At 38.3% G+C, this 531,317-nt stretch overlaps 19 protein-coding genes and 3 long non-coding RNA genes across 31 annotated transcripts in view; 11 read left to right on the forward strand and 11 right to left on the reverse strand.

Moving 5' to 3' along the window:
* The window catches only part of grap2a (GRB2 related adaptor protein 2a), a 13,137-nt gene extending 1,294 nt beyond the window's left edge, over window positions 1–11,843 (reverse strand). The window contains exons 1-6 of the mRNA XM_059349058.1: window positions 11,608–11,843; window positions 4,180–4,339; window positions 4,006–4,097; window positions 3,422–3,541; window positions 1,475–1,661; window positions 517–609 (exon numbers count right to left, since the gene is read on the reverse strand). Coding sequence (XP_059205041.1) covers window positions 517–609; window positions 1,475–1,661; window positions 3,422–3,541; window positions 4,006–4,097; window positions 4,180–4,257 — 570 coding nt within the window. The 5' untranslated portion in view covers window positions 4,258–4,339; window positions 11,608–11,843. The remainder of the gene's footprint in view (window positions 1–516; window positions 610–1,474; window positions 1,662–3,421; window positions 3,542–4,005; window positions 4,098–4,179; window positions 4,340–11,607) is intronic.
* A 6,651-nt stretch (window positions 11,844–18,494) lies between these two features.
* Window positions 18,495–45,025, forward strand: radil2a (Ras association and DIL domains 2a). The gene is made up of 16 exons (XM_059348840.1): window positions 18,495–19,104; window positions 20,364–20,693; window positions 21,142–21,377; window positions 23,272–23,603; window positions 26,466–27,155; window positions 27,363–27,400; window positions 28,346–28,515; window positions 28,603–28,715; window positions 31,708–31,927; window positions 32,317–32,489; window positions 35,941–36,085; window positions 36,619–36,800; window positions 36,885–37,254; window positions 41,706–41,830; window positions 42,978–43,117; window positions 43,227–45,025. The coding sequence occupies exons 1-16, from the start codon at window positions 18,977–18,979 to the stop codon at window positions 43,321–43,323; spliced, it is 3,489 nt and encodes a 1,162-aa protein (XP_059204823.1). The 5' UTR covers window positions 18,495–18,976; the 3' UTR covers window positions 43,324–45,025.
* A 1,041-nt stretch (window positions 45,026–46,066) lies between these two features.
* Window positions 46,067–49,920, reverse strand: LOC131983651 (uncharacterized). Its single transcript, XM_059348414.1, has 4 exons — window positions 49,793–49,920; window positions 48,571–48,691; window positions 48,417–48,494; window positions 46,067–46,863 (listed from the first exon to the last, which is right to left on the reverse strand). The coding sequence occupies exons 1-4, from the start codon at window positions 49,893–49,895 to the stop codon at window positions 46,500–46,502; spliced, it is 666 nt and encodes a 221-aa protein (XP_059204397.1). The 5' UTR covers window positions 49,896–49,920; the 3' UTR covers window positions 46,067–46,499.
* Window positions 49,921–75,827: 25,907 nt separating this feature from the next.
* unm_sa1261 (un-named sa1261) lies at window positions 75,828–98,535 on the forward strand. Its single transcript, XM_059348732.1, has 4 exons — window positions 75,828–75,992; window positions 89,765–89,995; window positions 95,522–95,724; window positions 96,673–98,535. Exons 1-4 carry the CDS (start codon window positions 75,974–75,976, stop codon window positions 97,480–97,482), a joined length of 1,263 nt encoding a protein of 420 aa, XP_059204715.1. The 5' UTR covers window positions 75,828–75,973; the 3' UTR covers window positions 97,483–98,535.
* An 8,121-nt stretch (window positions 98,536–106,656) lies between these two features.
* Window positions 106,657–116,540, reverse strand: si:ch211-165g14.1 (transcription factor 20). Its single transcript, XM_059348599.1, has 6 exons — window positions 116,123–116,540; window positions 113,121–115,048; window positions 111,679–111,772; window positions 111,013–111,062; window positions 110,360–110,428; window positions 106,657–109,166 (listed from the first exon to the last, which is right to left on the reverse strand). The coding sequence occupies exons 2-5, from the start codon at window positions 115,044–115,046 to the stop codon at window positions 110,387–110,389; spliced, it is 2,112 nt and encodes a 703-aa protein (XP_059204582.1). The 5' UTR covers window positions 115,047–115,048; window positions 116,123–116,540; the 3' UTR covers window positions 106,657–109,166; window positions 110,360–110,386.
* Window positions 116,541–121,015: 4,475 nt separating this feature from the next.
* On the reverse strand, window positions 121,016–145,168 carry LOC131983380 (myosin phosphatase Rho-interacting protein-like). Its single transcript, XM_059348102.1, has 22 exons — window positions 144,981–145,168; window positions 141,260–141,337; window positions 141,063–141,128; window positions 140,591–140,742; window positions 140,414–140,498; window positions 138,781–138,937; window positions 136,517–136,688; window positions 134,579–134,705; window positions 129,642–129,740; window positions 128,716–128,772; window positions 128,537–128,605; window positions 128,352–128,441; window positions 128,162–128,271; window positions 127,081–127,588; window positions 126,406–126,498; window positions 124,142–126,301; window positions 123,758–123,905; window positions 123,371–123,488; window positions 123,028–123,187; window positions 122,102–122,203; window positions 121,682–121,768; window positions 121,016–121,601 (listed from the first exon to the last, which is right to left on the reverse strand). Exons 1-22 carry the CDS (start codon window positions 145,104–145,106, stop codon window positions 121,461–121,463), a joined length of 4,905 nt encoding a protein of 1,634 aa, XP_059204085.1. The 5' UTR covers window positions 145,107–145,168; the 3' UTR covers window positions 121,016–121,460.
* An 862-nt stretch (window positions 145,169–146,030) lies between these two features.
* Window positions 146,031–160,122, reverse strand: LOC131983942 (splicing factor U2AF 65 kDa subunit-like). Its single transcript, XM_059348786.1, has 11 exons — window positions 159,970–160,122; window positions 157,262–157,436; window positions 155,407–155,510; window positions 153,954–154,105; window positions 153,724–153,840; window positions 152,377–152,515; window positions 152,218–152,297; window positions 150,106–150,228; window positions 149,932–150,018; window positions 148,473–148,715; window positions 146,031–147,521 (listed from the first exon to the last, which is right to left on the reverse strand). The coding sequence occupies exons 1-11, from the start codon at window positions 160,016–160,018 to the stop codon at window positions 147,390–147,392; spliced, it is 1,401 nt and encodes a 466-aa protein (XP_059204769.1). The 5' UTR covers window positions 160,019–160,122; the 3' UTR covers window positions 146,031–147,389.
* A 3,835-nt stretch (window positions 160,123–163,957) lies between these two features.
* On the forward strand, window positions 163,958–168,616 carry dhrs7ca (dehydrogenase/reductase (SDR family) member 7Ca). Its single transcript, XM_059348500.1, has 6 exons — window positions 163,958–164,300; window positions 164,403–164,515; window positions 165,823–166,033; window positions 166,115–166,207; window positions 167,037–167,189; window positions 168,010–168,616. Exons 1-6 carry the CDS (start codon window positions 164,138–164,140, stop codon window positions 168,213–168,215), a joined length of 939 nt encoding a protein of 312 aa, XP_059204483.1. The 5' UTR covers window positions 163,958–164,137; the 3' UTR covers window positions 168,216–168,616.
* An 868-nt stretch (window positions 168,617–169,484) lies between these two features.
* Window positions 169,485–171,280, forward strand: LOC131983647 (protein NATD1-like). The gene is made up of 3 exons (XM_059348411.1): window positions 169,485–169,700; window positions 170,458–170,576; window positions 170,659–171,280. The coding sequence occupies exons 1-3, from the start codon at window positions 169,547–169,549 to the stop codon at window positions 170,776–170,778; spliced, it is 393 nt and encodes a 130-aa protein (XP_059204394.1). The 5' UTR covers window positions 169,485–169,546; the 3' UTR covers window positions 170,779–171,280.
* Window positions 171,281–174,614: 3,334 nt separating this feature from the next.
* Window positions 174,615–182,094, reverse strand: LOC131983829 (germ cell-specific gene 1-like protein). The gene is made up of 5 exons (XM_059348639.1): window positions 181,791–182,094; window positions 180,434–180,481; window positions 179,995–180,147; window positions 175,343–175,454; window positions 174,615–175,117 (listed from the first exon to the last, which is right to left on the reverse strand). The coding sequence occupies exons 1-5, from the start codon at window positions 182,092–182,094 to the stop codon at window positions 174,814–174,816; spliced, it is 921 nt and encodes a 306-aa protein (XP_059204622.1). The 3' UTR covers window positions 174,615–174,813.
* A 5,595-nt stretch (window positions 182,095–187,689) lies between these two features.
* Window positions 187,690–189,293, forward strand: rcvrna (recoverin a). 2 transcript variants are annotated; one of them, XM_059347699.1, is made up of 3 exons: window positions 187,690–188,070; window positions 188,761–188,872; window positions 188,975–189,293. In XM_059347699.1, the coding sequence occupies exons 1-3, from the start codon at window positions 187,690–187,692 to the stop codon at window positions 189,091–189,093; spliced, it is 612 nt and encodes a 203-aa protein (XP_059203682.1). In that variant the 3' UTR covers window positions 189,094–189,293. The 2 variants fall into 2 exon arrangements, with proteins under 2 accessions (XP_059203682.1, XP_059203681.1); XM_059347698.1 differs by having other exon boundaries at window positions 188,761–189,293.
* A 78-nt stretch (window positions 189,294–189,371) lies between these two features.
* Window positions 189,372–235,226, reverse strand: gas7a (growth arrest-specific 7a). 2 transcript variants are annotated; one of them, XM_059347696.1, is made up of 15 exons: window positions 234,877–235,226; window positions 233,514–233,561; window positions 226,866–226,989; window positions 223,101–223,178; window positions 219,359–219,444; window positions 216,427–216,489; window positions 209,887–209,976; window positions 208,021–208,136; window positions 205,834–205,908; window positions 204,618–204,696; window positions 201,401–201,532; window positions 199,138–199,261; window positions 196,358–196,437; window positions 195,121–195,219; window positions 189,372–193,275 (listed from the first exon to the last, which is right to left on the reverse strand). In XM_059347696.1, exons 2-15 carry the CDS (start codon window positions 233,514–233,516, stop codon window positions 193,162–193,164), a joined length of 1,263 nt encoding a protein of 420 aa, XP_059203679.1. In that variant the 5' UTR covers window positions 233,517–233,561; window positions 234,877–235,226; the 3' UTR covers window positions 189,372–193,161. The 2 variants fall into 2 exon arrangements, with proteins under 2 accessions (XP_059203679.1, XP_059203680.1); XM_059347697.1 differs by lacking the exon at window positions 216,427–216,489.
* Window positions 235,227–240,226: 5,000 nt separating this feature from the next.
* Window positions 240,227–260,363, forward strand: LOC131983476 (myosin-4-like). Its single transcript, XM_059348195.1, has 39 exons — window positions 240,227–240,430; window positions 240,784–240,927; window positions 242,544–242,700; window positions 242,781–242,808; window positions 242,890–242,995; window positions 243,100–243,192; window positions 243,275–243,338; window positions 243,423–243,521; window positions 243,599–243,702; window positions 243,793–243,931; window positions 244,035–244,153; window positions 245,075–245,224; window positions 245,315–245,485; window positions 246,350–246,656; window positions 246,908–246,984; window positions 247,873–247,960; window positions 248,036–248,153; window positions 248,229–248,352; window positions 249,142–249,278; window positions 250,005–250,260; window positions 250,359–250,601; window positions 250,684–250,860; window positions 251,271–251,416; window positions 251,578–251,668; window positions 252,376–252,765; window positions 252,851–252,977; window positions 253,064–253,182; window positions 253,256–253,452; window positions 253,523–253,706; window positions 254,302–254,467; window positions 254,550–254,674; window positions 254,746–255,054; window positions 255,921–256,124; window positions 256,467–256,592; window positions 256,673–256,843; window positions 257,016–257,120; window positions 258,795–258,890; window positions 258,972–259,103; window positions 259,185–260,363. Exons 1-39 carry the CDS (start codon window positions 240,227–240,229, stop codon window positions 259,203–259,205), a joined length of 5,814 nt encoding a protein of 1,937 aa, XP_059204178.1. The 3' UTR covers window positions 259,206–260,363.
* A 120-nt stretch (window positions 260,364–260,483) lies between these two features.
* LOC131982765 (myosin heavy chain, fast skeletal muscle-like) lies at window positions 260,484–281,584 on the reverse strand. Its single transcript, XM_059347358.1, has 39 exons — window positions 281,381–281,584; window positions 280,317–280,460; window positions 280,077–280,233; window positions 279,156–279,183; window positions 278,959–279,070; window positions 278,788–278,880; window positions 278,575–278,638; window positions 278,391–278,489; window positions 278,206–278,309; window positions 277,991–278,129; window positions 277,795–277,913; window positions 276,738–276,887; window positions 276,485–276,655; window positions 276,098–276,407; window positions 275,889–275,977; window positions 275,724–275,811; window positions 274,707–274,824; window positions 274,494–274,617; window positions 273,589–273,725; window positions 273,252–273,507; window positions 272,937–273,179; window positions 271,409–271,585; window positions 271,181–271,326; window positions 271,015–271,105; window positions 270,543–270,932; window positions 269,793–269,919; window positions 269,271–269,389; window positions 269,003–269,199; window positions 267,886–268,069; window positions 267,638–267,803; window positions 266,090–266,214; window positions 265,710–266,018; window positions 264,379–264,582; window positions 264,176–264,301; window positions 263,923–264,093; window positions 262,983–263,087; window positions 262,794–262,889; window positions 262,401–262,535; window positions 260,484–261,361 (listed from the first exon to the last, which is right to left on the reverse strand). Exons 1-39 carry the CDS (start codon window positions 281,582–281,584, stop codon window positions 261,338–261,340), a joined length of 5,841 nt encoding a protein of 1,946 aa, XP_059203341.1. The 3' UTR covers window positions 260,484–261,337.
* A 5,955-nt stretch (window positions 281,585–287,539) lies between these two features.
* Window positions 287,540–312,639, reverse strand: LOC131982766 (myosin heavy chain, skeletal muscle, adult-like). 4 transcript variants are annotated; one of them, XM_059347362.1, is made up of 38 exons: window positions 312,436–312,639; window positions 311,365–311,508; window positions 311,110–311,266; window positions 310,204–310,231; window positions 310,004–310,118; window positions 309,833–309,925; window positions 309,310–309,373; window positions 309,121–309,219; window positions 308,933–309,036; window positions 308,178–308,316; window positions 305,543–305,661; window positions 304,977–305,126; window positions 303,846–304,016; window positions 303,455–303,761; window positions 303,289–303,356; window positions 302,551–302,638; window positions 301,689–301,806; window positions 301,241–301,364; window positions 299,969–300,105; window positions 299,047–299,302; window positions 296,896–297,138; window positions 296,626–296,802; window positions 295,185–295,330; window positions 294,056–294,146; window positions 293,129–293,518; window positions 292,740–292,866; window positions 292,530–292,648; window positions 291,733–291,929; window positions 291,467–291,650; window positions 291,209–291,374; window positions 290,554–290,678; window positions 290,172–290,480; window positions 289,718–289,921; window positions 288,682–288,807; window positions 288,429–288,599; window positions 288,248–288,352; window positions 288,062–288,157; window positions 287,540–287,981 (listed from the first exon to the last, which is right to left on the reverse strand). In XM_059347362.1, the coding sequence occupies exons 1-38, from the start codon at window positions 312,634–312,636 to the stop codon at window positions 287,838–287,840; spliced, it is 5,802 nt and encodes a 1,933-aa protein (XP_059203345.1). In that variant the 5' UTR covers window positions 312,637–312,639; the 3' UTR covers window positions 287,540–287,837. The 4 variants fall into 4 exon arrangements, with proteins under 4 accessions (XP_059203345.1, XP_059203346.1, XP_059203344.1 ...); XM_059347363.1 differs by having other exon boundaries at window positions 303,449–303,761; XM_059347361.1 differs by having other exon boundaries at window positions 303,289–303,340; window positions 303,427–303,761; window positions 312,436–312,636.
* A 7,067-nt stretch (window positions 312,640–319,706) lies between these two features.
* Window positions 319,707–324,900, reverse strand: LOC131983553 (protein SCO1 homolog, mitochondrial). Its single transcript, XM_059348282.1, has 7 exons — window positions 324,570–324,900; window positions 323,297–323,413; window positions 321,732–321,822; window positions 321,431–321,628; window positions 321,248–321,340; window positions 320,243–320,358; window positions 319,707–320,155 (listed from the first exon to the last, which is right to left on the reverse strand). The coding sequence occupies exons 1-7, from the start codon at window positions 324,708–324,710 to the stop codon at window positions 320,021–320,023; spliced, it is 891 nt and encodes a 296-aa protein (XP_059204265.1). The 5' UTR covers window positions 324,711–324,900; the 3' UTR covers window positions 319,707–320,020.
* Window positions 324,901–325,585: 685 nt separating this feature from the next.
* Window positions 325,586–328,536, reverse strand: tmem220 (transmembrane protein 220). The gene is made up of 6 exons (XM_059348473.1): window positions 328,051–328,536; window positions 327,920–327,949; window positions 327,772–327,832; window positions 326,869–326,992; window positions 326,257–326,316; window positions 325,586–326,146 (listed from the first exon to the last, which is right to left on the reverse strand). The coding sequence occupies exons 1-6, from the start codon at window positions 328,294–328,296 to the stop codon at window positions 326,014–326,016; spliced, it is 654 nt and encodes a 217-aa protein (XP_059204456.1). The 5' UTR covers window positions 328,297–328,536; the 3' UTR covers window positions 325,586–326,013.
* Window positions 328,537–330,234: 1,698 nt separating this feature from the next.
* map2k4a (mitogen-activated protein kinase kinase 4a) lies at window positions 330,235–349,558 on the forward strand. 4 transcript variants are annotated; one of them, XM_059347770.1, is made up of 13 exons: window positions 330,235–330,687; window positions 331,563–331,598; window positions 333,036–333,068; window positions 336,429–336,531; window positions 337,336–337,510; window positions 341,361–341,480; window positions 341,558–341,677; window positions 341,772–341,823; window positions 341,910–342,037; window positions 346,945–347,022; window positions 347,672–347,820; window positions 347,976–348,021; window positions 349,007–349,558. In XM_059347770.1, the coding sequence occupies exons 1-13, from the start codon at window positions 330,537–330,539 to the stop codon at window positions 349,118–349,120; spliced, it is 1,305 nt and encodes a 434-aa protein (XP_059203753.1). In that variant the 5' UTR covers window positions 330,235–330,536; the 3' UTR covers window positions 349,121–349,558. The 4 variants fall into 4 exon arrangements, with proteins under 4 accessions (XP_059203753.1, XP_059203754.1, XP_059203755.1 ...); XM_059347771.1 differs by lacking the exon at window positions 333,036–333,068; XM_059347772.1 differs by lacking the exon at window positions 333,036–333,068 and having other exon boundaries at window positions 336,441–336,531.
* Window positions 349,559–352,514: 2,956 nt separating this feature from the next.
* elac2 (elaC ribonuclease Z 2) lies at window positions 352,515–371,145 on the forward strand. 2 transcript variants are annotated; one of them, XM_059348812.1, is made up of 25 exons: window positions 352,515–352,617; window positions 352,763–353,063; window positions 354,059–354,109; window positions 354,215–354,285; window positions 355,164–355,228; window positions 355,315–355,372; window positions 355,458–355,526; window positions 355,607–355,720; window positions 357,243–357,274; window positions 357,354–357,412; window positions 358,469–358,541; window positions 358,628–358,740; window positions 358,832–358,930; window positions 359,019–359,157; window positions 360,723–360,808; window positions 361,121–361,242; window positions 361,401–361,497; window positions 362,774–362,912; window positions 363,477–363,515; window positions 363,599–363,708; window positions 364,882–364,987; window positions 365,069–365,189; window positions 365,640–365,718; window positions 368,373–368,517; window positions 369,757–371,145. In XM_059348812.1, exons 2-25 carry the CDS (start codon window positions 352,843–352,845, stop codon window positions 369,997–369,999), a joined length of 2,451 nt encoding a protein of 816 aa, XP_059204795.1. In that variant the 5' UTR covers window positions 352,515–352,617; window positions 352,763–352,842; the 3' UTR covers window positions 370,000–371,145. The 2 variants fall into 2 exon arrangements, with proteins under 2 accessions (XP_059204795.1, XP_059204794.1); XM_059348811.1 differs by lacking the exon at window positions 352,515–352,617 and having other exon boundaries at window positions 352,624–353,063.
* A 3,276-nt stretch (window positions 371,146–374,421) lies between these two features.
* Window positions 374,422–378,045, forward strand: LOC131984108 (uncharacterized). The gene is made up of 4 exons (XR_009395521.1): window positions 374,422–374,718; window positions 376,869–376,959; window positions 377,063–377,141; window positions 377,962–378,045. It is a non-coding gene; the product is annotated as an uncharacterized LOC131984108 (long non-coding RNA).
* Window positions 378,046–483,234: 105,189 nt separating this feature from the next.
* Window positions 483,235–485,151, forward strand: LOC131983803 (uncharacterized). Its single transcript, XR_009395494.1, has 4 exons — window positions 483,235–483,266; window positions 484,151–484,239; window positions 484,576–484,620; window positions 484,706–485,151. It is a non-coding gene; the product is annotated as an uncharacterized LOC131983803 (long non-coding RNA).
* Window positions 485,152–502,391: 17,240 nt separating this feature from the next.
* On the forward strand, window positions 502,392–505,727 carry LOC131984175 (uncharacterized). Its single transcript, XR_009395529.1, has 2 exons — window positions 502,392–505,374; window positions 505,537–505,727. It is a non-coding gene; the product is annotated as an uncharacterized LOC131984175 (long non-coding RNA).
* The last annotated feature ends 25,590 nt before the right edge of the window (window positions 505,728–531,317 follow it).

A 531,317-nucleotide genomic window follows, 5' to 3' on the forward strand; every position in this document is an offset into this window, starting at 1 on the left:
TAGCACCTTTTAAAACCGCGTTAACAAAGTGCTTTGACAGACAAAGCCGAGCAAGAGCAGAAGGCAACAGACAAAGACGCAAAATCATAGCAGACAGTAGGCAAATGAAATAATATATATCACAAATAAATAAGTAAAAAATGATAAATAAATACATTTGGATACGCAAACACAAATGCAGATAAATGTGTAGAACCAATATAGCCAAAACAATAAAAAGAGGATAAAAAGAAGATTAAAAAAAGGTGTTCACAAAAGTTTGATGTAGTTGAAGTAAACAAATACTTTTTTACTTTGGATCAATATGTTCGCCGCTGATGAATCAGAATTGTTACGTTGCTATTACGTTTGTTGCCAGAACATCTCACAGTTACGAGTTTACATTGGAGCTAATAGAAAACCCGGATGCCAAAAGGCGGCTTTATGTCGGTGTCGCTATGACACGCTGGGGGTCGTGATAAAGCGTCTGTATCTGGCGAGTTGGGCGTCAGCGGGCTAGAAGCAGAGCGTGTTTACCAGCTGGTTGGGAGGCTGGTCTGATGCTCGGCGCGGTGCAGCGGCGACGGCTGCAGCTGTGCTACGCTGTTCAGGCAAACTTCCCCTCTTCACCTACAGGAAGGAAACACACAGGAAGTAGATAACATCAGGGCTGCAGTTCACATCTGTCATTTCTATTTATATGTTTATAAATCAAATGTTTTTCATGTGATATGTAGATTACAGGGAACAAAGCAAAAATACATTAACATGTTCAGGTAAAAATGTGGGCTATAACTTCCCCTATGGCCATAAGCAAGTATTTCTTTAAGCCCTTTTTAATTACTTTTTTGTCTTTCAGAGGTCGTAGTGGGCTCAGTTTTACCACATTAACCTTCTGCCCCATCGTCCACAGATCTTTGTGGGGTTGGTGGATATTTAGGGGGAGATAGCAGGTCAACAGATGCCACATTTAAGTGGTTACATCATTTGAAAGCTGGAATCATAAAAAAATATTTGAGATGCAGCTCAGCACTGTGTGTCTAGTTATTGTAGTCATAAATCTGTAATGAAAATGAATGAATTAGTCAATCAAACAATTTATTAAAATCGTTAAAGTGTATACGTTTTTCAGAATATCATTATATGAGTACATTAAGTCTGGTTTCTATCCTCAATTACGCCTCATAAGTTGTTGCAGCAATTTTTGGGTTGAGTTTTTACATTTTGGAGATTTCTGTATGTTCTGTGATTGGATGCTGAGCACTTCTGTTCTGTAAACTGCTGATGAGAAACCCTCTTATTGCCAATGTACCTAGGTTAACAATACATCCTCTGAATGCACTAGGTCTGTAGTTTGTGGTTGTAAAGTTTCATAAGGCTGTGATTATCCGATACAAGTCACAGCAGATGTTTTTATACAGTGAGGTCAAGTTTAGGGCACAATAACACATTGGTACTGCATGAGAACACTGCGTTGGACATGTACGTCTCTTACCTGAGCTGCGGAGGGGCTCCTGCTGTCCGAGCTGCCGTCGTTAAGGTAGATCTCCCTGGTTTTAGAGATGGACGTGCACTTGTAAAACTCCACCAGCTTGTTTAGGGAGGTGAACTTCTCCGACCACAGGAAGTACTGGCCTGTGTTGTCCTTCATCACTTTGAAGTGCTGGACATCGTTCTCGTGTCTGAGGGGAAGAAAAGGCATGTTACAAGTGTTGTTATTATCTAAAGCCTAAGAAAATGGGGACTCCTGGTGCTCCATCATTCCAGATGCTCAGCTGTTTCCTCGACTGGATTGGCCTCTGCTGGTCAAAGAACAAAACTACAACATCAGCCAGAAGGGAATAAGTCAGACCCTGATAATGAAGTTTTTCAGCGGAAAAGCAACTAAAGAGCAGAGAAAAGAGTTAAATAATAGAGTTAAAGAAGGCTGTACAGCATGTAGAGCATTTTCACTGGTGGTCTGGATGGAAACTATGTGAACTGTTTACTCTGTCTCTACTCTTGCCGCTGGCTCTTGGTTGTAAATATGTGAAGTTTTGCAGAGTTTGCAGCACCGTAGAGGGCGAGATGATGAGTCAGAGTTTACCTCTTTTATATATATTGATGGGAAGCCTTGAGGGGGAACTTTGGTTCACAGTTTCTGACGGTTAATCAGCCCACTGAGTGTGACTGATCCTTTTAACACATTTAAATCACATGTTTGTGTCAATAGCCAACAAACCAACAGCTAGAAAATTACTAATACACAAAATAACATATACTGTAATTTCAATATGTTTAAGATGTTTAAGGCATCTCATCACAAATAAATCTGACTGATTTTGTGTTCAGACATCAGCTTTATATCAAACATGTTATAGTGGCAAAACCTGATAAAGCTCTTACATATACATACAGTGTGCAGATTCTGATGTTTTGGCCTCACTTGTGGGGAGCTTTCATGTCGTCTGTATTAATATACAGAAGGATTGGACAGTATCCATTTTTTCGTAGCTTTCCGACATTTAACTAAGTATACGGTAAACGCTGAAGTTTATCAAGAAAAGATTCTTATGCCTATTTCACCTTCTAATCTTCTAATCTCTAATATCTATTTAACACGAAATACAACTTCTGACTAACTTAAGTGCATTTGTTAACTTATCTAGCAACAAACAAACAAAACCCCTCTTAGTTAAGTCTCCCCACCATCTCTGGTTTAGACGAATTAAATCCTTAATTCACCAAGTATGATGCAAAAAAAAACTGTCTTTCCCCGGCTGCCAGCTGATCAGCTCCTCAACAGCTTTGTGTTCCTTGGAGTAAGTCCATTAAACTTGCAAAATATAACAACAAAAATCTCCCAAATACAGCTTTTTTTGATCCAGCACCTTTAAAATGTTTTGGATGTACGTACCCGACATCACCAAAACACTGTTAGACTTTCAATGTCGTCAAATTGCTGCATAATCACATTACACAACTTATAGTGGGGTATCTTGAAGTCGTTCTGCTCATTACACATTCTGCACATTACAAGACATTTTACTGAGCTAACCCTGACAACTCTGTCTGATCGCCAAACTATATTTAGTCAAAAACACACATGAGAAGTGATACAGGTAAGACGCAAGACTACTGAATATGCGAGACAGGAGTTCTTTCATCCAAAAATGATGTTCACAAGAAACAAGCGATCCAGGCTGTTTGTTCTGCAGAGAGATTCTGCAATCATCGATCTGGCTGATAAGGCACCAAGTTAAATTCAAGGATGTTTCGTCACAGAAACCTACAGTTGGAGAGGAAGCTCACATATCAAATAAACCCACTTTTATCTGGAACTGAACTGATGAATGCAAAGACCAGAATCCACTCTGGTACAGATACATTTTGGTGCATCTAATTTACTGTAAAACACTTCGGACTTTCTGGTGAAGTTTCTGAGGTTTTGATCTTCACTCACTTGACGGAGATGGAGAAGTCTCCCGGGGAGCTCTGGCATCCTCGGATCACAAAGGCTCCCACATCTTTGTGCCGGAGGAGATCCTCTGCAGCGCTGCGACTGGCGTTCTCCTGAAACCACCTAAACACACACACACACACACACACACACACACACACACACACACACAGGATGTCTATCTGATTGAAACCACAAAAACGCCTACATACAGAGTCACACTTCTTCTATTGTTAAAAAATGACAAAACTAGAATACAAATCTTTTTTTATTACAGTCCTGTTCCCAGTTTTGTTTTGTTTTTTAAATTGGGAGTTGATTAACAAAAAGTAGGTGATACTGAAGTCTTGGTGTCTTAATGAGGGTTTTGAGGGATTTTTGACCATTTAAATCAATACTCAATCAATAAAATGGCGAGATTTTGCACCAAATCTGTGTAACAAGTGTGTAAAAAATTGCTGCAACAACTTTTGAGACATAATTGAGCATGGGAATGGATTTTATACACTTGTGCTGAGCTTCATCTCATATTAATCTTCAGGTTTCCAGCTTACAGATGATGTACAAAAAAAAGAAAAAAGACTCACCTCGGAGTCTGCATCTCAATGTAGTTTTGTGGTACGAATCCTTCCAGTCCGTTCATCTCTGCTTTGTACCACTCGTCTTGTGGGCTTAGAATCTGATCAGAAGGGGGAAAGATGTCACACAAAAGATAATAAAACAGTTTGAAGAAAAATTGAGAAAAACCTTGACTGGCTGACCTTCAGAGTGTCGCCTCGTCTGAAGCTGAGCTCGTCGTCTGCGGTTGCAGCGAAGTCGTACTTTCCTCTGGCTTCCATCGGGACGATGGCGCGTCCGAAACGTTTCAGAGAACGAAGAAAAGCAGCAAAGAGACGGTCAGGGAGTCCACGTCAAGAGTTTCTATACATGGAGAAAGATTTTTTTTTTTACGTTAACAAAATCTGCAGGTTTCTCAAGGAAAATTTGTTTTTTAAAGTTATGATTTAATCTACAGTGATATCTGTACAATATACATATGACACAAAAAGAATACACATTTATAGATGCGTCTATCCTACCAATAAAAGGTTTCATTGCTTTACAGTGGAAGATTACTGATAGACCAAGAAAAGGCAGATACAACAACAAAATGCTATAATTTCATGTTTTAAGTTACATACATAACGTCCTTGTGTCACCTTAATGCCCTGCATTTATGTGCATTTATTTTACTTTTTTAAATATCTTTATAATGCAGAACCAAGTTTAGAGAAGTATTTTTGTACTGTAATCTTATTCAAATAGTTTATGAGAAATGTATGTAAGTATAGCAAATAGACTTTATCTAATTCATGCAAATAAAGTAATTAATGTCTCTCCACCAAGCAAAATGAAGTATAGATAGAATTTATGTAGTGCAATTACATTAACTATATTAGCATACATTAGGTAAATTCTCTCAGCTAAAGTTGCATTCATTTCTTAGAATCTATTTATCTCAAGCTTATTTGATTAAATTACATTTTATTTGGTTTCCGTTTGGGTTCATTTACTGCTAAACTTCTGTGTATTAGTGTCTGTGTTAAGAAATTCGTATTTCCGTTCTGAACGTGTTGCTTCAGACAGCAGAGACTCTTCTATCTCTCTCTCTCTCTGTCTCTCTCTCTGTCTCTCTCTCTATCTCTCTCTCTCTCTCTATCTCTGAGGTCAAATGCTGATTAGATTCTTAACAGCTGTGGTGTTAAAAAGAAAGAGGCACAAGATTAGTTTTTGGAAGTCACGAGATGATTTTAAAACTGTTTAAACTCTTTAAGACAGAAATGATTACATTTTTAGTTTTAAAAACTGTAATCTATTACTAATAATCTATAAAATGGCTGGTTTCAGTAATATTTTGCCTTTAAATGTGTTGAAATATATCTCCCAAACTCTCACGCTTGATCAGTTATTCAAATCAAAACTATATTTATGTAGCATGTTTCATACAGTTTAAAATGTTTTTGTGCCACTGATTAACTATTAAAAGACACGTTTTACATTTGGGAGAAAGACACTAATTTGTTTCTTGATAAAAGTAAAAAATAAATGCCACTAATATCTGTACAGTTCATGTGAAACTACAGTCAGCTGGTAAACTTTGCATAAAGACTGGACATGAGGAACATCAGAGCACGGACCACAGAAGGCAAACCTACCAGATCTTGCAATTTTTTCATTAATTCTGGTGCATTAATTGCATTCAAACTAATGCAATATTTACATTTATTCTAGGGCAATAATTGGATTATATTTCTTCTTTTTATTTATTACCTTAGGACCTGTGTTTTCAGCTGTAGATGTTTGTTTGCTGAAGTTGTTTTGTTTTTGTGGTGCACTGATCAGGAGGAGTGCTCCATATTTATTCTAAATATATATTACATATTCTGTACAATGACAATAAAGGCTTTGTATTTTATTCTATTCTTTGTCCAGAATCGACCTACTGGCACCTCTAAAATTGATTAATGCATTGTTTAATCTGCACAAAAAGGTGTAAAAAGTGTAAAAATGGCACATTTATCTCTCAAGAAGTGCATTTCTCAACATTTCAAACTATCGTTACATTAGAGAAACAAACAGTAAAACTGTGGCAATATTAATTAACTTAACTTAACTTATGCCCACTTCTGACTTTATTAACAAGCTGTAATTAGAATATTAATAAGTGGCGCCTGCTGGACTTGCACACTGGTTGAAGGTAAGAAATCACAAAAAATAATTAAGATAGACTGAGTCTGTTATCTTATATAAGTTATGCATGACAAATGTATATTATTTTTTCTTCACCAGCAAGTCTTTCACAGACAAAGAAATTAACAGTTTGGTATTCTACATAATAACATCGTTCCATGTTTTATACATAAACTGTTACAAAATTTCAATTACAAACACTTTATTAATCTTATTTGGCATTTTTCAGGGTCGTGCAGCAAGTAAAGGATCAAAAACAAAACATTAGGGTTAATTAAAATGGTAGAAGTTCAATAAAATGCATTTATATCATAAAATACATCTAAAGGAGCTCAGTTTATGATTTCAACCATAAACAAAGTTTTTATGCATAGGACTTAATATTAAGACAGGAAGAATTTCTTCCATAAAAGTGTTAATTTATCAGATTTTGTTGTTCCGGGGATATGATGTAGGGAAACAGGGTCTTGACTTATTATAAACACAAACAGGCGTGTGCGTTTTTTTCACCTGACCTTTTATTACTTCAGTTCCTGGTAATTTTAAATGATGTGGTCATACGTGACGCAGTGCTCAGCTCTAAACATGAATGAAGGGCGAGGAAATGACATGCCGAGGGTAAAGGAACTGGAAAAATTAAATTGTAAACTATTTTTAAATTAGGAAGAGACACAAAAAGCAACTTCCCCATTATCAAACTGTTTACCTACAAACAGGACGGGAACAAAGAGGTCAACACGTCGTTAGTGAGAAGAGTTCAGATCAGATTGACAGTCAGGATCTGGATCCCATGACAGCAGTTACTGTCTTCATCTGGGTGTTGCCTTTGGTTATTTTCACACAGACGTGAAGAAAATATTCACTCTGTTTGTGGTTACGGAGTGAAGGATGTGGTTAGGTAAAATCCACCTTCACTTCACTCATGCAGCGAGAGAGCGCTTTGCAAACTTACACCTTTCTTATTTGAACTCAAGTACCTAAAGAGTACATATACTGCTGTAATTCCTGTCCCCGCCGGGCAAACACACACCCCTTATTAAAAAAAGATTCACAGTCTTTCAACACACAGAGCTCTTAAAATATATTTTGAATGCACTTTTTTCAATTTTACAGATAGAACAGGTCCTCTTAAACATAGTGCTTTTCTGTCTATCTGCAGCTGTACTAATGAAAAGTCATTAAAAGGGCAAAAAAATAGACAAAAGTTATCTCTGAAAAGAGGAAGAACTTGAGCTAACTGTTGAAATTGTTGGCTAAAAGCAATGGATCGTTGGCTGAACTAGTAAGCAAATTAGAAACATGACGCGTCATGCTTCATCAGTCAATAAACTTTAGAAATGACTGAATTAAACCATAAACTCAGAGCAGATCGAAGACTGTATAAAGAATGGACGATGCGTCTCCACTTCCTCCCAATGTACAACACTGAGGTCAATCATGACATCACGGCCCCATTTAATAAAAATTAAAATTCAATTTTAAACCAAACTGATCAGAAAAATTAACACTTTAACATGATAAGAACTCCCGAAAATGACAGAAAACATCTCTCTGAAACATTTATTTGAACTCTGCTTTGACTTTTTATTTCGGCTCCTGTCCCATTAACTAGCATGGAGGGGGTGGGGCTTATAACATATCCTGCAACCTGCCAACAGGGGGCGCCCCTGATGTTTTGGCCTCACTTGTGGGGAGCTTTCATGTCATCTGTATTAATATACGGAAGGATTGCTCAGTATCCATTTTTTTGTAGCTTTCCGACATTTAACTGAGGTATACGGTAAACGCTGCAGTTTATCAAGAAAAGATTCTTATGGCTATTTTACCTTCTAATCTTCTAATCTCTAATATCTATCTAAACACGAAATACAACTTCTGACTAACTTAAATGCATTTGTTAACTTATCTAGCAACAAACAAACAAAACCCCTCTTAGTTAAGTCTCCCCACCATCTCTGGTTTGGACGAATTAAATCCTTAATTCACCGAGTATGATGCAAAAAAAAAACTGTCTTTCCCCGGCTGCCAGCTGATCAGCTCCTCAACAGCTTTGTGTTCCTTGGAGTAAGTCCATTAAACTTGCAAAATATAACAACAAAAATCTCCCAAATACAGCTTGGTCCGTGTTGGCTGACCAGAAACTCCAAATCTGTCAAGTTTTTGATTACTTAGCAGTCTTTTAAGCAATAAATATAAATACATATTGTTGTTATTTGACACATATTTCACCTAAATCTTCATGTCAAAATAAATCATGCCCTTTTTTTCCCTGCACACTTCCAGTTCTCGGTCCAGTCTGAACTGCTGACTGTGTGTTTAAATGCAGAAATAAATAAAGAGGAAATCAGGTCCAATTTTAGTTCAACAAGCTGAGTAAGTTCAGGGACTTTTCTAAAAATGTTATCTCATCTTTAATATCTAACTCAAGCCTCTCCTGCTTCAGTCAACATTTAATGAATCAACGTCCACATGATAACAGCAACAGAGAACTCTTTGACAAGTCGGGAAAGCTGGACGAAGACACATTAATGCTCTTTATAAAGCTTGTATTTGGCTGTGTAGTGCTAGAAGACGGGAGTGACAACCTTCCTACTTTGTATTTGGGAATATAGATTAATGAAACTGTTCTGTGTCAAACTCCAGGGAGGTTTGGCTCAGTTTATCGCTTTGACTCCTGCTTTAATGTTTATTTAAGGGGCAGATCCCAAATAACAAATATATCAAAATGTGCATTTTCAGCTTCTTATGGTGGGCTCCAGAATTATTTTGAGGCATTAATGAAGAAAATAATCACAGTAGTACTGGTTGGATTTTAGAGTAGATTAAAACATAGTTCGGACCTTTTTTAGACCGAGTTTAAAAGCAAAACCTTCGTTTCATCTCATCATGGACCGAGCCTCTGACTTCTATATTTACTTTTATTCATTTAAATCATTTTCCCCACACTTTTTCTTATAATATAGTGTGTACCAAATCTAATAAACTAAAATGTCAGAAAGACAAAAGGAGTTGAGCTTTGTTTAGCTTGGCATATTTGCAATTTTAGTGGCATGTGTGACAGTCAGATATAACCACCAAAGCACATGACAGGTGGTTTTCCTGCGCCTGCAGTCTACTCAAAAGAAGTATTATTATGCTTGACTTTATTTGAAATATTGTGTTTTTATAGACAAACAGAACATGCCACATACTGATAATACAAATATGTTACACCTTTTTCTTATTAAACAGAACATTTTAATTGATACTGTCTGGATTTTTAAGTATCTGATACACCTATAATAAACCGGCCATCACTCAGTTAAACTACTGGACCAGCTGGTGGTACTGCTGTGATTTTCTGTTTGTGAACAGCCTCTCACCCTCAATCATCACCACATCAACTATCCTCTGCATCCTCTGTAGCCTGTCCACATGTTAATGCTAAAGGTTAAGTTAGAATACAATAAAAAGGATGCAACTGCAGAGCACACTCTGTTTTATCATGGCCTGAGGATGTAAGTAACCTGTTTTTTTTTATTCTGAGTGTAAAAATGTAACTTCAGCCTGCAGCATTTTTTTTTTAACGGTGATAAAGAACCTTCTGAAATTAATAGTCTCAGTTTTCAGAAGTGCTGCTTTCAGTGTTGCACTTTGCATTTTAAGTTTCACTGTCTAAACTACAGGTTGGTTTCTTTCTCATCATGAACTGCACGGTCTGTGAGCAGACTGCAGAAACAAACGTTACTCTGGATCACAGAAGAAGAGAAGCAGCTAAAACTGTTTATTTAAACAATCACACTGTTGTTCTCCATCTTTGAAACAAGTTTCACCACAGAGGAGGAAGTTTTCAGATCATTCAACATAAACAATACTGCAATATAAAAACACTCACACGAACCAAGGTCCAGCACTGAAAATTATTGTCATTTAAATTCATACCTATGGATGTCTGTGAAAGGCCAATATCAGCTTTAGAAGCAGCTCTGCTTGTTTAATGTGTGAGCAGTATTTTCCTGTAGTAGCTGGTCAACATCCAGATAGTATTAATAACTTATATACAGTTGTTGCAACATAGTTTCTCAGATCCTCATGTGTTTTTAATCAGAATCTAAGGGAGAACTAGACACAGCTTTTTATAAACATAAAAAAACAATTATTTTATGTTGTCGACTAATTTGCTGATTAATTTTTTCACAATATTCAAATCAAAGTTTATCAATGTTGTGTTAAAAAATGGCTGAAAAAAGATGAGACATGAGAAATTTCTCAGGGCCCGAGGTGACATCTTAATATTGCTTATTTTGTTTGAAACTAAAGATATTCACTTGACAATGTTTTTAAAACTATTTCCTGACATGTTAAGGATGAAAAATTTAGAAAATAATTTGCAGATTGATCCCAAATCATGAACGCAATTGTAAGTTGGAGCTAAGTTTGTCAAAATTTAAATTCTGAGTCGAAATGAATCAAAATGAGTTTTTAATTTCAATGCATTGATTGAAAAGCATGACCCGGAAAACCAAAACATTGACCATATAGCCTTGGTATATTCCAGAAAACTGGAAGTTAAATCCCACTTGATACCATGTTGCTTATCTTGTTAAAGAAAAAAACTAAAAATGTAAATAACAGAGCATTAAAACAATTATCTGTTGCTCTTTACGAATCAAAACTCAGTAGTCTAACAACGGCATAGCCTCCAGTGCTGTAAAAAAGTGTTTAAATGACCTTAAAATCAAAAGTCTAATGAATCTTGACACCCTATTTGCAGCTGTATGTTTTCATGCAGGGTGCAGATGGGTGTGTACCATGTTTGCAGAGGAAGATGTCTTGACATGAAGTCAGCCACAGAGACCAAACAGGTTACTGACCTCTGACCCTGACCCCTCTGTGTCAGGCATGCATGCATCTCCACTAATTTACACTAAAATTAAACATATTATTTTTTTTTTTAATAATTTCTATCAGATATGACCTCCTCTAACGCTCCGTTGCACACCAGTTTTAAAAACTACTTCCCCAAAGTGAGCAAAAACATGCAGCTGAGGAACGAACATGCCAAATCAAACAGCAGGATCCAGTAAATCTACACATAAATAAAGAGAAATTAGAACAGAAATTAAAATGTAACCTCTGTTTACATGTGCACTTTACATGCAACTAGTTTATTATCACTATAACTAGTTTAACAAGCCAGATTTTTTATGTTTAATGCTCTGTTATAGATGCAGCATAGATTCCCCTATGAGCCCATTCAGTTTAAAAATGCCATTTATTTTAAAGATTACAGTTAATATTTTTGTTATATTTAAAGTGGGGATGAACGATAGAGAAGTGAGAATTAGAGAGAAATAGAAAGAGGAAGAGAACTGAACTGCTAAAATTCATACTTTTTTCAAGGAAGTCTGGTGTATGATTTAAAAAAATAATAATATAAAATAAAATAAAAAGATCTGACATCAACTCCGCATTCTTACCTTTCCTCCTGTCCGTAGTTGAACTTGTGTGTAGTTTATTCTAAGGCTGACCTCTTCTCCCTCCGCAGTGTGAACACAGCAGCATATTTGTGGGCTCCACGAAATGTTTGCATAAACAAATAAATGTCTAACAAAGTTTGAGTGAGGGACGTGTTCTCGCTCTCTTCACTGCGTGCTGTCGAGTAAAGTCAGTGGATTTATGAGCTCCGTGTGCACGGCTCCGTGCGGTCCGCTCTCTGATGCGTGAAGCGAAAGAAACGCCTCTGATAGAAGAAGGAAAGTAAAAGAAAATGTCACTTCCGCCCTGACCTTCAAAATAAAACTCCCACTTGAATATTTAAATTACTTGGACATTTTTGGGGAAATTATTCATTTCCTTTCCAAGAGTTAGATAAGATTCATACCACTCTGATGTCTGTCTGAAGATACAGCTAACAGCCAGTAAATCTTACCATATCTCAACCCAAACATGAAGTAGAACTTTATCAAATTCAATGAGCCATTATTCCTTAATGCTTCTGTTTGTATACAATATATATATATATATATATATATATATATATACACAATACAATATATATATATATATATATATATATATATATACATTGCATATATACTTTTTTATTCTTCTATTTCCATTACCTGAACAACACCTGAATTTTCCCCATGAAGGATCAATAAAGGAACATCATATTATATCATATACACTAACCTGCTACTACATAAGGTACACCTGTTCAAGTGCTTGTTAACGCAAATTGCTAATCAGCCAGTCACATGGCAGCAACTCAATGCATTTAGGCATGTAGACAAGGTGAAGACAAGCTGCTGGTGTTAAAAGCAAGCTTCAGAATGGGAAAGAAAGGTGATTTAAGTGACTTTGAAGGTGGCATGGTTGTTGGTCTGATTATTTCACAAACTGCTGATCTAAAAGCCGTCTCTAGGGTTTACTGTGAATGGTCTGAAAAAGAGAAAATATCCAGAGAGCCTTGATGCCTTGTTGATGCCAGAGGTCAGAGGAGAATGAACAGACTGGTTCCAGATGATAGAATGTTTCCACCAACTTGTTGAATATATGGCACAATGAATTAAGGCAGTTCTGAATCAAAATGTAGTGGCTGGTGAGTGTATATATAATAATAATATCACAAACCTCCCCCCAATACAAATTCAAAACTACAATTACCATCTAAAAGAACAGAACAGGAAGCCCTCCCCTCCCCTTTTAGACACTTAGGTACAATAATTATATGTGATACAGGACGCCCTTTTGGAATGTTATCAGACGATAAAATGGGCGTTATCAGTGGTTAACCTTCCTGTACCTCTTTCCTTTTATTTAGCAGAAAATCTAGACAGTTTCCGGTCTCTTTCTGGTTTAACTTGACGCAGCTTCCCCTTCCTTTCCTTGTCTTTTCACCACTAAACCTTCCTCGTGTCAACTCTTTATCAGTGGAAGGTCACAAATACTACTCGGCACTTCTGCAACTGTGGTTCAGTCGCACATGTGCACAAGAACACATACACACACAAAAACCTGAACAATTTTTTATCATTGAAAAACAACCTCTTGTTTTAGTTTTTAAGTTTTAATATTTTTTAGCTTAAATATATTCTTTTGATTTCTGGTGGATCATCTTTTTTACTCATTTATCTATTATATTGACTTTTAATTATCTCTGTCTAAAATTGTATTATTTTTGTTGTAGTAATTTTTAGTCTTACGAATCTTCATTTGTTTTTTTTTTAACTAAAATGAAAAGTTTACATTTTCTTTATGTACAATATAAATGAAGTTGAGCTGTGTTGGAGTTGCCTTAGTTTTTAAGTTTTTAATCAATGGCTATTACATTATTTTGATTTCACCTGTTTATTTTATATATTTATTTATTTTATTGACTTTTATTTATTTATTTATTTCTAATATTTCATTATATTATTGTTGTGATTCTTAGTCTTGCAAAACTTGATTTATACGTTGTTTATTTTGAAGGCTGCATGTTTATATGATGCTATATAAATTATATATAAGTGATATAGAAATAAATTGAGTTGGAGTTGTCTGCCCGGATGGTTGCAAAACCATAATTTGACATCAGCATTCTTGAGAAAATATAAAACTTAATACAATAAAATATAATGCAATATCGAAAATAATAAAAGCTAAATATAATACCACTTTTTTTTATATATGAACTCGTTTAAAACATTCAAAACACTGGTACTCTACTGTTAGACCTAATGTTTATACATTAATAACAATAAACTGATGCTGGCCTAATAAAACACAAGGTTCTCTATGTAACAGGTCTTGTGTGTGTTAATTTGATTAATTGGAAAATGTATTTGTTACCAGATTACCATGTGACATACGGAGTGAAGTTCAATTTGATTAATTGCTGAGGAAGTCCTGTTTGTAGAGAAGTTTTTAATCACGCTGCAGATAAAAAAAAAAGAGAACACTTTATTCCATGTGTAAACAAATGTCTGCATCATGATTATATATTAATTTCTTCTAGATACGATATGATTTATAGGCTTTTGTATATTTCGCCCTGTTGGATTACAACAGTGTTATCATAAAACATGGCAGACTTGGCATTTTGTCACTAGTCAATGAACATTATTATGATGGATCGTTATAGTATGAGACAGGAACTCTGATTGACTTGGCTGTTTGATTGCATAATGGAAAGGTTATTCACTTCTCGTCACTCTGCTGTAATAAAATTTGAATGTGACCAGAGAAATGGAAAGTTGGTAACAAAATATCTTTTGTTCATACTGTAAACAAGCACATTAAAGTAGCAAATAAAACTATTATTCAGTCTTAGCTGGATCAAATTACTTTATTGCATCTAGAAATTATATATTTTTTTCTGAATAAATGTCAGTACATTTGAGGAATATGGTGCAGACACACGCAATAATAGACTTAAAACTGTATTTATATCAAATATTCCTGCCTTAATGTAATTGTCATCCCATGAACACACCTAATGACTTTATGTCCTTAAATATATTGTAGTAATACGATCAAAATCACACCATGTTATTTCCCCCATCACAAACTGACACTGCTTTTGAAATATGGCACAGACATGGATTGGTGTTCTTCAATGATCTCTTTGTAGACGGCTCATACGCTTCATTTGACTTACTGCAGAAAGACAATAATATTCCCAGGAATCACTTTTACCTGCAGGTGCGCAGTTTTGCTAAAAAGAACTTTCCATTTCCTCACTTGCCACCTAAGAATGTATTGAATGCCATATTGGATCTGGATCCCAGTGGGAAGAGAAGGGTGTCAAGGATCTATCAAGCGTTACAGGACATTGACCCACCATCGTGGGAAAGCACCAGATTGGCATGGGAAGATGATTTAGGTATTGCACTCTCTGATAAGATATGGCAGAATAGTTTGAGGCGTATACACACCACATCTCTCTGCATCAGACATGGCCTTATTCAATTTAAAGTTGTGCATCGATTACATTATTCGAATGAGAAACTGTCCAGAATATACCCTGACGTTAATCCTGAATGCCCGAGATGCAGCCATAATCCAGCTACGCTGGGTCACATGTTCTGGTCATGCAGGTCTCTGACCAGTTTTTGGACCAAAATTTTTGAAGCTATAGCTCACATAAGGGGTGTCAATGTAGATCTTGATCCTATAATTGCTGTCTTTGGAACAGCACCCTCAGAAGAACAACTCACTATCTTACAGTTAAATGCCATAGCTTTTTTGACTCTGATGGCATGGAGGCTGATTCTTATGCAGTGGAAGTCAGTAAAACCACCCACATTTAAACACTGGGTTAAGGAGGTGCTTTCTATGATTCCATTAGAGAAGCTGAAATATAGTTGTGGTGGCAGAAAGGAAAGATTTGTTCAAACCTGGACTCCCTTCATAGAATTCATTGAGAACGCATCTCTTACTTAACTACTTACTTACTAAACACCATCTTTTTACCCTTTATTGATTTATTTTTGATTTATTAATTACATTTTATTATTTCATATTCATTTTATTTTACTTATTTTGTTAATTATTTATTTCGGCCTTCTGAGGGGTGGGTGGGTGGGATTGATTTGTTGTTTAATGTTACTGTTCTGTGACTTGAAAAATCTTTAAATAAAGTGCTTTAAAAAAATCACACCATGCAATGTTTTTTTTTTTCTTAATAAACAAGACCCAATTATCCCTGAAAAGGCTGTAACAGGAGTGACCATCGTCACAGAGAGAAAACAGACACTAACATGTCTGATAGACGGTCGGTACAGTGAAATCAGCAGACCGACTGGATGGATACTGAGCTGCAGTCAGCGTGGCATCAGACTCAGACAGCAGAAACAGGCCGTTTGCAGAAAACTTGTAAAATGCGTGCCTGACCTGAATCTTTGTCTTTGTGTCTTCAAACCGCTCGCTGTGCAGAGCAGCTGCAGGTGGAGCTCGGTCACATCCGCCTGTTACTCAATACCACAAAAAAAACTACACAGGCTGTGTGTGTGTGTGTGTGTGTGTGTGTGTGCGTGTGTGAGTGTGAGAGAGAGAGAAAGAGATAAAGACAGAGTGAGAGAGTATATTTGTGAAGGAGTACTGCAGGTGTTAGTGGTGGCATAGAAAGTGATATATGTGGTGGTGAAATGTATATTAAGTACATTTACTCAACTACTGTACTTAAGAACAAATTCAAGACTTGTACTTTACTTGAGTATTTCCATTTTATGCTAATTTCTACCTAATCCACTGCTTTTGGTTAGGGTTTGGCAAATATGGCAAATATCAAAATTATTAATAGCCTACAAAATATGAATGAAGTAATAAATGTGGCGACGCTTCACCCTGCAGTATATGAAATGAGTCAAAAAAATTTGCTCCACCTCCAGCAGCTGCACCAACACCCTGAGGCCCAAAACTGCAACACCTTTTTTTAAACTGTGTTGCAGTAACTATCCCTGACTGCATGTAGATGAAAACTACAAATCCCAACACCCCCAGACTCTTTCTCACAATGTTTTTGTAGGAAAACACATACAGTGATTCCCAGGTCTCTCTTTTTGAAGTAACTATTTCACTATTTTTCCTTCATTCTATTTCTATTTTTTTCCATGTTAAGTGATAGAAAACTAACTTATTTATTTTCAAGTATAATACACACAATTTGGAGGATTATTATTATTGTTTACCTTAATTTATTTGATAAATCCCTAAACTCTTCTTGTCTGTAGATTGTCTGCATTTAGTAGAAACTTTAGCTATTTTGTGAGAAATTATGAAATTAAATCAAATCTCCAATATAATAATATATTAGCACCAACAGCCATTAAATAGATGTTCGGGAGCATATTTCTTTTTGAAATATTATAATTAATAAAAAAGTCTTCTGTCTCCTTGAGCAATTTGTTGCTATTAACATAAACATCAGTACAGTTTTGTATTTCAGTGCATTATAAACATTATAGCTGTCAGTAAAACTGTTAGCAACAGGTGTTGCATTGTATCATACATTCAAGTCAAACAATCTTCCAGTTAATATAACGAGGTGCTGTGTTGCAGTTCAGCTTTACTGCCACTAGATGGAGCTCTTGATGCACGAATAAGTGTCAGCTGGGGACTGAAGCTTCAGGATTTATTGGCTATTACAGGAATGTACACAGCTTTATAAGGTTGTTTATACAGGAACATCTCAAGCAATACTGTGTGTCAACATAAAACCTATATTGCAAGAAAAAGCCTTTTGTTACTGTTTCCTTTTATTTATTTAACTTCTTGATAAAAGGCAGCTAAAAAAAAACCCCACTACTACCTAAAATAAACTACAAATAAATGAAAAAAAAAGCTATAAATACATTTTTAAAATTCTACCAAGGGTTTACAATTCGTTATTTTTCAATAATAATAGAAAATACTTTTATTTTATTTTATTAAATGTTTATTCTGCATGTTGATGAAGAAATGAAAATTAATGTATCCCCAATCATACATGCAATATGTATTTTTTCTTTGAAGTTAAAGTTAAACATTTGTTGCTTGAGACATGACATGGGTCCTCCGTGTGTGTGGGTATGTATTGTGAATGTCAAGAATAATTTAAATATATGCATATTTTGCTAATATTACATATTTACACAGCTAACAGTCCCATTTAGCATTACAAAATGTATTAGCTAGGACATTAGATGGCTATTTGTTCTCGCAAGACTTTGAGTAACGCTGTCTGTGTTGCACCAAAATCTCAAAATATAAAGAAATGCAATTAATAAATATTATTAATGAATATTAATTGTTGAAATGAACCCTTCACACTAAATTTCATTAAATCTGTAAAGCTTTTGATTGGCAGGTCAAATCTCAAATGTCAAACATATTTTTATTTCACTTTATTTATTTATTTTTGCACCATCCACTTTATGCCACTACCCTCAACCACTACAACACTGTGTAGCCCGTGTCAATAGTAATACTGTCATATCAGGCTGAAGGTTGAAAAATTATATTTTACAGGACATATTTGTTTATAATTAATGTATATGTGAATGTTTATATTATATTTCTTTATATATATTCAAAAGCTATGATTGAATAAGGAAGCCTATGCCAACTTAAATAAGTTTACACTTAACTTCTTCCACCATTGCTTTAAGAATAACTTGTTATAACTATAAATATTTTAATGTGGAAACTAAGCAGGTCTCCACAAAGACAGGTTCAGTCGTGGGTCCTCCGTGTGTGTGTGTGTGTGTGTGTGTGTGTGTGTGTGTGTGTGTGTGTGTGTGTGTGTGTGTGTGTGTGTGTTTGAGAGAGAGAGAGATTCGTCCCGCCTCACCATGCTGGTGACGTCAGCTGTAGTAGCTCGTGCCCCCTCATCTCCTCATTCAGTCCAGTCCAGACTAACTGATTAACGGATCTCACGGTTATTATCATGGACCGGAGCCGTTTGTTGACTTGTTTTCACGCTGTTGCTACTCATAAACGGAGAAACTGTGCGTGGAAATGTCTCTTCTTCATCTGCTGAAAAATCACTCCAGTTTGGATTTTATCTCAATTTCAAGAGTTTTTTGTTTTAGGGAAGTTTGAACCAACGGGCGCTCTCCTGAGTTCCTTCTGACGTGTGTGGGAATGTAACGGTTGCGGGCTAACATCTCAAATAACTTTCACAACTCTCATCTAATGGAGACACTTTTGGAGTATTTACACACCTTTTTGTGATTTTTACGGGCTCTTTCTTGGAGGTGGAAGTGGACTATGTATGTGGAAAAAACGGCAAGTTTTCATCACCTATAGCTTGAGGCGAAGAATGCTATTTTCTGCTCATTTCAACGGTAATTTTGTTGTGTTTACGCTAGTTTAATAACAACAATGATTTCTGAGGAGAGAAGCAGCCACGTAAATAAACAAGCCCTAAACTTCCCAGTGGGTTTACTGATCCGCTCTCCAAAGAAGCGACTGGCCAAACTGGGGAGGAAACCCAGCAATGGATCTGTCCAGTAAGTCACTTTATTTAGCATGTTTATGCACTTTGTAAACATTAACAAATGGCCTAAAGTGGTAATTAAGGTGCAGTGTATATCAGTAATTATCCATTCTCTTATAAAGACATGTTTTACATTAAAACCAATGTGTTTTTTCTACTGTAATTCAGTATAGTACTTAAGTCCAAGTTTGAGGTTTTTTGCTTGAATAATTCATGCTACTTTCTACATTTTTGGTAGTATCACACCTTTTACTTCGCTATGTTTATTTTACAGCTTTACGAAAAACTTAACAAAAAAATTATGGATAAAACCATCCAGGAGTTTATAGTTTCAAGTGATTAAAATTGGCTCCACCTTTATCTGCTGCTACTTTCAAGCAATGGACACATTAATGCATAAGTATATACAGTAAATAAGATATACTCTACTTTGAATGATAATACCTTGTACTTTCACTTAAATAAGTGTTTAATGCAGGACTTTTAATTGTTACAGAGTATTTTTAGCACTGTAGTTTATCTATATTTACCTACCTCTTCCATATCTAACCATAGGTGGATAATGGTGTATAAACTGTGTTTTACTATGTTGTCATTCATTATCTGTTTATACACCATTATCCACTTATGGTGTACAGGAGGAGTTACAGTTGTTGGTATATGCAATAATTTACACATATCTGCTGTCTGCATAATAGTGTCTTAAAACAATGTATTAAAGCTGAATAGGGGACATTTCAAACAAGTTTTTTCTACCTGATTTAACATCTGAGACGTATGTGATCACAAACTCTAAAACCAGTGTATCTCATTTTTTGACCACCTTTAATGCAACTTAACATTAAAATTAGCTGTCATGATATGCACCATAAATGCATGTAAAAGACACATAATAAGAAAAGTATTTCCGCCTATGTTTTGTTCTTCTTCACTGGTTTATGTCACTATGTAATTACAGTACTGCCGGCTTTAATATAGTTCATTTACCACTTCCCTTTACCCTATATGAGTATATAAGTGAGATACTATATTACAATGTTATATATGAAGATAATAACATACACATTCAAATGTATTGAAAAAAGGAAACTATCTTTAGATGTTTATGATACTTTATGGTGATCAGATTGGAAGTCACCTTTCTATTCACCCATAAATCACTGTGTACAGTCATACGCTATGAAAGAGTTTGACCGGTTCAGACTGACTACTCAATTGTGTATCTCTAACGCTTGCAGCTTAACAGTGTTTATCTTCTCTGTTCCCTCTCAGGTCCAACCACTCGGACACCACTGTCCACTCCACAGAGAGCGTCGGTGTCCGGCAGCCTGCCAAGAGCAAAATCCGCCGCCACAACAACAGGCTTTCAACTGTTTTTAACCACAGCCCCAACAGTGGACGCCGTGGCAAGGCGCAGGGAAGCGGGAATCTGGCTGGTGACCCCCAGGCTGCAGACGACCCAGCAGAGCTCTCCAGTCAGATGTCTGTCCCCGGCATCCTGAAGATCTTTGGCAGCGACATCTGTCAGGGGACGAATTATAAAAGCGTGCTGGCCACCACACAGTCCTGTGCAAAGGAACTGGTGAAGGAGGCCTTGGAGAGGTGAGAGGTTTTATTAAACTGGTGTTTGTGAGTCATATTTTACATCTGAGACGTTCTCAGACTAACTTAGAGCTTCATCATGTCACGGTCAATATATCTGCTCCTTTCAATATTAGCACCATAGTTAAACCTCTGAACTCAAAGCAGTTTCAAGGTGTTGTCTTTTGCTTTTGCCCAGTATAACACAGTTATAATGCCATATATTATAAAAAAAATGACAAAACACATAAGTTGAATTTCTTTGATGACTTATTTTACAAAAATTGGAATAAGAAGTTTTTTGTCACGTAACTGTTGTCAGAGCGCTGAGTCATTAATGGCTTCCCTGTTATTTATCTGCTCTTCAGTAACTTCTTTAAATTTTTGTACACAGTTGTGTGAATAACAATGGTGTGAAATTATTGCATATTTTCTATTGTAAGGTTAAAATTCTACCTGTGTTGTTCAGGTACTGTCTGGAGAAAGAAGACCCCAACGACTATGTGCTCTGCGACGTGATCGGCCAGACGGGTGCAGACAACCAGTGGAAGAGGGAATGTTTCCGTGTGGTGGGAGACAACGAGAAGCCCCTCATGCTGCAGTCACTTTGGAAACCCAAGGAGGGCTACTCAAGGCGTTTTGAAATCCAGCTGAGAGCGAGCGTTGAAGAGCAAAGTTTAAAGGACAGAGACACAGTCACAGCAGGTACACACATGTATAAATTTATATTTATGTGCATTCCCCACTTATACAAGAGAGAACAGTAGAAACAATATAATAGACACATCAGACAGGCCCAAGACACCTCAGCTCATATCTAACCATTTCCAGTACAACTCAGTGATCCTAACATCCTTACACATCAATCACTTGGTGTCTGTCGTGGCGGCATGGGGAGCCTTTATCCTTGTGTCTTATTGCAGGCTAACAGCCTTCATTGTCTGGCTTATCACCAGTTAGAACAGGGGAGATGGCAGGCATGTGAGAGAGGTCAGGAGGAAACAAAAGCTGCAGTGAGGGATAGTGGAGGTCATTGCGGCCCCACTCTTATCTTTGTTTTATTGCAAGGGCCTATAAGGGCCCCGTGAAACATCGAGGCACTGGGCAGCTCTTCCAACCGGGCCACCGCTCGCTGCTGTGTTATTCTTTCTATCAGAGCTCACTTCCTGCTCGCTGGGGACTCTGCAGCCCTGTTGACTTTGGCGCACGTTTGTTTTGGTTCTCTCCGCATTAAACCAATATACTGGCTTTTAATCAGTATTATTCTTGGTAACTACTGATGTGTTGGATGTTCCTCCTGATCACAGCTCTCTAAAAACAAAACTTAACCTTAGAATATATTTTCTGTTTTATATTTTGCTTGTAAATTATATATTTTGTGAGTTAATTCAACATTTTAAGAAACATTTATTCAAGAATTTGTTTTTTTTGCTATTTGATGCTAGGGCTTGATGATATGGACATAATGATAAATGATTAATCATCAGTAATGAGGATATAATGACTAACAGGGTAAAGGTTAATAATAGAACAACAACAACAGTCTGGTAAGTTTAGAAAATTAAACATCTTTACTGTAAATAAAATTAAAATAAACAAAGCTTCTATCAGTCAAACTCTGGTTCTCATGGTCCTCTCACTCACCGGGGGGGAACTGCACTTTACCTCTGCAATCTGAGTGTTTTAGGCACTGAGCCCGGCCTGTCACAATGTGGAAAACACCCACTTCCACAGCTGATAAGAGCTGCAGAGCTGCCGGGTGTGAAACCGGGGGCTCGATGGACATTCCTCGGTGCTTAATGGCTCCAAATGAGCTGAATAGTGTTTGTGTTACGTCAGGCCGACAGAGCGGCTGCTGCTGGTATCAGATAGAGGTGGTCACACTTTCCCCGCACATTTCCTCGCTTTCCTTCTGGTTATGTTTCATTTGATTTGGTGCCAGTGCAGTGACCTGTGTGTTGGAGGCTGTTTGATTGACCGCAGTGATTTCAGGGGGGATTTTGGTCATTGTTTTTTGGTTATTATGCATTCAGCATTTAGGTTTCACTTTGCTCCTCCTCTGTTTGTCTACTTGCTAAAAACTCTGGGAAAACAACGAGACATGACGTTAGATGATGCTACATGGTCCTCTACATTTTTTAAAATTTACTAGCAACAAAATAAATAAATATACATTTTTCTACATTTTGTTGGAGCTGACTGCGCCCCTTTAAAAATAAAAAATGAACTGATTGGTCTAATCCGTATGTTTGATTTGGTCTAATGTCAGGCTAATTTGTTTTGTTATCTTGGAAGGAAAGCTTCCTAGCTTTTAAGGTATTCCTCATTATCAAATGCGTGCCTAATGTCTTCCATATTTGGTAAAGTTTCAGTTATAGGGACTAGAGGGAAGATGTTAAATTGTTGGTTTCTGTTCTACAAAACAGTTAATAACATAATCTGGCCAGAAAGTATTGTATATCTGGTCTAAATCTTGTTTTTCTGCACTTTCCAGGCATTAGTTGTACCCTGTATTATAATGAACATGAAGAAGTTTATACATTTTAAATAGTGACATGCACAGGTTAGGTTTTAACACTCTGTCTTCTTGTCAATTTAGGCATCAATGCTCAGGCTCGTAAGCTGCAGAAGAGCCGCTCCAGAGTGACCTCGCTGTTTGTGGACGGCAGCAGTGAGGATGCGGATGGACTCGGGATCTGGAGGAGTCTGAGTGAGATGGATCTGACTGCGATGGGGAAGGAGGCCAGCCGACATGCCCAGAAGAGCGCGCTCAGAGAGGATCCAGAGGCTGAGGCCGACAAGGAGGTGCTGAGACTCGGCATGGAGAAGGAAGAGACTGAGAGCAGCGACGACAACACCACCCAGTACTCCATTCACCCACCCTTTGACTTCCCATACTTCCTCCTGCTGCAGGGCTACAGCCACAGACAGGTGAGGGAGGGAGGGAAGTGTTGCTGATCTGATAATTCAACATTAACTTGTTCTCGTGTTGATTTTGTCAGATGATGTTGTCTGACGAAGAAATGTTTAGTCAAAAAGTCTTCTTTGCTCTCTTACATGGAAAGTTTTTAGTAAGAAGTTATCCCTGGAAAATTACTGTGATATCACCTTAATCACAATAATATTAACCCTTTGAAGTCTGATTTATCTATATATTGAATTGTAGTTGTGTGGCAGCAAGTCTTAAGGAGTGCTCCTCATTCAAACAGCCGGTGTTAAGGTAATTGAAGGTCTCACAAGGTCCTTGCGAGTCTCATGGCAGTGTGTGGTGGCAGGTGGAGGCCAACAAAAGCTTATAGGAGACAACAGAGTCTGAACAGGAACAGGAGAGTGTTGGATTGAACATCTTATGTTAAGAAGGAGAAAATCAGTCAGAGAGTCAGGTGGTTATGAAGCCGGTAGAGGAAGGAAACACTGTGGATTTGGCTTGTGAATCGGGCTACAGAGGTGTGTGGTGGAAACAGAAGTGACCTCCACACAGGACAAGCTGTCTGTCATTAATGAAAGGACAGAATACAGTGTGAAAGAAACCTGCTCAGGATGTTTAAAACCAGGAGATAACCTGATTAAAGACGCTCTGTAGAGGAGGATAAACTGCACGGAAGCTATTCTTAGAGTGTATAAACAAACTTAGAGGGAGGCGTAAACTGTGTGCAGTAATCTACATACCAGTTCATTTAAACTCTCCACCTCCTACACACGTCCCTGTTGATGCAGTTTGAATCAATGAGTTTCCTCATTTTTCACAGTGAAACAGAGTGTCAGGCTGTGGTTGTTGAGCCCAACCCTGTTCCCAGGAACATGAAGCTCTTTCACGTAATGATGTTTATCCCTACTGGTGCAGATCTGCTGACTGTGCAGGATGCTGGGAGCACAACAGAACTGAGACTAAGAGCTGCAGCAACTAATCTTACTCTGCAACAATAGGTCAACCCAAAGTAAAGTAATCTATCAGCAGTTTGATAACACAAACTGAGAGCTTTTAAAAAGCCATTTAGACCTTTAGAGTGTGTTACTGAAACTGTGTTTTTTTCACATCAGCATACTTTGAAAAGTACAAAGATTATTTTTATTTTTTATTATTAATAAATAGGGCAGTTACTTTCTCCATTTTGTGTAAAATGCCAGAATATACTATAAAAATGTAATGCATTGGAAAAACTGTGGTTTTTACCTCAAACAGTTTTTCCCTTGCCTAAAATAGCTTAACTTTGAAGTTACCGTAGTTATTTCACTCTCTTCCCGACACGATCATGACATCTTCTAGTGTCATATGTTACAGATTTCTTCCCTGTAGCTTGAGTTGAATTGAGTCCACTACAACCTCTGAAAAAAACTAATCACCCAAAAAAAATCAAACTTAAAAATGGCATTGTATTGGAGAAATGATTTCAATTATTTTGCCCTCCTTATTTCCATACATGAGGGGGAAGCATATTAGAAACTGAATATAATGGACTCTACTTTGACCACAAAACATAATTACAACAAAATTAACATTTTCAGCATCATACATGCATACTTTATGGCAAAACAGTTGTATTGGATTGCATAAGAGTTTGCAGGTGTACCTAATAAATGGGACTTTTGCTTAAGTAGCAATTAATGTCTGTTTATTCAAACTATAAAACTTCTACAACCTTCTCTTGTATGTATGAGATAACACCAGCTGTAGCACCTCCACCTCCGCACTTCTTGCCTCAGGTCTCTCAGACTGTTAGGAGCTGGATGATACTGTATCATCTCATGACTAAGAGACTTAATGTGGTGACCCTGAGGTCATGGACATCACCGACGTCTCACTCATAAGCCCTTCTTTTCCTGTCTGGCCTCTCACTGACAGTGCAGGCTGATCATGCTGCTGTTTACACGCACACTGCTGGCTCTTCTCCAAAATGTTACACAACAAAATCAATCCCGTCCTACACGTTGACTGTCAAATGGGAAGCAGGTGTCACATTAAGAGTGTGGGAATAAATAAAGAGCTGATACATGGACATAAAATATAGCAGCAGCTATTTAGATAATCGATTAATTAGTAATTGTTGCCTTTTCTCATCTTATATTGAGTGAAATATATATTACTGCATTTCGACTGTAAGTCGGAAAAAAAGAGACCAAGTGACTAATTTGAAATAAAGTTGTTTTTTGAGCAAGTGCAGAGAATTACCTGTAGTTCCAGCTTCTCAGTTTTGAGGATTTGCTGTGTTTCCTTGTCTTAAGTGACTCTAAATGGAATACCTTTGGCTTGCGATGCACTAAATGTGGAATTCTGGGCTGTGTTTTTGTTGTGATTATGTATTCCCTCTAATATTTACTCTTATATTTCTATTGTTATTTATTCCCCCTTTTGTTCCAGAGACATAGGATAGGCTCAATAATACTTTGACTGAAATTGACAAAAATACTATAATAATATAAATATTATAATTTCACAATGATACTTATAAACTTTAAACATACTTTACCTTTAAAATGTATTCTGCCTTCTTCAGTATTTGCTTTATGATAGTATATGATAGGTCGATGGTAGTAAACAATGAAGTAAGTACATAACGACCCATGCTGGAGTTTTTTTAACCATTCCTTAACCACCTTTCACTTTTGACTGTTACTCTGATTAATCAAATCATTGAAACACAGAAAATAAGAACCTGTGAGAGTCATCTTTCTCTGTGTCTGACATTGTATAAACCAGACAATAATGGATAAATCAAGGAAGTAAATGGCAGATTTATTGATACAAAACATTTAGTTGCAGCCCTAAATTAAACACAACACTTTTCTTTGCAGGATTTTGTCATTTACCTAATGAGTGGGACTACCACCATCTTCGGCTGCTGCAGGGAACACAGTAACGGAGAAGATGAGGAGAGGTTAAAGGTCGACATCCTCCTCTTTGCTCCTGATGTGTTGCCTCAACACTGCTGCGTCAGACGCCTGGAATCTAACAACTCAACCTCCACAGGGGAGCAGAGAAAAACACAGACAATGCTGAAGCCCCTTCATGGTGCTCCTGTGACCAGAAATGGTTTCCTCCTTAAAGAGGAGGTGGAACTGAACCCGGGGGACTTGGTGGGCCTGGGGAAACACTACCTGTTCATGTTTAAGGATCCTACCAGCACGTCAGGATCCCTCCAGACCCCTCCATGGATGACCACCCTCTGCCCGGACTCTGATGCAAAGACATCTTGTTTATCATGTGGCTCCTCCGTCGCTATCAAAAGGCTCCAGAAGAAGCCGTTACCTCCTCGTTGGAGGGACCTGGAGGGCACAGAGGCTCTGGTTATCTATGAGCTGGAGCAGGAGGAGCAAGTCCTGCAGGAGATTTTGGATATGATGGACCCAAGTGGAAATGAACCAAAGCTGACACCTGCCTTCCTTTTGAGCCTCTGCATCCAGCACTCAGCCTCCACGTTCGAGCTGACGCACTTCAGACAGCTGCTGCTCCGGATAGCTGGACAGATCCAGCTCGTTATGTGGGTAAGAATGAAACGCTAACTTCAGATAAGTTATCTTCCAAAGGGTGTGTATTCAGCACTATATTCCCAGGAGCCTGGCAAAGAATATAACGTAATCATATGTGCCATCAGGGTTGAATTTAATGTACATAAGATGGTTGATGTTTACTGCTGACACATGCATGAAATGGATATTATATTCTAGATTATATTGTGTTCTCCCTCTTAGGAGAAGACAAAGGAACTTGCAGCAATCCAGCCTGAAACGTGAGTAGACAAAGTGTTAAAAATGCCCTGGAAATACATGACAATGAGCTGCCACAGAGAAGAAGAGCAGCAGCTGCTGCCTGCGATGATATACGACACCTCAAGTTTTACTGTCTGAATAAAAGAGGAGTTAAAGTCTGATTTTACAACTATTTGCTCCTCCAGAAAACAATGAGGGTTTTTTAAATGCAGGTTGTGCAAAGAAAGAATTTCCCACAGGCTCTTCTCTAAGAAAGAAGAAGACGTTTTCTCATGAGCTCAGTGACTACTTGTTTCATCATCAAGTGTCAGCAGATTACACTTAGTATTTTACAGGAGGCAAGCACATTTTTTTTAAAAGTTTAACAAACTCAATAGACCTTCAGTAGAAGTGATCAACCAATCAACTAATCATTTCAGCTAAGCAGTCCTGTTTCACAGCTGGCATTTTAACTTGTTATTGTAGGAAAAGCAGTAACATGAACAAAGGTTCAGGAGGAGGACTGGAAAGTTGCTGTAACTCTGTATGACTGCACATTAAATTCTGCTGATTTGCAGAAATATTAGAGGAAGTTCAAACTTGGTTAACTGAGCGATCAACATATCCACATTTCTGGGTGTATTTTATCAATCTGTCTCCACCCACTCTAATAGCAGGTTTAGATTGTGTCACTTACTATGTCACACAAATGTTATGTACAAATGTTACCAATTTAGTTGTCACAACAAACATTTTGGAAGTAAAATGTGGAGAGGGTTATAATGATGTGACGACAGCAAAGCAACTAAGTGACACGCCAGGAAGCTACATCTCAGTTACAAATCATTTTTATGCATTCTTTACATCGAATAGAGAGAGTGGAAAGTGAGGAGATAGAGTGGTTGCAGGTTGAAATGGAAGCTGGTTGCACAAGCTATGACTTTTTAAGACGTTGTTCAGCACTAATCTCTGTGTTTCTTCGTCAGGAGCTCCAGTGACGGGCAGCCTGAGCATCTTCAGCTGCTCAGCATGGAGGAGCTGATCCCAGGCCTGCAGCCTCTGGTGCTGTGGATGGCAAACTCCATTGAATTGCTACACTTCATCCAACATGAAGTCCCTCAGCTGCTGCCCTGGAGGCAGGACCAGGAGGACGAAGGTGTGCAACAATGGATTTTTATTGTCGTTATTATTATCTGTATTATCTGAGCGTGTGTTATAAAAATGTGTTTGTACGTGTTGTCAGGTCTGTTGGATTCTGAGATGTCCTCCACTCGGACAGCCTGTGAGGAAGCCATGACAGTCCTGGAAGAAGTCATCATGTTCACTTTCCAGCAGTCGGTCTACTATCTAACAAAGGTTGGTTACTGTGTCCTTTCACACACAGCACATAAACACACTCTCATAGAGTCTCAGCATGTTTCACATCCTTTTGACCTGTAAAATCTGAGTGTCAGTCACATGTGAAGCAGGAAATTGGACTGTGTAAACACTTTATTCTGTTTTCATTGAGTTTATTCCAGATAAAAAAACACAATAACAGAATGGAAACACCAACTTTGTCTCAGTCAGGAAAGGCCTGCGAGATAGTGAGCCGGGTGTCTTTTCCACTGGCTGGTATATAAACAAAAAGGCAATCTTTCTTCACTGGTTTGTTGAATAACAAAACTAGAATGTCTGATTTGGTGAGAACCACTGTTAACCTCTGAAGGCCTCTATTAGTTCTGCTGTTTAATGAATTGTAAAAAGTAGGTCAAATCAAATTAGAGTAAAAACAGAATTTGTTCACTTGCTTCATTTAAATGCAAATAGTAAAAATAACATGATGAAAGTTTTGGAATCGATAGTAAGGACATTTATCTTCACTCTCATACATTTGGAAAAAAATGTTGGCAATCCAGTGTCTGACATCCTCAAAGCAACTTGATTATGTGTGTCAAGGGGAAGAACAGCTCTGGGGCATCACTGTTACAATGATAAGGGATGTTGAATTTTTTCAACAGCAAGAAACAAAATTTAAGCTCCTATAAGGGCAATGAAATGAGACCTAAGATGGAGCCCTGGGGGTACACCACAGGGGACAGGGGTAATTTATACCACTCTTATTCCTTGAAACCACTCTTAAATCTTGATGCACACTTGAATACTTACAGACTTCTTAAAGTCTGGAATTGGATCTCAGTGTGTCTGCATTTGCTTTGTGACAGTCAGCAGTCAGCTCTCCTGTTTTACAGCCCGACGGGACACGCCCTGTCTAGATTTATGTGACTTTCCCGTGTTAAAGATGCTTATTAACGGCTGTCTGGTTCATGCAGAATCCAGTCGACATCACAGCAGCAGAGCCTGTAGAAACACCACCACCCTGCACAGTGAGGAAGGGAGGGAAGGAAGCAGGAACAGTCTGTGCTGTTGTTTTGAATACTCAGACATATTTCAACAGCCTGTACTGAAAAAGAGGCTTTTTACTGTACAGTTTAAACTAAAAAAAAAAGAACTTTCTTTTATGTGGCTTTTTCAAAGGCAGTTTGTCAGTTGATTCTATTTTGAGGCTTGTTAATTGAGCAGTTCCAGCTTTGTTTACATACATACAGGCTCTCTCTTCAAAAGAAAGTGTATTCTTTATGTTAACTATTTTAATGCAACTATTTTTATGGTGGAGAGAAAAGTGGAATCTGTTTCCTGCAGAGGAAGAAAACTGTCATCAGAGAAACACCCAACAGTGTTGGAAGGGAGGCGGAGAAAACTGTTTTTCTTTTGATTTCCTGTGGAATATGACTTAACATTTAAAATGTACATACATCATTTCATCAGTTCTTGTTTTTCTTCTGGCTTTTTAAAAATAGAATATGAAATCATCTTGGCCAAAGGGCATCAATGCAGAGCAAAAAGAAGTCCATCTATATTCTAAATCTATGTTTATGTGCTTCTTGTATTAAATGTAATATTGCACAGGCATGCAGGGCCTTTATGTGCTCTTTCAGTTTGTCTGAGGTCACTGTCTTAGTCATGGTGTGTGTGTGTGTGTGTGTGTGTGTGTGTGTGTGTGTGTGTGTGTGTGTGTGTGTGTGTGTGTGTGTGTGTGTGTGTGTGTGCCTAACAGGTGATGTCATGCTGTGTAAAACAATGGCAGAACTGTGTCAGAAGGAGTAGTGATAAGAGCCGGATCTGTGTGAGGACTGACAAGGAGTTTGTGTTCAGTAAAACAGCTTGCAAGACAATTCTGCAGCATTTGCTGTTTGCTGTCTTGTTCCTCTTTGAATTTATTTAGATTTAAGTGAAACTCCAAGTTTTACCCTTTTATCTTTTTTGCGGGTGGCAGCAGTTTATATAACATATATCAAGACAAAAGAAGTTTTTTCCTCTGCTGTCCACAGATTTTTTTATGCCATTTAAGAACTTTGTACATTTTGGGAGGGGTAAAACTGTGGACTCCAAAGCAAAAGAAAACATGTCAGAGGGAGGCTTGAGAGAAAATACAATAAAACTCAATGAGGCTTGCTAGAATAAAATAACATGGTCATTCATTCTGTATCTCCACAAAATCTGCCATTAAATAAGGAAAAACAAGGCTTCCAGAAACCCACAGTCTCCAATATTTGGCATCCTGTCAGCAGTCTTTCTGCTTCATAGTCAGGATATTTAATTGGGCTTGCTCCATTATCTATAAGTCTTCCTAAGTTGTTTGTGGGCAATACTGCATGAATTGGAGAATCGTTTAAAATTGGAGAGTTCAATGTCTTTTCACCTGGTTAACTTTTACCTTTTTTAACATGCAAATGTAATTTAAAAATTTAAAGAAGAGACCAGTTGTCTTGGCAATAATTTCATTTGTTTATTCTTGAATATACTTATTTCTTAAAATTGACATAGCAATGGTTTGTTTATGTTAGAGAACATATTTTAAAATGTACCAGGATGTTTTAATCATAACTATGTGGGAGTCCTTTATAATATCTGTTTTGCAGCAGTTTTGGTAACTGTTATGACTCAAATTACAGTGTAACTGCAGAATAGTGTTTTTAATTTTCTTCAGCTGGCCTTCTGTGCTTTCCTGCAAAGTTTCCTGAACGCTCTGTGAATGCCTTCCTCTCTTTGAATCATTATGTTCTGTACAAGAAATGAAAGAGAAAGTACAATATTTTCATGTCAATTGTATTGCACTGTACATTTTATAATCGGTAATCGGGTGAAGGAAAGTTGTGTCTACATGTTGTAGTTGTTGTGTTTCATTGATACTCGGTATCAGGCTTATCACTGCTTGACTCTCATGATGCATCAGCAGTGGTTATCCAGTACTGTGTACAGTACAGTGAAGCACTCAGATGTAAACTGTCATCATCTCCCTCCACAGAGTATGTATTCAGCGCTGCCTGGTCTGCTGGATGGGAACCCGTTCTCAGAGAGCGGTCAGCTGCGAGTGCCTGATGGACTCAGCGGCATCCTGGAGGTGCTGAAGGAGGCGCTGAAGCTTCTCACAGCCTTCCAGGTCCATCCAGACATCTCGTTACAACTCTGTGCCTACCTGTTCTTCTTCATCAACGCATCGCTGTTTAACGCCCTCATGGAGAGAGGTCAGACTTCAGCTAGCTCTCCTGCATTAAAAAACATGTTAGACCTGTTTAAACTTTTATTTAAGGCTCCACTTTGGTTCAGACTGAATCAGAACTGCCAGGTCAGACTTGGAAATGGGAATCGCCTAAGAAAATTGTAACTGGTGTGTCTTTACAAAATAGGCTCAGAGGTTTTATAACCCCCTTTGAATATATATTTGATTGAAAGCATTTAGATTAAAAGCGACTTAAGCATTTCAGTGCAACAAGGATCATAGCTTATTACTACTACTATAAATTCTATTATAACTTATTTTATTACTTGCCTTATTATTGCTACTGAAGGTAAAAATGTCAGTGGAGCATTAGTTAGGTTGCACATCAAAATCATCTCCTAATTTGCTCTCCAGGATCTGTCACTGGGTTCTATCAGTGGTCCCGAGGAGTTCAGATCCGGGCCAACCTGGACCTGCTGATGGACTGGATCCAGAGCATCGGTCTGGGCGATCTGGGTAACGAGTTCTTCCAGAAGCTATCTGCTGCTGTCAATCTGCTGGCCACACCCAAAGAAACCCTCCTGCAGGTCAGAGGACATCCGTTTCTCCCTTCCTGTTTGTCTCTCAGCAGGCGGGTGTAGTCTCCACAGTCGAGCCATGTTTGCGTCAGCATGAATGTTTTCATTGTCTTAAAAGTGTCAATACATCATTAGTTATGCATGTTTATGTAATAGGAGCAAAAAGTCTCACTTAACCCCTTCTCACCTCAGATTAGAAACTCTTCTCTGCAGCTTCTTAGTGTTGTCAAACACTGTGACTAATAATGCCATAAAGTCTGTGGAAGCATGTTATTGGTTTATGGTTATAGCGTCAATGCACTTAAAGTCCCATGGTGCCATTCACATTGCTTAGATATAAGGAAATGACATGCAAGACCAAAGTAAATCCACTAAACTGATGATCACCAAATGAGATCATAGTGCCAGTGACTGTAAAATAACAGTAAAGTAATTTGAACATGAATATATCCTTTCAGTAGAGTATCTATGTTATATAATACCTGCTTAAATCTTATATATTCTTACATAAGACAAGTGGAAACATGTGGCCATAGCACACATTACATTTTAATGTTCAAAGACAGCCAACACTAACCTACTTTATCACTAAAACAATACTGTACATGACTGGAACAATAACTTTATATCTGCTTTCACCTATGTTTAGTCTTTGCTGCGAAGTGGTAGCCTGCCAATTTAGCATTTAATCCCTCCTTAAGCACACTGTTCTCTTAGTTACCCATTCAAGTCTTGTTTACACTTTGTGCCGCAGAAGGAAACTGATCTCACTTGGCTGGTTATTAAACACGTAAAGAAAATGGCACATAATGACACCCAGGTGTGATGGATGAGGAACAAAAGGTCATACAAAAGGTCATGAAAACCTTGCAAAAAGTGCAGCCTTTACCTCATTTAGTTTGGATGATGACGTAAAAACCGACTGAAGGTTTTTTTGGTAGGCAGCTACTGTTGATTGTGTGCTTAAATAGAAAAAGCAGCTTATGTGAACTGTACATAACCCCAGTGTGTCTATTAATCTTATATACTGGATAATCAAAAAATATGCCTTTAAAATCAAAGCTTGTTTTCAAGTCTTTGTCCACTTAACAAGACAAATGCAGTGAAAGCATTACTTCTTGGATTTCACTAATGTGGGACTTGGTGAGGGAGAATTATAAACTGTAAACCAAAGGGATGTTAGTTAAAGTAGATGTTGTTATGTTGAAAGCTGTAAACTAAATTTTAGGGCCGGGATTTTAACGCGTTAATTAAGATTAATTAATTACACAAAAATTAACGCGTTAAAAAAATTGACGCATTTTAATCACACTTATTTTTGCACCGCGGAACGTTTCTCACTGGATGAGTTTCAGGCGGACCGATTATACTGGAGCACCAGCGTTCATGAGTTCAGACAACAACAAACCACAGTAAACATGAAGGAAGAAGCTGATGAGAGCGCTTTGGTTGGCCCCGTGGATGATGGGACATTTTGTTACAAAAAACGAATGGATGGAAGCGTCGATAAGAGCATGGTTGTGTTGCTATGCAACAAGGAATTCAGCGCAGCACATCCAGCCTCAAGTATCACCTCAATGCAAAACATATAGCAGCCAGCGGCTAGTGTGGTAGCTAGCATGGATTGTGTTTTACTTAAAAACAGTATTATATTATTATAGTTTACAGAAGGTCTACCTACCTATAGGCTACCTGAATTTATGAAATGTACTATATTTCTAAATGTGCTATTGCTACACTTAATGGCAAAAATTGCACTGGTCTGTTGGACTTGAACAAAAATAAACAATATTTTTGTTGCTTAAGCTTATGAATTCGGTCATTATTCAATGGTATACTAAAAATCCATGTGAAAAAAATTACTTCTCACTGTTCTCAGGTCAAATATTTATATGTGATTAAAATGCGATTAATTTCATTTCTTACCAAACCAATCACAGCACACTGTAAGCTTCTGCCAGACGGAAGTGGATGTGGTTTTATCTGAACTGGGTTGGAAAAATGTATCGACGCCTCAGACATGCAGCACATTGATTCGCCCCTCCTTGCCCCGCTCTCTCTCTGTATTTATCAGACCACAGATGAGACAAGAATTAGTTAGCTAGCTCACCCTTTGGCCATCTATCACCACGGAAATAATCTAGTTCTGTTGGAAGCAGTGAATTGATCTGATCCTGCTCTGTGTCATTGGAATCTGCCCGCTATAGGAACTGGGTTAAGTATGAGGCCTAGTTTTACACACCTGTTTTCACCATATGACTCGCAGCGGTGATATCAGCCTGAAACACCTCCAGACCCCCTCTCATGACACAGCTGTTGCAGGCTGTGTCTCATCTGTTCGTGGGATTGGACGGTTGCTAAGAAGCTGGTGGTTTTATGTATCCCTGCCCTGGCATGAGGTCACTTTGTGGCTGCTGCAGCAGAGCACACACCCTCGACAGATTTTTCCATCTGGAGTTCTGGGCTTTTAAGAAACTGAAGTGGCTCACTGGCACAGTTGTAAATTACACCAGAGGGATGTGGTGGCGCTTGTTTTGCCAGCAGTTCTGGAGAGCACAACATGTAAGGAGTTATTTTAGGAGTAAATAGCTGCTGAACATTAAATCTCAGACATAACAAACAGACATTTTTACATTTCTGCAGTTTATAAGCAGCATTTAAACTTTCTGTTGAGCTCAGCGTGGTGTCTGTGTTATAAGTGAAGGGCAGGGACACAACAACATTTAACTTATGGTTTCTATTGTGGCCCCGGCTTGTCTGGGCAAAGACCTACTTCCACCAATTCAACTGGAAACAGATTGAATGAACTACGTCATGTTCCTAATAATCACATGAACGTAGCTGACAAGTGACTCACCTGTTTCCTTATCCTCAAGCTACTTTCTGTCATCAAACGATCGAATATTATCTTTGTCGAGTGTGTCATATTTCTTGATAAGACACCTGAGACACTGAGCGGAGGGATCATCAAATGTTTAAATTTCTCACGCTGCACAGAACAAGAATGACGTGTTAATTATCACACAATCACCTTTTATTGGAGTGCCAGGTAAACACAGGTATCAAGCTTAGAAGAAAAGATAAGAAACAACTTGAAGTGCCTCTGTTTTCACTAGAGAAATATTTCCCAAGAGGCTTTGTTACCACAGGGACAAAAACTATTTACTAGATCATATAATTGGTCTAAAATACTCTGCATGCAAATGAGAGAGTAGCAATGACTTTGTTTCTTTATATGGAAACAAGCATGATGGGAAAATACTTGTTTCTCCCTCCCTGTCATTCTCACAATGACTACAAAGAACCTTTGGCTCTTTGTAGTCATTGTCATATTGTGGCTCGTTCTTTTAGATTAAAACTATCACTTTTACAATCCTGCATTTTAAGTTATTGTGAAGGGTTTTAGAATAAGTTTGTTTCAAGTCTCTTAATGTTTTTCTTATGTTTTATGTCCGTCCAGGCATCCTGGGCTTCTCTCAGGACTGAGTTTGCTGCCCTGAACGCTGCTCAGCTTCACCACATGTTGAGGGAGTACAACTCTGGTAAAGCCTGTCCTACTGGATGGAGACCGTCACCGGATGATACAGAGGGCGCTGTCAGGACGGGTGAGTATCATAGACGTAGACCCATGTACTGTGTCAAAGAAGTGGATGTCGCCCATGTGATGTCACCCAATTGGTTTTCTTAGAGTGTCTTTTTTTTGTAAATCAAATGAACTCTAATCTTTGCTGACCCTTTCCACAATTATAATAAAAGTACACTGCCATACATTTATAAGCAACAGCCCTCGTCTCACTCTGTGTGAGTAATCCTGTCCCATCAGTCTGTCACCACCAATCAGCTTCAGTCCACAGTTTCCTCTAAAATACACTTCTCCCAGCAGGACAGCAGCTGCCGCCTCGCTCTCACCTGCTTTCACCCCCAAACTCAGGCGGACTGCACCCTGCTGCGTAAAACACTCCGCTGACTGATCCAGCAGCAGTTGCATCAGTCCTGTACTTTATTTACGGCTTTTAATTAGGCATTAGCCCAAATAGAGCAGCTCTACTTGAAAGTTACAGGATGGAATTTCATTAGCAAACTGTAATGAAGCTCGGCTCATTTTTGTGATGGATGACCTTTCTCTCTCGTCCTGTAGCCGACATCCTGGAGAGCTTTGACAGCCACCCGCCGCTCATCCTGCCCAGCACCACCTTTCACCTGGAGCTGGGTAAACCCGTTGTGGAGCCCTCTCTGTTCGAACAGCTCGGTCATCTGCAGGAGTTCATACGCCGACTCCCCTGCAGTGAAACCCAAGCCGAGCCTGAAGTAGAGGAACAGGTAACAAGCTCTCTGACCCCAGAGCAGGAAATGAGGCACTATAATGTTTCTGCAGCTGTTATTGATTGACTTTATGTTCCTTAGACTCTCAACGGGACGGCCACAGACAGCCCGTCTGGAACCTCACCCTACGTCAGAGTTTTCCAGGATCCTGCCCATCAGGTGGTCTCTGACCCGGTTACCTGCCCCTCTCCTGAGACACACCTGGACCGAACAGAGCCGGCTCAGGCCCGAGGATCTCACAGTGACCTGAGCAGCTGTGAGGCAGTTTTGACCCAGAAGCTGAAGAGCCTGGAGCTGCAGAACACCCTCCCAGGACAGGCCGACATGGGCTACCACAAGAGCCTGGCGCTGGACCCGTCCTGCTTGCTGACGCCACCCAACACCCCGCAGGGTATGGAGCTCGCAGAGTTAGAGGCGGATCTGCAGGAGGGCGCCCGCCAGCAAAAGAAAGGTAACTGAACAAGGAGAAGACAAAACATCTGCTTGCTATACTGATAGCTCCCTGTCATGTGATTTAATAAAGAAACATTTCATTTGATCAGAGATCTTAGTCAAGCATCGTCAAGTAAACACCACAGAACAAGAACAAAACAATATGAAAACAAAGTCAACACTTTGGTGGTTGTGACCTGCATGAATACGTTATGATAACGTTTTCTGTAGCTTCTCTGTCTGGATAATTTTTGTTGTGTAGAGTGGAAAATGAAACTGCAATATTGATAATTCACACCAGACATGGTGCGCATAGTTGTCATGCGGAAAATTCAAGCAGATTTTCTGTATTCCTGCACAGCAGTTTCGTATCGCACTGGTGTGAAAGTTAAAAGGCTAAATACAACTCCTTTGCTCCTTGAGTATTAGTTTTCGCCCAGATTGTTCCCTGTGTAACTAGCAGAAGTGAGTTGTACGTGCCCTAAATGCCCATGAACTTATCCCTTCGCTTTTCTTGACATTCTTCGTATCGACTTCAGACTTGGCATGTGTATTGCTCAGGACGCAAAGAAGTACAGTGTCTCTGCGAGCTCTTGAGATCTACAGAACATATTTATGGGGACTGTTAAGTACACAGTGTGTAGTGTTTCAAGAGGGTGAAGAAAGAGGAACTACAGTGACCGGAGATGTTAATTAGTACCAAAACCAAACATTTCAAGCATCAGCAACAACGCTTTTGTTCCTGGAAATAGCCTGGTCCCAAATAGCTAGCTGTAAGCAAATGATGCTTATACTTATAAGTATTGTGAGGGGACACAGCTACTGTATGTCATGGCAGGTGTATTGCTCAGGACCAGAAGAAGCGCAGGGTTGATTGTGCACTAGTATTGAATAAAGAATATGGTACTTTTTAAACAAACAAAGCTGCTTTAAAGTTTTCTATTAAAGCTACAAACAGCTGAAAAACATTAACCGAAACCTGACCACAGAAGACGAATATTGAGAGGTGAGAGTATGCGTTCAAAGAAACCATGAAACAAAGAGTAAACCACATTTCCACCACATGTGATGAGAAACCGACAGCTTCTCAAAAGGCCCATTCATGGCTTTACTTCCACACAGCAGGTTTTGATTCAGATGACACACAGCTCTGTCACCAAGGAATACGACTACTTCACTTCAAACCCTGTCCCCTGTTACTAACGTCTGGAATGAGGTCACCTCCTTAAACCTCGTCCGCCTCCTCTGACTGAATCTATTAAGGAAAGTATTTAGTGACTTGACCTCGAGGACCCGCTGCATATTTGTTCCAGGTCCATATAAAGGTAACCTGGACATAAAAGAGGTGGAGCGCCTTCATCTTTTTACTGACTCTGGGGGTCAGGAATTTCAAGTGGAAGGCGGCGCAGGGTGGGCGCGCTCTGCAGAGGAAAGAGTGTTTCCTCTCCCACCCCTATTGTCTTTGGACGCCTCCGTCATGAGGTCATCTGTAGGAGTGAAAGGGAGTCCGAGTGAGAGATGACTACTTCTGTGTGAAGAAATAAGAATAATAGTGCAGCATTTTGGACATATCTATGAAAATAGTGCCAGAATAAGAAATTTTACTGACAGTGAATAAAAGCACTGTAATAATAGATGTTGTTACTGTTTTAATGTTATTCAGTCTTTAAGACAGGTGAATGGCAAAGTACCTCATGATAAATTAGGTATAACTGGGTTTGACTCATATTTTGTCACATCCCTCAGTAGATTGGTTTATTATCCCAGTCTCTCAGAGCTCTTGGTGATTTAAAACACACACCTTCAGACTGTGACACCCCTCATATACTTCAGTTACCACCTACCAACTCTGTGCAGACTCTGATAATTTGACTGTAACTGTGTCTGGCTATTACACTATCGTTGTGAATCAGATAATTTGCATCGAAAGGACCAATTTTATGCAAATTTTCATTATATTATTATTTATTATTACATATTATTATATGTGATTTAAATATGTACCAATAGCACTGGAGCACTGTTTGATTGGCAGCACGGCTTTTTCAGGTTAAGTGGACACAAAAAGGGAGGTGCTTTTTTAATTTGCCTGTCAATAACATTAATAGCAACAACCACCTCTGAAGTGGAATATCCATACAAATGTGTGGCCACATGTCCCATTTTGGACACACTCTACTGCTATGTTTGTCTTTCACTCAGAAAGTGGACTCTAATTAGCCTAGCTTGCTATTGTTAGCACTGATTCCCACAAGGTGAACTTCATTTAGTGAGGATGGTTGATCCAGAATCTCTCCTCAGATCTGAACCAGACCTTCAGAAACACTTTTCATCACATGTAAATGTGTTTTTATGTTTAAGAGGTTGAGCCTGTGTTAATGCGCTCCCTCCCTCAGAGACCCCCCACTGTGGTCACAGAAAGCCTTTAAAGCTGAAGGATTTTGTTGAGCCTAATCAGATGTCTTTACTCTCATTGGCTCCTTGTTTTATTGTGTTTTCTCTGTTAGTGCCTTTGATAAAAGTAATTTGTTTAAAGGGTTTGAGGATTACATTAAAACAAAGCCATCTGGCACAATCTCTGTTTGTATACTGGCTTAATTAGGACTATATTCAACAGTTTAACACAATCTACATAATTTATTCATCGTTAGAGGTGCAACAATTCTCAGTGACAATTTTGATATTCTATTACTCATTTAAGTCATTTTCAAGCGTTAATTTAATATTTGTTTTAATAAATTATAGTTTTTAATATTTTAATACGTGTTATTTTTAAATAATATTTCATATTTTAATATATTTTAAAGATATCAATGTTATATGTTTTTAATATACTATATTTTGATATATTGTAGTTTTTAATATGATTCATCATAAAAGCTGTTTTTTGAATGTGTTATATTTAAATATGTTTATACATTTTCAGATTTTAATAAATTTTAAAATATATCAATATATCTTAACATATATTTGGCGTATAAAAAAGATTTCCCACTAGTCATTGATTTTCTGCAGTAAAAGGACTTTTTTACTTATATTTGATGAATATTCATGAAAAGTAATGGAATGTCTGAAATCCATTAAACTGATGTTTTTAAAGTTTTCAGCTACTGGAAACCAAATGAAGTAGCTATTTAATTATCGTAATTAATCTGTGGTTATAAATCATGTTTCTATCATTGTGTCACTTGAGTTTTTTTACACCTTGAGGGGAACCCTCTGTATCATCCCACCATGCGGAGCCGTACCTCGGCCTCCAGTGTATCTACCTCTGTGGTTTTGGCTAACAGCTAATGTTATTTTGAAAGTTTGATAATCCTTTAATCTGGCCCCAAGAATTACAGAGAGGTGGTGATGTCAGGAGAGAAAAGAGCATTGGCCGATCCGTCATGGGAATTTACAGTTGGGTTGTTGCGTGGAATCTTAATCGGTGGCGGCATTGTTCGGGGCAGGTCCTGCGTGGGGGGCAGACAGGCTACATGTTGGGAAGAGGCGGAGGGAGGTGGGGGGGTGGTAGACCAGGAGCTGCAGGGGTGGGAACAGGTTTTTTTTTTAATGCTACTGTTGCTGCGTTGTTGTTGTGACAGGACAAAACACACGAGGAAGACAGGAAGTCCCTGTTACAGCACCGCAGCATGCTAACCTGTCTGCATTCAATAACCACTGCATGCACCAAATCTGTGTTTTCTGTCTGGAGATTATGAAAGTTTATGTTTAGTGTGCTGTTCTCCCACCCCTGTTACAAATATGTTGTAGGGAATCATCCCTTTGTCCATAGCATGCATGTCTCTTGATATAAAATAACATTGTAAGTGATTTGTAAGGTTTATCTTCATAGTTCAAATTGTAAAAGAACAAAGGAAAATGGACGTTTCAAATTCAGTTTGAAAAACATATTCAGCCACTGTGGAAATAGCATTGTCTAAAATCAAATACACTGTATTGAGAAGTATAATATCAGTACGCCATAAGCTGTGGGTTATTTCAACATTATGACCTATAAAACCATTTTAATAGTCTCCTTAATGAGTCAAACCAAATGCTATTGAACTGGAGAACACCCAGGACCCTAAAAAACATAGAAGGACATAGACATATACTTTACCAAACAGAGAAAAAATATAATAATAATATGTGATGTCCTCCTAAAAAAGAAAAAGTTGGTTGAATTTTTATGAAAAAAAAGAAATGTGGGAAGATATTTAAAGAGGTTAGCAACACAGAAAGACTGATGGTGGAGTAAACCTGCATGTCATTGATGTCCAGCGAATTAAAACTTGCATTAAAAAAAGTGAGAATCATGATCTTCCATATTGAACTTTTGCTTCAGCTTCATTTACAGAATAACTCTTGATATGTATGTATCAATGCATTTCTATTCACTGTGTTCCAAATAACACTTGGGGTATTTGAGTATTTCCAACCACTTTGTTTTGATGTGAGCATGTATTTCTCTGTTTGTCTGTACAGCCGGTGGATGTGCTGAGAGGAAGATGGAGAATGTAGAAAAAGAAGAAGAAGACAGAGAAGAAGTGTTCACGGTGGAGCTTCACAGAGGACCTCATGGTCTCGGCCTGGCGCTCGTGGACGGGATGGTACGACAACTTCTTTATGCAACATACATCCTCTTTTTCTCTCCTTCATTACATTGATTTATTTGCAAACATTTACCTTAGTGTCAAAATAAACTAGAAAATGTCTCAAGAAATGTTGACATTGACATATTAATTTAAAATTAACATTAATGACACTTGGTTCTCATCCCAATGCAAATATTGCCAGTACTGGTTGATGATTTCTTTAGAAATGTCTGGCCCCAGTTAACGTTATGGAGCAGTTGCTTGGAGTACTTTCAGGCCCACAGAGCTAAAGTCTGTAAATATGTTGGATTCCAGAGTATTATGTCTGTCAATAAGCACACAGTTTTGACCTAAAATTAGGTATGAAGTGTGAAAATTGTGGGATCAAGCTTCAACATTTGGGAAAATTTTACAGCAGGAAACTGTGCTAGCGATCTAAATGCCGGTATAAACTTTTGTTCATTTTTCTGTGTTAAAGTAAAGCACATTTGTACGACCCCTAAAAGGAGTTGCTTTGAACTGTTTTCACTTTTTTTCCTAATATTGTTAATTGAAAAAATAATTCCTGATCAGTGTGCACATGTTGATGCATTATCCTTGCTGAGCTTGCAGAAGATGAAGAATGTGCTGTGCATCAGGCGCACCAAATTAAAAGGCCAACTGTTATCAGGATTGTTGGGTTTTATGTTTTTACACAGTAAAATCCAGACACAGAAAAACCTTCTTCAGATCTGATGAAGACTAACGAGATCAGACTGTAAACTGAAGGGATTTTCACTCAACAGACTGAAACTACAAATCTAATCTCACTAAATGTTCTTACCGACTGAAGGGGAGCTCTGCAGTCCAAACTCATGAACAAGAGCTGATATGGTGCAGTGGTATGTTGTGTTTCAACAGAACGGCTCATTAGTTATTAAAAAAAGATTAATAATGTTGCCATTCAAAACAACTTTATCATAGGTATAAGGACTTATCCTCTGGGGAACATGAATGTTTGTAGTGAATTTTAGTCCATCCTATAGTTGTTAAAATATATCAGTCTGGACCAAACCAACAGACAGACAGACCAACACTGACTGCATGACTAAAAATAATTTTTCAGCACACACTCACCAACTAACCATCAATAATCTTACTTTTATGTTTTATGTTTTTATAGAAAACTCCTCTGAGAATGAACGGTATTTATGTGAAGTCTGTGGTTCCGGACTCTCCTGCTGCTCAGTGTCAGAAACTGAGAACGGGCGATCGCATCCTGGCTGTTAACGGCATCAGCGTGGTCGGTATGGAGTATAATGTGTAAGTATTAACATAGTATTAAAGTACACACAGGCTGCAGATATTAGTTTGATCTCTTCATCTTGTCACTGCGTGTTTAGAGATTATTGTGACTCTGTTTTACTTTCAGTGGTCGAGAACTGATCCGATCATCCGGGGACTCTCTCCGACTGCTGGTGGCCAAAATTGACCCGAAGGGAAGCAACAAGAGCTCAGCTGCGACTTAATGCTGAAAGAAGAGCTGTGTGTGGACGTTCAAGTGCAATTGGGAATACTTGGAGGACGTTTAGTTCATCCTTCCTGCTGCATCCAAAGTCAGTATTTCTCACAGGATGAAGGAAAAACACACTTCCTGCTTCTCATTTCAGACTTGTTGTGAAGTAGAGCTGTTTTCTGTGCGTTGAGACAATCAACCCAAAGCAGCAGGACTCGAGACTGAGGGCATGGTCGAATTTTCAGAAGCTCATTTTGCTGTCACAGCTTCTCTGTGTCCTATAAACAAACTCGGCTCCACATTCATAAACCATGCGGGTTTGGCGGTGAGGAAAGTAGCTGCCTGTGGCAAATTGTGAAACATCTATTTAGATGTCTGAGAACACAGCATTCTGTCTGCACAGAATCGAGATTCATGTCTTGAAACAACTGGAAATATTCATTTTTAAATTATGACTGTTTATTTACACAACAAGAACTGCATTTTACCCATTTGTCATTTTTTAAAGAGTCATGCAATCCCATTTCTTTGCAAAAGTAAACGATCTGTAGTTGGGTATCATATTTGCACAAATATATTTGCAGTTTTTGTTGCATTTACACAAACTGGAGGATCACATGCTCCTCTTTAAAGCAGACATGATACTTTTTTTATCATATGGTTTAAATTACTTGTAGAGATTATTCTGCATAGAGTCATCACCTGAATCTGCAGCTCTTCTCGGCTTCACTGAGCTTATAGTGAGTTTCAGCTCAATATGCATCTGTTCTGCCAACAACTTTACTGTTCTGGTTCGATCTCACTGCTCGCATAGTGAGAAAAGCTGTAAAAACCCACAGTACACTACCTGCTCAGCAGCAAACAGCAGACAGTCACAGTTAGATACCAGTTGGTGAGCATAGTGGAGCATTTAGCAGCTAAAGACTATTTCCCTCAGGAGGTGGTGAAGACCAAAAACAGAACTAAAAGAGACTGAATATTGCAACAAAAAAAAAAACTGCCAATGAATAAAAATGCTCTCCTGGAACTGCAGGATCTGTAAATAAGCAAGTACATGTTTTAACTCCTCAGCTCCAAAAACCATGAAAGAATCCTCTGGGGAAGAAAAATCTCTCATAGCAGTACACAGTTTATCTGAGTTTTTGTGAAAATGCTAAAGGAAATGCACACTTCAAGAATGGACAGTCTGTCATAATGTTCATGTTCCTCTGCTTCAGTTGTTGGTATGTTTTGGGATCTTTTATTGGAGTGACATTCACACCTACACACAAATATGTAAATAAGTTTATATTGAAAGAAATTAATAGTTCAACATTTTGAGAAATAAGGTTAGTCACTTTTTTTGGCCACAGATGAGAAATTTCTTATCTAACTGTCGGCAAGAAAGTGAATCATCTTGAACTTTTCCTATAAAGCCTTACTGTGGGAGGTTAGGACCCAGGTCATCATACATCTCAGAGTTACTGTTGATATGAAAAACATCAGCAGACGTGTTTAAATATGTTTTTAACACTGTAGAACGACAAACTGCTGCAGCCCTCATCTGAAGTCTGTCCGTGTTTCATCCCAAATGTTTTAAGTAAAGTTCAACTATATTGACACACAGTATTATTCACAGTATTTTGTAATATTTATATTGTGCCGTATTTTTGAAACTATGGAATAAATATTATTTTGACTTTGAAGATCTTGAACTCCTGGATTTTTTTTTGGTTATTCCGTCTTTATTTTAAAACCTATTTAATTTATGTCCCCTTAAATGTCTGACCTTAACTTGACACACAAATTTGATGAATGCTGATCCTGATTTTGATTAAGATTATTACAATTGAAAGCTCATTTTCAGAAGCAAAAATCAATCTAAATGTATCTCAAATAAAGACTCCATTAGAAACTAAGTCATTATTTTGAGAAAGTTTCTCATTATACTGACTTACAGGATCTTGTTTTGTTTCATGACATTGACAGAAATGGGCTTCCATATGAAACGTGCGTTTGTTGGTGTTTTGGAGTGAACTCCATCTGCAGTAGGAATCTGAACGGCTGTCTGGGTGGAGCAGCAGGGAAGCTGCTGGGTGTGTCGGCACGCTTTAGTGGTCGCCACCAGCCGCTGTTTATAGCTGCTCTGTGGTTTCCACAAGCCAAGCACTTTCCACTGGCTCCAGCACAGTACAGTCCAGCCTCTGTGGCCCCCCGAGGCCTCGATTAAAACACTGCTTTATATCAGTATAAAAACATGTTGCACATTGTTGTTTAAACGTGAACACAGCTGAGAGTGTAGTTAAAATGTAAACAAGGTGCTGAAGTGTGAAGCTTTCTGACCTAAATCCTCTTTTAAGAGTTCAGCTTTATGTTCACACTGCAGGTTTGAACTGCTGCTCACATTACATACATTTACTCACATTTATGTATCAATACAGACATCACGTGGCTATACATGTAGTGGGCCAGGTTAACCTAAATAACCAGCCTCCCTTTCCCACAAAAATGTGCCAATAAACCAATCAATCACATCTGCTGTTAAATAACCAGAGGCAGGAGAACCTGGACAGAGGAAAGAGGTTCCAGAGGCCATACTGCATGTTTGTACGTAAGTATATTTTACTCTTCAGTTAATTCATCCATCTCTTAATCTTCCTGGTAAGACAAAATTGTATTTTTCAAGTTTTCTTTAAAGGCATAAAAAGAGCCCAGTCAGTTGAGTAATTTGTTTAAAACATCTTGATTTATCAATTTTACACAGTGGATTTAGTCCTGCTTAAATCATCAAAACTAAATCAAGTCTGAAAATACACACACGTGCCCAGTGACTGCCAATGTGCTTATTTAAACAATATATTTTATAGTGTGACAACACTGTGGTTAAGGAATGGTAGGTTTAGTAAGATTCATCCTCTGGGGACAGGCAATAGTTGTGGAGACATCAGGTTCAAAACCAAGAGTGTTAACCCCATGGAGCCGCGAGAGGAACGGTCAGAGCATCACCAACGTTGGTAGGATTTCCCCTCTGGGGACAATGAATGTCTGTACAAAATTTTGAGGTAGTTCTTCAAACAATTGTTGAGATATTTCAATCTGTACGGAAGTGGTGGAGTGACCAACGTTAGCCTCTCCAGAGCCGTTGTTCTTACATGCAAGGCTAAAAACACTGTCAGACTGTTACATAATATTTATTTTATGTATAGTAATTCAGTGTCCTCTTCTCATGGCGGCAGCGTCTGGCGTTGAGCTGAAGTAGTGGTCACAGTTGAGGATGGGACAGTCTGTAAACAGCAGTCTGTAGTCGTAGTACACCATGTCCTCTGGAGGACTTCCCTCTGGCCCTCCTCTGAAGCCGCAGTCCTCCAGGAGGCTCTCTGGGGACAGGCGGGTCTCCTCTGTGGGCACTCCGCTCCGGAAAACCTCCAGCCTGGAGGTCTGGATCCCGACCTGGTTCTGAATGACCCTGATCAGACTGAAGACTCTGTTGCTGCTCAACAGAACCACCTCAAAGTTTCCTGGATGAATCGCAGCAGAGTCGAAGGGGATCAGTCTGACGCTCAGACGGATGAACCTGTTGAGAGTTCAAATAGAGCCACTGATTTTAGATCCATTTTATGAGGGTTTTTCTTTTTTCTTTTTTTTTTTAGGTACATTTTTGCTTTGAAATAAGAGTCACAAGAAGCTCTTTGTGAGTGTAGCTGTAATTATGGGTTACACAAATCAACATGACCTGACAGGTTTTTTTCAAAACCTGAAATATGTTTCACGTTTGTACTGCAATTCACTCCACATTGTGCATGTTCAAAGTAATTAGGTGAAGTAAGAGTAAAAGATTTCCCTCTTAAATGTAGTAAAGTACAAAAGGTAAAATAAATAAATCCAATGTAATATTGCATGAGAATTTTAATGTACTTATTGCACAAGATAAATTCCTTAATTATATAGATGCTTATTACTATAAAGTAGTGAAGTAGGAAATAGAAATACTCCAAAAAGTACCTAAAAATTGTCCAATTATGTTTTTTTGTTTTATTTTTACCTAACATGAATAATAATAATAAACTCATCAATATTTGATAGTTGTTGAGTGATTAAGTAAAATGCAAAATATTTGAGGTAGAGAAATAGTAGTTGTAGTAGCCTCCAAAAATTAACGATTTCAAATAAAGTACCTATATTTACTTGGCTACTTTTAATTTCTGAAGAAAAGTAGTGTTGGTTCTTGGGAAAATAATGAGTGTGTTTGTTATTCACCACACACAGAGACGCATTAAAAACAATTATGGCAACAGGTCAAAAAAGGCAACAACACTTGTGTAAAAGGTCGTGTCGAGGTCTTTGTTTACGTAGCTGTTGAGGCGACTTGTTCTCTGGTTACAGGAGGTGATCACAGTTTGATTTACTGCTCAGGGTCAGAAATAACTCGCATGGAGGGTTGGTCTCAATTTAAACTGAAGTCTGTCATTACAAAGAAGAGAAGTACAGTACTTGAGTTAATGGAATTATTTATTTTTATTTGTGGTGATGTACATGAGGTCATGGGCTTTCACTTCTTATGGTCATAATGCATCTTTACGTGGTTTTGTGTCTCTTTGGGGTAATTTTGTGTCTTTTTTTTGGTCTATTGTGTCTCGTTTTAGTCATTGTGTGTCTTTTTTTGTTCAGTTAGTGTCTTTTCTGGTAGATGATCATTTTGCAACTCTGTAGTCTTTTTGTGTCCTTTTTGGTCCATTATTATTATTATTATTATCCATGTCAATTTTAACATTTCATGTCTCTTTGTTGTCATGCTGTGTCTTTTGTGTCTCTTTGTAGTCATTTTATGTATTTTTGTTTGTTCATTTTTTAGTCATTATGTGATCATTTTGCATCCTTTCTTTGTTCTTTTTGGTCTCTTTTTGATCATTTAGTTCCTTTTTAAACTAATTTGATGTTGTTTTGTAGTAATTTGTGTCTTTTGAGATTGTGTAGCCCCTCTTTGTGGTACTTTTGTGTCTTTTTGGATTTCCTCCCGGTTGGTGTATGTCTCTTGTGACATTTTGGTGAAGGCCAGGTGAAGGCCAGGGGGCCCAGACACCTTGGGCCCAGTAGGCCCATTCAGTAATCCATCCATGCATGAGTTACCTCTTGTCCTTTTCAGGGTTTACCCGCAGATGAAGATCTCTTGATATTTGAGTTTCGAGCCCTGTGCTGTCACTCAGTCTGTGAAGACAAAGAACACAGTTATAAAAACTAAGAAGATTCTCAAACAAAAAAGGAAGTTTCAAATTTTATTTACCTCAGTCTCTGAACTTGTCCGCTCAAGTCTCGATAACTGATCGTGTTGTTGGCGGTCTTCAGCTGCTGAGTCAGCATGTGGAGCTGAAACTGCTGGCAAGGGACGTCCAAATTAATCAGACCTGCAGCCATATGGATCAATATTAGATGGAGTTTATATCAATCATTTAATAAACTGATCATAAAAATCATAAATTATATATGCTTGTGAGAGTCAGAAAAAAAACAAATCCAGATCAACCAAGCAGCTGCTGAAATCTTGTCCAGAAAGTGTATTACCCTAATTATGCAAATCGCCCAACATATGCAAGTAAGCATCCGGCAGATTCTAAATGCTGTGAACCGAAACAGATTTTTTTCCCTTCATGCTGTTGCTTGTTACTGTTATCTGCTCCAAGGATGTTGTGTTTTTGTTAAAATTACTCTCACCAATTTTAATGAAACTTGGTGGAAAGGATGTAGCATCGGCCAAGCAATAACCCATACAATTTTGTAGTGTATCCTAATCACGGAAAGAATATTCAAATTATACTGAGCATTTGTTAACACAGCACGGCGGAGGTCTATGCTCTCCGAGTGCCCTTCTAGTTGTTCCTAGTTTCTTTTCCAGTGTTGCTTGACCGATCAAGGGTTTTGTTGTGGTGGACCTTGTCTATGCATGTTGGTCTTTTTGTGTCCGGAAGTTAAAAGCTGTCGTTGCCTTGTGTGTCGGGGTATTTCTTGATCAGAGAGATTGAAGAGTTGATTTCCACTGAGTCACAGTCTGCAACTTAAACTATCGTCCTGCAGGTCTTGGAGCTCCCCAAACACCCTTCAGTTCAAAAGTATAGTTTACCCAGACTGCCTGAAGTTTGATCGACAAAAGGAACACTGTCCCGGTTTTGTTTCCCAGAGCCAGCTGCTCTTATCTGCGAGGCGGATAAAAGGAAATGATTCATAGTACCCTCCATGAATACTTCAGTACAACCACACTGTGGCATTTAGTTAATACTGACCCACATATCTGTTTCTAATCTCTTTTTCCTTCAAGATTATCTTTATCTGACATTCAAAGGAGCTGGAACAGACACTGAAGTCTTGTTGAGACAAATGATGAGAGAGTTCTCAGTTCGAGCCCCCCACGAATGTTGGCGTGTAAAATCATAGAGAATACTGTAATTGTTTCCAGACGAGAAAGCTGATTCAGATTTTAGGGATGAAGCTGCAGAGAGAAGATGGATTACCCAGGTAGAAATCCTGCAGGTTGACTGATCCACTTCTGTCTGCGTCACTGTGGCTGAACAGCTCTTCCACCTGCAGCTGATGGTCCGAAAACCACTGAGTCATCTCTGACAGGAAGCTCTCAAACTCTGCCTTTGGTCTTTTTTTGGACCTGACAGACTGAGAGGTTTCATCCATGGAAACTTTTAAATCGTGTTTAAGACAAGTCACAAGTTGTATTTTTCAGCAGAGGTGCATTTATATATGTTTGATGTAGGGTGAACATATTTTCTAACCCCTAAAACAGGTCCTTTAAACCATGAACAATGACTCTTTTTTTTTTTTTTAAATTATACTTTACATTTGTATGCTGTTTTTTGTTGAGTTTTCGGGTCTGTTGCTTTTTCTTCTTCATGTTGTCCTTCATGTGGAATGTCTCATCCAGGACAAGGAAGGAAGCAGCATCAGCTTTGTGTTGACAGTAGCTATGAGGTCAGTCTGTAATCACTGTAGAGGAACAGATTAAATACTTGTTCATACGGAAAGGTAGAATCACAAAGTTGTGTCATTCCATTAACCTGCAGTTCAAACTATCAACTCTACACAATCAATAAAATTAGCTGTTAAGAATTTTACAAGCCAAATTTAAATGTATTTACTAGGCTACTTGAATGTGACATTAATTTAATCTTTAAACAAAAAACAAACAAACCAAGAATATTTCTAGCTGAACATGACAAAGGTTTCCAAAGTTTTAGAGTAAACCACACAACTGCTTATTCACACATTTCAAGCGTTTATCCATTAACTTCAACTAACTAGTTCAACTGTAATCTATATAACCGTACTGTTAGCTATTGGTTTATCCATAACTTTAGCTTACTATGTAAACTGTTTATCAGTGACGTTTCAGCTAATTATTTCAACAATTTATCCCTACTCTCCTCTAGCTCCTGTTAGCTAACTTCAACTGCTTATCCAATACTTACGCTAACTATTTAAAGGATTTGTCCATTATTTAAGCTAATTATTTCAACAACTGGTGTAGTAGCAACTGTTGGTTAACTATTTAAACGTTTTATCCATTAGCTACTTTTAGCTATTTATTTATCAATTACTTTTTAGATAACTATTTAAACCATGTTTATTATTTTAGCTATTTAGTTCAGTGATTTATTTGTTATTCCCTGTTATCAAACTATTTTAACCATGTTTATCCATCACTTTTAGCTAGTTATTTCAACAATTTGTCCATTAGCTACTGTTAGTTTACTGTTTAAACTGTCCATTAGACATAGCTAACTATTCCAGTTGTCTGTTAGCTACTGTTAGCTAACTATTTAAACTGTCTTTTAGCTACTGTTAGCTAACTATTCCAGTTGTACGTTAGCTACTGTTAGCTAGCTATTTTTAACTGTTTATCCATGAGCCACTATTCGCGGACTATTTCAACTTTTTGTCCAACTACTGTTAGTTCACTATTTTAACTGTTTGTCTGTTAGCTACTGTTAACTAACTTTCAATTTTTTGTTTGTTAGCTAACTATTTTAATTGTTTGTCCGTCACTTTTATCCTAGTGTTTCAACAGTTTTTACTTTACTTTAGATAATTAAACCTATTTCAACAATTTGTCTATTCTCTACTTTTAGCTAAATATTTCAACAACAACTAATCTATTTATCCATTGCTTGTATCCAACCTAATTCGCTGTTTCATTATCTGTATAATTTAAATGTTAATTTGCTTTATTTTCAGATAAGTTGAGCTACTTCACAGTCTTTGTACCGAGCAGCTGCAGAAGTGGCTCTGGGTGGAATTACTCGAGGAAGGTATGAGAGGTCTGTTTATTAGCTGACAGGATGTGTCTTCTGTTACTAAACCTGCTCTGGTGACCTATGACTGGACATACACCACAAAAACTGTAGAATCTGCAGACACCCTGTTTTATAGCCGTTAAGTGATTAATACTGCACAACCCCAGCAGATAAAACATTACAGCAACAGAGTGACAGAATAAGGCAAGAATAGATGTGATGGTATTGCAATTGCTCATCCTTCCTGTTAATCGTAGACAATGAAGGCAGGAAACAAAGCCTTGGTGACTAGTTAAACATATGAGTGTGCTCGCTGCTGTCCCTGGCTTCCTCAGTCCCAGTCCCATTCCCATTCCCAGTACATATCCCAGTACCAGTGCTGGGAGCTGGGGTAGCTGCTGAGACCCTGCCCCTCCCTCAGACACAGACAGGAAATCCCGTCTGGAGAAGGTGTACGAGGAAAGACTGATTTGGAGGAGAGCCAGTCAGGATGCTTCGGAGTCTGAGAAAATTTGATTTACTGACAGCAGTGACAGATGAACTCGTATCTTTAATTGAAATCTGTGGTAACACAATGAAAATATACTGTTCTCTTTTAAAATCCAATTTACTGTCATTGTTTACAGTTTCTTAGAGCTTTAATTTAAACTCAATACAACATCTTACTTGGAAATACAAACATTTTAAAGACATTTTAACATTTTAAGTTTTTCTCACAGCGGAACAGGAGGAACAACGGAGGAACTAACACTGTTTTAGATAACAGCGTTACCGTAACAATCTTAATTTAAGTGTAAATTAAATTGGTAGACATAGTGCAGTAAATGTACATTGCCACATTGCTTAACCACCCAGTTTAAAACATTTGTTAGAAATGTAATCAAATCTTAATCATATGTATCAAGTTACAGTACTTTGATGAAGTAATTGAAATGGTTACATTACTTTTAAATGGGTATCTAGTAATCTGTAACTTTTTCATTTCAAAAAGTTATCTTGCCAACACTGCAAGTTTTTTCTTTGTAAATCTGATACTTTATGACTTAATCTATAATAATTACATGGGTGAATTAGTAAAATTAACAATATTTCCCTCAGAAATGTGGTGGAGAAAAGCAGCAGTGTTAGTAATTGTCTCCCAAATTTAACTTTTCGAAAATAAAGTACCTTATAATTTACTTCGCCACTTCTCACTTTCGAGAAATTAAAGTAAATAAAAAGCAATAAAACTGAAATGGTGGTACTGTTTTTATTCATAATATTACCTGTCCTGAATTGTTCCCATTCTGTAAAATGCTTTACTAAGGATCAAAATGTAAACTTCTGAAACAGCAGAATGAACTCAGTAAACTAAATAATTTTTTAAAAAGCCTTTTTTCAACGTTTCGGACACTTAACACAACACACTTCCTTTGAGAAGAAAATATCTCTTTTCATCTTTGCTCTCATAAAATTCCTCTCATGCATATTTATGCCGCTACAACAAGCAGATCACTTCAAAGTGTATTTCAGGTTTCACCACCCAAACGGAGAACCACAGGTGTGCTGCTGGTATGTGGAGAGCAGAGTGGGGGGTCAGGGACTCTGTTTTTTCTTTACTCTGAGTGCCAAAGTGTGCAGTCAGGCGACATGAAACTTAAGAACAGTTTTCTACAGTGACTCATGCAGGACTTGATGTATATTTGCGCTTAATTTAACCAAAAAGAACTCCAGTGAGCTCCCCAGTGAACTGTAATCCCTGTATAATGCTTAATGCAGAAGTGATAATAATCTAATATATATTAGTATAGCAGTCACAGGGGACATATTTCTGCTTTGAATACTTTGAATACTTTAAGGGACATTTTCCTGATTATAACTAGAAATTTTTAGTACTATTTTCAGTGCAGTACTTTGGAGTGTTTAACAGTATGGTATCAGTAGTTTTACTTCAGTTAACCAATGTACTATTTACTCCACCTCTACATGAGTTCATTAAACATAAAAGACATCAGTGTTTTCTCAGGTTAGTGTTGCAGTGGAGAACATAATGTTTGGTTACAGCGCTCTCTGCTGGGTGAAAACAAGAACTAAATGTGATGTGATGACGATATGAAATACTGGAAAGTTCTTGCTGTAATTTATGAATGCCCCACTTGTAAAATTAAAAAATGAATAGGTAAAATTTCAGTATGTAAGGACAAACAGACAGTATGAATCATTAAATTAACAATAACTCCCATATTTATGTTACAACCTTGATTTCAAATAAGTTGTGATGCTGTGAACATTTTAATAAAACAGAATACAATGATTTGCAAATCTTCTGCAATCAAGATAACCAATGCTCAAACTGGGAAACTGTTGTTTTCTGTAAATATATATACCTGTGATAAGGGATTAAGGATAATGAAGGAATGCTGAGTTCCAACTTTTGTTGACTCATGGTTGTTATTCCTCCGAAATTTGAGAAATTGTGTTTGTCATTTAAACAATCAGCATCATTCCAAATCATTCAGCCCCGGAAATGAAGAAGTTAAAATTGCCTCCATTTTTATCAGCTTTACCAACATTAAAGTGATGAACACATTATTGCATCAATAATTATACACACTATTCTGAAATAAGCCACTGTGCATAATGAGTACTTTACTTCTGGTTCTTTAAATATATCTTGATGTGAGTAGTATTTCTACACTGTGGTACTGCTACTTTTTCTTAAAAAATGTGAATACTTCAGTCATGTTTGATATCAGTGAGCAGAGACATGAATAAATAATGTGACTCACATTGAATCAGTATTCAGACAGGGCTGTCCTCTCATCTTCTTCTTCTTCTATTTTAAAAGTTTCTTTTCTTCTTTTGCTGTTGACTCACTGTGTTGACCTGTTGCCATAGAAACGGGACCTTGTCTCACACACACACACACACACACACACACACACACACACACACACACACACACACACACACTTATGGGAAGGTCAACTGAATGAAATGAAAAGACAGTATTTCAGTAAGAGATTAAATGCAGATGAATGCTTGTTCTTTGGTTTGTTTGTTTGTTTGTTGATTTGCTTGTTTTATAATCTACAGCAAAAACAAACCAAGTTTTCTCAGTTGAGGATCTGAAGTGAAAATAAATAAACCTTTTACCTCTTCTGTCCACTTGGTGTCAGTATTAACAGGCTGGACAATACAAAATCCTACTTAAATGAAGATGTGTTTTTCATCTTAATGTACTTAAAGTATCCAAAGTAAAATTATTTATTCTGAAGGAAAATTGCTCCCAGTCACTGATATTATATATGATATGATTAAATTATTAATACTGGTGCATCAGTATTAGAGGGGTGTCTAACTGTTGTAGCTGCTCCAGGTGATTTAACTACTTTATATTATGTAGATTAGTCCAGTGGATCCCAACTCAGGGGTCAAGATCCTCCAAAGGGTCACCAGATAAACCTGAGGGGTCATGATTTTATACAGACATGTAGTGGAGAATAGGTATGAAGTAGCATAAATAAATAAATACTAGTACCTCAAAGCTTCACTTAACTACAGAACCTGAGTAAATATAGTTGCTCCAAAAATGTTTTTTTTTAAAATCTCTTTTCAAAGTTGTCTTGTAGAATTTTGTTGACAATTATTTTTTTAATGATATATAAAAAATGTATTCATTGAATCAAAACTATATAATACCAAAATATACCCAGTTATTATCTCCAAAATGAATCAATTATACTTTCTTTCTCCATTTTATTCTCAGTGAGCACTTAAGATAACATCTATGAACAAGCGTTATTAATGATGCTAAATTACATACTTAAAATCCTGTATAGATTCTACTAAGTGTCTATTGATTAGAGTAGGAACTTCTCAATGTTGTGCTTTTAGGAAATATTTTATTTTTCGAGTTTAGAACAAGCTTTAAATGTAATCTTTTTGTGGCTGTACACACTAGAGATGGTATTACACAACACATACTATTAACATATTAGAATATTAACACTTACACTGTAATCATATTTCTTTCTGCACATATTTTTGCACATATCAGTGTGTTGTGTGACCCACATAAAATCACCCTACATATATTATACATACATACACATTATTTTATATATGTGCATATATACATTATTTTATATATATTTTATATATATATATTATTTATTATATATATATGTCATGTTTTTCCATATTCTGGTGTAATTAAAGATCATTATTTTTATGCAATAATTTATTCTCTGCAAAGCCTAATGACACTGTAATCCATTAACCTACTTTTTCTTTACATAACTGCCAGGAATACAGAACATTTTAACATATGCTGAAATTGTTTACAGCTTTGGCATTTTCTCTGGATTTAATTTAATTTCATGCTGTGATGACACACTTTCCTCTTCTCTTTGATGCATAACTAAAATATGCAAGTTGTTGCTGGTAAAATGGAAAGTAGTGCAGTCTTTAGAAGTGGTAAAACACTCAAAAATCTAAAATAGAAGTATAACAGAACATAATCTTTGGACAAAAACACGCTAAAAACAATTTTAAGATGGACATTCTTTGTATCCCCATCCTGAGGTCAGATTCTCTTGTTTCCCCCTGCAAGCCGGTCATGACTGTTATCATTCCCCTGGCCTCCCAGTCCAAACTGGAGTCTGACTCCATTTTTTTTGTTATTATTGAGCTTGATAAAAAACACCATATATTCTAATAAAAAATCATTAACTATTCATAGCAACGCATGAGTTATTGACTAAAAGTTCTTTAGACAATTTAAAAGACTGTCGGCTATTATCATGTCATATTGTTCACACACGTAACAGCCTCCTGGCCAAAAAGTGAAGCCAATGCATTATTTCTAATGGCCAGCAGGAGGCGACTCCACTGGTTGCAAAAAGAAGTCTGTTTGTATGATTCTTATTTGAACCTTTACTAATGCACAAATATTTACGTCATGGTTTCGCTAGAGGTAAAGTCTGGGGATCTCCAAAATCATTAAGATTAATTTTTCAGGGCATCATAGATATCTGTACCAGATTACACAATCCTTCAGATGAAAATGGAAATAAGTTCTGTCAAAACTGTAATAATATGGTATGAATTTTTCAGTTCTCATCTTTTGGTTAACACAGTAATATAGTATTGATAGTTAGAAAGAGGGACATATCACATTTTATATAATTGAATGCATCAGTTTCAGGAAGATGAAATGGACTGAATTTCTCAATTTATTTGAGGGGACTTTCAGTTCCTGATGATGCATGCTTAATCAATCAGTTCTTTGTTTTCAATCCAAAATAATCTAGTTTAAAAACATTGAAACTAAAACCGCCTGTCAGAATATCTTTGGTCTTTTTGCCAGTGATGTAAATTGATGTAAATTTGCTCCCTGTGTTGTTTAGGTGCTCCGGGAGCATCCGGTGCATTTCATGAGGCCATTATGTTTCTGCATAAATTACAGCCTGCAGCTGTAGAGCAGCAGGGCCGGGACAAAGGCCTGAATTATTCCTGACACTGAGACTAATGACAGTATTTTTTCTTCCCTTATAAATCCAATATAACTAAATTCGCTTACTGTGATGGATTAGCCGTTTGTTTACTGAGGCTTGAACTGTAGCATCCCGCGGAGTGGTGATGAAGTAGATAAATAAATAAATAGACTCCTAAATTTCTGAACTTTACTGGAGGGAAATGTCAAAGCATTGGCTTCAACTGTGCACACTGGCAGCCTCAAATATCAGGGAGAGGTCACTGTGTGGAAAGTTTCACGTTCATAATCAGATATTGTCTAGTTTGATGCCAGGAAACTTGGCACGCTTGTTTCCTCCACGGCCAACACAAAAATTTAATTTGTGCTAATAGTGAGAATGATGTGGAAAACATTTAATGCCTGCTCAAAATAAAAGCCAGAGGTGATATCTTTCCCCTTAAAACGTAGAACATACAGGCTATGTAATGAGAATACGTGTGAATACACTGTTAGCACATTTAGTGGCACTCTAGTCAGTCACTCAGTTTTCTCTAACCAAAACCAAAAACACAAGAATAAAAATGTAAGGATTAAATTAAACATTATGTGTTAACGTTAGCATGTTCAGCTACCTAGGTTACAGTGACTCAGCATTATACTTCTGAGACTAAAGAGAATTTTAGACTACATTACATTATAAAGCCCCATTTATGACTACATCCATTGTGTGGTATCACACGGAAGCTGCACCTGCTAAATCAGAGTTTAGGCTTAACGTTAGCAATGCTACTCGAGATTACGTTATGTTAGTGAAACATTGTTAAATAAATCTGTCTTGTTTGTCCAAGTAGTTAGCTAAGCAGCTAAACAGGGTTGTGTCAGAATATTTTATTCTGATCATTCTTACTAGGACTACTGCAGTACACAATTTTGCTTGATAAAGTTAGCTTTAGCCACAGTTGTTCAGCAGTATATTGTTGTGCATATGGAGATTTAATTTTGGCGGGAAACCAGAATTAAACCAGAGACATATTTTCCAACTAGCTCAAGCAGCTAACGTAGCTAGCGAGCCAGCTATCGGGTAAAACCTGTAAGCCGAGTTTTCAGCTGATAAAATCTACAGTTCTTGGCTTGATATAAAAAAACAATTACACCGTTATATGCAACCTGTTTTCACTGCCACCTTGCCAGATTTACATAAATACAGACACACTAACTGAACATTTTGGTCACTTTTTAGTGTTCAGTTGGACTACAAGACACAAGAAGTCGGCTGTTCATTTAGATCAGAGATGGGCAACTGGAGGCCCGGGGACCGCATACGGCCCGCACGCTCACTTGAAGGGGCCCTCAGTACAACTACATGCATTTGAAATTAAAAGTGCTGTGTAAAAATGCACAAAATTACTTAATGTTGGTCTGCTGTTCTTGCACTGAAAAAAAAATCACAGTAAGTGGTTATTTTTTTATTTTGCTTCAAACCTTTTGTATTCCTATGTATACTGTTATACATGCATTTGAGCATGAAATATGTTAAGTTACTGCACTGTAAACATATTTCTTTTTTGAACCAAGCATTTATTGGTGTTCATATGTATTTACACATCTTTAAGTTTACATCCTATTTTTTTTTCTGTTACATACAAACAAATAAACAAGTTATTCATGAAATGTATGAACTGAACAGTCAAACAAATAACAGTTTGGCAAACAACTTAGTCTCAATGGTCTGTTTCTGACTTACTTCTATATCACACATACACTTGGACAGTTCTGAGGTAGCATAGTTTGACAACGTTTCACATTGGTAGATTTAAGTATCAGCTCAAAGGGCCCCATCTTGTTGTGAAAATGTCCATCTTAAGATGAAGGTGAGCCGTTATCTTCTCCATCACATATACCTTCTTCACTCTCTCCTGCCACTGGGGTATAGTAGGAGGGAGTGGTTTTAACCACAAGACAGTTATCATATTCCTAGCTATTAATAATAGGACATGTAATAGATACAGCTTCCTTTTTTCCCATCTTCCCTTAGGGAGTGCTCCTATGTTATAAAATTGTGGGGTCAGAGGTAAATCGATCGTTTAATATAGAAAATAATTCTTTCTGAATCCCTTCCCAATATTTTTTTTAACTTTGGACAGTCCCAAAATATGTGTGTATGGTCTCCTATCAGGTGACAATCCCTCCAGCACAGATTTGTTTTATTGCTATCAAATTTGGAGGTTATGGAGGGAGTTCTAAAAAATCTTACTTTTAATTTCCAGTTGAATTATTTCCACATTGGGCTACTGATTATTTTATGTCCCTCTTCACATACATCTTCCCAGCAAGAGAGCTCCCCGACATCAACAAATTTAAACATTTATAAGTTTGTGAAACCATCTTAGTACCTTTCTTTTCTTTAATTAGCCTGGGTATACCCATACTGCCTTGCACGCTCAAATTTCATTTCGAACCTGCAGGCAGTCTGGCAACGATGGCCGTTTCTTAGCCCTGTTTTAGGGATCCAATCACAGAACGGGTAGGGACGGCAAGACGATGACGCGTACTACTCGGCAGACGGAAGCTTGTAGTTTTGTAGTTTTCTTACGGATCCAACATGGCTGCAGCAGACGCAAAACTCTCTTTAGCTGTAGGCGGCGTTTTAAATAGTTTGGAGCGAAAGTTGATTTTAAAAGAAGAACTTTAAACTCCTGTTTCACCAAAAAGGATGTTTTAGCCTTGCTTCCAGGATTTGGCAAAAGCCTAATCTACCAACTAGCCCCACTACCGATCACTGCCGTAACGCCGGTGAATGCGCTACGAGCGGGATCTATTAGCTAGCTCGTCTATTGCCCATAAAATCAGTGGATGTGTGTGGCTGAATGACATGAGGGGGAATAAGGCGTAAAAATAAATAATCTTGCAGAAAGCGAGAACTGGAGAAGCAAAGCAGCAAGCAACACTCTCTCACAGACACACACACACACACACACACACACACACCAACGCTGCCGGTAGACTGTGAGCTGAAATTACAGAGCAGCCAGAGCCGGAACATGCTGCAGAAAAACGTTGCAGAAGCAGAATTGAGCATTTTAGTCTCAAAGTAGAGATGGTCTAGTCAGGCTATGTAAACATTAATTTCTGTCGCTCTACATACGTCATCTGGTATAACTGATACGATTGGCTAAGAGCTACGTACAGACGCTTTTGATAGACATTCATAGCGGCCAATAAACGGCTCTGGAGGATCGTAAACCACGCCTCCTCTACGGAGAAATGAATGGCTGGTTTCCAGACTAATCTCATTTGTGATTAGACTGCCGTTAGCCAGGCTATTCTTTAATAATATTTATGAAGAAATCTTCTATAGGAGTGGGTTGCTTTTTAACTAAACTCCATTCTTTATGTGACATCAAGTAACTTCTCAGTTGCAAGTACCTATAAAAGTCTTTACTTGTCAGATCAAATCTATCTTGCAGTTGTTTAAAAGACCGCAGGATTTCCCCTTCGAACATCTGGTGTATCATTGTAAGCCCGTCCAGTTTGTTTGGTTCAAAGTTCACTAGACCCGAAATTTTTCATTGCTCTTGAAATCTCCAGGGGGGCACTTGAGTGCACTTAATCCAATCATTTTTAATCTCAAATTTGCTTTGAGTTTTCTTATCCAAAAACGGTAGTGCTTCAAGAGGTATAGTTGCACATTGATTTTTTTCTAGCTCAAGCCCATTTGTTTCTTCATTTTGCAATATCCACTCCACCATTGCTTTAAGTTGTGCCGCCCAAAAGTATAGTTTCAGGTTCGGCAAATCAAGACCTCCCAGCCTCTTGGGCCAAGTTAGTTGTTTCAGTCTAATTCTGGGCTTTCTCCTTTGCCAGATAAAAGTAGATATTAACCTGTCTAGCATTTTGAATACAGAAGATGAATTCCAAACCGGAAGCAACTGGGTAGAGCAGCCTTGGAAGGATATTCATCTCGATTGTTTCAATCCTGCCGAACAAGGATAGCGGGAGTATCTTCCATCTTTCTAAATCCGCCCTTATTTAAGTAATTGATTTCCCATAGTTTGCATTGTATAATTGTGACATATTTGGGGTAATCATAACACCTAAATATCTGAATCCCAAAGCTGACCCCTTGAAGGAGACTGTCTTATCCAGTTCAGATGGCCATTTCCCCACCAGCATCATCGCCTCTGACTTTGCCTCATTAACCTTATAGCCTGATGCAAATCCAAAATCCCTTAAGCAATTAAGCAGTGTTGGAATAGAACTCAAAGGATCACTTATATACAATATTAGACAGTATGTAATGAACCAGGTTATTATTTGTTATTGTACAGTGTGATGGCATGTGGCAGGAAAGATTTTTTATATCTGTCCCTATGACAGCGGAGCTGGAGCAGCCTGTGAGAGAAGGAGCTCCGCTGTCTTTCTACTGTGTGATGGAGAGGGTGCTGATCATTGTCCATGATGGCCAGCAGTTTGTTCAGTTTTCTCCTCTCCACCACAGTCTCAAAAGTCTCCAGCCTGAGACCGAGTACAGAGCCAGCCTTCTTGATAATCTTATCAAGTCTGTTGGTGTCGCTGGCTCTGATGCTGCTGCCCCAACACACAGCAGCAGAGAAAATGGTGCTGGCAACAACAGACTGGTAAAAGATCTCCAACATCTTGCTGCACACATTGAAGGATCTCAGCTTCCTCAGGAAATAGAGTCTGCTCATCCCCTTCTTGTACACATCCTCTGTGTTAGATTTCCAGTCCAGTCTGTTGCCGATCACCACTCCGAGGTATTTATAGTCCTCCACCTCCTCCACCACCTCCCCCCTGATCAGAAGTGGCTGTGGAAGCATCTTCTTCCTCCTGAAGTCAACAACCATCTCTCTGGTCTTGGTGACGTTCAGCTTCAGGTGATTCAGTTCGGACCACTCCGCGTACATCGATATTTTGTGTATCCCTCTTCTACTAGATATCCCATGGATCAAAGGATTTTCCCTTTTTTGCCTAAGGGCTCTATGTTAATTGCAAATAATAGGGGGGACAATGGGCATCCTTGCCTTGTCCCTCTTTTAAGTTCAAATTGTTCTGAGGTGTGTCCGTTGACCCTCAATCTAAAACTTGGACTCATGTATAATACTTTAATCCAGTTAATAAAGTCCAAAGGAAAGCCCATTTTTATCAGAGTATGTTCCAGACATCTCCAGTCCACCCGATCGAATTCTTTCTCTGCATCAATGCTGAGAAGCATGGAAGATTGATCACTAGTCTTAGCTGTTCAGGGTACGTCTAATATTATTCGATGCCTGCCTTCCTGGTATGAAACCTGTTTGATCTGATTTAATTATTTTGTTAATGTGTATCTGAATTCTTTTGGCCATTATTGAACCTTTATTCAGGGCATAATTGAAAACCCTTTGTAACAGTGGTGTGATTTCTGCCTGGAAACATTTATAAAACTCCCCAGGGTACCCATCTGTCCCTGGTGATTTGTTATTTTTTAGGTTCTTTATTACTTCTTTTATTTCCTTTTCTGTTATCGGCTTGGCCATCACTTTGGCTTCGTTTTCATCTAGTTTTGTCAATTTGAGTGGGCCTAAGAGGTTTCTAATAATTTCTTCTTTATTTTCTTCTTCTGGTGAATCGTATAGTTTCTTATAGTAAGCTGCAAAGGCTTCTGCTATATCTTTGGGGTGGGACATTTGTTTTTTAGAGAAGGGACACACAATCTTATGAACCACACGGCTTGTTTGTGCCTTTCGTAGTTGAAAGGCCAGTAATTTGCTGGCTCGGTTTCCTTGCTCATAGTACTTTTGGTTGGAAAATCACACATATGTGTTAGCAAATCGTTCAACCTCTGTTTGTTTTGGCTTAGAGATTTTAGAATGGAATCATCTTTTGTTCGTTTGTGTTGTTGCTCCAGGTTTTTTATATTTTCTTCCAATTCAGATTGTGCTCTCTCGCGTTCTCTTTTCAATTTGGAGGAGAGAGCAATTATTTTCCCTCTTAGCACTGCTTTAGCAGCATCCCACAATGTCGATACAGACACCTCATCATTGTCTTGTTTTGATATGCAGAAGAAGTCTATTCTGGAGTAGCTCCTATGCACTCCTGAAAAATGTGTGTAATCCTTCTCTTTAGGGTGTTTCAAGCGCCATATATCTACTAGCCCCAATTCTACCATCACGTTGAAATCCCCTCCCACTATAATTACCCCTTTAGAATGTTCAGCTAATGACGCAATTTATCTGAAAAATGTTGTGTCATCTTCATTTGGTGCATAGAGATTCATAATAGTTATGTTTATACCACCAATTACACCCACAACCATCACGTAGCGTCCCTCTTTATCTACATATATTTTATCTGGTATGAGGTCTATCGATCTGTGGCGCAGGATGGCCACTCCTCTTTTCTTTCTGTTTTCGTACGATGCACTAAAAATCTGGCCCACCCATTCTATTTTCAATTTTTGGTGTTCCCTGTCCTCCAAATGGGTCTCCTGAAGCAGTGCTATTTGGCAATTTAATCTTTTTAGTTGAGAAAATATTTTTTTCCTCTTTATTGGGTGATTAACCCTCTTTACATTGTAAGTAGTTACATTTAACATATTCTTTTAATTCCGTCCTTAATTTTTCCTATGCTACAGTCACTTAATCGCTGTACCTCGTAAATCCAGAATTAAATTCAGATTACAGTCCAAGAGCTTTCCAAATTTCAAACCTATGTTTGCCAATAACAGTAGAACACAAAGAATCAATGAACAGTAAATTGTGAACATTTTAGAACTTCCAACTGACCAGTGGCCTGTCTCCATATACCAAAAAACATCCCGCAACTTTTTGCAAATGAGATTTCTATAGGCAGACCACTCTCGATCTAAAATGAGCAGAGAAAGTGCAATTGCAACAATCTCCCAAATTACCCTAATTTGGGGATTATGTTGCCTTGAATGCCCTGTTGTCAGCATACTTGACTTTCCCTCTTTATCCCCCCTCCCGCCCCGACCCATCAATGTTCAATGTCCTTTTATAGTGTATAGCCCGAAATTAAAAATTACAATGTCACTTCACAGAAGATTATTTTATAGTGAAAATGTCTGTATTTAGCATATGGGATGAGATTTATCCAGCAGGACTGACTTTACTTACGTCCCTCACATAGGTGTGTCCACTCTTTCTATAATGTCTCTGATTTCTGTGGGACACAGAAGCAGTCTCCTCCTCCTCCGGTTATCCTGCGTTGTCCAAGTGTCCTGGATCAGCTCTCTCTCCAGGACGTCTCTCTCCTCTACCTCAACTGTAACTCCGAACTCCCTCAAAAAACGGCTGTGCCTCCACTAGGGAGGGAAATACCTTCACACCAGTGTCCAGGAAAACTTTGAGCTGGGCCGGATATGGAGATTGAGCTGATGCTTTTCTCCCTCAGCTTTTTAATCACCTCCCTCACTTGTTTCCTTTTTCTTTGCACATCTGGCGAATTATCTTGATCAAAATAGACCTTTTGGCCCTGGAATGTGACGTCTTGTTCCTTCCAAGCTTGCTGCAGCACCGCTTCCTTCACGATAAAATCCAAAAATCTTACTATTATGGATCTTGGTGGAGCCCGCGTCTTCGATTTCGGAGCAATAGCTCTGTGTGCTCGTTCCAATTTAATTTAATTTTCGTCTTTAAGTGCCAGTGTTGTCCTGAAGAAGTCCACTAAGAACGGCACCATTTCTTTCCCCTCTGCTTCTTCAAGAATCCCATACAGCCTGATGTTATTGCGCCATTATCTGTTCTCCATGTCCTCCTGTCTAGCTGTGAGCTTGGCCTCCCTCTTTAGCAGGTAGCCGAGCACCCTCTCCTGGTGTATACCTCTGTCTTCGGCGGTACTCACTCTGTTCTCCACCGTGGTTAATCTTTCGCCAAGCTTCTCCATTTGTTGTTTTATTTCCCCCACGGATGTTTCGAGTCTGTTTAAGGACTGTTTGTTCTCTCTGAAGGCGTCGCCATCAGAGAGACAGCCCTGATTCCCCATCATCACCACCGCTAGCCATGCTAGCTTCTAGCGTTAGCTGTTTCTGGTTAGACTTGGTTTCGTCATGTTTTCCGCTTCTAGTGTCTTTCTTGTTCTATTTTTGGCTGGCACTCATTTTAGAACACTAACGCATTATCTTCTGTAAAGTTTATCTTTGTTTCGGGAGCTTTTATTCTAGGCTCGGACGGAGCACTGAAATCAAGCGGCTGCTTCGGGCATACCGGAAACGGAAGTCCACGAAATGTCTAAACATATTTCAAATTGCAGTTTCATCATATCTAGTTAAGTGCATGGTCCTATGGCCTTGTGATAGTGTCGATGAAAAATTGTGGCCCCCTCCAGCATTTAAGTTAATCCGGCTAGTTATTGCTAACGGCAGCTGGTGATGTAGCATCATTCTGGCTCCTGATCCGTTCTGTGCATGTACCTGTTGCAAAAAAAAAACGGCGACGGCCAAAATGCCAAACAAATGCCAAGTCAACAAACCAGAGGGTGACATCATTGGGACGAATATTATTCAATCTGCGGTCTATGAACGTCAGTAACTCTGGTGTCTCTTTGGTGGAGACTAAAGCGAATCTGGCTGTGCTTACTTTGTGAGTTTTTAAGGTGAACAATCATGTTTTCATTAATGCAGTGAGAACAGAACACTGTGTCCTCTCATTTCTAACTGAATAATTTAAAATTCCATGTCAGCTGTATTTGTCAGTGTTAACATTTCAAAAGATGTGACTCATGTCTCCGTGACACCACAGATTAGTTTTGGAGCTGTTGTACTTTTCTTATTGGTGAAATAATGCGAGTGGCCTTTCCCTCCACATTTATATAAACAGCCCTGTGACTCACTGGCTGCAGCACAAAGAGGCTCCTCTTGACTAATCACATTGTGTTTAATAAAACCAGAGCGTCATCTGTACCTGAACTCAACTTTGTGTGTCGGCTACCTAAAACTTCAAAGTCATCCTTGAGGATCGGAGGTTTTTGTAAGAGCATGTAAAGTGTTTCTCTGCAGAGGAAAATTGATGTTCCCATTAAATAAGTTTGTGCCACCCAAACAAATGATTTATTTGACATTTAAAAAGAAAAAGAAATATCTCTTGAATGTCCAAGTTCTTTTAACAATGAGAGTTAGTAATCACCTTCAGAAGTAGATTTAGATAAATGAAGAGCTTTATTTATTTAACTTTACATAGGGAAAACGCTTAAATTTAATCAGTAATGAAATAACAATTATGTTTGGAGTTGTTTGACAGCCTAACTAAAAAACTAAACACCAATACAGAACTATTCATATTTCACAATGAGCCTATTCAGGTGTTTTGTTTAAATTTACATACACACCAAGCTTTATACATCATAAAAACTAAATATAACCAAATACGATCCCCAGTCTTTCTGGTGAAAAAAGGAATAACGTAAAGATAATTTTTATGTATTTAAAGGCCAATGAGTAATACTAGTGTATGGACGTTAATCAAATTGCCTTTTTCTTAGCATTAATTAATATTTCCTAGTCACCAACTAGGTGTCCACCTCATAACCATGGAACAGTTTTTGTCTGACCAATGTTAGCTGAGATGCTGCTGGTCAAACCAAACCAAGTGAGGGTTGGTGGCTGACCAAGATGTGTTTTATTAGTCATGAATTTAACTTGTAATTTATGATAAAGAATAATTATTCAAACTTTCATAAAAGTACAATTCTTTAAAGGAACCTTCTGCAGTGGTGAGTGTTTAGCATTCAAAACATGAGCTTTATATGACGGCTTAAGTTGAAGTGGGAAACTTTAATTACATCATGTGTTTTTCTCTCCGTCTCTTAGTGTCTCGGCATGGAGGTCTGTGCATCTGCAGCCTGCTGATAATCAGACGGAGTTAATATTCAGAGCGGTGAGCTGTCGGGTCAGGAGGAGCCGACATCGTTTCTGTGAACATCTTGAGTATCCGGCTCTGCACACGTGACCAAAGCTCACACGGATTCTGTGTGTTTTTAAGAGGAAAAATCACACGAGAGCGCTCATGCACACACTTTCATTAATTACACACTCAGCAACACAAAGACAGCATATTGGACACGGTGAATTATACTCATCTGGGACAGAAGGAGAACAGTAGCTATCAGCCATGTACATCACTGTCTCTAAATGAACAACTTCTGCTGCTATTAGACAGATTCATGTGAGATGTTTTAGCTTAAAGTACGTCCAGTTTTGACATTTTAAAGATAATTTCTTATCTCATAAGATATCTTATCTCATAACAACATATAGCATCGTCAAATGTACCAAAAAGATGATCATTACCCATACAAAATCTGACAAATCTACAAAGCCCTAGATGACAAAAAAAGGTAAAATCAGAGTTTATGATGGGAAAGGAATTGTATGTACCTTTTTGAGTGGAGACCAGTCTCATATGATTTAATGGCAATCCACCAAATAGTTGTTGAGATATTTCGGTCTGAATCTAAGTGGTGGCTGATAGCATGGCTAAAAAAATCCCAATAAAGTGTGGCCATGGATTAAAAGAATGTTTGGGAGCCACTGGTTTAGAAACTCATATAGTAAATTCTCTTCAAAGCTCATAATTTCTTGGATACAAACCATTTGATGCAGATTTACTTCAGTCAATCGATCACTTCCTTCCACAGCTACAAGCTCTAATTTACCGTTTACAGCTGGAGGATAACCAGCCGTCTGTTGTCCTTGTGATTTAAACTGCAGCCAAGAGAGGACGTTAATCATTTTAACCGCCCTCATCTTGAAACTGTAACACAGAAACAAGCTGGAATATTTATGCTATTGTACTTTGAGAATTTAATGATTATTATAAACCACTCGCTTCAATTAAGTAGATGGTTTTGGTCGGAGAGGAACAGAGAGAGAGCCTTGGACGGTGAAGAATAAATATTCTCTCTATAGCACTGTTGTCAAGGAAGAGCCCTGGAGAAAAACAAATGTGAACCAAGCAAGCGAGAGCGGTGTCAGGGTGCAATCTATTTTCCTTGCGTGCACGTGTCCAAGCAGGGTTGTGTCTGCTACACGTGGAGCTTTCATTTGTTGGCGTGCCGTGGTGTTGTGTGGGGGTGGAAGCTTTTTCTCTGCTGTCAAAAAAGCACACATGCCACACGGCAGATGTTCACTGTGGCACATTCAAACACCCTTCACCTGATTTAGTTTCTGTCCTCTGTACATGTGCAATAACAGCAGCAGCAGGGGGGTCGGCCGGCGGTAGGATTTGTGGAGTGGAGGATTTGACCCAGGAGGCTGAGAGCCTGAGGAAAGACCAGTTCGGAGAGTTCTCATCAGCTTTGTTTTATAATCCCTCTAAATTTACTGACTTACTGCAGGAGAGGACAGGTTTTAGAGAAGACAGAAGTTAATTGTTTGAGAGAGATGAGGAAAACGGTTGGGCATGTTACAGCGGAACAAAGCTTTGGTAATAGTTTGACATTTTGGGGGATAAATGTATTCACTTTCTTTCTTTCTGATAATATCTGGTATTTCCCTGGGATTGTTGACAACAGATGACAATGACTCTTTTTTTTTTTACACGGTATCATGGATGTATGAAGAAGGCAGGGTCTTGTTCTTTCCTTATGAAAGTTGATCAGTAGCACACAAAGCCAACTTCAGTTTCAGACTGACCAAAAAACATCAATATAGGTTGTTTATACAGGCAGCAAAATATGACTCACATTTATGTTTTAGACTGCCCTCCGCTGCCAACTTGCTGCATAGCAGTAGTGATTGACAGTGATGCAGAGTCGTTGTCACAGTCGTTGTCACAGTCGTTGTCACAGTCGTTGCGGTGGATAGGTCGAACAAATGGTGGACTTTCACCCAGGAGAACGGGGTAAATGTCCAGTGTGAAAACAAAAGTAAGTTTACGTTACAGCTCAACTTAAAGAGATAACTTACTTGCCTCGCGGTTTTTGAATCACACATTTTTTTATGCAACTGCTGTGACTCAAGTAACACTCATAACTACTTCACTTCTGGCATCTACGTACATTTATTTACTTTAAAATGTCTTTTTTATCGCCTAACCAAGAATTTTTTGTCGTAAACCTAGGTCAGTGGTTTTTAGACTAAATTCACCAAAACTGCACCTTTTGCACAACTGCGATACATGTATATATAATGACGTGTATGCTATTTCTAGAACTTTTTTGACAGATGCGCCATACAAGCAATTCTGATTTGACTGAATTGGTGCAATATTTGTGTCCTTTATTCTTATAATATATGCATGGTTGCACTGGTCACAAACAGGCTGGCTGATGAACTGGTCCCTATATGGATGCATCTGTTACATTTTATAAAAGCAGACCAATCACCAGGACAATATCAGAATTTTTAATTTGTGACAGTCACGAAGGATTTTAAAAGATGTACTTTATTTAACAGCAGACGCATTTTCAGGATGAATCACTGCTGCAGCTTGGGGCCGCCGAGTTCTCTGTCTTGCTGTGCAAACGCAACATTTAACGTCATGACAGCAATCTTTCACCTGATCTTTCGCTGTGCTTCAGTCTCCACAGAGATAGTCATCAGGCTGGGAAATTGAGTGCGGTTATCTGAAGAGAAGCTCCAGCAGACGGGGCAGTAACTGGCTCCCCAGCGTCTGACTCCTGGCGAGATTAAAAACACTGGATGTCAGCCCCCGGGGGGGAGGGATGGGGGGGGGGGATTCATGGCACTGCGTGGCATTCTGGGAGATTGCCGCCATAACCTTGATTGAAGGAGTCCCAGCTGTTCATTTTTTTTTTTTTGTCTGCTGGTAAACAAAGTGCAAGTTAGGACAAAGTGAAGCCCAAATCCCTCTTAATGCCCCACTTTTTCATGACAAACATAATCCAGACCTCTCAGTTTGGTTTCACCTGCTGTGTGTGTGTGTGTGTGTGTGTGTGTGTGTACAGGTACAGTAACTTCCTGTGTTTTCTCTCAACCCTGGGATCTCATTATTCCTGCCTGCAGAGAATTGATCAAACAATGCAGTCAAACACGCCGCTATGATAATGTGCCAACAGCCGACTAATTATCTGCTCTTAGACCTCCTAAAGGAAAACGATTTTCTCCGGCCTCCAGCACAGTTTGTCTTTCGCTGTCAGCCGAAGACGTCGTCCAAAAAGAGAAGGACGGACTCTGATCACCAACCTTTACACTGAAGAGGACACAACAAAAACATGCAACAGATCAGCAGTGGAAGGAGTATTGAGATCAAAACTAGCACAGTATAAAAATACTCTTTTATACGTAAAAGTCCTGCAAGTATTCTACCCTGTGTCCTAAAGATTAAATACAACAGGACTGCAATCTAAATAACAGTTCAAGGCAAACATATTCTCTCCTGGATTAGGGTCACAGTTTTAAACATGCAGTTAACATTGTGAATTGACACAAAACTAGTAAGGTTCATTGAGGGCGCTTTCACAACCCAAAGTTTAGTCTGTTTCAATGGAACTCTGGTTGGTTAAATCCTTGTTAAGCTTTGTTTGGTCGCTTGTGAATGCTCCAGTGGACCAAAACATCTGGTCCAAGTCCACTTGCAAGAGGGAGTCTCAGTCCGTTACCAAACAAGCTCTAGAGCGGTTCGCACTGCACTGTGAAAATTATTCGACCAAATTACAGGAAATTAACCAAAATGAAGCAGGTTGAGGGCTTCATTAGCAATATTCATGGTGCGTTCGGCTCCACGTTGCTTTGTATATTTCCGTGTTTACATTTTCCACTGCCAACTTATAAGCAATAATACTGCAAGGATATTTCCAGCCCTCCACCTTCGTACACGACCCTCCGTAATTATTACATTTATGCACTGTGAAACTAAATACAAAACAAACCGAAAGTATCAATTTCACTCTGATTCGGACTGACCAAATGGACTAAAAGCTTTTTTTTTCTTTTTAGCTTTTAGGACTAAAAGCGCCCTAAAAGGTTATGGTTTTGTTCTGAATATGTATGTTTTTCCCGGTTTAGACCAATATATTGGCCAGACGATCTTATAGACCAATGTTGGTTTATCATGGATATATCGGTGTCATCTTTTAAGTTCTCGATATGCACCAATGTGAAAACTTTTAATATAATGCAGAAAAAACAATGCTTGAAGTGGGAAACATTTTTTTCACTGAATATAAACAGTAAGACAATTTATTGGTCCGGTGCATATCAGAAAACATACTTACTTTAACCAAAACCATTATCTTTTAGTAAACCTGACCAAGTATGTTTTTCCTAAAATCAATCCGATGTCAAAACAAAAACAGATTCAGGCTGGCAGTCTGAACATGGCCCTCGTCCTCTCTTTCTGTCCTCACACATACACTGTCCCATAATTTCAAAGTGAAGACACACCTGTCCCTGGAGAAATACACAAATGCCAGAGTCTCCTCTTCCTCTCCTCCTCCTCCTCCTCCTCTTCTGGGATTTGCCTCCTTCAGTCTGATTTAAAGTGTTGTCAGCTCGTCAATTTTTAAAGGAGCTCTCATCCTGGGCAGCGAGGGGGACGCCAGTTTGTCTGCCTTGAACATTTAAAATGTGAGCTGTAATTTAAGATGCTCTCAGACACATACAGAGGATTTTCTGGGTGAAAACTGAATAATGAATTCTGCTGTGATCCCATAGTGTGAAAAAAGATAATAAATCACTGTCTTTTCCCTGCTCACCGCTGCTTGTTTCCTTTCGTCTCCCCTGAGACTTAATTCCTTCGCCTGCAGAATAACAATCAGCTCCGGTGATGCAGCCGATGACTCAGGGCAAACATGAATTAAAATGATCCTCTGACATCATGTTTCTGCTGTCGTAACGTGAGGACACTCGCTGAATAATCAAATCGCTGCAGATCGATGTCGCTGCTTTTTATTCTGCTCACATAAAGAGGTCTGTGTCTCGCTGACACTTGCTCATTATCAAGTAATTATTTCTTAATTATCAGGCTATGCAGGAAGCTAAAGCTCTGACATTTAACCCAATCACACTTCAGTGTTGCTCATGTACTTTTTTATGGGGGAATAATCTTTTTTTAAATTAGAGGAAGAAACTTAAAACATGGCCCAATCAGCAGAACATTATGGCATTTTTCCAATCCAAAGGTACACAGATAAGAAAATAATTTTGCAGCTCCAATGTAAAAACCATCCACATTAATACGACGCCACACATTAGTGCACTTTTCAGAAGGAGGCCAGGTGACTGGAGGCAGCTGCCAATAGGGCCTGTATGCCTGATGATGCATTGCATATATTGGGTAGACGGTGAAGTAATGCTCTAAAGTTAGACAAAATTTTGCCTAAAACTAACATTTTCAAAGGGGTCCCTTCACCTCTGACCTCAAGATATCTGGTTGTTAATGGGTTCTATGGGTACCACAAGTCTCCTCTTTACAAACATGCCCACTTAATGCTACCATGTAATTTTTCTCATGCATATTTTTGCGTATTGTATTTGAATATTTCTGCATACTGAGCCCTAAACAGTCTGTGAACTGCATAAATCGGGTATGACTGGAAAGCTGAGACTCTTGTGGATTTTATTCATGCTGATGTTAGTCCCCATAGTAGTAGTAGAAGTATGTAATTGTAGTGAGACTTTTTCTAAACTAAACCACCCCTACAATCACGTGTCCCATTAATCTGGTAACTGTGTTGCTAGTTTTGCCCTGAAACATGACTATATTTTACCTCATTATTATTGCCTCCACCAAATAGGTTATGTTTTCAGTTTGTTTGTTTTTCAGCAGTTTAACAAAAAAAAAGCCCAGTTTTTATGAAACTTGGTCGAACAGTGTAGTTTTTGCAAAGGTAGATCCAAATCACAGGGCGAGTACTCAAACTATTTTTCACTTTCATTAAGATTGCAAGAGTGCCCCCATGTTTTCTATTATTTTTCCATGTTTTAAATCTTTTTATAAATTGTTATAATCTTTAAATAATTTTTTTCATCTTTCATGCTATTTCTTCCAGCTGTCCTTTTTCTTGTATTAAAGTTTTGCATCCCCTTGCATTCTGCATTCACTCTGATTCACAGGACAAGGCCGAGCTTTGACAACAGCACACAGTGTGGATGAATAATATAATATTTTTACAGCAGCTGGCCTGAGTGGGTGCACCCTCAGCAGCTGATGTTGAGATATTTAGTGGAGGCGACAGCAGTTAACCCAGTTCTCTGCTGTGTGTTATCCGCTGCTGATATTGTGTCTGTGTTCTGTTGTTTGGGTGTTTTAGCACCCACAGCTTCAGTTAAAGCTTCGATCACAGCTGTGAAGGAAAACTGTAACCCCTTTTCCACCAACACGGAACCGGTTCGATTCCAGCTCAAATACCTTATTTCGCAGCAAAAACTGAAAAGTTTCATTACAGATATTTGATCGTCAAATCACAATGCCACGTTAAGGTTTTTGACAACGTTACCTGGCTGTCAGCTGGACGTCCTTTCTGGACATTATAGCAACATAGAAATATGTTACGATTCAGATATTTTGCTAAAATGAATATACACAGTGTGCATTTAGTGGCTTTATACATAAATATTGAAACTAATAAGCCAAAAGCTCTGTATAAAAGTTTGTTTCAAGTGCAAGCTTTTTATTTAACCCACTGAGACATTGTCATTTACATTTAAGAATGAAAAAAATACATTCATGGCTCTACTGACTTTTTGGCCGAAAGCCCTAACACCGCTTGGACTCGATAAGACAAGAAAATATTTCACCTGTCAGTATGCATAAAATGACATAACGCTAAACAAGTGATATTTTTAGGAAAGGAGAGAGTGACCGAGTAAGAGGCCGCCGGACAAGAGTAAATCTTGGCAAAGATTGGCTTTTAGAGAGCTTTGCAAAATAAAAAGCTGCAGACAGACAGCAAGCTTTACTCTTCTGAGTTGAGAAAATAGAAAATATGTTAATATTAGCTGGCTTGTTATGTCTTGTGTTTTTGCACTTAGTTGATGTTCGGCAGTTAAAAGATCAAAGTTCTTGACTAGTTTTTGAGGAAGTATATCTTTATAATGTTTTTGTGGTGGTACGTTTGATCACTACAATGAAAGGTATCATAAGATGATGAATATTAACGTAAATAACGGTTTAGAACAACTGTTAGAATCTATAACAGCACTCATGGAATGCCTCAAATTTACTGGTCCAAACTAACTGTTCATTCATGACAGAAATTATACAAAAGTCAGAAAACAAACAATATTTTTTAAATCATCCTTTAGATTTGTCTCGTTTCAAATTGATAGAAATAAACACAACAGAGTCGTAATTTTCCCTCCTCATCATGCCACGGCTCACACTCAACACTGTAAACTGCTATCACAGCCTGAAGGCGTCCTCAATATATAATCCTCGTGATGATCATTAAATCGATATACCAAACCGCAGCATCATGCAGGCACATCACTCTGTAAAAAAAATCCCACTTCAGCCTTGTTAAATTAGCTTTCACCAATTTTTTTCACCACAGGAGACAATAAAAAAAATCCCACTTTCAGACTCTGATGTCACTCACATCTTTTCATTCACTGCAGCTGCAAATAGACGTTCACTGTAAACCATTGATTTAAATGTGACTCCACAGCTTTACATCTCATCCAGAACATGTTGTGCTTTGCTTTCTTGTCGGTCCTAATGCATCGTTCAAGGACGTGGGAATTATGGGAAAATTGCCCTCTTGTTTGAAATTAGGCCACAAGTCAAAAACAGACATTTTTTTAAAGGGACAGTTAACCCCAATAACTAAAAATACACAATTTTTCTTATCTTTAGTGCTTTTTATTTTTTTTAATCAACCTAGATTGTTGTGAGTTGCTGCGTGTTGGAGATGTCAAATGTACAGATGTCTGTCTTCTCTCCAATATAAGAAAAGTAGATGGTACTTGGCTTTTAGAGGTATAAAGAGACATATTATCTGTCTCTGTATCAGTGTTCATTTTTACTGGAAGTCACGTTTAATCAGGTAAATTAATTATTTAACCTTATATTCATTGGCATTGCAATCTTTGTGCCCTAATGTAATATTGCTGGATAATTAATTATAAAGTATATTTCCATGTCCTCAAACTGCCTTTATTATTGGGTTTTTTAAAATATATTTTTTCATCTGGATTTTTTCCCTGAATAATAACAAGCAACTAAAAAATATCTGTCACATTATTTGTGCTGTCCCAAATACTGGATTTAGGTTCAGCCCTACTGGCCTTGTGGTGCTCAAAGTGCCACAATGGATGGATTGATTGATTGATTGATTGATTGATTGATTGATTGATTGATTGATTGATTGATTGATTGATTGATTGATTGATTGATTGATTGATTGGCCAAAATAGGTCTTTTGACAATATGGGTTGCTGACACTTGGACTGATTTTTAACATAACTAGTCTGATTTCAACTCTGTTATTTATACAGCACTTGTCATACAAACATACTGCTCAAAGTGCTGTAAAATAATAAGTACAATTTTGCTAGATTAAAAATTACAACAAAGTAAATAACAAACAGGGATGTAAATAATGTAAAACAAATTATTAAACGAATGCCTAAAACAAGTCATGGGTCAATCACAACACCTAAGTAGTCAGCAGTTGTAATGGAAACGTTACTTTCCTACATCTGAACGCAGCATCATCATAGAAGCGCACCGCCGCTCTGCGCTCTGATTGGTTGTCAGCGGCGGTGGGCGGGGCCTGTCTGCAGGAGTGCAGAGACAATAGAGAGAGAGAGAGAGAGAGAGAGAGGCTCCAGGAGAACCAGCAGCGGGGAGACAGTGAACCAGCAGCGGGGAGACGGTAACGGACAGCGGCGGTGCGGACCACCGGAGCTTCCTGCTTCGTTCAAACACCACGAAGAAGAACAAAACAAACATTTCACGGATCTGTTTCCTCTATAATCAAACGCTCAGGTGTCTGGATGGACTGACACCAACTGCATGCGGCACATTCTGAAAGGTAACATCACATCTGATCATTTCCTCACCGCTTTAAAGCAATTAACCGCTAATTAAATGCATCTTTGAGTCTTTAAATGTGATTTTTGATTAATTCCCAGCTCAAATTCTGCTTTGTTTCATTGTGTCTTTGTGCTGCTCTGTGTCAAACCAGTACACTTGACTGATGCTGTGTTCACAAGCCGGCTTTGTTAATTATTCTCATTTAAACTGCTCTTTTTAAATAAATTATATTTTAATTTATTTATGATACAAAAGTTGGACCCCATGTGACCAAACACTGACTGAGCAGAACAATGGAGCTGCTGTCAATCTATTGTGCCCCAGCTACACATCTGCACATCACCATATTTCTCTATTTGTTCACCACAAATTATACATTTCTGCACACGATTTCTCCCTATACAAACACGCTCACGTGCACACACTGCCGTGCACTACCTGACTTCACGTGTGCTACACGTTGTATTGATTATAATGCATGCTTTGTGTCTGCAGAGCTTCTTCACTCTGCATGTCTTTGTGCTGCAGTTTGTGGAAGGTTTTTATGAGTCCCAGACTGTAAACAGTGACACTGACACCGAGTCTGAAGCATGAAGCACTGTGCAGACTGAAAACCTTCATATGCTATTGTTTCTTTCCTTTATGCATCAATAATAAGTCTTTATTTTGGAGGAAATGGCAACAAAAAGCCATTTAGACTGTTTAATAAATTGGTTAGTTTATTATTGAAACTATTCTGAATATCCAGTATGGAGTCTGCAGAAATGGCCTCATATTCTCTGGTTTCAGCCTCTCAGATGAGATGATTTACTGTTTTTTCTTCATAGAAATTCACTGAATATTTGCTTGAAGATGTTTGGGATCTGTGATGTTGTGATTTATTGTATCATTGATTTTGGTTATATGATTCATCACTCATGTTGGCAGTCTTTGAGTACGATATCGCCATGAGTCAGCTGGAGACTGCGTTTTTAAACAACCCAATTTATGCTCCAACATGTATTTATCCTAAAAATATAAAACATTTTGAGTATTGTACGTCTTTTTTTAAGAAAATTGACACATTTAGAAGTGGGTTTTGTCTACTTTGGTCTGAAATCAGGCATCGATTGCTTTAAAAATTTAGTATTTTGGTATTTTTATCATAATTATCTTCAGGTTGTGGTCTTTTTTGCCATTCAGAAAACAAGCATTTTAAACGTTTCTTGCTTGTCATCTTGCAGTGAGACCTGATAAATCATTAATTCAGACTTTTTACACTTTGGATTAGTTATTTAATTAATTTGGCATTCTTTTGATCTGTCTATTGCAAATACATCACAGTAAAAACTGTTTATTCTGTGTACATTCAGCTGTAGTGGCGGTATTCATCCAGGCGGTGAAATTCATCAAGCTGTGTGCACCTCCAGATGATGTTATTAATCCAGACAGGACGGTGTTAAGTTTTCTGACGTATTAAAGACTTCCACATCGGGCATATCAACAATAGTAGTAAGTTTGACCTAGTTGATTGCGAAAAACCATTGCAAAAAGAAACATTGCACATCCTGTCCAAGTATCGCAAATAAATACACATGATCCTGATACATGTATAATATAAGTGATTATATGTGTAATATAATCCATCGATCAATATTGTGCAAGGTGAAAATTTGGGTTGTGTTATGTTAAACCAAATAATCAAGAGAAAAAGATAATAAATAATAATTCAACAAAATCACCAGTTCTTCTTACTTACATTTCAGGCATTTTCAAGCAAAAACACAATTAAATAGCCTCAAATTCTCTTTATTATTGTCCTTAATTACTGAAAACTGAATATCTTTGCAGTTTTTTTATTGATATTTGAAGATGTCACACTGTGTACACTTCATTAACTAATCAGAACACTAATCTGACTCTGATAAAGATAATTGTGAGCTGCAGCCCTACAGCTGAGATGTGTGTCTGGTTTTCTTTGCACTCTGATGCATGTGTACACAGCCACTCAGCAGACAGGGGATCACATGTTGTCAGTGCAGAGAAAGAAAGTCAGAGAAGAAGAAAGACAGGCCGAGATTACTGTGGACAAAGGGGGCAACGTTACCTACTGTAGCGTGGGGTTCACAGCTGCATTACAGCAGAGCGCCCGGTGATGTGCCGCCGAGCGTGCAGGCACAAAGCCCCAGTGTTCACAGAGCTGGAGGCAGAGCCGGGTGAAGCTCAGCCGCTTTGATGTGCTCCACAGCTCTGTGAGCGTAGGGGGATCCAACCGCCAAGCCACACTGGAGGGCCGGGCCGCGGGCCGGCCGCCACACAGGGAGAAGGGGACCGAGGGCCAGAGCTGTGGCTGTGACGCTTTTAGCTCTCCAAACATTTCTGGAGGAAAGAGCTGCTCGTGGTGCAGAAATAATCCCCCTGGTTCTGTTATCTCAGCGGGCATATTCACAGAATAACATTTTACACATGTTAGTTCACTGGCTCCGACTCTGACGGCAGCCGTGAGAGCTCAAAGCACTGAGTTAAAACATGCAGCGATACAAAACACAAGAAAATGAAGAAACTGTGTCACTAGTGGTGGGGGAAAATAGATTTACATAAGAGTATTAATTCTTATCTTTCACTATTCTGAATCGATTCACAATTTCCCAAAACTGATCTCTTAAAAAGTTTTATTTTGTCCAACAGCATTGACTTTCCACGAGGACTGTCTGGTTTCGGTAGTAGATTTTATAGATTCTACGGCGGCCCTGGGAGCTCAAACACAGAGTTAAAACATGCAAATTGACAAAACGCAAGAAAACGAAGAAACGGCTTCCTGCGGGGAAAAAAATATGAGAATCTCGATTCTTATCTTTTGCTATTCTGAATTGCTTTACAATTTCCAAAAATGTATCTTTTAAAAACATTTTTCCTTCCATCTGACAAGGTTTACTTCTGTAGAAGATCTCATAGATTCTATGGAAGCCAAAGTTCAGACCAGCAGTACAGCTAGCGGCTTGTCAGTGGCTGCTGATGTTAGCTCACTTTGATTACGATCTCCTGGGAAGAAGAAGCTTGACGTGACTCAATCAGTCCATCAGTTTCAGGCCAAATTAGTGTAACGTTTTGCAAATCAGAGTTGGAGGTCACGTCTGTATAAATTAGCTTGGCGCAAAGATTGAAACATGGGTAAAAGCTCGCCTAGCTCTGTCAAAAGGTAAAGCTCAATAATGACATTAACACTGTATATCTTGTTCAGTCTGTCACAGAAACATCTCATAATATAAGCAGAGAGAGTGTTTCCACCCCAGAAAATCTTTGTTAAAATAACCTGTTATAATTTATCATCCAGTTCTAATGTTTTGCTGAACTGCTCACCAAACGGGGAATAACTAGTGCAGGTACTTTGATGTCCTATGTGAGATTATTGAGGCATCTGTTTGTTGTGTTTTGACCTAATTTAAGTTTCTAAAAGTGAATCTGTGATTAACTTACTGCTCTGTTAGGCTTCTTCCTTCATTTGTGTTTCATGTCTTTCACAAAGTTTCGTCACAAACGCAGAAATTGTGATTATTCGATTAACTCTGAGGTTTGAACTCGTCCACTGAGAGGATTTCTGCTTCTCAGATGATCTGCTGAACTGTTAGTCAACAATAAATGGGTTTGTTATTTTCATTATTGAATATTTTGATTAGAAATTCAATGAATCATACATAAATAAATACAGTGTAAATCAAATGGCCATTGCAACCCTCCCAAAACCTTAAAATATAACCTTGTAAAAGTCCTATTTTGTTCAACCAACAGTCTGAAACCGAAAGATTCCAGTTTATTTTAAAATATGACAAAGAAAAGCAGCAACCCTTTACCTTCTAAAAAAGGATTTTTTTTCTTTGCTTGAAAAGCCATAGATCCACTAGTGAAGCCTTCAAGGTCGAGTTAAGAATAATCCACACAAGGTTGTTTCTTTTTGTTGGTGCACAATAAAAAAACTCCATGGGTTCAGCAGTTCAACAGGTAATGAAACACTCTGCAAGACTGGAAAAAACTAAAAAAAATATAAGTCACATTGAGTCAGTGACCCAGTGATGTTATACTGGAACATTATCTAACAGTTCATCAATTAGTCAATAAAAATGAAGGCTTTTCTGTCTCCTCTTTACATACATGTCTGTTTTATACTGATAACATACAGTTTCAGGCAAACACCACATAGTTTTTCTCATGTGTTATTTTCACCTGTTGTATTTGAATATTTCTGCACACTGGGGTCTGTGAGCTGCATAAATCGGGTCTGACTGGGAAGCTGAGACACTTTTGGATTCAATGAGCCCAATGTTCTTCATGTGTGATGATGTTAGTCAGTGAAACTTGACCTCAGTCTATAAAATGAGCCTAGGATAATCACAGCCTTATGAAACTTTACAGCCACAAACTAGAGACCTAGGGCATTCAGAGTATATATGGTTTTCCTACATATGTTGACAATAAGGGGTTTTCTCAGCAATTTACACAACAGAAATGCTTGTGATCCAATCACAGAAAGTGTTTATTTTGTTCCAAAGGTCTTGGTGTATTGATGTAATATTCTGGATGGTTTTTGACCATTTGTATCCATTCTCGAATATGCCTAATTTAGCACCAAATATGTGTGTAACAAATGTATCAACGCAAAAAATTGCTGCGACAACTTATAGGACATAGTTGAGCAGGAAATGAGCTTCAGGTAGAAAAATATGAATGTTCTCAACCCATATACACTTCAATAGGTTTAATTTATTAGTTAATTGATTAATTAAGTTCTATTAGAGTTTTATTAGAGTATTTTTTTTATGTATTTTTTGGGGCTTTTCATGCCTTTAATGGACAGGATAGCTGAAGATAGACAGGAAGCAGGGGGCAGAGAGAGGGGAATGACATGCAGTAAACGGCCGTCCGATGCGGGACGCGAACCGGGGCCAGCTGCGGTGAGGACTGTAGCCTCCCCCTAAAAATCCACTGCCCCCAATACTCAATAAACAGGGATGATGGCTAAGAATGAAAAAGCTCACTAATTGGCTCTCTTAAATATCTTAAAAATATACATCCAAACTTTCATGGCAATCCATCCAATAGTTATTAAGATATTCCAGTCTGAAACCAGCACCAGATTACTCCTGAAATACAGTAAAACTCACCAGTTGTTGTTTTTCTCGTCTTTCTGGAGCCCTTCAGGCGTCTAACAGACTTTTTTGCAGGGAGCCAGATATAACTTGAGACAGTAGCATTTGTTCTTTAAGTATTTTTAGTTGGCTGACATATTGATTTAGCTTTACAAATGATTAATTAGGTGCTGATGTTTTACAAGTCGATGTTGGACACAAATGAGGTGGCTGAGGCAGTTTTCTTTTTCTGCAGAGCTTGATGTGTGTGTAGAACAGAGGGACCATTACTCAGCAGTTTTGTCACGTTTATGCACAATTATGTTAAGTAATAATATGTATTCGTAATTTATCAGGCATCCATTGAAGTTTGGATGCTGTGAACATGCAGAAGACAGATTCTTTGTTGGGTTTTTGGTCCAGTGAGCAGCAGAGAGCCTGAGGGTCATGAATAGATTTATAAACCGTACTATGATGTTAAAATCCATCTAGAAAATAACTGAAACTTCAGAACAGGTGCGGTGTGATCTTTCTTTCTCTGTTCCAGTCAAAAACTCCTGCAGTATCATTCTGTACAAGCTGCAATTGATTTACTGACTTTTTCTGGGAGGCCAGAGAGCTTTTGCATTGCAGCAGTTGAAGTCAGCTTGAAATAGGAGCTTGCACAAGCATCTGTGTCGAGGGAGAAACGTGCTGACCTTTTTTGTTATGTTCATTTTCTGTGACTAGAAAATTAGTACAGAGTCGTTCACGCATACTTGCCTATGAAGTAATGTCGAGGCTTTTTCTCTTATTTACACTTGGTCTGCTCACAAATTCCATTGCTTTGGATGTGAGTTATGATTCATATGCATTGTTTTAGCTTTTTGAAGGAGAAAAATACAGTAATGCAAGAGCCATGTTGATGGGACATTCGGAGCTAAATTAATGTCAAAACGCATCTGTAGAGCCACATGAATAAGCATAATTTAGGGTTTTGACTCTATTTATTCTTTTTTTTTTTTTTTACTTTTGCAAGTGTAGTTCCCTTAATGTTATGGTGATGTAAACTCAAAGTATAATTAAAATATTCTGACAATTTAGCAATATTAAAAGTATGTAGAATTATCCCTTAGCAGTTCCTGTTTGTAGTGTACAAACAACAGAACACTATATTAATTTAATGCTGAAAAATTGTTAAAAACATGCTAATTTTCAGGCAATTTCTGGAGCTACAAGGAGCATTTTTCTTCTAGATGTTTATTTGCAATGTACATCAGATATAATGATCCATTATGTTACTATTTAATTAGCTACCATTGAATAATGTGCCATTCCGTCACCCTTGTCAAGGGGTTGTTTATGTTTTTTTTTTTTCTTTCCTCTTACCAATAATTTAGCCTGGCTAACACCAGACCTAATCTCAAATGAGATTAGGTCTGGACACCAACCGTTCATTTCTCCGTAGAGGAGGTTTGGTTTATGATCCTCCGGAGCCGTTTATTGGGCGCTTAGAATGTCTATCAAAAGCGTCTGTAGGTAGCTCTTAGCCAATCAGATCAGTTATACCAGATGACGTAGTAGAGCAACAGAAATGGATGTTTGTTGTGTGTGTGTCTGTGAGAGTGTTGTTTGCTGCGTTGCTTCTCCAGTTCTCGCTTTCTGCAAGATTATTTATTTTCACGCTTTATTCCCCCTCATGTCATTCAGCCACACACATCCACTGATTTTATGGGCAATAAACAAGCTGCTGCGGGTCTCTTGGCGGCTCCGCTGTCCCCCGGCTCGTAGCGAGGTCACCGCCGTTACACTAGCGCCGGTGATTAGCGCCACTACCGGTGATCTCGCTACGAGCCGGGCGACAGCGGAGCCGGCGAGAGACCTTTCGCCTTTCAACTTTCGCTCTAAACTATTTAAAACACCATCTACAGCTAAAGAGAGTTTCGCGTCTGCAGCAGCCATGTTGGATCGTAAGAAAACTACAAGCTTCCAAGTGCCGAGTAGTACGCGTCAATGTCTTTCCGTCCCTCCCCGCTCTGTGATTGGATCCCTAAAACAGGGCTAAGAAACGGCTCCGGTTGCCAGACTGGATGGAGGTTCGAAATTAAATTCAAGCGTGCAAGGCAGTATGGGTATACCCAGGCTACCAATAACTAGAACCTTAACTGAGAACCTTTTTAAAGGGAGCTTAAATTTTCAGGATCAACATATATAGAAAGCTGTGAATCATCAGCACAGCTGTGACCTCTGTGGTGCTTACAAAGGATGATCCGAAGTCTTTAAAATAAAGAAAAGTAGTGGCCCGACAATTGAACCTTGTGGCACTTTTTAGTTTAGACAAGAAGCTTTAATCTGATACTAATTATTGCTAGATTTAACAATTTTTCCAAGCATAAGCTTATGCTCATGACTAAATGATTGAAAGACAGAAATATTGTGTGTAATTATTCATATTGCATGTGAACATTTCAAAGTTCAATGGAGTGAAGCGAAAACATAGTAATAAGTAGTGGACCTAGAATAGAGCCTTGTTGTACTCCTCAAGATTATATTAAAATGAAGCTGCAGTCTTGCAGAACGAACAGCTTGATGTAAAGCTTACAAGTTTTTCTAACCAAACATAGCCAGACAAACACCACAATATTTTTTTAAGGCAGATATTGAAAATCGGTGAAATATCTTTTAGATAGTAACATTTTACAGTAGTATAATATGCATTTTGTTTTTTATGTAAAGGCATTTATGCACTTTGGTCAAAATTAAATACATAAAAATCTAAGTGCAAGGTTTTACAGTCATATAATGTTTGTGTTTTATATTTTTAAGATATTAAATGTTTAAAGTGAATTTACAGTAGTAAAATTCCACACAAAAAAACATTTATTTTGCATATAGTTTTGTTTTTCTATTTGTTTAATTTTAACTGAGATACTAAGCGGGATATTTTACAGTAGAAGAATCATTAAAGGGGAACAACAGGTGTTACGAGAATCCACAGGAAACATCATGGAGACACAAAGCAGGCGTGACAGATTGCTGATGTTTGTGCATGAAGATGAATTGGAGCTTTTTAACACTGCAAGCTTTTCACCTCCGTGCCGTCCCTGCAGCCTGTTCACCCGTCAGGTGTTGCAGCGAGCCGTTTGCCTCCCTCCTGTTTGGTGTAACAGCCAGGTAACATTCGCCGCCGTGAGCTGCAGACGGAGAGAAACGACGCAAAGCAGATTGGCTGAGTTTCAGCTTTGATTACAAACGAGCATTTCACTGAAAAGAAACACAGCAAGGCAGCCTTGCTCGCCTTCCCCCTGTGTCCGGGAGGCAAGCAGGGCTTGGCGCTCCTTGAGGCCCTCTGGGGAGCCGCCGTGGCACCATTACCCTGAGAAGGAGCGCCGGGGCTGCTGGGAGATGCCGTGAACAGAAGATGCTCCTAATTAGTGCTGGTTGTGACTTCTTTCATCTGCACGCTCTTTGATATGACGGCAGCGTGAGAGCACATATGAGCGTATGCTTAATGCTCAGGAGGTTACACGGTGCAGAGGAAGAAGTTGAGCATGAAACCGTGCAGACTGCATGCACACACGTCAAGGTTGTTACGGTTTGAAGAAGCTCAGAGTGAAACAGGACGGCAAGAGAACATTTTGTGCCACTCAGATTATGCAGTCCAGAGTAAACAGGGTTTTGTTTAATTATTTAAAAATGATTGTGTGCAATGACAAAGTTTAATTTAATCTAATGTTGCTCAGAGTGTAAATGCTGAGACAGTAAAATGCAGTTTAGCATCAAACCAGAGGTGCAAAAAGCTGTAAAAGTTCAAAGAAATCTGCAGAACTAGAATGGCACCACCAGATTTCTCTCTAGTCAAGTTTCCATTCAAATATAGCACAAAATGCAGCAGAATCTGCATAAATCTGCAAAAGAAAATCTGAAATCTCTTGAAAAGAGAGCAAGTCTAAAAATGTTTAATCTTCTCTGCAAGAAAGCAAATAAGTACATTACCCCATTACAAAAAACTAAAACTAACACAAACTAATAAAAAATAAACTTAAACTAAGCATTTTCCCAAAAATAAAAACTAATTAAAACTAGCAAACTCACTCTAAAAATGAATTAAAACTAACTGAATTTGAAAACAAAAAATCACAACGAAATTAAAACTCAAACTAATGAAAAAACTATTAGAACCTTGGTCTTTGAGATACTTTTTTGTTTAATTTCCAGCATTTGTTGAGAAGAAACAGCCTTAGTAGCAGATGATGATCTGAGCTGCAGCACACGTCTCTGTTTACACTTTGTCCTGTTTGTCCAACAAGAAAGCGTGGGGACATTTAATCTGTGAAGATCAGTTTAAACCAATCTGCTGCTTTATTTTCTCTGAGTGTTGGTAAACGATGTTTGATGCATGAACAAAGAAAGGAGCTCTAAAGTGCCTCCTCTTGGACCTGTTTATTATGTGAAATGCCGACTGCAGTGGCCGGGCTTTGTCCAAGCTTCTCTCCTTGCAAACAGACACACGACTCATTTATTGTGTTGATAATTTGACCATTTTGATGCAGATGAATCAAGCTTCTACTTTAATTAAAAATGAATCACAGAACCAGAAAACAAAAACAGTCTGTGTGTGTGTTTAGGTAGTTCTTTTTTCAGTTTGCAGCTCCAAACACTCCGGCTGCCTCGTCCACTGTGTGTTTGTTTTATTGACCTTGTCGGACGGATGCTGAGTGGAGCCGTGATGGACAGCCTGTTGGCTCCTCCGGCTTCAGCTGACTCCTCATTTTCACCTGCTCACCGGACTTTTATGCTCGACACAGACTGTTTGTGTCTGGAAAACATTTTCATCGTCCAGTATTGCTGCCAGACGATCCAGTTCAAGCTTTTGTAAATGTTTTGTTTGTCAGATTCAGTTTTGGTTGATTTGAAATTTGGTTACAATGATAACATTAAGTGGAGTTAACAAATCAAACATTAAAAATTGTTTAACTTTGATCGCCTCTGTCCCTCGTTGGTTTTCCGGTGTCTCATACTACAGCAACACTCTACACTACTCTACTCACATTGCCTTAAAAAAAATTATATCTGCAAACTGGAAAAACCATATAGATAGATACTGTATTCATCCCGAGGTAAATTCAAGTATCAAGTAGCTTATACAGAACATACTGTACAGCAAATAAGTCAATGATGGCAAAAAAAGTACAGGCAAATTAAGTAAAATCTGAACTGGATTAAAAAATAAACTAAAAAAAAAATACCTATATAAACATAAGCTGGTGAATAATAATTATCTATAATAAGAAGAACTGTAAAGCCTGTGCTCAATAACTAAAAAAGTGTGTTTAGCAGGTGTATTATGAGCTAATATAGCCTAGCCTGGCTAACACCAGATTATTCTCAAATGAGGGCTAGTCTGGCAACGAGCAATGTATTTTTCCGTAGAGGAGGTGTGGTTTACGATCCTCCAGAGCCGTTTATTGGACACTTAGAATGTCTATCAAAAGCGTCTGTAGGTAGCTCTTAGCCAATCAGATCAGTTATACCAGATGACGTAGTAGAGCAACAGAAATGGATGTTTGTTGTGTGTGTGTCTGTGAGAGAGTGTTGTTTGCTGCTTTGCTCCTCCAGTTCTCGCTTTCTGCAAGATTATTTATTTTCACGCTTTATTCCCCCTCATGTCATTCTGCCACACACATCCACTGATTTTATGGGCAATAAACAAGCTGCTGCGGGCCTCTCGGCGGCTCCGCTGTCCGCGGTAGCGGGGCTATTAGCCGCTAGCAGCTATTAGCTATTAGCCGCTAGCGGCGCTAATAGCCCCGCTACCGTAACGCCGATGATCTCAGCGGAGCCGCCGAGAGGCCTTTCGCTCTAAACTATTTAAAACACCATCGACAGCTAAAGAGAGTTTCGCGTCTGCAGCAGCCATGTTGGATCCGGAAAGCTACAAGCTTCCAAGTGCCGAGTAGTACGCGTCATTGTCTTGCCGTCCCTCCCCGCTCTGTGATTGGATCCCTAAAACAGGGCTAAGAATCCTTCCTGGTTTCCAGACTCCGCCGCAGTTCGAAATTAAATTCGAGCGCGCAAGGCAGTCTGGGTATACCCAGGCTAAATATAGCCAGTAACGGCCAGTAACGGTAGTAAGCAGAAATCCTTTCTCTAGATCCTAAGCCCTGAAAACTTTTTCTCATGGGACCTTGGTTAGGGATTAGTGTGTAATCCTGAAAGCGTTCGGTACGTGCCTGTTTTGGAGAAGCAGAGTATCTGTAACGTCCCGCTGTGGAGGCCACGACCAACAACTCCTGTGTGCTGTGAGGTAAAATTACTGTTTTTGTCAAAGGAGTCTGGTGGCTTTGGGGAGAAGATATTTATAAATGTGGACGGAGACGGCAGCAAAACATATTTTAGCCACATAAGAAAAGGAGCACCTTGAAAAATCGAGTAAACTATATTAAGAAACTTTACCTTGCTGTCAGACAGCTCCTTCTGTTGGGAACTGAAGCTGTTATTTATGCTTTCTTCACAGCCACCAGACTCCATTGACAAAAAGAACATTTTTACCTCACAGACCGCAGGAGTGGCTGGTCCAACGTTATCGCCACCTTGTTTGACTATTTTGTTTGTGTTGTTGTGTCTCTCTGGATCTGAACCACAGCAGTACATCCTGTGCTGTGATTTTCAAACGCATCAGTTAGAAAGAACAGAAGTAGGGAACAGGGAGGGAACACAGCTGGAGTTGGCCTTTAAATAAATTACTGTTGTACTTTTTCCACCACAGAACTCAGTTTTACTGTCTCTGCTATTCTTTGTAGATTAACATACTGTATTTTTGTGTTTGGTTTTATTGTTTTGACACATTTTTCCTTGAGTTTTGTGCACACATTTCCCCGTCGTGCACATTCACACTGTCAGCTCGAGCACAGATGGACCTGATGCACAGGACGTGGCTAGCATCCTGTCTCCTTCAACACTCTCTCATCCCCGTTAATGAGAGATGGTACGATTGTGCTGCGCCATCAGGGCTGCGAAGTCTCTGCAGTCATTCAGAGATCTTGGCCCCGCTGCGGGTGATGAGCGGTGGAGGAAACGGCAGACGGGTGTCGCTTGGCTTCTCGTGGAAGCAGAAGGAGGAAGGTGAGACAGATTTGCTGAGATTGGAAGGCAGCAGGCGCGACAGAGTGGAAACACACATCGGATCAGAATTAGACGTTCATTAATGCAGGAGGATCATTAATCAGCTGCACAGAGAGCAGAACTTTTCTTCAACTTGTTCACACTCAGAATAATTTACCTGCTTCGGAGTTCAGAGCGTGACAGTTTGAATTGCTTGAAATGCAAAGAAACACTCCAGATAGTTGCTAAATCAGTGACGTACTCTGATGTCTATCTGCTGTGAGGGTACTTCAGTGTCTCTGGGTGAAAAGAACGTGAAAACTTCACACATAAAAGAGTCGCTGTGAGGTGAAAGTGTTAATTAAACCGTTCATGTTACAATTACGACTCATCACACCTGAGAATTCACGTCATGTTGCTATTCTGGGCAGCAAGTGAACCTTATTTTATAAAATACTTATTCTCAATTCAAGCATTTCAGTCATACTAGCTGCGTGACTCCAGGGAAACAACAACACTAACATACTTCAACAACTAATGGATGGATTTCCATTAAATTGGATGCAGAATGGCGCCATCTGTTGGTCAAAATTATACTTCGTATATGATGGAATTACTGCTAAACTAACGACATTACCATCAATATCAGCTGTACTTTGTGTTTAGTGCAAATTCAGTTGTAGTATGCCACTAAGATTGATGGTTTAGTTTTACGTTTTTATTGCTATATAGTTTGTGGAGTTTTTATAGAATATTGGGCTGTGGGCATTTTTAGGGGGAGATAGGTCAACAGTAGATGTCACATAGAAGTGGTGGACATCATCTAAATATTAATTTGTGTGTCAAGTTCTGCTTGTAAATAAAAATTTGTAAAAATCAATTATGTTTGTAATTAATAAATTAGTTCTCATAAGTTGTCATAAGCAATTTTTGATTGATACTATTTGTTACACAGCTTTGGTGCTTTTGTTCACTCAAAAGTATATTTTTAAAAAATGGTCAAAAGACCTCAAGGAACACCAGAGAAAAAATCATGCTGTGATTTGATTTCAAAAGCTTTTGGCATTTTGGAGATTTCTGTGTTTTCTGCAATTGTAAGGTGAGCACTTGTGTTGTGTACACTGCTGAGAAACCCCCTTATCGTCAAAGTCTGGACAGATTTACATCTTCTGAATGTTCTGGGTCTCTAGTTTGTGGTTGTAAAGTCTCATGAGGCTGTGATTATCCTAGAGGTCACAGGATACATTGGTGCTAATACTTTTGTTCAAGTTTTTAATTTTACTTCTAACAGAATGTTTACACTTTGGTATTGTGGCTTTTACTCAAGTAAAAAATCTGAGTAGTTCTTCCACCTCTGGGAGGAATAAACATCTTTTTTTTTCACCTTGAGATCTTTGGAAAAAGTTTTTCTCATGAGCACAAAGTGACGATTCAAAGGTCGTGTAACAGTTAATTTGGCCTGGACACAAAGCCTTCAGTTCATATATGTGTACATACCTTACAGTGGGTGTTCCCTGTTTACAGTTGGGTGGATACTGGTCACATAGTGAACTTTCTTTTCCTTCCTGCTCCTCCTGTCCTGCAGGAACATCCGTCTCCAGACCAGACCCTCGGCTCCGGCCCGGCCCTCCGCAAACAATGAACTCCTCGCCGCACGGCTCCTCCTCTCGCGCCTCCATCGACATCCTGGAGGAACTCCAGCTGATCGCTGCACAGAATCTGGAAAAACTGGACATCAACAAATACTATGAGGTCGTCTGTGAGCTGGGGAAGGGCACGTACGGGAAAGTGGACCTGGTCGTCCACAAAATCAGAGGTAAATGCTGTTTGTCTGAGCTGGATGTTCCCTTATTTAGAGACTGAAACACAGAACTAAGTGTTTATGGATTTTCAAGTCCTGCAGCTCTATGGAATCAGCACAACCATGGCTCGAAGTGGAACAACTCAAACATGTCTTTATGCAGAATAACAGTTATAATGACAGAAATCATAAAAAAAGGCAAGTTAAATTTCTCTGATAAATTATTTTTAAAATGTGGAATAAAATGGAATTTATATATGCAACCCTTTTTCAAGTGCCCACAAGTGTCATGAATATTAGGGAAAAAACTGTGTTTCCAGATGCTATACGTACTGAACAATTTGCATTTTTACAGCCTCTCCTGTCTTCTTCCCTCTGCTCTGTGTAAACAGCCTCTCCTGTCCGCTCCTCTCACCTCTGTGTAAACAGCCTCTCCTGTCCTCTCCTCTCTGCTCTGTGTAAACAGCCTCTCCTGTCCTCTCCTCTCAGCTCTGTGTTAACAGATTTTCAGTGATTATTTGTCACATGACCGTTGGTCTCAGCAGATTCAATCATGGCTTCACAGTGTCTCAGAGGAGCAGAATTTAATGTTTTTAACAGGATCTGGTTAGTGCAAATGCTTAAATACAGTGATTCAGTTGCCACAAAAATCATTCGTTTTGGTCACTTTTTTCTTTTACCACCAAAAAACACCAAATGTTTGTTGTTTTTAACTGGTTTTTAAAGTGCAGCTTTAAAACACTCCACTTTTCTATCATACCAGCAGCAACAAACACTGAGAAATGAAAAGATAATACCCCTTTCTCTTATTCATCTCTGAAGTGTTTAAAAACCAAATACAATGTAGGCCACCTTTTTCTGCAGTAATACAGCACAGATCTGGACTCAGACTGCCTAAATTCACCACTTAACTCATAGGAAATCTGTTCAACCTTTTCACATTAAAAGCCCAGAATGTCACCCATCTGCTCCGAGCTCCTTAATCGTCTCTTTTATGGAGCACAAAGCTTGTTTCAGAGCGTCTGCAGTCTGCTGCCGAGATGAATTCTGACCTTTTCCAGCCTGTAAAGTGAACAGTTGAAGGATGTTTAAAATCCTCTCATGTACCTGTCGTTTCATTATATGCTGCTTTATCGCCAACATCTCTCTCATATCCGTCAGAGAAGCAAAGTAGATTTAATCGTCTGATGGCGCTCAGTGTAAATGTCGTGTTAACTACGAGTACAAATGGACTGAAGGTGAAGCAGTTTCTGACCTTTTCAGTCATTACTGTTTCCAAATGCTTTTTGTGGGTCGAAGTCCTGGAGAATGTCTTTTAATATTTAATATCTGGCAACAAAATCCAGTTCAGTGTTTGATTTTGTAGATATTTTTCTTCATATTATAGTTGAGTATTCTGAAGCTACATTAACAATGCATTAAAATATAGTCACATTAGTAAAAACAAAACTGAAAAAGGATGTCCAGTTAAATAAAAAGCAAAAAAAAAAAAAAAAACCAGCAGAACAGCTCGATTTTAATAGTGTATAACCTGCAATCTTTTTTTTTTTTTTTTTTTGATTATTTCATGGAATTTGTGTAATTAATTTTCGCTCAAATAATCAATTGGCTCGATTTGATATAACAATTTAGATTTCTAAAATGAAATAATGGTTTGTTAAAGTAGCTACAGCTGTATTCAATAAATGTAGGTGAGTAAAAAGTACAGTATTTTCTTCTGAAATGAAAAGGAGTAGAAGAATGAAAGCTAAGTATATGAGTATATTTTTGGAGTCGCCCCCTGCTGGTGATTAGGAAGAATGCAGGTTTAAGGTAGTTTCACATTGACTTCACTTTTTCGACCCGGAGGTTAAATGAATAAATTAGTCGAAGAACGAATATTGAAAATCCTTGAAAAGAAGGAACTTCAGACTTCAGACTTCTTAGAATGATTAATAGAGGTTTATTGAGTTAATATGATTAAAATATAATCCCTTAGTGGGTGATGAAAGTTTCCACAGTGACATCAGAGCTAATAGATGTTCATTTTGTTGCTCAAAGGCATTTCAACAGGGCAGATATTTGTAAACAGCTGTCTGCTGGAATCTCTGAATATTTTGGCTCTTATTTAATGAAATATAAACAATGTTTATTTTTAAAATCCATTTTGTGTTCAAAATATTGTGATTAAATCTAATTAAATTCCAAATGCAACCCATTTTCTGATTCCAAAAAAGTTGGGAAGCTTTGTAGAATATTATTACAAACAGAATGCATCAAATTCAGACTTTATATTAAAGTAAACCCAAAAGTCTATCAGTTTTAATATTTAATATCTTGTCTTTGAACAATTGAATATACTATATGTACTAAATCATTGAATTCTCATGGCCGTAAGTCGTAGTTTCACAGCAAAGCACTAACAGACATTTTAAATAAATAACAAAAGTACAATAAAATCTGAAATCTTTTATTTTGAAAGGCTGCTACAGTAGCACTGTGGGTCAGTGGGGTAGATTAGAAATGTAGGTTGTAATCTTTCTCTTTAGTTTCTGCCCTGAAACTCTCTGAACAGATGGTGTTTATCTTTGCGTAGTATAGCCAGCATGCTGGTTTAACCCATCATTTTCCTTTCAAACATCAAACTGTTTCTACTAGTAACACAAGCTACCGCCAGACGATACAAGCAGGTGCTGGAAGAAACATTTACATCTTTATTATCTTACTGGATTTATAGATTATTGATCAGAACTTTAATGCTGCAGCTGATGAAGGTGGAGCTCATTTTTAATCAATTTATATGATGCTGGGTAGTTTTAGTCAGCAATGATACATCCTCATTTATTAGTTGATTTATATTTTTTATTAATATTTTATCTGAAAGTAACTAGAAACTAATGTCACTAAATACACAGTGGGGGAAAGTACAATATTAGCTTCCAAAATCAAGATCAAAATTAACTTCATCTTCCAACATTTACATACAATAAAAAAAAAACACATACAGAGTTTTAATAAATAAATAAATAAATATATAACCTAAAAAAACACAACAAACTATTTAAAAAAATACTACTTTATTTGTATGTATACATACCATACTGTGACATTTTTATTGAATTTTATGAAATATTTTGGGGACTGGGGAAATTACATTCATTACTTATGACATAGTTTTAAATAAATCAAATTTTTGACATTTTTATGATTTTGAAATAATATATTACATACTATGGCACTTTCTGAAATATTTTAGAAAATTTTATTACATAAAATGTTATGACTTTTTAAAAATATTTGACATACTATACTATGACCTTTTTATAAAACATTTTGGAAATTGTAATGTATACAATATTTTGTTTATTAAATATTTCTGACATACTATGACTTTATTATGATTTTAAAAATATTTGTATTACGTACTTTACTATGACTTTTTTCTGAAGTATATTAGTTTTACTTGCATATTACATATTACATATTACATACAATAATATTGATTTGTTAAAAATATTACATCCTATACTTTAAAATTCTTTCTAAAATGTTTATTTAAAAAAAGCCATTCTATGCCATGAGTTTTTATAAAAAAAAATATTTAATATAATAATTTAATATTTAAAATATTGGTATTGATTACTATACAATTACTTTTATTTATTTATTTGGACATTTTTATTACATACAATAATGTGACGAAAACAGAAACTTCTTATTAATAATTCTGAATTCTTTTAATGATCCTAACGGTGAAAAAATTCAGGTAAAAACAAAGCAGGCTATAGTTGTTGCAGCATCAGTTGGGTGATGCAGAATCTAAAATACAACATTCTACATTCCTCCAAAGCTTTATGGAAACTGCAAGTGAGATAAAGAATAACAAGGTGTTTTAATTGCACTATTTATTTTGTCCTGTCAACACAGAGGAAGCTCTTCTTGCATCCTGGCATTAAAAACAAACAGAGCCTCTCTTGACCTTTTTCCTAAAGTGTCTGCTCGCTGTAAAACTGCACAGAGCACTTTGGCGAGCTGATCCGGTGCTATTGGAGAAGTGTCCCCTCTCATCTTCGCTGACACGCTGACTGTTGGTGCAGAGAGAGACAGACTCCGTGGCAGCGCTCCAGCTTTTATTGTCTGGGGTATTTCAGATTAGCTCGGGTGAATCTCTCTCCCCGCCGCTCCTCTTGTTGCAGTGAAGTGTCTACTGAGGTGAGCCGAGCCTCCGAACCTCACAAATTACTTTTCTGTGTTCCTTTGTGCATCATTTTACATTAATATAGCAGGTGAGACAGGCTCTTGTCTCTGGTTTTATCATTTTAATTCCAGCTGTCATGTTTGACACTTTTCAAGCTGTAAAAATGTACAAAGTCCCAGTGGCAAAAGCCGCGTTAGAGGGTAACTAATGTGTTGATTTAGAATTTTGTAAGGATGAAATGTTCCTTTATGTGCTGAGAAATTTTGATCTACTTTTAAACCCTCTGAACCCCAAGACCCCGCCAGGGTTTGGAAAGTATGTTTTCTTTTAATTATTGCCAAAAAATACATCATTTATCATAGAAAGAAACTGTAATTACAGGGATTCTCGTTACAGAAGTTTCTATTAGATAAAGTAACCGAAACAAAGCTTAAAATTGTGATATTTCTGTCAAAATCAATGTCTAATAGAAAACGTGCCAAAAAATAAAGGTCCTGTTAAGAACATCAAATTCTGCTCCTCAGAGACACTGTGAAGACATTATTGATTCTGCTGAGACCAATGGTCATGTGACAAATATTCACTGAAAATCTTTACACAGAGCAGAGAGGAGAGGACATGAGAGGCTGTTTACACAGAACTGAGAGGAGAGGACAGGAGAGGCTGGAAACATGACAGTACTTCAATATGTGGAGACCCATTTTTTTCTTGTGGGAACTTGGGAAATTGTTTATATATAAATTCCATTTTATTCCAACTTTTAAATAATATTTATCAGAGAAATTTAACTTCTGTTTTTCTTTTTTAATGATTTCTGTCATTCTAACTGTGTTATTCTGCAGAAAGACATGTTTGAGTTGTTCCCACTTCTAGCCATGATTGTGCTGATTCCACAGAGCTGCAGGACTTATATTATATTACTAGATTTATATAGATTTTGAATATTGCAGTGAAATACAAGGACACAGTGAGTAAAATGTAAAAAGATGTTGTTGGGTTTCAGAGGGTTTAGTAAGGTTCTGAATGCAGGACTTTTACTATTAGTGTTTTATTACTACTTTTACTAAAGTAAAGGATCTGAACTTATTCCACGACTGCATGAAAGCAGATATACTTCCTCATCACTCTGTTGGAACATAATTAATCTGGCAGAGGATTTAAAAAAAAAAAACAGCAGGATTTTATTTTAATTATTCATCAGTTTTATTTCAATAATTTTAATTAAGTTTCATTCACGCAATTAGGCTGCTGTGGAATAAATCCCCCAACCACTTTATATAAGTGCAAAAAGAACAAGAAGTAGCGAGGAATTAGATTTGTGGAGTTATGTAACCGTTCTCTGTCCTCCTTTTCTTTTTTCTAAGGCACAAAAATGGCCCTGAAGTTTCTTAGGAAGAAGACGACCAAACTGAAGAGCTTTCTGAGAGAGTACAGCATCTCTCTGTACCTGTCGCCCTGCCCGTTCATCATCAACATGTACGGCATCGCCTTCGAGACAGACGAGTACTACATCTTCGCTCAGGAGTACGCGCTGGCAGGAGACCTGTTTGACATCATCCCTCCACAGGTGAGGATTCATAACATACTATCACTTTTTTTGTGATTTTAAACAATGTGCAATACTATGACTTTTTTTTTGTGATTTTGGATGACATACTATCCTATGACTTTTTTTTCCAGATTTTGGACCACAACCTATGCTATGACTTTTTTTTTTTTTTGCATTATTTTGAACATGCTCTACTATGACTTTTTTAGGTGATTCTGACTGACAAACTTTACTATGACTTTTTCATGTTATTTTGAAATATAAATATAATTTACATTTACATTTACATTTAGTCATTTAGCAGACGCTTTTATCCAAAGCGACTTACAGGAAGAGTAAAAGCAAACAATCAAGGTATAGTGCAATAAGAGCTATTAGTGCTAGTGACAATTCTTTGAGGAGTAGACTTATCATGTGGTCTAGGAGAGAAATTTAATTTTTTTACATGATTTTTGACGTCATACTATATTCTATACTGGGGTTTTTTCACACTTTTAATGAGGGAAATTGTTATACATTACATACCCAAAGTATTATGGGAACTGCTGTAAAACATGAAGAATGACAGAAGAATGCATGATAAGATCCATTATCTTTATGATCACTTTTTTGTTATTTGAGAGGTAGCTTCCTTGGTGCTGAAACAAGTTCTTTTCATTTTTCTGTACACAACATTTAAAGAGAAGCAGTCATTGACAACGAAATTTTTAGATCTCATGACATGTCCACCAACATTCATACAAATATATAAACAGGAATAAATTATACTGTGTACGTTTTCCAATAATGTCACATGTCTATCAAATTGAAATTAAAATTGCACGTGCATTGAATAGTAAATATTATGAGTGCAGGTTGTAGACTGGTATGTACAGGCTTCATCTGTTCAAGAATGCCTCCAACACTGCTGAATGATTGAGTGATAAGGTTGGTTCCTCTGTGACCTCATTCTTCTTCTCTGGACAGGTGGGACTCCCTGAGACGATTGCAAAGCGCTGCGTCCACCAGGTGGCTATCGCCCTGGACTACCTGCACTGCAAGAAGCTGGTCCACAGAGACATCAAACCTGAGAACATCCTTATTTTTGACAAGGAGTGCCGTAAGGTCAAGCTGTCAGACTTTGGCATGACGCGGCGCGCCGGCTCTCCTGTGAAGCGCGTGAGCGGCACGATCCCCTACACGGCGCCTGAGCTGTGTGACACCTCACGGCATGATGGCTTCTGCGTGGACTACAGCACGGATGTGTGGGCCTTTGGCGTGCTGCTCTTCTGCATGCTTACAGGAAACTTCCCCTGGGAGAAGGCCATGCCGAATGACGCCTTCTACGAGGAGTTTGTGCGCTGGCAGCGCCGCCGGACGGGCACGGTGCCGTCACAGTGGCGCCGTTTCACAGATGAAGCTCTGCGAATGTTTCGTCGGCTCCTGTCCATCGAGCAGGAGCGCCGCTGCTCTGTAAAAGAAGTCTTCAGCTACTTCAACCAGTGCTGGATGTTGGACACGGAGAACGGGAACAGCGGCAGCTTGGCGAGTAGTGCGCCCCCTCTAGACATCAGCTCGTCCTCCTCTGAAGAGGACATATTAGTGGACAGACTGAAGCAGCAGAGCTTGTCGCCTGCTTGTGTGATGGCAAAGGGAAGCATCATGATGGACACCCACTACTCCTCCATGTCCACTAACAGCTCGCCATCCTCCACCGGCAGCTATGATCGTGTCAACAGAGAAAACAACGAAAGAGGGCGAATGCTGGTGGCGACGCCCATCGAGATCTGCGTGTAGAGGCGGCTGGCGCTGCGTTTCAGGCTACCTAATCACACAAGTGAGGCTGGTGTAAGCTGAGGAAGAAGATTTCTCCGAGTGACGAAGAGGAGAAAAGTGTGGCGACTGGTGTTTAGGCTCAGGATCAACAGTCTGACATGCGTTGCAGCTTCACTGCAGATTTACTCATTTCTGATGAAGACGAGCTCTGAGGAAATGAGCAGAGACGATGACAAGCCTCCTGAATGTGGTTGATACCTCAGAATGAACTCACTGGACGACCTCTAAAGAAAAGAAAAAGAAAAACATTAATAATCCACAAGCAATATGTTCAAATATCTGAAATAATCCAGTAACTGCAAAAATGATCAGAAGAACGAGGCTTTCCGTAAGATGATCTGTTGACGGTACTATTGTGTGTTTATTGTATGTAGTGTACCATGTTCATGTTTTGGTAGATATGTTCCTGTAAAGTGTTTTGTATATTTGTTTTTAATTTGGAGTTAAATGATTTATTTATGTCAAATACATATATTTATAATTTGATTTTATTTGTCTGAGAAAAAGAAATTTGAATTACTGTAGAAGCAGGTGGCATTCATGTAACTACATTTTTCTTTTAGCATTCGTCATCACGTTGTTGTGATCTCCCATGAAAGTAGAAATACGCAGACTGTTTTTCCCCCCTCACCCAAAATGTCCTTTTTCATGTTTGCCTGTGATGCCTAAAACCCACTTGTACAGTAGCAAACAACTGGAGCTAACTGAGCAGGTAAAATAATTGGATTTCTTCTGAAAGAATGGGCAAGTTCCAGTAAATATTTAATATGCTGATTGAAGAATGAAAATTAGTATTTGGGGCATACTACCTGCCATGTTATCTTTTTATTCTTGTTTAATTAGAAAAATTAGACCCTGAAAATGTCAGTGAAGAAAGAAGAATGTAAAAATAATTTTGGGAACATTTGGGGATTGAAGATGTATCAGAAATCTCTTGTGTTTTTCAGAAGTATTGCATGAACTGATTATTACTGTGGTGAACATTTGTTGAAATAAATACCCCAAGAATTAAAAGTGGTCCTTGTTATTTGTTCTTTTTTTTAAATGGATGGTTGATAGGACATTATAACTCTATCATGGGAAAATTATCAAAAAAGTCACACTATAGTATGTTGATTTTTGTCAAAAATGGTCAAATTTCAAAAAGCCTAAAAATGCTTAAAATGAGTCAATTATAGTCTGTTGATACATGTGGTTGTATAGTTTGTCAAAAAATAGTGAAAAAACATCATATTATGGGATGTCCAAAAATTACCCTTTAAAAAAAAAGTCATACTATAGCATGTCGATTTGTGTCAAAAATGGTCAAAATTTAAAATGTCTAAAAATAACTTAAATGGATCAATTATTGTCTGTTGATACACATTAGAGCATAATATGGAAAGAAATGACAGAAAAACACCATATTATGGGATGTCCAAAAATGACCCAGTCAAAAATGGTTAAATTTTGTTGATACATGTGGTAGTATAGTTTGTTGAAAAAAAGTGAAAATTTGGGATGTCCAAGAATGACCCCCATCAAAAAAAAAGTCTATAGTATGTCGAATTTGGTCAAAAATGGTCAAATTTTAAAAGGCCTAAAATGTTTAAAATGGAAAGACCACAGTCTGTTGCTACATGTGATAGTATAGTTTGTCTGAAAATGACAGAAAAACACCATATTATTGGATGTCCAAAAAATGACCCCCTCAAAAAAAGTCATATGTCGATTCTGGTCAAAAATGGATCAATTATATTCTGTTGATACATGTTGTGGTATAGTTTTTTCAAAAATTAGTGAAAAAACATATTATGGGATGTAAAAAAAAAAAAAAGACCCCCTCCAGAAAAAGTCTATAGTATGTCAATTTTTTTTCAAAGATGGTCAAATTTTAAAATGCCTAAAAATGCTTAAAATTGGTCAATTTTTTTCTGTTGATATGTATTAGAGCATAGAGCAAATGCCCTAAATGCTTAAAATGGGAAAAATATAGTCTGTTGCTACATGTGGTAGAATAGTTTGTCCAAAAATGACAGAAAAAAATGACCCCCCTCAAAAAAAGTAATTCTATAGAATGTTGATTTTAGTAAAAAAAATGTCAAATTTTAAAACGCCTAAAAATGCTTAAAATGTGTCAATTATAGTCTGTTGATACACATTAGAGCATAATATGGGCATAAATGACAGAAAACCATCATATTATGGGATGTCCAAAAATGACCCTCTCAAAAAAAGTCATATGTCGATTTTTGTCTAAAATGGTCAAATATTAAAATGCCTAAAAATGTTCAAAATTGGTCAATTGTAGTCTGTTCATACATATTATAATATCATGATATCATAATATGGCCAACATTCTATACTATAGATTGTTGTTCAAAATCACGTAAAAAAAAAAAGTTGTGTCGTAATAAGGATGTTGACCAAAACCACGTAAAAAAAAGTCATCGTATAGTATGTTGTTCCAAATCATGTAAAAAAAAAAAAGTCATACTAATAAAATGCCAACTTCTCACTATAATTTATCAAACTGCAGAGTTCATTGCTACATTTCTACTGTAGCATTTTCTTATAAAACACAGAAAAAAACAGACAGAAACTCAGAAATGATTTTTCGCATTAGACCAAGCTTCACAGTATGTCGGTCACATAATTATGCCCCAATAAACTAACAAGGCCCAGCGAAGCTGTAAAACCACTGAGGCGTGTTTCTGGCTCGGCTGTAATGAGCAGCGTCTGCCTCCAAAACCTGGAAGCTGAATTACATAACACAGCCACCGAGGTGCTGATTCTGATTTAATGTTACAGTTAAAAAATATACATTCATCTACAGCAGATCTAAGGCTCGCAACTCTTGCAGAGCAGCGCGTGTGCACGTCACACTGTTTTTAATTGATACAACACAGAGAAAGATGAAATTCCAATGTCCAATTCCAAAAATTCTCTCCAATGCAAGCACAAAAAATAAACTCCAGTCTGCTCGTATAAAAAAGAACCAAAGGGAGAAAAAAAACAGCTAAGTGCAGCTGAGCATCACTGCATGTTCAGCATAGCAATTACATCTGCACTCACTGATCTCAGTGTTTCTCCCACCAACATGTTTACACATTCAACACCAGCAAGAAGGAACACAGAGTAAATACAGCCAAACTCCATCTGCTTTGCTTCTCCCACTGATGTTCAAAAAGTGGAAGAAGAACTCACATCTTTTGCTCAAGTAAAAGGACAGGGTAAAAATACTCTCTTACTAGGAACATTGCTGCATTTAATTTAATTTAACTTGCTGTATTTCTATGCAGAATATATGTTGCAATGTCATTGAATAGAATACAAATGCAAGATACCTCATTTGTAAACTGGAAATCTTTTCGTTTTTTTGTAAATATATATACCCTCATTCTGAATTTGATGCATCCTGTTTTTATTTATGTTTCATTTCAGAATCAGGGTTGTAATTAGTACTTTTACTTGTAGTTATTAAGTATATTTAGATGATTATAGTTATGTTCTTTTACATAAGTATTTCTACACTGTAGTTTTACTCCGTTGACTTCAGTAAAATGTCTGAATATTTCTCCCACCAGTGGATAAAATATGTCAAAATCTACATAAAATTAGCAGGAAACTGATTTTAGAAGACGACTTTCACCAAATGATTAAATCAACTTTTGTTTGAGTCACTGCAGGTCAGGAGAGCAGGGAGGGAGACAGGTGACCGGGGGAAGTCTGAGGACATCTAGTGGACAGGTGGAGAAACAGCAACGAATAAAAACACAACTGAGACAGACTGGCAAGATGCTTTTACTTTTTTTTATTTAATAAGCAACTGTCTTGAAATTTAAGCAACACTGAATTTGTAAAATTGGCAATATTTTATTTTGAAAAGCATATATTGACATTTCAAGTGTATCAGGGTATGGTCATGTGATTAAAATAAATAAATAATAACAAATAATTATACTTTTTTGAAAAAAGATGGGCAACTGCAAACACTTCAAACATTTTCTAAATTTGTGATTTTTTTTATTTGAAATATTAAAACTACATAAATTTATATTTAAAATGTTTCAGGTAAATTATTTCAATGCTTGCTGGTATTTAAAATGAGAAATATAGAAAATAAATTGCTTGTAAAAAAATTATTAAAAAAGTAATATTATTTTATCCTTATGTTGCCTCCATATCTAAGCAGCCGATTGAAAAATGTGAAGATGAAAAAAACAAAAAACATACATGTTCTTTGAGACATAAAAAGATAATTTAGGACTTCTTTAACTTCTACTCCAATACATCCCAGGGAAATAATGTACTTTTTACTCCACTACATTTATTATCTTTATTAGTTACAATTAATGTTGCAGATTAAAAATACAAAATATAATCACCAAATAAGATGTATTACTTATATATTTTAACACTAATACTTTTATTTACTTAAGTAAGATTCAGATTGCTTGAGTTTTACTTGTAAAAGAGTATTTTTTCTCCCTGGTTTTACTACCTTAACTGAAGTGAAACATCACTGGTAACAACATGGTGGTAAACTCTCTCTGGTTTTGTGCTGTTTGGACGATATTTTCCCTGCTGACTCAGCACGAGGCCATAAATCATGATGATCTCTGTGAGCTCACAAACATCATACGGAATTTGATCAACAGCATGAACTGAATTGTTCTCTAAACACTGCATGTTTTCTCGGTTCTGCTGATTCAACCAAACACACCTCATGGCTGAAACCTGCACATTATTTACATGGTTTGAGTGTCTGTTTTATCCAGTGGATGAAGAATATTCAGATCTTTTATCAAACTGTGAAAAAACTCCACTAAAAATAAAAATCCTGCATTCAAACCTTACTTAAGTTAAACTTTGTTATTAGCAAAATGTGCTTAAAGTGTGAAAAGAAAAAAAGTACTTATTGTTTAGTTAAATGTTCCCCGTCAGTGTTTTTCTATTATATCTGATGTTTTTGGATTAATATTACATTGTTATTGCATTCATGTGTATGTTGAATTTTACTGCTCTAAATGCCTAAGAAAAAACAAATATCTTCTCAACCATAAGGTTTATGCATATTTCTGGTATCCTTAAGAAGTTATGAAATGTGAATCCATCTTAAACATATTTCTATTACCACTCCAGAATAAATGCATGAAGGAAAAATAGGATTTCTATCTTCACCTCGTATAAAATCTAAATATCAAAGGCCACATCACCATTATAACCTCGGGACAATGATGCAACTGAGTGTCTTCTCTTACTCTTTGACTACAAACGCAACTCTTTTGATTAAAATACACCAACATGAAATATTTATGCTTATACTGAAAAGCTTAAATGTACTTATTTACATTCCAGCGCAGTATGGTTTAGTGCTGAAGCACCTGCCACAGCAGCAGATCTGAGCTGCAGAGATCCTGATCCTGTCAGTCCTCAGAACAGAGATAAGCCTGCAGCCTGAGCGCGGGATGCTGGAGATAAAGAGACAGACGCTGAGCACTGAACAGAGACAGATAAGGGAAATGGTGAGGAGGAGGAGAACAATGGGAAAAAGGGAGAAAGGCAATAAAAGGGGAGAAATAAAAACAATGGGAACCTTCATCTGCAGCCGTTATTTATGATGTTACAGAAACGTGGCTCCAGATTATCACCAAGTCTTTGGTCTCAGAGTCACCAAAGTAAATTTTGGGCACATGACTTCTGAGTATTCTGTATGATATAACAATAAGTTATTATGTTGTAACAGCAAACGTCTCATGTTATAACAATAGAATAGAATAGAATAGAATAGAATAGAATAGAATAATAACATGATCATTTTGTATCAAAACTTTGTATTATTTGTGAAACGTTTCATGTTAAAACATGATAAAGCTTTGTTATGACAATACATTTTTCACGTCATAACATGAAACTGATTTATTTTTTATATAATTGGATTAATGTTCTATAACAGGCTCTGATGAATTTTAATAAAAATGCATTTTATTACTGAATTTTGGGGTGATGTGAAGATTTTATCCCTGTACGTGATCCACCTTATAAACCTTTCAATGTAATTATTCACATCTTATATTTTCATTTTCAAATAGCCCTGATTATCCTAGAAAAGAAAACACGCAATACATAAATATTCAAAACCAATGAGATTTTTGGTAACGCTTTATATTAAGGTCCTTGTAATAACCATTAATTAACAAGTAATAAGGCCCTTGTAAGTCCTTACAAGGTGCTTATTAACATTATTGTGTGTTTATAAGCCTATATAAGTATAGCAGGCTATAAGAGATTTATAAGCACTTATAAGCAACTTGTTAACAGTTTGCAAATGCTTAAGAACATTAATAAAAGCCTCATGAGTATCTTATAATTGTTCATAATAGCATTACAAACACCCATAACCCACCCATTATGTCTTTGCCATGCCTTTATTAATCTTATTTTGTTTGCTTATTGATATTAAAATACACTTTATTGCTCATCTATTATAAGTTAACTATAAGTTAACTATGCTTTTTGCATAGCACCGGATCTAAAGGGAGAACAATGCCTTATTACTTGTTAATTGATGGTTACTACAAGGACCTTATTATAAAGCGTTACCAGATTTTTTTTTACATTTAACCTTATCTTATTCCCCTATCACCAAATTATTTTAATTAGAATTGCATCTAAAAAAAATCACAAAATAAACACAAAAAACTGCATAAATTGTGGAGCATTGTTTGAATTAATACAGGTTTGTAGCATTTCTTTCAGAAAAGTTATTCTGCTTGTTATCGCACAAACCTGAAAAAAGACAAATAAAAACAACTGTCATCTTTTGTCCAAGAGCTCCAAAAGTAAATATTAGACCCATTTTTCACAGGATGCATGACTTCTGAACATTTTGACACATTTTTTCCCCCTGATAAATTCAGAACTGTCTCTGAGACAGTTGGTGATAATCAGTTTCTCCAAAAGCTAATTTAAATATTCAATTTAACAACCTAACATATCTTAAACTGGAGTGTCCACACACACACACACACACACACACACACAGCTGCTGAAGCCCTGCATTAAGCTAAAGGTGCCATGGTAACAGTGTCCACGTGCTCACACGCTCTGGTTATTTCAGCAGGTGAGAGCAGCGAGTTTATTCTGAGAGCATCAAGGTGAGAAACATCTTCCTCCCGCCGCTGCAGGTCAGTGATAACGAAGTGACGCAGACGAGCTGTGAAACGTTTCCAGTGATAGAATTTATAATACGCAGGTCACGAGGACTGTTTCTGAGGTTGTAACTAGAAGAGAGCAGAGCGAAAGTCTGACTGTAAATACTCTGATATTAAGTGTTCTGCAGCAGCTCACTGCCCACATGTTCAGCTGCTAACAGCTTCAAGTCCAACTGGAGCTAAATTGATTTTTATTTCTGTCTGCTACTGCACAAATATCTGCTGGAGGAATTAATATTTTGTGCTCACTAACAGTAGAATCTCACCATGTCACAGACCAAATATGAAGATAATCAAACAAATGAGCTATATTCAACAGTTTATCCGTTCTCTGCAAGCATAACAGTATACTAAGTTAAAATGTCATGTTATAACAATAAGTACTATACACTGCAGTATATTGTTATAATGATCCTTTTGTATGACCTAATATAAAAATAGCTTATGATCACATAACAAGTTTCATGTTAAAACAAAAACTATATACTTTACTTACTATATGCTATATACTATAATGTTATACTATAGTAGATTACTATGGTATATATCACTATAGTATATTATAACGATAATTTTGTATGTCGTAATAACCTGAAAGTATCTTGTTATAAAATGAACAGTTTCATGTTAAAACATTCTAACAATATCCCATTGTATATTACTGTAATAAATTGTTATCATATATTATAGTATATTGTTATAGTATATTACTACAGTATATTGTTATAGCATATAAATAAATTACTGTATGTTGTTATAACAATCATTATATGTCCTAATGTGAAAATATCTTGCGATAACATGAAATGTTTCATTTTAAGATGTTATAACACATATACTATAACAATATACTGTAGTATACTACTATATAAGGTTGTTATAATACTTTACTGTTATAACAATCATTTTGTACGTCTTAATGTGAAAATACCTTGTTAAAACATGAAATGTTTCATTTTAATACCATACCATAACAAAATACTAAAGTATACTACTTTAGAATATTAGTATAGTATATTACTATATTGGTATAACAATCATTTTGTATCTCCTAATAACGAGAAAAATTGTTAAAACGTTTCAACATTTCATGTTAAAAAGTTATATACTATAATATACTACAGTATATTGTTATAGTGTATTACTAAAGAGTATTGTTATAACAATTATTTTGTATGTCCTAGTAATGTGAAAATACCTTGTTGTAATGTGAAATGTTCCATGTTAAAACGCAACATCTTATGACAATAAATTTTTCACGTTATAAAATTATACTGTTTTTTTATTTCCTGGCCTGACAGCACTTCTGTAGTTCAGAGTTTCCGTCAGTTACAGCAACAAGCTCATATTTCACAGATTAATGTATTGTTCTATAACAAGCTATTATATTTAACATTTCTATCATTTTAACAAAATACATTTTTTATCAGTAGATTCTATACCTGTATATCATCCATCTTATAAACCTTAAATGTAAAATTTATGGTTTTCCTGAAAAAGAAAACATGCATAACATCCATATTTTAAGCCAATATGAGATTTTTTTGTTTTTTCCTCAAACACCAAAGACTCAGAATCAGAACTGCTTCTTAAAAATCACAAAATAAACAATATAAACTGCATAAATATTTATTTCAGACAAGTAATTCTGTTTGTTATAACAAAAACCTGACGGATATTTTCACTTGTTTAAAAAAAAGAAGAAGAAACAAAGCATGTAAAGTTTGACAATAAACCCCCCTCGGTTATTTGGTTGCTTGCCAAAACGCAGACAAACTTCACTCCTTGCAGGAAGAACATTTTGTTCCTGTGTAGGAGCAGAAATAACAACTGTGGATCCCAATTTTCTGCACAAACAACATTTACAAAACAGACGCTGCATAAATCTGTTTTTCTAAGTCTAATTTGTCCATTTCAACAGAGAGAGAAAGACCAAGGGTTCAGTTTTACTGACTTTTATTAAATAACATTATGTGTTTTATTCCTCAAATAATAAAAAGTGCAGACATGAAAGCAAACTGTAAATTTACATAAAAGCCTCTGTTCTTAAACATTTAATCCTTTAACTGTCATCCATCACATCATGTGAACCGAAACACAAAAGCTCATACAAATGAGGCAACTTCAGCTCTACGGCAGCTCAAACATATTAAAGGGTCAATTCAACGAAATCACAAAATGTTTTCAAATATTTTCCGACTGTTGCCTGTGGTACTTTATCAGGTTACGTACAAACATTTGTTTGTTAAGGAGATTTTTTTCTTTTATTTTTACGTTTTAAATCCACTTGGAAAAGGACGATCCTCATAACTGTTGCCAAGTTGGCAAGAGCTCCGGACGGCTCATATTCAAATTAGGGGTGTTTCGGCGAGTGAGACCCGCCTCATTCTGGGTATTGGGCGGTAGTGGAAACAGCCCTCATATGACAGTAATGCAGTGATAGTTGTCTGTACATCAAAGAGCTATGCCGAAATCTAAGACTCGTAATTGCAAATTCTGCAAATCTTTCATTGAGCTAATTTGCCTAACATGTTAAAAAAAAAGTAGGCTAAAAAATGGGGTCCAAGGCAAACCACTTAGAATAGAAGAGCACTCTATATAACTGCAGAACTTACTTGAGAATCTGCACGTTTTTTAAGTTTTTTTCAGTATCAAAGTAATGCAGTGATAGTTGTCTGTAAATCCATGAGATCACTGAAAACAGGAACTGCTTTTTCTTATTCTGCATAACTTTTTTTTAGATAATTTGCCAATTATGTTAAAAAGTGTAGGCTAAAAAAAAATTGGGCCGCAAGTAAACGGCTCTCCTTTTAACTGCAGAATTTGCTTGAGAATTTACACATTTTAAATTTTCCTCACTATCAAAGTAATTCACTAATAGTTGTCTGTATACCAATGGGTACATTGCAGTATCACAAGCAAGTTCAGTATCCTTTAAAAGGAAATCATTTTCAAATTTTGTTTAAACAAAAGGCTTTAAAAACAGGCTTCAAGAAAGTCTGCTTAGAAAGAGAAGGACACTTGTTATTACAGAACCTGCCAGAGAACTGACATGTCTTCTTCAGTAACAAAGAAATTCAGTTATATTTGTATGTAAATCCATGGGTGTCAATCCTGTTTTCATGGGACAATGAAAACAGGAGGCGATAGCTAATTCTGCAAACCTTTCTTTGAGCCAATGTGCCAAATATGTTTAAAATATTTAGACGTTTTAACGTATTTTTACAGTATCAAATGAATCCAGCAAAACTTGTCCATTCATCCAGAGGTACATTGTAAGAACAGGAACTGCTAACAGTTATTCTGCATTTTTTAAGGGGTTAATTTGCCAAATATGTTAACAAATATAGTCTAAATAAATGGGCCTCATGTCTGATGTCTCTTTATTTGTGAGTCCATTTTTCCTAGCTAAAACAATTATTATTTTTTTGGTCAATTAATTGTTTGTCCAGTAACCTTATCAATCTGAATCGTCATTTTTTTGTGATTTGGTTGAATTGACCCTTTAAATTTACACTTTACACAGAAGTCCTGTAACAAAATAGAATCAGAAAATAGAAATAGGATTTTCTAGCTCAGCCACGAAACACTGAATGCTTCTTTCTCTGAACTGAACTCTCGCTGCTGTATATGTGACATTTTGTTCCGATTTCTGCGAGCAGAGAAGCATCCAAACCCGACACCAGAAATAAAAGTGCTTAAAATACGGTGAATGTACAGTTTGTGGTCTCAGTTGAAGGGGGACAAGATGTTCTGTTTTCTTCAGATTTAAACAGGAATTCCATATTTTCTTGCTTTAATGCAGCTTTACATTAAATTAAAACAATATTAGTAAAAAGAGAAAGTCTACAAATGGACATAAATAACAGATAGAATAAAAATTATACTATAAAGTGCTTTATAGCAAACATCAACTGTGCATGCGGCTTGATTTAAATAAATAATGTTTTGTTATGTGATGACTGAAATAACGGGAATACAAAAAGGAATAAAAAAACTGTAAGAAAGAAAAGAAGTGACTTATATAAAGATATCATATTCTATACAACAAATCAATAAAGCTAATTTAAACTCTAATGTCATAAGTATGTTAAAATAATAAACTGGATTTGTGTTGTGGCCCTTTAAGAAAAGGAATAAATATCCATACACACACACACACACACACACACACACACACACACACACACACACACACACACACACACACACACACACACACACACACACACACACACACACACACACACCTTGTGTTAAAGAAACAGAACAACTTAACATCTTGTGGTAAAATCCTAAAGTGGCCCCTGGTTGATCGGTTTTTGATGTCGAGTGAAATCTTACCAGATGCTCGATCAAACACACACACTCACATTAATTAGTGTTAAAAAACAGCCGAAGTGAAATCAGACAGATCACGTTGCACCCTGAGGAGATCTGTGGATCATTCTGGAGAAAAAAAAAAAAAGACATTAACAAGACATTAAAGATGAAAAAACGTATGTCTGGACAGAGGAAATCATTAAATATTCTTAGTTATATCTATAAGTTTTCTATTAACAATCATGTAAAAGTGCAACGAACAACAATATTTAGTGACAATACATTTGTAGATTATTTCCTTAGTCAATAGTTTGTTTGGTTCATAAAATGTCAGAAGTAGTTATTATTATATTTTTTATTTAAAATAAGCTTTTTAATCCATTGCTATAAAAAACAACAACTAAATGTTAACTCTTACCAAGTTTAATTTTATACAAAAAAGTCACAAATATAATAACTTTTGTATTCTAAATGCAAGGCGGATATGTAATTTAATTTTTTTCACAGTCAATAATAAAATAAAATATAATAATAGTATGTCAATAATTAGCCACAACATTGATTTAGCATGTTATCAAACTATGCAGCGCTCCATCATATACAGCAGTAATAACTTTAGTGAAATCCAGAAAAAAATAGTGGTTCAATCTCATGGAAATACACTTTTTAGGTGAAAAAGCCTGATATAATAAAATGCATTGTTTACTGCTGTAAGTGTAATGGGATCAAAAATTGTGGTTTAAATGGAAACGTTTTTGTCCTTTACTGCACAATTAACCATGTTTTTTTGAAAACTTAATTAATTCAACTGTACTGTGATGAGACATTTATTGCTAAAGATTAACAATTTTCAAGGACAGAATTTCACAGATATGGCGACAGATATAGTATAGGTGAACAGGTTTCTACTTAAAGTTAGTTTCTTCACTTTTCACAAAACATTGATTTTGCATGTTATCAAACTGTGCAGCGCCTGATATAATAAAACGCATGATTTAATGCTGTAATGGGATCAAATATTGTGGTTTAAATAGGTTTTAATGGGGACGTTTTTGTCCTTTTCTGCACAATAAACCAGTTTTTTTTCTCTTTGTGTTAGTAGCCAGCTAACAGACTGGCTAACCTCAGAACTTTAAGACACAGGAGACTATAAAAATGATCTGAAAAGTGGAGTAACTATTTTAGGCAGGTTCGGTTAGGCTCAGACCTGAGACTACACTTTGGCTTCCACAGTTTAAAGATCATCACTAAAACAGATTTTTTTTTTGATTGTTTCAGCTCTACAGAAAAGCCGCTCCACCTGTTTGAATGCGACGTACCTCCAGTGCTCCCAGACGTCTTTCACGTCATCTCCTGTGTCGTCGGATTACACTTGTGAACGCTTTGTTCTGTTGGAAACAAGCACACAAAACAAATAAATAAACTCAGCGCTGCTTGTTTTATGTGTAGTGCTGTCCGTGGTGCTGATCAGGATTCACATGACTCTGTTTTAATGACTTTGTTTTGCATTAAAAACTGACTTTGGCTGTTTGTGTATGAAGTTTAGTGAAGTAAGACGACACAAATTAAGCATAAATCTATAGAAGACAAGCTGTTTATTATGAGTTTATCAGGTCACAGCTAATTTATATTGACTGAACCAATTTTCTAAAAAAATAAAAGTAAAAAATTCAAAATTCTGCTTTTTACGCAGTTTTGTCTATAGAGTCCATAGACAATGAAGTGATTTTTTCTCAATTTCTCATATTTCATTTTACAAATATTAATCACTTTGTGCTCTATTTATATCCATAGGAACACGATGATTCACACACACAGTCTTACACTTACATACCAACTCATTCACTTACTGTGCAGGATGAAGTATTTGGAGACAGAATGACAGCAGCGCCCCCCGGAGGCCGTGCAGCTCCTCACACCTCATAAAATCAAACTAATGAACCAACACACAGGTTTAAAGGTAAAAACTCACCTTGTGCTCTGGACACCTTATAGAGAAGTTCTCCTCGTTTAAGACACAACCTGGAACACACACACACACACACACAAAATAAGCTTTTTTTAAACCATTGCTTTAAAAAATAACAACTATATAATAATATTATTTTTTACTAAATTATTTCTTTTACACACACACACACACACACACACACACACACATACATATATATAAATATATATATATAAACAGCATACATTATTTTATGCTGTAATGGGATCAAATATCATTGTTTTAAAACATTTTAATTTCTTATTGTGATCAATCTTATTGATTGTGAATACAGAATTTATTATAGACTTCTTAAAAGGTGTTTATGCTGTCTCATATGTACCGTTCAGAAAACTTTTTTACACAATATATAATGCAGAAAATGTTGCTTGGCGTGATTTAGAAATTGTGTTTTTTCGACTGACACTAAACAGCTATAATGTCTATTTATTTTATTCCTCCTGAGTGAAAGCGACAGTCTGCCCACACGAGCCAGAAAAGCACAAGTGACTCAAGCTCTCATCATTTTCACAGTTCACACAGGCAGAGATTAAGCAGTTAAACACGTGACACGGATACATTTTGAATACATTAACAAACAAGTACAAATAATGAGTGTTCTGATCTCTGATGATCTCTTTACGGTACCTGACTGAATGGCACATCTGTAGTGATAATTTCTGGAGCAGCCCTTCTGGAAACATCCCATTATTGCACCTGTTTGTTTGCACACTGAACATATCTGAAAAGAAAAAAAATCACTTTTATCACTAAATGTGATGCAGAATCACATAAAAATATTCATATTTAATGCAACATTAAATGTGACAAAACTTTTGTTTGTATATAACTCAAAAAATTGAATATGTCATTTTTCATTCATTTAAATTAATTTACATTTTTCTTTTGAGTCTATTTAAAAAAATTGCTGACATGATCAAATGTTAAAATAATTCTTCTTTTTCACACTGGCTGGGAAAAGATCCTCCACACCCTTTCAGTAAAAATGCATTTGAAAATGCATTTGACAGCAAATAAATCTGTCAAATCACGATGGTTACAGTGCTTTTAGTTTGCATTCCAGAGAGTAAATGTAGAGGGAATTTCAGTGTGATGACTGTTACACAAAAGAGGGAATTTATCGCTTTAAGAAAAACAATTTTTTAAATACATCCATTTATAGCAGAAAAGATTAGTGCAACAATTTTGTTAAGCAGTTAAAAAATATCTGGTTTCAGCTTCTGAAATCTGAAGATTTGCTGCTTTTCTTTCTCATAGATTATAATACATTAACCATTTGGTTAAGTTTTGGTCCTTTGGTCGGACAAAACATTAGATTTTAATCATCTAAATTTGATCAAAGTCACAATAAGGCCTATCACGATAACTATTTTTGTTAGACGTTATAATGTCCCAGAAGTTATTGCACTATTATTGTAATTTTAAGACCAATTTATGTCTCTGATAATGATAATATAACAGGATTATAATGAGAGTACAGTATTTCAAAGAGCAATTAACTTTTAACTCTTAAAAATATTCAAACTTGAATGTAAAAAAAATATGACAATATCTTCAATTAATAAAAGAAGAGAGCATAATGATGTTTTATTTCTGTTCACTGTGAAAATATGCTTATGCTCTGCTGCCAGGTCTTATTATAGTCAGTAAAACCTGCTGATTGTCAAACACCATGTTTAATAAAGTGTTGTTGACATAATAATGTAAGCAAACCTGCAGGAAACACAACAGGAGACATCGGGTCAAACAAGTGTCCAGATATCATAGAACAAGTCAACAATCTGATTATCGGAACAGGCCAAGTCGCAAAAGGTCGCAATATTTGTTAAAGAGGAAATATGAGTCAAAATATCTTTCTAAAGTAAGTACTTTGGTTCTGTGGAGATGTCCCGGGCAAATTACATTCTTCAGACTTAAAAAAAATCTTAGTAAAAAGCATCACAAAAAAAAATCCTAACATAATAATTTAAATATATTTTCAATTAAATACATAGCGATCATAACGCTGCTGCAATATAAGTCAAAATAATCACAATTAATTATTTGTTTCAACGTCATGTGTGACTCACTGTTTCCTGTGCGAGCCGGGTCGCCTCCTCCAGTCCGTACAGCTTCCCTCGGACCAGGAAGACGCCGGCGGACCAGATGCCGCAGTCCTCGTGGATCCAGCACTCGTCCAGATGAAGAGGCACCTTTGGGAGACAGTGGTTGTCGTTCTTGAAAGCCGAGCAGTCCGAACCGTCGCCTGAAGAGCGCCTGCTGTCCGCTAAACGTTCCTCCTCTTTCTGCTCAGTCTTGCAGTCCAGAGGCGAGTTGACGGGGTTATACGGGCCGTGAAGGTCCCCGAGGCCCGTGGTGTTCGCCGTCTGGCCGCACAGGCAGCAGAGCAGCGTCTCCTGACTCCTGTTCTCCGAGCTGAACCGGCCCAGCTGGAAACAGGATGTTTTGGGAACGAAGCCGGACAGCGAGCCGGCGTGCTGCTGTCCTCTGCTGCTCCGGACAGTCGCCTCGTCCTCCTGATAGTTCACCACAGTGCACATCCTCTTCTTCATGTGCACAAAAGGGCAAAAACTCCCCACCTTCTTGGTCTTTTTCTCATCTTTTAGGTTTGCATATTTAAGCTTGATTTCTGGCTCTCGGGGACAAAACAGAGCACACGGTCCGGTCTGCGGGCGTGCTTTTTTCTTCCGCCTCGCAACAGGTTTTTTGTTTGTTTTTTTCCGCTCACTTTCCTGCTCCGGCTCGATCGTGCAGTTCTGTTTCTGTTTAGTTCGTAACCTTTTGGTTTTACTACAGCTGAGTGGCTTCTTTCGTTTATGATTGATGGTTTGCGTCACTTTGCATGGAGGAGGCGGCGACGGCGACAGCTCTCTCTGCGGTGACGCCGACTTCCTGTCTGCCTGAGCGTCGGCATCAGACTCCTCCGAGTTGCTGCTCACTCTTTGTGACTCGATCGGCTGCGACTCGTCTGCGTCCGACCTGGACAGCCTGACCGCGTACTCCATCATGTCATCAGAGTCGCAGCTTTCGTTGTAAATCCCTACGGCATCGTTTTTAGCTCGCCTCCTCAAACTGTGGCGAGAAGCGCTGCAGGTAAACTGCGGCATTTCAGACACAGGTTTCCTGATCCTGGTGCTGCGTCGGACTTCTCTGCATGGAGCTTTTTCATCCTCACTACGAGGAGGACTTTCCCTCGCTACACTCTTTTTACAAGAAACGCTTTTCTTGCAAGAAAAGGCATTGCTTTTCTTCTTGTCGTTAGTGACGGAAACTTCGATAACGTCGCTGTCATCGCTTGAAATGTCCAACGGAGACTCGGCTGGGTTGCTGTAAACGGCACTCAGGTCCGACAGGAGCACGACAGGCCTGGTGTGATGAACCGGGATGTCCACTGAGCTGTCCGAGGAGTCCTCCGAGTACGAGCTGTCAGGACTCGGCGAGCTCAGAGGCTGAGGTAGGTGGTAGCAACCTCTCCCTTCGTCCAGCGAGGACACAGCCGGGGACAGAGGCTCCACAATGTGTCTCACGCTGTCCTGGATGAAAGAGCTGCACATGAGCGGCTCTTTAGCCGAGGAAACGAGGAAAATAACATCAGAGCCACTGTCGCTCTCCTCCCCGCCGCTGCTTTCAGGAACTGGACCACCAGTTTGGTCTGGCCCATAGAAACCTGAATGCCACAGGTTCCCGTGAACGCCGTCACGGTACAGATCCAACCCCGGAGCAAGCGTCGAATTCATGTAGTTCCCCTGCTCCATGTCTCTGCAGTGGACCGGAGCGCCCGGCTCGGTATGCAGCTGCGAGTTGTAGGAGGACGAGGCTCTGGATCGGTACGGCGAGCTGATCTCCGTGCTGCAGCTCAGCGGGCATCTGTGGTACCACTCTGGCTTCTTGGCCAGGTCCATGGCTTCAGTGTGTCCGCGGGTCAGGGGGTTCACCGAGTAGCCCTTCGACAGGTCCATAGCCATGAGAGATGGATCCTGAGGGGACACTTCCATCACTGCAACAAACACACACAACATGATCAAAATGTAGAATTCATACCTGGTACATACCAGTTTAAAATAACTTTTATACATCAGAGTCTGTTTGCAGGTGTTGGGGGGATCGACAGCATATTAAAATCGATTTATTTAAGTATCTTGATTTTATTTAAGTATCTTGATCTTGAGTATTTTGATCTTTCTTTTATAATCCACATTGTGCAAAGACTTTATTTAAAATTGAGGATATACAATGGTTGGGCATTTCACAGCATTTCAAAGTGTTATTTCTAAATAAAAAAACTGAGGACAGGCTTGTTTATTGTGTTTTTTGGGTACTTGAAGTCTAAAAAAATGCCTTTGCAAGATTCTATGGTTAATTTTAAATTTTGTTGCTTAATGTTCGGTTACAATCAATCAAAAAATACAATGTGTAATAACTATTTTACCAGTTTGACTTGGTACTATTGGCACTATCTGCACACATCCGCAATGACACACTTTCCAGGATTTCCCTGGCATTTCGAAAAAAGATCGCCACCAAGATAAGGAGTTAGACTCAAATAATTTTTGTTAGTAGTCAATGAGAAATTTTGACAGAATGTCCGACTGGTGATACAGTGACGTTAGTAATGTAATGTAATACACTGCATGTAACATGTATAAATATGTTAAATCTTAATGTAAATGAAGAAACCAAAAATCAGTGCACAGTTCAAAGGGCTACTTTACATTCCAGTTCAAACATTTCCAAATCAACTATATCGGCCGCTATATTGGTTATCGGTCAATTTTTTTCCTTCTAAAATTAAAATCCCTCATCGGTCGGGCCCTAATTAAAATTGCATTTAACATTTGTCTCAGTAAAAGCTTTAACTTAATCTGCAGATATTTAATAATAATATTATTTATTAGTATATTATTGTTGACGTGAGGACATTTACCTGTGTAACATGTTAACAGGTAGGCCCGTCCAGGAGTAATGTAAAGGTAATGTAACCTGCCTGTAAATTATGATGATGCTCTGTGGATTTAACTTAAAATAAGTGTAAATAATCTGTTTTATAGTATCAACCCGCTGCTGCTCTTACCCCCGGGCTGGCAGCAGGTCTGACGCACGCTCCCGGTCCTGACACAGCGGGCTTCAGGAGCACTCTCTCCCCAGAAACAGGTCTGGTAGCGGGGTTAGCTAACACGCCTCTCCGGGCCCGTCATCTCCGGGACTGGATGTAAACAAAAGCTGCCACTTCATGCTAGCTGTTCGGCTAACGTTAGCCGCGGAGCTAATTCACAAACGGAGCCGACACTCGACGTGATAACGAGATTTAAACATTTTTAGTTAAATAATCGCTGTCAGGCAGTAAAGACCCTCCGGCTACTGTTGGTATTTTAAAGTTGTCATCATGGAGACCATCTTCCTTCAGAGTAAAGTCACAGCGAAACAACAGGGACGACACCGGAAGAGAACAGCGGGATTTCAAAGTAAAAGCCCCAAGAACTCCAATTTATGGAAAGGGTATTTTATTTATATTGAGGGGGAAAATAACACTGCCTTTACTGGTGTTTGAGGGAATTAAACTTAACTCGCTGGGCCCACTCAAATTTACTACCCTTTCAGGCCATTCGGGCTTAAAATGTCCACCTGCTATAAAAACTTTACAGATTAAAATTTATTTCTACCTGTTTCTGCATAAACCTCTGAAACAACTTCTGCCCTGCTCAAAACTATTAAACATTCAAATATTTTGAGGATTTTAACCGTTTAAATGCCAGTTTGATTGCATGATGTCACTGATGTATTATATGAAAAAAACACAAAAATGTAGTTATTTTTCATATAATAAATATTTTTTGGCTGGGGCATTGGGGTTTATCACAGCCTTGGATATGTCAAAGATTAAGAAGAAAATAGATTTTGATGCATTTGTAGTTGTTGTGTAGTGTCAGATTTAAAATTTACTACCCTTTCAGACCCTTCGGGCTGAAAATGTCCACCTCCAAGAAATATATATAAAAACCTATAAAACCTTTACAGATTAATATTTTTTCATTTTTTTCTGCATAAACCTCTTAAACAACTTCCGCCCTGCTCAAAACCACCAAACATTCATTATTTTCAGGATTTTAACCCTTTAAATGCCAGTTTGATTCCATGATGTCACTGTTCAAAGAAAAAACACACAAAAATTGAGTTATTTTCCATATAATAAATAATTTTTGGCTGGGGCATTTATTTTTTATTCGTCTTGGACATGTGAAAGATTAGCAACAAAATTGATTTTGATGCATTTATTGCGTAGTGTCAGAAGACGAAAGTCCTCTGGTTGCGCTGCACTGAGAGAAGTGAAAGTATATCCTGGCAAAATATACAGAAATTCACTAAAAAACCTATACTGACTGGGGCAGTAAGAGTTTTTCAGCTGGGGCGTTTTTCTGCTGGGGCGGTCTGAATCTCTCTGAATATTTGCTGTGATCAGCCTAAAATCTGCATTCCTTTCTGAATTCTGAGAATTCATCTCTGTGAGGGCAAGTGAGCAATTAAGTGGCCATCTAGGGTTGGTAACAACCCCCAGGTGTGAGCAATTTTGCACTTCAATTGGAAATTCCAACCATTCACAGCTCTGGCAGAGGGCAGGATCCAAAGACAGGGCTGCTCCCTTTAAATATCAAAGTTTTCTCCATCCAATTCGGACGAAAGTCCTCTGGTTGCGTTGCACTGAGAGAAGTGAAAGTATATCCTGGCAAAATATACAGAAATTCACTAAAAAACCTATACTTACTGGGGCAGTAAGAGTTTTTCAGCTGGGGCGGTCTGAATCTCTCTGAATATTTGCTGTGATCAGCCTAAAATCTGAATTCCTTTCTGAATTCTGAGAATTCATCTCTGTGAGGGCAAGTGAGCAATTAAGTGGCCATCTAAGGTTGGTAACAACCCCCAGGTGTGAGCAATTTTGCACTTCAATTGGAAATTCCAACCATTCACAACTCTGGCAGAGGGCGGTCTACGCTTGTCACAATCAGCCTTAATGCGGGAACAGCCGCGTTCAATTCCAATCACAGTATAATAACAGGGGCGTTTGCTAAAGCGGCAGCCGTCCTCGGGTAAGACGGACGAGGCCAAGACAAGCAAGTTCACCGAGCAAAGGGAACCAGTCCTATTCCCTCCCAGTCTTACAATATGTGCCACTCCATTCCTGTTGTTGTCTCCGGATCCAAAACTATTGAACGGGTGGTCTCTAAGCAACTTTCAGAATTCCTCCTACAGAACAATCTTCTTGATCCAAATCAATCTGGTTTCAAAAGCGGTCACTCAACTGAAACTGCTCTGCTGCTGTTCTTGCTTCTTTTAAGGCTTCTGTCACAGACAACAAAGTCCTCAGTTCTCATTCTGCTTGACTTGTCAGCTGCATTTGACACAGTTAACCATCGCATCCTCCTCTCTACTCTCTCTAAAATGGGCATCTCTGGCTTGGCTCTGTCCTGGTTTGATTCCTACCTCAAAGGACGCTCATTCAGTGTATCCTGGCATGGACAGTTGTCTACTTTGTCTTGCCTCACCACAGGGGTTCCCCAGGGCTCAGTGCTGGGACCCCTGCTATTCGCTATCTACACCACCTCTCTGGGCGAGGTTATCCGCTCACATGGCTTTTCCTATCACTGCTATGCAGATGACACTCAGCTCTATCTGTCATTTCCTCCTGATGACCCATCGGTCTCTGCACGGGTCTCTGACTGCCTCTCTGACATAGCCACTTGGATGAAGGCACATCACCTCCAGCTGAACCTCTCAAAAACTGAACTGCTGGTCCTCCCTGTGTTAAAATAATTGATTATTTTCTATATTGGTAAATGATTTTATGCTTTATTTCTGCTTCTCTGTCTCTGTTCTCTGTGAGTGACGCAGGTCACTATCAAAGGTCAAACCTTGACTGTAATACATATCTCTATGCATTTATATTAAGTCAGACAATATGATTTGATACATTGATTGTGTTTGTGTGTTAATATTGATGTAGAAAACTATGATTACTTTAATTACATATATTCCATTTGCTTAAACTGATTAAGATTCTATAAATCATAAAGAATGACATCCAGATATATTGATGCACAGTTTTTGCTGTGTGTGTATGTGCATTTGTGAGTGTGTGTCTGGAGAGGGGAAACCACAGAAGGCCGAATGAAAATCCTGTGTGAGAATCTCTGTAAGTCATAACAAGGAAAAATGTTTGTGCTAACAAATTTGTTAGCAGGCCACAAGGCCTTGTCCTGGGTAGCAGTGATTGTTTTGCCCAGGTGGCCTGATGTGTGACGGTATGAAAGAAGACTGGCGAATCAGCGGAGGGGGAAGGCGGGACTTCCTGGAGGAAATCGACCAGCATGTTTTGTAAACAATTGTAAGGTTATTTTAATGGGTTCCAGGGAGGGAGTCGTGGTTCAGACTTCACGAACTGAAACATGTCTGTTTGTATTCAGGGACATGAGTTAATTTTGAACCCGGAGATCTCTGTAAAGTGCACATTTTTTGACGTATTGTAATAAAACTTTGTTAAACTGAGAAACTTGGACGTCTCCAGCTCTTCATTTCCCCATCAACGAACTGCGCAGAAAAATGGTGAGGTTTTTTCTGTTGGTGACAGATTATCAATTTTCAAGGTTTCCTCATGCAATTTTTCTAACACCTGCTAAACCCACAACATCAACATCAAGATTGACTCCCTGTGTCTTTCACCCACCAAGGTGGTGCAAAACTTAGGGGTGATGATTGATGACCAACTCACCTTTTCCAGTCATGTCGCCTCAGTTACCCGGTCATGCCGCTTTGCACTTTACAACATCAGAAAAATCAGACCTTACCTAACTCAACATGCCACTCAACTCCTGACACAGGCTGTTGTCATCTCAAAACTTGACTACTGTAATGCCCTCCTGCCAGCCTGCTCAGTAAAACCGCTTCAGATGATCCAGAACGCGGCGGCGCGCCTCGTCTACAACCAGCCAAAAAGGTCACGTCACTCCGCTGCTTATTGAGCTCCACTGGCTACCTGTTGCAGCCCACATCAAATTCAAATCTCTAATGCTGGCCTACAAAGTTGTCTCTGGTACTGCTCCTACCTACCTGAACGCCCTGATTCAGTCATATGCTACCTCACGACCGTTGCGCTCTTCCAATGAACGGCGCCTGGCTCTGCCCCCCGTTGGTCCAAGACAATCCAGACTCTTTGCACTTCTTGTTCCCCGCTGGTGGAACACACTACCAGTTCCTACCAGAGCAGGGGCGTCCCTCTCTACCTTTAATTAAAAAAAAAAAAAACTCCTGAAGACCCAGCTCTTCAGAGAGCATCTTCTCTCCTAGACCACATGATAAGTCTACTCCTCAAAGAATTGTCACTAGCACTAATAGCTCTTATTGCACTATACCTTGATTGTTTGCTTTTACTCTTCCTGTAAGTCGCTTTGGATAAAAGCGTCTGCTAAATGACTAAATGTACTACCCTTTCATGGCAGACACGTCCACACCAAAACACTATAAAACTATTACTGATATATTTTTTTTTTCAACTTTTTTGGGTTAAATCTTTTGATCAACCAATGCTAATATTTCTTATGAAAACAAGATTTGCTGTGTTTTGTTAAATGTGTGTGTGTTTGCTGTTTCGTGTGTCTTGACCTCACTGTAAAACTTGAAAAGTTACTACTGTCAAACACAGCCATATATGCACTCTTCCAAGTCAATAAAAACATGGGCACTTAAAAAAAAGCTACAAACAGTTTGTGACAGGGCTCCAGCCAGGTGCAGAAACTTACAAACCGTTGTTTTTGTTTTCTCCGCAGTGACCTCTTTGAAGTGCAGTAATAGAAGGGGGACTATGTTTTTATTGACTTGATATAGTGCATATATGGCGCATATATATATATGATGGACAAATATCAATTACAGTTTATGTGTGATACAGTAAACCACCAGTAAAGTTACCTGCAAGAAATGTTTAAAAATGACTTTAATTTAAATAATTGATAAAAAAAACAAAAAACTTGACCAGTTTAATGACACATACAGCATAGGATAAGAGAGTGAGAGCAACAAACTTGTATCAGATTTAAGTGTCACAATAATAAAATGGCTGTACAGATAAAATATATACACACACAACACTTTTTATGATATTATCTGGGAAATATAAAAATAACTTTCACAGGACGATTGCCGCAGAAATGGCAGAGTCAAAAAGGTTAATAAATGATCCACAACAGAGACGGACAATAAAAACATCTTTAAACAAAAAGGAATGTGAAGTGAGGTTGTGGATGAACGTTTGTAGATTTAGTAAATAGAACATAAAATAAGATTTTGTTTTAAATACATTTCTCATGGGAAAAGCTTCAGGAAGAAAACAACAGTGAAGACACAAGTAGAAATAGACGTTTTCAGGGTGAAGCCTGGTGCAGAGCGTGATGAGCCAGCCTCAGGTTTTCTCTCAGCTCATCCATGTCTCGCTCTGTTTTAGCTCTCGTGATGCTCAGCTCCGTGTACATGTCTTTGTACTTCTTTGTGGCATTCCTCTTGTCCTGTAACACAACATACACCAGGTTCACTTCCTGTCTTTGATTATTTATTCTTCGAGCTGCTGTATTTGTGTGGTTCTCACCCTCTGTGCTGACTGCAGGTCGTCCCGCAGAGACGTGATCTCCTGCTTCAAACACTGAACCTCAGAATCCTTCACTCGCAGGGTGATCTGAGATTAAAACATCTCATAATCAGCTTCATATGTTTAGAAAAGGTTCAGGTAATAAAATCAGATAACTATGTCTGCCTGAGACCACACATGAGTGTTTTCAGAGGGTTTTTAGATTTCAGTACTTAATGTAAACTGGTCATGAAGCCCATAAAACAAAGTAAAATTGCCAAAAAGGACAGCATCCCACCTTCTAATTCAGATGCAGATTCACTTTATTTAATTTGAATTGCAGTTGCAATTTGTAACAAAAACCACAAGAGGGAGGGAGGTTTTTCACTTTATATATAAAGTTCTTTACTTTAAAACAAGACTGAAAAAATAAAGACTTACTTCCATTTCGTACACGTCCATCCCCTGACTGAGTGGCAGGTCGTCCTGCTTCGCCAAAGAACAAAGTCTGGTGATCTCTGCTGCGAGGTGACCGCTCAACTCCTGCAGGATAAAATCAGAAACTTTAAAACAACGAGGCTTCTTGTGTTTTCAACACATATTTTAAGTGTGACATACACTTCATGAGGATATCATTATGTCTGAAGTCCAGCACATATAAACCTCCATAAATCAGCTCAGAAATCCCCCCCAAAAAAAACGTTCCTCATAACTGCAGAATTACTATAACTGCCTGAGAATTCTCACGTTTTTAAGTTTTCTTCAGGATTAAAGTTATACAGTTTAGTGCACGGCAACAGAAGCTGCTAATAGCTAATTCTGCATACATTTATTGTAGTAATTTGCCATAAATGCTATAGGCAACAAGGTTAAAGCCCCCAAAATAACTCGCTGGATTTACGGGAACTGTTGTTGCAAAACTTTGACCATGATTATCCCCAAAATAGAAGTAGAATAAAGAAAACCAACAGGAGTTACACAAACATTAATAATAACTTTTTTCATACTGCACTATAAGTATTTTTTCTACATTTCTGATGCTCAGAATGTCCCATCAACATTTAAACAGTGGCCCCGTGTCAGACTTCAAAACCTCTGAGTTTAGAGCCTTGTAGATTATTAAAGCACCTACTTGACATGTAGAAACTGAAAATATTCGGCTGTTTATTCCTAGAGGTAGAATGAAGGTTGGAAAGTTGTAGAAAGTATCAGAAAAATGAAACTAATTAATTGAGCTGAATTCCACCTGGATTGTCTCGTTTTCCTACAACATATGCAAATACTTCTTTTTAAATTAATCTGTGGGTATTAACAGCATAGAAGAACATGTAAATATTATATTAAAGAGTGTTTGTCAGAGCTCTCACCTGGTTTCTGGTCCTTAGGTCCTGGTTCTCCTGCTGGCACTGACACAAAGCTTTCCTCTCAGCGTCCAGAGCCTGAACCAGATGAACGTTCTCCAGACACTTCAGAGAGAACTGCTGCGACAAAACCTCGAGCTCCCGCTGGTGCGAGGCCAGCTCCTCGCTGCACAAAAACACAGACACTCAACATGAACATCTAGTTTTTATTAAAATTTATTCTCACCAGTAAATCAGAACAAAAGTTGCATTGTTCTTGCAAACAGCAGCTCAGTTATCAGTTATAATTTGCACCACAAGATGCCCAAAGATAAAGTTTGTTTGGATAATGAGTCCTGCAGACAAGTACCTGTGTTGTCTGTAAACCTCCTCCAGGTGTGTGTTTCCTGTGCTGCTCTCTGACTGACTCCTTTTCTGCACCTCCCGTTCCAGCTCCAGCTGGTGGGCATTCTTGATCGCTTCAATTGCTAGAAGAGGAAGAATAAAAAGGGGAAACATGAAGATTTTAAGGTGATAATGTGACTCAGAGATGTTTTTAACGTCTGAGGATGATAAAAATGTTTAAGTTTTTCCATCTAAACCTCTTCACAAATGTTATTCTAAACAAGTAGATAAAATAAAATCAGATATAATATAATTATATATTATATATATAATTATAATTACAGGAAACCCAAATTGTCATAAAATTTCAAAATAAAAACATGTTGCAGGCAGCAGTGATGAGTCTCCTCACCGGTTGCAGTAGCGGCGCTCTCCTCCTCCAGCAGTCTGTCTCTCTCCAGCAGGAGGCGCTCCACTTCCTGTTGGTGTCGGCGCTGCAGCTCCTCCACGACCTTCAGGTGAGACTCCTCCATGGAGGCGAAGCCGCGCTCACACGTGACCTGATGGAGACAGTCACGAGTCAATTACTTAAAAAAAATAATAATAATAATCATCCAAATGATGCCAATTATTGACATATCCCAAAATGTGAAATGAAATCCTGAGAAATAATGAGGACTGAAGCTGGTGAAAAGATTTAACTAAATAATAAAAATGTATAATTTTATGGCAGTTACACGACATCAGAACAACTTAAAACACGGTCTCTCCCTTTAACTCCTCCAGCTCTACTCACCTTCAGCTTCTCCATCTCCTTCTCATGTTGCGTCTGAAGAGTACTCATTTTCCCATCAAGTTCTTCTTTCATCTCCTCCGCCATCACGGCCAGTCGCTCCTCCAGCTCCTCCACTCTTCTTCTCAGCTCTAAAACTTGCTCCGAGTCCAAAGGCTCTGCATCACTTTCCTCTCTGTTTTCATCTTCTACCTCCAGCATCCCTGACTGAGCTTCAGCACATGGAGGTGGGATCTCCAGGAACTCAATCTCCTCTTCTTCCCCTAATTCACCTGCTACCTCTTCTTCAACATCTGCGTCCTGTGGGTGAGTTTCTTCTGTCTGACAGCTCGTGTTTATCTTATTACTCAACAACAACAATGACGACTGCTCCTCTAAGTTTGACAGTTTCACTCTTAGCTCGCTGTTTTCTTCCATGAAGTCGACACATTTGCTGCAGATGAGAGTCTGTTTTGTTTGCTCAAGCTCTCTCTCGTATTTTGACTGAAGCCAGCCTAAATGATAGCAGTAAAACGCTTCAGTTGCTGCAGAGTGAATGAAGCCAGAGCAGGGATGCTGGTTGGAGAGCCTGTCGAGCATCAGCTGGAGTTTTTCAGCAGCTGGGGTGTTGACGGAGGAGGCGAGCTGGTTTAGGAAAGATATTTTCACCTGTGTGATTCCTCTAAAATGTCTCATCTCATACAGCTGGTTGCTGAAATCAAACATCCTGCTTTCATCCATCTTTGTTTCTGTCTCACTTGCAATATCCCAAATAATATCCAGATCTTTCACACTTTCCCTCCCTTCATCTGTGCATGTCTCAGAGAGTGATCGTTGCCCTAAAAGCAGAATTTGTTTCTCCACTAACAAAAGTTCTGTCGTCTCTCTGAGAAGCTTTTCTTCAGGTTTCTCCTCCACCTTCAGATTGTCGAGCAGCAAACTCCAAAACTCCTCCTCCTGCTTCAACTGACTCTCCACTCTCTCTTCCTCCTTTCTCAAACTAAAATCCAAGTTCTCAATCACCTCCAGTAGTTTCTCCAAAGCTTTCAGCCTCATGACCATCCCGTCTATCACTTGCCGGATCCTTTCTTCACCAGAATCACATTTGTCACTAACTTCATCTTCCACCCTCTCCTTCTCCTCCAGCTCTTGACTCAGCCTCCTGATTTCAGCCTCCACATCTGCCGCTGTTTGACGGTAGATTTTCTCAGCTTCTTTCAGCTCTGCGTTCTGCATCTGGAGCTCCCTGCAGGTAATTTCTGATTGGCTGAGCTGCCTCTCCAGCTGCGTCAACTTGGCCTCGGTGGCCTCAAAGCATCGCAGCAGGTACCCCTTATTCTCCTGTCCTGTCTCTCCTGTTTCTGTCGGGGCGTTCAGCTGCAGCAGCGCCTCCGTCTCCCTCAGGTTCTCCTCCAGGGAGGTGATTAAAGTCTGGGCCTCCTGGAGCTGCTGGTCTCTGGAGCTCAGCTCCTGCTCCAGATCTTCTACTCGTGTTTGTCCGAGCTGCTCCACTTCAGGAAGGTGGTGCGGCTCGGTGTACCTGCTGCTGAGCTCCACTTTCAGCCGCTCTATCTCACGGTCGGCCTCTGTCAGCTGGTTTAGCATCTCCTGGTTGCGCTGGTTGAGAGCCTCGTTCTGGCTGGTGAGCAGCTCCACCTCCTGGGACAGCTTCCTCACCAGCGCCGGGTCTGGAGGTATGTGTTGCTCCACGCAGCAGCTCAGAGAGTCGTCATCTCCTTCATCAGGCGTCTCCAGATTTAATGAACCATATTCACTGTTGTTTATTTGTGTTTCTGAGCCGGGAAGCTGCTCATGGTCGTCTTTGTCCAGCTCATTCTGCTGGTTTATTGTTGCAATGTTTAAGTCTACAGTTTCTTCGTCACTCGGGGCAAACAACTGTTCGCTGTCTGACGCAGGTGATAATAATAAAGGCGTGTCAGGGAGCAGATCTTCCAGTTCTTGGAAGTTGCCCTCCGTGTCGTGCAGCCAGATTCTGGGCGTCTGATGCATTGACCGAGGCATTTCAAAATTGAGCTGCTCCTGCACGCTGATAATGTCCTGCTGTTGTAAGAGCTCTCTGGTTTCTGTGCACACATCGCTCGGGGTCTGTGTGCTGCTGTTTACTGGCTTTTCATGTGTGTCCGATGGGCAAAGATCTGCTTCAGGACTGAGAAGAGGGTCCATCTTAGGAAAGACAACAAAGAAAAGAGGAAAAAAGAAGCATAAGCGACCATACAGCTGGCAAAATGTGGGAAAAGCAAGTAACTAAAGTGCAAAATGTGGCGGACCTGCTGCTGATAAAATTCTGCCGTACTCAGCTGAGCCTCCAGCTCCAGTCTGCGACGCTCTGACTCTTCCAACTGGAACTTCAGATCCTCCACCTGCAATAAAAAAAACAGTTGATATATAAAAGCTTCTTACATCCTAAACCTGTAGCTACAGCACAATAATCAATAATCAATTAAAATTCAGACACAAAATCCTCGGCTACACTATGTTATGTTTGGCGTCAGTAGCTGCACACACAGCATCCTGGTATATGTCATCACAGGGTTCAATGTAGCATGCACTAAAAAGGGTACTGCTTTAGTGGACTACATTTACTTTAGGTAAAAACTTGAAGATGTGTCAGAGGACCACTAAAGTCAGATTTTGATGGATATTCACGATCCCCAGAGGATGAATCTGAACATATATATCTTATTACTTATTGTATTTTACTTCTTTAATTGTGGCTTTTAATTGAGATTTATTATTACTATTATTTTTGTATTTTTAGTAATTTATCAGTTCATTATTTATTATATTCTATCATTTTGGTTTGTTTATGTATTTTAATCTATTTTTACCTCTTGGTACAGGTTGCAGGTGTTACTGACTGCTGTTGTTATTACTATTAATTATAAAGTAATTTATTGTTTGACTGTCTGATTGATGACTGAAGCCGTATTCAAATGGCTCACCCCGGTCCTGTAGGTGTCCAGCAGCTTCTCCACCTCCACAGAGTCTCTGGTTTCAGGGAATATCGGGACTTTTCTCTCCAGTCTGAAAATTGTCTTCTCCACCTGCCTCCAGCACTCTTCGATGTCATCCTCCACTTTCTGCTGTGATTTCGGACTGATCGCTCGGAAGTCTCCCGTCTTATCTCCAGCCACCTCCCAGCCCAGAGGGAAGCCCAGCATGCTCTCATACCTCCTCCTCCTCTCCTCCCTCCTCTTCCTCCTCTCCAGGTCGCCTAACTCCAGAGAGCACAGAGCTTTACTCCTCTGAGGGTCCGGAGGCAGTTTGTTAGCCTGAGGCCTGAACTCGGCCCAGTCAAAGGTTTTGTAGCGTCCCTCTCGCCGTCTCTCCATCACGCTCCTGTGTTTGGGGTCTCGCTCTGTGGAGACGTCGGCGGGGGGAGAGTCCTGAGTCACGTCTGGTTTTGGGAGAACTTCAGGTGGGCTGCAGGGACTGTGGAGTCCAGGTAAACTGTAAACAACACAGAAAATATCACAATGTAGAGAAATAATACCATAACAATTAGTCAATAACTTTAATTAATTCAGTAATTTTCAACAATTTTGATAACCAATTAATGATTTTAACTGTGAGGATTTTTTTTTTTAACTTTTCCCTGTTTTTTTATCACAATAAATTAAATATTTCTGGATTTTAGACTGTTGGTTGTATAAAACAAGATATTTAACATGTCAGCTTGTGATTGCCATAAAAAAAAAAGTTATATATTTTATAGACTAAACCAGATGAACTGCTAATGAATTGCAGCCCTTATGTAGGGACATAATGTTTACAAATCCTAAGGCAAAGTGATTGGATCAAATACAATTTGCCACCAAAACCTTAACTCATTTATCTGTAAAGCAGTAAAAAAAGTTGCTTTTGATAAAGTAGATCATGAAGTAAAGTAAATTTATACAATGTACTTGTTGTAGTCACTAGTTACATTGCTTATTGAGGTTTAAAAATTATATAATAATTGAGATTAAACCAGTTGGACCAAACCTTTTTGTCATGTGACACCATATTTAATTGTAACTTTACCTGGCGACATCCGGGGCGTTCGCTGGACGGACGTTTTTCATCAGAGCCTGGATCCAGTTCTTACGTATCCCTGAAGTCATCGCCGACAATGTGAAGACCCCCTTTGGAGTCTAAAAGAAAAAAAAGCAAACAACTTAACTTTTTGCTGATGCAGCAGAGTTTACCTTTATTTTAGGAACCGTTTCCTTACGTGGATCTGAAAGCCGTAGTTCCTCTGCACCTGATACTCCGACACATTATAACACTTCGTTAGGTCGATTTCTCCTTTGAGATCTGAAGCCTGAAAGAGGGAAGAAAAAAACATTTTCACTTCTTAAGTTTAAGTTTAACTTCTTATCTGTATGTAAATAAAAAAGAATAAATGCATCAAAATACCTCCTCAGCTATCGAGTCCTTGTAGTACCTCAGACTGTCAGTTGACAGTACAAACCAATATTTCTTCCACTAGAGGGAAGCAAAAGACAAATAAAACAATGAGCAAGAAGCTGTAAACAAACACAAGTCAGTCAGATCAATAGTTATCTCCCATTAAAAAATATTTAAAAATGCTTTACCTGCTCATTTTCATCCAATTTCACCATCCAGCCTTTTTTGAAGTTCAATAAGTCTGGCTGTAAAGAAGAAACAAACAGTAATCAGACTTGTGTATGAATTAGGTATTTAAAGGTTTTGTTTATTTGTGTTACTTTGTATATAATTGGTTTATTGTGGCAAATACAACTGAACGGTTAATGAGTAAATTGCCTTGTATTTGGATGATTAAAAATGTGCTTTCTCTGTATTGCTAAGCGTCTTTTTGGGGGGTATTTTTTTTTACTGTATCTCTTGTTTTGAATTATTATTGTTATTATGCATTGTTTTTATATATTTATTTTTTAATGTAAAGCACTCATACATTAGATTAGATTTGATTTATTGTCCCCAAGGAGCAATTCATTTCATCATGCATGTTTCGTATGAAAGGTGCTATAAAAAAAGGTTATTATTATTATTATTATTATTATTAATAATAATAATAATAATAATAATAACAATAATTGTGATCTAAGTTTTAATGAAGGCTTTCTAGCTTTGTTGTTGTTCAAGTCTTCTTCAATACAAAATGATGTTTATTTTGTAAATTATTGTCCCATTTAGTATAAATTGGATTATTTTAGCTTGTTTTTATTTTCAATTTTCTTGGCTCTTTAATGACTGTTTTTAAATTTAATTTGTATATACATATATATTAGATTTCTTCTGCACTTTTTGATGCTTTTCATGTTGTATGTGAACCACTTTGAGCTGCTTCTGCTGTGTGTTGTTGTAATGAGCTGTTTGGCCTCTAGGGGTCGCAATTAGGTTGGCCATCCTTTTTTTTTAATCCACACTCTAGTTCAGAGGGTGACCTCTCACTGCTGCCTCTCCTGATTCAGCTTGAATTTACATCCACAGATAATTAAGTTTTTGAGTAAAAACCTGACTCTGTTTGTCGACTCACCGTCATGATGGTGTCAGACGTCCTGCGGTCCAGAGACTTGGCTCGTCTCTGGGGTGGGGGTGCAGTGAGCTGGACTATGTCTCCACATGACTGCAGCTTCTGTGGAAGACAAAAAATAACATCATAAAAGCAACTCTTTTCATGACTAACGAAGACGTGAGGTGTTTTCTGAATCGGGACGGTGGCAGTTTGTGTGTGCGGCCTTGCATTCCATCAAGCAGAGTAACCGATAGTCTGGATCCTTGGCAGAGCCGTCAGCTGTAAGGATTAGGCCCGCTGCAGAGCACCGCAGGGAGCCCAACAGGCTTTTCTACACTGCCTGTTAAACTCTTACTCACATCACCACTGAACTGCACACGGATGACTGCGTTTGGCTATGTGGAATGCATGAAAAGGTTTTTAGACACCACATAATCCCTGATACTTTGCAGCTTTTCGTTTAAAAAAAATATGATGCTACAAGTCCAGAAACACAGATTTCTTAAGATCAGGTTTCATGCTGGCTGATAGAGCAGCATGTACCTCTTTCAAGTCTAAAACTTTGAACGAAACACGTTTTTGTTTACTTGAAAAGATTCATTCTTCCCTCTTATGTAACCACTTTAACGGGGGAAAAATGACCACTTTGAACGTGACAGAACAGCCTTTGTGTTTTTCTTTTCCTGGCATTTTACATTGAAAACTGTCCAAGGACACAACACATGGAGGAACACTGCGCTCCGGGCTGCACTGATCTTTTTTTTCTTTCTTTCTTCCCAAACAATCGCTGACCGCTGCAGACAGAGCCTGTCCTCTGTTCAGTGAAGAAGCCTCCTAAAGCTGACGGGGGGAGGAAGAGGAGGCCGTCTTGGGAATCTCAGCTCTGAGGCTTGAATGAACTCCGGACGAGCTCTTTTGACCTTCTCCTGGCTACCAAAACAAACGCTCCCAAAGACACATAAATCCTCACATGGGATAAAATGTGCTGCTGAGTGTATTTAACAGGCAAATCCTTTGGAATGAGCCTGTGTGTTTAATCAAAGATTAACAGCTGCCACAGTGATGGCCATCTGTGTCAAAATAAAAGTGCTGTTATCATATTTTTACAGTTGTTTTCTATGTCTAATAAAGTGGTTGTTTGATAAAGGTGGCTCAGGAAAGCAGTGTTTATTGTGAAAGAGCCGAACAAACTAAAACAGGATCAAACTCAGAGCTGAAGTTTGTTTCGTTTCATGTTGTTCGAGGCCACGGAGCAGCAGATATTAAACATTTAAAGTGGAGTAAGTTCGAAGAAAGTTCACATTAATTGCACAGGATTTGAACCCACGGTGTCATGATAACAACAATCGATCTCACAACAAAAAGAGTGTGAGATCGCTGCTGATCCACAATTTGCTGCCAAAAGTTCTCTTTTGCAGAGTTCATGGCTGTGATTTGTTTCCTGAATTATTCCCGAAATAAGCCCAAAGATAGCATTAACCCACTTATCAAGGTTCAAGGTTCAGCTGTATTGTAATTATATAATACAAGATTTCCCAAATATGTCCAGCTCCACACTACACACAGAAAATGTTTAAACAGATATTCAAATATCTAAAAAGGAAAAGAATTAAACATGAAGTAATAAATTAGAATAAAGTATATACAGAAACAAGAAAATATGGTCAAGGTTGAAAAATAGTTAATATAAGTGTAAAAGTTAAATCATAGAAATAAACTGTAAAAACAGCCATTATCGTTGGAGTTTGAACTTTCTGAGGGTCCTTGATTATCGGTTATGAATGTTTCTGTTGTGACATTTCTTCTAAATTATGTCGGAGTGTTTATATGTTGGAATAACCAGATCCTGTTAAAAACATTTAATTCTGCTCCTCAGAGACACTGAAGACATGATTGATTCTGCTGAGACGAATGGTCACGTGACAAATATTCACTGTAAATCTGTTTGCACAGAGCAGAGAGGAGAGGACAGGAGAGGCTGTTTACACAGAGCAGAGAGGAGAGGACAGGAGAGGCTGTTTACATAGAACTGAGAGGAGAGGAGAAGAGAGGCTGGAATTGTTAAATATGTACAATATGTGTAAACCTATTATTTTTTTCTCCAATATTCATTGAACTTGTGGGCAATTGGAAAAGTGTTGTATAAAAAAAATGTATTCCAATTTTTTTTTTAAATGAATCAGAGCAATTCAACATGTGCTTTTTTTTGTTGTGATTTATGTCAACTGTGTAATTCTGCACAACAGAAACTTTAGAGTTGCTCCCACTTCTAGTCATGATTGTGCTGATTCCATAGAGCTGCATGACTTATATATTTTATATATTGCAGTGAAATATAAGGCCACAGTGAGTAAAATGTAAAAATAAGAAAAAAAAAATGTCCTGAAACTGCTCGGTGCAAGAAGCCTGGTGTATGGATAATGTATGGATGTATGGATGTATGTGGACTGTTTATGGTTCATTTTTTTTTTTTTGATCCTGTCACTTACAGACAAGACACCCTGTTAACTCACCTCCTTAATCACTAAGGTCTAGCCCAACAACACACAGTGACTATCATTCACAAACAGGTGTGCACTCGCAGAGGAGGCACGAACTTTATCAGAGTTTATCAGGTTCAGTAAACACGAACTGTCACGGGATTCTGCATGTGAATTTTTTCTGTTTGTCTGCAGAGATTCTCATAAAGAGCCCTTGAGAGTTTGCACTGTATCTTGTTTTAGGTCTGAGGAATCCCTGGAAAAAGTCTGTAAGAGGAATGCCGTCTCCCAGATTACAACACACAGAAAAAAAAGGGAGGCGGGCTGAGCGCCTTCAGGGCATCAAAACCAGTTCTGTTCACAAACAAAATGCAGCTCTGGATGAATCACTGCCGTTCTCCCACCTGCTGACACATGCTCCCACTCACACACATGCTTGGGGGAAACACAAGCCTTAACACGGCAGATCCACGCGTTTAATGCCAAACTCTCATCACCTGCTTTTCAGTGCTTCAACAGGAACTGAGTGTGGGTTGTTACAATGCAGAAGACTTGAATGATCCGTTTGCATGTTCACACAAACAGATTTACTTGGTCCAGAGCTTTGCCGTCGTTAAAGTGACGTTTTCCTCTGAGTAACACCTGGTTGTGTGAATCATTTTGAAACCAGTACAGCCCACTGCCCAGCCCAGTACAGGCTGAGTGCAGCTGGAAACAGTGACTGGTCTTAATCGTCACGAACCCACCTTCAGATTAATCAGCAAATCCTATTTATGGTTATTACAACCAAATGGTAGCAAACCACCACAGTCTGGAAATGGCTTTTTAATTGTTTGATGTTCATATTAAAGGCCCTAAAAATCCTTTTTTTTTAAATGTAATCCTGCAAACATGTTTTAAACATACTCTGCTATGATTCAAATATTGTTTCACGTGGTTTTATCACATAAAAAGTAAAGAAAGAACTTTAAGAAAAGGTTCAAAGTGCTCATCCTAGTTCAGTTAAAGAATGTGAAAACACCTCACTAGTAACAAACTTTGCACAAATACAAACCAGTATAGTCAAGGTCAGACATTTAAGGGGACATAAAAACAGGACAAACACATATTTTTGAGAAGGGGGGGAGTTTAATCATGTTCCCTCTATCTCATTGGTGGAGCACATACCATAAAGGCTTAGTATCGGTATCGGCCAGTCTCAAGAAAATCTATATATGGAAATTAGTTTTACTCACAGGGAGTATAACCTACCTAAGTCCCTTGTAAATAAATAATTCCCAGGCCATTGCGAGGGAAATTACTTCATTCTTTAATTTTGGGTTGCTGGAAAAAGAAATCCTGACAATGAAGGTTATTGTTTGACCCTGCAGTCCTGACGAAGAGGCCCTCTGAGATGACTGAGTCATCCTAAAAATGAGGAATTCGATACTAACAGCTAAATTTATAGCAGAACAATATAAAGCTCAAATGTGAAGCACTTAAAACTGATTTCTTAGGGAACACACTATTTACTCCAAAAGTAAACAATGATGGACATTCACAGCGGATATTTATGGTTTTCTCAGCTGTTTAAAATAACACTGTGACATAAGATACTCCCTTATCTCAGGCGCCCCCCGACCCAAACATATCCACTTCAGGCCTGCCAGCTACTAAAGTTATTTCTGTCCTATTTTATTTAATTAGCCTTTTATTTTCCTTCCAATTGTCTTGTTTTGCTAAAACAAAATGTTGGCTCTAGCTTTACATGTGCCATAAAGATGTGAGTGATATCGATAGTCTCATTTCCTCAGAGTGTTGAACTGTTCCTTTAACTCGATGACATTAATATTTGTTTCCCACAAGAATTATGAAACACGCAGAAACTTGCAGAGCTTATACAACCTCTTGCTTTGGTGATTTGAACAGTTTTACTGTATGCTCTTAAGCAAAACACACCTCCAGGGTGACTCAACTTGAAGGTATTTTAGATACGTCAAACTTTGAAGAGACCCCAAACAGACCCAGAACATGTCGGAGGGATTTTATACATTTTGAATCAAAAGGAAGAGTTCTTTTATTGGTCTTAAAGTGGAACCTCACAATAAATAATAATGTTCTATGTGCTGTATACGTAAGGAGATCTAAGGAATCCACATTGGTAACAATCACGTCATTCTATCTCGTATGGACGGGTCATCAAAAGAGTAAGTGATAAGCCAGATTAAACGGCGGAAAACACTGGCAAAAAGTCTGTCACCGGCAAAAAACTGCAACACTACACTGTAAAGCAACACAAGAAACAGGTAGGACTTCTCAAAAAGAGTCTGACAATAAAAGCAACAAAATACATGTGAATTTTAAAAAATTGTTTCAGTGATGTAGAGAAAATGTTGCTAGAGCACAGTATCACACTATGTCGTCTTAAACGGCTGCCCAACGTCCTCACAAACACTCTAAAACAGTTGATCTTGGAGAGACACTGAAATGTGTGTTTACCTCTCGCTTGTTGGTGCGAGCTTCACTCCTGCCCGTCCTGGAAACCGCCGTCCCCCCTTCTTCTTCTTCCTGCTCTTTCTGTTTGGCCTCCAATCCTCCCAGCAGCCTCTCTGTTGGGCTGCCATTTCTGGAAAACATGAACAACTAATTAGTGAAAAACTGCATGTGTGGACTCCCCTGACCTCGCTAACACACAGGTGGGTTCTGACTTAATTTCCACCAGCATGAACACAGAGGATGACAGCTTGATAACAGACTCCATACAGCACCTGTGCAGCAGGAAAGAGCCCAGAGGACACCAGATCTTGTTATTGTTGCTGTGAGAACACTGAATAAGGGCTGACATCCTTCCCGCTGGTGTCAGAGGTGTTTTGTGGAGCAGTAGAGGAGCTATTACACAGGCCGAATACTCAGAAGTAACCTGATATAATGTATACACAACTGTCAAGTGATGAAAAGCAGCGCTGTCAGTTAAGTGTTTGTGTGAGTTCGATGTGAGCTGATAAGAAGCTGGATGAGAGCAACATTTACATTATTCTGATTCAGTTGAATATTTTGATTGGTTTAGTTGTGTTTGTTTTGATTGCAGTATTTGCATTAAGTTCCAGTTTTGTGAGCTTTTTTAATTCCATAAGAATGACAAAAATAAGAAGCGTTAAAAAAAAATTTGACGTTGCCGATAAAATTATTTGGTCGGTTAATCTATCTAAATTGTTTGGTTAATAGTTAATCAAGTGGTTTATTTTTTAAGCTACTGGTCTGACAAAAAAATAATGTTATATGTTTAAGGTTTGTGCACTGATAACTTGAAAGAAGTGGATGTTGCCTCCATGAATGCAGAAGTGCCATAAACCTGTATTGAATGCAGGGGGCGACTCCACTGGTTGCAAAAAGGAGCCTGATCTATAGAAGTCTACAAGAAAATTAGCCTACCAGATCCATCTCACTAACCAAGCTGACCATAAGTCCAATCAATAAGTTCTATCCGTTCTCGTCCATTTATGGTCACGTCTGTCTCCAAAAACCAAGATGTCAACGGACAAATCGCCAACCTCAGAGTTTCAAAACCTTAGTCCTCAGTGTTTGGTTAAACTGCGTCCTTGCTAGCAAATTTGTTAGTTTCTTTGCTAAAAACAGGCATTAAGAATCATTATTATCAAATAACAATGATGGGAGTTTTTAGTTTTAGTTTTCATAATGAAATTTTGACATGACCTTTAAAATCCTATTTTCTGAATATTTAACAGTCTGTAAGAACATGAAACATCACATGCTGTAAGAACATGAAACATCACATGCTGTAAAACATTATACCTAGAGTAACTTCTGTTCTTCTTCTTTTAGTTCCTGCTCTTCTGGTGAATTCAGACAGCTTCATGAAACTGAGCTTTCAGCTGAATCGACTTCCTCTGACAGGCAGGCAGACAGTCAGTGTTGAGGTCCTGAGAAACAATGCCTCAGATATCTAATTACACCAGCGTTTTGGAATTTCTGGCCTTATTTGGGGGGGCATTAAGTATTTTGTGTTTTTCGTTTCCCAAAAAGGCAATGAGTGAAGAAATGAGACGTATTCTCCTCACGTGACCAGTTTACATGCTGCTGGGGCACAAACTGGGAGGGTTTCTTTAAGCTAAATTTAAAAATGCGGCAGTCAGATCTCTAATGGAGGGGTAGAGCGTGAGCCTTTGATCTGGTGTTTAGCGGTGTGTGATGGCTTTATACTGGGGGGAAGCAGAGAGGCATTGGATGTCCTTTGTGCTAATTGCTTGCACATTTACCCCCTCTTTCCTCTGCCAAGGCACTTTAAAAGGCTGTTACAAACAAAATGCATGTACATCAGAAAGTAAACACCACACTGCTGCCAAACACAACGTAAAGAAGAGTTATTTACACATCATCAAAACTGTCTGGAGATTGTTCCCCTGAATCATTACGAACCTTTTGTCTTGGTTCTGTTTTTTGTTGTTTGCTGATGTTTGGATGTTGTTTGACTCAGCCAGCTGGTTGTTACTGCCGGGGTCAGAGTTTCCACCGGTCACCAGGTCCAAGGAGCCAACTGGGCTACTGAAAGTGCCAGCAGAGGCCAGGCACAGGTAGCTAGATGTGTTGCCTGGATATAGAGAACAACACAACAGGGTTTCAGACTGTTAAATCAATGAAAGTAGGAACACAGTTTGTTCCACACTGACTCTCTTTTTAAAACAGCCAGCAGCCAACAAGCTGGATGAAATCATTTTTATTAATCACACAACACTATGTCACGGTTCACACTGAGGCCAGTGGCTCAAAACGTCCCAAGTGTTCCTTCTTAGCATTTTATTTAATAAAATACAGTCAGGGAATTACCATAAAGTGAAAGGAAGCAGCTCAATCTGTTTTTCTGGATAATATTCAAGTCTGCTATAGTAACACTGTCCCATATCTCAAGCAATTAATAATTTTTGTTTGGGATACACTCAGACACAAACTCAACATAAAGACAATGACTTAAGGCTGCAAATATTTAGCTAAAAAACGAATCATATCAGCAACAAAGTGAATTTGTCACATTTGTTCATTGTTTATGCACAGACAGAGAACAAACTACTGGGATGCTTTTGACCCAAAGCAGCATCTGGCAGGATTAATCCATGTTTTTTTCCCCTAGTCACGCAGGGGCAGTGGAACAGGATGTAATCATGACACTGTCATATTATTACCATATAAAATTAATATAAAAAACATGGTGCATTATAAACATTTGGAGTTGTGTTTGTGCCCACCTGTTGAATGTAAGTCATATATCCACTCTCTTTTAGCTCCGTCTTTGGTCTCCACCAACTACTTGGTTAAAAGTCTGTCTTTTTAGCTGCTAAATGCTCCACTATGTTCTCCAGCTAGTCTCTAATTGTGTCTGTCTGCTGTTTGCAGCTGAGCAGATAATATACAGTGGGGTTATGTAGAGCTGTTTTACTTCAAGGCAGAAAATGAACTGAAAGACACTACAATGATCCGTACACCTGCAGAGTTCTGTGATATTTCTGTCAACAAGTGTCATGATTATTGGAAAAAAAAGTTCGGTCTCCACATGCTATACATATTGAACTAATTGTATTTTTGCAGTCTCCTCTTGCAACCTCTCCTGTCCTCTCCTCTCAGCTCTGTGTAAACAGATTTTCATTGGATATTTGTCACGTGACTGTCTCAGCAGAATCAAAGGATTAGTTTTAAATGAGACATGTAGAATAAACTTAAGCTTCGCTTGGTTGCTTTTTCCAACGGAAACTTTCGTAACCTATGATTCATTCAAGGACTGTCAAGTTAATTTTCGATAGTGAGTGTCTGTTTTCACAGTTTCTACAATTAATGTTGTATGCTTGGCAGTCTTTAGAAAAATGCAATCCTGCCAGTGGTTCAGAGGTCATAAAATGTGTAAGTTACAATGCTTTATGAGATCAGACACTAAATCCATCACTTTTTCACAAGTATCCATATGTAAATCATAGTGAATCCATAACATTAATATTTTACTTTATGTGTCAGTTAATATTGTTTGTCTAAAAAGGGTGAACAGTTTGATTTCCACTGCAATGCTTAAAGAATTCAATGATTGTCCAGGAATTCAGTGACAAGAGGGAGCCCTGACAGAGCATCTTTCATTATTCAGCCTCCCTGTTTGTCTCTCAGAGGGCTCCTTGTGTTCAACCTCCATCGCTCTAATGAAGCAGCCTATAGCCGCAGTCAGCAGGAGTTAATCCAGGCCTTCATTGTATTACAGGACCTTTCCAGACCCTGCAATAAGTCTGACGCCAGATGGGTGCTGCTGTCCACTCTGTCACAGCAGAAAGCTGCAGTCAGGAGGAATACCTGCCCTGTGCTAACCATCAAGCCTATTAGGACGTGTTTAAGAGCTCTTTTATGGATCATGTGAGGCTTTTATGATGCCTGAAGGTTAGAGACACACTTTTCCATCTAACAGTGTGTTTCTGTCTGTGTTTATCTAACTTCCTGCTAAAACTCCTCCAGCAAGTTCCCATGATCACATGTCACAAGTGGGTCAACATGCCTGGTTAAACAAGAGTTAAATTTAGTGTATAAATAAAAAGCTGGATGTGTGAGAACATCTGCAGGACGTTAGGACAGTGAGAGAGAGAGGACAGGAAGTGGCTGTGATTGGTTGACAGACATGAAAGTCAGAATGTATGTTAGTGTGTATGTTGCACCTGCAGGGGTCTTCTCCGGGCCCGGGGGATCTGAGTCTGGGACAGACCATATGGGGGTTTCACCCGGTCCCCTGTCTTCCTGCCAGCCGGACTCTGCAGCTTTCTCAGAGGACGGAAAACTTGGATCAGTTGCAGTTATCTTTGCTGGACTGGGTTCCTAAAGTTTGGTTCAGAAAAACAAGAAGAACATTTAGTAACATGTTTCTATTATTCCTGTATCTTTAATTTAAACTTTGAAAATGCAAGAATTTTGTCAACATAAATTTGATTAGTCAATAAACAGAAAAATAATTGGCAACTATTTGATGATTTTTTTAGATTAACTGTTTCCGCCAAAATGTCAAAAGTTCCTTGTTCCAGCTGCTAAATTGTGAGGATTTTCTGCTTTTTATTGGAGGTTTGGGATTGTTGAATGGGGGAAAACAAGCAATTTGATTTTTGCGGAAATTATGATGGCAACGTCTAAACTAAACGAACACTTGATTATTATATAAATAGGCCAACTGATGGATAATAAAATAATATTTTGTTGTAGCTATGGTCGGGTAACTGTTCCTTTTTCATATCGTCGAATTGTGGTTACTTGAGATCATCAGGTGTCAGGAGGAGGAGGGAGTGGGGGGAGTTACATCACAGCACTCCACTAAAATGCCAATACAGATGACTTAATCTAAGAGTCAAATAAAAAATTTAAAATCCCAGGTGCCAAAGGTTATCACTTAACCTTTCAGAAAGCTATGTCATTTTTTAAAAAATTGAATAGCCAAACAAAAACTCCCTTTTAAAAGTCTATATTTCTGTGCTGCTACAGTATCGCAAATATTCATGACATTAACAACTCCTAAGGAGCGCGATGCAAAATGTTGGTGAGCAGTCATATGGAGAACAGAGATGTGGGGTGTCAGATCCATAGAAAAGAAACAAACTGGTTTGTAATTATAGATTTAAAATGTTGATGGATGGAGCTCAGCGGGCAATAATCACGTCTCTAAATGCACAGCTGGCTGCAGATTCTAGAGATTACTTTTTTATGATAGTAAGTAAGTTAAAATCGCCCTCATTAATAGACTAGATAGAAAAAAAGGCCAGGAAGTCACTAAAACCAAAATGATTTATCAGTTTGAAAATATTAATGTACTGATTTCATGGCACTCTGTGAAGTAGATTATGAGCTTTTATGAGCAAACTGGTCCAGTTTTGAAAGGCTGTTGAAAGCCCCCCATCCCAGAATTCATACTTTGGAGAACATGAATGCAGTCAGTAACTTTCACAGCAACCTGCTTAATACAGTTCACTATTTTTAGCCATAGTACACACTGAAATATTAGAACTGAAAGGTAATTTTGAATGGATATTCATGTTCCCCAGAGGTTGAATCCTAATGACTTTGGTGTTCCTCTGACTTTTCCTTTAGCACCAACAGCAGGTTGACATTTGTGGCTGTGGGTGTAAAAACTTTGGTGACCTAAGATGAAAGATTACGGGTCTCACAAAACATAATGATACATCCTCTGAGGACCACGATTATCTATATTGAATCAAACAGCAAACCGTTAGTTAAGTAATCATTTGAAGAAAAAAAAGCTCCAATGTGTGCTTAACTGAAGTGTTTGATGAACGTTTGGTTTGCTACCTGGCTGGCAACAGGTTCCACTTTACGTTTCTTCTTCTGATTCTGCTTGTTAGTCCTCAAATAGACGGCGAGCTGTTCACTCCACCTGGTAAACAAAGATAGAAAGAACAGAGACGTTAGATACGGGACACTTTATTATTTTCTGCTCCTATAATTTCTCTACAGTTTCATACCGACCCATTAATGATCTCTTTATTATCACCACGGATGAATATTTCCTGCTCCGGCGTGACGATGCAGAGTGCGTTTCTCTGTCCCGTCCTGGGCTCTGCATCAGTGATGTCTGTGCACAGATTCATGTTCACTGTCCCCTGAGGCAAAGTGCTTGGCTGGAGGGGGAATCAGAGCACCCAAATTATTCTGGAGAGCTAGTAACAAAATCTGGCTCGCTGAGAGATCTGATCACCAGATGACTGACAGTTTACCAGAGAGCAGTTTGTGGTGTTAAGTGTGCAGGGAAAGAGATTTGAGGGGATCACAGAGAGAGGGGGATGTGTGCATTAGAGGACAGGCTAAGCCCAAATCTGCTGTGGTTCTGCACACGACATCTGGCCTAAAGATGCCTGCCTGATCCCAACATACAGTAAATGTACATGCATGTACAGAACAGGCTTTACTGTACACTGCTGTGTATATTTTTGCTTCTTACCAGTTCATCCAGGGCAAAGTGCAGGCTGCCATCTTCATACAGGATAAAGAAGCGCCGCTGCCATTTCTGCCATTGTGATAAAACAAATAAAAACACAACAGCACCATTTTATAGAGGAAAAACAGTACTGTAAGTACAGTACAGTAAGAACTAGAAAATAAATATGTGTATTTCAACTCAGTTTCATCATGTCCTACCCGTGACCTTTGCATCGGGTTGTCAAAATCTGTCCCCTCAGGAGCCAAACACAGCCAGCCTCCATAGATGGGTTTAGGCTGCAAGTCACAGAGGAAAGTGGAATGGTTATCATTCATGCAATTGTTTATACAATCAATAAGTCGTTTAAGTCAGAGTTTTCTAGCAAAAAAGTGTCAAAGATAATCGAGTTCTAGTCAGGATTTTATGCACTTGTGCTTAACTTCTGATTTGAAAAGACACTTTTCTCATTTATAAGACGACACATGAAAGCGCTATGATGGAAAACCTTTTCAATCAGCACTTTTATTTCCGGAGCTTCTAAATCTAAAATCTTTTGGTAGACCACCAAAATAAGATTTTCACAGGCAAAATTAAGCAACTTCTTGATCATCCCTCTGGGCTGCAAAGTGTTTACTGTCATTAGCAATTAATCTGCTTTATGCATTCAATGTCTGAAAATGTATCTCTCACAAAATCTCACAATAACATTTTGCTAAGCTTAAGGTGACATTTACAAATAGCTTGTTTCGTCTGAGCAAAAGTCCAAAAACCAAAAATATTAATTTTACTATTATATAAGACAAAGAAAGCAGCAAATTCTCACATTTGAGAAGCTGGAGGGTAAGAATGTGGTGCCAATTCAACTTAAAATATTACTCCAACGGTTAATCGATTACCAAAACATTTATTTAATTTTCATGCAATTGCCTCTTTTCAGCTCTGCATTTCGAGTTCTGCATGGTTTTTTATCAGAGAAATATGTTCACATAGTATTTTACAACTTATTCAAAAACAAACAGTCAAAAGATGCTCCACAACAGCTTTATCTGTGTGAGCACAGTTGACTTGAGTCTGAGTTATACCATGTAGTGTTTGCAGGTTGAGCAACAGCACTGAAATTACAGGGCACAGTGAAACCAGGCAGGGGGACAGAGAGTAATAACATATTTTAACAATGTGAGGCATGCAGGAAGCCGTCATGATCGACTCCTTGCATCACCTCTGCATGACAGACCTGCAGCAACAATGTTTTCAGAGACGGTGAACCAAGTGTACAGACACATTTTATGAGCACAAAGGACTGAATGTCTATTCTGTCGAAATGCTTAATCAACAATTGGATTTAGATATAATTTGGATGATTGATTACTTATTGATCCCATCCCCAATGATCCCACCATCAGAAATGCTTCTTCTTTTCTTTTCTTCAGAACAACCATTTGCTCAAGAAATATAAAAAAAAACATACATAACCCTCCTTTTTCTCTGACCTTCATTCTAGCTGAAAAATAATCATTATTTTGGTAATTTTAGGATGACAGAAAATGTATTGACTATTACACTGGTAATCGTTTAGTCATTAAAAGTAATTTTTCATGCAAAACAGCATGAATAAAATGGTGTTTTCAGCCTCTCACATAAGAAGATTTTGTGCTTTTCCTTGTTTTACATCATATTAAATTGAATAGCTTTCAGGTTTGGACTGACAAAACAAGATGTGTAACGTCATCATCTTGAACTGAAACCTTGGAGAAATTGCGATGGACACTTTCTTTTTTTGACATTTCATGGACCAAACGATTAATAGAGAAAGACTTATAAAGAAAATAATCGTTTGCTGCAGCCATAGAGTAGACAACTACTAATGTGTTATGGTGAATGATTTTTAAGTATTTTAGAGTAAAACTACTTCTTAAAATGGGTTTAAGGTAAATTGAAGAAATCTAGCAAACATCCAGTCATGTAAGTAGGCTTCAGGAGTTACAAAGACATGTTTTTTTTTATTTAAATGGTGTCAGAAATGTTTTATTTAAGAGTTAAACTACTTAACTCTTTAAATTAATGAATTAACTGTCGCATAAAGTTAACTGAACAAAAGTTATAAAAAAAAATGGCTAACATCCGGTCATTTTAGGAGGCTAATAACAAAAAGGCGCAAACAACTATGCCCAATGTATGTAGAAAAAAGTGTTTTCTTGATGTAAAGTTCTTTTTCAATGAATAATTTTAGGGTAAAACTTAGGGATGCACGATATTATCGGCACGTTATTGGTATCAGTCGATATTTTGGCTTGAAAATGAACTATCGGACATCGGCCAACACGCCGATATCCGCCGATATAATAAACTGATTAAATAATGGGGTGCACATCACCTCTCTGTTGCACCTTGTTTGTAGCTCATAGAATTGTGCAGTGAGCCCACCTTTTTATTTATGTTCTAATTAGGGACTGAAGCTGCTTATATTGTTTGTACTTTTTGTGATTTTGTTTGCACAGTGCAGATTGAGTCGTCACATATTGGGCTCCTGTTTTAAGTTAAATTTGTATTTAAGCAGCAGTCTGTATGGTACATGTAGTTTTATTCAATTTGGGTTTAATTGCTGTACAGTTGCACTTTTCACATGTTCCCAGTGAACACAGGTTATGTTTACTTATTATGTCAATTGGGAAATTGGAAATTGTGGGTATTAGTTGTGTGGGACAAAAATATCGGTATCGGTAATCGGCTAAATGAGTTGTAAAAAATCGACATATCGGATATCGGCAAAAAATCCAATATCGTGCATCCCTAGTAAAACTACTAAACTAATTAAATTCAGCTAGCAAAATAAAAATGTAATTTAACGTAAATTGAAGAAATCTAGCTCACATTCGTCATGTTTGTGTCCCAATAACAGAAAGTAACGTTACCTCCAATGGGTTACTAACGTTACAAACAGACATTTTAGGGGACAACGACTTCACTAAAAGTAATTTCATTTCATAAAAGTATAGTTTACCTTACTGGCTAACATCCAGTAATCCTAGGATACTATTAACTAAAAGGAGCCAAATATAATTAGCCAAATAGATGTCAAAATTTTTTTTTTTTTTGCCTAAATCAGCTCCTCATGACGCCGGCCACCTATGGTAAAATCGCCTACATCCTCAGTTGATCAGATCATGTGATTTTACCCCTTTAAGATAATGGCCTATGTCAAGTGTGTGACTTAAGCGGATTTATTATGCCTACATCAAATTAAAATGTGACTGGCATTTTTTTTTAACATGCCTTTGTGACTTAAGCAAGATATGGTTACACTTTATTTTGAAGGTGTCTACATAAGAGTGACATGAGCGTGTCATAAACATGACATGGGATGTGTCATGAACATTAATGACACTTTGAAGTAACATTAATGCTCATGATACTTGTCATGTCATGTTTCTGAGAGGATTGTGTGACTCTTATGTAGACACCTTCAAAATAAAGTGTTACCATATCTTGCTTATGTCACAAAGGCATGTTCAAAAAATTGCCTGAGTCATTTATTTCCCTTAAGTTACATAATTTACACACAGTGTTATTACTATGCCAATAGCCATCCTTTGTTACATCTTTTTTGAGTGAAATGATCAATAGGGGTCATATGTTACACTTTTGGTGAAGTTTTTAGTGTTTCCTGCAAAACTTGAAAAAATTAGTTAGGCGATTATTTTAACAGGGTGACGATTTAATAATTGAATAAAAGTATAGTTTACCTTACTGGCTGACATCCAATAATTCTAGGATACTATTAACTAAAAGGAGCAGACAACTGCGACGAATTTTCTGGATGTAAAAATGGTGTCAAGTTATTTTTCTCTATATAAATAAACAAGTATTTAACGCTTTAAATTCACTGCCTAACTGTCACATTAACACATAAATAACATTAAATAAGAGTAATTCACCGACCTGCTCCATGTCATGGTCGTTCAACAGATGCAGCTCGCGGGACTTGAAGCAGTTTTGACACTTGCTTTTATTAAAAATATTCGCTTGGAATTTCCCGCAGGGACTCGTGGTCTTTTCCCCCGACATGTTTGAGTCCTGTGCCGGGCAGTAGTCCAGCCTCAGCCCGCTCTCCCTGCTCCGCTGCTCGGCTTTGAATGAAGCGGCTGATCCTGAACGAACATCTGTCAAACACTCTGTCGTCAGGGACTGGTCGTCATTTGACGCGCCACCACCAAACAACATCCGGTCACAGCCTACAAAATAAAACCAGCAACGATTTTTCTTTTCTTACTTTAAAAAGGAGTAAAAGAGTGAAATAACACCAACAACAACATTTTTTATACAGCACATTTAAAAACAAAGTAACAAAATGATTTACAATAAAATAAAAAACAAAGTAACAAATGATGTTACAATAAAATAGTAACAAAATGATTTACAATAAAAAAAGAACAAAGTAGCAAAGGGCTTTACAATAAAAACTAAATAATGTGTTTTGCAATTTAAAAAAGTAACAAAGGGCTTTACAGTAAAAAAAAAAAAAAAAAAAAAAAAAACACAACAAAGTGACAGTGTGCTAAATATTTTTTTTTAAAACACTGTGAAGTGCCTTACAATAAAAACAGACAAAGTAAGACATATCAAGGCAAGAAAACAGACATTTATACCAACAGAGCATAAAGACAACAAATAGATTAAACACAGAAGACTCTGTTAAGATCCAGGACATAATACATAAAAAAAAAAAGATTAGTACAACATACAAGTACCAGTTGTTTCCCATTTTCTCAGTTGAGAAAAAGCTAACTGACTGATAGAAGTTCAACCAATACTAATGATATTGTTGCATTTATATTCACTCTAATATTGACGGTAACGTTTATATAAATAAATGTATTGCAGTAACTAAATGTGACCACTGCAGGGCAGTAAACATTCATCACTGAACACTCACTTCTGGTGAAACCTTTCAAAATAAAACATTCTAATATGATATATTTTATCCACAGCCAAGATTGTAAATTCACAATATTATTTATTTGCATAGCTACAATGAGTTACATGGTGATTGACAGAATAGTGTATAATAATACAGATGCAACTGATGTTAACAATAAAATGACAATGGAGAGACATCTGAAAAAAGAGAATTTAAATAAATATTTCTATTAAGTATATATATTAACATGTGTAACTGATCCAATCTGATAATACAGGAAATAAGGAGGCAGACTGACAGTAGATGCAAGCATTTATTCAAGGCAATGGCAGTGGCAGGGATTGTACAAACTAAAAATGTTTTTTGGCCATCCAAAAATGTATAAAATACAGTGGCTGTTTAATATCAGTTGATATGTCCCACTTATTACACTAAAATACAATTTGTTTACCTTGAAACAGAGCATGTTGTTTGATGTCCAGATGCACATTTCCTCCTCACATCCCAGTGTCGGACAGATTTGTTTGGATGTTTACGCCTGCACTTTTCAAGCGGATAAAAGTTATTTCATAATAAATAAATGCTTTCATTGAATACATTTTTTCTTCAACAGACCACACAAAGAATAAAGCTTTAAAAAATCATTCAATTTGCTATCTACAAAACTTAAAGGTGCATTTTTTTAACATGTGCATATCTGCTTTATTTTTTAAAATAAAACAATGAAGACAGATTGATTTTGTTTTTCTGATTTGACAACAAATTGTTGCTGGTTACATGGACACAACTGACCATCTCAGTGCCAATTAGATCTATTTTTTAAAATTCAAGTAGCTTCCAGTGTGCATGGCCGATTTAATATATTTCCTAACCTTTAGATATTCATATTTCATATTTACAAAATGACCTCTGAGGCCGTTCTGACAAAATAAATTTGGTCGATGTAAGCAGTGCAGGAGATAGCATCATATATGATTAAGGAATAATATATGATAATATTACTTTGGAAAATAATAAATAAAAACTTTTTTTTCTCTGAATGCCACATAATTAAATGTAAAACAGAAATGAATGTTTGTGCTTAGGAGGGAAATCAAAACATTTGACAGTTTTTTCTCATATAGTGCATACTCAATAAGACAGCTACTCTGGCATTGTCAGGCAGTATTAGTTAAGGTAAGATACATGTCACATTCATTCTACTACAAATGTAATGGATACTACAGTACTGTTTAAAGTCAGAATGAGATCAGTTCACTGTGTGGGAGTTAAAGCTAAAGCTGGGAGTTAGATATTCAGTGAAGAAACACACACTGCAGTCCAGTTTAATAAGTAGAAGACGTAATAAAACAAGTCTTTTCTCGGACGCATTCACGACATTCAGAGGAGTAAAGAAACGCTCACAAACAGGAAGGAGGACTCGTCTACTTTCAAAACTCGTGTCTGTGATACATGTCTGGATCGTAGTATTTGGTGACCACCACTCTGTTGGCAAACTTGCGGCCGGTGAGAGCTTGCATGGCTTTCTGACAGTCTGCTGCGGAAACATATTCCACAAAGATCTGGAGAGAAAAACAGGCAGGTCCCGAAAAGATATGAAAAGAAGAGAAGAATCCAGATTAATTAATTTACTGCACACTCAAACTTGTTTAATGAGTTGTAAACTGAACGATTTACCTGTACCGTCATGAAACATGCTTGTGTTAAGATTGACATTTTGAACCACCTGTATAAAAATTGACATTTTATTGTTTGAAAATGGCTCTCAATACACCCTCAGTTGTTTAAGCGGCAACCTCTGAGCCTGACCAGTGAAGCCAATGTGTATGTGGCTTAAACCTGCATTCTTTCCAATGGTCAACAGGGCGAGACACTGCTGGTTGCAGAAAAAAAATTCAGTTTGTATACAAGTCAATAAGGGGCCGGGGCTGCAGGGACAGCTGGCTCAGCACAGTATTCCAGATGGACTGGTGAATTGAGAGCTTCTTCTTCACCACAATGGTCCAGTACAACACCAGTATCACAACACCAAACCACCTGTCCATCTCACGCTCCATTCAAGACCCAGAGATACTTGAACTCTTTCACTTTGGGCAGTACCCCACCCAGAGGGGGCAGTCCACCGTTTGCCAGCAGAGAATCATGGCCTCAGACTTGGAGGATTTTATTTCATTTCCTTAAAAAAAGTTAATAGTGGATCCCTTTTATTTTGAGAAGAGCTCTATCACTTTAGGTTTAAATGAATGTTTAGCCTCACAACGACTGTTTTTTGTGTTTAGTCTAGCAGAACTCTGACAACATATTCCACCATGTTTTAGTAGTTTGAATGTTATAAGCAAAGAACTATAGTGAGAGGGGAGTTTGAGAGTTCATTTTGATGAAGGAGTGAACAAAGACTGAGCTTTCCCAGACCAGAATGAGACAACCAGAAATCTGTGTGCTGGCTTTGTGATGCTATTTAATCTTAACAGGGAATAAGTGTTTTTTGGAGTAAATGATGTCTGAGCTTTTACCTTCCCACAGCCGGGGACTTCCACCCCGTCGACCGGTCGGGGGATCTCGATGGACCGGACGCTGCCGTACTTGCAGCACTCCTCTCGGATATCTTCCAGGATCTCCTCGTAGTCCTCGTCGTCCACCAGCTCCTCAGGCATCACCATGTTGAGAAGGCACAGCACCTCCGTGGGCATGCCCGAGTTCTGCAGCCGCTGCAGCCCGGGGACCTGCAGCGTCACTGGGGTCTCTATGATGGAGGTCTGAGGGCCGAGGAAGAGTCGTACACGTCAGCTTCAGTTTGTTTTTTCACAAATAAGATCCAGACTCTCAGCATCAGTCTCAAAACAAATATATTTCCCACAAAGCCGGCTGCTTCCTGCCCCCCCCCCCCGTTACTGTATCTGTGGCATTCCTGCCGAGGATCAACATGTTGGAAATAATTCTTCCGCTGACCTCTCACTCCCACCATCTGCCACCAAGAGTCTTTATATTGTTGAAATATACAAGCTGCAGAGATTGTTTTGTTTTGTTTGCAGTTTTATTCAAAAAGTCAATTTTAGCAGCACATATAACATGCAACAGTTTGCAAAAATACAGGTAAAAATAATGAATTTAATGGTAGCTGAACTCCATTTAGCTGCTTGTTTCATGGCCCAGGGATGATGCATTAGGGTGGAATATTTTTCATGTGGTTTATGAAAACATTGCCTTTTAGAAATATATCACATTTTCTATGGATTTATAACCAGAAATTAAGTCCGATTTGAATTTAATAAACATATATTTTGAGAGAATAAATGGAGAATAACGATGTCCTGGGGACAACTGCTGCGCCTGCTTTTTCTTTGTATTTACTGCCTCTGCCAAAATGCATTTATACTCGGAGCAGAGCACTGTCACTGATACATTTCATCACATTTGTGTTGATTGGTGGAAAGCGTGTGTAATTCTGACACCGAGCAGCTGCTTCTGTTAAACATGCTAAATTAGCATTAGATGAAGCCTCAGATAGCCAACCGTGCAGTTACCAAACAACAACTTGACACCCCTACTTCCCGCTGTTATTTTTCACTGGAACAGGAACTAATTTAATTAAGAAATCACAGGAAATACCAGGATGCTATTTTTCTGTTTTTTTCCTACTTTGATCTTTTAAGGGATAGTTCAGGATTTTAGACATTTGTAGAACAAGTTGTATGAAATATTTGAAAGTAGCAAAGTAGATGCAAAGCTATCAGTTTACTTTCTGAGCTCAGGTATCGGACTTCTGGCCGGTTCTGATCGTATAATAGACAAGAGAGAAGCTGGCAGGGTCACGAAACTACGTGTACACTAAAAGCTGAGCCAGAACTCCAATACCAGAGCTTCGAAGACAAACTGATAGCTTTGCATCCACTACACTACTAGTAGGTATTTCATACAACTTTAATGTCCAAAAACCATATCTGTCCCTTTAAGGAAACGAAAGGCACTCACAGGGTTGGCGTTTTTAGCTCCCACACTCGCTCTTTGGACTATCAGCTTTTTGTCGCCCAGTTGCATCCCATTGAGCCCGGCGACTGCCTGACAGAGAAAACACACACAAACAGACCTCAAAGTAACAAACAGCTGACAATCTCAACACACAGAAACTACACAAACAATCACTACCTGATCAGTGGCGCTGACGTCTACGTATTCACAAAAGGCGTAACCTTTTGACAGTGACGTGGCACTGTCCTTCACAAGATTGAACGCTTTGAGAGGCCCGAACGACGTCAAGAGCTCCTTCACCTGCAAAGACGAGTCGGAGGGCAAATTATGAGACTGATAATTCACAGTGAACATGCAGAATGTGAATTCTAAATGTCCATCTGACACCTAAAATCATCACATCACAGTCTATTTCACAACATGGAAACAAAATGTATGCAGTTAAACAGAATCTGCTCTGGTCTTTTGTGCATTTTGTATTTTACAGAGTTTGAACTGGTATAAAAAGAAGAAAGAAGAGATAGAAGTGCAGAAAGTGTTTGTTTTTTTAGGGTTTAGGGAAGACGTGAAGAGCTGATGATGAGCTACATCTGGGGAACTACAAAGTATTATTCTGATATAGTTATAAATTGATATTTTTCCGAAAAACTGAGCAGTAAATGGTGCAAGTTAAATACAAAAAAGATCTTATTAGTTATTGTATTTTGCTAGATACAGGCAAATTACATCACAACAGTTTGTTTTCTTACCTTTACATTAAAGAAAACACCACCACCATCAACAACAACAACATCCCCAAGCCTTAATAATCAGACCTTAACCCCCTCCTAAAAATCCCCGGGTCCTAAACGCGCTCCAAAAGCATGATGGGAGACAGAAAGTAGCCAGTAAGGGAGCCTGCGGGCTGGGAGTGTATCCGTGTGAGGACCAGAATGTCTTACTTGCCTTGTGTTACATGTTGGCATGGCAGCAGTAGATGAGTACTACTGAACAAATTATGAGCGCAGACTTAACGATCTTACAGGCCCCTAGCTGGGGACAAAGTGGGGGAACAAAAATGAAAGAGCTGTGAGTATCAACGCAGTGGCAAGTGACTGCAAGTATTAAAAAAATAAATAAATAAGTCAGTGAATAATATATACATCAGGCTACATGTGCTCTGTGAGTAAATGAGACAGAATTTAAGTTAAATTCACAGTGTAACAGAGAAAGTTTCCACCTGAGAGCAAAGATGGAGCTCTGACACTGTTTTAGTATTGGACTCAGTTATGAGTGAAGGCTAATTATGGGCAAATATTTGCTTTAACTTTTGATATTCTCAAAGAAAAAGTCCACCCATAGATTTATGTTCATATATAACAGATTTATAGGATTATTCAATTTTTTTTATTACAGATTTATTTTTTTTATTCAAATTTATTTTTTGTGAACAGAACCAACAAAAATAATATTTTTTTCTCATAGAACAGTCAATGTAGGCAAAGTTTATGTTATGTTTTTACCAGAATCACTGTATTTGACCAGCAGATAAAATTATCAGTTGGAAAATATGCCAAATAAATAAATAAATCCATTAAATGTATAATGTGCACAAGTTGTCGAGTTGTTTTTTTGGTAAACACAGAGAATTCAATTGATAATTTTTCTGCAGGTCAGCGCTTTTTCAAAATAAAAGATCCTGGTTTCTTAAAGTGGGCTTTTTCTTTGACGATATTGACTAAACTGAATCAGACGCCTCATTCAGGCCTGAATATCACACAGAAATAAATACATATCAGTTAATCAGCCTCTTGTGTAAATATGCTGGACTTTGCTTACCTTTCTTTAATCAGTATGCTTAACATGAGAAAGGTATAAGCAGTTTACTTCGTCACAAAAAGTCTTCGTATAATAATCATACAAGAGTAATGACATTTTATGATTAATGTTTGTTTAATATCTGAAAATATATTTTATTAAAACCTCTGATTATCTGTTGAAGTTGTCCATTGTGATTGCTTTAAAATATCAGATTTATATTCACAAATACAACTTATTAAATATGAGACTATTTATGTTTTCACTATGTTGTGTTTTTGTTGTTAACTTTGTTATTTTTTTGTCTCTTTGGGCTCACGTTCTGTGCCTCTAAGAAGAGTTCTTTTTTCTCTCTACCACAACACAGTTTTTGATTTTTTCAGAATTGTAAAGATTTTTGTGCATGTTTAAAGTGTGACAAAAAATCCTCAGCAAGTGAGAGAAAAATGAGGAAACATGAGTGCACCTGTTCAGTCTGTTTCAGTGAAATACCTGGTCATCGTTCAGGTAGTTCGGCAGGCCTCCTATAAACAGTTTGTGGGGGGAATCGGGGACGACTGTGGAGACGACACCTGCACAGAACAAAACAACCTTTATTATTATTATATCCCATAACAGAACACGTCTATGATGAATTACTTAGTAACATACCTGGGACGTGGAAAGCGGGCTGCTCTGAGATTCCAGGTAACGGCCGATAGTCGTGAGGTCGTCTGATCTTCAGCGACTGACCCTGAAAAATGATTCCATCGAACGCCATCGCCTGCGTCGTCTCGTCCACAGACCGAAACTGGAAACAAAGAGCTTTTTGAGACTTCTGCTTTCCAAACAACCAACATCTGAGCATCTGCACATCTGATATGTATTTTCTTATAATCAAATAATGTGTAAACAGTACAAGCAACATTTAATATGTCTGAATAATGTGTAAATTAGTTTATTGATGCTTTTTTTCTTTTTTATATAAGACCAAGATACATATCAATTAAAACATTTAACCCATGTGCATCTGTTACGGTTGGAGGTGTGTTGTGTTTGTTTTTCTTTTGTTTTCTTGTAGTAGTTTTGTGTTCGCTGTATATAAATAAATTATGTTTTTCTTTAACTCAGCTTGCCTGGTTTTCCCTTGTTTTTTTTAAATACAACATCAATGGTTACTCCCGAACCTCAATTTGGGACGTAACAGCATCCCTTTAAAAAAAACGTTTGGCTGATGTCCTCAGAGGACAAAAATGTAAAAAAAAATTGCCATAAAATTATTAATATTAGTATAGTGTTAGTATTTATATTATTTTCTACTTTCACGATTTTTAACCAACATCAGTCCTGATCATAACTACAAAATATTTACCAATTAGCAGAAATAACACATAACCCATTAAATGCCAGTTTGTTTACATAATGTCACTCTTGTTATTTTAAACTACATGCTTAGGGATTTTTTTAACACAGTCTTGAATAAGTCAATAATTTACTATACTGGTAATTTTGATTCAGTGCTCCAGCAGTAACAATTCTAGTAGGAACCAGGAAAATAATGTGCATTTGCCACAAAGGGCAAAGACAAGAAAACGGCTCAACCTGCCTGAAAATAGTAAAAACTACAATTTTGAAGGCAGGGCTTTGACTGAAGGTCTAATATAATATAAGGCAAGATTTTTTGCTGTAATGGGATCAAACATCAAGGTTTAATGGGTTTCAATGGGACATTTTAGTCATTAAGGGTCTGGTTGTTTGTATTTTAGACACATAGTTTATTATTGGAGTTGAGGTTCAACTTCTAAAATCGGACAAAAAATCCCCAAAAACCTGACACCCAAAATAAATGCCATATGCATCAACACAACCAAAATGATCAACCAATTAAAAAGCAAAAAATGTTTCTAGTGATACACAGAGGGTAAACCATCTCTGGACAAAAAGAGTGTTTATCCCAAATCTTCAAACTATTTCTTAAGGGACAGACTGTGGATATAATAATAGATTTTCAGCACGTACCTCTAGGAAAGCAAAGTTTTTGTCCTGATTAATCTGCACAGCGAGTACAGGGTTGCTCGGAGCTTGTGAAAGTCCTGCGAGTCTCATCTGAGCGTTGAAGAACTCGGCCATGGACTCCTGAGGAGGAAGACAACAAACAGCATGGCTGGAAAACAACACGGACATTATCAGAGTTTTATATAAAAGATTACAGAACAAAAAGGAAGTCAAAGAAAAGAGAGAGACTCTACCTCCGTCACTCCAAAGGGAATATTTCCAACATAGAGGCGTCTGGCTTGTCTCGTCATCTGACTGCCGACGATGGGCACTTGTGTCGGCGCTGCAGCCACTCCGGTGGTTGTTGACGTTGCCAGCAGAGCTATTGTTGGTATCTGCCCGGCCGCTGAAGGAGAGAAAACATGACAAACTTCACCTTAAAACTCCACTCTGTTATTCCTACAGAAAAACTGCAATGACTCATTTCAGGATGATTCACTTGAACCTCTGTAATGTCTGTGAACATTAAAAAAGGCTTGTTAGGCTGAAGGAGGTAAGTCTATTTCTACCTCCAGTCCAGTCTCAAGATATTGTTGTGATATTCGTGACTCATCGGTTTCAGTTTGAAGGCAAACGTAATGTTTCCGAAATCAATTGCAGCAGCTCATCTTGCAGCTGTTTCAGGAGATTCTTTGTCTGCCTAACTGCACTCGAAAAAAAGTGATTTTTAAAGATAAAACTGCTTTATTCATATTTTTAATTTCAATTTTAATCAAATGGTACATTTGTTTGGAGAAAAGGAGACCTCTGTGGATAATTTGGCTCACAGTAAAAACCTGAATAAAATCTGAATAACAAATTAATGGAGATTGTGGGAATCCAAACCAAGAGAAACTGACTGCAGTGAAAGCAATGATTCAACACTACTTCACAACATCATCAAACTACCCTATTTGTTATTGTTTTGATAGCCAGACCCCTAGCAGCACAAAATTACATATTGTCTCTACTTTTAGTTATGGTTTATTTTCTCCACAAAAAACAACAAAAAATACACAAAAACCTCCTTAAATATTGATTAAGTGCTGACACATCTTACAAATTGGGTTCGTCCGATATGGATAAAATAATTGAGCACAATCCATGTGTGTATATTATTTGATCTATTTTCATTTATTATTTTATTTTTGTGGAAAATCAATTAAGACATAACCTGACAGAACAAAGTATTTGTAGCTAAACAAAAAAAAATTAGATTCTCAGGCAAGTTCTGATTTATAAAGAGCATATTTTAAAATTTATATAATTTATAGACATTTATAGATGATATTTATCAGGAATAATCCTTTGGAAGTATAAGTCACTCTCAGTCTAAAAAATATGTGTCACGTGTGTGTGTTCAGATTTGAATTATGGCTCCACAAAGGAGTAAGAATTTGGGCAATTTTGGTAATATTTTTATCACCTCCAAAATCTAATTAGTAAAACCTTGCATATTTGTGCAAAATTTGAAGAAATTCCCTCAAGGCGTTTCTGAGATATTGCGTTCTCAAGAGTGGGACGGACATAAGGTCACAGTGACCTTGACCTCTGACCTCCAAAATCGAATCAGCTTGCACAGACGCACAACCCCAAAACACAACAATAACAACAAACATGAATGCTCTTTGCAGGTGTAGGTCTGCAAAAAGAGTCAATAATAAATACCTTGCATAGCTTTATATTGCATTGGTGTGATGTGTTCAAAGCCCGGAGGAGGCACATCCCAATATTTGCAGGTCCTTTTCTTCCTTGTTCGCCTCGGAGAGTGGCTGCAGAGAAACGACAACATAAAACAAACTCAAACACTTTGTTTACACATTGAAATGAATATGCAACCAGTTCTTTAAAATAGCTCTCAAACCCCAACACTCAGCAGCAAACAGCAGACAGACAGACAGAGAGAGAGAGAGGGTGGAGATAGTGCAGACGGATATTTCCCTCAGGAGTTGGTGGAGACCAAAAACTTAGTTAAGAGCAACTCAATAGTGGACTTACATTTACCCTGGGGGCTGTGGGGTTTACACAGTGATGGAGGAATTATTCAAATCCTTTACTTAAAGGCATACTATGCAGAAATCAGTTGCTTACTCTTTGTAAACACAAACATTAAACGCTCTTACAGGCTCATATAAGTGAATGCCACCCCCAAACTCAAAGGAGGTGGCATAGTTGGCAAAGTTTCGCCTCACTCTATTTGCATTGTTTTTTTTAACCCTGTGTCCGATATTTTTTGTAGCTATGTGACCAAAGGGTGATGCCCAGAAATGTCCTGAACAGAACAAAATAGCTCTGCAAACACACTTAAAAGGCTGCGCACTTGAACAAATAATTTTAATAAATATTAAACATGATTGTACATTATTATACATTATACATTGTTGATATTCTAGAAATTAAAACTGAAAAAAAATAAAGCTGATAATATTTAGCGAAATAAATATCAGTACTGTGTTCAGCATGAGTCAATTGCTGGCCATTTAAATAATTTAGCAAGCATCATTTCCTGCATTAAATATTGTGTAAAAAAAGTTATTGGACAAAACAAACCCTGATCCCGATAGATACCGATATGTCTGTGAGAGGCCAATAATTAGATAGACAATAATATCGTCCAGGCTCTAGTTTTGAATGCAAAAATCTTAATTTGTAAAGTTACTGAGGGTGCAGATGTAGTGGAGTAGAAGTAGAATGTGCTATGGAAAAAAAGTCTCAATAAAAGTAAAGGTACCCTTTTATTTGCACTTCAGTACAGTACTTGAGTAAATGTACTTCCACCACTGGATTAACAATGTGTTTTTGCTGCCCACGAATTAGCCAAAATTGCAGGTTTACAGTCTTTATTGCAGTCTATGGTTCTGACCTACAGTCTAGGGTTCTGACCTACAGTATATGGTTCTGACCTACAGTCTAGGGTTCTGTCCAACAGTCTAGGGTTCTGACCTAAAGTCTATGGTTCTGACCTATAGTATATGGTTCAGACCTAAAGTCTAGGGTTCTGTCCTACAGTCTATGGTTCTGACCTACAGTCTAGGGTTCTGTCCAACAGTCTATGGTTCTGACCTACAGTCTGTGGTTCTGACCTACAGTCTAGGGTTCTAACCTACAGTCTAGGGTTCTGACCAACAGTCTAGGGTTCTGACCTACAGTCTAGGGTTCTAACCTACAGTCTAGGGTTCTGACCAACAGTCTAGGGTTCTGAGCTACAGTCTAGGGTTCTGAGCTACAGTCTATGGTTCTGACCTACAGTCTAGGGTTCTGACCTACAGTCTAGGGTTCTGACCAACAGTCTAGGGTTCTGACCTACAGTCTAGGGTTCTGACCTACAGTCTATGGTTCTGACCTATAGTCTATGGTTCTGAGCTACAGTCTAGGGTTCTGACCTACAGTATATGGTTCTGACCTAAAGTCTAGGGTTCTGTCCTACAGTCTATGGTTCTGACCTACAGTCTAGGGTTCTAACCTACAGTCTAGGGTTCTGACCTACAGTATATGGTTCTGACCTACAGTATATGGTTCTGACCTGTGCTTCTTGTGGTCCCGGGAGGAGCTTCGGCGGTCCCGGCTCTTGTGGTCTCTGCTGCGGCTTCTCTTCTCCCGGCTGCGGCTCCCTCGGTCTTTGCTCCAGCTGCGGTGTTTGTCCCCTCGGGCGGGAGATCCACTACGACTCCTCTTTTTGTGTCTTTCTCTTTCTCTCTCTGTGCAGCAGAAAGCAGAAATTACTATATATATAGTCCACAATTATAAATAATAATAGATGTAGAAGAGCTGCAAAGGTGGACAAAGATAGGCAACTATTTTGATAACAAATTGTTAATATTAATATTATTTTTTACATTTTGTAAATGTAATATATTCTGGGTTGAACTTTTGCGTATGTTAAACTTAGACTTTACATAGAAAAAAATGACAAAATTATATAAATATAAAATATATGTACTTTTTTTATAAATTCATCAATTAATTACTTATCAACAAAATAATCTGCATATTTATCAAAAATATATAAATAACCATAAAATGCAGTCTTGACGTTTAGTATTATTGCATTTTTCATAGTCTTTACTGGCAATTTTAATATTATCCAAATAATTTCTGCATTATTAACTGGTAAATATATAATTTCTGTATCTGTTTTTTTCTTTTTATTTATGAAATGACCTTGAAATGACCCCTCCTATAATTACTGTACCTGGACTTATTTCATGCACTGACTGCAGGTAATTACATTTTTCTAAAAAACAATTATTCCGCAAAGTCAAATAAAGCAGAAAAGTCACCCCCCTGTATTAATAACCCTCCTGTGTGGAGTGGAGAAAGACCACAGCATCATATTTCTTTGAGAAATCTGACAGATTAATGTGGCTGTTCTTCTTGGCAAAAGGAGAACGTCAGGTAGAACATGACTTAAGACCTTTTAAGAAATCGATAAGAGGTACTCCTTGTTTCTGTACAGATCTGATCCGGCCGGGCAGCTCCACGCTGATTACACATCAAGTTTTAGATTTGGTAGGGTTCTTTTTCTTATTTTCTATTTTCTCTTTGTGTCTGGAAACCCTTCTTTTTATGTGTAACATGTTAATGTCTCACCTCATCGTACTTCAGTTTATAATTTCTTTCCAATATCAGCTAGTTCAACAATAATTTTCTCAACTAATAGATTATTTGTTTGGACTTCAAAATGTCAAAAAAAAAAAAAAACAACTGTGAAGAAATCCCCATATAATTTTATATCCTCAATTTTATGTCTTATTTTATATAGGTATAAATAAGTAATAGTCCTAAATGTCAAAGACACTGTATTTATTTTCCATCACATAAAATATATAAATGTCTAAATCTATTATCAAGTAGTTGCCAATTGCCAATTATTAACTGATCAATTAATGGAGTAATCGATACAGGAGTTTAATTCATCTGGAGTAATCAATAAAGGAGTTGCATTTATCTGCTCAGTGTTTTGTCATGATTTTGAAGCATTGTGAAACTTTGCTTTGTTTTAAAGATGTGCTACACAAGTCAAGATTATGCATATTGTCACACTGTTAAAATAATAGCCTAAGTCATTTTTTGTCAAAATTGTTTTTTTTGCCTAAATCATCTCCTCATGAAGCCGGCCACCTATGGTAAAATCACCTACATCCTCAGTTGATCAGCTCATGTGATTTTACCCCTTTAAGATCATCACTTCTTTGACAATTTGCCACATTCATAGGCATCAGATAAGAACCCAGCAAAGAAGAGCTAGATGGAGATTGTTTAGTTATCAGTTTAGTTTATCAGTGTTTTATTGTTGATACTAATATTGGTAACACTTTACTCTAAGGTGTCTACATAAGAGTAACATGAGCGTGTCATAAACATGACATGGGATGTGTCATGAACATTAATGACACTTTGAAGTAACATTAATGCTCATGATACTTGTCATGTCATGTTTCTGACAGGCTTGTGTGACTCTTATGTAGACACCTTCAAAATAAAGTGTTACCATATCTTGCTTAAATCACAAAGGCATGTTCAAAAATTGCCTAAGTCATTTATTTCTCTTAAGTTACATAATTCAAACAGTGTTATTACTATGACAACAGCCATCCTTTTTGAGTGAAATGATCAATAAATGTTTTTTGTGTTTCCTGCAAAACTTGAAAAATGAGTTAGGCGATTATTTTAACAGTGTGGCGATATGCATATGATGATTGTTATTATTATTTAAATAATAATTATCATTGTTATTTTTGTTTTCAGGGGAAAACCAATCAGTTGTGATATTTGTATTAATTTAATAATGTATGTGTTTGCAGCAATTAATAATGCATGCCGTATCAAAAAGTCCGTTATAATGATTCACAAAAATGACATTTAAAGTCAATTTTATCCGTATGCGCCTTTCCAAGGGAGAATAACAATTTAAAATGTGTAATTTTTTAATGTAGTTTTGGGTGTGTGTGTGTGTGTGTGTCTCACCGGTACCAGACTCCGTTCAGGGATCTGTGTAAGATTAATCAGCGGCTGTAAAGATGCGATAGGATGAGGATGAGATAACCGGCACCGTTAAACTAAATGTCAATTCAGCTCAGATAAATCAGCTGAGTCATGTTGTGGAAAACTACACGCTGAAGTTGGTGTCAGGTCGATTAATTCATTCATAAAACAACCTGGGGAGCTAACGTTACGCACTATGCTAGCTTCAGGACCAAACTGGGGCACAGACGGACCGTTAACACTCACCCTGACGGTTCTCGCTCAGCTGCTTCTCAAATTCCTCGAAATCCGACATTTTACCGGCTCTCCCGGTGTATAAAAATATATCAGGTCTGTGTTGTCTGAAGGGACCAATAGACCAACCGGCCGGCGGTGTGTCAGTGCAGCAAAAACCACCGAAATCTGCCCGGTGTCAAGACCGAGGCATCTTATGTATACTGCATCCGGTTTCACCTTCAAAATAAAACCACCCAGATTAAGAAATTATGTTTCTTATTTATGTATTAATTATTTAATTATTTATTTATACTAAGCAATTACACAGTTAAATTAGTTAATTAGTTAAATTAGGTTAATTTGGGGATTGAGATGATTAAGATATTCTGCAAAATATTATAAAGACTGATTAAAATATGCACTGGTTAAAAAAGTATTTATATATTTATAAGAAGCAATACCACAGTATAGAAATACTCTGTTATCCATATCCAAAACACAGGATTCATGTGCAAAGATATTTACTTTATATCTATTTTCCTGAATCATTTTTGCACACTTTGTCAAGCTAAGTATGAACCTAAAGAAATTCAGTTTACTGTCATGTATGACAAAAAGGCAAAAAAAACAAACAACCAAAATGGTACATCCAAGGAGCTAAAACCCAGAAACTGTTTTGCAATTACGTTTTAAAAATGGCTGAAGTGATGATTGCATTGGCAGAAATAGTTGCAGATTTGACAACTGCAATCTTGCAAGTGACATATTTGTATGCTTTTATTATGGTGATGTCAACATCCGCTGACACTATTATTGTTATAAACTTGATTAACAGAATTTTCGAGCACTTAATTTACACACACACACACACACACACACACACACACACACACACACACACACACACACACACACACACACACACACACAAACACACACACTGTTTGAATTCACTTCAATTCGATTTAAAACTTAGTCAATCAATAAGTCAGGATCAATCAACTATAATGAGAAATTGTAGTTGATTGGTCCTGAAAGTCAGATTATGGTGAACTAACCAGCATTATTAACTATAAAAAAAAAAATAAACATTACATTTTTTTTATTAAAAATGTCACAAATTGATTTGATAAAATCAGTAATGTATGCTCATTATTAGTTGTTGTGCAGTTAAGTAACTTAAAATAAAATAAATAGCATGAGCATCAGAGCATATCGGACAAAATATACCTCAATAAGATAGATACCAATATGTCTGTGATTGGCCAATATCGGTCTGTGTGGGGGGTACATGTGCTTGATTTAATAAGCCATACATTAAAAAACACATATTATGTATCTATGTTAAGCTCTCAGATTTAATTATTTTTTCATTTATTTATTAAGAAGAAATAAAGTTATTCTCTACCACTCCCCATCCTCACGGCCGTGTCCCCCACAGAGGACAAATTAATGAATTAACACTTTTTTATTGCCTTAAAATAAAAATGAAGTTACAAACACACTTCATTTATAGGACATTTTCGGCCCACACATCTCACCCTGAACACCAAAGCCCTCACTCTACTGCTGCTTAATGTATAGATCCTTTTAAAATGCATGATTCATAGAGTTTGCTTTTATTCTTGAGTCTATTTTGCACCATATGTTCATGACTCTGTGTGTTTCTTGTATAAATAATCTCTTCAACTAACATTATGTTAGAAATGTGGTCTATAAGAAGCCCTACAGCCCCTCTCCCTCCCTCCCTCCCTCCCTCGCTCTCTGCTGTCACTCTAAACATAACATGTCGACAACATACGTGGAAAATAGCTGACTCAGCTGTGCTGCTATTAAAAGAGCTCAAATCCCAAAGTATTTCTCTGGGGCAGCTTCGCAGGCCGGCGTGTCGTAGGAGCGCTGTGTGTGAGGCTGCAGCTCCTCAGGACACGCAGAAACACCCAGAGATCACCTGCAGAGGCCTCGGAGCTGCTGCTTCACTTGTGGAAACATCGAGGTCAGTGAGACTTTAATCTGTCAGACTGCAGAGCCAGGACACGTTTTAACACTTCTTACTTATTATTTAACTCTATGCAGCTTCTGCAAAGAATAAAAACTCTGTTTCTCTCTTAAGGTTTATGTGTTTTTTGACTGGTGTGGAATAATGTAGCTCATGCTCTCCGAGTCTTTGTGAGATATGGTTTCTATTTCTGTGGCAGTTTATATTTAGACAAACAGCCGGGGTAAACCACCTCCACTGAAAGGTTATCTCAAACTCTTCTAACTACTTGTTGGACATATTTAAAACATGTGAGAGCTGGACTTGATTATGATATGACAAAAAAACTGGGATTGTTTAGTGGATTTCAACAGATTAAACTCAATGTAAAGGAAACGTTAAGTTGATTATTCAAGAGATTCTGTGATTTAAACACTATAAGGTCACAACACTGGACAAAGACATGTAAAAGGGCTCCAACATGGAGCAGCAATGGAAGAGTTTGTGGTTGTTTGTGTCTCTTCGTGTTAGTTTTGTGTCTTTGTGGTAGTTTTGCCTGTCTTTATCATCATTTTCTGTCTTTTTTTATCCGCTTTGTGTCTCCCACTGGTTGTTTTTTGTCTTTTTTTTTGGTTGTTTTGTGCCTCTGTGGTTATTTGTTTCTCTTTGTAGTTATTGTGTGTCTTTGCTGTAATTTCTTTTCTTTTTTTGTGGTAGTTTTTTTTGTGTTTTTATGGTGTTTGCTTGTCTTTGTAGTAATTCCCCACCTCTTTGTGGTTGTTTTTTTGTCTCTTTGTGGTTGTTTTGCATGTCTTTGTGGTAGTTTCGTGTCTCTGTGGTTACTTGTTCTCTTTTTAGTTGTGTTGTGTGGCTTTGTGGTTGTTTTTGTGTCTTTGTTGTTATTTGTGTCTGTTTTACGTCTTTGAGGTAGTTTTGTATCTCTTTGTTGTCATTTTCTGTCTCTTTTTAAGTCACTTTGTGGTGGTTTTGTCTCTTTTTGTGATAGTTTGTCATGTGTTTGTGGTTGTGTTGAGTCTTTTTGTGGTTGTTTGGTTTATCTTTGGAGTTATTTTCTGTTTTTTTGTCGTCACTTTGTGGTGGTTTTGCATCTTGTTGTGTTGTTTGGCTTGTCTTTTTTGTGTCTCTCTGTGGTAGATTTGTGTGTCTTATTGGTTGTCTTGTGTCTTTTTGTGATTGTTTTGTATGTCTTTAGTAATTTTCTGTCTCTTCGTAGTAGTTTAGCTTCTCTTTGTAGTGTAATTTAACTTTTTTGTCTCTTTGTGGTTGTTTTGCATCTCTTTGTGGTTGTTAACTCAGACAGAGGGTCTGACCTGGTAACCCCCTGAACCCTTCGACCCCTGAACCTGTTCCCTGTTGGCCCTGTTCAATAATCCATCTATGTAATATGAACGATCAAATTCAAAATTTCTTAAAATTAAAGCTAAGATCTGAAAGGATACACATTTTGATACTAATGATGGGTTAATGATCATTTACTCTGATCACTAATGTGAGAAGGTGGTTAAAATAATGTCTTCTCTGTCTTTATTTCAGAGTTGTAAGAATAGTTAGATTTATAAATGGTTGTAGGAGGTGAGATGGATTCCAATGTAACGGAGCCGGAGAGCTTCTGGGTATGAAACGCTCCTTTTTTATTCCATGTAAATCACGTCCATTAGATCCTGAACGGTCTGTGACATCTCATCTCATCTCATCTGCATCAGAGGAAATCACTCTCCATCTAAAAACAAAATGTTTGAGTCATTGGACATGATTTAACAACATCCAACTGATATTAAACGCTTATTGGCTTTCTTTAAACATGAGTCTGCAGCCAGTTAGCATAGCTTAGCATAAAGACTGGAAACAGATGGAAACAGCTAGCCTGGCTCTGTGCAGCACTTCTTAATCTCACTGATTAATATTTTGTACCATGTTTGTTTAATTTGCACAGACTGAACTGAAGAGTAATAACAATAAGTTCATACTTTACGAGAAGTTCTGTGCAGGCTAGCTGTTTCCCTTTGTTTCCAGTCTTTGTGCTAAGCTATGCTAACATGCACCTGGTAGAAATCTGACATTAAACTTCCAGCCAGAAAGCGAATAAGCGTATTTCCGAGATAATATTTAGTGCAAGCAATAACAAAGATATATTCTCTTGTTTTATTTTATCGATTCTGCATATTAAATATAACAATTTTGCAGGATATCCTTCAAGAGATGGACCCGGTGTGGACCACCACCGTGCTGCTGGTGCCGTGTGTCGTCGTGCTCACAGCTGGATTCTTCTACCTGTACGGGGTGATTATGGGTCTGCTGACCAAAACATCTGTACGCAACAAAGTGGTGGTTATAACGGACGCTCTGTCTGAGTTGGGAAAAGGTAAAGAGCTTTAAAAATGAGAGATTTCTCTGCAGAGTGTGAACATTCTGGCCCTCCATTTTATTTGAAGTCCTTTTTTAAAAAAAAGAAGATCTTTTGCAGAATGTGCAGGTGTTTTCCACAAGGGTGGAGCGAGGCTGATCCTTTGCGGGAAGAGCTGGGAGAAACTAGAAGAACTGGCTGATGATTTATCAAATGCCTCCGACCCGACACTGGTGAGTTTACCAGCTCTGAAACCAGGAGAGATGACTAAAATACATAACAAGTAGAGGTGCAGAAGTCTTATCTTGTCTTGTCTTATGTAGTGGAGTCATTTCACAGTGTGGTATTAGTACATTTACTTAAGTAAGAGATCTGAATACTTTTTCCACCACTGAGTAGAATGAATAACAGATTCAAGAGAAAGTGGGTATGAAACTAAACCAAATTGTTGTTGTTTGTGTTTGCAGCAATATTTTTAAACCAAAAATTTAACACACATTTGCAGGAATGACATTTTATATATTATAGATATAGATATTTTGTTTCAAAACTAAATTTGGTTATCATTGCTTATATTTAGGATGAAACTTGAAAAGTAACAGCTGACACATATACGTGGTGGATTAGAAATAGGGTTGCAAAATTCTGTGAATTTTCAAAGTTGGAAGCGTTCCATGGGAATTAACAGGAATTTATAGAAATAAACAGGAATAAAGTTAAGGTTAAACTTTATTGTCTCCAAAGGGACATTTGGCTTGGGCACAGTGCATTGTTGCTTCATAAAAACATGACAACACACAACACAAAAGAAACATTACATTACATTACATTACATTGATAAGAACCTGCGAAGCATTAACATGGTACTACTTCACAATTGGAAAAGGACATTACTGACACTGTGGTACTTAGTAATCTGTACATTTAAGTGCTGTTATGTCTTTTTAAATTGATATATTTTAAATGAAGTGCATGTGCTAAAGTGCTAGAATGTTCATTGCACATTGCTCTATTGCACAAAGATTAAAGATAAAGTTCTTAGTGCTTATGTGATCACATATTTATTGCACATTGCTCTATTGCACAATATTCAGCAATAACAAAATAAATATAATTTAACTTAATTTTTTAATGTAAAAAACATACATGTTTTTTTTTTTACCAATGAAATAATAGATTGTTCAATAAAATAATCAAAACTTGATAAAGTTCTAGTTATAAAAAAAATCTGTTGAAATGTTTTTCATTTCTGCTTATGACAAAACAAAAATGTTTATATTTATGTTTGGATATGATACAGTTTGTTTAAATTACCCAAAATTTCCAGTTAATTCCCATAAATTTCCATAATTCCCCTGAAAAGTTTCAGATTTGGAATATTTCCAAAATTCCCCAGTTTAACTTCCCATGAAAAGTTTCTGGAAATTGACCGGAAACTGTCCACCCCTTTGCAAGCCTAAGAAGCATTAAGAAGCATGAAATGGATCAAGTAAAGTACCTGAGAACTTGAGAAAACGTCCTCCTCATCATTTTCTCTCAGACTTTTCCGTCTAAACTGGTCCTGCTGGACTTCGGGGACATGGACAGCATGCCGGAGGTGATCTCAGAGATCCTGGAGTGTTACGGCTGCCTGGACATCATCATCCTGAACAGCAGCATGAAGGTGCGAGCTCCGGTGCAGAGCGTCTCTCTGGAGATGGACAAGCTGCTGATGGACAACAACTACTTCGGACCGGCCACACTGGCCAAAGGTGGAAACTCTGGAGACACATTTCAGTCTGTTAAAGAGGGAAAAGGTTGTTTTTTATTGTGGTGAAACTGTTCTGCCTCAGGTCTGCTGCCCTCCATGATCTCCAGGAGAACCGGACACCTGCTGCTGGTCAACAGCATCCAGGGCAAGCTGGCTGTGCCGTTCCGCACCGCCTGTGAGTTCACAGTTTAAAGAGGGAAATACTTGGACATTTCTAATTATTATTTGAGGTTCTACTGTAGAGAAAGCTCATGTTAACACTCTGGTTCTTTGGTATGAGTACTGCATACTGAATAATTTACATAAAGAAGACAAAAGACCTGCTGGTTCATACAAAGATCACATTTTTAGCCACAATTTAGCCATAATTTCAAGATGTTTTCTGGAAATAAACATGTAATTTAGCACTTATTATAGAGAAAAAGTAAATAAAAGCATTATTTAACCTCAATGAAATATTCATTTATTTATTTTTAACTCCATACATCTTTAATTAGATTTTTAAAGGGAAATTATTGAATACTTTTGACATTTTTTCTATAATTAATAGCTATTTATAAAGATATTCTGAGTAGATTTGATAAGAAAAAAATATGAAATAAAAGAACTGTTGAAAATAAAAATACAAATAAAGTTACTAGAATAAAAATACACATAGACGATGTACAGTTTTTGGTCAAAATATATAAAATAAATGTGAATCTAAATGTTAAATGTATGCTTTCTGATGATTTAATGGTGGATGAGATTAATGATTATATTTTAGGCAGTAAAATTTATTTTTATGCAATCATTTTTTAATGATTTCATACAAAGACCACATTTTTAGTAATGTCTTACCTTTGAATTGTAACTTTAACTTTAAATCTAGTGTCATAAGTTTTTCATCATAAAACACATTTCCAATACATTTCCGATATTTGAAAAGACGTGAGTGTTTTCACTGTTACTTTAACAGGAATCTTGAATCTTGAAACTGTGTTTTACTTTGTGTATTTCTGCAGACGCAGCCTCCAAACATGCCGTTCAGGCATTCTTTGACTGTCTGAGAGCTGAAGTGGAGGAGTATGGCATCTCCGTCAGCACCATCAACCACACCTTCATCAGCCGCTCTGCGTCTGAAAACACAGAGACGACCTCCAAATCCATCTGGTCACGTGAGTACAGATACAGGAAACAAGGTCAAACCACAGAAAGAAAACTACAACATATTCCTGGTCCCCTGATGATGGCGATCTACTCAATATTTATGTGATTTAAATAGAGACACTACAGGTGAATTGGGTAGTTGTTGTTTTTTTTCTTAGAGAGCTCACCATGAAGCTTCCCCAGTTTGTTATTTACATTAAGCCGATATTTTTTTGCATTACAAGTTTTATTGAGATTTTATGTTTAGATATGCAAATGGGAACTCATTAAATATGTGCTAATTTGGATATATTTCCAGGACATAAATCTGAACTTTGGATAAAGTAAATTTCAAAGTTATGATTTTATTTTGCTGATTTAATCTGATGATTATTAAATTCAAAGTTTTTTACTGAAGGAAATCTCATTTTATCATTTTATGTCATGTTTTTAGGAATGAAATGTTCTATAAATCAGTATGAATGCTATATAGGTAAACTCTTCTGTAGAAACCTTCAGAACATAGATAGGAATAAAAATGGTCAGTTTGGTGCCTGTAAGTGGAGCTGAAGTTTTAATTTTGAGAAAACAGACTTTTTCCATTCAAAAGGTTTTTATACCTTGTGAATGGAAATTACTCATTTAAGAGAAAACATTAAATCTAATTTACAGCAACAACAATATAGAACATGTTAAACACATCATTTTCTACAGGGGATTTAGAGCTTTCTAACGATGTCTGTGATGATGAAGTTCAGAGGATGCTCATGGCACTCCACGCACTGAAATAAGTTGTGTTATGGGAGAAAAATAGCCCAAGCGGTTATTTCGTCTCTCTGTTCTTTACAGTTCTGTACACAAAGAAACCTCGCGGCGTTTCTCCGGACGAGGCGGCGGCGGAGATCGTGAAGACTTTAAGCAACAAGAAGAAGGAGGTGGTGATGGCTCCTTCGCTCCCGAAGGTGGCGCTCTACGCCAGGTCCTTCTTCCCCAACGTGTTCTTCGCTGTGATGGCAGCGGGAGTGAAGAACGCAGCGGTGGCTGAGACCATGTAGAGCTGCAGCTGTGCAGCATTTTCATCCAAACAGAACATCTAAAATAATGTTAATTATCTGTTTGAGCTACAGTTAAGATGTGAATCCCCACATTTAATTTAAAACAACCTGAATGTAGTCTCTTTAATGTACTAACAGTAATATCGTCTTAAACCTGAGCTAACGTCAAATTAAATGTTTTTGTTTGCCTTTCATTTAAATGCCCACCAATAACATCCTGATATCCAAAGGACGCTTCGTATGTACATTTATATGTAGATTCTCCACAGTTTCTCAACAAATTGGTTTTCTGTATATTTTACAGGTGATGATGCATGAAATGATCATCAGGGTGCAGAATTCACATAAAAATTCTTTATTAAAAGAAAATGTTGTATTTGATCATGTGTTTGTGCATTAAGAATACAAATAAAATATTTATGTGTAGCCATATAAAATGTATTTTCTTTAAAAAATAATATTTTTTTATTTTAGTTATAACTTAATTTCTTTAAATCATAATACAAATTATTTGATTTTATTATATTTAATATATTATTACATTTAATTTATTTTATTATTTATTTGAGTATTAATCAGTAAAATACAGTCATATTTTTTTTACAACATCAGGACCACACACTTATTTTACTGCTCCATAATTTAAAAAATATTTTCAGGAAATAAACATGCAATTTAGCACTTATTATAGAGAAAATGATATCCTTGCTTTTAAAGAAAAGCAGTAATTAACTCAATTAAATATTCAATGATTATTATTAATTTTTTAATGCCCCATATCTCTTAAATTGTAGATAAATTCACATTTTCACATATCCAGATGACCAAAACACTTACTTAGTTATGCAGTTAATTAGAATTTTTTTAAGGGTAATTATTGAATACTATTGATATTGTCTCTATAATTAATATGAAATCATAAAGATCTTCCTAGAAGATTTGACAAAAAACGTTTGGAAATTAAAAACTGTTAACTAAACTAAACTAAAAACGTTACTAGAATAAATTACACTTAGACACTGTACAGTTTTGGGAACTGTAAAATATATAAAAAATAATTTGTGAACCTAAATGTTAAATGTAGCTATATTTTCTCATCCTAAATGGTGGCTCAGATTAATGATTAAATTAAGGGCTGTATTATTATTATTTTTAAATAATACAATAATAATTTTACCCCTGTTTGTTATGTACAGTAGAGGTCAAAGGAAGGTCATGAAGAAGTTAATAATTATCTTGTGTTCATGTGGCGCCTTCTAGCGGTCAGTCTGTATAATTACCACTACATGCTGCTCAGTTATACGGTATTACGTGTCTTTTTTCGGGTTTAAATGGCCTTTAAGATATTTTCCAGACTCACCGCGTTAAACCTCCGTCTGAAGTCTCCTCCGGCCGCCTTCAGAGCGCTGAGCTCCGGCTGCAGTTTAACGGTGGAACACGACCGACAGAACCGGCGCTTCACCGTCGCTCCGGGCAGCGGGGCGGGTAAGTAGACACAGCCGGAGGTGGACGCTCCGGAGCCGGGGTGATCCTGTAAGAGAGACCGGCTTCTAATCGCGGCCTGTTAGAAAATATACACAAACCTGTGCGCTTGATTGATTTACTGTTAAAATAAACAATTGTTTCTTCAAATATGCATTAATTGATTTTTAATCAAATATCGACTTGCGAAAATATCGCATTTTTTTAAGAGAACACGCATCCAAACTTCATTAAAAAATTAAGGAAGTTAAGGTGGCTTTGTCGAAGGCCAAATATTACACAACCGATATGAATGACTTGTACTTTCTGGGATTTGTTTCAATCTGCCAAACAGTTCGGCATACATGTTATGAGCAAAAGTTACATATTTTAGTACATTTTTGGCTAGTTTGCCGCAGTAGCGTAGTAGAAGCAGGCAAGCACTGGCCACTTAAATAAAGGTATTTCTGGAGGGAGTTTGGTGTTGTTCAAAGTTTCTATAAAGTGGTTAATTTAAGTCTGTCGGGGGCCTCATGCATAATTTAATTTCCACCCAATGTCCCTAACCCCATTATAATTAAATAAAAGATGTGGTAAATGGCTCACCCATAAGAAAACACCAGTTAATTCAATACATATTTGAATAAATCTAAATAAACTGTTGATTTTACATGTTTAATTAACTAATTTTGGGGTCCCTTGTTGTCTGTGATTCCCTATGGAGCTGTGTTATGATTAATAGGAAATTTGGTGTAAAGTCCTCCTTGTCCTCTGTCCACAGGTGACCCCGACAGTGCGGTGCTGCACTACAAATTCACCGGAGAGAAGGAAGTGGATCTAATATCAACCTTCGTACCAGAGACATTCAGGGGTCAAGGTGTTGCTGCTCTGCTGTCACAGGTTGTATGAAGAACTTATTCATGCATCAGTGTTTTTTACAAAAACAAGCTGTATCTAATGTATTTAATGTCCCTTTTTACAGGCTGCCATGGACTTCTTGGTTGAAGAAAACCTCAAGGCTCATATTTCCTGTTGGTACATAAAGAAATACATCGAGGAACATCCACAACAACAACAATATAAAGAACTTGTCATCACTTGACTGCAGCCTGTATGTCCAATACAGCCTGAGATACTACCTCTAATCATATACAACCTCATGCACATTATTGTACAGTTATGTAATTATGTACATTATTGTACAGTTATATGGAGGCCAAATGAAAATGTGCCATACTTGATCTGAAGCATCTAAACGTCACATAATATTAAACATAAAAAGGCCTTAAACACATTAAAGTAAGGCACTGTGTAATTCATATATATTTTTTTATATTTAATTAATCTTAATTATGAGTATATTTACTGAAAATACCCTCAGATAAATTCTGGATTTGTAGATGAAGATTTTTTTTTTAATTTTTTATTTATTTTTGTCTGTTATATTTTCTCACAAAATAGTTATATTTATTAATTATTAAAGATTGAGGAAAATACATGTTTGATGATGTCTGCACAGTAAAATAAATGAATAAAAATCTTTCTAAAATGTATTTGTTTAAAATAAAATGTGGTCTCGTCTTTGACCATCATTGATATCAGGAGGATGGATTTGTTGTTTATTGGGTTGTTTAATGTATAAGAGTTAATCGCCAATCACAGGTATGTTAATAAATGCAAAAAGAACTAAAGATAAAATAATAAATGGGAAGGCAAAGAAATAGAGGAATTAAAACAAGTAAATAAGTATTCCTATGTAAATAAAACATTTAAAATCGGTTTGTTTTTTAAAAGGCAACAAAAAATGCAAAAAAAAGTCTCATAATTTAATAGCATTTTAAAATAATTGAACCTCTACATTTATTTTTTTTATGTTGTTGGTACATGAGTTGGCACATTCTTATTTATTTACTATTTTTTTAAATTTTCTTTTTAATTTTGGCAGCTTCCATTTTCCATCCTTCATTCTCGCCACCTAATGAGATTAGGAAGAACAACAATTAAAACACGCGACACAGATTTTAATTCAGTTTTCTAGAGCTTTCCTCAGTTGAAAATATTTTATTTGATCTAGAAATACAAACAATCTTTCCAAAGTTGGTCATAATATCATATATTTTCATTCCAACAGATGTCACTCTTACTCCATCACGGACACAGAGAGTCTTATTGTGGTAAATTACTGTCAATGTGATTTATAGCTCAATTAAGAAAATGTTAAACCTTTGTTACACGAATAAAAACTCATTAAAAAGCAACAGCAGCTGTTTTAAAGAGAGGTGAGAAGATTTAAAAGTGAATCAGTGACAAAACTAAAGCATAAAAATGGTTAAAATCCCAGACATGCAGGCATTTTATTTAATATGTGGTGCACCATCATAAAAACAGGTTTTTAACAGTATTTCTGCAGCATGTTAGCAGACGTCCTTGCACACTTATGTGTCTTTGTAGTAATTCAAAGTTTCTTTGAGGTTTTTGTTTTTTTACCTTGTGTCTTATAGTCATTTTGCATTATTTTGTGTTTCTTTGTAGTGGTTTTACATCTTTTTGTGTGTCTTTGTGGTAGTGTTATGCGTCTTTGTGGCTTTGCTATTTTTGTTTGTCTTTCTGGTAATATTGTGCATCTTTATAGGTGTATTTGTGGTATTTTTGTGCATCATTGTGGTTGTTATGGGTTTCTTTGTAGTTTTGTGTCTTTGAGTGTGTTTTTATAGTAGAATTGTGCATTGTTTGTGGTTGTTTGCAGTCTTTTTGTGGTTGTTTTGTGTCTATGTGGTCATCTGTGTGTACCTTTCAAGGGACTGCAGATTTAATAATAATATACTTTTGCATACTCATGCAGGCATTTTATTTAATATGTGGTGCACCATCATAAAAAAAGAAGCTTTTTAACAGTTTTTCTGCAGCATGTTAGCAGCCGTCCTTGCACATTTGCAGTTTCAAGTGTCTTTGAGGTTGATTTTTACCTTGTGTCTTTTTAGTCATTTTGCATTATTAAGTGTGTCTTTGTGGTAGTTTGATGGATCTTTAAGGTTGTTTTGCTTGGCCAGTATGAGTCTTTGTGGTTGTTTTGTCTTTTTTGCGTTTTTTTCTTTTTGGTGAGATTATTTTGTGTTTCTTTGTAGTGTTGTGCATCTTTCTGGCTGTTTTGCTTCTTTTTGTGCTATTTTTGTGTGTCTTTTTGGTAATATTGTGCTTCTGTCTAGTCATTTTGTGGTAGTTTTGTGCATCATTGTGGTTGTTTACAGTCTTTTTGTGGTTTTGTGTCTTTGTGGTCATCTGTGTGTACCTTTCAAAGGATTGCAGATTTTATTATAATACTTTTGCATGTATTTGTGGTCATTTCATGTTCTTTTGTGGTATCTATGAGTCTTTAAGGTTGTTTTTTGCCTTTGAAATAGTTTTGTTTACATTTTTAAAGCATAAAAATGGTTAAAATCCCAAATGTCCAGTCATTTTGTTAAATATGGTGCACCATCATAAAAAAGGAGCTCTAACAGTGTTTGTGCAGCGAGTCTGCAGACGTCCTTACATATGCACACGCTGTAAATCTTCCTGCCAAGTAGAGATCGTCGATACAGCGACGAGCTGATCCTCTGAGCACCATACGAGCTGAACGCAGACTTCATCAGCTCGTCCATCTGCTCCCAATAACAGTCGTGATTTAATGCTCGCAGTGTGATCGGCTCCAGACACACAAAAGATACTTTAATAATCTCTCTGCTCAGATGAGTTATGGTAATACATGGATGGATTATGAGACAATGAGTAAAAGGCCTCCCAGCCCTCCAGCAGACAGGAGCAGGACTCAAAGAGACACAAAACAGCTGCAGCTGCATCGTTTGATTCTTTTTTTCGGTTGTTTTGTGCGTCTTTGTGGTCATCGTTCTGTTTTTACCTGCCCAGGGTCTACAGATCTAAATTAGCTTATAGCTAAATCTGCCATAAATCCTCTTCTCTCATACTGAGACATTATCAATGTTCTTTGGTGCAGGATCCCTGTTTAACTACTATTTTTGTTCTTGCATTTTGTATCTTTTAGTGGTAGTTTTCTGCATCTTTGTGGTTGTTTTGCATCTTTGAGATTTTTTGTGCATCCCTGTGGTAGTTTTAAGTATCTTTGTTTTTTGCCTTTGGGATAATTTACATTTGCTTTTTTTGTGTCTTTGTGGTAGTCTTATGTATCTTTACTATTGTTTTACATAATTTTTTATGATATTTTTTGTGTCATGGACAGCTTTATGTTTGTGTTTCTCTCTTTTTGGTTGTATTTCTGTGTTTTGTGTGTATCTTTATAGTTGTTTTGCGTCTTTTTATTGTACTTTTGTGGCTGTTTTGCTTCTTTTTGTGCATCTTTTTTGGTAGTATTGTACATATTTTTTTGTCATTTTGTGTGTATTTGTAGTTTTGTGTCATCAATGTTATTTAAGTGTATCGTTGTGGTTGTTTTCTGTCTTGGTAGCTGTCTTTTAAGCATATTTTCTGTGTCCTTGCGGTAGTTTTGTGTCTTTTTGTGTTTTTCTTTTGGGTGCCTGTGGCCTTTTTGAGTGTTTTTGTCGTGTTCTAGATCTTGTGGTCATTTTGCATCTTTTAGGTGTTTTGTGTCTCTTTGTTGTAGTATGTAGTTTTGAATTACTTGGTTTAATGACTTTCCAACACAAAATGTTAACAGTCCCTGTGTCCAACAGGGCCATTCAGTAATCCATCATGATGCTACAGTAATGTTCTGGGTGACCAATCCACGTCCCAGACAGCAACACATGAATACATTTTCATGCAACTTGAGTTAGAAAAGGCGAATTCATCAAAAGATCTTTGAAGTTGAAGCATAACACAAGCTATAAATGATCTGCAGCAGCAGCAGCCTGCAGCTTGTCACAGATAGTGTGAAGACGTTTCAGCTGTCTTCTCTTCCACCCACAAATAATATCACGTGGAAAGATTTGATGAAATGCATGTTGCATTAAAGCTGACCATGTTATATTATTTCCGAGCTCTGGCCTGTCCCAGACACACATTTGATAACAAACGGACACATTTCCTGTATTACAAATTGAAATCCAGGAACAAAAGTCAATCTGGGTCCCGGAAATCAGCCCTGAAAACTGTTCCAGTGGGACACGAGGGCAGGGACTGTTTAACAGTACGCCTCTCCTTGTGGTTCCCGCTCGCTGTCCATTTCCACCACAAACGTTGTTCCTGTTGACGGCTTGTGGCCGTTGAGCGGCAGTTCTAGCGGCGACTCGGCGTCAGTGGGCACAGCCGTCAGGTACATGTCCCACATCTGCTCGGGGAGGTCCTGCTCCAGCATCTTTTGCTTGATCATCAGGCTCTTCTCGATGTTCCGCCGCTTGTATTTGAACTCTACGATGGTCTTTGTGTACCTGTTGAGTGCCGTTACCGCAGAGCCCATACAGGTGCCGAAGGAGCCCCACGCTAAGCTGAGGAGAGGTTTGAAAACAGCGTTAGACTGAAGTGACACAGCTGAAAATGTAAGAAATCGCTATGTCTTTTCCGTGCACTTTCATCATGTCAGGAAAACAAGCAAAACTTACATTTTTGGACCAAATTTGGTCCAAAGAAGCACACAAATCAAAACAAACACCAAGGATATACTGGCATATTTATTCTAATTTCAGTATGACTTTAGGTACTAAAGTGCTTACATATAAGACCAGCTGTAGTCCCAGGTCTTGGGCCTCCAGTCTTCTGGTCCCATGGCGACAGCCAGCTGGAAAATGGTGGTAAACATCATGTGGGCCACCATCCCACAAAGGCCTGAGAACCAGAGCAAATCAGGGTGTTTAACAGTGTGCAGATATATATATACATCTGAATATTAAGATGGATTCATTATTTATTTTTTTGCAGTAAAGGATATTTTTGGCCACTTGGGGAAAGCAGAAACAGAGTTATGAACATTGACATATTATTCTTACCTTTTAAGTTGATATGGGGTTTTTTTTTTAGTTTTTTTTTTTTTTTTTTAGCAAACAGCTGTTTATTTAAACATCCAGCAGTCACAGAGCAACATTATTATTCATAAGGAGTCACGTTTTTTCCACCTGAGGAATTCAATCTGTTTTGTATTGACAAAAGAAAGGTTGAGTGCAGGTTAGAAAACCCGTTCACTCATCTGACATCTTTCACATCACACATAAGCATTTAATTTATTTGATGTTTTTTTTTTATTTTTTTTTTTACCATTTGCATTTTTATTGTCTTTTCTTCAATAAACAAACACCATTCTAATAATAGATAGGAGAACGAGTAGAAAAATAAATCAATATAGTATAAATATACATACACATGTACACATTTTTTTCTCCAATTCAAAGGCATATAAATTAATAATAATACTACGTACGTACATCATTATTGTAATATGAAGGTGTGGTATTTCTCCCATTTTAAGTTGTAATCTTTTTCATTATTTTTTGTGATTTTAATTTTTAGTGTCATTTATTCAATAAACAAACCACCTTCTATACAGTATACAGCTCAGAGAGAGTAAAATGAAAGATAAAAATGTATTAATTAATTAATTAATTAATTAATTCAATTCAATTAAAAATTGATGAGAGAAAATAATATAATGGATAGGAGAAAATATATATATATACAATAAATCACATAAACACATTTTTCTCTCCACTTCAAAGCATTTAAAATAATAATAATTATAATACATACATACATCATTATTGTAATATGAAGGTCTGATATTTTTCCCATGTTAAATTGTAAACTTCCCATCTTTCCAGCCTTCGATAGTAGAAGTAATTTTTTTACAGCATCAGTTTTGTGCACTTTGTTCCTATTGGTTACAGTTTTCTTGCATATAAAGAGAGATCTTTAAATAATAAATATTTACTGTAACAAACTGTCCTCTGGGACGTGATATATTCAGACTCTTGCGGATGTGAACTGGCCTCTCTGCCGGATCCTGGCCCTCTCTCATCCCACAGTCTGCCTCTCCACAGCTGCTTTTCTTGGGATTAACTCGTAACAACAGGGGGGGATGGGAGGAAGGGAGGGAGCTCCTCTGGGCAGGTCTTGGCACAGCCCAAAACTGCTGCCCCGGCTCCAAGCCGATTAGTCCACAAACCAGCAAATCCTCCGAGGTAGTGAGTGGACGCCGTGCAGCTCGCTGCTGCTCACTGACCTGCTGCCCTGCTCCTTTTCTCCTCATCTACTGCTACGCTGCTTCACATGAAATACATTTATTACAGGTCTAAATTTACTATAAAACATTTAATAAATGGTTTATAATGCACTATAATGGAGCAGATATGTGTTTATTTATGTATTTGTCTGTAATGTATTTCCTCCTGCGGGTGTATAAACTGACAACAAAACAGTTGTTGTTATATTTTTCAGATGTTTTCTTTACTCACTAACCTGGCAAACAATGGTGTGTGTCATCAAGGAGTTTTCTTCACCAGTTTAACACATTTTTGTGGTACTCTGATTAGATAATTATAAACAACATAATTTTTGTGTTCTGCGCTCTAGCAGCGCCGCCATCATTGCAGCATTACTGAGTTGGCATCTTACACTCTCCGGCCACTTTATGAGGTACACCTGTTCAACTACTCATTAATGAAAATATCTAATCAGCCAATGAAATGGCAGCAACTCAATGCATTTGGACACGTAGACATGGTGAAGACGAGCTGCTGAAAGTCAAAGCGAGCATCAGGATGGGGAAGAAAGGTGATTTAAGTGACTTTGAACGAGGTATGGCTGTTGGTTGTCTCTAGGGTTTACAGAGAATGGTCCCAAAAAGAGAAAATATCCAGGGAGCCTTGATGCTTTTTGATGCTAGAGGTCAGAGGAGAATGGCCAGACTGGTTCAACAGTAACTCAAATAACCTTGTTACAACCAAGGTCTGCAGAAGAGCATTTCTGAACGCACAATACTTCCAACCTTGAAGCAGACCACATCGCCACTTTATTAGGTACACCTTGCTATCTAATAAAGTGGCTGGTGAGTGTATGTCTGCCAGTGACAGCAGCATGGGTCGTCGGATTGACTGAATGAATTAACTCATCTAACTGTGGCAGAAAAACCCCCCATTATAGACTGAAGTTAAGTTTTCTATACATAAAACATGGGGCTGCAGGTGTTTCAGATGAAGAGGTGATCCAGTTCAATTGTGACCTTCGGCCAAATGTATCCATGATTACACCCTGTAACTTATGTAAAAGGTTAGTGTAGAGAATGAACACAGGTGAGTATGTATTAAAATTTAATTTAAGTGAAATTTAAGGCTTTAACAGTCACCTGTGCCACTCTGCCACGCTGCCACTTGTTAAACTGAAACACTGGATACGTACAATGTGTAATATTTAGTTTAGGGGGGATTTATGTAGGTGAATGAGCATTTAACATTTACTGTATTTCTGCAGAAATAAATATGGATTTAACTGAAGCTCGCAGACATTGTTCCAAAAAGAGGAGACGAGTGAATTAATCCAGATTTGTGGCAGAAATCTATAAAACTGTGCTCTTATGTGTCCACTTTAAACTGACATCATGTGACGGGCCGTCCCGCTGCGGGTTCACCTCTCTGATTGGTTCAGGCAGCTGGATTTAACTGAGTGATCCCAACGCTCAGCGTGAAATTCAGAAAGGACTTTTCAGAGGCAGAAGAGCAAAATAATGTCAGAATAAGTGTAAAGAGAGGTTATCTGTTAACTGTTGAATATCCACAACTTCTAATGTGATAATTAAGATTTTGAATTTGGCTTTCATCAACAATCTATTCTAAATGGATGAATTAATTATTTTTAATGACCTTCTGAACTGTATTTTTTATTTTATTGCTCTTGCTTTATTGTTCGTATTCCACCAAGAATACATGCTTAATTTATTTATTTAGTACATAGTATTTCCTTTGATTCTTTCAAAATAAAAGCTACCATGTGGGAACATACTGCACCTTTCAGTTTCCATTCCACTATTTTATGTGCTTTTTTAAGTATCAGATAAGAAAAGCTGAATGCAAATGGTAACATTTGATAAAACTTCCTTAATAATGCAAAAAGTTATATCTGTTTGAGGCATTTTTTTGCTTTTGTCAAAAAAGCGATAAATGAGATGTAAATGCAACATGACTGATCAGCTGTTTCTGTTGTCAATGTCTTCCCGGTTAATATATTAATTTGTCTTCGTCTTCGGACAGCCTTGTGGTAGTGACCTGTCAAACATATGGTAGCCCCTCCCAAAATTATACCCTGCTTTATCGTACATTTAAAAAATTTACTAAATAAACACCATGCTGTGTCGAAGAAGACTAGAAACTAACGATTGAGACCACAAACTCATGATGAGAGGTATTTACTGAGGTCACTAATCAAGTCAGAAGTCAGGTCATATTTCAATAAAATTGAAAACAAACAGAGTTCTTTCTGCAAACCAGTGTAGTCTCCCCCTGCTGGCCATTGGAGAGAATGCAGGTTAACCCATTTAGGCCTAAAACGCCTGGAAAAAATGCCTGTAAAACCTCTGGGTGATTTTAAAATAACCCCATAAAACCTGAAGCTTTTTTGGAAATTCAACAGAAGTGTCAACGTCTACTAAATAATAGATTTGTCAGCCTCTGTAGCAGATAGAAATGAAATTCAAAAAGTATATGAGAGCTTATAGCTGTTATATCTGAGCTCCCTCCGCTATAGTCGTCTTCGGCCATGATTTCAAAGTTCTGGAAAAATCCCATGTTGCATTGCGAAACTCCCACATGTATTCTGATGCATTTCATTGGCCAAGAGACCGAAAATAGGTGGAAAAAACTACAAATACTACAAAACAACGTAACCGCTTTCCCGGCTTTAATGGTAGAATAACACAACAGCGCCCCCCGGATTTAATGGTAGAAATGCGGTAATGCTTTCCCGGCTTAAATGGGTTAAAGGCACTTAAAAACTCCAAGTTGAAATTCTCCAAACCAGCTGATGAAACAGAACCTTAATTCACTTTTTTTTATTTCAAAAGTGTGCTTCCAGTTTTCCTCAGAGTTATAGAAAAAAAATAAAAAAATCCTTCTGTGACCTTCCAGGACCTGAAATGGTCTAGGAGACACCTGAAGAATAGTATGAACAGACCAACAAGCTAACTATGATTCTCAAAAAAGTGACACTATTTCTGCTACTGAGTACAACCCTAACTCACTCCGCCACTCTGGGGTTCCCAGGTGTAACAGCTTTATCAGTTGCTGTCATTCAAAACAAGCAGAAACAGCCACACAGACATCACACCTGCTCATCTGTCTGATAAGAGCGTGACACATGGAGGAGGAAACAGCAGCAGTGTTACCTGACAGGGCAGTGCACAAGGCAGCGAAGGCACTGAGCTTCAGCTTGTTCATGATGCTGAAGCAGGGGCACTGCTCCAGAGTCATCAGAGCCCCGCCGGTGAACAGCAGGGTGAGGTACAGACTCTCCGCCACGATACACAGCCACAGGACCCCTGAAACACACAGAGGAGGAGGAAGGGGGAGAAATGAGCTGTTGTCCTCATAACACCCGTCTGTCTGTCCCTGATGAGTAATCCCATGGGTCTGAAGGCGTTAGGGTATGACAGGTCTGCTCCTTTTAGGTCTGCAGGTCTGAATCTGATCGTCTGGGACCAGACAGATTTATGAAGCTTATGCCTTAAATCGTGCTGTCTTCAAATTAAAATCCATATACCACCATCTATCTATCAAAACATTTGCTCAGAGTTTAAACATGTAAAATTTCACACTTCATTTTACCTCTTTCATGTTCTGGTGCGATCTCTGAGAAGTCTCGACAGTCAAAACCTGTGAACGGAAAAACAAAATTGAGTTAATGTTGTAGAATGAACTGAGATTTCTGTATTTGTTTGTTGTTTGTTTGTTTGTGGCTCTGCTCTGTATTTTGATATAATCAGCATTCAGGATCATATGACCAATAGAAGCTGTCTGCTCATGTTTAAATCACATTATTATGATTTTTGCACCTTATTGATAATTGATTTGTTATATTTTATATTTGCTCTTATTCCTACTTTGTGCTGCAGAACAATTTTCCCCTCCTGATAAATAAAGTTTTGTCTTATGTGATATTTTAAAACTTATATGGTTGAATGAATATTTCATGTTTTCAAGAAACTATTAAGGTATAAAACAAAGTTCTCAGGGGCATTTTCACTGCCCTCTCCTGAAGGAACACTTATTAAAGCAACTTTTTTTTTAAATCAGGAAACATCCTCTGAGGCTGAACAGTAAATGTACTGTTGTAAACTTCAACATGAAGAGCTGCAGCATTGGGAAAGTAAAACTGTATTTATTTATAAGTAAGATCTGAGAACTCCTCCAACTTCTACCTCTGCTAGCTTCCCCGGCTAGGCTTGCTATAGATGTTTTAAAAGCTAGAGAACATGGTGTTAAACAACACATGTAAATCTTAAAATGCATAGAAATTACATTGCGTGGCAAAAGTGGCGCTGAAACTGAAAGTAGGTAAACTCAACAGCTGATATGACTTTAATTCTGATTAAAGCTGATAACTGTTCATGAAAAGCTGATGATGCAATTTGTTGGACATTTCTGTGGTTACCTGCTGCAAAATCTAACTGTACTCCTGGTTTATTCTGGTATTTCTGATGACATACTAAGCATTCATTAATATCTTTTTAATTGTCATTACACTACATGCATGGTGTCCTTTCTTTCAGCAAAATTTAACAGTTTGTATTATTAAGTAAATATTAAGCAAGTATTAAGCTGCCAGGAATCCAATTTATGACCATTCATGATTGCCCATCACATTATTATAGAAAAAACAAATACATACAGTTTATTAACATGTTATTTTATCCCAAATGTGCCTTTTCAAGTCTATTTATGCCTGAAAATAATGGAAAATATTAAAAACTGTCTACAGACATGAATGAAGCATGTGTGGGCTTTTCTTTGTCACTACATAATGTTTAAATATAGCTTCTGTAAGTAAAACTGTTTTTACCAATGAACAGTAACTGTGTTGACATTTAGAACCTGTAGATTAACAACAGACTCAGATTTTTGCCTCCTCCTCCATCACTTCCTGTTTTTTAACACCTAGCTGAAGCTTAAGGGTCACGCTTACCGTTCATGTCGGCGGCCTGCTCGCAGGAGAAAAATATCCCCGTGTGGAACTTCCTCAGGAGGAATTTCTCCTCTCCAGTCTCGAAGATGTACTGGACCAGCCGGCTGTCGTTGATGTTGGTGCTGTTGAAGCGGATGCAGAAATACTGCTTGGCCTTCACCGGCGGGCCTGTGCAGAAGGGTTTGGCCACCTTCCTGGTGCCCTCGCACCAGTAGCTGGTGGTCACTGCTGATAAGGCAAAAGCAAACGCCACAAAGTTGAGGGTGAGTGCCAGAGAAGCCCGCCGCCCGCGCTCTAGCCTCATGGTCGAGGCCCGGCCAGAGGAGATGAAATGAAAAGGCAACTAATCCTGGCTTTCGATATGAAGCCACAGTGTTTCGCCTCCCAACAGATCTATCAAATCTTCATAATCTTGTTGGGCTGCCTCGGGTGAGAATCCTGTCCATCCCGCCGCCGGCTCTAAAGATGCAGCGCCACCTTGATTCATTCTCTCCACTTCCACCAGAACAAAAGAAACCCATGGCGGTCTTTGTTTTTCTCTGTCTCATTTGAACTCTTTCCCTCTTCGCTGCTCGTCCTACCCCATCCTCGCTCCTCCCCTTCTACAAATCTTTTCCTGCAATATTATCCATTACAAATGGCAAATTATATTCCAGACTTCCTTTGAGCGTATTAATAATTTAAAAAAGATTACTCTGAGCTAAGATTATAATCCAGGACAAGTTTACATTTCCCTGATTTTTCTGCATTTCATGTCGAAGCCACAGATGTAAGATCAAGTGTTTTACAGCCGTTGACCCGTGACATAATGTGTACAGTCTCATATGAAAATCCATCTATAATGTGTGTCCATGCAGGACAAATCTCCTCATATCTAATAGCCTGCTGATGTGGGATACGCCGCGGAGAATGAAGACAAATCACTTACAGAAATATGTGGAGGAGATGACAGATGTTTGGAGAAAACATCTGCTGCTTTTACTTTGAGACATTCGTCTTTTCCGCTCGATGATTTCCCATCACTCCATTAAACTTGTCAGGAGATTCTGCAGCTCAGACGTTCAGTAACAAATGTGTCACCTTTGGTTTGAGCTGTAATTTACTGCACGCAAATTGTTGTTTAAAAAGCTGCAATGCAGAAGAAAGTGCAAGAAAATGCATAACTTCCTTAAGTCTTGCTAATATCAAATGGTGTTGTCTGAGATTAAAATGGGCCAAATGGATCAGCAGAAAAATTATACATGGCTGCAGTCGAATGGTCTTTTTTTTGTTTCGGAGAGTTCCTAATTGAGTAAAATGATGCGCAAGTATCCAAGTATCTACTTATCTACTTTATTACAAGGGTTCACTGGATCATCCTTGGAGATACAGTGTTTTAATTGCCGTCAACAAGCTTTCCACTAGGAGATGGAGCAGCCAGCCAGTGTGTAAATATAGCTGGCTTGGGGGGGTCAGGGGGCATGCTCCCCCGGAGATTTTTTTTTCTCCATAAAAGCCCAAATTTGGTGGCCTCTCACACATTCTAATGCCACTATCATATACACTGATCTTAATGGTTACATATTTTAAGAACTGTTTTAAAGGAGGATAAGGGTTCTTGTATATTTTATTGAAGGCATCTTATTTTGACAGTCTTGTAAATTCTGTGGTCGACACTGTGCTCTTATTTTGAAAGCTGTATGTGTTTAGTGACAGGAAGTTATTCAAAACAGTTAGTCACAGTTTAGTGTGATTAAAACATCTTTAAAAGCTAATGTTAGCTCAGGGCTAACGAACGGTAAATGTAGCAGTGTGTTTGGACCTCTGACCGGCCCGGACAGGTTGATAGTATTTAGTTCGGCGTGTAAACATGCAGACGGCACAATCATGTGGGGTTGGGACCTTATACAGTCTTATACAGTCTGGTTGGGACCAGGCGGCAATCTCCGTGCCTGAGCATGGAGGCCACCAGGAAGTGCATAAAGCCTGCAATTCACCGAAAATTCCAGTAGGGGGTGCTAAGTTTGGCTGCAAAAGAAATCTGCCCATTCATTTCAGTGCTAAATTTGAAAACTTCTCACTTGATTTATTACCTCAGAAAATTTTTTCAGGGACAACATTATGGTCTCAATCGCTAGTAAAAAATCTTCTTCAAGACAATTTGATGTCAATAGTTCTAGTAATGGCCCCATTTAGAAGGAAATAGAAGATAAAGAATCGTATGATTTGGGGCGTTTCTAGCTTTGATTGACAGGTCACTGACAAGGCGAGCCGTCACCAGGAGAGAAGCAGAGGAATGCGTATCCATGGAAACGTGTCAATAAAGTTATATATAACGTTATATAGATAGAAAAGAGGCCGTTTACTGATTTGGTCTCATAACTTTGACCCTTTCACACTGTATTTTCACTTAATGACAGTTTATTTGAACGTTTTGTTCAGTAAAAATGTCTTGTTCAGCGTTTGGTTGGACTAACAGACGCTCCAAGGAGTCGCTGCTCAGTTTTCTGAGGTAAGAAAGATACATTTTGGTTTTGTTTTTTTGCTAGCCAAAACTAACATCCCAGTTAATGCTCCAATTAATGCTAACATGAATTAGCAGCGGCTTCTCTCAATCGGGTTGCCGGTGTAGAGAGGCGTGTAGTCAGTGTCGTCAGGTCCCTCTCACTCCTCCACAGTCCAAATATGGTCTGCTCCGCGTATCGGAAACAAGATGGCGACGCACGATGGCGACGAGTATAACGCTGAACTCGAGGCTTCCAATGGGCAGTCCACAAACCAATGGGTGACGTCACGGTGACTACGTCCCTTATTTATATACAGTCTATGGTTGGGACTGATACACACAGGTAGGCTATTCTATATTATGTTTGGAATCGGAGAAGTGGGGTGGGCAGGTCGGTAAATTCGGTGCGCGTGTCAGTGTGTGAATACGCGCGCATGTCTCGGAGGAGGACGAAGAAGTGTGGGTCGGGTTTGACTGACTGACGGGTGACAGACACTCTGCTGAGCAAGGCAACACAAGGCAAAATAACTTTATGTTATGAATCGCGTAAATATAGTTTCAGTAGCTTGAAATGTAACGTTAGCACAGCACATGAGAGTCTGGCGGTACAGATTAGAGTCTGGCAGGACGCAGGTAATTAATGGGAAGCCCTGAGATAATCCAACAATTTCTTGTGACGTTCAACTATTGGAATGTACAGAAGAAGATTCGAGCAACATGTTACGCCTATCTTGCATAAATCTGACAATTATTTTCTTGATTTGGGTTCACTTTTGTGACTGGTAATCTATATTTCTTTTTTGCAGAGAATAAACATCATGTTCTTTTTGTTATTGTGCAAAACAGCTACACCAAACCATAAAAATGTTCTTTAATGAGAAAATGGCCATGGGAGTTTTAGCACTCTTTGCAGGAGAAGTATCTGCGGCCATAAATGTTGATTCATTGTCCAGTAAAACCTGCAAGCAGTACTTTGAGTCACAGCCAGCATCTCGCAGAGTAATTCCCCTAAACACAAAGAGATTATTCTGAACATTAGCTTCCATGTAATAAATTGTAAACACAGGAAGAATAAGTCCAGCGTTACACTTGATGAAGTAGTAAGCCTCTTGTACAGTGAATATTTCCTAGACTCATTCTCTTTTTACATAATAAATACCTGGCAGGAGGGGCAGGGGGGGAGAAATATCAACTGACAGATGTGAGATTTCAATGTCTGCCTTTTCCCCTGAGACAGAGATCTTCGACATTCTGTGTGCTGATATTAAAAGACCAAAGAATGATTTGGGGTTACATAATCTCATTTTGCAAAAAGTGCATATGCCAAGTTTCATGTAGACGATCCCAGCATAGAAAATAAGAGAACATCCATTCAATAGTTGAAAAAAAAAAACAATTGGCGCCCATTGGTTAGATATTTTCTATCACACTGGAGATACTGTTTTCCTTTCACCGTTATCTAAGTAAATTTATTTGGGGATAGGGCTTATTTAACCCCATATTAATCAGAAATTGTAGTGTGTCAACAGTGGACTATTTTCGGATCCCTAGGAGGTGCAACTCTTCTGTTTTCTAGTTTCTATCGCTGTGCTAAAAGCTTACCAACACTGCCATTACACAGCACTTCCCACTCATTCTAATTCATTAATTGCTTTCACTCACTGTGTTGTGGTTTTGCCACCGCTGCAGCAGATGGTCTTATAATCTGGCCTTAGACTATTACAGTAGAGACACACATAATCTCATCCCATTCATTGTGGAGGAGCAGCCCACACCACAAAGAGGCTTCCCCAGGACCCCCAGCGTCCAGGCTGGCCTGCGTCTTAACCCCTCACTGACCTGTAGCTCGTGGTAAAATATAAAGAAAGAAAGGTTTACCATCCATCCAGGAAAGTCACGATTCACAAAACAACACTGCATTTAAAATTAGTTAAAAAATACAGACCTCAGAACTGGTGGTTGTGGTTCTGTTGGTTTCATCAGACTGTGACCTCCAGTGCACACCGGAGGAGTTTTGAGCTGAGTGTGAAGTGGTTGGGATGAGAATCAGCCCGTCCAATTATGAGGCCGTGGTTTTGTACTGAAAAATGGTGGATTTTTTTCCCCCTATGTGGGGAGTGAGTTTCTTTCCCAAGTGAAGGCGTTACAAGTATCTTGGGGACTTTTTCACAAGTGAGTACAATAGATGATGAGATGGACAGGTTCTTGATTTAACAACTCCTCTATGTTCCAACTCCCACCTGTGGTCACAAGCTTTGAGTAGTGTCTGAAAGAATACGATTGTGGATTTAAGTGGCCAAAATAAGCTGCTCTTTCACGTTGAAAGAGGCAAGTTCTGGTTCATACCATACTAGAGCCTCCCAAAAGAGGTTTTCCAGGCATGTTCAGAAGGTAGGAGGTCCCTGGGTAGACCCAGAGAGAGATCTCGTCTGGCGTGGGAACACCTTGGTGTCCCACAGAAAGAGGTGGAAAACGTTGCTAGACCATTTGGGAACTCCTTTGGATACAGAAAGTAGTTCACTTATTGAGTTGCCCAATAGCCTTTGATGACACTGTCTAACATTTGGTTTAAATTGAATTGTCTTTCATTTGAGGTTAAAAACAAATAGGCTTTGATCAGTGCTTGTTAACCCTGTAGTATGAAGTATGAATGTATCACTGGAAAAAATAATAACTGAACATCTGGAGAATTATCCCAACATTACTTCTTTTTCTTTGAAATGTTGCTACTTAATGCTTTACTCTTATAAAATGTGCATCCATAGCCACATTATTTTAGCTAAAATAAGTACAGTAAGATGCTATTTACACTACTACCCACTTTAGCTTTTGAATATAAACTCATAAATACGTTTTTAAATCGTGTTTATTAGATTGTGTTGCACAAAGTCGAGTTCTGTTGGTAAACAACAAAACTATTTAAACTTTAAAGGCACATTTAAGCACTCTTTAAATAAAATATCCTTGAAAATAGTGGTGGATGGATTTAGGAAAGCAAGGTATATTTGCTAAATTAAAGGTAAATCTTGCTTAATACTTCTTCTACATCATGTTTTATATGTAGTCTAATGTAACTCGATATTACAGGGAGTTATTAAGCCCAGGGGGATGGCAGATGGGATTTCAGTGTAAGCAATAACGTTGAAAAGGGCATAAAGGTCTCCCAGATGTTGACCTTTTAAAGTGGTCGCCACCTGTTGTATTTAATCCTCTGCTTATACCTCCAGTATTTAACTGTGTCTTCAAAAGGTGTCATAGTGCTGTGACGTGGTTATCCCCTTAATCTTCAAGACAGCTGTCTGGATTTAGGTAGTGATGACTATAATCCCATTTGGCACCTTGAGGGGCCGCCAGCGTGTATACGAGGCAGAGTGACTCGAATGAGTTTCACCTTAGTGAAAGTCAGTCTGCAGGATGGGGAATACTAAGAGCAGCGCTTTGTCGAAGGAGCTCCTTGAGGAACTGAAATCCAACACAAAATACTCGGAGTCGGAGCTGTGCACCTGGTACCAGTCCTTTCTGAAGGAGTGTCCCGGCGGGAAGATCAGCAGGCAGCAGTTTGAAGGCATCTACGCCAGTTTCTTCCCAAACGCCGACCCCACAGAGTACGCACGCCACGTATTCAGGAGTTTCGACACCAACGCAGATGGCACTTTGGACTTTAAGGAGTACATCGTCGCTCTGCACCTCACATCTGGAGGAAAGACTCTGCAGAAGCTGGAGTGGGCCTTTGCCCTCTACGACGTGGACGGGAACGGAACCATCAGCAAAAATGAAATCCTAGAGATTGTTAGGGTACTTATACCTTCTTATTTCACCATTATGTTGCAGAAAAGATAGTTTAAATACTATTCATTCATTATTATATATATACACATATATATATACATATACATATATATATATATATATATACATATACATATATATATATATATATATATATACATATATATATATATATATCCCAGAAAATCCCTTTATTCCTGCAGTAACTAACACATTTTAACTCCCATTCAGCTTCCTTACAAAAACCTTTCCCGGATAAATCTTGAAAAAAAGATATATTGTTCCATAATTCGGTTTATTTATCTTCTGCTTGGCACATAATATATCACCCTATGTTGAGCTATTCATGCTTTTATTCCCTAGAAAATTTCTGTAATCAGAACAAAAGGGATTGTAAGAAAGTGATTAATGAATCCATAATGTTGTAGACTTGTTTACATGTTTTTAAATCCCTAAAAATAATAACCAGACAACATAAATGTTTTTGGAATAATTGTGTAATAGTGTTAATTACCAACATTATATCCCCATTTTTCATTCTTCAAACAGCCCAAAACCTGCAAATATTTAAAGTAACACGGGTTATTAAAAATCTTAATGGTATTTTCTTTGTATTAATATTTATTATTATATTTGTATTTTATGTTGAAATAAGGCATGAGTGTAAAAACATGCTCAAAAATTACTCTCACACAGTCAATATTCAACATGATTCCTGTTGACGACCAGAAGAACCTCCCAGAGGATGAAAACACGCCTGAGAAAAGGGGGGAAAAAATCTGGGAATTTTTCGGGAAGAAAGAAAACGGTAAATCACCATTAATTAACTCGGTTTTAACAGCTGCTTTATGGCTTTTTTTCTGTTCCATAAAAAGCACCCACATTGATGCTGTTTTTCGTCCTTTCCCAGATAAAATCTCAGAGGGAGAATTCATTCAGGGAGTGATGGACAACAAGGACATCCTGCGGTTGATACAATACGATGAGCCTCAGAAAATTAAAGACAAGCTGAAAGAGAAGAAGCAGTAATATATTAGCTCAAGCCCCTTTTGTGATTTCAAGACTGTTTTATTTTTTCTGTTTACATTTTATCACGATCTGGCTGCTTGTCCACTTCACTCACGTCTCTCTCTCTTTTTGTCTTTCACGATTATTAACAGTGTTTAATTATTGTCTTTGTAACCAGAAAGCAATAAAATAATTGCATTTCATACCAGAAAACAGAAGCAAAGGAAGACTTGAAATGGCAATTTAAAATCTGAGTTTGACATTTTGTGCAGTTACACTGTGGATCTGTATTAATCATGTCGTAAACATCATTATACTGCCCTATGAGGCCAAAAGTTACATATTTGGTTCAAATTGACCAGAATAAAACTAATATATTGCTGTGTGTAATATATATTGAAAAACAGCATGCTAAGGACATAAGAACCAGCAAACAGAAATATAGATCAAAATGCCGAGACCGTACTTGCTAATATAGCAATAACCAAAGCTAATTTACCATTAAATCACATATATTTTTGTTGTAATACATTTTTGCTTATTTGCTCAAATTGTAACTGGATAATCAAATTTGATGCTCTAACATCTAGTTATTGAGTTTCTTACACCACATAAATTAGACAACAGCTAAATCTAAAAATATAATGAAGAAAGAAACACCAGAAGCTAGTCTGGCTAAATGCTAACTAGCAGGGTAGTAGTAACTGCTGTCTCTGAGACCTCTGATGATAGTGAAAAAAATAAATAATTTCACATAATGATGAGACATAATATAGACTGTAACAACATGATTATAAAAACAACTTAGAAACTTAGGTCATTGCTTCTGTAATTAACTAAACTAGCAAGTGATTTGTTATTTTATGTTGCAAAGATACTTTTAAGTGACATATTTTTGTGATTTATTAAACATTATTTTAGTACTAATGGACAATTTGCTTAAGAACAAAAAAAACATAATGGAGAGAAAAAACGCAGATAAAAATAAGTTAGAAACAGCGTAGCCAGCTAATCTAGCAACCAATTAACCTAGCTAGCAGGGCAGCAGTAACTGCTGTCTCTGTGGCCTCTGATTCGACTTGATTTCACTTAATTTTATGTTGCTATACTACACAATTACATTTTTGTGTTGATTTAAGAAGTTATTTATTATCTCAAAGGCGAAATTGACAATAAAGATGAAGAAGAAACAAAATAAATGGAGAAAAATAGTAACAGCAGATTAACTGGTCCAGCTAAATGCTAATTAGCTTAGCTAGCAGCAGTAGCAATAACTGTGGACTTCATGAGATTTTTAAACCACATTCAAAGTCAGATTTTTGTGTTGAATTAAACATGAATTTATTAATATATTTAGGCTAATTATAGCTCAAATGGACACGACAGCTAAAGAGGAAACACATTTTGTGTGTGTTTTCTCTACACCCTTTAGATTGTTTTATTGGTTTCATGTAAGGAAAATGATCTCTATTGGCATGAAAATCATACAATTTTACAACATATATCTGCTACATACTTTGGGATGTGTTTTACTTTCTGAACATGCTCTGGGTTTGTATGGCAGAATAGACCCGTGTATCCTTACTTACAGCTTTCCCCTGACAACTAATTTACTCTCTTATGTCTGGTAGCGTACCAACAATGTTTGTTCACACTTGAATTCATTAAGTTGATAGCAAGAAAGTCGAGACAGGAGCTCCTTATGAGAGGAATTAGGCTCGGGTTAACAATCCGCCTGTACCAGCCAATCCGATTAGGAGGTGAAGGTCAGTTGAGACAAACAGACTCCTTACTCGAGTGTCTGGTTCGAACAATGTGGGCTGGAAACATTGAGGAAGAATGTATTGCTACACATTTTTGTGTAGTTAGTAAATATTCTTAGGCAAGCTTTATGTGACAATGGATGTCAGTGTGAAAGATTAGACGAAATACTAGTATTTAAAGCATGGAATATGCAACAAGAATAGTGTTTTTCACTAAAAAAAACTGGCCTTTTACCACATGGATGGTAATAAATATCAAGGATTGAAGAAAACTTGTTTACTTTCCTTGATTATGTAAGAATTGGAGGTACCAGGAGATATATGGGGAAACCAAAAACCAATTTGTTGGTGGGTGTGGGAGAGAGATATTGTCATTTTCATGGAAATGTAGTTAATTATTGCATCAGGAGGTATTAAGTATAGAATCTCTCACCAGTGGATGGCCACCTGTCTTACTTATCTTTCTAATCTTGACTGGACTGGATCCAGAGCCTGAAAACTGACCTGAAGATTTAAGAGTTACAGCTGATTAAACCATGCAAATGTTACCGTCCTCCTAGTACAGTTACATAACAACACACCGTGATATTAAATGGTTTTTTTTAAGGAGGAGATTTATTTCGGACACTGCATTCCACAGTACACCGTCTGGACAGAGGTCACCTATGATCAAACATTCGTAAAACATCGGATTTGAATGCACGTTATGAAAATGTTAATCACAGAAGGGCAGTAAAACTCAACCATTACGTCATGAAACTGTCGAACATTTAGTTGGAACATAATAACTTTTTGTTTACATTTAGTGCACAACATTGACACACACTGATAAAATCTCTACAACAGATATGCTGATTAAACCTGTGCCTGTTAAGCCTTTTGGGGTTTAAAGCAAAGTCTGAATGTTTTATTTAACACAAAGATAATGTAGTGCACTATCAATGTTGGTGATACGGCAGGTAAGCATTTATATTTCTTTTTTTAAAAGCAGTTATTTTCTCTTGCCCGGCAGCTGGATTAGGATTAGCTGGATTTGATTGGCTTCGTGCTTTTTGAGAAATTAAAAAAAATAACGGCCGCGGAAAAAATTCCAAATAAATCCAGAGCAAACAACAAACAACAAACCAAATGTAAAGACAAAGACGGACACGGACATGTAAACACAGACACTTACTCTTCATGCAGTCTCTGAAAAATGTGTTTCAATTGGGAGCGACCGGGATGAGTCAGCTGGCTTTACAGTTAATGGCCTTGAAATATTTAATTTGTTGGATTCTGCTTCCCACCGCCGTCGTAAAGATATTCTCTGTACATTTACCAAAAATAAAACAAACAACATTGTACAGTACAAACACCTCAGCGGCCTCAAAGATCCTTCGGGCCTTTTTAAACATCTGACAGCAAAATACATCTAGCCTGTATGTACAAATGTACACTGATGCAGTAGAATATGTCAAGGACATTCCAGGTATATAACCGTTAGGCACTAAAAGGTGTTTCAGTGTAACTTGGACCACCTTTTTCCTCCGGACTGATCCAAAATAGACCCTGGCCTAAATCCGATCGACCACATGTTTTGACTTGTGGCGAGCATATTCAAAAACACATTCCTAAACACAGTTTTTATGTGTTTTTCTTTTTAAACAATTGAGGTTACTGGATATTAACGCTGTACACGTATTTTTTTTGTGTGTGTGTGTGTGTTTTGTGAAAGAAAGCTCCTAAATTCTGTCACTTACAAGATGTTTGTGTAAATTCAATGAACTATACCAGAAAAACAACCATCATGGTTCCACAAATTTGTGCAGCTCTTCATATACAGAAAAAGCAAGATATTCAAAACATGCATTTCCACCAAAATGAACCAGCAAAATATGAAAATATATCATATTCAGTCTAAGATCTCAATATGCTTCAATATCCGTATCTAAAATAAAGGTAATATCATTTTTTTTTCTCGTTTGGTTCACACAAACTGTGAAAAGGGTAGATTGAAGCTAAACTAAACAATTCAAAATACATATTATTTTAATAGTGTCGACTTTACAACAGGTAAACAGCAGAATATGTTAAATGGCATTCAATAAGCTAATGTTGATTATGAGAAGGTTAAAATTTAGAAGGAACATGCTGGTACTTTGATCCGATACCGTTCCCTGACGGCGTTTAGTATGAACCTGTCCTCCGGTCGTTTCAGTCAGAGAGAGGATGAGCAGACCAGCGGCCTGAACATGCACTGTCCCTGGATCAGTGTTATCAGAAGTGTTCTGGGACTCTGTGGATGTGTTATAATACTGACGACAGAATGGCTGATCCCAGGTCAGGGCTAAATGTCCATGTCCACGGGCCGGACCTCCCCGGTGTAGTTCTCCTTCACCCACAGCTCTCTGTCTTTGGCTGGATCCAGGTTCTGCAGCAGCTGGTCCACCGGCTCCACCGTCTGCACACACATTCACAGTCACATGAACCCAGAGAACAATATACTTTATTTTTTACTTTTTCACTGAAAGTGAGATAAGAAGAACTCAGAAATTTGGCACATGTGATAAAAAATTCAGGTCTGGTGCTCAAGTGCTCTGGTGCATTTTGTTGGCTAGCTTGTTTTTGCTGGTGTGCAAATCAAAGAACTGAACTCTGGTCTGCTAAAAAACGGTTTGGTTCTTTTCCAGGTGCACCAGAGTTTGGTTCTCTGCAGGTGAGAACGCAGTCCGAACCAAAGGAAGGAAGTGAACCAAAACACAGAGCATTCTGGATTGAATTTGGGCAGACATGGTAGTAGCAGGCTTAAACAATGTCTCATGAACAAACAGGGACTAATGATGAAGTAAAGGCCCTTATCTAAATATAATAGGAACAGAATGGTGGCAAATGGATTCAGTCACACAGTGGATTAATGCTGCGTAAAAGTGAAAAAACTCCACCAACGATACATTCAAGTGTTTGAAAAGTGGATGAAAAACAAACCAAATAAAAAAACAACAACAATGTTGCAACTTCACCACTAAATTGCACCGAGTCCACCAGACTTTATATGTGAAAGTGACCTGAGAGAAAATTTTAATACTTTTCATTGAATTTTTTGCCATTTCCAGGCTCTGTATTTGAACAAACCCCTCCTACAGATTTAACCAGATCAACTTCAATGGCTTCATATGGTTTGTACAATCTCAATGAAAAGCTGTTTTAAAAGCTTGAGGTTTTTACGAATGTTGTTGCCGTGTTGTGGCGGCAAACAATCTTGTTTCACCAAAAAAAAAGTTGTTGCAACTTTAGTGTACAGTACATTGTTCAAAGTGCACCAATTTCTCATGCTTTGTAAAAAGTCCAAACAGTAAATGGTTAGTTGGCGTTTTAAAGGGTTATTTGTGATTTATCAAAGTCACACAATAACGCACAAAGTTACCGATCGAGGCAGCAATAGACCTGCAACTCTTCTGTTTTACAAGCTAAAACTACTGCTTTTATCAATGTAGTCTAGTGGCTTTGAAGAGGACCCACCAGCTTCATAAAGGTCTGTCTAATGGTAAGATAAAGGTGAAAGTCTCCTAAATATAGCATACACTTAGGCTGAAGAGTTTTTTAGGTGTCTAAAGATGTGGCTACTTTGATTTATTGATGCTTGTAATCACTTCATAGTTCTTGGTCACAAAATCAGTTTCCATCCAAGCAAAATTCTTGGTGCTTTGTTCAAATTCAAAAGAGATTCATGACTTGACGTATAAATTCTTCTTACAGATCATTGAACCAGTTTGATCTCCAGTGTTTGTATCACCTCTGAGGAGTTTGACCTGTCAGCTTCACACAGAGAATCGTCCTTGTTATTCCCGCAGCGTTGACAGACTAACGTCTCGTTAGATTTACCGGGTCTACTCTTCACCACCTAAATAAGCAGAGCGTCTCGGTGGGCTTCTTCGAGGCGCAGAGTGATGACAGCACAGTGTGTTGGATGAGAGGCTGACGGAGGAAACACTGACTGTAGGGCTCCATCTGTCACAACATCTACACTCACAGCAAGTGGCACGCAAAGCATGCCACAGCCTGCTGCATCACTGGTACTTCTAATAACGGATTGTTCAGTTGTTCACTGATTCATTGATTATTCATATAAAAATCTAAAAAAAGTGGGTAATTATGACTGTATGCAAATAACCTCCAATCTAAACAAAAATCAAGTACGTTTTACTGGATATTTTTATGAGATAAATATCAGTTTGGTGTCATCTAAAACCCCTATCTTCAGTATCAGCATGGTAAAGAAAAACAGGAAAAATGAGCTCAGACTCACACTCTGATTGAACATGTCAGTTTCATGCCGCAGAGTCGTGTACTGGCGTAAATGCTGCTGAATCCACTCGATACGTTCAACCTCCAGTTTCTCCAGCTCCTGACGAGGAAGGAAGCCCAAAGAGAAAAACAGTTAACCCTGTGCTTGTTCATCATTGTTTCACTCGACTGCTGAACGTGTACTATGACTACAACTACATTAATTAATCTTTAACTTTTCACAGCTCTGGTGCTACAGAGCAGTGCTACATCCGACTACATTAGGCCTGTATTAGGCCTTCTGTATTTTTTCTATATTATGTATGTCATATACCACTTACACTACACTGTGTATATCTCTGCATATATGTGAATATATTTATTCATTGATGTTCATACTACTAAATGCAGCAACTTATTTAACATGATAAAATATATTTTCTCCAATGTGCAATATTTGTAAAACGCAAAGTACTCTCAGGAAAACAAACAAACACAAAAAATATATATTAATAATAAATAGGAAACAGCAGAAATGTATACGTAATGTGCATAGAATGTATGTATATGTATGTCTTATTTTTATATATATATTCTTTATTCTGTCTCCTATATCTATGTGTCTGTACAACTACATTTTCCCCACTGCGGGATGAATAAAGTCTTATATTATATTATCTTATCTTTATGTTATATTGCATATTCATGAACATTTATTTGTTCTCCATTAACAATGAGTAATTTATAGACAAAGAAATGGCCAGTGTCTTTGTCTTTGTGTTATAATACTCAAATAACAGAAACCTAAATACACTTATTTGGGATTTGGGAAGGGCAGTGCTGTTAGTTATAGCAGCTATTTTAGATTTATCCTTTAAATGAAAATTTTGATTAGTTTTAGTCCTATTTTAGTAATTTTTAGCCTTCATACTTTTTTTGTTTTTGCTCCTTTTTTAATTTAGTCTTTGTCCTGTGTTTAATGTACATATTTCATCATAGATTTTGTAAACAAAATTAACACTGGGGTAGTGCTGCAAAAAAAGTCCTTAATGATGAACATCTGCTGTAATTTAAACACATTTTACAGCTGAGATCTCTGACACCTCAAACTAAAGTTTATTTCTGTGTCATTTAAGATTTTTTTTATAAAAGATTCTCATAAAATTAGGGCCAGTCTTTAAGACTAAAGCTGGCAAAACAACGTTAAAGCTTAGGAAGACTCCCAACAAAACATTCCAGATTATAATTAAAGGTCGAACCATGCTGGTGGTGACCATTTCTTCAAACCACTTGCACTGAGTTTGGTTGTACAGATCCACGCAGCGCATCAGGTCGTCTCCTGGAGAAACAAAGAGAGGTCAGAGGTCAACACACGTCTGTCAGTCTACAGTCTTGTCTCAGTCTTCAGCCCTGTATATCTGTTATTATTATTATTATTAGCAGTGGTGGAATGTAACTAAGTACATTTACTCAAGTACTGTACTTAAGTATCATTTTGAGGTACTTGTAATTTGAGTATTTCCATTTTATGTAACTTTATACTTGTATTTCACCAAAATATGAGGAAATTATTGTACTTCTTACTCCACTACATTGAACTGACAGCCTCAGTTACTTTTTACACGTCAAGATTTAACATAAAAAACATTATCCATTTAAGGTGATTAGGCATTGTTTTAATTGAACCTCATAATATTATATTAAATAGTTTAAATGCGCCCTACCGTGACAATATATTTGGAATAAATAAAATCTGTCTATCAATCTGAGTGGTTCCATTCTGCATAACGAGTACTAATACTTTTGATACTTTAAGTAAATTTTGATGATGATAATTTTGTACTTTTACTTCAGTAAGTTTTGAATGCAGGACTTTTACTTGTGGTGGAGTAATTTCACAGTGCGGTGTTAGTACTTGAGTAAAAGATCTGAATACTTCTTCCACCACTGATAATTAGTAGTAGTGGGAATAGTGGTAATATACAGTGAATAACCTGAGGTAAAACCTGTGATGACCAGCAGAGAGCGCTCACAATTCACTCCTCAATGATGCAAAGATTTAATGTGGACATGGAGCTGTTATTAAGGCTGTTTATACAATAAATGAAGCCATAAAGACAATTGGATGAGTGCTATTCTGATATCTTCAGGACTGTTTTACAACAAAAGTCAAACATAAATTAAACAAAAATACTAGTTTTTCATTTTGACTCCCTGCCGCCGTCAGCTCAAACTCCCCTTTGAACACCACGCTGCACATTTCTGGAACAAACATGAAACAGATCTCAGATTTGATTTGACAACTACTATTTCTAAATCAGCGCTAAAAAACCTGAACTGCTCACATTTGCTTCGGATTCATCTTTGGGCTTTTTTAATTCAGTAAAAGATCTGACGACATCTCTCCCGTCTCTCTCCCAAATCCAAAAATAGATACAACTTCTTCTTTCAATTTTTGGTTATTGGTAAAAAAAAAAAAAAACAGAATATTTCAGCTCTCTGTGTCTGAAAACATGAAGAAGTGTCAGATAGTAGGGCAGAAACATGACTGGAGCTCATTAATATTCTGTGAGTGAAGGTTAAAACACGCCTCAGAGTGCAGCGAGGCGTGATGACATCTGGCCCGACCTTGAGGCGGTGGCGGTGTTGATCACAGACACAAGGCCGACATAATTTAACTGTATCTATGTGCGCTATTGATTAGCGCTGTGGACTGTGACTAATCTACTGGAAGATAAGTTCCTGCAGAGCTTTTCTCTCCTGAGCAGAACAATTACAACATGAACTCATCTTCTATCTTATTAAAATGTCACAGAGACTCTCAGCTCGGATGACGTCTGTTGCCGTGCTGTGTCTACAACTTAAACTCATTAAAGAAAACAAAATTACCTTCACATCAAATTTAATTTGATATTCCATGCAAGAAAAGATCAGTAAAGTGTCGCCTTCAGCCCGTAATGCGATCATAAATATATTTAAATAAAGGATAGTCTTATTATAATCATGATTATTGGTCATATCAGTATATACCTTTACATTTGTTTAGTTTTTTTGCAAGATCAAAAGGCACTTAGGCTTACCAGGTTATGCAAAAACAGAATAAAAGGCACAAAGAGGGATTTAACTTAGACAAAATAAACCAGATCGTAGTATCTTAAACTTTAGCTAAATATTTGATGTTTACATTTTGCTGTGACTCCCTTTTTTTTTTTTTTACCTTCGAAAATAATTTAAAGACACGTGGGAAAAAAGGCTTGAAAACACAAAGAAACAGATTTAGTTTCTCAGTGCAGTTATTTGGTGACACATTAAGTACCAGAGTTGTGAATCCCCAGAGGCCCCACGATATGATTTTATGCCAATACTTGCGTCACAATACCATATTATTGCGATTTTAAGCATTTTGCGATATGGTGAGTATTGCGATACAATATATTGCGATTTAACTGTTTAACCGCATTTTGTGTCCACAAAATTAAATTCAATCAAGAATTGTTTTGTCCAATAAGAGAAAATTCTCAGTCTATTCATCTCACTTCAGTCTTTTTATTTCTCCACAATGAGAGTCAAACCCACAGACTGACCAACAAAGTATTCAGTCAAACTGAACTGAACTGATATCAAACATGTATTGAAGATAACAACTGCAGCATTTTATCAACCTGTCCTCAACTTTAAGCTTCATTGCTCTGACTTTTTTTTAATGAAACATTAAAAATAGCCTAACTTTGCAGTGTTATTTCGAAAAAACTTCCTGACACGATATCCTGAAACATGGTGCCTATAGATTCCTTAGATCTTCTAGTTTCATATGATACCAATATCTCCAGTATATTCCTAAAAGTGAAACTGCTGGTCCGCCAGCCGTCAGAACGCTAAATATTGAGACTTGGCGGCCATGAATCGATATAATATTGCCACACAAAATATCGCAATAATATACTGATATTTCCCCCCACCTCTATTATGTTGAGCTAAACTTATTAAAACATGTCTGCTGTGACCGGCTCGTATTAAAGCTCTGACTGTGACCTCTGACCTGCTTGTGTGGATTTCCGCCGGGCCTTCTTGATGTCCTCCTCTGTCTTGTTGCTGAGTTTGATCTCCAACTGTTGGGTCTTCACTTCCAGATCTTTCTGCCTGTCTGCCAAGGCTTTACGGGCCTGCGTCACACACACACACACACACACACACACACACACACACACACATTAAGCGGGATGTGTGAATGTAGACACAATGAGTCATTCAGCATAATCCTCAGATTTACTGTACCTACATCTATTACAGGAGTCATTAAGGCCTTTTCATGTTGGCTCCTGACGTCCGCACTGCGATCCCGGTCTCATCCTTTAATCTTTTCTTTAATCCATTTCATTGAGTCTCTCCTCTTATTCTGCACTGAGGCACATCTCCGAAGGTCGCAGTGTAAAAGTGTTTCGAAGGTAAACATGCAGTAATGGCGATGCCAAGAAAATCTCTTTTTTTCAAGAGACAGTAAGAGGAAGAAAACGTGGGACTGAGCCAAACTAAACCCACTGATTAATGAAGCCGAGCAGAGATGTAGTCAAAAGTTTGTTTTTTGTCTAGAAATCACTTTTTAAAGCCGGGATCAGCTGCAGTGATCGACAGTAAACACTGAGTGCAAAATATTCCAAAGTTGTTTGCTCTAAAAGTTTGAGGCAGGTTGCAGTATTTCGGACAATATACAACCATATACAGTTTATAAATGTTTAGCTTGAAGAAAGATCCTAGTAAATGGATGGCAGGAAGAGCAACAATAACTCAACCACAGATATAATCAATTCAGCAACACAATCAACTGTTTCCTAACCGTAGCTAACCGAGCAAAAACACAAAAATAAAGAGAAATTAATTAATTAAACGGTTTGTTTGTCTACTGTAACGTAAGCTGTAACTGCAGGGATGTTGACAGACACAAGCCTGCATCCCCGAAGCATAAAAATCCAAAAGGCACGCAGTAAACTACAGCAGATATCAGCTGATACTAGCCTAAAACAGATATATCTGTATCTGTCAGTATCAATGTAAATGTTGTCCAATATGAAAACTTTTTTACAGAAGATATAATGCAGAGAGGAAGCTTGAGGTGATTTAGAAATGACGTCATCATCATGGAGTTTGTTAAGGTTGTTCTCCAAATATGGTGATGTAGTCGATGTACAATGTATAATAATGTTAAACATGTGTTAATAAGGAGCCTTCTGAGTACATTTGCAGAGACATACTTACATACAACTTTTTTTTTTACAATTCAAGTTAAAAAATGAATGAAATTGGCCGTCAAATAGGCAACCTCATAAATCATTTGTATCAGGCCCATGTCTGTCGGGCCCAAGTTAACTTAATTCTAATGCGTCAAAGAGATGCACCCTTTTTTTTTACACTGTGAACAACAAACTTACGTTGAAATCAGAAGTAGTGCTAGTAAGCTGTTAGCAGTTCTTCCTGCCAGTGTTGTTGACCGGCAGATTTTGTTGATAAACAAATTCTAGGAGCAGCATGTGGGTCCTAATGTTTCTACAATTACACTGTTGCCCATAAAGTTGAAATTATTATGTTTTCAGACACAATCCTCTGTTAATATTGGTTTCATTTCCATTGTGATATGTTTGGAAGAGACTGATTAATAAAGTTTTGAGAATATATACACTATATCTGTCACAATCCTTTTATGAAAAGAGGTAAAAAATATTTTATTCCAACTTTGTGAGCAACAGTGTAATTATCCTTTCAGTGGTAAATGTGGTGTGTAATCATTGTTAACACCTCAAAAACTAAGTGAATGAAATACAGCGTGGCCTTGCTCCACACTATTCTAATAAAATATCTGCACAAGGAAACCTTTGAAACCTTTGTCTAAAAATATGAAAAATATAAATATTGTAAGTCTTGGCTGTGGAAATGGTGCATCAGCAAAGAGATGCAGAACCATATTCCTAATGACACATGACCCAAAATGGAAATAAAATAAAATAAATGTGTATATGCAGAGAAAAACAAAGTCATTCATGAAATGATTTCTGCAGGTGGGAAGCAGAAACAAAGTACCAATATGTTCCAAGTGTAGGAGTTCCTGAAGCTCTTTTTATTATGTAACTTTTCTGATGCAGACAAACACTGATGTGTATTTTTTGTGTGCAAATAGACTAGATCACTGTTTAGAGATTCACTTTGGGAATTTTTGCACTGTTTGGAGGAAAACAGCTGACTATAGTATATCAATATATCTGCAGCTCTATCTGGCCTATATCTTAATATTCAACTGTCAGACTCCTCACCTTCTCCACACTTGCGTAACGACTCGCCAGCTGCTTCCTGAGGTCGGCGATGTGATGGTCGTACTTTTTCAGATCCTTCTTGAAGTTGTCACCTCTGAATGTCAGCAGTGGTTTTTCCACCTCAGTGTGGAGCTGTGAAAACAAGTCAGCAGGCTGTTAGAAACGTATTTATTATCGATGTGTGGTGTGAAAAAGGCAGAAAGCAACCAACCTCTTGCTGTATGCTTTGCATTTTGTATTGGTTTGTAGTGTTTCGAACTATATATGTGATGCTCTGGGTAGCGTATCACATGTGCACCAAGGGTAGGACCATAAACAGCTACGGATTTAACTTAACATAGTTCAGCTCAGGAAAAAAACCTGCATATACGTAAGAACACCATCCATCTTCTGAATGCTCTAGGTCTCTAGTTTGGGGTTGTAAAGTTCCATGAGGCTGTGATTATCCTAGAGGTCACAGCAGCTCATTTTATACACTGAGCCCATCATTATCATCACACATGAAGAAAATTGGGTTCAATGAATCCTGAAGAGTCTCAGCTTTCCAGTCATACCCAATGCGAAAACAGTGTTTGTTGAAGACGTCAGTGCACATAATTGGCAGGGCAAGACAATTTTAGGTTTTTCAATTAGAAATCTAGCCTGGGTATACCCATACTGCCTTGCGCGCTCAAATTTCATTTCGAACCTCCAGGCAGTCTGGCAACTACGGACATTTCTTAGCCCTGTTTTAGGGATCCAATCACAGAACGGGGAGGGACGGTAAGACGATGACGCGTACTACTCGGCAGACGAAAGCTTGTAGTTTTGTAGTTTTCTTACGGATCCAACATGGCTGCAGCAGACGCAAAACTCTCTTTAGCTGTAGACGGCGTTTAAAATAGTTAAGAGCCAAAGTTTATTTTAAAAGAAGAACAACGTTTGACTTTACACCCCTGTTTCACCACCAAAAAGGATGTTTTAGCCTTGCTTCCGACAGGATTTGGCAAAAGCCTAATCTACCAACTAGCCCCGCTACCGCTCACTGCTGTAACGCCGGTGATCTCGATACGAGCCGGGGGACAGCGGAGCCGCCCAGAGACCCGCAGTAGCTCGTCTATTGCCCACAAAATCAGTGGATGTGTGTGGCTGAATGACATGAGGGGGAATAAAGCGTGAAAATAAATAATCTTGCAGAAAGCGAGAACTGGAGAAGCAAAGCAGCAAGCAACACTCTCTCACAGACACACACACACAACAAACATCCATTTCTGTCGCTCTACATACGTCATCTGGTATGACTGATCTGATTGACTAAGAGCTACCAACAGACGCTTTTGATAGACATTCTAAGCGCCCAATAAACGGCTCTGGAGGATAGTAAACCACGCCTCCTCTACAGAGAAATGAATGGCTGGTTTCCAGACTAATCTCATTTTCTGATTAGTCTGGTGTTAGCCAGGCTATTAGAAATCTGCAATTTCCCATCATTTTGGACCATTATCGACTGGGGGGCATAAACTATTGTTAGATCTGGCAGAAGAAATGTAGTTAGATTTGATGTTCTCCACATTGATTTTACATTCATTTTTGGCTCAGGTTGCATCTAAGCCTTACAATGGTAGAGAAAAATCTTGTGAAAATAACCTTTGTACTGCATGAGCCTCAAACTGCATAGGATGAGCATAAAGGCATGTCTGTAAAAAAAGGGGGCTTGTAGGTATCCAAGGAACCCATTTTCATCCTGATATGTTGGGTTCGGAGGTCAAGGGACCACTTTGAAAATAGTCATGTTAAATTCTCCCCCCTGACAAGATATCATGCCATGGCTGGTACCAATGGATTCCTTAGATCTTGTTCCAAGCGATTCACCAATTTTAAAACAGAGCCCACTACAGCTGCTTAAAGACAGTCTAGTTAGGGGGCTTCAGTCTTGATATTTTAGGTGCACTGGCCCCCCTTTCCCCCCTAGATCCAGCCTCTTATTTTCTTGATGGGAACTAACTAACTCATGAACTAATCTCTTTTAAACAATGGTTCAATCCATTGTTTACTGCATATCCTTTCTGACAAAAGTTTTACTTTACACATTCCCTTTTTTAACATCTCTAGCTCTTAACACAGCGCTTTTACTTTATTAAAAAAACAGATTACACATTACACAAAAAATATTGCTTCTCTGCTTAATAAAATCCTGTTTCCTGTTCTACGAAGTCACATCCATCACCACAAAGTGCAAGAATTACACTTTTGTTCTCAGTTTCTATTCCTCTCACCAAACATTTGTCTAACCATATGAAAGTCTTTTTTTATTTATGACACTTTAATAAGCTACAAAGTGCTTGTCAGCAGCTCTCCACACAGAATGCTAATCTGGTGCAAATGCCAGAGCGGGAAGATACAGATGAAATGTAGCTTATTAGAAAAGGAGCCTGAGCTTCTGCAGGCTCGATAAGGCTCCTCATTCCCTGCCTGACCACGCATTACCTCCGCCTCAGCCGTCTCATAATGAAGCATGCAGTGTCAGAGCGCTGGTGGAGCAGAGAGGAGGCTGCGTGGCCCGGGGAGGGGGCTTGTCAGAACACGTAACTAATTAATTAGACAACAGAGGGCTCTGGAAGAGCTTCGAGGCCACCTCGGCTTTATTTAAGGCCGCGTCCGAGGCCAGTGCGCGCTTTCTGCATGGCCGGTAATCGGACCACGGACGGGTCATTTTCGTCTGTCGGAGCTGACAAGGTTGAGGTAAACAGGCCCTGTCACCTCAGGATGTGGTCAGATCAAGTATCCATTACTCCAGCTGATTGAAGACATTAAACACTTGACCTGAAGGTGCAGAAAGCTGCACACCAGGGACATCCGCACAGGATGAGAGCACACTCTAAAACCTATGTGATTTAGAGAAAGCTATAAATGTGGATTAAATCCATTATTACTGCTTTAAACTTTTCCTAGAAAGGTGAAAAAACCCCAATTCAAATCTACCATCTAGTTGATGGTGTATTCTTCGTTGTTTTATCTTACCATCAATCAGAAACACCACATTTTCACTTTATTATCATATATAACTGAGAAAACAAGCTAAAATCTTTTTTTTCCCATACATTTTTGCTTAAAAATGGCTGTAACAGTAAATCTCTTACAAGAATAGTTGCAGATTAATATGCTTGTCAATTTTATGAATGGTTTTAAGCTCTGATATCACAATCAATGCAAAAATCTTTCTAGCTGCAGATTTTACCTTGTTTGAGAACTTTAGGTGAACTTCAGCCTCATCATGCAGACTCTTCTTCAGCTGAGTCCAGGCCTCTCCCAGAGTCCTGAGAAAACATTGATGCTGAATAAATTAAACATTTCAACCATATTCGTGACGGGACTACAGAGCATAAACATGAACACATCTGTTACCACAAAGACATCCTTGCAATCAGTTAAATTTAAACTTTAAGGCAAAACTCGAAATGCAAAAAAACTCCAAATGCCCGAACTGAATTGGGGAAAAAGGGCTTCTGTCCACTCTACACATTTTGCATGCAATATGTTGTAGAGTGACTGAGTTTAATAAAGTTATTTTCATTGAACTTTAAATGTTAAATCCAAACTGGGAGAACTTGAGGCCGACTACAAGATGTACATGTTTTTCATATTCTGCTTGTCAATTTTTTTTTTTTTTTTCCATAGTTTGCCTTTTGTTTGTGTTGACAGAAATTAACTAAGAACCTCAACCTTACTACTGCATTTTAGTACAATTGTATGTACTATATTTTACTTAAAGTGAGATACATGGTTACAGAATAAACTATGCAACAGTCTATTAACTTGCTGGCCAAAGAAAACACTGAGTTCTCAAACAAACATGCAGTTAACACAATCAAAAGAGTTGTAAACGAACCGACAGTTTTGCCAGATTAGTGCCTTTTTATTTTGAGTACAGCTGTAAATTGTGTTGGATGTTTATGACACACAGCTCGGGTTGTAATTTACAGCTTGCCTTCATTTTCTCTGTTACCAGATAAATGTGATTAACCTGTTGGCTTGTTTACAACATTTCTGATTGTGTGACCCATTAAACTTGATATCTGGATTTCGGTTTGTGTCTCCGTTTGTTTCATTTTTATGGCCAAAACAAAAAATGTTTTATAGTCGAGGAATTTCCAGGACTGGAAAGCCACCAAAATCCACCGTTTCTCGAGCCAAGCCTTATCTCCGCTGTCTACTGATTCTGCTCAGAGATTTCAGTGTTATTTTGATGACAGACGGGCATGAAAATACACTGTTGTTGATAGTAACAGGCTTTGATAGGTGCATCAAGCACAAAAAGTAGTGTGGGAATACGTCTATTTTAAAAACACCTATCTTTAGACACAGTTCTGTAATTACTGAACCTACATACTGTTATTGTGCAGGAGGAGCTGTGCACGCTGTTTGGTCTTATAGCTTCTGTTTACTGCACTCACCCTTCCTCCTGTGCTGCCAGGGGGCTCAGAGACAGCTTGGAGAGGTTCTTGGCATATTCTTCTTCAATCTTTATCCTGAAACAAAAAGACGGGAGATGTGAAATCTGCCTGGCTCAAGGGAGGACAGAGGCTGGTGGATCGTTTCAGCGGTGCACTGCAGCAGAATGACAGAAACTTCTACTGCAATTTGCTGCAGAGGATGAAATCCAGCTGTGACCCGTGCACTTCAATAATCCCATTGTAGTTGTGAGAAACTCTGCAGCAGCATTAAACAGAACAGAACACTTCCTTCCATCTCTGTGTGAGAGACGGAAATGAGATGCTCATATTTGCCCTGAGAGGCATTCAACCAGGGTGTCCATGTTTGTGCATTGAATGACATTCACTTCCTGCTCCGGCCTCACGTTCGCCATCACCACCTGAGTAAATCTGTCGCCTACAGAAGGTCACAAAGCCCGTTCTTTGACTTAATGTCGGAGCTGCACCGAGCAACAACACAGAAAGGTCAGCAATGAATAGAAATCTAACCGAAGGATTTTTTATGGTGGGAGACGGTGGCCTCTTTGAATCAAACCTGTGAGTTTATTCAGAGATCCTCATTAACTTCCCACGACTCCGAGCGGAACGTGAAAAGAGCTTTTGCATTAATTCGCTGGAGCTAATTATATAGAGAGACGTGAGATTGGATGCCGAAGTTGTATCTGAACTCCTCATTACTCGTGTTGTTGTGTGTTGATATCCTGTTTCAGATTCAGCAGGAGCTAAAGAATCTCTGCATTTCCTGGCAAGACCTAAAGCCCCCTTTAATTACTGGCTGCAAGCTTTAATTGCAGCTATAGGAAACAAAGCTCGGAGCCCTTTACATCCCTTTAGCTGATTATGTCATGTGTGTAAAACATAATTAAAAACCTTCTTCTCTAAGCAACCTGTGAAAGGATTTGATACACACCATAAACATGATTTTGGAGTGTTTTTAATGTCTAAACACTTGCGCATTCCTTTAAAAAATATATATATATTAACCTTTTAAAAGCCAGTTTATTGACATAACACTGAAGCGACGTAAGCCAGCCAGTGGTTGGTATCGCAACTTCACTTCTATGTGATATTCAACAACAATCTACTCCACACTAATGCTTGTAATGCACCTGTAAGTTAAAACTCATATGTTCAGTAAAGCCAGTCTTCAGTCTGGTGGTTTTGTATATAATTTCTATCGTTTCTAGCCGACATTTCTATTGCAATGTCAGAAAACCAGCAACTTAACTACATTATGGCAAATTTTTTTTAATTGGATGACGCTTTGTGTTCTGATCAGGTTGTTCTACTAACATGGAGTATGAAGCAAAAATAGGCTTTACCATTTTCTTATTTTATGTACTGTAAGGCTTTTTAAGAGGTTTTATAACATGCCATCCAAATAACTTCTTTAAAAACAAACAAATTATTTGGAACCAGACCTGGTGTCTAATTAAGAGCTACATTTATTTGTCAAAACATGTAGTCTCGTCCAGTGAGTAAAGGGACTTGGCGTCTAATTGGGGCTTGGCTTTTATTCGAAGTGTTATGCTAGACTATTTATTTATTAAAATACCAGAAAACATATTGTGATTAGATTTATTATCAAATAATGAAATGACCCATATCAAGATAGAAGATTATGGCCGTGTTACCCACCAGTAGAAGCTGAAAAAGTCACTTAAAATGGCGCTTTGAGTTAAAATCCTTCATTTTTCTCGCTGTGCAGGCACCTTCAAAAGTGCTTCTAAGCGCTATTATGAGGCTCCTCTGGTCTGAAAACACCTAACGGAGCCGTATAGCACAAAGGAATAAGATGTAACAATAATTTATAGCAGATACATTCACTGTTGGTCTTTTCATTGGATTTGCTAAAAATAAGAGAAATATAGACGAACACCAGACTTCACTTTTAGGAGAGGAGGTGACTGACATGATAATGAGCTCACTGACCTTCCCAGTTCAAACATTTTTATTTCCTTACTTTAATGTAACCGACTTCTAGACTAATAAAAGCTTCACCGGCTCATTGGATGAGAATATTTCTGCCTCCAGAGCCTCTTTGTCTGACACTCTTGATTATAAATTAATTAATTAAAGCTGCTGTGAGAAGCACCGCCTCCTCTGTTTTTGTTGTTATAACAGTCTGATGTGAAACGAAGCTGTTACCTCTCGTGGATAAACTCGGACATCTCTTTCTGCATCTGTTTGCCCTTCAGCTGCTTCTGCAGAAGGACCTCGAAGCCCGCCACAGAGGTGGTCCCCTGGGGGTCTTTCTTGTCGGTCTGAGGGGGAAGAAGATGAGGATGAGAGCGTCATTAAAAAAAACAGCAGTGGGCCAATAAACAAGCACAGCGATGAGCGTCCAGTGTCTTTGTTGTGCATGTTTGAGAGTGTGTAGGGGTTTGTGAGAATGAGTTCTGAAAGTGTGACTCACACTCGTGTATGTCAAGGAGGACATGCGTTGGTGTGTGTGCGTCAATCACCGATGGGTGGATGTGTGTGTTTGTGAGGACAGGCAGCGGGGATGTGCAGCACTTTGTCTTGTTTGTGTGTGATGTGGAGCAGAGGTGTCAGATTTTTTTCACACAGCAGGTCCAAGCAGGAGGTCAGCGGACGCACAAAACATCACACGACAGGCCGCAAACAAGGAGCCAAACAGCAGTAATGGAGGAGGGAACAGGCATCTGATTTCAGTCAATTATCCAGCCTGAATGGGTTTCCAATACAAATCTAATTTAGGATGGAAATGTATGGAAACTGAAAATTAGGGCAGCCACCAGGGACACATTTAAAGCAGGACCATCATTGTGTTTGCAGAGCAGCCGGTCGATCGGCTCTCCACCTGTGATCCTCCAACATGAAAGCCAGTTTCTTTTGTTAAATGAGAAGCAGAGTGGATCCATTTGCGTCAATGTAAAAAGCATATCGACCGCTTTTTATGTTTTAGTCACGTAATTTTATGTAAGCATTTAGCTTTTACCGGCAAAAGATTTGTTCTAAAAGGTCAACAAAATGTGTTGACAGAAACCCTCTGGAGCTTCTCTGGTGGGTGGAGAGTCTGACCCGACACATAGAGAGGTGAAAACAGGAACATCTTTGAGTTATTATTTAGAAAAGTTGCCTTATGGCTCAGATAAAAAAGAACTTGTGAGTTAACTGTATAAAGCTGACCTACACGTTTTTGCATGCTCCTGTTCAAATCGATCAAAAATATAAACCATAACAGCAAGAGCATTGACTCTTGTTGCACTAAAAGTTGTAGCCTTTTGTCTTTAGAGTAATTGTGTTGGTTGCTTGTTTTGATAACAAAATTACGTTGAATTACTAAACTGTGTTATAAAAGTCGGAGTAGAGAAGCAAGTAAATAAGAATGTCAGAGAGAGATTTATAGAAATGGTCAATATTATGGTTCATTAACATGCACAACCATTTAGCTTAGGCTGTAAAGATTTTAGGGATATGAAACATTTAAAGATCTATACATTTAAAGGCATCTAATTAAACAGTTTGAGTCAAGGGAACTGGAAGTGTGAAAATGTTCATACATTTCTGTGATTTTGAACTTATTTCTGCAACTCTATGATGTATTTTAACAGGTTAAACTACCCAGCAGTATATAAAGAAGTTGAAATAAGCTCCACCTTTTACCAGCTGCAACACTGAAGCGGTGAACATATTAAAGCATCAATAATTATTATCAAGTGATAGAAATGAAATGGGCCATTCTGCATGAGTACTTTTACTTTTGGTACTTGAAGTATATTTTGATGATGGTCGTTGTCTATGTATTTGAGTTGTAACAGTAGATAGAAGAGTAGATACTTCTTCCAGCACTATCAGATTTTTTGCAATAAGCTATGCCTGTTTGTAACAACATCTACTCCATTTTAGCCATGGTTTTCAGAAGAAAGTGACTCTATATATACTGCTTTTAATATGATATTTCTATAAGAAAGAAGCACCCATGACCAGAATATCACAGTTCTGTCTGTCACAGTTATACTGTGGTTGCTGTGTTTCAGTAGAACTTACCCAGAAGTAATCGCAGTAGCTCCATTCGTTGGGCTTCAGGAGCTGCTGCTCCGGACCTTCACCAGGCAGAGGGAAAGTCACACAGTTGATCTGAAGCAGAAAGAGGAAAAAAAACAAAGATGACCGACAGCAATGACTGTGACAAATAACAGATCTGTGAGAGTTCAGCAGAAGAGGACAAGAGGAGTGGAGATAAATGTCTTTAAGAGAGAGAGGAAACAGCTTTAAACAAAGTACTGTACAATTTTAAGGTACTTGAGCATTTCTATTTTCTGCAATTGTCAATGGATTCACCGAAACAGTTCTTTGAACCAGGCTGTAAATGTGTTTATTTCTGCTTTTAAGTTTGGCATTTTAACATGGTTGTCAATGAGGATTTAGTATCTTTTGGAGCCAACCTCAAGTGGCCATTCGAGGAACTGCAGTTTTTTAGCACTTTAAAGATGTTTTTTTAGCCCCAGAGGTTGATGCTTGTTTGGCTCCAGTGACATGTCTCAGATGTCTCTGATGTCCATGATTTGTCGAAGGGACTTTTCCCCTGAAAACTGTTCAGATGGTTTCATTTAAATAGCTGTTTGAATCTTAAAGAGATCAAATTATCCAATGTTTTGCTAAAAAATCAAAGAGGGAAAATTAGAGACTTTTACATCATAACATTGGTACATTTACTGATGTAAAACACTTGATCCTGCACTGCATTTGGAGCATGCAGATGAGAGGAAAAAGGTCCGCAATGAGTAAACATGCTGGCCATCCAGAAGGTCAGAGGTGAGCCATGAGCCTGCAGGGGGAGAGAGACAACGCTGTCCACTAAAAAACCTTTTGTACTCCAGAATGAACAAACAAACTTAATACACTGGGGAATATGTTGTGTTGCAGATAAAAACACCCAGTACTCAGCCTGAATACAGACTCCATGGTCCACAGCGTCTTCAATTACTCTTGGGGCTGCAATTATGTAATGTTGGCCATCTGTGAGCCTCCCTCCTGGCACTGCAAGATACCCTCTCTGCCATGTCAACCGCTGCTGCAAACTACATGGGCATCCAGACAGGATGCTCCTTCCACAAACATACAAACAAACACACACTGAGTCACACTGTTTACTGCATGAGCTCACCGCTGTACTGCTGTCACACACACTGGAGAAAAAACACAGAGCGGCATTTACAAGCTGGCTCAAATCAACTGCTTCATTCTTTCACCTCTCCAATAAATGGTGTGACAGGAATAATTGGAATCGTCTGAGCAACATGGTGTCACTTTATGTTTACTAGATTTGGTTTTGTGTGATGTTTTACAAAGAATACTGAGAGGAAGCAAGAGGCTGAAGAAAAGCAGGTTAGATGTACAGAGGTGGTCATCATCGAAATTCATGTAAGAGAAAGGTGACAGGACGACTTTTCGCCAAGACTTCATACTTTCTCCTTTTATTATCAAAATTTGAGGCATATGGTTCAATATTTTGATTAAATATTATCACCTTATAAAGTTAACATGCGAAGGCTTGATATTTACACTTCCAGCGGTTACAGAGCAACAATATAACTCATCATTTATTTGGAGTCTTCGTGTTTGTGTCCATCTGATGAATATAAGTCCAATATTCACTGTCCTTTGGCTCCGTTTTTGGTCTCCATCAACTCGTGAGAAAAATATATCTGGGATATGGTAAGATGTCATCAAATTTTCCCTCTCTTTGGGGAGTTAAACCTATAGCCATTATGGTGTAGTGACTGGAGTCACTACCAAAGCACAGCACACTTTTTTATGGTGTTCTTAATGTCTTAATGTGGTATTTTGGAGGGATTTTTGACCTTTTTTATCTGAGAGATTGGTCAAAAGCGGTAAAATTTAACGCCAGTAAAAAATGGTATCAACACAAAATTTGCTGCAATAAGTTATGAAAATGGAAATGGCTTTCATGTACTCCAGTCATAATGTTGTGATCCCTTACACACACACATATATATACATAATTAATTTACTAACTTACTTTTATTGCATGTTTATGACTAGGCAAACTTGCACACAGTGCTGAGCTGCATCTCAAATTAATTTTTAGGTTCCAGCTTTCAGATGATGTACACCAATTCTATGTGGCATCTACTGTTGACCTGCTATCTCCCCCTAAACATCCTCTGCCCCCCATATAAAACCACAGTAAAGAGGACAGGTGGAGTAGAAGAGGTCAAAGGTTCTTTATACAACATTCAGCACCACTGGATGTCACCTTAGAGCACCAGCATCTCAGACCAAAACAAAAGGGGTGTGTTGGTCACACGCGTGCATCAGGACTAAAATGCATGGTAACAAAAAACAAAGAAGCTCCGATTACACACAACACTCAGAGGGAATGTGACTTTGTTCTCTGCTCAGGACGCCATTACTCTACTTTATCTTGACAAAACAAACAGTTTTTTCAGCTATATTAATGTTCAAAATCTCATATAAAGAAACCTTTCTGTCTCTGAGATTCTGTTGCAGCCTCACTGTTTGATTCATGGGGATAAGTTAGGTGCAGTTTTGCATAAAACTGTGCAGCTTTAGACATCATAAATATAGAGCTTGAAAACGCTCAACTTCCAATAAACACTCGACATTGACCTCTTTGTTCTCTGCACTGCCACGGCAGCACTTGATCTGAACAGCTTCCAATAAACAACTTCAAAAACAGATGAGTAATACGCCGTCTCTGTTACATAATCACTGAAATGCAGAGGAAATACTAATATGGCTACTTGCCAAACAGGCGCACCGATACGACAGAAAACAGCTAAAACATGCACAGACATTAGACACATTAACTCACTGCTACACTTCACAATCTGAAGGAACAACAGAGTGATTTACTCCATGTGCCGACCAGTCACTTTGTTCATTTTCTGCCTCAGAGATCATACTGATTGTCATGGGCACCAGATTTTCCATTACACTGGCTCCACATCTATCATGACTGTTGTTTATCTGCCTCTCACATCCAGCAGAAAATGAGACCATTTATCTAAAGGAAGGCTGTCTGGCTAACTTACTTCTCCTTTATGGCTGCTTAGTGAGGTGCTCAGGGGGTTTGGGAATAAAATATTAATACAGATTACCTTTATTACACAGAAGCATATAATAAATCTCTGAGGGTCCAGTTTTTGGGAGTTGGGATGTTGCAGCAGGCTGTGCTGCAAATAAAGAGGCCGGTCTCCCCTACAAAACGACCCTCTAGGTTGTTTGTTTAGGCAGCAAAATACGACCAATATTTACATTTTAGACTGTCCTCTAGCGCCTTCTAGAGGCCGTAGTGGTTATGAATGACGGCGATGCAACATCAGATTTTCGCCCCTGGAGAACTAGGTTTGTGTCCCATGTGAGAACGGATGTAAACGATTTTTAACTCCAAGACGTAACTTCCATCATTCATTTACTGTTTGGACTATCTTTTATAACGCCTAACCAGGGATTGTTTTTGCCCTAAACCTAGGTCAGTGGTTTTGTAGCCTAAATTTAACTGCAGCCTTTTTGTTTTACTACAGGGAACCTTACGTGTATGTAGTAGTAATGTTATCCTCGTAACTGCATTACTTCCAGCATTTACGTACATTTATTTACTTTTTAAACTGTATTATATAACATCTTACCAGGACGTTTTTGCCCTTAAACCAGGTCAGTGGATTTGTAGCCTATATTCAATAAAACTGCAGCCTTTTATACAATAGCAATCCGTACATGTGTGTATTATAACGTGTGCGCCATTTCTCGAACGCTCAGCTCAGATAATTGCAAAACGCTCATATGTGTCATTTTCTATAGAGTCTATAATTTTGACAATCGCTTATATGAGTCGTTATGGGTGGTAATGACAAACAACCTATTCTGTCGTTTAGGTTGGAGATCCTGTTGAAACTAAAGCTGTGAGCAACATATAAGTGTGCAGATGTGTTGAGTGAATTGGGACATTTTGTCCTCACTAAGCATTCATAAACATCCACTCTCAAGAGGGTTCTCCTATCCAGGCTGCAGGCTATAGCTGTTTCATTACACATTTTTATGTTTTCTGCTCATTTATTTATTTATTTTTTGCTTTGCTGAATACGGGGGAAAAAAGCATGACACAGTGGAAGAAGAAATGGCCCATGAGAGACGTAAAAAATAAATTGCTTGGCTGTCGAACAAACGACTGAAACACTTCCTCTATCTCTCTCTCTCTCTATCTATCTCTCTCTCTCTCACATACAGAATATTTCAGCAAAATGTGACTGTAGGATGCTCTGCTGCTGTTGCTAAGAGACAAATTACTTTTGCTGTAAAAGACCACCCCCCACCTTCACCAAACACACACACACACACACACACACACACACACACACACACACACACACACACACACACACACACACACTTTCACATAACAAAACAATCTCAGACTCTATTCTCCCTCCTTTCCTCCCTTCTCCTCGTCAGTGACCAATCAAAAAGCCGAGTCCTGCCAACGAGTCCAGATGACACTCGTTAATGAGCGGCTGTTCCCGCTCCGAGTCTCCTACGCTGGAGCGCACGCAGCATAGCAACAAGTCACATCACACGTGGATGAATGTTTAATAAAGCTGAAAAAAATTTAAAAAATAAACATCAAAGTGCATTTGTTCTGATTGGTCACACTCTGTGCTGAAGGTGAAAACAAGGTTACAGTGTCTCCTATCTGATGTGTGAGGCCTCGGCGTCCTAGGAGGGTCCATTTTGCCGACAGTCATGAATGTGTGCGTCTCCATGACAACTGTGGAGGGTTGTGTAATGCGAGGTGCACCGTGGCGAACAAAAAGACACCTTTGTGGACTGACGTCATGCAGCCACTGCTACAGTTTTAACCATTATCACCTGTGTTTGAAATTTTATCTTCACCAGCTGCAGCAGAAATATCTGATATTCATGCATGAATCTAGTTTACATGCTGAATATCTCCTTCCATTTACTGCCTGTATTTTGTCTGCCTGTTTACGTGCATGGCTACCCCTGGTAAAAAAAACCGAGGAGCTCTGATTACACCACACACAGAGGGTGTGTGACTTTGTTCTCTACTCAGAACGCCATTACTCCACAGTAACAATGTTCTGAATGTCATTTAAAGAAACCTTTCTGTCTCTGAGATTCTCGTCTCTGTTGCAGCATCACTGTTGGATTCATGATGATAAGTTGGGTGCAGTTTTGCATAAAACTCTGCAGTGCCAGACATCATGAATAAAGAGCTTGAAAACGCTCATAAATGGATTCGGTTGTTTACGTGTTGCATATCTGCTTCCATTTACTGCCTGTATTTTCAGAAATGAACTAATCTCTACAATCCTGTTAATTGGCAACTAATTAAGGTGTGAAATTGTGTTTAAAATATGAGAAAATGCCTCAGCTGTACATGAGAATTTGAAGCAGAGTCAACAATAGATTCGAGCTAGGAGAGAGAGATAGAGAGAGAGAAGATAATAATATTTTTTCAAACAGTATGTCTTCAGTGAATCTCTGAATGACTCCCCCCTCCTCTCCTCTTCTTCTCCTATGCCAGTGTTTTCCATTTCAACACCCATTAATCAGTGCTATTGCTTTTGTCACCATGGAAACTGGACTTGCTGCATCTCACGCAGGTCTGTTGAGTTTTTCACAATAGCCAGACTGACGGCTCCCGTGGCTGCAGCAGGTCAGCGAGCCCACCAAGCGCCAAAAAAACAAGACCCTGAGAGACACAAAACCACCTCTGTCTGTCTGTCTTCCCCTCACCATCACCACCACACGGGCGCCTCACCCCCGCTCCCACACTCATCATTATAACAGATTACATAACCGCAGCTTCTGTCTGGGTGTCTTAAGATACTGTAGACTTTGGTAAGGATCAAATATAATTCCACCTCTGTGTAATGAGGCTCATCACAGGCTGATTTTAGAGGACTTTGCAGCCAAAAATGCTTTTATAATGAAGCAGAAAGGGGGAGTTTCTGTAGTGCACAAAGTGTTCACTTCCCAAATGCTGCTGTGTGACCTGCACTGCCCTGCAGATTACATGAGGAGCCCTTTGAGGAAGAACAAACAGAATCACACTGAGCAACAACTCGATGACAAAAACACTCACAGACCTTTATCAGTCAGACAGAAGCGGCTCTAAAAATATCAGCAGCCGTCTGCAGATCAGCTCTCTACTTTTCACCTAACATTTCAATATGGTGTCTTGAAAGCCTTATTTTCTTCTAAATCACTGACAGCCGTTTCAATCAATATTATGGATTGAGAAGAGACAGAAATGAAGACTCCTGGACAGTTCCTTCATTCAGACTAATGTTGTATCCAATATGCAGGGAACCCCATGTTACTCCACGAGAACCCATGATGCATTATGATTTGAAGACGATGTCAACAGATGATAGTAAAAAGCAAAGAGATGAACTTATTTCTGCCACATGAGGAGACGCAGAGGATGGAGATGAGAGGACAGCAGAGGATGGAGAAGAAGAAGCAGAAGGAGAATAAGAAGAGAGGAGGTTTAAGTTGGAGCTCCTGGGTACTCACGGTGATCTTGGTCTCCTTGACCTCCTTGATCTGCCTCTTTGCCGGTGAAACGGAGCCGGGGGGCTGCTGGGCGAGACAGGAGGGATCGTCAAAACTCTCCTCAGTGTCAAAGCTGGCTTCCATCATCATCCCTCTCACCTCCTCCTGCTTCTCTATTCTGGGAAAGCCTCACTCTCTCCTCTCTCTCTCTCTCTTTCTCGCTTTCCCTCCACGCACCAAGGCTGCCTTCAGTCTCACAAGCTACAGAGTGAGTGGAGAGGAGTCGTTGCAAAAAGGGGGGGGAGGGGATGGGGAGGGGAGTAGGGGGAGTAGCGTCGGGAAGGTAGCGTTAGGGGGGGTGGGGGGGTTGTACGGGGAATCGTGGCGGCTGTGGGAGCGTGACGAAGTCTAGCCTCCGGTTAAGCTGCTGTCACACGAGTTTTAAGGTTGAAGGCTGCGAGGAGATGGATGCTGCCTGCAAGGGGGTTCAATGTCCCCTTCACCCCCACCCAGCCTCACCTCCACCACTCACCCAAAGATGTCCATGCAGAGAGAGAGAGAGAGAGAGAGAGAGAGAGAGAGAGAGAGAGAGAGAGAGAGAGAGAGATGCTGGTGCGTTAAGGCGAGGATGTAGAGAAAAAATAAATAAAGAAATAGTAAGAAAGGGAGGAGGAGGAAGAGGAGGGAGATTTATTTACATGATCCCTGCCACACCTCCCTCCCCACAGAGGCAGATAGTGTGGGAGGAGGCAGCAGGAGTGGTGGAGGTGGAGGTGGCAGTGGAGGTGGCAGTGCTGAAGGTGGGGGTTGGTTTGATGGAAATGGTTGAATGATGATCTTTAAAAGACTAATTACGATTGGGAGGGAAACTGGATGAGGAGGAGGGGAGGACAGAGACAAGAGAGCCGGAGGGAAAACAGGCAGCCAATGAGACGCAGCATCTCTGATTGTGTGTTTATGTGTTGAAAGAAATGTGTGTGTGTTTAAGATCGAAAGGGTTATACATAAGAAGTGTGCTGAGGAGGCTAATTCAGGGATTCAGTGTTTAAAAAAATGTACAGAAATGAAAAAAAAAATCTTTGTGTATTTATGTGTTCTCAATGTGAGCTCGTGTTTACAGTATGTGCCTGCAAGACGGTGGCAGCTATATCGTTATAGCTTCTCTCATATGACAGCGCTTCACCCGAGGCATCAAACACAAGCTGTGTGCAGAGCGGATACGACGGCACACGTGATCACTGCAGCCTTCACACCTTCTCACAACATCCACCTGCGCTTGTCTGACACCATCACAGACAGAAAAAAAACCCAACAAACGGGGCACAACAACCACGTCCTCACCTTCGCTGCACAGAACATGGCGCCGGGCAGCTCTGACCATCACAATCCCGCTCCAGGTTTGGTGATTTCGATGCTACTAGTACCCCCAGTGAGAGCTTTGACGGTCTTGGCTGGCCTCCTTTCCAAATCTGACAAACTATGACAAGTGGGGTCCAAATCTCAGCCGTCCATATGGCACCAACTGTCCGTCCATCTATACTCTCCCGTGTGATCATGACACCGTATGCCCTCATCTGACTCGTAATTAGTCACGTGGGTTGGCATGTAATCGATGTTGGCCCGGGTCCATCGGAGCTGCGGGAGCGGCCCTGCCTTCAGTGGGCAGAGCGCGGCAGCTTTTTATCATGGAAATACTGAGATCAGATTGGGATCTGAAAGCGGCAATCGCATGAGAGGAAGTTTGGATTTGATGTTTTTTGCACTAAAGCCTATCACAGAAATTGTGAAAGTGGACGTCAAATTGCTAGAAGCTGAGGTAGGCAGTTTTCTGGAAAGGCAAAAATAAAAAACCTGCCAGAGTTTGAAAATGCAGCCCTCCTCTGCAGCTCTCCCCTCTCTGTCCAGAGCCCTTCTCACACCTCCCGAGATGACAAGACTGATTCGAACATGTCAATATGGGCGAAAACTTTTCTGAGATGGAGAGAGAAAGATTCTTATAGTTTATCCTTGAGCTCACGGCTGCAGCTAAGCCTTTGGCCAAGGATAGAAGTAGGCTAAACCATTACAGGGATGGAGGGAAAATGCAGCAAATACACAGTCGCCCATAAAGTTGTTATAAAACATTTTTTACCTCTTTCCATGAAGTGAATGTGACAATGTGATTTATTCTTGACAGATAGTGTATATCTTCTCAAAACTTTGTTAATCAATCTCTTCCAAACATATCAAAATAAAAATGAAGCCACAATTATCAGAGGATTGTGTCTGAAAACAAAATGATTCCAACTTCATTGGTGACCGTGTAGTTTAGTCTTCTGCTAACCGTAGTCAAAGGCCTAATCTGAGTTAAACAACACCAATATGAGACTGTTCTCCCAAGAAGAACGGCAGCATCGATTCAGCAAAACTCCAACACGACGTGTGATATGAGAGGTTTTTGATGTGGTTTGATGGAGGAGGAGAAGAAGCCGAGAAGTGGCATTTAATGAACTTTTAATGCAGATTCATCTTGCATGCAGCAGAATGAATGCAGAATACAGGACAGAAGGATCTTATACAGCAGTGGCTCAGAACCAGCAGTTCTTGTACATAGAATGTGTCCTTTCATGGTCAGTTTTACTCAATTTGTGACAGTGCAGACGTATATCTGCCTGATATACACGCATAGTAATAACGTTTGTGCTGAGTCTAACAGTTGCATGCTGTGCAGGATCATGAAAAAAGCACTCTACGTTTGAGTGACACAGCCTCTTGTGGAGGAAGGAGGAAGTCGGGTGATGTTAAGATAGAGCGACAAAGTCCGCAAAGCGAGGAAGTTGAGGTGCATGGATGAATAAAACAACGCTAATTTACGATTTAAACCATGACTAAACTGATTTATTAAATCCTTGTTTGAGCACTACATAAAACTAGAAAGAGGATTAATAATGCTCATTCACGTCTGTTGGTTTACCTGTTTGTTGATGGAGGGTTTCCTCAGAGCAACATCAGCAGCCTCTGTGGGCTGACAGCTCTTTGTGCTGCTGTGGGATCCATTGACTGAAGACAAAGCAGATAATAAACACACATTATTGATTTCAGTGTCAGCTGGTGTCTTACGTTTGTACAATAACTTCACATTAATGAACAGGTGAGAGTCAACAATTCGAGAGACGACAGTGAAAAGGTTGCATTGTACTGAGATTTTGATATATGATGTCTTAATATTGGAGTGTCCAAGCCGTGGTTTGCATTTCAGGAGGAGAAACACACTGATTTGCATCTTGTCCCTGAATTTTTCTTTTTTTCAGGTTTCTACAGTGTTTGTTCTCTTCCCACATCCATATAGAAACACATATGCAGGGATGTCATTCATGCGCTTGGCCCTGAGGGGTTCACAGCTCTGTAGTAATGTCGCTGCTTTCATCCTTTAGGCCCTTAATGGTTCTTCATCGGCTGTGATTCATGAGCTGTCTGCTCGTTGCATATCAAATCGTCCCATCTCCAGCTGAAGGTAAACACGTGAGCCTGGCAGAGTGCGACCCCTGAGGCTGCGCGTCACAGCTACGGACGCTGGATGGAGCAGGACCAGGACCAGGAAAACCAGGCTGACTCCAAAAATAACAATGACGGTCACTTTGCTTAAAGCGGCATTAAGTAATCCACAGTGACCTCGGTTACTGACCAGTTAAATATAACAGATCTCTGATGCATGCACTGTAATGTAATGAATAAACGTTTGTCAGATTTGCTCAAAAGAGAGCAGAGATCCATCAGAAACACAATTACACATGAACATAGAGATATCATTAAGCTATACAGAAATGTGTAGGTTTGTTGTGGCCCAATCCTAAACAATTAACCTCTAAAAATCCACCTGCGACAACCTTAAGCTGTGTATAGTTGTTTTGCTTATATTACTTGTTTTTGATACACAGTCTACAGTTTTGCAGAGGTTTAGGGAGAAACAAACAAACTGAAGCTCTCCAACTCCCGTACAAATAGGTCTTAATGTTTGACAAGATGTGGAAGGTATTTTCATAGACATAAAGCATGTTCTAGTTATTGTTATTCAAATATGACTTATAGAAAGAAAAAGAGAGAAAAAAAGAGGCACATTTGAACTGCTCTATCTAAGAGAAGATGTGACCTTTCAAATAAAGCCTCATACAAACATCTTGGTCTTACATTTCTACTGTTATAAGCTTTTCCATTTGGGTGTGCCAAATAGACCAAAATGTACTCTCTGTAGAGTCTGTACGTTATGAATGGAGCTGGAAACAGGACTTGTATTCTGTATTTTTTTAAACTGGAAACAGCCAGGTCAGCAGTTTTCCCCTGTATGTAAGTTAATTGTATTGTAATATGTATATATCTCAGTACATAAAGTTGTAACAATCTAGGGTCCAGGAACCACAAGAGGGAAGTAAAAAAATATACTTCTGATTTGATTGAAACACAGCATCGTTTTATGGAGCTGTATAGAGCTGCTGACCTCCACCCACACCTTCCTCAACCAGCATGTCTGATCAAAGGACGCAGAAGATATTAATAAATGAGACTCCAGCTGCATTTTTCATAAATGTAAATAAACGACTGACTTTTTAAACACACTCGTCCTACTTTGGTAAAGCTCTACTAGCTGATAAGATAATTATGATCGAAACATTAATGTAAACACTCCTGATTCAAGATGTGTCTTAAATATATTTTACAGCTTACAATGGGGATGGTATTCTTGTGAAAAATGCGAAACTTCATGCAAACAAAAGCAAACTTATCACCCTGTGGCCTATCAAACTCAATGAGTATTCTGAATGTGTTGGTGGTTTGATGCTTGAAATAAGGTATGTTCATGTTTTGTTGCACGACATAAAATATGTTAGTAAATAAAGTGGCTAAATGAGACTACAGTGGTTGTTGGGACATTAAACGTCATCACGCCGGACACTCACAGGAACTCTCTCACTTACAGCCTATCATCGTGATTTTCAGAGTTCTTTCAAACTCTTGTAGATTGTAAGTAAGTTTAATAAACTTTTTATTAGGCTACAGATTTGCAAGCTTGTCAAAAGATGCTTATGGCTGTGATGGTGAAGTCATGTGACCGAGGTGTAGTTCTCTTTAGAATATCATTAACTTTTTACTTCTGTCGGCTGCATTAACCCACCTTTTATTTTCGTTTCTCAGGAACAGCAATAATGTTTCTGGGTAAATTTGACCCGGGGCATGTTTATTTATACAAAAGTGTCAGAAACCAAAAAATCCCCTAAAACATTGTTTATATTTCATTATTAACTCCATTTATAACCATTTCAATCAATATTTAGTGCATTGGTGTTCTTTACCTCTCACAGATCATGGTTTAATGAGGATAATTTGTTTTTCATAAAAAAAAAAATGCATGTTTGCATACGCATATAAAAATACAATAGTTTTACATGACACTGATTTAAAAACAAATGTATTTCACATTTTTTCTTTTTTTTCTTTTTATGGAGTGATGTTAATAAATTAACACGACACACAAATATGTGAAATGAACAATTTTCTTCGTATATGTCGATTACACTCAATTAAATTAAGCAGAAGAAGTTTCATCCCGAAAAAAAAACTATATTTAACTTTTTTTAAAATAGATTTTTAAACTTTGATATGGGTCAATTTGACCCACAACATAACAGGAGGGTTAATGCTTTAAAGATCATAAAAGTGGAGTTCATCTGTGAAGATTATCCTGCTGAATAAAATGTGTTGGCAACAGAAACGTGTGTGTGCCACAGAGCTTATTTTCTGCAATGATCCAAAATCCAATGCAAAGATACCATAGGTGAATTCTCAAGAGACCCCATGGAGATGCTATTTGCTCTCTATACCTTTGAATATTTCTGCATAATGCTATGGAACATGTTCAGCAATTCTAATCTCACCTACTTCCCTCTGAGTGCTACATCACTGTTTCTCTATCTCTCTCTGGACCAGCTGGTTAAATCCCCGGCTTCCTGTCCAGAGGTTGGAGGAGACTTCCAGATTTAAACCTGGCCTTCATTAAACTTCTCTCTCTCTGAGGAGGATCACCCTTGTCTGCTTGAATGCTGACAAACTCCCCTGCAGCTGACTCCTTTTCCCTCTAAGTGTGTTTAGGCCACACGCCAGCAGAAAGAAGAAAACCATCTGCTATCTGCTCAGATGTCGTTAGGGAAGATGCTGGCAGCGATGAAACATAATAAGCCAGTCATTAAGAAAACGCAGGATTTTCTCCAGGAGTGAGGTTTGTGATAAATAATGTAGGAGAAATGTATTACAAGGGATTTGTCAAAGGTTTTGTGAAAACCTTTTGGGAAAATGTTACTGAGTCTCTTGTAAATGCAGTGTGATTGCTTGTATTGTGTGAGTTAAACTGCTCAGCTGCAGGAATCTGGTTTTAGGATAATAAGCAGATTACTGTTACTGATGCCAAGAGGCTTAATCTTTCTGACAGGAATAATGTTGAAAAATTAAGTTATGACCTGTGGCTCCATATGGAAACAATCATCATGGAAAGAGCAATTTACCCAATGAAGATATATATGTTATTGTTATCATCAGCTGTTTATCCTTGTCATTTGTAACCTCTTAAACCTCAATAAAACTGTTTCTCTTTCCTTTAATGTCCATTTAAGGGGTTTTACATGTTGGAAATTGGGACGCCGAAGGAGCAAATGGCTCATTTTTACCATATGGTGAGGAACTCTGTCGTGCCAGCGGTCTCTGTGGGGACTCAGCTGACGAGGAGGGACGTCGCCATGTTGTTTCTGGAACGACACAAACAACAGGAAGGATGACAGCTGAAAAAGGAAATGTGCCACAGTTTCACAGAACATCAGCTCCTCCTGCACGCTGAGATTTCTCTGCACAACCTTCATCTACACGTTCTGGGGTGGGCATCTTGCCAGTTCATAGTTAACACTGGAAATCCTCAAGTTTTCCTCTTTAAAATATCTTTCAGTAAAAGTGTAAACAAAGTCGGGTAAAGTCAAGATAATCTCTGTTTCCTGAAAAATCAAACAGGACGATTCTTGTCCATGTATGTATACGTTCCTGGATGATTTTCCAGCTTTCTTCCTGTATTTTAGCCGTCGATCACACAAAGTGATCATTCCACTTAGTCGAGCAGGAAGTCCTTTACGCTGTAACAGCTGCTGGTGAATTGGTGTCACTCTCTGTGGAACTTAAAGTACAATCAGGCAGACGCATGACGCACAAATGTCCAAATGTGTCTGAGTGGATGGAAAGCTGAAAGTCAATGTGCAATGTGCACCATTTAATTAAGAAACAGTCACTTAAAGAGGTTTGATAAGCATTAACATGGGAAATACAGATCTTTAGCTCACTCATTTTATTCATAGCTACTTTACCACACACACACACATACATTCATAGATCCCCCATTAGTTTGTTATTACCTCAGTAACAACTATTCTTCCTGGGGTCCTCACAAAAACAGGGCAATAATTATTAAATATGGAGAGGAAGAAATACAAAAAGTAAAGAAATAATTAGTTCTCTCACATTAATGCCGCCCTTAAACTAAACAGGCAATACACTAAAAATAATTAATCAAATGGATACCTAATACTTCTTGCCTTCAATGTCATATATTGCCTTAACACATTTTTCTCTGAAATATTCTATCCTACACTGTATTTCATATTCTATGTTACATTGCTTTACTATACTATATTATACTATATATTATAGTATGTTATATTATATTATTACATGGCTATGTTGACAATGTTGCTTTGTATAAGTTGTTCTGATCATAAAATCTGAAGGAACAGGTTCAATCACAAAAATCAACAACAACAACAACAAAACATTAACTTTCTGTTACTTTATCAGAAAACAGAAGATTCTAGAATAATCTTTATTATATAACTTTTAATATCTTCGAAGAGCACAGAACTTAAAATTCATGGTAAATGGCTGAAATGTAAAGAAAAGGAACATAAAGTGAGGTAAAGAAGACACAAACAGCTGGACGACGGAAAAATCAACAAACATAATTAATATCATCACACTGTGTCACTGTTTTATTTTTATTTGCTCTTGTATACTTCCTATTTTTACTTTTATTGTTTTTGATTTATATACCTCTAATTACTTTTTACTACCTCTATTTATGTGTTTATTTGTGTCCTTGTGCTGCTGCAACAACTTAATTTCCCCTCTGGGAATCAATAAGAGCTCATCTTATCTCATCTCATCTTATGGCTGATTGTTTGTCGTCATATCTATGACTAGTTATGGCTACAAAATTAGAACAAATGTCTTCAAACACAATCACATTTTTAAGCCTTGCTTCTTCGCTCCAAATCCCACTGCAGTCATATCTGCAACTCCGAAGGGATTAAGTGGATGGATTTCAACTGATCCTCGTTTGTGCACTTCATCCGTTGAATGACACAAACAATCAAAAAACAACAGGCAGCTTTCTAATAAACACTGATGGCATCTCTGTGACACACACAGTCTCAGTAGCAGCTTTTTAAAGCTCCACATTCAGACACGAAACAACAACAAACTGTAACAGAATAAAAAGTGATGGCAGCAACATATGGCCGCTGAACGTAAAAATAGCTTTTGGGGGGGTTTGTTTTTTCTCCAGCTCAGTGTGTGTGTGTGTGTGTGTGTGTGTGTGTGCTGTGAGCCAAAGTGCAATCACTGCCAGAGTTGTTGTTGATGCAGCCTTTCGTCTGTCCCGTGGGAGTCTGTCCTCTCTCGTGGATTCATTCCCAAACGAGGTGCAAACCCCACACACACACACGCACACGCACACACACACACACACACACACACACACACACACACACACACACACCCCGGTAGATGTTTGTGAAAGGTCGCCTGCCTTCCAGCCTCTGGATTAATATAACTCTCCGGGTTCTTGTTAGGTAGCAACGAATTAGAGCAGAAGACAGATCTCCCTCCACCTCTGAGTCCCCAGATCTCTCTGCTGAGATGCTGGCTGTGCAACACATTTAAGATAATCAGATTAAAGTGGATCGAATCTGCAGGCCTGTGTCCACATGAATGGACTGCTGAGACACGATGATGGCGAGGAATGATAATGAGTTCTCATGATTCGCCGTGTTAAGGCGGTGAGAGCTGAATGACATGATGAGCAAACTAAAACAAGAGGAGGTGATACTCAGTTCAGTTTATGGCTACTGAATATAAATAAATGTCGCTGTGTCAGATGGAAGCAACAGATCGTTGTTTTGTTTCATCCTTGAGGCAGAAATCATATGTTTGGTTGATTTTAATGAAAGCAAGGCCAAAGAACAAAGGTTGAGCATTTTTTCATAACGCTTGTCAGTTCATTACCTCCGCCCAGGAAGTCGTGTCAGTTCAGTTTGTTTGTTTCTTTGTCTGCAGGATTACAGAAAAATTACTGGCACGATTTTCATGAGACTTGGTGGAATAGTGCAGCACGAGCCAAGAACCAACTCACAAATCACAGCGGTTGTATTAGAGAAAGTCAGAGGATCAGAGAGCTGGTGGGATTCATCAGGGAACAAATTTTAAAGTGAAGATGGCACATTATAAACTGGTGCTTCTCCCACCACTCATTTGGAAGTATTGTGAACATCAACAATCTATCTATCTTTTTTTTTGCTAACATAGGATATTCACACAGCTGACACATTTACGAAAATAAGTAGCAAAGACATTCGTAAAGGGTTCTGACACAGTTTCTAAAAGTTTATTTCTGTCAGGAAAAATGCTATTTTTGTGCCAGAATGTTCTGAAGACGTGTCCTGTGAAAAATGAGTCCAGGTGACTCTGGGACAAAAGACTCATAAAAGGTCTTAATCTGTGCTCACTTTCATTTCTTCCATTGGAATCAAAAGACCTGCTGATGATTGTTTAATTTACTCTCCCATTTATTAGGAATGAATGAATGAATGAATTATTTTGTTTGTTTGTTTTACCTTTGATGAAGTAGTAGACAAAGTGGAAATGGTGGCCCACCGATGGATTAAGATTAAGATTTCCTTTTTTAGTCCCACAATGGGAAAATGTCCAGAGTTACAGCAGCAAAGTGGACAGCAAAATAACAATAAATAGTAAACAGCAGTATAAAGTGTAAATATAAAATATAAAGCAAATAAACAAGTAAAAAATGTTTTTAAAAATTAAGCCACTTTTTGACCTGTCTGTAAAATGTAATTTTTGTGTGGCAGAAAACACAACGTAATCACTTGATATCAGGTATTTTTCAATAAAAAATGCTAAAAAGAGAAGTAAATAAATTGGCTCAAACTTATGATTATAGAGCCAGAATGAATTTGATCCAACTGACACAACAACATTATGTTCTTAGCCATCTTTTGACCTTGACCATCATCATCATCATCATCATCCCCATACACTAGGTAATAAGAGTCCTGGCTGCTGTGCTGATGTTTCCTCGTGTTTTCAGGCGTGCCTCTCACCTTTACTGCAGCTGTTGACGTAGTAGCGGCGTCCCTCGGGGGAGGTGTAGCTCCTCCATCCAGGAGGAAGAGGCCGACCGTCGGGCTCCTCTCTGAGAGCAGCAGAGCTCCCTGCCGCTGACTTCTGTCAGTACCAAACAACATACACAAACATTTAAAATGTTACCACCTTATCTACTGCAGTGTTTCCCCTACGTTCATTCCGCCGCTGCTGAATTATTTGCGCCGCTGCTGAAATTTCACATGATCAGTTATATCAATGCGCCACTAATGATTTCTAATCGCACTGTGTGAGCACAACAACACACAACGTTATTTCCGACTTGTTTTAACGTTCAAGCTTATTCACGGTCTATAGTGAGTAGCGCAGGTACCAGGGCAGGAATGTCACGAGGGCCATGGCCTCTCTGTCCGGCTGCAGGCGCAGCCGACCATTTTTGTATCATGACCTATCAACACATGGCTCATTTGAATATTCAAATGAGCCATGTGTTGAGTCGCCACAATACGCACTCACGCAAAGTCACCAGGCTGTCAATCCAGCTCTCAGTACTGGAAGTCTAAAAAATACCAAAGCGAAAGACCTCCTTTAACCCGGAATGGACAAGAGAACCTGGGTTTGTTACAAAAAGTAAGAGGGAGTTTCATTTTTTTTTGTACATTATGTCGAAGCAATGTAGATGTGAGCAGCTAAAGTTGTTTAAATCACACTAAACTGTGACTTACTGTTTTGAATAACTTCCTGTCGCTAAACGCATGCCACTTTCAAAATAAGAGCGCAGTGTGTTAACAGAATTGACCACAGACTTTACAAGAAGACTGTCAAAATAAGATGCCTTAAATAAAATAGCCAGCTATTTTTCCACACTGGCTGGCTGTTCTAAACATATTTAGGGTGTGTTTTACTCACTTTTTGTCACCTACAACGTTATTCCTCTCTCCTACAGCGTCCATTACAAGTAAGTGCACATGGTAAATTATGCAAATTAGGCAATGGCAACCTGTTTACAAGCCATTTATCTACACAGTGTACACAGCTTATTTACATGCATACTAATATAACTGTATTTAATAATTTATGTAAATTGTATTCCTATAGTTTGGCTACTGCAACACTTCGTCTTTATGAGGCTAGTTTTACTTCTTATATTCTTCTTTTTTTATAAAAATATAATTTTATTGCCTCAATGTAATTATTACAATAAAGAACTTTTACATAAACAAAGCATGTTTTATGGTGTTGCCTTTTCTGTAAAAATATCATCACAAAATGGGAAGGCAATCCAGGCACTCCAAAATATAATAAAATGTATCAAACGACACACAAATCACAACATTTTTTTGCTGTCCGGGTTGTTCTTTCTTCCATGTTTTCCAAGAGCATCTAACAATCTTTTTTATCTAAAGTCTAATAAAGTTTACAGAGCAACCAGTCATCTCTTTTCCTATCATCATAAATTATTTAAATTGAGGCATACAATCTTAAATAACATCTTACAAACACATGCAATCCAGTACAATGACCGTGAAATTGCTGCTGTTGTTTTTATGCTTGGGATGTGTCTAATGTTAATACATTTAAAGGAGGAAATCAAGCTACTTAAATGTGCAATATGTATTTTATATTTTGTCCTTTATTCTTTTAATCTTTTATCACAACTTTTTCTGACATTTTAAACTGTAGATCAAACAAGGAACAAGCCGATAATGAAAATAACTGTAAGTTAACAGCTGTAGTTTACTGAAAGTTGCATTTAGGAAACTAAAACTTCTTGGAAAAGTTTAGGGGAATATTGCTGTAATGGTTAAATGATAAATGTGGTGTAAACAGCAAACTTTACTGTTATTTTCTGCTGCACCATACAGTGGTGCTTGAAAGTTTGTGAACCCTTTAGAATTTTCTATATTTCTGCATAAATATGACCTAAAACCTCATCAGATTTCCTAAAAGTAGATAAAGAGAACCCAGGAGAAGCCAATGCTTTTCCCCCCGCTGTGGGCTCTTTAAATCAAAACAGTAACAAAAAAAATATTCATTGCAGTCAACTTCTCCCTGTTGGGATTTTTAAGATCTAAAAGTGTATTGTAAAATGTAGGCTTTAAACTGGATTAAAAAAATGTACTTCTGTCGAGAAAATTTGGGATGATGTTAGTACACAACTCAAATATATAACATAGTATAGTCATGTTTAGGCAGTATAATGCACAAAAGTTATGTATCAAACTATTAATGACACAGTATTTGTTATTAACAGGATTGTCTCCATCAAGGTACTAAGTGCTACTGATTCCTGGAAGTCATCACTGCAGAACAATCTGTTCTAATTTAGTTAATAAATCCTTGACGTATGCAGCTGTATCCATAAATGAAGAAGAACTAACTCCTGCACTCTGGTACGTTTGCTGAATAATGTGGACATTAACTATTGAGGATATTGGATAGTTTAATTCATCCTGAGTAAGAAAGTTTGTAATGTGATGCTGCTGCTTCATTACAGTTATGTATTTCCGCCAGCTTGCATACACAGTGAATGTAAATGCAGGCAGCCTCTGCAATAAGCGATGTTATTATCATCAAATTCCCATTTTGCTTTTCAGCAGTTCTCTAAATAATGGTGTTATTCATATGGTGAAATATGATGCCGTAAATGGATAAATAATGATAAATGCTCTCTCCACCTTATCAGCAGTCCCCAGGAGCCTCCACCACAGACGCTGCACACACTGTATGTATACTGGGCCAGAAATTACTGCAGTGTGCTTTACAAGGAAAGAGACGCTTTTAATCTGTAGCCATCGCCGCCTGGCTGTTCATTTTCAGACGCAGCGGTGCATGGCCCGCTCTCTGATCTGTCTGCTGAACTTCAGGACGCTGCACTCCTATCAGACATCTGAGGGGGAGGTGGGCGGATGGGACCGGACAGATATATAAATGGGCAGATTATTAGCAGGATGATAAAGGAGCCATATCATGTTCTTTTGCTCGCATGGGCAGCGGGGCAGAGTGGGCGGATAAGGCCGATTGATGTGTAACATTAAAAGGGACACTTTTCTATCTGCTGCTCCTGGTTTGCTGTCGGAGCAGCAGATAGCTTCAGCTGTGTGTGCTGCAGTGTTTTACTGCTGCAGAGAGGACGTTTGCTGCACAGAAAAGATAAATGACGGCCGCTCCTGACTGTTGACACTGACCTGTGTACTGTCAGGTCATCCCATCTCATTTTATGATCCATAATATAACCGGGAAACAAATGTGCAACCTATAGTGTCAGAATTAACCTTCATTGACAGTTCGTGACAGATCTTTGTAGACAGGCCTTTCACAAGATAAAAATCTATCACATCAACATGGACTGTAGACTGAAATTTCTCTGTAAGTATCAGGAGCCCCTTTATAAATTATCTCCTGGAGAAGGATCAATCTTATATTAGAGGTGTGAATCAGCAGAGGCCCCACGATATGATTTTATCCTGCATTTTACGATATGGTATTATATGAGTATTACGATACAATATATTGCGATTTAACTGTTTAACTGCATTGTGTCCACAAAATTTAATTAAATCAAGAATTGTTTTTGTCAAATAAGAGAAGAAGTAGAGAGAAGAGAGTCTATTCATCTTAATTAATTAATAATTTTAATAAGTCATCTTTAATTGTCTTAAAAATGCCTCAAACTTCGACCAGCAGCTCGGTGAGCCGTTAAATGCCAACAGCAGCAGCACGACTACAGTTATAATCACAGTTAAAAACTTCCAACGTGACCTTTTCGTTGGCTCCGTAAACTTATTTTAACTTTTGTCCTTTATTCTTTTAATCTTTTATCACAACTTTTTCTGACATTTTAAACTGTAGATCAAACAAGGAACAAGCCGATAATGGAAATAACTGTAAGTTAACAGCAGTAGTTTACTGAAAGTTGCATTTATAGGAAACTAAAACTTCTTGTAAAAGTTTGGGGTAATATTGCTGTAATGGTTAAATGATAAATGTGGTGTAAACAGCAAACATTACCGTTATATTCTGCTGCACTATACAGTGGTGCTTGAAAGTTTGTGAACCCTTTAGAATTTTCTATATTTCTGCATAAATATGACCTAAAACCTCATCAGATTTCCTAAAAGTAGATAAAGAGAACCCAGGAGAAGCCAACACTTCTTTTGAGGTCCTCAGAGATCTCCTTTGTTCCTGCCATTATACACTTCCACAAACACATAGATCCCTGTGTGGTGCCATCATGCCATCCATTGAAAACCCCTCACTCTAATTTCACTTTCAGATGAACTGCTAATCCTAAAGTTTTACATACTTTTGCCACTCACAGATATATAATATTGGATCATTTTTCTGAATAAATAAATTACCAAGTATAATATTTTTGTCTCATTTGTTAAACTGGGTTCTCTTTATCTACTTTTAGGACATGCACTAAATAACTTATGCATAAAACTTGAATCTGAGTATCATTTGTAGGAGGCATAAAATACACAAAAAGAATTCTGTACGAGTTGTTTTTCCATTTAGAAAACCAAAGATTTCCCACATTGTGACTGAATGAAGCAAATGTTTAAATATAAACTGTGATCCTGAGATTTCACACGTCCTCTGGCTCACAAGGAGAAGTGCAGCCGAATGGTAACAGAGCTTTTATGGAAACTATTTTAAAAAAGAACCCACGCAGATCTGTAGGATATCACTGCCAAATCCCACAATCCTCTGGGGTGCTGCTCTCAGTGTAACCCTGAAACCAGGATCTCCCCTCCACTCGTGTTAGCTCTCTTCTCTCTGAACAGGAAGAAACTAAGAAGACAGGCTGTATCAGGGATGAGGATGCCTCTCGCTGCTTTACCAAGCTTCTTCACAAGCTCTGACAGGGAGAGAAAGAAAGCTTTGAGCTCCTTCTCTACCTGGAAAATGAGATTAATGAACCTCAGCCCTCTTATGGAGGTGAAGGAGAAGAGCTCATGTTTACATTTTTATGCTTTGTGTGCACCGTTTCTGTACCTTTTTCACAGGATTAAATCATTTCTAACAGGAAGAAGACAAAAGGTTTTACTGTAGAAAAGCAATGATATGAGACATGAAAGACTAAACTGTGGAGCCAAGAAATATGAGGAAAAAATGTGTTAAAAATAGGGCATCTCATTGCCAAAAAAGGGGGTTTCATTATCATAAATCTATTCTGGAATCTGAACTATATAAGCAATCTTAAATTATCAAGAAGGAAAAACTTCAGAATTTTAGATACGACAGCTAAAAGCAATTTTTTTCACATGGTTTGTTTCTGTGTCCTGAGGCAGCTGCTGAGAGTTTCAAACAGCAGCAATTATAAAAACACAAGAGGAGGGCTTATAGAGGAATGTACAGTCACTCCACACAGGATGCTGATAAAAAAAGAAATAAAGCAGAGGGCATGGAAACAGCAGCGAGGCCTTTATTCTCACAGAGGCTACATGAGCATATAGCTGCACATTACTCAGCCCACTGGCAGGTCGGCTTCTGTTCCTCAGAGGGACACAGAGATATGGAAACGACTTAAATGAGGTGTGTGTGTGTGTGTGTGTGTGTGTGTGCGCGCGTGCGTGCGTGCGTGCGTGCGTGCGTGTGTGTGCGTGTGTGTGAGAGAGAGCCTCAGAAGCATCTTAAAGCTGACTGTCCAAATACTTTGACAGCTGCAGTGTATAACAGAAAATGGTAGATTTTAGGAAAACAAGTGGTCAGTCCAAACGATTAATCAACTACAAGGGGGCAGCCCTTATGATAGCATCTTTAATTGAGAGCATTTAATAGATGTATGTAGGCAAATTTAGGAGTTGAATATTGAGATAGTGTAAACGTGCTGTTTATTGTTATTTACCCACTAGGCCGTCAGAATAACTATTTTTGTTGGCGGCTATATTATAATGGAATTATTGCAATAAACGATATATTATTGTATTATTAAGACCATTTTATGACGGTGATATAATGATAACAGAATTATAATGTAAGTACACCCTTTCAAAAAGCAATTAACTTATTAATTCTTACTGAATATTCACACATGAATCTCATAAAAATACTAAAATTTCCTCTATAACTAAAACAACAGAGCAGAAATGACAGTAAAACATGTCAAATATCATATTGGATAAAGTGTTGGTGACATTTTAAGTAAACAAATCTGCTTGTAAACACAACTTGCGATATTGAGTGAGCACAGCCAGGATATCGTGGTTGTGTCCATATTTCATACGATAAGTCGATTGTAATTATCGGGAGGGACCCACTCCCCACACAACGTAAAATATTTCTCCAAAGAGTTGGAGTTGGAGTGCAGCACAAAGTAGTTTTTACAGATTAATATCTCATCGCACACCACATCTCTAAGTTTTTGTTTCTGCATCAGATAAGAGAGGGGGTTTTCCAGGAGTGAACAAAACTTTTCACATCCAGCATCTTCACAAACTTTCATGAATGAACCTGAAAAAGCCAGAAGCAAACTGTGTGTTGTAAACAAGTAACTACATAAAGCAGAAAAGAGACAAAGAGGGGGATTGCAAACACCCCGTCTGCTTGATTTACTTAAATACAAAGTTGTTGTTGCAGTACTGGCTCTAATTAGTTAACTTACTTACTTACTCGATAAGGCGATTAAAATAAGTTCTTACCATGCTGCTTCGCTGTTGTGCTGCAGAACTGTATCAGTCAACCCGCCACTGGAAACAAGAATGAAAAGACAGAAGGATTATTAGATGTCATTACTGTCCAAAATGATCCGAAGCCTGCAGGGTCGCAGTTCTCAGGCAACGGACACACACTGAATATCTTTCAAGCCCCTTTTTCCACTTGTTAAAAAATAAAAAGCTTTGGTTTAGATCAAGACATTTTCTATGAGTCTTTGTTGGGCAGAAATGTCCAGTGGTCCTCAGTCAGTGTCACAAACACAAAAGAGGACACTGTCAGATGGAGCTGCGATGTACAGCGACACAACAAGGACTTTTTTGTCTTCACTGCTTGTTCTCTTCTGTTAAATCTCACTGACTCTGAATATAGTAAGTGATAGTCCAGTCAGATTCAGTTCAAACAGATGAGGTCTGTCTCTCTCAGGAGAATGAGGCCACTTACACTGCCAGGCCTTAAGAAAGACTTTAGAGTTGCAGGTTGCTTTCCAAAGTGTAGATATGCACAACAAAAGTCACTTATATTGATGGCAATTCAAGTCAGTTCGACAATCATTAAAAACAAAGACAAAAGAAAAACCAACATGTCATTAAAGCATAAAAATACATTTCCTGATTCTGGTAATGCACGCCCAATTTGTTATAGCAATCTCAACATTTACTTGTCAAATAATGTGTTCAAATTAAGTCACATTTAGTTGGCTGCCCTAAAATGAAATACAAAAAAAAAAAGAAAATTCAAATAATTTATTTCGAATACAATTTGTGAGGAGTCATATTAGCCACATTTAATAAAAATAATCTCCAAATTTGTTTGTTTTGTTATTCACATTTGAGTTACAATTTATGTTAATTAAATTACTTAACATAAAAAGACCTGCGGCCCCCAAATGACATACAAATCTGTTATAAATGAATTAATAAATATATGAATATATATACATATATTCAAACAAGCCCACATACAGGCACAGAAATGTATATATTTATATACAATTTGTTAGGACTCACAAGTGCCAAACTTTGGTATAGCATCTTCAGATGAACTCATTTTAATTCCTAAACGTTTTTTAGAACTTTGTGGATTTTTAACTAGTTTATGACAGTTAAATCACTCAAAAACAAAGAGAAAGAGACAAGTATGGTGCTTTCATGTTCTCTGAAAATATAACTGCTTTTTCTAAATAATTAATACTGTAACCATAAAATAGACTGTAACGTTAAATGTTTTGTGCACAATGTGTTATTCAGTAGGAGCAACTAACAGTGGTGTTTTTAGCTAGAAAATAGTGCGGCAACAATTTTACTTTGGAAGATGCAAATCCTGAAATTGACACAATTTCAAATTTACCTATGTTTAGCCGAAAATGAATGCGTTGTCCTTTCATGTTTAGTAATCCTCTCAGAAAGTTGCTTTAGATCCTGAAAGTCTTTTCTTGGAAACTTCTGAAAGAAAACGTCTTCTCAGAGGAGCTAGCTAGCTAGCAGTTAGCTAAGCCATTTTTTCCTGAACCACCGCTCCACATTCATTTCCTTTTTTTTTGTACGCTTTGTAAGCATTTAGGTTTTTAGTCTATCCCATTTTTTCTTCTAAAAACAGAATTTTTAATGAGTTCTGTCGAACTTAATCCACATCGTTAATGGTAGCCGCAGTTAGCTAAGGGCTATTTCCTTTAACAGAAATATTAACGTCTGCCTGGTAACTAAAAGCCAATCAGATAACACTACTTAGAAAACAACCAATCAGATTGCAGCTGGGCCAGCAGCAACTTGACATTGCAAAGTAAAAGTTGTAGTTTAAAAACTTTTATTTCAGCTTCTGACATTAAATTGTACAATTATGAAAATTAACAGGATTATTTTGTTTAATGTTAATTTTATAAATATATATATATATATTATTGCAACATATTATTTTCCCCCAAAAATCATAGAAATAAATTACTTCAAAGTCTGTAAGTACTTGAATTATGACTAAACTAAATTATAAATGTGTTTATTATTGTGTTTGATTAGATATTTGATAATTAGAGACCGAGCACCGAGGGTGCGAGGACCATACTGTAATTGGTTCGTCTATTATTATTCTTTTTCTTACGAAAAATGAATCGCCTTTTGGGGGGCTTTATCATATTCCAAAACTCACCATATTTGGAATATACGTCAATCCCCGGTGAAATTTACGTATTCTAATCTATCATTATTTTAGGTCTTACATGTGAGGGATTCTGCAAAGTGAAGAGGCTATGAATATGTGAAAATTTGCTTTTTATGCCTAGTTGTCTGTTTTTCCCCCACGCAGAATTAAAAGTGTTTAATAAATTAATCAAAACATCTTTGTTATGATTCTCTGATGTGCATTTTCTCCTCATTCTGTCACCACTGCACAAAGCAGCTTTGTTCTAAATAAAAGAAGAAGAAAAAGAGAAAAAAAACTAGGTTATTTTTGTCACACAGTCCTTTAAAAAAAAGAATTGGATGAAAAGCAGTCGGATGTCTCACTGGAAATAATAATAAAAAAAATATCCTAGACAAGATCAAAATTAATGACTTGCAACTTCAAAAGACTAGAAACACTAAAAGGAGGCGAGAATACAAGATTTAGATTATCTCATGACGATAAAAACAGAAGACCTGAGTGAGTGATCTGAAAAAATAAATTACTTCATTATGATTTGGATGTTTGTTTCACAGGCTTCAGCTCTATTTTCTGACTGAACCCCCTGAGGGTGTCAAAATACAACTGTATTACTCTGGTGTATTATAATTTGTAATATCTCGCCCTCCAGCACCTTTGACACGTTCTGCTGTCTATTCTCTGTCGATACTACAGCATCTGGAGTGATTGATGAGGGTCAAAGGTCATCCCTCTCTTGTATAAACACAATAGAGGGCAAATGAAATTACATATTTTTGTCGGCCAACCTAGAAGTTAGCACCCCTATGGGGTCAATTGAAAATTCTCCTGTGGGATTTTCGCATTAGATTTTGCAACATTGCATAAAATAAGCTCTGTGACAAACACAAATTTCTGATGCTGACACGTGTTGTTCAGCAGGATAATCTTCACATATTAACACAGCTTTTTTTATGTATGAAGTAAAAAGCGGCTTGAACGTCACCACCATTAACTTCAGAAACTCTCCGACAAGCTTCAACAAGCAAATCCGTAGCCTAATAAACTGTTTATTAACATTATTTACAATCTACAAGAAGATCTTTTGAGAGTATTTCCATTTATGTAACTACATTTTTAGGAAAATATATTGTACTTATCGTAGCCGACTGAACATAAAAAACATGATAAATTGTTTGAGGAACTTGTATTTTACTTGAGTATTTCCTTTTTATGTAACTTTATACTTTAGCTCCACAACATTTTGAGGCAAATACTGTATTTTTTACTCCACTTACTCCACAAATTAAACCGCTGCTTACATAAATGCATTAATAATAGTAAAGTACTTTTAGTTTTGATACTTTTGTACTTTCGCTTCAGTAAGTTTTGAATGCAGGACTTCTTCTTGTAGTGGAGTCATTCCTCAGTTTGATATTAGTACTATTACTTAAATAAAGGATGTGAATACTTCTTCCACCAATGTCCTTCAGGTAGCTCTCAGTGGGGACCTCTGATGATAACCACAAATTTGAGCGTCAGTTTTGGGCTTTCCATCCTTTTCTTTCCTTTAACCTTCAGAGCGATCTTAAAACAAAAACCCCACACATGATCGAGTTTTACATGCAACTGAAAAGAGCCCCATAATGGTTTAAAAAGGTTTATAAGTTGTTTCGTGTTTTGTGATGTTTACAAGCGTTTTTGTGAAGGAAAAACTTGGTGTCACACGAGTTCAAAGAGACTTTGTGATTAAAGGAACGTCTGTTGATATCAACTGTGCAATCAAAGTGAAACCTAAACCTGCAGGCAGACGCTCTATAAGTCCTGTCCCGAGCTCACCTTGCTGTGAATTTACAGCCTCGGGACTCTTTAACCTCCAACGACAGCTTCAGCTGAAAGGTTAGCCTGACTGAAGTCTCCTGCGTGAGCCCTGATTGGTTCCCGCTGAAGATCATGGAGTGCCCTCGCACATGAATAACAATACACTGTGTTTACTTTGGAGCACCGCTTCAGTCTCATTGTTAAAACAACTGTATCCCACTCAGGCTTTATTTCCGCACCAGCTGCCTGCAATAATCCTCTAAAAGGAATATAATCAATCCTCTTCAAATCCACTTTTAAAGGTTGTCTGCCCGTCGGTGTCCGGGCTCTAATCACCTCAGCCGGCTTCATCCTCCAGAATAGCAGATGTAAGACCCTCCAAACATGTTGGGGGAATCAAAGGGAATATTCAGCTTACTTCAATGTGGACCAGATCTTACAGATAGTATAAATAACTCCAAGCTCCGTGTCAGCTCTGCTAATAGGCTGGCTTTTTCAATTTGCAGGATTTCTAAGTAGAAATCACCAGAAACAACTGAGAAAAATGTGAATTATTCCAGAGGTAATGAAAAAATCTGAAAAATGAAATAAAAAACCCCCACAAATTTTACTGTAAATTTCTGTATTTGCAAAACTAATTATTGTGTCCCAGAAAATGTTCCAAGCATTGTTCCCCTCACAACTAATTTTAACCAATGTCGTTATTAAAAGTTTGCAGCAATTGGTTGATTATATAATTATATGGCTTGATATAATTTCTTACACACATAAAGTTTTCCACCAAAATATCACATTAAGACACCAAGACCCAAGTGTATAAGGGTAAAGACCATTATGATATACATATATGAAGTCAATTTTCATGCTCAATTATGTCTCATAAGTTGGGTTGATGCCATTTGTTACACAGTTTTGGTGATACAGTTTGACATTTTTTCAACTTCAGAATTAATTTTTTTAAAAAAGGTCAAAAATTCCAATTAAATAAATAAAAATAAAAAGCACAAGTTTTACTGTAAATCTCTATATGTTGCTAAAAACAAACAAACAAACAAACAAACAAACAAACAAACAAACAAACATACATACATACATACAAACAAACAAACAAACAAACAAACAAACAAACATATCATGTAGTAAATTATTGTGTCCTAGAAATATTGTCCTTCCATCCTAGAGGGAAGAATGACCTTATCAGATTTTGGATGTCAAAGGTCAGAGGTCAGGTGGCCTCATGAACACGATATCTCAGGAACACCTGAAGCGGATTTTTTCCCACTTAAAGTCAAAGATGAACAGACTTTGAAAACCAGAGATTTTTGGACGCCAAAGGTCACTGTTGGCTAAAAAAGTGATTTTTTTTTTTTTAGCTTAAGAATTCATACTAACACCTGACAGATATATGAGTTGTGTGATCTTACCGGCTGATATCGGCCTATCAAAACCATATCGGTATTTATCAATATTGGCATACAGTATATATTTTCAAATATGTGCTGTTGTGATTTTCTTTTTTTACCATGTTAATTTCAATGCTTGGTGTGATTTAGAAATGGTGTAAGCTATTTATTTATTTATTTGAAATGTATCTTTAATTTAAATGGTCAGCAATTGATTTATCCTTAACATACAGAATTAATATTTATTTAGCTAATTGTTTTATTTATATGTATTCTTTTTTTGTTATCATCTCTAGAATTGTTGGGGCATGTAATAAATTGTATGTGTAATAATAATAATAGTAGTACTACTACTACTACTACTACTACTAATAATAATAATAATAATAATAATAATTCAGAGAAAACCTGGAGTTGTTCTCTTACACTGTTTTCAAAAAGTCTTCAGAGCATTTAACAAGACCAATTTACTGTTGTTGTTTTTTGCAGTTAACATCAGTTTACTGGCACAGGATTGTCCACTTATTTTATTGTTTATAAGGGGCACATAATTTTTTTTTTTTTTCAAATTGATCGTGGTAATTGTATTTTTATATTGCATTTGCACTGCACTTCTTCTATTATATTTGAGTCTTTTTAATCCTGTTTATATGAATTGTCATACAACCTCGACAAAGAAGTTTGGAGGCTGTGTAAAACATTTCAGTTTATATATTTACAAAAGTGAAACGTATCAGTTTGAAACTTTTACAGCGTCCCAACTTTTTTTGTAATTACGGTTTGACATTTCTTGATGTTTTATTTTTTTATGCTTCTGTGTGTTTATGTGAACATCCAGGTTGTTTTATACACGTATGAAATATAAATGTGACGTGTGTGTTGCTGTATTTTTATTTTTTTCCTATAAACGTTTTAGTAATCTCTGGTTTAACACTGTAATTGCACTCACAAACATCTCTCTTTTTTGTTTGTTTAATATTCTTTAAATGTGACATTTTGTCAGTCACTGTGCTATTTATACCCTCTGCATCTTGTGTTTAATCCATGATGAGCAACAGGTTCTTGTAACTCTACCACTGCATGCCCATGTAAAGAAAGGACAACGAGGACAATGGTGTGGTATAAAAAGGGACAGTGACACGGCTAGAGTTTGTTCTCGCAGCGGTGCACAGTTCATAGGTGAAGAACAGCTTCTGTGCAGGATTGTTGTAATTTGAAAGTTTATTTTCTCTAAAATTAAAGTTCAATCTTCAGTCTTTCTTGCGCAATAAGCAGGTGAGTAGATTTCAAGCATTATGCACTCTGTAGAATAACTCAGAGGCCTGCTGATGGTTTGCTTGTCTTTGCTTCAGGAGGAGAAAATGAGCACAGATGGGGAAATGTCAGTCTTCGGGCCGGCTGCCCACTTCCTCCGCAAGTCTGACCAGGAGAGGACGGAGGCTCAGTCTCGGCCGTTTGACAGCAAGACGGCGTGCTTTGTCAGCAGTGACAAGGAGCTGTATGTGAAGGCTGAGATCCAGGACAGGGAGGACGGCAAAGTCACTGTCAGGACTGTGGATGACAGAGTGGGTGGACTGAAGGGTCGAGATGATAAACTGACCTTTTATTAGACAGCGAACACACGCAGGGAATATGTTTCTCTTATGTTATACGAGCTGTCTGAGCGTGCGGGGCTTTAATCTTTTGTTATGTGGGAGGATTTTATGCAGCTTCAGGGTGTCTGTCTGTAAAACCTGCAATAAAAAATCAGCAGAATTTTATTATCAGCTGAGACTTTTAGTCTCCCCTGAAGCTCTTTGCACAGGAGAGATATTTTACAAGAAAATAAAAGTTTCTGGTGCCCACATTCGTCTAATCTTTATCTTCTGTCTGATGGTAAACTTTAAGCATCATATTCTGTTTTACTTCTGTTTTGCAGACTCTAACCGTCAGGGAGGACCAGGTGTTTCCCATGAACCCGCCCAAGTTTGATAAGATCGAGGACATGGTGATGATGACGCACCTGCACGAGCCGGCCGTGCTCTTCAACCTGAAGGAGAGATACGCAGCCTGGATGATCTACGTGAGTCTTTCAGCAAATATGAAGTCTAAAGCAGGGAGAAGCTTTAAAACATTAACCCTTGAAATGATCCCAGAGGGCATACATCTGTATTTATGCTTATTGTGATAATATTTCTTGGAGTATCTTCAAATGCTTCATATGAATAAAATCAGTACAATCTAAGCTAAAAGGTTATGTAAGTTTATAAACAGTAATAACTGACAAAAGTTTGGAAATTGAGCAATAAATTAAAAAATATATATACAAAGATCTGACAAACGAAATCAACACATATTGGTCCATGTTCTAAATATATCTATTTACGATTTTTAGATTTCTTTTAGAAGATAAAAGGCTATGTAAATCAGTAAGCCAGAGTCATTGATAATAAAAATATACAATAATCTGGCTATTTTTTCTCAAAATCAACTAAATAAACACAAAAAACATATTGATCCAAAATACTTCTAAATGCTGAAACATGAACTAAAATATTTCCTACAACTGCATAAGTTTCTATTGTTTCATCTGCAATATAAATATTCCCAAGTGCCTCCAGTGGTATTCCTGTTTATTGTGATGAATGACAAATTCCTGTTAATTCCTGTTAATTCCCATGGAAAGTTTCCAACTTTCCCTACAATCAACCCTATTTATAACACCGTTTAGCACTGTATGCAGCTGAACATAATAACGCCTTCACAAGTAGACAACATCAAGTAGTTGATGCCACAAAAAACAAAATGTTAGCTTTCTGCTGCAAGAAGAATGAATGCTCGAGCTATTCTATTATTATTATTATAGTTCAATCTATGTTTCAATTGGCTGTGTAATCATATTATCAAAAATATAAATCTCCAATTTTAATCAAGGGCACAGTCCAATTATATTTGGACATACATCAGCGTTTTGGTCATGTACCAGAAGCTGTCATAAACTTATATTTAATACATTTTTAAGCTACATTTAACATTGTTTTTAACTCTATTTTTTTAACTGGATGAAGGATTTTTCGTCATCAGTTGTCTGGATCTTGAGTTGAGAAACTAATGTTAGCAGTAACTCCACTCCAGTCCTTCCAGGACATCATGTAACCGCCGAATAACATCCGAGAAACAGCCATTTTTAACATGAAACTGCTTGGAGTGGTTTGATGAGGAGAATTTATAAAAGTCATGTGAATCAGGTGTTGTAATCTGATGATGGAAAGCCAGTAGGATTTATTGTCTTGGGAACTAGAATAGAATAGAATAGAATAGAATAGAATAGAATAGAATAGAATGCCTTTATTTTCACTATACACATGTACAATGAGATTTAAGAGCTGACTCCAGAAAGCAGTGCGACAATTAATAAAATACATAAAAGACATACAATATAAACACAAACATGCACCTATTTAGGCAAGTAAATGTAAAGAAAAAAAAATATATAAGATATAATGTAAAACATAGGTAAGAAAGGGAGGTAAGGTGCACAGTCTTCAATTCAATTTGCCATGATGCTATTTAGTGTTCATAAATATATTGCACATTGAAGGACAATTTATTGCACATTGCCGAAGAAATATTGCACAGTAAAGCAAAGGTTCCTGAGATATTTCAGTCTGAAAGATGCAGCTTTCCTTCTCCATGCAGACCTACTCCGGTCTGTTCTGTGTGACTGTTAATCCGTACAAGTGGCTGCCGGTCTACAACCCCGAGGTGGTTCGGGCCTACAGAGGGAAGAAGAGGATGGAGGTTCCTCCTCACATCTTCGCCCTGTCTGATAACGCCTACCAGTTCATGCTCACTGGTACGTTAGCAGCATGACTATCAACACAGCTAAATAATCTGATTAATTCTTTCATCATGCGTCTTCTTTTATGCCCTCAGATCGTGAAAACCAGTCGATTCTCATCACGTAAGTTTGTGTTTTGTTCATCTTTTATCACATGAAACGGTTGAAAATGTAAATTAAAAGTGTGGTTTTTTTTTTGTTTAGAGGAGAATCTGGAGCAGGAAAGACTGTCAACACCAAACGTGTGATTCAGTATTTTGCGACAATCGCAGTTTCTGCGGCAGACAAGAAGAAGGAGAGTAAAATGAAGGTGAGCTCAGGGTGAATTTTCAACAAGCGCTGCAGTTAGTAGAGTCAAGTTATTGTTTCCCAGAGAGGAGTGGGAGTCTGATTTACATGTTTTCTCTGCGACAGGGGACTCTGGAGGATCAGATCATCCAGGCCAACCCGCTGCTGGAAGCTTTTGGGAACGCCAAGACAATGAGGAACGACAACTCCTCTCGCTTTGTGAGTCACTGCTGCAGGGACTTCAGTTTGATTTGATTTGATAAGAATTCACTGTAAAATGTTTCTTTTATTTGTTGAACAGGGTAAATTTATCAGAATCCACTTTGGCACGACGGGGAAACTGGCATCTGCAGATATTGAAACATGTGCGTTTAAACATATTTTGTACAAAATATTAACAGCTGAGGTTGTTGCAAAACAAACTTAATTTTGCCTTTTCGTCCTTGAAGATCTGCTGGAGAAATCAAGAGTGACATTTCAGCTGTCGGCAGAGAGAAGTTATCATATTTTCTATCAGCTTACTTGCAACAAGAAGCCTGAACTGATCGGTAAGCTGATTAATAATTGTTTTACTTCATCTTTTTGTTGTTTTTGCTCAATTTTAGCTTGATTTCTCTCCTTTCAGACCTGCTTCTCATCACCACCAACCCCTATGACTACGCCTTCGTCAGTCAGGGGGAAATCAGCGTCAAAAGCATAAATGATGCTGATGAGTTGATGGCTACAGATGTGAGTTGACTCTGTTAAAACACACAAAGCTCTCAAAGTCCTGTCTTTTCAGATGCTTTACAAGCTTAATTTCCCGATTTTACAATGCAGGAGGCCATTGATATTCTGGGCTTCACTTCTGAGGAGAAAATGTCCATCTACAAACTGACCGGAGCTGTGATGCATTATGGGAACATGAAGTTCAAGCAGAAGCAGCGGGAGGAGCAGGCGGAGCCCGACGGCACTGAGGGTGAGGATCATCCAGCCAAATTAAAACAAATCATGCAAACAGCAAATACTGGAAGTAGAAAAATCCAGCAGATATCCGTTTTTTGTTTTTATTTGTTTTGCAGAAGCTGATAAAGCAGCATATCTGATGGGTCTGAACTCTGCTGACCTGCTGAAAAGTCTCTGTTACCCCAGAGTGAAGGTTGGAAATGAGTTTGTCACCAAAGGACAAAATGTTCAGCAGGTAAGACTTCTGTCAAACTGATATAATCCACTGCAGCCCATTCATTTGTTTAAATGTTGTCTTTCCCATAAGAATGGTCGAGTTAGGGTCTGCTTCACTTGCTGGCAGGTTGAGATGGTTGTTATCAGCCCATTTACAGGTCGCTTGCTGAAAACAAAGCAGTTATGTTTAGTTTAAAGCTACAAAACTTTTTCTCTAAGATAAGGACAAAAAAGCTTCCTGGTTAGGTATTTAAAAGACACTTTAAAAGGTATGGACCAGGCCCCAAAGATGATACTTATTGGATGATAGCATTTGAAATGGATAGCTGATCATCCATAAAGTTCGGAAATGTTTCGGAAAATGTTTCGGAAAATGTACAAAGCATTAATACATACTAAAAAAGGGCAAAAAAACTAAATTTGTAAAACCAAGATAAACAAATATAAAATGCATCACAATTAAGAATTAAAACTTTAAACAAGTGTGTTTCGTGGAGTGATTTAAAATTGGGTACTGACTCAATACGGCTGATATCAGGCAGTGCATTCCAACTCTGGAGGCTCTAAATAGTTATGTTAACATACAAGAAGTCAACATTGACTTTTGGTTTCACACGAGACGGTCCTGTGTTTGTATGACCTTTCTATCCACCTCACCCTTCTCCAAACACAGACTTTGTTGCTCTTTATACAACTTCTCCTGACTCCCTGCTTCACTCCTGCCATAATTACTATGGCCACAAGAGGTCATTGCTACAACAAATGTAAATAATGGGTCGTAATAAGCTGCTTGCAAAAACAAACTACAACAAACTATTTTTTAGGAAGAGACGGAAACTCATCAACCCATGAAATCTGTCTATGTCCAAATATTTTATCACTGCAGTGTGGTTTTATAAAGATGATGAAGAACTTTCCCTTTAACGTTCCCCCTTTCCAGGTGTACAACTCTATCGGTGCTCTCGCAAAATCCGTCTACGAGAAAATGTTTCTGTGGATGGTGATGAGAATCAATCAGCAGCTGGACACGAAACAGTCCAGACAACATTTCATCGGCGTCCTCGACATTGCTGGATTCGAGATCTTTGATGTGCGTGTTCAGAGACTGTATACTGTATCTTTTATCAGACTTTATCTCAAAGGAGGTATTCAAATATGATCTTCACTGTTTTGTCTTTAGTACAACAGTCTGGAGCAACTATGCATCAACTTCACCAACGAGAAGCTGCAACAGTTTTTCAACCACCACATGTTCGTGTTGGAGCAAGAGGAGTACAAGAAGGAAGGCATCGACTGGGAGTTCATTGACTTCGGCATGGACCTGGCCGCCTGCATCGAGCTCATTGAAAAGGTACCGTATACTGTGTTATTACATATAATAAGTGGAATTAAATGCTGTAACTGCAACATATTTTACTCAAGTTAAAGTCCTGTGAAAACACTCCACTTAAAGTAAAAATTCTGCATTCAAAACCCAAGTCTTCCACCCCCAATTATAGAGTACTGTGTTTGGCGTACAGGGGATTTTTAGGGGGAGATAGCAGGTCAAAAGTAGACGCTACATAGAACAACATAATCTGAAAGCTGAGAACCTAAAGATTAATTTTCATTCAGACATCTTGAGGTCAGAGGCCAAGGAACCCAAGGAATATGTTGTCATGTTGGTCTTTTTCTCTCTAAAATTTTCTTCTACTTCCCGACAAGATAGCATGACTTCCTCATATCTTCTTGCTTTAAAACTGAGGCCAATACAGCGTAAGAAAAAGCAAAAACTTGGCAAAAAGTTTGTGCATCGGAGCGCTAAGGGGCGAAGTAAAAGTATCAGCAAAATGTACAAAAAGTATGAAAAGTAAATGTATTAATTACGCAGTAAAATGTTCCTTGTCAGCTTTGTGATGATGCATTTTCCAGCTGATCAAAGATGGTTATTAAAAAGCTCATTTAGTTGAAGGAGTTGAATAATTTTCTTACATAAAGGAGTACTTCATCCTTCAGTTCCAAAATAAACATTGAGATTCATGGTTTTCTTTGGACAGGAAGGGGATGAAAAACCGTCATCTGTAAAGAAACTAAAGCTGTCAGAAACAATGAAGTTTGGAAAGAAGTTTAGTTCAACATTTACCTCTGAGATGTTGTGGGGTAGAAGAATAAAATCGTATAAAATGGAAATATTAAAAAAAAGCACCTTATACTAAAAGTTTGGTTTGTTTGGCAGCCGATGGGAATCTTCTCCATCCTTGAAGAAGAATGCATGTTCCCCAAGTCATCAGACACGTCTTTCAAGAACAAACTGTACGACCAACATCTGGGAAAGAACAACTGCTTCTTGAAGCCCAAAACAGTGAAAGGGAAACCAGAGGCTCACTTCAGTCTGATGCACTACGCCGGCACGGTGGACTACAATGTCACTGGCTGGCTGGAGAAGAACAAAGACCCTCTGAACGAGTCTGTGGTGCAGCTTTACCAGAAGTCGTCAGTGAAAACTCTCGCCATGTTCTACGCGAGCTTCTCTGGATCTGACGGTGAGTTCAGGTGTTCAAACACTGCAGGTTGTTACTGTGATAGCATCATAAATGAAACATTCCAGGTGAGTACTTGAGGTCAAAATAAAAGCAGTTTGAAGATGAATGAGATCGGAGTAAGAATAATGGGAGTAGAGATTGTGACCCACATTCATTTTCGGGTTTCTGGATGCAAACGGAGACAAATTGTACATGCAAAGAGAAAATTAATCTGTGTGTTAGTTCTAAATGTGTCATTATTATTAATGCAGAAGCAGCTGCAGGAGGAACTAAAAAAGGATCCAAGAAGAAGGGTGCATCGTTCCAAACTGTGTCAGCGCTGTTCAGGGTGAGAAGCCGTTTTTAGAAATATATTAAGGTCAAAAATGTTCTGAAATCTTTAAACACTTTTAGTCTTGTCACAATGAAAAGTCTTCAACTATCCTCAGGAGGTTTGTATGATATCTTGTGAAATCTGGCAGTTCTACTTTGTTACGTTTAGGCAGCAAAACTACTTGCACTCAGAAGAACTTATGGTCAACTTTTCAGGTTTACTCATTTAAATGACAGTTAAAAGGTCCATCAAAATGAGTTAAGTTATTCTTACATAAATTTAAGCACTTAAATAAAATAAAATTCAAATTAATAGACTACAACACATGTATCTAACTATCGCTAATAGATTCTAAACTTTAATTACATTAATAAAGTTTATGTAATTAATAAAATTAATAATAATGTGAAAGTCTACGAAAGTGCAGCTGAGACTGATGAGAATGTATTGGACAACTTAAATTGTTGACCAGATGGTGGCGCTAGATGAAAAGTAAAAGGACAATAAAGTTATTAAAATTAATCCTGATGGGAACGTGAATGTCTGTACCAAATTTTGTGGCAATCCATCCAATAGTTGTTGAGATAATATTAATAGATGTTTAACTAAAAACCATGAATGTGAACCAGAGCAGCACCAAATCTTTAAGGCTCTTCTTGTGACGAACATAAATGTTTGTACAATATATAATGGAAATCCAGATATTATTAGATGGCTAAAACTAATGTATTGTTGAAAAACTGAAAATGAAATCAGGATCTTGTCTCCAGAAACTGATTTGAAATGACTGAAAAGTTATAAACAAAACATTCCTAGTTCTGATGTAAGAGAGAAAAGTTTGACACTTTTTTTGTCAAATAAACATTTTGCACACAAAGCTTGTTGCTTTTCTTGTCCATACAGGAGAATCTGGGGAAGCTCATGACGAACCTGAGGAGCACTCATCCTCACTTTGTGCGCTGCTTGATTCCAAATGAGACCAAAACACCAGGTAGCTCTCATCATCCATTATAACACACATATACTATAAAACAACATGAATAAAACTAACTATTGCTTTCATCAGGTGAGATGGAAAACCCGCTGGTGATCCACCAACTCCGCTGCAACGGCGTGCTGGAGGGTATCCGGATCTGCAGGAAAGGATTTCCCAGCAGAATCCTCTACGGAGACTTTAAGCAGAGGTGAATAAAGCTTCACGTTTAAATATTTAATAGTGTTTAGTCTCATATTCAGACTTGTTCTCCCTGCTGCTGCAGATACAGGATCCTGAACGCCAGCGCCGTTCCAGAGGGACAGTTCATGGACAACAAAAAGGCTGCAGAGAAGCTGCTCGGCTCGATCGACGTGGATCACACGCAGTACAAGTTCGGACACACCAAGGTGGGTTTGAATAGGGTCATTTTTTTAATTTAAATACATCACCATGAAACTTCCCAAGTTTGTAATTTACATTAGGACAAATTTATTTTGCGTTAAACATTTTCTGAAATTTTATGTTTAGATATGCAAATGAGGTGTGAATTCATTAAATATATGCTAATTTGCATATATTTCCAGGACAGAAATCTGAACATAAAGCAAATTTCAAAGTTATTATTTTATTTTGTTGATATGTTAGATTAAACATTTTCTACAGAAGGATATCATGTTATCATATCATAAAATACACTGTCAAATACCATTAAAAAAAAAATGTCATCATGTTTTCAGGAACAAAATATTCCATAAATATGGATATGAATGATATATAGACAAACCCCTCTATACAAACCTTCAGAATATAGTAGTAATAAAACTGGTAAGTTTGGTGTCAGTAAGTGGAGCTGAAGTTGAGATTTATGAGAAAAAACAAATTTTGAGATAAACGGACTTTAAAGGTTTTTATACATTGGAATGGAAATTACTATTTAAAGATAAAACAATGAATCTAATTCACATTGACAGCAATATGGAACATGTAACAGAACATGCTCTCACAGGAGAGTGGGAGCTTTCTAACAAAGGTTTTAGACTCCGCTCACGGTACTACTGGCTTTTGTTCTGGATGTTTTCTTTCTGCTATTGTGAAAGAAGACATGTAATGGAAGAAAAATAGCCCAAAACCTCAAAAGAGTGTGTCTCAAAGAATGAATAAGCTGCACAGATTAATATTAACTTTTTTATTTTCAGGTGTTTTTTAAAGCTGGTCTGCTTGGCGCTCTGGAGGAAATGAGAGATGAGCGGCTGGCTCAGGTGGTGACGTCCACTCAGGCTCTGTGTCGCGGCTACATCGTTCGACTGGAGTACCAGAAGATGATGGCCAGAAAGTATAAATATTTACTGCTTTAATGCTGCAATTTTGCATGTTTGCATGTAGAAATAATAATTTATCGTCAATTTTACACTAAATGGGATCATATTTTACTAAATAAACATCATGCTGTATTGAAGAAGATTTGAAACTAATGATTGAAACCATAAACTCATTATGAGAATGTTTATTGAGGTCACAAATCAAGTGAGTGAGTAGGCTCATTGACTTACATACAAACTGTTGAGTCTCCCCCTGTTAGAAAGAATGCAGGTTTAAGGCTCTTCAGCATTGGCCTCACTGTTCAGGCCCAGAGGTTGCTGATTACGTACTAGTGGACTAAACTGTTTTTTGTGTGTGCCTAAAACAGTGAAATTTAGGTTAAATAATTACCGGAATCAGCATAAAAATCCAGCATGTGTAATATATGTTTATGTATGGAGTGTAAACCAAATTTCCATAAATATTACCAAGGATATGACCTCAGCATTTGGAGCTACAGCCAAAAACAAATGTACTAGATCTTCAAATCTGTAAATGAGGGCAACATGCAGAAACTCACCATTATTGTTTTCCTGTTGGTAGAATTTAATTTGAATGAGAGAGGAAAGTCGTTTTTTCTCAATTGCTCCTCAAGTTCTTGGTTGTGAATGATTTGATGACAGTGTTTTGTGTAGCTTTAGTCCCACAATAGAGGCTGAAACCTGCAGAGTAAAACTAATCCAAAGCTCCACTGTGACAGGGAGGCAATCTACACCATCCAGTATAATTTCCGCTCCTTCATGAACGTGAAACACTGGCCCTGGATGAAGCTGTATTTCAAGCTCAAACCTCTCCTGAAGAGCGCCGAAGCTGAGAAGGAAATGGCCCAGATGAAGGTGGATTTCACCAAACTCAAAGAAGATCTGGCCAAATCAGAAAACCGGCGGCGGGAACTGGAGGAGAAAATGGTCTCAGTGGTGCAAGAGAAGAACGATCTTGTGCTGCAAGTCCAGTCGGTAAGTTAAACCTCAGAGAGAAAGCCACAAATCCTGCACGAATATTGCTATTTGAAGTGTCTTTCAGCTCTTAAATTGGTGCACAAACTTGATAACAGGAGGCAGACAATCTGCTGGACGCAGAGGAGAGGTGTGAAGGACTCATCAAGAGTAAGATCCAGCTGGAGGCCAAGCTGAAGGAGGTGACGGAGAGGCTGGAGGACGAGGAGGAGGTGAACGCCGAGATCACGGCCAAGAAGAGGAAGTTGGAGGATGAGTGCTCCGAGCTGAAGAGGGACATCGACGATCTGGAGCTCACTTTGACCAAAGTTGAGAAGGAGAAACACGCCACAGAAAACAAGGTAATGACTTTGATTATCTAAAATCTGAGTGTCGTCATCTTTAAGGAGAAACTGTGACATCTGATGTTTACTATGTCTTTAGGTGAAAAACCTGACTGAAGAACTCATGAGTCAGGATGAAAACATCACCAAACTGTCGAAGGAGAAGCGGGAGCTGCAGGAGGCGCATCAGCAGACGCTTGATGACCTGCAGGCAGAGGAGGACAAGATCAACTCTCTGACCAAAGCCAAGACCAAACTGGAGCAGCAGGTGGACGAGGTAAGTCTCTGCACATCTGGATGGAGGAAAGACTCAGATCATTGCTTTAATAATGCACAATATGTAATCTTCTGCCACAAGGGGCCTCTTAATCAAATCAATAACAAAAGACGGAGGTTTGTTCAGCACATTTTAACTAGGAGCTGAATCATCCTGGAGGTCTCCTCTCCAAAAAAAAAAAAAATCTAAAAAGTGTTGACTAAAACTTGATATAACGATAATTTATTTCATTCTTCTGGTAGACAACCACAGCTGATATGCAAGAAAATGAAACAGACCTCAACTGATTAAAATTACACATTTCTCTCAAAATTATTGGGTAACTTTTGAGATAATGTGAGTAAGTCAACAAAATATATGACATAAGTCTGGTTGTTTTTGTACATTCATGAAAGTTTGTATGTTTTTAGGTGGAGGGTTCACTGGAACAAGAGAAGAAGGTCCGTATGGATCTGGAGAGAGCCAAGAGGAAGCTGGAGGGAGATCTGAAACTGGCTCATGAGTCCATCATGGATCTGGAGAACGAGAAGCAGCAGCTGGACGAAAAGCTGAAAAAGTGAGTCAGTCCCAACTAAAGTTTTCTCTTTCTATATATAAGTTGGTCACAGCTTCTCATGTTGCACCTCTCCTGTTTAATAATGCCAATACATATTAACATTACTCCAACATTACTGCCTTACAATGATTTTTGATGGATTTAATGACTCCACTTCACAGGAAAGACTTTGAGTTGTCTCAGCTGCAGTCGAAGGTGGAAGACGAACAGGTTCTGGGTGTTCAGCTGCAGAAGAAAATAAAAGAGCTGCAGGTGAAGAATTCTCTCTCATGCTTTGGTTTGAAAGCTAAACTAGAAAAGGCAGCAATGAGAATTTCCTGCCCATCATAGCGAGCCAAACTTCATCCAGAAAACGAGCATTTTAAAAGTTGTTTGTTTTTCGTCTTGCAGACAGAACTGACAAAGCATAAATTCAGACTTTTCACTCATCAGCATCATGTTATAGGTAATTCTGCATCCTTATGAAAAACATTTATACGTTTATATTGGAAAAATATAGTAACTGAACAGTCATTGTGATCACCAGATTTGAATAGGGGCCTGTTGGTTCAAACAAACTAAAAAAAAAAGTAACTTTAACTTCAGTGCGTCAATTTTTTTTGTAACCAACATAACTACATCACATGGTATTTACGCTGTCCTCGTAACTATGTCTGTTTTTGCATTTATATGCTTTTGTTTAACTTTTTTAATTACGTTTTAACGCCTAAGCAGAAACCTTTTAGCCCTATCCTCAGAGAAGTAGTTTTGCTGCATAAATCTATCGAACTAGTAGCCTCGATTCTGTGCTTAAATCTAACAAAAGTGACATTGAGGCCATTGAAAGGGCAAGAAGATATATTGTATGTATTTGAATGGGATGATAACGGACAAACAGAGAGACAAATGCATGCAGGAACACACGACCAAATGCATAATTTTTTTCAGGATAAATATCGGCATCTTCTCTTCTTCCCCAGGCTCGAATCGAGGAGCTGGAGGAGGAAATCGAGTGCGAGCGTTCGGCTCGAGCCAAAGTGGAGAAGCAGAGGTGTGAACTGTCCCGAGAGCTGGAGGAGGTCAGCGAGCGGCTGGAGGAGGCCGGAGGAGCCTCCGCCGCTCAGGCCGAGATGAACAAGAAGCGAGAAGCCGAGTTCCTCAAGCTGCGGCGAGAGCTGGAGGAGTCCTCGCTGCAGCACGACGCCACGTCCGCCGCTCTGCGGAAGAAGCACGCCGACAGCGCGGCTGAACTTGGAGAACAGCTGGACAACATCCAGAGAGTCCGACAGAAACTGGAGAAGGAGAAGAGCGAGTTAAAGCTGGAGATCGACGACTTAGCGAGCAATATGGAAACTGTAGCCAAAGCAAAAGTGGGTCATCAAATTCTTTGTGATGTTTCTGTGCAGCTGAATGTAAAGATGTAACAAGTGCATGTTTTCCTTTTCAAATTTCAAGATTAATTTAGAGAAAATGTGCCGTTCGCTCGAAGATCAACTGACTGAGGTGAAAACCAAAGAGGAGGAGAATCACAGGCTGATAAACGACCTGTCGAGCCAGAATGCTCGGCTGCAGACAGAAAACGGTGAGAAATATTTGATCATACCTGAGCAGTCGTCACAAACGCTCACAGATGAGGTCGTGCTAATTGATTTTACGCTTGTCATCCAGGTGAAATGTCTCGCCAGCTGGAAGAAAAAGAGTCCTTAATGTCGCAGCTGACGCGTGGAAAACAAGCTTTTATTCAGCAGATCGAGGAGCTGAGAAGACTTCACGAGGAGGAGTTGAAGGTAAAAGACGAGCACGATTAAAGGTTTTAAAGTTTAAAGATATAGCTACATGTTGATGTTTATTTCTTTAAAGGCGAAAAACTCCCTGGCTCACAGTCTGCAGTCGTCTCGCCACGACTGCGAGCTGCTCAGAGAGCAGTACGAGGAGGAGCAGGAGGCCAAAGCCGAGCTGCAGCGCTGCCTGTCCAAAGCCAACAGCGAGGTCGCTCAGTGGAGGACGAAATATGAGACGGATGCCATCCAACGCACCGAGGAGCTCGAGGAGGCAAAGTAAGAAAAATCCCCACACAGTTTGAAAAGTAGATCCTCATGAGATCTCATGATGTGTGTTGTCCCGCAGGAGGAAGCTGGCGCTGCGGCTGCAGGACGCAGAAGAAGCCGTGGAGGCTGTCAACTCCAAGTGTTCGTCTCTGGAGAAGACGAAGCAGCGGCTGCAGGGAGAGGTGGAGGACCTCATGATGGACGTGGAACGATCCAATGCTGCTGCTGCCGCGCTGGACAAGAAGCAGAGGAACTTTGACAAGGTTTAGAGACCGAAAATGTCATGCAAAATGCTGGCTTGATTAGTACTTGAAATGTTTAGTTTCTGGTATTTAATGAAACTACACAAGAAGCAACTGGAGACCCCAATTTGAACATGCTACAAGTGTGTACTGCAAGGAATATTAGGAATATTTAGAAAGTTCAGTCTAAAAGCTGACAATATCATGGAACACAATACTCTTTCTTTAGCAAATAAAATGGTATGCATATAGCTTTTTTTGGGGGGGGGGGGGGGGGGCACTCCAGTGCTAAATGAACATCATGCTGTATTGAATAAGACTTGAAACTTACAATTCATACCATACACTTATGAGAATGTTTACTGAGGTCATAAATCAAGGGAGAAGTAGGGTAATTTCAGACAAATCTGACTTCTTTTTGCAACCAGTGGAGTCGCCTCCTGCTGGCCGTTGATAAGAATGCAGGTTTAAAGCACTTGTGCATGGTTTTATTGTGGTTTTGGCCAAGTGTCCCTTGGAAATAATCAGGTCCTTGGACCCTACATTTTCTAGGACATGACTGATTTCTGCTGTAAAAAGTGACAGGTTTCAGATATTGAGCTTTAATATGTCTCAGGTTGTGGCTGAGTGGAAGCAGAAGCACGAGGAAGGTCTGGCGGAGCTGGAGTCGGCTGTTAAAGAGGGGCGCTGTTTGGGCACTGAGAACTTCAAGATGAAGAATTCCTTTGAGGAATGTCTGGAACAACTGGAGACGCTCAAACGGGAAAACAAAAACCTGCAACGTATGTCTGTGCCCTCCTAATATTGAGACATAAAACAATAATTTCAATGCAGAAAAGTGAGAAATTATGCTTCCGTTAACAGAGGAAATAATGGATCTGACTGAGCAGCTTGGGGAGACAGGGAAAACCATCCACGAGCTGGAGAAATCAAAGAAACAGGCTGAGCAGGAGAAGCTGGAGGCTCAGGCTGCTCTGGAGGAGGCAGAGGTGAGTAAAAAAATCATAATAATATATATTAGAACTTCATTAGTATGACTGTTGATCACATGTGGACTCAGGCCTCTCTGGAGCACAACGAGTCCAGGATCCTGCGAGTCCAGTTGGAGCTGAATCAGGTGAAGTCCGAGGTGGACAAGAAGGTGGCGGAGAAGGAAGAAGAGATCGATCAGCTGAAGAGGAACAGCCAGCGAGTCATTGACACCATGCAGAGTAACTTGGACGCCGAGGTGCGCAGCAGGAACGACGCTCTGAGGGTGAAGAAGAAGATGGAGGGAGACCTGAACGAGATGGAGATCCAGCTGAGTCACGCCAACAGGCAGGCGGCCGAGTCCCAGAAACAGCTGAGGAACCTGCAGATCCAGCTCAAGGTGAGGAACGTGTAGAGACTGAGGAATGTTTTCTTTAATTAGCAACCTGGTCTCACCCAGTCTGCATCTGCAACATGTGCAATGGATACACCAAAATCCAATTTTGCATGCATAGAATAATTAACCCAGTCTCATCAGTCTGCGTGCAAATAACACAACTTTACCCTCCTATTTTGCATGCAAATGATACGCACTGGAGATTTTGTAAAAATAGCACCCCTACCAGTTGCAGGACTATGTCACTTCCAGCATTTACATGCATTTATTTATTTTTTAAATTGTTTTTTAGAACGCCAAACCAGGATGTTTTTTGCCCTCACCTTAGAGAAGTCCTGCAACCGGTAGAGTCGTATTATTTCTCAACACAAGTCACTTAAAACTGTTTTTTTTGTTTTCTATTGGTAAAAGTTATGGGAAACACTTGATACTGTTATGATTTTGCTTGCATAAAATATGTGTTTCTTAGGACATTGTAAGGTTCATAAAAAAAAACGTCCTGGTTTGGTGTTGTAAAGGACAGTTTAAACAGTAAATAAATTATGTTAATGCTGTAAGTGAAGTAGTTACGAGGACAATGTGGCTACTGGGAGTGACATAGTTACTTGTTTTTTCACATGGGACATGTAAAGTCCAGGGCTTGTTTGACCAAACTTTTTTGTTTTATACTCTGCCTCGGCGTCATTTATTATAACCACGGTTGCTAGAGGGTGCCAAAAACTCCAAGAGTAAACATTGGGCAGACTGGCATATCATATGGATGCAAAATTCGATTGTGGTATCTGCATTGCACATAATTTAAAAGTGTAAAGTTGTGTTATTTTATGCTATTTGAGTGAGAATGACACTGTTTTCATTCTGCTGTGCAGGAAGTTCAGATCCACATGGACGACACTGTGAGAAACAGCGAGGACATGAAGGAGCAGGTCGCCATCTCCGAGCGCAGGAGCAACCTCATGCAGGCGGAGATGGAGGAGGTCAGAGCGGCTCTGGAGCAAACGGAGAGGAGCCGCAAGCTGGCGGAGCAGGAGCTGCTGGACGCCAGCGAGAGGGTGCAGCTGCTGCACACACAGGTTCAAGAACACCCTCATTTACCTGCAATTTTAGTCTCTTAGGACTCATTTACACTGGATGTTATGGCTTGACATGACTGGAAGTAGGGTCATTTCAGACAAATCTGACTTCTTTTTGAAACCAGTGGTGTCGCCCCCTGCTGGCCGTTGAAAAGAATGCAACTTTAAGGCACTTGCATTGTTTTGTTGTGGGTTTTGGCTGAGTGTCCCTTGGAAATAATCAGGTACTTGGAAAATAAATTCACAAGGACATGACTGCTTTCTGCTGTAAAAAAAAAAGTTGATTGAGGTGTCTTAATAATAAAAATAATAATTAATAATAGTTAATATTATTTGTTACAGAACACCAGTCTGCTCAACGGTCGGAAGAAGCTGGAAGCGGATCTTTCTCACATTCAGGGAGAGATGGATGACAGCGTCCAAGCATCCAGGAACGCCGAAGAGAAAGCCAAGAAGGCCATCACTGATGTGAGAGTCTTAAATAATTATCTTAAGTGTCTCCTGCAATAAAAATCAGTCTAATCAATGTTCCTAACAACGTATTTCAGGCTGCCATGATGGCTGAGGAGCTGAAGAAGGAGCAGGACACCAGTGCTCACCTGGAGAGGATGAAGAAGAACCTGGAGGTGACGGTCAAAGACCTGCAGCAGAGACTCGACGAGGCGGAGAACCTCGCCTTGAAGGGCGGGAAGAAGCAGCTGCAGAAGCTGGAAGCAAGGGTAACATAATGAACTTTAATCTATATATCATGCTTTATTATTATCTGTTGAAACCTCTGTAGTACTGTAAAATCTGCTACTTTATTCAAAGAAAAAAAACTGTCGATATTTCCTGCAGCTTGTCTGTTTTCTTTATGCAATCATTTAAATAAATGTTTTGTGTTGATTTCAGGTGCGAGAGCTGGAGAACGAGCTGGAAGCAGAGCAGAAACACGGCTCGGACGCTGTGAAAGGAGCTCGCAAACTGGAGCGCAAGATTAAAGAGCTCACCTATCAGGTAAAACCACACTGCATTGTTTGTTTTTAGTGTCAAGCCAAGTCAAGTCAATTTTATTTATATAGCCTTTACAGACTGTACATGGTACGACACCCTCTGTCCTTAGACCCTCACATCGGCCAGGGAAAAACTCCTCAAAAAACCCTTTTAACAGGGAAAAAGAAGAAGAAACCTCAGGGAGAGAGACAGAGGAGGGATCCATCTCCCAGAACAGACAGACGTGCAATAGATGTTGTTGTACAGGACAGATAAACAGAGTAGAATAGAGTAGATAGAGGTTGAAGGGGGAGAGGGAGGGACGATAGAGAGAGACGGTTGAGAGGGAGAGAGAGACAGAGAGGAGCAGGAGTTCTGGGAGGAGACAGCAGCAGGTGATGAAGTGCCACCATTGGCCAGTAGTGATACGGTGAGTGTAGAGGGGACCAGGAGAGGAGCATTCCCATCTGGGGCCGAACCAGATCCACAGCAGTGAGACCAGCAGGAGTGATGCCGAGCAGGACCACAGCTCCACACCCTGTGAAAGAGAGAGCAAAGAGGTTTCCCTGAGGTTTCTTCTTCTTTTTCCCTACTAAAAGGGTTTTTTTGAGGAGTTTTTCCCTGGCCGATGTGAGGGTCTAAGGACAGAGGATGTCGTATCATGTACAGTCTGTGAAGCCCTTTGAGGCAAATCTGTGATTTGTGATTTTGGGCTATATAAATAAAATTGATTTGATTTGATTTGATTTGAAAGAAAAGTGCAAGTACTCTGGGAAAATACAAGCTTGTGTCATGTATTATTGGGACATCAGAAAGAGAGATGAAAAGAGGGGCCCGGTGTATTGTGTCCCCCGACACATTGGGCCTATAGCGGCATAACTAGGGGCTGGTCCAAGGCCGGTCTCAGCCAGCCCTAACTATAGGCTTTGTCAAAGAGGAAAGTTTTAAGTTTACTCTTAAATAAAGAGAGGGTGTCTGCCTCCCGTACTGAGACTGGGAGATGATTTTGGAAGAGTAGTGCTCTAGAAGGGTAATATGGAACTATGAGTTCTTTAAGATATGATAGTGCCTGACCATTTAGTGCTTTGTAAGTAGTGGTCAACAGTGGAGGAAGAAATATTCTATGGAAATGAAAAAAAAAGATGAAAACTTAACCTTGTAATAAAAAAAGATCTTGTCAGTCAATATATTGACTTTCAAAATAATCACATAAAAATTCAAAATAATAACTTAGTATCTCAAAAATAATGAGATAGAATTTCAAAATAATTACTTAATATTAAATATAATGACATAAAAATTCAAAATAATAACTTGATATCTCAAAAATAATGACTTATAATTTCAAAATAATGACTTAGAATTTCAAAATAATAACTTGATATCTCAAAACTAATGACTTAGTATTTCAAAAATAACAACTTAAAATCTCATAATATTGAAAAAAAATCACAAATTAGTATCTCAAAAGGAGAGTTTTCTCTACATATGAAGCATCCTTCAGTTTATCACAAATCTTCAAAATTAACATATCTGGAGATTTTTACTGGACAGGAGAAACTAAAAACTGCAATATATAACTTGAGATGTAGCAGAGCAGAAGTATAAACCTTTATAAAATGCAAAAAACTGAAGTAAAGTACCTTGCATGTGTTTTTTATTTGTGTGTAAGTTTTTTGTTTTTCTCTTGAATTTGAGTCTGACGAAGACAAGAAGAACGTGACGAGACTTCAGGATCTGGTGGATAAATTCCAGCTGAAGGTCAAAGCGTACAAGAGGCAGGCTGAAGAAGCTGTAAGAGGCTTTTTATTCTCATTGAAACATCGTTGAAGGTTTATTTTTTTACTTACGAATGAGCTGCTTGGTGTCTCACAGGAGGAGCAGGCCAACACTCATTTGACCAAGCTGAGGAAGGTGCAGCACGAGCTGGAGGAGGCGACAGAGCGCGCAGACATCGCCGAGTCTCAGGTCAACAAGATGAAGGTCAAGAGCCGAGAAATGGGGAAGGTGAGTCAGTCAGTCGGCTTCAGGCAACACACTGAATCTTATAAATAATGGTAATGTATGTCTGTTTTTCTCGTTTATCAGGTGAAAGAGAGTGGAGAGTAAATCTGTGGATCGGCTGTGTCTCTGAAGCTCAGCTAGTGTGCAACATACTCTTAACCAAATATCTGTTTATTTCTTCTTTTAAAGCCATTATGTGTACATTTATTAGATTTTACACTTTTTAAGTATTTTTGATGGCCCAAGTTGTTTCAGTCCAAATTAACTGCAAATTTTAACCAAATTTCCAGAAAATCAGCAAAAGAAAATGCAATTTAATGTCAGTTTCTGTCCACTACTGTCATTTAATGATTAGGATTTGAGTCCATCAAGATGTGTTATTTATGTAAGGGAGATTAAAGTGTTTTACATTTGTTGCATTTTGTTTATCGATAAACCACTTTTTCCCTCCTCCTCTAAGTGTAAAATCTTTTTTGCAAAATAAGGACTTTGGACTTAGGGTTCAAGTTCATCGACATAAAAAGCTGGTGGTGCTAATTCTCCAGTCAGGTGCCGTTAAATTGTTGCAAAAGAAGAAGCACTCCAGTGCAGAATACATGATTTTTCAAAGTTTTTCTAATTGATTTTATCACATAAATGCAGCCTCTGGAACATGAAAACAATACAGCTTGTAAATAAGAAAAGCTTGTCTACCATACACTTTTAGAACAAATTATTTTCTGATCTGTCTACATATAATGTTAATTTGTCCACATTTTGTTTTCTTTTCTTTCTGTGTTACTTTGTGATGTGGTTTTTCATTGATATAATTGTGGAACTAAGTTGCCTAACCCTGACTTATGTTATTTACATTTTTTTTTTAGAAAACATGAGATATTGTATTTCTGTTTGTTTCACGTATTAATGTAAAGAAGGTCTCCTTCACTAGTTACATTTGTTTTTATCGATTAACCAATTTTCCCCAGTTCTTTAAGCATACTATTTTATTGCAAAATTATAACTTTTCTTTCTTTGAAAATTTTCTTGAATTCCTACGTATATCTTTCGGTGTGCAAATGGGGAAAAAGCACAAAAATAAGTAAATATAAAACAACAAACTCAGGAGTTATTTAAAAAAAATCCACTAGAGGGAGACAACGTATTTTTCTTTTAAAATCTACACATAGTGGCTTTAAATATTTATTCAAATATGGTGTTGTTTGCACTGTGGTAGTGGATGTATGTTGCAAATATAATTTAAATAAAATCTAAAAACACCCCCCTCTCACTCTTTGATTTATTGTAATGATCTAGAGTATTATGTATATATTTATTTTTAAATTAATATAAATAGAAGTGAAGCTCAGCTTGATTATGAAGCAGACACAGGACAAATTAATTTTACAAGCATTTATTTCAGCTCTAAAACTAAAAACAAACAGCAAAGACAAGAAGCTAAACCATGACAGGTGAAAGATATTTGAAAAGGACGACATGGATTTGAAAATGGGATATGATGATGACTGAAGGAGGATGAATGAAACATAGATATTAAATATTAAATATAATGTTTAAAGATGAAGACACTCAGGTGCCTCAGGGTGAAAATGAGCTGCTGGACCCTCAGTAACCTCCCACTGTTCCTCCCACTCTCTCTGTAACATGTTCAGTGTTCCTGTGCTGCAAATATTCAGGCAAACATTTAGGAATATGTCACATCTGAGCACAATAAAATATATGAATAATTGAAGGTTTTAAAACTGGATCCTCCTCACAACCTGGCCTTGAAAACCTGGAAATAAATTTCAAACATATCTTGCCAGTTTATTTATTGTGCTTTTATATTAAATATACCCAGAAAAAATGAGAAATAATTATATTACTGAATCTAACTGTGACACAGTGAAGCTGGAGCTGAAACATAATGCAAAATTAATAATAAACTGCTTGTATACAACAACGGAGAATTATTCATAAATGTAGCATTGAAAAACAACTGGACAGATAAACAAAAACATTATTATTTTGTCAGTTATCTAACAGGATATTTAATGTAATTTCTACAGAAGCCCAGAGAAGAAAGTGAGAAATCATATTCGGGTTATTTGACGTTTGATGTTAGTTGATGTTTTTTAGTAGATGTACTTTTGTGTATATATGTGTAACATGCTATGCTATTAATATGTTTACTATTATATATTTTGCTCTGAAACACTTGTGTCGTGCACAGTTTTCTCCGCTGGTGTTCAGACATTTAGCTACTCGCCCTGTCCTTCAGGAGCCTGCAAATCATGCAAAAAAAATTTGAATTAATACATATTTCTTTTATAAAAAAGGTTTAATTTCCACCAGCAGCTTTGATCCTGGAAGCCAAAAAACATGAATAATTAACGTAAAATAACTTTGTTTCCTCATAGTTGAAACTTTCACTGAGGAATTTTACATATTTATTGGACAAAAATGATAATTTACTGTATTTCATTATTAGTTTTTAAAGGGAGACACAAAAGGTGAATAAGGTATTTTTTTTTAAACTTATAGATATCACCATGAAACTTCCCCAATTTGTAATTTATATTAAAACAATATTTTTCTGCATTGCAAGTTTTCAGAAATGTTATGTTTAGATATGCAAATGAGATGTGAACTCATTAAATATGCACTCTTTTTCATACATTTTTATGACATAAATCTGAACATTTGATAAAGCAAATTTCCAAGTTATTATTTTATTTTGGATATATATTAGATTCAAAGTTAAAAAAAAAAACAATTCCGTCATTTATTAGGGAACAAAATGTTCCATAAATGAGGATATGAATAATATATAGACAAACCCCTCTGCACAAACAGAATATAGTATATATATATATGTATATATATATATATATACATATATATATATATATATATATATATATATATAGTAAGGAATAAAACTGGTCAGTTTGGTGTCTGTAAGTGGAGCTGAAGTTGAGATTTATGAGAAAAAACTTGGACTTTAAAGGTTTTTAGACATTCTGAATGTAAATGACTATTTGAAGACAAAATAATGAACCTAATTCACAGCAGCAACAATCTAAAACATGTTGAACGTATAATATTGTGCAGGAGAGTGGGACCTTTAGGAGAAATCTAGAAAATATAATAAAATATAGACAGAAATGTTTGATTTGGATGTTTTCTTGCACTGTTCTGAAAGAAGAGTTCCATTTAAACAGAAAAGGACGAGTTCAGTTTTTGTCTGTGGCTAAATTCTCCTTTTAAACAGCTAAATCTGAGTATTTACTGTAACATATAGAATTAGGAGGCGCTTTTTACCTTCGTCCCAATCTCTCGGCTCTTTAATCGCATTTTATTGGCCAGAGATTCGGCCACGTCGGCTCTCTCCTCGGCCTCCTCCAGCTCGTGTTGAGCCTTCCTTAATCTGGCTATGTGCACGTTACACTGCTCCTCCTGGAAAATAATCAGGTCAAATGCATCAGTCAGTGATTCAGATTATTTAGTTCTTTTCAGTTTATTTACAAAAAGCAGTTAAAATACAAATAAAATCACAACACACAATAGAATTATGTGAAATGTGAGACCCTGGTGAGCTTGTTTAAGGTTTAAAAAAAGGCTCAGTAACTATTAGAATACACCTATATAAAAGCTTATTTCAATAATTATTTAATTTTAATTTACTATTATAGTTGTTTAGATAATTTCACTCACAGCTTCTTCTGCATGTCGTTTGTAAGCCTTCATTTTGATCTGCAGCTTGTCGACTAAATCCTGCAGCCGGATGTTATTTTTCTTGTCTTCCTCAGTCTGAAAGATGTGAAAAAAATAACTGTTTTATCTTTTACGATAACAAAATGGAACTGAAACCAGAAATGACTGGTCGATATGCTCTAGTTTTACCTGATAGGTCAGCTCTTTGACTTTCCTCTCGTATTTACGGACTCCTTTGATGGCCTCCGATGATCGTTTCTGCTCAGCTTCCAGCTCGTTATCCAGCTCACGGACCTGAAGAGCAAAATTCAGGATTATTTCTATGACTTTAAGCAAGGGCAATGTTAAAATCAGTCTTCAGGATGTTTATTAGCACTGGTGATGAGCTTCTTATGCCAGGAAAAGTTACTTAACCCTCTGAACACAACCAACAGGTTTGAAAAGTAGGTTTTCTTTTTAAAAAATCATCAAAATTACACTGTTTATCAAAGGCAGAAACTGTAGTTTCAACTTTCCGACAGTCCTTGAATGGATCATAAGAAATTAAAGTTTCTGTTACAAAGAATGACCAAAACAAAGCGGAAAATTGTGATATTTCTGTCAAATATTCTACATGTCTCATTTAAAATCTCGCCAAAAATAAACAGTTTTTATAATAACCAGATCCTGTTAAAAACATTAAATTCTGCTCCTCAGAGACACTGTGAAGACATGATTGATTCTGCTGAGACCAACGGTCAAGTGACAAATATTCACTGAAAATCTGTTTACACAGAGCTGAGAGAAGAGGACAATACTTCAATATGTACAATATGTGGAGACCCAATTTATTCTTCCAATATTCATGACACTTGGGAAAGTGTTTTATATAAAACTTTCATTTTACTCCAATTTTAGAAAATAATTTTTATTTTTTATTTTTGTCATTCTAACTGTGTTGTTCTGCACAAAGACATGTTCCAACTTCTAGCCGTGATTGTGCTGATTCCATAGAGCTGCAGGACTTTTTTATATAGATTTTATATATTTTACTGTGAATACAAGACAGCAGCGAGTAAAATATAAAAGCAAAAAAGACCCTGAAACAGCTTCTCCTTTTGATCCTCTAACGTGAAAACAGTTGACCTACCCGAGCCTCCAGCTTCTGCAGCTGCTTCTTCCCGCCTTTCATGGCGAGGTTCTCCGCCTCGTCCAGTCGGTGCTGCAGGTCTTTGACCGTCACCTCCAGGTTCTTCTTCATCCTCTCCAGGTGAGCGCTGGTGTCCTGCTCCTTCCTCAGCTCCTCGGCCATCATGGCAGCCTGGAGGAGCCACAGGGGGATGTTTTTAACTCCATAAAGTCTATGCCATAGCCAGAAAAAGACCCCTGTCAGTGGACCTTACGTCAGTGATGGCTTTCTTGGCCTTCTCCTCGGCGTTCCTCGCCTCCTGAACAGCTTCTTCTATCTCCGTGTGAAGCTGAGTTACGTCTGAATCCAGCTTCTTCTTGGTGTTTAGAAGACTGGTGTTCTGCAGAAAGATAAAAGATGTGAAGTCTGCAGACCAAAAGAGGTTTATTAGATAAGTTTAATCTTTTAACAGCCCACCTGAGAGTGTAGGAGTCCTGCACGCTCGCTGGCGTCCACCAGCTCCTGCTCGGCGGTCTTTCGGCTGCGCTCCGTTTGTTCCACGACGGCTCGAAGCTCTTCGATCTCCGCCTGCATCAGCACCGTGCGGCGCTCCATCATGCCCACCTGCTCCTTCATGTCGTCCTGCCCTCTGACCGAATCGTCCAGGTGGATCTGGGCATCCTGAAAGTGCATTTTTCAATTTCAGGGGCAGAATGTAACTGAGAACATTTGGGGCACCTGCAACCTTCCTTAATTATTTTCTTCTCATGCCACTTTATGCTTCTACGCCACTACATTCATACAAATCATCTACTTTTTACTTGCTACATTTGTCTAACAGCTTTATTTATTTTACAAATTATTTCTTTTGCACACAAGAAATACATTTTGTCTTTATATACACAATAAATAAAAAATAAAAAAATTAATTTATTTTTTAAAAATTATTATTTAAAAACAATTGTGTTTACATATGCCATATACATGATAATAATCATCAATTATTATTATTATTAATAATAATTGGTAAAATACATTTTAAGATAATGGTAACCAGGTAAAATTGAATTGATTATGTAATATAAATATTATTAAAAATAATGTCAATGAGCACTAAATTAAATGAATAACATTTTTATCTTAAATTACAAAGAAAAAAATGATTTTACTTGTTGATGTATGGAAACAATTTACCAACTACTACCCTTCTAAATATTTTTATTATTTATCTATTATCTATATGTGTGTGTGTGTGTGTGTGTGTGTGTGTGTGTGTGTGATTTTTTTTGTTATTATTTCAGCATTTAAAAAAAGATATACTTCCACACATTTCCAGACAAAAAGACGAGTCACTCCTGCATGGAAAACCAGATAAAATTAAATGGATTATGTAAAATAAATCTGATAAAAAATCAGGTTGATGAGCACTAAATTAAATGTATAACTTTTTTAATTTAAAATAAAAATGTAATAATTATAATTCAATTATAATTTAATAAAAAATTATAATTTCCGATTTTACTTTCTGCCATATGGCCACAATTTTCCAACTAGCCCCATTTAAAATATTTATTTATTTATTTATTTATGTTTGATATGTATATATTTACTTTTTAATTTCCATTATTTAAGCAATTTTAGTAAATAAAAACATATTTAAACATTATATTTAGGTAATACTTCATGCAGTAGAAGGTGATAGGTTGCATTAAAACCCCAGACTGTTTTAAACTGAGAAATGTGATGAATAAAACTTTTCATGTGGAGCAGGTCACATATTCCTATATATCTTTGTACTGTTTCTGTACCTTGAGCTGTCCCTGCAGGTTCCTCAGCTGTTTCTGGGACTCGGCCGCCTGCCTGTTGGCGTGACTCAGCTGGATCTCCATCTCGTTCAGGTCTCCCTCCATCTTCTTCTTCACCCTCAGTGCGTCGTTCCTGCTGCGCACCTCTGCGTCCAGCGTGGCCTGCATGGACTCCATCACCCGCTGGCTGTTCCTCTTCAGCTGGTCGATTTCCTCGTCCTTCTCCGCCACCTTCCGGTCGACCTCGGCCTTCACCATGTTCAGCTCCATCTGTGCGCGCAGGATCTTCGACTCCTCTTGTTCCAGGGAGGCCTTTGAACACATCACGGGTTATTTACACCGATGTTGCACGCTTTTTATTTACTTTTTGTCATCTTTTGTACCTCAGCTTCCTCCAGAGACGTCTGCATGTCGTATTTTTCCGTCTCCACCTGCTTCTTGAACTTCTCCAGCTCGTGAATCGTCTTCCCGCCCTCCCCGAGCTGCTCCGTCAGGTCTGAGATCTCCTCTGGTTTTACAGAAAACAAATCGCTGATTTAAAATGTTTCTTGCTCACAAATTGCAGTTTTCTCACAATAAATTTCTCACTTACGCCGCAGGTTTTTACTCTCCCGTTACCAGTAGACCACACACACCAAAACTGACAATAACTACACTAAAATGTAATTTCACACTGTGCAAGATTTTATTCAGGTACATTTTTATTTTAACTTAAATGTGCAATATTTCTTTGTGCAATGGTCTGTCTATACTGCGCATACTGTTAGAGTTGGTTAAATTGTTAATATTTTTTATACTTCTTCTGGTTTATGTTGCTTTTTTCTATTTATTGTTATTCTTTTGATGCTTCTTCTATTTTTCCAATCCACTTTGCTGTTGTACGCTGAAAATTTCCCAATTGTGGGACTAATAAAGGAATATTTTACCTTATCTTATCTTAAAATATGCAAATAAGGTTTTATCTGCCACCCTTATGCAAATCAACACAATGAAGTAAAATAAAAACCCAAAAGGGTTTTTTAAATGTGTTTTTTTGCACTAGTCTGAAAGAAAACTTGTTGTTGAAGCAAAATGGCACAAAATCGGATTCATCTTTTAATCTAGAGTGATTTTATAACCTTAGTTTTCAAATTTTGTACTGCGGTTTTCTCTCAGTAAGACTTTACTCACGCTGCAGGTTTTTATTCCCCCGTTACCAGTAAACCACACACACCAACACTGACAATACTATGTAATTTCACACTGTGCAATATTTTATTCAGGTGGATTTTTTTTAGCTATTTAGCTTAAATGTGCAAAATGCCTCTGTCTTTATTGTATATACTGTTATACTTGGTTCAATTTTTTAATACTTTTGTATATTTCTAGTATTTATAGTTTTGATGTCCATTTTGCTGAAAAATCCACTGTTTTGGGACTAATAAAGGAATATTTTATCTTATCTTATTCTATAATATTTCATTTCATTTTCATTTATCCTTTATTTATTTTCTCGAGGAATCATTGAGGGCAACCCCTCATTTGCAATGATGTCGAGAGTACAGAGAAAACACAAAACAGTACAGAGAAAACACATGCAAAAACATTAAAAACAGTTACAGTGAAAGGCAGAGTTATTGATTATCATAGTTTTGAACTGGCCCATAGTTATAATTGTGTTGAGTTTGAATGAATGTTCCAGGTAGATGCAGCAGAAAAACTGAAAGCAGTTTTTCCAAATTCAGTATTATCTAAAGAAAATATGCAAATTAGGTTTTATCTAAAGGTGAGTTTTGGTGAATTTAACAGAAATTTAACAGAAATATTGTGTTTTTTTACATGTTTTCTTTCCACTTCTCTGAAAGAAAAAACGTTGTTGAAGCAAAATAGCACAAATCATCTTTTAACTTGCAGTGATGTTATAACCTTAGTTTTCAAGTTTTTTTACTCACGCTGCAGGTTTTTATTCTCCCGCTTCATGGTCTCCAGGTGATCCAGCGCCTCCTCATAGGAGTTCTTCAGCTTGAAGAGCTCAGTGCTCAGAGAGCGAGACTCTTTCTGAGAGCTCTCCAGCTCCGCCTGACACTCGTCGAACTTCTGCTTCCACTCGGCCAGAATCTGAACATTAAAACATCAGAAACACATAATTATTGATATTTAAATATAAAGGCATTTGTGTGGCGTTAAGAAAATAAAGAACCTTGTCAAAGTTCCTCTGCTTCTTGTCCAGCGTGGCTGCTAAGCTGTTGGATCGCTCCACGTCCACCATCAGATCCTCCATCTCGTTCTGGAGTCGCTGCTTGGTTTTCTCCAGTGAGGCGCACTTCGAGTTCACCGCCTCGATCTGTTCCTCGGCCTCCTGGAGACGCTGAGCCAGCTTTTTCCTGACAAACAGCAAACTTTGTAAGCAACTAAAATGATGTGGTGTACTTTGCACTTCACTAGAGGGAAACATTTTACTTTTTACTCCACTACATTTATGTGACAACTTGAGTTACTTTGCAGATTCAATTTAATGATACAAAAATATAATCAGCAATTAAATTGTGATATTTTTTCTATAATATTATAGATTAAGATAAGAGGTTATTGATCCTCTGTATGCAATTCATTCACAAGAATCCCAGACCAGTAAATAAATTATTTAAAATTATCTCAGCCTTTACCAGCTGCATCAATAATGATAACTCAAAAATTGTATATATATATATAAACACTGTTCATATTTTTCTTATTATTATTATTTTAAAAAAAGACCAACATTTACAGTGTCCAAGAAACATCATCTGACTTTATTCCAATGTATTAGGAAATTATAAAGGTAATATTTATTTATTTTTGTTTGTCTAACTATAAATACATTTTGAAAAATGATTTAAAAAAATACGAAACTTGGTAAGGAAGTTTATATGTAAGTAAGTAAATAGAATCTTATCTTGTAGTTGCAATAAAATGAGAAGAAAAAAGAAAAAAAGAGCCTACGTAAATAAGATATAGTAAATTAAGTTCCCTTTCCAAGAAACTTCCAAGGATTTTATTTAAATTTATTAGGAAATTAAAAGGGAAATTATTTATTTATTTATTCATTTATATTGATCTAAGTATAAATAATAATTATTATAATAAATACTGAAATAAGTAAGTAAATAAATAAATAAATAAAATGTGGCCTTGAGGAGCTGCAGTAAAATCAGAATAAAAATCAAAAGAGAGGATAAAAGTATCTAAATAATAAATCTAGCAGTCTTTTTGTCTACATCATATTACAGACTGTTAGACTTCTAACATATAGATGTAATGTGTATGTGTATAGTCACTTTGCCTCCTCGAGCTCCTCGGTGCGTTGGATGGCGTCCGTCTCGTATTTGTTCCTCCACAGAGCGACCTCCGTGTTTGCTTTGGACAGACTTCGCTGCAGCTCGGCCTTCGCCTCCTGCTCCTCCTCAAACTGCTCGCGGAGCAGGTCACAGTCGTGGCGTGCCGACTGCAGACTGTGAGCCAGCGCGTTCTTCGCCTAAACAACAGTTTAAATCATGAGGAAAAAGACAAATCTAAAGCAGAAGTGTGTGTGTGAACATTTTTTACCTTTGTCTCCTCCTCGATGAGTCTCTTTAACTCGTCGATCTGAGTCGTGAATCCCTGTTTCCCTCTCGTCAGCTGAGAGATCAAACTCTCTCTCTCTTCCATTTGTCTGGAATATTCAGCTGCAACGAGCCCAACAAAGACACAAAATATTTACATCTGATGAGGAGACACTACAGGAGAATAGGGTCAAAGTTTTAACGAACAGATATCACCATAAAACTTCCCCAGTTAATTATGTTGTCCTGAGATTGTTTGCATTACAAGTTTTAAATCTTGTTTCTCCCTCTTCTTAAAGATTTCTCTAACATCAGAGATCCGCTCTGGCTTTTTTTAAAATCAACTTTCAGTGATATTTTTTCTTTATGATACAGAATGATGATATAGTTTTATGATTTAACATCATATTGCTTTCTAAATTAATATTACCAATAAACAGGAATACTGAATATTGAATACTTCTCCCCACCACTGATTCAAACTCTGTAACTTCATGAATTTGAATAACAGAAGGAGAATAATTACCATTCTCAGTTTGGAATCGAGCCCTCTGATTGGTCAGGTCAGAGATTTGTCGTGTGTTTTCATCATTCTTCGTCTTTAACTCCAAAAGTTGATCTTCAAGAGAGCGACACGTCTTCTCCAGGTTGACCTGGAAAGATTTAAAGGTAAGTCAGTTCAACATTTCCTTGTGATAATAATTAAAAACAAAATAAATAAATAAAATAAAATTAATATAAACTTTATTTATAGAGTACTTCACAGTTAAATATTAAGTGTAGAATAAAAATGCAACACATTAGAACCATGCAAACACACAATAAAAAATAATGAATACATTTATAAATAAAAGTTACTTTAATTTAATAAAAAAATAAAATAAAAATAATAACATTATTACTATTCGTGAATAGTACTGTCAACATCATTATTTGAATTATTTGATTATTTATTTGTTTCATTACTTATTAAATAACTTTTTTTTTGTTGAATTGTTTCCTATTTTTTTTATGAGAAAATGTTGTAATGTCATATTGTTGTGTTTATGTTTACTGTTTTGTCATTATTAAAACACAACAAAATAAACTATTTGAAAACTTAAACTTATAAAACAAAAAACTATTCAAAAAATATATTTAAAAAAAAGTAAAAATATAAAAACAAAAAACATATTTAAAAAAAATATAAAAATGAAAAATGAAAAAAATAACAAAAAAAACAATTGAAAAAATATATAAAAACAAAAAAACCCCACATCTGAACTGAATTAGAAACCTTTGTTTTTGCGACTGTCTCCATGTTAACGGACAGGTCGTCGTTCTCCATCTTCATCTCGCTCTTCTCCTTCTCCAGCTTCTGTTTGATCCTCTGCAGGTTGTCGATCTGCTCTCCGAGCTCGGCCATGCTGTCCGCCTGCTTCTTGCGCAGCGCGGCGGCTGTGGCCTCGTGGTGCAGCGTTGACTCCTCCAGGTCGCGCCGCAGCTTAAGGAACTCGGCCTCGCGCTTCTTGTTCATCTCCACCTGCGCTGCCGTGGCTCCTCCGGCCTCCTCCAGCCGCTCGCTGATCTCCTCGATCTCCCGGGAGAGGTCGGAGCGCTGCTTCTCGATCTTCGCTCGGACGGCTCGCTCGGCCTCGACCTCCTCCTCCAGCTCCTCGATACGAGCCTGGAAACACAAAGTACAGCATGCACACACAAGGTTCCCTCTCCGTCTCATGGATGTACGACTTTACTGAGAGCTTTCTCACGTGGAGCTCCTTCATCTTCTTCTGCAGCTGGTTGTTGATCGCCTGCTCGTCTGCAACTTTGCTGACCAGCTCATTGTTTTCAAACTCTTTCCTGCAAGAACCAGACACCATCAGTTCCTTTTATTATCCTCCTGCACGCTGTAAACAATCAGAGCATTAAGCTTACTTCTTAATCTTCTCCTCAGATTGCTGTTTGTCATTTTCCAGGTCCATCAGGGATTCTTGAGTGAGTTTCAGGTCCCCTTCGAGCTTCCTCTTGGCTCGCTCCATGTCCATGCGGATCTTCTTCTCTTGCTCCAGTGAACCCTCCAGCTTCAAAAGCAGATTGCACAAAGTTAATTAAAATGTTGTTGAGTGTCTCAGTGAATGTGGTGTTCTGTCTGCAGCAGCTCACGTCGTCCACTTGCTGCTCCAGTTTGACCTTGGCTTTGGTCAGAGAGTTCACTTTGTCCTCCTCGGCCTGCAGGTCATCCAGCGCCTGCTGATGAGCCTCCTGCAGGGCTCGCTTTTCTTTGGTTAGCTTGCCGATGTTTTCGTCCTGAGCAGCCAGCTCCTCCATCAGGTTCTTAACCTGCAGGAGGTCGCACGCTTAATTACACATTCATTATAAAATAAAAAAACAAATAATAGAAAAAAGGCTGAGCGAAAGGATTAATAAAAAAAACAACAACAAAAGAGACGCTATTTTTATCACCATTTAAAATAGTTATCAACAAAGTTATAGTCATCTAAATGTGGTAAATAATGTTTGCTAAGTTGACTATTTATTTTTATTTTTATATATTTTTTCTTTTTTGGTGTGCAACTACAAGGTCGCCCTAGCCTGGCTAACGCCAGACTATATCACAAATGATGATAGTCTGAAAACTAGCAATTCATTTTTCTGTAGAGGAGGCGTGCTTAACGATCCCCCAGAGCCGTTTATTGGACGCTAAGAATGTCTACCAAAAGCGTCTGTACATAGCTCTTAGCCAATCGTATCAGTTATACCAGATGACGTATGTAGAGCGACAGAAATTGATGTTTACATAGCCAGACTAGCCCATCTCTACTTTGAGACTAAAATGCTCAATTCTGCAACGTTTTTCTGCAGCATGTTCTGACTCTGGCTGCTCTTTAGTTTCAGCTCACAGTCTACCGGCAGTGTTGGTGTGTGTGTGTGTGTGTGTGTGTGTGTGTGTGTGTGTGTGTCTGTGAGAGAGTGTTGCTTGCTGCTTTGCTTCTCCAGTTCTTGCTTTCTGCAAGATTATCTATTTTTACGCCTTATTTCCCCCTCATGTCATTCAGCCACACGCGGGCAATAGACGAGCTACTGCGGGTCTCTCAGCCGCTCCGCTGTCCCCCGGCTCGTAGCGAGATCTCCGGCGTTACAGCAGTGAGCGGTAGCGGGGCTAGTTGGTAGATTAGGCTTTTGCCAAATCCTGTCGGAAGCAAGGCTAAAACATCCTTTTTCGTGGTGAAACAGGAGTGTAAAGTCAAACGTTGTTCTTCTTTTAAAATAAACTTTGGCTCTAAACTATCTAAAACACTGTCTACAGCTAGATCCAAAGAGAGCTTCACGTCTGCTGCAGCCATGTTGGATCCGTAAGAAAACTACAAAACTACAAGCTTCCATCTGTCGAGTAGTACGCGTCATCGTCTTGCCGTCCCTCCCCGTTCTGTGATTGGATCCCTAAAACAGGGCTAAGAAACGGCCTTAGTTGCCAGACTACCTGCATGTTCGAAATGAAATCGAGCGTGCAAGGCAGTATGGGTATACCCAGGTCGCCCATAAAGTTGGAATAAAATATTTTTACCTCTTTCCATGAAATGATTGTGACAATGTGATTTATTCTTGACAGATAAAATATTTATCAATTTATTATTCATTAAGACGGAAATTCATGGAGGTACAAACAAACCATCTGGTTGAAATCACGAACCTTGTTCTCGGTGGCGTGCTTCTCCTTCTCCACTTTGGCCAGAGTTATCTCCAGGTCATCGATGTCTTTCTTCAGTTCGGAGCATTCGTCTTCCAGCTTTCTCTTCTTGGCGGTCAGCTCGGCGTTCATGTCCTCCTCGTCCTCCAGCCGCTCCGTCACCTCTTTAAGTTTGGCCTCCAGCTGGATTTTGCTCTTGATCAGGCCTTCGCATCGCTCTTCTGCATCACACAGATTTTCTGAGTCCTAAAAAAGGAAAATCATTGATGCATGATCATTGGATGATTTTACAAACATTAGTGGCTTCGTTTCACTCACAGATTGAACTTGCAGAAGGAGATTATTCTTCTCCTGCAGCAGAGAAACCATCTTCTCCTCCAGCTCCTTCCTCTTGGAATCCGACTTCACCAGATCCTCTTTACATTTGACGAAGTCCTCCTTCATGGTGGCCATCTCCTTCTCCGTCTCGGCGCTCTTCAGAAGCGGCTTTATCTTAAAGAAGAGCTTCATCCAGGGCCAGTGCTTCACGTTCATGAAGGCTCGCAGGTTGTACTGCAGGATCCAGACGCAGTCTCTGAGAGAGACAGCAGCAAGTTTTAGAGACATTAGTTCAGTTTCTATCATTGCAGAGGAGCGTGTTTAGTATTGATCTTACTTTTGAGCGATTAGATTGGAGAATTCTTTCCTCATGAGATAACCGCGACACACGGCCTGAGTCTGTGTCACCAGAGAAACCAGTTTCTCATCTCGCAGCTCCTCCAGAGTGCCGAGTAACCCGGCTTTGAAGAAAACCTGCAACAACGTGATGAAGTCATGATGCATGTAGCCAAATATTTGTTTATTTAAAAAAATGTTTTAATTATTTTCCTCTGAATATTCCTGGTATGTTATTTACTGGTTTTGATATTAATTTGTTGCTTCTATTCAATGTGTATTTAATTTTATTGTATTTATTTTTTATTATCATTTTTTAAATTTTTGTTGCCAGGGATGTTGATCATCTGTTCATTACCATAAGTTGATTGAAATTATGTTATTATGTTTTTACATGTTATTACATTTTTTCTCTTTTTTTTTGAGAATACCTAGCATGATCGGGAAAATTGGCCTTGATACAAGGATTAACTAAAAGGGAAAAAAAGAAAAAAAGAGGAAACAAACAAACAAACAACAATTTGATTGAGAATCATAGAAATTTACATAAAAAAGCTCAAACCCATAAATGCTTTATAAATTGTGTTTTGGCTTCATTTTATTGTGGCTCTGTTTGAACCAAAAGGAATCCATTTAATTTTCTATATTATTTCCCTCTGAATATTCTGGGTATTAATTATTTAATGTTTTAAGTTATTTTTTATTGCAATTTTTTTAAACTTATTTTTATTTATTTATTCAAATGTTTTCTCTGTTTTTTGAATAGTTATAAATGTTTGCTTAGTCTGACTGGAAAAAACAAACACTTGAGCACTCAAAAAGGATTAAGATCACAGTTGCAATTATTACAAATGAATAGTTGTCTCCAGGTAATACTAGTCCGGTGTGACTGGGACTATATTGTACCTTTGTGGCTCCAAATCTGTACTGCGTGTGGTCAATGTCGATTGAACCGAGAAGCTTCTCAGCAGCTTTCTTTCCGTCGATGAACTGTCCCTCAGGGATGGCACTGGCATTCAGGATCTTGTATCTGTTCAAATTCAGAAAAGATGAACAATCATAAACTGGAATAACTCAATATTGGTTGTATTTATGTTTCAGGCAGGAATTAGTCCTGACCTCTGCTTGAAGTCTGCATAAATAATCCTGCTGGGGAATCCCTTCCTGCAGATCCTGATTCCCTCCAGCACGCCGTTACAGCGCAGCTGGTGGATCACCAGGTGGTTGTCCATGATACCTGCAGGGACATCAGCATGAAGTGACCAGAAACAGACACTAGGAGCATCCTGCAACTAGAGATGTCACAATAACAGAAATGTAGTTGTCGATACCAATTTCACGATTCTTTGATATCAGGTTAAAGAAACAAAACAAAGTAATAATAATAAGGGGGAAAAAATCATTTATTTTCTTCCTGGCCTTATTATTTTTGAAATATCTGGATGACAGTGAACTCTTGTCTCAATATCTGCGGAAGCCAGTTTTCCTGTGTTTCCAAAGTGAATTCTGATAAATTTACCCTGTAAAAAAAATATAAAATCCACTGTGAAACTGCACAAAAAACATATCACAATAAAGATTTTGGGAAAAATACATGTTGGAAAAGTTCCTGAATCACTTCATTGACTATGTATTGTTAAAATATCCCATTTTGAGAGCTCATACTTACAAATTGTTTTAGACTGTCTCTGCGGGTTGTAAGCGATTCATAGAGCCATAGTTACATCCGTGTCTCTTATTTTTCTGTGAGTATCTTTCCCCTCCAATTCTCTACTTTTTGTTACGGGTGTTGAGAGAAATGTGTAGTGATGACTTGGCAGTCCGCTAACTTAGCGAACTAACATAGTTCTCGCTGCTCTGTATCAGCAATACTGGACTGAAAAAACGTGCATGCAGGCTAAACCGCATAAAGACAGACTTTGCCCTGTCTCCGTCCAAGCTGTAGCTCAGAGAGTCAACTTTTAGCGGCAGAAGCTTCATGTGCTGCAGCATGGAGGGACACAGGTATCTCCGAAGTACACTTTCAGAATTTAGGCATCGACTTTGTACCAAAGTATCAGTTCTTGTGACAGTTCTTTCATCTTTGATTGCACCAACAAGAGCCTTTTTTCTGCAGTCTTTCTCATAAACTCGTACCTGGTGTTTTGATCTCATTTGGAATCAGGCAGCGCACAAAGTGAGGATGGGTGCTCCTCAAGTTGGTCATCAGTTTTCCGAGATTTTCCTGCAGGAGATAAATTCTTATTACATCTTTTCAGGACAACAAAGCCACATCCAAACACATTATTGTCACTTCGATACCCTGAAAACAGCAGACACCGTCTGAAACGAGCCGCCTTTCTTCTTCGCTCCTTTCTTTGCACCTTTGCCACCAGCGTCTCCACCCGATTCTACAAATAAGACAGAAGAAGAGTTTTTTGATAAGTGCCATTATATGAAGTCTGATCTCCACATTCAGGACAACAGAAATACTTTTTGTTCGTTATTCCAAAGCTTTGAGTGTGTCGTACCTGCATCAGTGCCAGAAAATGAAGCATATAAGTACTGCAGCAGTTTGGTTGACGACTTCTGGTAAAGTTGCACCACCGACTCGTTCAGAGGGTCTTTGTTCTTCTCCAGCCAGCCACTGATGTTGTAGTCCACCATGCCGGCGTAGTGCACTAGAGTAAAGTGAGCCTCGGGTTTCCCTTTGACGACCTTCGGCTTTTGGAAAGCGTTGTTTTTTCCAAGATGTTGGTCGTACAGTTTGTTCTTAAAAGAAGTGTCTGAGGCCTTTGGGAACATGCACTCCTCTTCCAGGATGGAGAAGATCCCCATTGGCTGTTGAGTGTATTGTTCATTAATTATGGTGCTTAAAATGAGGTAAAACATTCACTGATGTAGCAGATTAATCCTACCTTTTCAATAAGCTCAATGCAGGCGGCCAGGTCCATGCCGAAGTCAATGAACTCCCAGTCAATCCCTTCCTTCTTGTACTCCTCTTGCTCCAACACGAACATGTGGTGGTTGAAAAACTGTTGCAGCTTCTCGTTGGTGAAGTTGATGCACAGTTGCTCCATGCTGTTGTACTGTAAGAATCAACTTGTGACATATCAACATAAAACTCAGAAGCATCACCATTATCGACTGACCAAAATTAACGTAACTCACATCAAATATTTCAAATCCAGCGATGTCCAACACCCCGATGAAGAACTGCCTCGGCTGCTTCGTGTCCAGCATCTCGTTGATACGTATCACCATCCATAAGAACATCTTCTCGTAGACGGACTTCGCCAGAGCACCAACTGAATTGGTGACCTGATCAGGAGAGTCAAAGGATGCAAAATGTAGATTTTTATGCAAACAGGGTTATTAAACTTGCACAAACTGGACATGGGTTGGAGTGGAATGGAGGGCGATATACCCAAACTAATCAGTTGTGAGTGACCACTGGTGAGAAATGTCTTTTGAGACGATTAAAGACATTTTCGAGAAGCAGTTAAACATGTGTTAGCCACCTACAAAAAAGACGGCTAAAGCAAGCTATATTTGAAGTATTTTCACCACCTTACCTTGCAGACAGCACTTTTAGTTTACACTTAGGAAGCTAAATAACTGAAGCAATTATCGAGATAAGAGATTCTCAATTCAAAGCCACCAGACTCCATTGACAAAAATGGCAATTTTCCTTATAGAACACTGGAGTTACTGGTCTAGTACCACCTCTACCAGTTAGATTGTTTGTGTTGTTGTGTGACTTAAACTTGCAACTGCATTAAACACAGTATCTCGGTGCATGCCAGTTGCTTCTTTTTTTTAATGGACATTTATCAGGCACTAATTCTACTGGATGTAGCTAAATTGTTTGCAAGTTATGCAGGAAGATGATGACGACATTCTGAATCCTATTTATGACTTTGATTAGTCATCCAACTCCAACTAGCGGAAACTATAGCAGTACACAATACCAAATGGTTACAAAAACACTGAACAATTTGACATACAGGTCTAGGTAGCAACTGTTTCCATGTCTGAGTTTGATAAAAAATAACCACTAACAACATACTCAGAGGTGCCCCTACCATACGATGTGCCTAAGACACGTCGTCTTGTTGACGAGACAAAAAGCCTCTTTGCTCAGCATCACTTTACCTCCACCTTGTATGCATTATTTCCTTGTATTAGCACACCTCATAATGCATTATCTCAAGTAAACTCACGGTACCTGTGGGACCGTCTGTCCTTTGGTGACGTACTCGTTCCCGACTTTCACTCTGGGGTAACAAAGTCCTTTCACCAAGTCTGCAGCATTCAGGCCCATGAGGAAAGCAACTTTGTCTGCCACTGATAACAGATAAACATTAAATTGTATTGATATCATCTGAATGTTTTTATTGACAACAAAAAGACTTAAGTGTTACCCTCGGTGCCGTCGGGCTCCGCCTGCTCCTCCCGCTGCTTCTGCTTGAACTTCATGTTCCCATAATGCATCACAGCTCCAGTCAGCTTGTAGATGGATAGTTTTTCTTCATTGGTGAAGCCCAGAACATCAGTGGCAGTCTGTTATATTACATTTAGTGTTAGTAGAAGCCAATAAAATGCACGTCTATGACTGAAAGTGGCGAGATAAACTCACATCTGTGGCCACCAGCTCTTCTTTGTCGTCAATGCTCGCCACAGTGATCTGCCCCTGACTGATCATCGGGAAGTCATACGGGTTTGTTGTTATGAGAAGCATTTCTGAAGAGAGAAACAGGTAGAATAAGTCAGTTCATGTATTAAAAATAGCTCTATTAACAAGATAAATTGTCTTCTTCATACCTATGAGCTCTGCTTTGTGGCCGGTCATTATCTGATAGAAGATGTGGTAGCTCCTCTCTTCAGACAACTGGAATGTCACTCTTGACTTTTCCAGCAAATCTACATTGAATATATTATAAAATGATGATTTTCAGGTGTAAGAATATACATATAATTAGCATTACTATTGTCGAAGAGACCTTACACGTTTCAATATCTGCGGAAGCCAGTTTTCCTGTGGTTCCAAAGTGAATTCTGATAAATTTACCCTGTAAAAAAATTATAAAATCCACTGTGAAACTGCACAAAAAACATATAACAATAAAGATTTAGGAAAAAATACAAGTTGGAAAAGTTCCTGAATCACTTGATTGACTATGCATTGTTAAAATATCCCATTTTGAGAGCTCATACTTACAAATCGTGAGGAGTTGTCATTTCTCACAGTCTTGGCATTCCCAAAAGCCTCTAGCAGAGGATTCGCTGAAATGATTTGATCTTCCAGCGTCCCCTGGAAACACAGCCACCTTAATTTTAAATCCTATTATGTTTTTTCTCCCTCTTCGAGTTTATCTTGTTAAGGGATTACCTGTATTTTGCCAGAAGAGTGCTCTTTCTTGTCGCCTCCAGCCACTGCGATTGTCGCAAAGTACTGGATGACACGTTTTGTGTTCACAGTCTTTCCTGCACCGGATTCTCCGCTGTGAAGACAGAATATAAAGTAATGTGAAAGAGATAACAATCATACTGTAAGAAAATCTTTTACTAATATGCAACAGGACTCACGTAATCAGGACAGACTGGTTCTCACGATCTGTCAGTGATGAAAAGAAAGGCTTGAGTGACAGTTTTGTCATTTTGACTTTGGACATAAATGCTTTCAACATTTTTGTTTCTGCTTTTCTCAGTGGTTTGAAGTTTGGATTGGAAAAATGGGATGAAACATAGCAATACTTAGCCCTCTGAACCACAAAACCCATCAGCAGGTTTGAAAGGCATGTTTTCTTTAACTTTTAAACCCACCTGCCATGTTAGGGGAAGGCTTTGGATTAGACCAAAATAAATTTGAGTCAAAGCTTGTAATAGAAGAACTGCAAGCCCGAAATGCATGTTTGAAGCTTAATTTGAAAGGTATCGTCTTCTAGTTTCTGCAGTCGATTAGCAAGTGGCTAAAACACAACCAAAACTACATCAGTTAAAAAGACAAGGATGGATTTCAAGAGTTTAAAATTACACTTTTGACACATTTATCTTAGCTAGAAACTGCAGAACAAAAGTTATCATTGGATTTACAAATTCCTTAAAGTCCTGGAATGAATCATGTGTGATTATTCTTGCTTCTGAGACCAAAAAAAGCAAATCTAAGCTTAAAAAATAGTAATATATTTAATAAAAATAACTTTATTCTGCATGCCTTAACATAGATTAATTGAATCTTTGATTGGCAATCCGTAAAATGATCTATTTTTAAACTTGAACTTTAAAACTTCTTTATGCGATAAAGAAACATTTAGGTTTGGGTATATATACTTTTAAAATTAAAATTAAAGCTACAGTTGGTAATATTTATTGAAAGTGACATCTTTCCATACTTATTAATGTTTAAAAAACACATTTTTTTCAGATTCTGACCCTGTCTGAAACACTCAAAGTCTCAAAGCTCTTTAATTCTGCAAAAGGCTCAAATAACTCCTCACTTTTTCTTACCTGTAAGCATATTTTGATATGCGTTATCAGAGACAGAGAAAATATGAGGCGGGGCCTCCATGCGCTTCTTCCCTCTGTAGGCCGCCACCACCTTCGGGTCATACACCGGCAGCCACTTGTACGGGTTCACAGTGACACAGAAGAGCCCAGAGTACGTCTGCAGACCAGAATATACAGTGCGTGAGGTAAGAGAGGGAGAATCAAATAAAGGAGATGAAAGTGTTTCCTCTTATTACGCACATAAATCATCCACGCTGCATAACGATCTTTGAGGTTAAACAGCACAGAGGGCTCGTTGAGGTGCGTCATCATGGCCATGTCCTCAATCTTGTCGTACTTCGGGGGATTCATGGGATGGCAGTCCTCCTCCTTCACGGTTACAATCTGGAAAATAAAGTGGGATGAGAAGATGAAATGATATCGATTGGAGAAAATAGGTTGTCTTCTGTAGATCTGATATGATTCAGCAACAAGGAAAGAAAAATAGTATCAGAGAATAAACTACTAAACAAATAAAGGACCAAACCTGATGAGGCTTGAATGTGAAATGTGTTCAGAGATTGTAGTTTAAATCATACTACAAATGAACTAATATCAAAAGTATTTACCCCAACCTGTGTTAGGAGACTGTTTCAACAAAAAAAATATTTCTATCCCAGCTGAGATTATTTGGCCTGCTGAGGCAAAGCAGGCAAGCTTTAGATGCCATGTTTTTCATCAATGTCAACTTTTTTGTCAACAAACTTGAGGACATGTGACTGCAGATTAGCAGCCACTGTACCGGAGACTGAAATGTTGATATCAGAGACCTGGCTGCACGAAAAAAGCCCCAACTTTGCTTAGCCGTGGAGCTACGATGCAGACCCAACACCTGACTCCAAATTGCCCCGGCTGTTGCTCCTCTCTGCCAGGCTGTTGTTCTCTGTGCACTTTGCAGAGCAAATAATCTCCACCGGGATGGAACTATACTCTCTGCGGACCTGTTCATTGCAGCATTCTCTTAAATGCAGAATCTCAGTTCTTGTGTAGGTCTTAATTTTAGTTTGGAAAGTTTGCTATACATGTTTAAGGACATGGCAGGTTAATTGCGTGTCTAAATGCACTCAATTTTGAACAGTGTCAATGCTGCATATAGTAAATTATGCATTACTTGCACAAGATGAAATGCTGCGCTTTACGTAATTTTTGTAAGTGGCCAGTAATTACAAGTTGCACCCCTTAAATCCTATACTTGTGTTTTTACCTGTCAGGACCCATTTAACAAAAATTATGTATTCTTTCAAAGCATGGCAAGCAATATTTACCTCATCAGCTGCAGTCTTCACCGTGACTTTGCCATCTTCTTTGTTCTGAATGAGGCCTTTGATGTACAGCTCCTTGGCGTCGGGTACAAAGCAGGCAGTTCTGGCATCAAATGGGCGGTTCTGAGCCTCGATTCTCTCCTTCTCCGGTTTGCGGAGAAAGACGGCCGCTGGCCCATACTGGGCCATCTCAGCATCACTGCTCATATCGATATCTAAAGAGGGGGAAAAAGTGAGAAAGTGATTAAATGCAATTAACTAAACATTGAAAATGATTAATCTAATTTGAATCTCACTTACCGGGTTTACAGACCCCAGTAGGACTGACTCAGACACCAATGTTGACAGAAGCCAGAGAAAGTGATAGATCTTACCAACGATCAGTGAATGGCAGGACTCTAAGTGAACACCAGCGGGAGGTTGAGGCTCCTTTTATCAAGACGAATGTGCTGCTGAAGCAAACCGGATGCTCCAAACTTGGCAATGTCACTCCATTGTAAATGTCAATCAAGTCGCATTATCGATCTCTGCTCTACACTTAAAAATGGCGCAGGATCTTCTGGTGATAATAGGAACATGTCACCAGTGACAGGTGATGATCCTCAAGCACTATTTTTACATGCCTTCCATTACTGTCAAGAACTGTCATCAGATACTTAACGTTTGTGTTTGCTGCTCAGTGGGACTATGTCTCATGTGTAATGCATAATGATAAGCTTAATTTATGTCTTAAATGTGGAAATGTTGATTTAGAGATAGTCATTGTGTGAATTTATGGGTATAAGGCGTACGTAACTCAGTGTCTCCATGATGCATCATGACCTTCATGTTCATACTGGACCACCTGCTCATTCGCCTCCAAGGCACCTTGCTTGGATTAACTCCTGGATTAAAGTTCAGACAGATGTCAGTACAGTGTTGACATTACTTTTTTTTTTCTTTTTTTTTAAGTGTCGTGAGAAAATGAACTTTCTGTGCAGCTGAACGAATCCAATTGCTTTTTATTGGGGAAAGTCAATACAATTGCTTTTAGGTTGTTATTCTTCAATGCATACATCGTTTAAATGTGTCCTGCCTATTGCTGTCTTACAATAAATCATTTAATTCCAAGGTTCTCAAGGTTAAGTACTAAAGTTTTCTGTGACACAACATGTAATGCAACTGGTAGATTAGATTTGTAAGGCTCAGTACGTAAAGACAAGATTTAAAAATGACCTTCGGTGCTGCTGTTTAATGGTCTAATGGTTTCCATTGGGAAGTAAGATTACAGAAGCAGCTATTACCAATAGAGCATAATGGTGACATCAATTTTTTTTATTGGCTTCGGTCCCAGAAGTGAATTTTCTGTTCATTTACTTCATTGACAATTCAGAAAATCCTTATAAAGTCCTTATAATCCTTATATAAAATGTTTTAAGCCTGGAACCAAGCCAACCAACTGCGAAATGACCTTTAAACATTTAATTTGGAATATAAACATACTAACATAACCTCTGTTATCCAATGGAAAACCCAATAACTGAATAACTATACTGAAAAATATAATATATAAGACAAGAAATGTACAAAGAATACAAAACCTGTCCATGGAATTTCTTCATTTCGGATTAAAAACGTATGACAAAGAAAATGAGAAATAAGGCTCCTGAAACTGTTTTAAATTGTCACATTTATTCTTTAATTTGTAGTCATAAATGTAATTGAAAAAGCTGCCAGTATTGTAATTTAAATACTTCATTAGTAGAAATTCTCAAACCAGTTCTGCAGCTTAATCCACTTCTATTTATTGTGTTGCTGTACTCACAATACTTGGTTCTAGCTTCACAGAGTCATGGCATTACAATTAGACGAATAGTGGTGCATTATCAGCATAATGATTAGATAAGAAAAACATTAAAACATTGGCTTTGTTATAACTTGTACAAAGAGAACAGAAATGGTCCAAGAATTGAACCCTGTGGCACACCTCCAATTCAATTGGGCCCAATGTAGAGAGGCAGCGTACTTGATATTGAAAATTTTTGAATTTTAATTTTTTTAAAACATTTGGTTAATGACTAAATCCGGGTTGTACATACATTGTTTTTGAAAACCACAACTAATTTGTCTGCAGCATATCTTATTCAATGTGTTCTATGCCAAGGTTAGTGATAGCAGGCCACCTTGAGGGAAGTTGTCTGGCTTGTCTATCTTGTTTACAAGTTAACACATAACAGTGTCAGCTGTGTGCATCTGTAGAAACACATGACAACAGATTAGTTACTACATTTAGAATAAGCATGGGAGAGTGTCTGTAACATGAGATCTCATCATATTAGGAGGAGCAGTGCACGGGAGCCAGTGTGAACAGCAGGTTGTCATCTTGAGAATACATCAAATCATCTCTTAATATCCAGCAGTAAAGCAGATGATATGTACGTTCTTTCTCACTAAGCAATACAATCAAATCTTTAAAATAATATTTATATTATAATTTCCTCATATGTGCCAACTATGCTTCTTTGTCATTTTCATTTCAGACTTGATACATTTTAGACGGCATTATTTGCTTATGGGAAGACCATAAGATTAAACAATATATATACTTTTTAACTATAATTTAGTAGCTAGCCTTTACTAGCCAGAGCAGTTGGTACAGTTTGGTTTCTGTAAACTCTATTTTCTAGTTTTGGAAAAATGAAATGTTTTCTTTCTCAGAAATAACACATTTCACTTTGCCTTAAATTATTTGCCTTAAACCAAATAAAATCACATGACTTGAACAAGAGTTAGAGGCCGCAGAGACGACACTGCTACTGTGCTAGCTGTGGCTTTATCTGGTGTAAAAACAACTGAGTTCAAAATATGTCATTTATGATACTTTAACCACATAAAATCATGTAAATTGAACAAAAGTCAGAGGCCGCAGAGATGGCAGTTAGTGTTACTGTGCTAGCTGTGGCTAGTTAGCTTTAAGCAAGGTATTTCCCTGGTCTTTTCCTGCATTGTGATTATATTTAGCTACTGCTTTACTCATATGGCATAAAAACAACTCAATTACAAAAATTTCAGAGGGTAAAAAGTATTTTTTCAGTCACAGGAAACAGGATAAAAGTGTGTGAATTGGCTTTGGCTAACGTTATCTCGTTAGCTAGCTTTAACTGGCTGAAATGCAGTCATTACAGATTTGTTTTAGCAAATTTTGAATATTTTCTAATGTTTCCATTCCATGGCATATAAACTTTTACATGGCAAGACTGATGTGGAAAAAGTCAGATTTAGGTCTTCACTCAATTTCAGCCAACTTTATCTACTGCATTTTGGCTTTGTTGCAGCAGAAGTAAGATATATTTTTGTCTAATCTTATTATTTTTCCCCTAGTTTTTCTGAGTTGTTTCTTTATTTTCATCCTGGGTTATTACATTCTCTATATTCTCAAAATAAACTGTGATGTCATCAGGAGCCACCAAAACAAGCTTGTCCATTCTGAGTGAATAACCCTGCAATTTGACTGCAAATATTGTCAAGGTTTTGCATTTGTCCCTTTCTGTCCACTTAGTGCAAACAACAACCTGTCAGCTCCTGAAGCACCACCCGTCCTCCCTCTTTGTACTTTCTCTTCACTTGGAGGTTACCATCAGCACTCCCCCTGCTGAAAGTCACACATGCACCACAGTAACTCAAACCCCGCTTCAGGGATTTCTGCAAATGTCATGAACATACCAGCTGCTGCTGATTACTGTGCCGCTGACAGGAGTGAAAAAGGTGGATTTTGATGCGGTTCATTTTTAACTCGCAGGCTTTTTCTAAAAAGGCCCACATGTCAGGCCTGTGTTTCTTTGGCTTTTGGCTTTGAGCTGAAGCTGTGAGCCGATGCTAATGTGATTTTTACAGTTGAATTGGTGAGTGACTGCATTGTTAATAAGCATAATTTCATTATCAGCTGTGTGCATCAGATTTTAGTTCAAATCAACAGTGTGGTAGTAGCAGCTATTTTTTTCTCCATTTCAGCGATTTTGACAAGGTTGTGTCTTGCCTATTTTTGTTATAAACAACTGCATATGTATAAATATTATACCTTCTATTAATCAACTAAATATTTTATTATACAATTATATCAGATTTCAGTTACTCCAAAAGCAGTTGCACGAAATTAAATATATCTGCCTCTCCTTTTCGTTGTCATTGATATAAAAAGGTATTTGATTCATGATATAAATGTGGGTAAACAAATAAAAAATGTCTTTAGATTTCAGGTTTTTATTGGTTCAAGAGATTAAACAATGCTTCAGGAATAATGTTAAATGGGAATAGTGTCGCCATCTTTTGGTGATGGATTTTTACTGCAGGTATCAAGACAAGATTAATTGTGAGTTATTTATTTAAAGACTAATAAAGAAATTATACTCCAAAATCTGTTTTACTCACTCTTGAGTCTTTTACATTCAAAACTGATTTGTTAACAAATGTGAGTTTGTATTTTTGATTCTTTTATTGATTTAATATGTTGTAATGTGATGGTTTTCATTTATTAGTATTATTCAGATTATTAATATCTGTTTAAGTTGCAGATGCATTTCACAGTGCTTTACAGGCACAACACACTTCCAGAGAGGCATTTTTCTCTGGTAAGAATGAGGTTTTAGTTCAGGTCAGTGCACAAATAACTGCAGAGCAGACACTATTCCTGGAACACGTTGAGCCGTCAATGTTTACTTTGCTCGGTGCCGACTGATCCCCGGCTTAACAACACAGAATGGTGACCAGATGCTGCATATATACAGTATGCGAGAAACTTTGTCTTGTACATATTGATTCAACAACTGTGACGAGTCAGTCTGTCTTTACATAGACAGAGACGGTGACAAAGCTAAACAATTTTTGCAGCATGACTCTACAGATGGTGAAGTGCCTCTGTTAGTGCGTTACAGACTGAAATATCTCAACAACTATTGGATGGATTGTCTTGAAATTTTGTTCACACATTCATGTGCCCCAGAGGGTAAACCTTCATGACTTTAATGATTCTCTGATTTTGCATCAACCGCCACTATATATTTAACATTTTTTAATTTTAGTGTAATGTCTTGACAACTATTGGATTGTCTTGAAATTTTGTTCACACATTCATGTTCCCCACATGATGAACCCTCCTGACTTTGCTGCCACAGTGAGGTTTACATTTTTGAAATTTGAGTGAACTGTCTTGACAACTATTGGATGGGTTCTCTTGAAATTTTGTTCACACATTCATGTTCCCCAGAGGATGAATCCTACTGACTTTGGTGATCCTCTGACTTTGCATCTAGCGCCGAAAAAGAGGTTTACATTTTTTTTTTATTTCACTGAAATATCTCGACAACTATTGGATGAAATAATTTGATGTTTGGTTCAGACATTCATTTTCCCCAGAGGATAAACCCTACTGACTATGCCTCTACAGCCACCATGAGGTTTACAGTGAAATGTCTTGACAACTATTGCATAAATTGTAATTACATTTTGTTCATACATTCATATTCCCCAGAGGATAAATCCAACTGTTTTTGGCCATTCTCTGACTTTGCATCTAATGTCACAGTGAGGTTTAAATTTTTAAAGTTAGAGTGAAATGTCTTGACAACTATAGGATGGATTGTCTTGAAATTTTGTTCACACATTCATGTTCCCCAGAGGATGAATCCTACTGACTTTGGTGATCCTCTGACTTTGCGTCAACTGCCACAGTGAGGTTTAAATTATTTTTAATTTGACTGAAATATCTTGAAAACTATTGGATGGAATAGTTGGATGTTTGGTTCAGACATCCATGTTCCCCAGAGGATGAACCCTACTGACTTTGCCTCTACAGCCACCATGAGGTTTACATTTTTAAATTTAAGTGGAATGTCTTGACAAGTATTGGATAAATTGTAGTTAAATTATGTTTCTAAATTCATATTCCTCAGAAGTTAAATCCTACTGATTTTGGCGATCCTCTGACTTTGCATCTAAAGCCACAGTGGGGTTTACATTTTTAAAATTTGAGTGAACTTTCTTGACATCTATTGGGTGGATTGTCTTGAAATTTTGTTCCCACATTCATGTTCCCCAGAGGATGAATCCTACTAACTTTGGCGATCCTCTGGCTTTGCGTCTGGCGCCACAATGAGGTTTACATTTTTTTTTTATTTCACTAAAATATCTCAACAACTATTGGATATAATAGTTCGATGTTTGGTTCAGACATTCATGTTCCCCAGACGATGAACCCTACTGACTATGCCTCTACAGCCTTCATGAGGTTTACATTTTATAATGTGAGTGAAATGTCTTTACAACTAACAAAAATTCTACTTCTTAAAAAAACTAAAACCATTTCAAAACCACTGGATTAGCTGGAAAATGCATTGTCACAAAGTTTTTATATTCTCCTCAGATAATGACATTTTGAAGATACATGGTTTCCACAGTGGATTGTACCGGTGTATTATTATTTTTTTTATTCCCCTTTACCGACAACATCACGGCTCTTTGCTCGTAATTTATTCAGCTGCGACTCTGCGATATCGGCTCGTTCCTCGGCTTCCTCCAGTTCATGCTGCACCTTGCGAGCTTTAGCCAGATGGATGCTGGTTTGTTCCTCCTGAAGTGTCACAGAAAACAATATAAGAAAGGTTCACAAAGCAAAACATTTCACACATTGTTTCATGTATTTTTACTCACCGCCTCCTCACACTGCCGCTTATACACTTTGACTTTCAGCTGCAGTTTGTTGACTAAATCCTGAAGTCTCGCCACGCTCTTCTTCTCCTCCTCACCCTGAAACATCAAGTGTTACTCTCATTTCTGCACATTCAAGCAGTTGAATCTAGTGAAACTCAGTTATATAACAGGACAAAACTTTTTTACCTGATAAGTGAGCTCTTTAATTTTCCTCTCATATTTCCGCACACCTTTCATCGCCTCTGCGCTGCGTTTCTGCTCTGAATCCAGCTCATTTTCCAGCTCACGCAACTAAAAAGATAAATACTTAAAATCACCTTTTACTGTACTTCTCTCTTTACAGAATGTTTTTTTTTTAAATTCATACCTTGTTTTCCAGTTTCTGGAGCTCTTTCTTTCCTCCCTTCAGTGCTATCTGCTCGGCTTCGTCTAGACGCTGCTGCAGATCTTTCACTGACACCTCCAGGTTCTTCTTCATCCTCTCCAGGTGAGCACAGGTGTCCTGCTCTTTCTTCAGCTCCTCGGCCATCATGGCAGCCTAGATGCAAACATAAACTCACTGACCTCATTGAAACAACTCTCTGCAGTAAAGTGGATAAAAACAGGTGTGAAACACTTACATCCATGATGGCTTTTTTGGCCTTTTCATCGGCGTTCCTCGCCTCCTGAGCCGTGTCCTCCATCTCTGACTGCAGCTGAGCTAAATCTGACTCCATCTTCTTTTTAGCATTTAAGATGCCGGAGTTCTGACAAATAAATAACATTGAGATATGACAGATTAATTAAAATTTGAGTAGTGTGGATCCACAGACAAATATTGAGATAACAAGGTCACTTTAGTAGAACCCTGTGGTAGGATTATTCTCAGAAGAATGAACCTCACTTTTAAAATAAAATGAAAAAGATGACTAACACTACAGTCACAACCTGGTCCTAGTTTTTTAAAATATTAATTGAAAGGCCAATACTTGAATTCACAAAGAATGAATTGCAGCCGCTGATGGCCCCATGAATTATGCAAACAATCCCTGTCTTAAGGTCAGATTCATAAAAAATATGCAAATAAAGTTTTGCAGCTGCATGAAATTTGCCCTTTGTTGCAAGTTATGGCAGTTATCTGTGTGGCAAACAGTAGGCAGAATGATGGAAGAGTGTAAGAGAAATATTACATTTAAAGTCATTTAAAACCTGACAGACATAAACCCTACTTGGGATTTCATATTACAGTCTGTCAGTGTTGCTGGTGTGCTTCAGTTACCACCAACTCTCTGAAAATGCTAATAAATTCACTGTAAATGTGTCTGGTTATATTCTCCCTGATTTGTGAATTGCACTGTTGTTGTAATGAGGTTATCTTGCATGGAAAGGGGGCCATTTTGTGCCAAATGCATGCATATTGCTTAATCTAAACATACAAATGTATGTGTACAAATAGCACAGAGAACACCAGGACACTATTTGCTTGGCAGCACAGTTCTGGATGCATTTTGCCCTTTTGTGGGTGTTTTGAGAGGCAAACAGCTTCCTTTTTTTGGCAGGTTTAGCATATATCTTGTCCTATCCTGCATTACCTGGTACCACCGATACCAAACCCTTCACCACTGTGTCCTGTCCAGTCTTGACCTTGTGTATTCTGTCTTTACAATGTCTCCTGACCTGAGAGTGCAGCAGCTGGATCCTCTCGCTGACGTCGACCAGCTCCTGCTCTGCCAGCTTGCGGCTTCTCTCCGACTGCTCCAGCGCCGCCCGGATCTCCTCGTTCTCGGCCATCATCAGGTTGTTGCGGCGCTCTGTGATGGCGAGCTGTTCCTTAAAGTCCTCCTGGCAGTGCAACGCCTCGTCCAGATGGACCTGAACGTCCTGGGACACAAAGCAAAGGGTAACACATTTCATGAATAATGCAAAAATGACGGTCAAATATTTCTTTAAAAATAAATAACAGGTTGAAACCATTTAAATATAGATTTTTATATCTCTTCAACCTACACACACCTTAAAAAATAAACATATAAATAATGTCCTATTCTTTAAAACCTAATTTTAAGACCTTTCTACGCTCCAAACTACAGCGAAAACATCTGTAATTTTGTTTGTTTTTTAACATATAAACCTTGAGCTGAGCCTGCAGGTTCCTCATCTGTTTGGTGGCCTCGGCCGCCTGGCGGTTGGCGTGCCCGAGCTGCAGCTCCATCTCGTTCAGATCTCCCTCCATCTTCTTCTTCGTCCGGACGGCGTCGTTCCTGCTGCGCGTCTCGGCGTCCAGCGAGTTCTGCAGCGTGTCCACGGTCCTCTGGTGATTCCTCTTGAGCTGATCCAGTTCTTCGTCTTTCTCCGCCACCTTCCTGTCCACTTCTGCCTTGATCTGATTCAGCTCCAGTTGGAGGTGCAGGATTTTGGCCTCTTCGTGCTCCAGTGACGACTACACAGAGAATGCTTTATTGTGGATATTTTAATAAAAATACATATAATGTCTGTTAAGACAAAACACAAACCTCAACTTCCTCTAGAGCTGCCTGGGTTTCTCTCTTCTCCTGTTCAGCTTGTTTTGCAGCTTTCTCCAGTTCATGGATGGTTTTGGCAGATTGTCCAAGTTGGTCTGTGATTTCTGTGATCTCCTCTGAAAATAAAAATGAAAAATGTTTTTCATGGGTCAAAAAACAACAACAAAAAACAAATAGCCATCTTATCAAAACAACTCAACACCAGTTTGCCTGCAAAAAAGTATCTGGTTTTAATGAATAAAGTTCATTTTTGTTGCTTTCGTTGTTTGTTTGTTTTGTGCATTTGGAATAATTATTTTTTAAATTATATTCAGCATCAGAAAATGTTAAAAAGTTCCTTTTAGGACTCCCTGAGCCCAATGTGAAGTCTTTTTATTGCTTGTTTTGTGCAACCAACATCCTAAAATCCAAAGAAATTAAGTCATTTTAGACAGAAGTCTTTTTTTCCCCTCATATTAGTTGCCAATTAATTTTCTGTTTGCCATTGTAACCACTGGACTGAATTTGTGCAAACTAACTTGTCTAAGTTGGTCTGTGATTTCTGTAATCTCCTCTGAAAATATCAATAAAAACATTATTTTATGGGTAAAAAAACAACAACCAAAAAGACACCAAATCGATAAAGTGTTTGCAGCAAAACTCTTACGCTGAAGGTTTTTATTGTCTCTTTTCATGGTCTCCAGATGATCCAGAGCTTCTTCGTACGAGTTTTTCAGCTTGAAGAGTTCAGTACTGAGCACTCTGGACTCTCTCTGGGAAACCTCCAGATCTGACTGACTCTCCTCATATTTCTGTTTACACTCAGCCAGAACCTAATAAAAGAGGAAACAGCTTGTTGTAATCAATGCACACTCAACAAGATGCAAATAAAGACATGTTTCTGAAGAGGAAGGGAGGGACATGCCTTGTCAAAGTTCCTCTGCTTCTTATCCAAAGTGGCGTTTGCAGCGTTTGACCTCTCCAGCTCGACCATGAGATCCTCCACCTCCGCCTGCAGCCGGTGTTTGGTTTTCTCCAGAGATGCACACTTGACATTTGCGGCCTCTGTCATCTCCTCAGACTCCTGAAGCCGCTGGGCCAGACGCTTCCTTTGAACCGAACACACATTGTGTTAAAGTGAAAGAAACCCATCAACGTTGACGTGGAAACATATGCTGCACGAGCTCTTACTTGGCCTCCTCGAGCTCCTCGGTGCGTTGGATGGCGTCGGTTTCGTATTTCGTCCTCCACTGAGCAACCTCGCTGTTGGCTTTGGACAGGCAGCGCTGCAGCTCTGCCTTGGCCTCCTGCTCCTCCTCGTACTGCTCTCTGAGCAGCTCGCAGTCGTGGCGAGACGACTGCAGACTGTGAGCCAGGGCGCTCTTCGCCTGGAAAAGCAACAACAAAAACAGTAAAACAGTTTGTCGCCTGAAATAATGCTGCTTTAACAAAATGCAAACATGTAGATAAAGGTTCCCAGTGGAGTTAATTATGTTACAGCAACGTTTTTATAAATGGATCCCGTTTGGTTTGGAAGCATGTGAGCACGCTGGCAAATCCTGCTACTGATTTTCTCATGATTGTTTTTTGGAGCCAAGAAGTGAAGCATTGCAGCATTATTTATTTATTTCCAGATCATTTTCTTGATTATCCCTTTAGTTTAACCAAATTGTATTAAAAAAGGCTGTTAAAATGTCCCTTATATGAAGGTGATGTGGCCAAGAAAACCATTAAATTGTCATTTTGGACAAGCTAAAACATATAATTTTTTACTCAAATAATTACTTGATTATGTAAACATAATTTGGATATTCATTTAGTGTCAACTGACTCATCGCTTAATCGACATTTTTCTTTTCAGTCTTCTTTAAGTTTCTCTTTAACATCACAGATTTCAAGCTGCTTCTCTTCAAAGTTCTCTACTGCAGGTTTAAATCATTTGTTGTGACTGTTCCAGACTGAATCAGACGTAGCTGTGTCCTTCAGACCTTAATGTCTTCGTCCAAAAGTCTTTTCAGCTCTTCGATCTGTTGACTCCCTGCAGATTTTGCTCTGGTCAGCTGAGACAGAGTGATTTCTTTCTCCTCCAGCAGACGCGTCAGCTCACCTGTTTGGGATTTTAAAAAAAAGGACACAAACTCACTTATCTATCCATCGAAATTGCTCTTTTGTATCTTTTGAATGATTTAAATACAAACCATTTTCTGTTTGTTGGCGAGCACAGAGCGTCGTGTAATCACTCAGAGACCTCTGAGCTTCATCTGCTTTGGTTTTATATTCGTTCATTTGGTCTTCAAAGCTTCTGCACAGTTTCTCCAGATTAGCCTGAAATATTGAACATCAGTTATCACAAGAAAAACACAAGATAAGAGAATAAAACATTTTGCATATTTTTGCACAATTAAACTGAAAAGGACCAGAGACACAACAGAAAAAAATGAAGCAAGCTGTGCAGGTGAGAGAAAAAATCTCACCTCAATAAGAAATAATTGCAACAAATACAAAAAATGCAAATACAGAAAGGAGATAAATAGCAAAGAATCAAAAAACAATTACAGTAACCACACAAATCAATAAGGTATGACACCTTGCTCTTCAGAACGCTCTGCATGTTGCTCGCCATGTCGTCGATCTCCATCTTCAGTTCGCTCTTCTCCTTCTCCAGCTTCTGTTTGACTCTCTGCAGGTTTTCTATCTGCTCGCTGAGCTCGGCGACGCTGTCTGCCTGCTTCTTGCGCAGCGTGGTGGCGATGGACTCGTGCTGCAACGTCGACTCCTCTAGGTCTCGCCGCAGCCGCTGGTACTCGGCCTCGCGCTTCTTGTTCATCTCAGCCTGAGCGGCGGTGGCTCCTCCGGCCTCCTCCAGCCGCTCGCTGATCTCCTCCAGCTCTCGGGACAGTTCACACCTCTGTTTCTCCACTTTGGCCCGAGCAGAGCGCTCGGCCTCGATCTCCTCCTCCAGCTCCTCGCTGCGAGCCTGCAGGGCAGTTTTATTAACTTGGATGATAAAGACGTTACGGTTGTCACGATACTAAAATTTTCAACTCGATACCGATACTCAGGAAAATATTCGATACTGGATACCATTTTAGATACCACCAGGATAAAAACAAAGACCCCAAAATTTAGCAGAAATATTTTTACAGGTTAAATATTTATGATAAAAAACAGTTGTGCAAAAAGAAACTGCAACTATGATAACAAGCTTCAGGTCTGAGGTAGTGCAAAAAATAATAAGAAATACAATAAACAACAATTAGAACAATATTTTGAGGTTGTATGCTGTGCACAATATTAGGCAAGCTTGATAAGTCGACTTTTCTCTTTTCGCTTCATTCTGGGACTTCAAGAGAGAAAATAACATTTTTCATCGATACTTTTGAAAATGAGTATGGTATCCGGATACAACATTTTAGTATTGATACTTTTTTGAGTATCGATACTTTTGACAACCCTAAAAGACGTTGTATTGAACTTCCTGCTATTATATTATATTGCTGTTATAAAATCATACCTGAAGCTCTTTGATCTTCTTTTGCAGCTGAGTGTTGAGAACTTGCTCGTCATCAATTTTGCACTGCAGGTTGATTATTTCAAAATCCTTTCTGGAAGAGTTTCATTCAGCACAGAAAAAAATTACTCTGGGGTTTTTTGCAGGAAAATTGCTAAACATGCAGATCTTCTTCTGCAAGAAGTTTCTGCAAGAATAGTCCAGCATTTTGGGAAATACACTTTTAGCTTTCTTGCTGAGAGAAGAAAAACTCTCAGAAGTTACAGCCAGCAGCTGCTTAGCTTAGCTTAGCATAATCACTGGAAACAGGGGGAAACAGCGAGCCTGGATCTGCCCAGAGGTAACAAAGCCTGCTACCAACAGCTCTAACCTCGTTGTTGCCCCTGGTGGGCTGCACCTCGTTCAGGCTGCAAAAATCCAGACAGCGCCTGTGATTTCAGAGGTGTCTTTCTGCAAAAATATGCACTATATATGTCTATTTTGACAAAGCTGTGACACTCTAAAAGCACTTTATGTAAAAAATTATGAGTTTTTAAATGCAAGTTGTTTATAACTTAGTTTAAGTTAGTAATAACTTTACTAACTTTGTCTGTAGGCTGAAGCACAACAAAGTAGGAAATAACGATAAATACAAAACAGACAAATAGGAAACTATTTAAACTACTTATTTACTTATGAAGGTAGAAGCACAAATATGCAAGTAAAATATGTAAAGCAACTAAATCTGCACATCAGTTAAAATCAGGCTCCTGGTGTGGTGTGACACCGTGCAAAATATGGGGAAAAAAACATTGCACTCGGTGAAATCCAGAGGTAAAATTTACTGATTTAAACGTTACATATAGTTTCTTTATTCCTTTCAAAACCATTTAGCAGGGTTATGTGCCGGACTATTTTCTGGTGAGAATGTAACCCCATGTTTTTTTGAAGGCTTAAACAAACCAGATAGAGTCAATGAGCTATAAAGGAGCTAGTAGGCAATTTTTTTCACCACTGGAAAGAGTCAGGCTAGCTTGCCCCCATTCCCAGTCTTTATACAAAGCTAAGCTAACTGGTTTAATATTTGTGGAGTCAAACTTCTCATCTAACTCTCAGACAGAAAACAAGAGAATAACTTAATTAAACTACTTACTTCTTCAGCCTCTCTTCTATTTGCTGTCTTTCATTCTCCAGGTCCATGATGGTCTCCTGAGACAGCTTCAGGTCCCCCTCCAGTTTCCTTCTGGATCTCTCCAAGTCAGCGTTCACCTTCTTCTCCTGCTCCAGAGAGCCCTCCAGCTGCAAGACACGTTCAGCCAGGGAAACTAAACCAGGGAACTAATGCAAAACTACAGCATGTTGCCACCAAAAGCAAAGAAGAGGAAGAAGAAGACTACGTGCTCATTAACAGACATGAAAAAACTGCACAATTTAGAAACAAAATCTATTCACCATTTATTAATTTGCATAGAATATAGAAATAAAAGCCATTCCTGACAAACCTAAAATACAAATATATGTATTATCTAAGTTTAAAATGTTTATGTTATCAAAAGTATTCAACACTAGTTTGACCGCAAAAAATATCTGGATTTAACTTAGGATTCCCTGAGCCCAATGTGAAGTCTTTTAATTGCTTGTTTTGTGCAACCAACATCCAGAATCCAAAGAAATGAAGTCAGTTTCAAAATCCTCAGTGGAAAGTTTGTTTCTTCTATTTGAAAATATATTTTAAACATTTCATCAATTATCAAACTAGTTGCCAATTAATTTTCAGGACTGAACTTTTGCAAATCATACATGCATATATCTCTAAAACAAGCTTCTCCATTCCAATCCCTCATGTGATCCTTAAAAAAACGTACTAATTTGTCTCTAATGACACAAAATGACCACTTCCCAAAAACTGCTATAAAAATCTTATATATTAATATTTTTTCCACTTTAAACGAGTCAACTACTTCAGCCTGAAATATACATATACAATTTTAATGATATTTTTTGAATGTTTAACCCTTTAACTGCCAGTCTGTTTACACATCACACTTTTTTTTACTGAAAAATACAAAAAAACTAAATACATTTCCATAAAAAAAATCTAAGGAGTATTTACTAATTAAAATGATGAGGCCCTTGGATGGGTCAATGATTGGCAGCAACAGTGATTTTGTTGCATCATTATTTTTTGACAAAACGACCACTTCCTGAAAACTGCTGTAAAAATCGTATATATTAATATTTTTTTCCATTTTAAACGAGTCAGTCTTTTACAACTCCTTCAGCCTGAAATATACTTATCAAATTTTAATTATATTTTCGGAGGACATAAAGGAATGCATTAATTTATGTCAAGATACATTTTGGATCAAAAATGGCATTTTCAATGGTTTTCAATGGGGCATTTTTTGCCGCTAGGAGCAAATTAGTCAGTTTTTGCGTAGCTTAGCTATTTTAGGCTAATTAAGGAACTTAAATGACAATTTTGAAAATTTGAGCTATATTCATTCAGCACAGCCAAAATGGCAGGAAAATAAAAAACTAAAAAATGCCCAGAGAAAAATGTAAAAGAGAATTAATTGCTGTTTGATACTCACGTCGTCCACCTGTTGCTCCAGCTTGATCTTGGTCTTCATCAGAGAGTTCACCTTGTCCTCCTCAGCCTGCAGGTCGTCTAACGTCTGCTGGTGAACCTCCTGCAGACTTCTGATCTCCTTTGAAGACTTCAGCAGTTTCTCCTCCAGAGTTGTGAGCTCCTCGACCAAGTTCTTAACCTGCACGGAGAGAAAGTTTTTCACTTTGAAGTACTTTACTGATTATTCTCCCCCACAGCTTAAACTAAAAACTGTTTTAATCCATTAAATTACTTTATTCTCTGTTGCATATTTCTCCTTCTCCACTTTGGCGATGGTGAGTTCGAGGTCATCGATGTCTCTCTTCAGCTCCGAGCACTCGTCCTCCAGCTTCCTCTTCTTGGCTGTGATCTCAGCGTTGATCTCCTCCTCCTCCTCCATCCTCTCGGAGAACTCTTTGACTTTGGCCTCAAGGTGAATCTTGCTCTTTATCAGACCTTCACACCTCTCCTCGGCATCGCACAGGTTCTCCCTCTCCTGGAGGGCAGCAGCAGCATAAATAATGGAGTTAGAGATGATAGTTACACTTCTTCTTCTTCAGCATCATTAGGATGAAATTTAAATGACCTCAATGCCTTTAACGATTCTGCTTAGTTCCCGATTAAGAGGAGACACTGCAGATGAATAGGCTATTTTCTTATATTATAGATATCACCATGAAACTTCCCCAGTTGTTATTTCCATTATGACAATATTTTGACATATTTAAGTTTAGATGTGCAAATGAGGTGTAAACTCATTAAATATGCACTAATTTGCGTATACAGTCATTATTTTTCTTTGAGTGAAGAGTTGATATCTAGCCATTTTCCATGGTTTTCTTGATAATGATTTTGGTTATCATCAAGAAAACCATGGAAAATGTCTAGATATCAACTCTTAAATTAAACTCTTACGAGCTATTTTTGTTGTTGTCATTATATTTGTCCAAACAAATGTACCTTTAGTTGTACCAGGCATAAAAATGATGATCTTAAAATGTTTCCATGACTCTATTTCCAGGACATAAATCTAAACATTGGATGATGCAAATTATATATTAGATTCAAAGTTTTTTTTTTACAGAAGGTAATTGGGATTTTTTTTTTGTGTGGAAAAAAAGTAGAAAAAACAGGTTTTCAGCTAAATCAGAACTGTTTATTTTTTATTATCTCTGAGCCTGAACACAGTGTAGAAAAATTAGAGAATATTTGCTGCATTTGTTTTCACTCAGGTTTTCTAAGCCAAAAATCTGCTCAGCCTGCCTGTGTGATGCTAATTTTATGATAACAAGATATTTATCCTGTGTAACATGTAACATGTTGCAAAGTTTGAAAGCAGTGTCAGATACATGGTATTACTTAAATTTAAGCCCATATTAAATAGAAGAACGTTTGTGCATGTTGTTGTTTTTTCCACCATTACTTGAAATCATCATTTTGCAGAGATTCCAAGCAGCACTGTTGACATTTTTATTTAAATAAAGCCAGACTTTGGACCTTTTGTTTTTCTTCTGCCATGACATTGTCTTGTTGCAAGTTTCCAGCACTGAGAAGCTGAGTAAGTGACTTTGACGTAATTATTTTGCAGAAAGCAACTGTTCTCGGCATCAATGAAAGCAATTGAGCACTTCTTCTTTATTCCCTGAGCATCATGATTCATTACTTTATTTATTATTATTTCATTAGATACATACAGTTGTTAAATATGATATATATTAAATATCTGCACATCTTGTCTACTGTGTGCATGCCCTTAAAAACATTTAAATGTTTTTTTGCATCTTTTTCAAATGTGTTTTGGAATACTGTTTATAATAATAATAATAATAATAATAATAATAATAATAATAATAATAATAATAATAATTCTTTATAGGCGCCTTTCGTATCATTTAAGATCATTGTACAGTGACAACAACAAAAAACAACAAATAATGAATAACAAATAATAATCTAACAATTTAGTAACAGAATGGGGATGTCATTTTATAAATTATATTAGACCAATAGATGTACAAATGCTGTATATGTGGGCAGGCAGTATTTTTCATTTAATAAACATGCAAATATATAAATTATTAAAAAAGTTGAATTCATATGTGTCTAAATAAAACAATATTGATGATATTTCTTTTTAATATGTTCTAGAGTTATCATCATGATTTGCATTTGTTGTCATGTCTCCCTGTCTGTTCTGTCTCTGTTTATATTCTGCTTTTACTTTGTTGATTTTTGATCCTGCTGTGTCCAGTTCCTCTGCAGGGATCAATAACTTCCTTTTATCTCACCTCACTATTGATTATGTTGAAGCTGAATTTGAGAAAAGGAAAAAAAAACATTCCTGTGTCTGTCCTGATCTCTTTATCTGACATAGTGAGATCGATACATCCTGTTGTTTACGCACCGCCTGGATCTGAAGGTAAAGGTCGTTCTTCTCCTGGACCAGCATCACCATCTTCTCCTCCAGCTCCTTCCTCCGACCCTCCGACTTCGCCAGCTCCTCTTTGAGCCGTGCAAACTCCTCCTTCATGTTCTGCATCTCCTTCTCGGCCTCTGCGCTGCGCAACAGAGGCTTTATCTTGAAGAAGAGACGCATCCACGGCCAGTTCTTCACGTTCATGAAGGAGCGGATGTTGTACTGGATGACGAAAATCGACTCTCTGCGCAGAGAAAAAAAACAGTTTTAAGATTTTTAGTTTGTCTTCAGTTTTACAGGTATTTGGATATAATTTGGACACAAATAAAGACTAAATTTCCGTTTTACCAATGCTAGAACTTCCATAAATGTTGCACTTATTTATCAAACTAAAATCACATGTACAGTGCTTAACAAATTCATTAGACCACCTGTCATAAAACCAGAAAACATAAATATTTTTTAGAAATCTTTCAAAAGCTTGTTTATAATGAAAATTTTGTTGTTGTTGTTGTTTTTTGGCAAATAACAAACTGAATTCACCTTTTATAGCCAGATTTGAGCCTGAAGCAGAACATTCAACCACTAAAACTATTTTTTCTTTAAATATCTGTAAATTGACATCTTAATCAAGAAATAATAATGTGCTTTACTATTTTTCTACAGTTTTTTTTGTAAAACAGAAAATTTTATAATTCATGGATAAAAATAATAATAATATTTTAGCATTAAAAATATAATTTGGGTTAAAGAGCTTCTACTGCTCTATACTGCTGTATTAATCATTAGAGAAACATAAAAAATAATTTTTATCACTAATGCTGTTAACTCGGGAGACTAGGGCTCAAACCGCTGGTCTAATAAATGTGTTAAGCACTGTATATATAAAATGAATGTATCCGTCAGTGACCTTTTCTTCAGCATCTCCTTCAGTCTCTGTCTGGTGACGTATCCTCTGGAAACGGCCTGGATTCGAGTCAGCAGCACAGCCAGACGCTCGTCCCTCATCTCCTCCAGCAGACCCAGCAGGCCCGCTTTAAAAAACACCTGTTTAATGTGAGGATACAACATTTATATTAAAGTTAATTCAACATAATTTGGGACATTTTCATTGACTTTTGGCTGGTTATTTTAGAAGGAAATCCTTTAGTCTGTGGCAAAAGACAGCCATCTGTTGGATGAAAAGTCCACTAAACATCAGTTATTTAAGGGGGCTAAGCTGCTGATAAATGAAACAATTGATGTGTCATATTATGGAACAATTCAATCTGCAGTGGAGGAACAAGAACTGAGATATTTTACTCTGTTACAATTAAGTAAACTATTATTTAATTAGAAATATTTGCATAAAAATATACTTAAAATGCCCAAAAGTAAATTTTCATAATGCGAAATGTCCCATTTTAAAAATAATATAGATTGAATTAATGGATTAATCACCTTAATGTTGCAGCTGGTAATAGGAAAACTGTTTTTCACTGCTTTATATACTGCTAGGTAGCTTTAACTGCAATCATACAGAATAATTAATGAGATGATTTATTGTTTTTTATTAATTAATCTGAATCTAAGTGCCATAAATTGTCAAATAAATGTAGTAGAAAGTACAATATTTTCTTAAACGTGTTGTGGATTAGAAGTATAAAACAACATAAAATGGAAATACTAAGGTAAATAGAATAGTACCATCGAAATAAGAAAAAAAGAAAAATCCCTGAAATATTATTATTGAAAATAAATTGAAATTATTAAAAGAAAAAGCAATAAAGCTTCCTATTTCTGAAGCTGGAACCATAAAATGTTTCTGCATAAAAAAAATGACTAAACTATTGTCAAAATGTTGGTTTATTACATTTCCTATCTAGTTGACTCATTTTGACTGTACTTGTATTTAGTGTTTGTAGTTTAATATATAAGAAAACATCCGATTTTATAAACTCTTCAAATGTTTTATATTTTAAAAAATAGGAATTTGTAAAGATGGTTGTCAGACAGATTTTGTGGAGTAAAAAAGTGAATTATTTCCCTTGCAGTGAACTATAAAGTGTCATAAAGTGAAAATATTAAAGTAAAGCAGAAATATCTTTGAAGAAAACTTTAGCTAACTGCTGTTTGATGAGCAACATCTTACGTGTTACACGTAAACAGAAACAATCAGTGTCATATTTCTGTGATAAAGCACCTTCGTGTATCCGAATCTGTACTGAGCGTGATCCACGTCGATGGAGGACAGAAGTTTCTCTGACGCCTTCTTACTGTCGATGAACTGACCCTCAGGGATCGCACTGGCGTTCAGGATCCTGTACCTGGATCACACAGAGTCCAGGTTCACACACACAGCTGAGTCACAGAACCACATGGATTTCTTTCATCTAATCAGCAAAGATCAGGCTACGTCACAGATGGTGACATCATGACATCTGACCAATTAGTATGATAATAATATAATAATATTAACTTTATTGACCTTGACTTCCAATGTAAAAATGAAAAATTTAGAAAAAAAATCAGCAAGAAACAGTTTTACAAACGGAGTTATTCTTCAGTGACTTGTATCAGGAGAACTTTACTATGATGGCTTATTAGGGACAAGTATGAATAAAAATATGGGGTGTGTGTGTGTGTGTTACCTCTGCTTGAAGTCTCCGTAGAGGATCCTGCTGGGGAATCCTTTCCTGCAGATGCGGATTCCTTCCAGCACGCCGTTACAGCGCAGCTGGTGCAGCACCAGGTGGTGATCCATGGAGCCTGAGTAAGAAATTCTAGATTAAAGTGAAAAGTTCAACACATGTTCAGTTAACTACATGGTTGCCGATAAAGATGGAATAAAACATTTTTTTTACCTCTTTCCATGAAATGATTGTGACAATGTGATTTATTATTGACAGATTAAGTGTATATCTTCTCAAAACTTTAGGAATCAATCTCTTCAAACATCGCAGTGAAAATGAAACCACAATTAACAAAAACACAAACTTATTCCAACTTTATGGGCGACCGAGTCTGGTTTTAACATAATTTTGTAAGTCTTTAAGGAATATTTAATATATTTAAATATATGTATTTCATTGTTTTGGATTTTGTGTTGGATTTTTCTTATTCGGATGTTTTTTGGGAATGGTTTTCATATAAGCCTTTACCGGTTTCTGCTGCACCCACACATGTACTTGTATGTGTTATCATCTATGTGTTTTATACTGTTTATATGTGAAATAAAACTAAACTAAACTAATGAAAAGTTTGACAAGAATTTACTTTCTTTTACAGAGTAAAAATCGACACCACTCTGATGTTTTTATGTTGAATATGCAGCCTGAGTCAGCAGTTTGTAGCTTAGCTTAGCATAAAGACTGGAAACAAAGGGAAACTGCTAGCCTGAGTCTGTAACTAATGCAACAAAATCCACCGACCAGCACCTTTAGAGCTCAATAATTATCACGTTCTTCTCATCTTCTCCCTTTAATTTGAGAATGAAAATTATTTTCCTCTCACCTGGAGTCTTGGTTTCATTTGGGATGATGCATCTGACAAAGTGTGGATGAGTGGAGCGGAGGTTGGCCATCAGCTTATTCAGGTTTTCCTGCAGGAGAAGAACACATTATGATATCTCTAGGTTGCTAGAACAGATGCATGGACATTAACTAGCCAGACAAAAATGATCCGAGGTAAACAAAATAAAATTCTACAACAAGAAGCAAACGATTCAATAATTTCTGCTACTATTCCTGCAGGTCAATGTGTATTCTGCAGCAGCTTTACATGTGAAAATGTTCCTTTGTGACTCCTCTTCTGCAGTAAATAGTGAAAACTTATTTCTGCATGCTTCAGAGCTGCAGGTACGATAAGAGACACAGAGGTGTGTCTTCTGTAACTTTGGAGCCTGAAGTCCAGGTTACATCATTTAAAGTTACTTATGGTTGGATTTAAAATGCCAGTTATAAATATGTTTAGACTTCTGTGTGCTTAGTTTTGAGCCTTTCTCCAATTAGGCCAAAAAGAGTGAAGAAATAAATTCTTTAATACAATTTTTCTTGTCAGAAGTAATTAACACAATGGAGAGAAAAACCTAAAAACCTGCAGTTTTGCATGAAATACAAACAGATAATTAGAATAAAAATGTAAAAATATCCAAAAGGATTTTCTGGTGGGAGAGGTAACTTGCACTATCTTAACCAGAAATAAATCCATTATCATAAATCCTTCAGCCGTGATCTAATTATTGATTTTTACCCTGAAAAGTGCAGAAACCGTCTGAAAAGAAGATCCTTTCTTCTTGGTGCTTCTCTTACTTGCATCAGCTGTTGTAGAAACATAAGAAAAAAACAATATAACTGATGTTTTAAACTACAAAATCAACATTAAAATCACTGTAATATGTGATTTAAAGTGCCCTGACCGTCAGCAGTTGAGTATGTGGCAAACAGCTGAGAGAGCAGCTTCAGGGAGGCTTTCTGGTAAAGCTGCACCACCGTGTCGTTCAGAGGGTCTTTGTTCTTCTCCAGCCAGCCGCTGATGTTGTAGTCCACCGTGCCGGCGTAGTGCATGAGCGAGAAGTGAGCCTCGGCCTTCCCTTTGGACAGCTTGGGCTTCTGGAAGATGCTGTTCTTGCCCAGGTGCTGGTCGTAGAGTTTGTTCTTAAAGGAGCCGTCGGTGGCCTTCGGGAACATGCACTCCTCCTCCAGGATGGAGAAGATGCCCATCGGCTGCAGGACGGGAAGGGAGCAGTGTTAGAGTGCAGGCATCTACTGTTGGTGTAAGTATATGTGTTTATGAAAGAGATGAAGCACCTTTTCTATGAGCTCGATGCAGGCGGCCAGGTCCATGCCGAAGTCGATGAACTCCCAGGCGATGCCTTCCTTCTTGTACTCCTCTTGCTCCAACACGAACATGTGGTGGTTGAAAAACTGTTGCAGCTTCTCGTTGGTGAAGTTGATGCAGAGCTGCTCCAGACTGTTCATCTGCAATAAACAACTTCTTTTAATATAATGTAGAGAAAGATTTGTTTTATTTTCTGCAGATGTTAAAGATGCACCGATTGCAATTTCTGTCTAACCTGCTGAATCCAGTTTTCTTTCTTTCAAAAACTACAATTGGTAGCATTTAGAAACATTTTCATGTTAAACATCACTTAAATTGAATGGACAATGTAGTTGTTTTTTCATTATAAAACACTGACTAATAACCTGAGTTATATTTCCTCCAAATCAACAGGTTAAAGTAAATTTTTTCATTCAAACAAATCTCAAAACAAAAAAAAGGTACTCCAGGTTATTCTACAAATAAAATACAACTTGCAAATTGCAATATATTCAACTTTATCTAACATGTTTTACCAGCCTAGTATAAAACAGATGCAACAGATTTATACAACAACACACCAATTATTATGCATAAAATGTTTTCTATTACTTCTAAAAAATGCACCACATTACAGAACCTTAACCTTTTTCTCTGTATCTATCTTAAACTAATATTTTTTGCCTCTCTATTCTATGTATTTATACAAAACTATTTTTAAATTAGTATCTATTTACACAAATATAAAAGTGTTTGCATTATAATATTTCAAATTAAGGTCTTAGTGTCTAAATGTGGTATTTTGGGGTGATTTTTAACCCTTTTTATACATTTTCTCGTGGCAAAAAATTGTTTGATTTAGCAACAAATCTTTCAAAAATGACTGCAATAACTTATGAGACATAATGCAGAACATAAATGGCAATCAAATACCCCCATCATCATACTCTAAGCACTTGAACACTCACAAGTAATATACAATGAGAACAACTTGAAACACACACAGTGACACAGTGCTGAGCTGTAAAGGTCACAGCCAGTAAAGCTGTAAATCGGTCAATTCCAGTCATTAAACAATCGATTGTGCATATGCAGAAGGAGAAGCTACATCCTGTTTTTACCTCAAAAATCTCGAATCCTGCGATATCCAGCACGCCGATAAAATGCTGTCTCGGCAGTTTGGTGTCGAGCTGCTGGTTGATCCTGGTGACCATCCACAGAAACAGCTTCTCATAAACCGCCTTAGAGAGCGCGCCCATCGCGTTGTTCACCTGCAACCACAGGTGGAACAAATATTCAGACCCTTTACTGAAGTAAAAGTACTGACACAACACTGTGGAAATACTCCACTATGAGTAAAAGTCCTGCATTTTACAAATTGCAAATGTAATATTTCTGGTGGTTTAGGGTTTCTTTACTTTGGCAAATTGTTGTGTTTAACTCAGTGAATGTCTAGTCCACCAAAAAGTGTTCAAACTACATTAAATTTCAGCTGTTTACATTGGTTAATGTTCCTTTATGACCTCACACAAAATTACTAACACTTCAGATATTATGTCTGATCTTTGTACATTACAACCTATCGAGATGTTGTACAACTACATAGTAGCTTAACTACTGAAATAGTCATGATATGGAGACAAAACCTGTTTCTCACACATGTTCAGATGTAGAAATGTTGCCGTACCTGCTGAGGCGTTTGACCTTTGGTGACGTACTCGTTCCCGACCTTCACTCGGGGGTAGCAGAGCGCCTTCAGCAGGTCGGCAGAGTTCAGACCCATCAGGTAGGCCACTTTATCTGCCACTGAGGGACACAAATCACACACAGACATGAGGAACACATACTATAGGATTAAAAAGTGGAACTTGTAAGCTGTGATGCTGAAGGAGAGTTATTATATGCACATCATGTAGCTTCAAGGGTGTCAAAAAAAGCTCAAAATGAAGGAAAAAGGTAACGTCTGCACCCTTTCTCCATGCCTCAGAAATTGAATAATGACAATATTGATCCTTTGTCTGGTCAGACTGATTGGAAAATCTAAACTAATCCTAAACACCATACACATCAATATGTCTCTACAACAATCTCCATGACAGCAGGGTGATAAAACAGAAAATTTTAACAAAAAAACTATTTAATAAACTACATAAAACAGTAAAACAAAAGCCAGACCTTAAAATATAAAACCTACACTACAGGCCAAATATTGGGAAGCAACTTAAATTTTCTGTTCACAATGGTTTTCTTAAAAACCAGTATGTATTCTTTGGATTTTTGGAAGTGTTTACTGCATGATCAGACTTTACTTTCATTGAATTGAACCATTTTCCTCAATTTACCTTTAGGTATACATTGATGTTACCAGACCATTGCTGAATAAATGTTAAGAAAAGAAAAGAAGGGCTTAGTTTTAGGATTGAGAAGATTTGCAAGAGTCACAACTTCAGTGCAAAAGTAAAAAACAAATCACAATTTGCATTATTCACTTTAGCTCTTTGGCTTTTGAGTGTTTGGATACTAAAATCCCAATAAATCTCAACTGTGTTCATATCTCTGACAGATGACCACAGAAATGCCTAGTAAGAAGCAGCCGAGTAAAGAAACAGCAGAGTACAGATTTGTACATTAAGGAAAGAAGGATACATTGAAAGAGAAATTGCAAAACACCTAATGGTGTACAACAAAGGAGTTCACTACACCCTGAAGAGACTAGAAGAAACTGGCAGTTAAGATGATGGAAAATGGTGTTGTCACACCGCGGTGAGTGTTTTGTCAAGTTGCGTTTTTGTCCTGTCTCTGTCTTGTCAATTCCTGTTTTTATTTTGAAAAGTAACTCTCCTCTCGTTTCAGGTCACTTGCCCTTCCTCATGTGTCTCCAGTCTGATTGTCTTCCCTGATTCCCTGATTGTGTCCACCTGTTCCCCATTACCCTCATGTGCTTATAGTCTGTGTCTCCCCTTTGTCCTGTGCCAGTGTGTCATGTCTTTTGTCCGAACCACTAGCTCTGAACCACAGTATTGCCACAGTCATAGTCAAGTTATTTTGTTGTTTTTCCTTAGCCCTCGTAAAGAGTGATTTTTTGTTGGCCTTTTGCCCCTTTTTCGCTTAGAGATCTCCTCAGTTTAGTTTTGGTTTTCTCTTAGTAACTCCCTCGTTTTTTTGAGGCGCCTTTTGTTACCTGAAGCTCCGTATTTCTTGGACACAAATAAAGACTTTGTTTTTCTCAACTACTCTGCATCCGAGTCCTATTCCTGGGTTTCCCCCCGTGTCAGGTGTGGCAGAAAGAGGTTTACTAAAAAGCAGAGGATAAACATATCATTGTCACCAGTAAGAGAGATTGATGAAGAAACAGCACCAAAAATAAGGGAAGAAATCACCATGACAAGGTTAAAACCCATATCTCTGACAACTGTGAAAAGACTGGTCTGAAGGGATTATATCTAAAAAAAAAAAAAACACTACTTCATCCAAAGAACAAAAAAAGAGATATGAGTGGGCAAAAGCATATAAATATTGGACCTAAGATGACTGGAAACAAGTTCTCTGGACCGGCATAACACTGACAATAAAGCATGGAGGTGGTAGTGACATGGTTTGGGGATATTTCGCAGGTGATAGAGCAGGAGATTTGTTTTAAGTAAAGAGTGTCATGAAAAAGGAACAGTACCACTCCATCCTCCAGCATAATGCAGTTCCATCTGGACATAGACTTGTGGGTTGAAAAATGAGTTTTAAAGATAATGACCCAAAGAATTCTTCCAAGCTCTGTCAGGGTTTTCTATACTAAAAAGAACAGGAAGGTGTTCTTCAAAAGATGGTTTGCCCCCCTAGTCTCCAGACCTCTCTCCTATTGAGTTTGTGTGGGACAAATTGGATTGATCAGTCATAAAAGTGCTCCCCACGAATAAGCAGTCTTTCATTAATGAACTTAAGAAAACTTGGAATGCAATTCCTGGCACATACCTTAAAAAACTCCATGCTGCTGTTAAAGCCAGATGAGGTTACTTTAGAGAAAGCAGAGTCTAAGCAATAAAAACCTAAAGACCTGATAATTATAGTTAAAATGTATTCTGATAAGTGACTCTTTATATAATAATCATGTTTTTTTGAAGGTGTGCATCCTCAATTTTGAAGATTTTTGAATTCATTTTTCAAAATATCATTATTTACGTTTGACGCGTTGCGGCACTGTACTGTTTCTGATTGGACGCCTGGTCAGTAACACAATTCACTCTGGATTTCCACGCCTGACTCATCTGTGTTATAAAGCCTGGTTGTTGTCTCAGTGTGGTGTAGCTTGAGGCGCGGTCTCGTCTCACCCTCGGTGCCGTCGGGCTCCGCCTGCTCCTCTCGCTGCTTCTGCTTGAACTTCATGTTCCCATAATGCATCACGGCGCCGGTCAGCTTGTAGATGCCGACCTTCTCCTCCGCGTTGAAGCCGAGGATGTCAATCGCCCTCTGAGGAGACACGCTTTCAGTTGTTAAAACATTTATACACTCCTCAAACAGATATATTTACTGTGTTGGTATTTCATATTTTCTGAGTATTAAAATTTAAATTATTTTTAAAGAATTAAGTTTTTTTCTCTGGGGGAAAAAGATCACATCACAGATGTTTATTACTTTATTTCCTATGTTATTTACACACACACAAAAACAACAATTAAAATCAAATCAAATAACTAAATAAATAATTAATTAAATCTATTTATTCTTTATTTCACATTATTTTTGTTTTAAAGTATGTACAAATTAAGCTGAATTCAAAAATATAATATTCATAATTAAGTATATAAAATACAAAGGGCTAGTCAAGTAAAAAAAAGATTTTATCATTGTAATTATTAACAATAATATATATTATATAATACATGTTTTTTCCACTATTCTGAAAGAAACAAAATCGATGTTGTTTTCCTGCTGTTTGCTGCTTTATAAAGTTTTGTCTGATGCATTGCACGGCTCTGGAACAATAACTTGATTATTTCAAATGTGATTTGCAGGAAATGTTGTTATTGATTTTGTGATTTCAGCCTTTTATCTGCATGACTTTATTTGACTGATGTTAACTCACGTCGGTGGCCATCAGCTCCTCGGTGTCGTTGATGCTCAGCACGGTGATCTCACCCTGACTGATGAACGGGTAGTCGTATGGGTTTGTGGTTATCAGCATCATTTCTGAAACAAAACAGAAAATATTGATTTGTTCATGCTGGGAAGTGCAGCATCAGATTCATTATTATATTATCATATTATATTTACCGATTAAATCAGGCTTCTTGTTTGACAAGATCTGATAGAAGATGTGATAACTTCTCTCTGCCGGCAGCTGGAACGTCACTCTGGATTTTTCCAAAAGGTCTAGATTGAATAAATATATGTCAGTACTCACAGATAATAGAGGAATATTTTGTTGTGGAATATTAATGACACTGATGGAAAAAAACGTACATGTTTCAATATCAGCTGAGGCCAATTTCCCCTTTGTTCCAAAGTGGATGCGGATGAATTTTCCCTGTAAAAGTTTTATTATTTAATTATTAATTAAGTTTGACAAATATTTTACAAAATATTACAATTGAAAACCAGAGGTAGAAAGCAATGTATACAAATTCTGTTGAGTCAGATTACTTTGAAAAGTTGTCACTTACTGAATGCAAAGTACGTGGAAAGTTTCTCTCATAATTAAGAAATAACAGGGCTTATTATTATTATTGATAATAATAATAATAATAATATCAACAATAAATAACAATAATAAGTAACAATAATATTAATATCATAATATTAGTAATGATAATAATAATAATAATTAGTATAATAATCATACGAATAATAATTATATAATATATATTTTAAATGTGTATAGGTTTTATAATATATTATTATTATTGTTATCATCTGCATTAGTCTCTTCAATAATAATAATAATAATAATAATAATGATGTTATATTATAATACATCTGAACATACAAATCTGGAGGAGTTGTCGTTCCTGACGGTCTTGGCGTTCCCGAAAGCTTCCAGCAGCGGGTTGGCCTGGATGATTTGATCCTCCAGAGTCCCCTGAGAGTTTAAATCATGAGTAAAAACCAGCTGCTGCTGCAGATGTTTTCATATTTAAATGTAAGAAACAGACTGAACCTGCATTTTGCTGGGCAGCTGCTCTTTCTTGCTCGAGTCTCCAATTGATGCAATTGTTGCAAAATACTGGATGACTCTCTTTGTGTTGACGGTTTTCCCGGCACCGGATTCTCCGCTGAGGGAAGAGCAGCCTGACATGACTTATGGGACATTAAAGAACACTGAGGACTTTTAGTTTAGTAACAAAAAGTTGAACTCACGTGATCAGGATGGACTGATTCTCTCGATCTGTTGAAGGGAAACAAACTGATTAACACTGGAACAGTTCAGCTGCATCTCAGGCTTCAATCTGCTTAATCTTTATTTACTAATTTGTATTTAAATATTGGCTCATTATAGTCAGGAAAATGATGTAAATGTCGTCCTTAGAACCCTGATAATTGTGGTATATTTCTGTAATCAAACTTTGTTGGTTTTAGTCAAATTTGGTAAATTTAATCACTTTTTTATTTAAATATGGGCTCATTTTAGTCAGAAAAAATCGTGCAAATGTTGTTTTGCTTTGTTTTTACTTTTGTTTATCAAGATCTACTATTACATGATAATCTTTGCATTAAAATTTCATTAAGCACCCTGATGACTTTTAAAAATGATTTAAAAAAACAGGTTAAATTTAATTAAAGTCTGATTTTAGTAAAAACTTTTAAACCTTTAATCAAACTTTAAGTAATTCATATGTATTATTATTATTATTATTATTATTTTAAAGCGGGTATCTTTTAATCAGGAAAAATCATGTAAATGTTTGTCTATTGCTCAATAAATTTTTTTTCAAGGTGCATTGCTGATGTGTTGTTGATGTTGAAAATATGTTTTTTTAGGTCCTTTATGTTTTTTCTGGAGGATATTCTATCATTTGCATGAACTTCGCAATGCTTTAAATACTAGAATAATATCAATATATATAATATATCTACAATATATAATTTAAAATGAACCTTAATTTAATCTGTCGAGGGTGCAATTACAACAAATGACATAAAAACACATAATGAAGTTAGAGTCAAAGACAGAACACAGTAATTATATGAGTAATTGAAGCTGTCAGATATGCTTCAATCACTCATTGAACTGGAGTGAGTGTGGTGTTACTGGTGAGACTGGACCTGTGAGCATGTACTGGTACGCGTGGTCAGAGATGGAGAAGATGTGCGGAGGAGCCTCCTGACGTTTCTTCCCGCGGTACGCTGCCACCACCTCCGGGTTGTACACCGGAAGCCACTTATAAGGATTCACAGTCACACAGAAGAGGCCGGAGTACGTCTGCGGACAAACGAGAAGAGAAAAACTGACACGTAAAGAAACTATAAATTAAATCCAACTTAAAAATCTGTTTGTCTGTTTTTAAAATCTGTAGTTACGTAGATCATCCAGGCGACGTATCGGTCTTTGAGGTTGAAGAGCACGGCGGGTTCATGCAGATGTGTCAGCAGCGCCATGTCCTCGATCTTATCAAACTTTGGAGGGTTCATGGGGCGGAGGTCATCGATGTGTGCCATGATGAGCTGAAAAGAAGGAATATAAAAAGGTCCAGATGGGTAAGAACAGAATATATGAGGCGTCAGAATTAAGGCAAGACAAAAACATGTTTTTTTTCATGCTCTGGACAATTATCAAAAGGTTTTGGACTATCTTTTCTCATAATGTGTCTTTTTTCAGAAAAAGTGGAAAGAAAACATCAAAAACAAACATCTTGGTGTATGTTTTATTATATTTTGTTGTGTCGTACAACGCGTGTAGTACCGTGAGCGTAGCCTGAACCACTCTCCTGCACAATATAATGTGTTTTTCATGGTCTATATTGTTGTTCCATCTATTAGATTAAATATTTTGTCCTCAAACAGTCATTTCAATTAAGAATGTATAAAAACCTTTAAAGTCCGTTTTCTCAAAATTAGTTTTTTCTCATAAATCTAAACTTCAGCTTCAATTACAGGCTGCAAACTGACCGGTTTTATTCCTGACTACATTCAAGGTTTTTACAGAGGGGTTTGTCTACATTATTATTTATACCCTGATTTAAACAACATTTTGATCCTAAAAACATGACAAAAATAGATTTTTTTAATAGCTTTTGACAGTAATTTCAGATTTATGAAATGATAAAAGGAGATTTCCTTCTGAAACTTTGAATCTAATATACAAAATACAAAATAAAATAATAACTTTGAAATCTGCTTCATCCGATGTTCAGATTTATGCCCTGGAAATTATGCCCTGGAAATAAATGCAAATGAGTGCATATTTAATGAGTTTGCACCTCATTTGCATATCTAAACATCATATTTAAGAGAACTTGTAATGCAAAAAAAAACAAAAACATTGTCTTAATGTAAACAACAAACTGGGGAGGTTTCATGGTGATATCTATAAGTTGAAAACATTACCATATTCACCCCATATTCAAAGTTAAAGCCTCTAACTTCACCCACCTTTCCTTCCTCCGTCTCCACAGTGATGTTGGAGCCATCTTGGTTTCTGATTTTGCCCCGCACATACTCATGCTTGGGGTCGGGGGCAAAAATGGCTGTTTTGGCGTCAAAAGGCATGTTTTGCGCCGCGATCCTCTCCCGCTCTGATTTGCGCAGATACGGGGCCGCCACCCCAAAAACTTCCATCTCTGCATCGCTCATTTTATCTACCTGTATGAGAAGGGCAAAAAAATGCACTTACACATGATTAAACCAAACAGAATTTGGTGGGAATTTAAATAATTGGATTCGGAGTCAGACTTACCGAATAACTGCAGATAAAAATGACAAATCAGAAGATTCTGCTGCTAATAAATTCAGAAGAACAGCAGAGACATCCCTCACACCAACAACTCTTTAGCAGCTTTTATAAGCGGCGGTCAGGTCCGTTTCATGGCGCCTTCTTTAACTATATTTGGAGATCTGGCTTCAACGCCAACTTGAAAAAGTCAAGTATGTCCATTTTGTATTTCGAACTGTCTATGTATAGCCGTATTGTGTCACTTTTAAATGGTTTCAATTGTAACCCTCCAATCTGTCCATTAAAAAGCAATGAATGCTAAGGACGGCAGCTTAGAAGGCTTACGGCTCCGACACGGCTCGCCTCATTTTCTGGGATCAGGGAAGATTAGGTCTGTTAGGGCATCGCTGAAATTCTGGCATTGGCTGTCTGGAGAGCCGAGTTGATCACACAGGACTGTTTGGGTTTTAGTCTCGAAGCAGCCGGGCAACATTTAGCACATTCCAGAATCAGGCCGGGCTCTGGTAAAGACCTTTCTCAATGTGTTATTATAAATGCATATTTGGCTTTATATTCTTCTTCCTCTGTCCGTTAATGTCTGTTTGAAGTGTGTTATTAAAGAGGTTGTGTTGTTGTTTCTTGCTGATTTTCATGGAACTTAGTGAAGGGTGAAGCATTGTGGGATGTGTTTTTTATGCAGAAAAGCTTTGAGATTTAAGAACAATTTTATCGACAATTGCAATTAAAGAACACTTAAAAATCAAAAGATGTATCATTGAGGATTAAAAACTTTTGATACAAAAATTTTAGATTTTGATACAAAACTTTTGGATTTTCAAACTAAACTTTTGGATTTTAAACAAAACTTTTAGATTTTGAAACAAAACATTTGGATTTTCAAACTAAACTTTTAGATTTTCAAACTAAACTTCTGGATTTTAAGACTACACTCCTAGATTAACTAAAATCATGGACTTTCAAACTAAACTCCTGGATTTTCAAACTAAACTCCTAGATTTTCAAACTAAACTCCTTGCAATTAAAATACATTTGAAAATCAAAATATTAGGATAAAAAAAACAAACACTTTTTTTAAACAAAACTTTTAGATTTTCAAACTAAACTTCTAGATTTACAAACAAAACTCTTTGAAAAAATGTTTTCTTTGCTGCTGAGCTGAATCTCGTGGGCGAGACCTACACTGAAAGATGTATGACATGTCTCTACCCGAGTGACAGTTTGTCTACATCCACTGTTACGTAAATGGGAGAGGAAGTTTTTAAGTTCACGTAGGATATTTTATGGTAGGAGACGTCTTTCACGAGATACAGCTCAAAAGAAACCTAAACTTTGGGATTCAGAAGCAAAACTTTGAGATTCAAAAGCAAAGGTTTTGACAATAAGATAAAGAGAAGGTCTAAAGGTTTAAGGGCTGCTTGTCACAACACACTTTTGCCTCATGATAAGGTATGATAACACCTTGTATGAAATAGTTTAACCTGGCCCCAACAGAAGACTCTTATTATGTTGCATTATGAGACTTGTAGAATCAGTGTTTTTATAACTTAGGAGCTGAAAATCAAGATATTTTATCCTCTGCTGAATATTTGAAAGATCCGTCTCTTGCAAGCTCTCCAACTTTTTGTTTGTTCAATTCAGTGGGAAGTGGGAACTATTAAAAAAAACAAAACTATTCCATCTTGATAATAAATGCTGCAAGAATTTAACTTTGTCGTATCCACTGAAGACATTGAAAAAAAATGCCTCATTCTCAAGCCTCAGTCAAACCACTATATCCTGATGCAAAAACTCCTGCAGACATCTCTGCACCATTAATATCACACTGATTTACTTTGCATGCATCCTTTTGTTATTAGTTATTTGACATTAATTGTCTCTGCCAAGGAGTTCAGAAGGATTACGGCAAAACTTTTGGCCACATTTCAATGAAACTTGGTAGATGGTTGGAGCATGGGCAAAGAAGGAACCCAATACATTTTGGAGCGGATACACAAATTATTTCTATACTTTTGTCAATATTTTGCAGCAGGGCATGGCCTCAGCTGAGGTCTTTGCTTTCAGAATGTCCTTCTCGTTTACTTTTCTTCTCTGCAGCTTGTTTTTGCACTTAAAAAGCACTTTTCCAACAGCTAAACTGAAACTAAAAGTACATAAATTGAGAATTATTGACTTTTGCACACAGAAAACTACCTTTCTTTCAGTTTGCTGACTGCAATTTTTGCAATTCCTCCTCCGAGCAGAGGATGTTATGTGCTATTCTGGAGGGAAAGCGCTGTACAATATGGGCATTTAGTCTGGCAGTGCATCACAGACAGTCTAATTGGTGCTGATTTAATAGCCTCTTAATGTCACTTGAAGGTCTGGCAACAGCTGCGATTATAATTGGCTCTGGACAGACGAGCACGGCCCGGGCTGGCAGACTTACAGTACGCCGAGCCCTCTGTCATGTCTCGACACGATGACAAATGTTTGTGTGGACGGTCGACTGCGACGAGGCCACGGGACGTGAATTCAGGGGTCAGCGGACAAGAAAGAGAAGAAGCAGGGAGAAAATCCCTCATCAGCTGGTAGTGTGGGAGAAAGGCCGTGGCCTCAAACCCCCCGGGGGGAAAAATAGATCTGACGACGGGTGCATCTGCAGTGGATTAGGGGGTCAACAGGAGAGACAAGGACCGGCCCCGAGTAAAGCTACTGCACACCAAAGTCAGGAGAAAAATCCAAAATACATCTCATCATGTCTGTTTGAATCAATAAATAAATGCATTTTAGAAACATTTATATTGAATTTTATCGCTAATAGGCTGCTTTATCGGACAAGGTTTAACCCCTCAATTCAACCCAGAATTGAAACATATGTTTTCTTTTGACAATTTCAAAAATACACTGTTTATCATAGAAAGAAACTGTAAAAAAAACTTTCCAACAGTCCTTGAACGGATCATAGGTTACTAAAGGTCTCCGTTCTAAATAATGACCAAATGAAGCTTAAAATGTTGATATTTCTGTCAGAATCTCTTTATTCTACGTGTCATTTAAAATAAAGCGTTTCCACTAACCAGATCCTGTTAAAAACATTAAATTCTGCTCCTCAGAGACACTGAAGAGATGATTGATTCTGCTGAGACCAACAGTCACGTGACAAATATTCACTGAAAATCTGTTTACACAGAGCAGAGAGGAGAGGACAGGAGAAGCTGGAAACATGCAAATAATTCAACTGTCCAATTTTTTTTCCAATATTCCTGACAATTGTGGGTACTTAGAAAGGTGTTTATATATAAATTCCATTTTATTTAAGTTATGTATCAGAGAAATTTAACTTGCATGTTTCCTTTTCTAATTATTATGCCATACTAATTGTGTTTTTCTGCACAAAGACTTGTTTGAGTCGTTCCCACTTCTAGCCATGATTGTGCTTATTCCACAGAGCTGCAGGTCTTGTTTATTTTATATAAATTATATATACTGCAGTGAAATATAAGGCCACAGTGAGTAAAATGTAAAAAGAGCAAAAAGAAAGAGCTAAACTAAATGTGGATTGACGTCAGGATTGATCGGCCCACGCTGCGGCCGGCTGTGGGAGGTGTCGGTGGAACCCTGAAAGCCTCAAACATCAGTCCTGCTGTCAATCTAAATGCAGTTTAATTCTCGCTTTCATGGTTGTTGCAGTTTAGGTTCACAAGTACAAAACAAAAGCTGTGACTGAAAGGTGTTTTGTATGAGAAGGAAAATATAAACATCTCTTCTTCTCTTTTGAAGCTGTAAATCTGGGTCACTGTGCAATTCTGGAGGAGCCTTTAAGAAGCTATTCCATCTAGATTAGAAATACTGCAAGAATTACACTTTATAAGGTCAACTGGAGACATGAAGGCGCCTTTATCTTATCCTGTCTTGACTATTGCAATGCATTATTCTCAAACCTCAATAAAACCACGATATCTTATATATCTTTCTAACAAAAAATGTAAAACCTCCTCCGAAACAAAGAAGTATATCTCACTTACGTATTTGAGTCTCAGCCCCCTACAGGATGGCTCCAAAGAGAACAAAAACAGGGATTTATCATATTTTCATCTAGAATTGTGCCTAACTTTACTGGATCAGAATGTCTGGAATAAACTTGAGATGCTCCAGTTCACAAAGAGACAAAACTTTTCTATGGATGTCAGTTTTTGAGCTACAACAAAGGACAAAATATGGCCTGTGACAGGTTTGTTTTTCCACTAGCTGATTGCCTTTTGCTATATTAACTAAAGCAAAACAAAGCAAAAACAGGATTTTCAAAAATATTATTAATCACCACGAGGCCCGTCAGGATAACTATTTATATATTGTCCCAGAAATTATTGCAATAACCACATTATTGGAATATTAAGATCAATATCTGTCTCTGATGTAATGATAATATAATAGGATTATAATGCGAGTAAACCCTTTCAAAGAGCAATTAACTTTTAATTCTTGAGAATTTTGCACATGAATAGATGTGTAAATATTGAAATATCCTCAATAAATACTAAAAAGTATTCAGATCCCTTACTGTAGTAAAAGTACTAAATCCACACTGCAGAATTCCCCACTAAAAATCCTGCATTCATAACAAAACATCAAAATGTACCAAAGTAAAAGTTCTAGTTCTGCAGAATGGACGCACTCACATTGTTTTATATATTCTAAATATATTATTATATTATTTGTATAATTTGTTTTAAAAGCTTTAATTGTGTAAAGCTAGGGCTCATTTTAAATACTTAATATGCTGTTTTAATTAATAAAATGTCTAATCACTTTAAATTTATCATGTTTTTCATGTTAAATCTCGACCTGAAAAGTAACTAAAGCTGGCAGCTAAATGTAGTGGAGTAAAAAGTACAATATTTACCTCTAAAATGTAGTGAAGTATAAGTATAAAGTTACATAAAATGGAAAAACTCGCCTCAAATTTCAAAATCAAGTACAGTACTTTAGTAAATGTAGTTAGTTACATTCCACATCTGCAGAGCGAGTTCAAAATAAAAAATAAAGTTGATCAGTTTGAGCATTAAATATATTGTTTTGTCCAGTTTTCAATGAAGTTTATGTCATAAAGGGTTGAGCAAATGATCGCACTCTTACCATTTTATTCATGTTTCAGTGTCTGAACATTTTGGAATCAGGGTTTAATTTGTCTTTATTTAATTGGTCAGAAACAGGCCTTTTTGAGTGAAATGTTTATAATTCAGTAGAATAAAGTCTTAGGAGAGACATAAAAGGTTTTACTTTTTAAATAACCTATCAATCCAGAAATCAATGTGTTCCCCTCTGAGCCTCCTCGTGACTGCGGTCTCTCTGTCTGGCTGCTGAGAGCAGAATAACTGCTGTGTTTGCTTTTCTAATCCCATTCCTAAAGGAGGAACGCGACAGGTGCGCAGGCGGAGAAGATATTAATAAATCGATACCGGCTGGTTCGCAATTTCAAGTTAGAATAAATGTAATACTTCTCTGAGTGCAGCTCTTAAATATTAATGATGACAGATTATTAAAGTATTACTGGAATTCACCAGCCTGCTGCAGCAAACATCGAGCCTCTTAATGATATTATCAATCTGTGGTTAACCTCCGTCTGAAAGCAATTACTCATTATGGGCCAGCTCAGTCTTCCTGTCAACACTAATAAGCTCAAAGAGCAGCGCCATGCATTCATTATTCAGTCCAGCAAAAAAAGATTTCTGCAGAAAAACAAGAACTTTGTGCACAAATATGCACGGAAAAGTCACAAACAAATCTATCTGCCCATAAAACACGATGCTCTAGCAGAACCATGAATTGTGCATCACTTACAACATTCTGCATTTTGCTCTTTTTTTCATCTGAATGCAGTTATCCATGTGTGAAAACATACTCAGGTCTTGTAATAGTTGGTAAAACCTGCTGATGTCAAACATCATTAAGTAAATAAACCTGCAGGAAACACAACAAATGAATAATTCAGTTCAGCAGAAAGAGATTGTTGCAGAAAATGAAAAGTTTGAACACAAATCTGCACGAAAAAGATTATAATACATCTTATCATATCACTATCACTAACATGATGCTCCAGGAGGAGAACCATGAATTGTGCATCACTTGCAACTACCACCTGCCCCATCATGAGCTCAGAGTCACAAAAGAAATCATATGAATGATATTACAACACAAACAAATTTAGCACTGGAGTGCATTTTGCCTTTTTGGCGTTGTAGCAGCCTTTTTCTGCCAATGTGAGTCATTATAATGAGAAACTCTTAACAGACTGGCAGATATGTGCTTCCATAGCAATCATACACATTTTCTTTAGAAGCTGCACTGTTCTTACGTGTTATTAGGTTTTTTAAGTCACTATTATGTCTCCAAAGATAAAAAAAATTCAGCAATAGTCAAATTATTTTCAGGTTTCAGGAAGAGTTAAAGTGTCCAGGTGAAAGCTGGTGCAGTGTGCTGTCATTTCTTTTCTCCTACGACCACTGGGAGTCTCCAGTCTCACATCTTAAAACCTTTCACATGCTGCAAGCTTTCATGCAAGTTATTCTTGATCAACAATTTGCAACTAATGCATTTAGATTTATATCTCTCTCAAAAGTTAAGGAGGCTTTTTGGGGTGTTAATGGCTCATTTTTGAAGGAGGAGCTCAAATTATGATGCAGAAGTTGCAGAGAAATAGTTTATGTTCCATGTTGTTTGTTACCATAGATTTGTATTTAAACCTTTGGCTATGTTTTTTTTTTATATATATATACATGTCTAAGTTTGTTGTTTCCATCGAGGACCATTTTGGAAATAAGTGTTTTAAGTGATTCATTTCAGCACTATCCTCTGGGATTTTGCAACATTATGCTCTTTGGAGTTGTTGTGCTTTTACATTCCTAGTAAAAATCAAATCAAAGGTAGCTCATTTATATATTGCAAGAAACCAATTATTGCCTCTCAAACACAAAAAACATTCAACGCAAAGTTGTTTTGGGGATTTTTATCACAAAGTCAAATGTTCACTTCATTTACAACAGTAATCTTCAGGTATTTTCTCATTTTTTGCATCAGAAATCAGAGATATTAAGCTCTTTGGAGCTGATCTGGACACGTTTTTCAGTCTTTTTCCAATTTATGTCCATGAATCAGCAGCAGTGCGTGTTATGTATATATTATGTGTGATTTATGGAGAAAGATTTCTTCACTGAAAGGAATGTAACTGCAGACAGATCTTCATGTTGAGAATAAATAGAGGGAGAAGCTGGCAGTAGTGATTAACACCTGAGGACAGAGTCTCTCTCACTTTCCCTTCTTGTACTTCCTCATGTGAGCTGCTATCAAGCTGCTGATCTCTGAGTTTTTTTTGTTTTGTCCAAAATACTCCAGAAACTCTCCATCAGGTCCCACCAGGTACATGATGATGGTGTGGTCGACCTGCAGACAACAGGAGGAGGAAGTCAGACTTCATGAAGTAAATAAATAAAGTTTAATGAGTAAAGAAACGGAGCAGTTTTAACTCACGATGTAGTCGTTGTCTTCGTCCTTCGGTCCCTGACTGTAATAAACTCTGTACGCTCTGGAAACCTGCTCCACCTGCGCCAACGTCCCCGTCAGGCCGATCAGCTTCGGGGAAAACTCTGGAATACACATTAACACACATTTTTTTCATAATAACAGAAAACTGTGATAAAGTTCCTTATATAAATACAGATAAACGCTGTGTTTGAGCTTTGGTTGAACTGGAATTCATTAGAAACAGAATATTATTTGTGTATTCATCCAGTTTTTTTTCCAGTTTAGGACATCTCGGCTAGTTTTTAACCAGAAAATGGACAATATTATTCATAAATTGCATTCAGTTTACTTTTCTTAAGATAAATGCATCAAGTCATGTGCCACATTTGTAATATGACAGCTATTCTTCTTTAAAGTGCTCCGAGGGGAAAACTCCACTAAATTATGTATTTTTCACACTATTCATTTATTAACAGATAACTGTGTACAAACAAAGTGTACAAATACAAATAAACTCTGTGTTTCAGCTTTGGTTGAACTGAAATTAATTAGCTTCTGTTTTGGGATAATTAGAATGAAAATATAAATTATGCATCTTTTACATTACTCATTTGTTAAAAACAGATTACCATGATAAAGTATAGGATATAAATATAGATAAACTGTGTTTTATCTTTGGTGAAATTAAACTTCTCTAGACAACAGATAATAATAATAATGTGTGTATTCATACAGTCTTTTACAGCTGATTCTTTTTTTAAAAATGCACTTAATTAATCATAAAACTGTCTTAATTTGCATTTAGTTATTCTGTCTTTATTCCTATAGAGGCGTCTTTGCTTCAGACAGGTGATTTTCTCAAGAGAAGAAAGAAGATTGTAAAATAATAACTTGATTTGTATAGCAACTATCATGCATAAAATGTGTATAAAAAGTGTTTTTGCAGGATTGCATTTAAAAAAAAATTGAATTGAAAAACAGCTTTAAATAAATAAAGTGGGTTGTTATTACCTTTGACATAAGCAGCCATGGCCTCTGGTGTGTCTCTGTCAGGATCAATAGTGATGAGGATAGGCGTCAAGTTTGGAAGAGACTTTATTCTGTCTGAAACAAACAAGAACATGAGGTTTGAGGAAAATTAAATACAAGGCCGCACATTTCTCTCATGCGTGACGCGTCATCTGCTCTTATCACCTATTTCATCCACCACTTCGATCATCTTCTCCAGCTCGTCGGGGCAGATGTCAGGGCAGTGAGTGAAGCCGAAGTAGATCAGGACCCACTGGCCCAGGAAGTCTTCGCTCTTCGTCGGTTTGTTGTTGTGATCGACGAGCGAGAAGGGACCGCCAAGCGCCGGCCGGCCGATCGACTTGGTGCGCTCCTTTTCCATCACTGCAGTGATCATTTCCATCACAACAGTTAAACAGTTAAAGATTCAGGTCGAGGATCATCAAACCAATGATTCATTAACTTGTAAAATACTCCTCATACTCACATTCTTCCTTTTCTTTCTTGAAATATTTCATCCCTCCGAGCAGACTGCCTCCGATAGCAAACGTCACTGCTAAAGATTTCCATGTGACGGGCTTAAAGAGGAAACAGAGACAGAACTAAATCACAGAGGAAGTTTTACAATTCAGGACAACTGCTTCTTTGTCTTATTCCCACTCCTCAACTGTGGTAATCAATCTTTTCTTCCCATACGGCCTGAAGACAGATGTTCAGATTCTCCTCTCTAACAAACTCTAATGAGGTTTTATTAAATGAGAGATCAAAATGAGCTTATTTAAAAAGTTAGAGATAAATGTACAGAAATAAACCTGGCTGTTTTACATATTCAAATAGCAACTCTTCGTGTTGGTCCTATGTGTTAAATAATGACATAACCTTTGAGTTTAAGTGGTGATTTTACATGTTTCATGATATTTTAAAGGCTGTTATAATCAGTTATTTTTATTAATGTGTGATGGAGATTTTTTAAAACACTGTTAAAAGGGAAATCTCCATACTCTGCTCTTGAAGTGTTTAAAGTTCTCACCTTTACATTTGACAATGTCAATGTTGCTTAAATGTAAACACCTTGAAGCAGCTTATGTTTTACCTCCACATGCACAAATCAGGATCAAATTGTGGTTCAATTTCTTGCTTAAAAGTAACGTCAACATGTGGAGAGCCTTTGTACAACAGAAGACCATTTCTAACTGGTCCATTTGTGATATATTTACTGCCAACAATATTAAACATCTTCAAACCCCCTTTTCTTGATGGTGAATGAACAATTAATACAGTCCAAAACATTTTTTCAGATTTTTTTCTTTGTATTTGGTCGCTAATATTTGGTCAAAATGCAACAACAACAAAAAATCAGAAGGTATATATCTTAATCATTTGCAGCAAAAACAATATGCAAACAGTGCATCAAATAATTTACATCACATGAGTATAACTTTATGTATTTATTTATTTAATAAATAAATATAAATAATTATTCCACACAATTAATTTAATTATCATTATAAATATTATTTTCTACTTTTATTTTTTATTTTTTCCTGATGTGGGATCAGGAAACTTTCTTTTCTTATCTTGGGAACAAATTGATACAACTCATACAATATAGTGGTATAATGCTATATCCCAGTATGGGAAACTTAAGTGATGTGTGCTTAACACATTTATAGTGCATGGTGCAAAGGATCCTGTGTATATCTCAGAAAAAAATCAGGGTATTTGATTTAAAAAAAACAAATACATTTTTATTGATTTAATTATATTTGTTTTTGTAAACCCATATCAGATAAATCCTTGTAGACAGCTTATTGCATATGATCACAAACATCAGAATAATGCACTGACACACAAAGGTATCAAAGGCAGTTTGTGTTTATTCAATCTGCAACATGAAAAATAATACCTCTACGAACTGCAGTCTTAAAATGTTTCCAAACGTTGTATGGACATGTGAATACTCTCTATTTATGCCTTAAATCAGAATTCGTTATTAGTCAGTTATTAATACACTGAGGGATTGCAACTTTACCATAAACTTTTGCCACTTACCCCAGACTTCTTCGTCTTATCCCCTGAAGGTGGTGGAGGTACTGTGGAAAATGTTCTTGTGGAGTGTTGATTCAACCGCTGAGCTGCTCTGCAGGTGTACCACTGACTCACATTCACCTGTTAGGAAAATAAGAGGTAGAATAAGTCAGAATTTATTGTCCCTGAGATGAAGTTTGCTTGGACAACAGTGCTGCAAACTGCTGCAATCAACTTAAAACAATATGTAACCAACAAGACAGTACAGATTCACCAAAGACACAGTAATAAATTACAAACAAATTATACAAAATATTGCACATAATTGTTGAGATCAAATATATAAAACATAAACATTAGAAAAGTGAATAAAGAAATAATAAAAAGGATGACACATATTGCTATTAATGAGTAAACATAGGAAAAAGCTATGTTGTCACCTTACATCAAGATATGTAACCATTAGCGGGTATAAAACTAACAAATCCAAAAAAAATCCAGGCATTGTGCCAAACTCCATTCAAACTTTTGCTTATTTAAGGCGGTGTCGCATGATGGAGACAGGAGGCGTAACTGGAGCTGTTTTATAAATTATTTAGTATTTTTTCGATCTAGACAGTCATAAAAAGCACAAGGCAAACTGTTGTTGATAAGTAAACATAGGAAAAAGCTATGTGGTTAGAATAAAACACCTTTACATCAACTAAAAAAGAAAATAATCTAGGCGACATGCCAAACTCCATTCAAACTTTTTTTCTCCCAATGCATTATTGAAAATTACAAAAATAAACATTTCTGGCACGTTTTTCACCTTACCTTGCATAAGTGTAGAAAGAATGCTAGGTGAACCTCAACCAACAGTAAAACTTATAATAATAACATCAATATTGTAAATTCAGAGCTATTTTAGAAACTTTTCCCAATTTAAGAAAGTGCCGCATTAGAAAGAGGGGAGGTGTAACTGGATATATTTTCTAAATTATTAATTGTTTTTTCGATCCAGACGGACATTACGGCTTGTATTTTGTTAGCCGAAAGAAACGTTTTGTCTAATATGTTGCTTACTTTTGCCATAAAAAAAATACACTCAGATGTATTAAATAGCATATGAATGAACACATGAATTTAAGAATTGAAATGAGTGTTACAAGGTGAGTTTAACGTGTTTAAAAATGTCACTGTGGGATACAAAAGTCGTGTTTTGGCTAAGAAGCATGTGTCCGTGATGTGTACGTTAATTTTCCTGATTCCTGAATGGAGTCTGGTGCTCCACCTGACACCGACAGCTTTGACCTACCAGGCAGCAGTGGCTCCTCCGCGGTGACAGCGTGTCTTTCAGTCCCGTTTCTCTCCGTACAACACTGTGTGCCAGTCTGACAGCTTGTGTCTGGGTACATCTTTGTAATAATTTAACGTTGCTGTGATATAAAAGACTCATGTTTGGACCGTGACAGACCCGCTGCTACTCCGACCAGGAAGCGGTTACTACAAGTTTATAAAACGTGAAGAAGTAAAGGGAAATACGGCGTATAAACTGCTGTCCTGGGATCAGTTTTGAATATTCGCCTTCCGTTAGGATGGTTAAATCCAAACTAGAAAGACTGCTCTCAGATCAGTTTCTATTTATCCGTTATCAAACACAGGAGATGACGTTTTACATCTTCTTCTATCACCCTGTCAGCGATAGGGCTCTCTACTGCCCCCTGGAGGCTAAAAATATTAACGATAACAAAAATAAATCACTTTTATTATTTGATTTTAATTTTTTATTATTATTTTGTAATGCAGAAATAATACACCCAGACAAAATAGGCTTTCAAGACACTTTTAATTTGAAAAAGAGACAAGAAAAAGGAGCTCCAACATTAATTACAAATAATACTAGACAAATAAATAATCCTGATGTTTTTTTTCAAGCTTTAGAAAAAGAGGTAGCCAATTCATCGGCATTAAAATCAAATAAATAATTATATTATGTCATTGTCAATATACCAAAACATTGCAAGTTATTGAACAGATATTTGATTTAATATTTGTTCTTTATTCATTATAAAGAAAGAAAATTCGTAAAACATAATTATTTTTATTGTCTGCTCATTCACACTTGTCAGTGTCATAATTGTGCTTAATTTGAATATATGTTTGTATATTTATACACAAATATATGCTAAGCGACTTTGAGTGCCTTTAAAAGCGCTATAAAAATGTAATGTATTATTATTATTATTATATATATTTATCGATTGTACTTCATTTCAACTCTGCAATAATCTGTTTCTTAGGCATTAATAATGCATTTGTACTGTATATTTTGATTTATACTACGCTACACTCAATCATAGATACTATATCAGCTTTATTATTTACACTGTTACATATCGTTGTATAAATATTTTTTATGTATATTTTTCCAAATCTATTTTGTTTTTAAATATTGTAGTAGAATGGAGATTTTTTATATAATTATTTTTATTTTTACAAAACAAAATTTAACATTTTACATTAAATTGCACTTTAAAGAGAAAGACAGAGTTATAATACTGATTCAGCACAGTTTGTAGGTAAACATTGGAGGAAGAATAACACCATTTCATTTCACCTTAGCTGTCATGTGATTTCATTAAATGAATGTTAATACAACATGTTTTATAATTAAGCAGCATCCTTGGTCCAGGATTTTCAGTCAAAGATCATAACAAAATAAATCTTTAATCAGACAAAAAAAGGCAGGAAGTCGAAATCTAAATAGCAGTTTTACAGTGAGAAGGCCAGTTTGATCTCAGCTCCTTGTTGATGTAGTAATAAATCCAGGCCACGAAGGGGAAGACTGTGATCGCAAACGCTGTTGAGACTCTGAGCATCCCGACTGGAGCCCTGACAGAGAGGAGCAGAGGAAAGATTAGGAATAATTAGAATAAAATGAGAGAGGTGCATGAGATCAGTTTTATCTTAATAAAGATTTAAAATAAATCTCTTTATTTTACCTTCCAGAGCGACGACACAAGAGAAGCCAAACAAGTGTCAACATGAGGCCGGAAAACTCCCTGAAAGAGGAAAAAACATATTAAATGCACATTTTTATACATATACATATATATATATACATACATAATTGAATTCATAAAAATCATTGTAATCATAAAAATAAAAAAGTTTATAAAATATATATGCACACGTACAAATCTGTTTGAACATGCATATCTAAATTTTTTACATCAATACTAATCAATCTGTCTGCATATGCATGTACTTTGTTGCAGATATTTAAATATATTTCTATTTTTTTATACACTCCTGTGGAAATCAAAGACATTAAAAATTACTTATTACTAGTGATATTATTCCATTGAAAGAAATTAAATGATCACTTTGCATTATCGTCCAGCTCTATAATTAGATTATTTAGAAAAAATACAAAAAATAGGTATTACGTAAGGAAGAAAAGGGCAAAATATTCCCCTGACTTTATAATAAGAAAGGAAGTCTCTCTTTAAATGTTTTCATGTACGATGAAAATGTTGACGTACACATCCTGCAGCTTGTTATATGACTGCAGTGTTTCTGATCCACAGCTGTGTGAAGTGAACGGAGCGTACCTGCCCTCCTCCTGCTGGAAGATCTCTGTGACTCGCTCTTTGTAAAGTCTCCATCCCAACATGGCAACAACAGCGCTGGAAACCATCACGTGGAGGTCAGCGACACGCCGCCACGGCAAAGTCTCTGTAGGAAGCACATCACAAGATGCACTGTAAATAACATAATCATAAAAACATGGTAAAAGTCTGGCAGCAAAGTTACCATCAAATATCAGTCAACAACCGTTGGTTATATTACAGGCAACTTCTTTAAAAATACATCAAATATACAGTAAATATCTGTATTTAAATAAATATATATGTGGCTTTTTTTCTACTTTAATATCATAGTAAGTGTTTTGCAACTTCTCCTGCTAGACTTTTTACCTTTTTTTAAAAAACATTTTTATTTTACGATTTCTTAAAAAAAATGTTTAAACATTAAATAAGAAAACAGAAAGTTGACTTAATTTTACATCCAGCAATATGGTGTGTATTTTCTGTATTTTATTGTATTATTTTTTTAAATATAGATTTCAACTTCTATTTTATGGTTAATATTAGTAATAAAAATAATTAACTCAATGCACTTAATGTACAAAAAAAAACAAGAAAGCCCCTTCAAAATAATATAGTAAATTTCAGGGAAAAAAAATGTTGACAGTTAACTGTAGCTTCACTGACTGAGCTGTGATGTCATGATAAAGCCGCTTGATGGCGCTATGAGAGAAAAATACATTCATGCAGCAAAGTTCAACAATCTGTTAGTGTGGAAAACAGGAAAATACAGGAACGTGTCACAGAAAAAGGAAGCTATAAGGAAAATACTGTATTCAAGGTCAACTGTTAAGGTTTTAAGTCTCACTAAAAGAGAATGCATTGACTTAAAAAACTACCACACCAGATCCAAACTTCTCTGCCTACCTGTCACATGAGGCTTCAGAGCAATGAATGCACACAGGAGAGCAGGAACTCCATAACCAACCTGCAACAGAAACATCTTATAAATAACACATTACATGAAAAAAACTCACAAAAAACTAAATAATATGAGAGATAAGTGCAATCTTACCATCCATAACCCTGCGTCTGGATCATTAATCTAAAGTTAAGACACAATATTTATAGTTAATGATCACGATTTAAAGGAAATGCATTAAAACATAGCAAAATGTAACAAAAATATAAAAATTAAACGCGCACCTGTACATATGTGGCAAGAGCGAAGAAAACAGACATGAAAACGTTGCAGATTCGCCAAATAATAGAAAGCCATGACTTCTCTTTACAAACTTCGCCCATTGTTGTTTCTAAGCTTTCATTTCCCCGCCCGGGTCGACGGGACGTACAGATGTAAGAAAGCAAACCCACCACCCCGTTCCTTATTGTGTGATTTAACCGTGAGGGGTGTGTTTGATATCTGCACGTTGATCTTAAATATTTAGACATACACTTAAATTCACAATAATGTTATTATCTTCTACGTAAGTGAAACACTAACCAACACAATCTTTTTTCGACGTGATTTAGACATAAATATATTACAGGCGGATGCTGTTATTTTTTTTCGTAATTTTAGGTTGCATAACTATCAGCACTACACCTACAGATACAGTCCTGTAGCCGAAATATTGTATGTGTATATGTACTCCAAAATAACTATCTTATAGTGAGGAAAAAGCACCACACAGCTCTGTTTTAATGAACTACTGCGGATTAAATCTTGGACGTTGTCCTCTCTGGCTGCGCCGGACAACAAAACGAGCACACACTCTCTTTGACCGCAGTGACGTCAAGGTACCCACAAGACAGAGATATAATTTCCGGTATTTCCTTACAAACTAAAAGCAAAATGAACCTTTTTAACTTCGTAAATTTAAAGTTTTTACGAATCAGCACAATCATGGCTTGAAGTGGGAACAACAACACAAATCATAAAAAAATAATAATTTCTATAATAAATTATTTTTAAAAATTGGAATAAAATTGAATTTATATATTCACTTTTCCAAATGCCCACAAGTGTCATTAATATTGGAAAAAATGGGTCTCCACATATTGTACAAATTGAACTATTTCCATGTTTCCAGGCTCCATTTCTGGGATTTATGACCAGTGTTGGGCAAGTTGCTGATAATTAGTGATTAATTACAATTACTAGTTACTCCTTTCAAAAAACAAATTTAATTACTTTCCAATTACTGCATGATAAAATAATTAATTACCAGGGAAAGTCATTTTTGCGTTACTTATTTTGTTATTTTTGTTTATGCTTCAGTTCTCTTACACATACACATTATTTTAGTGTTGCTTTTGCACAATGTGGGACAAGATTGTCAAATTATATCTACATTGGCCCTATTGTAACTATGATGAAACTTAATATTTGAACAACAAAACACAACATTTTAAAGCTTTTCAACGGTTGCATGTCTTCCACAACATAGCTGCTGTTTAGTCTTAGGCCCTACTTAGAAATATGTTACTCCCACCACTGTACAGTACAAAAAGTATTGGCATCAAAATGTACTTAAAGTATCAAAAGTAAAACTATTCATTATGCAGAATGGACCAACTCAGATTGTCATGTATGTCACACACACACACACACATACACACACACACACACACACACACACACACACACATATATATATATATATATTGTGACGGTCCCTGTCTAGTGTTGATGTGCACCTGGTTCAGGCGCTCCTAAAAGGATAAAAATGCAGTGTCAACGCTGCTCTCACTCTCTCGGCTGCATCCCCACCAGCAGCACATTCTCTTTGTTTGGTTTCACTTTACAACATTTACACTTATATATATGTATATATTCCAATTATATTATTGGATTATTCTTTTTGTTGATACATTTATGCAATTTAGTTGTCTTAAGATAGGTCTAATTTTAAATACTTAATACTTAGTACAATATTTGGCTCAAAATGTAGTGGAGAAGACGCATAAAGTTACATAAAATGTAAATACTCAAGTAAAGTACACATACCTTAAAATTGTACTTGAGTATAGTACTTGAGTAAATATACTTTTAAATATACTATTCTAAGTCGCTTTGGACAAAAGCGTCAGCTAAATGACATGTAATGTAATACTTAGTTACATTCCACCACTGCTGCTAAAGAAAGGCTTACCACACAGTGCAACTCTGCATCTCAAATTATTCTTCAGGTTCCCAGCTTTCAGATGACGATTACAAGTTATATGTGGCATCTATTTTTGATCTGACATCTCCCCCTAAACAGTGAGGTAATTTAGACAATTTAAGATACTGGCATTTTATTTTGAAACATATATGCCGTCACATCCGGTCTGATCGCGTCTAACCGCCGCTAGCTTGCCGTGATCTCGGGCCGCTGTGGGTGTTGACATGTCGGTGTCACTCGGTCAGCTGATTGCGGCTCTTAAAGCTTCTCAGCTAGCACTGTTAGCCAGCCTAGTTAGCCTAGCCTAGCTGGATGTTTGTTTTTGTTAACGTTACTACACAGGTAGCTTCAAACGTAGCCCGAAACTCTAAAAATAATCCGAATAATTAAACGTTTGTTTGTAAAACTACTCCGCAGTCGCTGCAGGATCGAGTCTGCGGCCTGAAGGCGCCGTCAGCGAGGCGGTGGTTATTGTGGCTGGGAGGGTTGAAGTTCGTGTATCTGCATTGCAGCCCGGCGCTGCTGATGGAATTCAAACACACAACAATGGCGACTCCCAGCCCGAACAACTCAACAACACCGAGCAGCCACAACAGCAGCAATAACGCAGGATCTGCAGCGCACCACCACAACCAGTCTCAGTCCCAGCACATCACCACCATGAGCAGCATGCAGGGTAAGTGTAGGTGATGTTAGATACAATAATCAGCTGGGAGCTCACTCTCTGCTGCAGTGAAGGTTAATGTTAGCAGGGCTAGCCGTGGGAGGCTCAGGCTACTCCCACGACTGGAAAATATTCCCCAGGGAACGGACCAGTATTTTCCCCAAGAGGAACCTACTGATTCTTATTTGACATTTAATAGAAGAATACTTATTTTATAACATCTTACAGAATGCATTTAATGCCGTTGTTATCATTTTGACATTTTCTAGCCACGCTACATTCTGTTCTCCTTTCTGGCGAAAATCGCCAAACTCCGTTCCAAAAATGGTCAATTATATGTCGAAACTTTATCTACACATGCCGTATAAGCTAATTGTAAAATATTTCTTATTTAAATGTGACAAGCCGTGATGATGCGCTGTTCCGCATAGGTGTGATCAGTGTGTCATCGTGTATTTGCATTGCAGCTCCCTTGACATTTATGACGTCTGTTAATCCTAAATAGGGCTTCATGCGTCTTTGCAGGCAAACACAATACATTGCACCTCTTAAGAATGAGAGCCACGATGATGCAGAATATACCGAATTTATCAGAACAGCTTCACTATTTAGAAATGATGTGCAGTCATGTTCAATCGGGTGTAAATTGTTGGCACCATGCAGAACTCAATTAAATTGATAATAAGTTCGATGAGTTTCCATCTATTCTGCACTACATTATCATGCAGTAGTAAGTGCATATGAGATCAGTGAAACCTGAAGCTACTCTGTGCTTTTTAGGGCTTGTCAGCAGAAATATCCAAACCAGTCTCTTCACTCCAAACACACCAAATACTGATTACAGTGCTGTATTTTTTGTACAAACAATGTCTCATTTTGACTTTCAGAGTCCAACACCTGCTGGAGATGTCAGAGTGAAACAGGTAGCTACACACTTTATTGACTCAGTAGATTCTGGGAAGCAAAATGCATAAAAATGTATAACCACAGAGCTGTTTTTCATACATTTTAGAATACTGGTTCAGTCCTGAATGATGTTAAATATAATGTCTATTGGTAGCACTTTGGTTGATTTATTTTTTGATTTAACTTTCAGCTGATGGTTTAACCCTCTGAACCCCAACAAGCTGTTTTCAGGGCTGTTTTTGCTCCTTCTACATTTTACTCACTGTGGCCTTGTATTTCACTACAACATATAAAATCTCTAAGTCCTGCTGCTCCATGGAATCAGCACAATCATGGCTAGAAGTGGAAAAAACTCAAACATGTCTTTGTGCAGAATAAAACAGTTAGAATGCCAGAAATCATAAAAAAAGAAAAAAATACAAGTTGAATCTTTTTATGAATGTATACATACAATTTATACAAAAACACTTTCCCAAGTGCCCACTTTGGGTCACCACATATTGTACATATTGAAGTATTACAGCCTCTCCTCTCCTGTCCTCTCCTCTCAGCTCTGTATGCAGATTTTCAGTGAATATTTGTCACATGACGGATTTTGCTGAGATGAACAATCATGGCTTCACAGTGTTGCTGAGGAGCAGAATTTAATGTTTTTAACAGGATTGTAGTTAGTTTCTATGATAAACGGTGTATTTTTTGGTGATTTTTAAAAAAGAAAACATACTTTCCGGAGGTTCAGAGGGTTAATTCATCAGTACAACTGAATTTATAACTGAAATGCATGTTGATTTTATACTCCTGGTACTCAGTCACTTAAGAAGGTGATTTTACTTAATAATCCTAACAGTAATAACAATCCAGACTTTGAATACTTTCATTTTATAATAATCATATTAATTGATCAGGTATCTGACAGTTGTGTAATCTTGTGCTTTCATTTAAATCTTCCTGACCATATTTCACCTTTTTACCTTACTGCTGCTAACTAATGATTCCTAACTCCTGACATGATGCTGACTGATGGTGAGCTGGCCCAAGAACATGTTTATTAAACTGTAATATGTTTTCCATGACGGTAATCCATACTCACTTGTAGATCCCTTTTTTATTTTTGTTTCATTTGTTCTGAACCATGACATACCTCACACTTCTCGTCTCATACATGCATGCTGATGCATTACCCTCCAGATGATGCATTTAACCCTTCGTTAGATATGTCTGACATGTCAGCAAAGCAAGGCCAATTTCTGTGATTATTAGTCGACCCTGAAACTGCAGGATCCTGTTTTTCTTCTGGGTGAAACAGACATTTTTGTACTGCAGGAGGAGGTGATTTTTTTTTTTTAGACGAGTGAGGTAACATTAGAGTCGAACTAACACAGCCGTCTCCTGAAGACGACTTGACATAACAAGGTGAAATATGAAGAAAATAAAAGCTGTCTTCTCACCTCTAGGGTTTCAGATAAACCTGTCTGGAGCTCCCCCAAGTAAGCCAAACCTCTTTTGCTTCAGCACCAACAGTTCTCATCCCTTTGTTTCCGCCTGACAGTCTGGTATGGGGGAGTCTGTCCTGCTGCTCTCAACTAATCCAAGTCAAGACTTCTGATGGGTTCAAAAGTAGGCTTGTGCCGGTCGCTAACAGGGCTCTTTGTTAAGATGAAAGGATATGATGAAGCTGCAGCTGCACTCACAGATTTAATAAAGCACATCCTCTATCTGTTGCAGAGTTAAAGGGAGAGTTCAGATCTACAGATTGAAGTGGGGTTGCATGAGTCTGTGTATTACTCACAGTAGATGGCGGTCTGCACTGCCCCAGTTTGGAAAAGCAGACGGGAATACTGACACGGAAGCTGAACAATGTTCTGCTGCAGAAACACACATTTAAGTCACACATAAAAGTCAGTTTTACGGCTTTATTTTGCCACCAGCAGCCACATTTAAGTTTGCATGATTGGAACAGAAGCCATTATAAATGCTCTCTTCAAAGCCACCAGACTCCATTGACAAAAACTGTCCTTTTAGCTCACAGAACATTGGAGTTGATCCACCACTGGTTCCATTTTTTTGGGACATTTTTTTGCCTCTGATGGACAGAAAAGAAGGAGAGACAGTTCAAGACAGAAAAGGTGGGAATTGAACCTGCGTGTTCGGTGCATGTGCTCTACCAGGTGAGCTACAGGGTGCATCAGTTAATTGGTTTGTTTGTGTTTTTATTTGACATTGGTGACTCTAAACAAACCCTTAGAAACACTAAAGTCATACAATAACACAAACAAACAACAACAAGCAACTCCTTTGTCCTGCAAGGTAAAATTGCATTTTTCGTCAATGGAGTCTGGTGGCTTTGAAGAGAACGTAGATGAATACAACAGCTTCAGTCTCCATCAAAAATGTCTGTTTGTTAGTGTTTTTACGGTGACTCCAAACAAACAAGGTCGAAGTCAAACAGTAACACAAACAAATGAACAGATTGAGGCAGCAGTAGACCAACAACTCCTGTGTCCTGCAAAGTAAAATTGCTGTTTTTATCAACAGAGTCTGCAGCTTTATTCTATAATTTACTAAGAATCAAATAATCATGATGAAGTTAAAAAACAGCTGATGGAATAAACAAATTGTTGTAGATTTGGATGTGACACGTGCTGTACATAATAAACTGATTATGGATCAATACCTCATTCAACTCTGCTTTAAAACCTCTGAACTCTCCCTTTAATGTGCAGCCTAAAACGTGCAGTTTATTGTCCTTCAATTAAATAACTTCTCGCTAAAAACAGAAACAGGTAAGTTATATTCGTTCTCATCGGCACAAGCCTAAAATTCAGAGCTTCCATTGATATTTTAAGATCCTCTGTCCGTCTTCACTGTGATTAAAGAGTTCTCCCAACTAAAGAAACACTTTTTCATTAAATAATTCATTAAACTCCCAGTTAAACGCTGTAATGGAAGCTCTTCCTCACTGGTTTCCAGAGTGCAACTAACCAGCAAGCGTCTGTAGTGTTGTCCCATTGTTTCAACCGGTTTGTCTTTTTTTTTTTTTTTATTGGCATGGGTGCACCTCAGCATAGCACTTGCTTGTCGAGACAAGGTACACACACTCTGAGTTGTCATCTCAAGCGATGTTTTGCACTCAAAGCTGATTGGAATTCAAGCGCTCACATTCTTGTGGTGATCTGGGCGGAGCGACGAGCCGGAGGGGAAATCAAAGCAGTTGGCCTTGAGAAGCATGTCACATATTAGTGTTTTCTTTTTCCCCTTTGTGTTGTGTTTGTTTGTGTGGGTTGGTGTGTGTGTGTGTGTGTGTGAATGTAGGTGTGTGTGATTTAAGCAGCATGCTGTATTTGTGTTTGTGGTGAGTTTAGTCGTGCAGAAAGCTTCACAGCAGCTAACTGATGAACAGCTGAATGTGTTTGGCTGCTGCTGAACAGGTAACACCAACATAAAGTATATGATATGATATGATTTATACACTGAGATTATATAAACGTTCAACAGTCTTAGTCATCAAATTGTAAATCAGAGAGCAGGGTAAATACACGGTCGCCCATAAAGTTGGAATAAAATATTTTTTTACCTCTTTCCATGAAATGATTGTGTGAATGTGAACTATTCCTGACAGATAAAGTGTATATCTTCTCAAAACTTTATTAATCAGTCTCTTCCAAACATATCACAATGAAAATGAAATCACAATAAACAAAAAAAAACTAAATTATTCCAATTTTATGGGCAATCAAAAAAAAAATTCCGCTGTGAAAATTATAATAAAACAGAATGCAATTATTTGCAAATCCTTTTCGACCTACATTCAGCTGAATGAAGTGCAAAGACAAGATTGCATTTTTGGTGTAGTTAGACCGACACTGTAAATCTGGTAATTGGATTGAAGTCATAATGTAAACAGAACTTTAACATTTCATAAACCCACATATCTGACTGTAAATACTAAAACCCAGATTCCCCAAAAAGTTGGGATGTGGGCTTAAACATAAAAAAGCAGAATACAATCATTTACTGACATATATTCAGTTGCAAACTCTAAAAAAAAAAAAAGTTTTTTTCTGTAATTATGTTGCATAAAAACAGTGTTACAGTGCAACGATAACAATTGAAATACCTGACTTCATGAAAACATGTTTTTTTTTCCTTAGAATCTCTGTCAAACCATAAAAAAATTGCAAATGAAGCTCCTTTTTATAGGTAGAACAACATCCTTTCATTTTTTAAATGCTGAGTCATACATGTTAAAGGTGTTATTGTACATTCAATTGTACATCTTATTGTTAAGAAATCGCATAAAAAGACCAAAACTACTGAGTCTGTCTGTGGTTCCTCCTGAAGACCTAAATCTAAAAAACACAGGAACAAAATTAAAGTTTTGATCAAAAAAGTCTCAGTAATTTCCTAAAAGAAGCTTACAGTCACTGAAATAGTGCATCTTTTTGGGGACTAATTTAAGCTGTTGATGAATCCACATTTGGTGCTCTAAGTATTTTCTGCAAGCAGATTAGTGTGTTTTTAATGTTTTTGGACAACAGTGGAGCTTGTTAGTCGACACATTCACTGTTTTTCTTTTGGTCTTTTTATGGGATTTATTGTAAAACAATAAAGAATATCACCTGGTTCATAGGTGAGTATGGTTTTGGAAGTATGACAAACATCTATATATGGTAATGCAGTTTTTCTTTTTGTTTTGTTTAAAGCATGACATCCACTAGTTTTATCTCCTCAGTCCCTCTGTTTTCATTTTATTGTTTGTTATCACTTCTCGTGCTGATCTTCCCTGTGCGATGAGTTTTCTCGTGTCTCTTCATGAAGATGTGATCACGTGTGTTCCTCCCGCTCAGGTAAACGTAAAGCCCTGAAGCTGAACTTTGCCAACCCTCCGATCAAACCCACGACCAGATTCACCCTGAACACGGCCGGGCTGCCCTTCCAGAACCCGCACATGTGAGTCAGACAGCCAGGAGGAGTCTGTTTAACTACCTCTAGATGTTTCTGTGTGTCTTTTTTTTTTTTAAAACAATATTTTTATTTTTAAATTTTTCACTTTCACTAGTAAAGAATGGTTACATAATTTGGTTCACAGAAATAAAAAGCAAAACAAAAAAAAAAAACAGCTCACATCCGTATAGATAATACTTGGGGTTACAGTGATAATGTGTAGTATGAGCAGTCAAGAAAATCCCTGCAGCATGATATTAGAGACATCAGGCTCCACATAGTTCAAATAGGGTTCCCACACTTTATAGAATTGGTCTGTTTTTGAATGCAATATACATATAAGGTACTCTAATGGCACTAGATCAAATACCACTCTTTGCCAGCCTTTAACAGTTGGTACTTTTTCATTAATCCACTGCAATAAAATATTCTTCCTCGCTGCAAAGGTAAGAATACAAGACATCCTCCTATTATGTTTGGATGTTAAGCGTCTGCTTGGGAGACCCAGTATAAGAGACACAGGGTTCATCTCCAGTTCTAAGCCCAATATCTTCTCTATTTCAGATGATACATTAAACCAGTACATTTGCAGTTTCGAACATGACCAAAAACAATGAGTTAGAGTACCAATTTCTATCTTGCATTCAAGGCACATGGGTGGAAGAGTAGGATTGAATTGATGCCTGCGGTTGGGGGATATGTGTGTATAATCTTCTGCGTATAATCTTTAACTGTGTTGCTTTGGTACGATTGCAGACTGAAATGGATTTTTCTGTGTGTCTTTACACTCACACTGCTTTCTCCTGTCAGAGAGAGGCTGAGAACACACAGCATCGAGTCGTCAGGGAAGTTGAAGATCTCCCCGGAGCAGCACTGGGACTTCACAGCCGAGGATCTCAAAGACCTGGGCGAGATCGGCCGAGGGGCGTACGGCTCCGTCAACAAGATGGTGCACAAGCCCAGCAACCAGATCATGGCGGTCAAGGTGAGATAACTTGGCATGTTAGAGAGGATTTCTCTGATAATATATAAAATAAAAATAGATTATATATATGTTTTATTTTAAATATATATATATATATATATATATATATTGTTTATATTGAGCCATGTAGGCCCGGTTTCACAGACAAGGCTTAAGCCTAGTCTCAGACTAAAATGCTTTTTGAGCTGGCTTAACTTTAAGTCACTTGCACAGACTTATCTTAACATAGTCAAAGATTTAGTCTGTTCTGGATTAAACAAAGCCAATTGCAAGAAGAGCTAGAGCTACTCTAGGACTAAATTGAAGTTTATATTAATCCTGCAAAGAGGCAGGTTTAACTTCGGCTTAGTACTGTTTGTGAAAGGGAGCACAGATGGTTTGGGAGCATGGAGTATTTGGAATATCTAAATGAAGACCAATATTCGCTACAGAGGCCAGCCAGACAAATACTTGTGGATAGGAGTAATCCATTGAATCAGTTTGATGAAATAACTTTCAGAGACCGCTTTCGTACGTACAAAGAAGATGTACTGGAGATAATTACTTTGCTTGAGCCTATACTTTCCTCCATGTCTCAAAGAGGAAGGCCTGTACCCAGTTCTCTCCAAGTTCTGATCACTTTGAGATTCTTGGCATCTGGAACCTTTCATCGTGAAACTGGTGATTTGTGTGGTGTCAGTGAAGCAACAGTGTGTAGGATAGTTCACAATGTCTGCAGTGCCATTTGTGAACTGAGAAATATGTACATTAAGTTCCCTGATGCTGCTGAGCAAGCCAACTATAAAGTGCGATTCTACGAATATGGGAACTTCCCAGGAGTGATTGGCTGTATAGATGGATGTCATGTTCAAATCAAGTGTCCATCAACTTCTGATGCTGAGGAGTACAGGGACCGTAAGAACTGGTTTTCCATCAATGTTCAGGCTGTATGCACTCCCAATTTAGAGTTTTCAAACATTGTTGCCCGTTGGAAAGGAGCAACACATGATTCAAGGATTTTCCACAACTCTTCACTGTGTGCTCAGTTTGAGAGAGGGCAACATAGTGGACTACTACTTGGTGACAGTGGATATGCTCAGAGTTCCTATTTATTCACGACTTGGCCACATCCCACAACAGCTGAGCAGCAAAGATACAACAGAGCTCATATTCGCACTAGAGGGATGGTTGAGCGTATGTTTGGAGTGTGGAAAAATCGTTTCCAGTGTTTACGCAATACACTTCGTTTTGAGCCAAGAAGATGCTGCAAGGTGATCATTGCTACAGCTGTGCTGCACAACTACCTGAAGCAGCATAATTGTCCTGACCCTCCAATGGAAGACCAGAATGATCCAGATGTGCCCATGCTGGTGGCAGAAAATAACCAACGAGGAATTGCGCTCAGAGTTGCTTTCACATTGCAGCACTTCAGCTAGAAAAAAGATACATTTAACCATGGAATGTTGATTATGGCTTGTTTTGCTTTAATAGTGTTTGTTGTATACAACATATATAAATAGTGTGCTGAAAAATTAAATGAGAAACTCAACCAAGGCTGTTCTAAAATGTAGGTTGTGGTGACTACAGTACTAACACTCTTGTCAAGTGAGGAAAATTTGATTTATTATATTATTATCCATTACATTACATAGGTGTCTCATGCATCTTTCTTTGAAAATTTTCTGCTCATGAAATTCTAAGGCTAACTTTTCATGCATGGACATCCTTTTTGGTTTCTGCTGGAAGGTGGTGGCAGGATCTTTTCTCTAGGATGCCATACCAGATGTGGAGGGTGCACAGTCACTGTGCACTGGCTCTTCCACCAGGGTTAGAATAATTTCCTCTGGGAAAAGAACACTGTTAGATACAAAAACTCACATAATTGAAATAAAAATAAAGACAGACACAGACAGTGGAATAATCTGTATGTACAGTAGGAAGTAACCAATTTACTTTCTATGCTATATTTACCATTTGTGCTCAGTTCTTCATGTCCACTGTCCAAATGGTCATCATCCGGTATACCATCCAGAGGTTGCTGGTCCTCCATTATTCCAGTCAACAAGTCAGCCAATTCATCGGTCTTGTCTTTACTTGGTGGGGGTCCACCACCTGTAGTAAACCTCTCTCTTCTGGCCTCTGCATTCCTTTTTTTCAAATCTAATTTGATGTTCTTCCACAGAGTCTATGAAGGCAGATATCATTCAATATAAACAATGTCACAAACCTATATGACATCTGTGATATACAGATCATAATAGACATGTCTCACCTGCAGTTGCTGTACCGCTCTTGTGGTTACATTTTCATTTGCATTGAATTCACTGTGAATGGCAGCCCAAGCACTCCTCTTCTTATGTTCAATAGCAGCAGTATGGCCTTCACTTTCAATGACAGCATGATTTCCCACAATTTGTTTAAGCAGAGTTTTTTCATACTCAGTATAGTTCTTTGAGCATGTTCTTCTAGCTTCAGCCATGTTTGGTGTGAAAATTCCCTTCAGCAAAGCTGTCCTCAATTTCATTTCAATTCCATTCCAGGTTTTTATAAGCACCATGAGGCTAACAAGCTGTGCTCCCACTTAGGCTAATGAGGCTTGACCCAGGTGTTCTCATTTAAGCTTACTCCAGGACTCCAAAGTCTGGGACTAACTAAGACAAACATAAGCCACGCTCATGTAAGCCACTTAAATGACCTAGCTTTACTAGTCTGACTTAGGCCTGCTCCTGGCTTGATATAAGCCTTGTCTGCGAAACCGGGCCGTAATGTCTTTGATTTGATTTGGCACTTTGCAGCATGTATTTTAAAAATTGTATTAATCCTACCGAGCATGCCAACAACTTACTGAATAAGGATGAACAATTGGCATTTTATTTAAAAATAAAATATATTTATTAAAAAAATAATTAAGTAATTAAATGTATTTTGAATTATTTTTTATTGCTAAAATAAATCCTGAGGAAGATATGACCGTTTATTCAAAAATAAAATGATTCATTTCATTTATTGATGTATTCATTGTTATTTAATTGTTTGTTTTAATTGCTGAAATAAAATGTACCTCATTATAAAAGCAGCATTTTCATTCAGTAAAAGCCATGGCATAACAACATCTTATTATTAGTAGCTTTTTAAATTTTATTTTAAATTTAATTTTTTACATTGTTTTCCTGAGGTTTGTGAAAGACTTACCTGCACATATTTGGTAAAAATGTTTGTTTTTTAATATAAAAATGTATAATTTCACATTATTTTGGAGCATTATTGTATAACCATATTCATGTATTAAAAGTTGGAAAAGCTAGAGTAGATAATTTCCCTGGCGTGTTAATGGAAGTTCAAACTTTAAAGTAAGACTGCACGAAGAAAATGGTCAAAATCGAGCACAATTTAATCTCTGAAGGTGAAAAATATCTTGTATATTATGAGCCATTAAGCCAGTGTTTACCCGAGATTTGTGAAAGACTTAGGTGCACTTATTTGGTTAAATCTTTTTTCAATATAAAAATTTATAATTTCACATTATTTTGTATTAAAAGTTTGAAAAGCTAGAGTAGATCATAATAAATAAACAACACCTGAAGAGCTTGAAGACAAAACTTGCAAAATAAGACCAACTTAATTTTTTATGCTCTCCTCATTGATTTGACAGTATTTCAGCTTTCCAAAATGACTCGGGTGCTGCACCCAAGTCTTATAATGGTAGTGAAAATAATATAATAATTTTAACAATAGGTTTTATTGACTGAAAGTTTGGAATGTTTATTCAACTAGTTGACTAACTGCGTGCCTGCCCAGCAGACATCCAGCTGCAGGACTTTACTTCAGCTGCAGGTGTTTGATTTTTCTGCATGTTTTGTGTTTTTGACAGAGAATCCGGTCGACGGTGGACGAGAAGGAGCAGAAGCAGCTGCTGATGGACCTGGACGTGGTGATGAGGAGTAGTGACTGTCCGTACATCGTGCAGTTTTATGGCGCTCTGTTCAGAGAGGTGAATTTTCAGTTCTTTATTCTCAGAATTATGATTTTAATTTCTTAAAACTCACAGCTGTGTTTCTTGTGTTCTAGGGCGACTGTTGGATTTGTATGGAACTTATGGCTATCTCGTTAGACAAGTTTTACAAATTTGTATATTGCTCATTAGACGAGGTGATTCCAGAGGAAATATTAGGAAAAATAACTTTAGCTGTAAGTAACTTTACAATTTTTCTCTAAAAATAAAGACTTAACTCTTCCTCTCTTAATGCTGCTGCTGACGCTTCTCTCTCTCTGTGTTCTGCAGACTGTGAAGGCACTTAACCACTTAAAAGAAAACTTGAAAATAATACACAGAGGTGAGACGATACTTTATCTCTTCATCTTCATATTTTAAACCTTCAGGCGTCTTTTTAACCAGCAGTTTCTCCTCCCGCTCCGTCAGACATTAAGCCGTCAAACATCCTCCTGGACAGGAACGGCAACATAAAGCTGTGTGACTTCGGCATCAGCGGGCAGCTCGTCGACTCCATCGCCAAGACCAGAGACGCCGGCTGCAGACCGTACATGGCGGTAAGTAATGCTGGGATCGTAGTGACGTGCATGAGAATCATAGGTGGCATTTTAATTAATTTTTTTTTACCACAAAGGGACAGGGCAGGGCTCCTACAGGTGCAGGAAATCCTGGAAACCACTATTAAATGTAGTGCTTTAAGCTTTGAAAAGTGCTTGAAACTGCTTGAAATTTATGTTATGTAGTCTTTTTATTGTCACCCTTGTGTAGAATGCTGCAACAAAGTACAATATATGTTTATCGCACAAAAAAACCCATAATTTAACGTGATGAGGAAGTGAAATAATCAGCATGGAATTGGGTGATATCTATAAAATTGGCATATTTACAGTGAAACATCACGATGGACGATGATATCATACTACTCAAATCATGAGGGCTCATAACCCTACAGGGGCTTTAATATCCAGCGTTAAGAATAAAATGATGTCGTCATCTTATTAATTATTTCAGCAGAAGTGAGAGCATCACACAGACTGTAAAAATATCTGTGTTCTTAAAAGTTTGGACTCATTTGAATGGATTCTCTTCTCTCTCTAGTTGCACTTGCAAAGTCAGTCTGTGCACCAATAAATGAATCAGATTTCTGACCTTTTAGGCACTTAATAAATGCCACTGTAAACACACCCACGTGTAGGTGTACTGTAGATAAACCAGCACACTGTGTGATCAGTGTGATGTTATCTACCGGTAATGATGTCAAATCTTGCTGTATAAAACAGGTGTAACAATACATCCATCTGTATCAATGTTTGGTTTTAATAATTAACAATAATCCAAAATTATTGATGACAATTTGAAAATATCAACACAGCTCATCATTGTGAACATATGCCTTTATTTCGAAATACCTAATGATTTATTCTTGTTATTAAAAATATACATTTTCATTCGAAATATCTGGAAGATCTCAGTAATAAAAATGTCAAATATTTTTTATGAGTTGATATAAATGTTTTGATATTGAAAATGAATCAAAATTGTATCATGGCAGATTTTTTTTTTACTTCAGCAAATATTGTATAATCTGTGGAGTTCACCTTTAAAAAAATAATGGACAATAATCAATAGATTAATTCATTAAATGTCGAATAAAATTTCCTTGAAATTTCTTCTTATCAGCAACATTCAAAGATAATTAATTCCAATTTAATAAATAAATAAAATAAATTATGAATCAGTTCTCAATCTCTCTCCTACTTGTTTTGTTTCTGTTGAGGAGCTTGTTTGTAAATTAAAACATAATTGAGGAGTTCTGAATGTTTGAAATGATCTCAGCGTGTCGTCATCACTGAGGTTATTTTCTGTCATGGGGTCCCTCTGCTCCTCCACCAGCAGTTTCCATTCTAAATTTGGTTAGGCACTATCACACACACACACACACACACACACACACACACACACACACACACCCTGCCCTCTGAGCTTCAGTCATGACGTGTTTCTCTGCGGAACTTCCCACGGCTGTGAGCTCACGCTGCAGGAATCTCAGCTCCAGTTTCTTGTTTCTCTCCAGGTGTTTTCTGCCGGTTGCAGCAGGTTTAATGACGTAGAAAGTCTGACCTCAGCACGGCTGCACAGCCTGAGTTACTGTTGGGAAATGTGGCTACGATGCAGTATAGACCACCTGATCTGTACGTCGGGCATATTTCAGTTTTTACAGAAGCAGCAGCTCTTATTCATAACTTTTCTTCAACTCTCTGAACACTTTTACTGGAATTTAACCTTCCTCTTATGTTAGCTTTCTGTTATTATCCCTTATGTTAACGGGTTGGTTTTGACCCCTTTCTAAATTATCCATAAAATACCCCCAAAACAATTATTTATCATCCAATTTGTTTCCTACCTCTTGGTTACCTGGTTAGGCTTCTTCATCCTCATCATTTTGGTGTTGCCCCCTGGGCCTTTCTTTTGACAGCCTCGTTTTCAGTAAGAAAAAAACCTCAAGAGAATTATATAAATAAAATCGCTCAAATAAATTGGTTTTATTTTATTATTAATAACTATAGCAACAGCTATGGTGTTACAGGTCAATTTTGACTCATATTTATTTATTTATTTATTTTCCAAAAATAGAACTTAAAGTCATGTAAAATGCAAGAAATCTTAGTGTTTATGGCGTTGCTTCAACTAAGTCTTACAAATAAATTGAACGTGGCAAAAATTGTTACATAAAATAAATATTAAAGCATTGTACGTGTCCTCGCACCTCCACGCACGTCGGGGTGCCTGCAGGACTCGGTCGATGCAGCATGCATTTCCTCAACCACCGGTTTCGAAGACTTTGCTTCAGTATTGATGAGTGGATGTGTGCAGGTCTGGAAGTGTTATAATGCATAAGAAATTTGGGGCAGATTGGACAATGTATGCTGACATTAGAGGAACTTGCTTTTCCATGGAGACAATTCGCTGTGCTGCCATGGCAACACCATATCCTGAAAACACAATCTTCATAATCAAACATCATCAACATCTTGAGGCTCTTCTGATCAATTTTTAGTGGATCTGGTGGCTTTGAGCAGGACATTAACAGCATAAAACATGGATATGTAATGTTACTTCCTCTGGACAGATTCATGAATAAAGGTCTGAACAGAGTGTAACATTGATTGCTCTGTCTGACAGCTTGAGAATAACAAAACCACACAAATGTATATGTGAGCGTGGCTTACTGAAGCAGAAGTCTAAATCTGACAAGTCTAAACTAACAGTGACTGAATCTTTCAAAAGCTTGCTGTTTAAAACTAAAAATGTTATTGTTATTTATTAACTATTATTAATTATTAATTAACAACTGAATTCTCCTTTTTATAGCCATATTTGAGAACATTTAACCACTAAAACTCATTTTTCTGTTCAGGAATGCAAGTAAATAACTAGAATTTGACTCTTAATCAAGAAATAATAATATGCTCTATTATTTTCACAGTTCTTTGTGTAAAACGGTAAATTTGAACATTTGTGGATAACAATAATAATTGTATTTTAGCATTAAAAATATAATTTGGGTCAAAGAGCTTCTACATGCTGCTGTATTGACCATAACAGAAACATTATAAATGATTTTGCTAATTACTAATGTTGTAAATTTAGGACAGCTGTGGCAAAAACGGGTGCTCTAATAGATTTGTTAAGCACTGTAAATCTTTATTTCACAACTTTTTGTGGTCATGGTTAAGATGTTGTTTTGCTGTAATGCTGCTTCGGGCTGCAACTAATGATTATTTTTAATTATTTTGACTAATCATTTAATCTATAAAATGTCAGAAAATACTCATCAGAAATTCACTTCATCAAAAAGACAAAAAAAAAAGATATAAATCATCACATTGGAGAAGCTGACACTTAAACATATTGGACATTTCTCTTATTTAAATCATTGAGCTGATGATTAAAGCTTCTGTCTAATGGTTTCCCCTCGGCTGCTGCTGTTTATATGTGAAACCTTTCTCTGCTGTGGTTGTGGAGACTAAACACTTGCAGCTCTTGGCAGATGTGAGCGGCGCTCTGCAGTAGTCAGCTGCTGTTCCATAAAGCCCATCAGTGCTGCAGCACAGACTGTCCCGCTCCGCTGGGTGACATCAGCATCTAAATCAGGCCTGTAAATGGGCCAGCGAGGTGCTTCCTCCGCTCTGCACAGCAGCAGCAGCACAGCAGCAGCAGCACAAGCTTTTTCTGCAGCCTTTTTTTGACTCACACTTTTTATCACATCCGCTCTGTGATGAAGTGGAGGTTTGCATAGGTTGTGAATGACAGATTTGGCAGCAGTGAGGCTGTGAGGCATGCAGAGCTGCTGCAGGAACATGTGAGCTGCACAGCTGAAGGCATCATGTTGTGCAGGTGAACACATGCCCAGAGGTGATGAGTTGTCCTGGTATTCTCAGGCTGTGGATTTGTTTTGACCCAGTTTGTGTATGAACACCTGCTTCTTTCTATAATTTAGTCTCAAACTAATAAAAACAACACATTTGGTTCCCACGTGAGCTTTAAAATTAAACTCTTCTCACGTCATAAAACTTATTCATGATAACTTTTGAACATGCACGTTGTGCTGCATGATGAAGCCTCTTGATGCTGAGAAAAGAACACACACACACACACACACACACACACACACACAGCGCCATCTGCTGGTCTCAGAACTAACAACAACCTTCATGCATGGGGCCGTGATGCAAACTCTACCCGAAGTTGTTTCTTTGGCTTGTTAGGAAAAACCTGTTTTGGTGCAAAATGACACACATCTTTAAAATGTGCTATTTTTTGTCATATAGTTGAATATTTATACTAATATTTATAATATTAAAGCTGCCATTTAGTCTTATAGTACTTTAACGAAATTACAGAATGCATCAACATAAACCTTAAGACATTAAGTTATCATTTGACTATATAAATAATATGTGCAATGTATTAAATGTACAGCAGTGTAATAAAGAGTCTATTTTCATGTCGGTTATCAGTGAATTTTTTACACTCTGCCTAAAATCTGTATCAATTGTGGCCTCAAAAATCTCATGTGTCTGTTTCTGATGTCTAATAATAATAATAACCTGGTGCTTCTGCCTGTGGCAAAATAAATGCCTTACAGATTTTAAAGATTTAGTATCATATAGATGCCAAAAATACGGCTTATTGGGCTTTTATTGCAGATATATAATACTCTATAGGTCATGCAGTAATATTGTGATGTGTTACAGAAATTAGTAAATGTGCGGTCCAGTTTTCTTGCTTTCTAAATCACTGTTTCAGTAATAATGTAATGCTGTAAACATGTTATTGATTTAAAGTGTCTTTTTGCCACATTTTTTTCCCTTCTGACAGTAATAGTATATTTCTTTATATTTAGCTATTTACTTTTGTTTCTAAACTAATATTTGAATCTGTTTTCCTATTTGGTTTCCAGCCGGAGCGAATAGACCCAAGTGCGTCCCGGCAGGGCTACGACGTCCGCTCAGACGTCTGGAGTTTGGGAATCACACTGGTGAGTCATACCATGACACTGATGGTTAAAAAACAAATCAAATAACCATTTAGAGCGCCTCATGTCCCCAGATATTCATAGATTAAAATCAAAGTATATCAACATTGCAGGAGGATTCTGCAGACTTGCAGAAAAAAATACTTTAAATGAGACAGATGGCTTGAGAATAATGGTGCAAAAATGATAATTTCTACAAATATTGGGAAGCTTATTGCAAATGCAAGATCAGTATAAATATTGCAAATAGATATTTTTTTTCCAAATGGTGCAGTTCTAATTTAAAGTTTATTAAAAAGCATTAAAGTATCTAAAATGCACTCCATCATTCCTGCCTTAATGAACAGTTGGATGTCACATTTCACAGTTTCTCCGGTGGAAGTGGGACATCCAGTTGGTACACATTCAGAAAAAGAATGAATTATTTATAACATTAACTGTAAGAAATAGCACATCTGCTCTTTTCACCAGAAGATAAATGTTTTTGTATTAATTCTTTATGATGTTAGTGGAGATGTTCTGTATTTAACTCTGCTGTTAAACAATGTGTGAATACACTGTTTCTAATGTGCTTTAACACCTGATTTGTAGTTTTAGAGCACTGGCATCTGATCATTCATGTTATTTATACTGTGCATATGATGTGTTTCAGTATGAACTGGCCACAGGGAGGTTCCCGTACCCGAAGTGGAACAGTGTGTTCGATCAGCTGACCCAGGTGGTGAGGGGCGACCCGCCACAGCTCAGCAACTCCGAGGAGAGACGCTTCTCTCCCAAATTCATCTCCTTTGTCAACGTGTGGTAAGGAAACGGTCATAAATGCATTTTGCAGCAACATTTAAATGATGTTCTTGTCTGGAATAGAGCTGCTGTTTGCTCTTCTGTCCCCCTGGTGGACAAACAGCTGAACTGCACCCTCCCTCTATTTAACGCCTTTTTATGTTCCATCCTTGCAGCCTTACAAAGGACGAGTCGAAAAGGCCAAAGTACAAAGAGCTACTGGTGAGTTCATAGTGTGTAATGCACCAAATGAATTAGAGATGCACTGATTGATCGACCAGTTGATCTCTCTCGGATAAAAAAGCTGACTCTGCAGGTCAAATTTGCACGAAACACACACATCGCCACAACCAAACCAACATGGAGACTTCCTCGCTAGATTTAGCAACTTTTCAGATCCTTTGTATAAATAAATACATAGTTAGTGATAGATTATTTACTGCAAATCCATTTCAGCTCATAGAAAGCTCTGTGCAGAAACCTGGAGCACTTTCTAATTTTGAGTTATGAGTAAAAGAACCTGGTGCAGTTTTGGAGAAAATGTAAAAGTTTCATTTTATCCCAAAAGTGACTCATGAAACACATAATAATGATTCTAAAATAGAAAAATTAAATATTTATTTTATTTTTGCAGCAGGCGTATATATATTTTTCCTTTTATTGTTTTTATTTATTTATTTTATTAATGTCCTTTTCTCATTTAATAAGAATGAAATTTTGTGGTTATTTGCAATTATTTTATTTTTTCGCAAACATAAAGGTATGTTTGTAAATGTATTTATGTTAATTGTTTTGCTGTCACATTGGTACCACTTCTAATTAAAAGTAATCGTAATATATGGGGTTGCTTGAATAAAAACGTTGCAGATATTCACTAGGCTTATATTGTCGTATTTCTAATTTATGATAATTTTGGGGTAATTTGACGGTTGAGACTCTTTTATAGCAGTTTTTTAAAAAGAAAAAATATATTAAAAGTAAAAAAAAAAAGAAAATTATATAAATGAACGAACATCTGAATTGGCAGGTCAGACAAGGAAAATTGCAATCACTGTATTTATTTTAAATGCATTCAACTGACTTAAATTCAGTTATTAAATGTTTATTTTTGCATGCAATAACTGATCTTATTGGTTCTTGTTTTAGTCTTATTTTTCACGAGATCATATTGATAAATAGGCCGTTTTTTCCCCTCTGTCCACTGCAGAAAGATGCGTTCATCCAGATGTATGAGGAGCGATCGGTGGACGTGGCCGGGTACGTCTGCAGGGTGATGGATCAGATGCCGGCGTCGCCCAGCTCGCCCATGTACATGGATTGATCCAGCACGACAAAATACTTCACTAAATATACACCAGTCTGCAACAACAAATACATAAATTATAAAAAAAGAAAAGAGAAAAAAAAAGAAACAAAACAAACCCTTGTGTAAATTTGCTTGATCCCCTTATTGCAGTGTTAAAAGAGAATTGTAAAGCCTAAAAGAAAAAGAAAAAACACCATTTGCACTAAAGGTGGTGTTCCTTTCAGTCATGTCTGTATAATATATCAACACTTCTGTTCTCTCTTGTTCACCAACACAGACGCACAGTCATGTAAGTATAATAGCAGCTGAATCAATCAATCATACGGTCTTGACTCATCTTAATGAGGACACATCTCAGTGGTTAGTACAGTGATTTAAGAATAAAATAAATAAACTTGTATTTATAGAAGCGATTCTTCGACATACTGGAATCATGCTCCTTGTGAATTGTCCCACCTCTTCATGTACGTAACTGAAAGCATTGTGTTTGGTATGTTAATGGAACTTTGCTTCTCCGGATATAAAAAGCAGTTTAAAGTGTTTTAGGTGGTAAGAGATGTGTTGACCTGCAGTCCAGCAGGGGGCGCTGTCCTCACTCTACAGTGGACTATATGCTGATATATGAATAAAGTGGGAGAAAGGAAACGTGTCCGTCTCTTTTTTTTTTTAAAGGGTTTAACATAAAGAAATTGTTTTGTTTTTTTCCATATTTGTGTGTTCTGAATTTGAACAACAAAAAGATGACAAAAAAGGAGACAACACATCAAAGCAAGTCTATAAAATAGGACTTTAAAAAGGGATTTTAAAGTCACTGATTCTTTGAGCCTTATCTCTTATCTAGTAATGTATATGTCAAAGCTACTTGGCAAGACATTTTACACAGACAAAACTACATTTGTTACAACTCCTCTGGTGAACTGGAGTTTATTTTAGGCCGTAAGTATGTGGACACAATTACATTATACACAAGTACATTGATAGTTGCCACAGTAAGAGAAGAGGCAGACTTCATATTGCAAGCTCCCAAAACCTTATTTGTGCATCATTTCAGACAAGCAAAGTCTTCATGATTCAACTGAAGAAAAAGCAAACCGGCCATATAGTTCAGTATTTTACATTAAACAAAAGACAGGTGATCACATGAGATTAAAAAAACAACTTTTCTTCCAAAAATGACTGAGTACTAAAAACATACATTTATGAATAATTATATTTTACAGAAAGAAGATATATTTTGCCCTATATTATTATTATTAATAATAATAATAATTATTATTATTATTATTATCACATTGTTTATACCCTCTTCTAAATTAATAGGCATGACATCTGGGGTTATTTGAATTTCATATACAGGTGCTGGTCATATAATTAGAATGAAAAAGTTGATTCATTTCAGTAATTCCATTCAAAAAGTGAAACTTGTATACTGTATACATTCATTCCACACAGACTGATATATTTCAAGTGTTTATTTCTTTTAATTTTGATTATTATAACTGAAACTAATGGAAATCACAAATTCAGTATCTCAGAAAATAAGAATTTTTAGAAATTTGATTTTTTAGAAATGTTGGCCAACTGAAAAGTATGAACATGAAAAGTATGAGCATGTACAGCACTCAATACTTAGTTGGGTCTCCTTTTGCCTGAATTACTGCAGCAATGCAGCGTGGCATGGAGTGGATCAGTCTGTGGCACTGCTCAGGTGTTATGAGAGCCCAGGTTGCTCTGATACTGGCCTTCAGCGCTTCTGCATTGTTGGGTCTGGCGTATCGCATCTTCCTCTTCACAATACCCCATAGATTCTCTAAGGGGTTAAGGTCAGGCGAGTTTGCAGGCCAATTAAGAACAGGGATACCATGGTCCTTAAACCAGCTACTGGTAGCTTTGGCACTGTGTGCAGGTGCCAAGTCCTGTTGGAAAATGAAATCTGCATCTCCATAAAGTTGGTCAGCAGCAGGCAGCATGAAGAGCTCTAAGACTTCCTGGTAGACGGCTGCTTTGACCTTGGACCTCAGAAAACACAGTGGACCAACGCCAGCAGATGACATGGCCCCAAACCATCACTGACTGTGGAAACTTTACACTGGACCTCAAGCTACGTGGATTCTGTGCCTCTCCTCTCTTCCTCCAGACTCTGGGACCTTGATTTCCAAAGGAAATGCAAAATTTACTTTCATCAGAGAACATAACTTTGGACCACTCAGCAGCAGTCCAGCCCTTTTTGTCTTTAGCCCAGGCGAGACGCTTCTGTCTCTTGTTCCAGAGTATCTTGACTTGAGGGATGCGACAGCTGAAACCCATGTCTTCATGCGTCTGTCTGGTGGTTCTTGAAGCACTGACTCCAGCTGCAGTCCACTCTTTGTGAATCTCCTCCACATTTTTGAATGGGTTTTGCTTCACAATCCTCTCCAGGGTGTGGTTATCCTTATTGCTGGTACACTTTTTTCTACCACATCTTTTCCTTCCCTTCGCCTCTCTATTAATGTGCTTGGACACAGAGCTCTGTGACAGCCAACATCTTTAGCAATCACCTTTTGTGTCTTTCTCTCCTTGTGCAAGGTGTCAATGGTCATCTTTTGGACAACTGTCCAGTCAGCAGTCTTCCCCATGATTGTGTGGCCTACAGAACTAGACTGAGAGACCATTTAAAGGCCTTTGCAGGTGTTTGAGTTAATTTTCTGATTAGAGTGTGGCACCAGGGGTCTTCAATATTGAACCTTTTCACATAATACTAATTTTCTGAATACTGATACTGAATTTGGGATTTTCATTAGTTGTCAGTTTTAATAATCAAAATGAAAAGAAATAAACACTTGAAATATATCAGTCTGTGTGGAATGAATGTATACATTAGACAAGTTTCACTTTTTGAATGGAATTACTGAAATAAATCAACTTTTTCATGATATTCTAAATATATGACCAGCACCTGTATATATATACATATCTATGTATTTATGTATTATATGTATGTATGTATTTATGTATTATACATGTATGTATTATACATGTATTTATGTATTATACATTAATACATAAGTATATCTATGTATTTATATTTAATTATTTATGTATGTGAGTGTGTCCCTAAATGAGGGTATAAGCAATGTGATAGCTAAATGAATATAATATATTTTATTTTTGCACATATACAGCAGATATTTATTCATATACTTCTTTTTTTTTTTTACTATTGCATTGTTTACACCGTCGTCTAATTTAATAAACTCGATAATTTTGAGTCAGTTTAGACTCTGTATAACAGAATATTTGTAATATTATTTTCATTTGCGGTAGTTTGTTTATATTACGCCCCTGTTCTATCCCCGCCCAGTCTCTCAAACAACCGCTGTGATTGGTCCACACAACTTGTAAATAATTCTATGCACCAATGAGCGCTGGGATTCGTCAACGTCATCATTGGCTGCCGGAAGAAGTGTCACATGTGTCCCGCAACATCATGCAACCTCTAAAGTCCAGCTGAATTTGTTCTCTGCTGCTTTTAGGTGATTAATACTTTAAAGAAACAGCGTGGGAATGTGTAAACGAGCTGTAACGGAATAATCGGCTTTGGTAGTTTTAATTTCTGTGTCGTTTTTATTATGAATAGGGTCCATCTGCAGCTCAGGTCCTTTTCTCTGTTTTTTAAAGGCAGATTTCGGTCCGCTGCTCCGGCTCTGTCACGCAGTGATTTCCCTCCCTACCGGATTGTTTTACAGTTTATCCGAGCTATGGCTAGTAATAATAGTCATAATAATAAAAACCCGGGCATGAGGCCGCAGCTGGGTCAGAAGAAAAACAAACAGAAGGAGCCACTGCGGAGAATAAAGGTCAAAGGGACCCGAAACAGAGAGACATGCACACACGGACCCGCCACTGTTTACCTGCAGGTGGTCGGAGCTGGCAGCAGAGATAATAATCCGTCAGTGTACGTCTTCTCCGAGTTCAACAGGTAAATACAATTATTAATATTTCATGGGTGTAGAGGATCAGGCTTTTATTTTGAAATCAGGTATTATTTATTTATTATAATTGATTTTATTACTAGTGTTGCTTTTCTTTATTATTATTAATAATAATATTAATATTATTGTTATTATTAATTATGTTTGTGTATTTTTTAACATTATTATTATTTATATATCTCTAAATCATTGTGTTATTTGTATTATATATATTTTTAAATTTGTATTATTATTATCATTATAAATGGTAATGTTTATATATTTTAAAATAACATTATTATATTTTATTATTATTATTATTATTATTATTATTATTATTATTATTAATAATAATAATAATGTTTATATATTTAAAAAAATGTGTTAGTTGTATTATTATTTGTAATTTTTATTTTTATTTGTCGTATTATTATTATTGTTATTATATTTATTTTTTATTATTATTTGTATTATTTGTCTTATTATTATTATTATTATTATTATTATTATTATTATTATAGCCCAAAATTGTGTATAAACCATTAATGTAACAACTAAACGTTTAGGTTTTTTGTAAGTGTTTAATCTGTCTTGATTTCTTTATTAATCTACGAATTGTTTGCTCCAGAAAATTGCAGAAAATTGTTTTAAGTCAGAGCCCAAAGCTACCGCAAATATTTTTCTTTTCTTTTTTTGATTAATCAATTGTTAATCAAAAATTTATCAAAATGCCCAACCTAACCCCAAAATAGTCTAAAAAGTCTCTAATTTCTAATCATGTTAAATGGGAAAAAAGCAACAATAAAAATTATTTTTTATTTTTATTTTATTTTTATGTTCATGTTTATAATTATTTTTCATTGCTTTTTGGTGAAGTTTTAGATAAGCCCATAGTGGGGTTCTACCTCACCTGAACATGTGTTTTATTATTATTTATTTCTCTTTCGTTATATGACTCTTCTTTTTAAATATGCAAATAAAAACAAACTCTCCTGTGCTGCAGATATCTGTTCAACTGTGGTGAAGGAACACAGAGACTGTTGCAGGAGCACAAGTGAGCTGCTTTAAACACACATTATTATTATTATTATTATTATTTTAATAAGTCTGGAGGACAAAGACTGAGATAATTAATATTCTTGTGTTTTCCTTCTGACAGACTGAAAGCTTCTTGGCTCGACAACATCTTCCTGACCAGACTGAGCTGGGAGAACGTGGGAGGTTTATCTGGTCAGTAACTTCTGGCCGATGAACTTGGAGCTTTAAATTGACTTTAACCTAGTTGTTTATGCAACTTTACTCTTCTGATTTACTCTCAAAGTAAATTTTTAGAGAAAAAGCTGTAAAAACACTATGGTGAACATAGTGCAGCATCTGGCAGCTAAAGAGACAGAGATATTTATCACAGGAGGTGGTGGAGACCAAAAACGGATCAAAAAGAGACTGAATATTGGATTTAATATTCATCAGGTGGACACAAATACGTCTTCAAATTAATGATCATGTTTCTCTGTAACTGTATGTTGAACTTGTTTGCTTATTTACACATCCAGTGAACTTAAAAGGTGATGATATGTAAATAATATCGCTGCTTCCAAGTGGCCAAAAAAAATCAGTTATTGGGTGCTTAAATTGAAAAAGCTGAGCTTTATAGAAAATCGTTTTTTATGGTTTGTATTATATTTACTCTTAATTTAGAAGAGGAACAAATAACATAATAAATGCACATTATAATTTGATGTGTATCAGAGTTAATGAGGCTCACATTTCCATTTATAAGTCATTATAACAGAAATCTTTATAACTGAAATCGATTAAATTATAATATTTAAATGGAACAGAATGAAACTATTATACCTGATCTTTTTACACTAAACATAAGCAGATTTATATTATAATAAAAAGAAATATTACAATATAAATAAAGCAAAAGAAAATAACTGGATTTATTAAATAGAATACAAGTTGAATGTTATGATGTAATTTTGTGATAATTTATTACATTAAAGGAATGCAGCTTGTTAAGATGAGGATTTATAGCTGATTTAATCAATGATATCAATAGTTATTGGAGATTAAAGATGTTTTTTGTGTTATTTTCTCTGCAGGGATGATTTTAACCCTGAAGGACGTGGGACTCCCAGAGTGTGTTCTGTCTGGACCGCCACAGCTGGTCAGGAATTCAAACATACAAAATATTTACTGATTGTTTCCCTGCAGAAGGCTTTAATTTAACATGTTTTCACTTTTTTATCCCAGGAGAATTATCTGAACGCCATCAAGTCGTTTTCTGGATCGCTGGAAGAAATCAAACTGTGTACGTTCACAACTCAATTATTATTATTTGAGTATTAATTGATTCTTATGTGATATTTTCTGTGTCTTCTTATATTCACTTGCAGCTGTTCGACCGTACACCGATGAGCCGTACTCAGACGAGACGATGACAATTTATCAAGTGCCAATATTTGGTGAGTCTTTGTTTCCTTTTGATTTTCCACTTTTAAACTGTTTTGTTTGACCGCTGACCCTCTCTGTCTTCTCTGTGCAGCTGAGTCTAGGGCTGACAGCAGGAAACTCTCCCCGAACTCAAAAAGCAGCCCGTCTCGTAGTCCCCCCTCTTCCCCCGGACGATCCAGCCACGGAGACGTTCCGGGTAGTCCAGGTGAGTCCAGGAGACATTATAATGTGCCACAAACTGACGGGGAATATCCTGAAGCCTGGTTTTAATGACTGTTTGTAAAAATGATGATGGTATTTTTAGGAGTCAAACCTTTTTGTTTTTAAAAATCGCCAAAATTACATGATTTATCATAGCCTGAAACTGTAAAAACTAAATTTGTTGGATTCTTTGAATGCATCATGTGTCACAAACATCTCTATCAGGAAAAAAACATAAAATGTAAGCGTTAAATGGCGAAATTTCATGATATTTTGTTGAAAATTTCACAAAAAAATAAGGATTTTTATTAATTAGATCCTGTTAAAAACATTAAATTCTGCTCCTCAGTGACACTGTGAAGCCATGATTGATTCTGCTCATTTTACAAAAATTTCTGTGATTTTGACTGAATTGCAGCCAGTAGAGAGGAGAGGACAAGAGAGGCTCGAAGTAGAAGTTGGAAAAAAAGTAAATAGTTCAATATGTCTAACATTTTTCCAATTCTTTGGACAATTGTATGTACAGTTACATTTCCCCCAGTAAATGATCAATGACATTCAACTTATATATTTTTTCGATTTTTATAATTTATGGCCTTTATAACTGTTAAACTGCATAAAAAAGATGTTTTAGTTCTCTCACTTCTAGCCATGATTGTGCTGTTTCCGTAGAGGTGCAGGACTTAAATATTGCAGTAAAATACAAGGTCAGCGTAAAATGTGAAAGGTGCAAAAAATGCCCTGAAACTGCTGGAGGGTTGGTTAACAGACTAATTCTCAAAGTTATTCATTCTAATTGGAACATTAATGTTGAAAACAAATTTCCTGACAATCCATCCAGAAGTTGAGATTTTAGTCAAAACCACAAGTGTTATTCTGCTAAAAAAATGTCAAACTGAGGTATAAATGTAACAAGTCTAATTGTACAGAAGTATTGCAAATAAGAGAGTAAATATTTAGTTGTCATTTCTCGTATTATAATTACCCAAAATCTGTATATTGTTCTTACCTGACCTCCTTAGTCTGCTTGTGGAATGTTTTACAGTAAGCTCCTGTAACCCACGTCATTTTTGTGTGTCCGTCTAATGTATTATGTTTATGTTGCTGAGGTTTTTTTCATTGTTTTTTCCTCCCTTCCTCTCCTCACGTGTGCTGTATTTTTCTCTCTTCTCTCCCTGTCTTCCTGTCCTGTTCACCTCTGTCTTATTGTTTGTGTATGTTGTATACGTTTGGACGGGATGATGGCTAATTTCGTTGTAATGGTACTTGTTACTCTGAACAATGACAATAAAGGTAATTCTGATTCTGATATATATTTGGTTGTTGCGCTGACGCCGGCCCTTTTGTCACTGTTAATGGGAAATAAGAGTTTAAAATGATGGAAACTGTAGTCCCCCAATCCAATGCAGAGTGGAAAAGAAGCAGCTACATTCAGCTGGAATTAGGCAGGAAAAGGTGCAGATATTGGTGTTTTGTTTTCTTTGTGACACAGTGATTGATGCTGCCTTGTTGTTGTTTGTTTGCAGACACATCTCTGGTGGTTTCCTACATCTGTAAGGTGAGAAACTTTCATCCTATGTGTGATGTTCTAATGAAGGAACTTTATATCTGACATTCTTCTTCTTCTTCTCTTTCAGCTTCACCCAAAGAAAGGACACTTCTTAGTGCCTCAAGCCCTGAAGCTCGGCCTGCCCGTGTGAGTACAAGTCAGTAAAGTCTGGAGTTATTAGGATCAATCCAAACATTTTCTATGCAGCCAGCACTGGAATATAATTGTACAAATCATATAATACTAATAATATTGGTGTAGCCTAATGATTATCTGCAGCTGTGCATAAATACTATGTTTAAACTGAATAAACAGACATGCAAAGACTGTAAAATGTTAATGCAGAATTGAAATGTCAGCATTATGAATAAAGCTTTGAAAACTTGGAATTATTCAGTTCAGCCCTAAAATGTTATTTTTGTAAAATCCATTAATTTTACTGCAACTAGCACGATGTTTTTTAATTAAGTGATTCATTGTTTGGTCCATAAAATGTCAGAAAATTAGGAAAAATACCCACAATTTCCCAAAGCCTAAAACAACATTTTCAAAACCCCAAAATATTTAATTTCTAATTATGTCAAATAAAATTAAAAAGCAGCAAAATCTTTTATTGGGGAAACTAAAACCAGCATGTGTTATTTTGAAAATCACAGTTTCAAAAAAGTCAGGATATTTTCTAAGATGTAATTTTTGAAGATAATATATTCAATGTTTAAACTGATAAACTTTTGTAAACAATGATTCTATATGAATCATGTACAATATTTCAATTTGTTACACTTTTGTTACATATATACATATTTATATACATATATATTTCCATATTTCTATTTTATCCTATTGTAGATATCTCTATTTTACTTAAAATTATTCTACATTTTATATTACTATTTATACATATATTTACTTACTTAAGACTGGCATTTGTATTTGTATTGTTGTAAATTTAGTGCATTTACTTACTTACGTAAGTAGACGTACTTCTTTCTATTCTTACAGCAGCAACTGTAACAAAAAGCAATTTCCCCCAGGGATCAATAAAGTATTTCTATTCTATTATTTATAAAATCTGATTTCGATCCATTCTGTCTTTATTTACATGTTACGCAGCGTCCCAACTTTTTTGGCACCAATTCTGCAGCATTTTAACCATCCTGCTGCGGCTCAGAAATTTAATTAAGAAATGTTTTCTCTCCACAGAGGCACAAAAGCCATCGGCCCGTTCATACGCGATCTGAAAGAAGGTAGAAGTGTCACGTACGAAGGAAAAGAGGTGCTGATAAAAACAAGACCTTGTTTTTTAAGAGGCTGCAGCTCTGAACTGTATTTCTATAACACTTTTTCTCTGTGGTCCTGTAGATCCGGCCGGAGCAGGTCTGCTCTCCCACTTGTCCAGGACCAGCATTTGTTATCGTCGAGTGTCCGTCTCAGGAGTTTCTCGAAGCTGTTTGCACCAATCAGCAGCTGAGAAGGTAACTGTTTGAGTATCTCTCATTTACATTTTAATTGTGTATTTATCTAAAAATAAAAAGCATTTTAAATGTAATTGTGCTGTCTGTGTAGGTATCAGACCGGAGGGTCTGAGGACGCCGCGGCGCTGGTCGTCCACATGACTCCAGAGTCTGTTCTGACCACAGATCAGTACCAACAGTGGATGGAGAGGTTCGATCTGACACCAGATTCCACAGAGATTTCTCCTGTTTTCAAGTTTCAGTTAAACATTGAGAGTTTTCTGTGCGTTTCTCTGCAGGTTTCCGTCCACGACAGAACACCTGATCCTTAATGAACAAGTCGACACAGTCCACAACCTCCGGAGCCACAAACTTCAGGCTCAGCTGAACATGATCCACCCCAACATCTTCCCACAGCTCAAGACCTGCAGGACAAAGGTACACAGAGACACACATGCAATGACTTATTTTATCTTTGTTAATTCTTCCAGCTGCCACCAGGGGTCGCCAAAGCTTCACTCGGGGTCACAGGCCCCCTGGAGAAATCCTTTTACAAAAAAAAATAAATATATATATATATATACATATATACACACACAGTTGGCCTATAGCCTCAGCATTTTTTTCATTTCTGTGAAGAAAACTAAATAAACATCCAAACTTCCAAAATAACAATTTTAAAGATAGAAATGATATACACTTAAGAATATAACTTACTTGATAAATTAATATAAAACACAAGATAAGTATTACTTCATGCAAAAAATGGCAGAAAAAGCATTTTTTAGCTTCTCAAATATTGCAATTTCCAGCTTTTCTCTGTCATATAAAACTGAATATCTTTGGGCTTCGGACAGAACTAGACATTTAAAGACATAACTTTGAGAAGCTGGGAGCGCCTTTTTTTTCTCTATTTTTTATTTAATTGGAAAACTAATGTGCAGGTTAATCAATAATAAATATTAATGTAAGCTATAGCCCTCGTTAGAATAACCGAAGAGTTCATAGAACAAAGTCAGTGTCAGGTATAATTGTTAAAAAAAAAATAAAAAAAAACCTTAATATAGACAGATAATTGTATTAAAAGCCTGTATAAAACAAAAAAACCCTCAATAGCTAATTAGAGTCGAAGGTTCCAGAGGAAATAATCCGCTCAAAATTCATACAAATCGCTTGTTTTACACAAACTTCCTCCAGCTATTTAATTAAATATTTGGGTAAATTTGACAGTGTATCAATTGTTTTGTTCCATGCATTAAATATAATATGAAAAATCCATTAAATGTCACTAAAGATGGTAATGGAAAACCACTGCACCCGGGGATAATAACTTTAAATTCACTGTGATTTTCTTCATATTATGTCCTCCTGGTCTCTTTTTTCTGTAGATTTAGAGATACAGTTCTCACTTTTAAAGCTGAATCTTTTCTTCACTTACTTGATAAGTTAATTGACAGAAATGAATGGACAACAGTTATTATAATCAAGTCATTTATCAGCTTTTACTGGCTCCAGCTTCTCTATAATTCCTCTTTCACACCGCTGTAAACAAAATATATTGTGTTTTTTTTTTTTTTAGACGAAACAAGATATTTCTAAATGTCACCATGGACTCATAATATTATCTGGAAAATAATAAGCCAGAAATTTGTGAAAACTGCCTCTTGGAAGTTGAAATATGAAAGTTTTTAACATCTAACTGCTGAGGAAAGGATAGACCTAAAGTCCAGGAGCTTCAGGAGCGTTTACTGTGACAACCCAAAACATTTCCGTCTCTTATCATATTATATGTTGGGACTTTACAGCTCTACATTATTTATAATCGCTACCATTTGCTCTATTATGCTCTTATATACAGGTTTTTTTTATTACAGTATCGACTGCAGCCGCTCTCAGTAACTATATTTCCACTCAAAGTGATAAATCAAGTGCGCTCAATAAAAAAACAAAAAAACAAGTTGCTGCAAGAAAACATGAAAAAGTTTTGTGTCTTTATCCCCCAGGAGGCTGCGGCAGCCGTGCACGTCCCCGGCGTCAGAGCCGAGTGTCTACTCAAGTTCCAGCTCCAACCCGTAATGGAGTGGCAAAGGTTAGTTTGTCCTTCAATCCCCCCAATTTAGCCGACATTACTCTGCAGCTCGGAGCGCCGCCTTGTCACAGAAAACAATCTGGAATGGACCATTGCACTCAGCCGCTTTCTTCTCCTCCTTTCTTCTTTTTTAACCTCGTCTTCATGTGTCAGCGTGTTTTTTTTTTCCCCCTCCCTGTTCCTCCACTGTTTCTGTCAAGTACTGTAGAGGCGCATCAAGGTCAGATGTGCGAAAGAATCCCTTGTTTTCCCCGGCCAGTGTTGTTGCAGGCAGTGGTGTGTGTCCTCCTCACTGTGTATCTCGTTCGTTAGAGACGCCATCCTCTCCTGCAACACTGACGAGTTTGTGAAAGAGGCTTCGGAGGTCCCAAACTTTCTGGAAGAAGTGGACAAGTGCAGGACGATGTGCTCCACTGATGCCGCCCAGCCTGCTGGTGAGAAAGCTCTCCTCAGAGGGATGTGTTTTTAAGTTTTTAAAGCCCGGCAAAATGTTTTGTACTTTCTTTGCACATCACTGACCGGCCGGCCACTTTTAAAAAAAGTTTATTATCATGTATCATTGTGAGAGTTTGGTTGTATTTTCATGCTACAGGACAAAAGGAGGAATACCCCGAGGTGGTCTTCTTAGGAACAGGATCCTCTCTGCCCATGAAAATCAGAAACGTCAGCGGGACTTTAGTCAATATCAGGTATGAACAGACATATTTACAGTTTTATTAACTGTTATTTAGCTCCATTAAAACCAAGTGAAAAGTGAACACCAATCCAGATAATAAAACCACAATTTGCAGCACAACTCCTCCTGTAGTTTGTTTTATAATTGCTTATAATTTAATTTCCATTAAATTTCATTACTTTTGTTGAACACTTTCAGCACTTTTTACCCAAAACACAAGCTGAGGATTTAAGAGAAGCAGTGACTCATCATGAGCCTTTTCTCTCTTCATCTCCAGTAACCAGAAGCATTAACGGGTCTCCTGAGATGGTTCAGTTTAAAGTAAACTGCAGTGAACAGTTTCTTCTGTCCAACGCCCCAACACTCTGAACCCAGAGAGGTTTCAGGCTGTTTCTTACTCATACTGGCCTCATTTTTCACTGCAATATATAAAATCTCTTAAAAAGTCCTGCAGCTCTCTAGAATCAGCACAATCATGGCTAGAAAAAAAGGAGAACTCAAAATGTCTTTAGTACAGAATAACACCATTATAATGACATAAAATTGTAAAAGAAATGCAATTTTTCTCAATTTATTTTACAAAAATTAGGAAAAATCTTGTGTGCTCACAATTCTTATTTATATTGGAAAAAATGGTGGCTCCACATGCTAAACATGAACTATTTACACAGATCAGAGAGGAGGGGACAAGAGAGATTGTAAAAATTGTTGTTCTTTTCTCAGCTCATAAATAGCTTCACAGTTGCGCTAAAAATCGCAGGATTTAATGTGGACCATGCAGGACCTAATTAACGCAAATGGTGATTTTGATTTTTTTTTTTAAATCACTATTTTAATCTCAAATTTAGTTACTTTTCCTCTTAGAATAGGTCACCACATATGATTTGATCCAAAAACTGTTGAAAATCTGAATGATTTCAGTTTTAACAGTTTCTTGCATGTGTTATGGGCAGAAACACAGAATCTTGCAAAAAAAAAAAAAGTTTAAAATAATCTACTTTAACTTGTTCTTCGTCTTCATTAAGATAAAGTTAAACACTGCTTCAGCACATAACTGGAGCTTGTAAAAATGGACACTGTGGGTTTAGTAGAGCTAAAGAATCTGTATATGTTTTGGTGCATTTTTTTAATGTAAAACATAATCAACAATTATATATGTAGCTGGATTGAAAGAATAGAATATTTGGTGCAACAACACATCATAGGGTTACAAGAAAGTGTATTTTTTCCTTTTTTCTTCATGCACTCCTTCAATTTATCTCCTCTCTAACTTTGTGTTCTGTGTGCAGCCCGACTCAGTCTCTGCTGCTGGACTGTGGCGAGGGAACCTTCGGTCAGCTCTGCAGACATTACGGGGACGGCGTGGACGAGGCTCTGTCCAAGATCTCCACTGTCTTCATCTCACACCTGCACGCCGACCACCACACGGTAACGGCAGCCCTTTATAAAAATCATCTTCTGGTTTCATATATGGAGTTTCATTTTAAAGTGAATTGACTCTGGGAGGTGTGAGCACCAGGGCCTGTGTTAGAGGAGACTGAGAGATTCCCCACAGGCGCACTACTTTTTGGAGGAATGTGTTATCTGTTGTGGGGGGGGACATTTGGAACAGCCCTCCACAATAAGGGAATGTCCCACCTACTCTTGTTTTAAAGGAAATCTGAAACAATGGCTCAAATCACATCAAAAGTGTGACCACTAACTGGACTTGAACATTACTTTTTAATGCGTAGTTATATCCTGTCTGGGTCTGGTATGTGTTGTGTTGTGTGTGTGTTTGTGTTGCCTCCTCTATTTGTATTTTACCTATGTACTTGCTGTCTTTTATATTTGTATTTATTTTTAATTTTTCAGGGACTACCGATGCAAACTAGCAGCCTTGCTATAATCTGGCATATTTACAAAGATGTTTATCGATGTTCATTAATGTGCACTGTCCCTATCCAAAAATAAAGTATTCGTATTCATAATTGCTTCATGTTTGTGTCTCAGGGTCTCCTGATGCTGCTCTATCAGAGGAAAAGAGCCCTGGTACGTAAAGGAAACCTTGGTCATTTAATGTTCAAAAATGACTCAAAGACTTTTGGTTTAACAGATAATTGTGTGTCTCTCAGACGATGTTGGGGGAAGCGTTCAGCCCCGTGTTGCTGGTGGCGCCGCTGCAGATCATGAGTTGGCTCAACCAGTACCACCAGTACTGTGAGGAGATCCTCAACCACATCAAGTAGGTGGACACAAAGACGTCTAAAAATAAAAACACAGACTTCAGCTTCATGCTCAAAGTCTGTGTGGGTGAACTCGGGTTGAAAGTGTTAAAATGTATTTAATTAAAGTTTAATTTGTTCTCTGTGTAAATGACCTATTTTGCTTTATGGTGTGATAGAATTTGCAGAACTATTATATCGGTGTTATAAAGTATAAAGTAAGTAGTACTATAAACATGTATGCTTTTTATTTATCTGGATCAACTAAATACAGACTAATTTAAAATATTTTGTTTATATCGTCCATCACTGCACTGGATTTTGTTCTTCACTGCAAATCACAAAATATGTTATAAATATAAGCCTCACTTGCTGCAGACTGTCAAAATATTTTATCATGAGAACATCAGCTCATATTGGTCTTATTTTTAACTGCACAGTAGCTTCAGTTGTCTGGTGAACATAGTGTAGTAGGAGTATAAATACATCTAAATAAACGTAACTCTCCTTCATGACGTCACACTGTAAAAACCTTCAGCAGCGTGTTTCCCTCTAAAGTTCTGGCTTCAAACTCCATGAGGCCAGTTTTTGTTCCATGATGACTAGATGTTCTCCTCATTTGACCTCTTATGTTATATTTGTAAGCAACATTAAAAGTTCTTCATTGAGCATTAGTGTTTCTGAAGGCAAAAAACCCCATAATTTTCAAAATAATTTGCAGAATTATAATGTCAAGTCAAGTCACTTTTATTTATATAGCCCAAAATCACAAATCACAGATTTGCCTTTTTCAATGTTCGTCGTTTTGAAAGTAGAAAAATATAAAATCTGATTTTGAAAATTATGCTCTTTTGGGTTCAAAATGTTGATCCAGTAAGTGAAAGTGGGAAAAATAATTTTCAGGTCATATAGGTAAGGTTGTGCTGAAAGACATGATACCAACATGGCATGATAAACATTTTTTATAAGTGGTTTATACAGGCAGAATAAAAAGGAGTCAACAAAGAACAAAATAGCCCAAAACTCCAAAATAACTTAGTTACTTTCATCTACTGACTGTGCAGAGAGTAACCCTTTAATTAAGCATTAAACATGATCTTTGGCTCTCTGATAGGAGATTTATTTGATAGCATGACTGCAGATTTTTATTTTTGCATGCTTATTGTCTTTAATATCATTGATTCGTGTTTCAGCATCATCCCAAACCAAGCGCTGTGTGGTGGCAGCAAGGACCTGGAGCTGAAGCAGAGGACGAAGACGCTCATTAAGGCGCTGCTGAGGAAGAACGACCTGGAAGAGGTGTTTCAACGTCACATCCTTCATTACTAATGGCCTCCGAGGGTTGTCTTTGTCTTCATGTTTTCATTATTGTGTCCTCAGTTCCAGACGTGCATGGTGCGTCACTGTAAGAACGCCTTCGCCTGCAGCTTCACGCACCACTCCGGCTGGAAGATGGCCTTCTCCGGCGACACCATGCCCTGCAACGCCTTCGTAGACATCGGTTAGTGCCGCTCAGGAGGACTAAAGCCCAACATTTCACTCGAGTGTGTCCACCAGGCTCGCTGTATGTAAGAGCAAATCGAGCGTTCAGTGTTCCAGAGATTCACATGAGGTCGTCTACGTGGATCGTATCTGAATAATTTATCAGATTTTTCTTAATGCTTTCGATCACTCTCGTAGCTGGCAGGCTCTTCTAATGGCTCCCGCGGGACGCCACTTCATTGACTCTTCTTATGTTGCTTGACTGGATTCGGTCCAAGCAAAGCCTCCCAGAGCCAGCGAGTGTATCCCATGCCTGTTCATTATAGATGGCTCAGCTCAGCAGACAAACAGGGCGTGCCGATCCTTGATTACGCCGACTACCTGATTGATTTCCTGTGGGGGCAGGAAGAGGCTGCCAGAGCTGCTCCGCCATTCAGGCCTCTGATTCCACTTGTTTTTCTTTCTGCAGGAATGAATGCGACTTTACTGATCCATGAGGCCACGCTGGAGGACGGGATGGAGGAGACGGCTGTGGAGAAAAGACACAGGTGGGTACAATAATAAACTGGCGCTAACTACTTCTGCAGGGCTTTAATGTTCTGAACCCCACCACCAGGAGCGCATGTTTTCATTGAAAAACAAAGAAATTGCCAAAATAAAAGAGAATAAATTAAGAATGAAAAATAATAAATCCTCAGATTTTCAAGTTTCAGACAGTTCTTCATGTGTGATGAATGCTTTTATCAGGCAAAAAAACCCAAAAGCTTTAAAATAGTGACATGTAGAATAAAGGCATTTTGATAAAATGTGTCACATTTATTACGAAATGAAACGTTTGCACAAACCAGATCCTGTAACGCAACAGGCATGAACAGAACATGAACTTAGGGTCTTGAGGGAGGCTGTGGAGAAAAGACATAGGTGGGTAAAATAATAACCTGTGGCACTAACCTCGGAAGGTTAACCCATTGATGCCGGGAAAGCATTACCGCATTTCTACCATTAAGGCCGGGAGCGCTGTTGCGTCATTCTACCATTAAGGCCGGGACAGCGGATATGTCATTTTGTAGTATTTGTATTTTTTTCCACCTATTTTCGGTCTCTTGGCCAATGAAATGCATCAGAATCATGATCAGAATACATGTGGGAGAGTCGCAATGCAACATCGGACTTTTCCAGAACTTTAAATCATGGAGGAAGACGACTTTAGCGGAGGAGCTCAGCAGTAAGTGACGGAAGAGATCTGATTAAAACAGCGCAGATGATTTAATTGCTGGTCCGACTTTGAACCCTCGGAACCAATCGACCGGCATTTATGGATGAGGAATAGGTTTTTAGACGACATATTTTCACCGAAGAACAGACAGATTTGTGGCCATCTGGAGATAATAATAATATTATTAATAATATATTAATATTAATAATAGGCTAATTGATTGTGATTATGATATAAGAAATCATGACTGTTTATGTCTTATATTACTTTATGCATCGTTGAGTACCCTGAAAAGTGCAATATATAAAATGTATTATTATTATTTATTATTATTATTATTATTATGATAATAATTTTTTTTTATTACAGTAGGCTAATGAGAACTATATCTTGTTCTTCCAATGGTCATATCATGTTTGCATCTTGCTAATGGGCATGTATTAGTATTATGCATAGGATTTTTTATTCAGTCAAATGTAACATTTGCTGAGTTTGTTGATTTTTTTAAAAAACTTTATTGAAGGTTTGGACAAATAAACTCAACTTCATATGAAAGCCACGGGTATAAGCTCTCAAATACTTTTTGAATTTCATTTTTATCTGCTACAGAGGCTGAAAAATCTATTATTTAGTAGGTGTTGAATTTCCAGAAAAACTTCAGGTTTTAGGGGGTCATTTGAAAATCGCCCATAGGTTTTCCAGGCATTTTTTTCTAGGCGCTTTAGGCCTTAATGGGTTAAAGAAAGTAAAGTGTTTGCATTAACCAGATCCTGTAAAGTAACTGTCACTAACTACCTCTGCAGAGCTTTAAACCTCTGAACCCAACAACATCCTGGCAGGCAGGTGGGGAAGTTATGTTTTCAATAAAATAAAGCAAAAAAAATTGCCAAAATTTAACCAGATGCTGTAAAGGAACAGGCACAAACAGAACATGGAGTTAGGAAATAAATTGAATGGCAGGTTTGAAAAAAAAGGGGGGAAATCGCCATAATTCCAGCATTTATAATAGCCAAAAACTGTAAAAACAGAAATAATTATCAGGCTTTCAAATTTCCCCAAACTCTTTAAAGAAATCATGTTTGATGAAGGCTTACCAAAAACCAAAACCAAATCTCAGCTTAAAATAGTAATCACTTTAATCTACATGTCTTATTTATAATTAAGCCAAAAATAGTGTTTGCACTCACCAAATCCTGTTAAAAACATTAAATTTTGCACTCCTCAGCGCAACTGGCAAGTCATGAATGACTCAGCTGAAGCCAACAGTTATCTGACAAAAATTCAGCGAAACTTGGACTGAACTGCAGCCTATTTACACAGAGCAGAGAGGAGAGGACAGGAGAGGAGAGGTTGTAATTAAAGGCTGTAAAAATATAAATAGTTCAATATGTGTAGCCATAATTTTTTGTTATATTCATGACACTTGTGGGCATGGGGAAACATGTTTTTTTATAGATTACATTATATTATTATAGGTTACCTTTTTTTCATGATTTATGTCATTAAAACCATTTTATTTTGCCCGGAAGACATGTTTGAGTTCTCCCTACTTGTAGTCATTTCAAGCTGTTTCCATGCAGACGTGTGTATTTGCAGAGAAAAATTAGGCCACAGTGAGTAAAAAGTGACGGGAGACAAAAACTCCCTGAACTGCTCGGGGTTCAGAGGGTTAATGTCCTTTTTTGCAAATGAATGAAAAGGATGAAAGGAGAACGATGGCTGTTAAAGTTTTATCATCCAACAAAAGAAATGCTCTGTATTGGCAGTTTGAGTTTGCACTTATTTCTGAGTGCATTGTTAAATTTCTTTACTCTCCTCAGATCCTGACATTGATTTTTTTCTGAGAGTCTTATTTTCTGTGGACATAAAAGATGTTCTTGTGAAGACAATGTTCCCATCGACAGCTCCCCCTCTGAAACTAAAGAGTTTCAGCTTTAGCAAGAGGGCAGTAAATCTCTGACTGTCTGCTCCGTGTTTCTCTGACAGCACCACCTCCCAGGCCATTGACATCGGCATGAGGATGAACGCCGAGTTCATCATGCTGAACCACTTCAGCCAGCGATACGCCAAGATCCCGCTCTTCAGCGAGGACTTCAACGACAGAGTGGGGATATCATTTGACCACATGAGAGTAAGTGTCAGCTTCATTTGTACATTTCACACACTGCAAAAGCTTTTTTTTATGAGAATAATAGACAAAACAATGAAACCAAGGGGTTTTAATGTCAACATGCAAACCTGTTTCACGGCTTGTCTTGCTGTTTTTATATTTTACTCACTATGTCCTTATATTTCACTGCAATATATGAAATCAATATAAATCAATAAGTCCTGCAGCTTAGTTAGAATGACAGAAATTAGAAAAAAAAGAAAAAACAGAAGTTAAGTTTCACTGAAATTGTTTTTATTTTTTTATTTTTTATTAATTTAAACAAAACAACATAAATCACCAATGGACAAACACAGTAATAATAATAAAAAATAAAACATTTTTTTTTAAAATTGATATTTATATATAAACACATCCAAGTGCCCACAAGTGTCAAGTTTATTGAAAAAATAAATTTAGTCTCCACAGATTGTACATATTGAAGTATTGTCATGTTTCCAGCCTCTCCTGTCCTCTCCTCTCTGCTCTGTGTAAACAGATTTTCACTGAATATTTGATTCCGTTTATTCAACGGTCACGTGACAATCATGTCTTCACAGTGTCTCTGAGGAGCAGAATACAATGTTTTTAACAGGATCTGGTTAGTGCAAACGCTTTATTTTAAACAACACATGTAGAATAAAGATATTCTGATAAAAATATCACAGTTTTAAGCTTTGTTTTGGTCACTTTTTCTAGCAGAAACATTCGTAACTGATGATTCGTTCAAGGACCGTTGGAAAAACAATGTATTTTTGGCGATCCTTTAAAGAAAACCCATATTTCAAGCTTTAATAATAGAATAAAGTAGAAATACAGTAGATCTAAAAAGTTTATGAAGTGTAGAAGTATAATAATGAACTCAGGAAAAGCAAACATCAGATATTTGAAAGAACATGCAACAAGAAACTAAAGTCAAATAAAACTGTAAAAACAGGAGAATAAAAGTTTCGTTTCAGTGCAAAATATGAAGTAATACATCTAAAAATGACAGTAAACAAGCAGACAGATGAACAGTAACACATATTGTGCTGTTGTGTTTCTGACGCTGCAGGCAGTTTGTCTGAAAAGCTGCACTTCTGAACTATATCTACTTCTCAATGGAAACTATATATTTTTTCTTTTTTAGATGCATATTCATGAGCCTCACTGCTTTTAAAGACTTATAATTCAGACCCTGTCCGGCCACTCGCTCATTTTCTCCGTTTCCTCTTTGCTCAGACTCGCTTTGGGGACTTTAACATCCTCCCCAGGCTCACTCCGGCACTCAAAGCCCTCTTCGCCGAGGAAATCAGTGCGTTGGAGGAGCGGAGGGAGAGGAGGGAGCTGAAACAACTGATAGAAGGCCGCGGCGAGGCGAGTGGCGAGCAGAGGAGGGACGACGAGAGCCAAGGCGCCAAAAGAGAGCAGGAGGAGGAGGCAGCATCGCCCGGCTGGGGGGCGAAGCGGCTGAAGAGCAGCTGAGTGACTCCAACTGAAGCATCATGAGTTAACTCTTATTTAAAGCAGTTTTTTATTTGGCTTGTGTGGTTTGATTGAAGATAAATCATGTATATTTCCTGCAGTGCAGTGTATAAAAAGACCTGTGAATATAGTTTTTGTTTTTCATTAAAAAGAATAAAGTATAACCACACAATCTGGAGTCATTGTTCCAAATTTTTAGGTTTTTTTTTTTTTTGATTCAGGACGTGTGATTAGATGGATTTAGAGCTGCCCCCCTCAGGATGGACTGCAAGAACTTTACTGATACCTTGTCTTTTCTTAAAGTGCTGTTATCAGGTATAAAATCATCCGTTATCTTAATTATTGAAATAAACTGAATGACAGGTTTGGGGTGAAAAAATGATTAACAAAGAAAAAAATTGCCATAGTTACAGCATTTATAATAGCCAGAAAGTGTAAAAACTAAAAAAAGAAGTTAAAAATGATTGATGAAATTACTGTGAGGCTTTCAAATGAGCCCACAGTCTTTAAAGGAATCATGTTTGATGAAGGCTTCAGTCAAGAAAAATAACCAATCTGAGCTTAAGATAGATATATTTTAGCAAAAATCCCTTTATTGTACATATCTCATTTAAAATTTAGCCAAAAATGTAAGCGTTTCCGCGATTTAGAGTCTGTTAAAAACATTAAATTCTGCACAACCGGGAAGTCATGATTGATTCAGCTGAGACCAACAACCATTTAACAAAAACTTGTTCCAAACTCTTGTTTGTTTTCATGATCCAGGATGTGTGATTAGGTGGATTTAGACCTGCCCCCTCAGGATGGACTGTAATAACTTTACTGATGCCTTTTCTTTCCTTAAAGTGTTGTTATCAGGTATAAAATGTCCACTCATCCATTACCTCCTGGACAGGTCTCCAGACTATCACAGGCCTGACACATAGAGACAAGCTCTCATTTACTCCTATGGGCAATTTAGAGTCACCAGTTAAACCTGAGCAGCAACTTTGTCTTTGACTGTGGGAGGAAACTTCTTGCTGTGAGGCCAAAGTGCCAACCACTAAACCACCATGAAGCCCGAGATAAAAAAGTATTTGGTCTAATTTTTGTACAGCTGCAAGAATAAGTATGTGTGAACCCTTTGAAATAAACTAGTTTTCTGCATTCATTTGTCATAAAATGTCATCTAAGTCCCAAGTATAGACAAACACAATGTGCTTAACCTAATACATATTACAGTCATTAGACCATCCTTGTTTTCTTCCATTTCTTATTCATTTTAATGCCTGGTACATTTGTTTGAAGAAATATAATGATAACAACTCAGCTCATAATAGTTTAATTTAAGAGCTGATATCTAGACATGTTCCATGGTTTTCTTGATAATGGATAAAAACATCGAAAATGGCTGTATCAGTTCTTAAAATAAACTATTATCAGCTGAGTTATCATTATTTTTGTCCAAACAAATGTAGTTGTACCAAGCATTAAAATGAACAAGAAATGGGAGAAAACGTGGATTTGTTTATGGTTATTATCAAGAAAACCATGGAGAATGGCTTAAACTATTATGATCTATTTTTGTTATTATGTTTGTCCAAACAAATGTACCTTTAGTTGTACCAGGCATGAAAATGAATAAGAAATGGAAGAAAGCAAGGGTGGTCTATCTAATATTTTTTCCATGACTGTACAATTATAACATTTAATGTTTTTATTGAACACATCCATTAAACATTCTTAGTGATGGTGGAAAAAGTAAGTTAACCCTTCTGGCTACTGACTTTATTAAGAGATAATTGGTTTGGTTTTTTAACAGGGACCGTACTGTATAGCAGTAGTTTATAATATATAAGGCAGCTGTTGTCCCTGGTTGGACTTTAAATTCACGTTAAACTGATCCAGGAATAAAAAAAAACAATACAATAAAGGTTGTACTTGTATTTTGTGCTAATAAGAAAACACCAACAGGTGAAACTAATCTAGTGGTTTCTTCTCTTTGTGTGCAAAATTTTCGATGTATTTTTGGCATCTAGCTCAAAAAGTGCTAACTTAGTGCAAACGTATCAGCATCAAAAAGCACTTTTCCACCACTGGCTGTTTTGAATGCAGGACTTTTACTTGTAGTGGAGTAATTGCAGTGTGTGGTATTAGTACTTTTATTGAATTAAAGGATCTGAATACTTCTTCTAGCACTTCTGCAGCTTTGTGGTGGTGATGTTGAAGACGTGCATTTGTTTTGTTTATAGCCTCAGCTTTGTATTCTGGTGATTGCATTTATGCTTTAATAATCATGAAAGTTGTGTTTATTTGTGAAGATAATCTTGCTGAACAAATTCTTTAGGAATCATAAACTTTTTTTTTCCCACACAGAGCTTATTTTCTGCAAAAAACTTCAAAGGAAGTAGTGTTCATCCCTGCAACACTATCTGCAATTATGACAATATAGTATAAAGAAAATCTTCATTCTTTGTTATTATATGCATGTTTATGTTTTTCTTCAACACACATTTATATATTTTTCTAATTAGCCGAGCTGTTCCATGAGTTGTATTTCTTTAAAAATGAACACAAAAGAAAATATTTCTCCTTGAATCTGCTGCTGTTGCAGTGAAACGTGGCTTTACTTTTCCAGCATGAGATCCTTTTTTGTGTGTGTGTGTGTCCATTCATGTAATGTGAACATTTTTTATCTCTGAGCTGCAGCAGAGAGCGGAGAGACCTCAGCAAGCCACACCGCTGATGTTAGAGAAAAAATATCCACTTTGGTCCACATGGGGGCTTCAGTGAGCCACCAGATCGAGCACATCAAGCAGCTGCTGGGGCCTGAAGGGAAAGAAAAATCAGCCAACGTGGTGATAATCATGAAGAGTGACTGATTATTGCCACATGAGGGAGCGGTGGCTGCAGGAATCTCCTCCTCGCTGCTCGCTGAAGGTTTCAGGGTCAGGTAAGAGTAATTGGCAGCTCTCTTAAAACCATTAGGAGATATTGAAGATATGGGCTCAGTTGCTCAGTCTGTGGAGTGTTTTTGATGTGCAGCCTTTTGACATATAACACACACACACACACACAAACACGCGTGCGCGCGTGCACCGTGTCTGCAGGCGTGGGTGAACTTTGATTTCAGTGCTGACCTTTCAATTATAGAGAAGAAGAATCCCTCTGAGGAAACATCCACGCTCACTTGTTTCTTCTTCTTTCTCATGCATCTTCTTGGTTCTGTTAAAACGGTCAAATTTGCTATGAGGTTTGGCTCTACTGTAAGTTCCGACCCCCCCTCTCTCTTCAGATAAGACAGGTGCATGCAGTAAATATGAGTTTTTTAGAGATTAGTGGGTTGAGCGGTGGGCCGGCGATTAGCCTATTTCCTGTGAAGCAGTGAGATGAAGATGCATTGCTCCTGCAAGCCTGGACTCCATTTAAGGGCCTTTTGCTGCCTCTGTACAGAGAAGGCATGAATGATAAGCAGGGAAGAGGGCAGAAATAGGTTTTCACATACTGCACATTGCAGAGTCAGAATGCTGGATTGATAAACCTAATCATCACCTTACCAGCAATGGACGCCCGCAAACTGATACTGAAGGCACAATTCAAATGTATTCTCATCATGCTACTTTTCTGAAAACCACCTGAGGCTTCAGTGCACAGCTCACCATCTGACTGACTGCTGGAAGTTTCAGTGGAGATTTTTTGGGGTTCGAGCATGCTGAAGGATAAGTCATTGCTTTATTTTTGTAATTTTGGACCATCATTTATATTAGTTATGCTAACATTGTTCTCAAAGTAATTGCTGAGTTCTGGGAACTTGGCAAGTGATAAAACTCTGACGTGACAAGAAGCTCAAGCAGTCAGACGTCAGGAAAAAAAAATTGAACCAAGAAATGAGTCTTCAAAATTTTCTTCTTCAGGTTTAGTCTGTCCGATCTCAGGACCCGTCAAGTATCGATCTGACGATGATTTAGCCTCTGGGGATTTCTCCCTTCTTCTAAAACTCCGTTCTCACACCTGAAGTTACTAATTGGACTGGAGTTTAGAGCTTACTCATCGCTATGAACAGGAATCTGCATCTAAATGCAAATAATATTAATAAAAAGCTAATAAAACAGAGAATTCTTCCTCAGATGATAGCTGATGTGTTCAGATATTTCATTACAGCCAAATAATAGTTTAATAGCCTCTTTTTTCTCTCCACGTGGACCTGCATGCAGCTAAAGCCTGCTCAAACGTGATCAGCTAATGCTACTCAGACGACAAACAGAAACAAGAAAGCTGGTATAAAAATCTTGTCTTCTTGCCTACAAATTCCATATTTGAATGCAAATTTCACTTTGTGCACCCAATTCGAAATTTGTATGGGCAATTGAATGGGCCTTATTGGTGGTTATCAGGGCAAGTAGGGGCCTGATCCACCAGCTGGCAGGTTGAGTAGGTCGTTATCAGTCCATTGAGTTGGCAGCTATATTAAAGACTGTTGTTGACCACCACCCTCAAGTTGCTGTAGTAATTATTAACAACGCCAAGCCGGAAAAAGTAAAGAAACAGCGTATAAAGCATGAAAAGTGGCTCTTAGGGTGGGTGGACGGAGAGCAAATCCGTCAGGAAACCGGAGAAGAAGAAGAGAGAAAACAATAAAAAGAAGTAAAAGACGAAACTTTGGCCACCAAAGAGAGAAAATGGAGAGTCTTCAGAAATCTAATTGTTCTTTCATGTCAGAGGAAACAGCTGACAAGTCATGTGAGTTAAATGTTCGCTATGATATTCAGAATTTTTTTTTCATCTCCCGTTTAGCTTGTTAATTAGGCTAAAACTGCTACTGATGTAGTATAAAGAGAGACAAAGTCCACAAAGGGAGGAGACTTTTACCTTGGAGAACGGCATTTGTCTCTTTATTGTTATTCAGAAAAAGTGTTTCCATCTCCTGTTTAGCTCATTAACCATTTGTCAAAAAAGACAAAAACCACCATAAAAAACTTTCGTGTGCATTTTCGAAAGTTTTATCCAATTTTGGTGTTTCCATCAAGCTTTTCTCATGAGAATTTGTTAATAAAAACCACGACTCCTGTCACTACTGGTTCAGATCATCGTCTCATGTCCTTACTGGTCGTCACACACACACCTGTGACTTCCTTTTAATGTTGAACATGAATGAGTGATATGCCAACTTCAGCTATGAAAAGAACTCCATATTCCTTCAACCAATACTAAATATGAATATGCTAATTTGATTATACTTATTAAGTTAATTATTAATCAATGTTCCAAATTGATGGTTTAGTAACTTTATGAGACTGATTTGCCGTCATTTTTACCCTACACACCTAAACCACACCTGGAGCTGACAGTAGCTCCTAAAAGTACAATGATTGGTTGAACAACTCACTGTTCATAATTACAATACTTGCAATCCTTCGAATCTTGTGTGATCTTATGCATGAAAAAAGGTATCTAAAAACCTGGAAAAAACAACATTTACACGACATTGGCTGCTGTATTGTTTCTTCTATTGCAGATATTAGTGAATATCGGTTAGCTCCTGCAGGTATTCTTTGTGAACATTAAGGCTAATAAAAGAGAGAAAAAAAGGGAATAAACTGCCTCTTTGGATTCACCACGTAGCCCTGAGACTGACTGCCCAAAAATAACTGCAGTCATTAAAATATAACATCATCACACTAACTGGCACCTGCGTTATTCATGTTTGTCATTGTTTATTTGGTGTGGAATGAAAGGAGACAGATCTGAGCGGAGCGGGACGCCACCAATCAGATACACCTCCTCCACCTGAATCCTCCGCTCCCATCCAAAGTCAATTATGCAGCCACGGCTCGCCTCTCCTCACATTTTCTGCCTGGCTGCTGATTCAGAGAGCAGCCCCCGTTCTGCTCTGGCAGGAATCAAAGTGTGAGGTAATCTGAGGGGACTTGTGTGTGTGAAAGAGAGAGAAAGAGGAGGCACCGGGGGCCTCTGAGATTGGAGGTCAGAGTCCGGGCCGGTGCGGCACTGTCACATGGACAGGTCGGTAATTGTGGGCAGAAGATCTATCTCTGCTGATCTGTCCGTCAGCTGCCACCTTACATTTAGATCTCCATCCAGGCTCTGCAGACGGCTTTATCTGCAGCAAAAGCATGTGGAAAAAAGAATCGAGATCAAAGATCTAAGTGAGACCTTTGATAACTTTCCACAATACTGTGAAAATTTTGCAGCTTTTGTGCAAGGACAGAAGAGTTGGTGCGACAGGGGCATTAATATTCCATGTAGCTCTTCTTCTTCTCTGGGTTAGCCTCTCTCCTCCTGCTCGCCATTAACACCGTCTGAGAAGAGAAAACCTCAGGGAGCTTCAGAAAGCATCGGCAGCTCACCGGGGCCATGCATGTGAGGAAAGTAAACCCCCCCCCCCCCCCCCCCCCCAAGAAAACAATCAGCTGTTCTGATATTCACGAGCAGTCGCAGCAAGAATCACACCTGCTTCGTGAGAAAAGAAAGACACTAGGCAAGATTGAAAATCTTTGTTCTAACATGGCGAGCTGGATAAACTAACATTGATTTTTTTGCTGTTTTTCTTGTTTGGTTATTGTTCTGACATTCAGATAAAGACTCACTGAGGATTAAGGAGCCCGTAGTGAGACAGTAAGAAGATGCCTGACATGCATTATTCTTCTCTTCTGAAATAAAAAAGTTCCCGTGAGAGTTTCTGCATGTGGAAATTCTCCTCAAAATATCACTCAAGATGAGGATTATGAGGCGCCTTTTTTTGGGTCAAGCTTCTCAGTTTTTTGATGCTTTTGTTCATGAAGGAAAACATTGTAGCTGCTGCTCCAGAATCACTGAGTTTAGTGTTTGAGATGCGGCTGACACAGATGTGCTTTGTGGTTTTTATTCTGCAGGGAGCACTGGAAGAATTTAAGTATTTATATATGAACTCCTATAGCATGAAGAGAACAAGATGAAACGAGCCCTCTCTGAGGTGACGGGAAGGTGAGGAGCTGCTTTATGTTTCAAGTGTCCTGCACGATTCAAAAACAACGTGTGAACTTTTAATTCGACTGACGTACTTTTATATCCTTTAACATAATTGCAGAGCTATCAGTGAGCACTCGGTCCCTGCAGATGGAGGAGAAGGGGCCTCTTCTGTCAGGACACGAACACTTTAACGGGACGTAAGTGATCATTATATTATTGGCTCTGCACATTTTACATCCCTCATTAAGTCAGACTTTTATTTTAGTGGCTCCTGACAGCCTGCTGGCCCTCCATGGGAGGAGCCACGTGATATATATATATATATATAATTTTTTATTTTTTTACGTTTTTTATAACCTGCAGATGCATATAGATGTATTGGTAAATTCTATATATATATATTCTATATATATATATTTCTTTAATGTCTGTTCTAGATTTTTTTTAAATTAGATACGCAAGTTCATGGAAATGGTTTACAATATATAATATTAAGAATAATAATCCATAAACCTGAGTAATATAAATAAATGATTATTTAAAAAAATATATATATATTTATATTATTATTATTATTATCTGAATTAAAAAAGGTGAGAGGTCCACCATTGACTGTATTAGTGTATTAGTGTCTGTTCTCACCTTTTTAACCCTTTCTGTCCACTGATATGCTGGATGGCTGCAGCTTTAACCAGGAAACTGTTGTGATTTTTCTTGCTATTAAAAGCTAAATTCTCAGTAAAAAGCACAAAGCTTTATCTGTCTCATTATCAGGAAGTATTCGGTTCATTTTCATCCAGCACATTAACTGAAAATAAATCATATACAGGAGATAATCCTTGTGCTGATCCTTTATTGTATTTATTGAACCATTGGTAGAATAATGAGCATCATGCATAGAAAAAAAATCGTTCTGCTGCAGCCAGTCAGTCAGTCATGTACTAATTAATAAAACGTGTTGTGGAATCAGGCCACAGTGACTAATTCCTATAATGTAACATGTCTTTGTTGTTGCAGGAACTCAACCAGCTCCAATTTATTGATTTCCACGTTTCCCATTCAATTATGCCTCTGCATCTGTTAATAAAAATCTATAAATGCTCCTCAGCGACTCATAAATCATTTTTTAAGCCCACTGAATAAACTTCCAGGCATTTATTTGGCACTTAAAGTGCACAATTTAACAGCTGCATCAGTCCAAACATCTATTTACACTAAATTGTATGTATTTATGTATGTGTGTTATGGATATGTGAAGTCAAGCATCAGCAACTTCCACAACAACTCTGATTATGTAAATAAGTGACATTACTTCAAATAACATAGTTTACTTTTGGTTTTATCCACTGGTGGAAAGTCCTGTGTTTGTCTGATCCTTCCTGCTCACTGTAAGAGTGACTTTTCATGCATTTAACTCCGTTCCCTTACTTCTCTCTTTTGCTTTCACACTCTGTAACATCACTTCCACCTCCCTAAGTACAACAGTCACTAGAGGGCGCCATCATTCATTAAGTATAGTATATATATCATAGTGCGGTTCGCAAATGTCCCGCTATATTGCCATAAAGATCTGTGCTGGCTTTTCGCCTAAGGGTGTTCATAGTGATCCTGTGAAGGTCTCGTCTTTTCAACCCACTGACACGCTCACGCCGGTGCTTGTTGTAAAATAACAGAGGTCGCTAAGTGAACACCTCCTGCAGCAGCAGCACATACACACTGTACTGCTACAGAGCTAACTGTAGCTAACTGCCGCTAACGAGGATGGCTGGCTTGTTGACCTCGTTAGCGCTCGTTAAGACGGAGTCCCTGGATTTGTCTCCAGTCATTAATGAGGAGATGTTGATTCTCTTCCGGTTATATCACTTGATTACGTGTGAATTCGCGAGATCGTGCATCTTGGGCAGGGCCGGTTCTAGCCCATTCGCTGCCCTAGGCGATATTGAGATTTTGCGCCCCCCCCCCGAACCACATCCATTCCATGTATTCATTCTGATATAGGTACACTATGTTATATGTATTATGCTGTACACTAATATTTGATACTGTTTACCTAGCTGGAAGGCTCGACAAATGTTAACTGATAAAACAAAAAAAACGATTTTGTTGCCTGTGAAAGACAGCTTGTGGATTAAGCTAGCAGGCTAAACGATAGCCCACAAGGATTCTAGAAATAGCTAATGCTACCGGAGTAACGTTATGCAGTGATAGCTAGCTTCTAATGAAACATCAACCATGAACAGTGAAAGAAAACACAATTTTATTTAAACTTTAGAACTAATGTCTGAGATGAAAATACATACCTCTATACTGTGCTTTCTTCTCCTCCTCCTCTTTTCTTCGTTTTCGCCCCTGTGCACCAGACAGTTTGGTCCTTTTCATTTTGCTAGTTGACCTTCTACGACCGTTAGCGTGATCTAGTTCTAGTGTTTTGTGACTTGCAACTGCATCATCATGACGAGTGACGACACCCATGCGCGTATCATATTTTATATAATATAATATTACATTTTCATTCGAAATATGGGTTGGGGCATGTTCATTTAATTCAATGAGGGTTTTATTGCCCATGCTTTTTAAAAAATGTTTCGTTAATCAATGTTGTTAAAACAAAGATGTATGCTTAAGGGCGCCACAAGGGGGCGCCCCCTGCCAATTTGGCGCCCTAGGCAGCCGCCTTGGTGGCCTGTAGGAATAACCGGCCCTGATCTTGGGACTCCACAGCTCGACACAGACGGATCCGGTGTGTGTTGACGGACTGTGGAGATATGCAGCTGTTACGGACGGACCCGTTTTCGGAGTCGTAACGCATCCAGTGGATTCCCGGTGTTAGACGTCACGCTCAACGTCAAATATCCGATCATATTGGTCCCGCTTCCAACAGTTCTTCCAATTTTCCTCCTCTGTGACTACCTCTGGACGTGGAAAAATTGGGATCATTTGATCCCGGAATCTCGATTCTGGCGCGTTTGTAGTGGAGGCCAGATGTTACAGAGCCGTAAATGTCCCGGCACGAAACGGCACTAAGAAAGGGGCTTATATCTTAATTAGGCTGCAGTCAATATAATGAATGGGCGTTTGACAGCCGTTATCTACTTGTAAGTATGGGCGAGTCAAGGGCCTACTCCACCTTCTAGTAGATACAGCAGGTTGTTATCAGCTTGTAGGATACAGGATAAGTCTCTAAGTGTGGTCAACCATACAACCTGTTTAGGCCGCTAAATCACCAGTAAAAATTAATCACAATTGAACTCCACACGATGCAAAGATAAGAACGACTTTTTTTTTTTTTTTTTTACAAATGTACGTATGTGTGACTGCAGCCTAGGGTTGCCAACTCCCCGAAAAATAAATAAGGGACACTTCATTGGCAGGGCCGGCCGACCCGATTGCCTTCACCCATCCTGGCGTGGTGGAATTTTTTAGCCCCTTTTTTGTAGGTAAAATGATTTTTTAACAATTTGACTCGAACCTGAATTGAATTAGATGCATATTTTTGTGTGACATGAATACATAGAAAACAAATGATTATCCAGCAATTCACTTTAACACAAAATAACAATTAGCCTGTTTTTCAAAGATGTAGTGGAGTTTGCTGATAACAATTTGATTCACTCCTTTAGTTGGCTTTTAAAATGCAGCATGTATGCAATTGAATGGCCATTTTGGAAGATTATAGCATTCCATAATTCCAAATTGGTTCAGTAAAAAGGCATTAAATTCATGTCATGAACACATGGGGACCTGCTTTGTTGTCTTCTGCTCTCTTCTCCTCGACCAATGGGATGAGCGTATTCTGTATCGTCATACTCGTGTGTGAATATGCTGTCAGTTCATTGGTCACAGAGCAGGACGGGGCCTTGGAACAAGTTCACCGTAAGTTTACATATAAAGCGCCCTGTTATTAAATTTTCATTGGCATTTACTGACTATTTTTTGACTGTCACAATAATACGGGACAAAGTGCGTCCCTTTTCACCTCAATACGGGACGGGTGCTTTTGTTTCTAAATACGGGACGATTCCGTTTTTCAAGGGACGGTTGGCAACCCTACTGCAGCCTCTCTTGTAAACCACCCACCTGCATGAAACAAAGGGTGAAACCTGCAGCTGTTCATAAACATATATACATACTATAAATACATGTAAAGCAATTAAAATGCATTCCAAACACACATTCTGATGCAGAGAATCACCTCTAACAACGCTTGCTCCGGTACAGACGCACAGTAATTGGGTAAAGTTGTCACGAGAACATAGAAGACGGAGACAGCGAGACAAGAAATGTGCATTAAGCCCACACAGAGAGGAATCAGGGGATCTGAGTTATGTGTGAAGGTCGTAGCATCATGTGTGACATCGTCTTCACACCCTGTTGGCTTCCAGATGAACTGCAGGAACAACACAACCGGCCCTCAGAAACTCAATGTCACACCAACAAAAGATGCATTCTGCTGCAAAATCTTTATGATTGCATCAAAGGGGCTCTGGATGAAGACGCCGCTGCTGCAGGCAGCTGTCAGCACCCGGCCGGCCGGCGGCCTGCTGGCTCGCAGCAATTAGCTGCAGCATTGTGGACGTTTGTGTCTGTGAACTGACATCAGACAGGAGGAGAATAATGGCAAATTGCACATCAGAAAACATTCAGTCAATCTGCACTCGATCCAGGCGCGGCGAACAGAGGAGATGTCAGCTAGTCCATCCTGAGGGAGAAACACAGAGACATCTGCACAACAAAAGACACTTTGACTCGTCGCAGCAGGACGAGAACAGGTGGAATTGATTACAATCCTGGTGGCCGCACTCCATTCACATTTCCACCATTTAAAAACAAATATCCTGCTATTGTGTGTGCTGCTGGCTTCTCTCTGGCACAGCTAAATGAAATGTTATTAGTCACACCTGTGCTGCTCCTGCTTCAACCAGATGAAGAAGACTTTAACAAAAGGACTGAAACACTTGTTTAAAAGGGTATTTGCTGCCTTCCAGACAACTCCGATATTTCTGACCTCTTACTAGCAAAAATAAAATGAGACGTCACTCAAAGTACAGATAAAACTTATTATTGAGGTGACATTTCACCAGGTTGTTTCTGAGACAACTATAATATAAAACAAGATGTTTTTAGTGGTTATTGTAACAGCTTTGTTTCATTGTTACAGTGTCTGTGAGCAGCCTGCAGCTGTGAGCACAGACTCACTAACGAGGACTAACAGGTGGCTGCAATGAAGCTCGTTTACTTCAGGACGACGTCATCAAGAAGCAACTAGCAACTTTAATCCACAAACTGGGGTAACCATTCATTCATTCATTACCATTAACCGCTTATCCGCAATCGGGTCGCGGGGGGCTGGAGCCTATCCCAGCTGTCATTGGGCGAGAGATTGTAATCTGGATTTAAAAATGGCAAATCAGTTATTCTGAAGGATTCTGCTAAATTAATCTGCCCTAATATTCAATGTAGAGTTAACTTTGGTGAACTTTGACTAAGTTTATTAGCTGTTATTTTACCTCCTCTGTTGGAGCAGAAACTGTACCACTAAACAGCAGCTGATCACAGTTATGAGTCTTTTGAATAAACTTCATAAGCTTCATTTTCTCTCAAAAGTTTTTAACTGAACAAAATGTAGGTACAGCTGCACCTACAGGTCAGTTTAACAGCATGATTACAAACTACTGTTTTTAACTGCTCTGTTGTCAACTTTGTTTTGTTTTCTTGTTAACTTTATTGTGGTTTTTATGATTTGTTGTGTCTGTAGCCTCGGCATCATTGAAAAGAAGGGCTTGAGATAAAAGTTACATTAAAAACTTGTTGAAAAGATTACATATAGAACTTTTAAAAAATGTCTTCATATTTTGAATTTTCTCTTCGGAAGAAATACAATTTCTTAACTGGACATGGGAGGTAAATCAGTCTTGTTAGGGAGGTTAACTGGACCGCAGGACTCCTAGCTGCTGTGCACATTAAAAGCCATTTAAGTTATTCAGAGAGGGAATGATGGATGGAGGAGTTTTATTATTAATGGATCCAGTTTTAAAGAAAGAATCCTTTAAACCTTCATCAGGAGCTGGTTTTGAAATGGTTCATCATGCTTGTGTCAGAGCATGGGTCACACAAAAGTTTGGTACAAAGAAACTGAGCAGATCACTCCAGAGGGGTGTTCCATCAACATGGATTAAGGAAAAGCCTGGCTTATTTTGAGTCTCGCGAAATTAAGTGAGAGATGCGTTTCATCAAAGTGGCTTGTGTGACTCGCCGCTCAGTACCCATGGTTACTTATACCGCCGAACTAACCTGCTCCGGGGCAGGCTGACGAGCTAACTTTAAACAAAATCCCAAAATACAGTTCCGTCACGTTTCTTTTTGTGCGCGTGTCACTTTTGTCATGTCCGTGCGGGAAGTTTAGACTTTTTTATGTTACAGTCTGTTTTTTTCTCACAATATGGCAAGGCATGAATTTATATACCTATTTTGGTCAATCTGTTTTTTAATTCATGCAACTTTTGTTTTGGAGTGAACCCTTTATTTGAAAGCTAAACATGTATAATTAAAGAAAAGTGTGCAAAAGTTTTTTAGTGGTCCTTCATTCATTCATTTTGTTCTAGCTGCTTTTTGCAGATGATTTGGTTCTTTTGGCTTCATCAAGCCAGGACCTCCAGCACTCACTGGGGCGGTTTGCAGCCGAGTGCGAAGCGGTTGGGATGAAAGTCAGCACCTCCAAGTCTGAGGCCATGGTTCTCTGCCGGAAAACGGTGGACTGCCCCCTCTGGGTGGGGAGAGAGATACTGCCTCAAGCGAAGGAGTTCAAGTATCAAGTATCTTGTTCACGAGTGAGGGTAGAATGGAACGTGAGATGGACAGGCGGTTTGGTGCGGTGTCGGCAGTGATGCGGGCGTTGTACCGGACCGTCGTGGTGAAGAAGGAGCTGAGCCGGAAGGCAAAGCTCTCGATTTACCGGTCCATCTACGTTCCAACCCTCACCTGCGGTCATGAGCTTTGGGTAGTGACCGAAAGAACAAGATCGCGGATACAAGCGGCTGAAATTAGCTTTCTCCGTAGGGTGGCTGGGCTCAGCCTTAGAGATAGGGTGAGGAGCTCAGACATCTGGAGGGAGCTCGGAGTAGAGCCGCTGCTCCTTCGCGTCGAAAGGAGCCAGTTGAGGTGGTTTGGGCATCTGGTAAGGATCTGTCCCGGGCTCTCCCGTTAGAGGTGTTCCTGGCACGTCCAACTGGTAGGAGGCCCTGGGGAAGACCCAGAAAACGGTGGAGGGATTATATCTCTCGCCTGGCCTGGGAACGCCTCGGGGTCCCCCAGGAGGAGCTGGACGTTGTGGCTGGGGAGAGGGACGTCTAGAATGCCCTGCTTAGCCTGCTGCCCCCGTGACTCAGCCCCGGATAAGCGGACGAGAATGGATGGATGTTAACACATTAAATCCAGTCTAAACCAGGACCCTCTGCTGTGGTAAAATGTATACTCACATCATTACTTTATAATGATTCCATTTGTAGCTTTTTGTCTCCATATTGAGTTTTTGGTTTTCAGTTCCCATAAGCATATGACACTTGCAGATCGTGCCAACATCCTGTAAAATAAAATGTGTCAAAGAGTCGTTTTAGGTGATTATGTAGTTGCCAGTTATTATTTAATTTCTCAGTTTCATCATTGCTTGCTGCAGTAGTTGTTCCTGCTGTATCCTGCAGCAAGGTGCATGGTTATACACAATCTGAAGAATGAAGATACAGAACAAACATTATTACGTTTTCACTTGTCCAAGTCCTTTTTTGGCTGTTCAGATTTCTCCCGTTGAGATGTAACAGAATAATTAATATAGGGCAGGGTAATTTCACCCAGTTAGGCTAATTTATAGTAAATTAATTTTAGTTGTGACTTCTCTGAACTTAGCCTACAGCTAACTGTGAACATACAGCTGCTATTATCCAGCCTACTGATAATATAACCACTCTTATTGATCTAGCGATCTAATTGATAATTTATTAACAACTACAAATAACACAATAAGTAGGATTAAATTACTCCTGCATTTTATCAGTCTGCATTTTTTTTCTTCATAAAGCTCCAACAACATCGTTTGCTCGGCCGCTGAGGAAAAAGCAGTGATTTTTTTCACCTTATTGTTACTGTCACTTGATATTCTTCGTAAAGCTCCTCCAACGCTGCTTTTCACCACTGTTTGCGACTATTAATACGGGCTCCTTATACTCCGCGCTCCCGCACAATGCCGGCTTGTCTAGCCTGGGTTGAGTTAGCGTTGACTAGACACACTGAGCTGTTAGAGGAACGGCTTTAGCCTCAAGTAGAAGTTAGTGTTAATTCTAACCAGGCTCTTTCAATGAAGACGCGGTTTGTTTAGCCACGTTGACGGAACACCCCTCAGGTCATTATATAACCTCCCCTCCTCTAAACTCCTCCCCTCACAGATGAATCTCTCTCAATCTGATCCTTAAAGCTAGAGTTTTTGAACACCATGTGCGTTTCACTGTCATATCACATATTTGTAATCTACTTAAATAGTAAATTTGAAACAACAATAATAATATAATGATAATAGGATCAAAGATATGCACACATGCAGTGTGAAATATCACATTGAAAAAATGTTGAAGTTTGCAGTTTTCCTTGTTTTTCCAAAAATCCTGACAATTTTTAATGTGATGTCAGAATTTCAAAGTAGTACTATGGCTATTTTTTGGACCATGAAAACAAACCATGCATGTCATCCTCAAACCTGCACCGTTTTAAGGTCTTTGCATCCTCTTCTCTATGAAGAGGTGCTTGTGCTGTATGAACTCTCGTTGCTTTAGATAAAAGTGTCTTCTAAATGACATTGTAGAATTGCAGAATTGAAAACTGCTGAGTGAGTTACTGAACACAACAAATTCATATTTGATGCAATTTACTGTTTGTTTTAATTATTTCATATATTTCTGTTTGAACTTTTCTGCAGTGTTTTTGTAGTCTATTGTGTTTTTATGTGAAACTTTATATGCTGCTTTCCTTGCCTTGAAAATGATGAATTTTGACCAAAAAAGTGATTTTATTATGGGATGTAAAAAATAAATGAATAAAAGTGTTTCTATTAGATACTTTCCCAAAGTACCAAATTTCAACATTTAACATTTGGACCTGCCAGAATAAAATGTCTATGTGGAAAAATGCCATGTTAAACTAGATTATTTCTTAAAATATGACAGATCATAAAAACAGGATAAAAGATCGTTTTCCTCTTACTGAACACTATAATTCATATTTCATGCAATTACTGTTTGTTTTAAGACTTTGTTTGTTTCTTTAATAATAGTTTTCTGTTTGAACTTTTAAAAGTCTGTTGTCTTTTTATGTGAAACTTTTTTCGCTGCTCTCCTGGCCTTAAAAATTATCCAGATAAACATTTTAATGGGATAAATTCTGGTTAAATAAATTAATGTTGTGGCATTTCTCCCTTATCATACCACTTTGTCTAAAACTAACTTTTTGGCATAAATGTTACCAAACTGCACGCTTTGAGACTAATTTAGCGATGTGTTTTTAATAGTGTCTGCTCCGTCCTCGTGTGTTATTAACTTGACAAATAGCTGAACTGGTTTTCTGCTGCGCTCATTAGGAAACACCTGAGTTTTGTGTTCTCTCAGGCAGCAATGAGTCATATGGGACGTATTTCCTGCTCATTTTTTCAATTTTGGAAATAAACTAAATCCAGATTGTGGTTTTCTGCTCTCGGTGAGGTTCGTCTGATGTGCCGATGGAGCAGTGGGGAAAACTCGAGACGAGACTCAGCAGAAAGATGCGACAGTAAACGTGTCGTCAGGTTCATTCAGTCTACATGATGTAATGAAAACATCATTTATGCTACACAACCAGCGAGCATGTAGAGAGGCTTGTTAGCAGGTGTGTCACCAGAGACATGAAGGGGCCAACACATAGCTTCAACACACTCATAAATACATTTTATCACAGTGACTGAGACGTTTTTGAAAAATAGTTTTTTTTTGTCTGTTTTCACTCATGACTCCACATTAAACCCAGCCTGTCGTGTGTTTGAGTTTCTGCATGCAGCTTCATGCAATGAAGCACTAACGAGGCCTACAGGTACAAGAAGTGAACCTTGTTTTGTCCAGGACTGCAGCATCAAGAAATTAGCTTTTTTAAGACGCGTTTGAGCTGGATTAGTTTAGTTTGTAGGCTTTAAACAAGAACCTTTTTTTTGTTTACTTTTGAGAAAACTAAACAAAGTTTCTTTGCTTTAAAGGAAAATGATTAAGCTCCAAAATGTTTACTTTGTGTAAGCTTTAAAGAACTCCACAAGAAACACAGAGAAATTTGTTTTTGTTCTCCAGGTGGCAAGAAAAAGAAAAAAGTTCTTTCTGGCCAGTACGTTTCATACTTCACAAGAAACTCCACTGCAGAACTCCTGGGAAGTCGTCACAGGGTCCTCCCACTGCAGCACACGTCTCATTCAAATTCAAATTTCTGACCAATCACACAATAGTTCTTGGACACCACACAAAAAAAAGTTCAGCCCAGATGATGTGTCAAGAACAGAAAAATGTGTTCTCTCTCCCAGGGCTGCAAGAACAGAATGACATAATTTTGCTCTTGCAGCCCTGGGAGAGAGAACAAATTTCTCAGTTCTTGCAGAGTATGTATTAGCCTTAAGAGCAATGTCATGCCTTTTCATGCTTTATGTGTTATAATAGATATAAACCCCTAATACTGGGTTCCCTTTCATACTCCATTATATCACGTCAAACCTTTGCATTGTCAATAATTAGCCTTCTAGGGTCACTAGAAGGCTCTGCCAAATATGAGCTTATAACAACCTGCTGAACCTGCTAGAAGGTGGCGTAGGCCCCTACTTGCCCAAATGTGATGATAAAGCCCTTTAAATCGTCTGATACAACTAAATCTGCTGTACATTTACAGTAACTAAACAGTAAATAAATTGTTTTGTAAAAAGATTTATTGTCATTTTATGTAGTTGGACAGGTGATTCAGGACTCCTTGTTCCATGTGCAAACCGTACTAATTGTCACTAGTTTTTCCTTTCTAAATGAAGTGTCACGCTCTTGTTAAAGGCAGCAGGTCTGAGTGAGGAGCCCCTGTGCCCTCAGTGCTATCAGCCTCACATCCTTCCTTCAGCACATTGTTAAAGGAACTCCAATTACCCCGCTTTCTCCAACACTTCACATCTCTTCTTGTCAAATCTCAGCGTTTTCGAGCCCACTAGTCCTCAGCTGCTGCTTCCACCTCCGCAGCTTTGATTTCCCTGCAGGCCAGCGTGCAGTCCTGCTGCATTCATGCTTCAGAGGAAGGCTTCCCTCGCTTCTTGATGCTACACTTCACACCTGTGATGTGAAGAAGAAGAAGAAGAAGAAGAAGAAGGGAAAACCCTGCGCTGCATCACACTGTGTGCTTGTTCTGCAGAGTTAGAGGAACATTCCCACCTTTCTGAAAGAAGAAAGCCTGTGATGTTGAACATTTTTTACACTGTGAAGTGAGCAGAGAGGGAAAACATTTCTTTACTGCTGAGCAGGAAGAGAAAAGGATAATCACACTCTGCAGTGGCGTCTGTGTGGAGATGCAGTGAGGAGATAAACACGTCCTCCCTCGGGGGGAGAGGTAGGCAGACAAAGACGGATTCTCCTTATCTCCTTAAACAGCGACGTACGTGAGAGGTTGATTTAAGGAGATAATGAAGACCTCAGCCTGATGCCGGCCCCTGCTTCCTCCAACAGGACTTTAAAGCACAGATACTTAAAATCTGGAATATTTACGCCTATTTTATTGTCGTGGAGAATGTCTGGAAGCTCTGGATCCTTCTTAACTGTGGAGAAACTGTTTGGAGTGTGTTTGCAAATCTGATCCGACACACCATTTTAGAATAAAGATGGTGCCGTTGTCAGACAAAGAGATTACTACAGGGAGTTAGTGGGCCGCTGTTTTCAGACAGCAAGTGTGGAAGCATGAAAGAGGGCCTTTATGACAAGTTTTAAAACCAAAACTGTGTAACGATGGTGATTGTTGCTGTTTTAAAGAACAGATGATGGTTAAAGAAAAGTTTTTCATGTTTATTTAATGACCAAAAAAATCTATTGTGTCTTCTTACTGACCCAGGATTCACTTGTGATACATAAAAATCTGAAATATCACAGTCTGAGGAGTGAGACAGAAGATGAGTAATGAGTCATATTTTGGAGGAAATAGCTAACATACTGATCAAACAAACAACTTTTTAAATAAAAACTCACATTGGGAATTTATTGTGATTCATTTTAAATAATTTTAAGCCAGCTGCAAATCTGTGGAGAACTAAAAACCTTAAAAAAAAACGCCTTAAAATCAGAATCAGAAGTTGATTTATTGCAAGTATAGGTTTTAAATCAGTTATTGCAAAAATGAAGAGACACAAACCAAGAAACAAATATAAAATAGAAGAAAATTACAATAAAATATTAAAAATGACACTAAAAAAAGTTCCTGAATAAAAATCAAAGAACTGCAGTTTTAGAAGTGATAGTTTTCTGCAGAAATGTGCAAACTTTTCTGCAGAAATGTGCAAAAATTCACAGTGTGAAGTATTAAAAGAATATGCAATATGGTGCCAAAGACGTGCATTAAAGATGAATACAGTGATATAACTGCTGACCCCGATGTCTTAAAAGAACATGGACGTCCTGCATCATTACTCAGAGCACAGCTGATCAGTTCTCAGCGCACTTTGCTGGGATTTTAATACAGATAATAATTATGCTGAGTTTTTATGATGGTTCCTTTTTAAAGGTGGCAACCTTGCAAAATCATGCAGAGTACCGACCTCTTCTCTCTACAGTCCACAGCCTGCATTATTAAAGCTGAATGATTTGAGGCTTTTTGGGACCCGATTATTGATCTGCATGGCTCATTTTAAGAGTCGAATTTCAGGTTTGTTTGGGGTGGTTTGTCGTGCAGCGATCATCAGCTGTTAAATTTTTCTGACATGTCCGAAGTTTTGGTCAGCTGTCATCAAGCTTTTGCACAGTTGATACAGAGTCACAAATTGTGTCACCAAACTTTTTTCCAGGCTGTGATTGTTGATATCAGCACATTTATAGCAAGTTTTTCTAGCTTTCAGTTGGAATAAAACTTTCTAAATTCATGTTTTCTCCACTTAAGAATTACAAGTAAACTGTTGAAAACTGTTGTTTCAGCTGCTGAGGCTTCTTCATGCTTTTATCACTTTCCACGTCTTCTTTTTGATCGTCTACTGCTGCAAGACTACTCACTGGGTCAGATACACAGTCTCACATTACTCACACACTCAGATCTCCTCACTGGCTTCCTGTTGCATTTCAGATCCAATTTAAAATTCTCTTTCTCGCTTACAGTGCTCTGCACTGTCAGACTGCTGCTTACTTACTAACTAACGTGTAGTGTGTCAAAAGTCTACAAGGGTGCCTGCACGTCTCCTCTTTGCATGCCTGCTTTAAGATGATAAAACGCAGCCTCGTGTATTAAAATGTGTTATTTTCACCTGTTGTATTTGAATATTTCTGCACACTGGGGTCTGTGAACAGTCTGTGACCTGCATAAATCGGGTCTGACTGGAAAGCTGAGACTCTTGTGGATTCAATGAGCCCAATTTTCTTTGTGTGATGTTAGTCAGTGGAACTTGAGCTCAGTGTTTAAAATGAGCTGCTGTGACCTCTAGGATAATCACAGCCTTATGAAACTTTACAACCACAAACTAGAGACCTAGAGCATTTTGAGGATGTGCAGCTTTCCTAGGTGTAAATGTCAGAAGTTTTTTAACCCAAATCATAGCATGGATGTAATATTCTGGAGGGTTTTTGACCATTTTATCCATTCTTGTTATAAAAATAGGACTAATTCAGCACCAAATGTGTGTAACAAATGGTATCAACCCAAAAATTGCTGCAATAACTTATGAGACATAGTTGAGGACTTAAGAAAACCATATCATAATGTTTTCTTTTCTCTTTCAGATGATGTTGCAGGCTCAATTTTCAGGAAATATTGAAGATACTGGTACCATATCAAACTAGAAGATATTGTGTCAGGAAGTTGGGGAAATAACACTGCAAAGCTATTTCTTTATTTCTTTATTTTCAAAGCGACTTCTGTCACTGACCCCTGATGTCATGAATTTCTGAATGAATATAGGCTCTCTGTGTTCCCACAAGTCTCTCTTTACATACATGTCTACTTCATGCTGATAACATGCAAAAACCACATCATTTCCCTCATGCATTATAATGTGCCATTTCCACCAGGCTTTGAGTGACATAAACTGGGTATCACTAAGAGTCTTGTGGATTCAATGAGCCCAGTTTTCTTCATGTGGAATGATGTGAGTCCCTGTTGTAGCCAGTTCATTGCAGTGAAAGCATTTCTTTAAACTTGACCTCAAAATGAGCTCAGATTAATCTTCGGGTCCACAGCTTTCAGATGATGTGACCTGCTATCTCCCCCTAAAAATCCCCTGCCCAGTACCCAAAATTCTCTCTACAATTGGGCCAAACAACACAGGAATATACTTATTTTCATGTATGAAATTAAATAATATTTAACTGATTACTCTTGGCGAGATTTTCCTGACTCATGACACATGTTGTCGTTATTCTGCGACAAAATGCTGAGAAAGTTGGTTATTTATTTGATATAACGCCCATTTTTTAACCTGCACCTTTCACTCTGATGGAACTGAGCCGTCACCAGCTGAACTCAATATAAACACAAAGACTCTGATAACTGCGTTCACATCTCTTTCTTTAGCACAAACTGTTTGTTCTGTAAAGTGACATTTCTCATTCAGCCGACACAAATTAATGAAGCCAGTTACAATGTTTCTGAATAGAAAACACAAATCCAGAGGGTAGCCAAGCGTTTCTGAGCTCGAGAAGTTTTCATTTATCAGGAGGAAGAATCAGAAATGGAAAAAAAAGAAAAGAGTGAACTGTTTCTATTGAGGAGGAATGAATGGAGACTTCTGCTGAGGTAAGGCTTCCTGGCTGTGGTGATGAATTGGTGGAGGCTTATTATCATCGTACAGTGTGGTGATATAATCTCAGCCTTTCCATAAATCCCCGGCTGTGTCCTTGGCTTAAATTTACTATATGCTACAAAAACTTTTACTGCAGCAGATCGACACACGGCGGCTTTTATTCACTGGGGATTGTGCATGTTTAAAGCCGAGCACACACGGACGACAAGTGTGCAACATTATACATGAATACCTCCGGGCTCTTTAATTATAAATTTGTTGATTTGGCTCTAATCGGCCTGGTGGCCTGGAGGAGTTTTTGGTCCACAGCACTGACTGGCAGGTGAGTTTGATAGCTGGAGGGGGAGGCTTATTACACCTGCAGGATCCAAGACGAGTCAGAGAGCAAAAAGAATGAACTCTGAAGTTGCTCCCTGTGCTCTGACCTCCCAGAAATAAAATCAGTATGTATGAAAATGTGTTTATGTGTAAGCAGGAAAGCAGGGAGACATATTTACTGCCTTGTGCAGACAATAACTTCAATTTGCAAGTCAAATCCAAGCAACAACCTCTGGGTATGAAAAGTGAAGTTAATGTGGAAATGCCTTTAACCTGCATTCTTTTTAACGGCCAGCACGGGGCGACTCTACTGGCTGCAAAAAGAAGTCACTTTGTATGGAAGTTAATAAGAAAGTAACCCTACTTATCACTTGATTTCTGACCTCAGCATTCTCATAATTAATTTATGTTCTCAATTGTTTGTTTCAAGCCTATTTTGGTACAGCATGATGTTTAGTCAATGATGGTCCCATTTAGAGTAAAAATAGATGATAAAACAGGGCATGATTTAGGGCGTGGCTACCCTAACAAGTAGCTCAACTTTAATACTTTAACAAAGTTAAAGGTCCAGTTTGGTGATTCTGGAGAAAGACAGTTTATTCAGAGTTTAATTTAAGAGCTGATATTGAGCCATTATCCATGGTTTTCTTGATAATAACAAAAATCATTATCAAGAAAACCATGGAAAATGTCTAGATATCATCTCTTTAAATTGAAGAAGAAATTGAAGAAAAAAATGGTCTTCTCATTTTTTCCATTACTGTATGTGTGAAGGTGTTCAATAAAGAGCCTTCAGGTCTTTAGTCTCTTCTTAAAGATTGAGAAGACTGGAGTTTGGGGTAACTACAGAGGAGAAGAGTTTAGTTTGGCCCTGCAACAGTGGAGGAGTCAGACACCTTTTGCTTGTTTTAGGCCTATTTTTCGCTTGGCAAAGTTAATAACCCAAATCTAAAAATATTTTTTTGATGGCAGAAAGAAACTGTGGCTCAGATGGTAGAGTGGTCACCCACTCATCGGATGGCTGATGGTTCGATCAATGACTATATATCACCTTGGGTAAGATACTGAAACACAGTTTCCCCAAATTGCTCCCAATGCTGTGATAAGTATGAATGATAGTTAGTGATGGTGGCAGGTGAGCACGAATGATGATCTGTTGTGTAGAAGCTATGGCTAGAAAAGTGCTATACGAGTGCGGTCCATTTAACATTTAATAGAGGCATTGTTGCATGAATTAATACAAAGGTAATCCTGCTGTTAAACTCGCGGGGTGCTGAAAAGAAAAGCATGAAGTTCTGTGCAGATCACATGTGCTGTAGTGGACAAAATGAGTCCTGAAACAGAAGAGGTGAGGCTTGTTTTTAGCAGGCGGCAACCTCCGGGTCCAAGCAGTGAGGCAAACCAGGAAGCGCCTTAAGCTGCATTCTACTGAAAATTCCAACAGGGAATGAAGTCAATAAAGTTAACGTTATATAAAAAAGACAAGTTTACTGGTTTGGTCTCATAACATTGACCCTTTCAAACTGTATTTTCACTTAATGACAGTTTATTTGAACGTTTTGTTCAGTAAAAATGTCCTGTTCAGCGTTTGGTCCGACTAACAGACACTCCAAAGAGTCACTGTTCATGTTTCTGAAGTACATACATTTTGTTTTTGTTTTTTGCTAGCCAAAATTAACATCCCAGTTCATGCTCCAGTTAATGCTAACATGAATTAGCAGCGGCTTCTCTCAGTCAGGTTGAGGTGTAGAGAGGCGTGTAGTCAGTGATCAGATCCCTCTCACTCCTCCACAGTCCAAATATGGTCTGCTCCCCGTATCGGAAACAAGATGGCGACTCAAGATGGCGACTCAAGATGGCGACAAGTGTAACGCTGAACTCGATGCCTCAAACAGGCAGTCCACAAACCAATGGGTGACGCCATGGTCACTATGTCCATTATTTATACAGACAATGGTTTTTAGCTTTGCTGATTGCAGGAAATGCCTTTGCTCTGTAACTAAAGCAGTTGGCGATGGCTTGCGCCCCCTACTGGCTGGAGGAGTTGGAGCGAGGATTCATTTACAATATGAATAAACTAAAACAGAGAGGTCCTTGACTGTATAGTTATAGACATGCAAAACAAATCTGAGGCTGATTGTTCCTGTAGTGTGAGAGAGACAAACAGAGTGAGGCTGAAGCTCTGTTCTTACAAAACACAAACAAATAGAGTTGTTGTGTTTATCAGGTTGTCTTTCAAGCTCCTATTCATTAGAGAATCAGTTTTAATATTTAATAGATTTTCAAGCTTCAAAGTTATTTTTGAATGTTTCTTGAAGGGATTATTGTGCAGCAACAGAGAGAGAATGTGGACAGTGTTTGTTCTTAAGGAGCAGAAGTCCTCTTTATTTGCACATTCAAAAAAGAAATCAATGCATGAAGATATTATCCCACCACTGTGTTTTTAATTACCTATTGGAGGTTCATGTTTACCTGTATACACAACAGTTACAACGCTGCCGTGATGGTTTGTGTGATTGACAGGATCCGACTCCGCCGGATCAAACGTGACAAATCTGGCAAACAGAAGAAACCTGCAGCTCTAAGCTCCTTTATAGGTCAGCTGCTGAAGTTGTTTAAATGCAGCAGCACAGTAACAAAAACCACAACTGTGAGATTATGTAGAGCTCAGAAATGGTGCTTGTAAGAGACTCTGAGCTTTAAAGGATTTAGACAAACAGAAACCATCCCAATTTTCACAACACAGACGGCGGAGCACGCTTAATCTCGTGTCACGTTATTGAAAGAATATTTGCTGAAACTACAATTTCATGAATATTTTCTAAAACTATGTTCAGGAATAAAAATATGCAGAATCAATCCTGAAACTTACTTGGTAACTTGTGACATGTTGGAGCAAATAATCTGTTTTTTTCTGCAGATTTTTGCAAGTTTTCACAGCTTCTTTTTGTGATATTGTCAAAGTTACTATATATTTTCTGAGCCGGGTAATTCTACGTAAGACCGGAGACAAACTGCTTCTGACTGCACTCGTCTTCAGCCATTGTTTGGACGGGAAATGGCCAGTATGACAGAACAAAGTTGTAGGTATTAAACCAGGACTATTTTCAGTGGAACTGGAGACAACCTATACTGACTGGAATATATACTGTCTGAGATACTCGGAGGAAATATGCTGAGCTCAGTAAACACAAACAAGCAATGTAAGAGTCTGCTGAAAAACAGAACAAGAAAAAAAACAAAAACCTGCCACTGGGCATCCTCAGAAATATACGCTAATCGTGGAGCAAACTGGTTGAACTACAGCTGGATGTTTACCTGTTATAGTAGGTTTTTTTTGTTCCCACAGCACTCAGCAGATCTTCCCCTGCAGGGCCGAGGTGCAGCTGATCACAGCTCTGTTCTGCTGGCTCCTGCATACCGACCATCCAAAGGGAGAAAAATGCAACTAAAACATTTAAGTCAGAGAATAACACGGACTGCGCTCACATGCACAAAATATTCTCCTGCCCTGAAAACGAGCCTCATGCAAGAACCGCTCATACAAACAGATCCGTTCTCATCAGTGTTCTTTCCTAGGATTTTAATAGTAGAAATGTCAACTCAGTTGCAGGTTACCACAGTAAGCAGTGAAAATTAGCTCCAGCTGAATGAAGGTTAACTGTGTTTGGTAATCACAGAACAGAATAAACTGCTGTGGATTCTAAATTCACACAGTAACACAAGCAAACTAACCGAAACAAAGCAGCAGTAATGTCAAATTGCCATTTTTGTCAATGGAGTCTGGTGGATTTGAAGTGTTAATAACAGCTTCAGTTCCTCGTTGTAAAGGGGATGTAAAGGTTAATGTAGTTGACACTTAAACTGACATTGATTGTTTATAAGGTTAAGGATTTTTTCTAAAGTTTTCCACCAGTGATGCACTTGTTTGACAGTGAAAACACAGCCTCAAACTTTCATTCCTTCAACCACCGTGCTGCGATATTTGCATGTATCCAAAAACTTGTTGATATTCAAGTCTTTCATAATGTTTCAAAGTCAGTCTGTTTCTCCTTTCAATGAGAAATTTCGGCATGCATCTCTACCTCAAACTGTTGGCTCGTTGGTTTGTTTACAACACAAACAGCTGACCATACAAAGGCAAGAAGCTTTGTGGTGCAAACTTTAGAAATAGCCCAAATTATAATGGATATCCTGAATGCTCTGTAAACACGTCCAAAGAATGCTGCAAAAACCTCCAAAAAATCGCAATCAGAAAATGCTCAATTCACAATGACGCCTAAGCAGAATATCAAAATTGCTAAATTGTTATTATTATTTTAAGTGTGCATCTAAACACAGTTACCGAGTCCTCTAGAGGTTGTTCTCTATGGCATGGGATGCCTTGTTGAGCTAGCAAGTAGATGTTTTGTCAGTATGTATTCTTTTTTTCTAAATACGAACCCAATCCTCAAAAAACTGATATTTTGTGGTTTGTCGTGTTTATTGTGTGTAACTAAAGTGTTGTACGTGTACGTGTTTTTGTTGCTTGTCTTAAATTCCTTCTTGAGACACAAAGAAAGTATTTCAGCTCAGTATCAGCTTCACATCTGTAGTCTCGTCCTGTTTGAGCTGTTTCTGTGTTCGCTGGTTTTCCTCTTGTGGTCAAATAAAAAACTAAAATGGGAAACAGGCTCAGATTCTTTCTCTCATCTCAGAGGAAAAAACCTGTTAAAAGGTAGATTAAAAAAAAGAAAAGGTTCCATTTGTGTTGGTGGTGAAAACATTTGTTGTGCTGACATACAGCCTGATTGAGTTTTGAAGTCGGACGTGTTGAAATGTCATTCTGATTGGCTAAAGGTCGTTTGTGTTCATTCCGTACAGTGTTTACTGATACAGGGGCGACTCACATTATGTCAGCTCACTTGTTTTAACACATTCAACAATAATGTTTTCTTAATCGGAGTACAGAACAAATCACCTGACTCAAAAACCACAGCCATAGAACAATATATTGTATTATAAATATAATTATCATTAAGTAAACCACAAGAGATTTATGTTCATTTCGTCCACTGGAAATAAATCTGGGGAGAGTGTTGCAAATATTTCAAGGCAAGAAGACACACATTTCGAACATAAATGGGTTATAAATAAGGCTTAACGAGTGTTCACCAATTTGTTTTTCCAGATATTAAGATTCAAGATGTTTTTTTTGTCACTCTGTCACTGTACAAATGTGAAAAAGGCTTTTGCCAGCATGCAAAATACTAAATAAATACCAAATATTATATTGTATTTTTCTTTTTCATAACAAAAAATATGATAACTCTAAAAATAATTGAAATAAAAATACAAATCACAAAAATATATTTCAAATAAAATACAGAAAAAAACATTAAAACATAAAATTCTAAAAAAAAATACATTAGGGTTGTATATAGTGTTTGTTGGACCAGTATAGGATTACAGTGTGCAAAATTATGCAAAAAGATTATTTTTTATCCCAAAAAATCTGTGATACAATCAACAGCAAAATTTGCAAAATCTTGAATTTCTGTATTTTATTTTCATTTAAATTTGCCTTTTAGAATTACATTTAAAGTCTTTTTTCATGTGGTGAACAGCAAAAACGTATACTATAAGTAAAATTCCCCTCTGTGTTCACAGACTGTTTGGTGCAGGATACAAAGCATTGAAATTCCATACAGTAAGCTGGTTGTTGTTGGTTTTTTCACCTCTCTAAATATTTGTTCTTTCCTGACCAGAGGCTATAAAAAACAGTTTCATTGCATTTGATTAAAATCCTCCCGTTTCCTCCCTGCACAGCCCTCAGAGTAAATATGATCGTTCTGCCTCATTGCCTCACAATCCAAATCAAATTGCAGACCCTTGATATTGCTACACTCTGACTTGTTGTTGTTGTTGCTTGCCTCGCTGCCCCTGAAGCGTTGCATTGCACAGAAACAGAATAAAAGCAGAAAAAGGGAGATGAGCTGGACACCGGGCGGAGAAGAGAGAGACATGTCAGCTTTTGACAGGATCTTTTTGAAGTTGTTTGGAGCAAAAATTCTTCTCCTGCTGTTAAAACTGAAGAAGACAAACAACAGGGAGAGACTCACCGGTGTAATCCGTGCTCCTGTTACCGCCTCTAATCTGGGCTGCAGCAGCACGAAACCGTAACAACTGTAGATCCGATTCAGTTTCTTTTATTATGAATTATTTCCGGCGATTTCCACAGTGGAGGGAGACCTGGGGGACCTGAGCTTGTCCGAGCAGAGACATTAATTTCCCTCCAGTAGGCCTACATAGCTCGCAGTTGTTCTATTTATACAACTGTGCAAGTAACCCCCGGATAAGATCTTTAAATTTGATGTCACAGTGGCAGACTAGACTGGAAGAAGTCCAAATCTTCCTCCCAACAAACAGAAAACAAATACATCATGAGACGACAGCTCGGAGACACAGCAGCAGTGATGCAGTTTTAATGCTGATCTGCACCGAGTCTGAAGCATTAGCGTCCTGGGATCTGAACTCCTTTTTTTCTCGTTAGCTCCTCTGCTGCCCTGCTTACATTTGGTAAAGATGTAAAATGAGCCGAAATAGACATGTTCTGCATCTCTTAATGCTCTCTGACTCTCAAACAGAAAGAAGACAGATTAGATGATTAATTCTGACCAGTTTTCTTACAAATATAACCAAATCTGGGTTCTGGTTTTAACCAAACTAACAGAGTTGCTCAAGGGATCATTTTACCATCAATTAATGTCTCAGTTTTGTATTTTATCGATAAATCTGTGACACTTTTAAGTTCTTGTCAAACATGGGATATAAATAAGGATATAAAACAGAGAAAGGAGCATTCAAGAAGAAGTGCTGCTCCAAAACAGACAGCTTCATTTTTAAGAATGGGTGAATTGGGCCTTGATCTACCTGCTGGCAGGTTGAGAAGGTTGTTTTCAGCCCATTCAGCTGGCAGCCCATGGCTGCCAGCTGAAGACGAAGCGGTTAAATTTGGAAAAAAGGTTGCAGTTTCTTTACAATTATGCTACAAAACTACTTCTCTAAGGTTAGGGCAAAAGGTTTCTGTATAGTTTGATTGTTGGAAGTGACATAGTTACGTTAGTCACATAAAAAACATGTTGTAACTTCATGTAATTATTGACTTTTATTTTCACATGGGACACAAACCCATCAACCTCACCTCCTACTCAACTTAAGAGCAACTTTTTTATCTTTATACCACACGTTTCCTCACTTTCCCCTTTGCTTCCACACTCCATAACATAACATTACTTCTGCCTTAGCGTCGTACACAACAACAACGGCCACTAGAGGACACCACTAACACACGTTAATATAACAGCCCTTTGAATGGGCTGATAACGACCTATTGGCCACACAAGCAGGCGGAGCAGGCCCCTATTCGTACATACCAGAGACAGCTTAGAAGTGACATAGTTCACTGATCACTCAGTTCCTGTATCTGTATCTCCTGGGTTTAGTTTCTGCCACGCCTCTTAAAGAGACAGGTGGCAGGTTTGTTGATTCCAATGGGAGTCCCCAAGGTAAATATTGGACCCATTATTCAAAGGACATGTATTCTTAACATTCTGACACAAAAATGCTCTTTTTCTGACGAACAAATCAGGAGAAAATTGACTTTGTTACAGACTTATTGATGTTGCCAGATCTCGCAAGAATGAGTTGGTGAGACAGAGACAACATCTTGCGAATGTCGTGCAAATATGTAATGTTAGAAAAAGAAAATCGGAATACATTTTTCTTGGCATTAACAATACTTCCAAACGAATGGTGGGGGAGGCGACCATGCCCATTTAGGAGACAGGAAGTGTGTACAATTTAATTGCATTGGTGAAGCTTGTAATGCACCATCTTCCTTATATCCATGATAATGCAGATTCAGTTGTCCATAACAGATGCAAGAAACTGCTGCTGGCCTGCAGACTGCAAAAAGTGACGATGTTGTAAAGCATCCTGGTACTTTTGGCATACTGCATTTGACTTTCTATATATTGGGACATGCTTAATCTTTTTCTAGCACTCTAATCATGATGGTAGTATGGGTTTTGGTATTATAAACGTCTCCGTAACAGCACTTTATTCCCAGTTCAAACTTTTCTAAGTGGTGAAACTGTAAGAATAAAAAAGTCTCCTTGGTATGTAATAAGCATTACGTCTCCACAGTGTTCCCTGAGTGATGCTGTAGGTTTAATGACATTGTGTATACAATATAATGCCATGTGTTTTGCTGTATAGGGCCGCTTGATTAGAATCGCTGATTGGGCTCCTGCCGAGTGCACAGATCAGGATGTGAGGAGAACAACTTTTGCAGAAATCCACAGAGACAGACAAGTGAAGTAAATCACCTCTGCTCCAAACGTCTTCTTCTTCTTCTCGCCTCTCACAATCAGCAGCGAGGCACACGCAGAGTATTGCCTGTCCAGTGTAATCACAGAACTGTCTCAAAGCACAGGAAGCCTGGATGTGCACTGGAGGCTGAATATGACAGACACATTCAAGATAAATTGCAGCTGAGTTCAAACAGAACAAGAACAGAGAGAAGCAACCCCTGTGCGTGTGGCACTGCAAGATTTGTTTGGTCTCGAGGTGAAGACACAAAAATATTTAAACTGAACACGCTCATGTGGACCCTTCACATATACCACATTCAGCCTTACATATTTGGTATCTTTGGAAACTTGGGGCTCTCTACAAGAATTTAATGTAAAGTTCTGTGTGTTTGAACAAAGTTTGGCTGCAGCTTTTTACTGACTGGCCCTCTGGTGAGTAGAGATGTTTCGGGGGTTTGTGCTTGAGGTCTAGAAACATAAAAGTCAAGTGATATGTGGCTGCAGCTACCCTTTTAAAATTTTATCCAAGGACCTTTTTTCCACTCATGTTTGTATGTTTTTCTTTGCATTCATTATGTGTAATTAAGGATTTAAGGGCTCGATGCAGTGACGTTATGCTGTGATGATGTAAAGTGTCTGTATTCTGTAATCTTGTGCATATAGACTGGACACTGCTGCCTCTGAGACCTCATTTTAGTAATTTCATGCAATATGGATGCATTACCACTGAGCTTTTTTGGGGATTGGATGCACCAAAGAAGCATTAGAGCTGGAACAGATTTCTTGTTCAAGACCATAGACAGTATAAAAAAGAGGAGGATGCTACGTTATTAGCTTGGGAGCTAGCTTGGATTACAAGGTGCATCCCTAATGCAGAATGAACATCTGACATTTTGACTGTGAAAGAGTCAGAGTTCTAAGACAAAAATACATCCAAAACAAGTTCACTGCTATTTAAATGTACATAATGCGCTGTGGCAATTTTCCTGTCAATCACAAGGTAGCCTTTCCATAAATCTTAACCTGCAATATTGTCTATTTTACTCTAAATGAGACCATCATTTACAAAAGTAGCATAATGCTGTATTGAAGAAGACTTGAAACTAGTGATTGGGACCATACACTCATTAGGAAAATAATAACAGAGGCAATAGATCAAGTGAGAAGGAGAGTCATTATCTCAAAGACTTCTTTTTTGCAACTAGTGGTGTCGACCGCTGCTGGTCATTAGAAAGAATGCAGGTTAACTGTTTTTAGTAGTTATGTACCGAAATAGTTTAACGCTAACATGTTAATTTTTCCTAACCCTTAACCAAGTAAATTTTTTGTCTAAACTCAACCAAGTATTTGTGTTTTGAGTTGTTATTTTATGTAGATACCTCATGTTTTATGGCATGTTCAACATAACAAACGAGTCCATGATGTTATGTTTGGAAGTAGTTATTTTAACACCAAACTTGTTTTCTTTCCCCCCCTAACCTTAACCAAGTAGCTTTGTTGCCTTAACTCAACCAAATATTTGTGATTTGTGTTATTTTATATAGGTACCTCATGTTTTATGGCATGTTCGACTTCACCTACAGTATGACTGATGTAGTTTAATATCAACCTTTTTCATTTTTACTAACCTTAACCAAGTGGTTGTGTTGTTATTTTATGTCGATAACTCATGTTTTTCAGCATGGTATAGTCCTATAGTTACCAATATCTACAAATGGAAGTAGTTTTTTTCCTCCTACCGTAACCAAACATTTGCGCTGCTGAAACGTATTAATAACTGCACGTTTCCTTTGAACATAGACGTTTATTTTGAAAAGCCTGCAACACAGTCCCTGAAGCGTCAAAAAGTGATGCAACACTGGCATCTTATACGTCATATTTTGTGTTGAGTCACCGACCAAGACGAGTAGGGAGTGAGAATGTGTTGCTGCATTGGCTTCACCTCTCAGACCTGCAGGCTACTTCTTGTTCTTAGCCAGATGCTGAGAAGGTTTACATGCATCTGTCTCTTCATGATGCATACATACGTAATCTTTACTACCACGTCAGGCGGGCGTCTGCGGACTGCCTCTACGGTCCTTGTCAGCAGTGATAATGTAAAGTTAAACAGTAAAATTAGCTGTTGTTGTCCCTGTCGCTTGAGACATGGAGAGAAAAGCAGCTTCAGTGGTTTCAACACATTTAATCATAGAGAAGCCGCACTGAGCTGTGGCAGCATTTATCTGATCCCCGTGGAGCCCCTTAAGGGTCATGGTGGGACTTTTTTTTTTTGAGCTACATCTGCGTTTCCTCGCAGTAACCTTTGTGTCTTGCACCGTGATCATAACCAGGGGCGGGCTAATATACAGCTCCATTCATAGAGGCTTTTCTCTGCTGAGTTCAGGGGTAAAGATTCATTTTAAGAAGTCATGAAATTGCTTTATTTAACACATATACTCTTGCTGATTCGTATTCCTCTTTTTTTCTGGAAGAGCCTTCATTTGCAGGAGACTTAAGAAGACAGACTTCTGCTGCAACATATGTTTACATATTCTCAAATCAGAGGCAGCTCGCTCCCTCTTGGCCTCGCCTCTTGTTGTACAGACACTCGCTCCACATTACAGAGCTAGAGAAGGCGAAGAGGAGCCAGGCGGGCGTGCTGTAAAAAGTCTATTTGAAAGCTATTACTGACACTGCATCCTGCTCAGGAATATCATTTCCCATCCTCGATAACTCCTTGTTTTCTGGTGTCCTAATTTGTGGTGTGGGGATATTGCTTGTTTTCTCAGCATAATAGGCCATGTAGAGGAGTAATGGCCACACTGCTGTGTAGTTGCATTCTTTCTCATCTCATCCTTCACTCATTATTCTTCCTCGTGCTATGTGAAGCGAGGCCAGGTCTCCCTTCATTGCTGGTCAAATGGCTGCTCTCTCTCGCTCTGTGTCTCTGAGCCTCTTTTCTCACCGTGGGAGTCGGGGATAGAGGGCGAATCTCCAGGGGAAACAAAATCTAGACCAAAGCCTTCCTGTGCGCCGGCCTCATAATTAAATTGGCAGATTAAATTCTCTCTTATTGTGGAGAATTTAATGAATATTCACTCGGCTTTGGATTGTCTGGGTGATGTGAGCTTTGCTTTAGTTATCACATTGACCCCATCACACTGCAGACCTCCCTCTGCTCATCAGCTCCAAACACACCCAAGACCTTTTGACTTAATTGATCCGCAGCATAGTGACACTTAATAGTAGAAGTTACTGGATACTGGTTGACTTCAAAGTGTCAGTAATTGATATTTCTTGCACAAATATTCAATAAAGTTGCATCAAACCATTTTATTGCAATATAAATTATACCTTTCTGGTGACGGCAGGTTGAAAGAAATACTTAAAGTATTTGTTTTCCTGACGGGTGACCTGTCAGGGGTCGTGAGTGTAACAGCTGTCCTCTCGAAGCAGCGAGGGCAGGAGTTGCATGATGTCACATGATGTCACAGCGTCTCCTGGGAGGAGGTCAGGGTGGATGGTCCGGTCACCAGGCGTGCGACTTTGATGGAGGTCACCGCTGCTCTCATGCCAACAGTTTAACATTGGGAGTGTTTTATGCATGACAGTAACATTGTGCTAACCTTAAACAAGCAGTTTGGTTGTCACAAAGTATACAAAGCTTCATCTTAAAGGTGGCAGATCAGATGAAGCTCACATGAGGTTCTTGGGAAAAACAGAAATGACAAATTACCTATCTTGATGTTGTTTAGGTTGTGTTATTAGCAGTTCAGTCTGAATTCAGGATTCCAGTTAACACTTTAGGTGTGAAAGCAGATCATCAGTGTGCTAATCTACACAGTTTACAGTATGTTTTTACCAGTTTATTGGTAAACATATAAGGGCAACATATAAAAAGACAGCTTGTGGCAAAATCTATGTAAAAATCAAGTATTTACCCTACAATGTTCTCACTTAATTTATGGATACTTGCATTTTGTCTCCATAAGGAAGGTGTGTCCCCAAACGTGACTGTGTAAACAGATTTATGTCTGTACAACATGCATAGCATAACACATGCCGACAAACACACACACACACACCCTTGAACTTCTATCTTAGTGAGGACCTAGTACATGTTGGTATATTTAGAAAATCATTAAGACAAAAAAATCAGTTAATTTGGTCAGTTTGAGCCGGTTTCTTTATTTAGACACAAAATATTACTCTGCATTTTATATTAACCTTAATCTACCTGAAACCAAGTCTAAACCTTTAAACTTTCTTTTGACGAAGTGAGGACCAGCCGAAATGTCCTCACTCTGTTGGTTAAAAACTTGTTAGAGTCCTCACTATGTCACAACTACAAGAACACCTACACAGAAATCCTTGTACTTCTATCTTTGTGAGGACCCCCATATCATAAGGCATTTCCTAACCCCTTACCCCTAACTTTAACCATCACAACTAAGTACCTAAACCCAACCCTAAACCTAATTGTAATCTTTACCTTAAAACCAAAACTTCTGGTCCTCACTATACGGGAAGCACAAGAACTCTCTCTCTCTCTCTCTCTCACACACACACACACACACACACACACACACACACACACACACACACACACACTCCTTAACGTTAAACCCAGTATTTACCCTAAAATTTCATGATTTACATTATGGGGACTTTATAAGGAAGATGAGTCCCCACAACATGACTGTGTGAACAGATGTATGTCCCCACAACATGCATAATACACACACACACACACACACAGAATGACAAGGTGATAAGAGCAGCCACATGCTGACGGGGCTGGTGTTTAATTCAAGCTAAGGACCTCTCACTGTACAGCTATAATCAAACATTAGCATTATAAGCATCGTATCAGAGCGGACAGTGTCGTGACAGCACTGTGATCTTGCCTGACTGTGGATGTGGGACAGAGGTGACAGTGTGACAGATGAGTGTGTGTTACCTGTCGCCCAGAGGAGCAGGAGGAGAAGGAGGACAGGCGGAGGAGAGCCGGGGATATTTCGGGACGTTCCTTTCATGCCATTTTTACTGTCATTCTGACGATTAGGCATTCATTAGGCTTGTCCAGCCGCTGCCCTGAACCCGTCCACAGTGGCAGTTCATATGTAATGTGATTTCCTCTGTGTGAATATGATTATGCCGTGTGACAGACAGCGGAGGGCAGGATGCAAGGGCAGGTGCAGACAAACAGGGAGGAAGGTCATGCATAATGAGGAGCCGGACCGGCCAAAGAGAACATCAGCGATGACAGCGAAGAGATCTGAGCAAAACACACACATAAAAACACACAAACAGTGTGACGAAGAGCTGGTGGCTGCATCAGAGAGAATCTCTGTGTGTGAACTGGAAGATGAAACTTGCAGCAGGATGTCCTGTCTGGGTGTGAGTGTTGCTGACATGGAGGAGGAGCTGCTGCAGTTCAACAGACTCCAGACTGGATACAGAGAAACAGAAACAGGTCAGTGTGAGGACTGAGCACTGCACTGCTGCATGGAAAATGTTTCACAGCACAACTGATTGACTTATTATTGCAAATTCGATCAATAGAATGTGTATAGATCAATAGATCTTTAAAAATACCTGGATCTCCCTAAAAGCTTCCAGTAAGTGATCAGCTTACTTGAATGCACATGAAACAGGTTATTCTTTATCTTTAAATCTAGATTTTCCAAATCCTGACAGTGAAAGGAGTCATTGGGGGTTGAGACGTTTGAAAGAAGTCGTCATCTGTTTGTGGGAAAAGTCTTTCTGGGCCCAGTGGTATCTCATGACACACCTAAAAAACAACGTCTAGCACACTATTTTTTTTATGGAAAGGATCAATCTTGCATAAATATGATGTCACATAATTGGAGACATGGACTCATGATCACTCAGGATGTGTTTCTCTGTTTTTGGTCCACTTTGAATGAAACCAGAGATGGTTTAGTTGTTGTGACTTATCGTATGATTTATGACCAGGATAATTGTGTCTGACCCTGATATCTCCAGTTGTGTGTCTTGCAAGTTTGTTAACTTAATATTGTCAGCAACACTTTATCCAACATGATGTTTGACAAACAACAGGTTTTACTGACTACTATAAGACCTGGGTGCAGCATACTAAAAATAAAACATAATGTCTCCTCTGTTCTTTTTAAGTAAATTGAGGATATGTAAAAACGTTTTTTTGCATTCATGTGTGAATATTCTTAAGAATTAAAAGTGCATTGCTCTTTGAAGGCGAGGGTGTACTTTCATTATTATCCTAATATATTAGAACTTTATCATAGGCATAAATTATTGGTCTTAAAGTTACAATAATATAGTTAATCGTCTGAACAGAACTCATGACAGGCTTACAGGTGGGCATGTTAGCAACTTGTCGATTACAAGGTAGCCTGGAAATCTGGCAAACTGACTGGATGTGAGGAGGTGAGAAAAAAAGCAGGGTTTAAAGTTTTCAGCAAGACCATCTGTTAATTTTGCACCAAACTGTATGAGTTTAGGCGACTGATTTTATGACAAAATCCTCAAAATTGGAAATTTGAGCTCCCAATAGTTTTTTCTCAAAACAAAACTCTTCTTGTGTATTGTTTCTTGGTCAGCTGAGATGGTTGAGGTAAAAAACCAAAAGAAAAAGCAGAATAAAGCAGATCCACTCATGCTTTGTTGATAGATTAGTTGTGAGCACGTCACCTGGCTGTTCTGCTATTTTCTAAATGACTCAAATCCTCCACTCTTCACTTTGATTTATCGTAACGACATAGCTCAGTCCGCTGATCCAATTTTGCCAATTTGTTGAGAAATAATGCCATGGCAACCTAACACAGTACCTCAATTATTATCACCCTGATTGTTGCACTTTCCATTTGAAATCAAGGTGCAGCACGAGTCAAACAAACTCAGAAAAATGCTGCATTACTCATGAGGAACGACGTGTTTTCACTGTTTGTGCGGATAAAATCGTGGACTCATATCGTATCATTCACTGCGGCCGGCGCAGCAAAGCATTAAAGAAAAAGCCCAAAGTTAGAGAATCGAATGTTCCCACATAAATCATACAGTGTTATAAGTGGAAACAGCTCGGGCAAAGTTGAGCAACTGTGGTGAACGCCGAGGAAAATAAATCATTTATCACCTCTAACTGCACCACTGAAGCATGCAGCGGTGAAATAGAGGAGGTGGGCCCGGGAGTGCTTTGTCACCGAGCACAAAAACAACTCCAGTCTGCCCGCGCTGGACTCATACTTACAGGAGCTCAGCTATGAATCGCACCGTGAGCCACAATTCAAACGAGCCAGGCGTGGGTGATGGAGGCATGTGGCGAAGCTGCCACTGTGATTTCAAGAACTGCTCGTTAGTTAAAAAGGAATCTGACATTTTTTTAGTCCATTATTTGACTCCAGCAGGAACTTGTTCGGGATATTTATATCCATTAACACATTGGTAGCATTGTCAGCGCTCCTAAGTGGAGCCAATTTGTTGTAGTGAGCGGCATTGCACTGGAATTGGTTTCAATTAAGGCTGCTGAAGGTGTCAAATGGCATTTCTCGGAAACAAGCTTCTTTTACAATCAGAACATATTCATCAGCTCCCAGCCAATATATTTACCCTGCATTCAACATTTCACATGATTTTCATTCAGCGTAGCTCCCTCTCTAACCTCTCTTTGTTCTCTCCTGAGGGTGGAAAAAAACTGTGACAAGTCAGCAGCTTCCTCGCCGTATTCATTTCCCTCGGATATATCTGAGGGATCAGAAGGTGCTGCAGATTTATAGCTCCCTGGACTTGTGGTGACCAATCTGATTCGGCCGATAATTGCTGAGTATGAGGTGTTATCAAGTGGACAACCGAGGTGCCTTGATTTATTACCCAGATTCTCAGGTTAACTTCATCAGGCGAGCTGTCACAGCAAAAGGGAACCAGAAGAGGAGGAGGCTGTGCAGTGGACTCCTGTGCAGGAATGTGGACGTAACCGCTGCCAGGGGACGATGTTCAACTCTCACTGCTTGTAAAGCAATTAATTATATGGATACATGCCAGAAGAAGAATTTCAATTTGACAGCGTAAAAAAAACAAATAAAGCTCAAGTCTTTGGTAAAAGTCTAAAAGGGAATAAACGTCAGTGATCCGCTGCAGCAACACGACACCCACAGGACTCCGTCTGATTGGTGATTGGCTTTAAAAAATAAATGGCACAATCAGCAGAGGTGAAGAAAAAAACTGTTCAATCAATTATCCTTCATTTTGTGATCTGGTGACACAGCGTGCTCCTTGTACAGTCAGCTTCAGGAAAAAGGTTTTTATTTGGGGATTAATTACATCCTAAGAATAATATGTTAATAGGTAATTTGGCTGTAACGAGAAAAACAACACAAATGAACGACTGATTCTGTGTTTAACGAATAACTGTGACCTGCATGATGCACTACAAGATAATATCCCATTACACATAATGCATTAACTTGATTAGCATGAAACATATTCAATCATTTGTGTAAAAATATAGACATAACTTCATCTCTGCAAGCTAAACCTGATTATATTTATGAAATGTACAGTATATTGTTGTGTATATTAGTATACTTTACATGACAATATATTTCCGCTCTAGTTCTTATATTTAACCTTTATAATTTCCAATTAACTCTCTGTAACGATTTGCATTCCCATGCTCTATACTGCTCTTTCTCATATGTACCTCCTGCATTGTACAAGCTCTTTGCTGTCCTTGTCTTTTATGATGTTAAGATATTTTTCATTGCCTCCTTTTTATAATACTTGAACTATACATGGAAAAGGCTGCACTGGCTGCACACTCTATTGTGTACAGCTATGTATGTGATGATGTCCCTGAATATATGATGAATCTGTAAATAGAAAGCAAAGAAAGATGTATTACTATTATATATGCTGAAGAAACAAGTCACTGTAGCGTTACACATGATCAGTTACAGAAGCAATCAGAAGTTGGATTAAATAGACGAGAAAACTTTACCCACAGGAAGAGTTGTAATCTGTTTTGAACATGTAGCGTTGGGCTGCTAAAACCAAACTGGGATGAATAATAGTCTTAATTTTTATACATATCCATATACATGATGATTTATATACATATTTCATACTTGCCTATATGAGAGTGACTAGTTGTAATAATATTGAGACAGAATTTCAATAGTAAAATAAAGAAAAAGTCCTGTGAGAAAGTCGTCTTTTTCACCGTGATCAGAGTGTTCTTATTGGCGGTCTGTTTTTTTTTGCAACTGCCGTGCACACAATGTTTGGAAACAAATCTTTTGTTTTAATCTAAAAAATCTTATATATTATATCTTATATCTTATAAAAAATAAGTGTAAGTTATAGGTTTTTTTTGTTCATAAGAGCTTTTGCAACAAGTAAACTTGTTACCACTTGAATGCATCTCAGAGCAGACACAGCGGCAAACAAACACAAACACTGTCATTTACTGTTTATTTGAACATTTTGGTCATTTAAACATTTTCAGTGTTCGGTTGTACTTAAAGACACTCCAAGGAGAAGCTGTTCAGTTTTTCCGGTAAGAAACGTACATTTAGTTTTAATGTTAACAGTTAATTTTAAGATACACCCGTCCTCACTTGTGACCAGTCCAAATATGGTCTCTCCCAGTTTCAAAAACAAAATATGGCGATGGACGTAACGCCGAACTCAAACGCGGCCATTATAATCAATGTATCAACCTCCACTGGCTCCGTATTGCTCCGTTTCAGACGCATCTCGACGCTCGGCCATAAGTGCATTACGCGTCTGTTCTGTTTTTGACACTCGACGTGAGAAGCACACATCAAGCTGGACAGACGGCAGATTGTTCTGACAGGAAGTCAGACAGCTCCGGGTCGTATTTCACGTTGCTAGATCAACATTACGGCTAAATGCTTTTGTTAAATAAAACACAGACACAAAGCTTTCATTCACGTAGCTTATAATTGTAATTTAGGCAGTAAATAGAAGTACACAGGCTATCATAAAAGGTATGAAACAACAAGAAACGCAAGTTAAATCACACAAAAAACACAAAAGACATTTAACTACGAAGCCTACTTACCCATGGTAGAAGGGCAAATATCGACAAAAAACGATCAAATCAGCAAGTAAACACTGTTGTACGAAAGGTAAAAACTGTGGTGCACGCAAGAGGCGCTGCTTTTTAAACGCTCCCGGTGGGTGTTGACGCTGTGTGGAGGACAGACCACATACGCAACGCTCATGCAACACGATTGGCCCGGTGGATTTTCGGTGTAAAGCTTTCAGCTAAATGTGGTGGAGTAACAAAATATAATATTTGCTTCTAAAATGTGGTGGAGTAGAAGTATAAAATTACACAAAATGATATTTTCATACGGAGTTATTGTAGTTAGTTACATTCCATCTCTGCTCTCAAGGGCACTTCATCACATTTTCTCATTTTAAGGGGAAGAGATATATTTTTATCCACCGTAGGGGTCACCAGAGAGGTCCCCTGTAAGTCCAGTAGTACAAAAGAAAGTGCAGAGGATAAAACCCTGACAACAGGATGTATTTTTACACTCTGTATGGGTCTGTTGTGTGCATCTGACTGTGTGCCTCTGCAGGAAGAATGAAGGCTACAGGGAACTGATCATGTGTGGGCAGAAAATTACGTCGACGGTCTTTTTCAAGGACATCCCAAGGTAACCAGGGAGCTCACACTCCTCTGTACACCACTGCTCCGCTCGCCACGGGTCACGACGGAGTGCTCTCTCACCATTATCCCTAGCCTTGCTCTGTGACGACAGCCTCTTTAAAATGCCACCCACAAGGGCCAAAAGATGATTACTGGAATGTGATTGGCTCCACGGGGCTGCCTGGTTGCTATGGAGGAGCTGGCTTTTTAAAAAAAAAAAAAAAAAGCAGATTTTCATACGTCTCGAGAGGATGTAGTGACGCCTATATGGCAGGACTGCTGGGTGATTTGTCACGAGTGTCTTAAATTAGAGGCAGATCAGATGAAAGTTTAATGAATTTTAATGATCACTGTGAGGGAAATGGGTCACTTCGGCTGCAAATAGTTATAAAACACAGCAAACAGAGCGACTTCCAGGAACTTACAGTGTTGACAATGGAAATTCTAAAATCTATATAAAGGCATAATGGTTGGAGCATTATTGGGGTTGTGCAGAGTAGAAGCACAGCAGGGAAAGGAGAGAGAAATATACATTAAAGAATAACGAAAATAATAACGAAAAAATAACGAAAAACTCTACATTAAATGCATATTAGAGTAAAGTTTATAAATTATTCTTAATGTGTACATTTTAAAATAAATAAAAAATATGATTTGCAGTTATGTAGTTCCTGCAAAAATCAAGTTATTTTTACATCCAAACTATCAGGATGACTTGACACCATTAGAAATAACCAGAAGATTTCTGGGGATTTAGTTGGACTGAGCATTTAAATCAGGCGCCAGTCCTTTTCTAACATACCTGATTCAAATCAAGTGCTCGTTATCAAGCAGCTGAAACTTGTTGAGGACTGAAGTGTAGTGAAGTGAGTAGAGAGATGCCTAAAACACACAGGGATTAGGATTAGTATTTATACATAGTTTATGTCCACATAAACATGACATTGTTTGCTGCATAATGTGTATTTTTCTACTGCTACAGGTCTCTCATTCAAATGAATGACAAAAGACAGTTTTGATGTGGTGCAGCTGTGGCCTGCAGTCTCTCTCACAGTTAGCATTCCTTCAGTTCTCATAGTTAGTTTAAACGAACCTACTGATTAAACTGGTTGAAATACAGATTTTTAGTGCAAAACTGCATATTTCAGTGTTTCTCCTGTGCAATTTGGTGGTGCTGCAAGCCGAGCTGCTACTAACATTTGCACAGTTTGTTTCTTTTTTCTAACTTAAGATCCAGACGAATAAAATTCTTCAACTGGTTAAATATAGAGTTATCGTAAATAATGTATCTTTAAACTGGGAGAAAAAAAATGGCAATTTATGACAGTTTCTGATGTGCAAAAGGGGATATGACACCATTGTTTGGCGACAAAAGGAAACAGATGGTTACCTTGATTAAAAGATTTCTCTGGTTTTGAAAATCGTTGGAAACAATTGGGATAATGTCTAACATGGGTTTTGTTGCTTCTATACATTTGAATACATTAAAGTTACATATTGTACCTTTTATCTCAATAAATATGATTTTCTTTCTCTCTTAATGCAGTAAAAGACAAAGCTTTTGAGGTAATCTTGATTGTTGATATTCTAAGATCCTTTAATGAGTCTTTTCTGCCCATAAAAACAGGTAATTATTAGTAGTCTCTATAGTCTTCTTCACATGTTGCATACACGCCCAGACAATGTCCATAAAATGTTGAGTTAAGTAGCATGACAGCCAAAATCAGAGGCTGAAAAATAAAGAAAATACACAAATGTATTAGCCTGAGTATACCCATACTGACTTGCGCGCTCGATTTCATTTCGAACCTGCAGGCAGTCTGGAATCTAAGCAAGATGATGACGCGTACTACTCGACAGATGGAAGCTTGTAGTTTTATAGTTTTCTTACAGTCCAACATGGCTGCAGCAGACACAAAACTCTCTTTCGATCTAGCTGTAGACGGCGTTTTAAATAGTTTAGAGTGAAAGTTGATTTTAAAAGAAGAACAACCTTTGACTTTACACTCCTGTTTCACCACCAAAAAGGATGTTTTAGCCTTGCTTCCAACAGGATTTGGCCAAAGCCTAATCTACCAACTAGCCCCGCTACTGCTGTAACGCCGGAGATCTCGCTATGAGCCGGGGGACAGCGGAGCCGACGAGAGACCCGCAGCAGCTCGTCTATTGCCCATAAAATCAGTGGATGTGTGCGAGAACTGGAGAAGCAAAGCAGCAAGCAACACTCTCTCACAGACACACACACACACACACACACACACCAACACTGCCGGTAGACAGCGAGCAGCCAGAGTCAGAACATGCTGCAGAAAAACGTTGCAGAAGCAGAATTGAGCATTTTAGCCTCAAAGTAGAGATGGTCTGGTCTGGCTATGTAAATACGTCATCTGGTATAACTGATATGATTGGCTAAGAGCTACGTACAGACATTTTTGATAGACATTCGTAGCGCCCAAAAAACGGTTCTGGAGGATCGTAAACCACGCCTCCTCTATGGAAAAATGAATAGCTCGTTTCCAGACTAGATCTCATTTGTGATGTAGTCTGGGGTTAGCCAGGCTACAAATGTATTGCTATTACTTATAAAACTTAAATGGTTTACTGAATAACTGAACATGAGGGGGCATAACTAACAAATATCCATCATGTCCAACAATATATGTAGCAGAAATCTTAAGTCGACAAGAAGAAAGTCAAAGCATTTCCGTTAGTGGATTGTCATTTTGTTAAAGGTGCCCTGTTGAGTTTTCTTGAGAACAAACAAAAGGTAGTTTACATTCAGTGTTGATCATGTAACACATTTTGTTTTTCCTTGAGCTCGAACGAATGTGGTGAATGCATTTCCTTCCTCATTTGCATTTCTTTCTGTCCGTGTTTTGCTTGCAGTCGTCCTCTTCGCTGCAGGTTCTGTGGAGCCTTTTTAAAGCACAGATAGTGGAAATAAATCACAAGACTGACTCTGTATTAATAGTATTTTGTCCACTAAGTGCTCACACTCATGCTCTTGAATTAAATCAAAGATGCTCCTCTCTCTCACACGCTGTTATTTATGAGCTCTCTCTACCATTCCTCTGGTCTGCATTTCTCAGGGGAACCATCTTTGAATAAGTAATGTTTACTAGTACTGGGATGTAAATAAGACCAGATGGCTTGTACTACTGTAGGAGTATAGTACTCCAATGAAAATGTTATTTCAGTACAGAATACATAAAACAATGGTGCAACATGCAGGAAACAGGTCTATTATTTACATTATTAGCCTGAGGTGGAGCGCTGGCTGAGGACTGATTACACATGAAGGCTTGGGAAAATAAGAAAATATAAGTCAGTTTTTACATGGCTGGATACCAGACGGAAGTCTGCATAAAAATGGGGACTGACTTGGACTGGTCTGCTGTGAAACTTGATATAAAAAAAGGAACTTTTAGTTATTATGAATGGCTGACAAAAGAAGAAACCTCAAGAGAGGCAAGGCAAACCTAGACCTCCACTGCTGTGAAACTGTCAACTAAGTGCAAAACAATCCATTTAAGTAAGAGTAAGTCAAACAAAGACAGAGTAGAAGATGACCAATAAAACATGTAAACTCCCAAAAAGTAGTTCCATGAAAATGTTTAACAGCAGTTCTTCTTTGAATTCAATTGAGTCCAAAGTGAGTCCAGTATCCAATGGAATTATGACCAAAATTATCCACTTCCTGATTTATATCGACTGCCCTTTCTGTAGTGGTGCAGAAAGTCAGGACGTGGAGGTTGAGTTGGTGGACAATCTTGGAACCCATCAATGATCTGTCTGTTGACAATTTAGTCTCTGATGGAAAGGTCCATTATTTCTGAGGTGCCAGTGTAGCCTGCTGATATCCAGAAATGTGATAACGGATATCTGGACCAAGATCTCCACTTCTGTGTGTCAGTAGTTATTTATAGGAAATTGAGGCAGGAGAAGAATGTCAAAGTTAAAAGAAGGCATCTATGAAAGCAAGTAGAGATAAGTTACCTAAGCTACTGAAAAGCGAAATTGTCTTGAGACAATAGGCGATTGATTCTGCATTTTGGCCATGGCTGTTACCAGCAATCAAACAGTCCAATCCAATGAATCCAATGGAAACTGACCAAGCTTGTTGGTTGTAGGCATAGACTGTATATAAATAATGGACGTAGTCACCGTGACGTCACCCATTGGTTTGTGGACTGCCCGTTGGAAGCCTCGAGTTCAGCGTTACACTCGTCACCATCTTGCGTCGCCATCTTGTTTTGCACTGTGGAGGAGCGAGAGGGATCTGATCACTGACTACACGCCTCTCTACACCTCAACTTGAATGATAGAAGCCGCTGCTAATTCATGTTAGCATTAACTGGAGCATTAACTGGGATGTTAATTTGGCAAAAAACAAAAACAAAATGTATGTTACTTACTTCAGAAAAATGAACAGCAACTCCTTGGAGTGTCTGTTAGTTACTTTATCTTCTGTTTTCTTCTAAATTATTAGAACTATTGACATCAAATTGTCATGAAGAAGATTTTACTAGCGATTGAGACCATAGTGTTGTCCTGAAATTTTTTTCTGAGGTAATAAATCAAGTGAGACGTTTTCAAATTTTGCACTGAAATGAATGTGCAGATTTTTTTTGCAGCCAAACTTAGCGCCCCCTGCTGGAATTTTATGTAGAGTGCAGGCTTAAGGCACTTCCTGGTTGGCCTCCATGCTCAGACACGAAGATTGCCGCCTGGTTGTAGGTCAGGACTTTTGGCTGCACCTGATGTTAGTTCATTTTTGATTTCCAAGATCAAAAATTTTGACTGAGATGTTTAAGGCAAATAAGCATTTGCAAATTATTTTGGCGAGCACTAGATTTTACAGCACATGCAATGCAACATCCACATTTTGATTATTTTCATTGATTGATTTTCAGTCTGCCTCTACACTTTCATATGTCAAATAAAGGTAAAAAGCTAAGAAAAACAAAAATATCTTAACAACACAACATATTCATGTGTAATCTAGGGTTTGTCCAGTATTGATGCTCTTGTGCTTGGATGGGGTTGTGGGACCAGGGGTTGGTTGGGGCTGCAAAGCAAAAGATTGTTTCACAAATAACAAATAGATAAAAATAAACTGAGAGGTTACAGAGTAACACGCCTTTACAAATTATTTGGCGAGCCAGGCTGGCATCAGACATAACACCAGTCCATTTTACAGCACATGCAATGCAACATCCACATTTTGATTATTTTCATTGATTAATTTCCAGTCTACCTCTACACTTTCATCTGTCAAATAAAGGTAAAAAATAAACAAAAAACCTAAAAAATACTGATACATATTCATATATATAATCCAGATGTTGTCCAGTATTGATGCTCTTGTGCTTGGGTAGGGTTGTGGGACCAGGGGTTAGTTGGGGCTGATGATGAATGTGCAAAGCAAAAGATTGCTTCACAAATAGCTAAAAATAAATAAATAAACTGAGAGGTTCCAGACTAATACACCTTTACAAAATAGTCTGGTGAGCCAGGCTGGCTTTGGGCATAAAAAAACAGTCCATTTTATAATGACAACATCCACATTTTGATTCTTTTCATTGATTGTTTTTTTAAATTATTTTTTTTTTACCTTAATTGCACAGATAGGGTAGTAACATCAGGTGTTGGTTAGAGGAAAGAAAATGTTAAATATCCATCTGAACAACTGCTTCACCATTGTTACAGTCAGCATTCTGAGACCTGATGGTTTTACCTCGACAGTCACAGCACAGCTCTGCTCAGAACCATTTTACTGTTGAGTTATGAAACAAAGCTGTTCAGGCATGTTTACACTGACTTTGACCTTGTTGTCAACATCGTAGCGTACGACTGCTTTGTATCAAAACTATCTTCGCCACCTGTAAACAATTTATCTTGAGAAACTAAACTGTCGCTCGTTGCACTACACTCCTCCACCTTGTAAAATCCATTATACTTGTTGATTATCTACTAATTAGAGAGTAAATGTTGAGAAGACACAGAGGCGGTAAATATGGACAGTGGTGCCATGCATGTGGAATTGATTTCCTGCTCTCAATTTCCAAAGGATAACAGTGAAGATGAATTATTCAGAAAGTCCAAGCTCTCAATGGATGGCTGACCTTTAAGGAGGACTTTAGCTGCGCTTGTTAGTACCTGACTGATAAACTCGGGAGCGTCCTGGCCTCCACAAATCACCAGGTGAAATGTGAAATATGAGAGATTATTTCTGAAGTGAGACCGACCCGTTCTTGTCTTCGTGCATTTCGCTTTGGCAGGTTGCGGAAAACTCAATTTGCCGTGAAAATCTGCACCACCATGAGAGACATATCACATTAGATCCGACTGATTGTAAACTCATTACTCAGATGCAAATTGAGGCACATGAAATGAATTCATCATTCTGGTTACGCCTCAAGTTTCAGACTCCGGCAGAACACTTTCACAAATGAAGCCTCGCCGTCGTTTGTGTTTAGACTTTTCAACATTGATCCGGTGGAAGAAACTCATCTATACCTGAAGGGAATGTTCCTATAAATTACTGCCTCACTCTCAAACTCTGTCTCTGGAAACAAACTCAGCACTTAGCTGGACTCATTTGTGTGTTTTTACATTGAAGAGGCTTTTTATTTTATCCCATAAAATCCCCCGTAATGTCAATATGGATTTTATTGTTCAATAGTTCCTCCATTACGGCTCTCTCTAACACCATGCAGCCTGCACAAAAAAAAGAAGCTAAAGTGTTTCTCCCTAGATCGCCTGGATTGCAATACTCCAACCATCAATCTGAAAGAGAATAAAACATGCCCACATGCCCATTGCCCACTACACATAGTTCCCTTTCCAAGCCCCAGACTGCTGTATGTATATATTCCAGCAGAAATGTCTTCCTTTCATGCATTTTTGAGAAGAGGAAAGGGATCCAAAGGCCGGTGAAACTTTGATCGCTCTGCGGCTTGTTTGTTTACTTTTCCTGAAGCCTGATTCTCTATTTTTCCCTCTTTTGCTTTGAATTGATAAACCATCTGCTCCCGTGACAGTTCAGAGCAGAGTGTCATCAACTGCAGCGCTCAGATTCTCGCAGATGCTGCTGTCAGAGTGCCAGCCGGAGAGCCCGAGACATGTCCTGCTGCAGTGTGTGTGTGTGTGTGTGTGTGTGTGTGCCCGTTATGAGTGTTTACCAGAAAACAGTTTCTGGCATCTTGTGAGAGCAGAAAGACAACCTCAACAAGCCAACTGTACACTCATCACAGCACCTTTTCACTTCTTGAAAGGCAATTTTGTTGGCTGACTTTAGTTCAAGTCTGATGATTTCTTATTGTCAAGAATTAGAAGACAAATAAATGCATCTACTGTGTGTATCAAAGCCTGATATAGCTTAATTTTTGTCCAAACACTATAAAAAGAGTTCGGTACCCAACAACATTGACTTTTGGCTTCACAGGACTCGTGAACAGTGGTTTCTCTGGATGTTTTTTACCCATTCATCCACCCCAAACAACAAGATCTCCAACCCAAACGACAGAATAGACAGCTTGTTAATACCACCCATAATGACTCATATGATGTTTTTTCAAAATGAGCATTTTCTGGCTCATGGTACAGAGCGGAACGTGCAGTGTTTTAGCAGTTAGCAGTTCGCAGTTGTAAAAAAGGCTGCAATTATGGTGAATTTAGGCTACAAACTAATCTAGGTTTAGGGCCAAAAACCTCCTGGTTAAGCATCAAAAAGACAGTTTAAACAGTAAATAAATGTATGCTATGGCTGGAAGTGAAGTAAAAAAAACTTGATTCACAAACTGTGAGCCACAGAAGTTACGCAAATAGCGTAAGTTGTGTAAAAACCTTTTTTGTTGTTGTTTTTTTCCCACGCAGGATGAGAATCCCATTCTACAGGGTGAAAGTCCACCGTTTGTTCTGTGACAACCTAGATCTCGGTTGTTGGGAAAACCAGCTGCTATTAACTGTTTGCCCCTCCGGAAACACACAGAACACCAGCAACTCAACGACTATATCTGTCGAGCCATTGTTGTTCAGTAGGAGAGAGTCGAGGAGACATGCCGTCGGAGCAGCTTGCTCATACCTCGTGGAGAACAAAAGTCAGGTCGTTTAATCCCTTTCATCTCGTTCATTCATCTCCAGTCGTTACGCTAGAAACCCTGTTAAACTCCTGGATCTTCCACTTCACTACCGCACTGCTCAGCTGTTTACAGAAGCCGGACTGACTGGACTGGATCTGACTGACTAAAGGATATGGGCTGACTCAATACTATCATTTTTTTTTTTACTTTTTGAAGGCCTTTCTTTTTTTTCCTGGGATAAACTGATTTGACATACTCAGACATACTGTTAGGCCATGTATTGGTATTCTTTGTTGGAATTGCATGGATTGGAGTACAGTATCTGCATGTACCGGTATGTTGCATACAGGAATGTATGTCATAAATAGAGAAAGTGTTTTGTAGCTTTTTTTGCAGCCCAAGTATTCAATCTTATCGCTTTACTCACTAACTTTCCTCCTGAGAGTTTTCAAAAAGCTGCAACATCTGTGAAAATGTATCAAGTCAAGCACCAAATACGGTCAGATTGAATTAAAAAGAGGTTTTATACAACAAAAAAGTGTTATTTGAGGTCGTCCAGCCATCTGTTCTATGTGAATATCCGTTTTCTGTATTGAGGATCTAATGAAGAACGTCAGGTTTGCCAGTTTGATGTTTATTTAACTCGACTGGAGTCTGCCACTTCATTATACCTTCTGACATGGAAAGGTAGATTTTTAATACAGTCTAAGCATATTTTAATACCATACGCTGCTCTCTCTGGCTTGGAAAATGTATTTTTAGAGGAGAGAACACGATTTTCAGAGCCCCCTGTACACACTGCACCCTACACACACGCCTTATAAAACATGTTATAAAGAATTACAGGCATTCTGGGTGTTAAATTTCCTCCTCAGTCACTGAAAAAGTGAAAATGCAAAGAGACTGAAGACATCCGCTGTAAAAAAAAGAAAAGAAGAGAGGAACAAGCGCAGCCCTCGGCATTCCCTCTTGTTGTGTAAATGATTTTTGAAACGCTGCAACATGTTTGAATTGACAAACAGCTGTTTGGAAGGAGCAGACAGAGGTATATGTTCCAGCACGCTGCGAGCTGCAGTGTGTAAGACGTGTCGGAGCAGAGACGGCTGCTGGATTCTGGGTTAACTCAGATGTGAAACACAATAGCTGCATGGGGAAATCTCTCTTTCTTCCATTATTCAACCGCCTTCCTTTGAAATTTGGCTTATGTATGATTGAACAGGGCTTAATTTTAGATTGGATTTTCTGACAAGAGCACTTGCTATTTTAAGCCCCAACTTCTGTCAGACTAAAGGACTGTATGACACGGGGACAGCTGGTGAATGACATGGTTAATATGCACTCTGCATGGTCACCTTAAGAGGAGCTGGCAGTGACTAATGCTGAGGGAACGACGGCTAAGCTGCAGGAGGAGAAAAGGATCGATGCAAACCCCTCAGCATGTGTAAATATTCATGTCAACACAGTGAAATACACTGATGGAGAGGACTGTAATGCATGCAGGAAAATGAACATGTTTGACGTCACACAGTATTGATTGGAGGCCAGAAAGCTGCAGCAGCTGAACTGGAAACAGACGTCCATTTTCTTTGTACATGTTTTGGTTTTATGTATGAAAATAATCAATTTGTATCAAGATTTTATCCCAATGTTTTAACCTTTTATAATCTCATGACTGAATCTATGACGTACAACTTTAAGTCTTTACTGGAGTTTCTCAGTTTCTATTGAATTTATGTAGTTTAGCCTTGCAGACGAACAAACACACAGTGATTTCTGCCTCCCAAATAAAGAGTGAAGTGTGAGTCATCAGTCAATCGTTCGGAGTCAGTCAAATAAATCATTTGTTTCGGAGTCAGAAGTCCTTGTGTCCACTTACTTGCTCCCTGGCTCGCCCCTCCCACCTGCTCAGGCTGTTCTCATTCTTTCTTTGAAAAGTAACGCACTGGAATGAAATAAATGCACTGGATTCACTCATGTTCTACATCAGCGAAGTAATGTCCAGTGGTTCAGGGATTTTGAGCCAACACCCTATTCTTTTCTCCTAACCTTTAACAAGTGTTTTTGTCACCTCATCTTAAAAAGGATCTGTAAAAAAAAAGTACCAACAATGTACCATTACCAACATGTTTAAAAAAGAGCAACTTTTGGTAATTTTTTAGATGTCATCATAGATGTCACAGCACTCTGCAAAAGTTAAACGCAATACTTGCTTTCCGGACATAGGTTCACTTCCTGCCCTGAGCTGAACATCAAAAGTTTTTTAATTAGTTAACCTGCTTCCTCTTAGGTCTTTATTTTTTTTAATTATTTTTTTTATTGGTGAAATGACGTAACAAACACGTCTATTCTGTCATTTAGGTTGGATATCTTGTTAGTCAGTAGCACCCATATAAAACCCATTTGAGCGTTTCACGGCTACTGGTAGAGAGAGGAGCGTTCTAAAAATGGCACACTTCATTATATATACGCATAAAAAAGCTGCAGTTCCTCTGAATTTAGGCTACAAAACCACCGACCTAGGTTAAAGACAGTTTAACAGTAAATGAATGTTCATAAATGCCCGAAGTGAAGTAGTTATGAGAGTGGCAGGAGCCACAGAAGTAACGTAAAAACCCCAATCTCCTGGTGAAAGTCCACCGTTTGTTCGACCCATCCACCTCCCTCCCTCCCTGAGTGACATTTGCCATTTAAACTCTGCATCTATGTCAATCATTACTACTACATCAGCGAGATGGTGGCAGAGGACAGTATAAAATGTAAATATGATTCGTATGTGCTGCCTCTACAAACACCCTATATTGTCGTTTTTGAGGGGAGACCAGTCTCGAACATCTGACTCTGGCTGCACAAAATCTCTCACTCACTTCTAGAGCCCGCACGTTTTCAAGGCGAGGAGGAAAGTCTGTAAAATGGTAAATTTGTTATCAAACAGTGTACAAAGCCCAGCAAAATGACATATTTCACAACCAGAATTTGATCCACTTTGGTCTAATAACAATAAGAAAGTCTAGAGGAGCTGCACAATTAAATTATTTTTATCCTATTCAAGTAATCCGAGTGGTAAACCGGAAGTCCGGAAGCAGAAGTCCTTGGTGTGCATGCTCTGTGGGTGCTGGAGCCAATGTGGGTATCACATAGACTGTATAAAAATACATAGTCATTGTGATGTCCCCTAGGTTTGTGAACTCCAGTTTTAAAGCCATAAAAGTTATTTAACTTTAATGAACTGTAAAGACACTCATTAAGGGTCAGGACAAAAAGGTAGCATGTACCAAACGTAGCAACCTGTCAATCACAAGGTAGGCCAGTCCTAAAACATACCCTGCTTTATTGTATTTAATAAAATGAATATCATGCTGTATTAAAGAAGACTCAATAAATTAAGTTTTTAGTGAGTGACTCATACAAACTTGAGTCAATAAACAGAGTCGAAACTCCCATCTCAGAGGAGAAATGCAATACTGTAGATTTCTCCCCTTGAAAATGTTTGATCTTGATTACATTTACAAAAGGTCCATTTCATCAGGTATCAAACTGACTCGTGGCTTCAGGTTCAGAACCAAACCAGATTTAGCAAACACAAACAGCACAACATGATGTATCACATATACTCAATATTATCAAAGAATAATTGTCAAAAAAGAAGTATATATAAATCCATCTAAAGGAGTAAAGCCACACACAGATATAACTGTAATAAAGATTGAACTCTTTATATAAAATCTAAATTTAATCTGGACTGAGGAGAATACTGGAAGCTGTCACTTTTGATTGAAAATTTCACCGGTGTTTCAGAGAAGTCTCCATCCCCAATGATTCACATTTATATTTATATCAAAAAAAATTTAAATTACAATGTCAAAAACAGCGAGCGAGCTTTCACACAGATCAGATGATGTGTGGAGGATGAGAGTGAAGGTTCAGCATGACGAAGGTGTTTCTGTTAAAGCCGAGCACTTCAAACTGATCTCTGCCACGACTTTGTCTCCCAGGAACACTTTAAAATGTTCCGACTTCCTCATGAATATTTTATAGTTTGATACTGACGCACAAATATCAGATTGAAATTTTTCAGATGAATTGAATTTGTGTGTGTTGCAAAATAATGGCACATGAAAGCAGTTTTTTTCTTGCTTTCGCTCGGAGGAACCACAATAAACCTGTAAAAAAAAACATTAACATGTTAACTAAAAGCTAAAAGTTCCCTTTTTCTGCTTTAGCTGTAAATAAGCAACTGTTTGCTTACATGTTAGCCATATCAACACGTTTGTAGAGTTGTGTTTGTGTCCACCTGATGAATTTAACTCCAATATTAACTTATCATTTTGCTTCATTTTGGTTTCCAACAGTTCCTAAAACAAATATCTGGTTCTCTGGCTGCAAAATGCTCCACTAAAGTCACTCAACAAATCATGAACTAATTTTTAAGGCTAAAAAGAGTGATGGCTGGCTGCTACAAAAAAATATCCAGTAAATCACTTTATTGAAATGTAGGATTTTGTTTGAGAATTTAACTTTTTCTTAGGATGATGACGATGACATTCAAAGCTTCATTCGGCCACTTCAACAGAAGCTTCAAAAATAAAAATATGAAATTCAGTTCAGCCCTATGAACAGCTAAAATACACTAAAATGCTCTTAATCATGATCAATTTCCCATTACTTTAGGCTGTTTTCATTCATATAGTAATTCCTACAAGTAGTAAACAAACCCAGGCTTTCAACCAGAGGGGTGTTCCATCAACGTGGCTAAACAAACTGCCGCTTCATTGAAAAAGGCTGGTTAGAATTAACACCAACTTTCACTTGAGGCTAAAGCCGTTCCACCTACAGCTCAGTGTGTCTAGTCAACGCTAACTGAACCCAGACTATACAAGCCGGCATTGTGCGCGAGCATGGAGTATATAAGCAGCCCGTATTAATTGATCGTGGAACAGCCAGGATCAGCCAATAAGATGTCGCGAAATAAGGTGAAAAGCAGCGCTGAAGGAGCTTTGTGAAGAATATCAAGTGACGGACACAAAAAGAGGGTTCTCTGGTTCTCTGAGTATAGAGAATATCGCTCCACTACATATAGAACATATGTTATGGGATTGCTGACATCCTTGCAGCCGACGTGAATCATCATTTAAGACACACCACGCCTATCGTGGCTTCCCCTGCGCCGTCTATAAATAGACTCAGCTGCGCAGATTAACATTGATTATTCTAAATTTGATCTGGTCCCGAGCGGCCTCGATGTGGAGAGATATTCTCTATACTCAGAGAACCAGGGTTACCCAACATTCTCTTTCTTATGGGAATAAGACACACCGCGAGAGCACTAAGGAGACAGAGCAGACGCCGCTCCTATAGCAACTCCCTCTGGTATTTTCGAATTAGACGTCCCCACCACCGGCTGCACAAACAAACAAAAAACACAGTGTGCGCAAATCACCCAAGAACTATATACAAATATCCGCCCCACACAGGAAGGGGTCAGTGACACCAGCACGACGCAACCTGAGCAAAGCAAGCCCCACAAGACACAATGGCTGTGTGTGAGGAAGAGGCCACTCAGATGGCCAGCACCCTGCTAGACCACTGACAAAGACTTGGGACACCACCCTGGCTGGTCCAACTCTGTATGCCTGTTGAATTGCCTCCCAGTGAGACAACCTAGCCTTAGACACTGGTTCACCCAGGCACTGGGGCCTGAAACAGATTAACAGCTGATCTGACCTGAATGCCGCTGTGCGCTGAATATAGATCTTCAGTGCCCTGACCGGACATAGTGCTCACTTCTCCTGACCCTCACCTGCCTCCTGGGGGGGCCTAAGGGAGCGCAGCTCCACCGACTGATTCAGGTGAAAGTCGGTGAGCACTTTTGGTAGGAATGGTTCCCGTGTTGTCTGGCAGAAACCGACAGCAACTCTCATGTACAGAGAGAGCCTGCAGTTCCCCCACCCTCTTGGCTGGAGGAATGCCACTTTGAGCAACATCCACTGAAGGCACACAGATTCCAGGGGCTCAAAGGGCTCCTGCTTCAAGGCAGACAGAACCCGACACAGGTCCCACATCGGGCTGGCTGGCCTCCTGCTGCGTGGCACAAGCCTCTGCGCACCTTTCAGGTACTGTGATAAAAGGCTGCTGTCATCCACAGACAGTCTAGCCCCACCCACATGAGAGGCCTTGATGGCTGCCACCACACCCCTCAGGGTCGATGGTGACTTCCCAGCTTCCAGGAGCTCCTGTAGGTACCTAAGCACCTCTGGGGCCGAACATGTCACTGCGTCGATCTGGTTAGTGGCGCACCATGACACGAACAGCTCCCAGCGATAGGAATATGCCGCCCTCGTCGATGGGCTCGAGCGCTCTGCAGGTCCAAACCACCGAGCTTGTGAGCCCCATGTCTAATAGACCGGACATGGGGCTCAGGCACACATATTGTGCCTGGCCGAGCAGGTCCCGGCAATCTGGAAGTTTCCACAGTGTCCTGTCCAGGAGTGGTGTCACGAGAACCATGTCATGTGGGCCCAGTCTGACGCCACCAGGATCACACGGACCTCCTCCCGACCGATCCTCTGCAGCAGGTTGGGCAGAAGGCTGAATGGGGGAAAGGTGTAAAGAAGCCCCTGAGGCCACTGGTGTGCCATGGCCTTGGTGCCTAGGGGAGGCGAGTCCCTCCCCACGGAGTAGAACAGCAGGCAGTGAGCATTGTCTCTGGAGGCAAACAGATCGGCCACCGATCTGCCGAAGCGGCACCAGATCTCCTCTACCATTGCCGGGTGCAACCTCCAGTTCCCTGGATGTGGCCACTCCTGGCACACGCATGGCCCTAAGTGACAGGAACCGTGTGTATGTCCATGTCCACAGTTTGTCTCCAAACCTGCACAGACGCAGAGATCCCATGCCTCCTTGTCTGTTAACACATGGCCGCTGGTGCCCCTGCCTTCGTGGAAAGCGCCCCAACCCTCGAGGGATACAAGCACAGATATCACCTGCTGACACAGGACTGGACCCAGCCTGCTGCTTCTTGAGATGTTCCCTGGCACCTTCCGCCACCTGAGGGCCACACGAGTGACAAAGTCCACAAAAGCAGGAAGTCCGGGTGGGTGGTTCGGAAAACACAGGAAACCAGTGTTCATGTCCCCTGTGAAACTAAAAATCAAGCTTGTTATTATATGTTAACCTGTAAAATAACTTTTCACCTTCGTAACTGAGTCCAGTCTGGAATTAGTCATTTTAACCCAAACTCGCCAAAGTCATCCTGACAAATACTACATTAACAAAATAAAATAACAACATTTTGTTAATTTTTCAAGCTGGAATATACATTTATCAGGTGGACTTCTGTATATAACTACATCACATCCTAAGTAATGTGTCCAGTAGTTATGCACAAAAGTAGTTATTTTAACCTAAACTGGCACTAACCAAGTGTTTTTCATGCCTAAGGTTAACCACGTTCTTCTGTCTCACAATGTTAATGGTGCCTGTGTGTTGGTTGCACAACATTAAATAGAACGGTCATATTTGAGATATAATAAGATATCATACAAACTGTTCATGAGCATACTTGGTGGTAAACGCTGTCGCTTCAACATAAGAGGGTTCTTTGTTCGTTTGCATGTTCTCCTCGGGTTCCCCCAACAGTCCAAAGACCTGCACATTAATTGTTGAGTATAAGTAAGTGTGAATGTGTCACTCACCTCTCCACTGCCAGCTGGGATCAGCTGCAGGTGACACATAACTGACAGACGGATCACACTTGGAAAACTTAATATCCAGTATTTTGGTGCAGAGTTTGAGGCAGCAGCAGCAGAAGAAGTAATTTGATTTCTAACAGTGGAATCAGGCAGGTTTTCAATGCTGCTGGAAAACTTGCATCATCATAATTGATTCAGTGTCAAAATGTTTCCTGTGTGTACAACAAAAACAACAGAGAAAAGGATGAGGAAAACTGAAGCAATTGCCAGCTTTATTTGTGTAAACAAGGAGATATTGGAGGCAGGTATTTGGACCAACAACTAGGAGCTTTTTATTCCCATGAGATTCTTTCACACATCGTCTATTCCCTTTATAAAACGTGTCACAAACCACTGTGATAAACGTCTGAGGAACATCATCATCATCATCGTGGAGCAGAGACTCGGTGTTCTCGCAGTGCGTTCAGAACATTCCCCCCACGTCTGATGCTTACCTCTCATTTGGTACATTTCTCTGCATGTCACAGACGACTTATTTATGATTTCCCGCCCGAGGAGAGAAAAAGAAAATGAGAAGCCCATTGTTGAATCCCAGAGGCTTAGATTTTCTCCAACCACAGAACAGTCTGAATGCAGAGTGAGTTAAACTGTGAGGCAGAGAGCTTAGAGACTTCTTAACTTTGCCCCTATATTACTGTAAGTTTTTCTTTTTCTCAGACTTTAAAGTATAAATTTGATGCATTAAAGTCATCTCTTTATCACGTTGTATTATCCTGTAGCATAAACAGTGAGGTTTGTGTAAATATAAAGCCACAGTACATTAATCCTCAGGATTACAGCGAACACCATAAAAAAAGGAGGTGATGGTGCAGTAAGTAAAAATGCACCTTTAGGGTATTTATTTATCTTTTATTAAGAATGAGATACAAGCCAGCCATCACGGCTGATGATATAATTTAGAAATGTACTTTGATCCGTTAGTTTTATTTCATCAGATTCCACAGAAGTGAAAATATGCTGTTTTTTAAAATCCCCCAACTGCAGAAAATACTCACATGATAGCTCTTGTTTGACAGTGAGCCAATAAAAAAAAATACAAAAAGCCTTTTCCCAGAAAAAGACTTAATTGCAGCAGTAAGAAACTAATCAAAACATCCCAAATGTGAAATTTAGTCTGCAGAATGTGTGTGAGCTGCTCCTATCAGCAGCTTTAATTCACCCACAGGAGTTTATAAACACTGTAAATCTGGAAAGTTGCGGATGGAAGATGGGAGTCAGATTTGGCTAAATGGTCCCCATGTGTCCTACTGTTTCTCTCTCTGGAGCACAGATTTCAGAGGCTGATTTTTGAGCAAAAATTAAGCAAAATCTCAACTGGTAGATTCACATTTTAATGATGCAACTTTTTACCTGCTGGCTAAGAAAATAACTGGAACAATTTAGTAAGAAACATGGAGTCTTTCAATCATAATCTGCAATCATCATCTTCACATTCATTATAAGCAACAATGTGCCGGCTGTATTTCCAATTTGCTGAACATGTGGAATCATTTGGAAGCTGTTTCAATAAAAACTCTTAAGATTTGAATCTTTTGTGGCAGTCAGGAGTCGAGCAGCCGAGGAGGCATAAGGTCTCAGGAAATAACACTGCAGACTTCATCTTTTGTCCCAGAATCATTTCTGAACCAGCTGAAAATTGGAAAATAATTCCTCTTGACCTCCCGTTGACCTGCAGTCCAGACTGTCACAGTGAGTGGACACAGCAGATTATTATAAGAAATTCAAGTTATTTTTCTAATTAATTTGTGGTATTTTATAGCTTTTTCCACCAGAATTTTTGAACTTTCATAGTAGGAATGAACAGGTGTGTTCAAAAACATTATCATGGCTGCATTCCCTGTAAACCAGGACCGATTTAACGCAGATTCAACCTTCAATCTGCAGAGGGATCTGGTCTGGACCCTTGGTTGGTACTGATGTACGGCCCAGATTATGTTGTAAGGTGACGGTTAACTGATCCAAACTCAAGCCTCCTGAACCTCCTTTGAGCCGAACGTTATGTAAGAGCTGACATCTCACCTCCGGTTCCTGCTGAAGTATGGACAACCTGTTTTTAACCTTGTTTTCTCATACAAACTCATTGATTTCTGCTTTTGTTTTTTCTAAAAGTTGTACCATCAGTCTCTGTTTTCCTTAAATCTGCTTTTCAAGCTTTATTTGTTAGTCACAGAGAGAATGGAAGGGGGAGACAGAGGAGAAGACGTGCAGCAGAGGGACTTCCGGTTGGATTCAAACCTGGGTTAACTGTGACAAGGACTCAGCTTCAGAGGAAATCACCAATGAGCCACTGGGACATCAAATCTTTTAGGATTTTAAAACTCTTGTAGTCTGAGCCCAGCTTTAGAGAAGGCCCTGGTAATGGCACACTGGCTCAATGCAACAGCTTACTGGGAGACTTCATGCAACTGAGCCATCAATAATTAAACTAATTTCACCTGTGCTTCTGACTACGGCAAGTCAAAATATCTGCTGTGAAAAAGGTCCAATGCAGAATAATTCTTTAGAAAGGCCAACAGGGGGGTGCCTCCATTAGTTGCAAAAACATTTTTTTTTGCAATTAAGTCTATAGGAAAATTACTCTACTTCTCACCATTGCCAACACAGGGCTGTCCCAACCGGATCTCAATTTGGGCGTTTTATGAGGTCTTGGGAAATCAGAGGAGGTGGAGCCAGAAGACGCCAAAATATATCCATATTTTTATTTGTTAGATTGCTGTGAAAGGACTGACACTCTGTCCTTTACACATGAAACACTCTTAACAAACATTTCAGAGTGACAGTTCAAGCCTCTACAGAATTGTAGCTGTAGTGAGCAGTTCCAAAAGATTCCAATGTTGACCCAGACTCAGAAAGAAATAATGTGAAAATATTCAAAGAAACTTTTAAAAAAGCTGCTTTAGCAGAGTCAACTTCTCTGGTATTGATCCATAGGTTGAGTATGTTCCAAATAATACATCACTAAATAGGTTGCCTCCAGCAAACCATAGGCGTTATGATCAGACAACAGTTCGCACAAAAGAAGTTTTCACTGTTTTTGTAGAGAAACTGCAAAATATTTCCTTCTGTTCTTGTTTCCTCAGTGTCTCTCTCGAGGCTTTTTCCAACTTCTCTGCAGGGGGATGCAGGTTTCCATGCCCTGACCTTGTTGGCTCGCTCACTATTATCACACTTTAAGAACTTATTTGATTGTTCTTGTTGTTTAAGGGCATCACAATCACTGCAGGTAAATACACCCTCTGGAATCACGGCCCATATCTTTTAATCCGACATGGCAAATGACCAAAAAGGGGAAACACGGCAGGAAGCGGTTTTTCATTTTAGATAGTCATCTTCTCTCTATTTGAAGTGACTTAAGATTGTCACCCTCATTCTGCAGCCGTCACCTGTCAAACACCTCCTCCATGCCCCGAACGCTGCCGCCGGCCTCCGCTGAGCGCCGAGGATGTCGCACACATGTGCACTTTGAAGAGCATGACACTCCAGTTATTGTGTGTTTGTGCATTTTTTTTTTGGGTGGGTTTTTTTGTCAAGCGGTCATGTCAAATTCTGTCCCCCCTGGAGGACGCTCAGGTGCTGGCATGTTGACAAGAGCAGCTGCCTCAGTCAACCCTGCGTGCTGATAAGAAGCAGCACATCTAAAGACTGAATAATGGCCTGCTGTCCTCACGCCTGCAGATCACTCCCATGCTGCAGGACAGCAGGGGACAGGCAATCAGCGCTCAATCTCCGGGCATCGGGAACAAGAAGAAAAAAAATCAGAGAAAGCGGCTCATGCAGTCAGTGGGGGACAGGAGGATGATGTGTTTACATTGACATCTGCACAACTGGGATCCACTTGTACATACAAAGAGCTGTTGGTTTTATAGTTGCAACACTCAGAGAAAACCTGCACCTTTCCTCTTGTTGCACCCTCAGCGTTTTTAAATCCACCTTTTTACCAAACAACACTTTTTCTCCTTTTGCCAATAGAGAGAAGAACTCTTATCTCTGTCCTTCAAACGTCTTGTAAACAGGATTTGATGGACCAAAGCTCTCTGGTCCAGAAAGCACAAGTGTTGGCTAGCAGTGATGAGCGTCGTTCCTCCTGCTTCTCTCTGAAACTCACTCTCTGCATCAACACCCTCACCTACTGTCTGTCTGCAAATAATCAGCCAGTGACAGTTTTATAATTCTGCAGGGATGGTGAGATTATGCTTCACAATCTAAGTTACAGCTCGTATGAATATTGCATTCCAATGTGTCTGTATCACAAGTGTCACATTAACTTACGTTCTGCTGCAGTGCTGCAGCTTTCTGCAGAGCAAAGACTTTGCAAAGATTCTGCCTTTGTGGATGGAACCATATCTGACTTTATGAGGAACTACAGTGAGGAAAGATAATAGTTGTGCCCGTACAGTTTAATGTATCCAACAATTTCCTCATTCCTGTGTCTGTGTTTAAACTTTCTTCTCACTGTTGTCCTCTCAGTGTCCTCCATGCTAATGTGAGCTGAGATAAATTGGGAAATATCAAAACATTTGTCTTTTCTAAAGAAAAAGACAGACTGCAGTGCAGTCAAAGCCAAATTTAAAGCGACTTTGAGTACCTTTAAAAGCTCTGTTTAAATCAAATTTATTATTAAAGAGCTTAAATGCACCGGAGTGACACCACACTTTTAAAAAAACGTTTTCAAAGTGAGTAGCAAATGTCAGATGTGAATGAAACATCATAAAATCAAAGGCTGTTATTTTACATAATTTTTTATTCATCTGTGGTCATCAAAAAACTAATTTGTGTTTGTTTAATCAGCACAAGTTAAATGTGACAGTTTGGATTGTTTTCTGAAATAGAAATATATATAGATTAGGGCCGGGACTCGATTAAAAAAATGAATCTAATTAATTAGAGCCTTTGTAATTAATTAATCTAAATTAATCGCATTTTAATCGCATATAAATATTTGACCTGAGAACAGTGAGAAGTAATTTTTTTCACATGGATTTTTAGTATACCATTGAATAATGACTGAATACATAAGCTTAAGCAACAAAAATATTGATTATTTTTGTTCAAGTCCAACAGACCAGTGCAATTTTTGCCATTAAGTGTAGCAATAACATATTTAGAAATATAGTACACAGAAATTCAGGTAGCCTATAGGTAGGTAGACCTTCTGTAAACTATAATGATATAATACTGTTTTTAAGTAAAACACAATCCACGCTACCACACTAGCCGCTAGCTGCCATATGTTTTGCATTGAGGTGATATTTGAGGCTCGATGTGCTGCGGTGATATGCGAATTCCTTGTTGGAAGCGTCGATAAGAGCATGGTTGTGTTGCTATGCATCCGTTCGTTTTTTGTAACAAAATTCCCCATCCACGGGGCCAACCAAAGCGCTCTCATCAGCTTCTTCGTTTATGTTCACTGTGGTTTGTTGTTGTCTGAACTCATGAACGCGAGTTGGTGCTCCAGTATAATTGGTCCGCCTGAAACTCATCCAGTGAGAAATGTTCCGCGGTGCAAAAATAAGTGCGATTAAAATGCGTCAATTTTTTTAACAAGTTAATTTTTGTGTTATTAATTAATCCCGGCCCTAATAATGATATGTAGTTATTATCAGAATTGTTGGAGAGAACGAAAGTATTTTGTGTGTTGCATTTCAGCCTTGTTTTCTTTGTATCTAAAGTCACTTGTAGCTTTTTCCATTTTGCATGTTTACCTGACCTCATGCTGGAGCTGCTTGCCTTTCCTCTGATTGACCAGCTGGGTACAGAAGCCTATTTTGTAAAGACAGACTCTTCATCAAGGTCGTGCATTGAAGTTCTTCGCCTGTGGTTTTTGTCAGTTGTTACAGTCACCTTGCTGGAGCTCCTGCGAGCATGTATAAACAACAAAAACAAAACTCTTGGATGGAGGAAAAATGGAGAACAAGGACAAATCGTATTATTGTTTTCCTCTGGTAAAGTGTTTGAGATATTTATTTTAGCTTTCTGTTGAAATAAGACACAACACTGAAAATAGAATTGTCTCACTCAAGTTCATTGTAATCAGCTTATTCAATTGTGAACATCAGTTCGAAATGTAACATGTTAGTAGGTTGATGGTGCTATACCAAGGTTATAATAGTTTTGGATTTTCCTTTGGTTTTAGTTTTAATTTTGTTGTGAGTTTTTGTTTTCAAAATCACTTAGTATTAATGAGTTTTTAGAGTGAGTTTGCTAGTTTTTTTTCTTCAAAATGCTTAGTTTTAGTTTAGTTTTTATTAGTTTTACTTTTATTTTTGTAATGGGGTATTTGTTGGTCACAATAAATTTGCCTTTATTTCCCTAACCTTATTGGGGCTAAGATGGATAAGGCAATTAAATCTTGCAGCTACGAAAACGAAGGAAATTTTCACGATAATTTAGTTTGTATAGTAGTATTGTTTTGTATGTGTAGAGTTTTTATTTTTATTTAATTTAACAGGAAGGCTTTTTCAATTCTAGTTTTCATTATTTTTTTGTTTTTGTTAACTATAATAATCTTTTGCTTTACAAAACATCAACTTATCACCTAAATTAAAATGGTTTACCCTTTGGGGAGCATGATTTAAGTCAACAAATATCCAAATAAAAGCAACACTTTTTGCCCACAAGTGTCATGAAAATTGGGTCTCTACATGCTCTATATAGTGAAGTATTGTCAGGTTTCCAGCCTCTCTGCTCTGTGTAAACAGCCTCTCCTGTCCTCTCCTCTCTGCTCTGTGTAAACAATGTCTCTGAGAAGTAGAATTTAATGTTTTTAACAGGATCTGGTTAGTGCAAAAAGTTTACTTTTAAATAAGACATAAATGTAGAATATAGAAGCATGTGCAGTGGTGGAGTTCAAAGGGTTAAATCTGTCGCTTTTGCATTTTTAAAATTAGTGAAGATCTGAAAGTCCTTTAGTGTGCACACAGTAAAAAGAAATATTGATCAGTGGCTTAAAGGTGCTTTCACTACATCCAAAACCCTCTTTTTTGGGCCATGAATGTCAGTATCATGCTTTTATTAAAAGCAGAGGAAGTACTTGAGTAATGACTGAAGCTGTAACCCTCAGCTGTAAGGTTGTTATAGAAACATTTGTAAATATTGTGATGACAAAATGTTTGCTCATTACAGGACGCTGTCTCCTCTGCGGGCACACAGCCCCACCCTCACACTCTGCACTGATGCATTTCCAATGCAGCGCTACCAATGAGGTGTCACTAAGTATCAGTCAGGTGCAGGAGACGCGATCAAATATTCGCTATGAAATGATTTGGCCTCTCTGATGATATATAGCCGGCTGCCGTGGCGGCTGTTTATTCCTTATGCATAATTCATTTGAAATGTATGACCCATAATGCATTTTCTATCCATTAATGAGACAATACTCATTATTTTCCCTCTGCTTATCACGCAGCCTCACAACAAAACAAAATCAATCTGCGTCACCGGCTCCTGTTTAGGTCGGGAGAAAAGGGCCAAATATTGCTGAGCTTTGTGTGTTTCACATTCAGACGCTCCCTTCTGTTTCAGAGCAGGAAAAAAGAAACCCGAGTGATCAATCTGATTTGTAAACAAAGCCAGCCTGCTTAGTAAGTATACAGGGACACCGATCTTCTCCGAAAGGCTGGAATGAGGATTTAGATCAATAGCAGATAGTAAAAGACTGCTGCAGCCAAGACAAATGTTGCTTCTTCTGGACTAGTCTCATGCACCATTAAATAATGGAGCATAAATAGCTGGGCTTATGTTTCATCTTCTGAATTCTAAAAGAGAAGAATGTTCTTTTGAAATTATGACCCAGTCATCACTTCAAAGTCCTGCTGATAGTGGATTATTGTTGCAGGAAAACACAGCTCATTATGTGGGAGCCAGGGACAGATGAGACCATTTTATTGGGCAGCCAAAAGTTTTTTTTCAGCTGATTTATTTGGCTAAGTGCGACCGAGACACTATGATATGCATTTGTGTTCCCTGCATGTTGCCACACACTGCTAGCTGGTCCTATTGCACATTCTGCCCCCGGCCATGCTAAATCTGTCCACAGCAGAACATACAGAATCAATAGACAATCAGGTTATCCACTTGTTTTCTCTCAGTTTGGTAATTACTACCTTAAACGCCCTGCAGGGCTCTGACATAGGAGTTTTTGCAATCCCATATATGTCTCTGCAGCCTGCAAACTCTGAAGCACAGCCATGTTTTCTAACTTTTCTAAATTGCACATGTTCATAACAAGTGCAAGTCTTTGGAGCCTTAAAGAAATCTTTGTCTCTGGGAGAAAAGTTGGTTCCAATTTTCTCATCAGAGGGGTAGGAAACTTTGTTTTAGGCAGGGGTCCCAACACTTTAAAGACACACCTGCAGATTTGGTAATAGTTCCCCAAAATTCAAACTGTGATGAGTTTTTTAAAAGCTGGCAGGATTTAAGTTGTTATGAGGTGCAGAAATCTCACAGTTGGTGGTTAGTATTAGCACAGACTGTTAAATGGTTGGTTAATCTTAATGACATCCATCTCAACCTGCAGGAGGAGTGGAGGAAAAAAAACTGGCTTTTAAGGGTGATTAATGACTTGAGTTAACATCAGGAAATCAATCAATTAATATTTGTGTTTCCATCAACAAGATTTGCACGAGGAAAGCTTGATGGAAACAGTAAAATTTGAAAATCTGCATTAAAGTTTTTATGCTCGCTTGAGGTGGTTTTTGTCTATTTTGAAAAATAGTTAATGCACGAGATGAAGACGCTTTTTCTGAATAAGTTCTGACGTAGCGAACATTTAACTTACAATCTGACATGAAAGAACAATTACAAGTTGCCCAATTGAATCCCATTCCTGAAGGCTTCAGGAATGGGTTCTCCTTCTCCTGTTTACTGATGGATTAGCCTACAGCAATACATTACACTGCCATCTTCTCACCAAAGAACGTTACTGCAGCTTTGTTTATTTGCTCTAAATCAGCTGATGGAAACGTCCCTAATTCACATTTTCTTTACTGTAACATTTCAAAATTTCACTTCAAAATTCACTTAAATGGAAACACAGTTACTGTTGGAATGCATTGCTGGCATTTCTGCACAGCAAGCATTTGTAAACTTAGCATAAACCTTATACTTAGGTGTGCGTGTATTTGAGGAAGACTTGTGTCGCCACTGACCACTTGAGTAAGATGGTTCAGCTGTGTTGACAGGCTGAACGCACTGGAGTAATATGTAACATCTGTGTTGACAACTTGACCATATAAGCACAATGTTAAGCAACCTTCAATATACCAAAATAATTGGCATTGAGCCATGACGACTACGTAAGACCTTCTAGTCTCTGGATCCTTTTCATTCATTCTGAAGCAAGAACTGAATTTGAGCTTGTGTGGATTAAATGTGCATTGAAAAACCACCTCTCCGCTTCATCAAACCACAACAAAGTGCATCCGATTGATTGGTGGATGCCAACAACCCAATAGTCCAAATAAGTTACTGTCATAGTTGTTGTACTTAAACCATTCCTCAACCACAGCGCTGAGACACCATAAACATTATTAGCCTGGGTATACCCGTACTGCCTTGCGCGTTCGATTTCATTTTGAACCAGGCAGTCTGGCAACTAAGGCCATTTCTTAGCCCTGTTTTAGGGATCCAATCACAGAACGGGGAGAGACGGCAAGACGATGACGCGTACTATTTGACAGATGGAAGCTTGTAGTTTTCTTACAGATCCAACATGGCTGCAGCAGACGTGAAACTCTCTTTCGATCTAGCTGTAGACAGTGTTCTAGATAGTTTAGAGCAAAAGTTGATTTTAAAAGAAGAACAACGTTTGACTTTACACTCCTGTTTCACCACAAAAAAGGATGTTTTAGCCTTGCTTCCGACAGGATTTGGCAAAAGCCTAATCCACCAACTGGCCCCGCTACCGCTCACTGCTGTAACGCCGGTGATCTCGCAGCGAGCCGGGGGACAGCGGAGCCGCCCAGAGACCCGCAGTAGCTCGTCTATTGCCCATAAAATTAGTGGAATTTGTGTGGCTGCATGACATGAGGGGGAAATAAGGTGTAAAAAAAATAATCTTGCAGAAAGCGAGAACTGGAGAAGCAACACTCTCTCACAGACACACACACACACACACACACACACACACACACACACACACACACCAACACTGCCGGTAGACGGTGAGCAGCCATCCATCATTTGTGATATAGTTTGGCATTAGCCAGGCTAAAACATTACTGTATGTTAGAAGAACATCACTGACTCTCACTAACTTCGGGTCGTCTGACCCAATATTGGGATGGGATGCCGGTCTTTCCTAACCAAAATGTGTCTTTACCTACAGAGCACATTGGCACGACATGTTCTGTAAACTCATGATCCCCACAGAATCCCAATGATGTCGGTAGCACCCTGACCCTCTGACCGCCACCAGGTCAAAGTGAAACTGACCAACACTTTGGTCCATAATGAGATTCTGAGTGTGGTCGAACATGCAGGTCATAGTGTGTTGCTAAGAAGCTGACGGTGCCTGAACTGTTGAATGTTGAATGAGCTGTCGAACGTCCTCACAGGTCACTGGGTCCTCCCATTTCTGACTGTTGTTTATCTGGAGCTGCTGATTAATGGGTCTAGTGAGAGCAGGTTCAGGGAATCAGCTGCCGATTGTTTAAAGATCTTTTGAAAGGATTCCTTCCCCTGAACCGCTGACTTTCAAAGTGATTGTATTGAACCGATCAGTTTCCCTGTTCTATACCATCCCTCTTTTCCCATTTAACCAATCAGCTGATGGGAAGAAAGCTAGTCACCAAATATATGAATAGTCGATTACTTTTGAAGCAATTTATCCTCTGATAGAAGTTTGAGATTATTACTTTGTCGCTATTGTTGGCATTTTTAAAGACCAGATTAATCAATGAATCTAGAAAAAAACCTGCCGAATATTAAATACATAAAATGTTATCACTAAACATGAAGTTTGGCACATAAGCAGTCACACTATTTCCTGGTTTTGGGACACTGACCCGACACTAAACCTCAAACTGTCGTGGAATCTCTCAGCCTACTTCCAGTAACATATGTGGCCTTATTCCCAGAGTCCTTCTCATGATTTTAACCCCTGAGTGAACCCTCTCTCTTTGGGCTGTGACATCTGCCGTGCCCCGGGCCTCGTTAGCGCTGGGACGAGGAGGGGGGTGGTTTAGAGTGACGGCTGATACGGTAGGTTGATCATTTCCCCAACAGGATGTCCTCCACAAAGTCAAGTCACACTTCAGTTTCCAATTTCCTTCGTGGTAAACAAGTCTGTGTGTGTGAGGCCGGCTGCGGCGAGGTGAGCGCCGTGATGCAAATGTGGAGTGATGGCGAGGGCACGGGAATGTTAATTGAAAGTCAGACTGTGTTTCCCGGCTTTGATTTCAGACCAGAAGGAACCGTCTTATTTCTACTTAACCTGACCTACGTTACTCAGCCGAACCTCAGTCTGTATCAGGACACACACTCTCTCAGGTGACTGTCAGCCAGAAAAAACAACTTCCTCCTGCTGGATCTGTGAGGCTGCAGGGGCATCAACAACTTCATCAGCACGAATTGTCCTCACAGGTGATCGGTAAGCACAGAGCACATGGACGGACAGTTTTATGTAGTTATTGATGTTTAAAAGCATCTCTTGTCTCTGATTTCTAAGCAAGAGATAAATTCTAAACATGACTTGAATACATCCAATTTCTTTGCATGTTGTTGTGAAGGGTCCGCCAAATTAAGGTGCCATCCAAAACCAATAAGTGTGCAGTGGAAGTGGCTTATTATAAGCCACTTCCACTGCACACTTATTGGTGGCATGGGGTCTTAAAATCAGCATCAATGCATTATAAGTTATAATGCATTGATGCTGATTTAAAGACCCCATGCAACGCCATTTTTTGTTTGTCATGCAACATGCAATGTACACATTCAAGTTCCCTGCAACTATCTGTACACATGTAAACTGTAAAATTAAATATGAAATATGAAAAAATAAATCTCTGTACTTTTTCTTTCTTCCACCGTCTACCTACACTCCCTAAAATATTTTCAGTGTAATGTTTCTGTCTTGTTCTCTGTTTTCTGTTGAGAGGTAAGTTCGTCCTGAGACTTACTGCAGGGAGCTTAATGTTCACTCTGTCATGGGGTGGGAGTGGGGCAGGTGTGGGTGGAGGCCTCCGCTCTGAGTCAGTCAGTGATTGGTGACAGCTCTCACCTTGCATTTACCTGACCTCCATTAGTGGCGACTGTTCCTCTGCATTTATACACTGTGATGAAGGCCGGCTGACAGAAAACAGTCTGCGTGCTGCCAGACAGTTTATCACTCCGTATGTTAACTTGATTAACTGAGTGTGACCCTCTCACCCTTTACCCTCACATCTCTACTCACTTACTCAGAACTCAGATCTGACACCTTTTATGTTTCGTCTGATGGAAACAAACTGGAAGCTGATGTTGAAGAGATACAGTTTCATTCTTGTTATAGACAAAAGTCCAGTGAGTTAATGCCCATTTTTCTGCATTTCATTACATACTATTAGAATCTGTAATTACAATATGGACTGATCGTATGATATATGGACATGATCACGATCATTTTGGCCTCAATATCGCCCACATTTTCACAGCTCCTAAGCCCAAAGAACAGAAATAAGACATAATTTCTGCACTGTTCTTGTATTCATTGAGTAAATTTTAATCTTTTTTTTACATAATTGTATGAATATTCTTTGAAAGGGTTTACTTGCCTTATAATAGCATGATATGATTATACAATTGACATGTTAGAAGTTCTAAAAAAATATAATTTAAAACTGGCTTTATATATATACATACATATATATATATATATATATATATATATGTGTGTGTGTGTATATATATAAATTTATTACTCAGCGTTGTATAGTGTGTCCCCAGCTTAACCCTATAAAGCCAAGTGTATCATATTAGATACAGTTATTTTTGAGACCTCTACATCATCAAAAACCTGATGTATACATGTGTTGAAGATAAACAAACTGAGCAACAAATTGCACAAAAATACCAGATGTACCAAAAATGATATGCAGGTTCCACGAGTGGATCAGTCATTGCTGCATTAAAAAACTTCATATCAGCAGATGTATGATGTTGTGTTATATGGAAAAAATATGTATTTTGCATGTTTGAGGAAAAAGGAAAAGTTAAAAATGTTGTTGTTTGATGTTTTTGTTAGTTCAAGAAAAACAAACTGTGAGCAACAAATTTCACAAAAAGACCTGATGTATCAAATATGATAAAAATTAGAATTCATATATGCAATTTATTTATTTTTTTAAATTCGTCAGCAAGTTAATAAGCACTCGGTTTTAAAAATAATTGAATTTTCTGGCAATTATTTCATGGTTCAGGCTTTATAGGGTTAATGAAGTGACATGGGTCGATCTTCCTGATCAAGAGAATCAACATTGTTGCTGTATGAACCTTGAATTATCATAATATCAGAGTAAAAAATTGGTCTTATAATATTATATAGCGCAATAACCTCTGGGGCAATATTTGGTCTAACAAAAATAGTTTTCCTGGCAGGCTCATGTCCGCAAAGAAACACTAGCCGTGTTTCGACTGGGGGGGAAAGTGGCCACCTGGAAAACTAAATTTTTTTTTATATGCTGCATAATCTCCATTTTATAAAATTAAAATCAATGACTTAATGGAGAGAGTGTGGCAGTCTGGCTGTGCGTCCAGAGGCCCTCACATGAGACTTTTTAAAGACTTGAAGACTATCTGGAATTATTATCTTTTAATGCTTTTATCTGTTATCAAGAGGACTTTGTTTTTCTGGGTTCCCCATGGTTAGTCTCCTACCAGTTTCTGGACTGTCATTACCTGTCTGTCCTGTGCACTTTGAGCTTGTAAGCCATTTTCTTTAATAAATCACCTCATCACCTTCATCAGTTTGTTTTCGGTCCAAACTCACATTGCTGTGATTTTGAGTTGGAGCTTATTTGATCATGCTGTTCACTATTTCCATTTACTTACACATATTATCAGGGGACTTGTGGCAAAAACCAAGAAAGTTAATAACAATCAATGATATTACAGCTAGGTTTAATAGTCTCCATGGTGTAAGTTTGTCAAATATCCCAGTGTTTATTTCTGTGAGTTTTGCTTCTTTTACATTTGTCTAAGAGTTTAAAAAGAAATTTAGTTTGTTTCTTTTCCCCTCCAATCTATTCTTCATGCCTCACAAATTCAACATGTACCGGTATGTAGATAAAAACTACTTGAAAAACACTTTCTTCATATGAAAACAGGGAGTTATGTAAAGAGGAAGCCTCATTACACCTGCACTCTTCTACCTTTAATGATCTTCCACTGATGCTCGTAGACTAACTAGTCGGCTAATGATGTTTCCTACAAAATGATTTTTCCACAGTCCACTACAGACGCCTCAGATGTTAAAGTTACCACAATTTGTTGCATTTAGCTCTGTTCATGTGACAGAAGAGGGGAAACAGCTTCAGTGTTTCTCAGTGACACCTTGTCGAATGTTAAGGGTCATGAGTGTGATTCCTTCTCTGCAGCTATTACTGGACTGACACAAAAGAAGTCAGAGGGAGTTATGCATTTCCTCTTCCTCTCTTTGAAGATTTGAATGTGCAGATGCTTGAGGACCTTCTGAGGGAGATTTTGGTCGGCGGCCACCATTGTCCGGTCGGAGTCAAAGACAGAAAGAGATCCAACAATGCTGGCAGCAGGCGAGGCCGCAGAACCTCAGCAACTTGTTAGCTGAGAACATCGTCCAGATGGCACGGAGTCGCCGTCACGTGAGAGAAACTGTCATCAGTTGTGGAGAGTGTATGCTGTGAGGAGTGGCTTTTATGGAGAGTGTGATCACTGGGTGGATGAACACAACTCTGCACACGAGTTACACTGCTAAAATCTATTTTATAAATACATTTCTGCAACAGAGTCTATTCAATGATGGAAAATACATCATCTGTGAACAAGGCAGTGGTGGAAGAAGTATTAAAAAGTACTAATACCTCACTGCGAAATTACTCCACTACAAGTAAAAGTCCTGCATTCAAAACTTACTGAAGTAAAAGTACAAAAGTATCAGCATCAAAATAAAGTATCAAAAGTAAAAGTACTCTTTATGCAGAATGGACCCACTCAGATAGTTTGATATCTTCCAAATACATTATTATATTATTTGTATTGGTGCATTTATGTAAGCAGCGTTTTAATTTTGTAAAGATAGACCTCATTTTAACTATTTCAAATACAGTTTTCATGAATAAAATGTCTAGCCACTTTAAAGTGATCATTTTAATGTTCTAAACATATTGTTATATTAAATGTATTGATGAGTTTTAATTGTGTAAAGATGGGGCTGATTTGAACTACTTATTATACTGTTATGAAGTTTAATTTAAAAAATGTCTCATCACTTCAAATTTATTGTGTTTTTATGTTAAATCTTGACCTGAAAACTAACTTAAGCTGGCAGCAAAATGTAGTGGAGTAAAAAGTACAATATTTGCCTCAAGATGTAGTGAAATAGAATTTAAAGTTATATAAAATGAAAATACTCTACAAATTTGAGGTACTTTAAGTTTAGTACTTGAGTAAATGTACTTAGTTACATTCCACCACTGGAACAATGTTGGTGTCTTTGTTTATCTCATATTGAAATCTGTCAGAGTTGTTGCACGCCAAACTCTCTAAAAAGTCTTTCTGATTGTCCTTTGCTCTTACAGGTTGTTTCCTTTAGATGATATGTTTCTGCATAGTTGCACCAAGAAGAAACAACTTGATATTATTTCTCCAAATCTTTGTAATTACACAGGGAAAAAGGGGTTCCAGGATATCATCATAATCCTTTGTTTGTGATCGTTTTCCTGAAACAAGTGTTATTCTGGAGCCAGTTCTACTGAGCAATGGGACTGGATGGACAGATACCAATCCAGTGCTGTGGAAAAACAGCTCAGAGCAACTAATGAGGATATTTCTCCACTTAAAGCAACAATGAACTTCAGCAGAGTTGGTTGTATCGTTCCTGGACATCAGTCTAAGTAATCAGGGCGAAGTTCCAGATATAGATTAGAGCCCTGATACACTCTCTTAATTATGAGGAGGCTTAAAACGCCTTAACATACATAACCCCATACATCTCTTCTCCTGCATTTGTAGTGTCAATACGTTTTCAGGCTGTTTCACACAGAGGAAAAACATGTTTTCTGATCACAAAACCTCACTTAAGTTGTCTTTGTGTCAAAGTCCTTGTAGTAAAAGTACGCTTGATTTTTCTCACACATTTGTCAGCTGTTTGCTGCAGAGCCTCGCCTGGATTCAAAGGACCATTGTGTCAGCAACAATATGTACTTATTGTATGATATATGGACATGTTTACTGACCTTGATATCTCCTGTCGTGATTCCTACAGGTTTGTTTACTTAATAATGTCAGCAACACTGTATCCAACATGATGTTTGATAATCTATTATAAGACAGATACGTATTATAAGTCACAATGGACAGAAATAAAACAAAATTTCTGCTCTCTTCTTTTATTTATTAAAGGGTATTTTTATACTTTTATTCACATTCACGTGTGAGTATTCTTAATAATGAAAAGTTCATTGTTCTTTGAAAGGGTACTTGTACTAAAATTCTGTTATATATCATTTCTGGGACAAGATATCATCTAACAAATATAGTTATTGTGACAGGCCTAGCAATTAGTCAATTGTCAAAGCAAAAATATTAAATATTATTTGGTACCAGTTTCTTAAATGCGAAGATTTGCACCTTTTTTAAAATCTTATTTTAGATTAAATGTATATTGAAAAGGTGTAATTGCAATATCATCCTATTATATCATCATCAGTGGCATAAATTGGTCTTAAAATACAATAATATCGCAATAATTTATTGGATAATAAAAACCCTAAACCTATAACTATAACTATTAACTATAACTATTAGTTGAAGTTTCAGTTTATTTACATGCATCGACTTGAAGGATTCTGTGTCCTTTACAATCTGTAGAATGTATGTTTGACTCGCATTACACGACACCTAAAACACTGGCAATGGTATATTGGTTGCCAATGAGATCATGGTGTGAGTGCCAGCATGAATAAATAAATAGTCATCATGACAGGCCCAGTGATCACTGTTTAACATGTTGATAATGTTGTTAAACAGGTACACTAGCCACACTTACATTAAAGTCCAATCAAATTTTGAAGCAAAATTTAGAAATCTTGCATTAAAGAAAAAATGCAAATTACTGAGTTTCTATTGGCTGGTTTAGAGCAAATAAACAAAGTTGCAGTAACGTACTTTGGTCAGAAGATGGCAGTGTAACGCATCGCTGTGGCCTTTTGTGCCTGAGCAGAGCACTGAGATGAGAAGTTGATGCGGAAGTGCTTAAAATATGCATTCTATCTAACGGCCAGCAGGGGGCGACTCCACTGGCTGCGAAAAAAGTAGTCAGTTTAAATGCAATGTCAATAGGATAATGAGACTACTTCTCACTTGATTTCTGAGCTCAGTGAACATTCTCATATTGAGTTTCAATGGTCTCAATTGTTAATTTTGAGTCTTCTTTAATAGCATGATGTTTATTTTGTAAATTATGGTCCTATTTAGAGTAAAATAGACGCTAAAACAGGGTATGTATTTTGGCTACCGTATGATAACTACCACAGTTCATTGTGTTTTCATCTTTAAACTTTGAAGTGAAAACACACTGTGAAAGGGTAAAAGTTAAGTGGACGAATAAAATTATTGTTCAGTGTTCAATGGGACATAAAGTCGCTCTAAGGCAGACCTGGGCATGAGGTAACATTAGAAATCCTTGGGTTTGAATGTTGTGTTTAAAATAAATGGAAAAGTGAGCTAATGTGGAGTATATAGCAGCAAATATAGCAGTATAAATAGTAAAAACTCCAATCAGCTGAAGAAATTATGCAAGAAACAAAACAGTAAAAGTAGAGAGATTGAGCAAGAGAGAAAAAATTATGTATATATATATATATATTATGGCATGCCGTTCAGGAAATTAATCTTTGAATATATTGAATGAATTCTTGAATATATGGAATGAAACTTTGAATATATTGAAGGAATTCTTGAATATATGGAATGAACCTTGAATATATGGAATGAACCTTGAATATATGGAATGAAACTTTGAATATATTGAATGAATTCTTGAATATATGGAATGAACCTTTGAATATATTGAATGAACCTTGAATATATGGAATGAAACTTTGAATATATTGAATGAATTCTCGAATATATGGAATGAACCTTGAATATATATAATGAAACTTGACTGACGTCATCAAGGCACTGCCATCTTGTATTTTGCTGCCGCAATAAGTGAGCATGAGTCAGTCTGGGAACCTTGTGGCAGCAACACTGACCAATGAGGACATTATCAACTTATTGTCAAGTGCTTGTATGGGCCACAATCCTCCCGATAGTACCCGTGCCCAATACAGTCCTCCTGACGAAGAAGTTCGCTCCCTTTTTAATCTTTTTAATTCGTTTCTCATTTATTAATATGACGGCAGACAGACCGGAAGCGGGAAAATAAAAGTCCCGTCAAAATAAAAGTAGCGTGCTAACTTATTATCAAGCACAATAAAGAAAAGAAAAAAACACTTATCATCATGCACTAGTATAGGCTACTGTTCTCTTTCTACACCCAGGCATGGTTCACATTTATTTTAGTCAGTCAGTTTAGTCATACATAATTATTATTGATTATTAATTATAATCATAACTAATGCCATGGAAGCTACCGCTATGAAAGAGTTTGTTTACTTAACTTTTTTTTTTCAATATAAATGAAGTAGGACATCAAAAGATTCCCTTTGATTAGATAGGCTATAGCACACTCAGAACATTGTCATATCATTTAATTACAGCAATAGGCGGCGGATGAGCCTGACGTTTGGGAAGGCTATTTGACCACATATTATACAGAGCAACGGGTCGCCGGTGCTGCTGATCGCTTCTGAAGTACTTTTAGGTTGTTTATCTCATCACCATGGCAACGCGTTGTCACTAGCACAATGTGCATTCACACACTAAAATAATAATAGCCTAATTATGTATCACGTTCTCCCAAAGAACCAGCTCTTATAGTTTCACTTGATTAAAATAAACTTCCACTTGAATTACGTTCCCTGCCTAAATAAAGAGCATCTATAAAGTCACAAGCAGAGGTCCCCATCACGCACAGTCAAAACTGACATGGCTTCAAATCATAATAATAGTGTTACTGTTAATATTAATTGAAAATGAGAATTTGTGAAGTTATCGCTTCAGTGCTGATGTTTAGCCACAGGCTGGCGCAGTAATTACATAAAAAGTTGATCGGAGGAGACTCAACCAGGCTCTGTGTTCATGTTCTGGCTCAACAAAACCTTTTGTCCCGGTCGGAGTTAACTGGTGTTATTGTCCGGTTATTGTCCGGCTCTGAGCTTTGTGCTCTGTGCACCTTCTCATCAAAAGAGCTGCGATCGCGAGCAAGCTTCCCCCATATTCCAGGGATTTATTATGATGCAGCTGCTGCGTTGCCATGGTGATGAGATAAACAACGTAAAAGTACTTCAGAAGCGATCAGGCGACCCGTTGCTCTGTATAATATGTGGTCAGATAGCCTTCCCAAACGTCAGGCTAACCCGCCGCCTATTGCTGTAATTAAATGATATGACAATGTTCTGAGTGTGCTTTAGCCTATCTGATCAAAGGGAATCTTTTGATGTCCTACTTCATTTATATTGAAGAAAAAAGTTAAGTAAACTCTTTCATAGCGATAGCTTCCATGGCATTAGTTATGATTATAATTAATAATCAATAATAATTATGTATGACTAAACTGACTGACTAAAATAAATGTGAACCATGCCTGGGTGTAGAAAGAGAACAGTAGCCTATACTAGTGCATGATGATAAGTGTTTTTTTCTTTTCTTCATTGTGCTTGATAATAAGTTAGCACGCTACTTTTATTTTGACGGGACTTTTATTTTCCCGCTTCCGGTCTGTCCGCCGTCATATTAATAAATGAGAAACGAATTAAAAAGATTAAAAAGGGAGCAAACTTCTTCGTCAGGAGAACTGTATTGGGCACGGGTACTATCGGGAGGATTGTGGCCCATACAAGCACTTGACAATAAGTTGATAATGTCCTCATTGGTCAGTGTTGCTGCCACAAGGTTCCCAGACTGACTCATGCTCACTTATTGCGGCAGCAAAATACAAGATGGCAGTGCCTTGATGACGTCAGTCAAGTTTCATTATATATATTCAAGGTTCATTCCATATATTCGAGAATTCATTCAACATATTCAAAGTTTCGTTCCATATATTCAAGGTTCATTCAATATATTCAAAGTTTCATTCCATATATTCAAGGTTCATTCCATATATTCAAGGTTCATTCCATATATTCAAGGTTCATTCCATATATTCAAGAATTCATTCAATATATTCAAAGTTTCATTCCATATATTCAAGAATTCATTCAATATATTCAAAGTTTCATTCCATATATTCAGGAATTCATTCAATATATTCAAAGATTAATTACCTGAACGGCATGCCATAATATATATATATCTATATATATATTGCTGATCGGACAACTTTGTCCACCAGAGAGAAAATATGTCTTCGGGAATAGATTCAACTGGACAGCATCTAATAGTTTTTTCAAGTCAGAAGAAAAAGCTGATCAGTCAAAAATGTGAAATTTAAATGCTCGCTAAGTCAGAACTTATTCAGAAAAAGTGTTTCCATCTCCTGTTAAGCGCATTAACTAGTTTTCGAAAAAGATTAAAACGAGCGAGCGTAACTTTTATGCACATTTTCTAAAGATTTTCAAATTTTAGTGTTTCCGTCAAGCTTTTCTCATGAGAGTCTTCAAAATGCTCAGGGAAATTAGATGATGAAACACTAAAACCACTTCCTTAAGGTGAGGAAAAAAGTAAAAATAGTCTTAAAAGACACTATTTCCAGACATAACTTTCAACAACAATCCCCTAGTTTCATGTTATCATTTATTCGCTCACATGCAGTTTTAACTTTAACCGCAAAACAATTTTTTCCACAAATGCACCAGTCCTCGCCAGCACCTGCAGACTCCCTCTGATGTGTGAAATCCCGGTGAGTTCCCCTTTTAAGTCTGTTATTTTCCTGCGAACAAAGTGAACACACTGTCTCTTCCCCAAAAATCCTCACCTGACAATAGCAACCATCAAGAAATCATCAATCACCACCGTCTGCCAGCGTCCCTTCTCCTGCAATCTGCAGCCTCAGCGGAGCCTCGAGCGGTCCTCTCTCTCTCTCCTCCTGGGGGTATTTCTTGGATTGGGCGTCTGATAGGCTGCTGGGCCGTAATGACTGTCCCCAGGTGTTTCATGTAGATCTGTCTCGTATAGTGCCCCTCTGATGACGCACGCCGTGCATGTGGCTCTTTGATTGAGGCCTCAAATTCTGCCGGGGATGATTATGTGTGAGGCTGAAAGGGACAGCTGCCAACTGACGGAGCTTTCAGCCATAGAAAGTACAAATGTGGAAAATGACGATAAAGCCACTCTTTTATATGCAGACGTACTTATATTCATACGGCAGACCTGCCCATGCCTTCTGTAAAGTAGAACTTCTCTCACAGATGTCAGACAAAAGGCCTTTTCCTTCAGGGGGAAATTCGTTCCTTCACCTCATTTGATAAAATCATCACCATTAATCAATACAGCAGGCAGGTCCTGTTGATTTGTACCAGTGATTCAGAGTTTCTCTTAACAGGGAATGGACAATTTCTGACTTGTAAAAAATACTTTTCAACTGTGCTAAAAGGAGAACCAATATCCTGTAAAATCCCCTTGATGGATGAGGAAGAAATAGACAGCTCAGGGTTCAATACAAGAGACAGTTTGTAGTATACTCAGAAAAATTCTATGGTTCACAGTAATCTTTTTATATTAAATGACAACTTAATACCACAGCTGCATATCTAAGTCTACTATCCAAGTCTGTGTGTTAATTCACAATCACTGTATCAAAGTAAAGTCTGTTTAGTGTTGAATGTATTCTCTTAACTTCGTAAATTACACTTAAGAAGATTTTCATCCAAGCTACTTTGAACTGCAGTGCCGAGTCAGCACTGGTGAAAGGTCTGGCTGCACCCATTATCATTCTGCTACAGGGAGGAAAATGATGCTGCAACTTGTTTTTTATTTCTTTAAACCAAACATAATAGTGTTAGGTGACCTGGATGCAGAGACTGTGCCCCTGCAGAACAGATAGATCCACTAAGTCAGACTGTTTGGACTGAAAGAGCCTGTACAGTGTGGCCTTTTGGGGCTGCTGCCAAGCTTTGTGCCTGAGCAGTGAAGCCATGTGCATTCTATCTAATGGCCAGCAGGAGGTGAGTCAACTGCTTGCAAAAAGAAGTCAGTTTGTAAGTCAATAGGACAATGAACCTACCTATCGCTTGATTTTTATATAACCTCAGTAAACATTGTCATATTCAGTTTATGGTCCTAATTGTTAGTTTTGAGTCTTCTTATAAATAAAGCATGATGTTTATACTGTGAACTATGATCCATTTAGAGTAAAATAGATGATAAAACAGGGTATGCTTTTAGACAGGGCGTGTGATTTCACTTCAAAGTTAACTGGACAATAAAAAAACGTCTTGTTTAGTGTCCAGTTGAACTGAAAGAAGCTCTAAGGAGTTGGCTGTTCATTTAGAAAAATGATTATCAGTTGCTAACTAGCATTAGCTGATGATGTAGCATCATTCCAGCTCCCGTATCGGCATGGTGACGGCCACGCAGAATACCTGTGGCATAAAAAGGTTGACTATAAAAAAAAAAAAAATCTTGTGTTGTCAATTGCACGTTTACTGCAGATTTGTGGGACATGTCATCTACAAGCTGATTTAGCTGATTCTTTTTGACAATATCTTACATTTACAACCAAATTCTCCCAGTGTGGCTGCTACTAGGACCCAGAGCTAAAAATCAACCAACCAGTCAGAATACAGCAAGACTATGGAGTTAGATTTGTGCCAAAATGTTCAAACAACATTTCTTCAAATTCAAACAAAAAAAATCTAATTATCAAATACAAAATTTAAACAAAAATTGTAAAAAATATTAAGTCAAAGACAAAATTCAAAACTTGCAATCAAATAATTTGTGTAATTGCAAAAGAAATCTGTCTTAAAGTCTTTGAATAACTGTTTTTTTGTTTGATTGCTGCTGGTTTTGCATTTGTGATTCTGGTTTTGCTTTTGCGATTCTGTCTTTGTGTTTGCGATGCCAGCCTTTTTGCTTGCGGTTCTAGCACAAATTTTACGTGTGGGTGGGTTTTTCTGGGTGCATTCCTATTGGCTAATGCGTTTTGACTGACAGCTGAGTTGAGCTGCAACTGCCCTGGAAGTTAAAACAAACTGCTCTCTGCATGTTTCGGCGCGGACTGTGGAGAATTTCTGGTGGTGAAGGGAACGGTAATTTGGAGATCCAACTCAGAAAATTGTTGAATTTGAAGAAGTGTTGTTTGAACATTTTGGCACAAATCTGACTCCATGCAAGAACTGAGTCAGAGTCGAGTTGCACAGTATGGAGAAGCTGTAGGGAGAAGTTAGTCTTTTTTATGTTATGTAATTCACAGTCTTTGCACTTGTACAGCTCCACTGTACAGCTGCATGAAGAAAATACCTGACTCTTTGAGAAAAAGTTGAAGATACAAGCCTGTGTACATAAAACATCAGTGGAGGAGTTCACCACCATTCTCGAGGTGCATTTTGTCAAGAAACGTCAAATCAGGAGGCTTAAAATTCTGCTATATGTGCACCGGTGACGGATTATGGTGATGAGACATTTTGCAGGTTAAAATCAGCTTAAAAAATGTATATTAACCTCTAACATCTCTGTTTAAATATGGGAGAATAAAAGCAGCTAAATGCCTCTTCAAATCCACTGCAGAGAACCTGCAGTGCAGCTGCAGCAACAACTGATTTCTAACGAGTTAAACTGCAACAAGAAACCTCCAGTGGAAAAAATACAGTGCACACACATTTACTAGAGGACGTGTGTGTGAGTATGTGTGTGTGCAACAGGTTAAATCACCTGAGCCTCAGCGGCGGTGAGAAATTAGGTGAAGGACAAACTGTGGATTGTGATTCATTGCTTGCCCTCACTTCATCCCCGCTTTGAGCCAGCAGAAGAAGTTAAACCAAAAAAAAAAAAGCTTTCTGAAGCTGGTTCTTACAGCCCCGGTGTCCTACTTAGAATTCACTGTCAGTACCGCTGGCATCGGGGCTCCGTGTGCAGTCAGCTGCTGCCGATCCGGTGCCGGCGCGTCAAACACACACTGTGCTAGTCATTAGTGGAACAACGGCTGAGCCTGATGATTAAACCGAGTTAAGATTTTCAAAGGAATTTCTACAACCAAGAGAGCAGAGAAGCAGTTTTTTAGCGGTATGATTAGACAAGGAGCGGGCTCTGTTTGAGCCTGTACGCTTCCAAAAAGGTAATTAAACTGCTTCGCTGATTAATGTCAAACACAGTCAAGGTGATTTGTGACTCCGTAATGTTTCTTTTTAAATGCCACAAACTTGTTTGTGTCTGACAAGCTGTGATGAGGGAAGCATGCAGCACAGAGAGGTGATGTGAAATGAGCTGGATATTGTGATGACTGGAACAAATATGAAGGTCGGCCGGGTTAAAGAGGCCCTTTGTTAAACTCACTCTTACTTTTATATCATGCTGGCACTCACACTGGCACCTGGCACAGCTGCCAAAGAGATTGTGTTGCTGTAGTTGTTTGTGTAAAGCAGAAAAAGAATATTTTACTCAAGTAAAGCAGCTGGTAATGGACACGGAAACAATTCATTCAGATTAACACCTGAAAATGTATTGAAACTTTGGATTTTTAATGCTAATTTTTTGCAAAAAGTATCAGTTTTTCTGTGTTTGAAGTTATGTCTGGAAATAATGTCTTTTCAGCCTAACAATGTTCTTTTTTCCTTACCCTAAGAAAGTGGTTTAGATGACTTAATGATGATATATCGTCCCAGAAATTATTACGATAAACGTTATTGTAATTTTAAGACCAACTTCTGCTGCTGATATCTTAATAAAATAATATTATAATGCAAGTACACCCCTTGAAAGAGTAATGAACTTCTACTTCTTAAGAATATTTGCAAGTGAATGTGAAAAAACATTAAAATATCCTCAATAAATAAAAGAACAGAGCAGAAATTATGTTTTATTTTTGTTCATGCTGTGAAAACATGCTTAGGCTCTGCTGCCAGGTCTAATTTGCTGCCATAATATAGTCAGTAAAACCTGCAGTTTGTCAAACATCATTTTGGACAAAATATTTCTGACATTATTAAGTAAACAAACCTGCAGGAAACACAATGGGAGATACCAAGATCAGACAAAATGTCCATATATCATGCAAGAAGTCCATATGACAGGTTGAGTTTTAGTACATTAAACTTTTCTTCAGTGACTCACCAGTCATCATGTACAAGTTTACATTAATAAAGAGAAAATGTTTTCCTTTTAATGCATTGACTCAGCATCAGAAATGTTACTGACGAATGACCCTCCATCAGTCTACTCGCCCGTCAAACAACTCCTGTTTCCCAACAACACTTGGACTCTTCCCCCTCTCAGAGTGGTATGTTCCATCTCCTAAGTCATTGTTCGAGACATGATTCCTGCTCATTCATTGGTCGTCCCACTTCTTATGTCTTGAGTGACTACATCACTGTAGCAGACAGCGTGAGATAAATGAGCAGTTGGTACATTCAGTAGGCTTACCTGGTGCAAATCTTCATTAAAAAGATTTGTTCCGCAGCAGCTTTTGCATATGCTAAATACCTTTAATCTAATACAGAGAAAGCACTGCAAAATCTACATATTTATCTGTGTTGAAAAGGGAAGGGAATTCATATTCCTGTACATAAAAACAAGCATTGTTTCATTAAGTGTTCATGTTTCTGATTCTATCAACCATGGTTGTATATTTGTTTGTATGAAAACTTCTATGTAAATAAAGTCTCATAAATTAGCACGACTGTATTCGTACTTTATTAAGCCCAACTGTGTTTCAGCATATGATTATGATTTTGACGTTAATTAATAAATGCAATAACAGAATAAAAGCACAGAGAGAGAGAGGAGTCATGGAGAAAATAAACTCTCAGTCACCTCTGCACCGTCTCCTGGGGATTTGTCATACGTCTCCTACGCAATAATCACATGACATTTACAGCTGAGCTTCTTTCACCAGCGTGAGCACCAAACACACACACGCAGTGAGATAATTAATAACGGCAACATAGCGTCCTGCAGAAAGGTTGACTGTTTCAGTTACACTGCCACGCTGTGCCGTGGACTTTTCACATTCTCAGACCTTTTCTGCTGGAGAGCCCCCTTCACAAAGTGTCAAAAGATTTCCCAGCCGAGGCGCATTAAAATGAACAAAGTGCTCACCAGCTCCCATTAGCTGAAGAATTTCTTTGAATCCGTGACCCTCTGGGAGGCCTGTCTGAGAAAGAAATAGCTCTCCTAATTAAGTGAAGGGATTGTACGCCGAGTCAAGAGTAGCGAAGCGAGTGGACATAAACTTTGACTAAAAAATAAAAGATTTTGCTGGGAAAGCACTTTCTTTTATGGAACCCAGGGGTAGAGCGGAACAGGGAAGTGGTGTCGTGTTGCGTCTTATCGTCCACTGGCCCCGTCACTGTGCACATGGTGCCGGCGTGTGCGTTTGACAGCCGCGCACAGAGGACCACGGGGGAATGCTGAGGCGGCCACTGCGACGCCTGCAGCTGATTAACTCCAATTGAGGACTCATTAACATTCCTGCCGGATCATCACATGCACAGTTGTTGATGAAAATCAGTACTGACAAGTCTATAATTATGGGATACTTCTGAATTGGTCTGGATGACCGGCTCCTTTCAGGATGAGGGCACGGGGAGGAAAAAAAAACCACCGACTCTGAGAGTTGAGGACAAAAATGACATTTGCAGACTCGGGCCAGTCGTCATTGATTGCTTTGTCAACATGTAATCTCAGCGGCGTATCGCAGAGGGGAAGGTCGTCCGGGCAGGAAGGCCCAGGGGAGAATGTGAATAATGCAGATAATGTAAGTGAAACGTAATGATGGCGATCACCCCCCTTCTCCCTCGGCGTGGCCCTGCTCCACTGCCCTTGTCGGCGTCGTCGCTTCTGCATGTCCCACTTTCACAATGGCCAAGATTTACCACTCTGCAGACGAGGAGAGCACACTTTCACCGAGATGAAGGCTATTTATTCCCCCCCCCCCTTCAGTGCGTGGCAGATTGAGAGCTTGATATACAGGTTATCACTGGTGTATCTAGGTTTCCTCCGCTGAGGATCACACTCACAGCCACATACTGTACTCTAGCCCAGTTCTTTCTGGGGGTTGCACTGCCTGGTGATCACTGATGAGTGTGTGTGTGCGGAGAAAAGAGACACATGACAGAAAACGAAGTCACAGCGATTAGAAGCAGCGTCAGGAGTGGCTGCCGCTGGCATTAAGTGGCGAGGAGATATCGGTTCATTTGGAGCTCCGTGATGACCAGATGTCCACGCTCAGCTTCCCCTGGCAGAGGCTGACGGAGCCGACAGATGCCCCGGACCTTGTTCCACCTTGGACTTTGTGATCAACACCACCTGTGTGAATCTCGCCGCTAATTGAACATCCACAGCTCCACTAATGGCCTCCACTGCTGCCGTTAACCACCTCCTCATGTCTCCTGATGTCACACAGGCACAGACCAGCAGACTGATCCAACTGTGCAACACCTCCAGAGGAACATGGAAAAACTCCTTCACACCATTTGCAGAGTGAGAGCGTTTCAGCCCTTCAGAGCAGGGATTCCCTTCCTCGGGTTTGGAGGATAAAAATAAAAGGTCGCACAATGATAAAAGGGAAAATGCCTCTGCTGCAAATATAATGAAGCTTTTCTTAATTTTGTTTTTATGAGTCATCTTTCAAAACATTTTTTGACCCCCATTAGCAGTGGCTTTAGAAAACTGATTCATGTTTCTATTTTCTGATTCACCACCTGCAGGGTCAGATCCGGCCTGCAGCTCTTCTGTGTTGAGCGTTAAGGATGTCTCTTTTATCAATAAATGATACCTTGCACAGGGCGTAAAATATGTAAATAAAAAGGGAGTTATCATGAATGCTATCCCTCCCATAAGGATACCAAATATGTAAGGATGAACCTGAGCGACACTTGTGTGGATCTCACAGTTCAAAAGTGTGGTAAAATGGTTATCAGAATTATTAATAATTATCATAAATAATTATTAATTATAGGAAATGATATGACTTGATTTGCTCTAAGTCATAGCTCGTTGGGGCACCATCTGTAAAAACAGAAAAATATTGCCAATTCACCTAAATCAGTCTCATAAAGTTACTAAACTATCAATTTGGAACACTGATTAATAATTATGAATATAATTATAATCAAATTACCTTATTAATATTCAGTAATGGTTGAAGGAATTGTTAATTCTTGACACAGAAGAGGCTAGCATATCGTTCACAGTGTACAACATTAAATAGACAGCATTTGTAATCAAAAGGTATTTATTCTAAATAACAAGTAAAGCAAATAAAAGCACAAAGAGTATATATTTCTACAAAGAGTCTAATCTAGTGTAGGCTTACAAAAGAGAGGAAATTGTTACGTGTGTGTGTGTGCGTGTGTGTGTGTGTGTGAGGCTCGTCACACAAAGTGTCATAAAACTCATGCGGTGAAGGTAAAACTAGGCCTGGCCTTTTGGCCATGTTGTTGTGTGAGCTGTTACAAAACTGTGTCTTTGCTACAGCCAATTTGAAATATATTATGTGTAAATCAGTGTGTGAGCAAATCAGAGGTTAGTAAAGTTAGTTGCATATAAGACTTGCTTTATACAGACAGTCAGATTAACATACAACCTCGAATGATGTAGCTACACGAACATCACAACAAATATACTTATAAACACACATAAACCAAATCATTGATTACAGGTCAACTCCTTTGTACATAAAGTCCTTGCTGATTGCTTATCTATGCCCAGTTACATTACTCACAGTCCAGTTGGAAAATGGGGAAATCCTTTTCGATAGCGTGGAAGGAAGTTTGATTTCAGGTTGAGTATTCAATCATTTGCTGTCTTGCAAATTAAGTTGCTGGTTTGTCCTTGTTGTTGAGGTGAAGCTTTCTCTGGCAGTTGCAATGGACTTTGTGTTCATGAATGCAACCTTGGTGCACATGGAAGATCAAAGTTGTTCAGAATTACTTCTTGAAAAAAAAAAGATTTTCAGAAGGAGGAGGCCTCCCCAGAGATAGGATCTCTGCAGGGGTTGAGGGAGGAGGGGGCTGGAATCCAGGCCTCTGGATTCAGAGCTGTGCCCCTCTGGCTGGTCACTGGAGAAAGAGGGTGAGCAGGAGACGCTGTTCTGATTTAACAGGAGACCACATGTGGTGTTAAAGGTACCTTGACCAATGAATTGGCCTGTAGGTGTCGTAAACGCAAGGCATTCTGGGAGAGAAGTTCCTTCAGAGAACTCAAAATGGAGGTGGATGCCATTTTGTGAGTTGAATCAGGATGCTGTTGCATTTTAGTCCACAAATGTTAAAGTCCATAAATGAACCCAAGATTCACCTGTGGTTCGATCACATCTGTGTGGAGTTTGCATGTTCTCCCTGTGTCAGTGTGGGTTCTATCAAGGTACTCCGGCTTCCTCCAACAGTCCAAAAACATGCAGCTTAGGTTTAACTGTTGACTTTAAATTCCCTGTAGGAGTGTATGAGAGCATGTATGATTATCTGTCTCTATGTGTTGGCCCTGTGATATTCTGGAGACCTGTCCCGCCTCTCACCCAATACCAGCTGGGATCGGCTCCAGCCCCCGCAACCCGAGTTCTAATAAGTGGTTAAAGGTAATGGATTGATGAATGGTCAGATTTGGTTTGGCACAATTTAGTTAAAAGGCTAATACATACTCGGCAAGAACAGAGAAATTTGTTCTTGCCCCTCGAATGGCAAAAATAAGAACAACACTAGTTCTGGCCAGGACATTTCATACTTTCATCCACGAGAAACTCAAGTGCAGAACTCCTGGGAACTCCCCATAAGGCCCTCCCACTGCAGCACACGCCAAATTCAAATTTCTGACCAATCACACAACAGTTGTCGGACACCAGACAAGAAGAAAGTTCTGCCCAGATGATGTATCAAGAACAGAGAAAACTGTTCTGTCTCCCAGGACTTCTTGAGGACATTTTTAGCCTTAAAAGGGAACCTATATAGTTTCAAACTATTGTTATGTGTTGAAGGGAATAATGGAGGCAACAATTATTGAAAATGGCCCAAAATTGAGCAAGAACGCAGCAACCAGCAACTCCATTAACCTCCAAAATAAAGACCAGTCCAGGCTCAGATTGGTAGAAGAATTGACAATATTATGGAAAGATTGATACGTCTGTTCTGAAATCTTTTGTTAGTCTGCTTTTCTCAGTGATCCTCGACAGCATGCATTGAAAAACTCAGCACACTTGATACTTAGGTATGTGTGTATTTTGACGAACAGGCTGTGTGTCTCTCCTTTACATAGTAAGATATTGTAGTAAGATAGATAAGATATTGATGTGCTGATATACTGACAACACACTGACCATACAGTCATACATGTTTCAGGTGTAGTCAAACTGGTCAGACTGGCCACAGCTTATATGGTCAGTTTGTGTATCTGTGTATGACATGTTGACTATGTACAATGTTCTGCAACCTGCAAGCACAAAGAACAGCTGGCACCGTGCCATGACATATATATAAGTGTCCAGTCTCCGTCACAATTCATTCATCTTCTGTAGCATGGCAGAGATGAGTCCGACGTTGGATGGAATAAATGCGCATTGAACAAACACTTCTCCACTTGTTCTCTTCCTCTATCAAACCACAAAACGCATACTTTTATCTTTCCAGAGGCGTATTGAAAAGTGAAAATGAAAGTCAGAGTTGGAGAGAGGAGTATCCATTCTCTTCTTCTCTCTATAGATCTATGGAAGCACCAAGAAGAGTGTGTTTTAGCAAAGAAAATTAAAAAAACATTGGTGTTTTGGTGCATTTCCCAAACATTTTCCTCCAAATGTTGAGCAACACTTTGGGGGCTCGTCCAACAGTCTTTTTTCTATTTTGAGAGCATTATAAAACCAGAGTCTAAATCCTTGTATGATGCACACATGTTGCCAATAAAGCCGATTCTGAATTTTTTTCCCCAACAGTCTCTCAAAACAACAGTATTGGTAAACAGTTTGTAGAGTTTCTGCCTTTATTAAACTTTTCCTCACTTCAGGATGAGGGAGCTGCTTGTTATTTTTGTTCAGTAAAACTACTTAATAAGCAGTGGATTGTTTGACACCCCGTTCAGCTGCACAAGGCATTTATTATGTAAAACTTCATCTGCCTTAATAAACAACGTGGCATGAACCTCCTCCTGTTAACGTGTGACACGTTGGACAGCTGAGGTTCCCTGTAGCTTTCTGGTGTCATCATCAGTTTGACGAACCAAAAAAAACGCTTCAATTAGAGACTTTCTATCACAGTTAGGGAGTAAAATATGGCGCAGGCCCAGGACCGGCTGTGATATGTGGTGTTTCAGTGGATGATTTGGTGGCGGCGAGCGCAGCTTTTATGGCGGAACCAGCGCGGTTTGACAGAAGCGGTACCTCGGGGTGATCTTGTTCTCGTGGCTGATCGGCTCAGAGGTGGCAGGGCAGAAATATGAATGTCGTCGTCGGTGGTTGTGCAGCATATCACATTAATAAACCACCTCAATGCATCATTCTGCGGCCCTCTGGCCTGGACCGCTGCCCAGAACAAAGAGATTGAAAGTCATTTGAATCAGGGGGTGTAGAGCAGAACTTACATGAAATGAAAGCTACCGACTGCACCGCCGCTGAATACCAATCAGGCAGAGAAGGCCATCAGAGCGATTGGCTAAAAGAGATAGCAGACACTGAGAGGCAGCTTATTCAGCTTTAGGAGACATTACAACACATTGTCCAAATTCGTCCTCCAAGTCCTTTTCTGCTGCAAAGTTAGTTTGCATTTAAAGTTCTGGTCGTGCATTATTTACACACGTTACCGCCTCAGTCTTCTTCTTCACTGCCTCTGCTGGCACGTTTCTACCCCCTGCAGACAGGTGGAAGAGCGTCAAAGCATTGGCAGGGATAAGTGTAAGTTTGTGTGTCCATGTGTGCAGAATACAAACAAAAATGGGGGGGAGTTGGTCAAACCTCCACAGGGCTCCTTTAATTCCTTAATTTAATTTAACTTTTATTCTCCTCACTGTGCCACCTTTTTATCTCAGCTTTTAGACACTTTTTGTAGTCCATATAGCCTTTTGTAAAGTAGCATTTTTTTTTTTTAAAGATTATTTTTTTGGCATTTTACATGCTTTATTGAAAGTGAGAGACAGATAGAAAGGGGGTGACAGAGGGGAGGACATGCGGCAAAGGGAGCTCAGGCCGGATTTGAACCCGGCTCCACCGCAGCGAGGACTGTATCCTCTATACATGGGGCGCCTGTGTAACCCACTACGCTACAGACCAACCCGTAAAGTAGCATTTTGACACAGAAAATTAAATAAACACAATAATTATAAATAAATATTCTGCATAATGCTACATGTTAAGTTTTTTGGCAAATATTGCATAACTGGTCAGTCGCTGATTTGAATGCTTCCAGGCTCTAATTTCACTGAAAAGATAACTTGAAAAAATATTCAAGTTAATATTTTTTTCAAAGCAGCATCATTGAGCAAAAAGAAACAAAAAGAAATAGCTGATGAATAAACCCGGTGTGCATGACAGCCTGTGATTGCATGTGTTTTATTTGTGTACATTTAATGTGCCAGTCCTAAACTACCATTTTTTCTTTGCTTCCCATGGTAACCTTGTGTTTTATCATCACAATGCTATAAATTGTTGGTAATTCCATCATGCAAAACCTGCAGAAATGCACAATTATGTAAAGTGTGCACACAGGAAGTGCAAAATGTCTGCAATTTGACAGTGGGACATCCCTAAACCCTTACAGACTGGAACAAAGTGTGGACATTGAGATTCAGCCAGTGTCACTGTGAACTATGTCACCGTACACAGTCTATCCACCATTAAATACTCCCTTTGCTTCTCTACCAGTTTAAGATCAACTCAACTTTTTTTAAAGGTTTCCCTCGTGCTGTTTAAATGCATTTCACAAGCCAAAACGCGCTGGTCTCACTTTAAAGTTGTTCTTTCTACTAAGTGCTGTTGAAGTGTTGGGTGCAGGGTCTTATTTGTATAAGGGTCTTATTTCTTTTTTGGAGTATTTTACTCCTTTCTGCTTCTGTAAAATGTCAAAATATTTCAGATGGCTCATCTTGAACTTGGGGGCAGTTACTAAAATCATTCAATCAAACGTGATTCAGGGTGGCTACCGAAACACCGGCCATCGTATAAAAGAGCACTTGACCTGAGTTTGTGTGGGCAGCTGAGCAAACGTTATAGTGAGAAGTGTACAACAATTCCTCTGAGCTCTGCAGGAAGCTGCTTGTTGGCTCTGACCTGCACTGTGAGCTGTGAGAGCGTCTACACACAGGTGTTTGTGCTGGTCCTGATCAGGTCCAATCAGCTGAGCTGAGCCCAGGTGCACTGCAATCAAGGTGTAGAAGCATCTCAGACAATCAAGAGAAATGGGGGGAAAGGGTCAGAATACTTTTATTTTCTAACCCTCTGAACCCTGACATATTTTCTTTAAAAGATCGCTAAAAATACACCATTTATCGTAGAAAGAAACTGTAAAAACGGGCATCATCGGAATTGGAACTTTGCAGTCCTTGAACGGATCACAGGCTACAAACTTTTCTGTTTGTGTCAGAATCTCTTTATTCTCCATGTGTCGTTTAAAATAAAGCGTATGCACTAACCAGATCCTGTTAAAACATTAATTTCTGCTCCTCAGAGACACTGAAGACATGATTGATTCTGCTGAGACGAACGGTCACGTGACAAATATTCACTGAAAATCTGTTTACACAGTGCAGAGAGGAGAGGACAGGAGAGGCTGTTTACACAGAGCAGAGAGGAGAGGACAGGAGAGGCTGTTTACACAGAGCAGAGACGACAGGAGAGGCTGGAAACATGACAATACGTCAACATGTATGTGGAGACCCATTTTCTTTTCCATCATGACATGAGTATCGATGTTTAAAAAGTGGTAATATATAAATTCAACTTTATTACAATTTTAAAAAATATATCTGAGGGATTCAACTTGCATTTTTTTTATTTTTATGATTTATGTCATTATAACTGTGTTAATCTGCACAAAGACATGTTTGAGTTTTTCCCACTTCTAGCCATGATTGTGCTGATTTCGTAGAGCTGCAGAACCTATAGATTTCATATATTTTAGTGAAATTCAAGGCATCAAAAATGATGTTTATGCTTTGTCATTATGATGTGTTGTCTGTAGATTAATGAGGAAAAATAAACTATTTTTGCATAAGGCTGCAACAGAAAATATGGGTAATGGGTCTGAATACTCTCTGAACTGGATTTGTTTTAATGGGGCATATTTACCAGATATTAACACTAAATGCATGTAATTTTACTTTAACAAGACATTTTCCACCTCGGCTGCTGGAGCACACACACACTTCTTCTGTTTCAAACAGAATCAGTATTCTTGTATCCATAAAGTTTGTTAAGTGCACTTCTCCCACTTTTTTTATCTCGTCTCCTCATTGACTTCCATAACAACAGTGAAGAAGATGAAGTGCACTGACGCCGTGTTTTTATCCACAAGTACACTGAAGAGTAACTAAATCCTGAGGAGCTAATTGCTCCGCAAGGTCCAAGAAATAATGACTGCTGCAACACGGAGCGGCTGTAATGGGCTCTTCTGACATTTAGAAACAAACTCTAATTACTTACAGTGGATGTGCTGCATGTAGGAGGTGATGAATGTGTATGTTTTTATTTAACAAATCGCTTGATTATTTTGTCTATGATTTATTCATTATGCATTTTCACCCCTTCAGTCCTCAGTACACATTTTTCTCCACTTTGAATGCTCATTTTCACAATTATGGAAAAATAATTATGTATATAAAAGTACAGGAAAACATTTAGTCCCCCCAAGGACACAAAAAGACAAATAAAATCAAGCAAATTTAGATAAAAACAGGATCTCACAGAATATGTGAAATGAACACAGCCTCTTAACATCGTGTTACAATAAATATTATTTCAATATTTTCCAACAACTTGAGCTGCTCAACAATCCTTCCAAGTAACAGCAGAAGTACACCCTGGAGGAAAGTTCTCCTGTAAATCAATGACAAGTTACACATTACATGCCAACAACACATAATGTAGTTTCAATAATAAGTCCCTGTATCACAGATAAACAGTAATAGTAAAGGTGTTGGTGCATGCATGTGGAATAAAGTTAACAAATTCTAGTAGTTGTTGAAAAAAAAACAACACTACCTCACAATTGTTAAAGTAATTATGTAATGAAAAGGTTGCCATCCACTGCTAAATTGTCTTAAGGTCTTGTATCCAAAATTGTCTAATTGGTGTACAGTACCAGAAAGCATGCATGTAATCGTCTGTGGTGTGCTGTGTGCAGTAAGTGCATTGATCTGATGTAGTGAAACCCATTTTATGTAATCTCTCACCTGTGCAGTTTGTTCTGTGGTTGACCTTGAATTGAACGAGTTGTAAATTTGGGATTTTGCAGTGGGCAAAGTTATTTTTGCATATTTGGAACCAGAAATCTGCATTTGGAGTGATGGAGTGATGGAGAGACCCTGTTCCCACTTTGAGGTTGGGAGAAAAACTAAAGTGTCAGTAGTGTTTAGAAATGTATATATCCTTGAGAGTAATTTAACAGAGCCGGAAATATTTGAAAAGTCATCTATGATAATTGTTTGATCTTGCTTGTTAAATGTATTGTTGATTTTGGGAGTAATGGTGGACTTGAGCTGTAAGTATTGGAGATATTGACTGTATTATAAATGTCATTATAAATGTTCTGGATTAATTGTTGAAAATTGTTAATTTTGGATCCTGTACAATATGGTGGAAATTTGTGATACCTTTTTGTTTCCATGACATGAAGTTTAATGGTTTCCTGTTTATTGTAAAATCTGGGTTTTTCCAAATTGGGGAGCGTGTGGATTGTGCAACCATGGAGCCTTTGATACAACATATTTTCCTTGTAGAATATCTCTAATCAAGAGTTTAAAGGAGGGATAGGTACCCAGCTTCTAACTGATGAATGTTCTGGCTAAAAATGTAATTTGACTGCACAATGGGAAGATTTTTATTTAAAAATATATTTGGATAGTTACAATGACCACACATTTTTTTGTTCAGTTAGAAAAGACATAAGGACTTCATTATCATTTGGAGCATATTTTTTCTAATTTGTTATGTTTAATAAATGGTTTTCATGCATAAATTGGCGCCTTTGTCAGGGATAAAAAATCATGGCCTTAATGCACCCAATGGCAGCATTATAAAAACAAATTAACCTGAGGCGACTTTTTGCCTTCAGCACACAAATGAACAAAAATAGTCCAAGTCCAGAAATATTTTCCCACCAGCACCCGTTGAATCAGACTATGCCCACTCTCAGAACCCATCAGCGATCAGTCTGAGGACTATTTAGCATCTGAGGGAAATGTCAATAGTTCTGGTGTAGCCAGCAAAAAGACTTATCTTTCATGCATCAGTTACTAGTTGTATTTCCATCAATTAATTTCTATGTGCATTTTGAAGATTTGTATGAGAAAAGCTTGATGGAACGCTCAGTTGTTTTTTTGTCTTTTTAAAAAAAAAAATGTTAATGTGCTAAACAGGAGATAGAAACACTTTTTCTGAATAAGTTCTGACGTATCAAACATTTAACTCACATGACTGATCAGCTGCTTCCTCTGACATGACAGAACAATTATAAGTTGCTCAGTTGAATCTAATTCCTAAAGACTGTCCTTTTGTTTTCTCGTGAGTGGACAAAGTTGTCTGATCAGCAACCTCTTTTTGTAGTTTTTCTCTCTTCTACTGACGAATCCAATGGCACAATACACTGCCATCTTCTGACCAAAGTAGGTTACTGCAGTTTTGTTTATTTGCTCTAAACCAGCTGATGGAAACTTACTAATTTCTCATTTTCATTAGTGACATTTCAAAATTTAACTTTAATGGAAACAAGGCTAGTGTGACATGTCGTATCCGGCCTTTTAAATATACGCTGCAACCTCAAGACCTTTGCTGTTTTAAGGATGTGACGATCACTGTTTTAAACATTTTGGTTATAAGGTTAGGTTGCAAAATGACTTGGTTGTGGTTTGATAAAAATAACGGTTTAGGCTTTAAAAAACATTACTTCCAGACAAAGTTTCCAACAACAAAAGGCGAACACCGGCCTCCATTTTAAAGTCCTCGGTTATCCACCTTTCGTGTTTCCTTGAGTGAATTTAGCCCTTTTTGCTCTCCAGACCGACAGTTTACCTGCAAAGCTCAAACATGATGGTTTCATACAACTCAGACTTAGAACAGGCACCAGAATGTTTCCGATCTCTTCTTGTTGCTTCATATGCAGACAGAGGAATGTATTCTTGAGAATATAGGCGACCGCTCGACTTGCTAACACTAAATTCCACCTTCAGATCAGCCTGCTGCCACGGCTCTCTCACTGCATCAGGAACTGCCGTCTGCAGATGAAAGTTTCAGACAGATATTGTACCTTTGAGAGATGAAGCTGTTGGGAATCAAATATCTAGAGGCTGCTGTTCAGGGCTTCAAAGAAATGATCCCCGATGGTTACGAGCCCAATCCCCAACCTGTAAATATCTAAAATAAATAAATAAAGTGCTCTCAGTAAATCAAATTTAGCTCTCAGCTGATGGAACTAAGCAAACACTGAAATGAGACGATAGAAGGAGCTCATCGCAGGTTCTGCTTCTCGTTTTCCATTTAAAGTGTGCGAGTGCTTCAAGACGGCAGACACATATTTAATTTAGCAGAAAGCTCAAAGGAGCAGTTTAAAGAGAGGAAGAGAAAGGTGTTTGTTTACACATGCTGAGACTGAAACTGCTGTTTGTCGAGTAAATCACAGCGTCAGGAAACACTGACGACCTAATTCAAATAAGGAAGAGGCAAATTAAAGCTAATGTCATTTCAATAGCTCAGCCGCTGCAGGTTTCATTCGATAATTCCCCGGTCCTGTTGAAATAACACAGGAAAAAAAAAATCTAACTAAATGAGCTTTTCTGGAATAGCCATTCATCACGGAGTTAATTAGCAAACATTACATCCACTTTCACTTTGCACAGAGCAGTTGGTGAACTATTTATTATCAAATGATTCAATCCGGTGAAATTGAACAGAAATTTAAACCCGTCTGCAGACATTTTGTAGATATATTTGCACAGAAGCAGATAGAAGTTTTCTGCATCAGAGAAAGAAAAAAGGCTCTTTAAACTTTTCTTGTGGGCTCCAGTAGATTCACGTCTCAAACAGAGCCACAGAAACGGCTAAAATGGTCTGTTGGCGTCAGATATTTGGGCTTCTCTGGCCCCTCAGTTGATTGCATCTCTGTGTTTTTTGGTTTCACAACGAGCTTCTGCTCTGATGTTCGTCAGGACGCCCGCTGTGCATCCTGTTCTGATTTGTTATCACTGAGAGAGGATCCCGAAATTACAAGAGGCATTTATTTATTTATTTATCCAGCCCTTCTTCCATACTGTTGCTTTGTTTTCCCAAACTGACAAACGTATTAGAGCTAATTGAATATGACCCGCTGACAGCTGTCTGAAATAATGAAGCCTCTTTTCCTCACATTTTCTCCCCCAGGATGGCCTCTCGCTCCTGCACTTCGGTCCACATCAAAGTGCCTTATCAGTGTGGAATCTGGGGCTGAAGGAATTATTGATCACACTGAGAGCCGGCGTATTTACCGCTTCTGCACCGAGGGAGAGACGGTATTATGGAGCCAAAAGCCATGCTTTCAGAGTCAGGAGACAAAGGGCCGGCACTGTTTGAGTTCTTTTTTGGTTTGTTTTTGGTTATTTTAGATAATTCTATCGAAACATCAGGGTGCATGAAAGGGGCTCCAACAGCAACCACAGAATCTGTGAGCAGAATGTATGTATGATATCATTGCTTGTAAACATGTTTGATTATTTGGCTCTAAATTATATTTTGCTCCATTTTTTTGCCTGAACAATTTGGTACAGGCATTCATGTTCCCCTCAAGATGAATTGTATTAACTTTGATGGCATAATTATCAGGTCTTAGTTTTAATTTGCTCAATACTTTATGACTAGGGCTAAAAACAAGACTGGAGCTTGGTTGAGCTTCATTGATCCCTGAACACATGCATTCAATTTTTTGAATAGCAGGAAATTAGAAAACCATGACGTCATGTATTGCCAGTTATTTATTTAAACAGTAACTAAACCCCCAAACCACTATTTTTCAGCAAAAAATTAATTATATGGTTATTTAATGGTATTGTTGATGGAATCAGGTCTAGATCTTGCAATGTTAGTGAACAATATTTGAATTCTGCACATTATGCTATAAATATACATAGTGACTGTCCTCTAATGGTCAAAACCTGACTATTGCAATACAATTTCACTATTGGATGATCTGGAGGAAGGTTACATATATTGAGGCAGCCAACTTTTACTGGGGATTTTCACCGGACGCGTTACCGCAGCAGCACGTCAGCTTAGCGAGCCGGCAGTATACACGCGAGATAACGAGATCACGCGATAATCCTGACCATACGGGAGACCGCAAGATCCCGTGATAAACTTTAAACTCTATTTATACAGTCTATGGATAAACTGTGTATAAAGTAAACAACAACAACAAAAACCAACTTACTTTGCTTCTCTGAGGTGAAAGATATGTTGATCTGACCATCTATCCTTATAAAAACAATATGTTATGTCATAAATGATTGTATGATGTTCCACTTCAACAATCAGTCTCTTGTCTTCGGTGTCGCCGATCCTCTGAGACCCTTTGATTGATTGATTGCCGATCTGGTGCCCCGGTCATAACATAATGTTGATGTGAAGTAGTTTTAGGCTGCATGAACTGCGTATTGTGTTTTATTTTGAAAGGGGCGGAAGTGTTTTACGCTGATTCTGAGTCGGACTTCCTGTCTGGTGCGATCTGCTCTGTTGAGATTCACGCGTTTTGGCAGCGTCTCGCGGAGAAATAGAAGTCCTACCTAATGCTCGCGTAGAGACGCTGACGCGACGCTGCAGTAACGTTACGCTACGCGCCCGGTGGAAATGCTCTCATTGATTAGAGTGTTACCTATTTGCAACGTCATACGCGACGCTGACATTACGCTGCAGTAACGCGCCCGGTGGAAATCAGGCTTTAGCTTGTTTATGACCAAATATCTGAAAAACTACTGAAAATCCCATTAGCCTCAATTGCACTTTGTTTTTTCACATTTTGCTAAATCACACCAAACGCAGAGTGATCAAGGTCAACTGTATCTGCTAAACATCATCATTTAGTTCTGCAGCCTCACACAGTTGCAGTGAGTTGTCATGGTCCCCAGAGGATGATTCATTATGTTTTTGTTGTCCCTCTGTCACACTGGCCAGAAAGAAAAGCTCCAAACTCCCACTTGTGCACCAAAACTGTCAACATAAAAGAGGCAAAGTGAAGCTTTCCAGAGGATGACATTTTTCCATTATGAACACACATTGTTCCTCATTAACGCCACCCCTACTGTAACCAGGAGTAACGGATCCCTCTCTGTATGAGCAGCTCTTTAGGGCAGGTTGACCTGCTCACCTGTTAATTTATATGAATGGAAAAATTCAATTACTGTAATAGATGAAGCAGTTTTATAGAGCTGTGGTCTGCCATAAACTGATATTATGAACCACCATATCTAAAAAAAAAAAAAAAAAAAGGGACTGTTTGTTTTTATCGTCGGGACTTTAGCTCAGTCGACCTGCCACAGAGCTTCAGTTCAGTGATCTGTCCACGCTGAGGTTCAACAGTAGATCTGTAACGAGGCTGATTCGTGCCTCCCTGTGTGCTGGATGAATGCGGCCCACTCCCATTTGTTTATGAGTGGAGATTGGCAGAAGAGGCCCTTGACATCTTACACAGTAATGAAAATGTAAATCTGCAGATGATTAGCCATACTGCTGGCTGACAAGGCATTATAATGGCCTTCACATTATAATGAGGTTATGTTAATAGACTGCAGTACAGCACTGATATACCTCTCTCCTGCTGATGCGATAGTGATATTAAACACTTCCAGCTAAACTCAACTGTAGCTTCTAGCTTAAAGAATGTGTGATATTAGACAGTTTTGTATCATTAACAGGATCAAACATATGTAATGTAATGTTGTAGGAATGCTCAATTATATATGTATAACAATTTGTAGTGGATTAAAGGCATGCATGGGGGTCGATACCATTTCAAAGTTTCAAGGTGGATAACCGAGGACTTTGGAGGCTGTTGTTCACCCTCTGCTGTCTGGAAGTAGGAACTAAACCGTCGTTTTTACCCAACCATTAGCGAGTAATTTTGGAACCTAACCTCATAACCAGTGTTTAAAACAGCGATTGTCGCGTCTTAGAAAGAGCAATGGTCTTGGAGTTGCAGCTTATGTTAAAGGACGGTCATCAAATGTCACACTAGCCGTGTTTCAAAGCAAATTTTGAAATGTCACTTTAAAGGAAATGCAAATTGGGGATGTTTCCATCAGCTGGTTTAGAGCGAATAAATTAAGCTGCATAAACGTACTTTGGTCAAAAGATGGCAATGTGATGCGTTGCTGTGGGCTAATCCATCAGGAAATGGGAGAAGAGAGAAAACAACATCAACAGTTAATTGGGCAAATTATAATTGATAAGCTGTTTCCTCTGACATGAAAGAACAGTCGTTTGAGTTAAATGTTCGCTACGTCAGAACTTATTCGGAAAGTGTTTCCATCTCCCGGCTAGAGTACTAGTATTTTATGAAAAAGACAAAAAACAACTGGGATTTTGGTGTTTCCATGCAGCTGCCAATCTTCAAAATGTGCATAGAAACAAGACTAAATGAGAGGGTTTGCAGCAGTTCAGAAAAAATGGGTTGTCACTTGCCATGATATGTTCAGAACTGTCACCGTTAAGTTTAGATAAGAGGACGAGTGGATCTCGGCAGGGGCGCCAATTTAGGAAGCTGTGGGTCGAAGTACAAGGTAGGAACATAACACACATATATGGTCTGGAGGGCTCATGAAGTATGTTGTATTATGAAATAAAAGGTATATACCAAAGCAGTCCCATTTCTATTTCACTATCCTGGACTGAAAGTATGAGTATTGAGTGCACATCATACAAAAGGCTAAATTATTGTATGAATAAAATAATTATCATACATCCACCAACACTGACCTGCAGCCAGTGAGAGGAAGATCAGACTAAAGAGGAACCTGCAGGAAATTCCCTTAAACACAAACCAATCCAAGCTGCTGATGGTCTTATTTCTACACACATCTCTGTGTGAGAGCTGATTTAGCTCAGAAACCTGCTGGTTAACAAGCAGGAGTGGTAACAGAGAGGCTTGTGGGTAAAATTCTGTCTGCATCTCAATAATCTCGTCTATATATAAAAAACATTTCTTTGCATTAAAGTTCAACCATAAACTCCAAAAATGGTAATATCTATACCCAGATTAAATATAAGCAGTAATGTACATGCTATTTTAATGCATGTAGTAATTTGTGTGCATTTTTTTTATTAAGGAACTCAATATTTTCTCTTTTTTATTACCTGATAACCTTTTTTACAGTTTTTTATATTTTTGTACTATTTTATTATTTTGTATAGTCACATATTCTACTGACCTTTCCCCATCAGGAGTTAGTTATTATAATTTAAAAAAAATACATATACATGCGATACAGCCATCTCAGCCAAGGCTCCAGCTCTCCACCTCACTGTTTCAATGCCAAACTTGTCTCCTCACTGTTCTTTTCTCTCACTTTCTGTGGACAGAACATGTATTTGCATTTTAAGATGTGCTTATTCCATAAAAGATTCATGAGTCCAGACTGACTATTCACACAGAATTCGGGAAGACTTTGGCTCAGACACCAACAGTATTATAGTCCCAGACGTTTGGTCCACATGCTGAGTCTTTTAATAAAGAAATGAGACCCAAAATTGGAAATAGTGGATTCAGAATTTGGAGAGTAGTATCATGATAAAATAAGAATGTCTTTAGGATTGATCCAGAACATGTCACACACCAACTTGCTCCTTTTTTCCACCCTCTATTGTGTAGAAGTGTATTATTTATAGGTACTCGGGGCACAAGAGAAGAAATACAACCCCATTCATTACCTGGAAAACTTGAGAAATGTCCCTGCCATGCACAGAAAAACCCTGCAGGCTGTGAACAGTGTCAGAGTGAGCAGAGCACTGAGTCTCACACGGGGCATTCTCAAAGCACTGTATCTTGTTTTATTGATTTACAATACGGCAAATCACTAGACAATCAACCCGACTTTCAAGCTGCCTTCATGCCTCATGTACTCAACAGGACAAACTTCTCATCAATCCAGCTGCTCTGATGGACTGATGAGAGAATACATCCTGTGTGTTCTCATTGTAACTTACTTTGCTGCCTTTTTCACGCAGGATTATTCCTTCCCTCCACTCAGAAGATAACTCGTGCCAAAAAAGAGGAAAAAGCAGGGAGGCATTTTTCTGAAGAGCATGTCTGCAAACATGGCAGTGAACTTTAAAAGTAATTTATTCAGCAGACAGGAGCTGAGAAAGATTGATGTTCATATTTCATCCATCAATGGTTTTCATAATTCACTAGCCTGGTGGACGGGTGCTAGTCAGAGCTTGTCAAGAAAGCTGTGGCAAGTACATTCTCGATTCAGCCGGCTTATTGATAATCAAATCTCACCAGCGAGCAAGTCTTGTGGTACATTATGATCAGAGTGAGCGCTGGTGTCTAGGGACAGCTGAGGGGGAGAAAAGGCAGCGATGCCAACAATGCAGGCAGTGACTGATACTGATGTCACGTCCCAGCCACAAATGTCACCACTGATCAGTCAGACGTCTAATTGAATATATAACTAAATAAGAGTTAGATATATGATTCAAATTGATTGAAAAAAAAGGTCAGTTTCCTCCCAACATTTCCCTATTTGGCTGTTTCTTATGATTAGTTCTGAAGGTAGTGAGGGGTTTACTGATTCATCTTTGGCTAGACTTTTATCTTAATTCATGAGCTCATAATTCTCTGTGGTAGGACCTGAGGGTCAAGATGAGGTCTTGACTCAGATGATGAAGCCTCCAAACACATTTACTTTTGATCACTATGTTTTATAAAGATGATGTCTTTAAATGGCCAACAAAGTAGTCATAAAACCAGTTTACTGTGAAGTTAGTCTTGCACATAAGCAGACTTCTGCTCTAATCTGTTATCATTCTAGGATAATAGATCTGCTTGTTTGCATTGCTTTAGACCACACATTCACTGAACAAAACTATTTTTTTATGTGGGCTGCATGTGAAGAACTCTACAGTGTTTGAATTTATTGGTTCGTCGATTTTATTTATCCTCCCACTGCAGTGTGTGAGGGGAATCTGCCTGTAGGGAACCCGGAAGCTCAGACTGGAACATGGATTGATCAGAACTCCCAGTTTTCTAACACAAACACAGCAGGGTAGTGGTGTGATTTAAAGGGCTGTCTATGCAGATAAAGCTTCACTAAATGCGACAAAAATAGATTGGATACATTTAATAATATCAAAATCATATTGAGCTAAAATAGCCTACCTGCATACAAGTGAGATGCTGATTGAATGCATTAAGATTAGAGAAGTTTTGTTGGGTGACAGCCAGTGCCAGAGACATGGATATTTTGCAAAAAGCATAAACACTCTAAATGTTCAGTACATCTACATTTATCATCTTGAAGGAACTGATTCTGAAAATAAATAAATAATAATAATAATCACAGCTGATAGTGGGACATTTAGTTGCTAAAAAGACAGATGTTCCTCTCAGGAGTTGGTGGGGACCAAAAACGGTTCTCAAAAAGAGAATGAATGTTAATTTACTTGTATCTATCAGGTGGACACAAATTAGTTATTTATAATGTTGACATTAGACGAACAAAACCGATCTTAACACACTAAACATTTTTCCTCATGAGCAAGGGAAAATGATGAATATTGTAAGAAAACTGAAATATTTTGTGGAAAATAGAGATAAATCAGAGAAAAAGTTAGCCATCTACAACCCTTTATTATTGAATTCAATCTTTTTATTTATTTACTTTCCTATTCATGAATTCAATGATACGATTGACTAGTCGGACTTCCTGTTACAGGGTCACCTCTGGGACAGCGAGCAGTTGTCCTTGCTGTCACTTGGTTTGTATAAAGCATAATTCTGGCCCAGAAAATCTCTAATTCCAGGTGAGGAATTATAAAGTAATTATGATTCAGAAAACAAACATCTAATTGGTTGTTTTCCTGCTTTTCAATTTGCATCAATCGAACGGCTCTTATTGACATTCTGCAGACTGTCTTAACCTGTCAGCCATAAATTATATAAAAAACAATCATCAAAATGCAAGGAAGCTCAGGCCTGTCAGTTAATATTTAATGAGCAATATGCAGTTTGCGAAGAGGAAAATGGAATTACTGATGGAATTGTCCCCCCCCCCCCCCGTCTCTCTCTCTCTCTCTTAATTTCATAAAGGACAAAGAAAAGCAGTCAGGAGACGACTCTCTCTCTCTCTCTCTCTCTCTCTAAAAGCTGAAGCCCTGATGTTGTGAAAATTAGAAAACTTTGCAGGAAAAAGTTCTCACGACTGACACAATCGGAGGTCAGTGTGCAAACTGGAGCTTTCACTGATTTGGCACCATCACGGGCGAAGCGTCTGGGTTTGAGCTTCATATGTTCACCAGCAGCCTGTTCGGTACAACCAGCAGGTTTCTGGCTACCTGGGGATGCTCGAACATAAAGCCGCGTCAATGCAACCCCCCTTGATGTTACATGACTAATTGCTTCCCAAATGTTCTGACGAGACGCTTGTTTCGATTTGTCGCCGGCAGATAGATTGTGGCTTTATCGCGGGCTTAGACACTGCACTACCTCCAGATGACCATGGCTGACAGCTTATCATGGCCCACAAGTTTTGTTTTCCTCATTGTTCACACTTTTGACAGGGATGGATGTCTCAGTGAGGCATGGAAGACAAATGATGACAAATCCTATCCAGAACATTGAATATCCTGCAAACTGCCAAGTATTTTTTGGATTCACTGAGGGGTTATATTTTCTGGTTGCAGACTAGGTTTTTTTTTTTATTATCTTCATATGTTATCCTGCTCTTCCTTTAAGATAATACATTCAGGTCAGCCAGTTTTTAATATATATTGAACAATAGGGTAAAAGTTTTCACATCCTTTATATAAGTAAAAGTTCCAAAGGAAAAATGTAAATATTCTTGCATTCATGAGTGTTTTCAGCAGGATTTACTAAGTAAAAAACACCTTGTTTTGCAGAAAAAAGCTTCTGTGACTGATAACATTTATAGTACTTTACTGTTGTAGCTCATTAAAGTGGAGCTAGTTTTAACAACTTTATATACAGTTAGTTTAGTTCAAACTAAGTAAGGGTCGGACCCCTCTAAAAGGGGTCACAAAATAAATGGGAGGGGTCGTGATATTATTAAAAGTGGCCAGCTTTTTGCTTTAAAAGAATATGTTACTGCACAAATCATGGCTATATAATCATGAGTTTTATGAAGGTAATAAAACATGGAGAATTTGTAGTGTGAACCGAAATGGTAATCTCCGTGTCACCTGCTGGGCATTAGAGCTCCATGCCTTCCTTTCTTACCTTTCACAGTCAAAGCTTAAAACACACACTTCATCTCTGCTTACCAGAGAGTGTTCGAATGAGAGAAACTCAAAATAGTTTGTGTGTAAACACTTATTTCCACTGTTCACTATTTCCGCAAATGTAAATAGTTTTGCAGCGACATATTTTTGTAAACTGGAAGTTAATATTGACCAAGGGAGCCAAGGAGATTTTTTTTTTATTGGATTTTGAAAATTGCATTAAATGAGCTCTTCTGCAAGCAAAGTTTATGGAACTTATGGTTCAAAAATCATAAATGCCTCTGATGGAAGATTATCTCACTGAACAAAACACAAGTGGAATCATTAGAAATAAAAAGCTCTAGTCAGGCTACAAATTAACTACACCAAGGTTGCTGCAACTCAGCTGCCAAATATTTTATGTCATACAATAAAACTTGAACACCTCTTAAAATTGTGTCAACCACAGATATTAGGAGGCATTTTACCAAAAGCCATTTCAAAAGAAATTTAAGAGGGAACGGGAACTTTTAAATGCTGACAAATTTCCAGGTTTCAGGAATCATTCATGCAGCATTTTATACCACCATATACCCCATATAACTCGTATATGCCAATGAGATGTCACAAAGGTATGAAAAAAACAGCCCGAGCCCAGTAAACAAGTAGCAGCTAGATGGTTCCAACTTATACTAACTTGAGTTTCTTATACTGATCTTTCTTATCAGAATGTTCAGTTGTTGAACACCAAAAGCATAAGAAGCTCCATGTGAAAGTTTGTTTACAAAAGCAAAAATTAACTTATTTATTTTGCCACAGCTTTAATCATGTTCACCTCAGACTGTTGTGCAGGCCGGCTGTGATAACAAAGCTGCTAGCTGAAGGCGTGATGGCTCCAGCTGCAGTGTGATTGTGCTCCTTATGGACAGAGAGCCTCTGTTACAATGCACCCAAAGACCATTATGCATCAGACCTGTGAAAGAGGCCTACAGCTACTTCTCAAAGCTTAATTTGCACATTAATTCTTGCTGACAAGCGTACAGATAGCCGGCGTGAAATGGCTCAGAAAATTAACCCGGTGAATTTCTTAATAGGCCCCTAGCATGTAAAAATATTAGCAGTTAATGGAACATCACTGCTGTGTGTGTTTGTCCCTTTCAGGCATCCCAAACACTTGGCTGGGAACATCAGGACACGGCTAATAGCTGTGCAAGATTCTGATGATTCACTCTGTGGGTGAATGTGGAAATAGCTGCTCTACCTGTGTGACTATGTGACACTTTTATTTAAAAGTTTTTAATTAAATTTGGAAAGTGAAAAGTAGAGAGAGGCATCTATATTGCATTGTGGTTGCTTGATAGCACCTCTGTCATAACTCATGAACGGCATGAACAAAACTCAGACGACTGTTGGTACGTCAGTCCTCACCAGAAAAACTTAACGGATATATCAAAAAAAAAAAAAAAAGCATTCAATTGGGAAATGCGCTGATTTGGTTTCCAAAACAGGAAAGATGAGTAGAAAGATTAACACTGATCACCTAAAACACTATTTCTAGCTAGAGGAGAGAATTCCAGCCAAACTCATTGTAACGTGAGCTGGCGGAGAGGCTAGCAGTTAGCATTTGCAGAGGCTCCAGATAACAGGTTAGCTTGGAGAGACGACAGACACAGAAGTGGGGATTTCCACACGGCGGCATTATTCTACAGAGTCTAAACATTGACCATACAAAGCCAGGTCTCCACGGCGCTATGTTCGCTAACGATACAGGAATAGCAGTAGTTAGACAGCACAACCAACACCAACTCGTTACTATATATTGAGAGTTCTCTTCTGAGGAAAATCCGCAGAGCAAGAGGCATGTTGAATGACCAAGGCGGCTCTGTATACACACCCAAACAGGAAAGAGGTGCCGTCCCCTTGTGGCGCTACACCGTACTACATTATACATCTAGACTGACTGTTACATTATGCTTTTGACTTATAACAAAAGATTTTCACAGTCCCAGACTAAAAACTGAAAGTCTTTAGTAGATCTAGGAGTTTTACTGGAGTCACAGCGTGCTCCTGTCATCTTGATCGTTAAGTTTAAAGTAGTAATCTGCACTGTTTCATATCAGTCTTTTCCTCGTCTTGGGTTTGCGATCATATCAAACGTGTTTGATATGATCGCCAGACGCAGTGATGTAACACAATCAACAACCAATAGATGAGCGGGGAAAAGGTCCCCGGTTACAGACCGGGCAGTAAAACCACTTTGACAGGAAAAAGTAACATCACAGTAATGCTAATAAGCTTAGTCCTAAATAAAAATATAGTGATACATATACTCATGGCCACAATCAGGATTTTTGGGGGCGCTGTTTCTCAGTAAAGAGAACAGTAAGGAGACCCAATTTATAAATAAATGTATAAAGTAATAAATAATCGATGATTAATGTATGATTAACTAAATGAAAGTTGATAGAGCTGATAAATATTCAATCAAATTTTTTATTAAATAGGACATACATGTATAATTTAACGAAATGTTAATTTCTAAATGTTCCTTTCCTTTATTTTGTGTGCTTGCTTGCAAAAGCACACTAACTACTATTCACCGGGCTTATTTCTACTTCTTTTTATTATTTTGTGTGCTTGCTTGCAAAAGCACACTAACTACTATTCACCGGGACTATTTTTATTATTCTTCCGTTTCTTCCGTGTCATTTTTCGGTCGACTACTCCTCCCAGAGTTTTGGTCGCACATACACAAAAAAGGTATCAAACCGACCGGCTCGGCCATGACAAGTGTGCTATGACTTTTCTAAGGGTTTCGACAAACGGTTTTCAAATTATTGGGCAAAAACACGTCAAAAAATCCCCCCAATGTAACCCTATGGAGAGTCTAGAGTGGTGATGAAATCAAACAGAGTGTAGAGGGAGAGAACGAATTGTCAAAAAATAAATTTGAAAACTGCGCTCCAGGCCGCAAATTTCACTCTACAGAAATAATTTATACATAGAAACGTAGGAAAATTTGTCCTCTCACTCACAATCCTCTGGTAAAGCTGTCAGAGTTATAGTTTGGGCGCAGGACGCACAGATGCTCAAACAAAATGCACCAACTGCCGCATCGGCTCCCATATTAAAAATAAAGGAAGATTTCTCAAAAAAAAAATTTAACAGTTTTTTAAAATCGCTCTAACAAAGCTATTTTTTCATTTTTCTTAAAAAAAAAACATATGTAGATGTTCAGGAAGAACTCAGGACGCTCAAAGTGAAGTCGGATCAATGATAGGTATTATGGTTTTGCCAAAAATGCTTTCTGTTCGAGGCCAGAATTTCAAGTTTGTCGACCTCTGTCTGCGGAACTGTCTCCATCGTCAGTTAATTTCAGTTGATTGCTCTGCTCTTATTGGTCGACTCCACCTGGCCACGTGGTTGCTTAGCTACCAAAGCCCCCCCCTCCTCCAACACAGACATTCTAACTGATAACTGTCAGTTTACTCTAAGTAAACAGACATGGCTTTCTTCATAAAACATAAGACCTTATAACTTGACCATACATTGTCCAATCTGCCTCAAACTTGTCATGCATGATGATGGTTCATCACTTTTCAGTTCTACATAACAATAATTCATAAATTCCCGCCCTTTTTATTAGCCACGCCCCCTTTTACTAACTAGTGAACCGTTTGTCCTAGAGACTTGTATGAGGTGTGAGTGTACTCAGCAGAAAGTCCCTGTTTAATCCCTGCCCCTTTTGATAAGCCACGAGAGTCACAGTCCAGAGGCAAGCACACAATCAAAATTTCTTTAGGAATTTTCTAGTTATTCTTCCGTTTCTTCCGTGTCATTTTTCGGTCGACTACTCCTCCCAGAGTTTTGCTCGCACATACACAAAAAAGGTATCAAATCGACCGGCTCGCCCATGACAAGTGTGCTATGACTTTTCTAAGGGTTTCAACAAACGGTTTTCAAATTATTGGGCAAAAACACGTCAAAAAATCCCCCCAGTGTAACCCTATGGAGAGTCTAGAGCGGTGATGTCATCAAACAGAGTGTAGAGGGAGAGAACGAATTGTCAAAAAATTAATTTGAAAACTGCGCTCCAGGCCGCAAATTTCACTCTACAGAAATAATTTATACATAGAAACGTAGGAAAATTTGTCCTCTCACTCACAATCCTCTGGTAAAGCTGTCAGAGTTATAGTTTGGGCGCAGGATGCACAGATGCACAAACAAAACGCACCAACTGCCTCATTGGCTCCAATATTAAAAATGCAGGAAGATTTCTCCCCAAAAAAAATGTAACTGTTTTTTTAAATCGCTCTAACAAAGCTATTTTTTCATTTTTCTTAAAAAAAAACATATGTAGATGTTCAGGAAGAACTCAGGACGCTCAAAGTGAAGTCGGATCAATGATAGGTATTATGGTTTTGCCAAAAATGCTTTCTGTTCGAGGCCAGAATTTTCAGTTTGTCCACCTCTGGCTGCTCAGTGTGGCGGACTGTCTCCACCTTCAGTTAATTTCAGTTGGTTGCTCTGCTCTGATTGGTCGACTCCACCTGGCCACCTGGTTGCTTAGCTACCAAAGCCCCCCCCCCCCCCCCCCCAACACAGACATTCTAACTGAAAACTGTCAGTTTACACTAACTCAACAGACAGACAGACAGAGACAGATGGAGACACACACACTCACACACCAACACTTGCTTTTAAAAAAATCTTACATGACCTCCTCCTCTTTAACATTTTGAAAACAGTTCAAAATGGAACATAGATGAATATAGTACATAGTTTCAACTATTTCATGTGACTGTCTACTCTCATCCATTTTGTATGTCGGCCATTTTTGCCTTCTCCATGCAGCATCTGAACAGCAAACTACACATTGTGTCTGGACCAGTGGTCTGGACCCTTGCTTGAATCTCAAGCTGAAGGTAGTGTTTCAAAATAAAAGCTTGCAATGTCACTCCATCTGTGTATATTAACAGATAGGGGTCTGGTGGATATTTTTAAAAAAGTTTCAAAAACCTACACGAGGACACTGCTTAAAACTGAATACTAAGAATAGTTTTCTTTCTAAATTATGTATTGCTTTTACTCATTTTTACTTTTACTATTACTACTATAACTGTTCGTACTATTGAGTTTGATACCATTACCATACATTTACCACTTATTATGATTTAGTTTTATTGTTATTACTTACTTATTATTCCATCAATATGTTTATTAATCTTATAGTTACTTAAGCAGTTGCCATGATGCTCCCTGTGTAGCAGGTTCAGATGTGAATTCCACAAAACATTTATCTTCGTCCTTTATTTTTTATTTTAATCTCCTGCCTATTATGTGAGTTTTGCCTCACGTATGTATGTGAGCGGGGTCTGTCGGCGCGATGACGTAAGGCTGTACGTGCGCGCGCCCGTCAAATCTGCTCTCTGTTTCTATGGCAGAACCCTATAGGTGACGTCACGGAGATGACGTCACCTATATGATCGCAATCGCATTTTATGATTTGAATAACTTTGATTGGCGGACAGTTATGGGACGAATCTAATTGGCTCTCTGAGTTTTTGGCTTGACTGAAATACTGTGCACGGCGGGAACTCGCTCTCTCTGACTCTGTCTGAGGTAAGAAGACGTATTTTTATTAACTGTATATTTCGCTAGCATGCTACTGTTACAATTGTGCCTTATAATGTTAGCATTTTCATAATTGAACTTTTAAACTGCTGTCGAAAATATGTCTGCTGGTACAATTATTACATGAGTTTATAATGTGTGGCTTGCTTTAATGATAAATTAGTGAATATATTAGAACGCTTGTTCAGTATTTCATCTTGTCAAATGTAAACTTCCTTTGTGAAATGTAGTTGCAAGTTAATTTGAGTTTCATTTGGACGATGTTTGTCATTTTATTTTGCTAATTTATTCGCGGCTACTGGGTCTGAGCTAGCATTTATCGAGCTAACTTAGGCTAGTTAGCATTAGCATCATGACGAAGCAATTTTTTACATTTCTGTCGAGGCAGAATATCTTCACAATTACTCGGTTAATTCAGGGTTTTATTCGAGCCAGTCAGAGTTTGTTTCAACCAAGGCGGTTTTGGTGAGTTTTTAATTCATGTTGAAGTATGCTTAATTCTTATTTAGCTCGGTTTTGGTGAGATTTCAATTCATGCTTGAGTGTGTTTAATGCTTAGTTAGCCGGGAAAGTGACTCCTGGCTGGTTGTTGAGATGAAAGTTGCCGGTGATGTCAGTTTGTGACCCTGTGACTAATATTAATGTACTGTGTGTGTGTGTGTGTGTGTGTGTGTGTGTGTGTGTGTGAGAGAGAGAGATTGGAAGTTGAAAATGTAGGCCTAAACAGCTTTGGATTAATTCTTGTATGTGTGTGCGCGCATGCATATGGGCTGTGCTTTTTTTGTTCATAACATGAACCTGGGTGATTTTCATGAACATGGTGCTGGTCATAGAAATAATCCAAGAGCTTTGAATACATATTTCTTTGACCCTATATAACCTATATAATCTAAAGTCACTGTTTAATTTGAATTTATAATCTTTTAAAATCATTTTAAGGTATTTTCTGACATTTTGAGAGACACTGTGAGCTAAATTCATTACTGTAACACATTCTTAAATAAAATAAAAACCAACGAAAGGTTTTTTTTTTCATTGGCAAGTACTTAAATGTGTTCAAGGGTAGCTGGTATCACCAACATGTACTTTATTAAAATATACACATTTTTAATGCAAACGATTCCATCATTACCGTAACATTTAACCATTTTTCATCAATTTTCATTCAGATTTTGTTCTTTATACATTGTCCAAAACCATTGATTGATTATATTCTGTTAAATTATACATTTCAAACGAATGTATATTTATTTTTATAAAGCTTATTACATTTTTATTGTATATAAGTGTGAGGAAACCATGACATTTTTATCTGGACGCATTACAGTAATGAGATTGTGAATCAAAAATATGTTTAAAAATATTATTTTAACACAAAACAATGAATGTGCCTCATTTTGGTTATATTGTTCATTCATATAAAAGTAAAATATATTTAGCTTAATAAAGTATGCCCTTATAATCTTCACAGACATAACTTAGATTGGCTTCATGAGAATTACCCACCTGCTGCTTGATTGATTTTGTGTCAGTGTGTACAGGATGCTACCATGATGCTAACAGTTGTAATAAGAGTAGGTGTGTCTGGTGTTAGCATATACTATTGATTCTAAGAGTGCACTGCATGGTTTGATGGATTTGATGTTACTGACAGACAGCATATAATGCATTGTGAGTTAATCATGTAGGCCACAACAGTTTATGATTGCTGTGTTTTGTCTTGTGTATATGTGGGAAGATTTCATTATGCTAATAATAATATCTAATGCAAACAAATGGCTAGCTTGTGGTGTTTTCCTTGATTAATGTTGTCAAAATGCCATTTTTAATGTTTCACTGAGGTTTGTGTCCAATGTTGGCCTGATTAAATTTTTTTTACTGTGATATGTAGCTAATCGTATGTGGAATTTGATGGTAGCTTCTTGATAATAGTCCTGTTTTTTTGTGAGGATGTTTTGGTATTCTTATGTAATAAGGTGTAATAGGGTGATTGTCATGAAGCCAGTCTAAGTTATGTCTGTAAATATTATAAGGACATACTTTATTAAACTAAATATATTTCACTTTTATATGACTGAACGATGTAGCCATAATTAGGCACAATTCATTGTTTTGTGTTAAAATAATATTTTCTATATTTTAAAACATTTTTGATTCACAAATTCATAACTGTAATGTATCCTGATAAAAATCTCCTCACACTTATATACAATACATATTTAATAAGCTTTATAAAAATAAATATACATTTGTTTAAAAATGTATAATTTAACAGAATAAATGTGAGGAAACCATGACATTTTTATCTGGACGCATTACAGTAATGAGATTGTGAATCAAAAATATGTTTAAAAATATTATTTTAACACAAAACAATGAATGTGCCTCATTTTGGTTATATTGTTCATTCATATAAAAGTAAAATATATTTAGCTTAATAAAGTATGCCCTTATAATCTTCACAGACATAACTTAGATTGGCTTCATGAGAATTACCCACCTGCTGCTTGATTGATTTTGTGTCAGTGTGTACAGGATGCTACCATGATGCTAACAGTTGTAATAAGAGTAGGTGTGTCTGGTGTTAGCATATACTATTGATTCTAAGAGTGCACTGCATGGTTTGATGGATTTGATGTTACTGACAGACAGCATATAATGCATTGTGAGTTAATCATGTAGGCCACAACAGTTTATGATTGCTGTGTTTTGTCTTGTGTATATGTGGGAAGATTTCATTATGCTAATAATAATATCTAATGCAAACAAATGGCTAGCTTGTGGTGTTTTCCTTGATTAATGTTGTCAAAATGCCATTTTTAATGTTTCACTGAGGTTTGTGTCCAATGTTGGCCTGATTAAATTTTTTTTACTGTGATATGTAGCTAATCGTATGTGGAATTTGATGGTAGCTTCTTGATAATAGTCCTGTTTTTTTGTGAGGATGTTTTGGTATTCTTATGTAATAAGGTGTAATAGGGTGATTGTCATGAAGCCAGTCTAAGTTATGTCTGTAAAGATTATAAGGACATACTTTATTAAACTAAATATATTTCACTTTTATATGACTGAACGATGTAGCCATAATTAGGCACAATTCATTGTTTTGTGTTAAAATAATATTTTCTATATTTTAAAACATTTTTGATTCACAAATTCATAACTGTAATGTATCCAGATAAAAATCTCCTCACACTTATATACAATACATATTTAATAAGCTTTATAAAAATAAATATACATTTGTTTAAAAATGTATAATTTAACAGAATAAATGTGAGGAAACCATGACATTTTTTATCTGGACACATTACAGTAATGAGATTGTGAATCAAAAATATGTTTAAAAATGTAGAAAGTAATATTTATATTATTATTATTTATAATTTATTTTTATTTTAACCTATCCATTCATATTCATATTCTTTGCAAGCTTTAATCCTGTTTTTCACCTCACAGATTTACAACTTGACCATTGCTTACTGGTGAGTGTTTGTCAATGACTGTTATTAACATAAACTACCGTCATAAATGATGTATTATTATTTTTTTAACCCTTGTATGGTCCTCCCGTCGACTATATACTCATGGTCCTCAGGGGTCAAAAAGGACCCCATGATTCAAGACTGTTTTTTTGGACATGTAGAAAAAAAAAATATTACCAACTTTTTTTTTTCTTCCTTTTAAAAAAAAAATAATTCAAGGCAACTCATGCCCAAAAATATATATGTATAATTTTCATATTTTGTAATTATTATTGGTCAATTTTAGTAAAATATACAAAATTAGGCCTCATTTCTAGAGAGAAAAAAGTAATAAAATCGGAATATTTTTTTAATAGTTATAGTGGAAAAAAATAATTCTTGATGGGAATGCGCAGAGTAGGTCATGTCAACTTTTAGTGTAAGTTATGTTTTGATATTTGTATATTTTAATAAAATTGACCAATAATAATGAAAAAAATATGAAAATTAAATATGAATTTTTTGGTCATGAGTTACCTTAAAAGGTGAAAAAAAAGTTGCTAATAATTTTTTTTCTACATTTCCTAAAACCAGTCTAATGTCATGGGGTCCTTTTTGACCCCTGAGGACCATGGGTGCGATAAAAATTCATATGAAATTTATGTTATCTATAAAGGATACAGAGGGGCACATGTGCTGAAAATTTCAAGCAATTCTATGAAAATTAACCTTTATTTAATCGTATGGTGAAAATTATTTGGGGTCAAAAGGGATCCCAGGACCACAGGAGGGTTAAATCAACAGTATTTGCTATGTTTCTAGATGTGCTATGTGTGTATTTAATTCAAATGATTATATTCAGCTTCATACTGCCTGCAATGCTCACGGTTGTCGTCCTGTTCTAGATAAACACTACTTCACTTGAGACAAGAGACTTGAGTATCCAGTTCTTCGTTGACCTTCAGCATTCAGTTGTTTGTCTTCACCTTTTCAGGTAAGCAATTTAAAAAAAAATGCTTTTGTAATGTTAAGAAACACTGAAATTATTATTCATAAAGAATTTTCAACCACTGTTCTGTTCTGTGATGTCATGTATAGTGATATACAAATATATCTGAAGGAACGGTGTATTTGGGATAATCAATATTATTAGTATTATTTATTTTTTATTTTTAAATCATAGAATGGTGGAAAATAGATTATTAGTACAAAAACTAGTAACTAAAAGAAATTGGTAACAATAGTGTTCATTCATTAATTGACGCTTGGTCAAACTCATCTAATTAAGTATTGCTGTCTCATTAACATGTTGTATTTATTTATTTTGTAGTCTAAAACCTGAGAAGCCATCACCATTTTGTTGTTTCACATCAGAGTAAGTATTTCACATTATGCAGATTTTTCAGCATGTGGTCCTCAATATATAGCATAGAAGTCACTGTATTTTCTGACTTTTCCAGGTTTCCTGTGTCCAGGATCTTCAAGACAGACTAAGCTAACTTTTCATATTTTTTGCACATTTATATTTAGGTTAGGTTAGGAGTAGGTTAGGTTTATAGTAGAGTATTTAGTCAGTATAGTTTAGCTTTTTATGCTAGTCTAGGGACAGTTACAGTTTGCGAGTTATTGTTGTACAGGCTATTGAATATTTTGTTCAAGTGAGACGAGAAAGACCACTGCTTCCAAGATGCCGAGGAAGGGCAAGCGATCCCGTGCTCAGAAAGTGCGTTGGACAAGTCTCGACCTTGCAGATCCTGACCAACTTAGCCCAACCACTTCCCACCATGGGGTAGAAATGACAGCTCAAACACCGCCGTCAACCAGCCGGCTGTGGATGATGAATAACGCACCCACAACTCCTTCTCCAGTCTACAAGATTCAGAAAATCCAGACACCCCCACAGTCCAAGAGCAGCTGGATGACCTCTGGACCCAGCTGCTCACCAGTTGAAAAGGTAGGCTTTTTAAAAAAAATCTTCATTTGTTAATTCTGCACAAAGTGATACACAAATCATTGAATGTCTTCCATTTCAACAAACACAAACATGACATGTATATTTAAATACATGACTTAATGCAAAACAATCATACTAAACATCACAACGGCCATGAAAGAGGAAGCTTGTGAGTCTTTTTTCAAACCAACCATTGCACACACTTCCATCCAAGGAGGGGTTACATCTTGATGGTAAATTTTTAGATTAAACATTTTTTGGTGAGATGTGAGATTTGTTATTGTTGTTTCTGGGGACGGGGCGGAGAAGGTAAGTCTAAATATTGCATGCAAGAGACCAACACTGGCGTCTCAGGGGAAAGCTATCTGTATACACAACTATCAATCTACTTGGTTGCTTCAAAATTTAACGATAGTTTTGCAAATCCCGACCCGGAGAGAAGCACATAAAACAAAAAAAAGCGATTTTCAAGGCCTTTCAATGACATCAACATTATTTTCAATGACATTAATCTCGCAATTAACATTAGTTTTATCTTCAAAAATATAACTATAATGACATTCAAATGTAGATTTCCACAAGCACAATAATAAACTTCAAGTCACATTGGATAAAACAAAACATTCTTAACATCCTTAATAAGCCCACATTTCTAATATAATGATTTCAGGTGAAATCTTTTTTTTTTTTACTTTAAATTCTTATCTCATTTAAAGTAATTTATACTACATCGTATTTTTCATATGAAATTATGTAAAAACAAAGAGAAAAGAAAAAGATAAGTCTAAAACTAAAAAATGAATCTAAAGGTTGCATGTGAGATGCCGATACCAACGTTTCAAATAGCTATCTGTATACACAACTACATGAATTTACATACTTGGTTGCTTCTTTGGCTTCAAAATTATATGATAGTTTTGCTAATCCTGACTTAATATTTAGACACGACCCGGAGAGGAGCACATTAGAAAAAAAACATGAAATCTTGAAATAAATAGTGCATATTTATTTGCTCAAAGAAAGCTTACTGATGGTAGATTATCAAGGCCTTTCAATGATTATTTTTATATTATTTTCAATGGCATCATGATAATTGCAATTCACATTACTTTTATCTTCTAAAACGCAAATGACATTAAAATGTAGATTTCGACACACAATAATAATAAACTTGAAGTCACATTGGATAAAGCAAAAAAAATTGTGACAGCCCTGAAATGATGGATTAAACATCCTTAGTAAGCCCAAATGTCTAATAAATTAATTTCTGGTGAAATATTTAAATTTTAATTCTAATCTCATTTAAAATAATTTATACTACATTAAAAATTTTTTTTAATGAAATAATTTTTTTTTAAAAACAATAATTATGTGACAAATATTGTGGTCATAAGATAATTAATTATAATAATTCTTCATACCACTTTATTTAGCTTCCCCACTGGCCACACAAAGAACCTCACATTGAAGAGCCACAGCAAAGAGGGAGAAAACCTATTTTCTCTGTGAGGGCGAGCCACAATCAGAGTGATGACAGATACCACGTCTTCAGCAGAAATCATCAGTGCACCTGCATTGCTCTCACATTTCTGGCCTACCACAACGAGGGATCACCGTTCAACACCGCCAACCTTGACAGAGTGCTCGAGATGGGAGACTCACTCTATGTCGGGATCAAAAACCAGCTACTGTTGGAGGACCGATATGTCCAGGATCACCTGACTGTTGAGGAAATGCCACAACAAGTTCTAACGGACAACACTGTCTACGATGTGTGCATGTCTCCCATAAGATGTGGATGCCTGAAGGCCCAAGAAGGAAGCCCTGGTGGCTGGTTGCCTCTGGATGCACAGCTTCAGTCTCTCTCAACAGATGTCACCCATGCCATCCTGATTGTATCTCCTGAGTGCTTTGCAGTGTTCCGTGATCGATCAGGACGATACGGAGTCTTTGATTCTCATTCAAGAAATGCAAGAGGATTGCCCTACCCTGATGGAACTGCAATTATGCTGACTTTCAGCCACCTAAGTGACCTCGTCAATCACCTGAACAGTCTGTTTAACAGCCGTGGTACCCATGCCAGCTATGAGTTTGTGCCAGTGTCTTTTCGTAGCGTTGACCAATCCAGTGAATGTCATGGACAACCAGATGATGTGGAGAGCACACAAAGTCCTGCTGTACCACCACCAGAAAGCTGTGCCACAAAACAACTTACAGAGAGCAACGTGGAGGTACCTCAACTAGAAACCATGGCACAGACCAAAGAAACCAAGTCAGACGTGACTTCAGATGTCCCACAACGACAAGATGATGTGGAAGTCCAGGATGCAGAAGGAAAGCTGTCCAAAGTGAGCAAGGAAAGGCGACGTAGAGCTTTGCGCAGAGCAACTACAAAAACAAAGACAGAGGACAAATCTACATCTGCACAGAAAACCAATTCAAGAAATAAATATGAAAAAAACAAATATGCCCACTGTTCAGATTTCCGGATGAAAAGACTGAAGGCTGTGAAAACAAAATATGTGCAAGACAGTCAGCACAGAGAGCAAAAGCTGTTGTCTGCTTCTGATCCTTGTCTTCGAACCAAAAAGAAACTGTACAGTCACAGAAGATACCAGACAGATCTGGATTTTCAGACTCGACGGAAAAAATACATGGCCCAGAGATATAATACACATTCTGATGTCAGAGAGAAGAAGAAAGCGCATAACACATCAAGGTATGCATGTGACCAGGAGTACAGGCAAAAACACAAGGCTTCCAACACATCAAAGTATGCATGTGACCAGGAGTACAGGCAAAAACACAAGGCTTCCATCAGATCAAAGTATGCATGTGACCAGGAGTACAGGCAAAAACACAAGGCTTCCATCAGATCAAAGTATGCATGTGACCAGGAGTACAGGCAAAAATGCAAGGATTCCATCAGATCAAAGTATGCATGTGACCAGGAGTACAGGCAAAAATGCAAGGCTTCCATCATATCAAAGTATGCATGTGACCAGGAGTACAGGCAAAAACGCAAGGCTTACATCGCATCAAAGTATGCAAGTGACCAGGAGTACAGGCAAAAGAAAATACAAAAAACAAAACAAAGTAACCAAACAAGGTATCACAATGACCCAGCCTTCAGGCTGCAACACATCAAGCGCTGTATTGAGCACAAAAGAGGTAAGCTCACAACAACTGTATCTCTCATCCGTTTCAAATTGGACCGTGCACTTCGGATAAAGAAGAAATACAGACGGACTGTAATCAACTGCCACCAAAATCCAATGCCCCAAGATCAACCACAGCGTGTGATCAACCCTGTGATGGAGGCTGCCATATCTTCATTCCGAGAAAAGACGAAGCAAGGACCCACCTATGTCTGTACAGTGTGCCACCGGACTCTGTTTCCTAATCAAGTCATGCGATGCAACAGAGCAAAATACAACAAAAACAGTGATGTGGCTGCTGCTTGTTTAACTGGTAAGTATGTTCACGTCTGTGACATGGGATGCGGGTCCACCTGTACCATGCCATCTGAAAGAATGCAGGAGTGGATCTGCTACACCTGTGATGGCCACCTGAGAAGAGGAAACATGCCATCTCTTGCAGCAGCAAACAAATTGGAGCTGGCACCAATTCCTTCAGAACTGGCTGAACTGAATGTACTCGAGAGACAGCTGATTGCAAAGATCTTGCCTTTCGCAAAAATCATTGCCCTGCCAAAAGGACAGCAAAGAGCGGTACACGGTGCTGTTGTGTGTGTGCCTTCTGAGGTAGAAGCTACAGTGAATTGTCTCCCAAGACCCAGCAGTGATGCCCAGCTATTGAAAGTGAAACTGAAACGACGCATCAAGTACAAAGGACATCAGTACTTCTTCACCGTCAACATGAAGAATGTGCTAGCTGGACTAAGGACACTCAAGGACATCCATTCGGAATACAAAGATGTATCTATTGATGAAACTGCTACATTCGACAGTCTCCAAGATGATGAAGAACAGACACAACAGGACAATGGAGATGCAAGTGAGCAGGCTGACCAGTTGCAAAACCCAGACAAAGAGGAACTTCGACCTGGTCTGATCTTAGACTCTTGCATGCAGCCACCCGACATAGCACAGGAAGTGTTATCTTACGGAGATGGAATTTTCAGTGTTGCACCAGCCCAAGGAAACAAACCTGTTGGCTTCTTTGCCATACCAAAACTTGAAGCCATGGCCTTCCCTGTGCAGTTCCCAACAGGCCAGAACACATTGGATGAGGTCAGGAGAAACAAACTGTCACCGAGCAAGTACTTTAATGCGAGACTGTTCTGTGTTGACACACGCTTTGCGAGCGACCAGTGTTACCTGTTCTTCTCGCAATTTGTGACAGAAACACACATAGCTACAAACAGCATGTCTATCCAAATGCGCAAAGGCAAGCCGATGACGAGAGATGGACGCAAAATCTCCAGCAAGATGCTTCAGGATAAACAAGAGGTGGAAAAACTAATCACAAACAAGGACGCAACACGCTTCATGCAACCTCTGCGAGGGACTCCAGCATACTGGGAAAAAGCACTCAAGGACATGAATGCTATGGTCAGGCAGTTGGGAAAGCCTACATTCTTCCTCACATTTTCTGCGGCTGAAATGAGATGGCCTGAGGTAATAGAGGCAGTAAAAGCTCAACAAGGAGAACAAGTTGACTTTTCAAAGCTCGACTGGAATGCCAAATGCGAGATACTTCGAAGCAACCCTGTGACTGTTATGCGGCTGTTTGAGAAAAGAGTTGACGCGCTCATGACAGATCTGATGCTATCACCTGCACAGCCCATTGGAGAAGTAGAGGACTACTTCTATCGAGTGGAGTTTCAAGCAAGAGGAAGTCCTCACATTCATATGCTGGTTTGGATCAAAGATGCACCCGAGTATGGAGACAAAGATGATGACGTAGTAATCAAGTTCATCGACCAGTACATCACATGCCAGATGCCGGACCAAAATGCAGACCCAGAGCTGCACAAGATCGTATCAGAGGTTCAAGTCCACAGCAGGAACCATTCAAAATCTTGCAAGAAAGGCAATGTATTGTGCAGATTTGGGTTTCCAAAACTACCCATGGACAAGACCGTCATCAGCTATCCAGATGAAGATGAATATGATGAAGATGAAGATGATGAAAAAGATGATCAACACGATAACAGTGATGACCAGCAACAGGTAAGTGGCCAAAAAAACAGACGCCAAGGCAAAAAGGGAAAACGAAAGAACAAGAGCAAGAAAACAGCTCTTCTGAAGAGACAAAAGGAGGCCAAGGACAAGCTACAAACACTGAGGAATTTCATTAGTGACCCAAATGCCTCATTCAACAACTTGTCTGAGCTGCTGGAAAAATGCAACCTCACCTATCAGGAATACAGGAAACACGTCGAAAATCTAACAGTGAGCAATGTCATTCTGCTGAAACGTCATCCAAAGGAGTGCTGGGTGAATGGATACAATGCCGACTTGCTGAGAGCATGGAACGCAAACATGGACATCCAATTTGTGCTGGACGAGTACAGCTGTCTGATGTACATGATGTCGTATGTGTCAAAGCCAGAACATGAGATGAGCCACTTCCTGGATCAAGTCATTCGTGATGTGAAGAAAATGGACGTCAACGAGAAAGATGAAATGAAGCACATAATGCAGGCATACGCTAAACACAGAGAGGTCAGCGCTCAAGAGTCTGTGGCACGGACATGCAGCTTGCCACTCAAAAAGTGCTCACGAAATGTGGTGTTCATCCCGACCGACGACAATGCAGTGAAGATGAGTCTTCCTATGAGCAGGTTAAAAGACGTTTCACCAGATTCAGAACAAGTATGGATGTCAGGCCTACCGGACAAATATGCAGAAAGGCCCGAAAAACCTGAAGAATATGAATTTTTGTGTCTGGCTGACTTTGCATCTCACTACAGGACTCTCTATGGACAACAATGCAAAGGAAAAAATGCAGTCCCCCTTCTGAACGACAAAGGACACATTCAAAAAAGAACTGCAGGAAAGCCGGCCATCATTAGATTCGCTCGCTTCTCAGAAAAGAAAGATCCAGAAAGATTCTACGGACGACTCCTCAAACTGTACCTCCCACACAGATCAAATGATGACCTGAAGAGCAAGGAATACCCCACCTACGAACAGTTCTACAAATGTGGGCGAAAGTGGGGATTTAAGGTACGAACTCTGGTCGACGCCAAGCAGAAGCAGTACGAAGGACATGGGGAAAAAATTGACAAGGCGCTGGAAAAAATTCAACAGGAAGGCGTGGTCGTTGATGCGTGGAACAGCTTTGCACCTGAGGTGGAAGTGGATCGTCTGGAATGCATCAACCAACGAGAAGAAATAAATACCAATGAGGAGGTGGACAACATACCAGACTTTGCAGTGGATCGTACCAGCAGTATAGCTGTACCAGCAATCGAGGCACCAAAGCTTAGCCCGGACTTTGTGAGGAAGCTATACCAAAGCCTCAACGAAACACAGGCGTCCATATTTTACACTGTGCGTGACTGGTGCCTCAAACGTGTCTGGGGGCACAATCCTGACCAGTTCTTTTATTTTGTCAGTGGTGGAGCTGGCAGTGGAAAGTCACATGTGATCAAATGCATACATGAGGAAGCAACCAAGATTCTGCGCCAACTCCCAAGATTCCGCGACCAAGGAGACATGTCAACGCCTGCAGTGCTACTGACTGCATTTACTGGGACTGCAGCCTTCAACATCTCTGGCAGGACATTACATTCAATGCTAAAATTACCAAGAAGCTTGAAACCACCATACCAGGGACTCGGAAATGCACTGGATGAAATGAGAGCAATACTGTCCAATGCGGAAATACTAATAATAGATGAAATCTCAATGGTTTCAAAGGAGTTATTTGCCTACGTCCACTGGAGATTTCAACAGATCAAAGGCAACAAGAAGCCCTTCGGAGGAATGTCCGTCTTGGCAGTGGGAGACTTCTACCAACTGCCACCACTTGGCAAAGCAAAACCACTGTGCGTGTATGAGGAGGGCATGCTCGACGTATGGAAAGACAACTTCAAAATGGTCAATCTGACACAGATCATGCGGCAGAAAGATGATCTTGTTTTTGCAGAGCTTCTGAACAGGTTGCGGGTGAAGAAGAAGACAGACGAACTCAGAGACGAGGACAGAGCTTTACTCACCCAGACTGTGATCGACATCAAGGACTGTCCACTCGATGCCCTGCATATCTTTGCAACAAACAAAGAGGTTGATGAGCACAATCGGACAACTGTAGCAGCTCTCCATGCGGATTTTGTCAACGTTAAGGCACAGGACTACGCCAAAGACCCCACCACAGGTGAAATGATCCAGACTGGAGGCTTCAAAGGGATGAAAAGAGATCTACCTGACTGCATACAAGCTGCACACGGAGTACGCATAATGATACTCAGGAATCTGGATGTGGAGGATGGACTTGTGAATGGCACATTTGGAACCATTGCCAACATCGTAACAGGCCAGCAGGACGGACAAAGAACAGTTACAATGATTGGACTTCAACTGGACAATCCAACCGCCGGACAGAGATTCCGTAAGAAGATCCAAGGGCAATCGGATAACCTGGTCTACATTGAGAGAACTGAGGAGAACATGACCAAAAAAGGAGCCGTTCGAAGGCAATTTCCAATGAAGTTGGCTTTCGCCTGCACAGCCCACAAAGTCCAAGGCATGACAATGGAGTCGGCAGTGGTGTCACTGAAGCGTGTGTTTGAGCCTGGAATGTCATATGTTGCCCTCAGTAGGACAACGTCACTTGGAGGGCTGCACATCACGGACTTTGAAGAAAAGAAAATCTACGCTGATCCTGAAATCACAGCTGCAATGGAAAATATGAACCAAGCGTCATTCGAGTGCACAAGACCACTCTTGCAACATGCGAGAGCCCAAAACCTCAAAATTGTTCACCACAATGCACAAGGACTTCCATCTCACATCGAGGACCTGAAATGCCACCATGAACTGGCACTTGCCGATGTGTTATGCATAACGGAAACACATCTGTCTGGATCCATTGTTTCCCCAAAGTTCCAGTTGGAAGGATACAACATGTTTTCACGCAGCAGACAAGTGTCCTACACGAACTTCAAAGACATGGCAACAAAAGATGGTGGAGGAGTTTCAGTGTACTGTAAGAGCCACATCCAGGCAGAGGCTCGGAGGTACTTTCACAATGTGACCGATCTCGAGTTTGTAGTGGTCAAACTTCAGGCCCCAGTCAAAACCGTCATTGCAGCTGTTTACCGACCACCACACTACTGTCTCAAGAACTTTTTGCCAAACTTGAAAAGCCTCTTGGACTCCTTGGACCTGATGAATCAACAGCCAGTCGTTGTTTGTGGAGACTTCAACGAGGACCTCCTGTGCAAAGGAAAAAAGGCAATACAAGAGTTGTTTCAATCAAAAGGATATACACAACTCATCACAGCTGCAACAACAGAAAACGGGACACTTCTCGACCACATTTACGTGTCTCAACCACATACCTGCGTCCAATCTGGTGTACTGCAAACGTACTACAGTTATCACAGTCCCGTCTACTGTGTTTTAACTGATAACCAAGGATAAGGCACTTGCATATCTCCATTCTCCTCACATCCGTAACCTTGGTGTCACCTTCGATAAAACCCTCTCCTTCAACCAGCACATTTTGCTGGTGGAGGAACTGAGACAGGTAGGGGGATACCTGCTTATGGAGGGCTTGGTGAGGACTTTGAAGTGGATTCGCTGGGGTGTGTCACCTTCGATCAAACCCTCTCCTTCAACTAGCACATCAAAAACGTCACTAAAACAGCCTTCTTCCTCACCACCTGCTTAACTGAAATAAAATCCTGGCTCACCAACTGCATCAGCGGCAACAGGAAAACTGGACCATTCTCAGGCACACTCACCAAACAAGGAAGTTCAATATCAATGGATCACAAATGGAAAACAGGAAAACTGGACCCTTCTCAACCACACTCACCAAACAAGGAAATTCAATGTCAATGGATCACAAATGGAAACCTGGACTCTTCTCAAACACACTCGCCAAACAAGGAAGTTCAGTATCTCTTAGAGTCCGCATGTACGGGGCCTAAGGTGGTATTGTTCTGTCCATCAAAAGGATTCCCACAACTACCACAGCCAGAAAACAGGAAAACTGGACCATTCTCAGGCACACTTACCAAACAAGGAAATTCAATGTCAATGGATCACAAATGGAAAACTGGACTCTTCTCAAACACTGTCACCAAACAAGTAAATTCAATGTCAATGGATCACAAATGGAAAACTGGACTCTTCTCAAACACACTCACCAAACAAGGAAGTTCAATATCAATGGATCACAAATGGAAAACTGGACTCTTCTCAGCCACACTCACCAAACAAGGAAGTTCAAAATCAATGGATCACAAATGGAAAACAGGAAAACTGGACCCTTCTCAACCACACTCACCAAACAAGGAAGTTCAATATCAATGGATCACAAATGGAAAACTGGACTCTTCTCAAACACTGTCACCAAACAAGGAAATTCAATGTCAATGGATCACAAATGGAAAACTGGACTCTTCTCAAACACACTCACCAAACAAGGAAGTTCAATATCAATGGATCACAAATGGAAAACTGGACTCTTCTCAGCCACACTCACCAAACAAGGAAGTTCAAAATCAATGGATCACAAATGGAAAACAGGAAAACTGGACCCTTCTCAACCACACTCACCAAACAAGGAAATTCAATGTCAATGGATCACAAATGGAAAACTGGACTCTTCTCAAACACACTCGCCAAACAAGGAAGTTCAATATCTCTTAGAGTCCGCATGTACGGGGCCTAAGGTGGTATTGTTCTGTCCATCAAAAGGATTCCCACAACTATCACAGCCGGAAAACAGGAAAACTGGACCATTCTCAGGCACACTTACCAAACAAGGAAATTCAATGTCAATGGATCACAAATGGAAAACTGGACTCTTCTCAAACACACTCACCAAACAAGGAAGTTCAATATCAATGGATCACAAATGGAAAACTGGATTCTTCTCAACCACACTCACCAAACAAGGAAGTTCAAAATCAATGGATCACAAATGGAAAACAGGAAAACTGGACCCTTCTCAACCACACTCACCAAACAAGGAAGTTCAATGTCAATGGATCACAAATGGAAAACTGGACTCTTCTCAAACACTGTCACCAAACAAGTAAATTCAATGTCAATGGATCACAAATGGAAAACTGGACTCTTCTCAAACACACTCACCAAACAAGGAAGTTCAATATCAATGGATCACAAATGGAAAACTGGACTCTTCTCAGCCACACTCACCAAACAAGGAAGTTCAAAATCAATGGATCACAAATGGAAAACAGGAAAACTGGACCCTTCTCAACCACACTCACCAAACAAGGAAGTTCAATATCAATGGATCACAAATGGAAAACTGGACTCTTCTCAAACACTGTCACCAAACAAGGAAATTCAATGTCAATGGATCACAAATGGAAAACTGGACTCTTCTCAAACACACTCACCAAACAAGGAAGTTCAATATCAATGGATCACAAATGGAAAACTGGACTCTTCTCAGCCACACTCACCAAACAAGGAAGTTCAAAATCAATGGATCACAAATGGAAAACAGGAAAACTGGACCCTTCTCAACCACACTCACCAAACAAGGAAATTCAATGTCAATGGATCACAAATGGAAAACTGGACTCTTCTCAAACACACTCGCCAAACAAGGAAGTTCAATATCTCTTAGAGTCCGCATGTACGGGGCCTAAGGTGGTATTGTTCTGTCCATCAAAAGGATTCCCACAACTATCACAGCCGGAAAACAGGAAAACTGGACCATTCTCAGGCACACTTACCAAACAAGGAAATTCAATGTCAATGGATCACAAATGGAAAACTGGACTCTTCTCAAACACTGTCACCAAACAAGGAAATTCAATGTCAATGGATCACAAATGGAAAACTGGACTCTTCTCAAACACTGTCACCAAACAAGGAAATTCAATGTCAATGGATCACAAATGGAAAACTGGACTCTTCTCAAACACACTCACCAAACAAGGAAGTTCAATATCAATGGATCACAAATGGAAAACTGGACTCTTCTCAGCCACACTCACCAAACAAGGAAGTTCAAAATCAATGGATCACAAATGGAAAACAGGAAAACTGGACCCTTCTCAACCACACTCACCAAACAAGGAAGTTCAATATCAATGGATCACAAATGGAAAACTGGACTCTTCTCAAACACTGTCACCAAACAAGGAAATTCAATGTCAATGGATCACAAATGGAAAACTGGACTCTTCTCAAACACACTCACCAAACAAGGAAGTTCAATATCAATGGATCACAAATGGAAAACTGGACTCTTCTCAGCCACACTCACCAAACAAGGAAGTTCAAAATCAATGGATCACAAATGGAAAACAGGAAAACTGGACCCTTCTCAACCACACTCACCAAACAAGGAAATTCAATGTCAATGGATCACAAATGGAAAACTGGACTCTTCTCAAACACACTCGCCAAACAAGGAAGTTCAATATCTCTTAGAGTCCGCATGTACGGGGCCTAAGGTGGTATTGTTCTGTCCATCAAAAGGATTCCCACAACTATCACAGCCGGAAAACAGGAAAACTGGACCATTCTCAGGCACACTTACCAAACAAGGAAATTCAATGTCAATGGATCACAAATGGAAAACTGGACTCTTCTCAAACACTGTCACCAAACAAGGAAATTCAATGTCAATGGATCACAAATGGAAAACTGGACTCTTCTCAAACACTGTCACCAAACAAGGAAATTCAATGTCAATGGATCACAAATGGAAAACTGGACTCTTCTCAAACACACTCACCAAACAAGGAAGTTCAATATCAATGGATCACAAATGGAAAACAGGATTCTTCTCAACCACACTCACCAAACAAGGAAATTCAATGTCAATGGATCACAAATGGAAAACTGGACTCTTCTCAAGCACACTCACCAAACAAGGAAATTCAATGTCAATGGATCACAAATGGAAAACTGGACTCTTCTCAAACACACTTGCCACACTTACCATACAAGGAAGGTCAATATCGTCAATGGATCACAGCCGGAAGACAGGAAAACTGGACCCTTCTCAACCACACTTACCAAATAAAACAGCCTTCTTCCACCTTAGGAACATTGCCCGCTTCCATCCATACCGAACCTTTCCAGCTGCTGAGACCCTCAACCACGCATTCTTCAAATCCAGACTCAACTACTGCAATAGTCTGCTCTATGATTCAACATCCAAAACACTCAAGAGACTACAGTATATCCAAAACTCTGCTGCTTGTCTCCTCACCCACTCTCGTACCCGTGACCACATCATTCCTGTCCTCCATAACCTCCACTGGCTCCCAATCCCCCAGCGAATCCACTTCAAAGTCCTCACCATCACCTACAAAGCCTTCCATAACAGGCCCCCCCCCCCACCTGTCTGAACTCCTCCACCGGCAAACGCCATCCGGCTCTCATCCAGCTCCAACATTTCTACCAAAGTCATCACTCCTGCCACCCACTCTTCCATCACCACCTGCTTCACTGAAATAAAATCCTGGCTGGTGAGCCAGGATTTTATGGCTTTATAGTCATCTGGTGACTGGAGCCAGGAGTTAATTTCATGGATGCAGTTGGTGAGGGTAGAGTGGCTGGCAGGATTGATGACTTTGGACGAAATGTGGAGCTGGATGAGAGCGGGATGGAGTTTGCTGGTGGAGGAGTTCAGACGGGGGTGGGGGGGCTTGTTATGGAGGGCTTTGTAGGTGATGGAGAGGACTTTGAAGTGGATTCACTGGGGGATTGGGAGCCAGTGGAGGTTATAAAGGACAGGAGTGATGTGTACAAGAGTGGGTGAGGAGACGAGCAGCAGTTTTGGATATACTGTAGTCTCTTGAGTGTTTTGGATGCTGAACCATAGATCAGGTTATTGCAGTAGTTGAGTCCGGATTTGATGAATGCGTGGGTGAGGGTCTCAACAGCTGGTAAGGTTAGGGATGGACGGAGGCAGGCAATGTTCCTGAGGTGAAAGGAGGCTGTTTTAGTGACGTTTTTGATGTGCTAGTTGAAGGAGAGGGTTTAATCGAAGGTGACACACCCCAGCAAATCCACTTCAAAGTCCTCACCATCACCTACAAAGCCCTTCATAACCAGGCCCCCCACTACCTGTCTCAGCTCCTCCACCAGCAAAATCCATCCCGCTCTCTACGGTCTGCTGACGCCAACCTCCAACAGGAAAACTGGACCCTTCTCAACCACACTCACCAAACAAGGAAATTCAAAATCAATGGATCACAAATGGAAAACTGGACTCTTCTCAACCACACTCACCAAACAAGGAAGTTCAATATCAATTGATCACAAATGGAAAACAGGAAAACTGGACTCTTCTCAACCACACTGACCAAACAAGGAAGTTCAATATCAATGGATCACAAATGGAAAACAGGACTCTTCTCAACCACACTTACCAAACAAGGAAGTTCAATATCAATGGATCACAAATGGAAAACTGGACCCTCCTCAACCACACTAACCAAACAAGGAAGTTCAATATCTCTTAGAGTCTGCATGTACGGGGCCTAAGTTGGTATTGTTCTGTCCATCAAAAGGATTCCCACAACTATCACAGCCGGAAAAAAAGGAAAACTGGACCATTCTCAGCCACACGTACCAAACAAGGAAGTTCAATATCGTCAATGGATCACAGCCGGAAAACAGGAAAACTGGAGCATTCTCAACCACACTTACCAAATAAAACAGCCTTCTTCCACCTCAGGAACATTGCCCGCCTCCGTCCATCCCGAACCTTTCCAGCTGCTGAGACCCTCACCCATGCATTCTTAAAATCCAGACTCAACTACTGCAATAGTCTGCTCTATGATTCAACATCCAAAACACTCAAGAGACTACAGTATATCCAAAACTCTGCTGCTTGTCTCCTCACCCACTCTCGTACCCGTGACCACATCATTCCTGTCCTCCATAACCTCCACTGGCTCCCAATCCCCCAGCGAATCCACCTCGAAGTCCTCACCATCACCTACAAAGCCCTCCATAACAGGCCCCCTCCTCTACCTGTCTGAACTCCTCCACCGGCAAACGCCATCCGGCTCTCATCCAGCTCCAACATTTCTACCAAAGTCATCACTCCTGCCACCCACTCTTCCATCACCACCTGCTTCACTGAAATAAAATCCTGGCTGGTGAGCCAGGATTTTATGGCTTTATAGTCATCTGGTGACTGGAGCCAGGAGTTTATTTCATGGATACAGTTGGTGAGGGTAGAGTGGCTGGCAGGATTGATGACTTTGGACGAAATGTGGAGCTGGATGAGAGCGGGATGGAGTTTGCCGGTGGAGGAGATCAGACAGGTGGGGGGGGGGGCCTTGTTATGGAGGGCTTTGTAAGTGATGGTGAGGACTTTGAAGTGGATTCACTGAGGGATTGGGAGCCAGTGGAGGTTATAACGGACAGGAGTGATGTGTACGAGAGTGGGTGAGGAGACGAGCAGCAGAGTTTTGGATATACTGTAGTCTCTTGAGTGTTTTGGATGCTGAACCATAGATCAGGCTACTGCAGTAGTTGAGTCCGGATTTGATGAATGCATGGGTGAGGGTCTCAACAGCTGGTAAGGTTAGGGATGGACGGAGGCAGGCAATGTTCCTGAGGTGAAAGAAGGCTGTTTTAGTGACGTTTTTGATGTGCTAGTTGAAGGAGAAGGTTTGATCGAAGGTGACACACCCCAGCGAATCCACTTCAAAGTCCTCACCATCACCTACTAAGCCCTCCATAACCAGGTCCCCCGCTACCTGTCTCAGCTCCTCCACCAGCAAAATCCATCCCGCTCTCTACAGTCTGCTGATGCCAACCTCCAACAGGAAAACTGGACTCTTCTCAACCACACTCACCAAACAAGGAAGTTCAATGTCATCAATGTATCACAAACGGAAAACTGGACCCTTCTCAACCACACTCACCAAACAAGGAAATTCAATATCAATGGATCACAAATGGAAAACAGGAAAACTGGACTCTTCTCAACCACACTGACCAAACAAGGAAGTTCAATATCAATGGATCACAACTGGAAAACTGGACCCTTCTCAACCACACTAACCAAACAAGGAAGTTCAATATCTCTTAGAGTCTGCATGTACGTTGGTATTGTTCTGTCCATCAAAAGGATTCCCACAACTATCACAGCCGGAAAAAAGGAAAACTGGACCATTCTCAGCCACACGTACCAAATAAGGAAGTTCAATATCGTCAATGGATCACAGCCGGAAAACAGGAAAACTGGACCCTTCTCAACCACACTTACCAAATAAAACAGCCTTCTTCCACCTCAGGAACATTGCCCACCTCCGTCCATCCCGAACCTTTCCAGCTGCTGAGACCCTCACCCATGCATTCTTCAAATCCAGACTCAACTACTGCAATAGCTTGCTTAAAGGTTCAACATCCAAAACACTCAAGAGACTACAGTATATCCAAAACTCTGCTGCTTGCCTCCTCACCCACTCTCGTACCCGTGACCACATCATTCCTGTCCTCCATAACCTCCACTGGCTCCCAATCCCCCAGCGAATCCACTTCGAAGTCCTCACCATCACCTACAAAGCCCTCCATAACAGGCCCCCTCCCCTACCTGTCTGAACTCCTCCATCGGCAAACGCCATCCAGCTCTCATCCAGCTCCAATATTTCTACCAAAGTCATCACTCCTGCCACCCACTCTTCCATCACCACCTGCTTCACTGAAATAAAATCCTGGCTGGTGAGCCAGGATTTTATGGCTTTATAGTCATCTGGTGACTGGAGCCAGGAGTTAATTTCATGAATGCAGTTGGTGAGGGTAGAGTGGCTGGCAGGATTGATGACTTTGGACGAAATGTGGAGCTGGATGAGAGCGGGATGGAGTTTGCCGGTGGGAGGAGATCAGACAGGTGGGGGGGGGGGTCCTGTTATGGAGGGCTTTGTAGGTGATGGGGAGGACTTTGAAGTGGATTCCCTGGGGGATTGGGAGCCAGTGGAGGTTATAAAGGACAGGAGTGATGTGTACGAGAGTGGGTGAGGAGACGAGCAGCAGAGTTTTGGATATACTGTAGTCTCTTGAGTGTTTTGGATGCTGAACCATAGATCAGGCTATTGCAGTAGTTGAGTCTGGATTTGAAGAATGCGTGGGTGAGGGTCTCAGCAGCTGGAAAGGTTAGCGATGGACGGAGGCAGGCAATGTTCCTGAGGTGAAAGAAGGCTGTTTTAGTGCCGTTTTTGATGTGCTAGTTGAAGGAGAGGATTTAATCGAAGGTGACACACCCCAGCGAATCCACTTCAAAGTCCTCACCATCACCACAAAGCCCTCCATAACCAGGTCCCCCGCTACCTGTCTCAGCTCCTCCACCAGCAAAATCCATCCCGCTCTCTACGGTCTGCTGACGCCAACCTCCAACAGGAAAACTGGACCCTTCTCAACCACACTCACCAAACAAGGAAGTTCAATATCAATGGATCACAAATGGATAACTGGACTCATCTCAACCACACTCGCCAAACAAGGAAGTTCAAAATCAATGGATCACAAATGGAAAACTGGACTCTTCTCAACCACACTGGCCAAACAAGGAAGTTAAAAATCAATGGATCACAAATGGAAAACAGGAAAACTGGACTCTTCTCAACCACACCCTCCAAACAAGGAAGTTCAATATCAATGGATCACAAATGGAAAACTGGACTCATCTCAACCACACTCGCCAAACAAGGAAGTTCAAAATCAATGGATCACAAATGGAAAACTGGACTCTTCTCAACCACACTGGCCAAACAAGGAAGTTCAAAATCAATGGATCACAAATGGAAAACAGGAAAACTGGACCCTTCTCAACCACACTCGCCAAACAAGGAAGTTCAATATCTCTTAGAGTCTGCATGTACGGGGCCTAAGTTGGTATTGTTCTGTCCATCAAAAGGATTCCCACAACTATCACAGCCGGAAAACTGGACTCTTCTCAACCACACCCTCCAAACAAGGAAGTTCAATATCAATGGATCACAAATGGAAAACTGGACTCTTCTCTACCACACTCACCAAACAAGGAAGTTCAATATCAATGGATCACAAATGGAAAACTGGACTCTTCTCAACCACACTCGCCAAACAAGGAAGTTCAAAATCAATGGATCACAAATGGAAAACAGGAAAACTGGACCCTTCTCAACCACACTCGCCAAACAAGGAAGTTCAATATCTCTTAGAGTCCGCATGTACGGGGCCTAAGGTGGTATTGTTCTGTCCATCAAAAGGATTTCCACAACCCATCAACAATCCCCATCAACAACAACTACAATGAAGGTACGTAGGCTACATTTCCAGTGATGCAGATAGGATAGGGACAGCAGCTCCTAAATTGAGGTAAATAATATGTTAAAAGTATAGAGTCGCACGACAAATCATTGCTGTTGTTAATTTGATCAACTGTACACATACTGTATATTGTTTTGGTCATAATTCCTTTTCCCCCCATAGACTTCATGTTGCTGTTACATCGTGATTTTATGCTGTAGGGGAACATCAAAGAGACACCAACAGCAGAAGGAGAAACACAACATATCACAAAGCAAATTTAAGTACACTTTTTCTTTGAAATAAGATTTGTTTCCAGTAGTTTTGTAATTTACTAAAGATATATTGTTCATCTGTACTCAGAAAACACTGAATTAATGCTATTGTGTTTTTCTTTCCCTTTCCCTTTCCCTTTCCAAAAAAAACAACAAAAAAAACAAAAAAAAAACCCTCTTTTCTCTTCTTCTTTTCATTCAACATATTGCACTCCTGTAGCGATGACAGTTAGCTCTTAAAGTTATGTACTTACTTGATTCCTGTGTTCTATGTCTAGTACCATCAGGTTGAATGCACTTGTCGCTTCATCTAATTAATGATTTTTTCTCCTTTTTTCTTTTCCTATTTGTTTTTTTTGTTTTGTGATTTTGCCATAAATGTGACACCTGATGAACACCATGCAAAGAAGGTTACATCATGATTTTGTGCTGAAGGGGAATATCAAAGAGACACCAACAGCATAAGGAGAAACACAACATAAACAACAAAATAAATTTAAGTACTCTTTTCCTTTGAAATAAAATTAGTATCCAGTAGTTTTGTAATTTACTAAAGATATATTGTTCATCTGTACTCAGAAAACACTGAATTAATGCTATTGTGTTTTTCTTTCCCTTTCCCTTTCCCTTTCCAAAAAAAACAACAAAAAAAACAAAAAAAAAACCCTCTTTTCTCTTCTTCTTTTCATTCAACATATTGCACTCCTGTAGCGATGACAGTTAGCTCTTAAAGTTATGTACTTACTTGATTCCTGTGTTCTATGTCTAGTACCATCAGGTTGAATGCACTTGTCGCTTCATCTAATTAATGATTTTTTCTCCTTTTTTCTTTTCCTATTTGTTTTTTTTGTTTTGTGATTTTGCCACAAATGTGACACCTGATGAACACCATGCAAAGAAGGTTACATCATGATTTTGTGCTGAAGGGGAACATCAAAGAGACACCAACAGCATAAGGAGAAACACAACATAAACAACAAAATAAATTTAAGTACTCTTTTCCTTTGAAATAAAATTAGTATCCAGTAGTTTTGTAATTTACTAAAGATATATTGTTCATCTGTACTCAGAAAACACTGAATTAATGCTATTGTGTTTTTCTTTCCCTTTCCCTTTCCCTTTCCAAAAAAAACAACAAAAAAAACAAAAAAAAACCCCTCTTTTCTCTTCTTCTTTTCATTCAACATATTGCACTCCTGTAGCGATGACAGTTAGCTCTTAAAGTTATGTACTTACTTGATTCCTGTGTTCTATGTCTAGTACCATCAGGTTGAATGCACTTGTCGCTTCATCTAATTAATGATTTTTTCTCCTTTTTTCTTTTCCTATTTGTTTTTTTTGTTTTGTGATTTTGCCATAAATGTGACACCTGATGAACACCATGCAAAGAAGGTTACATCATGATTTTGTGCTGAAGGGGAATATCAAAGAGACACCAACAGCATAAGGAGAAACACAACATAAACAACAAAATAAATTTAAGTACTCTTTTCCTTTGAAATAAAATTAGTATCCAGTAGTTTTGTAATTTACTAAAGATATATTGTTCATCTGTACTCAGAAAACACTGAATTAATGCTATTGTGTTTTTCTTTCCCTTTCCCTTTCCCTTTCCAAAAAAAACAACAAAAAAAACAAAAAAAAAACCCTCTTTTCTCTTCTTCTTTTCATTCAACATATTGCACTCCTGTAGCGATGACAGTTAGCTCTTAAAGTTATGTACTTACTTGATTCCTGTGTTCTATGTCTAGTACCATCAGGTTGAATGCACTTGTCGCTTCATCTAATTAATGATTTTTTCTCCTTTTTTCTTTTCCTATTTGTTTTTTTTGTTTTGTGATTTTGCCATAAATGTGACACCTGATGAACACCATGCAAAGAAGGTTACATCATGATTTTGTGCTGAAGGGGAACATCAAAGAGACACCAACAGCATAAGGAGAAACACAACATAAACAACAAAATAAATTTAAGTACTCTTTTCCTTTGAAATAAAATTAGTATCCAGTAGTTTTGTAATTTACTAAAGATATATTGTTTATCTGTACTAAGAAAACAATGTGTTAATATTGTTTCTTTATTTTTTCCTGGCCTGAAGGGTAACTACAAGACGGAATCAACAACATTAAGCTAAGTGCTTTTCTTACTGCTCATGACATTCTTATATTTCATGATTTCTTACAAATATTTTTTATCTGTAAACCGAAACCTTACATTTTTGATGTTTAGTTTGCTCTATGATTGTTTTATCATCTAATTAATGATTTTCTCTCTTAATGATGTTCACTCTTCTCTTTGTGTTGTTTTGTGATTGTGCATGAATCTGACACCTGATGAACACCATGCAAAGAAGGATGGCAGCAACCCCAAAGGCAAAAGTAGGATCATCAGTGAGGACAACAGCAAAGATGGCAGCCGTTCAACCTGTGAAGAATCAGCATTCCAACACGAGGCTTGAGGTAAAATTAAACACTAGTAAAGATTGTACTTTCATTGCCTTCTATCACATTTTTCTCAGTACTTTGTAAACATATGTAAAATATATAACTCAACTCTGGAAACATCTACGCTCAACAGTCTACAGATTACTAACTACTATTGTTATTATTTGTTTTATTTAGAATTGGTCGCGGCAGATGGCCATTCACCATGATCCGGGTTCTGCTCAAGGTTTCTGCCACGGGCAGTTTTTCCTTGCCACCGTCGCCAAGTGCTTGGTCATGCTGGAAATTGTAGTGGAGATTGTTCAAACTATCATCACAGAACTATACAATTACAACTACGATTAAACACTTTGTTACAATCTTCTAAAGTTTCCTGGTCATTTCACACTTTATTGCATAATTGTATCTTTTTCTTTTAAATTTTCTTAACCAATTTCCACAGTTGCATCAGACATTTCAACAGAGGGCATCCACACCGCACTTTCTGGAGGAAATGCAGTTTATTTCTTACACCCTTTCACTATATTTCTAGGCAAACTGTCAATGGTACATTTTTAACAGCCTATTTGTTCTCTCATATGGACACACATGTTGAAAGCTTGATCTGTCACATACCTCAGCAATGGTAGAGATAATATACTGTAAACTACTCGGCAGTGTCAATAATGTATGGGTGAGAATGACGGGCCAGAGGCAAGCACACAATCAAAATTTCTTTAGAAATTTTCTAGTTCTTCCTAATATCTATTTTTTTACTGTAAAATAGTCAACTTTTCATGTCAGAAAAACAGAAACCCTTTTTCAGCTTTGAGGGGGCATTTTGTGGCATCTTCTCTTTTTTTGGAAGTTTGTACTAAGAGCATGATGGGAAAAAAATTAGGCTGTGACTAAAAACTGTAAACACTTGTCATTAGATGTAAGCAGGTGTGAACCTATAGTTTTCCGGGAGTCTTTTCCAAATCTTTTCAAAGTATTCTGATGTATAGGTAGCATTAAAGCGTCTGATCCCTCTCCTCTGGCTGGTACACAACACACACCCACACCCATAGCAACATCAGCACCCTGTGAAAGGCCATCCAGTAACCCTGAAAATTGTAAGTATACTCACACATGGTACACTCCAAGTTATGCATTTCATAAATTTTCGCAGTAATCAGAGACATTTGGGCAGGAAAGAGACAGTCAACGTTATGGTGTAGATTTGGGCCGTACAAAATTTATGCTGAAAACCTGAGTGGCTTGGCCCAAGGAAATCAGTTGGAGAGTGAGGTAGATTAACCCATTGAAGCCTGGAAAGCGGATACTTCGGTTTGTAGTATTTGTACAAGCTCTTAATACTTTTTGAATTTCATTTTTATCTGCTACAGAGGCTGAAAAATCTATTATTTAGTAGGAAGAGTTGAGACTTCTGTTGAATTTCCAGAAAAACTTCAGGTTTTAGGGGCTTATTTTAAAATCGCCCAGAGGTTTTACAGGCAGTTTTAGGCGTCAATGGGTTAAAAAAAAAAACATTGGACTGATTTCTCTTTTACAATGAACAACATGTTACTATTGTACTCATCACACATGGCTACCTGACGATGGTGGGAAGAACAGGAAGTCTTGTGATATATTCTTACACCATGTCATCAGTCAGGCAGGGAAAAAACTATCGTGTGAGATGGGTGACTTGACCTATTAATTATCAATGAAGTGTGCATGTTTACAAAAAGTTAATATCAAAATCTTTATTTTTACAGTTGGACCTGTCCAACCACGATATTGCCCTAGGAGCAGTATGTGACAAGGGACACTTTGCCCTAATTGTATTTTTTAAATGTTTACAGATTTAGAAGCAACCATGACTGCATCTGAGGTATGAGGGGTCAGCTAATCTTTCTGTATTACCATAGATCATGTATCTTAACGAGATGAGGTCATTGTACCTGAATCCATTTGGTGCCATGGACAATGACATACTTTGCTGCAAGGATGTAACAAGGTGAATTAAATATGTTTAATGTGTGCATGAAACCAGCCAAAACCTTGTTGAATGTCCTTAACTACTGTTTGACTAGACCAACATAACCTTGTTCTTGTGATTTCAACTGGAAAGGGTCTTACTTGGGCCAATTGATTGTGCTTGTACACTATATACTATCCACTGGGCTTCTTCCTATTATTCTTCCGTGTTTTTTTTCCGGTCGAATACTCCTCCCCGAGTTTTGGTCGCACATACACTAAAAAGGTATCAAATTGACCGGCTTGTCACGCTATGAGTTTTTTAAGGGTTTCGGAAATTCGAGTGAATGACATCATCGCTAGAGTGCAGAGGGAGAGAAAAATCTGTCAAAAAATAAATTTAAAACTGCACTTGATGCCATTCTACAGAAATGTATACATAGAAACATAGGAAAATTCACTCACAGATGCGCCACCAACACGCACCCACAGCTTCATAGACCGCCATGTTAAAAAGGCGGGAAAATTTCTGGAGGAAAGCAGAGGAACCAGTTTCTTCTGATCGTTCAAAACAAACAATTTATTCACAAAATACATATGTAGACGTTCAGGAAGAACTCAGGATGTTCAAAATGAAGTTAGTTCAATGACAGGAACTACTGTTTGGCCAAAAATGCTTTCTGTTCGAGGGGAACTTTCAGCTTTTTCTCTCTCTCCCTCTCTCTCAGTGGCGTCAAATGTCACAGGAGCAGGTGCAGTTGATTGCTCTGTTCTGATTGTTGGCCGCCACCTGGCTGTGGTTGCTTGGCCGATTTTCTAGTTTTACAACTTAAATTAAACTTTTTGTGTCGAGCACTGGCCCGAAAAAAGATGCCTGCCATCGGGAGATGGGCATGTTTATCTATTTGGCATCCAAGGCAGCAGGACACAGCATCTTGTGGTGTGTTTGTGTGCAAGGTAACAATTAGACTACATCTGTGGCCATTTGACATGAAAAAAACATTGTATTATACTTATTGGAGAATTTTTAGCTTGCAGAGCAAATCCTCCAAAAGGAAACTGTCCAACACCCTGTGGACCACAAGGGTGTGGCTGAGTTACAGCTGGAAATGGCCTTTGCACACATAAATTATTCAGGTATACTGGGTATACTAAATCCTCTATTGGCATTAGACTTCATTAATTTACATTATTATTATTGCAGATGACCTCTCTAAGCTGTGTCGGGCCTGTGGGGAGAAGAGCTCAGGGCCAGATATTGACACCTGGTATGAAGGATAATTCTGATACTCCTTGGATCGGTTATTGAAAACACTGGGTTAACATTCACAAAGCGTTGTTAAATGTATTGTGTAAGTTGTCTATGTTGCTTGTGTTTTTATCTCCGGTGGACACTGGTGCAGCTGAAGCAACATGAGAACACTACAGGGGACCACAGCTAAGATTTAAACTAGTGATGTGTCACTCTGTGTCAAGGCTTCGAAGTGTGTGTCGAGTAATAGAAGCTTCGAGGCCTGGAGGTAGCCAAACTGCAATAGGTAAGGCTAGTGTATAATCCAATCTCACTCTTCAATTATGCTTTAGAGTCCCATATCTCACTTCCTATGGAAGAATTATCCTATCTTTATTCAAGAGCGTAGATTTTCAGTTTGAGAGCATAATTTGTCTTTCTCGTGCTCAGATTTGTTCTCCTCATGCTCACATTTTGCGCTCGCACTCAGATTTCTGCTGCTTTCTTTCAAAATGTGTGCGTGCACTTAAAAATCACATGCTTGTGCTCACATTTCTTCTTCTTGGACACAAACATTTCGCTCGCACTCAAATATGTCCTGTGCGCGCTCAAATCTAAAGTCTACGCGCTCAGATCTCAACTCTGCGCTCTCAAAACTTTTGTGCTCGCACCCAGAACACGCACGTCCTCTCAGGTTGAGGTGTCTGCTCAGACTGAACGTGGTCCCGCCCTGCGCTTAAAATAGTGTGTTTCACCAGCCAATAGGGAGACAGCTAGATTGTGACCCCGTCTTAGGTGCGTTCCCTCGCCTTTTTGAGCGCTCCGTCGGGGCGGGTATATGGTCTGTTTGTAAAACTGCTTCTCTCTTAAAATACACCAATTTACCATATTAGCCAGCTATTTGAATCGTCACCTATTTAAGACGCAGAATATTTATGTAGAATTAATCTTAAGTAGTCCTAAAAAGAGTTATCATAGTTTAGATTATATATATATTTTTTTTTAATTATTATTTATATATATATATTTATTGTTTTTTATTTTTCACCTGTACAGTGGTGTCACGATAGTCCAGTGGTGAAGGACGCTACCATCTGTTACATTTTAAACCATGGGAAGCCGGTTCGCATCCCATCCGCTGCACTCTTGCTACATGTCTTATTGTGATTTACATTTTTAATTGATAAATTAATGTAACAGTAATACAATCCGTGTAACCAGCTGCTTCTCTTATTGAAACGTTTAACAAGAGATGATAGGTAAATAGACTTGGCTACGTGATTAAAAAGGTATAATGAAAAATACACTATGATGATGATAATGATTTGAGGATAACATTGGTGCGTGTAATGCAGTGTATCACCGTCCTATTTACGGGGTCAAAGCCAGGGAGCGCGTAATTAGGCTAATGTTGGTAATGCTTTCACAAGAAGGAGACTTTGAGCAGGATTCGGAGCGAGGCAGCGAATGAATGGGAGACGAGATGTATGGCCAAAGACCTCAAGTAAGTTCATTGCTAAATGTTGCTACAACTCAAAACACTCGTACTTATCAACATATATAGCGGGCCTTTGTCGGCACTAGGGACAGCAACTCATTATGAATGAAGTGACGTCAGCGGGGATTCCCTTCAGCTCGCGCATCATTATGTGTGCCTACCTGCCGCTGGTACGATCATACGTTGCCAATTATTGTAGTTTCGTTGTACATGTTACTATGAAGGCCTGCTATATATGTTGATAAGTACGAGTGTCAAAATGATTACGGTACTGTTGTTGAAACTACTGTATATGGTCGATATGTTTTGAGTTGTAGCAACATTTAGCAATGAACTTACTTGAGGTCTTTGGCCATACATCTCGTCTCCCATTCATTCGCTGCCGCGCTCCGAATCCTGCTCAAAGTCTCCTTCTTGTGAAAGCATTACCAACATTAGCCTAATTACGCGCTCCCTGGCTTTGACCCCGTAAATAGGACGGTGATACACTGCATTACACGCACCAATGTTATCCTCAAATCATTATCATCATCATAGCGTATTTTTCATTATACCTTTTTAATCACGTAGCCAAGTCTATTTACCCATCATCTCTTGTTAAACGTTTCAATAAGAGAAGCAGCTGGTTACACGGATTGTATTACTGTTACATTAATTTATCAATTAAAAATGTAAATCATAATAAGACATGTAGCAAGAGTGCAGCGGACGGGATGCGAACCCGCTTCCCATGGTTTAAAATGTAACAGATGGTAGCATCCTTCACCACTGGACTATCGTGACACCACTGTATGGGTGAAAAATAAAAAACAATAAATATATATATATATATATATATATAAATAATAATTAAAAAATATATATATATATATAATCTAAACTACGATAACTCTTTTTAGGACTACTTAAGATTAATTCTACATAAATATACTGCGTCTTAAATAGGTGACGATTCAAATAGCTGGCTAATATGGTAAATTGGTGTATTTTAAGAGAGAAGCAGTTTTACAAACAGACCATATACCCGCCCCGACGGAGCGCTCAAAAAGGCGAGGGAACGCACCCAAGACGGGGCCACAATCTAGCTGTCTCCCTATTGGCTGGTGAAACACACTATTTTAAGCGCAGGGCGGGACCACGTTCAGTCTGAGCAGACACCTCAACCTGAGAGGACGTGCGTGTTCTGGGTGCGAGCACAAAAGTTTTGAGAGCGCAGAGTTGAGATCTGAGCGCGTAGACTTTAGATTTGAGCGCGCACAGGACATATTTGAGTGTGAGCGAAATGTTTGTGTCCAAGAAGAAGAAATGTGAGCACAAGCATGTGATTTTTAAGTGCACGCACACATTTTGAAAGAAAGCAGCAGATTCCGTGTGCGAGCGCAAAATGTGAGCATGAGGAGAACAAATCTGAGCACGAGAAAGACAAATTATGCTCTCAAACTGAAAATCTACGCTCTTGAATAAAGATAGGATAATTCTTCCATAACTTCCTATCTGTACAAAATGTTGTAACATTCAAAAGTTAAATTTAAAGATGGAATGATAAAGGATTGCCAAGATATTTAGCAGATTTTCTTCACAGTACAAACTCTTTCAGCAACTACTTGTGTATGCGGCTTGCTCGCAGCTTGCTCGCTACGCCTAGTGAGAGCTGCAAAACTATGTTTGGTTACAGTTCATTTAAAGTATATTACTGTAAATCAGTGTGTGAGCAGGTCAAAGGTTGCATTTAGTTAGCTGCATATAAAACTGGCTGTCTGTATAAAGCAAGATTAACATACAACTTTGATTGTAACACGAATATCACATGAATATACTGTTATGACCAGGGCTCATATGGTTTGTTTTGCCCCTTGCAGTGCCTGGTGCAGGTGCTCCTCCCTGCCAGAGGAGGTGCTGCTTGGTGTTCTTTCCCTCTTTCCTTTCTGTTTCCCAGGTGGTGGTTGGAGTCCTGGTTGGAGTGGGATTGGACACAGCTGATTGAGCAGCTTTAAAAGGACTGCTGCTGAGGACGCCTCCCTCTCTTTGGCCCTTTGTCTGACTCCCAGCCAGATGATTTTGTTGGGAAATGTTTGTTGACCATTTTTGTCAGGAGTGTTTGATCTTTGTTCTTGGTATTATTTATAACAAAGATTCTTTAAGTTAAGTGTGCAGTCCTAGTAGGTAGGGGTGAGTAGCCTTTTTGTTTAATAACGTTTTCTCCTGTTTTTTTGTATAGGGAGGTCAGGTAAGAATCCTGTATTTTATTTTGTACATCTTTATTTTCAGGTTAGTTAGTTTGCAAAATGAGGAATGTTTTGTTTGTTGTTTTGGCTGTGGCTCACCCTGAAGTTAATATCTATTATATATATATAATATACATTGGACTGCTTAATCTGTTTACGCTCGTCTCTGGGAGTTGGGAAGGGGGCAGAGAGCATTTATGCTGCGCACTGGTTACCCTAGGCCAGGGCGTAACAATACTTATAACACATATATAAACCAAATCATTAATTACAGGTCAAATCCTTTATACTAAAGTCCTTGCTGATTGCTTATCTAAGCCCAGTTACATTACTCACGAATCCAGCTGAAAAGGGGGGAAATCCTTTTTCAGTGGCAGGCGTGGAAAGAAGGAAGTTGAGTTCAATAATTTGCCGTCTTGCAAATTAAGTTGCTGGTTGTCCTTGTTGTTGAGGTAAAGCTTTCTCTGGCAGTTGCAATGAACTTTGTGTTCATTAATGCAACTTTGGTGCGCAGAGAAGGTCAGAGTTGCAGTTGGTTCAGAATTCCTTGTGGAAAGGAGATTCTGGATGTAGAAGGCCTCACCTCAGCAGGGCTCTGCAGGAGATGAGGGGGAAGAGCTGCTAAATCCAGGGTTCCCTCTCGGATGGAGCTGCTTCAGCAAGCAGTGGAGAAAAAAAGAGAAAGAAGGGAGGGAGGACTGGCTCCTCTCACTGGGAGCTGAGAAGCTGACCCTATCTCCACAGACTTGGAGTCATATGGGATGTGTTCCCATCTTTTGAAAGGTGGGGGAGTTGACCTGTCACTGAAAGAGGAGGAGTTGGAATCAGAGTAACCTGAATCACATTGTTCAAATGTCTGTGGTGAAGGGAGACACTGGGCTCTAAGCCTGAACAATTCCTCCTTGTGCACACAGAGATTTAACTCTGCTGCATGCAGATCTTCTAGATAGCGCATGGATTTCTTGTTTGCTGTTTGAATTTCCTGGAGGAGAGAGTCATTTTTTTGCCCTCAGTAACTCTACTTCCCTTTCTAACGCAGATTTGCTCTGAGAAGCAAGGTTGGTTTGCCCGTGGAAATTCAAAAGCAAACATCTGACCAAAGGCCCTTTAGATGTAGCTTTCGCATCGCACCTAGCGCTGAGTAGGGAGTTTATCTCATTACTGCACTTACTAAAGTTTAACTTGTTGATAAATTCAGGATAGGCTCTCAGCAGGCTCTGTGCAAGGGAGGAGATAAACTGTTCTACACAGGGGTTCTCCATGGTTAATGAATCAAAGAGACTAAACAGAGGGGGTTTAATACACAAACAAATGGTTGGCCGAGGTGTTGTTTTGACAGACACCTGGTAATGTAGCTTTGACACCTACACTAGGCTAACCAAACAGAAGGCTGGCTACACTATAGAAAATAGCTTCCTGAAGAAAAGGACAGCTACAGGCCCAACAAGTTGCTCGAGTGGTTATAGGTTTCAGCCAGAAAATGTAAACCTAAGTTTACACGGCAGGTTTGCTTTTGAAGCTTAAAACTTGCACACTAACTGAAATGCAGGGCAGTGACAGTTAGGGGTTGTTTCTTACAATTTTGACTCAGGCTGAAACACGTGTAGTAACGCCCTGTCCACAACCCTCAATTCTCGATTTTTGTGGTACTTTAGCACACTGTTGCATATGAACAATTTCCGACGACACAGCCATTGTTGGATGTGTCTCTGAGGGGAACAATCTGGAGTACAGGACGGTCATCAAAGACTTCGTCAGCTGGTGTGAGACCAACCTGCTCCAGCTGAACACCAGCAAGACGAAGGAGATGGTGATCGATTTCCGGAGGAAAAAGACACACTTTACTCCGTTGAACATCCAGGGTTTGGACATTGAGGTAGTGGAAAACTACAAATTCCTGGGTGTTCACCTCAATAACAGACTGGACTGGACTGACAACAGCCACGCCCTGTACAAGAAAGGCCAGAGTCGCCTCTACCTGTTGAGGAGACTAAGGTCCTTCGGTGTCTGCAGGGTCCTTCTCAAGACCTTTTATGACTCTGTGGTGGCTTCCGCTATTTTTTACGCAGTGGTCTGCTGGAGAGGGGGCTGCACGGACAGGGACAGGAACAGACTAAACAAGGTGATTAGAAGAGCGAGCTCTGTCCTGAACTGTCCACTGGACTCCATAGAGGAGGTGGGTGAGAGGAGGATGTTAGCCAAGCTGGCATCCATCATGGACAACCCCTCTCACCCCCTGCATGACACTGTGGGGTCTCTGAGCAGCTCTTTCAGCAACAGACTATTACATCCACGGTATAAAAAGGAACGCTTCCGCAAATCATTCTTTCCAGCTGCCATAAGACTGTACAACACCAACACAACCTGAACATTTTTGCATCAATCTGCACTCTGCACATTTCTCCACTTAAATTTGCACTAAGTTGCATATAGTATATTATTACTATTATTATTATTGTATATTTGTATATTGTTAATATGTCTTTTCTTAGATTGTTTATTTTTTATCTTTATCTTAATTGTGTGAAACTTTGCGGCTGTAACAAAGAAATTTCCCCACTGTGGGATTATTAAAGTCAAATCTGAATCTGAATCTGAACAGAGGGCTGTGGTGCAGTGAAATGCGTCACTCTTTTCTCACATTTGTGTGTTTTTAGTTTGGAGGTTCAAGATGTGTTCGTAAAAAATTAACAAATCAATTATTGAACCTTTTAGTTGTTCAAGTTGTCAGGAGGATGAGGTATGGGACACAGTTGGGGTATCTTAAAATTATCCCAGAGATAACTACAAAAATCACATGGGATTGGTTGGGAAAGGAGGAAATATCGAAATGAGGCAAAATTAAAATAAAAAGGCTTGGATAAGGAGAAACAAACTCAGGAGGCATAAAATAGCTCTTATAAACAAAAACGGCTGACAAGGAAGCCTTTAAATAACACAAACAGCTGGTTTGATAACTACCCAGGGTTAAGAATCAGACTATGCAAGAAGAAGTAAACTCTAAATGCATGAAAGGGGGAGCGGAGATGGTCTCACTGCCTCAATGAGTCAGCACACAGCTCTCTGAACCCACCTACATATATAGACCTCACACACCTGGTCCACATCAGGGGAAATCTCTCTCTCTCACACACACACACACACACACACACACACACACACACACACACACACACCTTACCTGCACTGAGCTGATCACTGATCACTCAATGAGTGGCAGGTGTGAGAATTCCTCACAAAAGGACAGATTTGCAGTTTGGCAAAGGGGATATGAATCATGTTTTTCAGGGAAATTGGTCTTCCAGTGTATTAAAGGCCCTTTACATACTCATCAAGAACAGAGAAATTTGTTCTTGTTCTTAAGGTGGCAAGAACAAGAAAAATGTTCTTTCTGGCCAAGACATTTCATACTTCTAGAGAAACTCCACTGCAGAACTTCTGGGAAGTTCTTATAGGGCCCTCCAACTGCAGAAAGTTCTGCCCAGATGATGTGTCAAGAACAGAGAAATTTGTTCTCTCAGAATTCTGTTCTTGCAACCCTGGGAGAGAGAACAAATGTCTCTGTTGTTGCGGAGTATGCAGTGTAAAAAAATAAATAAAAATCTGTTGAATTTACGGAAAAATACCAGCAGCTGTGGTTGCCAGAACTTCACCGTTAAAATTACAGTGAGTGGGTTTTCTATTGTAAATTTAAATGTAAATATCAGCAAAAACTTTAATTTAGACTAAAAAATCTCTCCTTGTGGCAATATGGAATTTGTCCATTAATTTTACATGAACATTTTGCATTTTTACAGAAAAACTATTTTCTTTCTACAGTTTTTCAAAAGTTTTGCGTATTCCTTGATTTACGGTAATTGAAAGTGTCTACTACGGTAATATTCAAATTTTAATTTTACACCCTATTCCTCATGCAATTTGACAGTGTTTTACTGTTATTTCTACAAACTATTTTAGCCTTTACTCACTGCCTATTTAATGTATTTTAGTGCATTCTGTTTTATTTCATACACTCATCAGTATCACTTCAGCCTAGCTTCCTTGTAGGGGCTTGTTTTGACCTTAACTTATCTTTTGTGGATTCAGATTTGATGAACTCTTGGTGGCGACAGTTGCTCGTCTGTTTTCATTGCTTTAAACCAATGAAAGAGCAACCTGTGACCTGCAGCACTATAATGTAATTATTGCTTCATAATTAAAGTGTAATGTGGTGTGTTTCCCCCTTTCCTTTTTAAACCGACTGCTAATTTATATACTGAGAAACATATTGTGCAAAGAGCCATTGTATTAGCCGCGCTTATTACGCCCACACATAGCTCATTCATAATTAAGCTGCATATCTTAATAGCTCCAGTTGAATTGTCTCACTTTACTGTGTGGATTCTTTATGGGAGTGGGGGTGGAGGTTGAGTGGGTCTTCCTTTATGTTTCATTAATGTTTGCACATTTGATGACTTCCACATAGAAGTGAAGAATTAAGCTGTTAACAAAATGTCAGAAAAAATAAAAGATGCGGGCTGATGGAATGGAAGGAGGAGAATGTGCATGCCAGAAGACGACAAATAAATCATTATTCAAAAGCAAAGACTTGTCGTAAAATCTTCCTGCTGTCTGTTGATGCTGTTAAATAAATCAGTGTGTTTTCTCGCCTGGTGCTCCAGGGTCTAAAACAAAATCTCCATTGTAATCAGGAGATGTTTACAGCTTCCTCCTTTATTTCCCTCTGATTAAAAATGTATCCAATTCTTGTTTGTGCATATACCTGCAAAGTCATACTAAACAGGTTCTTCCACTGCCTGGCAGCTCGAGACACGAGGCACCAGCGCATGAATACTATGAATGAAGTTGGGAATGGAGTGGTGGTGCAGGAGGCAGGCAGCAGCCTCTGGGCCTCATCCTCTGCATTCATCTGGCTGCTATCAGGCTGAGGAAGTTGCCCTTCAAAGCTCTCAGGGGCTGAAGCCGAGAAGACACGGCGGTAGATAAAGCCGGCAGCTCTATTGCGCCTGTCATCCGACGCCCATCACTGCGAGCTTCCTGGAGCAGCGATAAAGATGGATGAGGTTGCCACGCAAAGATCCCAGCCAGCCGAATCACAAGTCAGAGCGACGCTGATGGAGAGCTTGTTCAGGAAGATAGGAGGCCTGTCTGTCTCATACAGGTGTGTTTACTCCGCCTGTTCTCCATATGGATCCTGGCATCACCACTTTGATGCAAAAGGGTCTCAGTGTTGGCTGTGCTGGTAAAGTGCACTCCATATACCACAATGGGCACTTGTAATTTAATGCAATTTAGCGTTTTTTGAAGAAGCTCATCTGTGCAAATAAGGTGAATTTATTCGATCTCAGTGCAAAAAGTGGGATACAGCTCTCTGCTGCAGCTCCAATTTCAGGTGTAATTTCACATAAACATCTTGCTTATTGCAAATGACCACTCTAATGACCACTCTATTCTCCTGAGCACAACACAGAGGTTTACATTTGTTTGAATGTGCTTTTTATCCTTTCAGACAGCCTTTGGCTTTCATTTTGCTTAATGTAAGTCACATTGCAAAGACAACACATTTTGGTGAAATCGATAATCCAGAGCTCAACACTAACTTTTGTTGCCACACTTTTGTGGAAACCAAAGATCAGCTTTTGGTTGCCAAATTTTTTTTTTCAGTAATTAGAACACTATGCAGTTTTATATAACACTTCCGTTATTAAGCTGACATATAAGAACAAAAGCTTTATTACCAGAGATAGTTTAGAAGCGAGACCGTTCACTGAGTTTCTGTACATGTGTTTAGTTTCTGCCTCACCCCTTTAGGGGACTAGCAGCGGGTTGATTGATTAAAATTTGAGAAATGAAAGTCGGCTCAGATTATGATCAAGTTTTTTGTCCCAGAGTCATTTTCACAGGACACATGTCTTCTGAACATTCCGCATTTTTTTCATGCTTTGAAGTATGATTTTCCATCCAGCTCAAGGTACTTCACCTTCCAGGACTTCACAAATTTCCTTTCCTGTTTTTGGCTCTCTTTTTTTTGTCAGTTGTTTGTGACAACGTAATTTGCTTCACCATTATCTCTAAAAACACATTTTGCATGCAAGGTTCTGACTATAACAGCAATATTAAAATATCACTAATGCAACAAATATGCACACCATAATAAATACATTTTTAATGTTTCACTGTTGTCTGTCGCTGCTTTTTATATGTTAAAATGTGGTTTTAAGATTACGATTCCCTTATTAGTCGCACAATGGGGAAATTCAAACACTGCATTTAACCCATCCTTTTTACACACCAGTCAAAACACCATGCTGGGGAGCAGTGGAGAGCACATTTCTGTCAATTGGGGAGCCAAGTGGGGGTTTTAGGTGCCTTGCTCAAGGACACTTCACCGGTCAGTCCTGGGATTCAAAGCAGCAACCCTCCGGTTACAAGCCTGACTCCTAACCTCTAGGCCACGGACTGTTGTGAGTGGTGGCGACCCAAGGGTGAGAAATGGTTGCCAATGTCCAAAAATGGGTTCCAACCTGGCAATTTACGGTTGCTACCCAATAATCCGTCACAATAAACATCATGTCTGCTAATACAGGTGCATCTCAATGAAGTAGAATATCATAGAAAAGTTTATTTATGTCAGTAATTCAATTCAAAAAGTGCAAATAACACATTATATAGATCTATTACACACAGAATGAAACATTTTGATGTCTTAATTTATTTAATTTCTTCTAATTATAGTGATTATGACTTACATTTAATGAAGACCTAAAATTCAGTGTCTCAAAAAAACCCCAATATTACAAAAAAACAATTTTAAAAAGTATGTTTAGTATGGCCTCTGAAAAGTATGTTCATCTATATGACTCAATACTTGGTTGGGGCTATTTGACTTGAACTACTGGAAATTGATTTTTCCATCATATTCTAATTTATTGAGATGTGCTTGTATGTTCTAAAACAAAACTCTGATGCTGCAGATCTCACATTTTTAACTGCATTTATGGGCACTGATGTAAATCTTTTTTGCCAAGGTCTTAAAAAAATGCATATGAGACTTCTGGCTGCACCTCAGTACAATGGACGTAAATAGAATTGAATTAGTGACTGAAAAATTACACTTTATTACTCAACAGAAACGTCTTCCATTAATACCGCTGTCTTATTTATTTGTGTTTTGAATGACTTGACTGTTTAAACCTGCAGTAACTGATTTATTTGGCTCCAGGGAGCGAGCTAGTTTTCATTCCACGCTGTAACTCTTCCTCAGCCTCTTGTTAGTCAGCGGGCTGATTAACTGAGATGTACAACGGGCAGTAATTTACCACTTCATCACTGTCACATGTGTAATATGAACTCCTGTAAAGTCCCACTCATTTTTATTTCCATGCTGTTCTTTTTCACAACAAGATGCGCTTCAAACCAAGTGTATGGCTGCTCCGTTAATGTGCTTAATTGTGGCTAAATTGTTACAGCAGAGGTGTTACTGGATATTAAATGTTCCTCTGCAGTGGCCCTGTCCCAGTTATACTGTATTTGTTTATTAAAGGAGCGCATCATATGACATGGTTAAGCCATGTTTGAGACAAATAATTGAGGACTTCTTTAATTTAATGAATATAATTAAAGCTATTCAACAATTTGTTGTTCAGGATTACTCATGTAAAGTGTTATGGTGCAGCTGATAATTACTTTGTCAAACAGACCAGAAGGTTACACCCCATAATAATTATCAACATGCCCACAATGTAGTAAACGCTGCTCTGAGGAGCTGCAGCTTTTATTCATAGACAAACTGAAAGCTACACTGTATATTTATCACCACACGACAACTTTAGAGTTTGTTTCTGCTCTGATCACCACCACCTGTCTGCTCTGAGCCACTGCTCTTAATAGCCCCGCTGGAAACATTGTTTTGCTTTGTCATTTTCAGAAGGTTCTCTTTTCCTTTTTTTCATAATGTCTCTTTTTGTTATTGAGTAGTTTTTTGGGGGGTTAACTTAAAACACTCACAGCAGTCAGGAGTCACAGATAGTCAAGCACCCTTTGTTTTTTAAAATTCCTTAATAAAGCCTTACGAGCCCATTCACGAGTCCTTTTTTAAGCTTGTGTGTTAAAATGGCGAAGGCAGTGACAACAAACTATAGTAGAGGGTTCTGATATTTTAAAAGTTTGAATAAGTTTAGAATACATTTGCGTTTGAATAGCATGTAAAAATACTAAAAAAGTTCATGGTTAGGTGTAAAACGTACTTGAAAACGTCAAATAACACGTCACTAACAAGGCAATGTTAATTATCAAATTATACATTTAAAAAAATACTCAGCCACTAGAGGACACCACTTAACAACACACGTCAATATAGCTGCTGATTCAATGAGCTGATAACGACCGACTGGCCTACCAGCAGGTAAGAATGATTTATCCCCAATTTCCAGGCAAAGACATTACCAGTTTAGGCACCGAAAAAAGACAGCCAGTGCATTCTATTTACACATAAAACTCCTAAAAAGTGGCTAGTTGGTGTAACAGAAATGTACTTGAAAAAGTAAAATAAAAGCACAAACTGAAGTAGTAACGAGGGTGACGTTAATACCAACAGTTCCAAAATTAAGTAAAAACATGACACACTAAAGCAGCTAAACAGCACACGTTAATATAGCTGCTGATTCAATGGGCTGATAACGACCGACTGGCCTACCAGCAGGTATGACTGATTTATTCCTAATTGCCAGGCAAAGACATTACCAGCTGTCTGTTTTGTCGATTTGTTTTGGAAAAACAAAGGCCAATGGGCAACATCATCACTCACTCAGTGACTCAGTGATAGACTTTCTTGTTAAAGCAGGAAAAAATAGCATATGACTTTTACTTCCAAACAGTTTTAACTCAAAGCACCAACTGGGCCCAGAAGAACTATAAGCAGCTGTGTGGGGAGCTGATGGACAACATTAAAACACCAATTTTACATTTTATGTTTTTTTATCTTGTTTTGGGGGGAAATACAGCCGAGAGAAACAGGAAACATAAGATATTTTATTGTGTTCGACCTTTTTAAGCAGCCCATATCTTTTTTTCAGAACATGCTTTAAGTTAATTAAAAGATATATCCTAAAAAATAGTAATGAGAGTAGTCGATGTTGTCTGAGTGGGATAACTGGAGTTAAACCAGTAATTGTCACCGTTACACAGTTCGATTTTGGGCTAACAGGACCCAGATAGTTTTTGACTGCAGCTTTTTATTAACAAATGAGTTGAATTATTCTTCTCTCTTTGTTGTGACAAAGGCAATCATCCACAGTGACCTAAGCAGCTGTTTCCTCTGAAATGAAGTTTGCTAATTGGATTTAGGTGATTTATTAAAGCTGGTTTTTGTATTTAATTGTTTTCTGTAAAATACAAGCAGATCAACAATACTTTAATAACAGCTGAGAACGGCCTTGTATCTCTGTGCACACACACACACACACACACACACACACACACACACACACACAGCCTTGCCTAATAATGAGAATGCAACACTATTGATAAGCTGCTTTCTGTCCACAGAACATCTGGCCTGACCTTGTATCGCAGAGCCAACTAAATAAGACTGAATGATAATGATGTTTTTACTGGCCCCGCTGCACACATTAATCTCTATGAGCAGGTGCTCACGCAGGCAGGCCTGTGTTTACCTTCGGTTTGTTAGCGTTGTGCTCGTCATCTAACTGCTGTCTTGGGGCAGCGCTGTTTGTTCTCCCCACATAATACACTGTGTAAGCTGCACTGTGGCAGAATTACAGACCAACACCAGAGTCAGATAAGGAGAGGGAACATAGAGACGTTGAGATGGACTCTCTGTGTCCTGTGCAGAAATGCATACAACACTAGAGCTGGCTGATGTCTGCTGAACGGCCACATGACGAGTCCAGAGTGACGCATCAATGTGCAGTGATAGTGTTTAACTATAACAATATTTTTTTCTATTATCTATATAATCTGATGATGTGATTAAATTCTATACATTTCTAAAGAAAGATAGAGGATGCTGATACCATTAAAGTTTGAGTTAGTTAGAATCATGTTAGAATAAATTCTCTTTTACATTGGATTTCCTTGAATTTGACGGTTTGCTTGATTTAAGCAGCACAGGCTTGATAAAATTCAGATTTCTCTGTGTTTGAAAATTGTTGGAAAGATATGGTAAAATGTAAGTAGAAGCCACCAGACTTACAGTCATGGAGAAAATTATTAGACCACCATTGTTTTCTTCAATTTGTTGTTCATTTTAACGCCTGGTACAGCTAAAGGTTTGTTTGGACAAATATAATGATAACAACAAAAATAGCTGATAAGAGTTTAATTTAAGAGCTGATGTAGGCAATCTATTTTCCATGGTTTTCTTGATAATAACCAAAATCATGATCAAGAAATTGAAGAAAACAATGGTTGTCTAATAATTTTCTCCATGACTGTATGAGTTGTGTAGAGATTTTAACGTGAAAAAGTTACATATTTTACCTGAAAGGATTCGGACAGAGCTTGAACAAAAAACCTGATTCTCAAGCTTCATCCTCAGGGCTTTCTGAGTTACAAAAAATAGTTCAGATGAGATTATTAGCTTCATCTGAATGTTTTGTTGTAATGTGTCTGAAAAATTGTGTTTGATTTTCACATATCAGCTACAAGGCAATGTAATTTAATTCAGCAGCTGTTTGAATAAGCAGACCTTCACCTTCTACAGCTCTTCCTTTGACCGATCATTTGGCCTTTCTTTGCAGCTGATCCCCCAAAGCAGATGTTGTCATTCACGGTTTTGTTTGTGCTGTCATGGCGACTGCGGGACTATAAACTGGATGCAGGATGGAGGATGGAGTGCAGGGTGAGACTCTGAGCCTGTCCTGGTTCTGCCAGCTCACTGTGACAAGGAGCCACATTAATCAACCCCATCCAGCAGACAAGGGGAGAGTCCAAAATTAACATGTGACCAAATTTAGCCCATTTTGACGACAGAGAGGTTACTTCCCCCCTCCGCAGGAATACCCTGTCCCAAATCTCTCCTCTCTGGCTCTGTGGAGTGGAGAAATCCTTCACTGATGTTAAAGGTTAAGGTAATATGAAAAATAATTAGACTCTGGCACTGGAATTGTTTGGATAATGTTAAACATAAAGTATATTGCTGAGCATGTACTATTATAGGAAGGTCAAATTAATGTATTACAGAAAGCTAATTAAAGAGACATTAATCTATTATAGTTTGAGTGGCTGATGGCTGCAGGCAGATAAGGCCCAGACACCTCAGCGCCTCCTCACACGGGGAGACAATGGAGCTGGCTGTATTGATTCGGTATCGATTCAAGGTTCAAGACACAGAAGGATCTCCGCCCTTAGCTCCATACTTTTTTTTCAGGGGGGAGAGCATTGCAGCAAATGTGATAACATTGTTAGAGAGTGAGACGGAGTCCAGTTAGAATGCAGCAGGGAGGGATTTTGCAGCGGAGATGCTCTGATTTGGCTCTCATCTGCAAAGCTCCTGCTCTCATCCCACCGGCCGATACCAATGTAATTTTTGTCACACCAGATTGAGCACCTCTCCGTTGACCCGCTGGGCGGCTGGCACTCTGTTAGTTATGGCGGAAAAGAGAGTGCGGCCATTTCTCAGCCCGGGCGATTTCTTAAATGAGGACATATTGGCAGGTGCCCAAGCAGCATGAGACAAGATGAGGGCTTCACGTCGGCTGCAGCCAAGAGTGCTGAGGTGACAGCGGACATCTCGTCTGCTTTTAATGAGGCGAAGGAGTGCAGAATTTGTGGCTAAAAACATGAAGCCTGTGAATGAACGTGTGCCCTTTCCAGAGATTAAGCTGGAAAGAGCACATCAACTTGGTATGTGGTAAAGTTACCAGATCACTTGGGGTCATCAGGAACATTTGTGACCTGGTTAATCAGAACTGTCTACTTACTTTATATTATAGCTTAATTCATCCACACCTTATATACTGCAACATTGTTTGGGCCAACATATGCCTCCAACCTCCATTGTATCTATCTACTTCAGAAAAGATTTGTTAGAACTTCCACATTTTCAAAACGACTAGATCCTTCTGCTCCCCTTTTCCAAAAACTCAAGATAATGACATGACATCTGATTTTTCAGATCAATATATACCAAATATGCATTTTTATCTCTAAGTATAATATTCCAAATTTCATTCCTAAACCTTTCAGTGAATATTTCCATGTCAACTCACAATTACATAGTACAATACAAGACAATTGACAAGATTTCACCCTCCTCACTATCGTGCTAGCCTTGGTCAATTTTCCTTAAAATACAGAGGTACAATACTCTGGAATGATCAATTTAATAGTTCAATACAGTTTTCCTCTCTTAACATATACAAGAGCAGTTTAGTGGCTGCTCTGATTGCTTAGGTCACTAAGTAGCACACACAGTCATACACAGGCACGCATGCACACACATATTTCTACACTTTTTAAAAAATTTCACTTTTTAATAATAATTTTAAAATGTTAATTTTACTAATAATAAAAAAATATTTTTATGGTCATTTTTTTCTATTTCATAGTTACTTGTTTTTATTTTAACTTGTATTAAAACCTGTCTAAGCCCTTTTGTTTTTTTTGCCACTACCTTGCACATCCCTTTTGTTGTTATTTCTTTACCCTTTTCTATTTGTCTTATTATTGTGCAAAATAAAAAAAACTTCAAACTTCAGTCACTGCATTGTCGCAATACTGCAACGCTGAATTTTAATTAGATATAAAAATGAAGCCCTGAGACACTGCAGAAGTACAAATGATTAACAAGGACTGTCATACAGAAATATGTCACAGCCTGTCTGTTCAAATATGATAACAAGACATTTCTCCGGTATGAATCAATACAGTTGGCCTGCGATCAATTATAATTCTTTTTGCTAAGGATGCAGTATAAGTGCAGTCAAACAGCACCGCCTAGGCCACATGATGAGAGATGGGACGAACTCACACATTCATTTATAACAAAGAAGTCGACAAAGGGAAGAGCGTTGTATATCACCTGGTGCCGACAAGATAAGTACGGGGTCTAAATTATATTTGTTGAGATACAAACACAGATGGATCACTGCTGTTCCCAAACAATAAATTAAAATGCACCATATTCACCTCAGCAGGCACCCCGTCCCCCTGCAACAAAAAACTTTCTTTCTTTTAATATACTTGCTTGTTTGTTTTCATTTAAGTGGGCAGCAGGATGGAATAATAAATCGCCCTCTTTGGTGGTTGGTTAGGACTCATTAAAAATGAACCGAAGCCAACTGAGACTGTGTACCGTGTGAATAGCTGCAAAATAAATATTGTGTCTCAGCCATTTTTTCTTTAAGGGATTTACATTATTAAGACAGTGGGTGTGCAGTAATCAGCTAATGGCAAGCCTGGCCGGGGAGGGCTAATAGCGGCGAGGTTGTGCTACAATTAGCTGAGACGCCAGGTTTCTTTACAGCAGCCAGGCCATAATGAGGATTGTTTTGTTTAAAATCTAATGTTTTCACAATTTGTTAAAGAATGCAGCGCAGGAAAGAATTGGACATCTGGACTTCCAACAATCTTCAAACAATCTTCTCAACAATTCTGTCACAACTAACAAGACAACTAATAAGATTTTGTCCTGATACTTGAGTCATGATACGACATTACCGCGGTCAACCATTATGCGGAATGGTGAGTATTGCGATACAATATATTGTGTTTTAACTGTTTAACTGCATTTTATGTCCACAAAATTAAATTCAATCAAGAATCTCAAATAAGAGAAAATGATCAGTCTATTCATCTCACTTCAGTCTTTTTATTTCTCCACAATGAGAGGCCGTCTTCATTCCCTCCCTGTCACTTATTTCGAGCCCATCCAGCCCTTTTAATACAGCAGTTAAACAAAGAAGCCAACTGCAAGCAGAGGACCTGACCTCTATTCAAAAGGACATCTTGTAAGCCCTTGCAATAGAACAGTGTGTAAAAATAGCAGCCTCCTGGTTTTTCAACTCATTCTCGAACATTTCTGCACTTGCTAGTTGGTGAGAAAACGAATAAGAATTATTTGCATCCACAGTTGAGCAGTTTATTTGGGCTTTGGTTGGCATCAAGTGGCCACCACTAGTACATAATCGTTCCAATGGTGTCAAAACAGTTCTTTCACAGAATTTACTGATCGCTTTGCCACAAAAAACAAAAACAAAAAAACAACAACAATTTAATCAGATATGCTTAAAGGTTCCTTCCAGAGAAAACAGAAACATTTTGAGACATCAATTCTTTCTCCCTCTTTGAGAAATTATGGATCTGGACCAGTCAAGGTCAGATATTTAGGGGACAGAAACAGAAGAAAAACACATTTTTAAGTTATTTCTTGCAATGGCAGTGGTGTGGTTCTGTGGATGCAGCTATGCAACTATTGGATGGATAACCATGAAATCTGGTCCAGACTTTTTTGTTCCCAAGAGAATAATTTCTGCTAACCTCATGGTGACCCCACCATGAGGTTTTCATTGTTGTTCTTTAGCCGGAGTGGGCAATTAATTTTCCCAAGGGGCCACATGTAATACTGCAAAGGTTGCAGAGGGCCGAACCAAAACTCTGAACTAAATTCTGCTCAATATTAATTTCAACGTGTTATGAAAAGCAGTAAATTATCTGGTTTTGAGCAGCTACTCGTAAGAATATATGTTATGATAAGACTATGTTAATGTGGAGTAAGTCAAATATAGCAGTAAAAATAGTAAAATCTTTGATCATTATCTCCTTTTTTCATTTATTTTAAACACAACATCCATTCAAACCACAAAAACAATATAGAGCATGTAAGTTATGCAGTAAATTATTAAATATAAATGAATGTTTTCACAAGGTAACAAGTTGGTCTGTTCTTTAGTGAAATATCTTGACAACTGTTAGATTTCCATGAAATGTGGTACAGATATCTGTGTTGCCCTAGACTACTTACGACCAGCATCAGGTCAATTAATAATGTTTCCACTGCTTTGTTTTATGACCAAATATACCTGCAAAACTACCCTGCAAAGATCAGATTTGCTAATTTGCTATTTATACCTGCTAAACATCAGCATGTTAGCAGTTCAGCATGCTAACTTTAGCTCAGTCTTGTCTGGTTATGATGTAAACGTCAAGTTTCACAGCAGTAACTAGTTTTTTCTTTGAGCTCAAACCAAGAGCTACCCGCAACTGAACATCAGCTGCTTTAACAACCTTTTTCCTTCTCAACACAAACATTCCTTCTGGCTGATGGAAGGCTGATGAAACTTTTGTTTTCTTACGCTTCCAGGTCTCCCGGCTCAGCTTGTGTGTGTCTGTTTATTTGTTTATTAAGAACCCCAGTGGCTACTTGGCCTGTAATACCTGCACGTCCTGCGTTCTACAGAAACATAAAAACAGTAACATGAAACAAATCAGGCCTGTGAAGAAGAGCAACCAGGGGAGAAGCACAGGCCAGGTTAAAAGAGAGAACATGAGAAATGGAGGTACCTGTAGTAGCCTTTTATTTCCTTTTCTTTCCTTTTTTAAAGGAGCAAAGGTGTCGCAGCAGGCTGCAGCTTCCTGTCAGCAGGGAGAGAAACTGATCTCAAGTCTTCAACTTGGCTTTGAAGACCTTTTGAACCTGACCTGCTTTGACCCCAACATTAATGCTGATCATGAAGATTGCTTAAAACACTTCACAGCCGTGTGGTGCCCGCTTTCGATTTAGCCACTAATACAATGAGTGCATAAGAGCGTGTCTTAATGACAATCTGGGCCAACAGAGTTATAGATTATACAAATTTATAACCTGGGCATCTGCGTCACTTTGGCTCTGATTCGGTGATCTTTATTCCCGGCGGTAATTGAGGGCAGGACAAAGTCATTTAATGCCAGACCTCCAACTCACTAGAGTCGAGCCTGGAAGGAATTAAATCTATTAGCTTTGCATACATAAATTATTTAATGGTTAAGTTCACTTTGTAATGTTAACTTTGCATTATGTATTTTTATGTTTTTGCTCCTTTTGCTGCAAATACTCAGATGAAGAGTTGAGACTGTGCTCCCAGTGATGAATGAGGACACGGAGCCGGGTCAGGACCACTAACACCCAGCTGAGCTCTGCCTTCGCCCTCTCCTGAAGAGACGTCGAGGACGTTTCAAAGACTCTTTTTGTTTGGCTGTTATTCCCCGTCTCCAAATTGTGTATTCTACTTTCTCTCCTGTTTCTGTGCATCTCCAGAGGGCCGTAGCGAGGTGGCAGAGGTACAAGACGCGGTGCCATACATCCGCCTCACATTAAAAGACCGGGAGACGTCGCCTCTCCTTCCCGCAGCCCCTTTATGGTGGATTAATGATTTATTGCTCTGGCTTCTCGCTCTTCTCATCTTACTTGGAGGGGGGGCAGTTTAACAAGCACGCTCATTTTCTCCCCCGGTCTTCAGATAGTCCTCACTCACAGATAAATGTGCCATGGTGCCACTGTGTGCAGCACAGCTGTGACCCAGTTCAGAGACTTTTTCACCAGAACAGCCTCAGCGGGGAGCAGAGAGATCCAGCAAGGAAACTAGAGCCGACGGGCATGGCTCGCTCTGCACGCCGCTCCAAAACCTCAGTGCTGCTTCTCTGTGGAGTGGTCCACCTCGTATGTACACCTCAGCATGTTGATGCTCATCGGATACACAAAAAAATGTTCATGAAAAAGGACTTTGAAGTAAGTTAATCAGCAATGATGTTGAGTTGCGTCATTGAAAGCCGCATGGTGATTGAGAGCCCTGTTTATGACCTCAGCACTCCAAACATGACGCCATGACTTAATCTTCAAACAACATATCAGATCTGTTTTTCCAGAATGATAAAATGTTTGCTTGTTAACCTCCTAGAAACCACCTGCCTGACTGCCCAGTTATCAGGACTTCTGGTGAGAGATACACACGGCTTTACAAGACATTTTCAGGGATGTAATGCCTCTAGAAATGAAGATTATAAACTTTGGAAATTTACCTCTGAAATGGTTTAAAAAAGATAAATATTTACTGGACATTCTGCTGGTAGCAGCAAAAACGGCATTAACCAGGAAGTGGTTATCACAGGAGTGGCCGACTTTAAATGGACATTACAATATGGAAAAGATAACAGCGTGTGTAAACCACAAATTGGAACAATTTACCTTATACTGAATAAAATGGATCCACTATGTAAAGCCCCATAGGCCTGATTTTGTTTTCTCAGATTACTAGTTAAGCTGAAATGAAAGTCCACTCCCTAATTGTTTGTTTTTGTTCTGTTTTGTTTGTGTTTTGTGTGTTTGTGTTACCTAACCAGGTTGGGTTAGGGTTAGCCTCCATAATCCTTTTTTTTTTTTAAAGCCAAAGCTAACAGAAGTACTGTATTTCCAAATTGCATGTTTAAGGCTTTACTTGAAAGGTATTATCACTTCTTGTTCAGCATGTGGCTAAAACACGACCTAAACTAAATCACTTCAAACAAACAAATAGTTTTTTTTTATCCTGCCCTACCTGCCAGCAGGTGGTTCAAATCCGTCTCAAGCTTCCTTAGCTGCATGTCTTCCCCTTCAACAAAAGCATTAAAATTGGCCAAAAAATAATCTTACAAAGAATAAAATAAAATGAAATTTCCACAAACTTCACTACTGCTCGAGCAATTGATTTGGCCAAGAGCGGTTTTGGTTTTTGTTCCAAGCTGTGACCCGTTTCTGTTTCTTGCCAGTTGCCATATTAAAAACCCACTATACTCTATTGTTTCCAAAGCTCCTGCAGTTTTGGCACAGGTTTGACTTGCACTGAGCTCTGTTGGTTGTCTTCTGTTGCTTTATTACAATGTTTCCTGACCTCTTAATGTTGGCAAATGCTTGTATCACAGTTGTGGTAATAACTGACCACGCTTCATTGGCTCTAATCTTTAGTCCTGCAGGGTTCTCCATCTTCATCTTCATCCATGAAAAGACCAGTTATATCCAGAGTGGAACTCAAAATTAACTGATGGTCTTCCAGCAAATTCATGAAGCTATTCCCATTCACTGTTACCTAAGAAAAGTACTGCACTATTAGCACCACCCATGTTGATGTATTAGGTTGTGCCCTCTATTGGCTGTAGTAATAATAACAGGAGAAAAGATGGTGGCGGTGCAGTGATGTAGCAACCGTTTCCTCGTTCTCCCAACGATTTAACACTCCAGAACATCAGCTCTGCCTTAACGTTGTTCATAATTACCTACCAGAGCAGGGGCGCCCCTCTCTACCTTTAAAAAACTCCTGAAGACCCAGCTCTTCAGAGAGCATCTTCTCTCCTAGACCACATGATAAGTCTACTCCTCAAAGAATTGTCACTAGCACTAATAGCTCTTATTGCACTATACCTTGATTGTTTGCTTTTTACTCTTCCTGTAAGTCGCTTTGGATAAAAGCGTCTGCTAAATGACTAAATGTAAATGTAAATAATTATCACAGCCACCAACAACAAACGTTAATATAGCAATGGGGTGATAACCATCTGCTCTACCTGCTAGACCAGGGGTTGACAACCAATTCCATTGTTGGAAAAAAAATGAGAAAAAAGTGTCAGAATGGAGATGGAAACCTTATTTTAAGCCTTACAATGAAGATAAAACAGCCTACTATGTCTAGTCTAAATTCGCCTACCAACATTACCAATGGGTCATAATGAGCATTTCAGATTATGATTCCCTTATTATTCCCAAAATGGGGAAATTCAACCTTTGCATTTAACCTAGCCTTTTTTACATACTACTGAACACACCATGCTTAGGAGCAGTGGGCAGCACATTTCTGCGTGCCCGGTTACCTCTGGTTACAAGGTTTATTCCTAACCTCTAGGCCACGGATTGCCCATATCAATGTGATTTCTTCAGAATGCAATGAGAAAGTGCAAATGAGAGGCTGGACACCAAAGAAACATCTCAGCAGGTTTGGAACTAAAAGCTAGCCTAGTGAGGAAAACTCACTAGACTTGACTATATGTTGAAGTTGGCAAAATTCAAAAGGTTAAGGCATTGAAATGTAGACTTTCG

Source organism: Centropristis striata, chromosome 13, assembly GCF_030273125.1.
Source record: "Centropristis striata isolate RG_2023a ecotype Rhode Island chromosome 13, C.striata_1.0, whole genome shotgun sequence".
NCBI classification, from domain to species: Eukaryota; Metazoa; Chordata; class Actinopteri; order Perciformes; family Serranidae; genus Centropristis; species Centropristis striata.

Coding starts and splice junctions, on each gene's coding strand:
- radil2a (XM_059348840.1), top strand. CDS start 18,977: ATGATTTCTGAGGAGAGAAGCAGCCACGTAAATAAACAAGCCCTAAAC. Junction 36,801..36,884: donor AGCCTGAAGTAGAGGAACAG/GTAACAAGCTCT, acceptor TATGTTCCTTAG/ACTCTCAACGGGACGGCCAC. Junction 37,255..41,705: donor CGCCCGCCAGCAAAAGAAAG/GTAACTGAACAA, acceptor TTGTCTGTACAG/CCGGTGGATGTGCTGAGAGG.
- LOC131983651 (XM_059348414.1), bottom strand. CDS start 49,895: ATGACTCAGTGGTTTTCGGACCATCAGCTGCAGGTGGAAGAGCTGTTC. Junction 48,495..48,570: donor GGACAAGTTCAGAGACTGAG/GTAAATAAAATT, acceptor TTGTCTTCACAG/ACTGAGTGACAGCACAGGGC. Junction 46,864..48,416: donor AACCCTGAAAAGGACAAGAG/GTAACTCATGCA, acceptor AACTCTCAACAG/GTTCATCCGTCTGAGCGTCA.
- unm_sa1261 (XM_059348732.1), top strand. Junction 89,996..95,521: donor GGTCGTCCACAAAATCAGAG/GTAAATGCTGTT, acceptor CTTTTTTCTAAG/GCACAAAAATGGCCCTGAAG. Junction 95,725..96,672: donor TTGACATCATCCCTCCACAG/GTGAGGATTCAT, acceptor TTCTCTGGACAG/GTGGGACTCCCTGAGACGAT.
- si:ch211-165g14.1 (XM_059348599.1), bottom strand. CDS start 115,046: ATGGAAGTGTCCCCTCAGGATCCATCTCTCATGGCTATGGACCTGTCG. Junction 111,773..113,120: donor CCCGGCTCGCACAGGAAACA/GTGAGTCACACA, acceptor TTTTCTTTTCAG/ATATGTTCAGTGTGCAAACA. Junction 110,429..111,012: donor TAAGGTGTCCAGAGCACAAG/GTGAGTTTTTAC, acceptor TGTTTCCAACAG/AACAAAGCGTTCACAAGTGT.
- LOC131983380 (XM_059348102.1), bottom strand. CDS start 145,106: ATGTCGGGGGAAAAGACCACGAGTCCCTGCGGGAAATTCCAAGCGAAT. Junction 123,188..123,370: donor GAGGTTTACAGACAACACAG/GTACTTGTCTGC, acceptor GTTTTTGTGCAG/CGAGGAGCTGGCCTCGCACC. Junction 122,204..123,027: donor ACCTAAGGACCAGAAACCAG/GTGAGAGCTCTG, acceptor TTTATCCTGCAG/GAGTTGAGCGGTCACCTCGC.
- LOC131983942 (XM_059348786.1), bottom strand. CDS start 160,018: ATGTCGGATTTCGAGGAATTTGAGAAGCAGCTGAGCGAGAACCGTCAG. Junction 150,019..150,105: donor ACGTCAGCGCCACTGATCAG/GTAGTGATTGTT, acceptor TTTCTCTGTCAG/GCAGTCGCCGGGCTCAATGG. Junction 147,522..148,472: donor AAGTCCCCGGCTGTGGGAAG/GTAAAAGCTCAG, acceptor TTTTCTCTCCAG/ATCTTTGTGGAATATGTTTC.
- dhrs7ca (XM_059348500.1), top strand. CDS start 164,138: ATGGACCCGGTGTGGACCACCACCGTGCTGCTGGTGCCGTGTGTCGTC. Junction 164,516..165,822: donor ATGCCTCCGACCCGACACTG/GTGAGTTTACCA, acceptor ATTTTCTCTCAG/ACTTTTCCGTCTAAACTGGT. Junction 167,190..168,009: donor CTCCAAATCCATCTGGTCAC/GTGAGTACAGAT, acceptor TGTTCTTTACAG/TTCTGTACACAAAGAAACCT.
- LOC131983647 (XM_059348411.1), top strand. CDS start 169,547: ATGGCCTTTAAGATATTTTCCAGACTCACCGCGTTAAACCTCCGTCTG. Junction 169,701..170,457: donor CGCTCCGGGCAGCGGGGCGG/GTAAGTAGACAC, acceptor CTCTGTCCACAG/GTGACCCCGACAGTGCGGTG. Junction 170,577..170,658: donor TTGCTGCTCTGCTGTCACAG/GTTGTATGAAGA, acceptor CCCTTTTTACAG/GCTGCCATGGACTTCTTGGT.
- LOC131983829 (XM_059348639.1), bottom strand. CDS start 182,094: ATGAGGCTAGAGCGCGGGCGGCGGGCTTCTCTGGCACTCACCCTCAAC. Junction 180,482..181,790: donor GCAGGCCGCCGACATGAACG/GTAAGCGTGACC, acceptor TTCCGTTCACAG/GTTTTGACTGTCGAGACTTC. Junction 180,148..180,433: donor CGCACCAGAACATGAAAGAG/GTAAAATGAAGT, acceptor TGTGTGTTTCAG/GGGTCCTGTGGCTGTGTATC.
- rcvrna (XM_059347698.1), top strand. CDS start 187,690: ATGGGGAATACTAAGAGCAGCGCTTTGTCGAAGGAGCTCCTTGAGGAA. Junction 188,071..188,760: donor AAATCCTAGAGATTGTTAGG/GTACTTATACCT, acceptor ACTCTCACACAG/TCAATATTCAACATGATTCC.
- gas7a (XM_059347696.1), bottom strand. Junction 209,977..216,426: donor TCAAGGAGACCAAGATCACC/GTGAGTACCCAG, acceptor TTTCTGCTTCAG/ATCAACTGTGTGACTTTCCC. Junction 195,220..196,357: donor AAATGGTCACCACCAGCATG/GTTCGACCTTTA, acceptor CTTCCTCGTCAG/GAGCTGGAGAAACTGGAGGT.
- LOC131983476 (XM_059348195.1), top strand. CDS start 240,227: ATGAGCACAGATGGGGAAATGTCAGTCTTCGGGCCGGCTGCCCACTTC. Junction 244,154..245,074: donor AAGGACAAAATGTTCAGCAG/GTAAGACTTCTG, acceptor CCCCCTTTCCAG/GTGTACAACTCTATCGGTGC. Junction 247,961..248,035: donor AAATGAGACCAAAACACCAG/GTAGCTCTCATC, acceptor TGCTTTCATCAG/GTGAGATGGAAAACCCGCTG.
- LOC131982765 (XM_059347358.1), bottom strand. CDS start 281,584: ATGAGCAGTGATGCTGAGATGGCCCAGTATGGGCCAGCGGCCGTCTTT. Junction 273,508..273,588: donor TCCAATCTAATCGCTCAAAA/GTAAGATCAATA, acceptor TGTCTCTCTCAG/AGACTGCGTCTGGATCCTGC. Junction 267,804..267,885: donor AGCAGAGGAACTTTGACAAG/GTTCTTTATTTT, acceptor TTTAATGTTCAG/ATTCTGGCCGAGTGGAAGCA.
- LOC131982766 (XM_059347361.1), bottom strand. CDS start 312,636: ATGAGCGATGCAGAGATGGAAGTTTTTGGGGTGGCGGCCCCGTATCTG. Junction 288,808..289,717: donor TCCAGCTGCTGCACTCTCAG/GTCAGGAGACAT, acceptor TTTATTTGTCAG/AACTCCGGCATCTTAAATGC. Junction 287,982..288,061: donor AGCGGCAGTGTGAGGAGGCG/GTGAGTAAAAAT, acceptor GTGACACTTCAG/GAGGAACAAACCAGCATCCA.
- LOC131983553 (XM_059348282.1), bottom strand. CDS start 324,710: ATGAGTCTTTTATATCACAGCAACGTTAAATTATTACAAAGATGTACC. Junction 321,629..321,731: donor CAAGAAAGAAAAGGAAGAAT/GTGAGTATGAGG, acceptor TGATCACTGCAG/TGATGGAAAAGGAGCGCACC. Junction 320,156..320,242: donor ACGAAGACAACGACTACATC/GTGAGTTAAAAC, acceptor TGTTGTCTGCAG/GTCGACCACACCATCATCAT.
- tmem220 (XM_059348473.1), bottom strand. CDS start 328,296: ATGTCTAAATATTTAAGATCAACGTGCAGATATCAAACACACCCCTCA. Junction 327,950..328,050: donor CTCTTGCCACATATGTACAG/GTGCGCGTTTAA, acceptor TCTTAACTTTAG/ATTAATGATCCAGACGCAGG. Junction 326,317..326,868: donor TTCCAGCAGGAGGAGGGCAG/GTACGCTCCGTT, acceptor TTCCTCTTTCAG/GGAGTTTTCCGGCCTCATGT.
- map2k4a (XM_059347770.1), top strand. CDS start 330,537: ATGGAATTCAAACACACAACAATGGCGACTCCCAGCCCGAACAACTCA. Junction 336,532..337,335: donor CCCTTCCAGAACCCGCACAT/GTGAGTCAGACA, acceptor TTCTCCTGTCAG/AGAGAGGCTGAGAACACACA. Junction 341,678..341,771: donor TAGGAAAAATAACTTTAGCT/GTAAGTAACTTT, acceptor TGTGTTCTGCAG/ACTGTGAAGGCACTTAACCA.
- elac2 (XM_059348811.1), top strand. CDS start 352,714: ATGAATAGGGTCCATCTGCAGCTCAGGTCCTTTTCTCTGTTTTTTAAA. Junction 361,243..361,400: donor TGATGCCGCCCAGCCTGCTG/GTGAGAAAGCTC, acceptor TTCATGCTACAG/GACAAAAGGAGGAATACCCC. Junction 362,913..363,476: donor TGCACGCCGACCACCACACG/GTAACGGCAGCC, acceptor TTTGTGTCTCAG/GGTCTCCTGATGCTGCTCTA.